The sequence below is a fragment of the Aethina tumida genome, chromosome 4, assembly GCF_024364675.1.
Source record: "Aethina tumida isolate Nest 87 chromosome 4, icAetTumi1.1, whole genome shotgun sequence".
Taxonomy (NCBI): Eukaryota; Metazoa; Arthropoda; class Insecta; order Coleoptera; family Nitidulidae; genus Aethina; species Aethina tumida.
In genome coordinates this window covers 21,880,198-22,355,391 of record NC_065438.1, presented here as the reverse complement: position 1 = coordinate 22,355,391, position 475,194 = coordinate 21,880,198, and the positions used below count along the sequence as shown (strand labels likewise).

The window sequence follows — 475,194 nt, the reverse complement described above, 5'->3', positions numbered from 1 at the left end:
GAGCACCACGAACCCGTCAAGTACAGCTTCAACTACGCAGTGAAGGACAAACACTCTGGCGATGACAAGGCCCAATACGAAGAAAGAGACGGTGACCAAGTCAAGGGTTATTATACTTTAAAGGAGGCTGACGGTACCACCAGGATCGTCGAATACAAAGCTGACAAGCATAACGGCTTCCAAGCTGTGGTCCACAAAGTTGGCGAGCCAAAACACGAAGAGTATTACGAATACGACCACTCTTATTAAATATTTCTAAGTTTTGTTTAATAAATGATGTTTTCAGAAGAATATTTAGTATTATTTAAGTGTTGTCGGTCCGTTTCGTATGATTGTATCGCTGGTACGAAACCACCCCCATTATCTCAGTGATAAACATCACTCCACTCATACACACAAGTGAACCAGATTGAAATCGATACAAAAGCAGCAAGACGAAAACAAAAAAATAGCTGCAGTAGGCGTTCCGGTCCCGCCTTCAACCCCCTATCGGACCAATCGACGTTCCGGGGTGGCAAAGCGACGAGCGTCGGAACTCCGGTGCACACACAGACTGTAGTCTGGAGTCGCGGCACGTGCACCTCGTTCGTCGACACGTGTCCAAAACAAAAGGCGCACGATGCAATAATTGTTAGGCGCGTGTACGATCTCGTCAATTAGGAATTATGTTCGGCATGGAGAATCTGGACCTGGACGTGGTCAACAGGCAGTTCTTCTTCGACGCGAATCCGTTTATCGGCGCGAACGTGCAGAGCAGCGGCAGTACCACCGGTTCGTCGAACAGCAGCGACTTATTCTTGTACGATGAGAACAGCAGTGATTCCGGGACGTCGAGCTGTTCTTACAACAGCGACCAGGAGAACCACACCGACTCCAAGGAGTAAGTATTGATTAAGTGTTTTAAATGTTAAGTGCTCCAGAATATTAAGATGCTGATTTAAAAGTTGAAAATGATGTTTATTTCTATCAGTGTAAAAAATAAGTTTATAAAAACTCATTATATATTTAAATTTAATTAAAAATTTATTAAAAACAAAATATTTAAGAAGAGACATGTTAAATATGTAAAATTTTTATTATTATTATTTTTAATATTCTAATTTTTATAAAATTAATTGAATAATTTGAAGAAGTATTAACCCAAAAAAAAAAAAAAAATGATTATAATTCTTATATTATTAACATTTTTTCTAATAAGAATTTCAGGATAGAAATGTTTAATTGTATCAATGTTAAAAATAGATAAACTTTTGAAGACTCATTAAATATTTAAGTTTAATTAAAGAATAATTTAATTATTTTATATTAATAATTAAAGAATTATTAAAAACTATAAAATATTTAAAAAGAGATGAGAGAATATTTACATATTTTATAATTAGGTTTTTATGATATAAATGTTTAATTCTGTTAATGTAAAAAATAAATAAATTTATAGGAACTGATTGAATATTTAAATTTAATTAATATTTGAATAAAAATATATTAAAAGCTACAAAATATTTAAAAGAAAAAAAATATATAAAATTTTTATTATTATTATTATTATTATTATTATTATTATTATTATTATTATTATTATTATTATTATTATTATTATTATTCTAATTTTTATATAATTAGTTGAATATTTTGAAGAAATATTTATCAAAAATAATTAAAAAGAGATAATTCTTATATTATTGACATATTTTCTAATAAGATTTTCAGGATAAAAATGTTTAATTGCATCAATGTTAATAGATATATTCATGATAACACAATGAATATTTAAATTTAATCAACATTTAATTAATAATTTATTAAAAACAACAAAATATTTGAGAGGAGACACAATTATGTAAAATTGTTATTACTAAGAATTTTAATATTTTAAATTTTATACAATTAATTGAATATTTTGTAGAAATATTTATCAAAAATAATAATAAAAATTATATTTCTTATATTATTCATATATTTTCTAATAGGATTTTTACGATAAAATTATTTACTTGTATCAATGTTAAAAATAGATGCAAACTCATTGAATATTTAAATTTAATAGACATTTTATTAAAATTTTATTAAAAACAACAAAATATTTAAGAAGAAATATAAATATTTAAAAATAAATTTTTATTATTATTATTATTTTCAATATTCTATTTGTTATATAATTAATTGAATATTTTGAAGAAGTATTTACCAAAATAATTAAAAAAAGATTATCATTCTTAAATTATTGATATATTTTCTGATAATATGTTCAGGATAAAAATGTTTAATTGTATCAATTTTAAAAATAGATAAATTTATGAAAACTCACTGAACATGTAATTAAAAAAATATTAAAAACAACAAAATATTTAAGAAGAGACATGAATATATACAATTTTTATTATTATTCTTTTTAATTGAAGATTTTGAAGAAATATTTATCAAAAATAATTAAAAAAGATTATAATTTATATATTATTGACATATTTTTTAATAATATTTTCAGGATAAAAATGTTTAATTGTATCATTGTAAAAAAGAGATAAATTTTTGACAAATCATTGAATATTTAAGTTTAATTAACAGTTAATTAAAAACTTATTAAGAACAACAAAATAGTTAGGAAATTTAATATGTTGAAGAAATATTTCCATACTAACTGAATATTTAAATTTAATTAATATTTGAATAAAAATTTATTAAAACCTACAAAATATTAAAAAAAACAATTTTTATTATTATTATTTTTAACATTCTATTTTTATATAATTAATTGAATATTTAATATTTACTAACAATAAAAATGATTATAATTCTTATATTATTTACAAATTTTCTAATTAGATTTTCAGGATGTAAATTTTTAATTCTATCAATGTAAAATATAAGTAAATTTATAGAAATTGATTGAGTATTTAAATTTATTTAATATTTAAACCAAAACTTATTGAAAACACCAAAGTATTTAAGAAGAAACAAAAACATAAAATTTTTATTTTTACTGTTCTTAACACACTATAGGCGGGTAGCAAAATAGTCCAAACTAAGCTGTTGAATAATAACAAAAAATAAAAGATAATTCTTTCAGTTCCGTATGTAAACCAATAGAGTAGAATTATCTCACCCCGCTTTTAAAGTAAGTACATTCAAAAAGGTAAAAATTACCCGGCCCGCTAACAATCAACTGTTCTCGAGACGGGTATTTTTACCCGACCCGCTTATAGTGTGTTAATATTCAAATTTTACATAATTAATTGACAATTTTGAAAAAATATTTACTAAATATAATTAAAAAAATATTATTTACATCTTTTATAATTAGATTTTCAGGATATAAATATTTAATTTTTTTTCAATGTTAAAAATAAATGAATTTATAAAAATTGATTGAATATTTAGATTTAATTAACATTTAATTAAAAATTAATTAAAAACAATAAAATGTATAAAATTTTTATTATTATTATTTATAATATTTTAATTTTAATATAATTAATTGAATATTTATTAAAAAAAATATAATAATTATTTACATATTTTATAATTAGGTTTTCAGGGCATAAATATTCAATTTTGTCACATTTAAAAATAAATAAATTTATAATAATTTATTGAATATTCAAATTTAATTAACATTTAATTAAAAATTAATTAAAAACAACAAAATGTATAAAATTTTTATTACTATTTATAATATTCTAATTTTAATTTAATTAATTAAATATTTATTAAAAATAATTATAATAATTATTTACATATTTTATAATTAAATGTTCAAAATATAAATATTTCATTTTCAGGGTTTTAAAATAAAATAAATTTATGAAAATTGATTGAATATTTAAATTAAATTAATAATTAATTAAAAATTTATTAAAAACAACAAAATGTATAATTTTTTTTATTATTTATTATATTCTTATTTTAATATAATTAGTTGAATATTTTTATTATCTTATATTTTAATTTAATTAATTAAATATTTATTAAAAATAATTATAATAATTATTTAGATATTTTATAATTAAATTTTCATGATATAAATATTTAATTTTATCAGTGCTAAAAATAAATAAATTTGTAAAAATTGATTGAATATTTAAATTTAATTAATATTTTATTAAAAATTTATTAAAAACAACAAATTGTATACCATTTTTATTCTTATTTCTTATAATATTCTAATTTTAATACAATTAATTGTTTGTAAGTTTCTTTAAAAAAATTATACTATAATATTTATTTACATATTTTATAATTAAATTTTCAGAATATAAATATTTAATTTTATCAGGGATTTAAAATAAAATAAATTTATAAAAATTAATTGAATATTTAAATTTAACATTTAATTAAAAAAATATTAAAAACAATAAAATGTATAAGATTTTTATTATAATTTATTATATTCTAATTTTGATATAATTAATTGAATATTTTTAAATAAATATTTAATTAATTGAATATTTATTAAAAATAATCATAATAATTATTTACATATTTTATAATTAGATTTTCATGATATAAATATTTCATTTTATAATTCTAAAAATAAATAAATTTATAAATATTTAAATTTAATTAATGAATTTTAAAAATATTATTATAAATACATATATAAAAATATCAAGATTATATAGATATATAACAAAATATTGATAAGAAGACCCAAGTGTATAAATATTTTATTAATGTTATTAATATTCTAATTTTTCTATAATTAAATAAATTTTTGAAGAAAATTTAATAATGATTACAGAGTAAAAATACAAAATATTTGAAAATTAAGTCTTCATTATACAATTCAACCTGTTAAAACTGTGTGAGACAATTATTAACAATACTTCTCAGTAAAATCCACAGACACAGACGCCGCAACAAATGCCCTCAACAGCAAATCCAGCAGCGACAAGCGGCGAATCTGCGGGAACGCAAGCGAATGCAGAGCATAAACGACGCGTTCGAGGGCCTGAGGGCCCACATACCCACGCTACCTTACGAAAAACGCCTGTCGAAAGTCGACACGTTGAAGCTGGCCATCGGCTACATCAACTTCTTGAGCGAGCTGGTGCGCACCGACAGGAACTCGAACAACGAGTACTTCAACGGCCACAACCGCAACCAGCACAAGGACGAGCCCAAGAAGATCATAGTCAGAGGTAATTAACTGTTTTTTATGACAATAAAGTTTCATCTTCGTCTACCCTCCGTCAATTCGTCGCAGGTTTTTTTATTAAGTGATACACCTAGCGATTTGTAATGTACATTACGTGTGTCGGAAGGCCGGATACAGCTGCTTGCCATAACGAATTACGATTGTGTGGGGTTTGCGGACGATTCGGGGTGGCACTTCAACCCCGATAACCCCGGACAATCAATCTTAAATGTCGACGATTATATAAATTTCTGTGTTGGTTCACTAATTTTATGCTGTATTATGGAGTATCAATTTAATATCTCTTTTATATACTCAATGTTATTGATCCAGTGGTCAGATATTTTTTATTTTTGATGAACAGTTTGTGGTAAATGATTAAAAATTCAAATATAAACTTTGACTATATAAATTAATGTCATTTTTCTAAACTTGCACCTCCCCAATGACCCAGTCACTCATTGACTAGTCTTGGCATAAATCTACTGAATATGTCCCAAGGTAAGGTAGTTAGCAAATGGGGTTCCACAATGTCCTGGAAGGGTCAAATATTAAGCTGAGAATTTTTCAAAACATACCAAAGAACCAGCTTATGGCTTCTCCGTTTGGGGATAAGTGGAAGAATGGTGTGTCAGAAACTTGTTGAAGGTCATGCATTTATTTTGTAGTTTCTGAAATTCCATTCAGCAATGTACAGCATTGTATAATCTATAAACATACAAATATTACACTTACGAACATATTTCACAATATCATTTATGTGTAAGTTGAACATAACAGGCCCCAGCGCTGTTGCTTGTGGAACCCCAATTTCATTTGTTAATTAAAATGAAACACAACTTTAAAATACGACTTTTTGATATCGGTTTGTTAAATAATTTTGAAAGCAGTTAAGACAATTTCACCAAAGCTTCTGTGACAATAATGTTCTGTTCAACGTTTCAAAAACTCTCCAGAAATCCAGGAAAACTGTTAATATAATTTTAATCCCATGCACTTCATATACACCCTTCATCATATTTGTTTTTATTATAAGTTCAATAATGAATGAATATATTTTTTAATTCTGACATTGTAGCTAAATCAAATATATCAAACTCTGCATTAAAAGAGATATTTTCTAAAATTTAAACTCCATCTTCAATTATATATATACAACTTTGTATTTGTTGAATACTATCAATCAAATATAGATCATATTTATCTGTCATACTTTGTTTCTTCATTTCAGATTTCTTGGAGGAACATTATTTTTAAATTTGAAAAAATGCCAGAAAAATTTTGTGGTTTTTGGTTAAAATTTTTATAAAAAAAAAATTTTTATACTATATCTCAAATTTTTTCAAAAAGGTAAAAATAGCTCATTTTTTTCAATTTTATATGAATTTTTGAAAATTTAAAATTTTTATATTATAATCAAAAAATCAATATTTTTTCATATATATTTTTTAATATTCCATTTTTAGGCGTGGTGGAGAACTCGTCTTGGTCAATTGAAAAAAATCAAAATTTCTTAAAGAAAAATTTCTATGAAATTTTTATGAATTTTTTATGCTATATGCTTATGATTTTTTCAGAAATTTCATCAAAATTTTCAAATAAAATAAAAGAAATAGGAACCCAACCTAACCTAACCTAAACTAACCGAACTTAATATAACCTATTTTTTTTCAGTTCAAGTTCGTCAAAAATGTCAATAACGTAATTTTTCAATTTTTTTTAAATGGAATCTTAATAATAATAAAATGATATTCAATTTAAAAAATACTGAATTTTTGAGGTTTTTTCTTCAATTTTACTTTTACACTTAATAATTCTTTCATTAATTAACTTTTTCTTATTATTATTATATTCTATTTTTAATATACTTTCAGAAAAAAATAGGTTAAGTTAAGTTACGTCAAGTTAGGTTAGGTTGAAAATCTTATGATAAAATAATATTCAATTTAAAAAATCCTGAATTTTTGAGTTTTTTTCTTCAAATTTTTATGAACACTTAATAATTCTTTCATTAATTAACTTATTTTTTAATATTTTTATATTAAATTTAATAAAAATTTTAAAAAATTCATAAAAAGCTGAAAAATTACCTTATTAATATTTTTATTACTATTATTATTATTATTATAAAATTAAGTTTAAGTTAAGATAGGTTAAGTTTATATATTTTTTTTTCTGAAAATATACTATTTTTGATTTTTGATTCTGAAAAAAATAGACATACAGTATAAAAAAATTATAAAAATTTCATGTAAACATTAAAAAATTTTCAAATATTCATAAAAAATTGAAAAATTACGTTATTGATATTTTTTATTCATATTATTATTATATTCTATTTTTAATATACTTTCACAAAAAATAGGTTAAGTTAGGTTAGGTTAGGTTTATATTACTTTTTTTTTGAAAATATGCTATTTTTGATGAACATTTTGAAAAAAAGTAGATTCATAAAAATTTCATGAAAAAATCGGCATTTTTTCAAATTTAAAATCAATTAATATTATTTTTTTTTTGACTCGATCAAAACATACTCTGCGTCGAAGAAAAAATTGTCGATAGCTCAATTTTTCGTTTTTTTTTATGGTTGAAAATGGATGGTGGAGCCGTGCTTCTAAACAATTACAGTCGGTTGTTTTGATCATTCCTTTAACAATATTTCTTAGTTGTCTATACGACTACCAATCTACTTCCTACTTAATGAACGTGACTTTTTATATCTAATATCTCTTTCTTTAATATATTTAGATATAATCTTCAGGAGAAAGTCTTCTTTGAGGCATTTAACAACAGATAAGTTAATAACAAACCGTAGAAAATGTGTTCAAATCTACAAAATGCGTTGTTTTGAAAAATAAATTATACAAGAAAAAAATTAAAAAAATACAGTCTAAAGCTACAAAGATTCAAATAATGGCTGGTCCAAAACATGTTATATTATGAGGTTGTATGGTGGCAAGATTATTGGGTGGGTTCATGAAACTAGTCCTATATTACAATGGTGGGCAAAAAGGCACAAAAGCTCTCCAATCTAACGTTTCACCCCCACATGAATGAGTGTACACTCCAATTTTCGTTAAAATTGTATCACTGGATCTCTGTTTATTACTGAGGGTACTAGTTAATTTAAACATTTCTTATTGTTGAGCATTACGTGAGGTTAAATATCTTTCAGGTTCCGGCGGCCTTTACACGGCACACTCTTTGTCCTGGTCGAGGACGAAGGAGACGACAACGAACGGCATAATGCACGCCAAAGTGTGGATGCCCGAAGACCCACGCACCAACAAGGACACCACGAGTTACAACTTGCCCGAATGAGAATCAACCACCGCTTTAACCCATTCTAGTCGTTTATTTCGTTGTTAATGTTTTTTGATTGTAAATATTCGTTGTTACATAATTTAAGCATAGACTCAAACTGTCTAGTCATAATATTTAATACTCCAAAGTACCTGTACATATGTGAGAATAAATTTTTTTATCATTTCCATCTCGGCGATTATTTTTTACCCAGTTCACGTAGTGGAAAAGTGTGGAAATGTTTCGGGAGCCATCTTGGAGGCCGTGGGAGAGAACCGGCTGGGACCAATGGAAAACCGACGGGAGTATCGACGCCCGCTCCGGCGTCGGGGATGCGTGGGAAGTTCCGCAGGTGATGCCGACGCCACGTAAGCGAAAACGTCGAAGAAAAATTAAAAAAACTTGCATCCGCGTACGAGTTTAAGTGTGCGTGAAACCGAATTTAAAATTTAATCCTCGACCCCCCCATGACGGGGTACAACAATCGTTCCGGGATTAGATGCGACCCGCAAAACCGAAACGGACGAGTCCCTTTTTGCAGAGGCGTGAATTCAATGCCCACTTCATATAAATGTGTGTTGGGCCCTCGTGTCTTTAAAATTAAATAAACAACAATGCGCAGCTGGATATCGACTAGCTATTATAGCGACCCTCTGCAATAACATCGTGCGTTTGAAACGGGACCGACGCACCTGTACAAAGCTGGGGAATTTAATATGGGTTTTTTGTTTTAATTTTCCTCGGTTTTGCTGAAATCGCTGATTATGTTCAGGTGTTTAATTACCTTGTGTTTGGTTCGTATCTTGTAATTTCGGTAATTATGAGCAAACAAGGGGAGATTTATGGCACTAATCATTGATGATGTGTCGTCTTTGCTTAACAGGAATTCAAATTTTGATAGTGACTGATATTTTTGTTTGTTTAATGCTTAGTTAAAACTGGAGATACAAAAATTTCATTTGACTGCGAAAAAAAAAATGAATTGGGATAAAATGTATATATACAGGATGATGCACTTAATTTTTTTAATAAGAGTTTATGGAGGACAAAAAAAATCTATGAATTTTTTATAGAAATTTTATTTTAAGCAAAATTTCATTTCCGATTTCGGCGAAAGTGACATCAACCTTGTTATTCTCAATAGAACACCCTGTATATTTTTAAATTTGTAAGTTCAAACCTCTCCATTTAAATTAACAAAGTGTTTGATATTTTAAGATTTAAATTAAACGTAAATAACGAACACCTTGTATAAAATTTGTACTAATAAGGGCTCCTTATAGGATAGTCCTTGGTTTACATGTATGCCAAAAATGAACTTTCCAGCATTAAAATTGGTGGCTTTATACACATTTTAGTTAGACCATTAATCTGTCAATATTTTTGGAAAACAAATAACTCAAAAACTATTGAATTTAGGTATAGAATTTGGTATAGTCATTTTATTTAAAATTATACATAGAATAGAAATGTAAAAATATACTGAGTGTCCCATTGAAAATAACAAAGTTATTTATGTTTAAGATGTACAAAGGTTAAACCTAAATAATAAATATCTTGTATAAAATTAGGAAGTACTTCTTATAGGATAGTCCTTGGTTAACGTGTATGCCAAAAATAAACTTTCTAGCGTTAAAATTAGTGGCTTCACAGACATTTTACTTAGATCACTAGTCAAAATTTTTGGAAAAAAATTAATAACTCAAAAACTATTGGGTTTAGGTATAGGTATAATCATTTTATTTGAAAATATATGTAGAATTTAAAAATGTAAAAATATACAGAGTGTAACATTGAAAATAACAAACTTATTGAAGTTTTAAGATGTACAAAGGTTAAACCTAAATAACGAACACCTTGTATAAAATTTGAAAGTATTAATAATGATTCCATATAGGATGATACTTGGTTAACGTGTATGCCAAAAATGAACTTTCCAGTACAGTGGCATTACATACGTTTTAGTTAGACAATAAATCAACAAAATTTTTGAAAATAAATTAATAATTCAAAAATTATTGGGTTTAGGTATAAGATATGGTATAACCATTTTATTTGAAATTATATGTAGAATTTAAAAATCAAAACATATACAGAGTGTTTCATTGAAAATAACAAAGATGATGTCACTTCCGGCAACACCAAAAACGAAATTTTGTTGAAAATAAATTAGAAAAGTAGTTCAAGTCAAGATATAATTGCTATAAAAATTTCAAAACAATACTTTTCTCATTGTGCAGAAACTTAGAGTGTTAGGTGAATCACCCTGTATAACATTCATGAATTGATGTGTATGCAAAACAACATATATATTTTTTAAATTTCCTATTTAATATAATATATAAATACCTGATAGAAATATACGAAATACTAAAATCTAAACTAAAACTAAAAAATAATAATTGTCACTATAACCGTATTGAAATGTTTCCCAAACAGCAAAAATCCAAAATTTACCCCTTCTTCTTTCTAAAACCACAATTCTGTGGAAAACAATTGAATGAAGGCAATTATAAATTCACCGCCTACTTAGATGTCACAAGTTTTTCTTCCTTCTCTAACTCTAATAAATATCTATCTCTATTGCATGAATAATGCAACATCCGAAATTTAATTCGAAGAGATTGAATTCCTTATAAGATCGAACGGTTGAGAGCTGTCATATATTAAGAAATTAAAAATATATTATATAATTATAAATATAAAAACCGTAAGTTATAAAAATTGATTTTTAAATTTACAGGTAAGTAAAAATACTTTTAAAATATAACTATTAAAATTTACTAACCTTTGGTTTCACTTTGCCTTTATTTTTTCTATTTTTTCCAGATTATATCAACTTCGACTGTGAAAGGTTAAATGACAAACTAAGTGCGTCATTATTGTAGAAATGTATCGATTTAAAATAAATTGGTGAGAAAAAAGTGGAGAAAAACACAAAAACCCAACTGTTTTCAAACTATTTATGTCCAAAATTGAAATAAATATAATAAAAATACATCACATGTCATTACAATGATTACAAAAAATAAAAAACAACGTAATCATAAACATGTTGGAGTCAGTATATATTTACACAATCTTTAGAAAAGAAGGTACTCTTGATTACTTTTGATTATCACACAGTTTTTAAGATATTTTAGTTGGAATGTATTAAGTAAGTTAATATCATACAAAATCGAGTAGATATAATAAAGTACTTTGGATTAATCTTGTTTTAAATTAAGGAATTAAAAAATTGTACAAAAAATACGAAAAGCTTAATAGTTTTAAAAAATATTCTGTGGCATTGAAAACGAGAGCCCCCAGAATCTAGGCTCATGGATCCTTATGGAAAAACTTTATGTTGAATTATAAGTGTGATTTTAGGATAATACATATTTAAACATAAAACCGAAGGTTAACGGAAATATGAGGCAAAAAAACAGTTTTGAAATTTAAATTTGGGGAGCTGCACTAAATCCAGGAAATATGAAAAAGTTATTAATTAATTATCTATGAACAAGATTAATTATCAAACAAATAATCACAATTGAATGTTTTCTTGTAGATTATTGTTTTTGTTTATAGAATTACATAAATAAATGTTGATTCATTCCAATAGTCTGTACATAACAAAGTAAATACGCCCAACAAATAAAAATGTATGCCAAATTTCTTAAAATAAATTATTTAACATTTAAATTTTATATTAAATCATTGTCATTGAGGAACATACCACATGTGTAATTTTAAAAACTATTCTATATATATTTTTAAATTTATTAGTAGACTACTATCAATGAATAACTAATTAATTATCAAACAAATAATCAGAAATTAATGTTTTATTAGGGATTATTGTTTTTGTTTATAGAATCACATAAATAAATGTAGATTCATTCTAATAGTCTGTAAATAACAAAGTAAATACGTCCAATAAATAAAAATTTATGCGAAATTTCTTAAAATAAATTATTTAACATTTAAAATTTATACTAAATCATAATCAGTGAGGGACACATCACATGTGTAATTTATAAAAGGTAATTAAGTAATACTTCTAAATGCATTTCTAAATGGAAACTTCTTTTTTGACTTACCTATATTGTAGCTTAAAATGTTACAAAAGAAAAAACAATATTCTACAAATGTATATATTACAAAACAAAACAAAATAATACAAAATTTACAGTATTTAATTACAACATATAACTACGTTATGCACGATTCGAATTATCTAAAATCTTAGAGGTACTAATTTATAAAAGTATAAAAAATCCCAAAAATATCTTTTGAAAAATAGGGATTTATTCAATTTTCGAAATACAAAACTATACTGTACAAGGTAATTATTATTTTTCAAAGTCTGATAGTCGTAAACAAAAAAAATTTCATTACTCAAGTCCTAATAAATGAAAATAAAAAGTACACACTAATAATCCACTGTCATTAAACTAACTTAATATGTACAAAGTGTATTATTCAGCTATAAATTAACAAATATGGCTGTGTTACTGGCAAATATACACATTTGTAAATGTATAAAGTAACTTTACGATATCTGTCCCTGAGTTTGCAACTATGCCTAAGTTAATTTATACCTTAATAGCCTCTGCCTAAATCCTAAACAATCAAACATCTCCAAAAAATGGCACTAATAAAAGAACAAACCAAATAAAACGATCGTTAAAGAGGAAAATTCAGTAATCACTGAACATGTTCGATAAAAATTTTTTGGCACGAATCTCGGGAACACGTGCTGATTTCGTTTTACGTCAAAAAAAACAGTCTTCCAAAAACCGAGCGTTTACCATAATTTCAAAAATAAAAATAAATCATGAAACGACAAGGTCTAAACTAATCATAATTTCTTATTGCCAATCATCGCGAATCTTATTAATTTTTCAGTCTAAAAAACAGTCAGTCTAAAAAATCAGAATTCAGCCATTACTGAACGCGCGTCCACGTACGATTGGACACGCCGTCCGAAATTGAGCAAAAACGGCGTCGGAAAAACCGTACTTTGATATGATCGTACACATCGAAATCGAATGAAAATTACCTAGCGGTCGTAAAAAAGAAAAACAGAGGTCGATTTGGCGTGCGCCAAGCTTATAAACATAAACCGTATCTACAATTATCGTAAAAACCCTTCGGGGGATCCACATAATCCGTCCGAAAGTTGGCAGTGTGTTTGTTAAGTGGTCGTGAGGACCGGCGAAACGAAAACTCGACAAGAAAAAACAGATCAAAAGCACAACAAACCGAAAATAGTTTACTTTATTCTATATATCACACTTTTTCCATTTTCCCCGTGGAGTTATTTACACTGGCGAGTCGTATTTACAAGTCAAGGGGGTGTTGGGGGGTTGGTTTCGAATTACCGTAGGTTCAGCAGTTTCGTGAGGCTGAAGCTCGGATCCGTGTTGGTTAAGTCTCAGCTGGGCTTCGAGCTCTGGTGGTGCATCTCCTCTCTTCGGATCACCATCTACAAAACGCAACCACGAATTAGTAACCCGAGGTTTATAATCGCACAAAATTTTATATAAATAAGTGGGGCAAATGAACTCCAGCAACCAAAAGCATTTTCAAAACAACAACAACCAGCCATGCAAAGCAATAATGGGTGAATTATCCGTGATCTATGACCAATGAACCCTGGCGACACCGGGCGTTCGGTGGTGTACCTGTTGCTGGGGCGCAGCCTGCTGGTAGAGGCCGAAGGCGGACGGTTGTTGGGTTTGGGGTGGTGGTTGTTGGGCCAGGTGTTGGGGCGGCGGTTGTTGGTGCGAGGGGCGCGGTGCCGACCGTCCACCGGTCTCGGCGCTCTGCCGTCCGGACATCCCGCTACTGGGGTATCCCGGACCGCCGCCCGAATGTCTATTATCCAATATATTTAATTGCCAATCTTACGAATTAACCCCTATTTTTTGTGCTTTTCAATTTACAATTTCATTTTTGTTCTAGTTGACTTACATTGCATGAATTATATTAGTTACAACAAATACTAAGTGACTACTTTTGTGCATTGGAAACAAATCAAGTTTTTCCAACTAGGCAACAAGCTAATAGTTGTTTTACACACGACAATCTTAATTATTTTGAAACTTTCTACATGTAATTTTCAAATAAGATTGATAGTCTCATTAAAATGTCTGTACAGCCTGGAATACCCTGTATATTTTTGGATTTTCAGATTCTACATGTAATTGTAAATAAAATGGCTATACCATGCCCTACATCTAAACTCAATAGTTTTTGAGTTAATAATTTTTATCTAAACATTTTGACATATTGATGGTCTAACTAAGATGTTTGTAAAACCACTAATTATGTTGCTGGAAAGTTCATTTTTGGCATACACGTTAACCAATGTCCATCCTATAAGGAGACATTATTAGTACTTTCAAATTTTATACAGGGTCTTCGTTATTTACATTTAATTTGGTGCATCATAAATTTGATAAAATCCTTGTCAAAATTCATTTTATCTACAGGAAATGTGTATTAATATCTAAATGTGCTTAATATTCAATTTAATTATGCTAAAATATACATGATGTTCCATTGAAAAAACGAAGTTGAACTTTCCAGCATGATAATTAATTGTTTTACAGACATTTTAGTTAGACCATCAATATGTCATAATGTTTAAAAAAAAAAATTAATAACTCAAAAATTATTGGGTTTAGATGTAGGGCATGGTATAGCCATTTTATTTACAATTACATGTAGAATCTGGAAGTCCAAAAATATACAGGGTGTTCCATTGAAAATAATAAAGTTAATGTTACTTCCGGCGAAACAGGAAATTAAATTTTCTTCAAAGTAAATTAGAAAGGTAGTTCAAATCAAATTACAATTACTATTAAAATTTTAAATCAGTACCTTTTTCCATTCTCCATAAATTTCTAATAAGTTGATTAACTACCCTGTAGAATAAAATGATTCAACTTGGCAAAAATTAGAAATAGCAAATCGTTTTATTTGTTTATTATTATTGTTAATATGTTTATTTTGAACAACAAATTGACGTGTGTAGAACAACTAGAACAAATCTGACTAGCAGGGAGTAAAATAATGTTTATTGATTCTTTACTTCATACATTCTAGGTCCGACCGATTAAATCTGTTTCTTGGTACTTTAATTGTTTTATTTTTCATTCTACTGAGTTCATATGACATAGACACTGAGGGGACATCAAATCAAACAGCTGAACAAGTTTAACCATGTAAAAAATAAGGTAACAATAACATAAACACCAAAACATTAAGAAATAAAAACAAATTATACGTAAACACAGAATCCTATTTAATTTTATCATTAACGTTTAATATAAATTAATAGTCTTAAGACAAATTGACCATCGGTTGGACCTTCAAGGAAAACAACACCAAATACTCACCGTACCGTCGGACTCTGCCTGTTGCTGGCCGGACTCCGATGCGGGTGCCCGTACTGATCGGCCGGCAGTCCATTCTCCACCGGTTGCTGACCGCCGCCACCTCCTCCGCCGCCGGCGCCAGCGCCCTGCTGGTGACCGTACGGGGCGCCATGCCTGCCGCTCCTGTGAACGTCCGGATGGATGTTGTTCACTGAAACGGGCATGCCGTTAGTCATAACGCCCTCGGGGAGATGCGCTACGGCTTCGTTACCTGTGTGCGGGTGCGGGGGAGGCTGCTGGTTAGGCTGACCGGTCAGCGGGATGGCGAGACGTGCGTTGACGGCCAGTAGGTGGTCGCGTCGTTGCAGCAACGAGCTGACGTGCTCCTCCAGTCGGAGGTTTTCCGCTCGCAGTTGGTGCAGGCACGACAGTAATGAGGCGACTAAAAACGGATTTAATTAAACTGTGAACTGATGAACTGAGGTATGTTGAACTCACTGTCGAAATGCTGGGCTTGTTCCATTAGAAACTGGGAGCCCTGCTCCCACTGTCGCTCTAACAGTTGGTCCAACGTTTGAGGAATGTTGCCGCCACCTCCGCCTAACATGGACGACAAACCGCTGCCACCTGATGCCGTGCTGGAACCACCAGTACTACTCGCCCTCGTCTGCAACAAATACACAACGTTAATTCTAAAAAAACATTGTAAACCTTATAGGATACTTACAGATTGAGTGACGCGATGGTGCAACTGAGGTCCAATCAAGTTGGAGGCGTTGTCGTTGGGGTTGAAGATGCTGTGAGCCTCCAGCTCGGAGTTGAGGTGGTCGCTCATCTTTTGGGCCATGTTTGAGTTGGGATTCAGCTGATTACCCAGCATGTGAGGTGCTGTCACACCGTTTTGGAAACTAAAAAACACCCACGTTAATCCGTTGTTAGTTATAATAAACTTGGCAAAATGTGTTAGTAACGTACAATTTAATGTCTTTCGTGTCCTTAGCCATGTTAACAGCGGCGGGCGCACTTTTCCGGCCCTTCGGCCGGCCTCGGCTGCCGCTCGAGGCGTCCGTCGTGCTCTCGGGACTGCTCGGCGGCGAGTCCTTGATCGCCATCGGCGGCTGACCGGAGAGGGCGCCCGCAAAGCTTGTCGGCTGCGGCGTGGGCGAGGGATGTTGGCCGCGACTCGAACGCTTCGACGTGCCCGGCGCCGGCGCCAAGCCGTGCTGCGACGGACCATTCGTGCTGCCGTTGTTGCTGCCGTTGCGCTTCTTGCCGCCACGGCCTCGTTCCCCCTTCTCGCTCGACTGCGTCCTGTGGATAGCGTGTCTTAGGGAAATAGTGGTGTGAATATAGCAGGTTGTTAGTAAAGCGACGGAATGTTGCCTACCTTCCGCGTTTCGTCGGTTCTTCGGGCGGCGTGGGCGGCACCTCCAGCTCCATGTCGACTTCCGTGTTGTTCACGACGTCCTGTTGCTGCTGCTGGGGCTGTTTTTCGAAGGTGATTTTTATGTTGCCCGTGTTGGTCATCTCGGCGGTGGCCAACATGTTGGCTGTCGGGGGGTTACTGTTACCACCTGTCATGCTACTCCCTAAAACGCCATAATTTGAGTAAACTACACTATTAATTGCGTAATTTTGTAACGGTACCAGTTGAGGGCGAAGATTTTCTTTCATGCAGTTGTAGCTGTTGTTGCAGCTGTTGCTGCTGCACGGTCTGTACAGCCGTCAACACGCTGGTCTGGTTCGAGATCAGCGGATGATGGGGACTAAGGCTGGTGCTGGCCAAGGGTACCGACACGACCAACGAATTAACAACAGGCGGAGGTACCGAAGGTGCCGAAGGCTGCGGGGGTTGGGACGTCGGCGTGGCGGCCTGCGCCGTCGTCGTCGTCGTCGCCGCCGACTGCTGGACCACTACGCTGGGCTGCTGCGTCGGTAGCGCCGATATCATCGATTCGGAAGCGGGGGCGATGGCTGCTGCCGATGACGGTTGCGTGGTTGAAACGCCGCCTGCCAGAGAGGCGGGCGGTTTCAGAGTTGAGATCGAGGTGAGCGCTACCACCGGCTGGCTAATTATAATCGACTGCGTCGTGTCGATTTTAAGCTGCGAACAAACAAATATTACATACCTTGACCGTCTCAGTCAAGGCCATTTATTTACCTTCTTGGCTTTGTCTCCTTCGACGACAGGGGGCGTGCTTCGCTTGTCGCCCGACGTGACAGGCGACGAGGACGTCGTCACTGATTCGGTGGCGACTGACGGCGACACGCTGACCGGGGTCGGCGTCCGCGAATTCGTCTTCCTCTTCTTCGAGTACTTGCCGCTTGACTCCCTCTCACCGTCTTCGGACCGTTGCTTCTCGACGGTATCGCCCTCCTCAGATTTGGCCCCTCGTGGACTCGAACTGATTTTGTTCGACTTGTCTGACGAGCTTTTGCCACTGTTGTGGACGGTTTTTTGTTGCGACGAGGACGACGAAGACGAGGACGAGGACGTCGGTTTCGTGCTTGAACTCGTCGACTTATTGCTGGAGGAACTTTTGCCACTCGTGCTCTTGCTGCGCTTGCTCACGGGTGGCGAGGCGTTCGTAGTCGACGAAGTCGACGACGACTTAGACGGTTGCTGTTGCGGCTGCTGCGTCGAATCGGTCTCTTTCTCCGAGTTAGAGTCCGAGTTGTGGTTCTCGGCCGACACCGGCTTGTAAGGCGGTATCGTCTTCACGTTGCCTCCTTTTTTCTGGCGACAAATCACACCTTTCTTAGTCTAACAATAACTAGAATCTATTACAGACCAGTACCAGACAAACTGTACTCGCTGTACAAACACTGGTTAATGCTAAATGATGGCAAAATGATATGGTAACAATCCAAGAAATTGAGAAAACACCGCTAACTTAACAAGGCAAAAATAAATGTGTTTTCTGAACTTGTTGGAGACAATTGTGGGAAAGTAATCGAATTACCAGCTTGCTGTAGTGGTGCTGGCAATAGCCGCAGTACTTGACGTTGTCCAAATAATTGCCGGCCTCCTCGCAAAGCAGGCCCAAACCCTGGGCACAGGTGACGTGAAACTGTTGCTTACAACCGGCCTTGTTGCATTGCATACACGCCCCAACGGCGGCGTTCGACGGCTTCCCTTTCTCCTCACAAATGTAACAACTCTACAAATACAAAGACATAATCTAATTAATACAAAAAAGGTTTGAAACATGTAGAAAACTGCATTTATTAAATGACAAGGAATATAAATCACAGAGTTGACAATTAATCCATTAAAAACATGTGTTAAATAACATTAATTATCGATTTAAGTGATCCATTTTATAATTTTTATACTCATTAGACGATAACAAAGTACAAGTTCTTACATTAAACAGATTAAACAATCAATTTCCGAGAACCATTATGCTCCCAAATTAAAAACACTGCTGTCACTCCTCCCCACTTACTTTATTAAACCTCTCCTGAGGGATCAGTTGCAACTGGATCGGTTCCATCGTGGTAACATTCCCGAATCGTACCTCTGGTATGTAGAGTGCGCAAACCACGTGGGCCCATCCCGAGTTATCCGTCCGTTTGAGCGCTCCATATTTACTCGGACACAATTCGCACTTCTACGGAAACGGGCACGTTTAAACGTACATCAAAAAAAAAAACAAACAGTAACACAAAAACGTACCACTTTCACCGATCGCTCTTGACTCTCGCACTTGCGGCAGTACCAAGGTCCAGTGGGAACAGTCACAATTCCATAACAAGCTGCAAAACGGAAACATCGAATGTCGTAAAAACGTTTTCGGTTTTTCTAGATGCGGCATGCGTTTCGATATCCATGCGGTTGCGACGATTGTGACCCGGCATGCAATAAATCCCGCCAAATTTCTACCTGCGTTAATTCTAGGTAAATCGTTCTGGGGGTCCCGTTTCTTTCGCACCGTGTTTTCGTCGAATATATTTATGTATTTTATGTTTCTGTGGTACTATTATTTACACTGTGGTGGAATTGATTGATTAAAAACTAACATAATTATGTATTTTTTATTGTTTACATACAACAGACTCAAAAACATGGTTATATTTATAGAAGGTCTTAAAATGTGTGTTGAGTTGGAGACAATCAGAGTGTGTGAATTAGTTATAAGCCAAACATGAATGAGACCAGATAATGTTCATAATATATTCACTATAAATTAGGAAAGCCAGATGATAAACAATGTGTACATCGACCCATGCATAATAAGTATTCATTGGTCTTTAGCAGTGCCAATTTAACAAAATTTGTGTGTAAAATTTACCTTGATGCACTGCTACATTACAAGACTGTCCATCGCAATAAACAAGTGGGTTTTCAGACCATCCTCTATCGTCAGAACAAACACAACAACCTCCTACCATTTCCCTCATAATGCAAAAAGGCCAAATGTGCTAAACTAGCGATTCGACAATCCCACCCCGCATTTCCAACGAGACAAATCCAGATTCATCGCTGTTGGTGTTCGGTGGTCGCCCTATGTGGAAAACAGTCCTGAAAACACCGAAATCGTTATGTAAGCGCCCCAAACGTTGGCCGGACGTGCAAACACGTGCCGTGCGGCGTAGCGTCCACGGTTCCGCCACCGAAAACATGTACAATAGGACGGCGTGCCGCGTTTCGGCCCCGTTCTTGCTTATTTATTTACTTGAACGTGCTCGAAGCGTCATGTCGGTTTCGCACCGTTCACGGGCGACGCACGATCCCGCAACTGGGTCGGGCCGTCGTGTTTTCGGCCGCGGAACTCGTCTGTGTCGTTGGATTTGGGGTTTCGACATACCTTTTGCATAAAAATGCATTATAAACACATTGAACCTACAAGGGAACCATTTTGTTTTTTGTAATTATTTTGCTTTACCTCGCACCGATTCCGGCGCACGCGCACCGACGGCGTCGCGTGTTTTGAATTTTGTTCGGCCCATGTTTTTAGATTTTCGTTCGTTTGATTGTTGCCGAAAGCAATGACGTGATGAGTGTCAATGCTGACGTCCTTTAATGTTTTACTTTAACAAAATATTTAAATAAATGTGCGAATTACCAACCCTTATTTTTTCGTTGCCAACCTTACAGCATGAAAACTTGGGCGCCAATTTCAATTCAAATATAAATAAAAACACTAAAGTCATTGAAAACTGTTTATTTTTATGCTTTATATACAAGTTATGGTATTAACCCATTGTAAACTCGTATGGGTTGGCTTTTTTGCCCGTAACAAATTCAAACAATTTACACTCAATGTCGCCCAGAAGACCAGACGCACCGAACCTAAATAAATCTGGACTCAACCAACTATCCCCCAACGATTCCTTTATTAAAACCAACCAGGTGAGGGCATCCGAAGCTGTCCTAATACCACCCGCAGGTTTCAAGCCCACTTTGTAGCCCATTTTTTCGTAATACTCTTTTATCGCCCTGCTCATGACAATACCAAACTGTAGTGTGGCATTAACTGATTCTTTGCCTGTAGAAGTTTTAATAAAGTCACTGCCCGCCATCATAGCAACAAGTGAAGCCTTGTAAACGTTTTCCAACGTTACTAATTCCCCGGTGGCCAAAATTGCTTTCATATGCGCAGTCGGTCCGCAAGCCTCCTTCATTTGCTGTATCTCTTGATAGAGAACATTCCACTGGCCAGTTAATACAAGACTCCTATCTATCACAATGTCAATTTCCTTTGCACCTTTGTCCACTGCATATTTGATCTCCTCAAGGCGGGTTTTGAGTGGCATTTGTCCGCTCGGAAACCCAGTGGCGACTAAAATGATTAATTAAGCAAATTATCCTTGTTGTGTCAATAGGTTTACCAGCAGCAACATTTATTTTGTTGACCAGGCCCATTTTTTTCAATGTACTGACAGCATCTTCAACTTTTGAAGGGTACACACAAACTGCTGCTGTTCTAATTGGACAGGCATTGTTTTCATATGCAAAACCTAATTGTTCCAGCAAATCCTCAGCTATCGGTCTGGCGGCCTAAAAATACAATTATAGACAATTAAAAATCAAAATGTATTTTATTACCTTGTGACAAAGTCTGGAAACATTTCCATGAGTGTCATCACCTCCTAAAGTGGTTAAATCAATACAGGTTACAGCTTTTAGCAGCCAAGCTGCTCTGTATTCATTCTTGAGACACACTGACTCAGCTAATGCCTTAGCCTTGTTGTTTATGGCTGTAAGATTTATTCTTACATTGTTCAGCCAGCCTAAATCTGTAACAAAGGTTTTAGGTGCTGTTTAGTGGTTACTGCAGGATTTTTACCTAATTCACAGCCTGGATTTCTTTCAAGCATATCTGGGAGAGTCATGTTATAAAATAATAAAAAACGATAAAATTGTTATCTTGGTTGAGGTCCTAAACAACTCATAGGTCAACTAAATGAAATACGAAAATAGATAATGGTTTCCGGTAATCTACGCCACACTGAAAACAATAATCATTATTGTGGATAGAGTAAACAAGAAAAGTTACAATTTACGATTAAACCATGTTAAAATAAAAATAAATAATTCTTAATAATGAAAATATTTTGATTTGGAATGGTGAGAACCATCTGTTGCCGGATATGTAAAAGTATAAAAAAAAATCACGAAGAAGCCTTTTTTTATATTGTTCTACGATATGAAATTCGGACGATTTTGTATTAATAATGTGTTTCAATTACTGTTATAACAGTTTATATTAATTTTTAATAATATGTTAATTATTTAATTAATAAATATTTTATATAATTTTTAAAAAATTGATGCGAATAGGACGTCATCTGTTATATAAATAGTAAACCACTCCTGACGATTTAATTTTGACGTTTGTTTTGAGATTTCATTTATTTCAGTATGTTTATGTCGTGATATTCTTGCTTAGTTTTCCGTTCTTAATTGGTTTTCAACCGGTTTGTCACCTTCGGTTTGTTTCGTTTTTATATAAAGCAACGGTGCAAAAATGGAGGGCAAACATTACAGACTGAAATGGAACAATTTCCACAAAAATATGCTCAACGAATTTGAAAGTATGCAAAACAGTGAAGAATTGGCGGACGTTACCCTCACGTGTGAGGGCATCAATCTGAAAGCGCACAAGTTCATTCTGTCCGCGTGCAGCCCGTATTTCCGTACCGTTTTTAAGGTAACCCAAAAAAATAACTTTAGATCCTGTTCCACATAACTGCCAATGAATTAATGTTGCAGGAAAACCCCTGTCCCCATCCAATAGTGATCCTAAAGGACATATACTACGTCGATCTGATCGCCATAATAAACTACATGTATCATGGTGAAGTTATGGTGTCCGAAGACAACTTATCAACGTTTCTAGAAACGGCTGTTATCTTACAAGTGTCCGGACTGGCGGACACGAAACGGCCGACCAACTTAAAAAACAAACATCGCAAGGAGAAACCGCACTTTAATCCGACAGACGCGTCGCCGAAACGGCTGAAAAAGTCACCGCAGCTCCAGCAGGAGGCGGGAGCAGATCTGCCACAGCTGTCGCCGCCCAAAAATCAATGTCTGGAGGTGGAAGTGAAGACTGAGAAGACTGACAACGCCCTGCACGGCGAGGAGTCCATGGAGGAGAGCGTGGAGAACAACAACGAGGAGTTGAGGTCTGAAAAGACAGATCCTCCTTCTATACTGGAGGCCGCCCTGGAGCTCAGGGAGAAACCTTGCGCCAGCATACTGGCCAGATCACTCATGTCCAACCCCACAGGTAGTTTCTGCCTTTTAATCATTTGTATAATGTTATAAATTTCGTAATTTATAGAGAAACCGGGGTCGTTTTCGATCAGCAGCGACGTCCCAAAGGCGATATTCATCCCCCGTAAGCCGCCAGAGACTGATCTCGAGCAGCAGGTCCGCTCCTCACCGGAATCGTCCAGCCCCTCCCTCCATCAAGCGCCCATCAAAGTGGAAAACGAAGATCTATACGAAATGATCGAGATCACGTCGCCGGAAGATATACGCAGCTACCAGCAACAGCACCACCACTACCAGTACGTGCAGCAGAAGACCGTGGACGAGGCGCAGCCCCATCACAGCTCGCAGTGCGGCAATTGTCCGCACTGCGGCATGGTCTACTCGAATCAGTCAGCGCTCAAGTATCACGTCAGGCTGATGCATTCGGACTTGACGAACATGTTTTGTTGTCACTTGTGTCCGGAGTCGTTTGATTATAGGGAAGGGTATAAGAAACACATGGCTGATGTTCATTTGATGAGGAATTAGGGAAAACTTGTTGACGTAATTTATAAATGGAAAGATAATTGGCCCATTTTTACGTTTTATTGGGTTTTTGAACTGTCTATGAACAAAGATAAATATTTATATTGATACAGGCAATAAATAAATCCTGCATAAAATTATGAGACTAAGTTCAAAAACATTAGTAGTAAAACTTCATTTTTTTTAATTAAATAGTTTTTAAGAGTTTCCAACAATAAGTAAACACTGTTTTAGTAAAATCAAATGCCTATCTATAATTTAAATCACTGATAACATCATGGACGTATGTAGAACTTCATTATTCAATATTACACGTTGGAAAACTTTTATATTTCTAAAAATGTATGTTTTCTTCTGTCTAATAACTTCTTTGAAGAATTTCAATAATTAATATTTAAATGAAGTTATTAATAATTATAGGTTTCTATCTACACTTTTTTAGGCAGGTTTATGTGATTTCAATTTTTAAAGAATGGGTCAATTAATGTTATTTGTTGTAAATTCAATAACAACAGTTCATTTCAGTTTTTGGCAGCTTTAAGAACGTTGTTTAAATTATTGTCTTCCAATTAATTCGAGTGCGCATCAAATTTGTGGTTTTCAACTGTTTTATATATATTTTTCTACTTTTATATTACATTATTTATACATTTAAATTACGGTTAAAGTTATTTATTGTGTTAATTAGGAGTTTATATTTTTGTTGTTCATATGATTATGTTTTTATTAAAGTAATATTCTCACATTATTTCGTGTTATTTTCAGGAGGTTTGTTAATAATAAAATAGCTGTTCGTATTGATCTGTACTTTTATATAAAAATATATTACAGGGCACTTTTTTACATATTAAATACATGTCTATGTACAATAAAATAAATAACAGGATCATAAAATTTAAATCATCAAACAATGCTTGTCCATCATTAAAAAGAAAAGTGTAAAAACAATGAGATCCGTCGCGTCATCTTGATTAACAGGAAGACTTAAAATACTAAAGGAACCTAAATTTGAAGTTCAACAAGTTCTAACAAGGTTGTGTGCGTGTGTTTTAGGCTTTTTGCGAATAGAAAAAGTTCGTATAAAAATTCTGAATCGGAATTGACTAAAAAACTTCAACATTTAACAGTCTAATTGTTCCGCAATTATCAGTTCCTCCGCTTCCGACGTACTTATTGTTATCATCATTTTTTCTTCGTTGCTCGAACTGTCCGACGACGCCGATTGGGTCGACGTTGCAGCTTCCTGAAACAAAATGCGACGATTAGTTTCAACGTTTACTCGTGAGGCGGTGATTAGTAGTGAAGGTGACGGTGTAAAGATCAGATTTTCATCAATCTCGTCAACCGATATCGGGCGAAGAAAGTAAATTATACCTGAGAGTAATTTAAGTGTGTAGTGATGGCATATTTGACGTTGTTTTTACTGTCCGTAATCCACATGGCCCCCATGTTATCGGCCGTCTGTTGCTGCTGCCCCGTTTGCTGCTGCGGCTGCTGTTGCGCCTGCGGCGCCGCCTGTTGCTGCTGCTGCTCGCCGCCTTGCTCCGCCTCCCACTGTTCCTCGTCCTCGTCTGTAGCTTCGTGCTTCTAGAAAACACACAAAAACAGTTCGTAACGCGGCCACACCAGAGAGACGCGACGAATCCAATCTTTACACCGGTCCCGGGTCTCCCCCACGAATACTCACAGTTATCCGCTGCTTCTGGTGGGTGCGCAGATGCTTGCTCAGATGGTCGGACCGCATAAACTTCTTGCTGCACTCGTGACACTGGAACCGCTTCTCCCCCGTGTGCGTTCGCCTGTGCCGCTGCAGCTCGTCCGACCTGGTGAATCGTTTGCCGCAGAACAGCCACGTGCAGACGAACGGACGTTCGCCCGTGTGCCACCTGAGGTGGGCGCGTAGGTGGCTCGTCTTACCGTACACCTTGTTGCAACCGGCTATGTGACAGATGTGCTGCTTCTTCCTGTCGGAGTGTCGTTCACCTTCCTTGCAGTTGGGACAGGTGCAGGCGACCCGCACCCTCTTCGTCATGCCGTCGTTGCTGTTCTCGCCCGAGGGCGTCGCCTCGCCCGCGTCTTGAGGCGAGGCGGTGGTGGTCGTCACCACCATACCTGGGGCCATGGGTGATTGGGCGCTTTGTGCCGTCGCCACGTTCGGTATCACCTAAACATTAAGACAGTAAATTACACCTTAGAAGATTAAAGGGGAATGGAAAAAGGTATTGTTTAGAAATTTTTATATCAATTATTACTTTTCTAATTCATTTTGAACAAAATTTCATATTATCATAAACTTTATAATTTTCAATGGCATTTGTGTATTTTTGGATTTTTAAATTCTGCATTTAATAATTATATCACATCCTACATCTGAATCCATTAGTTCTTGAGTTATTAATTTTTTCCAAAAATTTTCAGATTGATGGGCTAACTGTCTTGGAAAGGCACCAATTTTGATGCTGGAAAGTTTATTTTTGGCATACACGTTAACCAAGAATCTACTATAAGGAGCTATTATTATTACTCTCAAATTTTGTACAGGGTGATAGTTATTTACATTTAATATTGTACATCTTGAGACATCAATAACTTTGTTATTTTTAATAAAACACCATGTGTTATGTTTCTGTATAATAAAATTGAATATTAAATAACCGTTCGATTGGTACAAGCATTGCTTAAACGTAAAATGTATATTAAGAGAGAATTTGCCAAAATAGAACAGTTAATGATATTTTAAAACGTACAAAAAAAAATAAATAACGGACACTCTGTAGAAAATTTTGAAGTATTAATGCGGAGTTTTCAAACAAAGGTCCATGGTTATATGCCAAAAATTAACTTTCCAGCATCAAAATTGGTGGCTTTACAGACATTTTAGATAGGCAATCTGTCAAATTTATTGGAAAAGATTAATAACTTGAAAATTATTGGGTTTGGATATAGGGAGATGGTATAGTCATTTTAGCTATTTAGTTTAGAATTTAAAAATATAAAAATATACAGAGTGTCCCATTAAAATTAACAAAGTTGTTGATATTTTAAGAAATACAAAATTAAACGTAAAAACGAACACCCAGTATAAAATTTATTAGAGTACTAATAACGATTCCTTATAGAATGGTCCTTGGTTAACGTATATATCAAAAATGAACTTTCTTGCATCAAAATTGGTGACTTTATTGACATTTTAGTTAGACCACTAATATGTCAAAATTTTTGTAAAAAAATTAATAACTGAAAAACTATTGACTTTAGATATAGGACATGGTATAGCCATTTTATTTGTAATTATATGTAGAATATGAAAATCCAAAAATATACAGAATGCCGTACTGAAAATAACAAGTTTGATTAAACTTCCGGTGAAACAGGAAATGAAATTTTGTTCAAAATACATTAGAAAAGTAGCTTAAGTCGAGTTATACTTGTTATAACAATTTCAAATCAATATCTTTTTTCTTTTTCCATAAACTTCCAATGAATCACCCTGTATATGTGCCTTATACAATTTTTGGGATTATTCAGTTGCGCTAAACATGAAAGTCATATTCATTTTTTGTCATTTTAACATTTGATCTATAAATTGGTCAGATAAAAGTTTACTGTTAAATCTCTGTATTTTTCCTTTATATAAACTCCGATGTAATCCAATGAAAAATGGCTGATTGAATTTTCTTCTTATTTCAAAGTATTTATTATCTGTATTATCTGCTTCTCTTGAGAATAAAATTACCATTAGAGTAACTTTTTCGACTACAAATAACACCAATATTTCAATTTTTATATTTTTAACAGTTAGTTTATTTAATTGCAAACATTTCAAACCATAGTAGTCTATGATTGGCAAACAAATGAAAAGTGGTAGAAAGAAGAAGAAGAAATAAGAAGTTTGCTAACCTAACCTATGAAAAATGGCTACTTATTACATCTAAATAGTTTCCTGGTTCAGATAAGACAATTAAGATGTATTTTTTCTTCATTCATTTAATGTTCTCATAGTATACTATCGTTGGTTACTTATACGAGAAGATCTGAGAGATAGAAAACGTAAAAGTTCATACTGCAGCTCCAGTTCAAATAAATGGAACAAACAGTAAATATAAATATTAGTTTCATAATAATCATAAAATTTTTTTCATTTCTCATCCAATTTTGATCTGTCAGAGCTTGAGGAAAATATAAAACTTGGAATGGATATCTAATTTATTTGATGCTCAAATGGTGAAAGCGCTTTGAAAATGGTCAAAAATTGAATGAAATTTGTACTTCCCACAGCTGTTATTCAGTTAGTTAAAAAATTAATAAGATTTTCGTTTTTAGCACACCTGGATTACCCAAAAAATGTGAGTATAAATAATTGAAGGTCTTACCTGCCACTTGTGTGGATCGTTCGGATCCTGTTGTATGTGCTGACCAACGGCGATCTGAGGCGTCGCGGGAGCTTGTTGCGTTATCACTTGCACATTTCCCAAACCTGCAAGCAGGAGATGATAAGCACTAATTAGCACCGGAATTAATCGCATATTAATACGATTCTAATGTACAAAACGATAAGGAGCAATAATTACCGGGAATATTTTGAACGGTAGGTATCGTTTGGATGTTGGGCACCTGAATAATGTTGCCCAGGTTGGTGCCCCGGACCTGCTGCAACCCTGTGGTGGGTATGACGGTGAACTGTTGCCCGTTCGGCCCGGTCAGCGTCAAGTTCTGACCGTCGGCCGTGGTCATCGTCTGGGTCATGGAAGTGGGCGTGTGCTGGGCGGCGACCGAGGTGGCCGCCGTCGCCGCCGTGGCTATCTGCACCTGTTGCAGCTGCCCGTTCGGCGTTATGATGCTGGCCATCTGGGGCAGGAGCTGCGGCTGCGCTTGTATTATGTTGGGCATCGTCGCCGTGGCGGCCAGCTGCACCGGGAAGTGTATGGTCTGGTAGATGGTTTGGCCGTTGCCGGAGGAGATCGGCACCTGTATGGGGATTGTCTGTTGCATCGGGAACTGCACGACCTGTGGCAGTGAGGGGCGGACTGCGACGCTCTGGCCGTTCGACAGCTGCACCGTGGACAGGTTTTGGAGGTTGGCCGGGAGGACTCCGGGCGCCCGGATTATCTGACCCGGACTGAATATCTGTTGCGGCTGTTGCCCGCCTGAAACAAACGCGGTGGGTTAAATGCTGGCCAATGAAGAGTCGCACAAAACACAAAACAAATACCATTGTCAATGTTTTCCGCAAAAACTACATTATACACAACTTGGGGAGGTGCTTCCTCTTCGGCTTGCGCCGATTCTTGTTTTATATCTTCAGACATGTTTCTTTGCAACAAATATTTTGAGCACTAGTGTTCACTACATCACTGTAACCTAGAGACTGACGGTTCCCGAGCATAAATTTGGGTGGTTTGGACCTTCCCAGAACTGGTGGTTCCCAATATTAGGTCGTGCTCAGGGGCAGGTACTTTGGGTCTGGGAGGGATGGTTTATATTGCCCTATTATGTTGCCGCACATTCATTGATCTTCTGTTTACAACCATTTTAAATACAACAATATAAACTAGTAGAAAAAACTGCACTGCAAAAAAAACTACACTTTTTTCCCTAAAGGTGTCAAACTGCGGCCTATAAAATCTCCGTTCTTATATATGGGAATAATTTGGGATAGTAATTAATGTTTTCTTGATTAATAACTGGATAAATTTCTGATTTGATACGTGTGTACTAATTTATAAGATAAATCCACAGGTATAAACATATATAATTCATATTTATATGGATTACAATATGAGGAAAATATTACTTTTTAAAAGTTGTGTTTATAGTTTTTGAAACCTATGTGTAACTTTTGAAGTATTTCTAAAATTGTTCGTATTAGATAAAAATATCAATTTTTCCATTGTAAAAACCGATGGAATTTATGACTAATGCAACGTGCGCATATTTGAACAATTAAAGTTTTTAAACAATGGCACAATCGTGTTGTGTTTCGTTGTCTCAAATAAAATGTAAACAAAACCTGTACCTGCGAGCGACATGGCGGGTATGAAGAGTGCCTCCTGTCCGTCGACGGTGACGGTCTGCATGGGCTGCATAACGTTGTATGCAATGTTCTGGCCGGCCGCGGCAGCCGCAGCGGCCGCGTTCACGACCTGCTGTTGCAGTAGCTGCTGTTGCAGCCCGACCGGCAGGCTGACAACTTGCGGACCGGCGGTGGCGGCCGCCGCCACCGGCACCCCCTTGATACCACCCGGTGCCGACGTGGCCGACATCACGAAGGTGGTGGGGGCGCCGCTGTGCGGCGACTGTTGTTCAGCGTTCGTCGCTATGATGGTGTGTTGTTGCAGCTGTTGCTGCTGCTGCTGTTGTTGCTGTTGTTGTTGTTGGATGTGGTGTTGTTGGGCGGTCGGGCCTATCTTGCTGCAGGTGGCCGCTAGCAGGGCCAAGGGCGAAGGCTTACCTTCCTGCTGCAATTATAATTTTTTTATTTAAAAAATTTATTTTTATTGTTAAAAGTAACTGTTATTTATAATTCAAGGATTATTATTATTCTACCATATAATTTTAAAGCAAAAGCACATTTCTGAAGTCTGCATCAGTAATTTTCATACTTATATTTGTTGATTCCATAAATAAATATGACAACATTAGAGTTTTGGCAATTAAATCTTGTTATTATATTAATATTCCTAATCAATATTTATAATGTTCAGTTAGGTATTAAAATTTTAATATGTACATTATTTTTAAACTACAAATAATTATATAGGATGCTTCACCTTACTTATTCATTAGAAGTTTATGGAAAACGGGAAAAGGTATTGATTTGAAAATTTTAAAGTAGTTACAACTTAAATCAATTTTCTAATTTATCTTGAACAAAATTTCATTTCCGGTTCCGTTTGAAATCATATTAACTTTCTTATTTTCAGTGGGTCACCCTGTATATTTTTGAATTTTTAAATTCTACATGTAATTTGAAATAAAATAGCTGTATCATGTCCTATATTTAAACCCAATAGTTTTTGAGTAATTATTTTTTTCAAATATTTTGGCAGATTAATGATTAAAATGTCAGTAAAACCACCAATTTTGATACTTGGAAGTTTATTTTTGGCATACATGTCAACCATCCTATAAGTAGCCATTATTAGTATTTCCAAATTTTATACAGGGTGTTCGTTATTTACGTTTAATTTTGTACATTTTCAAATATTAATAATTTTATTTTTAATACACAACTACACAATATTTTTAAATTCTAAATTTTATTTCAAATAAAATGTCCTATAACTAAACTCAATAGTTATTGAGATTAATTTTTATTCAATGATTTATGATGCAAAAAATTAAATGTAAAAAGGAACAGTCTGTATCAAATTCAGTAGTACTAATAATGGTCTCTTATAAGATGTAAAATTTTTGGAAAAAAATTAATAAATTAAAAATTATTGAGTTTAGGTATAGGACATAGTATAGCTATTTTATTTACAAATAAAAGTAGAATTTAAAAACAAAAAAATATACAGGGTGTTCCATTGAAAATAACAAAGTTATTACTGTTTTAGCATGTACAAAATTAAACGTAAATAACGAACACCCTGTACAAAATTTGAAAGTACTACTAATGTCTCCTTATAGAACCATTCTTGGTTAACGTGTGTGGCAAAAATGAACTTTCCAGCATCAAAATTGGCATTTTTACAGATATTTTAGTTAGACTATCTGTCAAATTTTTTGGAAAAAATTAATAAATCAAAAACCATTGGGTTTAGCTATAGGATATGGTATATCCATTTTATTTATAATTACATGTAGAATTTAAAAATCGAAAAATATACAGTGTGTTTCATTGAAAATAACAAAGTTATTGATGTTTTAGTATGTAAAAAATTAAACGTAAATAATGAATATACTGTATAAAATTTGGAAGTACTACTAATGAATCTTATAGAATGGTTCTTAGTTAACGTGTATGCAAAAAATGGTATGCAAAATTAGGTATAGGACATGGTATATCCATTTTATTTGTAATTACATGAGGAATTTAAAATAAATATACAGGGCATTTCATTGAAAATTTTAAAGTTGATGTCGAAACTGGAAATGAAGTTTTGCTAAAAACCAATAAGAAAAGTAGTTCAAGTTGTAATTACTATAAAAATTTCAAATCAATACCTCTTATCTTAATTCATAAAGTTCTAATAATTAAGTGAGGTGAAACACCCTGTGTGGCTACACACTGTTTTTAACTTTTTAATTGTAACAAATAATATGGAACATTGTTAAATAATATGAATTATACACAATAAGTTACAAATTAAAGATAAATAGTGTTTTCAAGAGTCTTTTAAACATTTAATTTTTTAAATATTGATCAATTTTTAACATTAATATTTTGGTAATTTGTTAATGGTCAATTGGAATTACACTTTTCGTTCATTTTATCTCTTTATCCAATGAAGAAAATCGTATTTTAAACTAAAAATAATTCAATTAATTAATATTTTTAGGACTTCGTTAAATATTTAATGCTAATAATAATAAAATTATTACAATATTTTTAATGTGACAAATTAATAACAAACAGTTGGTAATGATCCCGCCTAAATAAAATAAAACTTATTCAATTTAATTTATTTTATTCATTACAGTTTGTCTTATTTGTTCATTATTTTGAATTGTGTTTATTTTAGTAAGGCAGCTTTGAATGTGTGAGGTTATGCGCATGCGTCACTTTCAAAAACAAAACGTGTGGTTTCTCAAAAATATTTTTAGATTAAGAATTTAGTTCATGCACTAGAAAACAGTCCCTCGAATTTTACTATTATTAAAGGTAGGCGTGGTAAACGTTCCATTAAATTACAAATCATTGATAAGTTTACGGGACCGAAGATTGGAATCTAATTCAGTAAAATCCGGCGGTCCACCAGGCGGGGAGGCAGCCGCACCACCTAAACGAGCCCGTACTTCTTCAGCGTCTGCCTCCGCGTCGGAGACTGGGCCAGAAGAAGGTCCGACCGCCTCTCCAATCTGGGATACAGGGACAAAGCAACTCCCACAGAGCGCGTCACGGGCCCGGCCCAAAGCCAAACGCACCCGCACAACCCGCCCTTGCACACACACTCTCAGATTCGGGCCACCGTCACACGCCGCATCGTCGGCACCCACCTGTCCAGATCCTGAGTCGTCCGTTTCGATCTTCACCGTGGTCACCTCAGTCGTCATCGTTCCCCGCGGATATTGGAAACTCGCACATCGTTCTCACGACGACGTTCCGTAACGTGTGTGCGTTGTGAACCGTGCTTTCCGCCGCACAGCGTACGTCGATACCACTCGACAGAACACCCAGTTTCACGTTGGCACACACAAAAACGTTATTTACACGCAATCGAATCCGATCCGGTGCAATTTGTTGATGGCACGAGGCGGCGGTGGTTGTGTTGTGGGTGGGTGGTGAGTTCGTGAGTCCAAGATTTTCGAAAATCGCACGCGATTCGGACCAGTTAATCGTTCACAGGCTGGGCGACTAGGACGCAGACCACGCCATTCTGGGACTGGCTTGGGTAGGGAGGGCACGTTCTGGTCGTTGCGCGCTTCTCCCTCCGCTAACCGACGTTCTAAGCCAGCGGCGGCCCGGCCACATTCATCACGGCTACTTAAATTACTCGCATTTCGCCACCGCTCTTCATTGCCATCACATCATAATTTATATGTGTAAATAAAATGTATTAGTGTTTGTGTTTTATTTTCCCGATATTATTCGTAATTTTTTTAAATACTTTTTTATTTTGAAAATATTGATGAGAATTTATTATTTGGGTGTTTAAACAAATGTAATTTACCTTCTTATTATTTTCCCCCACTCAATATTTGAACAAAATGTTTACAACAACATGGTAATTATCTTCAAAATTAATTTAAATTTGATTAGTTTTGACTTTGAAGGTTTGTCAAACTAATAAGCATAAAAATTGACACTCTAATTGTATTTATTATAATATATTTCTAAAGTACATTCTACCTAAGATAAATCTAATTCTTATCCATTTTGATAAATGTATAAGTAAGTACAGAGTAAATGTTGATTTCTAAAAATTTGTAAATTTTATACCAGGTAATAAATCATAAAATAGTAATTTATTCTGTAAGTAAACTATATCACAGCCTGGGGATTATAAGATTATAACATCTTTAACTTACATAACAGATTGACATTAGTAAATTAATTATTCCATTTCCTCTAAATTATCTATCCACTTAAATTTTAAAAATAAATATGTACTAATTTGATTTTTAATAATCTGTAACTTATACAATACGAAAAGTGTTTGATCCTTGTGAATCCTGAAAGAGAAAACATGAACAATAAAGGCAGTAAGTCTCCCACTATGGGACAGACTTCTGCTGTCTGTCTGTCTCTGTCATGCATGATGTCTTTCTCTAAATTCAGACGGGTCAAACGTTTCTCCTGAGGGTATTACCCTGAGATTATGAAACATTCTGAAATTTATCAAAAAATAATCTTTTGTTTATTAATTGAGGAACAGCAATTTATTTTAAACAAAAGCAGTCAGGATTCAGTCTCAGATTTATCTATTACAACAAAAAAAATACTTCCCTAATCAATAAGGTGAAGTTTTACCGGCCTAAATAATGTTCGTTAATCATTAGTTCACAGTGTTATAATGAAGTTGCTTATAAAATAGTTGTACAGTTACAATTTGTTTTCCTGCCTATTAACTTGTACTATACAAAAAAGTGCAAGTTATATATTATATATATTATAGTAAATAGTCAATCAAACGGTATATAAATCGTACAAACTACAATTTGACTCTCCTATTAATAATACATCAGTAAAATTGAGTTCGTTACAGTAAAAAGGTTTAAAAATGTTGTACAAGTTCAAAAAGGCGAATTCAGAGTTGTCACTTCTTAATTTTGCATCCAGTTTTGGTGAAGTACAAGGAAGGAACAATGTTTGGTCGTCTGTTACGAAACCTAAAGTTCAAGGAACAGTATAAAATTGTTTAAAAAGGCTGTGTAGGAATGAGTTTGGACAAATTTGTTTGTTCAAATGTTAGAAAACAGATCCGAGGCAGCTTAGAACGTTTTAAGTCAGTAAGTTTTCGTATGGTTGAAGTTTAAAAATGTGATCAACTGGTATTTCTTATGGCATTTCGTATAAGACGTCCACATTGTATATGATTCACTTAAACACAATATAAAATTGAGATTTATTTGTTATATTATATTCTGGAAAAAAAACAAGAGTGGAATAATATTTGGTCGCCTGTTACAAAGTGCAAAATTCAAGTGGCAGTATAAAATTGTTTACTAGAGCTTTTTAGGCGTGAGCTTAGACAAATTTGTTTGTTTAAATGTTATAAAACAACACCGAGGTAACACATAACGTTTTAACTCAGTAAGTTTTGGTATGGTGGAGCTTTAAAAATTTTCTTAACTGGTATTTTTTATGGCATTTTGTATAAGACGTCCACATTGTATATGAATATTGTTAAGCACAATAGAAAATAGAGATCTATTTATTATATTATATTCTGGCGTAAAAAAACAAGAGAGGAACAATATTTGGAAGCTTGTTACAAAGAGCAAAGTTCAAGTGACAGTATAACATTATTTACTAGAGCTTTTTAGGCGTGAGCTTGGACAAATTTGTTTGTTTAAATGTTATAAAACAACACTAAGGCAGCACAAAACATTTTAAGTCAGTAATTTTTGGTATGGTCGAGGTATAAAAATGTGCCCAACTAGAATTTTTTAATGGCACTTCGTATAAGACGTCTACATTGATATGAATACAGTTAAGCACAATATAAAAGTGAGATCTATTTATTATATTATATTCTAGCGTAAAAAAACAATATTTGGTCGCCTGTTACAAAGAACGAAGTTCAAGTGGCAGTATAAAATTGTTTAATAGAGCTTGGACAAATTTGTTCATTCAAATGTTGTAAAACAACACCGAATTTCTAACAATCAATAGCGTATGTTGGGTAATACGTCACCCAATGATTAATTAGGAAGTGTTACATAACAGCACAAGTTAGTTTGATTTATCAAGAAATTAATCCCATCGGCCGCTCGTCGCCTACGGCTATGCGCACCCGGTCCCGGCCGCTGCACCGCGATCACATGTCAGGGCTCGAGGGGCGTCAGCCGTTCGCCGAAAGTGCCACGTCCCCGCCACTCCCCACCGCAACGGAACGCATTGACCCAGTTCGCGATGGGCCATCCTAATCCGTCGTTGCATTTCCCAGACCCGAACCCACCCGTTCCCGGCCTCTTTCGTGCCGTGCAACAAGCGTTGTGTGCCGTTGCGAAATATCCCGCCCTTCCCGCCACGCACCGACGGACCGACGTTCCGACGACGACGGATAGTACGTAATTGACGGTTGAGGGACAGGCAAGTTTCCAGTTGCACCTGGAACGCGGGATTAGATCGGATGTTTTGGGTCCGTGTTGTGGGGCTGGTCGTTGACGCGGGGGTGTGTTGAACGGTTACGCCCACCGCCTTTGAAACGCACCTTTTGTGCCTTGACGAAAATTGCACACAGTTCATGGCGGTGCATCAACTGGAGGAGATCTCGAATAAATGTTTTTTGCGTGCTGGGTTTACTTTGATAACCGGTTGTACGCGTTCTAAAATATTTATAATATTTCAAATGTGGGTGAATTCTGAACACGTTATTGTGGTTGCATATTATTAAAATAGAAAATATTAATATTATACTACTACTTAATGTTATTCACTTCAATTTTGAAGCTAATTTTGTTTATCCAGTTAATTCTTCTCTATCCTTTAATTCTATTTAAACATTTTTTAGCCCCGCTGGTTTTATTAATTATTAAAAGATCTTTACTTTAGTGTTAAATAAAACTTTCGAAACAAGTACAGAAAACAACTCAGGTCATTTAGTCACAGCATGTATTTATTTCAAATAGAAGAGGTTACATCAGGTTATTACAATAAATACATTTACAAGGGTGCCGAAAAAAATAATGGAAACATAAAGCGATAATAAATAATCCACAAGGCACTTGAATTATTCTCTATTAGCGCGACCCGATCAAATAAATATATACAAAAGTTACAGTAGTGACATCCATCATTAAATACATATATACAAATAATAAATGCATCTTCGGGGCGACTGTTCATGAGTAAAGAAATGCAAAGTTTGTTCATTGTTATTGCGACGAAAACTACCTGAATATCACAACGGACAGTCACCCTTACATCAACATAAATATCTTTTGTTAGGGTATACATTTTATTAATTTAGGAACAGTAATTTATTTTAAATTAAAGCTGCCCGGATTCAATCTCATATTTGTTCATTATAACAAAATAATTATTGCACTAATCTATAAGGTGAAGTTTTATAGGCCAAAGTAACGTTCGTTAATCATTAGTTCAGCGTATTAAATTGAAAAAGTTGCGTATAAAATAGTTGTATAGTTCCAATTTGTTTTCCTGTCTATTAACTTGTACTATACAAAAAAGTACAAGCTATATTACAAGTAAATAGCACAGTCAAACGGTATATAAATCGTACAAACTACAATTTGATTCACCTATTAATAATACATCAGTAAAATTGAGTTCGTTACAGTAAAAAGGTTTAAAAATGTTGTACAAGTTCAGAAAGGCGAGTTCAGAATTGTCCCCATTCAACTTTGCATTCACTTTTGGATAAAAAAACAAGAGAGGAACAATGTTTGGTCGTCTGTTACAAAGCGCAAAGTTCAAGGGACAGTATAAAATTGTTTGAAAGAGCTTTTTAGGCGTGAGCTTGGACAAATTTGTTCAAATGTTACAAAACAACACCCAGGGTAGCACATAACGTTTTAAGTCATTAAGTTTTGGTACGGTTGAGGTTTAAAAATGTGCCCACCTGGTGTTGCTTTATGGCATTTCGGACCAGACGCCCGCATTGTATATGAATACAACTATGTACAATATAAAATTGAGATCTATTTATAATATTATGTTCTCGCGTACAAATAAATATCAAATAATAATATAAATATATCAAAACCATTGTTTTAAAAACCTTGTGTTTCATTGTTCTTACAAAGAAGGTTCAGTATAATGTTTTTATCACAGTTAATAATTTAATTGTTTCAATATTTACAAAAGTGCTTAAGTTTCGGGCACACATAGAAAGTCAGACGTTCGTCTGCGCTTCAACAAATAACAATTCATATTATCCTTGCCCTTCACGTAAACCGGGCCCCTCGACTCGAACTCGTACCGCTTGTCCAGGTACTCCAAACACCTTTCGCCCACCTGGATCCTCCCGTTCACCCCCGTCGAGTCCATACGGGACGCAATGTTCACGCTGTCGCCCCAAATGTCATAGTACAGCTTGGTGTTACCTAAAAAAATTAATTGTAACTTATCCCACAAGGTTGCGAAATAATGACTGACCTATGACGGCGGCCGTGACGTCCCCAATGTTGTAGCCAACCCTCAAAATCAGGTTGAACTCCAGTAAATCCTCGTTGAAGCGGTTGACGACGTTCTGCAGCTCCAAGGCGAACTCCATTAGTTCGTACAGGTGTTCGTTTTTGTCTCGTTGCATGCGACGGTGTTCTGGGTTTAGGCCGGATGCCGCCATGAAGGTGCTGCCTATCGTTTTGATCTTTTCCACGCTTTGGAACTCCTTGCGGTCCAATAGTTCGTCGAAGTCTGCTATCAGTTCGTTCAGGACTCTCAGAAACTCAATTCCACCTAAAACGTTAAAATATTGAAGGCGTTTTGTTAAATAACATTAAAGGGTTGGTTACCTTCGAAGGTTTCGTCGTAGAGGTCGTTGAAGTTGACAATACTGGCGAATATTATGGCGATGTCCTTGAAGTTTTCGGAATATTTGGCGTCCTTTTTGAGTTTCTCGGCCACGTGTTCGGGCACTATGTTGTAAATCAAGTAGTCCGCCTGGTTTTTCAGCGACTCCACGTTGATCTTGTCCTTGTTGGACACGTAGTTCGCGTGGAACGACAGGCGGTAGCCGATTTCCAGCTCCCTGTTCAGCCAGATGACCAAAACCAGCAGCAAAAATATGTTGATGTACATGTCCGGAAGATACGTCTGTGTATAAGTATAATCGTTCGTTATGGTGACGGTGATAGTTTTGTTGGAGTCCCTGGTGTTCCTTTGTTTGGCTATTTCGTTGTCAGTCACAACCGGAATGGGTTCTTCGACTAGCAAAGTGTCGTTCATGAAACTTAAATCTATGGTGTCCTCTTCGACACTTCGCTTTGGCCGACTATTGTTACTTGGTGTTGTAAAATTCGATGTGTCAAACGTATGATTGACTTGCGCAAGCCCAGTGACGGGCAAGTCGGTCGCCACCGTGAAGTGGTTGCAGATCAGCGCCACCAAAACGACGCAGCAAACGATCGCAACGAAATTCTTCACCCAACAATTAACCTGAGTGAAATTACAGAAGTGCACGAGCGACAGGAACAGCACGTAGCTGTACAAGTGCAAATGTTCATACGTAAACTTGTCGTACCCGTAGTTGATCAACGTGAACGACATTGGCAACGTCACCAACACGGTGCCGTACAGGTTCCATCTGAAAAAACTGGTGGTAAATGCGGCGACTTCTCCCTGCGAGATCACCCTGCGCAAACACAGGAATATGCCCAAACCCTGCAAACAGACCAGCACGACCAGACCGACGATCCAACCGGTCGTCGTCCCGTACAACGCCAGCAACTCGAACGTGACACAAATGAACACTATGGTGCTCACGAACACGTCCAAGTACGTGTTGTATTTGGAGTCGGAGAGCGTGTCGTTCTCCTGTATCGAGTGCACGTGTGCCCTATAACTCTCCTCCATCGCCCTGTCCTTGAAGAACAAGGTGATTTGCGATAGTGGTGGTTTTATGAAGTAATTGGACTGCGACTTGCTGTTGTCCTGCACGCATTTGATCAGCTGACGGTCGCTTTGCTTCCGCAAGTTTTTTATGCAATGCCCGTTCTTGAACACCTGTTCGTGCTTGCCCAGCGAGCTGTTGGGTCCGATGGGAGAGTTGACGGTGCTCTGGGACGACGTGTAGTAGCCGGAGACGCGATGCTGGAGCAAATCCGAGTTCAGAGTCGAATCCGGCTGTAATATAAAAATAATTTAATATAAATAATGTTCAAATAACTCATAAAATATTATGGTACTAACTTGTTGGATGCTGCTCCGCCTCGAATTACTCCTGATCCCCGAATCCTTACGACTATTGCCGATTGAGTTGTCGTCCAGTATTGCATTACTGGACATTTTGGAGGAGATATCCAAGGAACGCTTGGGGAGTGGGCGATTGAAACTGAAGTTGCAAGCCCCGAGAACAACGGTGGCGCTTCGCGCCCTTTCTGTAGGTTCGAAGCTACCGTCGAACTGACTGGGCGACCTTCCACGTCTTGACCTACAACCATTAAATAAGTAAAATGCATTTAATTAAAGATTTAAGGTAGTACCGATTGCTGTTTGCACGATTCAAATATGCAAAATCGTTGTTTGTGGGTCGCCCATATTGTGACCTATAGCTGCCGACACGTATGAAGTCACTGGCGACACCAGGGCTATAATCGGAGAGCCCCAACATATCGCTACGCGACTGGCTAATATACGACTTGATGTCGATGTTGGCAGACTGGTCTTCGCCTTCGGACTGGTCCGGGACGCTGATCACGCTCTCCTTCTTCTTCGCATTGTGGCCAGACTCGATGATGGTTGGCACCTGAAAATTACCTTGGTTCCGTCAATGGCTAGACACTTTTATATAGTTTTAATGTAGCAACTCTCTACAGTTTTCCAAACAGTTAAAACCAACTTACTTGCTGATATCCACCGTCCGCAATAACCACGTCGGTCTCGCCCTCATTCCTCTGCTCCGAGGTCTTTCTTATGAATCTGGGAATCTTCCAGTTCTTCTTTTTAACTGAGTATTTGCCGTTACTCACGTTCTTCCTGCCGTTCACACCGACCACAGCCTCCGAGCCCTCCTGTCCACCCTCGATCTCCGTGTCTAAAATGCTAGGCAGACTGCTGGCCTTAATCTTGCAGGCTCCGGGCGACAACAGGTTAGGGTCGTGGTTCACGTCGAGGTGTTTCGAGTAGGTGGCGCTCGTGTCGCAGGACAAGACTCGAGGGCGTGTCTGGGGAGACATGGACGCGTGCGCGTTCGGCGTCAACGAACGCACATCGGTAGGCGTCGGCACGTACAACTGGAGTGAGTTGGTGTACTTCTGACGGCCTTCGGCGCGAAAGCTGCCGCTGTAGCTGGGCGTGCGGTCGCTCTTTCTGCCCAAAATAAAATAAGTTTGTAAACCTACAACAACAATTCAGTTAATATTTTGTTTGAGTGATTAGGGAACGGTGTAGTACCGAAAACTGGTTCCGCATCCTCGGTCAAGTACTGATCGTCCAGGAATTTTAAGGTTTTCTCGGAGATGTGCACCATTCCCGGCTTTCCTGTGCTCTCCATTCTGTTAGCCAAGGTGACGTCGTTGCTCCACACGTCGAATTTGAACCTCCTCGTTCCGACGATGCCGAACAATACTTTTCCTGTGTGGATTCCCACCCTCATATTTATACCTGCAATGCGCAGTTAAAACACGTCCAATTAATTGTCCTTTCCATCTTTGATTTGGTGACTTACCTTGATTCTTTTCATTGTCGTATTCTTTAATGGCTTCAACCATGTGGAGGCCCATTTCTACACAATTTTTGGCGTGATCCTTGTTATCGTCTGGACACCCACTTATGCAATAATAACAATCACCCAACGTGGAGATTTTTTCACAGTTGTTCTGCTTGCAAATCAAATCGAATCTTTGGAATAAATTGTTCAAAATGTCCACCAACTCCTCCGCACTCTTGTTACTCGACATTTTGGTGAAGCCACAAATGTCCGCAAACAGTATACTAACATTGTCCTTTATGGACATATTGAACGGCCTAAACAAGGATTTTATGTCGTTCCCTGTGTCCTGCGAGCTTCTGCGTCTGGCATCTAGCTTGTCGTTGCTGTCGTTGTCGCGGATCAATCGTTCGACGATGCTCTTAGGTATCAAACTGTGGATCATGTTCTCCTTCAATTTTTTCTCCAGCTCCAGCTGTCGACGTACCAGCAGGGACACGCCCACTCGCATGAAGGTGCTGCGCATGCGGACATTCGACATCAGAAATATATGCAGGCCTATCAGATGCAACGCCAAATGCGTCAGCGCTTTGATCACCACTATTTGCAAAGCATTATACTCTCCTGAAACCAACCAACCCATTATTACTTTTAACTCCCAGGGAACCATTAATTAAAAAATTACCTTCCGAGGGCCCTTTACCGAATTTAGCCGAGGCGATTTCGAAGGTCACGGAAAAAACAGCGCCCAGTCCGATGCACACGTACAACTTCAGCGGTAACAATGCGTAAACCAGGACCAGGACCTGGACGCAAACTGCGAAGTAACCCGAGGGCATCCGCCCCGCCTCCAACTGGGCCACGCTCAAAAACACCAGACTCAGCGAGGCCAAAACCAGGGCGGCGAACACCGAAACGTCCGGCACGTGGCGGTGGTACTTTTTCGTGAACGTGAACGCCACCAAGGTCAGGATGCAGACCATCGTCAGTGCCAGCAAGTACGTAATGTAGAACGGGGTTTTCGTGTACACGAAACCGCATACCAGGAAGTACAGGAACCATGCCAGCGTCACCATGAACATGTACACAAGGGCGTACCTAAAAGATTATTATTAATGTGTTATTATTAATTTTAGGGGTGGCCGACTAGACAAGGTCCTTATATATAAATAAAAATATGTTGATTCATCCAACTTATCTATTAGAAGTTAGTGGAGAATGGAAAAACGTATTGATTTGAAATTTGTATAGAAGTTATAGCTTGACTATTTTCTATTTTTTTAACAAAATTTAATTTCCGGGTTTCGCCGGAAGTGGCATCAGCTTTGTTATTTTCAATGGGACATCTTGTATATTTTTGAATTTTAAGATTCTATATTTAATTACACATAAATGGTTACACACCATGTTCAAATTTTATACGGGGCGTTCGGTATATAACTTTGTTATTTTCAATAGTACATATTTTTATTTTATTTTTATTACATTTTTAAATGCTAAATTTAATTGCAAATATAATGACTATACCATGTCCTATATCCAAACTCAATAGTTTTTGAGTTATTAATTTTTTTTTTCCAAAAAAATATGACAGACTGATGGTCTAACTAAAATGTCTGTATATCCATCAATTTTGATACTGAAAAGTCCATTTTTGGCACACACGTTAATCAAGTACCATCCTATAAAGAGCCATTATTAGTAGTTCCAAATTTTATACAGAGTGTTCGTCATTTACATATATTTTTGTATATCTTTAAACATCAATAACTTTGTTATTTTCAATAGAACACCCTGTATATTTTAATATTTGTAAATGCTAAATTTAATTGCAAATAAAATGGCTATACCATGTCCTATATCCAAACTCAATAATTTTTGAGTTATTAATTTTTTTTTCAAAAAAATATTACAGACTGATTAGTCTAACTAAAATGCTTGTACATCCACTAATTTTGATACTAGAAAATCCATTTTTGGCATACACGAACACCGAGAACCATCTTATAAGGTGTCATTCTTAATACTCCCAAATTTTATATAGAACTTCGTTATTTACATTTAATTTTGTACATCATAAATTTGACAAAATCTCTGTCAAAAATCGTTTTATCTGCATGGAAAGGTTTTTAATATTCAATTTAATTATTCTAAAATATACAAAGTTATTGATGTTTAAAGATGTACAAAATTAAACGTAAATGACGAACACCCTGTATAAAATTTGGAAGTACTAATAATGGCTCTATATAGAAAGGTTCTTGATTAACATGTATGCCAAAAATGAACTTTCCTGCATCACAATTGATGGCTTTAAAGACAATTTAGTTAGACCATCAATCTGTTGAAATTTTTGGAAAAAAATTAATTACTTAAAAACTTTTAAATATAGGACATAGTAGTATATCCATTTTATTTACAATTAAGTGTAGAATCTAAAAAATGTAGTGTCCTATTGAAAATAATAAATTTATTGATATTTTAATATATACAAAATTAAAAGTAAATAATAAACATAATTAAATGAATGACTCAATAGATAAAAGCTTATTCAATCATATCATGAATCAAAAATTAGTTTTTCTGCTATCTAATATCTATCCAATTAGTAGTTTCAGAGATATGACACTATTTGGCCACTCAGTACAACTAGCAACAAAATTCTATAATTAGGCCGGCTTGTAAAACGCCAGTAATCCAAAAGTAAACAGAGTTGCTTATTATTGTCTGTAACAAACACTTTGGTACTAAATTAAACCAGTCAAACGACACAACCTGTTCACCAACAAAACACCATTCATCGATACAAATACAAACACACCAACCAGATAAGCATCCATTCATCATTTGAATAAAAGCTCACCTGAACTTGTACCGTATGTGCGGATTCGAGCTTGCACGGAACTGCTCCTCGAGCACCTCCGAATCGAACGTGGGATCCCACCAGCTTCGTTTCGACGCCCGTTCGAACGGCACCGGCATGTAGCCGCTCCAACATCCGCCGCCGCCATCGTCCTGCAGACCGGTCAGCGCCCACGTCTGCAGGTTCGGCTCGAGGGCGGCCAGCTGCACGTTCTCCTCCTCGTTCAGGTAGTCGGACGGTGTGCTGTCGCCGACGCGTTCCATCTCAATTCTTTCTTTCAGTCGGTCATTCTATCATTCTTGACGGACGCGTCACGTGTCCCGTGTCGCAAGCCTTATCTCCTTAACTCTTGAACAAACAGATAGCGTAGATAAATGATGTGAAGGAGCCAAGTACCTAGATATGGGTGGGGGTATGTACTACCGAACCGAAACTACGGTGCCGGACTCCCGTTCGCATATTAAAAGCGTTTAAAAACCGATAATGTAAACGGATCGGGCTCGAAATGTTAAGATTTGTTTATGCTGGCCACCGTAAAACTGAACTGCTTTGAAGTGCTGTCGTAAATCAACGCCGAAAAACATCTCTCTGCTCTGGCCGACTGGCTACAACATAAATTATGTAGACGATGGTTATTTTATTGATAATTTTTGTTGGATTAGGGAATTATTGTACTATTTTTAGCTCCGTTGCACATTTCTTTTATCAGCCAGTAATGTTATACAACCCAAAATTGTGTCTAATATATTTACTATCATATTTTAAACTGTTTTTATGGTTCTTTTATTTTCAAACTGCATTTTTTTAGGTAATGAACATTGGAAGCATTTAAGATAATCTCAGCTATTGCTGTCTACAGAGTGATTCAAGTAACTTATTCATTAGAAATTTATGGAGAAAGGAATGAGGTATTGATTTCATATTTTTATAGCAATTATAACTTGATTTGAGCTGATGTTCTAATTTTTTTAACAAAATTTCTTTTATGGTTTTGCCGGAAGTGGCAGCAACTTTGTTATTTTCAACCCTGTATATTTTAATTTGTTTCCAAAAATTTTTACATATTGATGGTCTAACTAAAATGTCTGTAAAGCCACCAATTTTAATGCTGGAAAGTTCATTTTTGACATACTCGTTAACCAAGGACCATCCTATAAGTAGCCATTATTAGTACACCCAAATTGTATACAGAGTGTTCGTTATTTAAGTTTAATTGCATCTAAAATCAGTAATAACATTTTTATTTATTAATTTTATTAAATAATAAAACAACGTTTTGATTGGTTTAAGCATTCTCTAAGCATACAATGAAAATGTACATACATGGTGTTTTATTGAAAATAACAGTTTTTGAATTAAAAGTAAATAACAAACACCCTGTATAAAATTTGGAATTACTAATAATGACTACTTATAAGATGGTCCTTGGTTAACGTATATGCTAAAAATGAACTTCCCAGTATCAAACTTGGTGGCTTTACAGACATTTTAGTTAGATCAATCTGCCAAAATTTTTGGAATAAAATTAATAACTCAAAAACTATCGAGTTTGTATATAGAACATGGTATAGCCATTTTATTCGTGATTAAATTTAGAATTTAGAAATATAAAAATATATAGATTGTACTATTGAAAATAACAAAGTTATTGATGTTTATAGAGGTACAAAATTAAACGTAAAAAACGAAGACCCTGTATAAATTCTTTTTTAACATCTTAGTTAGGCCATTAATATGTCAAAATTTTTGAAAAAAAATTAATAACTCAAAAACTATGAGGTTTGGGTACAGAATATATCAATTTTCTTTGAAATTATATGTAGAATTTAAAAATACAAAAATATACAGGGTGTTCCATTGAAAATAACAAAGTTGTTGCCATTTCCGGAAAAACAGGAAACGAAATTTTGTTCAAATTAAATTAGAAAAGTAGTTCAAATCAAGTTATAATTGTTATAAAAATTTCAAATCAACACCTTTTCCGTTATATATAAACTTCTAATAAGTAAGTAGTAAGTGAATCACCCTGTATTTACAAATATTTATGTTATATTTCATACATATTTTATTAAACCAAACATTCTTAAAATAGGTAAGTTTAATTAAAATAAATAAATATTATCGCAATTTTATTTTAACTTTGTAATAAACATTCAATATCCCATATATTATTTTATTAATAGAAATTGTTTTTACAACTATTTCATTCCCAAATTAGAATTTTTAGATTGATAATGAACATTGGAAATTTTCAAGATAACCAACTATATATTTTATAGCTCAGTTTTAACTGATTTTAACTAGTTTATTGTCTATTTTTAAATATTTATGTTATATTTTTTACATAATTTATTGCTACTAAATATTCCTAGTCTGATTAAAATTAATAAAAATTACCATAAATTTAATTTTAATGATGAAATAAATATGCAACGGGCAATATTTTAATTTATTTATTGGTTCAATGTTGTAAAATAAATTTTCAAAATTACTGCAATGTGGGTTGCATAATTGGAACATTTTGACAATTTGAAGATTAAGTTTTTTAAATGATTAAGGATTAATGAAACGTTCCAGTTGCATTTGATCCTAAGGGTTTTTGAAACCACAAAATGACATAAAAATAACAAGTAGGTAAATAGTGGCAAGTAAACGTTGTGTTTTGTTATTATCACCTGTTACAACAAATATTAAATATGACGTTTAGAACTGTCAAACAACTTTGACATTAATCCGCGACGATTAACAGAAGTGCAAAATCAAAATAAGCCCCCCAGTAATTCACAACGACACCATCCGAACAACAACACCCCAACGGCAACAGAAAACATGCCAACGTCCAACAGAAAAACACAACAGGAACAACCTGTCGCAACCGCAGGAATTGTGCAAGAGCATCACTTTAACGGAAAACCACGTACCAGTGAAATATTCCACAGAATCACATAGCGCACGGCACACGTACCCCAATGCAGCACCCCAAACACAACCGGACGTGAACCGACGAAATCGACCCGTGCACACGACGAACAAACATTCCCGTCCAACCGTCGCGACTTCAGTGGAGCGACACGGTCGAAAGTGCGGCGCGTCGCATGTTCCGCCCGTGAAACCACTCGTATTGTATGTGTGTGTGTAAAAAAAACAACTCAACCTATATCGAATCAAATGTGATTGACATTTGACAGATGATCTGGCCTCCCCACTCCGCGACCACGCACTCGGATCGCCGGCATTGACCGCACACGAATCGCACAAGGCAGAAGGACCCGTGCTGAAATTGTTTCCTGAAACAATGCAAATATTTACGGTCCATTTCAATATTAAATGGGCGTGTGTGTGTATGATTGATAAGCCCTTATCGTGGACCGATGCATACGCTAAATTGATTAAAATGAATGGGATGATGTTCAGATAAACAACCTGATTTGTTTGTTGTTCGGCTTATCGGTTAATAATGTGGAGTAGTTTGGGTAAATAATGCGGATTCCGCCGGTGGTCTTATCGGGTGCGAAATGCTCTCTGTTTCAAGTGACACGGAATGTGTAAAACGTCGCGTGGAATGTGCTCGTCGGCTTCCACAACACGCGCGATTCAAATAACTTAATTAACTGTTTGTTTATGTGTGTTATTGACTTCGGTCCTTAACTACTTTGTTTTTCTATGATTAATGACCAATTTGTATTCATTAAATCGGTACACAATCATTGCACTCACTTCCTGGCAGCTTGTGTGGAAGTAAATTGCATATTTTGGTTGCTGGACCGAGTCTTGGTGTCCTAATACCAGACATAATGCATTGTGTTACAACAAATATATAATAAAAGGAAGTTTGAAACCTCAGTGTATGAGGTAGAGCGCTAATATATTGGAAAACCGACCGTTAAACTATCAATAACAATTTTACATTAAATTTCAATGAATATTTTGTGTGCAGTCTTTCCAGAGGCACTTTTAAATGTCCCTCTTCGCGCCAATTCATTTCATAAGTAAATCTTGAATATTTGTATTTGGTTCCAACATTCGCGCATGCGCATGAAAGTCTTGCTATTGTTTCAATAGTAGGGAAGCCGAGGCGTGCCTCTAACCAATGAAAACTCCAAATACCGACACAAACGAAGTTCCCGAACATTACCGATTCTTCAATTTCAAAAAACTACTTGATCATAAATGTGATACCTAATTTGAATACTTTAACAAATATGGGACCAAAAACTGGGAATTTACTGTATCTTGGTGCGATAAATTTGATTGTCTAACGAAAAGTAAAATATGAATGTTTTTTATTTTCTTTACAAGAAATTGAATGTTGTTTATTTTATACGTCTATTAAATATATAAAAAGTAAAGTAAATTTAAAATACCAACCATGTAGAGCATAAAAACTGGCATCTGACAAAAAAGGGTAAATTAATATAAATATTTTTTTTACTCCGGAATCCCAAATCCCGCTGCCAATAAGTCCCAACCAATAAAACAGGCCACATCATCACTTGTCACTGATCAAAATCCAATTTTCTCAGTTCAAGGAACTAAAGGACCAGCGAAAACAGAATGTCGCCTCGCAAAAGACGCCCGAGAATGGGACCCCGACGAACTGTATGACGAGTTCCATTCACAGTGTGGAGGAACCACCCCCAACTGCCACACTGCCCAACTATTTCAGTGCTTCTATGCCTGAGCCGGCTCCTTTCTTTGATAACTTGACTAGGACACAGCCAACTATTTTGATGGTCAGGACAGGGGCGCGAACTTCTTTGATCAGCCACAGAAGGAACTTATACCAGATTCACTGACTTTGGATTATCCGGAGGTGCAACATAATCTTTTCAATCACACAACACACGCGGCGGCGGTTAGTGAGAAAGATGCACAAGAACTGGTTAGTTACATGCAACAGCCTACCAGTGAAGTTACAGACACATTCAAGGAGGAAACTCTAAATAAACCTGACTTTCAGGGACATACCAACATTGAAAGCCTAAGACAGCTTTCAGACCAGATGGCTGAGTTGATTGACTCCAACTCTGAACATGCTGTTTCAACTTCAATTACCGACTTGGAGAAGAGGAATTTGGAGTTGGCGTCGTTGTACGAACAGGAGAAAATCAAAACGGAATAGTTGTAGTCCAGTTTAAGAGATGTGCAGAACAAAAACAAGGATCTGGAGGAGTAGCTCAAGCAGAAAGACCTGAGCACTGACATACTAGCCACACAACAATTTAGCAGGCTCAAAGATGAATTGCAAAGTCAGATACAAATTAATGGCATGTTGATTGCGGAGAAAACCGAACTGGCAACAAGCTTGGCCCAGTTGGAGCTGAACCACAAGCATAAAACCGTCGAGTGCGAGGACTACAGGCGAGACTGAAGATTTCCAAGTCCTCAATCGCCAATTTGCAAAGGGAGTTCCACAATTTAAAGGCGGAGAGGTCGATAGTCTGGGCAAGGAACAGTTGGATCAGTACGAAAAACTCGGGATAGAATACACGAAGCTGAAGGAGTGAGTACATTGAGGAAATACATCAGGATTTGCAGGAATCAAGGGTAAAGCTGAAACAAACTGGGGAGGAAAACGTCAATCTAATGCACCAAGTGCAAGAAGTTAACAGCAAATTGTACTTGGCCAACATCAAAGTACAGCAACTTGCCGATTTACCAAGGGAGATCCACAATTTAAAGGCGGAGAGGTCGAAGATCAATAGTCTGAGTAGGATAAGGGTGCAAACATTTTTGATCACCCACAGAATGACCCAACACCAGATTCCCTAACTCTGGTTTATCCTGAGGTGTAACATAATCTTGTCAATCACAATATCTAATCTATAAATCATAGATGAGTTCCTTCTCATATTATTTATTTGACTAATACCAAGTAACATAAAAGTACATTGGATCACAACATATGGAAAATAAATATTTAAACATTTTAATATATTCAAATCACTGGAACAGTAAAAATATTCAAGCACATTGCGGATTATCCTCAATGTGCTTAGTGTACATGACCTTGTACCTAAACTCTATGCCGCATTTGCAGGTGATGGTCCAGTGGACATTCTTCAAATGCCTAACAAAATTCTTTCTGTTTACGATCATGGAGCACAAATGGCAGCGAGTCCTGTCTGTGTCGCCGTCCACCTTCTGTCCGAAGGAAGCGTGCATGGTCTCCTTGTGTTCGATCATTTTCTCTTCGGTTTTAGTGTAGAAGTAACAGTCCGGACAGAACATCAGGTCCTCATTCTTGTGCTTCAGAGCAACATGCTCGGTGAGGAAGCGTTCCTTTTTGTATCTTTTGCTGCAGAAGTCGCAACAGAAGCTGCCCATCGCTTCGGACTGTAGCCTGCAATAAAATATTTTACATTCTCAAGTGTATTAGTAACAGTCACTTGCTTACTTTTCGAGTTCAGTTGGCGTAGGTTTGTCTCCGGTCTTACTGGAGGTACTGTTAACAAACAACTTTAATAACTAAGGCAACACATTATTAATAAAAGTTACCTCGCAAGTGCTGGATTGAGAACACTTGGATTGGGGGACGTGTTCCCTTTGCTCCTGAGGCGTTTGGCGCTCGTGTCGCTGTCGTTGCCACTATCGTTATCGGTCATTTTCCTTTTTGAGCCGCTCCTCAATTTTATCTGTTCATTGTCCGTTTTCGGCGCCAGAAGTTCGCTGATATTTCTCACCTTAATACTGCCGTATCCCATATTCGGAGTCTTCTTTTCCTTGTCCTTATCATCCGACTTTTTATCACCTTCTTCTTTATCACATTCTTTGTTATCTTCAGATTTTACCGTATCATCCGATTCCTTATCACCTTTTTCCTTATTATCAACTTCTCTGCCTTGTTTGGAGGCATTTAAAGAGGCCTGCAAAGTCTTGGAGCATCTCACCACCATCAAGGTCTTACCGGAACTCCTTAGTTTTACCGGGTACAGTTTCAAATTCCCTTCCGGCGTTTGCGTTTCCTTGTCGAACTCTACGCTGTTGCGAGGCGTCGAGCTTGGAGATTTCTTCTTTCGATTACCCATCGAACTTCCAATTCTAGCACCGTCCTGTTCCAATTTAGTATCTAAGTCCGGATCCAACTGTTGTTGTTTGCCGATTATCTCCTTCACTACTTTGTTGCTATCGACGCTTTTTTGTTTTGTGGCCAACTCAGGGGTACCTTGTTGTAGGGTGTCATATGCGTTTAACACAACCTTTGGGTCGCCAATGTTCTGGCACATTACAACAGGATTTAGAGTTTTAAATGGCAAGTCCACTTGTGTGAAAGCTTCCTTTGGTTTTTTTGTTGCTTGTGGCACTTTTTTGTCCACCTTTGGTTCCGTTTCATTTTTATTTTTTTCTTTACTCGGGGTTTCCTTTACTAAGGTGGTTTTCAAGCCGTTGACGCTTTTTAACACAAAATTATTGGCATTTTTGGCGACGGTAACTAATAGCTTCTTTGGTTCTTTTGAACCACTGCTGGTAACAGTTTTCTTCTCAGCCACTTTATCATTGTTAGCGACTGTTTTGTTAATCATTTGCTTGTCCACTTTGGGGGTGACCACACCTGAGTCTATACTGGCACGTTTCTCAGTTCCTTCCTTTTCCTGTGCAGCTTCAAAGCTTTTGATGAGACTAACTGATGTCACTCTTTCCTTCTTTTTGTCACTATCCGCACATTCCTCGGCGCATCTCTTGAGCGCCTCCCTAAGTCCCCCACTCTTGCTAGGAGTGGAGTCACCATCAGCCAACACATAGCTCACCATACTGTGACTGCCCTTCCTTGCTGACTGATCCTCAACCACTTGGAATGTCTTTTGTGAGTCACCAACTTTGATTGAGACTAAACTGTTAAGACCAGATTTTGGTGTTGCAGGAGTCTCAGGTTGATCTTTTTTAGTGATGCTTTTGCAAATAAGCTTATTTTTTGACGTCACGTGTTTGGGAGGATGTGCCACTCGTTTCAAAAGTATCTTTTTACCATCTGCATTTACGGCAACATGTGTTTTATCTTCACTTATGGAAGGACTTGCCACCTTGTTTTTATTTGCAATTAAAACTTTTTTAATTACAAGTGGACTAACTTTTTTTGGTGTATTTGAGGATACATCATTGTTACCAGCATTGAGGACCATAGTGGTTTTATTAGCATTAATAGTCTTTACATTATATTGTTTGTCAATGGAAGCTTGCTTTGCTTCTTTGTTTACCTGTTGAACAGGCGTTTTAGTCGAGTTAATCATATCACTTATAATATTTGTTACAGTCGCCTTATTTTTATTAAAAATGGAATTTGTATTAGCAGTTGTTGGTGCATGTTGAGTCCCCTGTGTTTTATCAACCAATGCACTACTCCCAATGGGGGCTTGGGAACTTTTCCCATTGTTATCAGTCTTTTTATTTACGCTTTTAGTCAACACTGAACCTTGAGATGTATTATTTTCTTGTGACAAACTGTCTCTCAACACTGGTGACGGGCAACGGGTATTTTCCGTCGACTTGAGGAGGTCGAGCAGTTCATCCATTTCCTTCTCATCATCACAGATGACAATAGCTCCATGTTCATCGACATTGTCGATCCTCAACTCCAGGGACTGTAAGTGGCTATTAGTACGGCTTATTATGTCCATTTTTGTTTATTTTGTAAATGTTTACAAAACGAACATTTTTAGTGATCTGCAACACAATTTCGTTGGCTTATAACAATTCTTATATGCGTAGTTAAGCTATCAAATATATTTTTAATATATTCAATACTTAAATAAATAAATGGAAGCCCGAACATCAACATAACCTCAAATTATACATACAATTTAAAAACGAATTAATTAATTATGGCTTTTGCGTATTTGACAGACGCCAATTGTAAGAAAATTAGGTTAATTTATATATGAATTTTGAAAATGTTATAGAAGGACCATGGTTAAATTAACCACACATATTTGTTACCTTGTTTCATAGCCAAAGAATGATTAGTCTTCATCATCTGCACTTATTATTGTAACATATCAACCTTTATGTTTTTATAGAAAACATATTAACGCATATATTTACGCACTTGTCAATTTTATATTATGGAGGGATGAGAAGTACAGCATAAAACTGAGTTAAGGGTAGGGATAAAAATAAGATGATAAGTTTTTGCTTATTTATACTATTCTTTAAATAATACACAGTTTACGAATATGCAAAATATTCAAACTTTTGATATGATAATGTTATGGTAACAATTGTTTTTAGGAGGAAACATATTTCGTAATAAAAATAACGTAATTTGGGTTGCCTAAGTGATTGAGGTAATTTATAACCTTTTAAATAGTTTGCACTTTTAAAATTTGATTAGGTCAATGTCAACAAAAAAATTTTCCACTTTCACTGATGACACAAGTTTAGACCACCACATACATGGCTACAACACAACACGCGGAAAAAAATCAATCATAATTTAAACATTACAGCATTGCTCAGTTGGTGACAGTGATCAAAACACAAAATATGGCAGATACGTCAAAAGCACAAAAACTGGCATCTGGCAAAAAAAGGGTAAATTAATACAAGTATTTTTTTATTCAGCCCACTAAATTAACCCGAAACAGCTCCCGCGATTGATCGGCAATCCCAAAACCCGCTGCCAATAAGTCCCAACCAACAAAACAGGCCACATCATCACCTGTCACTAATCAAAATTCAATTTTCTCAGTTCAAGGAACTAAAGGACCAGCGAAAACAGAATGCCGCCTCGCAAAAGACGCCCGAGAACGGGACCCCGGCGAACAGTATGGCCAGCTCCACCCACAGTGTGGAGGAACCACCCCCAACTGCCACACTGCCCAACTACTTCAGTGCTTCTGTGCCTGAGCCAGCTGCTTTTTTCGATAATTTAACTAGTACACAGCCTTCATACTCTTATGAACCAAATGGGGCCTTCACAAACACTCCAGCCAACTATTTTGATGGTCAGGACAGGGGTGAGAACTTCTTTGATCAGCCACAGAATGAACCTACACCAGACTCACTGACTTTGGATTATCCAGAGGTGCAACATAATCTTTTCAATCACACAACACACGCGGCGGCGGTTAGCGACAAAGATGCACAAGAACTGGTTAGTTACATGCAACAGACTCCCAGTGAAGTTACAGACACATTCAAGGAGGAAACTCTCAATAAACCTGACATTCAGGGACATTCCAACATTGAAAGCCTAAGACAGCTTTCAGACCAGATGGCTGAGTTGATTGACTCCAACTCTGAATATGCTGTTTCAACTTCAATTACCGACTTGGAGAAGAGGAATTTGGAGTTGGCGGCGTTGTACGAACAGGAGAAAATCAAAACGGAACAGCTGTCGTCCAGTTTAAGAGATGTGCAGAACAAAAACAAGGATCTGGAGGAGCAGCTCAAGCAGAAAGACCTGAGCACTGACATACTAGCCACACAACAATTTAGCAGGCTCAAGGATGAGTTGCAGAGTCAGATACAAATTAATGGCATGTTGATTGCGGAGAAAACCGAACTGGCGACAAGCCTGACCCAATTGGAGCTGAATCACAAGCAAAAAACTGTCGAATGCGAGGAACTACAGGCGAGACTGAAGACTTCCAGGTCCTCAGTCGCCGATTTGCAAAGGGAGATCCACAATTTAAAGGCGGAGAGGTCGAAGATCGATAGTCTGGGCAAGGAACAGTTGGATCAGTACGAAAAACTCGGGATAGAATACAAGAAACTGAAGGAGTACAATGAGGAAATACATCAGGATTTGCAGGAAGCAAGAGAAAAACTGAAACAAACTGGGGAGGAAAACGTCAATTTGATGCACCAGGTGCAAGAAGTTAACAGCAAATTGTCCTTGGCCAACATCAAAATACAGCAACTAACCACAGGTGAGAGTCATCAGGTGGAAGCGCAAATTGAGCAGTTGACAGGCGAGAAGTTCGCCTTAGAAAAGCAAGTTTCCAGCCTTAATCAGATGTTGAAGACGTTGCAAAAGGAGAGGGATGAATCAAGTCAGCAATACCAACAGTATGCTGAACAATTAAATGGACAGGTCTACAGTTTGTCCAACACAATAGAACAGCTCAACAAAGAGAAGGAAAATCTGATAATTCAGGACCAGAACAGGGTCAAACACTTGGGCGAACTCGAAAGACAGTTGCAGAATTTGCAGAACGAGCACGTGGACTTCGCCAGTCAGAAATCGGGTAGCGACACGAACCTGAAGAACGACTACGAGGCGACGAAGGAGCTGCTGGTGCAGGTGCAAATCGATAAGACGAACCTGGAGGAAAGCTACACGAAAGTGGCGAACGAAAAGGAGATGCTGCTCAAGGAGCTGGCGGCGAAGAACGAGTCCCTGTCGCAGCTGGAGAGCATGGTGGAACAGCTGCGCGGCAACCAGCCGGATAGCGTAAAGTTGCTGGCGACAATGGAGAGCGACAAGGTCGCGGCTGCTCGCGCAGTCGCACAAAACAAGGAGCTCAAACAACAAATGGAGGGGATGAATGAGGTGTTCATGAAGCTGGTACAACTTATTTTATACACTTTTCGTATACCTTACTAATAATTATTGTTTTACAGAACAACGACAAGGTGGAGCTAACGGAGAAGCTGGCGGTGGAAAAGAAGAGCAACAAGGAACTGTTTGACAAGCTTCAAAAAACGGAAATCACGCTGCAAACTCTGGCGGACGCGATAGAAATAAAGGATCGTGAACTGTCGAGTTTGCGTGACAGTTCAGAAACGCTGAGCAAACAGATGCTCCATCAGGAACAGTTGAACGACAGACTCCGTCACTACGAAGCCAAAGATCACTGTTCACACGCTTTGGAAACCGAATTGCAAGACGCCAAAAGTGTGATAGCCCGTTTGACGAACGAATTGAACGAGTTGAAGAACGGCCAGACGGTTAACAGCAACGGCCTAAGTCACGAAGATGAACACTTGAAGGACAAGTTGGCTCAACTACAGCTGCGAAACGAAGAGTTGGAGAGGAAAGTGCATGAGGGCGGCAAAATCGATGTTATTGACTCGATATCGAATAAGGATAAAAACGATAACGACGAGCTGGATAAGGAGGTTGCAATGAAATACCTGGAGGATAAGTTCACGCGGACAATGCAGGACATTGCCGAGTTGCAGGACGAAAAACAAAGGTTGGAGCATTTGGTTCTGCAGCTGCAAAGCGAAACTGAAACTATCGGCGAGTACGTCGCCTTGTATCAACATCAGAGGATGGTTCTTAAGCAGAGGGCTCTGGAAAAGGATCAACAGTTGAAGCAGCTGGCTTGCGACAGGGAGCAGATGAAGGAAAAGCTGCAGAAGCTCAACAGACTCATACACAAAATCACCAACAAGGAGAGTTTGAATGTTAACAATATTAATCTGCAGGAAGGACAGACAGAAAAGGATTTGCAGGTTGACAATGAAGAAAAACACCACAATGTGGTGGTGAAGGAAGGGGAAACGGCTAAAGAAATAATCGAATTGTTGGGCGAGATTGAGACCAGCAATTTGGTACAACCCACCAATGAGGACTTCCATCATTGTCCCTGGTGTTCAGGGAAATTGATTACTGTTTAAGGATTATGTATTTTCGAACTGTATTGTTGTGATTATGTTATTTTATTGGAAATATTGTAAATATTGCTTACATAAATTTATATAAGAGATTTTAAATAAAAATATTACAGTCTTTTATTTATTTATACCTAAATTTACATTTTGAATGTTTTACAGTTAATATTATGTATGCACATAACAATTACAAAATACTTTTAGATAAAAACCTTAAAAAACAATGGGAAGTGACTAATTATTATCAGTTAAAACAAATATTTATAGGCTTAAAAATATGATTTTGACCTTATAATATTTCATAAAATATTGCAGCTGCAAAGCTATACTAAGACTATCGTCAACTGTGGTTTTACATCAACATCAAAGAGTAGTTCGTAAACAAAGAGTGTTTCAAATGACAAATGAAGTTACAAACTAACAAGGAACAGGAAAGGCTTCAGGCTCAAAATGACCAATAAGGAGAATCTTGAACGTTGATTTACAGGAAAAAATGTATCTGTAAGTTGATAATGAAGAAAAGCACTACAATGTGTTGGTGAAGAAAGGAGAAACGGCCAAGCCGTTATATTTTATAGCTTAAAACTAATAATTTGGAACAACCCACCAATGAAGACTTCCACCATTGTCCCTGGTGTTCAGGGAAATTGATTACCATTTCAGGACTATGTATATTTGAACTGTACTCTTGTGATTAAGTTATTTTATTGGAAATATTATAAATAGTTCCATAATTTTATATGTGGTTTTATATAAAAATATTGCAGTCCTTTGTTTACTTAAACCTTTACTTTGCATCTTGCATGTTCGCAGTTAATTTATGCACATAACAACTACAAAATACTTTTAAATAAAGACGTCAATAAACAAGGGAAAATGAATGTTCTAAAATATGATTAATGATCATAGATTAGAACGAATATTGCCAGATAATTAAATATCTGATTTTGACCTTAGTATGGTACATAAAATTGTATTACTAGTCATACACTAGATTAACCTTAATATTTAGTCTGAAACATATGATTATAAGTACTAAAAAACATTGACATTATTCTCGGTACTGAAGGCCAACGTGTGTCAATAAAACATCAATGATAAGAAACAATTTATTCAACAATTAAATTATGACTTAACACTGGCACAAAAATATAAACTTAATGATATAAACCATAATGGTTTTTTAATTGCAAGCAACTTATTGTAATATCTTGTAAAAATATCTCTCTATGTATAATATAAATATCTATAAAAGTTTGGAGGAAAATAATATATAATATATATAATATAACTACAAATAAAATATGAATGCAATAAAAAACTATACAAACAAGGTATATTTGATCTTTGGAAGAAAAATATTGCATTGTCATGTATAAATATTTGTAATCACTTCAAACGTGACTGTAATCCTCTATCAGCGATTTACCGAAATGATCAACAACATAATCATGATAGTACATCATAATTGCCAAAGGTTGACCGATAATGAGCGAAGCCCAAACCACGATATTACCAAACCTGGGCCCGTACTGCTTCTCCACGTATTTCGAAACGTTGGACAGAGGAATTTGAGCCATCATCCCCGCAAACGCCCAGATCTTGTACGTCTTCAGGGGCACGCTCACCATGTACTCGTGGAAGAAGGCACTGATGAAGAACACTGTGGTGGCGGCGATGTTCCTGCTGTAGCCCATGTCGACCAGGGGTATGTATAAGTGGCGGACCGCCCACCTGTGGACCGGCAGGTTCCAGTTACGCCAGAACAGGTCGATATTGTTGGAGTTCCACCAGTCGTTGTAGAAGCTGCGGTCGGCGAAGTGGAGGATCTCACCCACTAGGTTCAGCCACGAGTGGAACAGGATGTAGAACATGCACAGCCAGGCCAAGTGGTTCGGCATCTACTTGTAAAAATCATAATTAATTCACTTGTAAAAGATTAACTGATTGTAGACTCTTACCGCCAGCTTCAGTAGCCTTTCTGTGGCCTTAGTTACATCCATGTTACTGAAAGGTATTAAGGAGTTTTTGACCGAAGGAATCATATACTGTTGTATGACACACAGTATTAATTGGATGCCGAGGACAACTTCGATGATTCGTTTCATCAAGAATCGTTTTCGTATCCTTTCAGTGCGTGGGAAGTTCAATTCATAACACAGAGTTGGGGCACACAAGTAGTAATACAAATCTTTTATTGTTAAATTATCTGGGTAACTAACCAGCTCCTTTTCCTTTTCTTTTGATTCGTTTCTCGACTGTTTTTCCCCTTCAGTCTCACCTAAATTACACTCACTTAATATAATAAATAAATAGGGTTTAGGTACGTACTTTGTAAATTGCTGTAGGACAAAGAGGACCTCCTTAAGTTGTTCTTTTGTTGTTGTCTGGCTTTCCGGCACCACAAATTCACTTGCACATAAGACCACAGCTTGAGGAATAACACACTGTACAATGTTGTCACTAATGAGGCTCCAACTGTAAGGACCACACAATTAGTTTAAGGTTTATGGTATTTAAATGTGGGTCTGACCTAAGCTAAATCCATCTTTTACATGGATCACCACCATGGGCAAAATTATTAAGGCAAGCAAGTTTACTACGTGAACCAACATTCCTGCTCCTTGAGGAATGATTTCCTAAATACAATTTGGTTTATTAGTTTTAGTTTTTATGGAGGAAATTGATACATACCACTGAAAGGCCTTTCTCCACCAAAATACAGAATATAATTGGTACATTTGAGTCTAAAATAAATTTATTTGAAACTATTGAATATTATTGGACATTCAGGGACTTACATAAAATTAGTACTAAGGACGGATGTTCAGTTCCAGATTCATCTTGACCTGTAAGTATGTAAAACCATTGGATTGGGTCCACCCTGATGCCATACCTAAAATTTTATCCAATAAGACTTCAAACTGGATTCAAATTTAGGAAACCTACTTGATGAAGTTCTCTAATAACAGTCTTAATCCTCCTATGCTCAACAAAAGGAAGCCCCAATTCACAAACCCGGTGAAATTGTCGAACCCCGACGTCCACGAAAACAGCGAGTCCCTCGGATGGTGGCATCTAAAAATTTATAGGCATAAATCTAAATTTAACACTTGTTGATTCGTTGTTGTTGATTTTTGGACCCGGGACGTTTTAAGGTTAAAACAAAAAGGTGGTAATCGACACGTACGGCTTGTCCGGCTGTTTCCTCCGCACCTTCTTCTCGACCGCCTGGATCTCCTCCGCTCGGGTCACACTTTGTGCGCGTTTCCTCAGTCCCTCGTGTTCACCGGTCATTTTTCCCTTCAGACGAAACAACGTATCGCCGAGCCTCCTTACATGTGTTACGCGACGCCTCGTTTCACTAATAATGGTGCGATATCGTTACATTATCGGGCGATCAGTCATCGAGCACCTTCAATGGAATTATGCATTTTTCGGTGACGAGAAGGGGGGCGAAATTGCGTGTCGCATGTGTGTCGGAGTGAGCGCGACAATTTCGTCTACGTTGGAACATGGAAAAAACGCGTTTTACGGGGACGCGTGTGTCGTAATTTGTACGTTATTGTAGTTGGTCATAGACGTTCGGAAAACTGATAATACTTTGAACTCTGAACCGGGCGACGGAAAGATAAATTTTTATCAAAAATCCGGATGATTAGGAATTATGTGATATGAAATAATCGAAACGCTTAATTATTTTGTTTTTATATGGCTATAGAGAAATGTGAATGAATAAGCCTAAATTTTTATAAAAATTAAATAATTTGAATAGAAAATTTTGCGAATTGTTTTCTTTACAGCGACATCTACTACGAAATTATGCGAACTGGAATATTGTGTTACAGGATACTTGAATTATGTTAAACAGTTTATATATAATGTGACCTCATAAATTTTATATTTCTTGTGATATTGATTTTAATGAACTTTCTTTTTAATTATTAAGGCACGAAAATATATACTTATAGAAATAACACTAGCAAATATTTGATAGTGTTTTTTTAATCAATTAATGTTATCAAAAATAGAAATAGAAACCAAACCTATTTTTTTATTTACAAATTTGGAACAAAATTTTAAATAATAAATATGTTAATTTCTAGAAAAAACCTAGAAAAATCAATATACTTCAAATTTAAAATTATTTCTTCTAAAGATTTCATTTCATAAAAAATAAAAAACGTTATTGACCATTTTTTTTTTTTGAAAATATTCTATTTTTGATGATCTTTCCGAAATGAAAATAGGTTAGGTTAGGTTAGGTTTCCATTTCTTTTTTTTTAATTAATCTTATCTATCTAATTTTTTATTATTTATTACATAAAACCGCAAAAATCAGCATTTTTTCAAATTTAAAATAAATTTTTCTATAAGAAATCTTAATTTTTTTACTTGATCGAAACATATTCTTTAATGCGCCAAAGAGAATATTCTGAAAAAATGTCGTTTTTTCAATTTTTTAAAGCCAAAAATAGATGGATCCTTAAAAAACAATGAATATAATAAAAAAAATACTAAGCTGAAGCTATAGGACAATCTGAAATAGTTGAAATAAAATTAATAATATAATATACAAATAAATTATGTTTTTACTTACCAACAAAATTAATATAAATTACACATCAAATAAAATAAAATTATCTATAAATCAGTGAATAATCAGACTAACCCAAACTAATAAACACGGAAATAAATTAAAGATAAATATAATTCTACACAAAATAAATGGAAATACGTAAATACATGTGAGAAAGAAACAATTAAAAGTGTCTCTGGAGAACTTGCACATATTACCCTTAGTCTTAGTTTAAATATTAAGTTATATTCCAACTTAAAGAATAAAAACATAAAAATGCAATTTTTAATATTAACGTTTTCAATTTATTTATTATTTTTTATGTGAGGCACTGCTTCACCTGCCTTATTTGAGTAGTGGCCATCGTTAGTAGCATAAAAAGTTATAAATATACGATCAAGTAGTTTTTGAACTACTCAAATCTTCGTTTGAGTCGGTATTTGGAATTATTTCATTGACTAGAGGCACATCTCAGCACCCTACCATTGGAACATTAACCCTATCTTAAAGCGCATACGAGAATGTTGGAACCAAATAGAAATATTCAAGATTTACTTGTGAAACAAATTGAGGCCAAGACGCATTTAATAGTGCCAAAATATTCAACGAAATTTTAAAAAAACAGTTATTGCATGTTTAATTGTTTTACAACATATCCTTCTACATTTGTTAAAATATTAAGGTATATTCTATTTTAAAGAATAAAATCATAAAAATATGTTTTAATGTTAACGTTGCCAATAAATTTTTATAGGTGAGACGCAACCTCACATAGTTACAACGATTAAATATTAAAAATGATGAAGAAAACAGCATATCAGAGACAATAAAGTTTATTGAAAAGATCTTAACATACGTGGCATGTTGAGCGGGTGAAAATTAAAGCGAAATGTCTTCGCAAAAAATTTATTAATAAATATTTACATCTAGACATCCAAGGTACAGGAATGTGGAATAAATAATGTCAAATGTATGTACAGGTAACAGGCCCGGCCTGCCGAACCCCCAATTAATTATTGTACACTGAAATCCCTCTCGTACAATCTCGATCACAATTAAATGCTAATACTTCTCAGACGTGTGTGAACCCGTGTGACGGCATTGAAATTCCATTTTGCAGCGACAAATAATAACATTAATTTAGCTAATTATCTCGACTAGTTGCATTCTTGAAACGCGTTAGCCCTTTGTATGTGAATGTCGTCGAGACTCTTCTTTGCCTTCTGCGATATGTCGTCCATCGATTTTTTCGCACTGATCGTGATGTCGTCGATCGATTTCTTCGTGTGGTTCAGTATTTCGTCGGTGCTGCGCGTCAGATCCTTCACCTCCGTGTTGATCTTGCTGATCACCCACTCCATCGCCTGTCTGCCCTTGCCCGCGTTGTTCGATATCCGGTTGGTCAGCAGATCCTCCATGTAGTTGGTGAGTGGCACGCCCTTGACGGTCACCACCGCTTCTTGTGTCAGCAACGTCTTGTTGGGATCGGAGGGGTGGGGCGTGTACTTTATCGTCTCGTTGACGGCGATGTGCCGGCAGAACGTCAGGTTTATGGTCTTCAGGATCATCTGTCTGGTGTTCGGGTTGACTTCGGAGTGTTCGCGGGCGTAGCACACTTTTGCCGAACCTATTAGCTGGAAAATAATTAATGGAATCAGTAATCAGGTCGATTTGTTGGCTACTAAACGGTCTGTGTGTTCATTTTCAATTGCGTTATCATTGTATTTTTAATTAGGGGGACTCATTGTGTGTTGTTGTTATTATAAACAATAATAACTGTTTATGAATTCCCCCTCAGTACATACAGTGGTATTTATTATTACAGCAACTTATTTCAATTTCTCTTCAATATATGGAAACAAATTCTTGTTTAATATATCCCTGTACATAAATCAATGCCACCATGTTTCACTGTGGGTATAAGAAAGTTTGTGTTTTGTTTTGTCCTATAGAATGTTTAATAAGAACAAAATTACAAAAGTACGCAATTTTTTAAAAAACAAAATTAGATTGTCCAGTTACATAGTAGACATAACAATAACAGAAAAACAATTAACATTATTTTTCTAGCAGCCAAATTTAGTACTACAGTATTTTTGATATACTTTAATAAGTTGCTATAATTGTGGCTACTACTGTAGATTCAGTGACGTAGAAAATGAGGGGAACCCCCTACGTTGTTGGTATCATTATGAAAATTATATTTAAAATATGAGAAAGAAAAATAATTAGTGAAATTGAAATTTGATGGGTTGTATTTTATTCAGGACAAGCCAGAAAAAAATAAAATATTGCTATAATTTTGTCCATTAAAAAATAAAAATGTACGCAATATTGGAACAAAATTAGACTGCCCAGTTACATAGTAGACATAACAGTTACAGAAAAACAATTATCTTTATTTTTCTAGCAGCCAATTTAAGTAGTACAGTATTTTTAATATACTTTAATAAGTTGCTATAATTATGGCTGCTACTGTGGATTCTGTGATGTAGAAAATGAGGGGAACCCCCTACGCTGTTGGTATCATTATGGAAATTATATTTAAAATATGAAAAAGAAAAACAATTAGTCAAATTAAAATTTGATGGGTTGTAATTTATTCAGGAAAAACTAGAAAAAAATAAAAAGTTGCTATAAATGTGTCCATTAAAAAATAAAAATGTACGGATTATTAGAACAAAATTAGATTGTGCAGTTACATAGTAGACATAACAATAACAGAAAAACAATTAACATTATTTTTCTAGCAGCCAATTTAAGTAGTGCAGTATTTTTAATATACTTTAATAAGTTGCTAAAATTATGGCCACTACTGTACATTCAGTGACGTAGAAAATAAGGGAAACCCCCAACGCTGTTGGTATCATTATATTTAAAATATGAGAAAGAAAAACAATTAGTGAAATTGAAATTTGATGGGTTGTATATTATTCAGGAGAAACTTGAAAAAAATAAAAAGTTGCTATAATTTTGTCCATCAAAAAATAAAAATGTATGTACGCAATATTAGAAAAAAATTAGATTGTCTAGTTATACAGTAGATATAGCAATGACAGAAAAATAATTAACATTATTTTTCTATAAGCCAATTTAAGTAGTACAGTATTTTTAATATACTTTAATAAGTTGGTATAATTATGGCCAGTTAGTTTATTACATTAAAATATGAGAAAGAAAAAAACAATTTGTCAAATTTATATTTTATAGTTTGTAAGTTATTCATGAGAAACTAGAAAAAAATTATATTTATATATTATTATATTATTTACATTTATTCATTATAGAACGCTTTCAAATAAGTTAATATTGGAAGATGATCAATCAAAAATCAATCACATTTTCTAGAACCATTAAAATATTTTAATTTGTAGCAACGTATTTAGCAATTCAATCATTATATAACGTTGTAAATATGCTTATGCATCACAATAGTAGCACCATACGTAAAAACTTTCGCTTTTATCCGGTTTATCACCTGTACAAATATTTTGGGCGTGCATCCTTATCTACGTACAAAAAAACGTGTCGATGAATCATTAAACAAACCGGGTTTTATCTAGTTTACGAATACTTATAAATTAATTATGGATTATTAATACGATATTAATGCGCCGTTTTATCGTCCGAATCAATATTTGTCACTCGGACGTTCGTAACAGCCTTGAACTGGAAAGAAAATGATACACAAAAGAGGATTTTCATTGTTTGATGAAAAATCCATAAGTCTAAATGGTGGTGATAAATGGATCATACGAATCTGATGAATCATCAGGTTTTTACCAAGCGACAACAGTCAGCAATTTGATAAACATATTATTTATATGCAAGTTTATTACAGACAATAAAATGCCAAAGAAATTTCCATTTAATTGAACCAATAAACAGGTTATCGACATTCTTATTACTTCAATCAATAGTTTTTGTCGTCTTGGGGCTAAATTATCCAGTGAAACAAACACAGACGGTTCGATAATAGTAAAATTATAGGCTGGAAATGTCACGATTGACTATATCCAATCAAAAACAACAAGGTGTTATTAAATCCCATAATTTGTTTTTAGAATTCCGTCGATGACGTTTTATTTAGAGTCTTTTCCGCCCACAACGTACTTAAAACTCATTTTGTTGTTTGCACCTTGAACTGATCAAGTGATTGGAGGAAAAAGTTCTAATCTTAGGCACGAGATAAAGAGACTTAACATTCATACAATAGTGTGCAGCGTCAGTTTTCAATTACATAATTTAATCACACGCTCTCTGAACAGAATCGTACGGCGCATCTATTTATATTTCATATAGGCAAAAAGGTTAAGCTAAGAACGTAACAGAAATCTGATGAAACTACCATGATACTTTCGCGTGTTTAATTTACGTTTTATTATATTTTAAATTTGTTAAATTTTTTATGTTAAATCCATAAAAATATTGATATTAATGGGTGGATGATACTAATACAATGCAATATAATTTTTTTTATTTTATCTCTAGTTTATTAATAAATTGAGAAGATATGCATCATTTTTTATGTTTTGTTTGGTCTTAATCACAATTACAAGGTCAGAAAAATTATTAACAGTGTATTACACACATTAAAATTGTGTCAGGCGCAACTGTTTCCACAAACAATAAATGAAAGCATACTTTAACAACTCAGACAATTAAGACTGACAAAATTCTTAATACTGAACATGACAATCGATACAGCTTATGAATACTTAATCAAAACTGTTTACTTTGTGTGGAAACTTGGATAGTTAATAATTAATAAGTAACAGAGAAAGTGGCCACAACTATTGATTGAATTAAATAATAAATAATTAAATTAACCGCACGTGTATAGAACATTGTATAAACAGAATGTGCGTCTCGCGAATCTGACGCAGGAATTTATCGCGGAATTCCGAGTCAGATTCACGTGCACGATTGCGGGTCTAATAACCCTGTCTGAAGGTCGTCATTTGCATTAGAACCCACCTAAAATAACCCTATTGTCAGGCCCAATCTGAATGGACCTCGACCTTGCACATGCACACTTTATAAAGTCTAACCGGAACGTTGGACTGAAGCCAAACAATTCTGCGGTTTTGTGTGTGTGTGGGAATACTTTACATAACAAACACAAAAAACTTACTGCCTGGGCCCACTTGGGAAAGTACCATATCGAGCTGACCAATCTGTGTGTGTGCAACACTCCATCAACCACTTGTCTCTCCACCACGTCCGTACCGATGACTGCGGGATTGTGGGGGTTGGGGTATTTCCTCCAGGCGGCCGTGGCCACCGTCTCCCACGGATGACTAAAAACATAAAGTAACTTTAGTCCGTGTTCCCGGCCGTGTCAACACACCAAACCTACTTGAATGTGTGTTCGCTTGTCCAAATTTTCATTGCGTTCCTCTTTCTTGGTTGGCGGGCTAATAACTATGGAGAATTTACTAGAACTAGTTCCTCGGGGAACTAGTGGCGACCATCAACCTTGACAGTTCGACGATGACAAAGACGGATGGAAATTGATGACGGCTTTCGAGCATGCCGAAAAAAGTGCTACCAACAGCGTCTTAAGGGTGCGCTAACTTGGTTGCATAAAAATATCTTAGTTGTGCCCTCTATTGGCGTAAGTGCCAACTATTAGTTATGTGAACCAAATTTTAAATTTAAATTTCAAAAAATTAGGGAGTTGGCGAATACATTAAATTTCTGTAAAAAATAAGTTGCTTTATTAATATAATTTGAAACATAACTGCAAAATTGAAGAAAAATGTTACAGAAACAACGCAACATTTATTCATAGTATTATACCAATAAACAGCAATTCTTTTGCCTGAACGAGCAACAATTTCAGTTGTATAATACTTTATTTAATAAAAAATATGGATATCAAATTGTTAACTCACTGTACAGCAATTATCAAAAAACACTACAGACTAAATTAATTATTTAAATAAAGTTAAAACAAATCCTTAAATAACTAAATAAACAAGAACTAAAAAAGATTCATTTCCTGGACTTCTTTGATTTCCTGTCGCCGCTGTCGTCCCGGCTGCGCTTCTTGTCGTTCGACGAGTGCGAACTTCTGTGATGCGAGGAGGACGACTTGCTGGGACTGGACTTGTGGGGCGACGACTTATGGGGCGACTTGTGCGAACTAGATTTCGAATGGCTCGACTTGTGTCCCGACGAGTTGTGCCTGTCTCTGCTCTTGTCCTTGCTGCTGTTGTGTTTGGAACTGCTCGACGAGTGGTGCTTGCTGGAGGAATGGCTGCTCTTATGCTTGTCTTTGGACGAGCTGGATTTGGCTGTTTTTCTGCTGCGCTTTCTGTCGAAGCTGCTATCATCGAATTTATCCCTGTCTTTGTTTTTGTCTTCTTCTTCGGCCTCACGCTCCAAGTCCGACCAGTCTTTGCCCGACTCCTCGTCCGAGCCCAAGTCTTCGCTGGCGTCGTCGTCGTCGTCCTCCGTATCGCCCTCGGAATACTCGGAGTCCTCCTCGCTCTCCTCCGAGAACGACTCGAGGTCGGTGGGATCGTAGTTTTCGTCCTCGTCCTCCGTTTCCTCCTCCTGAGCCTGCTCCTCGTCGGACTCCGGGTCCAGGAAAGTCCACCCTCCACTGTCGAAGAAGCCATCCGGGTCGTCCGTGATGGTCTTCATGATCTTCACCCAGTTCAACGACTGTACACCTTCGGAATACCTGCAAAAACAACCAGTGAATGTTGTAACAAGTAAAACGTAACGAAACTAACCGAATGTCACAGGAGTTGAGCCACTCCTTGACGTGGTCCAGCATGTTCATGGGAATGGCGTTGACCATGGCGGTCTTCCTGTGATAATCCTTGAACACGAACACCATGTCGAAATTCTTGAGGTGGAACTGCACTCTCTCAAAGTGCACCAGCTCCACGTCCTCCAAGGTGATAACCATGGGCGGCCACTCGGTAAGGTTAACCAAACAGCCAGACGTGGGCTGTAGGAGCACGGTCGACCTGAAGGGTGCGCCGGGGAATCCCAGCTCCCTGAACGGCGTGTCGAACTCGATCTCCTGCTTGGTCATCGACTCCACCTTCTCGCAGAAACTCTTGAACGCCGTCTTGAGTTTGTGACGCAATTCACGTTCAGACTGTTCCGCTGCCAGGTCATCCCTGTCGTGCATGTGCTGGTGCTTCCCCAAATCAGTAGTGATCTCTCCCACTTCGGTATAGAACTGCACGTCCACGTGCTTCTTCTTGCCGAACATAATGGCGTGTTTGAGGTGGAAATGAAGGAGGATGATCATCTCGCCGTCGCACGGTTGGAAGAAGGCGTTCTTGATGTTGTTGTACAGTATGTCCACCTTGTCGCCTCGCACCGACGTGTACCGGAAGCCGTTGTTGTGGGCCTCCAGTGAGCCGGTCATTCTCTTCGTCACTATGTTCGGACGGATATAGAGATCTTTCAGCTTAGGATTACCCTTGTTCTGGGACAGGATGAGCGTGTCCTGCTTCACCAGATCCTCCTTTTCCTTCTCCTCGGCCTCGCGAGTCTTGAACTTGCGCTGCACCTCTTTGATCAGCCTGAAGGCCGTATTCAAGTTCGAGGAGGGCGGTGAAATTTCACCTGGCTCTTTGGTGTTGGTGCTTCTGTAGGTCACCTCTTTCACAAAGGTGGCCTCTGGTTGCTGGTACACACCTGTAAACGCACATTAATGATAGTCAACATTAAATGTGAGGCAACTGGAGGGTCTTACCGTCGTTTTTACCCATGGTTGAACCGGGATGGAAAAAGTTGATCCTCAAATAAGTGTAGTCTCCTTCCACACTCTGTGAAATGTTCTTGATGGTGCTGATGTGGAAGGGTACAGCGATGCCGTAAATGGGCAAAATTACTGTTTCATATTTCTGGTCCACGTACAGCTTCAGCTCCTTCACTTCGGGCACTCTCGGCATGTGGTTGACGTTTTTGTACGAGACGGTGTTCTTGCGCACCTTCTCCACGTCTTTCGCCCCTGACTGTTTCGCCAACCGTTCCTTGGCCTTCTCGTTAAGTGCTGCGGCCAGTTCTTTCTGATGTTCCTTTCGCTTTTCCTCGGACGTGTGCTCAGTTCTGAGCTTCGACTCGAGGACGGCCGTCCGCTTGCCTCGGCCTAAAATTTCCGATTGTTTGGGGGCGTTCTCCTTTTCGTCGTCGGCGTCTTCATCATCGGTGTCGTCCTTGAGGAAGATACCAATGTTCTTCATCTTCTTTTTGGAGACTGTCAACACGGTGGCGGGTTGGCCGTCGTTTACCATGACTGTGTCGCCAATAAATAGGGCGTAAGTTTCGGCCTCCTTTTCGGACGCCTCTTTGTTCTTAAGATTACTGAAGCCAATATTCACGTTGAAGATCATGCCTTTCTTTAATACGACCGTGGTTTTAGACGTTATCATCAAGGAGCTCTCCTTGAATTCTATGCCCATGGCGAAGCCGAAGTTTTTGGTTAAGTGGTCCAACAGTGCAGGCTTTTCCTTCTTGACATAGTTGTAGCCGGCGTCGTAGACATCTGAGATTTTGTTTCCCTGTTGCAGTTTCTTCAGCACCTCCTCCTCTAATTGGACCAAGAAATTGTAGTTTGCTTGCATCTCGTCTGTGGGATTCACCAAGAGTGTTCGAACAATGTTGGAACAGTAAGATTTGTATCTGGCGCCCAAAGAACAAATGATGGCGCCGAAGTGCAACGTGTTTTTGTCACTAACTGCACTAAATTTTAAATTGTAGTTACCCCCGGACTGTATAATAGCTGGATAACACATATCTACCTGATTAACATCTACACCTGACACATACTTCTTGTCCTGTATGGCTGATTCCACACCCTCAGCCAACTTGTTGTGTTTCACCTTTTTGTCCGAGTCGATGATTTCCATGATTTGGTCCTTGAGATACTTGGTGAAAACATCGACAGACACCAGACATGCCTTTTTAATGGTGATAATTTCGTTCTCCTCCTTGGGAGACATTAAGAGGGCGGCGGCCGCGCTTATGTCCACGCTCTGGAAGTCCTCCTTCTTGAGCATGGCCCGCCACGACTCCATCAGCGCCCCAGGATAGTTGTCCTTGGGAAACACCCCTATGGTTTTGCCCTTTTTGCTGTCCTTGATGGCGTTCACCAGTATCTTAAAATTAGCCTCGTCACTGTCTTTGTCGCGTATCAACAGCGAGAACTGTATGTTGTTTTCATCCTTGCTTTCGGCCTGCCGCAGAAAATCGATCTTCTTCTTGCTGGCCAAGAAGTACGCCTTGTTCTCGGTGAGCACCATGATGGTGTCGGTCAGCTCGTAGCCGAGCAGCCACGTTTGGAGTGCGCCCGATTTGCTGTACACGATCTCCTCGTCTTTACCAACGGCCGTAACCAATGCGTCCATCTTCGAGAAACCATTCTCGCCTTCGCTCTTCTGCCACGCCGTGTACAGTTTCTTGAGGCGGCGATGGAACGCGTCCTTGTCCAGATTGATGTTCGCCATCGTTCCGTTTAACGCACACGACAACGAAAAAAACTCAAACAACCACCATAAATGCGGCGTTCAGCCAGAAGGCGCCAGTTTAACGTAGCGATGCGAAGCGCGCGCGCGTGCAAAGTAGAATGTTCGCAGGTCACCAACTGTTGCTCGCACAAGACCCCAAACTAATAACCAAGATAGGCCCGTTTCTAGATTCTGATAGTTACACTTTGATTATCTTGTGATTTTATTTACACCATCTTTTGTTCACTCGCGTTAGTGTTTGACATTAAATGTATAAAATAGTCGGCAAAAGATCCATTTAAGTAAAAATCTAATAATTCATATTGGATTTAAACCAATAGTAATTCCAATGAACCCAGCCGGAGTAGTGCAAAAACTCAACATCCCGTAGTTCCAATGAATCAGTTTCCAGATGGCGACCGGTCTCATTTAGTTGTTGTTTATTTTTAAAACCGGTGCAGTAAATGCCCTCAAATCAGCCCGACAATTAGTTTAGGTCGATTGAACGCCCGTAATTTTGTTTCCTTAGCGGTTTTTGCGTCTGACGTTGAACACGTGTGAACATAACCTAGAAAAATGGCAACGTCAATGCAGGTGGCAGGTAAAAAACGACTGTCGTCGGTTTGAAGTTGCGTCTACACATGTGATTTTTAGCACGCAGTTCGTCCGGTATTTACTTGGCGAACGGCCACCCCAGTTTTATTCAGTTGGAGGACGCACCACAGATCAACAGCAAGTCATGTCGGGTCATGCTGTTCAGTCCGGAAGGTCGATACTTTGCGTTCACCAATGGACCACAGTAAGACGCGGTATCTGGACAAATGTACGGATGTCTTAAACGTCGTGTCGTTTTTGTAGGATCAACATTCTGACCACAAGTGATTGGAAAACTGTGGCTGTTATTGAAAACACCAAAGCATATCATTTGGCCTTTTCCCCATTGAGCACCTATTTAATATCTTGGGAGCCATTCACAGTGAGCAATGCCAACCCACAGGGCAGTCCCAACATGCACATTTACAAAACAGCAACTGGTGAACTAGTCAAAAGTCTTACTCATAAGAAACAGATTAACTGGGAGCCCCAGTGGAGTACTGACGAGAAATTATTTTGCAAAATCGTCAACACAGACGTTATTTTTTATGAGGACCAAAACTTTGATAAAATTGTGGCCAGGATCAGCAACCATAAGGTTGCCTCTTTCAAGCTGTCACCCAATGTGGGCACATACTTTCTTATTTGTCACTCTCCAGGATCACCAGGCCAGCCATCATTTGGCAAGCTCTACAAGTACCCCAATTTTGAGGACAATCAAGCCATAGCAAATAAGAGTTTCTTCTCAGCAGACAAATTGGAGGTCAAGTGGAACTCAAAGGGCAACAATGCTTTGCTTTTAACATCCACTGAAGTTGACAAGACTGGTGGTTCTTACTATGGAAAGCAAGGCCTGCATTTTATGGGTCTTAATGGGCAAACCAACATGATAACACTGAGTAAGATTGATGGATTAATTGGGTGGCTTGGAATTAATGTTGAAAATGATTTATAGGCAAAGAGGGCCCCATTTACAGCGTGGAATGGTCGCCGAAAAACCAGGAGTTTTGTGTGGTTTACGGCTTCATGCCCGCCAAGGCTACAATCTTCAACCTAAAGTGTGAGCCGGTGTACGAATTGGGAACGGGCTCCCGCAACTCCATCTACTACAACCCCCACGGCAATTTGCTTCTGTTGGGTGGCTTCGGCAACCTGCAGGGCAACGTGGAAATCTGGGACGCTATTAACAGAAAGAAAATCGGCACCTGCATCGCCTCCGACACGACCTTGTTGTCGTGGGCGCCCGATGGCGAGTACTTCCTGACCGCCACCACGGCCCCGAGATTGAGGATCAGCAATGGATACAAAATTTGGCACTACAGCGGCTCGTTGCAGTTTGAAAAGCCGTGGGTGCAGAAGGAGGAGCTGTACGACGTGGTGTGGAAGGCTTACCCGAAGTTGACGTTCAAGGAGCCGCAGATCTCGACGAAGAAGGTGGAGGGCATCGAGTCGAGTCAGCCGCAAGCTTCGACCCAGGCGTACCGTCCACCGTCTGCCAGAAACAGGCCGACGGTTAACTTTAGGTTGCACGATGACGAAGAGGATGCCCACAAACCTGGTATGCATGACGGGAGAAGGATTTGGCTGCTTAATTGTTTGCTGTTGGTTTAGGTCAAAATAACGCGCCCAGCAAGGCGAGTTTGAAGAATAAGAAGAAGCGGGAGGCGAAGAAGGCGGCCAAAAAGGACGAGGGTGAAAGTGCCGGTCCTGTTATCAAAAGCAACGTGCAGATTAATCTGACGGGAGATCCGGAAACTGATAAGAAACTTAAGAACATTAAAAAGGTATTATTAATACATAAATTGTACCAGTTTTTGTCACTTAAATGGGTGTGTGTGCATTTACAGAAACTCGATGCAATCGAAAAACTGAAGGAACAACAAGCTCAGGGTAAAACTTTGGAAGTAAACCAACTGGCTAAAATCAAGGGCGAAGCTGATCTAATCAAGGAGTTGGAGCAGCTGCAGGTGTAATGCCGAAAGCATTTATTGTGCCGTTTTTGAATAAATATTTTAAAAACGTTACTTTGGCATTTTTATTGAGACACCTCTAATAAAATAAATATATTTATTTAACAATAATATTACAAACAAAACCACAATATACATAATAAAGATCTAAAATCGGCTTAGGCATACAAAAATACGTTTCTGAAAAATACAAAAATTGTACAGTTAAAAATTCGAATGCACATATATCTCAACTGGAAAAGGTCCATGTTCAGTCAATTCGAGAGAGGAACAATCACAGGTGAAAAAAGTACACAACACCGCTTTTATTGCTTTTAACCAACTAAACTCTAATAAGTCCGCTGTTTATTTTATCGTACACTTCCGGCGTAACCGGGCTGTAGACGCCTGTGCTGTCCAAGTAGTAGATTTTGTCCGTCAGCGGTGACGGATTGAAACCCTCCTTTTGCAGATCGTTCTTCTTCAACTTGTATGTTCCTACATTACAAAAAGACGATAAATATTTAAACCATGTGATGTGGATAAAACAGTTCGTACCTGTCAGATCTAATTTCTCCAAAACCCTGACAAAAATGGGCCGGGCATAAGACGGCAGAGCCTTCTTGATTCCCTCGGCCAGCGCCTTCAGGTCCACCGCCTTGTCCGGGTCCAAAACGGCGGCCATACCGGCCCTGCCCTCCTGACCTCTGATCTCCACCCCGTAAACCACCACGTCCTTGTAATCAACCAAATTGCTGAGCACCGCCTCCACTTCCGACGTCGACACATTCTCTCCCTTCCACCTGAACGTATCACCCGTCCTGTCCTTGAAATACAGGTACCCCAGCTCGTCGGCGACCAGAATATCGCCGGACAGGAAGGCCTGGTCGCCCTTCCTGAAGACATCACGCACCACCTTCTTCTTCGACGCCTCTTGGTCGACGTAGCCCAAGAAGGCCCGCGACGGATTGCCGGGCACGATCTTGCCTATGAACACGCCCGGTTCGTCCGGCTTGCACAGCATGCAAAGCCCGCGGGCGTCCCTCACCGGCTCCCCGGTGTTGGGGTCCACCTTGATGATGGAGATGGGGTACACTTGCGGGATGATGCGGGAGACGAACCCTATGGCACCGACCGTGTTGTCGATGTTCACTGCACAAAAAATAATCGTTAGTATTTAATTAGATCATAGATTATAGTGCTACATTACCAATGTTTGCGTTGCCTTCGGTGGCGCCGTAAAACTCAGCCACTTTGGGGATGTTAAACCGTTCCACGAACTCGCTCCAGATCTGCGGCCTCAGACCGTTGCCGTAGATCATGCGGAGCTTGTGCTGAGTGTCGGTGGGCTTGGGCTTGACTGCCAGTATGTACCTGCACATCTCACCAATGTACTGGGCGATCTGCAATGCAAAACGTAGGTTAGCAACGAGGTCTAATTGGAAATCCGACGTAGTACCGTAGCGTTGTACTTGATGCAATCCGAAAAGTACATGGAAGCCGAAAACTTCTTGCGGATGATGATGGTCGAGCCGAAAATCAACATCTGACCCACCGTCATGCAACCGCCAGCCGTGTGGTACAAAGGTAGGGGCGTGTAGAATCTGTCGTTGGCGTTGAACCTGCTCAGCCAATGGATGGCGGCCGCTATGAAGACGTAACGGGAGGTGGTGATAACGGCCGCTTTCGGCAGGCCGGTGGTGCCCGACGTGTAGATGTACACCAGGTGATCGTGGTGACCCACCTTTTCGGTTATTTGGGGCGCCGTTGCTGGCGCATCTTTGATCAACTGATCGAGGTTTTCGTATCTTTGGTTGGTTGCTTGGGTGTTGTTGTTGTTGCAGCTGATCTGGTACAGCGCCACCTTCGATTCGATCTTGTCCAGTACATCTGCAACAGCTGCAAAAGCAATTAATTACAGATAAACTATCTTGAGAGGACATAAACGTACCTTCAGAGAGTTCGGTGCCGAAAATTACGGCCTGACTTTTGGCAATGTTGATGGAATGCACGAGAGAGTTCAGTCTTTGGTTCGTGTTGATTAAGGGCGTGATGACCCCCAATTTCGACAGACCCAACCAGATACATATGAATTCCGGTTTGTTTTCCAAAAACAGTGCGACTACGTCGCCCTTTTTGTAGCCGTGAGATTTGAACACGTTTGCTACTTTATTGCTGAATTCGTCCACCTAAAATACATCATAATCAAGTTTTTTTCAATATTTTTCTATACATTAAATAAAACTGCGGAGCGAAGCAACGTATTGTCTTTGATTTATTCCTACATATTAATACATTTTTTTACAGTTTCCTCATTATAAAAACAGCGGAGCGAAGCGATGTTTAGGTCTTTTATGATTAATATACTCGATTTATTTCTACATATTACTACATTGTTCTACAGATTCTTCATTATAAAAACAGCGGAGCGAAGCAACGTTTAGGCCTTTTATGATTAATATACTCAATTTATTTCTACATATTAATACATTTATCTACAGATTCTTCATTATAAAAACAGTGGAGCGAAGCGACGTTTAGACCTTTTATGATTAATATACTTTTTTTTTCATTATAAAGCGGAGCGAAGCGACGTTTAATCTTTTATTAATTTTAATTTTTTTTCACAGCTTTTTCTAGAGTTTCTTCTTTATAAAAGGACGGAGCGAAGCTACGTTTTTTCTTTTTTTATAAAATTATAAAGCGTTTTTTAATGATCTAAATAAGTTTCTACAGTTTTTTTAATTATAAAATAGCGGAGCCACGTTTAGTCTTTTTACTATTATTTATTTTTTATAAATATTTCTACATTTTTTTGTTAATGTTTTGTTGATATTTTGTTTTTTGTTAATAATCAATACAAAATCTACGTTTAGCCTTTATATTATGTTTAATTTTTTATACAATTTCAATAATCTCTTCTTTATAAAACTGGGGAGCGTAGCAACTTTTTGATTTTTATTTTTTATAACCTATACAAATTTTTATAGTTTCTTGTTGATAAAACTACGGAGCAAAGCAACGTTCAGTGTTTTTTATATATAATATATATAATAATTTATACAGATTTATACAGACTCTTCATTATAAAACTGCAGATAGAAACGACTTTTATTTTTTTTTCCTAGAAGCTACCATCTTGCCCCAAAACATATCCGGTATTGAGATCAATCGATTCACAAGGTGCTGAGAATAACAGTTTTTACTGATTTTCAGTGTTTTTTGATTTATTCAGAAACGGTAACAGATAAAAATCTGAAACTTGGAGCATGAAAGTATCTTATGAGTACCAACATTTCCTGAAATTATGAACCCGATACCTTTCTGGGGCCGATTCGGTATCCTTGTCCCATGGCCTTTTTACAACATAGTTTTTTACAATAGTTTTTGAGTTATTATTTTTTTTTATGAAAATGTACCATTCAGTCATTCATATATTATTTAATAGTATTCAAAAATACCACCAGGTATTTAATTGTAAAATTAAAAGTCTACTATGAATATAAAATAAAAACAATGTGATACAATATGTCGATGTTACACCAGCAAAATTTCAATTATGAGACAAGTGTGTTTAATATTTATGCTTGTGTGCCATAATTTGTTTGTTCTTTGAAACGGTGACGGATCAAGTTGCACGTTATCGTTTAGAATCCTTAATACTTACTAGGGGGTTTTATATTACCGGTCCGCAATATTTCTACGAATGTATTTTGTAATAAAATTACAATATTTCATTACTTGCCCCCGATAGTTTTATCTATAAACTCAATAAACCTAAAACCCACGGTGCATAATAGAAAAATGAAATATTAAACTATAAAAGTCCTCTATTCATTTATACCATGTTAAACCAGCCAGATAATGATGATTATTAATAAATGTAATATCCATTTATGAGGAAACGAATGTTTTTGCAGCAATTTACGCGACCACAAATTACCTTAGCAAAGTCCCATTCCTGATCCTCGAACAGTATACAGGGTTTGTGCGGATGTTTCTTGACATTCCTGGCGAAAATATCGGCGAGGGTCAGGTCCTGCCTGTGCAGACTTTTCACCTGTATCAGCAGCCTGATGTAGCCGTACAATGCCCTGAAAATGGAACGATTTCGTGTCAGTACATAGAAAAGTGAAATTCGACGGAACGGTACAAGAAAGTTCAGCTAACGGAAACTGACGATGCGTTTTTACCTTCTGTATAGAAAACGTTCGTTTCGTATATGTCAGTTTGTGTATGTGTTTTCTAAATTATCGTCGTGTGGTTTCAATGGTTTTGTACTTTGGTTGATGGCAGATTTGATTGTCCTCACTTAGAACCGGTTTTGAAAAAGAAACTGAAGGTTTTTAATTACGCATAAAATTAAACATGAATGTTTGATGGTAGGGTGGGTTCATGTACATCGATTTTGTTTTAAATATTGATTGGTGGAAATCTATTTGATGACATTTTATTAGTTATTCATACACCAAATTGGTATTTATTGATACGTCCAAAGTATAATTTGTAAAAATACGGAGCGAAGCGACGTACAGGCCTTTATTTACATCGAAGTGTTTATAAATATAGCTTCATTGTGAAACTTGCAAAGTAACCCTCAATAATTCATTTTTATTTTGTATTGGGAAATTTTTTCAAAGTAAAACTGAGCAAAGCGAAGTTCAGTCCTTTATTTACTTTATATTTATTATTTTCTACAGTTTCTTCATTATAAAATGTCCTTTTAAAAAAGTACGTGTAAAATAAAAAGTATTAGAAGTTGTTTAGGTCGGCAAATAAAAAGTTCTTTTTATCAATTTACAACAAATTGTCATTAATTAGTCGAACGATCAATTATAATTCTCTCGTAATTATACTATTTACACAACCTATTTGTTTACACTCCATTAACGTCTCTATCAGTTTTGGCACGAAACGTTTACAACATTTACTAGAAATAGAAAAAGGAAGAGAAATGACGTCTTGTCTTTTATTTTTTGATAACCTATAAAAATTTCTACAGTTTCTTCATTATAATATTACGGAGTGAATCGACGTTAAGTCTTTTCATTATTTTCAATTCTTTATACAGATATACAATTTCTTCATTATAAATCTACGAAGTGAAGCGACGTTTTGTCTTTTATTTCTTGATAAGGTACTATCGGTTACAGAATTGCATTACCACTTTCAATTCAGTATCGCTTGGCGCATTACTCACTTCCCCCACCACGAATGTGATTTGACCGTCTCGTAAAACATGCGGTTCATTTATTACCTTCGATGTAACGAGACAAGATGCAGCGCAATATAAATAACGAAATTCGTACACGTATTGTTCTTTTATTATTTTCAATTATTTTCTACGGAAAAGAGAATATTCATAAATGAAACAATAAAATCCCAAAAGAATGAATCGTATTGTACAAGATTTAATCGCTAAATTCGGTCTGCGTGTCGTGCGTAGCGCCGAGCGCACAAAGCAAAATGATCTCCTCCACAAATATCGGTCGTGAGCAACGACGAACACTGCAAGCGAGAATGAACCTTGAGGTGGTAATGCAATTCTGGAGCCGATAGTACACAAATTTTTATAACTTCTTCATTATAAAATTAAGGAGCGAAGCGACTTTCAGTCTATTCATTATTCTCAATTCCTTATATACATTTACAGCCTCTTCGTTATAAATCTACGGAGCGAAGAGACGTTTTGTCTTTTATTTCTTGATAAGTTACACACATTTCTACATTTTCTTCATTATAAAATTACGGAGCGAACCGACGTTCAGAGTCTTTTCATTATTTTCAATTCTTTATATAGATATGCAGTCTTTTCATTATAATTCTACGGAGCGAAGCGACGTTTAGTCTTTTCATTATTTTCAATTCTTTATATAGATATGCAGTCTCTTCATTATAATTCTACGAAGCGAAGCGCATTTTGTCTTTTATTTCTTGATAAAGCTACACTAATATAAGCGACGTTTAATTATTTTCAATTTTTTATACAAATATATTATCTATTATTATAAAAAACTGGAAAGAGAAGTGACCTCTTATATTTTACTTGTTTTTATATATTTATACAAATTTATGGAATATTTTAATTATTTTCCAACAAATTATCATTAATTCGTCGAACGTTTAATAATAGTTCTCCTGTAATTAAACTAATTACTCAAACTATTTGTTTACACACCATTGACGTCTCTATTGATTTTGGCATTTAACAGAAATAACAAAATTATGCTGGGCGAAACTCAATTTTTTAAAAAGTTTATTACCACAAACAGGATATTGATTGATATCTGACCGTTTCTGAAATATCCATAAAAATGGACATTTGGCTGATTTTGAAAACAAAGAGGGCGCAAGTAATAATTTAATAATAACCTAATATAACCTAGTTTTTATGAACCATAGAAATTACATTAAGATACCCTAATATATCATCAAATATATATTTTAAAAACATAATAATTAAAATGAATGTCTGACTGAGTGACACACATATTATAATCGCATTAAATGCTGTTTATGTTAATAAAACGTTTTATAAAAATTGACCTCTAGACACTAAAGTCAATTTTTCTTCCATCAGGTTTGGAAATACTGAACTTTACGGGGCACCCCATAGACCATAATCATTGGGACAGCTATTTCTATTAATTAACATTTTTTACCTCAAACGTGATTAACTTTTTTGTTAAGCAAATTTCGCATTTGCATATAACCATTTTGTGTTAATTAAAGGTCTCAGTGTGTATTGTTAACTACGCGGAATTTAGGCTAATCAACCATTCATCAAATCAAATTACCAATCACTAAATCAAGTACTTTCGTTCAAGTGAAATTGTGCCATGATAAAAATCCATTAAACCCAACGATTTTATCAAACGCACACACAATTAATTAACAACAAACATTTTTCGCATAGTTAATTGGTGCATCAAATATGAAAGGTTTTCGAACCTGGAAAAAGCGAATTGATATGGTAATGATTTTTTAATGTGCACGAACTTTGGAACCATCAAGTTCGATTATTACAAAACCGGCAATTTATAAGTATAATCGCTACGCATTTTGTCACAGCATATTTTGACGCAGGAACTAAAATTCTCCTTGAATGGAAACTTTTCAGGGACCCCCACAAAGAAAATAAACTTATGCAAATATGAATAAAAACTAGTTCCATTAATTTTTATAATAATTGAAATTTTTTTGGGTACATTGTTAAATTATACTTTTAAAACGGTCCAATTAGTGTTAAGGATGCAAATTTTTATGATAAATACGTTGTAAATAAATATAATACAATTTGTACAAAGTCTTTGATCTTTGGAAATTTGTGGTAAAAGACATTGGTAACAAACACCAAAAGGTAACTGTTAAAAACACGTACTAAACACAGCAAAGCAACTTAATTAAGTAACTGTAAAAGACACATTAACAATGCTTGAACTGTTCCAAACGTATAATCATAAAACAGTCCCTAAATTTATTAAACAAAGCACCGAAACTTGTTTACTTGGCTCCATTAACTTTAATCAAAATAATGCAATAAATAAACCAACGTAGCCGTCACAAAAAAGGTCACCAAGTAAACAAACACCGCAAAAAATCGCGGTCAATTAGCACACGGACGTTTATTTTATAATAAACCAGGTCGTAACTCACCTTATGTCCCTCGGCGCCGTCTTGAGGGCCACATAGAACCAACGGTAGTTGCCGGCGGCCACGTAGGCCACAACGGCAACGAGCACCAGCTGCACGAGCGACAACCACCCGAGGAAGTACCAGATGAGGGCGGCCAGGGCGGCCGCAATCGCGCCCACAATCGTCATGATGGCCAGTCGTCGGAGCAATACGCGGAGCGGTCGCGTCCTCGTGCCACGGCCACGTCGCCTACCCGTCTCGTCGGCTTCGGCGAGCGGACTGCTGCCGCTCACCAGGTCCCGATCGGCGGACGGTGGCTTGCCGCTCTCCACGTCCCGCGACTCACGTACTGCCTCCGCCTGACAATCATAGGTGGAACAAGACAAACAATCTTAGGTTAGGTGTTTGACGTTTACCTTGCGAAACTTGTCGTAATTTATTTATTTACTTATTAATTAGTCAATTTTGTTAATTTATGCTTCGTAGTGACTACCAAATAATTTTCTGTGATAAAATAATAATATACATTTATATATTATAATATGAAACAATATAAAGTATGTAACCCCGTTTACACTTCTGACTAAAGGTGGTTGCATACCTTACAACGACAGTTTTAAATATTTATTGTAATAATTTTCACAATTTTAAGTTTGTTGTTAATTTACTGTAATAAAAGATGATAAAAGATATAAAATAAAAAAGATGTATTCTTATACAGGTAAGTGTATAAATATGATTTAATATTTAGTCCAAAACAATATTTTAATTTTATTTACATATAATTAACAACATACGATTCGAATGATTAGTGCTTTTGTCATGTAATTTTTTTTTGAAAATAAAATGGCCAGCAAGATAATTTATTTATCGTACCAAGACATAGTAAAACTGCGTTTTTTGTTAAAACATTCAAATTAAGAATTGGACGGTTTAATTCTGTAACAACAAACATTTTGTCATTGTAATTTAAACTGGAAATACACATTTATTTAATAGAAAATCCACCACGTCATCGCCATTTTTATGTTAATAAATTCTTTCGTGTTATTTTTGGTTGACGCCATACCGTAATAAAAAAGAGATGTTTCCACAACTGAATCCACCAGACACACACATGATCAAGTAGTTTTTGAAACTGAAGAATCGTCTATGTTCGGGAATTTCGTTTGTGCCGGTATTTGGAGTTATCTTATTGGTTAGAGGCACGCCTCAGCTTCCCCGCCATTGAAGCAATCGCCCAATCTTAAAGCGCATGCGCCAATGTTGGAGCCACAGAAACATTCAGGATTTACTTATGAAACGAATTGACGCGAAGAGGCACATTTAAACGTGCCTCAGGAGAACTTATATTCATTGAAATTGAATGTAAAACTGTTATTGATTGTTTAATTGTCGGTTTGGCAACATATTACTCTTCTACCTTTGTTTAAATATTAAATTATATTTAAAGAATAAAAACATAAAAACATTAACATTATGTCAATAATCATTTTCATAGGTGAGGCACTGCCTCTCGTGCCTCATCTGAGTAGTCGCCACTGGTAATTATCACAATTTTAAGCCTGCTGTTAATTCATTGTGATAAAAGATGAAGTAAATTAAACAGTCCAATATCAGTGTTCCTTCACCTACAAAAATTGAACACATGATGTATATACTTTTATTTAAACTTGTTCATAAAAAAAAGAAAGTAAATATACCATAATTGCCTCAATTTGGATATACTTGATGTGCACCTTGTCAATTAAAATTCCATGAAGTCATTGAAACAAAACCCGAAATAATTTGTGGTGCCATAATGTAAATTTGGAAATTTCCTAACTCATCAATTTAATAATGATTATAATAATGTTTTTGGCGTGTTTTATTTTGTTGCGGTTTATTATTTTTTGTGGACCCAGTAATCAAACGAATTGTGTTGATGGGAAATCGAAGTGTGTCATCATTTCCAACACAAAAAAATTATAATCCGCTTAAAGAGTTTTCTAACAGTTATCTGACCTCGTTATGACGATATATCAATTTCGCCGTTTTGCGCCGTCCGCATGCACTTAAACTAAAAATGCAAATAAAAATCAAAAGCCAAGGCTTTAAAACAACACAATACCCGGTGATTGCATGCATAAACTATTGGTCACTGACATTAACTTTTCACACCAGAAAACTCTGTTAACAATAATTAATAAGGAGAATTCCTGGCTAGATATTTTTTCTTTTAATTACACTTAATTCGTATTAATTGCGTATTTGATGAATTACGTTAGGTCCGTTTGGCTGCGACCCAGATTTTATCATCTTTCACCTTCCAGCGTGCCAGTTTGCGTCCGCATTTAATACATACATATTATAATGTTATTAATTTCAAAAACTGGAATTGCGTCAGGACTGGACGCCGTCATAGAAAATTTAAATGGCTTAGGTGGAAACATTGAATTTAAACGTGCATATTATGTAAAAAAGTCTCATGATGTAATTTTAATAGTGTTAAAAGCATGAAAAAGTGCATTATGCAAATGTGGTTGATCGTTTTGCAATGAAAAAAGTTAAAAATTATGGCCCAGAATTGTATTAATTATTTGGAAATGATAATTTTTACCCATGTTTATTTATTAATCATTCAGTAGAAAGTTGTTATTGTTGGAATAACATTTTTATTTTATTATGAACTGTTTGCTGAATTAAACAGTTGCTTTATGACTGTTTTTTTGGATTAGTAACAACTAAACCAGTCTTTTATTCTAGAAAGTATTGTTATAAAATTAGAAAATATTACATACATATAAAATTTATATAAAGTTTTTGAACTAATATATATGTTATTAAAAACAAATCTTAAGAGTTAAGACTAATAAATGTTTGAAAGTGGACAGAACAATGTTTTAATATTAAAAACTCCTAGGGAAATGTGGTTCCTTAAGTCATACAGTCCCACCATTTAAATCGTTACCTTTCCATTAGTTTCCTTGTTCATATTAAATATATAATTTAGGGTGCACTAAACCAAACACAAGACAGACTCAGACAGAAAACATGTCTGTCTCTTCTCTTTCTTCCACTTTAGGACCGGCGAAATTAGTGTTTACTTTTTTCTTGTGTGTGTGGAACGATTGAGGATGGAACTTTCACAGACACACTAAACACACACGACGAGCCGGTGCGTTTTGCGGCCCCGCGGTACACTGAGTGAACGACGAATGGTTCGTACCCGTTGGTGAGGTGCCCCCCTTTTCCTAATTGGACATTTTTCAATGTTATTGTTGGCTATTAGTTATTTAATTGTTGGTGTGTTCTTCTTGCGATTTGTTTCCTGTTCTTCGTGGCAATTTGATGAGTTTGGTCTAATCAAACATGAAAATTTGTTAATATGAGGTACTTAACTTAAAAAAAAAATATGTCACTTAAAAATTTGGCATTTTTTTATCTCAGATGGAAACTATAATTAAATTTCAGGACGAATTTGGCTTACAAAAAATTGTGTTAAATTTAATAATTTCTAGTTACGATAATGTCTACTATTAAATAAGGAGGACATAATTTATTTTTTTTATGTTTGTAAAAACTAAATTTATATTGACACACATTTACACAAAAATTGTAACATAATTTTTGAACTATTTATGAGTGGTTAAGATAATTATTTTGTCAAATATATGTGGTGGTTACCCTAACATAATCTAACCTAACCTAAACTAACCTATGGTATGAAAAAGGCAATTTGATATATTCCAGATTACATATCTTTGGAAAACATAATTGTTATGTTAATTTACTGATAATAAGGTTGTCAAATACCACATTTAATTTCTACTATTAAACAAGGAGGACATAAATAATTTATTTTGTTTTAAAAAACTAAATTTATATTCACACACATTTACACAAAAATTTTAACACAATTTTCAAACAAACTACGAGTGGTTAAGATAATTAGGTTGTCAAATAACATATTTGGTGGCTAATCTAACCTAACTTATGAAAAAGACAATTTAATACATCTAGATTACATATCTGTGGAAAGTATAATTGTTACATTAACATTGTCATATATATCAAATTTATAGACAATATATACATTTGATAATCCAATTTGCAATAAAATATCAGAAAAAAAAATTAAGAAGTGTATTAGTTGAGGTATAGTAGTGGACATTATTATAGCAACTTTTTAAAATGTTAATTTTAAAATGATAACTCTTTTATTTAATGTGATGTGTTGCAATAATATTAATTTAATATTGTTGTTTTTTTATTTTTATTGTATTATAAAAACTACTATATTTTTATACTATAAAATGCTACATATATTTTTCTAAATTGTACTGGACATAAATAAAGTAACTTTAATTTTGAAATGGATTTTTAATGATTAAATCTGTGTTATTTAATTTAACATTAACATTTTGTATAATATTCTTTTTGTTTTAAAATTTTGGCCCATCTCCATGGCATAGACTCGAGTTTATATTCCTTCAAGCTTCTTGAAGTGCTGTGATGACTTCATTTAAAGTGGTAAAATTGTTATGGTTGTAAACATGTTTTCTGGTAGCTCTGGGGTCAGCTCCCATCCACTAACCATCTTCTCAAAGTCCTTGAACTAATTTTAGCAAGTCCCATTTCCTCCAGGTCGGCTTTAATTTCAGTTGACGATAAGATTGGATTATTTTTTGACATTCGAATTGTCCAATTATCTATTTTCGAACTCAAACAAATTTTTTTATAGTTATCACTTTGACAATTTCTCAAAATTTTTGAATAATACGAGAAACGATTGACTTATTTAGCCGTAAACTCTTAGCCATCCCTTCTTTTTTCTCTCGGTCTTGGTAATTCTGAATTATAATTTTTCTTACAGTTTTACTTCGACCAATGATTAAACAATTATAATGAGCAAAAGACCGCCAGTAAATAATCGATTTACATTCACTGAGAGCAATGAATGATCATAAAGTAAACAGTTGCTATAAAAATTACATTAAAAAATATAAAAGTATGCAATTTTTTTAAAAACAAAATTAGATTGTCCAGTTGCATAGCAGACACAACAATAACAGAAAAATAACAAACATTATAGGTACTGACATCCAATTCAAGTAGTACAGATCATATTTTAGATATATTTTAATCAGTTACTATAATTGTGGGCACTACTGTACATTCAGTGACGTAGAAAATGAGGGGAACCCCCTATGATGTTGGTATCATTATGGAAATTATATTTAAAACATGTGGGTAAAAAACAATTTGTGAAATTTAAATTTTATTCAGGAGAAACTAAAAAAATTATATCCACTGATTCACAGAGAATAGATTTATTTTTTAATAAGCTCCTATAATTATGACCACTGTTGTACAATAAATTACATGTAGCCAATATATAATGATGACAAAGTGGACGTAACTGATAATTTATATTATTTATGATTTTTTAAATTAAATTCACTAAAAAATGAACAATTATTATACACATTTCCCAACGTGCCAATTTTTATCTGGAAAAACGCAGATTGTAAAGCGTTGGTTTATTTCAAGGTCTACTAACAATAAGACTATAATTCAATAACTAATTATTACGACTGAATCAATAATCGATATGAATACTCATTAAATTTTATGTATTTTCTATTGATAAAAATACACCACTACATTAAATTTAGCACCTTAAACAATATTAATTGATTATTATTGAAAAAAATCGAGGAAAACTCAATCAGAAACAGCAATTTATGTACGTCCCCGATGACGAGAGGATTATTTAAAAGGCTGCTGCGATTTGCTGTCCCCCTCGGTAACGGTGGGTCAATTAACGTTTAATTTAACTGAATCATTTTCCTGTTCCTGTGATGCGCGTTGCAAATTTCGAGCCCGGTCCAAGTTCTTGTTTTTACCGACTTTAGTGCGACCTCCAAAAATGCAAAGCAACTCAAGGTTCAACGTACAGACGTATTTTCCAAATTTTATTTTCGTTTGTACCATTCAAATAAATTGCGAACGTGGATCAAGGACGTACCCGAAATAAAACTAACAAATTTCTATTTAATGGATATTTTTCCCAACAATAGTTCAATTACAGGCGCATGTTTTAATAATAGAAAGTTAACAAGGTGATACGTACACCTAGACGAGTTGTAACATAAGTGCATTAGAAACTCCAAATGTACAATTATAAAGTAAACTATCTTGATAATTCAATAAGTTGCGATAATAAAACCGAAACATCACAGTTATTTAAACAACAAATTAACAAGAACAATGCAGGAGAAAGCGGCATTAATATAAATCGTCGATAGTTTTATTAAAACAAATCATAAATCCATTAATTCAATCCCATTGTCCCGCTCTGAATCCCGGAATAAGGCACGTGAACGAGGAAATTTCATTCATACGCGATTTCTACAATTACATAAGCGGAGTTTTGCGAAAAATTAAAACTGTTTTGTATCGTAACATTGTTCTGTTGCGTGACAACGTTGTATAATTCTAATCAAATTTAATGTTATGCCGAACAGGTTAATTATCGTTTGCTAAAGTACAACATATTAATTAGCAATTATACGTTTTGTTCTCAGCTAAGTATTAACATAACAACGACGAAAATAACTTTATCAATGAACAAAACCGAAATATGTTAAAACGAAGACGGTTCATGCATAGAAAGTGGCACACTTTGCAAAACAGAAAGCATAAAATCAAACATTTTAAATATGAGATTTCTATTTGGTTACATATTCTCTTAGATGAGCATTATAAAATTATAGTTTTTTTGGCTGTGGTACGAAGTGCAAGTATTATTTTTATTGAGTCTGCTTGAAGGTCTCTTGCTTTATGAGTTTTTACCTGGTGTAACGTTGACGCAAACATTGTACGTTTCTATTTATTTCTTTTCTATTTGTCTGGTGTTATTAGGCTTATAAATCTATTGAAATTTCTGTTTATTTTCCTATAAGAATTAAGTTCGAATTTAAAAGAGCTTATTTTTGTGCAAATGTTAAGTTCAAGGCAAACTTACACTTTTAATTTCTTCTCTCCTCTCCCCTTTTCTTCATTTTTCTTTTCTTTATTTTTTCTTCTTTAATCTTCCCTTCTTCTCTTTCTTTTTATTTAGTCTTCTCCTTTCTCTTATTTTGATCCCTTCTCTTCTTTTTTCTTGTCTTTTTCTCTCTGCCTCTGTTTCGAAGTAAATCAATTAAAATTTCAGGTTGGTTTCCAATAAAAATCAATTTCGAATGAAAAAGCTGTTTTTTTGTTAAAAAAATTAACTTCAAGGCAAACAGTACATTTATAATTTCTTCTCTCTTCTCTCATTTCTTCTTTTTTTTCTTTCCTGCTTTCCTCTCCTCTTCCCTTTTCTTCCCTTCCCTTCTCTTCTTTTTTGATATAACTTTTAAGTTTTCAGATTAGTTTATAATAAAAATCAAGTTTGAATGTAAAAGTAGTTTATTTTTGTATAAATGTTAAGTTCAAGGCAAATTTACACTTACTTTATTATCTCTTCTCTGTTCTTCCCTTCTTATCTCTTCTTTTCTCTAGTCTTCTCCTCTCTTCTATTTTGTTCCTCCCCTTCTTTTCTCTTGTTTTCTCCTCCCTTCTCTTCTCCTTTATTTCGAAATAAATCAATTAAGAATTCAGATTAGTCTATAATAAAAATTAAGTTCGAACGTAAAATTTGTAATTAAGTTCAAAGCAAAAAATACATTGTTAATTTCTTCTCCTCTCTCCCATTTTTCCCTTCTCTTCCCTTCTTTTCTCTTGTATCTTCCTCTCTTCTTATCCCATCTATTTCGAAATAAATCAATTAAGATATCAGATTAGTTTCCAATAAAAATCAAATTCGTATATAAAAGCTGTTTACTTTTTGCAAAAAATTAAGTTGAAGGCAAAAAATACATTTTTAATGTTTTCTCTCATCTCCCATTTCTTTTTCTTTTCTTCTTTTCTTATCTCTTGTTTTCTTTTCTCTGCTATCCTTCTCCCTTTTTTCATTTCTCTGCTCTCCCCTTCCATTTTCTTTCCTTCTCTTCTATTTTCTCAATATTCAACATAAATTAACTTTTCATATTGGTTTCCAATAAGAATCAAGTTCGAATGTAAAAGTTATTTATTTTTGTGTATATGTGCAAGGCAAATTTACACTTTTAATTTCTTCTCTCCTCTCCTCTTATCTTCCCTTTTCTTCTCTTTATTTTCCCTTCTCTATTCTTCCCTTCTTCTCTCTCATTTTTTTAGCCTCCCTCTACCTTCTATCTAGTTCTCTTCTCTTCTCTGTTTCCTTCTATTCTATTTTTTTACCTTCATTTTTCTCTTGTATTCTCCTCTCTTATCTTTTCATCTATTTCGTAATAACTCAATTAAGACTTCAGATTATTTTCCAATAAAAATCAAGTTTTAAAGTAAAAGTTGTTTACCTTTGTACAAAAAATTAAGTTCAAGTCAAAGAATATATTTATAAATTCTTCTCTACTCTCCCATTTCTTTCTCTTTTCTTCTCTTCTTTTCTCTGCTTCTCTTATTTTCTTTTCTCTTCTCTCTTCTTCTATTTTCTTTCATTTTCTTATCTTTTTTTTCAAAATAAATTAATTAAGTTTTCAGATTAGTATTCAATAAAAATCAAATTGGAATGTATAACTTGTTTGCTTTTGTACAAAAATTTAAAATCAAGACAAAGAATATACTTAGGAGAGGAGAGAAGAAATTATAAGTATATTCTTTGTCTTGATTTTAACTTTTTGTACAAAGGCAAACAAGTTTTTTTCTCTTCTCTTCTCATCGATTCTCTTCTCTGCTCTCTTCTTCTTTTTTCTTTTCTTCGCTTTTTTACCTATTCTTCTCTTCATTTGTTTCTCTTTTTTCCGTTCTATTTTCTTCCCCGAATATAAAGAATATTTTTGTACAAAAAGTTAAAGTGAACAACATATTTTTAATTTTTTTCTCTCGTCTATTTATTCTAGAAAACTATTCTTTTCTTTGACCCCCACTGCTGTCTCTCACTTTTTTTGTCTTTCCTCTCATCTCTATTCTATTTCTTAATTTATATATTTAAACTTTGTTCAAGGTCCACACACAAAATTAAAGTACAAACATAAAAAGAATCATTAAATTACTATAATTTCCTTGAACGTTATCCCAAAACTATTTGGAATTACTATTCCAAACGCAAAAACTTATTTAATAATCTTAAGAAATTACGTGGTTCAAATGCTTAATAAGATTGTGTTTCAGAATAATTTATCATATAAATCCGCTCATGTTTGGAATATTAATTTTTTACGCATTCCCCACCTCAAAATTCTGAACCAAATCGATCAATTTTATGTAAATTCACTTCATTTAGTTTTACTTCATTGTTTAACAGATATATTTCATTAATGAATAATGCATTTCTATTTCTGTCTCGCTTAATCAATGTAGTTAATGACCTGGATACACTTCCTACCCCGTAAAAAATTATTAATGTCATTAATTACGAGTAACGTTAGTACATACACAATTTTTCTCGCTCGTCGCAATTTTATATTCATAACAGCATTTAATAGTTTAATTGCGGAGTTTGCAGCAGATTTGTTCCCCTTTCATGAATCAAATTTGCATATCAGGTACAAATTATAAACGTTTTAATTGTTGCTGCGGTTTTGTAACAGGAAACATAATTTATGTGCTTGAGATCCTGCTTTGAATACTGCAGGAACTGTTTCGTGTAATATGGGTTGCCTATACAATAAATCACACTTTTAGTTGTTTTTAGTAAATATAAACTTTTATACACTTAAATAATGAATGAATAACCTCTATAAATAATTTATTATCACAACCGAAATACAAAGACGGGCTATCAATAGAAAAAAACGTCTATGTCAGCTTCAGAACTCGTCGTGAAAGCTTCGGGCGGTGTCCACCATTTTGGACTTCAGGAACAGATCCGGATGTGCCAGGATCTCGTTCAGGGACAATGAGTTGTCGCGATCCGTGTCGGCGATGGCCAGCAGCGCTTCCGCCTCGTGCTCGCTGTGCCTGGGACTTTGGGGGGCGACGTAGTGGAGCAGCTCCCTCCTGTCCGCCTTGCCGTCCCCATTCAGATCTATGGACTTGCGGAACTCCGCCCGACGCTCGTTTTCGTCCTGGCGCACAATCAACGTCTCCTCGCCGTTTCCTACAAAACGATAAGTGGTGATGAAGATGAAGGGAACATTTGATTTTGAGGAAAGAACCTTCGGTTTGGAGGATAGCGAACTCGTTTTCAGTCAACAGTTCGTCACCGTCTCTGTCGAACTTGTCATACAGCTCGTCCACGAGTGCCAACTGATTGGCGGCACTCGACTCCGGATGTGTGAAGGCCAGAAACTCGTCCACCGTCAACGAATCAGGGTTTGATCTCGCCGCCTCCATCCAGGACGCTTTGTCCCTCATTATTTGTTCTACAAAAGCTTTATGCAAGTTCAAGTCAATGAAAAACTGAAAGTTTTACCTTTGATGGATCTCTGCAGGCCTTTGTGCCGCCTTTCGTCATGATTTTGCACGTAGTTGTTGCTGAAGCCTCGCTTCTTTAAGAAATACGTGTGGTACTCCTTCCACGTTATCGCTCCGTTTCGGGGACTCACGTCTATTAGCTTGAAGAGGCTGTAGTTGTTGCTGACAGCGGAAGAAATGTGCTCGACGATCTTTTTTCTTATCCATTCCGCCAGCTCGTTCGGATCTAGCTTTCCGTCCACGTTCTTGTCTGCTCTAAAAGACATTTTCAAACTGTAAGATATGTTCGAAACCCACTCATACTGGGCTCATACTTGATGAAGACTTCCTTGAGAATGTCCGTTTTGTCCTTGTGCGCGTTCTCAGCGTTGTTCGCGTTGATAAGATACTCGTTCCGTTCCTCGTACTCCTCCGGTTTCTTGTCCGAGTCGAAGTTGCTGTTCTTGATCCGGATCTCGAACGTGTCCTCCGGCCTGTCGCCGATGTGCTTCACCGTCTCCTTCGGCGGCTTCAGCGGCACCGACAGCATCCAGATCATCACGAAGAACGCGACGTAGCACAACAACGGCACCGTGTAGGTCCATCTCAGCAGCACCACGTACTTGATCTTCTGCGTGAACATAATAATAACAATAACACTAACACGCGTTTCATCAGGCCACTATTGCGGATCGTGGCACGTAATTGGAGGGTGTTTTGACGGGATGGCTGCGTTCATGTTGGCGACGGTGGGTCATGTCGTCGCGACGCGGTGGAAACTGTCGCGGCGATCGCCGTTCGAAATCGATACGGTGAAAGTGGAGCGGCGCATGGCGAGATCTTGTTTTCGCTTTGGGGACTTTCACAAATGTCCCTGAAGTTTCGTTTGTTGAGGGGAAACGCTGAAAATTAACCTATTTGGCTCTTTGGAGACTATTTTTGGGTTTAAAATTTTAAAGGGGGAATAAAATATTGGCATATTGGTTGCATATTTATGTAGCTGCCGAATTTAGGACGAATTTCATGTCGACAGACAGTGAATTTTTTATCCTGATTATCAATCATTTCGTCAGGATGATATTTGAAACAACAGAGGGCATAACAGTCCTTGGTGAGCTATTGCGCACACTCAGAAAATCGTCCTAAGATGGCCGGACACAACGTGTTTCAGGTTAAAAAAGGCAATAAATGTTTGTAATTAAGAATGGAAAATTTACAATAAACCTGGACCTGGACCGGGTCAAGCGTGTTAACCTAATCAGGAATATAAATAGTAGGAACTTCAGTAAAACTCCCTAATTATCAGTTGGCAACATTTCAAGGTTAATTATCCTGTTATTAGGGTTAAATAGGATAGATGGTAATTCTGCACAGCTATCATTTTTAAAAGCGTTTGAAGACAAAAATGTTAGAAAGAAAATAAAACATTCACCTATTGGTTGCATATTTATTCAGCAACAATTCATATAATTATTGATATTACAGACTTTGTACTAAAATTATTATTATTATTATTATTAGTTTTTAGGACGATATTAGTTCTATATGAGTCAAAGAAGCATGATCAATCAACTATTGCTCATTATTTAATCGTTATGCTCGCGATTCTCTATGACGGCGTTCTTGCAGCTGCGCCGCCTCGTCTGCGGTATCAGGCCGAATATCACGTCGGTGGACAGCGAATTTTTTATCCTTGTCACCGAGCATTTCGTCAGGAAGAAGCCGGACACGGCGCAGAATATTTTACACAACAGAGGGCACAACAGTCCCTGGTGGACTATTGCGCATACTCTGTACAATTGACCTTCGAACGGGTCTAAGATGGCCGGACACAACATGTGGTTCAGGTTCACTTCAGTCGGCTAAAAATGATAATAAATATAAAATAATGTGGTCTGTGTAATATCAGTTTGTAACCACCTTGATAATCTAAAAATAGAATATATTAAAAAAAAACGAAGTCAAAGCATACTAACATAACTAAGGATATCAGTGGTTACAAATAGAAATTAAGAAGTCAAATAAGCTGTGTAATTTAGCAATTCTACGCATATATGTTAACCTAAGAAAGGACACTTTCTAATTATATAAAATTCTCTAATTATCAGTTAGTAACGTTCTGTCTTCTGTCTGTTGGACAGTTGTGTTAACCTAACAAAGGAGACATTTATAGAAATTTTCGTAAAATTCTCTGATTATCAGTGGGCAACGCTTTGACGTCATTATTATGTGATTATAAATAGAAATTAAGAAGAGTCAAATAAAATATGTAAGTTGGCAACTCTGGACATCACAAAGGACATTTATAGCAACTTTTGTAAAATTCTCTAATTATCAGTGGGCAACGCCTTGACTTCAATTATTTTGTGGTTACAAACAGAAATTAAGAAGAGTCAAATAAAATAAGTAAGTCAACCTAACAAAGGAGACATTTATAGTAAATTTCGTAAAATTCGCCAATTATCAGTTGGTAACGCTTTGTCGTCAATTATTGTGTGATTACAAACAGAATTTAAGAAGTGTCAAATAAGATATGCAAATTCTCAAAATTCCCTAATTTGCCGTCAATTATCAATGTGTTATAAGTTTGACAAGTTAATTTGTGAAATATACTTACTATCGCAACGATTTGCAAGATAGCGAAATGATATATTACGTTAATACTGTAACTGAGGACATTCCAGGTAATATCACCCATTGGTTCTACGTTGTATACTCCTGAAAAATACTTGGATGATTGACGGGTAAAATGTATTTAAGGTATGGGGAATTAAAGTTACCTCCCAAGCGTAGAAGATAATAAGGCACAACGACCATCATCCCGTGTTGAATCCAGTAAATCGCTGATTCTAACGGCAGCTACAAAAAGGTTTTTAATAAAAACACGTCCGACTGCGCCAACTCAACTTACAATTCTTGTGTCTGTCTCCGGAAACAAAAACGCTAAAAGTGGCCCATTCAAAAGGTTTAAATGAAAACGAAATAACGCAGTCACCACTTTGCTTGGTGTAGCTGCCAACAAGTAAATCTGAAACGTTACTATCGTCACCAACAAGTCAGTGAGGAGGAGGTTTTGGTTACCTGTATAGCAGTAGTAACATGACAAGGATTTAACAAGTATATCACAGTTCTGGATGAAAATTTATAGCCTATTTCCATGCCCCATATCAACGACATAAGCACGAGCAGCACCCTTCGACCCGCTCTGTCTCTTCGTTCGAAAGTGGCCGGTGGCAATGCTACCTGGAACAATAATTACAAATTGTCTTTCCTTCTGGAGCAACTGGGTTACCGTTTACCTTCGGATAGCTGCATCGGAAGAGGTAGACGGCCAAAATGAGGACGAATATTGTCTCGACATTGCGCCAATGTCTGTTCATATATTGGGCACATTCCGGACCTGCATTTCTGGGAACGGTTTTGTTCACGCCGCCGTAGGCCCAATCCATTATTTTACTACCTAAAATCATCATTTGTTGTTGAAAATTTAAGCATTTAAAGGCAAAACAGACCACCAAACATTGGTGGTGTTAAAATTATGGTGGATGCGCCGGTTTATACTAATTTAAACACCAAATTTAACGACATAATTCCTTCTTCAATAATTAGAGCACTAACTCAATAACCATTATCCAATTACCGCAGTACAACGTGTCATTGGAAACGACAACCGTTATAATTTAACACCTCGTGACCAATCAAGGGAAACAATCAACCCCCAATGTTTACCGTTAATCACGGGTCGCCATGGAAATGACCACCGACACACGCATTCGAGGCCGTCAACTGCAACCGACCCATCCGACCATCCCTTCGTGAAAGGGTAAAAATCGTGTCGCAGACACGCATCGCACGAATTACATCACTGACCCACAAAAGTGCTCACCTTGTGTTCCATGTTATAGAACCCAGGGACGACGTTTAGGCGTCGAGACGGCCGACGATGGGGTTGTGGTGGCCGAGGTCCGGCATCCCGTTTGTACCGGCGTGGCGCGTCGGACCGGCGGACCGCGTTTCCGTTTTGTGTCGCGACGATCACGGCGGTGATTGTGGTTGTACGGCGGAGGGGGCGGTTCGCTTTAGCGGGTAAAGTGGCGGCGGTACGGGGCGCCATCTGATTTATGCCATGGTTTCGATCAATAATTTTTCTGCAGTGCATTCCAGGATTCTGCATTGGGGATGTGCGGCTGGAAGTTTGGGGTGTTTTGAGGTAGAGGGAGTTGGAAGAAGTTTCTGTACCGAAGGTAAAATTTGTAAAGAATTTAAAAAGATAAGATGATTAAAATATTTCTGTGTATTATTTTTAGAACGTTCAAATCTAAAAAAATCCGAACTAAATTACATTACACATGCGTTATTTTAAATAATCATTTTAGAATTAATTAAAAAGTTTCAGGAGCAGTGCTCAATTCATTCGCTACTTATTAAACTATTTCTATTGATTATTTTTAAAAATATTAGAACCTATAGTACAAGTTTTTGGACCAGTACATTAAATTATCAATTAATTATCAATTTAGAAGGTTTTACATATTCCTTTATATATTTATTAGGAATCATTTCTTCAACTATTATTTTAATTTTAATAAAAGATGGTAAAATATAAATTTTCTATGAAATTATTTTTAAAGTAACTGATGGACGTTACAAAAATAAATTAATATTAATTAATATTTTAAAAACAAACATTTTAGAATTAATTGGACACGAAATTTGAAAGATATTTCTGAACTGGAAACGAAAATTGTGGAAAACAAAGAAATAATAAGTACCTCTCAATTAAATTATTTTTATTGATTATTTTTAAAAATTTATTCCATTTATGACCAAAATTTATGATTATGGCCAAAATTTATGATTATGACACTAATTTATGGTTATGTCAAAATTTATGTTTAATGATCATTTTTAATTTATGTTTATGACCGAAATTTATGTTTATGACCGAAATTTATGTTTATGAGCAAAATTTATGGTTATGACTAAAATTTATGTTTATGACATTTTAATTTATGATTATGACTGGAATTTATGGTTATGACCGAAATTTATGGTTATGACCGGAATTTATGGTTATGACTAGAATTTATGGTTATGACCGAAATTTATGTTTATGACCTAAATTCATGTTTATTACCATTTTAATTTATGGTTATGATCGGAATTTATGTTTATGATCAACATTCATGTTTATGACCATTTTAATTTATGGTTATGACTGGAATTTATGGTTATGGCCAGAATTTATGGTTATGACCGAAATTTATGTTTATGACCAAAATTTATGTTTATGACCATTTTAATTTATGGTTATGACCGGAATTTATGGTTATGGCCGAAATTTATGGTTATGACCGGAACTTATGTTTGTGAGCAAAATTTATGGTTATGACCAATTTTTTATTGAATTATTTGTTTAATAGAATGGCAAGTACTACAAAAGCAAAAATTATTAATAATTATATATTTTAAAATAAGGGTATCTTCTAATTAGACAGATTGTTTCTACGGAATATTGAAACTTTTAAACATTCAAGGCTATATTTCAGGGTAAACAATAACAATTATGAATGAATAACAACAATTATGATGTACGATATTTATTTTATATTTTTATTAAATTTTACTGTTTAATTATTTCATACTTTTAGTTACATATTAATTAATTTTCTTAATTATTGCTTCTATTTTGATAAATAATAGTAAAACAATGTAATTATTCTGTTCTAAATAAGAATTAATAGCAATTTCGAAATTTCATCAAATTTTCAATAATTAAAATAGCTGTAAATAATAATAATAGTAACAGTTAGACATAAAATAAAAATAATAAAATATAAATTTTCTATTCTAAATTGTTTTATAAAGTTACTGGTGGATGGTTCAATAGTAAATTAATATTAATGATTGTTCATTTTTTTTAAATAAACATTTTAGAATTAATTGTAAACGAAATTTGAAAGATATTTCTGAATTGAAGTCGAAAATTGTGAAAATCATAAAGAAATAATAAGTATCTCCCAATTAATCTATTTCTATTGATTATTTTTAAAAATTGTAGAATCCAAAGTTTCAGTGCCAGAACTTAATTATTAATTAATTATCAATTTAGAATGTAGTCGCCACAAATTAAATTAATATTAATTATTATATATTTTTTTAAAATAAACATTTTAGAATTAATTGTAAACCAGATTTGAAATATATTTCTAAATTGGAGACGAAAATTGTGGGAAACATAAAAAAATTATAAATGTCTCCCAATAAAACTATTTCTTTTGATTATTTTTAAAAATTTTAGAATCCAAACTGCCAATTTCAGGAGCCAAACTATTAATTAATTATCAATTAAGAAGAAGAAGGTGTTTGTTCAACAGATTAATTTAATTATTAATTAGAATTAGAATTATTGTTTATTAATATTTAATTCATTTTATATATTTATTATGCTTAATTTCTTCAATTATTATTTTAATTTTGATAAAAGAGGGTAACATATTTTGGATTTTCTATGGAATTATTTTTTTAATAGAATAAAATAGAAGTACTACAAAAGCAAAAAATATTAATGTTATATATTTTAAAATAAATATTTTATGAACAAGATATTGATTAATAAGAAAATTAGAGATAATTAAAAGTATCTCCTAATTAAGCAGACTGTCTTTATGAAATATTTTTTGAACCTTTAAACATTCAAGGCCATATTTCAGGAAAAACAATAAATTAACAACAATTATAATGTATTGTATTTATTTCATATTTATATTTAGTTTTACTGTTTAATTACTTCATATATTTAGGTATATATTAATTAATTTTCTTGATTATTGTTTCTATTTTAATAAATAGTAATAAAACAATGTAAATATTCTATAAAAAAGTTCTAATTAAGAATTAATAGCAATTTTGGAAATAACCAAAAATCTTGAAATTTTCAATAATTGAATAAATAGTAAATATATTATAAATAATAATAACAGTAATACTTATATATAAAATAAAGGGGTTGAAATAAAACCGTTATTGTGTTAGAACCACTATTAATATTTATATTTATTTTTTAAAAAAATTACATTAAAGCATATTGAATTTGTTTAAAGGTGCACGTGTCAGTGCACATGTTCTCCTCATCGAAACAACATAACCACGTAAATAATTTTATTTATACTGATGATGCGCACAACAATGCGTATTTAGCGATGAAAATATGCGACACCCTTTCGCACCCAACCACCACAAAAACATTTTTTTTTTCATACATCTTCGTCGGGTTGCCACGAAACGGTCAAGAGTGAAGGTGCACCGCTCCGTTTCCCTCATTCAGCATCGTTTTGAGATCAATATGTCCATCAACTTAAATTATAGCTGATACGAGATTAAATGTATAGCGAATAATCGTAAAGCGGCGACGCTTGCATCCATTGAGCAACCGAAAACTAATAAGTAAACATCTCCAGTTATAATTTAAGTCCGAGACAAAGTCGCACAACATCACCGCAACGTCGAAAATGATGATATACATGGTAAAAGTTGATGGTCCCCCAGATGTTCAATTGAGTGTGTATGTGTGGATGTGGTTTAGACATTGTTAACGTTTCGTTGATTCGATCACATCTGGACGTTTGGATGAGAGTTGGTTGTTTGTCTTTTGGGTCGAGTTGTGCGTTGTGCCAAAGGTTTGCTGGTGATGTTGTGGACACGGTCTCCACATGTCCGGTGATAGGTTGTGATATGCAAAATGCACCCCGAAAACAAATCAGTCCTACGCTTGGATTAGATCGAATGTTAATCTGTTTACTCTTTAATCTTACAAATCTGAATATAATTATTATCATTATTTTCTATAAGATCTAGACTCTAAAGTACAATTAACACTTATGTAAGTAATTACTATTTATAACAATATCTTTTTTTTGCAATATCTTCGTTCTGGAGTAGAACTAGCATAGGTAACAGTGCTTAACATTTAAGTTAACTTTATGCCTTCAAAACTGAGTTACTGCCTATAAAAAAGGAAATGAAAACCGTAACTTTTGCAAAAAGTATCTAATATACAACGAAATATTATGTACACAACTCATAAATAAATAATTTATCTCATTCGCTCCTATCACAACACGAAATACTTCTTGTATGCGATACACATACATTATTATTTACTTTTTTTCATACTTTACAATAATAACAAGTATATTTTTATTGTATTTTGCATCGGACTGTATGGAGTTCTTCATTTTTTTTTAAATAATTTACACATATTACTGTGTTAACGCTCAACAAATCAGCCTAACAATTGAAACGAACGTCCACCCGTCCCAAAGACGAATGCAGGTCCGCCGTAACCTCCACACAGAGGTTGGCCAAGTAATCGTAAAACAAAACACTTAAAAGCTAACTATCCAGACTGAACCACTATGTCCTCACAGAGACCGGACAACGGAAATAAAGAACGTCTTTCGTTTTTGTGTTAAATTCCATCAAATGCGTTTTACTACGAAGGGGGGACACCCGCCGGAACGGAAACGTTCCCATCCGGTACGTCTATGTAGAAAAAAGAAAAACAAAACCCCTACAAAGGTTCCGAGGTCTCGGCTAAAAAGGTTCCGTGTATCAACTAAGTTTCAAATATGCTAACTAGACCGTCACCTCCGTTTACAATGCTAATTTAATGTTATTATTTTTTTTTTGGTTATTTTTTTAATTTTAATTAGATTAGTTTTTATTTCAAATTGGAAATTCGAGCCCCAACGGCCTTGTTGTTGTTGTTGTAATTTGTGTATTTTGTTGTATTTTTATTAGTGTGATGGCAGTTGTTAGTAGCCCCGAGCCGACGTCGAAACGATGCCTCCGCCTTAATCTAACATCAGTTCGAAGTGGACCGACCCTCTGCGCTCGACCCTGTCGTGGATGATGTTTCTCGCCCAGGCTTTGCACTCGATGTTGATCAATACGCCACCTGTGAAAGACAAGAACTCCGGTATTCACACATCATATCTAGGTCAGTGATGCCAACTCTCTTTTAAAGAATTAGGTTATACTGTCGCCAAATCTAAGAACCAATTAGGTGAAACTCTTTAAATGAATATATGGGTTTTAGAAATAATTTACATGCTGCTGATTACAACATACAACATCTAATAAAAACATTTACTTATAATGTTAATATCATTACAATAATATTGTAATTTAAACTTTTAATAAATATTTTTAGTTTACTTGATTTTAGTTTGTACATTCGCAAAATATTTCCATTGCCTTTCATAAAATATACAAATCTTAGGTTAGGTTGTATACTGTTACCAAATCCAAGAAACAATCAGATGAAGCTCCTTAAATGATATATGTGCTTTTAGAAGTAGTTTACAGGATATGATTAAATAAAGAACACTTAATAAAAATAGGTACTAATAATGTTAATACCATTAGAATAAAATTGTAATTTAAATTTTGAATAAATATTTTTAGATTACTTGATTTAAGTTGGTACATTATTCTCATAAGAAAAAGTTAAAAGGAAATTATTACTTAAATTAATTTCATTGTCTTTGATAAATTATACAAAACTTTGGGTAGATTGTATACTGTCATCAAAGAACCAATTAAGCGAAAGCTCCTTAAGCTAGATATGTGCGTTTACAGTTAAAAGAGAAAAAATAGGGAATTTTTAGCTTTCCATTTGGTAATTTTGAAATAAAGAACATTCTGTTGGCAACACTGATAACTATACTGCAAACCCTATACTCACGTCGGGGTGCCTCGAACCAGACCGCGACCACGGGACTAAGGTAGCCGTCCTCGTTCTTGAACGGGAAATATTGAGATGGGAAACCTCTGGCCGGAATGAATCGTACGGGGCCGATGTTCTCTTTGTCGGCGGGATTCTCGCCTTCGCACGTCACCCACACCATTTTATGCTGGAATCGAGAAGAAATATTAATAATCATCAACAGAGCCGTTGAACGTCTCTCACCTTCTGATCTTTTTCAGTCTCAATGATGACGTCCTTCAGTGATTGAGGCATCACGTCGCCTTCGGGCAGGGTGGACGAGTTGTAGTATTCAGGCACCCAGCCATAAATCTATAATAAACGCAATGAACCGGGTTCTAATTTGAAGGGTTCGGGATAAGTACCTTGTTGAGCTTGAGGAAAATGCACGGACCACCTTTGTCGGACTCGAAGCCGAATCCCTGTTGCTTGAGGCAGGGGCTCCAGGTCTGGTCCATTGGTACGTCGCACACTTTACCTTCGGATGGACGTTGGAAGGAGTTGCAGGACTCCAAGTTGCCCGCGTGCGGGTTATTGTCCTTGTTGTACACTATAAGTTGATTTGTTACATCCTAACTGTTTATTATTAATATTTGGTACTTACTAGTGAGGAACTTCTCAATTTCCCTCTGCCAGTACTGTACATTGCCCTTATCGCTAGATTTATACCAAATTAACGTGCTCTCAACATTACTCTCTGGTGGCATAGGCCTAAATCCAAGTCCTACGACAATTCAACTTTAATAACTAATCTTGGTTCTAATTCTGTGATTAAGTTTATTGCTCACCTGGATTACTTCCAATTAACGAACTGTCTAATTGCCACTTTGGTCTTTTCGCGTCTAACGTTTGGTAGAATATTGACAGCAAGGCGGCGAAGAAACCAATAAGTGCCGCGTAGAAAATTAAATAGAATAACAGAATTTTACCTGAAACAACAAAAAAAAACGTGATTATAATCATGGAGATTGACAATGGTAATTTGTAAATTTTATAAAAGTTTTATATAAATATTAGAATATGGTTAGGTTAGGTTAGATTAGGTTATATTAAGTAAGTTAGGTTAGATTAGGTTCAAGTTTAATGTTTATTTAATATTTAACTTCTATTTAGTATAATTATTGTTAAATATTTTTGTAAATAATTGCTGGAATTATATAAATCAGTTTTCTTATATAATATTGGTAATAAATTTAATATTTTTTTATTATTTTATATTTTTGACAGTTCTAGAAGTAAAATAAACAACTATATAAAAATGTATATTTTTGGTGGAACCTCGGTTAATATTTATTTCATGCTAAAATATTCATGATGTTCCATAGAAAATAACAAAGTTATTGATAATTTATGATGCACAAAATTAAACTTAAATAATGAACACTGTATAAAATTTCATAGTACTAATAATGGCTACTTATATATTATAATAGTATTTCTTTGCTAGTATGTGTGTCAAAAACTTCCCAGCATCAAAATTAATGGGTTTACAGACATTTTAGTTAGACCATTAATCTGTCAAAATTGTTGGAAATAAATTAATAACTGTGTTCTACTGAAAATAACAAAGTTTATATCATTTCCGGCGAAATCGGAAATGAAATTTTGTTTAAAATAAATTAGAAAAGTAGTTCAAATAAAATTATAATTGCTATAAAAATTTCAAATCATTCCATTTTTCCGATTTTTATAGACTTCTATTGAATAGGTTAGCTGAATCATCCTCTATAGTCAGTGACATAGAAAACAGAACCCTTAGACCCAGTGGTCCAATTTGAAGAATATTTGGTGGGTATACTTATCCATATGAAGAAGTTTGAAGGTTATTTGTCCATGAGTTTCGATCTATTTCTCTTTTCCTATAATTATTGGCCTACCTAGTACTGCCTGGAAATATTGGAGAATATGATTTGAAAGTCATGAACCACTTGTGGGTGGCTAAAGAGGAAGCAATTGTTAACCTGACGTTTAGAAAAGAAGGAAGGCTTTTTACCATGAATACAACTTATGGACTCTTACCGTCCCCAATTTGTGGTGTAGTGAATGATAGCTTTAGATAGCATAATAGGAAATGCCCCACCTAATATTGCGAGGGTTACTTTGGAGTATTTCCATTCCAAGGTCTTCAAGACATTTAGACCAATCACCGATTGAACACGTGAAGGACCTTATAGGTAGGAAACTCCAACGTGCAACCTTTCCTCCATACACTTTAAAAGACCTTCAACATCAAATAGAGGTGACATAGAATTGCATAGCTTTTGTTTAGCCTAACATGATGAATGGTTACGTGTCAGTAGGCATCGCAGATAAAGGCAAAATCCACAATTTTTTGTGGATATATTTCCACATCAAAGAGTTAGAGTTATACTTAGGACTGCCACTTTCAACTTTACCTTGAGAACCTTTAAAATCTACTTTGGAGTGTTTCTAACATTTCAATATAAATTTGTTATCAAGGCCTTCAAGATATTCAGACCAATCACCTATTGAACACCTCATAGGTAAGAAACTCCAACAGGCAGTCTTCATACACTTTGAAGAACCTTCAACGTCAAATAAAAGTGGCATAGAATGAATCTAGTTTTTGTTTGGCCTAACATGATGATTGGTTACGTGTCAGAAGGCATCATAGATAAAGGCGAAATCCACATCAAAGAGCTAGAGATATGGCTTGGCGTGTCACTTTCAGCTTTACCTTTTTAACCTTCAAAATGTAATTTTATAACAGGAAATGCCCCACCTAATATTGCGAAGGTTACTTTGGAGTGCTTCCAACATTCCAATGTAAATATATTGTCAAGGTCTTCAAGATGTTCAGACCAATTATCGATTGAACACGTGGAGAACCTCTTAGATAGAAACTCCAATACGCAGCTCTTTCTCCATAGACTTTGAAGGACCTTCAACGTCAAATAGAGATGACATAGGATGAATCCACTTTTTGTTTAGTCCAATATGATGAGTGGTTACACGTCAGAAGGCATTATAGATAAAGGCAAAATCCACAATTATATGTGAGCCCATGAAGAACTTCACAGGTAGGAAACGCCAACTTGAAGCCCTTCCCCTATAAACTTTGAAGGACCTTCAGCGTCAAATAGAGGCGGCATATAAAGAGGTACATCAGTGTTGAAATTAGATCAATACCAAGGGGGAATCAATGACTGTCTAGATCATAGTGGAGTTATTAATTTAAAAAACTGATATTGATCAATATATTCAACATAAAGCCTTTCCTCCATAAATCATAGTGGAGTTATTAGTTTAAAAAACTAATACTGGTGGATATATTCAATAGCTTTGTCTCAATTTTTTCTATTTGTCCATACTATAAATTTAAACTCAATGACAATTTTGGACGAAACTGAACCTAACAAATTACTTTTTTATCGCCAGAAACAAAAACCAGTCGTAAATAACAACGATCGGTAATCGAACGGATCAAAACTATCAGACAACATCTAAAGTGGGTCAGTTGAACGGCACAAAATAACGACGGCACGTAACAGAGATGGAGAACTGAGGGAAAGGCGAGCGTCGAAAAGGACGATCAATAACCGACGCCGAACGTGCTGGCAAAAGGAGCGCGAGTGGATTTCATCATTCTCCTGCCTTCTTTTTTTTTATCGTGGAGTTTTCTTGCATGTACCTATTAATATTTCCTAGTCGAGATTCAACTCAGATTTTTATTTTTTCAGTCGTCTCTTCTCTGCAGTCGATTTTTCACATCAACCGGGAATGTGTGTGTGAGTGTGTCGTGTGAGGAGCACGCGTCAATTAAACGTCCATTCGGTGGAAATTGACAGTACAATTTTATTAAAATTAATTGGCAGCGATTTTGTCGAACGATTCCATCAACGTCACATTAATTGATTGGGCTTAATGTGAGCGAGATTGAAGACTGTCTGAGATGAGAGTCGATTAAAACATTAAAAGAATTACGAACTTGTTAAACCTATAAAATATATATTTTCTTCACAAAGAGTTTTCAAAAACATTAATTTAAATGTAACCTCAATTCATGTAGTATGTGCAGTAATTACATACTTCTTTGCATTAAAATGTCTAAAAATAAATATTTTATTAATATTAATTAATCTAAAAGTACATAAATAAACACATAACATTACTAAGTATGAGTTATATGTGATAACAATTATTAGAAATTATTTATTCTGTGATAATTTCATAAAATAAGAACTATTTTAATAAATATAAAAAGTAATCATCAATAAAAATATCAGTGTTTTATTAATTCATGTTTTATTAAATACAATGTGTATTCTTAAATTTATTATGTAACTATAATTATTATATAAAAAATATATAAGAAATAAATCAAATTTTAAAATTACATTTTATTTTTTACTTAAAAATGCATTAAAATTATTATATTTTTAATTTTATTCAAGTAATAAATTATATTTTTTGTTGTGTAATAAACAATATTATTTTATAACATTATTTGATAAAAATTCATATTAATTAATGTCCAAAACAATTTATGCCATCAAATTTTTGTCAAGAAATGGTTATTAACTTTTGGTACCATAAAATATGATTGTAATTTAATTATGGTTAATGGTTTAATTAAAATTTAACTTATATTTTCACATTTCAAAGGAAGATAGAGAAAATACATAATTAAATTTGTTTATTTGTCCTTCTATTTATTAATCCGATTTAAATTATTTCTATTACTTCTGTTAAAATATTAATATTATTGATTTGTAACTAGAAACTTGAAGAAAACATGATTGATCATTTACTTTGTGTAAAATATTGTGAATATTATTAATAATTGTCTATTTTAAGTATTATTTCCAAAACAAACGACGATAAAGCAACAACAATAAACAAATAAAACCAAACTATTAATTAATCAAGTTAAAATGATAAGTCCCTCTTAAGGTTATTTAAACATAAGACAAAGAAACGAAGCGTTGCATAATAAAACTCAATTATGTCACATTAAAGTTTAAAACTTCCCCATTTATCACCACCATCCCTTATTTAACGCTCACGAAAATCGATAGAATGGTGCACACCGATGGCACAATAAAACCGTTCGAAAATCGATAGTAGTTATTCGCACACATTTCCGAAATCAACAATTAACACCCTCATTAACCCTTATCGATTTGCGGAAAGGACGAAAGTGTCATCGGTCGCATTTGATTGATTTCTTTTGTCGGCTGTTATGTAACAACCTGGTTTTTTCTTCGGGGGCGTCCATGGGGGGTTTGAAAAGGAATTTTTGGAGGCGTCTTCGAGTCGGGGAGTCGTAACAAAGGAAAGGAGCGTTTCAGGGAGGTTTGGTGATGGAATGTGACGGGCGTCAACCGCTGTGGCGGAAGGACAAAAACGGCGCCATGACACTTTTACCACGCCAAAAAATGCATTTTTCCCCTCATCCAGACTCATCTGAGCAAAAAATTTGTGGGGTCGCCTAATTAAGAGATGGAGGGCGACCCGAGTTATCGATTGGTGCAGCCCCAAATGCCAAAGGTTGTCGCACATTAATGACCGAATTAAATTAACCAATTCCCGCAGGATTCACGGGGGTGGATAGGACAAAATATGAGTAAAAACGTGTTTAATAACTCACCCCAGCTGGACCCAGTCCTGCCCATCAACTGGCCGGTCTCCGAGTTCCACAGGAACTTCCTGAATCCCTCCCATTTGCCCAGCTTCGGCGGCCTGGTGTAAAACTCGCCCTTCTTGTCCGACATCTCTTACCGGTGAATCCCCGCAATTAAACTGATCCTGACGTTGCGTCCGGCTGTGCTCTGGTACAAGGTTCGACGTTGAACGGACCAACCCCTTTCAAGCGCGAGGGACTCGACAGAGAGACAGGAACTGTGTGCGGCGACGGGTTCCTGCGGGAACGCGTCGGCGTCGGCGCACCGGACGACGTGATTTCGATCCGGGTCGTCCGGCGATGCGGCACCGTGGCCCAATTTTTATCGGACGTCGTGCGGGCGCCATCTGCCCATCAGTAGCCCAACCGCCGTGCGTGTACAAACAATAATCTACCGGTCGTTTAAAGGAATTGCTGGCAGTTATTTCTTCACGACTACTAAAATGTGACGTCATTAATTGTGACTCGTTGGGTTGCTGGACGGCGGAACGCTTTGTTTGGGGACCGCCGGTTTTGAGGTAATTGCGGACATATTTTCGAGGGACTAAGTGCATTATAAAATAAATTCACCTTGAGTAGGCTCGAAAACTGTGCCACAATTGCCTTATTGTTTGAATTAATTTCGTCTACGCAAAACTTCGTTTTTAATTATTATCTTTCGGTGTAATAAAATCTGATTGTCTTATTATCATTTCCATAAAAATTATACAATCTACATTTTTATCAATTCGAGGGCAATATCAATTAAGTCTGCAAAACAATAAGAGTCTTTCAGATAAGATAAATCACATTTATAATAAAATCATTTTTAATTATTCGTAGTTTGACACACACATTCAAGTAACAATGTTGAAAAAATTGCTGGTACTTTTCGTGCTTGCGGCATTCATCGTTTGCGTTTTTGGCATTCCCGTCGACAAAAAGGAGAAGGAGGTGAAAAAGCCAATTGATCCCTTTGTTATTAAGAGCATCATCAACGTGCCTTGTCAAGATGGGTTTGTCAAAGTTGGAGACGTTTGCGTACCAATCGTCTAACATTCCGACGTAAGTTGTTGATTGTTGGGTTAATTAATTAACTAATTATCTTTGTTGTTGTTTCAGATTAAGCCGCCAAACATTTGTCTAGTGTTATTTTTAATGTGTATTTAGTGTAATTAATAAATAAAGATGTTAAAATAAATTGTTTTGATTGTCTGCCCAACGAAATTTTTATTTATTATAGATAAGATAAGATGAACTATATAAAATTAACATTTCTGTAAGTTTCGACGCCGTGCCACAAAATGAGAACTTTATTTTTCATACTGTTCTTGGTGATTTTTGCAATAGTTTCCGCCAACGTTGGAGGAAACGCTGGGAAAATCGTTCCATTTAGGAAAACTGGCAGGACGTTAATAAAGGCACCCTGTCAGAAGGGGTACATAAAAGTAGGAACCATTTGTGTTCCAACTGTCACTGAATCCAGGTAAAGAAACATTATTTTTGTGAAAGACATGTTTAATTTATCTTGCTAAAGTTTTTCGTAGTGTTTATAGTTAAAAAATCTAAATATACCATATCTAAGCTGACCTTATAGTTTGATTATAATTGACATTCTATTATAAAAATAAGTTTAATTTAAAGATTTTTTTAAAACATTTTTTGAGCACGTATTTTCTAGATGCACAATGTTATCTACAGGCTCAAATAAATTACTATATTAGTGAGTCATAAATAATAATGCAATAAACAATTTAATCAAAACTCTATTGAATTATTCCGTGAATATTTCATTGGACAAAAAATTTTGTATCAAAATCATTTTTTCATTTTCCTGCATAATTCTCGATAAATAACTCTTACATTTAAGAAGTTTAATACAAAGATTCCTTAAAACCTTTCTTCAAGACATACTTCCATGATGCACAATGTTATCTATTATTATACAAACTCAAATAAGTTACTAGTAGTGAGTCATAAATACCAAAACGATAAACTATTTAATCAAAATTCTATTGATTTTTTCTTTGGATCTTGTATTAAAATCATTTTTCATGTTCGTTCCTACTTAAATTACCGATAAAACTCCCATCTAATTAAGATCAAAGCCAATAAAAACCATTATTTTAACTGAATTACACCCAGATAACGTTCCTTATAAATAACAACATCGCAAATTGATTATCATTTATTAAAATGGCAAACCTCCTCCAATTCCTGCTGTTCTTGTCCTTCATCCTGGCGATTTTCGCAACACAAAATGGTGTTGTGGTAGACAGTATTATTGATGTATCATGTGAAGAAGGATACATCGAAGTTGAGGGAGTTTGTGTCCCAATTGTTTATGACCTTCTGAGTACGTATTTGAGTTTCTTCAGTTGTTTATCATTGTGTTGCAGTTTAATTTACAATTGTGTGGTGTACAAGATAAAGATTCTTATCTACATATTTAGCATTAGCACATAAAATGTTGCTGAAGATGTATTTGAGGTTGCTTTTAATAAGTTTTCTTGCTTTGACTATTAGTGTCTGTGTCTATTTGGACCTGTTTGATCCTCAATGTAATCGAGGCTATATAAAAGTGAACAGAGTGTGTGTTCCTTTATTAAATTACAGTAAGTTGCTGTTGGACATTGTGAGTGAGGATTTTTGTGGGATATTTATCCCTCCAAAACCTTCAACCATATTACTTACACGTCAATATTGTTGTCTAATATAATTGTTACCAATTAGAGATAGAAATCCAACTAATATTGGGTCATTCAAACAAGACAATGTTTTATGATGATGATTTTATTATAACAAAATCATAAAACAAATAAGTTGTTATCAAACAATTCTCCAAACCATATTGTAAATTAATTGTTGTTTTTTACAGATAAAACTGCAATGGGAAACTGAGCACAACCCACATTTGACCCATCAGCAATAATTATTAGTTATTGTACCTATTTATGTAGTGGATGCATCTAAAAATAAAAATATAAATAAATAAAAATCATATTCTTGGTATTATTATACACACTCAATTGTTTGGGCACTTAATTAAAGATAAAGGTGCCAATTCAATTGAATTATTCTGACAATCTTTTATTGGATACAATTTTGTTTCAAAATTACTTTTTTATATCCGGTTCTAATTAAATTTTCGATAAAACACTCAACCAGCGAATAGATAACGTTCCTTATAAATGACGATAAGGCAAATTGATTATTACTTCTTAAAATGGCAAAGTTCCTTCAATTTCTGCTTCTCTTGTCCTTCATCCTGGCGATTTTTGCTGCACAAAAAGGGGCTAAAGTAGATGTGATATGTGAAGATGGTTACGTTAAAGTTGAGGGTGATTGTCTTCCAACTATTGGAAAACTTCTGAGTACGTATTTTATTTTTTTTAATTATTTATCAATGACTGACTATCTAAATTACAATTGTGTGGTGCATAAGATAAAGATTCTTATCTATATATTTACCTTCTTAAGGAATGAACACTTAAAATGTTGCTGAAGATGTATTTGAGGTTGTTTTCTTGCTTAGACAATGATACTCATTATAGTCGAGGTTACATAAGTGTGAATAGAGGTGTGTTTCTTTATTAAATTTCAGTAAGTTGCTGGTAAACATTGTGTAGAGGTTTTTAATGGATAAATCATTTAGAATACAAAAGAACAAGTGTCAGTTCTTACCAATTGGTACCAAAAATCAAATTAATATTAAATGATTCAAACAAGATAAAATTTTATGTTGAAAATTTTATTATAACAGAATCTTATTGACCACAATACAATTAAGTAGTTATCAAGCAATGCTCCAAACCGTATTGTAAATTAATTGCTATTCTTTACAGATATAACTGTTAAGGGAAACTGAGAACAACCCACATTTGACCCATCAATAATAATTATTAGTTAATGTACCTATTTATGGAGTGGATACGTCTAAAAATAAAAAAATAAATAAATAAAAAACATATTTATAGTATTATTATACACACAATTTTTTGGGCACTTAATTAAAGATAAAGGTGCAAAATTCTATTTAATAATTCTGACAATTTTTTATTGGCCACATAACCTTGTTTCAAAATTACTTTTTTATGTTCGGTCCTAATTAAATTTTCGATAAACACTCAACCAGCGATTAGATAACGTTCCTTATAAAGGACAACAAGGCAAATTGATTATTACTTCTTAAAATGGCAAAGTTCCTTTAATTTCTGCTGCTCTTGTCCTTCATCCTGGCGCACAAAAAGGAGCTAAAGTAGATGTGATATGTGAAGATGGTTACGTTAAAGTTGTGGGTAATTGTCTTCCAACTATTGGAAAACTTATGAGTACATATTTTATTTTTTTGTTTATCAATGCCTGGCTATCTAATTTACTATTGTGTGGTGCATAAGATAAAGATTCTTATCTATATATTTACCTTCTTAAGGAATTAACACTTAAAATGTTGCTGAAGATGTATTTGAGGTTGTTTTCTTGCTTAGACAATGATCCTCAATGCAATCGAGGCTACATAAATATGAATATAGTGAGTGTTCCTTTATTAAATTCCAGTAAGTTGCTGGTGAAAATTGTGTACAGGTTTATAAGGGATAAATCTTTTACAATACAAAAGTGCATCTGTCAGTTCTTACCAAGTGGTACTAGAAATCAAATTAATATTAAATAATTCAAACAAGACAAGATTTTATGTTGAAAATTTTATTATAACAATCATATTGACCATAAAACAATTAAGTTGTTATCAAACAATGCTCCAAACCATATTGTAAATTAATTGTTGTTTTTTACAGATATAACTGTAAAAGGAAACTGAGAACAATACTCATCTGATCCATCAACAACAATTGTTAGTTATTGTTCTTATTTATGTAGTGGATGCATCTAAAAATAAAATATAAATAAATAAAAACATATTTATAGTATTATTATACAGACTCACTTGTTTGTGAAGACTTTTAAGCTTTGGGTACACAAATATGATTTACATAAATGTACCCATCCTGGCAACGAACTTGCACAATATTTCTCGGGGGATTCTGCATGAATTCTTTGAGTTTTCTTTGTAGCGACATGGCTACAAAACACAAGAGTATGATCAAGACGAAGATCTTCCGAATGAACATGTTTTGATGTGGTCTTTGCTGAAACTGTTTTCCGAGATGGAAAATTATTTTGGAATTATGAAGGAAAGAGCGTCACAGAAAACTTATTACGTACTTCGATCCTATTGTTTAGTCGGAAAACCGATAACGTTCCAGAAAATAGGGGAACAACAATGAGTACTTAATCAAAGGTTTAATTGAAGTGAATAATTTGTTGGCATTAAGTGTTTCTGCTAACATAACTTAAAATTTATGACAGTACCGTGGGACACGTGTTCCCGGTACCAATAAAATGTTCGTCAATCGATTTGTTTACTGATTTATGAAGTTATCGGTACCTTTCCAGACGTTAAACTATTATTAGCCATAAAAAACGCACATGCGTTCGACTCGCTGTGCGACAATAGGGCCTTTATTGAGTACCACTGACTAGGATGTGTATTATTCGTCGTACAAATCGCTCATTTCCGGTCCCTCCTACGCTCCGCTCTTCCGAACGAAAATCTTACTGCCCCGCACCAGTTTGTGTCGGCGCCCTCGCCAAAACCGACGTCTTCAAGACAAGGAGACACTTTTAGTTGGCAGCCAGTTCCTTGTGCATCTGGAAGTAGTGCGCACGATGCCGACGAGCAACAACGCGAAAAAACGGCCGTCCAGGCAGCTCAGTAAGCAGGAGGAGCTGCTCAATTACCAGAAGGAGTACTACAATCAGGCGGACGAGGCGAAGAAGAGCGCGAAGGAGAAGTTCCTCAAGTTCCTCTACGATCCGGAGACCAAGCAGTTCTTCGGCAGAACCGGATCCAGTTGGTGTAAGTAGACGAAAATACAGATTCATAATTTCATCAGTCAAATAAAGTTAGGCAGCCAAAAAAAAAGTATTGAATTAGTGGTTGTGTAAGTGAAACGGAGACGCTTAATTGAAGCGAAGCTTGAGGAGATTGACTAAACCGACAAAATTGTAATTGAGTGACGCACACGTTCCCCATTTAAATTACCTAGTTTACGACCGTGAATAATCCCACATGTGCCGCAATTACATTTTTAGTGACGAATTGAGGAAACCGTTCGGATTAGTTAAGTCTGTGCGAAAATTCCTTTCTGCGGTTAACAAAAATTGTAGATCTCTGGGCTTTTTATTAATAGATGGAGGCATGTACTATGTCACTAATGTAGGCAACCAATTTTACAATAGCATGTTTAAGTTTTTTAACCATCTTAAGACATTTTTTTGCCTTAATCCTGTTAAACAAAATATTTTTAATTAGTTGATATGTTTATGATATGTTTTTCAAATGTCACACCTTAATAATAAATATTTATTTTCAATTTACACTTTTAATCATATTATTAAAAGTATAAAGTTATTTTTACATACTTTAATGTATGATTTGTTAAAGTTTTTTTGAAATATCTTAAGACTTTTTTTGTCATAGAACAATTTTTAAATAATTATTTTTAATTAATATGTTTATTTCTATAATGCAACCCTTAGTAATTATTATTTATTTTCAGTTATTAAAGTTTTTGAAAAATCTTAAGACATTTTTTTGCCTTAGTCTAGTTTTTAAATAATTAATATTAATTAATATGTTTATTTTATGTATTTCAATAATATGACATCTTAGTAATTAGTATTTATTTTCAGTTTACACTTTTAACCATATTATTAAAAGTATTAAGTTGTTTTTTACTTACTTTATTTTAATATATGATTTTTAAAGTTTCTTAAGACTTTTTTTGCCATAGTACAATTTTTAAATAATTATTTTTAATTAATATGTTTATTTCTATAATGTAACCCTTTGTAATTAATATTTAATTTCAGTTTACATTTTTAATCATATTTTAAAAGTGTAAAGTTGTTTTTTGCTTACTTTACTTTAATATATGATTTATTACAGTTTTTTGAAATATCTTACGACATTTTTTTGCCTTAGTCCAATTTTTAAATAATTATTATTAATTAATATGTATTTTTATATGTATATGTATTTTTATAATGTAACACCTTAATAATTAATATTTATTTAAAATTTACACTTTTAACCATATTATTAAAAGTATAAAATTGTTTTTACTAACATTACTTTAATATTTACTTTTCTTTACTTACTTTACTTTAATATTTGATTTATTAAAGTTTTTGAAATATCTTAAGACATTTTTTGCCTCAGTCCAGTTTTTAAATAATTAATATTAATTAATATGTTTATTTTATGTATTTCAATAATGTGACACCTTAATAATTAATATTTATTTTCAGTTTACACTTTTAATAATATTATTAAAAGTATATAGTTGTTTTTTACTTACTTTACTTTAATATAAGATTTATTAAAGTTTTTGAAATATCTTAAGACATTTTTTTACCTTAATCCAATTTTTAATTAATTAATTTGTTTATTGTATTTCGATAATGTAACACCTTAGTAATTAATATTTATTTTCTGTTTACACTTTTAGGTAAAGTTGCAGAATCGGTCACTCTAAGGAATATTTGTAGCGCATGCGTCAACTGGATTTGAAATCGTCTGTTTCGGAGATTTTAGACAGCATAGTTGCCAGATTTCATTTTTAACGAAATATGTAGAGAAATGATTTTTAGAAAAATATATATGTAATTTATTATGTTTTTCATGTATGACTTATATTATTTATGTGGTTGAATTCGAAAAGAGATAAAATTCGGCAAATCACTTTATAATTAGTATATTCATTTTTTATTTACTCTATATTTCTTTGATAGTTTAACTATCTAATTAAAAGTTCTTTATTAAATAATTAGGTAAATTTACAACATTAATATAAAATTAACAAAAAAGATATATTTATGTATTTTATAATAAAAAACAAAATCAATTAAAACAAAAAAATCTATTCCACTGGATATTGCTTCCTGATACAATTTAAAATGCTCATAAACATATTATGATTTTTAAATTTATTTCTCCATATGAATTCGTGAAGGTACGATGGAAACAGATCTTCCGAGGAACAGTCATGGTCCTATATTAAGATTGTACAAAAAAAATAATAAATGCAGCACACAAATAATCTATAAAGTAAGATAACTTAAAATATGACTGCTAACAAATTAAAAATAATCTTACTAAAGGAATAAAAGTAAAATATTTTAAAAATGAGAAAGATCTATAAAGTAAAATATATTAAATGAGCATACAAATAAATTAAGAAAGTAATTAGCAGAAGAATAGGAATAATATATTGTTTTTAAAAACGCCATGAGAATATAATCTGTAAAGTATAATATTTTAATAACGAACAATAATCATCAAATTAGAAGAAATACTATACTTACCAAAAAAATAAAAAGTATAATACATACACAACAACACAACAATAATTCAACCATAAAAAATGATTCGAATATTTTGACCGTTGCAAACCGACAACACTGCACTTCAAAATGTTCAAGAAGCGCGAAATCAGCGCCTCACGACGCATGCGCTAGATAATGTTCCTTAGAGTGACCGATTCTGCAACTTTACCTAGTTTAGTTTTTGTATAATTTATTTAAACATTAATTTATTTTTAATTTACATAATTTCTTATAATAATTCTCCTCTGGCATGGATTTTTATATCTTAGATTATAAATTTTGTTTTATATTATGTATAATACTCATTATTTCAATTTAATTTGTTATAAAATTTATCATGCTAGAATCTTAATAATATATTTGAGTAAGATTGAATAGTAAGAGAATATTGATTAAGATAAGTAATTCATAAAACCAATTAAAAATTAATGATAAAACCAATTAATAATAAATGATTCACTTCAAAATTGATCATTTTAATTCAATCAAGTTTAAAAAATCCAACTGACCACGCTCTGTAGACCAACCAATCAAAACCCCACCCCGAAAAACCAACCAATAAGAATTTAGACCAAAAACTCCAGCAACCAATCAATGCCCGACCTACGTGCGTTCACAAAATTCGAACTGTCCGGGCGGGCAAATCTTCCGAATCAACGTGAGTCACCGTACACATCGACAACGTCGCAGAGTGTTGACCAAGAGCCTCACCTACCTGTAAAGTGCAACGTATCCTCGTAGTGGTAGCGTGGTTTCACGTTCTTCGTGTCTGTATATATGTGTGTGTGTGAATGTTTGGTGTAAATTTCGTAAATAAATTCTCAATAAAATGACGGCGGACACGATGCAACTGGAGAACCCTTATCCTAAGGGAAAGGACTATTACAAGCAGCTACTGTATAATAAAGAGAAAGGGACGATTTTAAACAGGACGCCGGAGAGTTGGGGTTTGTTTATGTTAACTGTAAAACATTAATAATTTTTCGTGTTATATTTATTTACAATTGTTTATTTACCACTTCGATTTAACGGTTGTTGTTCTCAGTGTTGAATTGTGAGAATTGTGGTACTGGTACCAATCAAAACAAACGGGCGTGGTGTAATAATAAATAACGACTGAGTCACTTTTTAAAGCCCTCAGTTAATCAGTACTTTGTTAATAAATAAATTTAATGTTCGCAACATCCTAATAAATAAAAAAATAAGTGCGCAAAATATTAATGATTGTTTTTATCTTGCATAGTAATAAGAGTTTGTAAACATGTTTTTGAAGGGGAACAAGTAACAAAACTGTGTAACTGTAAGTGCAGTTTAATAAGTGGAAATTCAACCCCTAAAAATCAATATCTAAAAATATACACATGCAGACGGACAAACCGGTTTTAAAAGTAGTCACGAAACTTTACACCCCTTTCAAATATACATAACGGGCCGTTTTTAACCAAATTTTATATTTTTATCAGTGGCGACTCGCGAGGTTTGAATCTGGCATATAAAATATATAAAAAAATAATATTTTATTTGCTTTATATGCGTTTGTCATGTAAATGATTTGAGGACCAAATCACAAAAATCCTTTTTCTACTGAATATCTTCATTATCCTTTAAAAATAAAAGACATAGCCAACAAAATTTATTCATTACAGTACTTCCTGTTAGCCAATCAGATTTATCATACCAAAATATAGTAAATCTGCATCTTTCTGTCCTGTATTTGTTAAAGTATTCAAATTAGGAATTAGGCGGTTTAATTCTTTAACAACAAACATTTTGTCACAGTTATTTAATCTGGAAATATACATTTATTTAATAAAAAATCCATCACGTCAGGGGCATTTCTTGTGTCAAATACCTTCCTGTTATTATTGGATAATATATAATGTTCAGCAACTTCGTTTGTGTTTATATTTGGAGTTATCTTATTGGCTAGAGGCACGCCTCAGCTCCTCTACCACTGAAACAATAGCCCGTCCTTAAAGCGCATGCGTGAATGTTGAAACCGAATAGAAATATTCAAGATTCACTTGCATACGAATTTGCACGGAGAAGCACATTTGATAGTGCCTCTGGAGAACTTGAGCACAAAATATTTATTGGAATTTAATATAAAACAGTTATTGCTTGTTTAATTGTGGGTTTTACAACATATTACCTTTCTATTGTTATTTAAATGTTACTTTATAATCTATTTTAAGAATATTTTTTTAATATTAATGTTGTCAATAAAATCATCTTCATAGGTTAGACACTGCCCCACTTGCCTCATTTGAGTAGCCGCCACTGCTTTTTAATTAGAGTTTCGGTGTCGTCAAATGGGGGTTATAAATTGGTTTACAATGTTATAACCGACGAATTGTTGTTGCTTTAAAATTTGTTTTTGGTTGTACTCATCTAAAGGATAAAAATAATTTGCATTTTTTTGTTTTGTGTGTGGCACCCCTGAGTATTCAAAGTGTCACCAACATTGCACTTTTATTCAGTATTTTCTTTGTTAATTAGCACGACTCAAAATCGTAATTTAGCCTCGTGCCTTTCACAATTTTGAAACTAGTGAGGAATATTTTATAGTTAATAAATGTAAAAACTTAATTGTAGTTAAACCTCGGTGGCGCCCCTTTTGGCAAAAAACTGTGGCAAGTGTTTTGACACAAAATATTCATTCAAATCAATCAATTTAAATACAACTAATATTAAATAAAATTTACAAACAATGTTATGTTTGAAACGTGGGAATTATGAATTTATAATAAACAAAGAAAGTTCAATTGTTGTTTAAAAATTGGTGGCGCCCCCGGTGGTTAATATTGGTAACACATTTCTCTTGTCATGAAAATTTTGATCCAATTTTTGGTAAGTTCAACGATTGTAAAAATTATTTAAATTAATTTACAGACAATATTGAGTTTGCACTTTGTTAGAAACGTGAGAAGCATGAATTTAGCATAAACAAAGAAAAATTAGAATTATTTAAATTTTAAAAATATATGTTATGTATTATTTTTTATTTTTTATATTTTATTACAATAAAAGAGCTTATACATAATTATATATTTTAATTATTAATTTGAATTTAAATTATTTCATTTTTTATAATACTCTTTAAACATAATCTCAATATCTTGAAATCTTCTTTATTAAATTCTTCTTTTAAATTCCCAAGTTTCTCTTTTCTTGTTAATTTAGATTTTAGGACTACGAACTTCTTATAAATGGTTTTAATATTGTAAATTTATCTATATTTATAACTATTTTCCTACATTATGAATGAGTAATATTATAATATAAGTATAAATATAGTAGATTTCTATATGTATTGTTATCTTCAAATATTCAATTAGTAAGAATTATCATCATTAACATTAGTCCCCACTTAAATACCTGTATCATTCAACGTTGCCAGATCAATCATAATTGGCTAAATTGAGTATTATGCCCACAGCAAAAATCGGCCTCTTCTACCTGATTTTCTATGGCATGCTGGCGGCCCTCGTGGCCATATGCATGTGGGTCTTCTTCCAAACCCTGGACCCCAGAATACCGAAGTGGCAGCTGGACAGGTCAATAATCGGAACGAATCCGGGCTTGGGATTCAGACCGATGCCCACGAGCAACGAGGAGAGCACCCTGATCTGGTTCCAGGGCTCCAACAAGGACAACTTCATGAAATGGGTGGACAATCTCAACAACTTCTTGGACAGTACGCGTTGCTCCGTTACCCTTTAGGAACCAACTTTAAACTTGTTTCGGTTTCAGAGTACTACGTGCCCAGTAAGATAGCCAAGGGCAACGGACAAATCAAAACGTGCTCCCAATCCGACTATCCGCAGCAAGGGGAGGTGTGCGAGGTGGACGTGAGGGACTGGGGCGACTGCAACCGCGACCAGTTCTACTCCTATCACAAGAACCAGCCCTGCATCTTCCTGAAACTGAACAAAATCTACGGCTGGACGCCCGAATACTACGATGATCCGTACAACCTACCCCAGGAGATGCCCGAATCGCTCAAGAGCCACATACGCTCGCTGAACAACACCAGAGACGTAATTCGTTGACCCCGACCGATTAAATTTTGTTTTCTATCTTGCTTTTGTTACAGAGGCAAAATATTTGGGTGTCGTGCGAGGGTGAGAATCCGGCCGATAAGGAGTATTTGGGACCCACCACTTATTATCCGAAGCAGGTCCAGGGATTCCCCGGCTACTATTTCCCCTATTTGAACTCCGAGGGGTATCTCAGCCCGCTGGTGGCCATCAAGTTCGACAGGCCAGTTTGTAAGTGCCATTAAACCTATTACACAAAGCAAGCCATGTTAATGGTTGTTATTTTTCCAGCCGGAATCGTAATTAACGTGGAATGCAGAGCCTGGGCCAAGAATATCAAGTACAACCGACAAGACAGAATAGGTTCGGTTCATTTTGAATTGCTGATCGACTAAAACCCTACATCCCGTAGCTTTAAACAATTATACACATTCCACATTTTTCGAAAATTTTACACTGCGGTTTCTCTTTTTGATACATGAGGGTGTTTTTTACCAAATGACGATGGTACAAAATGTATTAAAGTAGTAACGTTTTCGATTAATATACACTGATGTATTAACTAGTAAGCAATAAAACCGTTTCCAAGATGATTTATTGTGTTCGTAGTAATTTTTAACTTGTAAATAGGTCTATGTTTATTTTTGTTTTTGTTGTTTATATTTTACAATTGAATCTCAGCGTTTTATTTATTATTTTACGAAATGTATAATCGACTCTAATTAATTTGACGCTTATTATCAGGCATCTCGGAACAGGTTGCTGCTGTTTATATTCTAAAATATGATGAACAATTTTATATACATTTACTGTTTAATATATTTATAAGCAATAAAAGTTTATAAAAAGTTTTTGTCCATTTTTTATTAGTCTTGAGTTTTCAGTTGCGTCCTTAAGTACATATAAAGAGGGAAAATGTTACATACATGTTATGTAACAAATAGTGTGTAGACATTTTTAAATATAAAATACTTCACTGACAATTCTATAATATAAAAGTATTTTACGCAAACTTAACAGTTAGGATGTATTTAAATAGGAAAAAAAATCTTGTATAATAATTGATTAGATATTTTTGAAAATAAAATACACAATAATTTTTAATTTAAATATATTTTAAGCTTGAAATTGTCAATTTATAAAATATATTTTTTAATATAAAATATTTTATTGATAAATCCGTTTTTCTCAAATATGATACTGTATTTTATTTCATACAAATCTTACAAAATACATATATTATTTTTTAATAATTAAATGTCAATCAGATCATTGAAAAATATTTGCTTCATTAAAATTTGAAGTGATTCCTAAATCTCACAGTTATTATATGTATATATTATGTTTATTTTAAAATAAACTTGTAAAGTGAACTTTATTATCCCAGTCTATATTTATTTAAATATGTCAAATTCGTACATAATAAACAATTTGGAAATATATTTTTAAACATTCTCAGCACTTAAAATATTTTATTAATAAATCCATTTTTCTTATATATTATACTGTATTTTATTTTATACGAATCTTAAGATAAAACAATCATTCGTTTTTAACAATTATATATCTGTTCTTAGGTCAAATCATTAAAAATTTATAGTAATCTTTGAAGTTCCTAATTATATTATATTAAAAAAATATTTACCTCAAATTTATATTGAACCTTAAAATTCACAATTATGTTACATAATCCCAGTGTATATTTAAATAGTGAAAATGTCTAATTCTTTTGTATTAAATAATATAGTCATAAACATAAAATATACTGTATGTATATTTTTAATATTATTTTTTACGAATCTTAATATAAAATAATTTTTCATTTTTAACAATTAATTATCTATTCTTAGGCCAGATCATTAAAAAATTTTGTGACTAAAATTTATAATAATACTTAAAGTTAAAACTTCAGTATATTTAAATAGTTAAATTGTCCAATTCTTGAGTACAAATGGTTTATTAATAAATCAATTATTCACAAATATTTTATTGAATTTGATTTTATATAAATCTTCAGATAACATATATTTGTAGCAATTAATTATCTGTTCTTAAGTCAGATCTTTAAAAAATACTTGTGTCATTAAAATTTATAATCATCCTTAATGTTCATAATTATGTCATAAACGTTTATGTTTATTTTAAAATATACATATAAAATAAACTTTAGTATTATACTTTTGAATATTTAAATAGTAAAAATGTTCAATTCTTGTCTTGAAAACAGATTTTAAATATGAAATCCTCTGAATTGAAAATGTTTTATTAATAAATCCATTTTTCACAAATATTATAGTATATTTCATTTTGTATAAATCTTAATATAAAATAAACATTTATTCTTAACAAACAATAACAATAAACATTTATTCTTAATTATTGATTATTATTTATGGTCAGATATTTTAAAAAAATACTTGTGTCATTAAAATTTATAATAATCCTTAAAGTTCACAATTATGTTATATATGTTTATGTTTATTTTAAAATAAACATGTAAAATAAATTTTAGTATTATACTTTTGCATATTTAAATAGTGAAAATGTCCAATCCTTATGGAATAAACAGTTTGAAAACAGATTTTAAATATGAAATACTCTGTACTGAAAATGTTTTATTAATAAACCTATTTCTCACAAATACTTTATTGTATTTGATTTTTGCATAAATCTTAAGATAAAATAAACATTTATTTCTATCAATTAATTAAGTGAGATCTTTAAAAAATACTTGTCTTATTAAAATTTATAATGATCCTTAAAATTCACAATTATTATATGTATGTTTATGTTTATTTTAAAATAAACGAGTAAAATGAATTTTAGTATTATATCTCTGTATATTTAAATAGTGAAAATATCCAATTCTTGTGTAATAAACAATTTGAAAACAGATTTTAAATATGAAATACATTTGTACATAACAAATATTTTATTGTATTTGATTATATATAAATCTTAAGATAAAATAAACATTCCTTTTTAACAATTAATTGTCTATTTTTAAATCAAATCATCAAAAAATACTTGTGATAAGTAAGTAATCCCTAAGGTACACAATTATATTATGTTTTATCACGTGTATTTTAAAACAAATGAGTAAAATGAACTCTGTTTGAGGTTTTTACATGTCTGTGGTAATCTTATTTTAGAATGTGACACAGCATGAGATTATTTTACTTCTTTAAGATACCAAATTAACATTTCATTTTTATTGCAGACATAGTTGTTGATATTTTCATTAGCTGAAAAATTCACACATTAATTACAAAATTTTGATATAAAGTTCAGATAGATGTGATTATAAATAATATGTTAAATTTGACCTTTGTTGTACTAATGAATAGATGGACACACATACACCAGTCATCAAATTATCGTTTTGATAAAGCATATAATAAACCATAAATGATAAAATGTTATATTACGCATTACTGACTCAGATCAAATGTTTGAAATTCACGGTCAATTCTATCATATTCACATACACACACGTACATATTTATTTATTTATTAACGAATTTGAATGTTAATTAATATTATTCACGTTGGAAACCTTTCGTTTACCTTAAAAACGATTAACGTATTGTTTATTTTAAATAAATTAGTTTGACTACAGTGACGTAACATTACTATGATTAGGTTAGGATGTTTCAGGGGGTGAATCAATTAAAACACCAAAATAATCGTTCATCACGAATCGAAATACCGCAAACCGAGAACGTACGAAACCAAAAAACACAAACAAAACCCGATAAACACGATCACGTGCACAAACACGGACGACGCAGCGGACGACGGCGCACGTCCAGAAAAGTGCACCGTTCGCCGAATCGCCATAGTTGTGCGAGCTGGCAAACGCGCCGGTCACCCGTCGAAAGCGATCCATTGTCGTTTCAGTCCGTTGAGAAACGTTGTGCATGTAAACGTGTCCGAATATGTACTGTTTTAAGTTCATTCTGTTGGTCGGCGTCGCCGTATGTTGCGTGCAAGGTGAGTTTTCAATTGACGTTTCACCCGTAACCGGTGACCTGCGTTTGGTCACCCCCGTTCCCTTTCGTGTTCCCGTCACGTGACGCCCGTCTGGATATCACCGCACTAATGTCACCGAGACGTTGGCGACACGGCCAAAACAACGACGGTTTGGGGGGCGATTCGAGAACGTTGGAGAATCTGACGGCACGGGGGAAGTACTGGCTTACCGAAAAGCAATGACTTAAGCATATTTCCGTGCCGCCTCAAGGTTGAATCGGTGCAAACAAATCTGCATGTGTTAGTAACAGCGGGTTTTTTTTTATACACATAACTGTTGTTGCGCGGTTGAATTGGTGATTGTTTGGCCCGCATTTCTGGTTCTAATAAGTCATCGCGTCCGGGTGCATTGTCAAATTTTCTGCGCCTTTTTTTGGACAGTGGCGGCTCGTGAGGTCCAAGTCTGGTGGGGCACGTTATACACAGAAGAAAAGAAAAACAAAAACAATGTTGCCTTCGAATGATCAGCGCTTTTGTCATGTAAATTTAATCCGCAAGACTTTTCAAATCACAAAAACCCATTTTCTACCAAATATCTTCAATGCCCTTTGAAAATGTAAAGTAAGTTATTCATTACTGTTCTTCCCGTTTACAAATGAAATTTATCGTACCGCGATATTGTAAATCTGCGGTTTTTTGTCCCGTATTTGTAAAATTAGAAGTTGGACGGTTTAATTATTTAACAACAAACATTTTATCACAGTAAATTAAACTGGAAATACACATTTATTTAATAAAAAATACACCACGTCAACGGAATTTCTTATGTTAATAAATTATTTCGTGTTATTACTGATTGACACCAATCCTAATCAAAAAGAGATGCAGCATTAAAAACCTTTCCACAACTGAATCCACACCACACACACACACACTATAAATTCGTTTTTGAAATTGAAGAATCGGCAATGTTCGATAACGTCATTTGTGTCGATTTTTTGAGTTACATCATTGACTAGAGGCACGCCTCAGCTGCCCTACTATTAAAAATATCCGGACGTTAAAGACCATGCGCGAATGCTGGAATCGAATAGAAATATTGAATTATTGAAACGAATGAGCACGAAGAGGCACATTTAAAAGTGCCTCTGGAGAACTTGTCGTTTACAATGTATTACCCTTCTGTCTTTGTTTAAATATTAAGATATATTCTATTTTAAAGAATAAAAACAGAACAAAATATTTTTTTAATATTAATGTCCATAATGCAGTATTAAAAACCTTTCCATAACTGAATTCACCGGACACACACACACTATCAATTAGTGAAGAATCGGCAATATTCGGAGATTTCGTGTTTGTATTTGGAGTTATCTCATTGGTTAGAGGCACGTCTCAGCTCCCCCATCACTGGAACAATAGCCCGTCCTTAAAGCGCATGCGCGAATGTTGAAACCCAATACAAATATTCAAGATTTACTTACGACATGAATTGGCACGAAGAGGCACATTTAAAAGTGCCTCTGGAGAACTTGCACACAAAATATTCAATGGAGTTTAATATAAAACTGTTAATTGTGGGTTTTACAACATATTACACTTCTATCGTTGTTTAAATGTTAAGTTATATTCTATTTTAAGAATATTTTTTAATATTAACGTTGTCAATAAAATCATCTTCATAGGTGAAACACTGCCTAACTTGCCTCATTTGAGTAGCCGCCACTGATTTTTAAATAGAGTTTCGGTGTCGTGAAATGGGGGTTATAAATTGGTTTACAATGTTATAACCAACGAATTGTTGTTGTTTTAGAATTTGTTTTTGGTTGTACTCATCTAAGGGATAAAAATAATTTGCTGTTATTTGTTTGATTTGTTTGTGGCACCCCTGAGTATTCAAAATGCCATTAACGTTACACCACTTTTATTCGGTATTTTCTTTCTTAATTAGCACGACTCAAAATCGTAAATTAGGCTCGTGCCTTTCACAATTTTAAGTTTGAAACTAGTGAAGAATATATTATAGTTAATAAATGTAAAAACTTAATTGTTGTTAAATCTCGGTGGCACCCCTTTTGGCGGAAAACTGTAACAAGTGTTTTGACACAAAATTTTCAACTAGATCAGGTGAATTTAAAGCATACAACAAACGTTAAATAAAATTTATAAACAATGTTGTTTTTGCACTGTTAGAAACATAGGACATATGAATTTAGTATAAAGTTCAATCGTTGTTTAAAAATTGGTGGAAAATATTGGTAATACATTTTGGGGTTATCTCGTTGGCTAGAGGCACGCCTCAGCTCCCTTGCCATTTAAACAATAGCCCGACCTTAGGGCGCATGCGCAAATATTAGAACCGATTAGAAATATTCAAGATTTACTTACTAAATGAATTAGCACGAAAAGGCACATTTAAAAGTGCCTCTGGAGAACTTGCGCACAAAAAAATTCATTTAAATTTAGTATAAAACAGTTATTGCTTGCATAATTGTCGGTTTTACAACATATTATCCTTTTATCTTTGTTTAAATATTGAGTTAAATTCTATTTTGAAGAGTAAAAACATGAACAAAAATATTATTTTAAGATTAACGTTGTCATTAAAATCATTTTCATAGGTGAGACACTGCTCCACCTGCCTCATTTTGAAGTGGCCACTGCTTTTTAATTAGTTTTTGGAAATGGGGGGGGGGTTATAATTTATGTTATGTTATAACCCACCAATTGTTCTTGTTTTAGATGTTGGTATTGGTTGTACCCCTTTAAGGGATAAAAATAATTTGCTGTTATTTTTTTGTTTTGTTTGTGGCACCCCTGGGCATTCAAAAAATCACTAACATTACACCATTTTTATTCGCCATTATCTTTGTTAATTAGCACGATTCAAAATCGTAAATTAGAGTCGTGCTTTTCATAATTTTTAGTTTTTAACTAGTAAGAAATATTTTATAGTTAATAAAAGTAAAAACTTAATTGTTGTTAAACCTCGGTGGCGCTTCTTTGGGCGAAAATCTAACAAGTGTTTCCGACACAAAATTTTCACTCAAATCACAGGTGAGTTTCAAACACACAACAAACGTTTAATAGAATTTACAAACAATGTTGAGTTTACACTTTATTAGAAACGTGAGAAGTATAAATTTAGCATAAACAAAAAGAAAGTTTAATTGTTATTAAAAAATGGTGGCACTACCCGGTGGCAAATATTGGTAATTCCTGTTCTGTTGCTACAAAAATTTTGGTTCGATTTGGATAAGTTCAACAATAGTAAATAATATTTAAATTAATTTGCAAACAATATTGAAATTGCACTTCGTTAGAAACAAAGAATATTCAATTGTTGTTAAAATTTGGTGGCGCCCCTGTGGCAAAAATTAGTAACACTTCTTTTGTCACAAAAATTTTGTTGATTCCATTTTGGGTAAGTTCAACGATTATAAGAAATATTATATAAAATTTACTTAGTACTCAACATGTGGGTAAATGGTTTTATGTAATAGTGAAACCGAGGTAAATCGTTAGTTGTGAAATTACAATAAAATTATGTTCGAAGTTCAATCTTGGAATTCTTGTGAACGTTTCTGGGGTTTCATAACTAATATTAGAATTCATTTGTTTACATAAGTTACAAGCTTTATTTATTAATTGACTTTGATTAATCTAATTTGATTATCCATTATAATTTTTGACACTCATAATGCCCATTGACAACTTATTAATAATCTTGGTACCAAAGTTCTTTTTTTGGAACAATTAGTAATGCAAATTGTTTCTGTAACAGTGAAACTATGTTAAATATTTAGTCTGTTACGTGTTTAAAATCGATTAAACTTCAATTATTGTTGTGTTTCAAATCAATGTACAAAATTTTGTTTCGTAATTGTTTTGTCAATTCGAACTCTATTTGTTTCAAATATTAATTCCTATTGTTAGAATTTACTGTTATTGATCAAATACATATAAATCGAGGGAAAATTTTCAATAATAATGTCGGTATAAATAATTGTTTTGCCTGATGAATATCTGAGAGGAAATACACTGTAAAGTTGATAAAATTATCAGTAATGACTCAGTGCCTTTTTTAAATATTAACACTCAGAATCAATTTATTCGTTTGTTACCGTTTTATTTGTACTGACTGTTTATTTATGCGTTGCAATCGGGTGTAATCTTTGATAAGTACTTGTTGGTTTAAACACATCTGTATCTGATAACAAGTTTTCCAGTTAAAAGTGTTAAAAATAACTAAACATAACAGTTAACTGACTTAACTACTTTTAAAATTTATTTTGAACAAATATTCAATTCATTTTCAATAGAACAGTCTGTATATTTATGGATTTTTATATTCTATGTGTAATTGCAAAAAATGGTAATACCATGTCCTAAAATATAACTAAAATTAATAGTTTTCCAAAAATTTTAATAGATTGATGGTCTAACTAAAATGTATGTAAAGCCACCAAATTTGATGGTGGAAGGTTCATTTTTGGCATACACGTTAACCAAGGACCTATAAGGGACATGTTAAAACATTAATAACTTTGTTATTTTCAGTGGAACACTCTGTATATTTAGCAAGTTAAATTGATTACTAAAAAAGCTTTCCCTGTATATAAAATGTATTTTAGCAAAAATGTAAAAATTAAAGTAAAGTAAAGTAAAGTAACTATATGATATATATATATATATATATATATATATATATATATATATATATATATATAATAAATTATTTCCATACCGAGACTATTTAGTACTATTAATATTGTTTATTTAAAGAGCTTTAAATAATAAAAGGCATCAGAGGGACAAACCAAACCAAAAAATTTTATTTCTTTTAAAGAACCCTTGCATGCTTACTAAAGGCACAAGATGAAAAATAATTTAAATAACTCTTGAATTATATGTGTTACAAATTACAGTCAATATCAGTTTATAAAAAACTGTGTTATGACTATAAATATTGAAAAAAATAAAACAATTCAGATAACAAAAAACGGTACTTACAATCAGAAATAAGTTATTAATAAGAGAAGAGATTATTAAAGAGATTTTGTCTTTATATGTCACATAATATCAACTAAAATGTTTTTAATTAATATATTAAATTAAAATAAATTCTATTTGTTTTAAAGAAACTTTGCATGGTTACTAAAGGTTATAATCAACATCAGTTAAAAAACAGTGTTTATGATTACAAATATTAAAGAAAATAAATAATCCAGATAATAAATGAAGGAATTTACAATTAGAAACAAGTTATTAATACGAGAAGAGATTATTAAAGAGATTTTGTCTTTATTTGTCAAATAATATCAACTAAATTAATATATTAAAATCAATTTTATTTGTTTTAAAGAACCCTTTCATGACATGGATGAAAAAACTCTTAAATTATTTGTACTTCAAATTATAATCAACATCAGATAATAAAAAACTATGTTACGGCTATATATATTGAAGAAAATAAATAATTCAGGTAATAAATAAAGGAACTTACAATTAGAAATAAAATTATTAAAGAGATTTCGTTTTTGTTTGTTACATGATAAATATTAATTACAATTAATATTTTCAAGACAATTTTATTTATATTAAAAGGACCTTGCACTATTACTGAAGGTATAACGTATAAATTAATTTAAATAACAGTAAAATAATCTATATTATGAATTAATCATAATCAACATGGGAATAAAAACAATTATGCCTAAAATATTTAACATTTTAAAAAGTTACTATACTAATGACCGCCACTATGTATTAATATGTTATTAAAAATATTCAAAAAATTTCTACTAAATGTGTGAGTTTATATGAAGATATATTCATTAAATTTATTCTATATTTATACAATTTATTACTATTAATATTATTTATTGAATAAGCTTTTAATATACACAATATTATTTAAAATATACCAAAACAAAAAGGGTTTTTAGATCAGAGGGACAAATTAAACCGTTATCGAATATTGTCAACATGGTCAGTTCTGTTCGTAGGTGTGTCCCCAAGAAAAAAAGGAAGCGTCCAACCAAGAAAAAATGTCCGAGAAACGCGACGCCGATCCAGAAATACCGCCCGAGGAGCGCAACGAACTGATCATCAGGCCGTTGGGCGCGGGCCAAGAGGTCGGCCGTTCCTGCATCATGCTCGAATTCAAGGGCAAAACGATAATGCTCGATTGCGGCATCCATCCGGGCCTAAACGGCATGGACGCGTTGCCGTTCGTCGATCTAATCGACACCGATCAGATCGACCTGTTGCTCGTCTCGCACTTCCACCTGGACCATTGCGGCGCCCTGCCCTGGTTCCTGCTCAAGACCGCCTTCCGCGGCAAGTGTTTCATGACGCACGCCACCAAGGCGATCTATAGGTGGCTGCTGTCTGATTACATTAAGGTCAGCAACATTTCCACGGATGAGATGCTGTACTCGGAGATGGACCTGCAGGCCAGCATGGACAAGATCGAAACGGTCAACTTCCACGAGGAGAAGGAGGTTAATGGCATCAAGTTTTGCGCCTACAACGCCGGGCACGTGCTGGGGGCGGCCATGTTCATGATCGAGATCGCTGGCATTAAGACCTTGTACACGGGGGACTTTTCGAGGCAGGAGGACAGGCACTTAATGGCCGCGGAGATTCCGACGTCCCGTCCCCACATACTGATCACCGAGTCCACCTACGGCACTCACATACACGAGAAACGAGAGGACAGGGAGAAGCGGTTCACCAAGCTGGTGCACGACATCGTGAACCGCGGGGGCCGCTGCCTGATACCGGTGTTCGCATTGGGCAGAGCCCAAGAGTTGCTCCTGATACTCGACGAGTATTGGAGCCGCAACCCTGATCTGCACGAGGTGCCCATCTACTACGCCTCCTCGCTGGCCAAGAAGTGCATGGCCGTCTACCAGACCTACATAAACGGCATGAACGAAAAAATACAGAACCAAATAGCCGTCAACAACCCCTTCGTCTTCGAGCACATCTCCAACCTACAAAGCATCGACCACTTCGTGGACATCGGGTCCAGCGTCATAATGGCCTCACCGGGCATGATGCAGAGCGGCCTGTCCCGCGAACTGTTCGAGACTTGGTGCTCCGACCCCAGGAACGGCGTCATCATAGCCGGCTACTGCGTCGAAGGCACGCTGGCCAAAACTATCCTGTCCGAACCGGAGGAGATCGTGAGCATGTCGGGGCAGAAGCTGCCCCTCAAAATGTCCGTCGATTACATCTCCTTTTCCGCCCACACCGACTATCAACAGACCAGCGAGTTCATACGCATCCTCAAGCCGTCCCATGTGGTGCTGGTGCACGGCGAACAGAACGAAATGGGCCGTCTCAAGGCGGCCCTGGAACGGGAGTATGAATACGACCTAAACAGCACCATAAAGCTGTACAACCCCCGCAACACCGAGCCTGTCGAGTTGTATTTTTGCGGCGAGAAACGGGCCAAGGTGCTTGGCGCCCTGGCCGTGGAGAAGCCGAAGGCCGGCCTCGGCGTTTCGGGGTTGTTGGTGAAGCGTAACTTCAACTACCACATCATCTCGCCCCAGGACATTAAGAAGTACACGGCTTTGAGTGTTAGCACCGTGATGCAGCGACAGAGCATCCACTACAGTGGCAAGACGCTGGCGTTGAGGCACGTGATTGCTCAAATAGCTGGCCCGCTGGAGGGCGAAGGGAACAAGCTGCGTGCCTTCAACGCCGTGGATGTAACTATTAACAAACAGGTGGTGGAGTTGGAGTGGGAGGCGAATCCGACCAACGACATGTACGCTGACGCCATAGTCGCCTGCATTTTGCAGGCAGACTTGTGGAAAAACACCCCCATGAAGGACCTCAAACCGGGCATGTGCTTCGACCGGATCCACTACAAGGGTTGCTTGTTCGAAACATTGCAAGATATGTTCGGTGAAGACGCCGTCACGAGGTGTGAGGGCGGCGAGAGGATGCTAGTCAAAGTGGATGAGCATACGATCGACATTGATTTGACCGATTTGGTTGCTAAGTGCGAGACAGACGAGATGTTGCAAAAGATGGTGCAGACTGCCGTCAGCAAGTTACATCTCAGTTTGACTCCCGTTCAAACAAATTAATTGTTTTAAGCTTGTGTTTTATTTCCCCCTCATTTATTTGTGTTCCCGGGTTCGTCCACCGTTGTTAATACGAAAATTTGGTTTCAACCGTTATTAATGTTTACAGGTGAAAACGACTTTCCGCCACAACCTCCAACACCGTCTCCAGAACCAAACATAACCACAACGAAACCGACTACTCCAACTACCAAGACGACGACGACGGTTTCTACTACAACTACTACGACTACTACTAGCACTACCACTACCAAGACGCCGCCGACAACAACAACAACAAAACCGACGACGACTACAACCCAGCCAACAACCACCGCTAAACCGACGACTACAGCGCCACCGCAGCCGCCGCAACCCGCACCCGGAACATGGTCCGCTAACATCACCAGTAAGCTCCACAGTCTTAAGCGTTAAAAACGTTTGATCAATTTATTTTGTATGTACAGACACAAACAGAACTTGTGTGGTCGTCCAACTGGCGTTGCTGATTGAAATCCCGACCAAAGACAACAAAACCATTAAAATACCGTTGCCGACGTCCGCCAACGCATCGGGCGATTGTTCCGGCAAGGACAAAGAGAGCTTGTTGCTGACTTGGGGCGAGGGCAACAAAATCGAGTTTGACTTCAACAGAACGGACAAGACCCGTTTCCAGCTTGAGGAATTGATGGTTGATGTCAACCTAACGTTGCCCGGACAGAATGGTAATATGATTTTTAGTTTTTAATATATTTAAAATAATTTTCACAAATTATATAATTGTATTCAGTCTTGATTAATGAAAAACATGTTTATGAGCATAAATATTGAAAAAAATTTAAAGAGTTTACACTGAGATGAGATTATTAGAGAGATTTTGATTTTGTTTCTTAATAACAACATACTTACTTAAAATTAATATTTTAAAATCAATTTGTTTTAAAGAATCTTTGCATGGTTATTGAAAGTATGAGATAAAAAATAATTTAAATAATTCTTAAATGATATGTATTACAAATTATAATAAACATCAGTTAATGAAAAACTGTGTTATAAATATTGAAGAAAATAAAACAATTCAGATAACAAATAATGGTACTTACAAATAGAAACAAATTATTAATAACAGAAGAGGCTTTGTCTCATAATACCAACTAAATTAAATACAATTAATTAATGTAATTAATTTATTAAAATAAATTTTATATATTTTAAAGAACCCTTGCATGCTTATTGAAGGCACAAGATAAAAAATAATTTAAATAACTCTTCAATTTTATGTATGTATTACAAATTAGTCAGCATCAGTTAAAAAAAAGTATGTTATGGCTATAAATATTGAAGAAAATAATACAATTCAGATAACAAATAACTGTACTTACAATTAGAAACAAGTTATTAATAAGAGAAGAGGTTATTACAGAGATTTTGTCTTTATTTGTTACATATCAACTAAATTGTTTTTAATTAATATATTAAGTTAAAATCAATTTTATTTCTTGTAAAGAACCCTTACATGCTTATTGAAGGCACAAGATAAAAAATAATTTAAATAACTCTTGAATTATATGTGTTACAAATTATAGTCACTATCAGTTTATAAAAAACTGTGTTATGACTATAAATATTGAAGAAAATAAAACAATTCAGATAACAAATAACGGTACTTACATTTAGAAATAAGTTATTAAAAAGAGAAGAGATTATTAAAGAGATTTTGTCTTTATTTGTCACATAATATCAACTAAATTGTTTTTAATTAATATATTAAATTAAAATCAATTTTATTTGTTTTAAAGAACCCTTGCATGGTTACTGAAGGTATAAGATAAAAAATAATTTAAATTAGTCTTAAATAATCTGTGTTACATGTTATAATCAATATCAATTAATAAAAAGTATGTTATGGCAATAAATATTGAAGAAAATGAAATAATTCAGATAACAAATAACGGTACTTTCAGTTAGAAACAAGTTATTAATAAGAGAACAAATTATTAAAGAGATTTAGTCTTTATTTGTCACATAATATCAACTAAATTGATTTTAATTTATTAGTTAAAATCAATTATATTTATTTTAAAGAACCTTTGCACGCAATAATATTAATTAATATATTAGAAACAATATTATTTATTTTAAAGAACCCTTGCATGGTTACTGAAATTATAAAATAAAGAATGGATGAAAAAACTCTTAAATTATCTGTACTACAATTTATAATCAATATCAGTTATCATGTTATGACTATAAATATTGAAAAAAATAAATAATTCAGATAATAAATAAAGGAACTTACAATTAGAAATAAGATTAATAAAGAGATTTCGTTTTTATTTGTTACATGATAAATATTAATTACAATTTATATTTTCAAAACAATTTTATTTATATTAAAGAGACGTTGCATTATTACTGAAGGTATAACGTATTTAATAACGTAATTTAAATAACAGTCAAATAATATATATTATAAATTAATCATAATCAACCTACGAATAAAAACAAAAACAATACAAAACAAGAAAGTAAAATAATTCAGATAACAAATAATGGAAATTACAATTAGGAACAGTTTTACTGATAAGAATTTTAATTTTTATTTGTTTAAACTTATGTACATTAATAGATTTTTTAACAAACATTAGAAGAGTGTTAGAACTATATCTTTTCATTGTTATATTTGATTTAATTATTTTAATGAAATAAACTTTTTTGACAATATGGTATTTCTGAATCTATTTCATATTAATTTTGGGAGAACACCCAAATTCTTGAATGATGTTGATGTTATTATTAACTGGCAAATTCCAATTTTTACTTTTAAAACAGAGTTAGAAATGTAATATTCTCAATTTACAGCTACCGTATACAAATACAAACACAACAAGACCGAATTCGGCGCCCCCATCGACAATTCGTACAAGTGCAGCAAGCAGCAAACACTGCAGCTGATCCGACTCGACGACAAGAACGCCACGGCCTCATTGATCGTCAGCAACGTGCAACTGCAGGCCTTCCGCAACGCCACCGGCCAACATTTCGACTCTCGTAAGTGCCCCCGTTGATCATTAACTGAGACCATTATCGATTTATCTGTTTGCAGCTCTGGACTGCGAAAGTGCCCACAAAACGGACGTGGTGCCCATCGTAGTGGGCTGCGTGCTTGCCGGATTGGTGGTGCTGTTCCTCGTCGGTTACTTGGTGGGCAGGAGGCGTTGCCAAGCTCGCGGTTATCTGTCAATGTGAGTGGTGTAACTCTCTCCAGTCCGGTGGCTCACGGTTTGGTGGGGTCGACTTATTGATACTTGAAAAATTGTTTGAAATTTATAAATTTAACTTATCCATGAACAAGTAAATACCCATAACCCGTTCTTGGTGCAGTAATTGTTGTAATTAATAATAATTCGTTTTTGTTCAATAGAGGAACTATTATTTTGGGAACTACCTTTTTTGTGATGTTTTGTATGGTTTGCGCATTGTTTATTAGAACAATTATTGTGTAATTTAGTTATTATAACCTTCTCATAACCCCTAGATCTAGTTTTCTAAAAAACTATAGCCTTAATATACCTATTATAAATACTATACATATAATAACAATTAATACTAATTTTAAGTGTGCATAAGTAACACGGCCTGTACTGAATTGCATCCTACTAATCCCCCAATTAATATGACATGACAATTATAGGTATATATATATATATATAAGCAAGTTCTCAGCATCACTCGAATTAAATTTTTTTTTATTAATTGATAACTTGAAAAAGGTTTGTCTGAATTTGGCTGTGAGAGATGTAAGTTTCTGTAATGTTCCAATGTGCAAAAAAAAAAATAAAAAAATCAACATTACAAAATCAGTTTTATTTCCTCCTCCCCCGTCCATGCTGAAGCCACTCGACTGTGCTTAGGTGCACATAATGTTGTGTTGAAATTCATGTAAACGTCGGTTTCAGGTTCACCGAAACCAAAACAGAAGCGGACTACATACCGATGAAGAATTTGAGTTGTTTTAATTAAATTATTTTAGTATTATTGACGCGTAAGGCATACTGTAAGTGTGCGGGGTGTCCTAGGTTGGGGCAGCTGTTACAGGTCAAACTGACCTAACTGAACGCATTTGACTACAGCAAATTGCATTTTTCGGACTGTTTCTGAAGTCTCTTTGTACAGGGACTTATGGTTCATTTTGGAAAAGTGTAATAACCATTTTATTCAACCATTTACCTCAAAAAATATATATCATCCTAGTATTTCAAGATAATACGAGTCAAGATTTTCAAAAGTATGTAATTTGTGATATTTATATTATTATTACCATATCTTAATCATTAATAATTTGTTTGGAGAATAGTCTCAATTTTTGAGTGGGTGTGATATTTTTGATAGAGAAATTACAAACTTCCATTGAGGTAAAAGGATGCCTATAACAAAAAATAAATAAATATAATATTTATTACACTCGTGGATACTTCAGAAGCAGTTTTGCTCTGACTGGTCCAGAAAAACACCTCGGACCCCCCGTACTTTTAAAAAAAGAAAAAACAAAAACAGTTGTTGTTACCAGTGACAATTTTATCGTTGTATGTGATAGATTTATTAGGTTTAGTACATAATGACATAATCACCGTAACTCCGTGCGTCCGTTCGAATCGAAGACTGAGATGGTTGTGGGGGATTCACCTAAATCGGGGTAACTAAAACTCGAATGCGCTTTAGCTTCACATTACTAATACTGCATATGCTTATTATATTTAAATTATACAAGTGTTTTTCACCTAGATGTTTTTAATGACACGCAAATTTGTGCGACGACTTTGTGATATTATGTTTCTAATAATATTTACGTACTTGTTAATTTTAATATAGTGTTTTGTAATAAAATAAAACAGTATTTTTAATTTATAAATTTTGTTTAATAATTTGATAATATCGCTATTCACAGGAATACAAATTGATTTGTTTAATATACATCGTACGATCATAAAAAATTTCAAATGAAAGTACAATAATTTATTTATTAAGTACAAACTAATAACAGCCAAATGCAATATGCACTTTTAATAATGTATTTAAGACCTACAAAATAAGTAAAATAAATTAATTAAATATATCTTATATACTGAGATGAGATTATTATAGATTTTGATTTTGTTTCTTAATAACAACAAAAATTAATTAAAATTAATGTTTTAAAATCCATTGTATTTTGTTTTAAAGGATCTTTGCATAGTTACTGAAAGTATAAAATAAAAAAATAATTTAAATAATTTTTAAATAATCTGTATTACAAGTTATAATCAGTTAATGAAAAACTGGGTTAAAATATTAAATCACATATTACCAACTAAAATAATTGTAATTAATGTATTAAAATCAATTTTGTATATTTTAAAGAACCCTTGCATGGTTATTGGGCACTAGATAAAAAATAATTTAAATAACTCTTGAATTATATGTGTTACAAATTATAGTCAATATCAGTTTATAAAAACAGTGTAATGACTATAAAATAGAACCCTTGCATGACTACTGAAGGTATAATATAAAGAATGGATGAAAGAACTCTTAAATTATCTGTACTACAATTTATAATCAACATCAGTTAACTATGTTATGACTATAAATATTGAAGAAAATAAATAATTCAGATAATAAATAAAGGAACTTACAATTGGAAATAAGATTAATAAAGAGATTTCGTTTTTATTTGTTACATGATAAATATTAATTATAATTTATATTTTCAAAACAATTTTATTTATATTAAAAAGACCTTGCATTATTACTAAAGGTATAACGTATAAATTAATTTAAATAACAGTCAAATAATCTATATTATGAAATAATCATAATCAACCTACGAATAAAAACAAAAACAATTACAATACTAGAAAATAAAATAATTCAGATAACAAATAATGGAAATTGCAATTAAGAACAGTTTACTGATAAGAATTTTTATTTTTATTAGTTTAAACTTATGTACAGTAATAGATTTTTTAATAAGAGTATTAGAACTATATCTTTTCATTGTTATATTTAATTTAATTATTTTTACGGAATAAACTTGTTTTTGGACAATATGGTATTTCTGGAACTATTACATATTAATTTTGGGAGATTACTTGAACACTTGAACTGGCGGATTCCAGTTTTTACTTTTACAATAGAGTAAAAAATGTAATATTTTCAATTCACAGCTACCGTATACAAATACAAGACCGAATTCGGCACCCCTATCGACAACTCGTACAAGGACAGCAAGGAGCAAACACTGCAGCTGGTCACTGAAACTTAAATGTAAACGTCCCAAAACTGAAGCGAACATACCATGAAGAATTTGAGTTGTTTCAATTAGATTATTTTAGTATTATTAACGTGTAAGGCATACTGTAAGTGTGCGGGGTGTTCTGGGTTGGGGCAGCTGTTACAGAAAAACTAACTGATCTAATGGAAGGCAGTTGACTGCTGCAAATTGAATTTTTCGGGCTGTTTCTGAAGTGTCTTTGTACAATTATGGTTCATTTAGGAAAAGTGTAATAACCATTTTATTCAACCATTTACCTCAAAAAAATATATGTCATCATAGTATTTCAAGATAATACGAGTCAAGCTTTTCAACTGTATGTAATTTGTGATATTTATATTATTGTTACCATATCTTAATCATTAATAATTTGTTTGAAAAATAGTCCCAATTTTTGAGTGGGTATGATATTTTTGATAGAGAAGTTACAAACTTCCATTAAGGTAAAAAGATGCTTATAACAATACTACACTACTACAATAAATACTATATTTATTACATTTGTAGATACTTTAGAAACAGTTTTGCTCCGACTAGACAAGAAAAAATTTTCGGACACCTCTACTTTTAAAAAAGAAAAAACAAAAACAGTTGTTGTTACCAGTGACAATTTTATCGTTGAATGTGATAAATTTATTAGGTTTAGTACATAATAACATAAACACCGTAACTCCGTGCGTCCGTTCGAATCGAAAACTGAGATGGTTGTGAGAGATTCACAGAAAACTCGAAAGCGCTTTAGCTTCACATGACGAATACTGCATATGCTTATTATATTTAAATTATACAAGTGTTTTTCACCTAGATGTTTCAAATGACACCCAAATTTGTGCGACTATTATGATATTATGTTTCTAATAATATTTACGTACTTGTTAATTTTATAGTGTTGTAATAAAATAAAACAGTATTTTTAATTTATAATTTTTGTTTAATAATTTGATAATATCGCTATTCACAGAAATACAAATTGATTTGTTTAATATACATCGTACAATCATAAAAAATCTCAAACGAAAGTGCAATAATTTATTTATTAAGTACAGTCTAAAACAGTCAAATGCAATATGCACTTTTAATAATGTATTTAAGTCCTACAAAATAAGTAAAATAAATTAATTAAATAGGTACGAGATTGCAGCAATACAATTGTCAATTGCTTAATACATTTGGAATAATATTTACAACGTTTTGTACTTAAATCAATCAAAGTAAAAATATGAAGTAGTGACTTATGATTTATAAAAAGTCGAAACGGTGCATTTATTTGAATACAAAAATAATTTCGTTCCTAATCTAAATTTGAAGTTATTTGCGGCTCACGCACTTCATATTTTCAGCAGGGGGCACAAATTAAATTCGGCCTTTTCGCAGGAAAAGGTCCAGAACGAAATTACAACATACCCGAAACAATATCACAGAAATAAATTATTTTAAAAGGTCATAATCTACTGCCAAATCTACAAGGCATCATTGGTTTTTCATTACTTTTTAGCTTCATTAACTTAATCGAATCGATCCGTGTTTATTTTATTAATTTTGATGACCGTATCAAAATATGCAGACAATGTGACGAATATTTTACTTATAGTGTACAATCATTTCTAAAAAATACTGGACTAGAATACATGGAAGGAAATCGAATTCACCTAGCACAACTTCAAATCCCTTTTCACGTAAATTCCTATTAATAAATCGCACTGCAACAAAACACAAAGTAACAGTTCTTGCGATTGGCAGTTGTATTGTAAATTATGCGAATTAAAATAAAAAGTGGGTTTACGAATAAAATTTCCCTGAGATCAGCAAATATTTTTTACAGTGGCAAAACATCGAAGTGCTCATTTATTTCAGTACTTTATATAATTATCGTTAGACTAAAACCGGACACTAAGATGGGTCAAAAACCGGAACTGTGGAGTCACAACTGAATAAAACATGAACTAAAACGTTCACGAATGCGATTATACTCCGCCGCATCGACCCCCAGTCCAACAAACAAATAAAAGCAAACTATTTACACATTGCTATACACAAACATGAACCGGAGATCGACCAAGGGAATCGGGACATTGCTTAACTAAGTCGGAGACAACTCGAACCGTTGTGTCCGAACAAGTAAAATATTTATATTATATCACATGGCAAACCAGAACTGACCAGAGCCCAACTCGTCTCGACGCGTAACTGAGAAACTGTTCTCGCTTCATAGGCTTGTTTCATAGTCACTTTTGAAAAGTTTATTTGTTAGCAGCTATTGTTAGCCATCTAAGGGCGGTCCGAGGTACACCATTGAAACCTCCGTGTTGCCGTACACTGCACTTACTGTTGGATACAGCTTCTTATCCGGCAACCCTGAAAGCTTTACATTAATAGATTTCAACAACAGTTGTTGGTTACCCACCTCTAAATGCAACCCCCAAAAATTCATAGTTTTTCTCAAACGATAGGGTGTTGTCATCACAATCCAGGATGACTCTAATCCTTTCACCAACCTAAAAAACTCATCACTCAATTAAACGCAATCGCAGATTCGTGCACAAACATACCTGGTACTTGGGAGCGTTGTTCAACATGGGATAGTTCCCCTGGGCGTCTCCGTTATGCAACAGATGATTGTCCACCAGGTTCCAGCCCCAGCTCTGGTCGTCGCTGCCCAGCAACGCGACGTACCCGTGACACTGCAGCGGCGCATCCTTGGTGGCTATACCTATAACCGCCACCGTGCCCAGCGGACCCTCCCAGATCACCTCCCAGGCGTGCCTGCCGTGCCGGAAGCCGATCTTCCCCCGCGAGGCGTCCGTGCTCTGGGCCACCGGGTTCCGGTGCAACGTGAACCCGTTCGGTTTGATGTAGATGTTGCGCGAACAGTCGTTCGGATTCCAGGCGTGATAGAAGGCCCGCAACTTCGCCTTGTACGTGGGCACGGACGAGAGTATGTCCAATTTGAGCGCCTCTTCGGCCAGCTTGCGGATGCAGTGCATGCGCCACACGTCGTTGTTCTCATCGTTCAGAAAGCTGTACCAACGCTTGCAGACCAGCGAGCAGTTGCGGAGGTCGTCCAACGAGAGGTACGAGAATATCGACTCCAGGATGTTGTCCGGCATCAGCGTAGGGGATGCGGATTCCATTTTCGCTTCGTGGTTGTTCCGAGGTTTAATAGAAGTCGACGACGATTATGTTGTTGTCAGTTTACTAATTTTTATCGTGGGGTTGTCTTTAATCAAGGGGTTGAGGATTATTGCACTGCAACACTACATTAATGACATTTGACAAGTTGTTTACTTCTGTCAAAACCGTGTTGCCAAACTGCGTTTGTTTACAATTTTGTTTACCACACATCAAATGATTACCAAGTTTACGTCCTGCTACATTTTGTTTATTAACATTCCAATATTATTTATACAATCCTATGAAAATCTATAGAAAACCCAACCAGGGCCACCAACATGTTAAAACCAAAATCCCCAGGCCTTGACAACCACACATGTTTTTTGATATCTGACGTCTCTATAAACAATTCATAATCAACAACAAATTCAGCGATGAAGCCAGCAATAGTAGCAGACGAAATGTTTCCAGAAGGAGCAGGTCCTTATATGGACTTGGAGGAGGTGGTAAACATAGTTTATTTATAATTAAATACTAAATAATATATTTTAGGCTGGCGGGTCCACAAGTCTTCTGATGGACCTCACCGCAAACGAGAAAGCTGTTCATGCAGATTTTTTCAATGGTAAGAAATAAAACTTTCGTCTTTGTAAGGCTGTTTAATTAATTTTGTTATTTGTTATAGAATTTGAAGATTTGTATGATGATGATGATTTGGCATAACTACAATTTCTGAAGTTGTATATTTAAAATTTCATATAGTTGAGGTATTTTTAAGATGGTCGTAATAAAGTATTTAAATTAGTATTTTTATCTTTCATTCACCCTAATAAAATAAAATACAGCTTTGTTGGTATCATTTTATTAACGGAACATGTCACAACATTATTGTAATTACCAAATACTGTTTGTAGGTACCAAAAATGTATTTTTTTTTAATCACAGGTCAAAAGTGTAATTTTGTAAATTCTGCTTGTTTGTTTTTTTATAAGAAATATTGTACAATGATAAAAAACTATTCTAGTTCAATAATAATGGCATCTACATCTGTATTTCAATTAACCATAATATGTTACAGTTTGAACATAAACCAGGTATTGTTTTATTAGAATGTACATATATGGACATTGAATTTCAATTGTGCTGTTTAATTAACACAAATTTTAACAATAAACCAAATATAAAAGGCCAAATATATTTAAGGGCTAAATCTTAACATAAACTCTTTCAATCAATTATCTTATTTACAAAAAATTACAACTCGTTTTAAAAATTAATCAAATATTAAGCAGATGGTTCAAATTGAATTATGTACAGGTTTTTTACAAAACAAATTAAACAATCAATCTTCACACAGTCTCAGGTGTGCCCAAAACCATGTGAAGAGTCCAATTCAGGGACCGACTTTCTATTTTAAAATAATCTGTCTCCATGCTAAAAAATCAATTATCTTGGTCCTCTACAAAAATTTTACTCGTTTAAATATGTTAAGCACTTGAAATCACTTGGCGCAAAATTTTACTCTTGCTCAAAAAATGAACGTCTCTCTCACCACAACAATATTTACAGAACATCGCGTCTCAGCATCAGTGCAACTATCTTAAGTGATATCAAAAACTATATCTATTCGTCTCGTTCATACGAAAAATAAATTTATATTGTCGTACAACTTCCACTTTAATCAGGGTGACGGAAGGCGTGTTTTTTTTCTCTTCTGTTGGACGTTTTTCGTGTGATTTTGTCAAAGAAACAATACTTTACCCACACTGCACAATAATTGTTACTCATTTTCGATGAATATTTAAATACAAAAAACGTTCTGTAACTGCAAAATGTTAAATTGAACTCGGCCCAGAAACAAGGAGAACTGGAAATAAACATTTATGATAAACTAAACAAAAGATCAACAACATTAAAAAACTCTTAACAAATCAAACCCCCAACAAAAATCAATAAATACGACGTGCAAAAAGTGGTACGCCATCGAAAAATCAAAAAAACGATTCGCCACCGCCGCCTCCATCGCCCCGTTCTATCCGTTCAGGTCGGTGTCGCTCGATATGTCCGAGTCGATCTCGTCCTCCGAATAATCGGCGCCGTTCGGCGACATCGGGTCGTAACTCGACGACTGTCGCGAACTGTCATCCAACGTCGCCTCCACCAGATCGTCGACGCTGAAGTGGACCGCCCCGGAGCTGCCCGACGCCGTCGTCAGCACGTCGTCCAATCCGGAGTGGCTGGAGCCGCTCGCAATTTCTGCATAATCAATCAAATTGTCAGTAAATGTTACACAACTGGTTTACAATGCTAATTTAAACTTAAACTTTGTATGCTGTTTTAATGACTTACTGTCCACGTATGGCCACAGAGATTCAGGTACTAATCCTTTAATTCGTTCTAGATCCTCCGGCGTGCACTCGCCTGTATTCAGTCCTGAGGATAACAAACACAATCAAACAACGAAGGGTTTTTTGCTGCTGTTACAATACCTGACAACATTCCAATTGACTTGAGTATGTCCGAATCATCATTGATTTCGAACTTATCGCTAAATTGAAATAGGTACTCCATCCTGCAACAAATACGTTTATAATTCAGGCAACAAGGACCCCACAAGCAGACTTACTTATCATTCGAAATGCTACAATTAATAACAGTCTTCTTGTCCGTGTTAACAACAATAAAAGGCAATTGAATGTACGAATTAGGCGCGGGCGTCCCGTGCGTCCTCTCCGCGTCTCGATTCCTCTGTGCCAAATTCTTGAAGGCGACCTGGTTGAGTATCAACTTGTTCAGCTGACGCTCCTTCTCCTTGATGGACTTGATCTTCTTCTGTACCTCCTTCTCCAGCTGCTGACACTCCTGAAGCGAGTTGGTGGGCAACCCGATCCACCTGATCTCCTTCTTCTCCTTCGAAATAATGTTCATGGCCATCAGCACGTTGAGCGCGTCGTACACCCTACGCCTGATGTTCTTCTGGTCGTACTCGGCCGCGAACTGGCTGGTGGCGTTCGTGAACTCCGTCACCAGCTCGTCGGCCACCTCGTTGTACGTGGTGGTACCCTTCTGTTTCACCTTCTCGCACACCTTCATCGAGAAGTGACGCAGCCCCTTGCTCACCTTCTCCGACTTCCTGCATCGCTTCGACTCCGGCGTGTACTCCATCTCGAGCGAGTCGACGGCCCGTTGGTTCTTGCGCGAGAGGATGGGTGGCGCCTTGGCGCCGCTCTGTGGCGAAGGGGACGGGGCCGTTTGGTAGGCGGTCGTGCCCGCCTGTATTTGGATTTTGGGGGAGGCCGAGGCGTTTATGAACTTGAAATTTTGCTGCAACAATGAACGTTTGAACGGAATGCGATTTTCAATGGTGGCAACCTAACGTGACATAGGGGTTAACAAATGTGCAAATTGAATAGGAAATTTGAAGATGTTATGTTGGCTATTAATTTAAAAGGATAGTTGGCTGTAAAATAACTGATAATTTTTGGATGAATTACAGTGGCGGCACGTGAGGATTGAGTCCGGTGAGACACATTATATATTGAACAAGAAAAACAATATTTTACATTTGTTATGTAAATTTAGTCCGCAAGATACATTTTTCAAGTCAAAAACTTTTTATCAAATATCTTCACTATCCTTTGAAAATAAGATATGGTCAGCATATAGTAAATCCCCAGTTTTTTGTCCTGTATTTGTTAATGTATTCAAATTAGGATTTTGACGGTTTAATCCTTTTACATCAAACATTTTGTCATGGTTATTTAAACCGGAAATATACATTTATTTAATAAAAAATCTTCCACGTCAACGGCATTTCTTATGTTAATAAATTCTTTCGTGTTATTACTGGTTGACGCCATATCGTAATAAAAGAGACGCAGTATTAAAAACTTTTCCACAACTGAATCCACCAGACACACACATGAAACTGAAGAATCGGAAACTTCGTTTGTGTCGGTATTTGGAGTTATCTCATTGGCTGGAGGCCACGCCTCAGCTCCCCTACCATTGAAACAATAACCTTAAAGCGCATGCGCGATTGTTGGAAACGAATTGACGCGAAGAGGCACATTTAAAAGTGCCTCTGGAGAACTTGCGCTCAAAATATTCATTGAAATTTAATATAAAATTGTTATTGCTTGTTTAATACTTGGTTTTACAATTTATTACCCTTCTAACTTTGTTTAAATATTGAGTTATACTCTACTTTAAAAAATAAAAACACAAAAAAATGTATTTTTTAATATAGAGTTTAAGAAATCTTATATACAGTGATGACCAAAGCAGAACCATCGTTTCTTATTAAATTAAATTTAGAATTGTCACTAAAAACTACTCCTCACTGTTCTATGATCCAGTGAATGTGATCCTAAACAAGTCAAAATTGAACTTTCACATTATTAATAAAATCCAGGAATTTTCGTGTAGCTCTGGGGTTAAACGAACCCCCATCCTTTAACCATCTTCTCCCAGTCCTTAAACTAATTTCAACAAGTCTCATTTCCTTCAAATCGACTCTAATTTCAGTTGACGATGAGTTTGGATTATTTTTTGACATCAAGCAAAACCCACAAAAATTAACAGTTTTTCCAATTTAAAATTAATTTTTCTTTAAGAAATATTAATTTTATTTACTTGCTTAACTCTGATCGACTCACTGTACACAAATCAGTTTAAGGGGACCTACGCCAGAACAATTGAAGCATCCCCATAGCATAATTGAACCTCCACCATGTTTCACTATGGATATAACCAATCTTTTGTATAGTTTTATTCCAGCACGAAGTTTAACATGAACAGAACCGACGTTTTTTATAAGTTAAATTTAGACTCACTAAAAACTACTCGCCCCCACTGTTCTGTGGTCCAGTGAATGTGATCCAAGGCAAGTCAAAATTGGACCTTAATATTTTTAGTAGAAATCAGGGTTTCCTTGTAAGTCTGGGGACAAATGAACCTCCATTCTCTAACCATTTTCTCACACCCCTTGAACTAATTTAGCAAGTCCCATTTCCTCAAGGTTGGCTTTAATATCAGTTGACAATAAGATTGGATTGTTTTCTGACATTCGAAATATCCAGTAGTTATCGATTTTTTTTTTCGAACTCAACTTCGACAATTTAGCTTGAATCACTTGAACAGTTCCTCAATTTTTTTAAAAATACGGGAAACGATTGACTTATTTAGCCATAAACTTTTAGCCATTTCTTCTTGTTTCTCCGGGTCTTGGCAACGCTATAATAAGCGAAAGACCGCCAGTAAATAATCGATTTAAATTTACAGGGAGCAATGAAAGACCATAAAGTAAAAAGTTTTTATAATTTTATCCATTAAAATTAAAAAAGTACGCAATTTTTTAAAGAAGAAAATTAGATTGACCAGTCGCATAGTAGACACAACCATAACATAAAAAACAATTAACATTATAGGAACTGGCATCCAATTCAAGTAATATAATTCATAATTTTAATAAACTACAGAGAAATTAAATTTTAGGTTTGAATTTTAGGTATTAATATAATATAATATATTGCTATAAAACCCTGTATAAAATTTAGGAATTTTAATATAATTGTTCCTTATAAGGTGGCATCAAAATTGGTAGCTTTACAGACCTTTTAGTTAGACCGTTAAAATAAAAAAGTTGACAATTTTTTTTAAAGAAAATTTATATTGACCAATTTCAAAGTGGACACAAGAATAACAGAAAAAACAAACATTACAGGCACTGGAATTCAATTCAAGCAGTATAGCTTATATTTTTAATAAATATTATAATAATACAATTATGGCCACTACTGCATATGTTAAATAATTTATACATGGCTTAAAAAAATATTTCGTTGGGCATTTTGAAAACTTTAGTTTTGTTCAATTATTCTTTTTTGATACTAATGTATTCTTTAGTGAAATATAACTAAGGGATTATTCATTCAGTCGATATCTGATTATTCTGCTAAGCACACTGATATTGTATGACTCAATTATTTATCTAGAAGTTTAGAAAGGATTTTGTTTACTGATTCTTCCAAGTCGACCATCTGTCTAAATATAAAGACATAAAAATTGTGCCAATAAAATCATTTTCAGGGTCTTACCAGCCTCATCTGAGTAGCCACCACCGATGAATTATCTTACTTACCATTTGTGAAGGTGTGAGTCTGATGGTTTTCGTGACTTTGGGCATTGCACCACTGTTCACATGTATTGGTACGGTTTCTAAAAGTTGACAAACATTCACTTGATGAATTGATTATTCAGTATTACTCTAAACTTACTTGTCACAATTTTAGGTGAGGATATCGTCCTAATTACCTGCGCTCCAGCTGCGAAGTTCTGAAGAGAAAAAGTAATATTTCAAATTGAAGACAAACATATAAAACATGGTGGGTAATTGACACAAGATTAATTTAATAGGTAAAAACTAACAAAACTGATACACTGAATCAATAAATCAATTAGTCATGACAATTTCCTGTTTAAATAATTCAAAAAACTACCTGTGTTCAACAGATGGTTTATATTATAAAACTAACAGGTGTTTACCCCTTATTTACATCATTTTCTTGTCCAATTAAAGTCTGGTGCATTATGTGGGGTTTTAAGTGAAAATATCATTTCCTGAATGGGAAATTCTAGAGTTTTTTTCGGTCAGTGACACCAAGTCGCGATCGTGTTTCCTTTTAAGGCAGATAACCGCTTTTCTGCAAGTCTATTTTTGGTTCTTAATCAATTCTTTAGATTTCCTTTATTTGGTGTTTAAAGAACTAAAAAATTATGTGTCTCAGCCCCGTATTTTTAGTACTATTCAAGGTTTATTATTAAGTAGTTTTTGGGGTAAAAATTCCACAAAAAGGTAATATTTTGTGAAAACTAAGTAAATCAGTTGTAAAATTACTATTAATAAGTGTACAATATGGATTTATTGCAATGAAAACCAAAAATGAAGGAAGTAATAACAAAACAAAATAAAAGGCAACTGTCAGAGTGTCTATTAAAGTCATATTTTTTTGCATTACAGGAACGAATTCCTGCGAACGTCGCGCACAAATCAGGGATAGACTAGCATGAGGCACCAACAAGAAAAACCGAAAATCCCCTACCTGGCTGGAGTCGGCGGTGCTGGACGTTGGCGATTTAAATATCTTGATCGGCTGGCCCGCCACCGACGAGGTGACAATGCTGCTTATCGGCTTGCCGGACTGCACCAGCTTGATCATCTGTGGCTGTCCTGCGAACAAAATTGAAGGTTATGATGTTGCCGTTCGCCCCCCCAGCTCATACGAAAATCCCGCCATCGTGCAAACACTAATCGCATTACCGTTGGTGCCCTGGATGACCCAGTTGGTGGTGTTGTTCTGGTGGGTCATCTCGACCACCCTCTCGAAGTAGTGCTACCTCGTCCGCACTCTGAAAACTGGGCAAATCTAGACGTCCGTCCGACGCAAAATGGCGACCGATCGGCTGCTCGCACTTCCGAGAGCCGTCACTGTTTCATGCCAACACCGACACCGTTATCGACACGCACGAAATGTAACACATAGATTGCACTTTGCACCGGTATGACTCGGGGCGCCCCGATTTTATTTAGACGGGGTGAAAAAACGTTTTGTAGCAGGGCTGTCGCATCGCCGATCCAGTTGGCGGCAGCACAAAGTCTCGTATGCCATTGGTCGAGACACGCTCGCCGTAGTTCAGCGACTCGCCGCAGCACGTTTGAATTCCGTAACGGTTTGGCGCCACTTCACCTATCAACCGCGTCGTTGCCGCAGTTACGAATATTTCCCCAATAAACAAAACAAAAGTGCGTTTTATTTTGTTTATTAATTTAGTATTTTGCGGTGTAATTGTTCTTAACAATTTTTATTCAACTCACGTTATTATTGTTTGCAGAACAATAAGTAATTGATGCCTAATTAATAAAAAAATACCTCGTATTTTATTTATCCTTTTATTAATAAATTTGACAACGTGTCATGCACCTGACAATCGTCAAAACAAGTTCGTTCCGAAAATATTGTTTACACAATGTGACAGACAAAAAATACAAACACGCATAAACATTTGTTTTTTTTTATTTGATGCACCAAATTATTCGGCCAACTAATTGCCGATTTATATTACAAAATACTTTTAAAACATTTTTGTTCTTTTTTATTTCCAGCCAGCTAATTTGTCCGTTAACTGTTTTTTGAATATTTTTTTTTTAATTTTAATCAGAAATTTAATTTGTAAGATTAATTAGTTAAAAATGTTTACCTTGATGTACACACTTAAAATAACTAAAAAAATAATTAATAAAGTAAAGACTTCAAATTAAATGAGAAGTAGAGGAAAAGCATAAATAACATTACCAGTGGTTTATTAACATTAAAAAAGTACAGCATTAGTCTGTGAAGCACTGTCAATATTGAAAAAAAAGTGTTTAAGAAATTTTACTCCAATACACAGTAACAAAGAAATGACACAACCAATCCCTCACAATTTTTTATTTGTGATATTGGGTAGCATTCATGTTGAAACACGTTTATTAAGAGCATTATTTCTTTAATATATGCAAGCAGATTGTTGTTTAATACATCCCTGTCATCATCAGTCTGAGGAGACTACGTCATAAGAATTGGAGGATCCCCATATCATAATTGAACCACCAACATGTTTAACTGTGAGTATAAGAAACTTCCTAATGTGATCTTAAGCAAGTACTTTCACATTTATGGTTGAAATTATGGTTATTCTTGGAGGTCTGGGGTTAAAGGAACCCCCTTCCAAACACCATTTTCTCTCAGTCCATGAACTAATTTCCTCCAGATTGGCTTTAATTTCAGATGACGATAAAATTTGATTGTTTATTGACTTTCGAATTATCCAGTTATCGATTTTTTTTTTCGAACTCAACTTCTACAATTTAGCTATCACTTGAATTACTTGAACAGTTCCTCAAATTTTTTTAAAAATACGGGAAACGATTGACTTATTTAGCCATAAAGTCTTAGCCATTTCTTCTTGTTTCTCCGGGTCTTGGTAACGCTATAATAAGCGAAAGACCGCCAGTAAATAATCGATTTAAATTTACAGGGAGCAATGAAAGACCATAAAGTAAAAAGTTTTTATAATTTTATCCATTAAAATTAAAAAAGTATGCAATTTTTTAAAGAAAATTAGATTGACCAGTCGCATAGTAGACACAACCATAGTACTGCTCCTATTTTTAATATATTTTAATAAATTGCTATATTGTGTCTTAATTAAATCATTTTTATTTGTCCATAGGACAAAAAAGGATTTGATATACTGATTCTTAATATTAATAACACTATAAACCATTTTTCCGGAGCATTTCACACTTCACACTTCTTTTCACATTTCATATTTCTTCATGTCATGTTTCTTCATATTTCATAACTCTCATTCCTATCCACATTCACATTTAATTTTATTGACTTTCTATTACTCGTTATTATAGTATTTTAATTTTTTCACAACCATAAATATCGGTCATAAACAAATTTTGCTCATAACCATAAATTTGTGTATAACTATAAATTAAAAATGGTTACAAAGATAAATTTGGTTAATAACCATAAATTTCGGTCATAACCATAAATTAAAAATGATCATAAATATAAATTTCGGTCACAAACATAAATTTTAGTCATAACCATAAATTGTGATCATAACCATAAATTTCGGTCATAACGATAAATTAAAATGGTCATAAACATAAATTTCGGTTATAACCATAAACTTTGGCCATAAACATAAATTTTGGTCAAAATCATAAATTTTGGTCACAAACATAAATTTTGGTCACAACCATAAATTTTGGTCATAAACATAAATTTTAGTCAACCATAAATTTTTATATTTGATATAAATTAAAAATGGTGATAACCATAAATTTCGATCATAAACATATATTTCGGTCATAACCATAAATTTTGGTCATAAATATATATTTTGGTCATAACCATAAATTTTGGACATAAACATAAATATTGGTCATTACCATAAATTTCGGTCATAATCGTAAATTTCGATCATAACCATAAATTAAAATGGTCATAACCACAAATTTTGTTCACAAACATAAATCTTGGACATAACTATAAATTTCGGTCATAACCATAAATTTTTGTCAAAACCATAAATTTCAGCCATAAACATAAATTTTGGTCATAACCATAAACTTCAGTCATAATCATAAATTAAAATTTGTCATAACCATAAATTTCGGTCATAATCATAAATTTCGGTCATAATCATAAATTTCGGTCATAACCATATATTCCGGTCATAACCATAAATTAAAATGGTCATAAACATAAATTTCGGTCATAAACTTAAACTTTGGTCAAAACCGTAAATTTCGGTCGTAAACATAAATTTTATTCATAACCATAAATTGTGCTCTTTCTCCTGGCTATCACTGTATATATTACAAACCATTACATTGTAGTTATTTATATACAGTTATGATGATCTAAGAACGCCTCTTAAATACATGTATGTATATTATATGATGTGTAAATTTTGTGATTCAACTTATATATAATAAAAATGTTAATTATTATTTGTTTATTCTATCCAATCAAGAAATTATATTAAAAATATTCATATTCATAAACATTAGAACCTATGTATGTAATGAGTTTATTTGCATTATTGTCTCTTGGCTAAAATTAACGGTAAAAGCAATATAAATAATATATTTACAACCTCAGTTTCTAACAGATACAAACATAAATAAGCAAAATAAAAGATGGAGAATATTGAAATATATTTTATCTGGACAAATTTTGAATTAAAGCCTGAAATATCTTAAAAAAAAATTTAATTTTAAATTGTGCTGTTTCTCCTGGCCACCACTGTATCTATTACAAACAAACATAAACAGTTATGGGATATACAACAGATATCCACTGAATGGTCATGAATGTATGAACGCCTTAAATGTATATGTGTAACCATATTATGTGATGTGTAAGTTTTATAATTAAAACACGACACATAAACTTTGTGTTTCAACTTATATATAATAAAAATGTTAATTTCCATAAACATTAATTAGAACGTACAATTATCTAATCTAATAATAATTTAAAATATTTTTGTATTGTGAATTATCTCTTAGGTAAAAATAAACGGCAGAAGCAGCATAAATAATATATTTCCAACCTCAGTTTCCAACAGATACAAAAATAAATAAATACTGCTTTAGTCACACCCTAAAAACATTTCCTGTGTACAATCACCGGCCCGGACTCGTCGTACTCCTGCTTGGAGATCCACATCTGCTGGAAGGTGGTCAGGCTGGCCAGGATGCTGCCGCCAATCCACACCGAATACTTACGTTCGGGCGGCGCTATTATCTTGATTTTCATGGAGGCGGGCGCCAGGGCGGCGATCTCCTTCTGAATGCGATCGGCGATGCCCGGGAACATGGTGCTGCCGCCGCTCAGCACCGTGTTGGCGTATAGATCTTTGCGTATGTCCATGTCGGAGCGCATGATGGAGTTGTAGGTGGTCTCGTGGATGCCGGGGGTTTCCATGCCGAGCAGCGAGGGCTGGAACATGGCCTCGGGGCAGCGGAAACGTTCGTTGCCCAGGGTGATGATCTGGCCGTCGGGGAGTTCGTAGGATTTTTCGTAGCAGCTGGACGTTGCCGACAAGGCGATGTCGTGTTCGAAGTTGAGGGCTACGAAGCAGATTTTCTCCTTGAGGTCGCGGATGATCTCGCGTTCGGCGCTGGTGGTGAAGCTGTAGCCTCGCTCGGTGAGGATCTTCATCAGATAGTCGGTGAGGTCGCGTCCTGCCAGGTCCATGCGCAGTATGGCGTGTGGTAGGGCGTAACCTGATGACAAACGTACACATTCACAGACTTGAATTGTTAATTCACCTGAATATTACCCTCGTAAATGGGGACGGTGTGCGAGACGCCGTCCCCGGAGTCCATGACGATGCCGGTGGTTCTGCCACTGGCATATAAGGATAAGACGGCTTGGATTGCCACGTACATTGCTGGACAGTTAAAAGTCTCAAACATGATTTGAGTCATCTTCTCGCGATTGATCTTGGGATTGAGCGGAGCCTCCGTTAACAAAACAGGATGTTCCTCCGGACAGATCCTCAATTCGTTGTAGAAGGTGTGATGCCAGATTTTCTCCATGTCGTCCCAGTTGTTTATGATGCCGTGTTCTATGGGGTATTTGACGGTGAGAACGCCCCGTTTCGTCTGAGCTTCGTCTCCGACGTAGGAGTCTTTCTGTCCCATTCCCACCATCACACCCTAAATTAAAAAATATATTTAAATTTCTACTCTGAACTATAGAAAATTTTTCCTATGTTTGTTTATAAATTTCTACTCTGAACTATAAACATTTTTTCTTATGTTTGTTAGAGTAATCCGGGTACGTTGAACACAAAGTTTTATATTTCTATTCGATACCATAATCAATTACAAGTACAGTGGTGGACATCATTTTAGGAACTTATTAAAGTGTTAAATATTTTAGCCATAACTCTTCTACAAAAAGCAATGTTAAAATAATATTAATACACTTATTCTATATTAATACTCTTATTCCATGTTTCTCTGAATTGAGTTGGATATAAATATAGCTGCTTTACTTTTGAAAGGGATTTTTAATATTGTTAAAATAATAAATAAAATTATACACAAATATACAAATATGCTGTATATTGGTCGTATAGCAAAATTTCTGGAATATTGTAAATCTTAAGTTAACAATAATATTAGAATTGTCATTATTGCAAAACAATTAAAAATTTCTATCAAAAAATATAATACTAAAACATATTTTATATTTATCAATTAAAGAAACCAGTCAAAAATATTCACAACAAAAGTTTAATCATTATTTATCCTCTAATTAATATGTACAGTAATAGACATTATTATAGCAACTTTTTAAAATATTTTAGCCATAAATCTTTTATTTAATGAGGACTGTTAAAATAAAATTAATTTACAATTTTTGTTTAAGTATTAAGTTACATTCATCTCCGTGACATAGACTGAACCATTTTCTAAATATACGACAGGCCCATATTCCTTTAAGCTTCTTGAATTGCTGTGATGAGTTCGTTTAAATTTGTGAAATTTGTTTGTCGAATTTGGTTATAAACGTGATCCCCCTTGCTTTCTTTAGGGTTGATGTCTGGAGATTGGGACGGGCAAGACAAAACATCGATGCTTTGGTCTTTTAACCACTTCGTCACAATGGATAATACTTTCCAAGTATTATATTTTTATTAAATTGAGGTTTCAATGTTTTTTATATATTTTATTAAAATGAGTGATGAAAAATCATGGTGAAATTTCAAAAAAATAAAAGAAATGGAAACCTAACCTAATCTACTGTTTTTCAGAAAGTTTATCAAAAATAGAATATTGTAAAAAAAGTCAATATAAAATTATAAAAAAATCATGAAAAAAATATGAATATTTTTTATTAAATTTATTAAAAATCAAAAAAATTTCAAAAATTCATTTTTTTAAATTACGTTACTGACAATTTTTATTTGAAAATATTCTATTTTTGATGATCTTTTTTTTTAAATAGTTTATGTTAGATAGGATTAGATTAGGTTAGATAAAGTTTCTATTTTTTTTTATTTTTTGAAAATATTCTATTTTTTATGAATTTTCTGAAAAAAAATGGGTTAGGTTTCTTTTTTTGAGATTACTCTATTTTTGATGAACTTTCTAAAAAAATGGGCATAAGAGGAGAAAAAACCTCAAAAATCAGTTTGTTCAAATTTAAAATTAATTTTTATCTAAGGATTTTTTTTTCAATTGACCCAGACAAGTTAGTTCATCACTTCTAAAAATAGAACAAAAAAATATATATATATAAATGAAAAAAAATTAATTTTTTGATTTTTTATGATATAAAAATTGTTAAGTTATCAAAAACTCAAAAAAAAAATTGAAAAATTACGTTATCGACAATTTTATTTTTGTTTTGAAAATATGCTATTTTTAATAAATTTTTTTCATAAAAATTTCAAACAAAAATCAGTATTTTTTCAAGAAATCTTAATTATTTTTACCTGATCAAAATTGTTAAAATTTTATTATATAAATATTTGAAAATCTTTTTATTGTCAAATCTTTAAAAATTTGGAAAAAAATAAAAAGTTTGAATTAATAAATGTATGTAAAAACTAAAGAAATCAGTATAATTATAATATAATTGAAAACTTACGTTATAGACAATTTTTTTTTTTTTGGAAATAATCTATTTTTGGTTAGGTTAGGTTAGTTTTTTTGATTATTTATGATATAAAAATTATTAAAAATTCATAAATGTGCTATTTTTAATGAACATTTTGAAAAAATAGGTATATAGTATAATTTTTTTTTTTTCATAAAAATTTCAAGCGAAACCCACAAAAATTAAATTTTTAAAATATACTATAATCATAACCACTACTGTATAACCTATTTTAAGCTAAAATTTAATATCTCCTAATTTTAGGTTAATGTATAACCTATACTAATTTCTCTGTAATTTCAATTGCATGAAAAATATATGTAAGCCTAGTTCATGAAAATGAAAAAGACAAATTACCGATATTACCAAGAATTTAAATGAAGTGGATATTTCAAAATGGCCTCCCAACCACCCATTGTATAATGAGAAGGCATTTAATGAATGTTTGAACGCAGTTAACGCGAGTAGTCGTTAACAAATTTTTGAGACATTATGTATGTCCCAATTAGGTCAAAAAGATTAACGCATTGCTACAAAAGTACAAGGCAATTGGTATGGACGAATCACAATCTTTCAATTAATTCTCACCCATTCTAGACAGACATATTCATATCAAAATGTTCAATTTCGATTCCAAAGTTCAAATAAGACAATTAAGGTTCGTGTTCCCTTCAATCCTTTGGTTTATCCTGTAGAAAATGTATGTGGTCAAAGCTATGGATAAGATGAAAGGTTTAATCAACACATGACTGAAGTGCTTGAAGACATCAAAAGTTCAGGGATAAACAAATAATGGAGAAGACCCACCAAAAGAATATTAAAAGTTCAAGATGAAGCTCTTCACACTCTTCAAACACACTTTTCAAGTGTTTAATTTGTATTATTTTAAAAATCAGAATACGTATGACATTATATTGGATCAAATGTATCATCAAAAGTTGTTTTAATTAAACAATATAATCATTTATCTATTTCTAAACATGCAGAGGTAAATTAATTATTTATATTTTTTTTCACACACAATATTTTTAATTTTTACCCAACATTGGTCCGCCAGAGCTAGAAATGCTTGTAATTGAATAAAGTAAGGATTAAAAATGTGAAACTTGATTTGATAATTGTTTGTGGCTGAAAAAAATACTCAAATGGCGAAGGATAAAAATTGTTTGAAATTTGAACTATCTGGAGCTGTAACTTAGTTATTCCTCATCCGATTAAAACGAATTAGGTACCGTTGCATGCATAATTTATACACCTTCCTGAGGAAAGATTACTTAATTAGGCTTTCCAATTATTCCGGACAGCAGAAGTATGTATAACTTGTCAATATCTATCTGAAGGGTCCAAATAAAAAAAATGGCTTTTGAGATTAGCTCACCCGAGTTACAAGAAAGTTTATATAATTGTAAATTAGTGTAATAAATGTGAACAGATAAATTGAGAGGAACTTTACTTGATAGCGTGGACGACCGACGACGCTGGCAAAAACTGCCCTCGGAGCGTCATCTCCTGCGAATCCTGCCTTGCACATGCCGGACCCGTTGTCGACGACCAAAGCGGAGACATCCTCGTCGCACATGTTCGCTTCTAACATACGAAACATCACAATCAAATTCAAACCAGTCGACTGCGCCAGCTTAATTCTAGATCACAGAAATTCGGTACTCACCCAGCAACAACCAAAAAAATCCACGCAACACCAAAACGAAAAGTGATAAACGGAAATCACAACGAGTTTTCCACCGTCCGTTCGAGATCTACGAGTGTGCACTGCACCGCACCGAGCTGGATCGCGACTTACTGTAACTAACTATACCCTTAATTAATTTATTTTAATTTCATTCCGTCCGAAACTTCGACGTTCACTGATTCCCGGCACCGTTACGAACGCGAACCAACCGTTTCTGCCAACTATTCGAGGTTTTCGCGGCACCACCACGTTTTTATACCGTCCCCCGTGCCTCATCGCATTTGCGGGTGGACAACGAAAACAGCAGAAGATGCACGACAGGTTAACGTGCGTGGATGGTTATTTTAATTCAGAAATGGAAAGCGAATAATGCATTTTTAATACGGTTTTAGAAAATTCGTCCCGACGAACACGACGAAAGGAACGACTACTTTGTTGGGGGTTTCACATGTTCTTACTTGAAAGGGGTAACGCCTGAGACGGTTTTTAAGTTTGTAATTTATACGAAACATCAAGGATAATACTTTAGTTTAGTTTATCTTGGCTAATTATGAGGAATTGATGAACCTGACCAAACTTGTTGCTCCCTAACTTCAACCCTAATAGAAAGTCAAACAAATGAAACAATAAAACAAACAGTTCCACAGTACTTTCATTTGCAGCCAACGCATTAGCATAGTTGTTGAACAGAACGTCCATGCATTATTTATATGTTTGGCAATAAGTACAATTAGAATTTACTCCAGTTAACAAATGAATTTTGCGGGTTTTTTCTTCTCGTTGCGAGCAATTATTTATTAATGGAACAGTGAGTACTGACCAGAGACCATGCACCAGTAATTGCCTCACTACGATCTTATCACAACATTATAACGATTAAAGTGAAGAATTTTATGAATTTATTCATTCAAATGTTTGTGTTTATGTGTTTGTAATAATTCTGAGGTGGTTCGTTTGATTGTTTAATCCGGAAACTGGGACGTTAATTCTTTAATTTATTTGTCTGTACATTTGGTGGACAATAACCAATTGGACGGCTGCATTGTACAATGGAGGTCTACGATTTGTTGGATTTTAATACACTGGATGTTTAATGGACTTCCAAACAGAAAATACATTATCCAAAATATTAACTTAAATAAATTTATAGAATAACAAGAATATTAGTTTTTAAACTACAAAATGAACTAATAACAGATATTTCAACCCTTTATATTAATTAAAATAGTTAGATACAAAAAATACTTAAAGGTACTAGAAAGTACTTTCTATTTTAATACAAAATGGGATATATATCTATAGATCTCGGGGATTTACAGGACATGTAACGGCCTTCACATGGACATCCATAAACGTCAGCGAGATACTTGTGCTCATTTTGGTCAATAAAAATTCCTTCCAAAATTGCAGTTGTATATTTATTTGAAGTTCAATTCTCAATGTCACAAATTATAGAATAAGAAGATATTAGTTTTTAGAATACAGTATGAACTATCATTAGTTATTTGAATATTACAGATTAATTAAGATAATTAGGTAGACACAAGAAATAGCTTAAAGGTACTTTATATTTTAGTTTAATATGGGGTATGGAAATGTATTACTTTTCGAGGATTCAAGGACACGCATGTAATGATCTTCCAGTGTAAAGTCTTTGGATGACAACACCGGTAGACTTCCATAAACGTTAGAGAGTTACTTGTTCTCATTTTAGTCAATAAGAACTCCTCCCAAAATTGCAGTTGTATATTTATTTTAAGCTCAATTCTCAATGACATACAATACAACACAGTACGAAATATCATTTGTTATTTGAACATTACAGATTAATTAAGATAATTAGTTAGACACAAGAAATAGCTTAAAGGTACTTTATATTTTAGTATAATATGGGCTATGGAAATGCAATACTTTTCGAGGATTCACAGGACGTGCATGTAATGATCTTCCAGTGTAAAGTCTTTGGATGACAACACCGGTAGACATCCATAAACGTCAGGGAGTTACTTGTGCTCATTTTAGTCAATAAAAATTCCTTTGAAAATTGCAGTTGTATGTTTATTTTAAGCTCAATTCTCAATGTTACAAATTATGAATAAAAAAATATTAGTTTTTAGAATACAGTATGAAATATCATTAGTTATTTGAACACTACAGATTAATTAAGATAATTAGGTAGACACAAGAAATAGTTTAAAGGTACTTTCAATTTTAGTACAGTTTAGGCTATCCAAAGATATTCTCGGGGATTCACAGGACATGTAATGGTCTTCCGATGTAAAATCTTTGATAACAACATCAATGGACATTCATACACATCTGGGTGATACTTGTGCCGATTTTAGTCAATAAAAATTCCCATCAAAGTTTTTTTCTATTTTAGAACTATTAGGAGTATTGAAAGAACGGGAGGGATTCACAGTACATGTAACGACCCTCCCATGTAATGTATTGGTCATTAATGAACGATTGGGACATAATTTGGAGGATTTCCAATCTAATTCAATAGGCAATGTATGTTCTCAACAATTCGTGATATTAATTAAAACAAAAACCATAAGAATAAGTTAAATTAAATTTTACTGTTATTTATATTATAAATAAAATATGTACAAAAATAGATTATTAGACAGACAAGGAGAGTAAATAGTATTTTGTGTCCCCCCAGCGTTAAACAAGTTAAGCAACCGCTTCCTGGTCTCGTCTTCCAAGATAATCAGGCTCAAGCGCAAGGTCTCCACGAACCGTGCGCCACAACCATCCACACAATTTTCCAATTGAGGACCGCGCTAAATTTATCCTCTTAAAAAGTCTTTTCATTTACAGTACGTCGTTTAAACGGTCATCATGGATCCAACGGGTGCGGATCGATACTTCGACGTGTTCGATTATCTGGTGTTTGCGATCATGTTGATCGTGTCCGCATTGATCGGCGTCTATTTCGCGTTCTTCGCAAAAGTCAAGCAGAACACCACGTCGGAGTATCTGATGGGTGGGAAAACGATGGGGATCTTTCCCATATCCATGTCCCTAATTGCCAGGTAAGTTTACAATTTTGCTTTTCTAATCAAAATAGCTTAATACACTTAATAAGGAATTTATTTATTTTATGAAAAAAGCGGAATTGCCACAATCTGGAAACCCGCCAATTGTCCACAAGCAGAAAAACGCTCTCAGACTAATTCCATTAATTGTGACCCCCCATTAAATTAAATTGGATAATAAATTACGACGAAGCAAAATCCGCCTAATTCCAACATCTCGTCTACAATTCGCACGCAACAACTAATATTCAACCATTTAAACTTATCACATTAAAACAACAAGCGCCTCATTTCCTTCTACTTTTGCTGCTACCGGTTCTAGAACTGTGACGTCTCTTGTACGGTCTCCTCTCGTCGTACAAATTAACAGGGACCGACTCTTGTTTAGGCACGTTGTTCACCTGTTCCAAATAGAACAACTTTTGGGTGGACATGGCCTGGGACTGCACCTCTTCAGGGTCTAAGGTGTTCCATTTTGATTGAACGAAGCTCTCTATGTTGAAGGTGCTTTTCTTGTGTTGTTCTTGCACTTTCTCTTCGAGTTTCAGTGGCAGCACCACCTGCCAATCGTTTGTTTGGTTCTTCAGCCCCCGCTTGAGAAGATTGGCACCATCCAGGGGCTCGTCGCCGCTTGAGTCGTCCTCGTCTTGGACGTGCTTGTTGAATATCGAGTTAAAGGAGGACGACAAATTGAAAAGGAAATACTGGCGGCTGTCCCAATAATGCAACAGCTTCAATAATTTGACCTTGTAAGCATCGGCTTTTTTAGACGGCTCACTTTGGATGGATTTATAAAAGGCTTGCAAGATTTTAAACATGACAGCCTCGCCGTCGGTTATAAGTTTCACCGGCACCTTCATTGCCAAACAATTGTGGAACAAGTCCGACAATAGATACAGACGTGCCATCCTCTTCATGGGGCACGTACCGTCGCCCGTCAGCGACTCAACGATCACGTCCACCACGTCGTCCATGGCGTCTCCGTGGTTCATGCAAAAGACCATGGCTTCGGCTACTTTAGTCCGGCTCACGTTCAAGTTACGTATAGTGTTAATGAGACGGCTACACTGAGCTTCGCTCAGCTGGTGCTTGTCATCGGCGTCGAAGAAGCTGTCCGGCATGCCATTCACGTAATCCGGGGCAATGGGCGGCAGCCAAATGGGGCCGCCGTCGTACATTCTGAACGGTTTCATCGACCACTGCTTCGTGCTTTCGCTGTGCAAAATCGAGTACAGCTTCCACCTGTAAAGCAAGTTACGTTAGCTGCACCACCGCCGGAAGGACAACGGGTTTGACCTGTAGTAGATGTGGACAGGACTTTGCGTGTCGAACAGGAACTTGTAATCCGAATTGTGCATCTCCCTGGTCATAATTATGGCCTCGAACATCGGCCCCTCCCTGACCACGAACTCCACCATCCTGTGCACGATGGTCAGCACCTTCTTGTCCAACGGCATGGTGACCTTCACTATAGAGTCGTGCAGCAACCTGTCCAGTTCCTCCCTGTTGGTTGGGCGCTTGAACTCCTTGTCGAACGGCTGCGCGTTGAAGGGTAGCCCGGACTTGGGCGGCGGCAGGTACATGTTGAGCAACTTGGGCGGCACGTATATCGGATAGGCGGGCACCTCCACGTACTTGCCCCAGCCTACGCGCATGTCGGAGCGCTGGCGCAGCTTGACGAGCGCCCGTTCGGCGTCCTTGCGACACATGAAGGCCACGAAGCCGCAGATCGAGCCGCTCTTAGATTTATCGTCGCCGCGGGGCAGCATTATCTTCACGCTGGCCAAGGGGCCGTAGTGCCCGAAAATCGTCATCAATTCCTGCGAGTTAATCTGAGACGAAATATTGGATTGGGAAGGTCGTAAATGTTATTTACCTTTGGGTTTAAATTGGCGACAAACAGATTGGTGGTGTTGGGGTCCTCTCCGTCGTAGTACACAGGTTTGTCGTCCCTGCCTTTGGCCTTGGCGTCCCTGTTTTTGTGTCTCATTTTCAGCTCTTCCTTGAGCTGTTCCAGATTCGATTTCGGTTTATCCTGTTTCTTGTGGCGATCCGGCTTACTTTCCTTCAGTATTTTGGCACACTCCAAGGCGTTCACTATCGAAGGGGTGGGTTTGATTATAGGTTTTGGAGCATAAATTTGGCCGACTTGGGTGTTCTGAGTTTCTTCGGAGAACAGAACGCCCGATTTGACAAAGGTTTTCTGAGGGAGAACTGGAGTGTCTTGGAATATTGTGATGAAGTCCTGGAAGACGCGGCCGGTGGCTTCTTGGTCTTCGGCCTCTCGCCGCTTTCTATCGAAGGATTTGGACATTTTTTCGTAGTTCTGGAACGCAGTGTAATCATGAGTTTTAAGGTTTTTAATTATATAAATAAATGAAAATAATATTAAAATTGCACAAATAAATTTAATGAACGAACACTTTACTTTGTCCTGAGTGTTGTTAAAATATACGTAGATAAAATCTGTAAGAAAATCTAATTAGCAATTGTAATTTTTGACAGATGAGTGTCAAATTTTTAATTTATATTTATATTCAATCAATATAAATCAATTTTTCAAAATAAAAATTATATTTCATATATTAGGAAAAAGTCTTAAGTATAATTTTATATTTTGTTTTAAATTGAATCTTACTTACAAAATCTTGAAATTATAAGATTTTATTCCTCATTAAGACTAACCAACCCTACTTGATCAAAAAATTTTAAAATTAACTTTTTTACACATGCGCGTGCCATCTATAGAATAAATTATAAAATCATACACTTAAACTTGGTTGCCTACCTGCATGCTAAAATATTTATTTTTCAATAAATTTTCATTATTTTTTGTTTTAGTTACATATCAGGCATAAGCGTTTTGGGAATTCCCGCCGAGATGTACACGTACGGCACCCAATTCTGGATGGTGATCGCGTCTAAAGCCTTCGTTTCTTTGGCAATGGCTTTTGCTTATCTTCCGGTATTTTACAAGTTGCAAATTACTTCCAGTTACGAGGTAAAAGAATAAATTTCACCAATCTTGTATCGTAATCATTTGTCGTTGTTCCAGTACTTAAACCTGCGTTTCAATTCAACCGTACGTATGCTAGGATCATTGTTGTTTTTAACCAAGATGTTGCTGTACATTCCTATTGTGATATACGTGCCAGCTTTAGCTTTTAGTCAAGGTAACACCCCTGTTTCCAACGAGTAATGAAGCTAAAATGCCTTTTTTTAAGTAACGGGTATAAATCTTCACATGGTGACTCCAGTAGTTTGCATAGTTTGCATCTTCTACACGACATTGGTAAGTAAATCTGCCTATGGAAAGGCAAAATTCATCTGCAAGAAGTGCGTTTTAGGGCGGTCTTAAGGCCGTTGTTTGGACGGACACAGTCCAAACAGTTATACTGTTTGGATCCATGATTGTTGTTGTTTGTCTTGGAACCGCGAGCGTTGGAGGATTCAACGAAGTCTGGCGACGAAATGTAGAAGGAAAACGAATCGATTTCTTCAAGTAATTCGTTTAAATTGCTTTCAATAGTGATATTAATCGTTTCCTTTCTTAGTATGGACTTGGATCCCACAATAAGACATTCATTTTGGACCGTAACTATCGGTAACTTCTTCAGTTGGATGGCTTCTTGTTCCATCAATCAGGCTATGGTGCAAAGATGTTTGGCGATGCCCTCCTTGAAATCAGCAAGAATGTAACACCTTTAATATTTCCAGTAATTTAAATTAACGAAATACTTTTTAGCACTGTGGCAATTTTGGTGGCGGGAATTGTCACCTTGGTCTCCATGTGCTGTTACATGGGACTGGTGATCTTCGCTTCGTACCACAAATGCGACCCCATAACCAGAGGTTCCATTTACAAGTCGGACCAACTATTGCCCTATTTCGTCATGGAAATAGCCGCCTTTATGCCTGGTCTTCCCGGACTTTTCGTCAGCGGGGTCTTCAGTGCTGCCCTCAGGTAAAACACTAATCCTTCATTCGTCCTCAATAAAACTATCGTTTCCAGCTCCATGTCGACTGGTTTAAACTCGATGACCGGCGTCATATTCGAAGACCTGGTGAAACCCAGGATGAAGAAACCCTTAACAGAGAGCCAGGCCAGCCTCCTGATGAAAATAATCGTGGTGATCATAGGAAGCATCTGCGTCGGACTGGTATTCGTGGTGGAAAAAATGGGGGCGTTGATCCAGGCGTCGGGCAGTTTGGGCGCCATAACTGCCGGCCCACTTTTGGGCATCTTTAGTCTCGGCATGTTCTTCCCAATAGCCAATTCGAAGGGCGCCCTCACTGGGGGTATCGTGAGCGGCGCCTTGGTGTCTTGGATTTCGATAGGGACGCAGATAAACATGGCACTGGGGGCGATTAAGTTTCCGCAAAAGTCGGTGTCCGTGGAGGGATGCAATGCCAATTGGGTGGCGGAGTATCTGAGTCTGACTTTGGTGCCGGATGGAACGGCCAGACCTGCTGAGCCCACTTTTCCTCTCTACAGGTTGTCCTACATGTATTATACGGCGGTTGGAGCGATTACTGCTATTACTGTGGGGTTGATTGTTAGTTACATTACTGGGGGGAATAAGGACAAAAAGGTACACAGGGATTTATTGTCGCCTGCGATTTATGGCTTTTTGGATGAGGACTCAGGGCTCAAAGATAAATTGGCAGTAAAGCCAGACGAAATTGTTGAAAAAATACCTTTAAGTACAATAAAATAGTTTAATTAAATAATTTTAGTCTCTATTTGTATACCCTAATCTAAATATGTACATTTAACTTCTATTAAAAATTAAATATACAAATGATCAAATTAATATGTAATGAATTGTGTAAAAGTGGTTGCCTATTATTGTTTACCCATGTTTTCTATGTGTTTACCATGAGCATGACAGCTGTCAAAGACCCATAACCTCGTTCAAATGAACCATGTCCGCTTTCTCTGTTTTTGTTGCTAACTCTTGAATCATGTAATATTTCCTTATTTATTTCACTGTATGTACAAGCGCTACAACGAACACTATAACCATGTACTTAAACACTGTTTTATCCTTAATTTTGGTACTTAAGGCGTTGAGTTGTTTAGCCGATTGTGGATGTAAATTGAACAGGAACGGGCAGTGTAACATCGATAATCCGTCTGAAAAGTATTCGAAAGATTTAAACGATTTGAAACTTGACAATAATATTTTGCCTAACGATGATTTGAGCACTGACAACATGGTATTAATTGATGGGGGCACGTTCGAAATGGGCACGAACAAACCAGTCTTCGAGTCTGACCACGAAGGCCCAGTCCGGAACGCCACCGTCAAGTCGTTTTATTTGGATAAATACGAGGTGTCTAATCAAAACTTTAAAGATTTTGTACAACAAACTGGTTACAAAACTGAGGCAGAGGTTTTTGGGGACAGTTTTGTTTTTGAAATGATTTTGCCAGAGGACCAGAGGAAGGAGTACCAAGATGTTAGGGCTGTGCAGGCGCCGTGGTGGATTAAACTGAAGGGTGTCACTTGGAAACAGCCTGAAGGAGAAAAATCATCCATTGAAGGTAAGTTATTAGTCATAGACACTCAAACAAAATAAAATCATTTATGTCTTGTAGATAGGCTGAACCACCCAGTGATTCACGTCAGTTGGAATGATGCAGTGAACTACTGCAAACATTTGAAGAAGCGCCTTCCAACAGAATCTGAGTGGGAAATGGCGTGCAGGGCGGGCCTTAAACAGAAGCTGTATCCATGGGGCAACAAGCTGAATCCTCATGGAAAACACTGGTAAATTCAATGATGTCTATGTATGAACAATTTATGATGTTGGATTCAAGGGCAAACATTTGGCAAGGCACTTTTCCAGAAGAGAACACGGCAGAGGACGGTTACATGTTCACGTCGCCGGTCGACGAGTTTCCACCCAACAAATTCGGGCTGTACAACATGGCTGGGAACGTCTGGGAGTGGACGCAGGACAGTTGGCTCAATGACCCAGTAAAAATCCCATAAACCAATTTAATTTCCGGATTACCAATAAGTTTTTGTTGCAGGAATCAAAAGTGAAGAAAGGCGGCTCATTTTTATGTCACGAGTCTTATTGTTTTAGGTACAGGTGTGCCGCCAGGTCGTTTAACACAAAGGACACCTCGGCGGGGAATTTAGGATTCAGGTGTGCTGCTGATGTTCAATAAGGTTTATTTTTACTTAAGACAACGAACTTACACCTGGTTTTGGGTTATTTTTAAGGTTTATGCTTGTTGAAAGTCATTCATTTTACTTGTAAAACATTTACCTATTAAGCACAATCATTTTGTCATCTAAATTAACAGAAAAAACATTAGAAATAGTACGTGTAAACGAAAATAATCGAAAAAGTGTATAGTTACTAAATTCGCATGGGCAAACTTGTTAGTTTTAGTTGATACTAATAGCTGTGGCTTCAAAACCTAATCCTAGACAATTGTTGCCTTAAAATGATTCCAAAACTAGACAGTCCAATTAATACACAACATACAGAATCTCAATATTTATTCCCACATTCCACGATGTTTTCGTACAAAAAACTAAATGTTACATAAAAATATTTAGGAGAACTGATTAATAGTTTTGAGAGAGTAAAAAAATAAAATACAAGTATTTGATCTAAGCTAATAGAAACAAGTTTATACAGTCTTATGCTATCAGTTTTTATTTTTTTAATCTCTAGTTCTTTTAAACTGTGCAATAAACAGGCAGTGTTCGATTTCGTACTTAAAATAAACATGTAAATCCTGCCACAAAGTCTTCCAAAAATTATATACATACTAACGTTGAATAGAAACATAAAATTATATGTATATCACAAATTGACAATAAACTTTAGTATTAATTAAAGACCTTTTACCCAAAAAACTTGTAAATGTATTAAAGGAATGTATGTATATCTAAAAACCATGACATATGTACAAAATAAAAACTGCAGCAACAATCAAACAGGTTTAAAACTGGACACGAACTTGTGCACAGCCGTTTCTAGATTGGTCTTGACAACTTTCGGCACACGAACGTATTTATAAATCATATAACCGCCTAAAGACAACAAGGAAATCCTAATGGTGTACCGAATGGCTATTGAAGTCAGTGAAGGGGGTGGTATGTGCATTATCTCCTCTATCTTGCCCGACTGGTCGTTGGGCCACAGTCTTACAATTCCGGGCATGTGACCTATACCCACAACTCCCACCACCTTAAGAGGCTCTTTAAAGTTGGGGTTCCCTAAAAATTACACAAATTGTTAATAAATAACGCAGTGGGTCAACAATCGGCGATTTACTCTCTTTGGGGCTGGGCCTGAGCTTGTCCACCGCGGCCATCTGAAGTGAATGGGTAAGATAAACGTCCCTTTCCTCTAAGAACACCTCCCCGAAAGTCGGATACTCGCCGGCCAGGTCGGCCAACAGTTGTTCCAGCATGTCCCTGTTCTTGCACCTCTCTATGTCTTCAATGGAGACCGGATCCTTGGCCGTCAGCAGGTGCCAGGCCAGTTTGATGGTTTGGAACCACGTGAGCCGGGACAGGGCACGTTTCAGCGTCACATGTATGGGCCTGTCGCCCAAGTGGATGCCACAGTGTTCCAGTTTGGAGGCCTGTTTGAAACGTTTCGTTAGTGGCTGGTTGGCTTGTGAGGAATGTTGTTACCTCTTTGTAGGCCACTCGGAACTCGCCCCCGGGGGCCATTCCGATTTCCTTGGTCAGATGGGCACTCATGTTTAGCAGCAACAGGTACATTATTCCGTTGTATAGGCCGTTCTCTTGGATTGTGCGCAGGATTTTTGCGCTGTCGATGTTTTTGGCCTCCTCCAGGACAGTCGCCTCGTCTAGCGACAGGATGTTTGTCCTGGATTTGCATAATTCTAGGATCACTACATTTGGCTTTACTGTTTGAATGACCTGGAAACAATATTATAATTGTTGTACTCATAATAAACAGGAGAAATCTAACTATAGTTGTAGACTTTAAAAGCATTGTAGGACATTGTAGTTGAATAGTATCCTCACATTTTAAACAATGAATTCAAAACACAAACTGGAATAGACAAAAAACATCTTGTCACATTCTAAAATAGAAGAACCTAAGGAATACTCACCAATGAGACATCTTCCTGGGACTCCTTGCTAAAATGAGCAGTCCCAACAAGATAGACCTTGGCACCAGATGTTGGGTGCGTTAACAGTGTTACTGTTGGAGGTAGGTTATTATCGAAGTTTAAGGATTTATCACCGTTTGTTTCGATACCGTTTTCCTCGTCCAATATAACTATTTCATCGCTCTTGTCCGACCCGTTCTCCGAATCGGTGCCCACCTTAACCGTGCTCTCGGTAAGCTCTGAAATAAGTGTGTCGGTCGTGGTATACGGGGCTAGTTGGATAATTACCGAAATTCGCCAAGGAGTTGTCCATAATTCAAGAAAATAATGATAACTCAACTCAACAATTTGACTGACATATGTCGGTCTATTTCAGTTGGCAACGTTATCTTGGAAATTTTAATATGACTTTATTCCTACTAATTTTAATACTAATCATGTTTTTAATTGGATTTATTATCAATGAGTGTAAAATCCGTCTGAAAACTTATGTATCATTAAAAGTACTTGAGAAAATAACTATGAATGAATTCAAAATTTGGTGATAAACGAAATTCTCTAAAAACATATGATTGGTGACCACTTCAATGTCAAAATTGACATTAATTCTAACCCACAAAAGTGCAATTGAATAAATCAAATTAACACAATGGTGAGAGGTTTTGTAAGTACAAATTATAAACCATAAAATCCATTGTTTAAAACAAAAGTTCTTAAACTTCAGGTAACTTTCATTATTGGTGTATATGCAGGAATATACATGTCCCAAAACTACGATGTAAGAACAAATAAACTTTCATAAACTCCAATTACAACTCCAATTTTAGGTGCCCAGAGTTGATGACCCTCAGGCCTTGTTTGAAAAGATCAAGGATTTCGCCGACAAACATAAAAAGAATTAAAACAGTACCCAGTTGTGTAATTTTATTCCAATAAATAAATACATATTAGATTTAATGCAGTGCAACCCCTCCACCCACGTATTCCTGTCTGATTGGTGGCTCCACAAAAGCGAGCCAGTCGCTCGAATAAATCGGCAACAAACCCATGCTCTGACACTTGTACAAAGCCATGCCGATATTCAGTATGTTCCCCAACACGTAAACGATCATCTGCCCAATTGTGTTGGTCTCAATCATTTTGAAGGTACTCTTAGTGGCCCAGATCGACTGAATGGGGCGCATCAGCAACATTCCGACCATCATTATGGGGAATATGGAGATGGAATTTCCGGCCATGTACATGAAAAATAAATTCATGGGCAGCTGTTTTATCGGTGCTAAGGCCAAATCCCATGATTTTTTAGTTATTAGTCGGTTTACGTCAGTTTTTTTGGACACCTCGTTGATTTGAGTGATGTTTGACGATGTAAAAGCTGGCGGAGAACTTAAATCTGCCTTTGAGGCCCTAAAAACATACAATATACAGTGTTATTCCAAATCATTATGCTCAAAAAGTACCTGCTTCCTTCCAAAATCCACTTTTGACGACGTGTTTGTTGTTTACCCGACATTATTTCGATTTATTTCACGGTGTATTTAATAAATAATTACTTTTAATTTGACGTTTATCATGTGTCAGGTTTTATCGTTCAGTCGATAGATGTCACTGTATTATTAATTGTTGTTTATAATTTATAAACAAGCCATAAAGACAATTTCAATAAATTTTACCACTAAATGCTCATATTTTAATAAATCTACCATTAAAATTCAACGAATTAATATTTTAACATCCATAGACATATAAAATCAAGCCACTCTTCCGTTATGGTTGTCTATGGACGTGATAACTAAACATAACCAACAAACATTGAAAACGTTTAAAAACAAAGCCTAACATTAATGTAGTTCATTAATTAATCAAACGGCATGGCTGCGGTACTGAAGAAACGAGCTCTGGCTGAGTATAGCCAAACAATACAGGTAAACCGCCACACAATGACCAAAACACAACTAAAAAATAAAATTTTAGGAGACCCAGATCCCAACGAAAAAATTGCGATTAACAAAAAAGGTACAACAAGTTCCGAGCAGTACTTCATTAGCTTTGATCAGTTGTTTGGAAAGTTGCAAGACTAGCAATGAAGTCTTGCAAACTTTGCTCAGGGTGTCCGATACACTGGAGTTGGATCAGGCTGATGTGTGTGAGGCAGTGAAAAAGTTAACTGATCATTTCAAAAGTGAAGCCGAGTCTTCTGTTAGGGTCAAGATTTTGAGTTTGTTGTCTGACATAGGGCACGAAAGCAACACAGACATACCTTTAATAATTGATGAGACAATTGCACTGCTTAAAAATGATCATTCACATAAAGTGATAGCACAAGGTATGAACACAGTGCTGAAGCTGGGTGGATTACTGCCTGAAGCCAGCCCCATACACCAGAAGCTGGTGGAAGTTGCCCAACATTATTTAACTGATGTGAGTCACGCTGTTAAGGCTAAGTGTTTGGAGATAATTGGGGCTCACACTCCATTGTGTACAGGAAGTGATTGTGACCAGTTGTTGAAGTTGGTTAGCTCCTATTTTAATAATGATGATGCCAGAGTTAGAAGCCAGGCATTCTCCACCATTATTACCTTGTACAGTAGAAAGTTTAAAATCAATCCTGACATTTACATAGATGTTTGTGAGGCCTTAAAGGATGATTATGAAATTGTCAGGCAGGTTGCCCTTAGGCTCATTTGGCTTCTAGGGACAACATACCCTGAAAAGTAAGTTTATTATGAATTTAATCAACCTGTGTTGTCTAACTTTTGATAAATTTTAGTGAGATATTTGTGCCAGGCAGTGAACATGAAATTAGATTGGTAGATGATGCTTTTGGAAAGATTTGTAATGGTGTCACAGATCTTTCCATGCATGTCAGAACTTTGGCAGCTAGTTTGTTGGGATCTATGACCATGGTCAGTCCTAAGTTTTTAAATCAAACACTGGACAAGAAATTGATGTCCAATATGAGGAGAAAGGTATTTATTAAATTAATTAATTAAAAGATAAATGTATTAATTAATTTTAATAGAGAACAGCTCATGAGCTAGCTTGGGAAAATGTTACCAGTGGTGAATGGGCCAGTGGTAAAAAGTGGGCAGATGATGCACCAAGAGAAGTGTTAGATGCTGACAATATAAATTTAATGAGCAGTGGAGCTTGTGGAGCTTTTGTACATGGATTAGAAGATGAATATTTAGGTAATTTATTAGTTCATGTCTCTGTTAACTTAATAATATTATTTTTTAGAGGTAAGATCAGCTGCAGTGGAGTCCTTATGTCAATTGTCTATGAATAATCCTCATTTCGCCAATTTGTCCCTTGATTTTTTGGTTGACATGTTTAATGATGAAATCGAGGACGTTCGTCTCAAAGCAATAGACAGTTTAAGACGCATTTCTGAACACATTATCCTTAGAGATGACCAACTTGAAACTATACTGGGTAAAACTGTTATTTAATATAAAAAATGGCCTCAAATTTTTAAATCTAATTAATTTAGGTGCCTTGGAGGATTTCTCTCAAGATGTCAGAGAAGGTTTGCACAGAATGTTGGCGTCGTGCCAAATGTCCACGATGGCCGGTTTAAAACTGTGTACTGACAAACTGTTAGACAATCTTAAAAAGTATCCAAATGACAAACGATCAACTTACAGATGTTTGCAGCGGATAGGAGCCAAACATCCAGAGCTTGTTTTACCTTTGGTACCGTTGATGTTAAACGCCCATCCGTTCTTTGATTTGTCACAGCCAGACGTCGACAGCCCTCAATGTATCCTTTAATTTGCTTTATGTATGTTGTAAGATAATCCAAAGTTTAGTTCCTTAACTTTTTACAAAGATATATGTCAGTTAATATTAATATTGAACGCCGCCAAATATTCAACAACTCTCATACCATTATTGGAACCACACACAATAAAACACTATTTATACCTGAGGGATACGATGCCTAACTTCGTGCCCGTTTTAAATTTGTCAAACTCCAACTACAACTACATACTGAGGCTGCCCAGCGTGCCCGAAAGCCTCAACTTTCTTCATAACATCATAAAAAACTTGGACATAGCCGAAAACACAGTCAGGGCACCGACGATAATGCTTCAAACGGCCAAAGATCACCTGAACAGGCTGAGCGACATGGACAGCACGGTTGCGGGAACGGCGCAGTTCACATCCTTGTACATTGGAGCTCAACTATTGTTGTACCAGATTTTGGAGAAGGGTTTCTGGATGAACCCCGTAACGTTGGCCACGCAACAGGCCAACAATCTCAAAACCAGCATTCAGAACTTGTTGCAGCTGTGTCTGAAGCTGCAATTCTTTTTCGTCGGTCTGAGTAGCGCCGAAGAATGCGCCGTAAAACAGTTCAGATTAAGAGCTTTGGCGCTGAATTTGGTGTATATTGTTAAAGGTACTTTAATTTGTGGTAAAACGATTGTTGTTTAATAAGTGTATTTGTAGGAAGTAATGCGTCAGCTTTGGCGCCCTGCCATCACTTCCTGACGGTGGTGGAGGACATGCAGAATCAGCTGAGTCAAGGCGGATTGGATCCGGATTCGTTTACCTCTTTGGTTTTCAGAGAGCTGTCGTCGTTGGAGGAACCCAAGCCGGGCACCGTTGCCCGGGTGCTCATACCAATTTTGTCCGAGGCTAAGCTCGGCAAAATTCCAGCCCCCAACGTTAACGTATGACTTTATGATCATCAAACTCGTTCTATAAATTGTAACTGTTTTTTTACAGATAAGAATGAGTAGTGCAAGTATTTTGGAACCGAATGGGCAGACCGATACGTCATTGAAGTTCACCGCCGGTCTCATAATGTCGGTGCCGCTGGAGGCGGAGCTTAACCACCTGTTGGACCCCTCAAGGATACGAATTAAAGTTAAGTATCCGGACCAGAAAACCCAAATCATTCTGCCCAGGCCGTCGCATCTGAAACCCTTGTACTACGATGAAAATAACGAAGGTAAAACAATAGCAGACAAACTAAAAGGGATGAATTATAAATGGTTTTTTTGGCAGAGGCAAAAATCGGTCACAATCTGCGGCTCCTGACGTCTGTATTGATATCCCATCAGGTTTGGTCGGAGGCGTGCAACGTGGAAATTAGCATAGCCGTTGCCATTCCCGAAGCCGACATATTCAAGAAAAAGTCTAGCATTGATTCCACCCAGACGTTGCTCGAACTGTGCAAACCAATCAAAGTGAGCGTGGCGCCGAAACCAATAAAGAAAACACTGTAAAATTGTTTATATATATATTTATTTTATAACATGAATTAATTAATTAATTAATTAGCAAATAAATATAAAATTTATGTTTTTATTTGGCTGGGGGGTCTGATCTGAAATGTTTCGACAGATCTGCGACTAGGGCTTTCTCTTGTTCGTCATCGTCATCAATTATAATGGCGGTGTGGTACTTTAACTTCATTCCTTTTGAACCCACCTTGTGACCTTTTAGGACTTCATACCCTACATCTAAACCTTTTTGCATGGTGTAGTATTTCAGCCTGTGATAAGTCAAATTCCCTAAAATGTAAAGGTGTGTTTAAAAAAATTCTTAGGGACACAGATTTGTTTATTACCTTTTACTGGTTTGGCTTTAACTTTTTTCTGGAAACCGTGAAAATCTACTGAACCGTCAAATAATGTGCAAGTCGGTTCAGTACCTAAAAATATAAAAAAATTAAATAATATAATTCCTATTTTACACACCCCAAGTTCTAGTTTTCACCAATTTTCTAGTACTTATTTATGAGAAGGAGAACGATAGAAAGTACTAATTTGAAATTTTTGTAGCAACTATAACTTGACTTAAATTATTCTAATTATATTTGAATATAAAATTAAATATGTAAATTGGACAATTAATTTCCCAGTAAATTGGTATGTGTAAAATAGATGTTAAATGTATTATTAATTACTGTCAGGATCAGGTGTTCCATCCATCCACTCCAAATCACTCAGTTCTTCTTCTGAAAATTGTAAGTAATTAAGTATGAAAGAGTTAGTGATTTTGAAAGTTTCTTACCACTCTCCAAATCAATGACACTAACTGGGTTTTCCAAAATTTCAACATCTGAAAGTACTTAATAAATAATTAATAATAATATTAATTAATTAAACAACAATTTTAAACCTACCATTTTCTGTGGCTCGTGAATTACTGCTGGAAGGTATCGATACATCCTCGATACTCCCACATGGAATAGGTATTGCCTTTTTATGTAACAGTCTTTTACTATCGCTATAGAAGTCAGAATCTTTAAAATGTTTCGAACAAACGGCGAACGACATAAAATGGGGTCTTCGGGTCGCCTCGAACTGTTTACCTTTGCCTGCGGCTCTACACCACTCGCTCCATCTACAATCATGAACCAATTCAATCACAAGTCAATATCAAATTAAAGTAATTACAGTGTGGCATCTTGGGGAAACATAAATAGCCTCGTGTTGGGGGTAAGTTGAGTGGATCCACACACAATGTATGTGCACACCATGGTTTGTTTATTTGATATGCTGATATTATAGTCTGTAACAATCCAATCATTAGTCTAAATGTTTTTGTGTTAACAAATTACGTACCAATAATAGGCTCTTGTACCAATCTCGTATCCAATTGGAGGGTCGGAAAGGCGTCCTCCCTCAGGGCACCCTTAATCGACTCCTTGAACATCCTGGGCTCAAAATGCAAGTAGCACACGCCAAATGCGGTGTCCGAATTGCCGGTGTTTCTGATCCAAATGTTGGTCCTGAAACGAATACTATTAATAAATGGAACACAGTTGGGGCCGAGGTCTACATTTCTTTATTGTCCGGATACGGGTAGACTTGAGGCGTATGGTTTGTGTTGTTGGTGCAGGTGCTGATGCCGCATCGCGTCGGCCTTGCAGTCGACGACGCGATCTTCACGTTAGCTGTTTTCTTCAAGAACTTCGGACAGTGGTCGTAGAAGTCCGACTGGTTGAAATGTTGAGAACATATGAACAGATCCTGATTTGGGGTGGAGTTGTTGACTAAACCGGCGCCCAATCTCCACTGAAATTGTCTAACAAAACAAATAATTTATTATAAATCATTTTATTGAATATTTTTTTTGGATAATTCAGGTGTGCCGAACATTTGGGACATTTATTTAACTTATTTAGTAGTTAATAGAGAACGGGACTATTTTCCTAATTTATTTTGAACAAAATTACATTTCTAGTATCGCTGAAAGTTACATCAACTCTTTTATTTTCTATAGAACACCTTAAATTCTACATGTAGTTTCAATAAAAATAGCTCTACCGTGTCCTATATTTTAAATCTACTAGTTTTTGAATTATTAATTTTATTCAAAAATTTTGACTAATGGGCTAAACTAATATGATTGTCAAGCCACCAGTTTTGATGCTGGAAAATTCATTTTTGGAATACACGTTAATCAAGAACCATTCTATAAGAAGTCATTATTGGTACTTCCAAATTTTATACAGGATGTACGTTATTTAAGTTTAATTTTGTGCGACTTAAAATATCAATAACTTTGTTAATTTCAACGGAACACCTTGTATATTTTTGGATTTTTAATTTTAATATATAATTTCAAACAAAATGGCTCTACCATATCCTACACCTAAATCCAATAGTTTTTGAATTATTAATTTTGTTCCAAAAATGTTTACAGATTCAGGTGCTCTAATTAAAATGTCTGTAAAGCCACCAATTTTGATGCTGGAATGTTCATTTTTGGCATAGACGTTAACCAAGAACTATTCTATAAGGAGCTTTTATAGGTACTTCGAAATTTTATGCAGGGTGTACGTTATTTAAGTCTAATTTTATGCGTCTTAAAATATAAATAATTTTGTTAATTTCAACGGAACCTTTCAACCTTGTATATTTTTGGATTTTTAAATTTTATATATAATTTCAAACAAAATGGCTCTACCATATCCTATACCTAAATACAATAGTTTTTAATTATTTTTTTTTCAAAAATGTTTACAGCTTCAGATGCTCTAACTAAAATGTCTGTAAAGCCACAGCCAATTTTGATGCTCAAAAGTTCATTTTTGGCATACACGTTAACCAAGAACCATTTTATAGGTACAACATTTTATACAGGGTGTTCGTTATTTAGGTATAATTTTGTGTTTTCTAAAGTATCAATAACTTTGTTAATTTCAATGGAATGGATGAATGAAAACACAAATTTACCATTATCTAAGCACAAAGGAATAAAAATGAAGAACATTTTCGTATTCAACACCCTAAATTATCCCAAAAACAGTAGAAAATGAAATTAACTCACTTGTTGTCAGGTATTCTGAAATAATACGTATTTTCTGGGGCCCTGTGCCTGTTGTTCGTACACGTTGAATAATTGCACGTCTTATTGTCCTCACCAAACAAATAGTTATTAGCTAAAATCCATTTAACAAATAAATGTAATTAAAACTTAATAAAATACACTACCTGGTAAATCAATTGAGGGTATAACATTGGGCTTAAGAGTCTCATTCTTTTCGTACTCGTGATATTGAAAATGTTTACTGCAAATAGCCTTGGAGTTATATATTTTATTTTTCGGCATTCGCTCCAAGCTCATGTCGCCTGTTAGGACGCGCCAAAAATTGAACAACTGCATGTTGTGTAGTGGGAACCTGTGACGTTTGAATTTCATGTCCCAACACGAAGCCACGGCGCATTTTCTCTTCGCCTAAACACGCATAACATTCATGATAAATCTAATAAACAATAATACAACACACCTGAAAGTTCCCATAACTTAATGTATCCAAAGGTTGAGATTCTACAACCTGAAATTTAACAATTACAACAGAAAACACAAAATTAACACACTCACATCAGTGACCATAGGCTCAGAAGATGGGACAAATGGCACGTTTTGACTAACTGGCATAGTGGGCTTATTTGGAGCCTGTGGTTTTGCAACACTTGTTTGATTCCCTGTTTTCACAAGGTTTGAATTTGTTGTGGATATTGGTACAACAACTGGCACATTTTGGGTAACTGGTGCAGTCATGATGGTGTCAATGATTTTGTTAACATTTTTTAAACTAATATTTGAAGTTTGAGTTGCTGGAACATTCGTTTGGTTCCCTGTTTTTACAAGATTTGGATTGATTGTGGATATGGGAGTCACAATTAGGTGGATGTTTGATGGTACTGCTGCTACACTTGGTTTAACAATTGGAGGCTCAGTTGGTTTCATGATGACGTGAACTTTTGGGGGACAGGGATCAATCTTTGTAACTTTAGGTTTGAGTATTGTTGGCTTGGGCAACAAGGGACGTTTGGCTGGCTGAGGGGTAGTATATGGTTTTGCAGGATTAACAGATTGAGGCTTTGGTTGAGGAGGCTTTTTTTGGGATGTGTTAATAATTTTGCCCACGGCTGATTTGGGCACAATCCCTTTTAGTCTAATTGTGCACCCAGCCAATGCTGCTTGTACAACTCCTTCCTTAAGCTTGTCCAGAAGTACAATAGGTATTTTAGTCTTCTCAATCTCTTCCACTTCTGATTCCTCAGAAGAATCATCATCATCATCATCATCATCATCATCACAAACTTCAATTTTGTTTGGACACAAAGGCAAATTTAAAGTGGGTATTGCATCAAGTTGCAGCCTAGTCTTTTCACTGTTCATGAACATGTTTTCTTCGAAGTGCAGGGCACAAACTCTGTAACTTGTGTTGAATAAAGGTGAGGCTAACAGTGCGTCTCCTTTTCGGCCTGGGAAGTTGCAGTTTACCGCCCATTGTCTTGATCTAAAACTTATGTGTAAACAAAATAACAAACTTTGTCCCACTGATTTACCTTTCCAGTTCTTTGGGAAATCGGAATAGTGCCGGTTTTGGTGTTAAAAGGTGAGATAAACAACCGTCTACGCAACATTTGTGGATCCGATTGATTACGCGCACTGACGTAACTTTCATTTTGTTTACCACTATTTAGATTGTTTATTAAACAATGTTTACAAATTTTTCATTTTATCAGAGGTTATATGATAGGTCTTCTTCTTCTTGTGGTAATTAACTTCTAAATAAAAAACATTATTATTATTTTATTATAATGAAAAATTGCAATGTAAGGAATAAATAAAACGGTTTTAAAAAAATTGTTTGTTTATTTTATTGATTTATATAATAATAATGATTAAAATTAATTTTACCTTATCATCAAATATTGATAATCTAATTCACAAGCCTCGGTAGCGCAGTAGGCAGCGCGTAAGTCTCATAATCTTAAGGTCGTGAGTTCGATCCTCACCCGGGGCAGAACTTTTTGTAAATCTTAGGGTTTTATAAGGCATTAAAATTTATCAAATTAATGACTTATTTTTATTTTAATACTACCTGTACTCCCGACTTCGTCCGATAGCATGTGAATACGACCGTTTTCTAGACAGTGATCTCGAGATTCCAAAGGTTCTTGAGCCCTTAACAATGAATCACGCGTTCTTTCTAATTGTAATCATTCAATTCTCTCAGAACTATCTACGTTACTAACTAAATAAAATAACCTATAAATAATTTATCAATTTCAATGTAAATCTGAATATTGAACACAAATGTAATTAATTTATGTAATGTAAAAAATGTAATTAAAAAGGAAAGCAGTAAAAATGTAACAAAATATTTTGAATTAAGATAAGATAGGAAGAACGGATCGGTGGAATTATAAAAGATACCTATCAATCAAATCAAACTATCAATCAATCGTTGGTCGGAGAAGTGGTGGTAGGCCCCCGACATGACGGCCCAGTGGTGGCATGCGCATGGTACTGGACAGTACTTGGACATTGCAATATTACTTTATTTTTCTAAAATAAAAGTAGCCTAAGTTACTCCTTATTACATCAGCTACCTACCAATAAAAGTCCCGCCAAAATCGGTCCAGCCATTTCAGAGATTAGTGGGAACAAACAGACAGACAGACAAAGAGACAAAAATTGTAAAAAAATGTTATTTTGGTGTATGTACCCTATTTATATTCATATACATGTAGTAAAAAGCGGTTATTTCAATATTACAAACAGACACTCCAATTTTATTTATATGTAAAGATTATACACAAACTTTTGATGATTATGGATAATATTTCACAACAGATTATTTTTATTTTTTATTATTATTTTCAAATACTCATCTTAAAATTGCAAGATGTTGATAAAAATAATAAAATTATTGTCTGTATTTAAAGATAATGAAAATATATGCACTGATAACCACAGAAACAGCACAAAATTTAAAATTAAACATTTAAAATATATTTCATTAAAGGAATTAATTTCAAATTTGTCCTGGAATTTCATTGGACCACAGAACAGTGGGGCGAGTAGTTTTTAGTGACGAGTCTATATTTAATCTATAAACAAATGACACAAAAAGTATGTTCCCACTGTGAAACATTTAAACAATAGCAATTAAATAATGTTATGGAAACCCCCAATTCTTCTGACCCCCTTGGACTGATACAGGTACAGGAATTTAACAAACAACATTTTGCTTCCATATATTGAACAATGATGTTCTTAATAAATAGGTTTCAACATGAAAATAATGCTAGAATTGTGACGGATTGGTTAAAAGTCCAAAGCATCGATGTTTTGTCTTCCCGATTTAATATCCGGACATCAGTCGATACCACTACCACTACCACTATCACTACCACTACCACTACCACTATCACTACCACTACCACTACCACTATCACTATCAATACCAATACCACTACCACTACCACTACACCACCACTACACTACCACTACATCCCCACTACACTACCACTATTACCACAACCACTACCACTACCACGACCACTACACTACCACTACACTACCATACACTACCAATACCAATACACTACCACTACATCCCCACTACACTACCACTATTACCACAACCACTACTACTACACTACCACTGCACTACCACTACACTACCACTACACTACCACTGCACTACCCCTGCACTACCACTGCACTACTACTACACTACCAATACCAATACAAATACCAATACCACTACACTACCACTCCCACCACACTACCACTCCACTACCACTACCACTATCACTCCCAATACTACTACCACTACCACTACCACTCCCACTACACTACCACTCCACTACCACTACCACTATCACTACCAATACCACTACCACCACGATTACCATTATTATTATTATTATTATTGTTATTAATATTATTTTGTTAGAAATTAATAATTGTTTTATAATAATGACAATTTTTTAAATTATCATGTAAGGTTTTCAATATTCCAAAAATTTTGGTATAGGTGAGACTGATATGCAGCATATTTGTCTATTTGTGTATAATTCTATTTATAATTTTAACAGTATTTAAAATCCCTTTCGAAATTATTTGTTACTATATTTATGTCCAACTCAATTCAGAGAAATATATGTAACATTTTATAGAATAAAAATATAGTAGTTTTTATAATACTGTACAAAACAAGAATAGTAAATTAATATTATTTTAACAGGTCACATCAAATAAATGGCTAAAATATTTAACATTTGAAAAAGTTGCTATAATAATGTTCACTACTGTACATACTAAATGTTTCTAGTTGGTTTCTTTAATTAACAAACATAAAATATGTTTTAGCATTATTTTTTTGCAAGAAATTAATAATTGTTTTGTAATTTTTAAGATTATTGTATAACTTAAGGATTCCAATATTCTAGAAATTTTTGTATATGTGATTAAAGATCAATATGCAGCATCGTTGCTTATTTGAGTATAATTTTATTTAATATTTTAACAGTATTAAAAATTCCTTTAAAAATTAATGTCCAATTCAATTAAGAAAAATTGAATAAGAATATAGTAGTTTTTATAATACTGTATAAAAGAACAATAACAAAAAATTTTATTTTAACAATTCACATTAAATAAAAAAATTATATATTTAACATTATAAAAAGTTCCTATATTAATGACGACTACAGTATATGAATTAATTATATAAAGACATATCAACATATTTTTAGAATTTAAATCTATCTACAATTTGTTAGCCTTTGAACCAATTTGGAAAAATTTTTGTTCCAATATTATTAACACACGTGCTTTTGAGCGTTACACGAAGTTATTTACAATTAAATAGTGTTTGATAAGGTTCTATTTTTAAGTTTCGTCCTGACGAAATATACAAATTTGAGTAGTAAACAAACAAATTCATTCATTAACGTGTGTTTGTGTGTAGGGTGTGTACCCAAAATTTCTTAAATAAATCTTTATTTACGAAGAGTATTTAAATTTTACCTTCCAGCTCAAAACTGCAATATGTTTATAATATTAATTATTTGTTTGGTTTAAAAGTTTTGTTGTTGTTTACTTTTTTATCTTTTTTATAACCCATCGATAATAAAATTTATGAGTTATGTCATCCACACATTAATAATTAATATTTTTACCATTTTAACGAGCATTAAAAAAATCTCCAGCGTCTATCAATCATACGTTAGCCTTTGAACCAAAAGGCCTGACAATGCATTTTTCCCCCAACGGACTCAACGGGCATCACAACATTGCACAACAACTATAAATTAGTCAAAAAAGCGAAACAATGCAGATAACCCGAACCAAATAAAACCGGTAACAGTGTTTGTGTTTATCTCTAGAACCGACTCTGGTCAGTTTCTTGTAATTACTTGGATGTAAAACACTGTACACTGCCCAAGCATGTAAATGCAACGTGAAAAACTCGAGACCTGACCTCGATGCTTCTTTTCCGCGTTGCTAATCTATATATTGGACTTTTGGAGGCACTGCACTTTCGAAGGCGACCCACCGAAAAAACGCACAAATATGTTTTTGTGGCCTTCTACGATAAAAGGGGCACAATTCGGTTCGTTCTCTTCTCGCTATCGAAAGGCTATGATATAATAATAAATTGTAAATCTGGTGTGCCAAAGTTCAGAAAAATATGTCTCTTCTTAATCCACCAAGGGCATCAATAATAAAAACAAATCGGATATGTTTACTTGTGCGAGACAGCTCATCGCTTTTATCATAGGCAGGCTAGTTGAATTTTTATTGGTGAATCAAAACAGAATTATTAATAAATGTGAATCCGCGTTGTAGGTTCAACATCCACGACTGCTTATCAAAGAGTTGTAATTTTTCGTCTGATTTATGTTACAACAACACAACAAGTAATGTTCCTACAGTACGTCAGACTGTTTAAAATATTTCCAGAAACACGCACACGCCGGATTCTGGCGTTTTCACTTTGCTGACACGTTGGAGATTAGTTCCAGAATTCGTGTCACTCGACGATAAAGAAAAAGACCCAAATTCAACAATCGTACCGTGTTATCGGGGGTTCTGACCTCACCAAATTCGAGTTCAACAATAATCGAATGTACTTGGATCCGTTTTTGCAGCGCAGTACTTTTTTTAGCTGCGATAAGCCGGATAGGATGTGGCGAAGAGGTCAGAACGTTTCTCATGCACGCCAAGTACTATCAGTCCGTGACCTCGGACGGACCCCTAAAGTATCTTCCAATTTACAATTTACAAAATGCAGACCAAAGTATAAAAAATTTATTAATAGTGCAATAAGATATGAATAAATAGGAGGAGATTTGCATATGCAGCCCCAGTACCGAATCGACATACTGAACTGATAGAAGTTGTGGGGCACGGCCCCCCCAACTTGTCCTACCAATTTACAATTTATAAAATTCAGACCAGAGTATAAAAAATTTATTAATAGTCCAATAAGATATGGATCAGTGGGAGGAGATTTGCTTGTGCAGCTCCAGTACCGAATCGTCATACTGAACTGATAGAAGTTGTGGGGCACGGCCCCCCCAACTTGTCCTACCAATTTACAATTTATAAAATTCAGACCAGAGTATAAAAAATTTATTAATAGTCCAATAAGATATGGATCAGTGGGAGGAGATATGCTTGTGCAGCTTCAATACCGAATCGTCGTACTGAACTTGATAGAAGTTGTCAGCCACGGCCTCCCCCAGCTTGTCCTTCCAATTTACAATTTACAAAATGCAGACCAAAGTATAAAAAGTTTATTAATTGTACAATAAGATATGAATCAGTAGGAGGCGATTTGCTTGTGTAGCTCCGGTACCGAATCGTTGTACTGAGCTTGATAGAAGATGCCCACCACGGCCTCACCCAGCTTGTACTTCCCATTTACAATTTACAAAACGCAGACCAAAGTATAAATAGTTTATTAATAGTACAATAAGATATGAATCAGTAAGAGGCGATTTGCTTGTGCAGCTCCGGTACCGAATTATCGAACTGAACTTGATAGAAGTTGCCGGCCACTGCCTTCCCCAGCTTGTACTTCCAATTTATAATTTACAAAATGCAGACCGAAGTATACAAAGTTTATTAATAGTACAATTAGATATGTATATATCAGTGGGAGATTTACTTGGGCAGCTCCGGTACCGAATCGTTCTACTGAGCTTGAAAGAAGATGCCCACCACGGCCTCACCCAGCTTGTACTTCCCATTTACAATTTACAAAACGCAGACCGAAGTATAAAAAGTTTATTAATAGTACAATAAGATATAAATCAGTGGGAGGCGATTTGCTTGGCCAGCTCCGATACCGAATCGTCGTACTGGGCTTGATAGAAGATGCCAGCCACGGCCTCCCCCAGATTGAACTTCCAATTTACAATTTACAAAATACTAACCAAAGTATAAATAGTTTATTAATAGTATAATAAGATATGAATCAGTGGGAGGCGATTTGCTTGTGCAGCGCCGGTACCGAGTCGTCGTACTGGGCTTGATAAAAGTTACCGGCCACTGCCTCCCCCAGCTTGTACTTCTCCACGAACTTGGCGGTGGAGAAGTTCTTCCTGTTGCCGTCGAACTTGTCGTGCTTGGCCTCTCCCGAAAAGTCCAGCTTGCCGGGCTGCTGGAACAAATAGAAAACGTATCTGTGAAGTCCGGTATCCTTCGGTGGACCGGAGCCCAGGTAGGCGGTCAACGTTTCGCCGGCCTCCACGTCACTTCCGGGGATGTTCACAACGAGCCAGTGGTTGAACTCCCTGGCCACCGGGTTCTTCCTGCTGGGCGCGTCCGGGTCCGTCATTATTAGGGTGTAGTAGGCATCCTTGGAGCCTTCGTACTTAACCGAGGGGGTGGCCCTGACTTGCTTGGGTGCCAGCTCGTTGCCCAGCTCCACCGACTTGTCGTCAGGATAGGTGATCGTCAGCGTCAGCTTCGGGTTGACGTCGATCACGTCTTCCGGTATGCCGTTATCGGCAAAGGCCTGGAATTATCAAGACGATGCAGTTTTTATGTGTTTACTTAGATTAAACGATTTATCTGTTTACCCTAGTTCGAAACTAATTTAACGTTAGAAATTAAAAAACATGAGATGTACAAATATTTGTTTATAAAAATCCACTAAAAATGATAAGACCTATATAAGCTATTAGATAACTTTTAAGTAAACAAATTTACGTTTGTAATTACACAAATATTCTAATTAATTGTGACTAAGCACGGATAATAATACGAAGAAATTCAAAGAAACGTCTGGAGTATTGTTTATATAAACAATAAGAGGAATTGTTTGTTATTGTTTATGTTCATTGATTTTATGAGTTTGGGGATTTACGATTGTTTTGTAAAACGTGTTAAGACTTGGATATTTGACAACAAGTGTTTCACCATCTTTATTAATAATTAAATTAATAAAGATGATTCACCTATATTATTAATTTATTCATCAGAAATTTATAGATTATTGATTTGAATTTTTTATATTTATATATTATAACTTTACTGGAACAACTTTCAACAAAGTGTTTCACTATCTTTATTAATAATTAAATTAATAAAGATGATTCACCTATATTATTAATTTATTCGACAGAAGTTTATAGAATATTGATGTTTATAACATATATTATAACTTATATGAACAACTTTTATAAGTAATATCAACTGTTATTTTCAAAGGAAAACCTTATAGATTTTTGAAATTTTAAATTTCAAGTATAATTGCATGTAAAATGGCTTACGTTGAGTTAGACTTAAACTCAATATTTTTGAGTAGCTTTTGACATTAACTAAAATGTCACTTACATATTTAACATATTAATTTAATGATGATTAAACTTTTGTTGTGAATATTTCAGACTGGTTTCTTTACTTAATAAATATAAAATGAGTTTCATTATTTTTTTTCTAAAAATAAAAATTAATTGTTTTGTAATAATATATCATCTATATCTCAAGATTTTCAATATTCCAGACATTTGAATATACGTGAGCAACCTTTTAATATTTAACATTTTGAAAGGTTGCTATAATAATGTCCATTACTGTACATATTAATATTAATTAAATAGTGATTAAACTTTCGTTGTAAATATTTCAGACTGGTTTCTTTAATTAATAAATATAAAATGAGTTTCATTTTTTTTCTAAGTATTAATTGTTTTGTAATAATGACAAATTTTTAAAATTATCATTTGTCCCAAAGTTTTCAATATTCCAAAAATTTGGGTATATGTCAACAACCTTTTAATATTTGACATATTAAAAGGTTGCTATAATAATATCCACTACTATACATATTAATATTAATTAAATGATAATTAAATTTTGGTTGTAAATATTTCAGATTGGTTTCTTTAATTAATAAGCATGAAATGAGTTTCATTTTTATTTAATTAATTTTCTTCTAAAAATTAATTGTTTTGCAATAATATATCTATATCTCAAGGTTTTCAATATTCCAGAAATTTGGTGATTAACTACCAATATGCAGCATATTTGTTTATTTGTGTATAATTTTAATTTAATAATTGTTGCCCCATTATAGACGTTCATATATAAGTGTGGCCATTAATCAAATGAGAAACTTTATCGTAAACATTTTACAACCAATATCACTCATAAATCCTAATTTTATTAAAACACAACATAATCTACAAACTGAAACATTCACAAACAAAATGAATCGACGTTTTCCGGATTTTTAGAAACAAATGTATCGAACGATAGTGATAAAGATAATCAATAAATTAAAAATAATCTACAATGGTGTCATTTTAATCACCCCATTTCGTGTCAAGATCACTTGGTTCCAAACAGTTTTCACGATTAAACAACCGTTATTGCCGTAACGTTTCTGCAGATTTTTTTGCAATCTAACCGATGGTCACTATTATATCACGAAAACAAAACATATCCAGTTTTCGGTCGTTATCAATCGAAAACTAATCATAACACGACCTCCGACTGAGGAACGGCGTAAAACGGACGGAGCGAATCAGAAAAAACGTTATCAGTAATCTGGGAATACAAATTATAAATGTTTTAATGAGGCTATTCAAAACAGTGCAGAGTGCAGATAATGGTAAATATATAAAAGCCGGCGATCCGCAGCAATAAGCTTCAGTCTGAACCGAAATCTGTGCAGTGATACTAAAGCAAAAAGTGTTTCGCTCAGTTCGTTTAATTTTTGTTAAAAGGTAATTTACATGTTTGTTATTTATTGACACATGCCAACCAAATTTAAAAAATTCCAATTGGATATTTTCCCGCCCTTTTTATAACTTCATAAAATCTCACCTTTTTGACGTCGGAGCCGCAACAAATTAAAGCAAAATTTAATGTAAAAATTAACAACGAAGACTTCATGTTGACTCGACACTTCTTCGACTAAAGACAAGAAATTTGCTAGTCAAACAGGTTTCCGGAGTAACTGTATTTTATACCAGTCAGAAATCCGGTGGCCACATTTGCATTTCCCCCTCAATTCAAATGCTCGTTTCTAATTTAATGAGTTGGCGTTAAATTGCACGCGTGTTCAAGGGGACTAATCGCTTCGCTCGGTTTGCAGGTTAATTGATCAAGGTAAAGTTCGTAAAAATGGCCGCAGTCATCCCAGCCGTAACTAAATTGTCTTCGAGGATAATCAGGGTTCTTGGATGCAATCCGGGATGCATGACCCTACAGGGAACCAACACCTACATCATTGGCACGGGAAAAAGGTAAATGTTGATTTTATTGCGTACAATGTTTGAGGTTAGATTGACCAAAACAAATAGAAAGGTGTAAAAATAGTTCAAGTTTATTTGGAGGACACGATCAAATTAATTTCATTACCGAACATGTTTATAAATATTTCTGGAATTATGTTGAAAATTAAATGGTTAATTTGTGGGACCTGATTTTAACAATGGTGGGGCCACTTTGGATTAACTATTATTAATGTTTTTGTGAACCAAAAATTAAATTGTACGTCGCAAATTGTCTCTTAAATTGTAACTCCTATTAAAGATAATATACTAAAATATTCTGCATATTCAATACACTTGTTATCTGCATAAACATGTGCAATTAAGATAATTGCCCAAGTGGCAGGATATAATAAATGTTTTTGCCTTCAAAAGTAAAGGCTGTGAGTTCGAAGCCCGTCCTCAGTATTGAATATTTTTTACCATTAACACGCAATTAATATTTGCATGTAATTTATTAAGAATTTTATTGTAACATTGGAATTAATTTTCTAGGAGAATCTTAATCGACACAGGAGACGCCGACGTCCCACAGTACATAAATCACCTGAGCTCAGTTCTTAAGCACGAAAAGATCGACCTGGCCCACATTTTTATATCCCATTGGCATCATGACCACATTGGGGGTCTGACCGACGTGCTTGAACTTAACGAGGCAACCAGTACGTAAATCTGGCTATAACTTATAAAAACAGAAGTATAACTTGTTGTTTTACAGAGCACTGTCAGGTTTGGAAGTTCCCGAGGGTCGAGGACGAGCCCACCACCGTCCCAATTGAAGAGCTGAAGGACGGACAGGAGTTCACGGTTGAGGGGGCGACGTTGAGGGTGATGCACACGCCCGGCCACACGACGGACCACGTGGCGTTCCATTTGTTGGAGGAGAACGCGATATTCAGTGGCGACTGTATTTTGGGCGAGGGTACCGCCGTCTTCGAAGACCTGCACGATTACATGATGTCTTTGGACGACATACTCCACGTGCAACCGGCTATTATTTACCCTGGTCACGGTAACATCATACAGGTAAGTTTTGCCGTTGTTTTTCATGTGTTCCTGTTGCTAATTTAGCTCAATCCCACAGAATCCTGTTGAGAAGATCCAATTTTACATCAAACACAGATTGGAGAGGGAGGAGCAGATCATGAATGTGCTGAGCAACAACAGGAAACAATCGTTTGGTGAGAACGATCTGGTGAGGATGATTTATCACGATATTAACGAGAAATTGATCCCGGCTGCCGCCAGCAACGTTAACCATCATTTGAATAAATTGTTGAAAGAAGAAAAAGTTTTAAAAGACAACAATTTGTGGCAGTACAACGAAACCTGTAAATCGATTTAAGAAGTATTATGTATCCTTAATGCGCCTGGCTGTCGATATTAAATATATTGTGTAGCTTTATTGTATATTTTAGATATTAAGTTAAATTATTATGCACGATCGGCTATATTAGTCATGTTTTATTGTTATTGAAAAGTATTTATATGTTATCTGTAAGAATAAAATGTTTTAACCAATATTTGTTTTTGTTTAAATTCTTCAAACACTTACAATTTTATATTTTAATCTAATAATTTAACATTTTACGGTACAATTATTCAATATCCTCCAGTTTTAGAGCACATGCGAAAACTTAATCCAGAGAAAATATAGGAGTACATAATGAAACAATATATGTGATTTATTTTTGCGGCTCATTAAATTTTATAAAATAGAAAACATAAAAAATTGTTATTAAATACATAAGGTCAAAATAAAACAGTCACAGAGAAAGAGGGTAAATTGATTTCTTAATGTTAAATGTTAACAATAATTTATTTTCATTTCACATCGCCCAACGCAATACAAAAATACGAATTTTTCCATAAGAAACGAGTTGTGGATGATCTGTGTATCCTTTTGAGACGTGGTGATATTATTTTTCTATCGTCGTCAGAGCTACCTCAGTGTCTGTCCATAACAGCTAGAACATACAAATTAGAAATGTTTCAAAACCATTTTAAAAATATTTTATACCTTCAGTTGTATTTTATAACAATCACTATGTAAAGTCAGCTTATACTATTATTTAAGTGAATCCTTTACCCAACGACTGAACAAGATCTTAAGGATCTTGTTAGTGCCCTTAATTTTAATAACCAGCAGTACAATATTTTCTTGACACAAAACTAAAGTAAACTTTAAATAACCATGAACCCTCAACATTAACATGCAATAAATAACATTTTCACCCTTATTTAACTCCATTTTGTGAGGTCAACATTTTGGGCCAAGATTCTGAAGGATCAATTACATTCACTAGCTTTTACTTTTATAAAAACCCAAGTATAACTTGGTGTTTTACCGAACACTGTCAGGTTTGGAAGTTCCCAAGAGCCGAGGACGAGTCCACCACCGTCTCAATTGAAGAGCTGAAGGACGGATAGGAATTCATGATTGAGAGGACGAAGGTGAGGGTGATGCACACGCCCGGCCACACGACGGACCACGTCGTCTTCCATTTGTTGGAAGAGAACGCGATATTCAGTGGCGACTGTATTTTGGCCGAGGGTACCGTCGTTTTCGAAGACCTGCACGATTACATGACGACATACTCCACGTGCAACTGGCTATCATTTACCCTGGACACGGTAACATCATACAGGTAAGTTTTGCCCTTGTTTTTCATGTGTTCCTGTTGCTAATTTAGCTCAATTCCATAGAATCCTGTTGAGAAGATCCAATTTTACATCAAACACAGATAGGAAAGGGAGGAGCATATCATGAACGTGTTAAGCAACAACAGGAAACAATCATTTGGCGAGGATGATTTATCACGATATTAACGAGAAATTGATCACGGCCGCCGCCAACAACGTTAACTACCATTTGAATAAATTGTTGAAAGAAAAAGTTTTAAGACAATTTGAGGCAATACAACGAAACCTGTAAATCGATTTAAGAAGTATTATGTACCTTTAATGCATGTGGCTGTCGATATTAAATATATTATTTAGGCTTATTGTGCACACACGAAAACTGAATCCAGTAGAAATATAGGAGCACATAATGAAATAATATTTGTGATTTATTTTCGTCGGTTTATTAAATTTTATGAAACAGAAAACAATATAATAGTTATTAAATACATAATGTCAAAATAAAACAGGAACAGAGGAATTGGGTTAATTGATTTCCTAGTTTTAAACGTTAACCATAATTTATTTTCGTTTCACATCACCCAATGCAATATAAAAATACGATTCTCTCGATAAGAAACGAGTTGCAGATCATCTGTGTATCCTTTTGGAAGGCGGTGGCATTATTTCGCTGTCGTCGTCGAACCTACATCTGTGAATATAGTCAAACAGTAACTCCTTGGTCACTGGATTCTTAATACTTTCCATAACAGCTGAAACATACAACTTATAAATGTTACCTAAATATTTTAAATATATTTTGTACCTTCAGCTGTTTTGTAGCTGTTAGGAAATGACTTGTCAGTCCTCTCTCTCATGAATTTCCACTCTCCATTCTCGTACTTGCACTCAATGATTTTATTATCCAAATTTTTAATTGCTTTGGTCCACTTCATGAAGCCGAACGGTCTGTCGAGCTGTCCGACAAATAAATAACCAACTTTCGTCGATATTATCCCCTGTCCCTCCTGCTTGGCTATCTTCAACCTGAAGTCTATTGAATTCAACTCCAACGGCTTCCATTTCAGAACATCAGGACACGTGCCCGCCACATAGGGCTCATTCGATGGCTGGAAAATCAAACCGTCCGGCTCGTGGCTCAAAGTCCTCGCAAACTTTTCACCCAGCAACTGGTGCGCCTGTGTAATGGGCCAGAATTCCTTCTTCCGCACACTGAAGGGCTCCGCATTTTTGTTGATGATGCCCTTCTGAATGGCAATATAACGTGGCTTAATTATTTCATTTTCTATGCACTGCTGACGTATGGGATAGAAGGGCAGCTTACCCACATCCTTGTCATCAAATCTGACTATGTCGTAAACCAAATAACGGGGTATTTCTTCTCCATTTACGGTGTCAATCACCATTTCCTGTTTACAAACCCAGTGAGTATAAGAGTGACTTATAAACACAAGCAACTACTCACCCCATCCAACAGAGTGTTTGTGAGATGAGTCCTGAGATCTTTCAGATGCAAAAACCGCATCCTCTCGACTTTAAAAACGTTGTTGTCCCTATCAAAGAAATAAACTTGGTCCTCTCCGTCGATTAACATCATATATCGCATGCCGTCCGCCTTCCACGACACTCGGTAGGGCTTTATTCCTAATAAAGTCATGTTTTGCTGGTCCATTGACACAGGCTGACTGCCTGGGAAGTTCTTGTTGCCCCACTTGCACATGTTTTGTATCTTCTTTTGTAAGTAGAAGGCTTTTTGCCTGTCCGTAACGTGGAAAACTCCTGGCACGCCTTTCATGAAGCTGACCTCTTTGCCAAACTTACCTCTGCTTCTGCCTCCTGAGTTGTCCCTTCAAAATCAAAATGGTTAATTACAAACAAATGGATGTGAAACATGCAACTGACTCCTGAGAAGTTGAGGGGGTGTAATCTGCTGTGTCATCACTTTCGGTGTGCCAGCTTGGTAAGTTAGGAGGTGGAGGCATGTCTTCGATACTGTCATATCGTTTGTACAATTCTTCTATGTAATCCCCTTTATATATACCTACAGGCCTGGCACAAACTTATAATTTAATAAACACTCTTCGAACAACAACAAAATGTTTTACCTAGCTCTGGCGAACATGTCCATGGCAATGTCTAAACTACAGTCCATTCTCTCCACCAAATAGGACACAATTAGGAAACCCGTCCTGTTAAAGCCGTGCGTACAATGCACCGCTATCGTTTTCAATGGAAACTTGCTTATGAAATTGTGCACCAATTTGATGAAGAAATCAGTTTGTTCACGCGACGGCGTCTCACCATGGCCCCGGCACTGCAACTTGTGGTACTTGGCCCCCATTTCCTCCACCTCGTTCCGGTCGTAGAACCTGTCGGTGTTGGTGAGATCTATCCACAGTCCTATGTTGATTTTTTTCGATTTGCACGAATCGAACAGCATTTTCGGGGGAAATCTACAATCGATTGGTACCTGATCGTCGAACCGGCTGTCCAGTGGAGTCTTGAGGGCCAGAAATTTGTCCGCAATCAACGTGAACGACTTTCGGGGACAGTGCAACCAGCGGGCGGGCAACGGGCCCGGATTTCTGTTGCGGTTGCTCATTGCTGTTTTGTGCGATTGAGGTTAGCAACAACAGAATGCAAGGAATTGATGTTTCTTAGGACGATTTGATATTGGGCTAAGAAATTTAGCACTTACATTTATTCTCAGTTACATAGTACGTGTTTAACTTGTGTGCACTATAAAGTTTTGAGAACTTTCGATATTGGTGAACAACAACTGTCAAAGTCGTTCAACAGTATTAGGGACATGTGGGTTGCATACAAAGAATATACCACAAAGTCAAATGTAAAATTTACAGGGTGGCCCATAAATAAATGATACATAGGTTTTTGCATTTATTATTTTTTGGATGTTTAATAATGTAAAACTAAATAATAATACAATAAAAATAAATAAGTAATGTAATAATAAAAGAGTATAAAATTATATTTATTATTTAATTTTAAATTAATAAAAAATTGTAAATGTGTAAATCTGATTGGATTAATTAAGGGATATACAAAATAAGAAGTCATTTATTGGAACACTATTATTATGATTATTTATTATAAACATTTACTCCACATAATCTGTAATATTTTTATTCAATTCTCCTGAAAATAGATTAAATTGGAACAAATTGTAATTTGTTCTTCTTAGAACATATACCTATAATAATCAAATGATGTGATCAAAACTAGACCTGTGGTGAGTCGATGAAAAAGAACCCGAAATAAAATATTGAAAGATTCTCTTTGCCTTGCCAGTTGCCAGGTTAACTAATGTCGTTCAGAACTTACCTGAAATTATACAAAAACATTTAATTAATATCATTCTTACAAATAAAAAATAAATGAAGTTGTTATTTTCTTTGCCTCTTGATTTATCGACTATCCAAGAATTGGTTGGGTCTTCACATTCCAGGTGGGTCCAAGGCATCAAAAGAAGCTCCTTGCTCATCTCTTCTCTTCCAATCATCCAGTTAACAAAGAAATAATACTCTCTAAATTTTTTAGCCAAAGGAAAAACTATGAAATCATCAGAGTGCATTTCATCGTTCTTGCAAAGTCGAGGAGTACTAAGTAAAGTATTAAACATGTTTAAGAATACTTATTGTATATAGTTTTATTTATTTTCGCTATTAAAATCATTTTTTTACTTAAACAAGTAGGGTATTAACTATTTGTAAGAATTTATAGAATTAATAATTTTATTTAATTTTGTTGTTGACAGACATTCTCCTGATTTTGCTTACCCAATTAAACATTTTTAGGAATTCATATTGTGCATATTTTTGTATAAAATTATTGTAATAACAAAAATAAACTTCCTTTATCCAAGTAAAGTATCAATTATTTTTAAGAATTCATTACACGAATATTTTGTTATTGAAAGAAATTCCTTACGTATCTAAGTAAAGTATTAAAGATTTTTAAGAATTCATACTGTGAATACTTTTATTTAATTATATTATAGTCAATTTGAAATACTTCAATTATTCAAGTAAAGTATTAATTACTTTTAAGATTTTTTTACGTAAATGCTTTCATTTATTTATATTATAAAATATATAAAACAATGAGAGACGGTTATTTATTTACATTCATTAGGGCTTTGTTGCGATAGTTTTGTATTTGGAGAAAAAGATTTAAAATACAAATTAAAAATTAAGAAAGCAATTTAATTAAAAAACAAAATTCATATTTATAATATGAAGTAATAAATTATTTATTATAGCAGATATTTATTCCAATTAAAAATAATTAATGTTCATATTCAGATTATAAACATGATTAAATATAATTTGGGTTATTTTTATTGTTGGAGATATTTTAATTATTTTATTTAAACTTCAATGTTGAGTTATTTTCTTATTTGTTTATTATTTATTTAATATCTCGATAATAAAAAAGTAATTTCAATAAAAAACTTAATCAACATATTTGAATAAGTAAAATATACAAAAAACGAAATAATTTAAACTTATTTGTATGAAATGAAAATAGGTGACAAAAAATTAATAAAATATTTCTATATTAACAGTAAGTTTATATTTAATAATGATTAATTTAAATATTAAACAGATGGTTCATATCAATTAGAAATAACTAATGTTTATATTCATTAATTATTTATATTAACAAATCTTATCTATTTGTTTACAATAATTGTTTAAACATTGTTTTAATTAATGATTATGGATTATTTTATATTTTAGTGCAGTGTACTTAATATGATTATTTTTCAACGTTTAAACAATAAGTTTAATCCTCAATTTCTCTTCTATATCAACTATTAAACTAATTATAATTGTTTAAAATTGTATTATTTTGTAGGAATGTAAGTTAAATATATTTGCACATTTTTGATACCAGTTTATTTTTATTTACTAATAAAAAAATGATTGAAATGGATATAGAATAAAACACTGAATGAATAAATTCAAGCCATTTAATTAATAACAATCTTGTAAATCAATATTAAATAAGTGTATAAGGAAAATGTTACGTGTTTATTATAATTAAATTCACAATAGTTTAACAAAATAAGCATATTATTTATTCAAAAAGCTTTCTTCCAATGATGGGAATCCCTGAAGATTAAGACCAAACCTGTAATAAAGCACAACGAATTATAATATCAATGTTATTAATTATATTACTTACTGTTTAAATCCTTCAACAATTTCATTGACTTTAGAAGGTACAGTCACAACAGCAGTTTTCACCTGTTGGGGGTCAAACAATTTTGCCACATATTTATCTCCTATCCTATTCAAATCATCAATTGTAACCTGATTTATCAATTGTATGAGTGTCCTAAAACGTCAATAGTAAAGAAAGACACACAAAAAGTGCATACATTAACAAACCTGTTGTGTTTGTAATCAACACCTTGAAAGTATGAAGTAACAGACAAATCTACTACATTACCAATAGTTTTCTCCTCTTCGATGATTTCGAAGATGAGCGAACTCTTGGCAGCCTCCAACAACGTGTTGTCCCACGTTTTCGATTCGATTTGCTTCTGGACGATGTCCACCGTTTCCTTGTAGGCACCTAGTGCGTTGGTGGCCCTCGAGAACACCAAGTACAGCAAGCCTTCATTGAACTTCGCCAGCATCGTGTAACCGTAGGCGAATCCTTTGCCTCGTATTTGCTTCCACATTGGTCCCTAAATCAAACAATGTTAAAACAAGTACATTAACAACACGAAAGTTGAGTACTTCAGCTTGAATTAAGTATTGGAGGTACAGCATCAAAGCCGGGCAGTCGGGATCAGTGTAGGAAGTGATTGTCGGCGTTGACTGATAGAAGAACGAAGATTCGAGACATCCCATTCCAATTACGGCTCCACTCAGTGTGTCCTTGCTCTCATGTTTTATTAGCCTGTAGTCTGGGGTGACGTTTAATCTATAAAACAAACGTTGTACACCAGTTAATTGATTACATGGTTACCTAATACTTTGCTTGTTTTTCTGTCAGGACAACGTCTTCAGGAATAATATTCTTTAGTGGCTTCTCAACGTTACGCAGTATGTCAAGGTTTCCGGCGCAGTACAAAATTACGTTCTTTGGGTCAGTGATAAGTTTCCTCAGTTTGTCAAACGTGAAAATAACTTCTTCAGTGAATTCCCCGTTGAGTTTTTCGATTATGTTGGTCAGGAACTTGCTTTGTACCAGCATGCTGTTTTTCTGAACGTTAGAGTCTGTAATGGTTATTGTTTATTAATGTTTTATTAAGTAACTGGTACTAGAGTACCTTCAATGTAGTTCAAAGCTTTCATTAAGAACGCCACCACGTCCCTGCCGCTTCTCTTAGCCTGCGCAATGGAGTTGTACATCTTCTGCGCCACCACCTTGAGCCTGTCGGCGGTGAAAATGGTCTTGTACAAAATCTCCTTCAACCAATTAACCCCAATGTCGTAGTTGTTGGCCTCGACCTGCAAGGCTACCGTGATCGTATTGGAGTAGTTCCCGCATCTGAACAGCCGTTTGGACCCTCCGGTCAAGCCGATTCCTGCGCTCGCCGCAACGGTGTCGTGGTTCAACTGGGCGACCACCTGTTCGTACGGGATGACCACCCCATTGCGTTCGATCGGCAGTTCGAGAAGCGACTCCAGCAGCAACGGCAGGTAAACCCTGAGATCTTCCGGAATGTCGGACGTGTCCAAGAGGCCGTAAATCTACAAAACATCAATCAGTAAAACGCATAAACAATCTTTAAAAGCATACGTAGACGAAGTTGGTTTTGACGTGGTCGAAGTAGGTGAAGATTGGCGTGTCGGTCAGGTTCAGAACGTTGTTCTCCTCGTCGGACTTGAAGCGGGAAACCGAGTGGAAGTTCATTGAAGTTATCCCGGGAATGGGTACAGACGTCAGCATGTTTTCGGGCGGGTCACGTTCGTTGTACTCTATGGCCTTGCTCAGCAATTCCCCCTTCTCTTTCAGTCCAGCCTCGCCGAGAGTTTTCACCTGCTTTTCGATCCGTTCCTTCTCCTCCTTGGCCATGTCCTGCTGTTCCTGGATGCTGGGCACGCATTGCACTGCGATATACTTGTTGTCAATGAGGTATTTGTTCAGCAAGTCCAGCCAGAAGGATTTCGGTTCTTTGAGTAGTTTGTAGAGGTCGTCCAGGGGGTTCACACGTTGTTGAAGCTAGAAGTCTTGAATTAGTACACCATGGACATCTATTAATTGTAAATATAGGTTTACATCTTGCTTTTTGTTGCCATACAGCATGTGTCCAATAATCATGAAGGCAATGGAGTTATGCGGGCTATTTTCGATGTTGCTCAAGCTTTCCAACTTGTACTTGTTGATAATGCTGTGCAACCTCTCCATGTCGATGTCCTTCTTTTCGTAAATTAGCTTTAGGATCTCCTGGAGCTTCTCCCTCACTTCCGGCAGTTTATTAACGGGGACGTCTTGAAATGAAAGGTACAAACAGCTCTCGGCGTTCTCGTAAATATTATAAGAAACCTAAGAAGTACAACAATCATTATGGCATCAATTTGAATTGGTTTATACATACGCTGCTGGCGTAGGGGTCAGGTATTTCGACGAACTGTTTGGGCAAAGGTGAAACGGAAAATTCGGTCAGGTACTTGAGGAAAAGGCTGCAGGCAGTCAAGTTGTAGAGGTCTGTGACTGAAGATGGTCCCCTCCAAGCCATACTGAATAAACCATTGTCCTCTTCATCTGATGGGTACTTAAGGACAATGTCCTTGGATTCTACCACTGGAGGAATTGGTGACTGCCATGGTCTTTCAAACTTCCCTCTGTCACCCTAAATAAAATGACTACAGTGTTGTAATATTAATGTGTTTAGTACATCACAAAATTACTTACTTTGGCGAGAATTTTCTGTTCCAACACCTCCAGTGACTTGAAAACGTCTGCCGGATTAACTTGGCCAGTTATTATAACCTTCAAATTTTCAGGCCTGTAAAACTCTTTGTGGTAGTTCCTCACCTACAAACAAATAATTGTACACTTGTAACTTATGAATGAATAAACTTACTTTTTCATTGGTTGTTGATTCCCTGAGATTTTTCATGATACCTCCAGTTTCTGAGGAATAACCACACCTTCCTGGGTACATGTTCCTGGCCAGGGTTAAATGCAATCTGGATTCAGCCGAGTTTTCTCTACCCTGCATCTCACAGTAAACAACACCAGCATCTTCGCCTTCGGCTGTGATGTGGTGCACTTCTGTGACAAATCCTTCTTCCTGTGAATGTGTCAGCAGATTAGTTATGAGCTTACATAGTGCTATGGATACTTACAGTCAAAACGGGATATAAAATGTGCTCCAAAAATATAGGCATAAGTGCTAAAAAACCTTCACTGCCAGCAGTTTCCATAGTATAACAAGTATGGTCTATGTCAGTCCAGGCATTTGTGCCAGAAGCCAGGCACCGGTTGGCCAACAGATCCAGCACCCCCTTGTATGGGTACTGTTCGCTACCCAGGAAAATGAGGTGCTCCAAAGTGTGCGGCAAACCGTCATCGTCAAACGCCTCGGTCACTGAAATTACAAATCGGTCACTCACACACAACAACACACCAGAAATGCAATTGGAACTGACCTAGGCAAAAGTACCCATTGACAACAGGCCCATCGACTTCGGCGATCACGACGGTCAGACCGGTCTTCTTCGAAATGTACTCGGACACCGGTATTTTGTTGTAGGCCTTCAGCGAATAGAGCAATTCGAAGTTGCCAGTGCTTATGTTGGGGGTGGTGTCCACAGGCGGCATATTAAGGCGGCTTCGGTTGCTGGTCGGGATCTGAGGAATGAACGGGCGCCCGAAATTGGTGCGGGATCACTTAAGTATAATGGATAATCAGTCGGTGAAATGTGTAAGGCCGTAGTTGCAGTAGAATGTTGTTAAATGCTGGACAACGTAAATTGTAACTTGTCAGATTAGCAAGTCACAGTAAACGGTAGGCAACCATGATTACACGTTGTTATTTTGGTAGATGTTCAGCCTTTTCAGGAGCCCGAATTTGGTGAAATATTTTTCGTAGGGCTTATTTTCGGCGAGCCCTTTCAACGTTTGATCAATAAACTTGATTAATAAAGTATTTTTACGAAATGAATTAATGTCGAAGGGGGAAAAAGTAATAATTTCTTCAAGGATGTCTACATAATATTTAAAAAATAATAAAAAATACTTGAAATATGAATAAAACAAATAGAAACATTTAATTTAGGTAATGGAATACTAGGAATTTAGAATGAGGTCATCAATTATTGCTTGTCTTTTATTGTTTATGTTTCTAATACTTTTTTTTCAACGAGCGCAAACATCTGAAGATCAAATTATTTAAATAGTGCGCATATATATTTAATAATAAAAAGAAAAGACAGATAACCCTATATACTAGGAAATTGTATATTTTCTCGTATACATAATATTTATTTATAGAAACCCAACAAACATTAATTTTAAAATCATTAGCCACATAATTATTGCTTATTTGCTAACCACATGTTTATCAGTTATGCCTTCGTTTATCTTCACAATTTGTGTATGTGACAAATCTCACATAACTCTTTCAAGGAAAATTATTAGATTTTCCCACAAACTTTAATTTAATCAATAAAAACAGCGCTCCAAAAGCCTGCTTATCTATTTTAAACCGGTGCCGCCTTTTGTGTATGCTTACTTACGGTCCTATTTACTTTTAACAAGATAATGTACCGGTTACTACCTGTAACAGAAGTCTTAGTTTTTCGCCTTCTTGACGACCACCTCGTGATGTTATCTGATTACGCTCCGTTAAAAGTGGGGAACGACTCCCTGACTTTCAGTTGGATTAGATTTTCAATAGCGGTAGCAACGCTCATCAATTAGTGAACATGTTGTGCCGATTGTTTTTTATGTTTATTTTTAGTGTGTTTTACGCAACAGTGTCCGGGTATGTTCCTTATTTTGTTTATCTTTTTATTGTTTGTTTAATATAAATATTGACGGCATTAACTTGTATGTTTGCTAATTTTGACCTCTTGGCCCGCAAATTATCTAATTATATTAAAACATAAATTTTATATTTCCACTAGAAATGATACGAAATGATTCAAATTATGTAATTAAAAATTAGAGAAATCGTGATCGAGAACTTCCAAGGGGGCGACAACACGTCGTCGTGGTTCGAGTCGTCGGACACCATAGTGGAGGACGGAAAGTCCAAGGCGAGCTTCACCATATTGGAGAGCGGCTCGCACCGACGGGCCGTCCTGTTCACCCTGCTGGACCCGCAAGAGGGTGGCGCCTGTTTCGCCGGCGTCAAAAAGTCCGTTCAACTCAACTTAACCGGCTACCAGAACATCTCGCTGAACGTCAAGTCACAGGGCCAATACAAGGGCTACGAGTTCTGTCTGAGGGACCGCGGCCTGACCGGCGTCAAGGCGCCCGCCTACTGCCAATTCTTCCAGGTAAACGAAACAAACACGCAACTTGCGGCCTAAGTTTATGTACGGGATTGTTTAAACTTTAAACTTTAAAGGCGCCGCAGCAATTCGAGACCATCGACTTCCCCATCGACGACTTCAAGCCGTACTTTGAGGGCGCCGTGCTGACCAATTACACCCAGCTCGACCGTTCCAACGTCACGCAGTTGGCCCTGTTGGCGTACGGTGGGGTGAGGTTGCCGAAGGAATTTCAGCAAGTCGGCGTCGCCGCTTTGGAAATAAATTGGATTGTTGTTTTTTAAACGTGCGTGCGGGCGCTTAATATGTGTTGGATGCGTCAGTTCTCCTTTTGAGACTTATTATTGTTCAAGTTACCTTTTGTTAATTGCTTAATTGATATTTTCGAGCGATTAATTGTTGAATTAACACTGCATTAATATGCGGTACTCGTTGCTACTTAATTAATGCGTTTATTTATTTATGAAACACACTTTTGGATGTGTAGGTAAATAAAACACTGTAATCATAAAAAGTTTTAAATATACCTTTTTGTTATGTACATGTACAATATATTCATTTATTTCATTCTTCATACACCAATTTATTATCCAATCTATTGGCAGCAATTTGTGAATTACACCAACTTTTCGACAATGTGGACAACATAAGTTGATAACAATCAAAAGTTACTAAAAATTACCAGAAAATGTACTGTAGTCCAACTAATTAAATAATGGACAATAAAGTGTAATGTGTAAAACAATTATTAGATGTGTAGAAAAATAAAATGCTGTAATAGTATAAAACGAGATATTTTAATATATTTTATTGTTACATACAACAATACGCTTTTTTACAAAAATACGATTATATATTTTCTGAGGTCTATATGGCACCATAGTAGCCGAAACTCGAAAATACATTATATAATGTTACTGGGAAGATTAATTTGCCTTTGATAAAAGCTTCCACTAGCTTTCTCAGATTGAAATAACAAAGTTAAATGTCCATAAGACTCTAGTCCTTTTCCTTGATCTTGAGACAAAATCAGGGCGAACTTTGAACCGTCCATTGAGTAAATTGGTGAACAGCTCCAGTAAGCCATTAGCTTGTTTCAATTTTTTAACTTGAAACAGATGGTTAATACATGAAGGTTGATAATGTATGAAATCTTACAGTTTGAGTTATGAACGGATCTTTAGTAAGACATGAAATGATTGAAGCTTGATTTTGTATGCGGTTCATCCAAATTGCTGACACTGTGTTGTTGTCCGACCAGGCTACAGCTGACAGTATTGGTTCACCACAAAAATATATTATAGCATCTACTAACTACCAAGTAGTAAATACTTGTTGATCAGATCTTCAGGAGGTATCAGCTCCTTGTCTTCCGATGGGTTTTCTAGATCAATAACGTGCAAATTAACTTCAGGATTTGAAGTGCCAGTCTATAACGAACAAAATTAATTTAAGAGGCCAAAATAACCTACATCAGTACCTTTGGGTATCTGATAAAGTTAGCTCTACGATATTGGAACAGGGGCTTCCCCGGCTCCCCATAGATAGGCAACACCATGACCTGCGTCCTAGTATCATTGAACATGCCGTAGGCAATCTTCTTGTCGTCTGGAGAGAACCACAACGCCTTGTTTAAGATGAACACCTCCTCCTCGTAGACTCAATCGGGTATTCGGTTATAGACGTCCAGATTGCCTTTGGTGAGCTGGACGGCTTCGACGTCGGGCCTCCTTTTTATAGTAGATATTGTTCTCGGACACGAAGGCAAATCCGTTTCCTACTGGGGCCTACCAACTGCAGATCAGGATTGTTAACACCTTTCAGTTCATTCCTGACTCCGGTGCTCAGGTCGATGATTGTGTGCCTGGCCCGGTAACTGTGCGTTTAATTAACTTAATTAGATCCAATCAACTGTTTAGCTTGTATTGGTAGAAGCTGTTATAGGAAAGAAGACAATGAACGGTGTTTGGAGAAGAATGGTTTATTTGTATGTGGTTAAAATTAAAAGAGGGCAAAAACAACGTCACACTAGTTGGCTTACTGCTGTGAAAAATAGCAAAATAGAGTTGTCGCATAAAGAAAACTGATTACAGAATTGCAACGAATATAAAAATGGAAAATGATGCAATTACTCTTTTGGTTTCCTACTAAAATACCCACATGAAACAATTATCAGATGTCTAGGAAAATAAAACACTATAATAACATAAAATGAGAGGTTTTAATATATTTTATTGTTACGTACAATATATACACTTTTTTACACTTAATAAAAATATGTTCAAATATTTTCTGAGATCTATATCGCAATAGAAACCCTGTCGCCACATTTTTTTGTTAAATTAAGACAATCACCATAGTAGCGCTCGATCACTCGAAAATATATTAGATAATGCCGCTGTTTCGGGAGTACAATGGTCCCTAAAATAACAGACCGCTACATTTCGGTTTGACTAGTTGCTTAATACGCAGTCATTTTTAAAAACATTCACAGAGTTAAGAGAACGGGTAAGTAACAACATTTATTCTTCCTTTTCGACGAAACAATCGTCCAGGAAGTTTTCCAGGGAGTGATACAAATGAGGACGTACTGAACCCAAACCGTGATCTTCATCAGGGTAACTCTGTAACAAATTATATTAGATAATTGTTCACAACTGTTGTTGTCAGTTATTACCAGTTGTCTGAAGAGGATGTCCTTCTGCTCAAGTATCTTGGACCAAAGCATCGACTGTTGGTAATGCACGTTGTCATCGTACGTGCCGTGTATCAAAAAGTACTGTTTGTTCCTCAAACCCTCATACTTCAACAGAAGCTGCGACTCGATGTAGCCCTTAAAGTTGTCGTTTTGTGTTGGAAGACCCATAAATCTTTCGGTGTAGATGGAGTCTGCCACAAAATAAATAATTAATCCATTAATAGGATGGATTAAACCATAATTTACCGTAAAGTGTCCAGTCGGTGACTGGGGCAACGGAAATGCCGCACTTAAAGACTCCTTCCCTGTCTTCAGCCAAAGCCATTCCGGAAGCGTAGCCTCCGTAACTCCATCCCCAGATGGCAGTCCTTGCAGCATCTACGTATGGAAGAGAATCCTGAATTAGGCTGGTTACGTTGATCTGATCTGTGATCTCAACTGTTCCTAAATGTCTGTATCCGGCAAACAAGAGTTTGTCTCCCCTTAAGCCTGAGCCTCTACCGTCGATAACAGCGTATATTATACCCTTGTTGGTGGCCAGATAACTGCCCCAATCCAACCCGAATCTGTCTATAACTTGGAACGAATCTGGACCACCATATCTAAAGTAGAACAACAACAATTAATCAGATGATTAAACAAGTGTAAAGTTTGTGCTTACACATTGACCAACATGGGGTACTTAGTGTTACCGCTGGTGTCCAAATTAGGAGGAAGCTTCAAGCTTACTCTTGCGGTAAAACCGTCAGCTATATTGAAGGTGAACTTCTTGGTGATCGGTACCTTTTTCTGCTTCACAATTTGCCGTAGGTCCTCGTTATTTTCCCACAACAGAAGCTCCTTGCCCGAGTCCGAGTAAATGAGGATCTGCGGCACGTCAGGACCTGCGCACGTTATCGCATACGTCGAGTAATCCGGACTGAAATCAGCCGAGTTGTAAGTACACAACGTGTTGTTGTCGACCTTCAAGTCGCAGGACAAGCATTTGATTTGTTTCGAGTCTGGAGCTACGCTGTACAAGTGCTGCACCGATGAGTCGTTGGGGGTGTTGGCTAAATAATAACTGGAAACAAAACTGTTATAAGCAATGTTTTTTTAACAATTTGGGGGACGTACATTAGGTTGTTCTTGTGGTCCCACCCTAAAATTTCTGTGACGACGAACGTGCCTTTGGTGAGGGGTTCTTCTTGCGAGTTCTCAGCTTGGGATAACAAAGTTAAGTGTCTGTAAGACCCCAGTCCTTTGCCTTGATCCTGAGACAAAATCAGGGCAAATTTTGAACCATCCTTTGAGTAAATTGGTGGAGTAAATAGCTCCAACCAGCCATTAGCTTGTTTCAGTTTTTTAACCTGAAACAGATGGTTAATACGTGAAAGTTGATAATCTATAATAACTTACAGTTTGAGTTGTGAACGGATCTTTAGTAAGATATGAGATGATTGAAGCTTGATTTTGTACACGGTTCATCCAAATTGCTGACACTGCGTTGTTGTCCGACCAGGCTACAGCTGACAGTATTGGTTCACTATAAAAATATGTTATAGCATCTACTAACTACTAAGTAGTAATCACTTACTTGTTGATCAGATCTTCAGGAGGCATCAGCTCCTTGTCTTCCGACGGGTTTTCCAGATCAATAACGTGCAAACTAACTTCAGGATTTGGAGTGCCAGCCTGTAACGTACAAAATTAATTTAAGAGTCCACGACAAACTACAGCAGTACTTTTGGGTATCTGATGAAGTTAGCTCTAGGATATTGGAACAGGGGATTCCCCGGCTCCCCATAGATAGGCAACACCATGACCTGCGTCCTGGTATCATTGAACTTGCCGTAGGCAATTTTCTTGCCGTCCGGAGAGAACCACAACGCCTTGTTTGAGCTGAACACCTCCTCCTCGTAGACCCAGTCGGGTATTCCGTTATAGATGACCGGATTGCCTTTGGTAAGCTGGACGGCTTCGCCGTCGTGCGCCTCCTTTTTATAGTAGATATTGTTCTCGAACACGAAAGCCAATCCGTTTCCTACTGGGGCCCATACGACCAGCTGCAGATCGGGGTTGTTACCAGCTTTCAGTTCGTTCCTGCCTCCGGTGCTCAGATCGATGATTGTGTGCCTGGCCCGGTAACTGTGCCGGTAGATCTGTGCGTTTAATTAACTTAATTAGATCCAATCAACTGTTTAGCTTGTATTGTTAGAGGCTGTTATAGGAAAGAAGACAATGAACGGTGTTTGGAGAAGAATGGTTTATTGTGTGCGGTTAAAATTAGAAGGGGGGCAAAAACAACGTCTCTCTAGTTGATTTACTGATGTGAAAAGTAGCAAAATAGAGTTGACGCATAAAGAAAACTTATTACAGGATTGCGACGAACATAAAAATGCAAAATGATGCAAATACTCTTTTTGTTTTCTAATAAAGTATCCGCGTGAAAGTTTCAAGGACTGTTTCTTAGCTTATTGAGTGCGTACAAAGCGAAAATATCGTTGCCGGATCAGATAACGGGCACACAGAATAAATATTAAAACGGTGTATTAAAATATAGAATTATCATTCATACTTTGGACAGTTTTAACATAAATCTGCATAAGAATGCAACCTTGATAACGTAATAGCGTAATAGGGAGACACAATTGAGAGAATTCTAATGGCATGTGAATAAATGTTGGATATTGTAAAACATATGTGTATTATTTACATCAGTCGCACGCAGCGAAATCTCAATAATAATTGAAGGTTTCGTAACAAGAGAAATCCCCGTTAATGAGATGCGCTTCCTTTTCATGTGAGATTCGCTACTTTTCACCTAACACAAGTTATTGGTCAACACAAATAAAATCACACTTGACGAACCAATTTTAGAAGATTAAAAGAATCCAAAGCAAAATTTATTGACACCCCACGGTACCATTTTAACTATAAAAAAGTAAATAAGTGCTTGACATAAATTTGGATCACTGTTTAATATCTTATACCTTTTGATAGTCGTGAGAAACCAGCAGGAATTTCTTGTCGGCCGACTCCTTGAAATCAAACGCCGATAGCAGTAGCTGAAACGAACGAATTAATTAACTTAATGTGGTAATTCAATTGGTAATTAGTACCTCATCAGATGCGGACAGGACGACGGTTTTGTTCATGGTTTTGAGATTAAGTCGGACGAGGTTTTTGCTATCGTCGGTGTACAAAAGTTCATTGCCTGCAAAAATAGCCGATAATTAAAAACAAAATTAACGACATGGTCGCGTGCGATTATATTACGGTTAGAAGAATCTATAAAAATTTAAATAAATAACATTCAAACCCAGTAGTTTGGTTGTTCGATTGTTTTATTCGTGGTTTTCGGTTTATGAATTATTCACCACACTGGTATTGAGTTGATGATTGCATTTTTATGTGCAATTTTTTCCTAAGTTTGTAACAAATTACTACAAATGCATTCGAAGCTTAATTTGTGTTTCGAGTTAGATTTCAGGTTTTTATTACCAGTAAAGTTTGGAGTTTAGACTTTATAATTTTCTATTTCTGGAATTTTTTTTTTTTTTAATTTAAGAATTTTGTAATTTTGCAAGAATTGGAAATACTATTTAATTTTTACTGTTTAATGAATTTTTATTTTTAATTTTCAATATTTTTAATTAATTATTAATTTTTGACTTTTAATTTTTTATTTAATTTTCAATTTTCAACCTTCAACTTTTAACGTTCAACGTTCAATCTTCAACTTTCAAATTTCAAATTTCTACTTTCAATTTATTTTAATTTAGAAAAATTTTTAAAAATTTTCGATAATTTTCAATAATTTCAAATAATTTTTAATAGATTTAAATATTTTTAAATAATCTTTAATAACTTTTAATAATTCTTAAATTTTCAATAATTATTATTAGTTTTTAATAATTTTTTATAATGATTTAATAATCATAAATATTAATTAAAAACTAAAATTGTTTGAAATTGTTAAATCATTATAAAAAATTATTAAAAATTAATAATAATCATTGAATAATTTTAAAATTTTTTATTATATATAATAATTTATTATATATAATATTTTATAAATAATTAATTATAATTAATTATAATTATTATATCTTAATAATTTGAAATATATATTAATAACATTTAATAATTTTAGATAATTTTTAACATATTTTAAAATATTTTGTAATATTTTTAAATAATTCTTAATAATTTTTAATATTTTTTGATAATAATTGTAAATAATTAAATTAAATAATTTTAATATTTAATTTTTAAACATTTATTTTTAATAATTTATTTTAATTTATTAATAAATTTTGTTATATTTCAATAATTTTAAATAATTATTAATAACATTTAATTATTTTTAATGTGTTTAAATAATCATTTTTAATAATTTTCAATAATCATCAATATTTTTTATGTTTTAGTAATTTGAAATAATTTTAATATTTAATTTTTAATTTTTTTATTTTATATTATTAATAATTAATTAAAATTAATAATTTTGATTATATTTTAATAATTTTAAATATATATTAATAATTTTAGATAATTTTTAATAATTGTCAATTATTTTTAATAACTTTTAATATTTTTTAATATTTTTTTTAATATTATTTAATGTTTTTAATATTTTTTATTTTTTTTTAATATTTTTTAATGTTTTTTAATATTTTTTAATATTTTTTAATATTTTTAATATTTTTTAATATTTTTTAATATTTTTTAATATATTTTAATATTTTTTAATATTTTTTAATATTTTTTAATATTTTTTAATATTTTTTAATATTTTTTAATATTCTTTAATATTTTTTAATATTTTTTAATATTTTTTAAATATTTTTTAATGTTTCTTTATACTTTTTAATATTCTCTAATATTTTTTAATACTTAATAATTTTCAAGAATTATTAATAATTTTTTGTAAAATAATTTTAATATTTAATAATGTTTTAGTAATTTATTAATAATTTTTATTATATTTCAATAATTTTAAATAATATTTAATTATTTTTAGTAATTTCTTAACAATTTTCAATAATTTTTAATAATTCTTAATATTTTCTTATGATTTTTAATAAATTTTAATAATAATTTTCAATAATTATAAATGAATTAATTGGTCACTTTTTTATTTGTATCAATTTTTAATTTATTTAGTCATTTTTGTCTGTTCTGTTATTATTAACGGAAAAAATATTTAAAAAACAGCTTTTTCAATGAGCAACACGCGAAAATATTTAAATTTCAGAATGTGTCTAATGCAGAAATCTATTTGTCCTCAACAAACAAAGCGAGGAAGCAGTAATTCATCCAAATCCGGCAATAAATATAAAAAACTAGTCTATTTTTACTTCGGGAATATTAAATCTTCGTAAACGAAGTTAAATGAATTGCTCCACATGTATTACACTAATTCCACATGATTTATCGTCCTGTTTATGCCTCATTTCATGACTGCAAATTACATGTTTGACCAAATAATATCATACGTCCGTCACGTTCAATCGCAATCAAATGGAGTTTAATTACCAGCTTGTTAATTGTCCAATTTAGAGGCTGATATATTAGTTTATACGTTACTTTTTAACGGGTTAATTTCGTAAATGGGGCATTTAAGGAGTGTTGCTTCGGGAAAATGGAAATTTATTGTAATTCCGCATTTCCTTGAGTTTATTTTCGTCACGTAATTCGTTTAAAAATTAAAATTATAAAATAAACACTTTGATCTCAGGGTGAAGGAATGTTTGACCTGATTTTGTGAGGTGCAAAAAAAGTCCAGACTTTCCCATCTAATTTCACTTATCTTATCGACAAGATCAAGATAGATATCAGCCAGTAAATCAAATCGTTTTTGGAGCTCATCCAAATGAGTAGATTTGAATAATTACCGAGTCGAAACGAGGTCATTAACGGGGTTGGTCACGAAGAGTTTTAACTGGTCTTTCAGTTTTTCCCTTGCTAATTTTGGATGAATTAATTGTCTTTAGTTTTACCTTGAGTGCGGACATGCAAGGTGATTAAGGGAGATAAACCCTTGTTCAAGCTCATGTGGTGTTGAAGCTCTTCGGATTGAGCCTTCCCAAAATAATTTTAATAATTTTTATAATTTTAATAATTTTAATAAAAATTTTAATAATTTTAATAATTTTAATAATTTTAATAATTTTAATAATTTTAATAATTTTAATAATTTTAATAATTTTAATAATTTTAATAATTTTAATAATTTTAAGAATTTTAATAATTTTAATAATTTTAGTAATTTTAATGATTTTAATAATTTTAATAATTAATTTTAATAATTTTAATAATTTTAATAGTTTTAATAAATTTTTATAATATCTAAATAATGTCAAATAATTTTAATATTTAAATTTTGAAAAAGTCCAGTACCACGCCCATGCCTGGGCCATCACGTCGGGCGCCTCCCGGACGGGGAGAATCCAGGAAGAATTAGAATTATTATTTTTACTTTTTTAATGATTTTTCAGGAAATTAGTATTAGTAATAAAATAAAAATCCATGAAGTTATTAAAGTGAAACTATGTAATTTAATCAGTATGAATTTAACGTATGGATTTTACCTATAGATTTTAATTGTATGGAAATTGATTGTATGGATTTTGATCGTTATGGAAAATGATCGTATGGATTTTGATCGTTATGGAAAATGATCGTATGGATTTTAATCGTATGGGTTTTGATCGTTATGGAAAATGATCGTATGGATTTTGATCGTATGGAAAATGATCATATGGATTTTACGTATGAAAAATGATCGTATGGATTTTAATCGTATAGAAAATGATCGTATGGATTTTAATCGTATGGATTTTGATCGTATGGAAAATTATTGTATGGATTTTGATCATATGGAAATGATCATTGTTCAGTGATTGTACAGATTTTAATCGTATGAAAAATGATCGTATGGAATTAGGTTTACGTTTTTTTAGCAATCTCTCACGTTTTTAATGAATTTTTGAGATTTTAGTACTTTTTTACGTTTTTAGTAAATTTTTACGTTTTTCGTAATATCGTTATATATATACTATATGTATATATATTTCTTTAAGGTTACCACTCGTAATTGTAGCAATTAATGCACCCAAGAAATTTCGTATGTATGGCTCGTTAGTATTTATTACATATACGGGAAATTTTCTTCGAAACTAAATTGTTCGAGAGGACCGAAATTTCTTCCAATTTTGCTTTCACAATAATAATATAATTAAAAATTTTTTGGTTATAGAAGTGTAATAAACAGCTTGTATTCAATAATTTTTAATAATATTTGAATAATTTTAAATAATTTTAATATTTAATTTTTAATCATTTTTTTAATTTTTTATGACCTATATGTTAATAACATTTTTTTAATAATTTTTAATAATTTTTAATAAATATTAATAATATTTAATAACTTTAAAATTTTTTATAATGTTTGAAAAATTTTAAATAATTTTTTATGATTTTCAATAATTTTCAAAAATTTTCAATAATTATCAATACTTTTCAATAATTTTCAATACTTTTCAATAATTTTCAATAATTTTCAATAATTTTCAATAATTTTCAATAATTTTCAATAACTTTCAATAATTTATAATAATGTTTAACAATTAATCAATAATTTTTAATAAATATTCCTAATTAATAATTTGTAATAAATTTTAATAAAAATTAATGATTTTTAATAATTTATAATAATTTTTCACAATCTTTAATACTTTTAATAATTTTTTATAATGTCTGAATAATTTCAAATAATTTTGACATTTAATAATTTATTAATAATTTTAAATAATCAATAATAATTAATTAATTTTTAAAATTTACACATTTCTTAATAATATTCAATAACATTTAAAGAAGTCGAAACAAGGCCATTAACGGGGTCGGCCACGAAGAGTTTAAACTGGAGTCTTTCAATTTTTCCCATTGCTAATATTGGATGAATTAATTGTCTTCCGTTTTAACTTTAAGTGTTGACATACAAGACGATTAAGGGAGATAAACCCTTGTAGAGCTTACCAGATATCCACGTGGCGTTGAAGCTCTTCGGATTGAGCCGGCCCAAGATCACGTCGTCCAGCGACAGACCCTCGGCCTGCGGCAACCTGTACTTCTTGATCTTCTTCTCGTTGGACAACAGAACAATGGCGGCTATGATGAGGGCGAGAATGATCACACACGCCACCCCGGCCATGATCCACGTCCGTTTTTTCCTCTTCCCCTTCGTCATGATTAAATCCTGAAACAAGTATCCAGATCGATAAGTTGTTTGTGCAGAATTGAAACTGTATTAATGAGGGAAATTGGTTTTCGTCAAAAGGACCGGTGTAAGCGACGTGTATCGGAAAAGACTTTGGGCTTTGGAGCTTAATTATTATCGGGAATTTACCGGTTAATTAAAGTATTAAGTTACAAACTTCTGCTAGTTTAAAACAGGTGAATAAAATCGAGCTGAGGGTTGCATTAATTGTATTGTTAGATGTAAAATCTAAATTTTATATTAATTTCTTGATTCGAAACTCGCGTGACTTTTGACCGTATTAAGTTTCATGGATTGCGTTTGGATTTTCTATAACAAATTACATACTTACGTCTTAACCAGTAATAGAATTCCCTATTAATTACTACACCGTATATTTTTAGCACATTTCGTACATCTGTTTTACTTTTACGTAAATGAGGGGGTGTTTTAAGATAACCTAACGCTAACGGTCAATCTAATTTAATTTTTTGCGGTTAATTTACGGCTAAATAAGCCAATCATATCAAGTGGTATCTTTGAAAAAAATTGACTGAGTTCGAAAAACTTGAAAGAACATCGATAACTGGATAGTTCGAATCTCAAAAAACAATCCAATCTTATCGTCAACTGAAATTAAAACCAACCCGGAGGAAAATGGGTCTTTCTGAAATTAGTTCAAGGACTGTGAGAAGATGGTTTGTTTGACCCAAAAAGTACAAGAAAAATCCTGGTTTCTACTAAAAATATGAGTCTAATTTTGACTTGCTTAGGTTCACATTCACTGAACCACAGAACAATGGGGACGAGTAATTTGTAGTGACGAATCTAAATTTAATTTATAAAATAATGATGCTTCTCTTTATGTCTACAGAGACAAAATTATACCAAAAGTTTGTTATACCCACACTGACACATGGTGGAGGTTCAATTATGTTATGGGCATCCTCCAATTCTACTGACGTATGCCTCCTTATGTACAGGGATATGTTAAACAACAATTTACTTCCATATATTGAAGAACTAATGCTCTTAATAAACGTGTTTCAACATGTTGTGATGGATTGTTTAAATGGCCAAAGCATATATAGAATAGAAAAACATGGGGGATAACATTTATAACCAAATGCGACTAAAAATTTTATAAATTTAAATGAAGTCATCAGCAATTCAAGAAGCTTGAAATAATATAGACATGTCGTATATTCAGAAAATATCCAGTCTATGGCAACGAGATGGACCAAAATTATAAAATAAAAAGGATATCATAAAAAGTATTCATTTTAAATAAAATAACAAAGATTTAATAATTAAAAATCTCTTTCACAATTCCCATATTTATGTTCAACTCAAATCAGAACAATATGTCACATTTATAGCATAAAAGTAGTTTTTATAAAAAACAGTTATGAAAAAAAAAACTTTGACTATTTTTTACAAATTTTAGAATAATTGAACTTGGACTAAATCATACAAAAATATATGTGAAAATATATACGGTAGTAGCCATAATTATATTAACTTATCAAATATATTAAAAATGTGAGTTATACTACTTAAACTGGATGTCAGTATCTAAAATGTTTATTGTCTTTTAATTTATTGTTGTGTCTGCTAATTAATTTATTAATAGTTTAAATAATTTTAATAATTTTAATAATTTTAATAATTTTAATAATTTTAATAATTTTAATAATTTTAATAATTTTAATAATTTTAATAATTTTAATAATTTTAATAATTTTAATAATTTTAATAATTTTAATAATTTTAATAATTTTAATAATTTTAATAATTTTAATAATTTTAATAATTTTAATAATTTTAATAATTTTAATAATTTTAATAATTTTAATAATTTTAATAATTTTAATAATTTTAATAATTTTAATAATTTTAATAATTTTAATAATTTTAATAATTTTAATAATTTTAATAATTTTAATAATTTTAATAATTTTAAATATTTTAATAATTTTAATAATTTTAATAATTTCAATAATTTTAATAATTTTAATAATTTTAATAATTTTAATAATTTTAATAATTTATTGATAATTTTTATTATATTTTAAATTGTAAATAATTATTAATAACTTTTAATAATAATTAATCATTAATTAAATTTTAATATTATTTTATTATAGTAATTTCAAATAATATTAATATTTAATTTTTATATTTTTTACTAATTTTTAATAATTTTTAATAATTTTTATAATTTTTAATAATTTTTAATAATTTTTAATAATTTTTAATAATTTTTAATAATTTTTAATAATTTTTAATAATTTTTAATAATTTTTAATGATTTTTAATGATTTTTAATAATTTTTAGTAAACTTTAATAATTTTTAATAATTTTTAATAATTTTTAATACTTTTTAATAATTTTTAATAAATATTAATGATTTTTAATAATTGTATTGTATAAAAAACAGTTGTAAAAAAGCTCTCACTATTTTTTACAAACTTTAGGATAATGAAACTTTAAATCAAACAAAAATATATGTGAAAATTTAATATATACAGTACTAGCCATAATTATAGTAACTTGCCAAAATATATTAAAATTCAATTTGCTATATTTATATCCAGCTCAATTCAGAAAAATATATGTAACATTATATAGGACAAGAATATAGAAATTTTTATTATATTGCATAAAATAACAATATTAAATGCATATTACTTTAACAGTTCACTTTAAATAAAATAGTTACGGTTAAAATATTTACTGCTAATTAGTATAATAAAAAATATGGCAAAGAAATGATCTTCCCAATTTCTAAAAATTTGTAATATAAAACTTTTTTTAAAATTGAAATAAATAAACAGAATTGTAGTCAAATTTTTCAAGGGCGAAAAAATCATTTTAAAGAAAAAGTCTGTTACTAATAAAATTCATTAACATAACATTATAAAATCTGAAAAAGTATCATTTTAAACACGTAAAATACCAATAAAAATAATAAATAGATATACATTATTATCATTTATCACAAAATGATGTTTTAAACACTTAAAATACAATATTTTTTGATACTTGATAATATATACGAAAATTTGTATTTAGTTATAGGGGCACAATTAAAAATACCTTAATCTTCTTAAGGGGATTTTTGAGTCTGAGCTTTATTGCTCTATTTGCCGGCACCTGAATTTAAAGCAGAATAAAGCAATAAACAAGTATAACAACAAAATTGTTTACGACCTACCTAAATTTTGTGTGCATCCGAAGCTAGACATCATTATTTATTTTCTTGGAAGTATCGTAATCAAATCCAAACTTCCACGGTTTCTGACAATCTAATTATAATCGATGGGGAAACTTTTTGTTTACCCCGGCTCCCTTTTTATTTTAATTAAAAGAGCCGGGTCTTCCCGAATTAAAAACACGAAAACACCGAAGTCACACAAAAAGAAATACGGTGGTTTTGAATATGAGTGGAGCTAATGAAAGATCTAATCGAGTTGAGTTATGAAGGGCGGCGTGAGCAAAAATATTGTGTGTCGCACTGTTGTTTGAAATTGAGCCCTTGAACTAATCAGATGTTTCTCGTTGGCGGAGATCGATGGAAATATTGCTAAAAAAAATGCATTAATCACCTTGGTGTGCGGCACACCTGATTAATATTCCCGCAATTATAATACAGGGCGATAACAATGCCGATTATGTATTCATAAAACTTTCTAAGCAACGACCGTAGCTTAATTGTTAAATATAAATCTAGTAATAAAAGTGTGTGCGCAAGACCCCATCCGATTTGCATGTCACAAAAAAATGAGGCGAAAGCCGACGAATTTCCCAACCCTAATTCTATGTGTTCGAGAGTGAAACTCGCCGAATGTCACGAACTGTTTCCCAATGATTTTCGCATAAAGACAAACGGTGCATACGCATGTAAAATCGTTTCGGAAGCTCGTGCCCATTTCCATGATAATGTGGACGTGGAGAGTTCAATAAAAATTTGTTATCGTCCCCAATAAAATTGATTGGGTCTTTACGTCCCACCTTCTTGCACACGGATTAGGTTAATTGTGAATCATTGGCGTGAAAATGTGCCTAATGGTGCACTAGAACGGATGAAAGAAATGTTTTCTTAACGACGTTCAACAACACAAGAAGAAAGTTATGTCACCTTTAAAAAAGTGAAAGCATAACAGTCTTCCATTTTATCGTTTCAAATGGTACGGTTTGAATGTGGTTTATTGATTTCGTTTTAAAAAAAATATTGTACAAGATTTTCCAAATTTGGCTGAAACTGATTTAAGAGTGCAGAGAACAATTATTTCTAGGAGATAATATATATTATATAACATTATTATAATAACAACTTTTTAAATTGTTAAATATTTTAGCTATAACTCTTTTATTTAATGTGGACTATTCGAATAGTATTTATTAATTTACCATTATTATTGTTTTATACAGTGTTATAAAAACTATTCTATTCTTTTTTTTTAAAATGTTACACATATTTTTCTGTATTGAACTGGACATAAATATGGCAACTTTAATTTTAAAAGGGATTTTTAATTATAAAATAAATCTGTGTCATTTAATTGAACATTAACACTTTGTAATATCCTTTTTGTTTTATAATTTTGGCCCATCTCCGTGGCATAGACCATTTTCCGAATATACGACAATTCAATTTCAATTCAATTTATTCCTTCAAGCTTCTTGAATTGATGTGATTTTTTAAATTTTAAAAATGATTAAATAATTATTAAAAGCAAAAGACCGTCGGTTCACAGAGAGGAATGAAAGACCATAAAGTGAAAAGTTGCTATAATTTTGTCCATCGAAAAATAGAAAAAGTAGCTAATTTTTTAAAGAATTAAATTAGATTAGCCGATGGCATAATATACATAACAATAAAAGTAAAAACAATAACAATAAACATTATAGGTAATGGCATCCAGTTCAACTATTACAGCTCACATTTTTAATATATTTTGAAGTTACTATAGTTATGGCTACTACTGTATATATTAAATTTTCATATATATTTTTGTTTGATTTAATTTAAGTGGCATTATCCTAAAGTTTGTAAAACATAGTGAAAGTGCTTTTTACAACTGTGGTTTTATACAATATTATAAAAACTACTATATTCTTATTTCATAATATGTGACATATTTTAATCATTAAAAACTGTGTTATTTTATTTAACATTAACACTTTACATAATATTCTTTTTGTTTTATAATTTTGACACATCTCTAGTTTCTCTAAATTTTTTAATAATACGGGAAACGATTGATTTATTTAGACGTAAACTCTTAGCCATCTTAAAAAATATTAAAAATTATTAAAAAATATTAAAAAATATTAAAAAATATTAAAAAATACTAAAAAATATTAAAAAATATTAAAAAATATTAAAAAATATTAAAAAATATTAAAAAATATTAAAAAATATTAAAAAATATTAAAAAATATTAAAAAATATTAAAAAATATTAAAAAATATTAAAAAATATTAAAAAATATTAAAAAATATTAAAAAATATTAAAAAATATTAAAAAATATTAAAAAATATTAAAAAATATTAAAAAATATTAAAAAATATTAAAAAATATTAAAAAATATTAAAAAATATTAAAAAATATTAAAAAATATTAAAAAATATTAAAAAATATTAAAAAATATTAAAAAATATTAAAAAATATTAAAAAATATTAAAAAATATTAAAAAATATTAAAAAATATTAAAAAATATTAAAAAATATTAAAAAATATTAAAAAATATTAAAAAATATTAAAAAATATTAAAAAATATTAAAAAATATTAAAAAATATTAAAAAATATTAAAAAATATTAAAAAATATTAAAAAATATTAAAAAATATTAAAAAATATTAAAAAATATTAAAAAATATTAAAAAATATTAAAAAATATTAAAAAATATTAAAAAATATTAAAAAATATTAAAAAATATTAAAAAATATTAAAAACCATTAAAAATTATTAAAAATTAAAAATTATTAAAAATTATTCAAAATTATTAAAAATTATTAAAAATTATTCAAAATTATTAAAAATTATAAAAAATATTAAAAAATATTAAAAAATATTAAAAAATATTAAAAAATATTAAAAAATATTAAAAAATATTAAAAAATATTAAAAAATATTAAAAACCATTAAAAATTATTAAAAATTATTAAAAATTATTAAAAATTAAAAATTATTAAAAATTATTAAAAATTATTAAAAATTATTAAAAATTATTAAAAATTATTAAAAATTATTCAAAATTATTAAAAATTATAAAAAATTATTAAAAATTATAAAAAATTATTAAAAATTATCAAAAATTATTAAAAATTATTAAAAATTATTAAAAATTATTCAAGCTTCTTGAATTTGTAAAATTTTTATGTTGAATTCAGTTATAAACGTGATCCGCCATGTTTTCTATAGAGTTGATGTCTGGAGATCGGGGCTGGAAGATAAAACATAGATGCTTTGGTCCTTCAACCAATCCGTCCCAATTTTAGATTTGTTTGGGATATTTTTTATGTTAAAACACGTTTATTAAGAGTGTAATTTTTTCAATATATGGAAACAAATTGTTGTTTAATATATGCATGTACATGAATCAGTCTAAGAGGGTCTTAACCAGAAGACCTGGAGTCAAACGAACCCCCCATCCAGTAACTATTTTCCCACAGACCTTGAAATAACTTCAGCAAGTCCCATTTTTTTCCAGGTTGGCTTTAATTTCAGTTAAAGATAAGACTGGATTTTGAGATCAATTTAAATTCCTGCTATAATTTTGTCCATTAAAAAATAAAAAAGTAGGCAATTTTTTAAAGAATACAATTTGACAAGTTGCATAGTATATACAACAATCAGAGAAAAAACAAGTAGTACAGCTCAAATTTTTAATATATTGTTACTATAATTACAACTGTATTTTCAATTTTATAAGTTTGAGAGCTTTTTTGAGCTTTTTCTTTGTTGATTCAATGTTTCGTTTTTAATATATTTTTTTTGTTGATTTTATGAGTTACGAGTTATAACCAATTTTTTTAATAAATTAAACAGGGTCACCACTGAGTGCATACAAGATACAGATACAACATAAACGTGTCGTGTAAACAAGAACGCATTTTAGAAGCACAATTAAATAAAAGAAATGTCGCACAATGCGGCGAACTACTTTTGATTGCATATAATGGACATCCTTCAGATATTATACGAGCCACTTTGCACTTGTTGAACAATAATTTAATCTCCATTCTAATTACATTCGAAACCGTTCTTCCTCCTATCATAATTAAGACACGCTCGTTCTTTATGCAAACGCGTTACGATTCGCAATTTAAATAATTAAATAATGGTGGCGAATTTTCTGCTGCAACCATCCTCGAACTGTTGTTTTATTACAAGAAAAAACAAGAACGATGCTTTCAAATGGGTCCGAGTTGTTCAACTATTTTTAATAATATTTTATAATTAATATTAAATTACAATTCAATTTATTTTTTCTACCATTAACAGTAATTTTTAATTTAATTTAGATTGAATATTTTGAATCCAAATAATTTGGTAACTGTGATTCTAAGATATATTTATGAGAAGTACCTTTTTCTACCGATAAAACTGGACATAAATATTTTATAAAATGATTCCAAGGAAAAATATTCAGTTTTTTAGCTAAATTTGTTAAAAAAAGGTTTTTTAACTTGACAAAAAATTTTTTGAAAATTAGTTTATTGTAGATTAAAGGAGGTAACTCACAGGACATATTTTTTTATTTTTTCTTAACTAATAATCATTAATTCAATATTTAAATATTTTATATTAAAATTTTTGTTCAGTTTTTTTGGTAGAAATAGAAATATTTTAAAATATTCGATTTAGTCAATTAAAATAATATATTATTGCAATAATTTCAGCAATTATTATTTCTGACAACATAAATATTTTATAAAATGATAATATATTCCAAAGAAAAAGTCACAACCAGCTTTTTAGTACAATTTGTTGAAGAAGGGTTTTTTAATTCGAGAAAATAATTTTTGAAAATTAGTTCAAACTTTTTTGTTTCTTGGAATATCTAAATATTTTATACGAATATTTTTGTCCAGTTTTTTTTTGGAAGAACAACAACAACTTATAAATGTATCTCAGAGTGACAGTTTTCGAGATATTCAGTAAAAATATTCGATTTAGTCAATTAAAATAATACACTATTTTAAAATTTTCAATAAGTATTCTTTCTGGCAACACAGTTGATGAATTAATGAAAATATTGTTATAATATATTATTTTAAATTCACCAAATTGAATATTTTAAATCCAAATAACTCGATAACTGTGATTCTAACAGGTGTTTATAAGAGGAGCATTTTTCTACTAATAAAAATGGACATAAATATTCTATATAATGATACGATATTCCAAGGAACTAAATTTTTTTAATATTATCTATATATATACATAAAGGTAACAGCAACAATTTGTTTATTAATATTCTCATTTATCTTAAAAAAATCTTTTTGAGTTTCTGTTTAATATTTTTTTATTTAAAACTGTTTTAGATATTTTCAGTTATATTGTTACATTTTTTATTTAGATATTTAATTTATTATTTGTCTAAAAATATATGCATAGATATTCCATCTTCATACATGATTTACGATTCACAATTTAAATAATTAAATAATCGAGGTGAATTTTCTACTGCAGCCATCCTCGAACTACTATTGTTTCATAAAAAAGGAACATACTTTCCAGACCTCGATGCATTTCAATGTGCCCGAGTTGTTTTTAGTAGAATTACAGTTCAACCAAGACAAGGAAAGTACAAAAGTGCAGATTTCTAAGAAATTTACATAAAAGAAGATGCGATTTAATGTAATTTTTGTTATTTCTGATAATAAATGTTAATTTAGGTATTATGCGAATCAAATTCCTTTATATAATAGAAATGCATTTTATTGTCAAGGTATTAAATGAATTTCAAAAGAGCATTTTATAGAAGTAGACAGATTAAGAAAATATTTCACCCTACTCCTCAAGTAGCAGGTAACAATATTTGGAATAACTAGCGGGGCTGGCCTAAAATTTGTGTCAATCAGCCCAGCAAGTTACACAGTAACAACTAGCCATCTTCTCCTGTCGTTTCGTTTTGTTTTGTTATAAACTTAATATTTATATTAAAAACACAATGGAATCAAACGGTCAAGAAACTAATGTTGCCCCAGCTTCAGCCCCGGCTCCGGCACCGGCACCCACTTCAACAACCACAGACTCATCGTTGAGAAAGATCTTCGTAGGGGGCATCAGCCAGGAGACCACGGAAGCCCAGCTGAAAGAATATTTCACCGAGTACGGAAGCATCGAAGCCATCCGCCTCAAAACCGACCCCAACACCGGCAACTCCAAGGGCTTCGCCTTCATCGTGTTCACCAGCACCGAAGCCCTGGAGGCCATTTTTGCCAAAGACGAACACACGATCAACAACAAAAAGGTGGACGTGCAGAAGGCCAAAATCAAAGAGGGCAAGCTGTTCGTCGGCGGCATTAACGCCGACATGTCCGAGGACGACATCAAAAACCACTTCGGCCAGTTCGGCAAGATCACCAAGGCGGAGTTCCCCATCGACAAGACCAAGAACCAGAGGAAGGCGTTCTGTTTCATCACCTTCGAGTCCGACTCGATCGTCAACCAGATCGCCAAGACCAGGAAGCAGACGATCAAGGGCAAAGAGGTGGACGTAAAGAAGGCGATGCCGCAAGAAAAGTCGTTCGGTGACGGCTTCAACCCCGGCTTCGGTCAGGGTTTCAGGAGCAACAACGTGAGTTTGGTGGGTGGACGAGGACGCGGCGGAGCTCGCGGACGTGGTGGTTTCCAGAATCGTCGAGGGGGTTTCAAACCGAGGGGTGGAATGAACAATGCACAGGGACAAGGGAACGGTTGGACCAGTTTCGGGGATAACGGCGCCAACTACTCTGATTTCGGTGCAAATGGTAATGGGTACGGATATAATCAGGGATACGGCGGTAACGGGCAAGGGTACGGTGGCAATGATCAAGGATACGGGGGCTATGGCACCAATGGCAATGCCAACGGGGGTTTTGCCAAACAGAAGGGCTTTAACAAAGGAAATCAACAAAGATTCACACCATACTAAATGGTGTTGGTAATCTCGATCAATGTTTTTGATATGTCTAGTTATTAACAATTAATTTATAAGGTTAGGCTCCATTCTTAAAAGAATGTGTTCATATTTATGAAATTATTAATTAATTATATTATTATGTATTTGGTTAATTTTGTATGAAAATGTGTGTATAACTTTTGTAATGCTGCAATAAAATATATAATTAATTATTTTAAATGTATTTTTTATACATTTAATATTGAATATTTTGAGTCTCAAATATATAAAAATATGAATTTAATAATACAGACAATTATACAAATACAAAAAACATAATATTATATTATTAATTAATATTATTTTATTAAAATTTATTTTTTTAACTTTCAAAGAAAAGTTGAAATATAACAAGTGTAAAATTTATCTTAAACTAGTACGAACAACTAATTAAATGGTGTGTAAAATGTAAACTTCTAAAAAAGAAGTTTAGAAGAAAGTAGTTGAGTAATATGTCTAAAATAAATAAAAAATTTTAAAGTCGAAACAAATAGTTTTTAATTATTTTATTTTGAAGTATAAATTCATTTAGAACAAAAACAACTTAGAAATATTTATACTTATAATAATATCATAAATATTTTTATTATTTTACTAAAAAATAAGTTTAATTGTTAGCTACTTTTGATTATTAAACATTGCCATTAAAATAATTTAAATATTTATATTAATTTAATTTTCGATAATAATAAAAAATGTCTAAAATAATAAATTTTGTGGTTGAAACAAATATTGCTGAATATATTAGTGGCATTTAAAAATATATATGTTTAATTTTTAATTATTTCATCATGTCATTTAAAACAAAGTATAATAATATTGATACTTAATCATAAGTTGGTATTTTAATGAGATCATTAAAATAATTTATTCAGGATGCCCTGAAATATATTTAAAATGTTCCACAAGATAAAAAGAACTAAAATACCTTAAAAATAGAACAAACTTTTTTATTTTTGTGGAATCTACAATTATATTTATTAAATATACTGTTAAAAATTTATGTTTCTATTAAAAAGAAACTTAGAAGAAGGCAATTCAAAAATATGTCTAAAATAATAAATTTTAAAGTTGACACAAATATTGCTCAAAATATTAATGAAATTTAAATGTATATATAAGTATATATAATAATATTTATACTTAATAATAAGTCGGTTTATTTGTCGAATATAACGTTATTTATTTATTAAACATAGTGTTAAACATTTATTTTCTTAATGAAAAGAAATATAAAGGAAAGCAATCAAAAAAATATGTCTAAAATAAATTTTGAGTTTAAAACAAATATTGCTAAAGATATTAATGAAATTTAAAAATATATATATATATATATATATATATATATATATATATTTAGATTTGAATTATTTGTGCATGAGGTTTAAATTCATTTAAAACAAAGTATATATAATAATATTTATACTTAAAAATAAGTCGGTATATTAATGAGAGATTAATTTTTATGTTTTACTAAAAAATAAGTTAAATTGTACTATTTTTGATTATTAAATATTGTCATAATTTAATTTATAATTTATTTAGGGTGCCCTGAAATATGTTTAAAATATTTCACAAGATAAAACGTGTCACAAATTATGTCAATTAAACAAAAATACCTTAAAATTAGAACTCTTTTGTTCAGTCTAAAGTTATATTTAATAAATATTGTGTTAAAAATTTATATTTCTAATAAAAAGAAACTTAAAATAAAATAATAAATTTTGAGCCTGAAACAAGTATTGTTAAATATTTTAATGAAATTGTTGTTGTTCACGTTGTTTAAATTAGTAATAATAATAATAATTTTATACTTAATTATAAGTCGGTATATTAATGAAACGTTAATTTTTATTCTTTACCAAAAAGTAAGTTTAATTGAAAGCTATTTCTGAATTTAAACATTGCAATTAAAGTAATTTATAAAGGGTGCCCTAAAATTATGTTTAAAATGTTCCACAAATAAAATATAGCAAAAATTATGTCGATTGAACTAAAATACCTTAAAACTAAGATAAAGCTAATTTTGATTATTAAACATTGTCATTAAAATAATTTATTTAAGGTGCCCTGAAATATAAAATAAAGCGTGACACAACATATCAATTTTACTAAACTATTTTATACTTAGTAAAAAAATTATTTGTAATAAAAATAATTAAAGACTACGTTTAAAACAATAAAATTAAAAAATAAATGTTGAAACAAACATTCTTGCATATATTCATGTAATTAAAAAATATTTACTACTAAAAATGTTTATGTTAAAATTTAACAACAACAAATATCTATTTTTGAAATACTAATAATTCATTTTTTAATATTTTTACATAAACGGGACAAAACAATTGAAAGCATAAGGTTACATTAAACAAATAAACTTCAAAACTCTTGACAAGGCACGATTTAATCCATCATTTATGGAAATTTGTAATTTTATTCATACACATCAATTTTTAAACAAAAATAAAAAAATATTTATTGTTTCGGATATTTAAATATAAATGAACCTTTCTAACAAAATATTCGAACTGAAACTGAACTGAACAAAAAACAAAGCAATACAAGTAACTGTATTTTGTTATTGATTGTTTTTTAATGTATGCACCGAATTATATTCATTATAATGGTGAATTATTTAAATATATTTAATATTTGTGGTGAAAGTATTTGGTTTGATTTTTATTGACCAGTTTAAAATTGAATGCGAAATATTGCATAGGTAAATCTTGCTTAATTGTTCATACTTAATCTTCTGAGTGGATTAAAATGCAATAACCTTAAACTATTTAGGTAATAGGTAACAATTTTTGGCATAACTAGGCGAGCGAGCTTAGAATTTGTGTCAATCAACCCAGCAAAGTTTGCACAGTAATATTTACTCTCATCGCACATTATCTCTGTTTTAATATAATATAAAAGTTATATTTATATTAAAATCACAATGGAATCAAATGGTCAAGAAACTAGTGTTGCTCCAGTTCCAGTCCAAACTCCGTCTCCGGCTCCAGCCGAAGCTCCGTCTCCGGCTCCAGTCGAAGCTCCGGAGTCGGCTACGGCCGCAGCTCCAGCTTCAGTTCAGGCTCCGACTTCAACAACCACAGATTCCGCATTAAGGAAAATATTCGTGGGTGGCCTCAGCCAAGACACCACGGAAGTCCACATCAAAGAATACTTTTCCAAGTACGGAAGCATCGAAGCCATCCGCCTCAAAACCGACCCCAACACCGGCAACTCCAAAGGCTTCGCCTTCGTCGTGTTCGCCAGTCCCGAACCGCTGGAGGCCATCTTCGCCAAAAGTGAACACACTATCAACAACAAAAAAGTGGACGTGCAAAAGGCCAACATCAAAGAGGGCAAACTGTTCGTCGGCGGCATAACCGCCGAGATGTCTGAGGATGAAATCAAAGAGCATTTCGGCCAGTTCGGCAAGGTCATCAAGGCCGAGTTCCCCATCGACAAAACCAAAAATCAACGTAAGGCGTTCTGCTTCATCACCTTCGAGTCCGACTCGTCCGTCAACCAGATAGCCAGGACCAAAAAGCAGACTATCAAAGGCAAAGAGGTGGACGTCAAGAAGGCGTTGTGCCAGGACAAAGCTTTCGGAAACGGTTTTGCGCCCAACAACGGGCATTTTGCCGGCGGACGCGGACGTGGTGGCCGAGGGAGGGGCTTCCAGGGCCGCCGCGGTGCGTTTATGCCGAGAGGTAACCAGATCAGTGCGCAGGTCCAAGGAAACGGATGGACCAGTTTCGGAGATTGTGGTGGGAACTATCTCGATTTCGGGTACGATCAAGGTTTTGGCGGGAACGGTGCATGGAATGGTCAAGGATATGGAGGCTACGTCAATGGTACTGCCAACGGAGGCATTCCCAAACCGAAGGCATCTCAACAAAGATTCCAGCCATACTAAATTGTATAGTGCTTCTCACTGAGTTATTGATTTTAGTTTCTTATGTTTAATATGCTTCTTAAAAGAAGATGAAACGTATCAATAATTTTAAATATGTGCATGTTGATATAATTTATACATAAACTGTTGTGATCCCAACCATGTAAAAACATTCTTCTTAGAAGAATGTTATAATAATATTTGTGGGTTAATTTTATATTTAATTACTGTAAACCCGCTGTTGAGCGTACAATAAATATATTAGTAAAAATATATTGTATTATTTAAATTTATTACATTTGGGTACGTGCTATAATAATCATCAATGGAATACATATATTGAATGGTTTCTGGTAGAAAAACCTGTTCTCTTGAAGTAACAGTTATCGAGTTAAAAGTTGCTGAATTTAAAATGGTAACTATGAGAATAATTTAATTACTGTATACTATGTACATAGACAAATGTCGTTTCCCTCACCCCTACTTTTGCCCTACAACAAAATTTATTTATTCGAGTTAAAAACCCGTTTCAACAAATTGGGCTCAAAAAACTGGTTCCTATCTTAACATTTTGTAAAATATTTGTCAAGTTTTACAATTATCGAGTTATTTGGATTTAAAATATTCAATCTAAAATGGTATATTGTGGCAATAGTTATTTCATCAACTGTGTTGTCAGAAAGAATAATTACTGGAAATATTGTATTATTTTAATTGACTACACAGAATATCTCTAAAACAATCACTCTGAGAAATATTTATAAATTGTACCTTTTTCTACCAAAAAGACTGGGTAAAAATATTTTTATAAAATATTTGGATATTTCAAGAAATAAAAAAAATTGAATGAATTATTAGAATAAAAATGTATCGTGTAATTATTTGTGAGATATTTATAAGCTGTATCTTTTTCTACTTAAAAGACTGGACAAAATTGTATACCTAAATACTTAAATAATCCACCAGAATCAAATCTCACGAGTCGTCACTGTTTATTGCTTGTTTAATTGTTGCTTTTACAAAATATTGCATTTCTATATTTGTTTAAATATTAATTTATATTCAATTTAAAATAATAAAAACATAAACAATGTATTTATAATTTTAACATGCTTCCCCTGCCTTATTTGATGAGACGCCACTGGTGAAACACCTGTATATAAAATTAACTGAAATATTTAGAAAATAAATTTGGGAGAATATTACACAAACGTAAATAATACTCAGATACACACACATTATTGAACGTTGCACGTTACCTTTAAGCCCACAATTTGATACATTTTTAAATATTTTATAGGTTAGTTTAGATCACAAACAAATATGAGTATATTGAAGGAGATTCATCGAGATTGGTCTGTGTTTCGAGATTCAAACATTATTATTAATGTAGCAGCAAATTGTTGTTAATTAACACTATTCTTGGTGTTATATTTCAAGCAGACAAGGTAAAAACATTTTTAATTTTTAAACAATTTAAATCATGTGATTTTCCATAAACAAGGTCACACTAATGCCAACTTTACCACTTCTAATTTGAACGGAGATTGTGGCGTACGTTAATTTCGATTGATTTTTAACAATAAAAATTGACTTTATACGTTTACTTTACCATCGTACACACGAGTGCGGTAGAAACATTAAAATATTCGAAGTCAATAAATTTCGTTTGAATTAATTCTAGTTCCGGTCCTGTGCGTCAGGTCGCAGTGGTGCCAACATAACGCGGCGTCTGTAAACGGCTTGGCGGCTTTCAATTCTAGTGCGCTTTAGATGTTAAACGCTGCCGTTTTTTGTGATTTGTTTGCTTGGTTGTCCTCCGCTCGGAATTCTCCCCGACCCGTCTGCCTGGTGGTGAACACTCTGCGAAAACCGCAAAGGGAAACGTGATGTGCGAGGGCGTCGTGCGAAACGGACAGTGAATGTTTGACGACGCTATTCAACCAGCTGAATATTACATTAGCCCGCCTTATTAGACAGGCAATCTAGGTGAGTTGGATCGTAGTCGATGAGACGGGGGCAGAGCGAGGTGATGCAGCCCTAGAATGTCGGGCCGACGTTGGTATCTGGTAAATGCGCGTCGTACGCGCACCCTAACCTCAAAGCCGCCGTAAACATTCTAGAATGTTTCCGATTTAAACATGTAATTTATTACATGGTTTGCAGACTGTGTAAGAAGGCACTGCACGATATGATGCGGGTGTGGCAATGTTCCTTTCAAGACTGCTCCGGGTGTCTTGTCATGAGACAAATGCTTCGGCACACACATCCAATGGTGTGGTTCAGAGAGGAACTAGGGAAGAAATAATAATGAAGAGTGTCAAGAACTGTAAGGCAAGTTGTTGTTATGCCTTATTATTAAACCATTGATACCATGCACTAAATTTAGACGACGAGTGCATTTGTTGCTTGCTTACATTTCGAGTTGTTTTATTCACACATTCTAACATTCAGACTACAGTCAGTGGAACAGTTTTAAAAAATCATTTACACTGGAACTCTTTAAAGTAAAGTTTATGGTTGTAAACATTGTTCTGTAATATCAACTTTGTTTTTAAACATTCTCCTTTATCATGTTTAAATACTTCAGATAAGACCAATAATATTCTATATACATATATGTATATTAAATTACAATTTTCTAATCACAATTCAATTTATTTCTTCCTTCCATTACCAGTGATTTTTAATTTATTTTATTTATTATATAAACTTTAATACTCTTCAATATTTTATATGTTTAAACTGACACTTTTTCAGATTACATGTTAATGAACTTCTTGTGGCAACAAGTTTCTTTAAAATAATTAATTCGTCCTTGAAATATTTGCATTTTATATTATTTTTATCAAATTTAATACTCAATGTGTTAATAATGTTTTGGAATGTTTTTGATTACAATTCTTTTTATTTCTTCCTACATTATTAATGTTTTATATTTATATGCTGTGTTAGTTTTAAATTAAAATTTTAATATGTATATTTTCAAAACTTGGGGAGGATCATGTCTTCGTAATATTAATTATTTCTAATTAGCAGTAGCAAAATATTGATTTTTTATTGCTACTTTCTCGTTAGTCCTTCTTACAAAGTTCCTGTGCTCTTGTGTGTATTGTTCGATATTTTACATGTTTAAAGTGATATTTTTTCGTAAATTTTAAGAGTTATATAATAATTCAACTATAACTTTTAAAAATTATTCAGTTTTAACTAAAACCTTTTTAGTAGAAGTTCAAACCTTGAAACATTTTAATACAAGATTTTCGTATATATTAAATAAAGTTTCTCTAAATATTGGATTTTGATTATTTATAGCATGATGAATGTTATAAAGTCTTTAAATTTACATTTATATCTGTTATTCATTAATTAATTTTCTTTCTACTAAATGGTTTTTATAATGAAAGTCTTACTACATTAAATAATTTGCCATTTACTTAAGATGTACTTTGCTGTTTTTTATGTATTTAAAAAATAGGTTGTTTTAAACAAGTTTCATAATTTCTTGTTAATATTACCTATTTAATGGTGACAACATAACAAATTTTATTACCACTTTCTCACTTGTTCTTACGAATTTCTTGTTTTTGTGTTTGTCTTCAATATTTTACGTGCTAAAACTGTTTCTTTTTTTCAGATTTTATGAGTTATGTAGTCACTTATTTTATTTTGATTTTTAATTTATCTATTTGTTATAAAAACTTATATATTACTCTCACATATTTGTTATGTTTTTTATTTATTTTGAATGTTTTAATTATTTAAAATTGTTTTTCTGTAGGTTTTATGTGGTGTTATAACAGGGTGTGCCTTAACTAGTGGGTCATAATTAAATATTTTATTTATTAACAATTAATTAAGGCATTTAATTTAACAATTCACTTTCCTAATCTAAATTTAATGAATCAAAATGTGAATAGGCACACTTAAGGTTTTATTTTCAAATAATTCAGTAAACCTATATAAATCAGTTTTTTGAGAAAAATCTGGTAAAAAGCCTATTTTGACTGGAGAAAATAAGTTTTGAAAATTAGTTTGTTGTAGATTGAAGGGGGTTCCTCGCAGGACAGTTTGCTTAGCTCATAACCGTTGTAACTTATTTATTTATTGACCTATCTAAGTATTCTGATAAACAATTTTGCTCAGTCTTTTAATTAAAAAAAGGTAGAGCTTATAAATCTCTCAGTGAGATATTCAGATTAAAATTAGTCAATTAAAATAATACATTATTGCAATATTTTCAGTAATTATTCTTTCTGACGACACAGTTGATGAATTATTGAAACTATTGTTACAATATAATATTTTAAATTCTCCAAATTGAATATTTTAAATCCAAATAACTTGATAACTGTGATTCTAAGAGATATTTATAAGATTCTACTGAAAACTGGACATAAATATTTTATAAAATGATAAGATATTCGAAGAAAAAAAGACAACTAGTTTTTTATCACAATTTGTTGAAAAAGGGTTTTTTTAATTCGAGAAAATGAAATTTTAAAATTAATTACCTCACCCGACACGTTTTTCTTAATGAATAATCATTTATTCATTCAAACTATTTTGTTTCTTGGAATATTTAAATATTTTATATAAATATTTTTTGGTAGGAAAAGATACATCTTATAAATATTTCTATTTTCGAGATATTCAGTTTAAAATATTCGATTTAGTTAATTAAAATTATATAATATTGTAATATTTCCAGTAATTATTCTTTCTGAAGACACAGTTGATGAATTAATAAAAATATTGCTACAATGTACCATTTTAAATGTTACAAATTCAATATTTTAAATCCAAATAACTCGATAACTGTGATTCTAATATATATTTATTAGATGTACCTTTTTCTACTAATAAAAATGGACAAAATTATTTCATAAAATGATAAGATAAAAGTTATACCAGTTTTTTTAGCATAATTTGTTGAAAAAGGGTTTTTTAACTCTTAAAAAATAAATTTTGAAAATTAGATAATTGTAGATTGAAGGAGGTACCTCACACGGCACATTTTTCTTAACTAATAATCATTCATTCACTCAAACTTTCTTGTTTCTTGAAATATCTAAATATTTTTGCTCAGATTTTTGGTAGAAAAAGGTATAGCTTATAAATATGTCTCAAAGTGACTGTTTTCGAGTTATTCTGTTTAAAACATCCAATTTAGTCAATTAAAATAATATATTATTGTAATATTTGCAATAATTATTTTTTATAACACAGTTTATGAATAAATGATAATATTGCTACAATATACCACTTTAAATTAAGTGAATATTTTAAATCCAAATAACTCGATAACTTTTTTACTGACAAAACTGTACATAAATATTTTATAAAATGATAAGGTATTCCAAGGAAAAAAGTAACAATCAGTTTTTTTTAACTCAATTTGTTGGAAAAAGGTTTTTTAACTCGAGAAAATAAATAATGAAAATTTAAAATTTATACATTAAAGGAGGTACGTACCTCGCACGACACATATTTCTTAACTAATAAATAATCATCCAAACTTTTTTGTTTCTTAGAATATATAAATATTTTATAAAAATACTTTTGCCCAGACTTTTTGGTTGAAAAAGGTATAGTTTATCAATTAAAATAATATATGATTGTAATTATTCTTTCTGACAACACAGTTGATGATCTTCAAATTGAATATTTAAAACTTTAACGTGATAACTGTGATACTAAGAGATATTCATAACATGTACCTTCCTACTGAACAAATATTTTATAAAATGTTGAAATAGAAGCCAGTTTTTTTTTTGAACACAATTTATTGAAAAGGGTTTTTTCATTCGAGAAAATAAATTTTGTTGTAGATATAAGGGACGAATGTTGGGGAAAGGGAAAACGGTTGATTAGTTAAGTAACACCCTGTATATTTTTATTTAATTTCACACAATTTATTATTTCATTTTTTTACATCAAATATATTTATTTCGTAACATTTAATAGTTTTTTATATAGATGTCTGTGGAAACCTTGAAATAGTTAAATATCAAGGTTTTTGTAAAATTTAAATAGTAAATTTAATAGTTTGTTTATACCATAATAAATGTTATAAATCTTTAGGTTATTAAAATTTGTTTTGCATTTATGACTATAATCTTGCTGCATTAAAATATTTGTCTGTTTCTTAAAATGCACAACTAGGTAAACGTACAATTAGCATAACTTTCATCTTTTAGGTAAATAGAAATTCAAATAAGTACATCACAGTTTATTTTTATTTACAGACTCAATCGTCCCTTTGACAAAGCAACATATACACGAGTAACATAAATAAATAAAGGTTTATTTACACACATACCACACACCGCAAGTTCAAATTAACTAGAAAGAGCAAAATGGCCACGAACACCCAAAACAACTCGGTCGACATCGACCAACGTAAATTCTTCGTCGGCGGCATGACGCCCGACACCACCGAAAACGACATCATCCAATATTTCAGCAAGTTCGGCGACATCGAAACGGTACGGCTCAAGGTCGATCAGATGACCGGCAAGTCGAAGGGCTTCGCCTTCCTCATCTTCTCGACCATGGAGGCGGTTTCGGCCGTGCTCGCCAAATGCGATCACTCGATTAAGGGCAAGAAGGTGGACGTGCAGAGGGCGAAGCTGCGCGAGGGCAAGCTGTTCGTCGGCGGCATCACGCCCGACATGACCAACGAGGAGCTGACCAAGTACTTTGAGCAGTACGGCAAAATCGTGAAGACGGAGTTCCCGTACGACAAGGTGCGCGGCCAGAGGAAGAACTTCTGTTTCATACTGTACGAGTCGGAGACAACGGTGAACAAGATCGCGAAGCGACAGAAGCTGACGATCAAGAACAAGGAAGTGGACGTGAAGAAGGCGACGGCCAACCAGCCGCCCAGCAATGGGTTCTTCGGTGGACCGCCGATGCCTCCGCCGCCGGCTGCTAGAGGGGGTTTCCAGAACGGAAACTCGTTTGGACGCAACTTTGGGCCGGGCAACAACTTCCCCAATAACTTTGCCGGTCGTGGGCGTGGAGGTTTCCGTGGTGGAAGAGGTGGCTTCCAGAATGGAGGGTTTAACAGGTCGAGTGGCGGCGGAGGAGGTTTTGGGCCGAATCAGTTCGACAATGACGATGGGTACGGCAACAATCAAGGAGGAGGATTCGGTGGTGGCAATCAAGGAGGAGGATTCGGTGGTGGCAATCAAGGAGGAGGATTCGGTGGCGGCAATCAAGGAGGATTTGGTGGCGGCCACCAAGGAGGAGGATTCGGGGGAGGTAACCAAGGAGGTTTCAACAATGGTAACCCGGGTTACGGAGGAGGAAACAATTCCGGATTCGGCCCCAGCAACAACGGATTTGGGGGCAATAATCAAGGCTTTGGCCCGAACGGAAATCAAGGAGGTGGCTTTGGTGGCAATCACCAAGGAGGCTTTGGTTCCAACCAAGGTGGTGGCGGTGGTTACGGCGGAAACTCCGGGGGTTATGGACCCAACGGTAACCAAGGTGGTTTCGGTGGTAATAACCAAGGGTACGGTGGTAACAGAAATCAAGGGTTTGGAAGCAGCGGTTTCGGCAATCAACGGGGGTACAACCAAAGGTTCCAACCGTATTAATTTATTTTCTTGACTTAACAATCATTTTTATTGTGTATGTTCGTAATTGAATTCTTAATTGTATTTTTATTGCTAAATAAACGACGGTAGTATTAAGAAACAGTCGTTTTTCTTTCCCTACGTGACCTACAACCTATCTTTTAATATAATGTCATTAAAAAATAGCCTACAATCCCAATTGAGTTATTGTTGCAGTCTAAATAGTACATGCAAACATATTCGGCCGCATGGCGTAATAAAAGTTTATATTTAAACACAATCAACACACGGTCAATTATATTGTCTGGTGGCCGAGAAAGCCATTCTTCATTTTAAATTGGATTATGCGTATTGTTTGGATTGTATAATGCGTGCGTGGAAATATTTCCACTCGTTGCTTCACGTTTCTTCTTCACTTTTCCTCTCAATATGAATAAATTGGCTTTTAAAATATATCATTACTCACTTTCTTTTTGTTCGAAACTATTGGTTTAAGAAACATTGAACATTAAATAAGATTTAACTAGTCCATCATAACAAGGAAATAACTTGACCGACGTTTTTACTATTACAATATTTAACGTTCATTTTCCAAATATGACGTTCACTGTCCATTAATTTAACTATCCTAATGGCTGACGTAAACGATTCTTTACAAAACAACTCTGTTCTTTTTTTCTTCTTAAAATTTAATTAGCTAAGTCATTCGTTAATGAGTGACGTTCTGTGGTGACCAGAGAAATATCACTGATTTCTATCGTGTATAATATTAATTAGGAAATTCACACCTCTAATTAAAATTAAAAATAAAATATTTTATTTCTTGGCTAAACTGGTCAAGTGGTAACTACGCAAAAATTTGTCTAAGCTTGAAAAACTTGTGACTGTGAAATGATTAGTGGATGGGGGTTCGTTTGACTCCAGAACTACAAGAAACACCCTTGTTTTCGACGAATGACGAATCTGAATTTAATTTATAAAAAAATGGTTGTTCTGCTTATGTTAAACACTCTACAGGAAAAAAAAACTACAAAAAAAATTTGTTATACCCACAGTGAAACCTGGTGACGATTCAATTAAGCTGTGGGGATTCCCCAACTTTTGTTGCGTATGCCCCCCTAGACTGATTTATGTAAACAACAATTTACTTCCATAATTGAAGAAATAATGCTCTTAATGAATGTGTTTCAACATAAAAACGATCCCAAATACATCCAAATTTGTGAGGGGTTGGTCAAAGGACAAAATCATCGATATTTTGTCTTGCCCGTCCCAATCTTCAGACATCAACTCTACAGAAAACATGGGGGATCACTTTTATAACCAAATTCGACATAAAAATTTTACAAATTTAAATGAAATCATCACAGCAATTCAAGAAGCTTAAAGGATGAGAATTTAATCATTAATTTCATAATTAAAGTTGATATATTTACGTCCAGTTCAATTTAGAAAAATATATGTAAGAATAAGGATATAGTAGTTTTTATAAAACTGTATATAACAACAATAGAAAATTAATATTATTTTAACAGTACATATTAAATAAGAGTTATAGTTAAAATATTTCTCAATACTATAATAATGACCACCACTGTATCTGATTATGATATTTCTTTGGACACCAAATCAGACTAATAAAGTACGTTTAAAGTAATATTTTCTTCGTTTGTGTGACAAAAAACGTATAAAATTTTGAAATATGTTTATATACTTATTCGACAAATTTTAATTTCTATTAAATTTCTTACACAATCCAATCTTTATATTTAAATTTTTTGACTAACACTATAAATTGTATTGACAGAAATTTGCGACAGTGTAGGCAACATGTTTATTTTTAGGTTAGGCTATTTTAGTGTACGTAACCTATGTACACAAGTGAACAAACTATGTTTATAAGTTGGTAATATCAAAATTTAGATTTAGTTTAGTTTGTTTTCTATAAAAAATTAAAACTGCATTATAGCGGCATAAAATTAAATTGGCAAGTCTGGAACCTCGAAATTGGACTCAACGTTGCCGCTGTGAATTTTTATATTTTCTAACATTTCATTTCTAACACGTGTTTGCGTATATAGATTTATTTTGTGTAGTAATATATTTATCTTTCATTTATTACTGTGTTTATTAATTTGTGTTAGTTCGACATAAATGATTTTTATTGTGTTTGATTTGTATGATTTCTTAAATTTGAAAAAATGCTGATTTTTGCGGTTTTATCTAATAAATAATAATAATAAACAGAAAATTAAAAAAAAAAAACAAAATAAAGAAATGGAAACCTAATTTAACCTATTTTTTTCGGAGAGTTCATCAAATATTTAAAAAAAAATGTTTTTATTTTTTATGAAATGAAACCTTAGAAAATAAATAATTTTAAATTTGAAAAATACTAATTTTTGAGTTTTTTTCTTGAAATTAACATATTTATTAATTAAAACTTTTTGCTTTTGTTCTAAATTTGTAAACATTTTAAGAATAAGATTTTAAAATATTTATATACAAAAACTTGACACTTTTATATTTTATAATATTCTATTTTTCATGAACTTCCTGAAAAAAAAATAGATTAGGTTAGGTTAGATTTGGTTTTACATAATGAATATATTCTCAAAAAAAAAAAAGAAATGGAAACCTAATCTAAACTATCCTATTTTTTTCAGAAAGTTAATCAAAAATAGAATTAAAGAAAATGTTTTTATTTTTTATGAAATTAAATCTTAGAGAAAAAATAATTTTAAATTTGAAAAACACAGATTTTTTGAACTAATAGAAAATTTCAAAAAAAAAAAAATATTTTTTATGATATGAAATCTTAGAGAAAAAAATAATTTTAAATTTGAAAAATACAGATTTCTTGAGTTTTTTTTTGAAATTAACATATTTATTAATTCAAACTTTTTGGTTTTGTTCCAAATTTGTTTTAACAAAAATAAAATTTTCAAATATTTATATATTTCTATTTATTTTTTTTTTTTTTTTGAAAATATTCAATTTTTAATAAAAATTTTATGGAAAAACGACAAAAATCAGTATTGTTCAAGCTTAAAATTAATTTTCCTCTAAGAAAATTTTTTTTAACTGACCAAGACAAGTTCTTCATCAATGTGTCGATTTTTTATGGCTGAAAATGGGTGGAGCCGCGATTCAATTACCTTATCTCAGAATAAGTTATATTTTTCGAGAATTACTTTTTAAGTCACTCTTAATACTACCAACATACAAACAAAGTTTGTTTACAAATATATATAAGTTGCAGTACTAAAATAATCTAACCTAAAAATAATTATATTGCCCAGACTGGCAAAAGTTGGTACGTATAATACACAAAGTGTTGCCAACAATATGAACATTAAATTGTATATGTAAAAAAGTTACTAGGTATTCTATCTTGTAGCAATTTATTGGTTGATTAATTGGCATATATAAAACAGACTTCTCTTGTATAAACTATTTTGAAATTTTGTCTCCAATGTACACAAAATTTAAGAAACAAGTTTTTTATACAATACAAAAATATTCGAAAAAGATTTCAATCTCGTTATCTCTGCAGTATGTCAAATTTAAACAACAGCTCTCCTTAAACGTTCTTAGTATAAAATTTATGCTTACGTAACGAGTCAAGGCTGGTACCGAATTGGCTGATAATCAGATTTGGGTTCATCGATGACGTCAACAAGGAATGGGTTTTACCGGAACTTATTGGCATTTATTATGGAACAAATTGGAGGAAATTTTCACTGTATTTATTATGCAAATAGTAAATTTTACATCAAGATACCGAGGGCTGTATAATTTCTCTATACAACGATTTATTATTATAACACTGAATTATTGCCTGAAATGTGGGTATAAAACTTCCAACATTGATTGTGAATTATACAAAATTATACACCAACACTTAGTTTAGGTTTTTTGTTTTTAATTTATAAAGAAAACAATCCATTAGAGTATTTGTAAGAGTTATATAAAAGTGAAAGCAAATGCTTTTTTTTGTAAAAAGTTAATTAATATTCTAAAGTGGTAAGATTACTTAAGTTTAATCACTTAACAAGTAAAACTAAATAAATACTTACAATAATACCTGAATAATATACGTTTGTTTTGGTTCTAGTGGCACTCGTTTATTCTTAAATCGACTGGGAAACAATAAACACGCATTAAATATTTATAGATTAGTCTGGCAGCTTGTTAGCCCTGTCACATTGCTGATGTATCTATTATTTACCAATGAAGTTAGTTTATTAATTGAATGTTTGCCAATCTCGTCCAATAATTTGTGCGAACTGGGCCAACGAATTCGATCAAGATAAGCCCAATTTATTGTTCCTGTGCTAAGTGTTTAACGGCAGACGTAAAAATAAGCATGCGTGTCAACCGCACTAATTAATATCGTCATTAATTTTCATTTACAATGTTAAAAGTGCGTAAATGTATGCAGATAAAAAAATATTAACCCACATGCATAGATTAACATTTCCACAACGGCCCATTATTATTCGCGAGCAGACAAAATGGAAACGCAAGAAGTCGAAATCGGATCCGGCTAAACGTGGAATTTGCGAATCGGGTGCAGCCCCCGAAATGCTTACGCCCCCTCGCGACCGGGATCGATATTTAATCGCAACGGGTAATACGATACGGCGTCAGGAAATGGATCGTTTTTACCGTTTCGAAAACAGGTGTGGGTCGTAAATAAAATGAGTTATGGTCAAGGCGAACCGTTTTTAAAAATAGATTGGGCACTTTCGCTTTTTTAAAATGTCCGGTGCGACGTGCCGAAAACCGAAAATTATCGGCTAGGCATTGTCTGCGAGATTGCGTTTTAAGTGGATCGTTAGCGTTTCCTAACAAATGGGCGAATTATCTGGTCGCAAATGCACTTGAACGGTGAAAGGTTGTTTCCATTACGAAACTGGTTTCCTTTTAAGTTCTTTAATCTGACGCGAATCGGGTTTATGGACAGCTAATTTTTTCGTTATCGTTCAATGCAACAATGGAAATTATGGAATGTTTACGTTTAATTATATAAATTTATTGTTTGTTGCTATTTGTGTTTGTTTGGTGAAAGGTTGTTTCCATTTCGGAACTGGTTTCTTTTAAAGTTCTTTAATCTGACACGAATTCAGTTTAAAAACAATTTATTCTTTTGTTACTTATGAGTGAAACAATGGAAATTATGGAATGTTTTAATTTAATAAACATATCATTTTTGACTGTTTATATTTCTTTAATGGAAGGTTGCTTTCATTTTGAAGCTATTTTCCTATAAAGTTCTTTAATATAACACGTATTCAGTTAATAAACAATTTATATTTTTATTATCATTAAGTAAAACAATGGAAATTATGGAATGTTTGCTTTTAATTAATTAATCGTATTATTTCTTGCTGTTTATATTTTTTACTGAAAGGTTGCTTCCATTTCGAAGCTGTTTTCCTTTAAAGTTCTTTAATCTAACTCAAATTAAATTTATAAATAGATTATTTTTTGGTTACCTTTAAGTGAAACAATAGAAATTATGGAATGTTTGCTTTTAATTAAATAAAACGTATCATTTCTGGCTGTTGATAATTCTTTAGTGGAATATTGTTTCCGTTTCGAAACTGTTTTCCTTTAAGTGAAACAATGGAAGTTATGGAATGTTTGCTTTTAATTAAATAAACGTATTATTTTCTGCTGTTTATATTTTTTACTGAAAGGTTGCTTCCATTTCGAAGCTGTTTTCCTTTAAAGTTCTTTTATCTGACACCAATTAAGTTTATAAACAGATTATTTTTTGGTTACCTTTAAGTGAAACAATGGAAATTATGGAATGTTTGCTTTTAATTAAATAAAACGTATCATTTCTGGCTGTTTATACTTCTTTAGTGGAATATTGTTTCCGTTTCGAAGCTGTTTTCCTTTAAGTGAAACAATGGAAGTTATGGAATGTTTGCTTTTAATTAAATAAATGTATTATTTCTTGCTGTTTATATTTTTAGTGAAAGGTTGCTTCCATTTCGAAGCTGTTTTTCTTTAAAGTTCTTTAATCTGGCACGAATTTAGTTTATAAACAACTTATTCTTTGGTTACCTTTAAGTGAAACAATGGAAATTATGGAATGTTTACTTTTAGTTAAATAAACGTATCATTTCTTGCTGTTTATATTTTTATAGTGAAAGGTTGCTTCCATTTCGAAACTGGTTTCCTTTATAGTCCTTTATTCTAACACTTATTCAGTTTATAAACAATTTATTTTTTCCTTCCTTATGAGTGAAACAAGGGAAATTATGAAATGTTTACATTTAATTAAATAAACATATCATTTTTGACTGTTTATATTTCTTTAATAAAAGGTTGCTTTCATTTCGAAGCTGTTTTCCTGTATATATTTCTTTAGTGAAAGGTAACTTCCATTTCGAAACTAGTTTCCTTCAAAGTTCTTTAATCTGACACAAACGTATCATTTGTTGATGTTTACATTTCTTTTGTTCTGACACGAATACAGTTTATAAATAACTTATTATTTCGTTATGCTTAAGAGAAACAATGGAAGTTATGTAATGTTTGCATTTAATTAAATAAATTTATTATTTCTCGCTATTTATGTACCTTTGACCTTGTTGTGTATCCTTGTTGGGACGATCTGTGTTAATGTTAAAACTGTAAATAAATGGAGATGTAATGGATCATTAGGGCAGGTTAAAATTGATGGATGAACGATCAAGGAAATGTAAATGCACTTGCCCCAATTAGAAGTTCCCGCTTAAAAACTGTAATGTAAACTCATGTTATTTAATTTGTTTTGCCATAATATAGCTCACTGCGTTCTAAATGTAATTGGTAAAAATAAAAATAAATGGTATATTTGTTTGTGTCACTTTTATTAAACTGCTAAAAAATAAAAAAAATGTTTAATTAATTGTACAGGAAAATACAGTGTTTTCTTTAAAACGTTTTAGGAATTCGGTTCGACAACGAAATATTTCAAGTTATTTTGTTTGTGGAAATGAAAGAACCACATTCATAAACATTAATACCGCATTAAACTATTGGGTTTTAATGTTTTCTTGGAACCTGTTTAATATTTAATGAAGCTTTAATTCAAATTAATCTATTGTTGATAACAAAATTTACGTCGAAATTATAGTTTGAACCTTAAAGATCACCAACTTTACGATTTTAATGCAACCAACACGTAGTTCATTAAGAAATTTATTGAAAATAAAATTTTATGCAAATTTGTCATTTATTTGGCCAACAATTTCGTTTATCTATTGATTTAAAAAAAAATAATTAAGAATTACTTAGGAATATTTACATATTTAATTGCATTTTAATAAATTTGTGTAATTCTCTAAGAAATTAATTGCCATACTTGAAAAATATTCTTAATATACAATAAATTTGCTGAAAATAAGGTTTCGTTCAAATTTGTCACTTTATGGGCCAACTTATGACTGAAACAAAAATAATTTATTAATTTCTTAGTTTCTATTTATTAAACAACAATTTATTTTATCCATTGATTTCAAAAAGAGATTCTAATTAAGAATTAGTTAGGAAAACCTCCATATTTAATTATATTTTAATAAATTTCTTATTTTCTATTTATTAAACAGTAATTTATTTTATCTATTGATTTTAGTTAAGAATTACTTAGGAAAAAATACATATCTAATTATATTTTAATAAATGTATGTAATTCTGTAAGAAATTAATTACCACACTTAAAAAATATTCTTAAAATACAATAAATTTGTTGAAAATAAAATTTTGTTCAAAATTTTACCTTCAAAAACTGTTTTCCTTTAAGTGAAACAATGGAAGTTATGGAATGTTTGCTTTTAATTAAATAAATGTATTATTTCTTGCTGTTTATATTTTTAGTGAAAGGTTGCTTTCATTTCGAAGCTGTTTTTCTTTAAAGTTCTTTAATTCTGTAAGAAATTAATTACCACACTTAAAAAATATTCTTAAAATACAATAAATTTGTAGAAAATAAAATTTTGTTCAAAATTTTACCTTCAAAAACCAACTTACGACTGAAACGAAACTGAATTTATTCATTTCTTATTTTCTATATATTAAACAGCAATTTACTTTATCTATTGACTTAAAAACACATTTTAATTAAGAATTACTTAAGAAAACCTACATATCTAATTATATTATAATATATGTATGTAATTCTGTAAGAAATTAATTCCCACACTTGAAAAATATTCTTAAAATACAATAAATTAGTTGAAAATAAAATTTGTCCAAATTTGTCACTTCATGAGCCAACTTACGACTGAAGCAATCAGAATTTATTCACTTTTTAGTTTCTCTTTTATGAAACAACAATATATTTTATTTATTACCCCAAAAAATACATTTTATTAAGAATTACTCAGTAAAATTTATATATTTAATAGTATTTTATTAAATTTATGTAATTCTGTAAGGAATTAATTATCACACTTAGTAAATATTCATAATATATAATAAAACTATTAAAAAATAAAGTTTTTCAAATTTATTTATTTATATAAAAATAAATGTAGGAAATTCTGTAAGAAAATAATTGGAACACTTGAAAAATATAAAAAAAAAAAACGAAATAGAGCCAAATATCGTCGAAAAATAAAACAAACAAATCAAACAAAACTTCGCCAATTCGAATGCAACAAAACACAAAGATCAGTTGATGCACTCGACCCACTTTAGATTCTTTTCGTCATTTTCTGTATCCCTCGATTGAAACGGGCACAGATAAACGGATGAACTTTCGTTCTAAATACACTTTGGTTCTTCGTAAATCGAGCACGACACATTAATCACACAATAAATTGATTTATTTGACACAAAAAAACAAATACGTTTTTTCCGTACTGTTTACTAACCTTACAAGTGAATTTTTGCACTTTGTTGTTACAGGAGTTAATTGGCGGGTAAAGATTGATAATGATTTTTGTAATGGCGTGGATAAATATTATAATTAATGTCTTTGCATTTGCGATTGCGGTGACAGGTTCAAATGCGGTCAGCTATTGTATTTAAATCGTCTCTTCTATTAATACAGATTTTGTTTATTTACGATTTAACGACGGCAATAAAACCGATTGGTAGAAAAACCGGCCAAACCAGCCGGTCCCGTCGAATTAACCTTGCCTTTTTTAAATAATATACACCTGTTTGCGTACGAAATTGTCGTATCCGGCCGTTCCATCCTGCGCATCCGCCAAAATTAAACGGGCCCTTTAATTGTCCCAAATTTTTTGAAACAACGTCGAACGTTTGTTTTGAACTTGTCACTTTGGACGCAGAATTTCAGTCATTTAAACCTGTTCAACGGGGAAACAATTCGGGCAGTTCTCACTATTTACCTGATTACTCTGCGCTATCTCCAAATTGGAACTGCCGTTCGCAGTCGTCTGTCCCGTCATGCTGGCTATGCTCGGGGAGAACCAAAAAAATCCAAAAACAAAAGTTCAATTCAAAAATCCAACAGTGCGTACCCGAAAATTAACATCGGAAAGACCCGCCGAAAATTTTACGTCGTCGTCGTCGTGTTAACGGGAACGTGCGGTAGCGTGATCGACGAATCGGTGGCGGAGCGCGGACTGCCTTGCGTTTTCGAACGGAAGGTCGGCGACGTTTTGCACGGGATTTTCTCGATCAGGTGGGGCATCGTCGGTGCATTCTTCGACGGACCCGTCGGCGCAGCGAAAGGACCGTTTAATTGTGACCGTGCGTTTACACATATGGTCGGGCAATTAGTTGAAATACATCCGTTGGCACGCTAGTATACTGGGTGATTTGATGAACTGATCCGTTACAAGTTTATAGAGAACTAAATTCAGGGAAGTTAATTTGAAATTTATATGTAATAAATATTTTTTAAATACCTCCAAACCATTGTCACTTTCGGCATTATTGAATTACACTATTTGTTGTTCACACATTTTTTAATTGAATTAAAATAAGTTCAATATTTTGACAGTTTCATATCCGTTTTGACAATTTTCATTATTGCCAACTTATTAACAGTGGTTGTTTACAAACACACGTATGTTACGTACACTAAAAAACCTAGCCTAAAAATTAGTATGTTGCCCACACTGGTCTAATGTTGATATGTGTAGTAAACAAATTTTTAAATGTTAATAATTTTTTTAACTCCTTTGACTCGTTGGTTTACTGATTTATTCGCTGAACTGTTCGATTAGAGTTTCATATAGAACTAAAAGAGAAGTCAATTTGGAATATTTTGCTTCAGCTACGGAGTAATAGTATATATTTTTCTAAAATACCTTGGAAGCACTGTCACTTTCCATTTTTCGATTCCACTATCTGTTGATCATCAATTTTTAATTGTCCATAATTAATTAAATTTCTTGAAATAAAATCAGTTATATATTTTGACAACTTTCTATTAATATCCAGTACTGCCAACTTATAAACACAGTTTGTTTACAAACACACGTAGGTTACGTACACTAAAAAACTTAACCTAAAAATTAATGTGTTGCCCGCACTGGTCTAATATTAATATGTGTAGTAAACAAATTTTGAATGTTAATATTTTTAACTCCATTGACTCGCTGATTGGTTCGCTGAACTGTTCGATTAGAGTTTCATAGAGATCTAAAAGAGGAGTCAATTTGGAATTTTTTGCTTCAGCTAAGGAGTGATAGTATATATTTTTCTAAAATACTTTGGAATCAGTGTCACTTTGCATTTTTCGATTCCACTATCTGTTGATCATTAGTGTTTAATTGTCCATAATTAATTAAATTTCTTGAAATAAAATCAGTTATATATTTTGACAACTTTCTACTAATATCCAGTACTGGCAACTTACAAACAGAGTTTGTTTGCAAACACACGTAGGTTACGTACAATAAAAAACTTACCCTAAAAATTGATGATCAATTTTTTATTGTCCAAAATTAATTACATTTCATAAAACAAAATAAATTATATATTTTGACAGCTTTCTACTAATATCCAGTACTGGCAACTTATAAACAGAGTTTGTTTACAAACACACGTAGGTTACGTACACTAATAAACCTAACCTAAAAATTAGTGTGTTGCCCGCACTGCTCTAATGTTAATACGTATAGTAGACAGTGGCGGCTCGTGACTCCAAAACTTGAACTCGTTAAAAGTAAAAACTTTCTCAAACATATTTTTTTCAAAAAATTCATATTTAGGATGCTTTTAATGAGTTTAAAACACTGTATATGTAGTACAAAAAAAGACAAAAACAATATTTTATTTTTGTTTATGCATAATTAACACATTTATTTAATAAAAAATCCACCATGTCAATAGCATTTCTTACGTTAATAAATACATACGCACACGATCAACTAATTTTTGAAACTGAAGAATCGGCAATGTTCGGGAGCTTTGTTTGTGTCGGTATTTGGAGTTATCTTATTGGCCGGAGGCACGCCTCATCTCCCCTACCATTGAAAGAACCTTAAAGTACATGCGCGAATGTTGGAACCAAGTAGAAATATTCAAGATTTACTTACGAAACGAATTGGCGCAAAGAAGTACATTTAAAAGTGCCTCTAAAGAACTTGGGAACAAAAATTCCATTGATATTTAATATAAAACTGTTATCGCTTGTTTAATTGTCAGTTTTACAACATATTACCCTTCTATCTTAGTTTAAATATTAAGTTATATTCTATTTTAAAGAATAAAAATTTAAAAAATGTATTTTTTGTTATTAATATCAACAAAAAACCGGTAAGTATTGTCACAAGTGTATTTTTAGCCACAACTCACATTCAATTCCAATTGTTGCCTCTGTAATTGGTAATTTAATACGCACATAAACTGCAAGAACTAATTTACCTTAAGGGTTTAAAAGTCAAGGGAAATGCATAAAATAAAACACCGAGGAAACATCCTTGAAACACGTTATCACTTTATTTCTGCCATACATGCGACATGCGTGATAGTAATTGAAAATGTCGTGCGGTCATCAGAGTGTGAAAACACATTGTACAGTTTCATTGATATAAACAAATTGTTTTTGTGTTTAAAACCATTGATTAATTGCGGATTTTGTTTGTGTCTGTGTTTACGCAGATTTTGGTTGAATGAATGTGAAAGTAAAGATAAAGTAAACATATTTTGTTAACACTTCACTGAGGATTGTTTAATTATAATATAAATTTTTAATTTTTTATGATTACATATTAAATAAATATTGGTCGTTGCCATTTTATATTATTATTTAGTTTAAATATCCACTTTCTGGATTAAACTAAATTTTGATTAATTGTCATTTAATTTTTTTCATTTATTGTGATTAGTTGAAGTTATTGAATAAAAATATCAAATTTTCAAAAAATCGTAATTAAATAATAAATAAATATCAATTTAAAATTGCTGCTCTATCGAGAGTAGTAAATATTATTGAATTCTTGTTTATTTTTTATTTTTTTTGTGTTTAAATATTAAATATATTTCAATTTTTGAAATTTTAAATTCTTTTTTTATTAAGAACAGTTTAAATTATTGAATTTCTTATCAACAAATCAATTTTCATGATGACATTTCAATTCTTTTAATTTTCAAAACTTGCTTTATTACAGATAATTTAAATTCTTTAATTTTTTATCAAAAATTCAATTTTCACGATTAAATATTTTAATTTTGAGATCAGTTGAAATCATTGAATAAAATATTCAAAATTTCGTTATTAACTAATAAGTTAATATCGATTATTGATATATAAAATGGTTATATTATTTATTTATCAATTTCTCGTATTAAAAAGTTATTTTAAAATTAATTATTGTTTGTTAAAATGAATATTTTTTTAATTTAATGTATTAAATAATTTGAAAATAGTAAAAATTATTGAATTTCTTATTAATTTTTAATATATTATTGTTTAAAATAGTTGATTTATTGAGAGAAATTTAAACTATTGAAATTTTTCCAATTTTTCAATTTCTCGTGAAAAAAATATTTTAAAATCGATTATTTCAGTTAATTTATGAATTTTTCATGATAAACTATTAAACATATGTGGACCATTGTCATTTAAAATCTTTTGTATGTTGAGAATAGTTTAAAATATAGACTTTCTTATTAAATTTTAATATTTTCATGATTAATATTAAATAAATGTCTATTGTTATCATTTTAAATCGATCTTCTATTGGAAATAATTATTAGAGAATTTCTATACATATTTTCAAAATTTCTCCATAAAATACTAAATAAACATCGATTATTGCCATTAAAAATTTATTTTTTTTATTAAGGAATGTCGATTTTTTTATAAAATATTGAACATTTTTATTTTTTTTGCGATTAAATATTAAAAAAAATCGATTATTGTCACATTAAATCATTCATTTATTGAAAATAATTGGATATCTTATCAATTTGTAGGTGGACATTAAACTACAATTTTAATTGCGCACAAAAAATAAATAATAATTACATTTTTTATCAAAACTACACATAACGTGTCAAATTAATTCCAATAACGCAACAACAAACAACCGTAACTTTCAAAATTAACACGGAAACTAATTTTTTTCCGACTCATTAACAGACATTCCACGTAAAACATGTCCCACGCATACGAATACAATAAGTCAGAAAAAAAATGCACAATATTAAACCACGTGTGCAGTTGCAAAACCAGTGAAACCAGAAATGCGTCGGGAATAACAAACGCTCCGAACGTTTCGTGTGTCGGACGGACGGAAAGTAAAAACGCCTTTAAACTAACCTGGATATTCAGATAGGAAGTTTCGTGTCCATCCTCAAGGACGCTGTTAAACAGTTCTTGGGAATCACTATCGATTTTCACGTATTTATAATCTCGGAACGGTTTTAGATTGACCATATTGTGTTGCACCCGAGCCCATTCTCTTAGACTGGAGGATAGGAGGCAAAAGTAAATGTCAGCGTCTACTTTCTCTAACAAAACACCGATTTTATTTATTAATACTGCGATAAAACGCGCATAAATTTACGATTGTGCGAGTGTTTTTTTACGTACGAACAACGGGGAATTGGATAAACGCCGCCGCAACCGCAAATTTACCCGTTTCATCCTTTTCAGCGTGATAATAATTGCCGTAATTATAATACAATTGTTATTAAATCCTTTTTAAAGTTGTTACGTACTGATTTGTATATTTATAGCACATTTTTTATTATTAGTAGTAAAAAATACAAAGGAGAATGAGTTATTTTATTATGCCTACGATTTTTTTCATTCCTGAAATGTTGTTTCATGCAGATTGTGAATCAGCTTTAAATCTTGCCAGATATAATCACGTACAGCGGGCGATATATTTTTAAAATCAGAACTGTTAAGTGCAGGAAACAATTAAGATTATCTTATTCAACAAACCTGTATGTAATTATGATTATTACAAAAATAAATTTGAATTATTTTCGTCCAAACTGTCAAGGCACAATAATATGAATAATTCTTCCAAGTGTCGCATTATAATATAAAATATATACAGGAAAAATTATTTATTCAAGTTACACAAAGTGAATAAGTATAGTTTAAATTATATTAGATGAATTTGTTGTAAAAATTATTTTTACTTAAACTAACCTAATCTAGAAAATTAAATTTGTCACAATTTAAAAAATTACGCAAAAATTTAAATACCACCAGGAAAAATGTTGAAGGTATGCAACCAGGATTACATTCTAATTCAATTGTGACAATATTGAAGAAAGCTTCAACATTCATTAAGCATCATTTACTTTGCGAGTTACTTTTATTTTAATACCTAGAAAGGACGTCCATTTATATCATATAACCGTTAATTAAACGTGATGTGCATAATGAATTTAATTATGATGTAAAGGTATTAAATGAATAAAAGAGGAAGTTCAAAATTAAGAATTTATTGTTACAAAAAATAATTTGTATTGACTCGTTAATACAAAATAGAATATAAGATATAAAGCAACTACAATAACAAAATTAGGCGCACCTAATAAAATGTTCAGCATAATAAAATTCTATCCAACAGACAATAAATACTGAGATAGTATATAATTCAAGAAGTAAAAGAAAATAATTTGTACAAAACTCCAGTCAATAAATTTAAAAAGTAACAAATCTCTCATTTTAAAACCTAAATGAGGACATTATTTTACACAATTATGAAAACCATAATAAAACTATTATGAGACAATAATAAAACCTAATCCTAGTTCCTAGACCTTTTATTATTCCGGTGACCAAAGTTGCCCTTCCTTTTCTGTCCAAAGTTCCTCTTCTTTGAATCCCTATTCTTCAGGATGGCCTCAGAAGTCTTCTTCAAATATGCTTCCTCTTCTTCTCCCTCCAACAATTTAATTGTTAGCTTAATGTCACCAATGACTACTTCATTGTTTTCAATCTTTTTGCAGAATTCTACAGCATTATTCTCTTCTGGGAACCTGATCCAACCTTCCAGATCACCCTTGTTGTAGTCCACATATTGAGCCTCCTTGTGTTCTTTGACTTTTTCTTTGATTTCTTCTCTGGTCAAGGTTTGGCCCTCTTGAACACCTGTGAAATGTACTGTCGCACCTTTGGGGAGGTCTATCGTTTTTTCAACTTTAGTTTCTTGTTGTTTCTCCTTTTTCTGCTTCTTCCTTTCTTCTATCTCCTGTTTCTTTTGTGTGTAGTAGTCATTTTGGAACTTTTTAATCAGTTCCACATCATTAAACTTAACTGACTCAAGTTCAACAAATTTTTTGCATGTGTCAACGTCTTTGAAGACTACAAACACTGACCCTTTGAATTTGTGGTCTGGCTTTGTCCTGCGAATGACTGATTCGACTGGGCCATAAGGTTCAAAGAAGTTGATGATGTCATTCAGTGCTGTTTCAGTGGGGAAACCTTTTACATAGGCTAAAAAACGATTGTTAATTCACGTTGTGAGGTAACTAGTGGCTGAACCTACCTGATTTCTTCATGAGTTCTTGTTTACGCTCTTCGGTCTGTTCAGGAACAGGCTGTTCGGGGTTCCTCCTCAGTTTGTTCTTCTCCTCGTTCACTAGCACGAGCTTGGATTCGGACTTTTCGACCGCCGCCGCAATAACGGCGGGATCCTCGGACAAACTGGCGAGTCGTTTGAACGTCAGGAGCACCTCCACCGGGACCCATCCCTCGTCCTCCTTGATTTTCTCCTGCAGGAACTTGTCGCGAGGTAAATTGATGTCGCCGAAATAGTATTCAATTTGTTTGATTATCTTTTGTTCCAAGTCGTTTGCCATTTTTAAGCTTCAGATCTAGTTAACTGGCCGCACTGACAACAACACGTGGTGAACGACAAACGCAAACTGAGTTTTGACAGCACCGCCGATACGCGCACCGCGAAAATTCGATAGAAGGCAGGTAAATCGGTTTTGTTCGGGCTCGATATCCAAATTAGTTACCGGAATAGCGATTAGTTGCAGTTTACTGGGAAATTATCCCGGTTATTCTGCGAAAAGGGTCGTAATTGGGATTAGAAATTTGAATGCGCGCGCATTTTTAAATAACTTGCTGTCTGTCAGACAGCCAACTCGGCCTTTTTCCGGTGAACGGTTCAGCGGACGGACGTGTTCAAGCTCCTCGAAACTTAATCCCAACAAATCACAAAAATGAGGATCTACAAAGACATCTTTACTGGTAAGTTTTGTTTGGGGTGCCGTTATTTTGGGTTTGTGGGTGATATTTTCGGGCTTCCTTAGGATTTTTGTATAATTAACCTTGTTTGTACCATCTGTCATCTTGACGTTTCAACGTATTGCCTTTGTGAATGTCACATACTTTGGTGTATCAACAATGGGTCACGGCTCCCCGTTTCGCGACAAGTTAATTATAACAGTTTACGATTATTGTTGTTTTATTTTTAGGTGATGAGATGTTCTCCGACACCTACAAAATCAAGCTCGTTGATGAGGTCTTGTACGAAGTGTACGGAAAGCTGGTGACTCGCAAGCAGGGCGACATCCAGATCGATGGGGCTAATCCGTCTGCTGAAGAGGCCGATGAGGGCACTGAGGATTGTGTCGAATCCGGTGTCGACGTTGTCCTCAATCACAGATTGTGCGAGACCTTTGCCTTCGGTGACAAGAAATCCTACACCTTATACCTTAAAGACTACATGAAAAAGTGAGTACTTGTGATAACAAAATCAAAATCTTGATAAAGTTATTTACTTTCCCATATGCATGCACTAATACTGAGTGAGTGAAGTTTGATGATTCACTCAGAGCAAGACATGCAAAATTATGAGGAATTTGCAAAACAATGATTCATGATTTCAATACTGAATTGTTTTAACCTTATTTCGACATTTATTTAGTGCGAATTTTCGGTATTGATCAGCGTTTATTTGGCTAACCTCATTCTTGATAAACTTTGACATCTCCTTAACATATTGTTGTCATAATTCTAGTTCTGGAAGTTGGAAGTTTAAAATTGCTTCTGTACACCAATAACTAATGTTCTCAAGTTGCTTATTTCAATTTTTATTGTTTGATTATTTCTTAAAACGATCAAAAATTCCTTTCAAATATTATACATTATAGTTAATCTCTGGATGTTTTTGGAACTCCTTAAAATATTGTCTTTGGTTTAGAACATATAAATTTAATAAAGTATAATATTATTGATGCACCACTATATAACTTGGATATCTGCATTGAGAAACGTATTTTTATCTATGTATCTATTTTTAGAAGTAGCTGATGCATAAGTTTAAGTTTACTGAATCAAATAAAAAAAGTAAGACTTATAAATTGTTTTCAAATATAAGAATTTTATTTATCTAATACATTTTTAATGATTGTTGATTTAACATATTAGAGGAATTTCTGTAGATCATAAAACTTTAATACAATAAATTGTAGTCATGTTGTGAAAGTTATCTATATATTGTTATATTATTTATATTTTACTTAAAATCTATTCATTCTTTATATTATTATTCATTTTTACCTAAATCAAAATACTTTAAAGTACATCTCAAACAAAATAAATGCTAAATGTGACTGGTTGCAGAAAAAGCACATGCTTAAAAAAATTGATGCATTGGTCATAATCATGGAAATTTATTGAAATATCTTAAAACTATGACATGAACTACTTGAATAAGATGCCATTGTTGTGTGTACTGTGCAATTGGTTAATCTAATTTTATTCTTTAAAAATTACCTATTTTTTATGTTTCAATGGATAAATTTATAGCAACTTTTTACTTTATGGTCTTTCATTGCTCTCTTTGAGCTGACGGTCTTTGCTTATTATAATTATAATCATTGATACATGAATAAACTGTAAGAAATATTATAATTCAGAGTTACCAAGACTGAAAGAAACAAGAAGATAAAAAATTTAGAGAAATTGGCCAAGTGGAAGCTACGAAAAAATTGATTGACTAAAACTAGTTCAAGAACTGTTGGAAGGTGGTTAATCTACAGGGGGTTCGTTTGAACTCAGACCTACAAAAAACAACTCTGATTTCTACTAAAAATGTGGAAATCCAATTCTGACTTGCTTAGGGTCTCAGTCACTAACCACAAAATACTGGGGACAAATAGTGACTGACGAATGAAGAGTGTAAATTTAATTTACAAAAAAATGATTGTTTTGCTTATATTAAACATCTTACAGGGATAAAACTATACAAAAAGTTTATTATATCCACAGTAAAACGTAGAGGAGGTTGAATTATGCTATGTGGGCATCTCCCAATTCTTCTGGCGCAGGTCACTTCAAGCTGATTTATGTTCACGGATATATTAAACAACAATTGGCTTCCACATATTGAAGAAGTGATGCTCTTAATAAGTGTTTCAACATAGAAATGATCTCAAACAACACAAAAACAGCATGTTTTATCTTGCCTGTCCCAATTTCCAGTCATCAACACTATAGAAAATATGGGGAACACGTTTATAATCGAATTCGACATAAACATTTTACAAAATTAAATAAACAGCAATTCAAGAAGCTTTAAGCAAAATAGACTTAAATATTCAGAATATTATTGAGTCTATGATATGGAAATGGGCCTAAATTGTAAATACAAAATTAACTGAGATTTAATAATAAAAAATATCTTTCAAAAGTTACGTTTCTATATTTATGTCCAGATTAATTTAGAAAAATATATATAGAATAAAAATAGTTTTTATAATCCGGAATGAAACAACAGTAAATTAATATTATTTTAGCCGTTCTCATTAAAGAAAAGGGTTATGGCTAAAATATTGTAACATTTCATATAGTTGCTATAACAATAACTACTGTATATGGATGTGGTATTTCTTTGGCCAACCAAATCAAGTAATATCTCCGTTATTTTTAATATAAAACATATAGAATATAAACAACATTTGAATGAAATATATTATAAAATTTTTGATTATAAATTTTGCGGCCACCATAGTACTTTTATTAAACAAACATGTTTTTATTTTCAGATTGGTCGCAAAGCTGGAAGAAACAAAACCCGATCAAGTTGAGGTGTTCAAGACCAACTGCAACAAAGTAATGAAGGACATCTTGGGTAGGTTTAAGGAATTGCAATTCTTCACCGGTGAATCCATGGACTGCGACGGTCTCGTCGGACTTATGGAATACAGAGAAATCGACGGTGAATCCGTCCCAGTACTGATGTTTTTCAAGCACGGCCTCGAGGAGGAGAAATTCTAGTGTGATTTATTATTAAATTTTTTTAAATTAAAATCATATTTTGTTAGCTATTATTTATACTACCGATATATATTGTAATGAGTCGCATACGTTATGTATCATCAATTCCAAAATTTGTTGCTGGTTTCTCTGTATATGTCCGAATCTGTGAATTAAATTGATTTCCTATTAGTTGTGTTTTTTTTTATTTGGATACAAAGAAACACAATGTGTTAACAATTAACGTAACCTTTATTTATTTATTTATTTTCTTTATATATATATAGATATAGTTCTTTAAATATCGAGGAAATTTACATAAAATTACAGTTATCAAAATAAAATGCCTATATTTTAAATATACTCTCCTATTTGATTCATATATTTAAAAAATAATATTAAAATTTTCACAAATGACATAGTACACTTGATAGGAATAAAATTCTAGATGCAACAAGATTCTGATTTTAAAAACTAATATCACTACTGAGTTATCTCTGATAAACATTGGGGGATTGAATTTAATTATCACGTTTAAAACACCGGTGACAGGTTCAACGTAAGGTTTTGTAGCGTTTTATTTCGTATGGCCGATCGATTGGCCCGCGCCGACTTGATGATCTGCAACACCATCATCTTGCAGTCGTGACACACGATCATCTGCGACGCCTTGAACTGGTCGACGACCCGCGACGTCCTGCCGACCGTCGTGGCTTTTGTGCGGAACCTGGATAACGACGAGCCCGGGTCGCTGGTCGTGCTTTTGTCCATGCTGGAACCAGGCCGGCTGGTGTCCGGACTAGCATCCCTGGCGAACGACCGGCTCATCTCGTCCGCTCTATTGACTAGAAGCGATTTGGGCAGCCCGTCCTGTTGGTCGTCCTCCGGCGTGCACATTATGCTGGGACTGAGCAACACCACGGGCACGCTGGAGAAGTGCTCCATCGGAATGTTCATGCGCGAGTAGCACTTGGTGCACACGGTGCGTTTGCACAGCGTGCACCGCTGTCCCCACGGTCCGAAGATGCCGAAACGGGTTTTCAGACACAGGAAGCACACGCGTCGCGATTCGGCGTCGTGCCGCACCCGTCCCTCCACCGGTAGCGCCTCCAGTTCCGCCTTCGTCAGCACCGTACGGATGTGCACGATCTCGGCGAGCGTTAGGGACAGCCGGTCGTCCAGCGATATGCTGTCCTGCCACGTTTGCGCGCTGGTCAGCTCCCGCTGGATGGCCCTGGCCACCTCCGGCTCCAGCTGCACCGACTCCGCCTCCGAGCTGTTGCACGACTGGCGCGAACAGGGCCGCGACTGCGGCACCGAATAGCAGCCGGGATTCGCGTCGACCACGTCCAGCGTGTTCCTGCGAATCCGCGACGCGGGGGCGTAGTCGTCCATCGCCAGGTCGTAGGCCTCCAAGGTGCCGTCGACGGTTTGCGGGTACTCGGACGACCACAGGCCCGGCTCCGTTGTGGAGTCCGGCGTGCAGATCTCGTCCTCGTCCTCGTCGTCGTTGAACTGTGAAAAGTCCACCTTGATCAGTCGACGGCCCGTCGAGCTTTTCGGGCTGTCGATGCTGGGACTCTGTAGTTTCAGTTTGTTTACCGCGTAGTTTGTTCTGGAAACAAAATATTTTGGCGTTAATTAAATTGATGACACATTATTAAATTATTAGTAAGTAGTATTAAAGTACATACAACTTAAATGTTCCAATTTTTTGTCAAACTTAACAATGTTCATTCTTATGTTTGTAAACAAAATTGTTTATAAGTTGATCAAGGATTACTTTAAAACTATCAAAAAAATTACTTCAAAATTAAAAAACCGTCGAAAAATTGGACAAAAGTTTGATTTATTTAACAAAGCTTATTAATTTTACAAAATCTGGTACTTGATTATTATATTGATTTGCTTCAATCAAAATAAAAATTCTAATTTGGCCTGATATTTATAAAGTTATGGACAAAAATAACCATCTCCTCTATAATATTGGACAATTTCTGTATTACATTCACAAATAAATTGAAAAACTCAGAATTAGACAATAAATAGATAAATCAAAATTTATCCGAACAAAATTTGACAATAAATTTTTGAACATTCACTAGATAACGAATTTTTAAAATGATCAAATTTCATATTATATTGTAAAAATACAATTTTTTGTTCTATTTTCCACTAATTTATTGAGTAATAAAAATTAGACTATAAATTGATCAATTTGTTTAATGTAGTAATAAATTGAAAGACTCAGAATAGAACAATAAATAATATTGTAATATTTGTCCCAATATTTATAAAGTTAATTTTTATTCTAACTTATTACGGAATTAAAAATTGAATAACATATTGGTCAATTTCATTAATATATGCATAAATAAATTGATTTTGACAAATATTCAGTAGATGACGAATTTTTAAACGAATTAAATTCAATATTATAGTATAAAAATAATTATTTTTGTTCTAATTTCCATTAATTTATTTTATAATTAAAAAGTGAACAATAAATTGGTCAATTTAAGTATTACATGTATAAATAAATTAAAATTGTTCTCAATATTTGTAAAGTTATTTTTTGTTTCATTATATTACTGAGTACTCAAAAGTTAAACAATAAATTGGTCAATTTCTGTAATACTGGCAGAAATTAATTGAAAGATTGAAAATAGGACTATAAATAAATATTTAAATTAGGTCAAATATTTACAAAAATTAAAATGAGCATTTATAACTGAACAATAACTGAATTTTTAAACAGATCAAATTCCATATTACATTGTAAAAATCCTTTTTTTGTGTTCTATTTTCCATTAATTTATTGAGTATAAAATAAATCTAAATAAAGTAAGTCCAGTAAAAAATTGGACAATAAATTGATAAATTTCTGTAATATATGCAGAAAAAAATTCGAAGAAATTTCAATAATATCTAAATTTGTCCCAATATTTATAGTTATTTTTTGTTCTATAACCTATTAAGTGGGTTATTAAAAATTGGACAATAATTTGGTCAATTTCTGTAATTGAGGCAGTAAAAAATTGAAAGATTTAAAATAATAAATTGGACGATAATGAACTAATATCTAAATTTGGCCCAATATTTATAAAGTAATGTACTAGAATAAACTAAAACCATAACAAAGTAGTCAATAAATTTGTCAATTTCTGTATTATATGCAGAAATAAATTGAAAGTCTCAAAATTGGACAATAAATAATATCTAAATTTGTCAAAAAACTCATCATCCAATGGATCAATATCCATTTATAACGAGTTAAATTCAGTATTAGAGTGTAAAAATACTTTATTTGAATCTATCTTAAGTTGTTATAAAGTGGAAAATTGGACAATAAATTAGTCAACTAGATAGAAAATAAATAAATAATATCTAAATTTGACACAATATTTACACAGTGATGGATGAAAAAGTTAAGGAGTGATAAACGTTTAAATTTGGACAATAGTTCACTAAACGAATTATTCTCATTAATTTATTGGTAATTTTCAATATTACATGCTGAAATAAATTGGAAATTCCACAGTTAATAAAAAATATCTATTATAAATATTTACAAAGTAGTGGGCGAAAATAAACTAAAGAGTTATTTCTTAACTTTAACAATTAAAAATTAGCTTCAAAATTGGGCAATAAATAAATATTTAAATTTGATCCAATATTCATGAACAAAATTAATTTAAGAGTTTTTTTTTTAACTTTTATACTAGATAAATGTTGAATTTGACTATTAATTAATATTATAAATATTTTACACTTTTTTCTGTAAAGTATACAAAAATCTAAAATTTTAAAACAAAAATAATTTAATTTTGTCCAATGTTCAACATGTTATAGACAAGATTTAAAATAATGGTGGATGCGCAAATTCTTTCTGGTACAAATTATTGTAATAACAAATTGTTCAAATCTAATATTAAGATCAATGAAAAAGCATTTTATTTTGAAGTGTCCTTTATATCGAAATTATGATAAAAACAAAAATAATCTATGGATAATCCAGATTAGACAATAAATAAATTTGTTTTATTTTTAAAAGATTATTAATTCTTCATAATATGTAATTAAATATATAATACTATAAAAATATGTTATTATTATGTTAAAGTTTATTGCCTCCTTTATCTTAAAATCAAAAGAAATCATTAAAATAGATTTTATAATAATATTTATATGATTCCACATTGTCTCTTTTTCAATAGTAAGTTATAAATAAAATCCTCAGTGCGTGGGAAAAGTCACGTATAAAAATAACCGCACAATAAAAAGCAAAACACGCACCTGTAGAATAAAATAAACCGTAGGTGTTACGCAAAAAACTACCTGTTTCAACACAATAGCAATACTGAGAGCAGGTAAAATTCCAATCTTTTGCACACATTGCACAAAAGAAACAGATCGATCCGATTATTTACAAATTCCAAGAAAAGCTAACAAGGGTTGTCAGGTGATGTATTTTCAGTTAAATAACATAATAAAGAATTTTCTCAAGCTTCTAAAGATCTAGAAAAATGATTCAGTTTGGTTCTTGCCTTTCCATAATCAATTTTGTTACATTTTAAGAGAATCCAACAGAAACCAATCAGTATCAGCATCCTGTCTCCGATCAACAAACACTGCTTCTAGAAAACCTACAAAAACAACATCGATGAGTAAAAACTAATCTTTAATGTGACGCCCCCGCATAAAAAACAAACTTTTATCATCGTGAATAATCCACAGGTTTCCGGACGGGAAACGGGTCAAAAAAGAATTATTTACGCCCGTCCCGGTTCGTCCCAGTTCCCGACCACAGGTTGCATTGGCGCGCCAGGAAAAAGGTCAAAGTTCGCGGGGGTCGAAGTGATCTGACGTCACACCTGCCCCCTTACGAATTCGATATTGATTTTGGAGGTTTTCGTGAGTGCACACAAACGACGTTTGGCAATAATGCAATTAATCCATTAAAATGTTGCAGTCGTAATTACGTAAGAATTTAACATAATTCACGGCAATCATTAAATAACGACTTGTTTAAATTTATGGAAAACCCATTGGGTGTAAATTGTGCGGATTACACAACGTAATTTCTCTTAAGATTTATCGTTTCCTTTGAATTCGAAGCGTTCCAACCCATTAAAAATGCATTGACAAAAAATTGAAGCATTCCAATTGGTGTAATTATGCGAGTTTAGGAATTTGTCCCACGGAATTATCTTAATTGCTTATCAATTACTAATGTTCCAAATTAAGAAATTATGCAAACAACTACACGCACAATTAACATGCACTGACGTACATGAAAACACTTCTAATTGTAAATAATTTTCCTTGAATTGACTATTAATAGAAAAAATAAGTAAATAATACCTGGGAACAGGCCTGAGCTTCCTCCCTTTCCTGATGGAATTCAACAGCTGTTCCCTGGGCGTGAGCACCGGCGATTGCGGCGGTATTTTCCTGTCCGACACTTTCTTCAACGGCGGTCTGGAACGAATAAAGTTGAGAATGATTGCGTGAGCGTCTTTGGTGACTCTGGACGGCACGTCGCCATTCACCATGATCTTCCTCAAGTTATACTTGCAGGATCTGATATCTTTCATCAGAACCTCGTAGGGCGTGAGCTCGTATTCGATTGGCGCCTTGCTGTAGTTCACCTTCTTGAGCTTAACTCCAGTCCTGAGCTCGCCCATCACCTGCACCCAAAACTTAGCCCAGTCTGAGAATTGTAACTGATCTAGATTGGATTTGTTTGAGCTGTTTGACGGTAGGATACCTTGTGCCACCTTGTCCAGGAACGTGGACAGTTCGATCGCCTCGGCCACCAGGGCCCTGACTACCGCCTTGTAGTGGGCCTCCACCTGGGACTTGGTCAGCGTGCCCAGGTGGTTCTCGCACCGTCTTATGACCTCCTGCAGCCCTATCTGGTGGCACGTCTTCGACGTGCCCGCCTCCTCCGTTTCCTCGTCCGCGTCCCGTTCGATACCCTCGTCGTCGGTCTCGTGGTGCACCGGCTCCGACACCGATATCATGTCGCTGATCACTTGTTCCAGGTCGCCGCTGATCACCCTCTCCTCACCGTTCTGTGTGCGTGTGTCCAGCGCCGCGTAGATGACATATCCCAGACCGGCGACCACGTCCTGCTCCTGGTGCACTGTCCGCCTGTCCGATTGGGGGGCCATCGTGTTCTCGTGCACATTGCCGTCCGTCTTCAGGTAAACGTGCTCGACCTCGGTGACGAGACGGCAATCCTGTCGTCCTGTTTGTATACACTCCTTGAAATACTTCGCGCACTGATAACACAGGGCCCAGGCATGTTCCTCCCTTATCGACGAGTTGAACGAATTCAGTATATCACTCAGACGCACGCTGCCATCCATGTTCACCTCACATTTTGATTTAGAGCTCATGTTTGTTTATGATTTGAACGGGACTGGCCTATTTTTAAGTTACGTTTGACATCTCTTAACCTAAAATCAATTCTCGGTCCTTGAAACTGACAACTAACTCCCACTCGTTCCTTTATTGATCAACCCCCCACCCCTTAGTGTTGCCAACTGATGGATTTTCGCTGATGGAAATTGCAATAATTAACGTCGCAAATAACCGAACTACTTTCACCGTACGTAAACACGTTGATATTATCGCAAATATTGAATAATATAATCAGAAATTAACCTGTAGATAATATAAATGCATTTCATGTAATCTGAGTTGCCTACAATCAGACACGAACTGTCAAACATACAATTGAATTTTCATCGTTTTGGTTTGTTTGTGTTAATTTAGACTTAACATAAAGACATGAGTAACAATTTGCAGAATTTAATACGTGCTGTGTTCATAAGTTAAGTTACTTTTAGTGTCAATTAACAACATGCGTTTTTAAACTGTAAGTGCGAAAATTTTCAGTAACAATTCAGTAAATTTGGCCTAATTTTTTTTGTTTTAGTACATTCATTTATTGGTTTCGGTTAATTGATCATCGATAATTATTAATTTGTTCCTTTTATAGATTTTTATGGGGTTTAACAGAGGAATAAACCTTATAAATATTTATTTATGGAGATTTACTTCTGGTTTTATTATGGTGGATATCACGACCTACACAATATATTGATTTACAACGCTCACATTTAAATTGCTGTTACTATAATTAATTCAAAGCTGTTTTAATTAAAGTTATAATAATTAAACGAAATCACAAAATTACAGGTATTAATTATTAATTTCATTTGGAAATGTCAATTTTGCATGTAAATGCCCACTTAATTAATTTATTTTAATTGAATTTATTGCAATAAAATAATTTAAAGCTTTAAAAATCATAAAAACACAAATTAAAATGTTTCGTTTTCAATTAAAAAATAAAATTTAAGTTTTGGCGAATGCGCAGTTCTGTCGCTATTTATTTATTTTTAGTTTAAAATGACAAATAAATTATTATTTTCATCAAATTTAAAATAAAATTTTCAAATAGTCTATTTTAGGCATCATTTTTGAATGAACCATATTGTTTAAACAATATTACGGCTTTAATTAATTTTTACATGTGTTTTTATTTGTAATTTTAATAAAATATGTTTTTCCAAATTTCTGTGGCACGAGGCATTTACTTTGTGAATAAATATTTATTTATTTTATAAATATAAAATAATTGTTGAATTTGTTTATAAAAAATTAAGACTTGACTTATATTAAGATAAGATGGCGAAATTAAGTTAAAAAGTTATGTAAACTAAGAACATGCTTTTTAAGCTGCAAGTGGAGAAATTTTCAACAACAATTGCTAAATTTGTCTTAATATTTTTTATTTTAATACATTCCTTTGTTTCAGTTAATTGATGACCAATAATTATTAATTTGTTCCTTTTATAGTATTTGAGAGTATGTCATTGGAATCGAAATAAGTCCTAAACATATATACATACATTTCTATAATTATTCAAAGCTGTTTTAATTAATGTTATAATTAAACGAAATCGCAAAATGGGGAATATTAATTGTCTAAATTGATTTGAAACTCTCAATTTTGCATATAAATATGCTTTTAATTATGTATTTTAATAGAATCTATTACAATAAAATAATTTAAAGGTTTTTAAAAATAAAAATAACATTTAAAATTCTTAGTTTTTAATTAAGCAATAAAATTATAGCTTTGGCATATGGCCACTTTAATTACAATTTATTGTTATAACACATGGATCAATAAGTCCCGAGACTAACCCAGAAATGGTCCTGGTAGTACCAAACTGTCCACGTTTCCCTAGAGTACGAACCTTTACATGAAACGTGTAAAAATTTCACGTCGATCGGACCACAAACAGCAGAGTTATCGAGTTTAGAGTAATTTGTTTCAAAAATGGAGAAAAGTGAATTTCGCGTGTTGATAAAACATTGTTTTTTAATGGGTGAAAACACCGTAGAAGCCCAGCAATAGCTTGAAAAACATTACCCGGACTCCTCTCCATCCAAACCAACGATTTTTGGTGGTATTCTGAGTTAAAACGTGGTCGTACGGACACAAACAATGCGGAACGTTCGGGTAGGCCATTGGAAGCCCTTACACCGGAAAATGTGAGTGAAATGTTAAAAATCATAATGAAAAATCGCAAAGTGAAGGTCCATGAGATTGCAGAAATGACACAGATATCTTCTGGAAGCTTATTTACAATCCTTCATGAAAAATTGAGCATGAAAAAGGTTTTTTCCAAGAGGGTGCCGCGATTGCTTTCAGTGGAATAAAACAGCAAGCCACAAGTCCATGAAAACAAAGGCAAAATTGAACGAGTTGGGCTTTAATTTTAATCCCCACCCCCCGTATTCGCCAGATTTAGCCCCCAGCGACTACTGGATGGTTGCTGATTTAAAAAAAATGCTCCAGGGGAAAAAAATGGCTCGAATGAGGAGGTCATTGCCTAAACTGAATCCTATTTTGAAGCATAGGATAAATCCTTTTATAAACATGGTATAGAAACGTTGGAACGATTGTATCACTCTAAAAGGAGATTATATTGATGAATAAAAATGATTTTTGAAAATTAAATGCTGTTTTCGTTGTTAGTATAGGGACTTATTGATCCATGTGTTATATTTCTTAGTATAAAACGACAAAAAATTATAATTTTTGCAGAATCTAACAAAAACTTTTAAAACATTTCTTTTAAGACCAGAAATTTAATTAAACTATATTGTAACAATGTAATTGTCTTTAATTTGTAATTTCATTTGGTTTGATGTATTTATTTTATAATTAATTATGAATTTATGTAAAAAATGTAAATAATTGCTAAACTTGTTTGTATTACTAAAATGTATGAGTTATTGAGCACCTAAATTGAGTTATTTTAGTCTAAGTTAAAAAAGAAAATCCTTATTACTCTAAATAGACAAATTTTCAGTAGCAATTTTTAAATTTAGTCCAATTTGATGTAGTACCTTCGTTTACTGGTTTCAGTCGATTATTATTAATTTGTTGTTTTTATAGATTTTGAAGAAATGAAGCCACTAAATAAATAAAAATAAAATTTAAAATTCTTAGTTTTCAATTAAGCATTAATTTTAAAGTTTTGGCGAATGCGTAATTTCAGTTACAATTTGTTGTTATATATTTATTAATATAAAATGGCAAATAAATTATAATTTTTGGGAAATCTAACATAAAACTTTTAAAACATCTATTTTAAGACCATTTTTAATTAAACAGTACTACAACTTAAATTATTTTTTATATCAATTAAAAAATGTAATTGTCTTTAATTAATTTTTCAACTGTTTTCGTATGATGTATTTATTTTAGAATTAATTATGTATTTATATAAAAAAAGATAAATATTTTGTTTATGTTAATTCAAACTTAACAAAACTTAAAATTTATACATTATTTTGTTTCTGTTAAAAATTACAAGTTTTCAGTCAAACAATATAATTGCAGTTAAATCATCCATTTTAAGATATCTATGTAACAATATTAAAGCTTTTATTATTAACTTGTTTTTTATTTATTTTTATTAGAAATACTATTCATACAATAATTTTTTCTTAGTTCGATGTATTTATTATATATGTAATTGCTTTTTTGTGAAAAAAAAATATAAACATGCAAGTGGATAAATTTTCAACAATTGCTAAATTTGGCTTAATATTTTTTGTTTTAATAAATTTTTTATTGGTTTCAGTTAATTTATCACCAATACTTATTAATTTGTTCCTTTTATAGTATTTGTGAGTGTGTCAATGGAATCGAAATAAATCCTAAACATATTTATTTATAGAGATTTATGTCTGGTTATTATGTTGTATATCACGACCTACACAATATATTAATTTACAAGGCTCACAAGTTTCTATAATTAATTCAAAGCTGTTTTAATTAATGTTGTCATAATAATTAAATGAAATTACAAAATAGGGAATATTAATTGTCTAGAGATTTGAAAATCTCAATTTTGCATATAAATATACTCTTAATTACATATTTTAGTAGAATCTATTAAAAAGATAATTTAAAGGTCTTTAAAAATAAAAATAACACTTAAAATTCTTAGTTTTTAATTAAGCAATAAAATTAAAGCTTTGGCATATGCGCCAGTTTAATTACAATTTATTTGTTATATATTTTTTGGTATAAAAAGGCAAAAAAATTATAATTTTTGTAAAATTTAACAGAAAACTTTTCTTTTAAGATCAGAAATTTAATTAAATTATATTGTAACAATGTAATTGTCTTTAATTTGTTTTTAATTTTCAATTTCCTTTGGCTTGATGTATTTATTTTATAATTAATCATGTATTTACGTAAAAAAATGTAAATAATTGCTAAATTTGTTTGTCAATTTAAACTTAACATGGACAAATATTTACAAAAATATATGCTTTATTGAGCTTTTAAATTGAGTTATTTTTAGTCTCAGTTAAATGTAGCCCTTCGTTTATTGGTTTCAGTCGATGATTATTAATTTGTTCTTTTTATAGATTTTGACGTGGTTATAAAATGAAGTAAACCCAATAAATATTTATTTATATATTCATTTTTGGTTATTAGGATGGGTGTCACGATCTACATAATATAATTATTTACAAGGCTCAAATTTCAATTGATGTTTCTGAAATTAATTCAAAGCTATTTTAAATAAGGTTGCCACGAAATCACAAAATGGGGAATTTTAAATGTCCATTTTCATTTGGAAATCTCAATGTTGTATGTAAATATGCACTTATTTAAGTATAGAATCTATTACAATAAAATAGTTTAAATCTCTAAAATAAAAATAAAATTTTAAATTCTTAGTTCTCAAGTAAGCAACAAATTTAAAGTTTTGGCGAATGCGCAGTTAAATTACAATTTATTGTTATATATTTTTGGGAAATCTAACACAAAACATCTATTTTGAGACTGGATTTTTAATTAATTATATATAGTTTAAACAATATTACAGCTTTAATTATTTATTACATCAATTAAACAATGTAACTAATTAATTTTAATAATAATTTTTATTAAATACATATTTTTTTAACTCTCTTTGGTATGATGTATTTGTTTTATAAATATTATATGTATTTACGTAAAAAATTATATAATTGTTGAATTTGTTTGTGCCAATTTAAATATTAGCATAAAGACATGGACAAATATTTACAAAAAATTATACATTATTGTGCTCTCAAGTTGAGTTATTTTTAATCTCAATTAAAAAACTGCTTATTTTATACTGTAAATAGACAAATTTTCAGTACCAATCGCTTATTTTTTTTTTGTTTTTGTACCTTCGTTTATTGGTCTCAGTTAATTGATGATTGACAGGGTTTACAAAAAAATAATGAACCCAATAAATATTTATTTATAGAGATTTAATTTTGGGTTATTATGTTGGGTGTCACGACCTACACAATATATTGATTTTCAAGGATCTCATTTTAAATTAATGTTTCTATAATTAATTCAAAGCTGTTTTAATTAATTTTGTTTCAATAATTAAACTAAAACACGAAATGGAAACATTAAATGTCTATTTTCATTTTAAAACTTTAATTTGACGTGTAAATATGTTATCAATTATATATTTCAGTAGAATTTATTATAATAAAATAATGTAAAGGTCAAAATTCAAGTTTTCAATTAGGCAATAAATTTAGTTTAGTTATTTAGTTTAGTTTTGGCGATTGCACCAGTTAAAATCTGTTTTAAGACCAGTTTTAATTGAACAATATTACAACTAAATTCATACATCATTTAAAAAATGTAATTGCCTTAAATTTCTTTTTAATAGTAATTTTAATAATAATTTTTAATAAATACTTATTTTTTCAACTGTTTTTGGTATGATATATTTATTTTATAATTATGTATTTATCAAAAAAGTATAAATAATATGTTTATGTTAATTTAAACAAAACTTAAAATTTACACATTATTGTACTTCTAATTTGAGTTATTTTTAGTGTCAATTAAAAAAAGTTTATTTTAGACTTGACATTAGATTTAATTAATGTTGTCATAATAATTAATTAATTAAATCACACAATGAGGAATATTAATTGTCTATTTTTATCTGAAAATCTGAATTTTGAATGTAAATGTCTTTTTAATTATTTATTTTAATAGAAATTATTAAGATAATATAACTAAAAGCTGAAAAATTATATATTTTCTTTTAAAAATGACAAATTTTCAGTCAAACAATATAATTGCAATTAAATCATCCATTTTAAGACAAGATTGTTCATCTATGTAACAAAATGAAAGCCTTTATTATTCACTTACTTTGTTTTTAATTTATTTTTATTAGAAATAATATTCGTACAATATTTTTTTTTAGTTCGACGTATTTATTAAAATATTGTAATTCAATATTTTTGTGTAAACAATATTAACAATAATTGAACATGAACGTGAGAAATCTCTTTAACAAAATCCAGCAGCGATTTCACACACAAACTAACCAATCCCAACGTCAAACAATAATTCAGTAGCGTCCGGGTTTTAGTTCGATATCCGCGTACTCATTTAAACCCGATGGTCAATACAATTATCTTTTGAGCGTGTACATCCGGTCGGAGCAGATTTCCCGCTAACCCGTTCGTAATTAATGCATCGCCGTTTCTATTATTCCATTATTCGCGTTTAATGTGTCGACGAGGCACTGCGTCCGATTACAGAACGGTTCCCCCAACGTTAAATTAAGACGTCGGTCTTTTTTCTGCCCCGCACCCAAACTGGAAACTGGCCGTGATGTAAATTTAACCAAGCCGACGACACAATGAGGAAACTTTCCGCAACGCGGTAATCCCATTTAAATAATCAATCGGGTAAATTGCCAAAGTTTCCAAATTTCGCTGGCGGGCAGGGGAAGACGAATTTTCGGTGCGGCCAGGTCAGTAACGAATAATTGAACGTGCCTCATTCAGGTGGACGATTATTAATGGATACGCGGCCGGAAAACTGATGAAAGGGGTGCGGATCAATGGTGTTTACGCGGCTGAGATTCCCATCAGGAACCTGTTAACTGAACAAACAGTGGGGCGGTCAGGATTTTGCGACGTTGTTTAGTCGAGGGCTTAGCGCGAAGTCGGTGCTGAAAGGAGGAGAAATAACCAGACAAACATGTTTTTTAAAATTAATAAGAGGGTGGATCGTGGAGCTTGTTAAAATTTTAACAAGCGAGATCTTTGTTTCGACGTGTAATTAAATTTATTTTTATAAACAGAAGTGAAATGTAAAAAATATATGTGTATCATGTGGTTTAAAACTGAAATTACAGGAAAGAAAGAAACATATTTTTGAGCTTCAAAGTTTTTAACGAAATGTAGTTCCCAGAAAAGTAAGTAATAGGTGCATTTAAGTTATTTGATTATTTATCCAGAGAATATTTGCCATATTTATTATTAAAATCCTTTTACGGTGGCTAAATAAATAAAATGCTAGTGAAGAGTTAAATATTGAAAGGGATAAAACTCGATAACTCCAGTTTGGCTGAAGAAAAGTCAATAAAAAGAAAGTTTTCTTTGGTTCATCCTTTACATCAACCGTTAGAAATCTAATTTAAAAACTCACACTGCAATTTTTATTTTATATATTAGTAAACAATACATAAAAACTCAAAGTAAAAAATAAAAGTCGTGAATTGATATTTTTTATCGGAATTGTAATTTTTATAGGTCAAAGAGGTCAAGTTAGTATCTCTAACTGCAGACATAAGTCAGAACAATTTTTTTGTAAATTGAGAGTAAAGAAAACTTTATGTAGTTTTCCACTAGAACTATTCTAGAATTATCTATCTTCTTCAATGTTTAAAGAGTTTCTTATTTCAAGAAACACGAAAAAAAAACTTTTTAATAATATATATGTCGCAGCGCGGTCAGGATTATCGGCCATTTCGAATATTAAATAACACGCAAATAGTCCTTACAATGTAATTGAACTAACAGGCACAGGATTACAACTAATAGTCAAACAATTAGGTAGGAGTTGTATGAAACGCGGTGATCCCGACGGTTATGCCAAGCCAAGACTTCTACGCAGCTTCCCTGACGGAGCTTAACTGTCCGCCCTCGCAGGTCTCCTCTACCGTCACCCTTGGTTCGAGTACCATCCCCTGCTTAGCACTTCCGCTGATTCCACCCAAGTACTATAGGTATGCAACCCATAGTACTACTTGCGTTTCGCATGAACCCTCCGACATATATATATATATATATATATATATATATATATATATGTAATAATTTTTTTAAGATAAACAATTAGATTATCTTTATATGCCTTTTATTGTCAAATTGGAAGGAAAAAAATTTTTTTCTGATAATTTAACGGTGTTAGCACCCTATTGGTCATATTAGAAATTTAAAAAGATTTGCCATCGATGAAGTTTCAAGAAAATTTTTTCATTTTTGTAATTACTGTATTTCGTTCAACCAAACAAGAGTTACCTTGATGTATTATATTAAATATTTAACAGGCTATCACCACTATATTTTAAGAGATACACGAAAAACTTTTTAATAAAAAATATTGTAAATGGTCTTAAAATAAATAATCAAATGACTTTAATGCACCATTTATTGTCAAATAGGAAAAAACATTATTTTTCTGATAATTTAATGATGTTAGCCACCTATTGGCCATATTAGAAATTGAAAAAGATTTGCCATGAATTTTTCAGGGTTTCATGAAGTTTCAATAAGGTACAGAGCAAAGAAAATATTTTCATTTCAGTACTTACTGAATTTCGTTTAAGAACATTGGAGTTATCTAGTCGTATCTTATTAAATGTTTAACAGGCTATCACCACTTTATTTTAAGAGATATATGAAAAACTTTTTAATAAAAAATATTGTAAATGTACTTAAAATAAATCAAATAACTTGAATGTACCTTTTATTGTCAAATTGGAAAAATACATTATTTTTCTGATAGTTTAATGGTGTTACCCCCTATTGACCATATTAGAAATTTAAAAAGATATGTCATGAATTTTTCAGGATTTCATTAAGTTTCAATAAGGTACAGGTGAAATAAAATATTTTCATTTCGGTAGTTACTGAATTTGGTTGAGCCACGAAGTTATCTAGTTGTAACTTATCAAATGTTTAACAGTTTATCACCACTTTATTTTAAGAGATACAGGAAAAACTTTTTAATAAAAAATATTTTAAATGTTCATTAAATAAATAATCAAATGACTTGAATGCACCTTTTATTGTCAAATTAGAAAAATACATTATTTTTCTGAAAGTTTAATGGTGACAGCCTCCCATCGGCCATATTAGAAATTTAAAAGATTTTTTTTTAATTTTGGTACTTATTGAATTTCGTTGAACCGCACTAGAGTTATCTAGTTGTATCTTATAAAATATTTAATTGGCTATCACACAAGAACAGAAGAACAAGAAAACTCCATATCATAATAATATATTTTCTATACCTATTCAAGTAGCAGTTTCAGAGCAGTGGACAACGACCTCTGCCATTTGACCACCAGGTACTCATTTCAAGCCACAAGTAGGGAACGGTGAAAATTTATTAGCATTCGAAAGGGTGGTGTATGGGAAATTTAGCGTAGGTGCTACGGAAAATAATTGTCCCCACTTTCCACCCCTAGCCGTCCAACCCTCTTCCTGTTCCTTTATAATGATCCTTTTTCATCGCGTGGCTTCGTGGCAAAGGGAAACATTACAGTCGAGAAATAAATTCAATATCAATCATTCAGGAGTGGGCGGTTATAAACTTGAGGAGATAATTTATTCATTGGACTTTTTTCAAGTTTGTCCCGTAACTTTTCCCTCCCGAAGTCGTCGATGATCTCTTAATCCGTACGAAAAGTTTCGAACGTCTGCTGCCAAAACTGGAAATTTTGTTTGTCGACTAATTGTGTACGGCCTTTAATTAAACCCATAACGGATTTTCGTGTGTCGAAACTGTGTTAATGGAGGCACAGTTTTAAAATACTTGGTTCGGGGAATTATGAGACAGATTTATATTTTATTGACGTCTGCAGCAGTGCACCAGAGGCATTAGTGTTAATAAATAATTTAAGGAATAATCAAAAATCAATAGTGGCCGAATTTGCAGTCGTCTGGAAAAAACACGTTCCATTAAAATTGTTTGGGGCGACGTGAAATAACCGCTACATAAACATTAAGACACGAGCTAGTTGATGGGACTGGGGTTGGAATTAAAATTGGGGCAATATTAATGATGTTGGGGGTGCCGGTTGCATTTTAAAACGATTTGATTTGCATAACGACGGCACGAGTTGGTTCTAAGATTTATTTTTTAAGTGTGATACAAATTGTAGCAGCTTGATTACACCGACATTTTCTTGAAGTGAATTTTCCTCATTCTTATATACTTCGTGACATAGAAAATAGAACATATAGGTTTAGTCGTCCAATTTTAAGAGAAATTGGTTTGTTCTTTGTCGAAGAGTGAGCAGAAGAAGGAAGGCTTTTTACTATTCTTCCTAGTTTGTGCTGCTCCTTTTACTGTAACATCAAAGTCAAAGATTGGAGTGGAGGAAAGAACGACAGCTTTGAGATGTGGAATGGAAAAAGATTGTCTTCACTGATGAGTCGTCCTGATTTTGTTTGGTATAATGATACGAGGATGTGTCTGAAGGCACAACGAAGAAGGGCTAACACACAATTTTTTGAAGAGGTTTTGTACATGAAACAGCTGGAGTTATAGTTTAGAGTACTATTGGGTGTGATAGTCGACTTTAGTTTTAATTAGAGGTAATTTGACAGGTCAGCTGTACCCTCAGGATACTGTGGAACCCCTCTCGCTTCTTTATCTTAAGACTTCTCAAAATCCAGTTTTCCTATAGCATAATGCTCGACCTTATATTGCAAGGTTTACTGTTTCCAACATTTCGATGTAATTTTTTCGTCATGCCTATCAAGTTCTCCGGACTTATCAGGTCTTCCTCCACAGATTCTGGTGGGCCAGGAACATTGACCACCATACTAGATCAATGTCAGGGTGAGTTAATGAGTGTCTGGATCATCGTTGAGGTCTACTACACTCTAACCCCAAATTTTACGTTAAAAATCAATGAAATCTGATCACCCGTACTATAATGTAATAGGTCACTGAGTGTATTAAATACAAAAATAAATAAAAACGTCTAAAATACGAAGAAGAATATTTTTAATGCAATTAAATACGAAACTAGTTGTTGCATGAAACTGCTCATAATTTAGTTTGTTCGTCTAAGTAGATATTTAATCCTCCATAGTAATTAAACAACATTATCCTAAGCCCTTTCATTATCCATATACTTTGAAACGCAACCCGGCTCAAAGTCTTGCACACCCCGCTTTCTGCGACAACGGATTCCTCCACCGTTCGTTCGTCCTTCGAAATTTCCAAACGTACAGATAGAATAAATCCTGGGATTAATAAATTAATACTGACGTTTCAGACGTGAAATACGAGCCTGTGGCGAAATTGTTGCGGCACGCAACAGTTTTATTCACGCACGTTTTTCCCAGTTTTGACTTGGAGAAAAAACGGTGTGGGGTTTTTGTTCGTGTAACGGCTTAATCTTTGCAGTTTGTTTGGTTGTAAGATTATTTTGTAAAAAATTGGATATAAAGAATTGGATATATAACAATGGATAATAAAATATTTTGTTGATGGCTCACAAGTAATTCCAGTCCAGTGTAATAAAATTGTTTTTTAGTATGTTTCTTCATTTTAACAATTTAATCAAATATATACCTATTGAAAAAGGTTTGATCCCACTGAATTTTGAGAGAGAGACGTACCATTTGATAGAGACAGTAAAAGTCTCCAACTACGTGCAGACTTGTACTGTCTCTGTCGTGCTTGATATCTCTCTCAAAATGCAGTAGGATCAAATGCTTTTCGATTGGTGTAGTGATGGCTATAATTTTAGCAACTTTTTTATCGTTAAAATATTTAACATATTAAGAAGTTGTTATAATAATGACCACTACTGTACATGTAGAATTTTATGTAATTTTTATCAAACATTTGCCAAATAAATAAATAAAATAAAATAACAAAGTTTCAAACAACTTTTTTTAACCCTGTGCACTACAAAGTTATTTTATGCAACGTGATCCCCGTTTTGTTGCACACGTACTTTCAAATCAAACCAAAAACAAACCTCAGAACTAAAAAAAACACCCTCCTCCCAAAGGATTAAAGCAATGATGGCATTACAAACATATAAAATATTCTGCAGGGCTTTATCGTTTCGTGCTCGGGATATAACCCGCGTTATTCCTACGGCCCCTTTGTATCGGATGCTGAGTCACTTTGAAATCTCCGCTCGACGGGATGGGTTCGTCTAAAAACTAATTAATCGAGAATTCCGGGTCCGGAACGGTCCGAAAATTGTTTCCTTTTCGCTGCACGCCGGCGAATCGATTTGTTTTAAAAGGAAATTGCCAGTTTTAAAACGTAATTATTGATGGGAAACTGCCGGTTGTCATATTTCACATGCACGTGTTTATGGAGAGGGCACGTCTGCTGAAATGTGGGACGTCGGCTGGAGAAATTTGAGATAATGAATGCAATTTAAGACCCTGGAATTGGGTTTCATCTTGAGAATGTTTTTAACATTAAGACAATTTCTTGAAGCCTGTTGTTCTAAATATTTAACTTTTGTTTGTTTATATTCAAATTTCAAGTTGAAGACAAAGAAAAATTGTTGAAAAATTCTTTTAAACCTTTGTTTTAAGGGTTTTTGTCTTGTTACTGCACATTTTCATAAAATTTTATCAATAAATGTATAAAAAGAACTGTAGGAAATCAAAGCAAGTTATTCCTTAGAAATAAATTGATTTGTTAAAGTTTAACAAGTGATTCAAGTTGAAGACAAAGAAAAATTATTGAAAAATTATTTTATACTTTTGTTTCAAGTGTTCTTTGTCTAGTTACTGCACATTTTCATAAAATTTTATCAGTAAATGTATAAAAAGAACTGCAGGAAATCAAAGCAAGTTATTCCTTAGAAATAAATTGATTTGTTAAAGTTTAACAAGTGATTCAAATTGAAGACAAAGAAAAATTATTGAAAAATTACTTTAAACTTTTGTTTCAACAGTTCTTTGTCTAGTTACTGCACATTTTCATAAAATTTTATCAGTAAATGTATAAAAAGAACTGCAGGAAATCAAAGCAAGTTATTCCTTAAAAATAAATTGATTTGTTAAAGTTTAACAAGTGATTCAAGTTGAAGACAAAGAAAAATTGTTGCAAAATTATTTTAAACCTTTGTTTCAAGTGTTTTTTGTCTAGTTACTGCACATTTTCATAAAATTTTATCAGTAAATGTATAAAAAGAACTGCAGGAAATCAAAGCAAGTTATTCCTTAGAAATAAATTGATTTGTTAAAGTTTAATAAGTGATTCAAGTTGAAGACAAAGAAAAATTATTTTAAATCTTTGTTTCAAGTGTTCTTTGTCTAGTTACTGCACATTTTCATAAAATTTTATCAGTAAATGTATAAAAAGAACTGCAGGAAATCAAAGCAAGTTATTACTTAGAAATAAATTGATTTGTTAAATTTTAACAAGTGATTCAAGTTGAAGATAAAGAAAAATTGTTGTAAAATTATTTTAAACAGTGTTTTTTTTTCAGTTACGGCACATTTTCATAAAATTTTACCAGTAAATGTATAAAAAAACTGTAGGAAATTAAAGCAAGTTATTCCTTAGTAATAAATTGGTTTATTAAAGTTTAATAAATTTTTCTCCATCAGTTTGCTGCACATTTCCATGTAATTATTGACAGCAAAACTTCGACATGTAATAAACTAGTAATAAATTGATGCTTCCGAAACTTTATAGAGATAATGATTATAATTTAAGCCCTTGGAATTCTATTCTGGGCTGAGCTCTCCCAAAAATTAGCAGGAATAAGGTTGACTGGTTTCCTTTGTTACAGGAACTGGAGTATCGAACTTGTTCTACCACGTTAATTACCGTTCTTATCTGTAGAAGGTAGGTAACATGATTAGAATGTATAACTTGTTAAAACTATTGGATTTCCGTCAGTCTTGGGAAAATTCAATATCCGGGGTCTCGATAACAACATGTTTGTTTTGTGGAAATTTTCCCCCACGCTTTAAATTAACACGTTCCGTATACTGATGTGAACGCGTGTTCTTTTTTGTGTTTGCTTTAGTGTTAACAATTAAAGTTCAAATGTTAACGTGTTGTTTTCAATTAAATACACGTATCTGTGACGTAAGGGGGTGGAAATGGAAAACAAACCGATAGTTGGGCGCGAATGCCTCGAACGACGAATTGACGGCCGTCGACACTTTAATAAAACTGCTGAAGATTGATGCGTTCCCGCTGAAAAAACTTATTGCCGGTGTTAAAAGACAATTCCTTCGCTGTGTGTATTTTTTTGCAAATAAACTGGTTCTCGTCTGTGTGAATTTGCTAATACTTTAAGCACCCTTACAGCTGTCTGCCGCCCCTGTTTATTCTTAAGTGTAATGAAGTGCGACGTCAATGGAGAGTTCGTAATTCGGATCAGGAATGAAATCGAGACGCGGCCTCCCACGTAAAGGGGGTAGTGTGACGACGACTTTGTTTCGCTGACTACCCCACAATCAACGACGCACAGTGACCTAGGATTGAAAAAATTAAGAAAAAATGTGAAGGCGAAGAAGAAAAATTATTGGAAAATATATTGTTCAAATTTTAAGAAAATGCAATCAAAATATTTATATTTTATTTGAAATAAATCTAATGGCCATTTTTAATTCTATACTCAAATGGTTTTTGACCAGTACAATAAAATTAGCTTAAATTTACTAGAAATACCAGAGAAATTTACATTTTCTTCACTAAAAAAAATATTTTTATGTATTTTTGTTGTTTTATTTTATCTAGCTATTAGTACCAATAGTCAATTTATAAAATATATTGACAAACATAGTTTGTCTCAAGAACTAGATGTGATAGACGAACTCTAAGGGCTATTTTGGTATCTATACCCAACAACTTAAATTAATTTTTTTAGAAATACCCTAGAAATTTACTTTTTCATGGTTTAAAAATTTATTCTTCTGCATTTTTATGTTTTATATGGCTGTTGGTATCAAAAGTGAATATAAAAAAGACACAGACAAACATAGTCCTAGATCTGATAGACGAAATCTAATTGCTATTTCGGAATGAATACCCAAGAATTATTTAGGATCTCTTAAAAAATTGTTGAACCTGAAGTGGCTGATGACCTGTGCTGTGAAATTAACTTAAATTTATTAGAAATACCATAGAAATTTACATTTTCATGGTTTAAAAATTTATTCTTCTGCATTTTTGTTGTTTTGTTTTATCTGGATGTTGGTTCCAATAATCAATTTAAAAAATACACACAGACAAACGTAGCGTGTCTCAAGAACTAGATGTCATGGAGGAAATCTAATGGCTATTTTGTAATATATCCACAAGAATTATCCAGGATCTATTGAAACATTGTTGGCCCTGAAGTGGCTGATGACCTGTGCTGTGAAATTAACTAAAATTTATTAGAAATACCATAGAAATTTACATTTTCATGGTTTAAAAATTTATTCTTCTGCATTTTTGTTGCTTTTTTATTTGGATGTTGGTACCAATAATCAATTTAAAAAATACACAGCCAAACGTAGCAAGTCTTAAGAACTAGATGTAAAAGACGAAATCTAATGGCTATTTTGGAATTAACACATATGAATTATTTAGGAACTATTGAAAAATCGTTGGCCAGGAAGTGGTTGACGACATTCACAATAAAATTAGCTTAATTTTACCAGAAATACCAGAGAAATTTATATTTTCTTGACATAAAAATTTATTTTTCTGTATTTTTATTGTATTTTTTTATCAGGCCGTTGGTAGCAATAGTCAATATAAAAAATACACAGCCAGTCTTAAGAACCAGATGTAATAGACGAAATCTGATGGCCATTTTGGAATTTATACATATGAATTATTTAGGATCTATTGAAAAATCGTTGCCCTGGAAGAGGTTGATGACGTGTACAATAAAATTAGCTTAAATTTACCAGAGAAATTTACAATTATCTAGGGTCTAACTATTGAAAAATTGGTGGCATCGAAGTGGCTAATGACTTGTATAATAAAATTAGTTTAATTTTATTAGAAATACCAGACAAATTTACGTTTTCTTCATTTAAAAATTTATTTTTCTGTATTTCTGTTGTTTTTTTATTTTGTCGTTGGATCCAATAGACAATTAAAAATTCACAGACAAACATAGCCTGTGTCAAAAACTCAAAAACTAAATTTGATAAACAAAATCTAAGGTTATTTTGGACTCAATACCTAAGAATTATTTAGGAACAGTTTAGGAAGTGCCCCTTGACCTGTACAAGAAAATTACCTTAATTTTATTAAAAAAATAACAGGAATTTACATTTTTCATGTCAAAAATTATTTTTCTGTTGTATTTCAACAAATTATTAGAGTTGTTATTGTTATTAACTAAGTATTTTTTAAGCCAAATAATTATAAAAAAACATAATTCCTTAGATTCAAATGATAATAGAAAAAATAAATGATTTTTTTGACATTCTAATGATTCAAATAATAAATAAAAAATATAATATTTAAATGTAAAATTGTTTGTTTCTTTTTTCTTAACATGATGACACTCAAATCAAATGATAAATTAAAAAAATAAAAAGTTGAATAGGAAAATTAGTTGTTTAAATGTAAAATTCTTTGTTTAATTTTTTTAACATGAACTAAATATTCAAATGACAAAATAAAAAAATAAATGACTAAAATGTGAAATTTCCTTTTCATTAACATTATTACAATTTAAAGGTTAAAATGATAATCTTAAAAAATTAAAACATAAAATTCATCATTTTCTTTTTCTTTCGATTCAATACCTAAGAATTACCATAAATTTACTAAAAAAAAATATTTTTCATTTGTTGTATTTCAACAAATTTTTAGAGTTCTGATAAATTTGGTATTAACCAAGTATTGTTTAAGCCAAAAATTATAAAAAACCATGACACAAAAAACTTTCCACATCTACCCGTATAAAACTACAAGTACAACCTCAAATCGAAACCAAAATTGAGACACCGGTGCACCAGATAGTGGACGTGGGTCGCGGACGGCGCCGCGTGACGTCACGCCCGGACCCACCGTCGCGACGCCACCCACCGGCGATTCGAACGCCGGAGCCGGCGGCGCCAAAAACGCCCGCAGTCGCCTAACTCGCGTCGCGCGACACGCTTCCTCTCCTCGCTCGCACACGACTTGCCGAGTACGCGCGCGATTATCCGGTCGTCGTTTTGCGGTGGTCGGTTCTTTTATTTATTGTTGCGGTGGTTGGTTATGTGACTTCGGTTCGGTGCCGAAGGCGAAGAGATGGAGGCTAAGGTCGATCCTTTGGCATCGCCCTACGTCAACCTCAACAAATTTCAAGGTAAATATGTCTTATTGTTATAAAATTTTTCATGTTTTCGACGTTCGATGTGGGAATTCCCGGTATTGTGACTCAGTCGGCGCAAACAACAATTGAAGTGCACGTAGCTAATTTAATTTTTAAAACGACAATTATCGCCGTTTCTTACGTCAACGTAAACAAATTTCAAGGCGAGTTATTTTTACCATTTTAGAATGTCGCCCAAACCTTTTCACTTCGTTTGGCCGCTGCACTTTCCGCACACACGTCGTGTATTTTTAAAACGTCAGAATAAAATACGGACGGACTATGTAGAATCTCCCTTTTTTAATGCAAATCTTCCGACTAAAATCTAATTTGAAACGGTGCCCGTAACATGTTGGGTGTAATTTCAATTTGCAATTCGTTTTTCGTAACACTTTCGTTACACGTTAATTAGCATAATGTGGTCCAGTTTTAAAATCAATATGCGTTTGTTGTTAACATTTCGTAAATGGTTTTTAAAATGTGACATTCGAATGAATAGATTAAAAGTGTAATTTGAAGAGCTGTAAAATATGTTTTATGGTTCAACAATATTTATTACATGCAATTTTGTAAGCGTTTAAATTATGAAATTTCGTTTCGAAGCGTGATGTTTTCAATTGCTGCTGCACAGGAAAAATGATTAAAATGCAAAATTTAATTTTTCCTATCCTTCATGTGAATGGTTTAATTCTTTCCTTTCCGTTTCGTTCCTTTTCTTAAAATAGAATACATTTTTAAAAATAAAAATATTTAAATGAATATAATGTATTTTTTTCTTAAAATGGTTACATTTTATAAGTATAAATAATAGAATTAAAAAATAAAATGTAATGTAATGTTAAAAAATTAAAAAAAAGATTTAAATGATAAATTAAAAATAAAAAGTTGAAAAGTAAAATTAGTTGTCTCCTTTTCCTTAACATGATTACACACTAAAGATTGAAATAATCATCTAAAAAAATAAAAATTCAAATATAAAATTCGTCATTTTCTTGTTCTTAACAAAGATTCAAATGATAAATTAAAAAATAGAATGGTAAAATTTAAAATTCATTGTCTCTTTTTTCTTAATGTGATTACATTCTAAAGGTCCAATAAATAAATTAAAAAAATAAAAGGTTGAAAAATAAAATTAGTTGTTTTCTTTTTCTTAAAATGATTATATTCCACAAACTCAAATGATAAATAAAAATATAATATATTCTTTCTTGCCTTTTCCTTAACATGATTATAATCTAAAGATTTAAATGATCATCTGAAAAATTAAAAATTAAAATATAAAATTCGTCGTTTTCTTGTTCATATCATGATTATATTTCAAAGATTCAAACGATAAATTAAAAAAATAGAGTGCTAAAGAGTAAAATTCATTATCTCTTTTTTCTTAACATGATTAGATTCTAAAGTCCAATAAATAAATCAAAAAATAAAATTAATTGTTTCCTTTTCTTTAACATGATTATATTCCACAGATTCAAATGATAAATAAAAATATAATATGTTTTTTGTTTCCTCAACATGATTACACTCTAAATATTAAAATGATCATCTAAAAAAATAAGAATTAACATATAAAATTCGTCGTTCCTTTTTTCTTAACATGATTAGATTACATTTCGAAGATTCGAATGATAACTTAAAAGATAGAATGTTAATGTGAAAAATTTATTGTTTTTTTAACATGATTACATTCTAGAGGTCCAAATAATAAATTAAAAAATAAAAAGTTGAAAATTAAAAATAGTTGCTTCCTTTTCCTTAACAAGATTATATTCCACTGATTCAAATGATAAATAAAAATATAATATGTTCTTTGTTTCTTTCTCCTTAACATGATAGTGTAATCATGTTTATGGTTTCTAAAGATTAAAATGATCATTTAAAAAATAAAAATATAATGCTAACGTGTAAAATTAGTTGTTTCTTTTTTCTTAACATGATTACATTCTAAAGGTTCAAATAATAAATAAAAAAAATAATAAATTGAAATATAAAATTAGTTGTTTTCATTTCCTTCCTAAAGATTAAAGTGATCAAGGTTCAAATCATTTTGAATTTTTACAATTTTACAATTTATTTTTTCCCTGTTCTTTAATATTTTATGGGTCCAAATAATAAATTTAAATGTTAAATAAATATTTCCCTTTGCTTTAAAATATTCATATGGTAGAATAATACAATTTTTACAGTTATTGTTTCAGAATTTAAATATTTAAATAAAGTAAAATATATTATAGAATACACACAAAAATACGTGTTTAATTGTTTTAAAGGATTTAATTTTTAGTAATTAAAAAGTAGCTTTGTTTAAGTTTTTAAAATGTTTAAATTAAAAAACTTATCGTCACGTCAAAAATAATAAAAGAATATTCCAATTATCCAAAAATTGTGCTAGCTAAAGGAAATAGTGTCATGTAATATTTATTTCATTGTTAATTTACATACTTTAACATATGATAAATTATTATCAGTCTATTGTTTGCTTTGTTATAATGAGCAAAATGTGACTAATTAGAATACATAAAATATTTCAATGACTCTTTCACATATTAAAGTCTAACATACAATTGATAATAAATTCAAACCTACTTCAATAATTAATAACCAAACGTTAATTCAGAATTTTTATAATTATCCATGTGTGACATCATCAGTTTGTTTCGACTCAACCCAACCAAAAGACAAGAAAAAATAAACCCTCCAATACAAACGTCCCGGAAATAATTGCCTTTTAACATCAACATCACATGTAGCATTTTTCTTCTTCTACTTATTACCGTTCCCATTGTTCCGAACGGGGAACACCAACCAGCCCGTGGGATCGAGAATAATAACCGTGCAGAAACACGTTACGTATATTCCGTGCTCCGAACTCGCGGAACTTGATTTGTTGTGACACGACGTGAGGATTACGTTCCGACTCCTGCGCAATGCATTTTAATGAGGTCGCGATAAATATTTTAATTTCGTAAATTGGAACGGCGAAATTGCAAATGTGGCGCGTCGCACTTGCAATTCGGGCCCCGGCCAATTGTGTGTGTGTGTGTGTGTGGTTTCGGAACATCGGCCGGTCCGAACTGAAATTTCGTGTTAGGGGTTCACTTAACGAATTTCACTTTACTTTATTTTTTTTTCTCGTAATACACTTATTCCTGGCGGCGTTTTAGGTATTAAAACCGGGTTGTTAATGCCGAATTCAATTAGAATTTGTACATTTTCACGGTCCTGGGTGGCGGTCGTTTCTAGGTTTATGGATTAAGTCGTAAATAAGGTCCGAACTTGCGGATAAATATCCCTTTTGACGTTGGCGTCGGTGTAAAAATATAAATTGTTACAATTTTATAAACCACATTTGTACATTTAAGTTGTTAAATATTATAGTTTTCAAATTATTAATGTTTGAGGTGGAGAAAAGAAATAAAAAACTTCCAACTTCCAAGTTTTAAGTAACAAAAGTTAAAATATATAAATTTTGACAACGTAATATTATCTGTTAATATTCTTATTAACATACTTTTAAGTTAAAAGAAATTAAAAGAAGTAACTACAATAATTTATATTAAAACTTCAAAAGTATTTATATCCCAAAGTAATTAATTAGTGGTAAAGTTGCTATTCATGCTTACCCTTTGTGGAAATACATCTGAGGCAAATTTTGTGTAAAATACTTTGCTTCTTTTTAATTTAAACTCTTTACAATGTTTGAAGTATCCTTTTCCATAAAGATAAGCAAGATATTGAATATAAAAAGAAGCTAAACAAACAACAATATGCAGCAACTTGAATCCTAAAATGCAAAAGTAAGCAATAAAATATAAAGGACTAAAATATTGATAACATGTATCTGGGTAATATTTTTTGCCCTTATTTAAATTCAAAACTATTCAGGAAAATCGAAACAGAAACAAGGCTGAATAAACAGTTGTAAATTTCACTCAGTAAATATTAAATTAAATAAAATAAAATAAATGTAGAATAATGTAAAAATTGTAAATAATTTGGATAGAATAAAGGATTATTCATTAGTAAATTGATTTGTTAAAGTGTAACAAGTGATTCAGGTTGAAGAAAAAGAATTGTTGGAAAATTATTTTAAACCTTTGTTTCAATTGTTTTTTCTCTATTTACTGTATATTTTCATAAAATTTTATCAGTAAATATATAAAAGGGACTGCAGGAAATCAAAACAAGTAATTTCTTAATAATAAATTGATTTATTAAAGTTTGACAAGTGATTCAAACTGAAGACAAAGAAAAATTGTTGGAAAATTATTTTATACCTTTGATACAAGTGTTTTTTTCTAGGTACTGTACATTTTCATAAAATTTTATCAATAAATTTACAAAAAGAACTTCAGGAAATCAAAGCAAGTAATTCCTTAGCAATAAATTGATTTTTTAATGTTTATTAAGTGATTCAAGTTGAAGACAAAGAAAAATAGTTGAAAAATTATTTTAAACCTTTGTTTAAAAGATTTTTTCCCTATTTACTGCACCTTTTCATAAAATTTTACCAGTAAATATGTAAAAGAAATTGCAAGAAGTCAAAGCAAGTTATTTTTTAGTAATAAATTAATTTGTTAAAGTTTAATAAGTAATTCAAGTTGAAGACAAAGAAAAATTGTTGGAAAATTAATTTAAACCTTTGATTCAAGTGTTTTTTCTCTAGTTACGGCTTATTTTCATAAAATTGTATCTGTAAATGTATAAAAGGAACTGCAGGAAATCAAAGCAAGTAATTCCTTAGTAATTAATTGATTTGTTAAAGTTTAACAAGTGATTCAAGTTGAAGACAAAGAAAAATTGTTGGAAAATTATTTTAAACCTTTGTTTCAAGTGTTTCTTCTTTAGTTATTGCACATTTTCATAAAATTTTATCGGTAAATGTATAAAAGGAAATACAGGAAATCAAAGCAAGTAATTCCTTAGTAATTAAATGATTTGTTAAAGTTTAACAAGTAATTCGAGTTGAAGGCAAAGAAAAATTGTTGGAAAATTATTTTAAACCTTTGATTCAAGTGTTTTTTCTCTAGTTACTGCACATTTTCATAAAATTTTATCAGTAAATGTATAAAAGGAACTGTAGGAAATCAAAGCAAGTAATTCCTTAGTAATAAATTGATTTGTTAAAGCTTAACAAGTGATTCAAGTTCAAGACAAAGAAAAATTGCTGGAAAATTATTTTAAATTTTTGTTTCAAATGTTTTTTCTCTAGTTAATGCACATTTTCATAAAATTTTATCAGTAAATACATAAAAGGAACTGGAGGAAATCAAAGCAAGTAATTCCTTAGTAATAAATTGATTTGTTAAAGTTTAACAAGTGATTCAAGTTGAAGTCAAAGAAAAATTGTTGATAAATTATTTTAAACCTTTGATTCAAGTATCTTTTCTCTAGTTAATGCACATTTTCATAAAATTTAATCAGTAAATGTATAAAAGGAACTTCAGGAAATCAAAACTAATAATTCCTAAGTAATAAATTGATTTGTTAAAGTTTAACAAATGATTCAAGTTCAAAAAAAACAAAAAAGAATGTTGGAAATATAGTTTTCCTCCAGTTATTGCTCATTTGTATGAAATTTTTATGAGTAAAAGTAGAAAAAATTTTACTGATAAAGTAGAATACAACCCATAATTAAATAATTAGAATAAGTTACATAAAAAACAAAAATATATTCATGGTATTTTATTGTTAAATTCATGTCTATTTATATTGTACAAATGTATCTGGAAGCGACATTTAAATTACCCCAATTAAAGTCTAACAAATGAACCAGTTATTTATATAATTTTGGAATTGTTTTGATCGTTACACCGGTGTATTATATAAAATTTATTGTTGCGACGTTAATATCGAACAATTTCCTGAATACTAATACCTCAATATTAATAATAGTTTCTAGTAAGGAACTACCCTTTTGGGCGAGTCGTTTTCAATTATTGTTCCCATTAATTCAGCACGGAATTGCGCCGTGAATATTAATCACTGCAGACTGTTCAATATTAATAAACACCGCACATTAGTATTTATGTTTATTATAATAACACTTTTACCTCTCTAACGCATGTTTGAAATGTTCATGCATTTTTACCGTTCCAGTTCAAGGTTCTACCATTGTGGATAAATAGCAACAGTCTTTTTCAACGTTTTTTACTGTTAAAACGGGCACAGTTAGAAAGCAGCAGTTCATTTTGGGCTCCGGTTTTTTCCGGCGCCCAGACCGTCGCGTTTCATAATCAAGCGCCGCAGTTAATGTCGTCGCGGCGTAATTGCGCAAAATTTCTAGTAACATTCGACGTTATTTATGTAAGACGCCCACACACACGTCTGCACGTTAGATATTCCCGCTAAATTGGACGTGCATTAATCACATTACTTTACGTTTGTGCGAGTGTGAGTAATTGATGATGCGATCCTATTAATACGTTCTACCATTTATGAGTGTTGTGGCAAACAAACCTTTTTTTGGTCCGTTGCGAGGATGGCTTTTATTCACCGGTCGGACGGGACGCATCCCTCGGGCACGATCCTGCCGAATTATTTACTGGAAAGGTGAAACTTTTCGGATCGCACAAGACAATCCGGTCAATTTCTCAGTGTGTAGCTTCGACGCAAATTCTTGTCGGCAAAGAGAAAAAAGTGGGAAGGAAATCGAAAGAAATTAGAAATAAATTGACTCATTCATTGAAGTTGAACAAGTAGTTCAAGATGAAGATAAAGAAAAGTGTTTTTTGTATACTTGCTGCACATTTCTATGAAATTTATATCAAAAAAGTTTAAAATTTAACTATAGGAAATCGAAAGCTTCAGTAATAAATTGATTTATCGAAGTATATGCGGTGATTCAAGCTTAAGACATAGGGAACCATTAGACCAATAGACCATTTTTTTCATGCTCTTTTTTCTTTAGACGTTGCACATTTTAAATGAATTTATACCAGTGAAAGTAGAATAAAGACTATAGGAAGTCAAAAGAAGTTATTCCTTCGTAATAAATTGATTTGTCAAAGTTTGACAAGAGAACCAAGCTTAAGACAACAAAAAATTAGTTGGAAAATTATTTTAGACATTTTTTCAAGTATTATTTCTTTAATTGCTGCACATTTTAAATAAATTTATATCAGTAAAAGTAGAATGAAAACTATAGGAAGTCACAAGAAGTTATTCCTTAGTAATAAATTGATTTGTCCTAGTTTGCAAGAGCATCAAGCTTAAGACAAGAAAAATTAGTTGGAAAATTATTTTAAAACTTTCTTCAAATATTATTTGTTTAGTTGCTGCACATATTGAAGAAATTTATATCAGTAAAAGAAGAATGAAAAGTACAGAAAATCAAAAGAAGTTATTCCTCAGTAATAAATTGATTTGTCAAAGTTTGACAAGAAATTCAAGCTTTAGACATCAAAAAATAGTTGGAAAATCATTTTAGATCATTTTTCAAGTATTATTTCTTATGTTACTGCACATTTTAAATAAATTTATATCAGTTAAAGTAGAGTGAAAACTATAGGAAGTCAAAAGAAGTTTTTCCTTAGTAATAAATTGATTTGTCTAAGTTTGACAAAAGAATGAAGCTTAAGACAACAAAAATTAGTTGGAAAATTATTTTAGAATTTTCTTCAAATATTATTTGTTTAGTTGCTGCACATTTTAAATAAATTTATATCAGTAAAAGTAGAATGAAAACTATAGGAAGTCACAAGAAGTTATTCCTTAGTAATAAATTGATTTGTCCTAGTTTGCAAGAGCATCAAGCTTAAGACAACAAAAATTAGTTGGAAAATTATTTTAGAACTTTCTTCAAATATTATTTGTTAGTTGCTGCACATATTGAAGAAATTTATATCAGTAAAAGAAGAATGAAAAGTACAGAAAATCAAAAGAAGTTATTCCTCAGTAATAAATTGATTTGTCAAAGTTTGACAAGAAATTCAAGCTTTAGACATCAAAAAATAGTTGGAAAATCATTTTAGACCTTTTTTCAAGTATTATTTCTTTAGTTGCTGCACATTTTATATCATTAAAAGTAGAATGAAAACTACAGAAAGTCAAAAGAAGTTATTCCTTAGTAATAAATTGATTTGTCAAAGTTTATTATTTCTTTAGTTGTTACACATATTGAAGAAATTTATTTTAAATTTATTATAAAATAGAATGAAAAGTACAGAGAAGTCAAAAGAAGTTATTCCTTAGTAATAAATAAATTGATTTGTCAAAATTTGACAAGAGATTTAATCTTAAGACAACAAAAAATAATTGGAAAAATAAAATATTTTTCCAATTATTTTTTCAAATATTATTTCTTTACTTGCTGCACATATTGAAGAAATTTATATGAGTAAAAATAGAATGAAACCAAAAAAAAAAAAGAAAAAAGAAGTTATTCTTTAGTAGTAAATTCACTATCTTGTCAAAGTTTGACAAATTATTCAAGTTTAACACAACGAAAAATAGTTGGAAAATTATTTCTACAAGTGTTTTCCCTCTCGTCACTCCACATTTCTCTTGAAATTTTAGACATTAAAACCCAACAAAAAAAACTATAGAAAATCAACCATAAGAAATAATTCCTTAGTACTAAATTGTTGCTTCAGCAGAGATAATGAAACTGAAGCCTTTCCATCACATAAAAATATCCAGCAACTTTCTGAAAACATATAGCTTGACTGAAGCAACGGAAATAATTTTTCGGCCACGAATTAAAACAAAAACACCACTTCGAGCACCAGACTTATCTCGCCCAGTTCCCGAGGGCGTTTTAATTATTTTTCCTCGCAGACAGACGTTGCTCGATCGCATAATGGTCTGGCATTTCTTATTTGAACATCTGCGATATATGAAGCCGGAATTTTATTGAGTCCCGTGAATATTTGATGTGTTTAATACGTTCCCCGCATCCGCACATTCTCCTGTTCTTTGTTCGTTCGACAAATTTTACGATTAGTTTAGTTGCTTAACTTTTTAACGAGTCACTTTCCCATTCAACACGTACGAAAATTATTGCTGCACCTTAACTAGACGCGGGCTTTTCGTCTCGTTGTTTCGTCTTCGCGTGTAACTTTAGCATACGTGTGCCCCGTTTTACCGTCGACAAATAAAAGTAAGTGGTTCGGGAAAATCGGCGAGATTGCAGCCGGTTTACGTCTGAGAAACCGATAATTTCCCGTGTCCGGGGCAAAACGAGAGTCTAATCGTGTCCGTGTGTTTGTATTGTGGCGTCTGAAGATATATTTTACGTGCCGTTGAGGTGATTTTGACCCGAATGCTTACGAATATTGTGAAATGGGACAATGCAACTTGCTCATTGCTCATTGTCGGTGGTACAATAAAACAATGAGGAAGTCGAGGCTATTAAATTTACCGAAATTATCACCGTGGAGTCAGCTGTGTTAATTTGGAGTCCACTATTATCATATGAAACAATTGGTCGGTTGATATATATTAATTTGAAATTCAGATTATTCAATTTCTGGAGGGCAAGAATTCCCTGAACCCTTTTAAATTATTGTGTATATCTTAATTGATTTATTTAGGGCTAATGTCAGCAATTTGTTTTCAAATTAGTAGACAATTTATAATCCAATTTGTAGGCAACAATTTGTGTATTACAAGTGCAGTCAGTGCTGACAACATTTTTATTTCTAGGTTAGTTTACTTTAAGTTGATAGTATTAGATAATACTAACTATTCAAAAAGTTTTTATAAAAATTAGGTTAGTTTATTTTTGTATATGTTGGGAACAAACTGGTTGGTAGTATTGGGTAATATCTACAACTACAATTTTTTTATTTTTGGGTTAGTTTATTTTAGTATATGTTGGAAACAAACTCCATTAGTTGGTAGTACTGGATAATATCTACATCTAGTTACTCAACAGTTTCTAAATAATTATCAAAAAATAGAACTTATTCTGTCATCCAGTAATTTTCGCCAGGGCAGGCAACATTTTTATATTTAAGTTAGGTTATTTTAGGTTATGTTATTGGCCAATTAAAAATTGGAGAACAACTAGTGCAGTTTGTTGGGAATAATTTGTGTATTACATGTACTAATTTTTCTCCAGTGCAGGCAACATTTTTATATTTAAGTTAGGTTATTTTATTTTATGTTGAGAACAATATTTTTTTATATGGTGGTAGTATTGAATAATGTGAATTACTAGCTATTCAAAGAGTTTCTAAAATATTATCGAACAATACAACTTGTTCTAACATCCAAGAATTTATTGGTCAGTTAAAAATTGTCAGTGCCATTGCAGGCAATTTTTTTTATTTTGTAGGTTATCAGCAAGTTATTGACCAAATAAAAATTAGACAACAAATTGGTAAATTTCTTTAATACATGACGCAATAAATTGAAGGTCTTAAAATTGGAAAATAAATTGCCGCGTGTGGAACAGCCATAATAAAGATTTATCTGATTTGTTCTTTACGTATTATTAAACAGCTGAGCCAACAATGAAATTGTTGGAACATTCTCACTATAATAGAACTGAGTTGCTTAATGAGACGTCTTATAATTGTTTGCAGGATTTTGCATGGGAAACGTCAAGATGCGGAAGAAAACATGTATAACATAATGCATATTAATGTTTATTACATTTATCCATAAAATTTAATTTTAATTCTAATTTGATTGTCCTGCTAAAAATAAAGTGAAACGTTCCCCCGCAAATCGAGGTCCGAGGTCACTATTCTAGACAATGGGGTTTTTCCCAAAAGGGAACGTGGAAAACGGCAATACTCTTTACGACAGTCTTTTTATCCACGATTTATCTTCATTGGTGTAAACATCGTTCGTTGTGTTTCCGTTTTTAAAACGTTGGAATTTGCAATTCGTTTTTAGAAAGGTGTGTGGGTGTTGGTGGAATTAACGGTTTAATTCAATTTCGAGTCGGATAAATAAATGCCCCTGGTTAGGATCGATATTAATAAAGAAACTTAGCTTGAAGTTAAAGCTGACAAAAAGATGAAAAATTGACTGGTTTAAAACGTTGATAAATTGCCAGAGAAATCCAGATAACAGACATAATAGCTTCCCAACCAAAGTTTACAGCCAACTAATCACATTTATTTTTTCAATTTCTAGTTCAACTAGTTAAATAGAGTGGTTTCTCATAATTATTGAATTTTTTAATTTTAATTTTAACAGATAAATTAAAATGTAAATTTATTAGTTACGTTATTTTAGTTTATGTTGGGAACAAACTTTGTTTATAAGTTGGTAGTACTGGATAATTTCTATTACTAATTATTCAGAAGTTTCTAAAAAATTGTCGAAAAATATAATTTATTCTATATATTTCAGCAATTTATTGGTCAGTTAAAAATTGGACAATAATTTTTCAGTGCCAGTGCTGGCAACTTTTCTTTTTTTAGGTTAGGTGTCTTAGTTTATTTTGGGAACAAACTTTGTTTACAAATAAATCCAGATAATAGAAATATAACATTTATATTTTCAATTTCTAGTTGAATCAATTATACAGAGTGTTTTCTTATAATTATTCAATTTTTAAATTTAATTTTAATTGATATAAATGTTTTTTTTTATGTATTTTGTAAAAAATTCAATGTAACTCACAATTTAAAAAAAATTAATTTAGATATTATAGGTTTGATGGTCAAAAATTGCATGAAATTTGGCTCAATTATTTTTGTCTCTATCGAAAAAATTTAGGAACAGATGGATGATATACTACTTACCATTCGTACATAAGCGACATAAATATATAAAATACTTGAATATGACATGAAGTTAAAATGTAAAATAACAGTTGTCAGTAGAAGTCATATCGAAATGTTTCATAAACATCAAAAATCGAAATTTTCCCCTTCTCTTTACAAAATCAATTGAATGCGGCGATTCAAAATTGCACAGCTTACTTAACCGGCGCGACTCCACCTCTTCTTTCATCCTTCTCTGACTCTCACTCTAATACAGGCAAATGCATAATTCGAATTTTGAAGTCATAGCCAACTATAAAAAAATGTGGCTACAGCTTTATAATTTTTATATTATTTATTGGAATGACACTTATATAATATTTATATGTATTTGTTTAGTTCAAAGGTAATAATATATTTCCAAATTAAAATGTAAAATAATAATTGACACCACAAATCATACTAAAATGTTTCGTAAACATCAAAATTTGAAATATTCCCCTTCTCTCATCAAAAACAATTGAATGTGGTAACATCACAAAATTGCACAGCTTACTTGACCGGCGCAACTCGACCCACTCCCTTCTTTCATCTTTCTCTGACTCTCATACAAATCTCCCTTTCTCGCTCTATCACGGACAAATAAATAATTTGAATTTTGAATCGAATTCATTGCCAAGTACAAAAATATGTGGATTTAAATTTGCAATTATTATATTAATTTTTGGAGGGACATTTAGATAATATTTATGAGTATTAAAAAATAAATGTTGTTTAGTACAATAGTAATAAAAACATAATATTTCCGAATTAAATTAATTTCCAAACTTAACTTGTAAACAGTATCAATAAAATTTACTAGAATTTTCTATAAATATTCATAAAATCCTTCATTAAAATAACACAAATTAGTTTAAAAGGCAATATTGAACACTATAAAACACATTTACAAAGTCAATATATTTGAAAAATTCATGAAAATTATGGAAATAACGAATAAAATCCACGGTCATATCCTACCTCATCTAAATACGTTAAAAGTGCAATAAAATAATATATTTGTTCCCCGTCGACCAATAGAAATGCAGAATATACCTGTCATGTGACTTCTGAATTCATTTGTGACTCAATTAATTTATGAACTAGTGTAATTCATAAGTATGAAGAAAATTCAAACATACCATAAATAAATAACACAAATATATGAAATACTTGATATAACATGAAACTAAAAAATAAAATTATAATTGTAACAAAAAATCTTATCAAAATGCTTCGTAAACATCAAAAATCTCTCTCATCAAAAACAATTGCACAGGTTACTAGACCGGCGCGACTCGACCCCTTCTTCTTTCATCCTTCTCTGACTTTCATGACAATCTCTCTTTCTCATTCTAGCACGAACAAATGCATAATCCGAATTTTGAATCAAATTCATAATCAAATATAAAAATATGTAGCTTCAAATTTATATATATATATATATATATATATATATATATATATATATATAAATTTGAAGCTATATATATATATAAATTTGAAGCTATATATAAGCATATATAAATATATGTTTCCAAATGAAATTAATTGCCATTTAATAAAATATACTTGAATTTACTTTAAATATTCATAATTAAATTTAATTTAATATATTTGTTTTGTTTGTTTTATTTAAAGTATTTCAATAAAAATTATGTTTTGTAACATAAATTGCATTTAAAATTATTCTAGTTGATCCAAATTAATTTAAAATTTCATTTTTAATAATTTATTACTGCATTAATTATAATATTTGACCGCCATAACTAATTCATGGCCAACTATAGAAATATGTGATTTGAAATTTACAAAACTTACCCAAAATTTCCTCAATTATTCATAAAATGCGGCGTTAAAAATAGGCAAACTAGTGAGAGTAAACACAAGACGTACGCCCGACATATTCGCAAAGGTAACATGGTAAGAAAATTATTGAAAATTGTCGAAAAAATCGATTAAAACCGCGAACGCGTTTTGTTCTTATCAAAGTCCCGTAAAAATGCATTTGGCAACGGTCAACCAACAATTAGATGTACGCAGGCGCAACTATTCACAGCCAACTATAAAAATTTGTAAAACTCACCCAAAATTTGTGCAAATGTTCATTAAATTCTGCGCATAAACCCACAAACCAGTCAGAAGGAATATAACACATCACACGATATATTTACAAAGGTAACACGATAAAAGAATTCGCGAAAATTGTCGAAAAATTTATTAAAACTCATCCAAATCCCTTAAAACTGCCCTTGGTAACAGTCAAGTAATAGAACTACACAATACCGGTTCTTGAAGTTCCCGGAAACAACAGATGCACGTGTGACCTACTTAAATTTTTGTATTTAATTTAAACTATATTTGGGAAAATATATTTTGAAATATAAAGTACATTAGTCGGTTGAAATTACACTTTTTAAAATATTAGATTGTTAAATTAAATATAATTTTTGACCTTTATTTGTAGCCATAACAAATTCATAGCCAGCTGTAAAAATAAAAGTTCCCGAAATTAAATAATAAACAGTGGCAATAAAATTTACTAGAAAATTCTTTAAATGTCCACAAAATTCTGTTTTAAAATCACACAATGAAAATATTATTGCGAGGGAAAGAAAATAAACGAATATTTAACTTTACTTTTACATTTTTATGTTACATTTTCAGTTCTTATCCGATATTAGTCCATTAGCGCTTGTTACACTTAATTTAATTTAATAAATCAACTATTAAAAATGTAAAGTTTAGGTTATTGGAATGATTTGTTGTTGGAACAGAAATTACATTTAAAATTATTATAATTGATCCAAATTAATTCATTTAAATATAATTTTTGACCGTCTTAGTGTCCGCCATAACTAATTCATAGCCAACTATATAAATATGTGGATTCAAATTTACAAAACTTACCCAAAATTTCCTAAAGTATTCATAAATGCAGCGTTAAAAATAGACAAACTAGTAAGAGGAAACACAAGACATTCGCCCGATATATTCGCAAAGGTAACATGGTAAGAATCTTCTTGAAAATTGTCGAAAAATCGATTAAAACCGCGGACGCATCTTGTTCTTATCAAAGTCCCGTAAAAATGCATTTGGCAACGGTCAACCAATAGAACAATTAGAAGTGCGCAGGCGTAACTATTCACAGCCAACTATAAAAAATTGTAAAACTCACTCAAAATTTCTGCAAATATTCATAAAATCCTCAGCAAAAACCCACAAATCAATAAAAGGAAACATAACACACATCCCACGACATATTTGCAAAGATAATGCGATAATAGAATTCGCGAAAATTGTATGAATATTTATTAAAACGCGAACACGTCTCGTACTTATCGAAGTACCTTAAAAATGCCCTTGTTAAATATCAACCAACATAACTACACAATACCGGTTCTTGTAGTTCCTGGAAACAACATTCAGCACGTGTGACCTACTTAAATTATTTGCATATAATTTGTATTATATTTGAGAGAACATATTTTAAAATATAAAGCTTTATTTAATTACATTTGTCAGTTCAAATTAATTTAAATATTATATTGTTAAATTAAATATAATTGTTGGCTCTTTTATTTGTCGCCATAACAAATTTATAGACTACTGTAAAAATAAAAAGATCCCGAAATTAAATTAATTAAACAATGGCAATAAAATTTACCAGAAAATTCTTCAAATTTCCACAAAATTCTGTTTTAAAATCACACAATGAAAATGTTATTGTGAGGGAAAGAAAAATAAACGAATATTTATTTAACTTTACTTTTATATCTGTATGTCACATTTCCAGTTCTTATTTGATATTAGTCTATCAGGGCTTTAAATACATGTAATTTAATAAACCAACTATTAAAAATGTAAAGTTTTGGTTAATGGAATGATTTATTGTTGGAACAGAACTTCCTACAGCTGTAATTCAGTTAATTTTCTTTCAATTGAAACGAAACGAGCATCGTAGAAAGCAAAATTTACTCACCTTTCTAATGAACCATTCATTTCGATCAAGCTTGTCGTTTCATCTGGACGGGGCATTAAGTAAAAAATTAAATAGGAAAACATAAATTAACTAGCATTTAAGCCCAGATGAAAAACAGTAAATGATTTTTGTGTTCATCTTACCCAAATTCTCCTATATTTTTGATTATCCCACAAGTACGAATATTTTTCACTGCAAACCTACTTGAAATGTTTCGTAAACATTAAAAATCGAAAATTTGCCTCTTTTCTCTAAAACAGCAATTTTAGGAATAACAATTGAATACCACACACATTGCACAGCCTACTTGACTGGCGCGACTCGGTCTCTTTTCTTCGTCGACGTATGACTCCCATAAACAAGTATCTCTTTCTCTTTCGTTCTTGTTTGAACAAATGCGAATTGTGACAAACAATCTCATTTATTTTTGTGACTTAATGGTTTAAAAAATAAATCAATTGTAATAATTAAATGTGTAGACAACTTAAAAGAATGTAACTGCAACAATTTACATTAAGTCATTAGAACAATTTATATATGGCATAAGTGATTAATATACAGTGTGGCCCAATTGAAAGCGTGACACATAAAATATTTATTTTTTATACGTTTTTAAAAAACTTTTTTTCAATTGTAAAGCATGAACAAAAATACACAAAAAGTTTTTTGACCCAAAACCAAAACCTACTGGGTAATTTTTTAGGTACTAAAACTAAACAAAATATACTAGCAAAATCTAACTATACCAATGGATTAAGCACCCCCTGAAATGGGTATATATCAAATTCCATAAAAAATCATATTCATAATTCTATTATGTATGTTACTACTTTATTTTAATGTTAAATTCCTGGTGTTCCTTACTGTAATTCATTCATTCATATTCAAAATAAATCATGTACCAGTACCTAATATATTGAGAAGAAAAGAAATAAAAAAATTACGACAAAGCCTGTATTTGACAGTGTTTAGTTCGATTTTATCGCACCTTTATTCTTCGGTTATCTGTGCATTTATGGCCGAACAAACCGACACAAATTTCCATATTTGTCATGTTTCGTGTAAACTTTACGACTGTTAAACCGTTACGAATTTACATGCCGTTCGTTTGTCATCGATTTATCGACGTGCCGAACGATTGTACCAGTCAAAACCGATTCGAGCAATGTCTAAAAATTCATTATATCATCTCATACAACATTCAAGGGGGACGTTAAAAATTGAACGAACCCATAAATCCATCAAAAAACCAGTTAAAAGTTTAGGCGTTCCGAAAATAAGATCATCCACCACGAAAAATCAATCCACACACACACATTAAATATAAATCACATACCCCTGCACATGGAAGTGTTTGTGTAGCATTGTGTACAAAATCAGAATATGATAATGGCCTCCTTTGCGGCACAATGCATTAATGAGTCGAGCCGAAAAATCCGCCGCGTTATCTATAAATACGGTGATGGGTAAAACGCTGCGAGGCGTCCCACTTTACTTCCGCAAACACCGCATTTTAGCCAGGTTTAAATTTTTCACGTGACAAGGATCGCGAAACTCCATTTAGTGGATGCACAAACTGAATGAGAATGTGCACTTTTTGTTTTAAGGGTGGGAATGTTCTTTTTATGTTTCACGCTGTTGTTGTTGTTAATAATAACAGATTTTGTTAATGAGCTTGTTGTTTTGTTGTTAATTCAATGGCCGGGTGAAAATACTCCGTGTACAACTAGTTACTATTATTAAAAATTAAAGAATGCATGTGATTAGCTGACTGCAAACTTTGGCTGGGAGTTAATGGTTGTTTTCTAAGTTTTTGTGGCCATTTATCAATAATACAATCAATCATATCAATTTCGTTAGTAATCTACACTGAATTAATTACCAAAGTTTAACAATAAACTTACAGCACTAAACTAAAAAAAACACTAATATGATTTTATTGACATAACGTTAATATTAAAAATATATCTTTAAGTTTTTTTCTTTAAAATATTCTCCATATTCTCTATATTCCCTATGTTCTCTATATTCTCTATACTTTCTATATTTTCTATATTCTCTATATTCTTTATATTCTCTAAATTCTCTATATTCTCTATATTCCCTATATTCTCTATATTCTCTATATTCTCTGTATTCTCTATGTTCTCTACATTCTCTATATTCTATATGTTCTCTATATTGTTTATACACTCTATATTTTCTATAATCTCTAAATTCTCTATATTCTCTGTATTCTCTATATTCTCAATATTCTCTATATTTATATTTACTATATGCTCTATATTCTTTTATTCCCTATATTCTCTTATTTTCTATAATTTCTATATTCTCTAGATTCTCTACATTCTATACATTCTATACATTCTCCATATTCTCTATATTCTCTATATTCCCTGTATTCTATATATTCTCTATATTCTTTATATTCTCTATATTCTGTTTAATTTGATATTCTGTACATTCCGTATATTCTGTATATTCTGCATATTCTGTATATTATGCATATTCTGTATATTCTGTGTATTCTGTGTGTTCTGTATATTCTGTATGTTCTGTATGTTCTGTATATTCTGTATGTTTGCAATATTCTGTATGTTGTGTATATTCTGTATATCTAATATTTTAATTGTAAATTACTGAAATTGCCTTCTTTTAAGTCATCTGCATACAAAGGGGTAACAGAGTAAGACATCCTTTCAATTGACAATCACAATTACAACAACGAGTTTGATATTAACCCATTAAAAATTTAAAATTCACTTGTTTCATTTCGAGATAATTAACGTCCGATCATCAGATTTCGACAGGGGACGCACACACTTCATTAAATTTCCCTTGTAATATCCCCAGACGGGATAATATAAGTCCATTACACCGTCTCCAGTTTTAAATCGGGCAAGATGAGACGATTAATTAACGATTTCTGATTAGAAAACTGTCGGTCGGAATAAGCGACGGTAACATTTTTAATTAATGTTTGCGAATAAAATTTCAACTATTTACGTTGCTTTTGCGTTCCCCGTTCGTGTTTGCTTTTGTTGTGGATTTTTTCGGGATATTAAATATTTGTTAGTCGGAGTTGGAATTAAAATTTATTCGTACGCGTGCACATAACGGGGAAATGTGCAATTTTGCTTGATACGTTTATTGGAATATTATTGTGGATTTTTGACGTATTTGAACTATTCATTAAATTTGCTTTATATGTATATATTGTACATTTCTATATGCAGTTGAATAAATTTAAGCCGGTCATTTATTATTCAGCTTATGTACTTTGTGCAAATTTAATAACTGACTTCAGTTATTTGTTTTGCGAAATTGATTTTGATTAAAATAACGAATTAAATTTTAAATTGTGAATTTATTCTCTTAAAAATCGTTCGCTACTCCGAATTTTGAAAGATTATCGGGTGAACTAATCCAATATTGATGAAAACTGATACACATATTTTTTTAATTGAGAAAAATTATTATTTTCAAGGTCAAGGCAAATTAAGGTTTTCAATTTCAATTTAAAATTAGGAAATTTTCACATTTGACAAATTTTAAGGTATACAAAATTATTTAAATTGTTTAAACAATAACTAGACAAAAATGATTGAAAATTGAAAATTTTTATGAGAAAGTAATTTTTGACATTTTGTAAATCTGTAAGAAAATTAAAAATATTAAAATTATTACATATGAATCAAAGGCATATTATTAAAATTGTTTAAATCATAACTATAGTCAAAATCAACGAAACAGAAAATATATATGAGAAATTGGACAATTTTAAATATATATAAAAAAAAATTATCAAAAATAATATTTGATATTTTGAAAATAGCTAAGAAAATTAAAAACTTTAAAATTATTGCATTTGGATTAAAAATTTTATTTCAAAAACTGAAGAATTTTAAGGAAAAAGAAAACAAAAAATAATTTATAAAAGTTAAAAATCTGTAAGAAAATTAAGAATATGACAAAAAATATTAAAATTGAAAATTTTTATAAGAAAATAGAACGATTATAAGTAAAATTCATATAAAGAAGATTCTTTAAAAATGTTGTTAAAATTTGTAAATTTAAATTTGTTAAATTATTACACATTTAGATGAAAATATTAAATTTCTGTAAGCTTTAAGTTAAAAATTTAAGAATTTTAATGAATTTAAGGAAAAAAAATCAAAAATGGATAAAAAATGGAAATTTGTTACGATATTTTGAATGTCACGGAAAATATTATAGGAAAATTTTATAAGAAAAATTTTTTTTTTATGTTTAAAAGAATAAAAATAATCATAGTTAATATATAAAAATTTAAAAAATCTGTAAGAAAATTGGAAATATTAAAATTTAAATGAAAATATTAATATTTTTTATTATTAAGACAAAAATTGAAGAATTTAAATTAATGTAAGAAAAAAAAAAAATTCATCTAAAATAATTTATAAAAATGTGAAAATCTGTAAGAAAATTAAGACTATCAGAGAAAAAATAAAAATTGGAAATTTTTATAAGAAAATTTAACAATCTTAAATAATTCAGTCTATAAAAAATTGATAATCTGTATATATAATAATATATGTAATTAGTAACAAATTTGGAAATATTATAATTATTACATTTTTAAATGAAAATATATCCAATTGAAATGAAGAAATTAAAGGATTTCTAAAATATAATCATCCAAAATAGTAATAGATTTTTATTAAAAATAGTAACAATTTATTGTTTTTTACATTTATAAGAAGAAAAGTTTAATATTTTTAATCACCTGGGGGAAAATTGATAATATTAAAGTTGTTATTTTTTTCAATATATAAATTTTTGAGATTTCTAAGACAGGAATTGAAAAATTTTAAAGTTTTAAGAATAAAAATCTAAAAACAGTTTCTAAAAATTAAGAAATTCTGTAAGAAAATTGTGGAGGCTAAAATATTAAAGGTTATTTTAAATTACTGCCACTATTGTAAAATTAATATTTGTGGATATATTTCGGCAACTAATTAAATTTAGTTTTATTTGTTATAAATTTATATATAAAATTGAATAAGTATAATCTAAATATTTATTATTCAGTATGTACATTTTATGTGTTATTTGTGTAAATTTAATAATTAAAATAATTACAATTATATGTTTTGCAAAATTGAATAATAGCAATAATTATTTATTTGTTAAATCAAAATTTTGAAAAAACTTTGCTGTAAATCTAATTTAATTAATTTAAAAACACTCACTAATCCTTTGACTTGCAAAACTCAGACATTAATTGTAGATTAAATATTCCAATTTCCACGTAATTCCTTCAGTCTTCATTTGATTCCAGAACCCAGACAAAGCCAATAAAAAAATTTACGACAACTTTACGTCCCAACTTAAATGTGCAACATTAAAAAATTTATAACTGGCAATAATTCCCAGATTGCCAGACGTTAATTGTCCACATAAAACCGACCGAACCGTTTATTTAGACGGCTTTCCAATTTACAGGGGGTTGGTTATTTTATTTCTATTTTTTTATTTATAATCCGAACGCCCAAATTAATGAATCCGACCCAGTTATCGAGTTACGTGCCATCAAACCGGGAAAAAAGCGTCTAGCAAATCACGCGAAATTATCCCCTGGCACACGTATATTTCCCGGGGCCGCACCTGGATAATTGTAGTTTAAGTCCGCCACTTAAAACCAAATTAAAACAATCCATCATAGCCCCCGCCCCTTGGAATCCTGGAGTATCCAGGTGCCCCGAGTTTTTATCCGGGATTTTTATAGTTGGTTATATACTCAGTAAGAGATTATACAATATATATTGTTCCAAGAATAACATATAGACAGAAAATTAACAGATATATTTGACATTTTGAAAATCTGTAAGAAAATTAAAAATATTTAAATTATTACATTTGAATCAACATTTTTACAATTTTAGACCAAAGAAAAATTTTAACAATTTTAAGAAAAAGGAAAACATAAAAAAACTGTAAGAAAATTAACAAAACAAAGTCTTTAAAATTGAAGATTTTTATAAGAAAATTGAACGTTTTAAATTATTTACCTTTATATAAAGAAAATTCTTCAAAAATAGTTTTTTTTTTAAGTTTGAACGTTTGTGAGAAATTTTAAAAAATAAAAACATCAAAAATAGTTTAAAACAAAAATTGAATAATATAATAAAGAAGATTTTTCAAAAATAATTTTTTAAAATTTGTAAGAAATTCAGGGATTTCAATAATTTAAAAAAGAACATCAAAAACAGTTAAAAAAATTGGAAATTGGTAAGAATATTTGTAGAAAATTTTTAAGAGAAAATTGGACAATTTTAAATATATTAAAGAAAAATTATCAAATATAATATTTCTTTTCAAAATTTGTAAAAAAATTAAAAATATTAAAATTATTACATTTGAATCAAAAATTTTTACAATTTTAGACCAAAAAAAGAACTTTAACAATTTTAAGATAAAAGAAAACATAAAAAATAATTTGTAAAATAAAAAAATCTGTAAGGAAAATAAGAATATGACAAAAATATTACAATTGAAGATTTTTATGAGAAAATTGAACGATTTAAATTTTTTACATTTATGTAAAGAATATTTTTCAAAAATAGTTCTGTAAGAAATTGAAGGATTTTAATAATTTAAGAAAAAGAAAATAAAAAATAATTTAAAAAAAAAAATGGAAATTTGTAAGAATATTTGTTGAAAATTTTTATGAGAAAATGGGACAGTTTTAAATATATTAAAGAAAAATTATTAAATATTATATTTGACATTTTGAAAATCTGTAAAAAAAGGAAAAATATTAAAATACTTTTGAATCAAAATTTTTACAATTTTAGACAAAAAAAGAAGAATTTTAAGAAAAAAGAAAACATAAAAAGTAATTTGTAAAATTAAAAAATCTGTAAGAAAATTAACAATACGAGAAAATTATTAAAATTGAAAATTTTTATAAGAAAATAAGATTCTTCAAAAATTGTTTTTTTAAAATTTTAATAATTTTAAGAAAAAAAAATATATCAAAATTAGTTGAAAAAAAAAATGGAAATTTGTAAGTATATTTGTAGAGAATTTTTATGAAAAAGTTGGACAATTTTAAATATTTCAAATAAAAATTATTAAATATAATGGTGACATTTTGAAAATCTGTAAGAAAATTAAAGATATTAAAATTATTACATTTAAATCAAAATTTTTACAATTTTTGACCAATTAAAGAAGAATTTTAAGAATAAGGAAAACATAAAAAATAATTTGTATAATTAAAAAAATTGTAAGACAATTCAGAATATGACAAAAATATTAAAATTGAAGATTTTTATAAGAAAATTGAACGAGTTAATTTTTAACATTTATATAAAGAAGATTCTTCAAAAATATGTTAGAAATTAAGGAATTTAAATAACTTTAATAAAAAAAAACATCAAAAGTAGTTTAATACAAAAATTGAAAATTTGTAAGAATATTTTGAATGTGACAGGATATATTATAAGAAAGTTGAATAATTTTCTAAGTTAGTTAAAGAAAGAGTTAGGTTCTACCGAAAAGGTACTGAAATTATTGAAAAAAGATGTTTAGAAGTTATTAATAGTAATGGATATGCTACTAAATACTAAATAAAATAAGACTGAAGTTAAGTAAGGTTGTTTCATGTTATAGTTGGTTTACTTTTGACCCTTGAATTCTTTTTTGAAATGTTAATTAACACCAAAACAACTAATCCGTATTGTTGTTATCAAACATATTGCAAACATATAACATAACTGATAATAATACGGATACTTAAACGTACATTCTATCAAGACAAATGAAAATTTGTAAAGTTGCCCTACATATAAACGATAGTGTAGATCCAATGATCGAATTTTAACAAAATTCATGAAGATAATTGCCTTTATGAAGACAAAAATTGTCCCTATTTTAAAAGTACTTTGTTGAAGAATTGTACAACAAAATCTACTCATTTTAATTCCTCACATGGATAAGTTTACACACCAAACACTGTTGGGTAAATTGGACCACTGGCTGTACGTGTTCTATTTTCTCTGAATTTATACAGTGGACGAAAGATTGGTTTAAATATAACTCGTATAAGATAAAATAATGTTGTTTTTGTGCATTTGCGTGAAACTCCAGTACCTTGGCATGGTTTCGTTGCTGTTACAAAATTCATTGGGGCTCGTGCACACAAATATATATAAATTTCAGGGTCGATACCCTAAAAACACGACACGTAAACGGCCCCACAAATATAAATATAAACTCTGGCGGGGGGTTGACAGCCACGTAAACTTTCATAATTCGGTCCTTTCGGCTTGTTGAACCGTTTTGCGGCGACCTTTTCCGGTTACAGTCATCACAACCTTGACCTTTTCAATAAAGGGATTATTAGCTGACATTTATTAGCTAGTGGAAAATCAAGGGTGGACGTTTCCTAAAGGGCGGGAAAAAAGTTGATATTGAACTATTTTTTTTTTGCTTTTCTGTAAAATATTATTTTATTCCATTGTTATTAGATAAGTTATAATAAACATTTAAAAACACATCATTTTGGCAATTTTGATTATACTGTTTGTAAAATTATCTTGAATTACCATGACCTTGAGAAATTTATTTTTTTTTCTATCAAATTTTATTTATAAATGTGCAAATTTGTCAGGAATAATGTAATAACTGAGATTTTTTAGTAAAATTTGTAAATTTTGCAGAATTAATGAAAATATTAAATATATTTTATCTAAAAAGGTAAAATTTTTAAAATATACATTTTTTACAGAATTTCACAATTTCAAAAGTATCTTTATGATTCATATTTTCATTTAAAACAGAAATAGTTTTATTTCAAAAATTTCTTACAAATTTTTAAATGTCATTGTACTTTTTTAAATTGAATGATTTTAATGACCCTGACATTGAATTTTGAAGCTTTTTTAACAAATTACGTTAAAATTAATTAAAATATTACCTAAAATTGTAAGATTTATAAAATATGTCTTAAAAAATTTCAAAAATATCATTTTCTAAAATTTGCTTAAATTTCTTACAAAATTAGAAATAACTTTGATCTTAACTTGACTAACAAAATTTATCAAATGTTAATTTCTCACCTAAAACTATAAAATTTTCAAAATATATAATTTCTTACAAAATTTTAAAATATTTTAATTTATGATTTCTTATATTAAATAATAAAATTTATATTTTCATTTTAAAAAGAAACATTTTTAATATTCATAATTTTCTTACAAATTTTATTTAATTTTCCAAAAAATGTTACATATTAATGATTCTTGGTTTAAGATTTTAAAATTGTTAATATTTTCAATGTCTTACTGACATTTTGAAAAATTTAGAGTTGAATGTTAATGCCCTTGACTTTGAATTTTATAATTTTATTAAAAAATTTTATTAAAAATTGTAAAATTTTTGAGATATACAATTTCTCACAGAATTTCACAATTTGAAAAATATCTTTTGAATATTAAACATTTATGATGTTTTATTCAAAATAGTAAAATTTATTTTTTCACTCAAAACAGAAACATTTTTAAAGTCTATTTATCACAAATTTTTAAATGTTGATATATAATTTTTAAATGCTTTTGTAAATGATTATTACTTGACTAATTGATTTCAATGACCTTGAACTTTTCATAACGAAATTATATATAATTAAAATATTAAAATTTATTTACTAAAATTTTAAAATTTTTGTTATATACAATTTCTTACAGAATTTCACAATTTCAAAAATAACTAATATTTATGTTTTTTTATTCAAAATGGTAAAATTAATACTTTCACTTATAACATAAATGTCTATTTCTTACAAATTTTAAAATGTTGATAGATAATTTTTAAATATCTCTGTACTATAAGTAATCATTACTTGACTTTATAACAGAGAAAAACCCAGGACAAATGTGTCCCGAAGGGCACCACCACAAAAACAGACACGAAACTAAGATTTAAGAATTTTTTTTCAAGAAAACATTGACAGCATTCGTTCCATGTTTATCAGATAAATCTCTGTAAGTGATTCGAGTTTTCGTTTCCACGCACGTACTTATCGTAGCAAAACACCAAATCAAATCGTCGGTGTTTTTGTGCAGAAACGTGTTAAGCACCCACCCCCCCACAAAATTCACGATATCATCGACCAGTGGGGCGAGAGTTGCTCGCATGCACAACTTACATAAACACAAACCGAAACAGGAGCAAACAAGAGTGTTTTTCCACTCCGACTTCAGCATTTTAAAGCCGAAATGAATGTATTCCGGCTCCCAATCTCCCCGGTAAACTACAAGGAATGCATTAGGAATTGGGATTAAAAGAGTTTCTTTATATCGTCCGAAAACGAAGCACCTTTGAACGGCTCTCCCGACTTGATAAATTGTACGTTTTTAATTTAATTGAGTCCGCGTCTTTGAAACAAATTCGACCCTCCGAACTGTTCAGATGTTCAGTTGGCTGAGCGTCTGGGTAAAATGATCTGTCACAATGCGCCAAAGTTGGAACTAATACGAAGTTCATTGACGAACTGCGGCTTCGATAGTTACACGTCGCTCGTAGTATTCAACTGGCTCTGAAACTTCGGACGAAGTTGCCAACTCATTTTTCCACCCCGTGCCGTTTCAATAACCGGGTCGGTAAATGGAATTCCGGGCCGTGAATTTTCTGCAGTAACAAAAAACTGTTATTATCCGCCGTTATATTTCAATTAGGTCCGACCCTATGCATAATAGAAAGATGCGGGGGTGGGAGAGATGCTCCACCGTCTCTTAAGAATTAATGTTGCGAAAGTAACCTGGTTCTGTTGGCGGCCGAAAGTAATCCATCCCGTTTGTTATACTCAATGACATGGAAAATAAAACAACAACAACGAAACAAAGATTCAGTGGTCAGGTTTCACTAACTTTTAATGTACCATACATATAAATAATTAAAAAATTTGATAAAAATATTAATAACATTGATTAGTATATTTGTTTAAACAAATAATAAAAAATTAAAAAAGTGATACTAACACGTAATTACAATAGTCTTGTTTTACATAATAAATTAAATAAAACATTATAAATATTTAATTTTTTGAAATTTTCAAAATTTGTCCAAAATTTTAAATTTAAAAAATTGTGAATTATTTAAGAAAATTTAAATTTCCAATTTTTTTCAAGGTCAAGGTCAATAATCATTCAAATTTCACTTGTTTTTGAAAATTCCTCATCAAATTTTAAATAGAACTTGTGGGAAAATTAAAATATTTACAATGTTTCTGTTTAAATACACATATAGACTTTTTTACATTTTGAAAATCTGTAAAAAATTTTAAATTTCCAAAGCCAAAGTCATTAATCATCAAAATTTCTTATTTTTTTGAAAATTTTTTACCAAATTTTATCATGAAATTTGTAAGAAATTTGGAAATTTTTAAAATGTTTTATAAATAGCATTATAAATTTTATTATTTCAATTTAAAATCATAAATATTTAAAATGATTGAAAATATCTATGAAATTTTAAAAAAGTAAAAGTAAGAAATTTTAAATGTATCTTTTTAAATGAAAATCTAAATTATTTTATTTTAAAGATAAAGAATTATAAATATTTAAAGTTACTAAAGATATTTATGAAATTTTGAAAACGTATAAGAAACTAAATTCCAAAAATACATTTCTCCTAAATTATAAAATTTATTTATATTAATTTTAAAATTTCTGAGAAAATTGTAAAATTTTTTATAATTTTTTGTAAGAAAATTAAAAATTTTCAATGTCAAGGTCAATGAACATCAAGGTTCAAAATTTTTTGAAAATTTCTCACTTAATTTTAAATAAAATTTGTGAGAAAATAAAAGTAAAATATCTATTTAAATAGATATGTAAATTTTATTATTTTAAATAAAAATCAAAAATAATTAATGGTTTCAAAATTTGAAATTTAATTAGATAAAAAATTTTCACTCTTCAAGTATAAGAAATTTTAATTTCTTGAATTTTTGTCAAAAATTAAAAGATATTTTCCGAATTTTAAGATTTTTAATATTTTTTTATGAAAATTAGAAATTTCCAATGTCAAGGTTAAAAATCATAAAAATTCAACATTTTTTTCTAAAATTTTTCACCTAATTTTAAATAGTATTTGTAAAAAAGTTAGATATTTAAAATTATTAAATTATTATTATGAAATTTTGAAAAAATATAAAAAATTTTAAATTTCAAAAATACTCTTGTTAAAAATTATAACATTTTTCTTACCAATATTTATTATGAAATTTATAAGAATCTTCAAAATGTTTGTATTTAAGTATAAATATTTAAAATTATTAGATATTTGTGAAATTTTGAAAAAGTATAAGAAATTTTGAATTTCAATAATATACTCAATTTCATATTATTCTAGAAATTTTCTGAAAATTTTACGATTTTTTAAGAAAATTCCAAATTTATGGTCAGTAATCACCTAATTTAAAAAAAAAATCCAAATATTAATTATGTTTCTGTTTAAATGAAAATCTGTAAGAAATATTAAATTCCAAAATTTTATAAGTAAAAAATTATCGAGTTTTCACATTATGTTGTACAATTTGTAGAAAATTTTACAATTTTAAATAAAATTTGTTAAAAAAATATAATTTATAAGGTCAAGCTGAGCAAATTAAAAATTCACATTTTATTCTAAAATTTCTAAACAAATTTTAAAGAAAATTCTAAATTGTGTAAGAAATTGTTGTAAATTTCAAAAATTTTACAATTTTTGAGTTAAAAAATATAAAATTGTTCTTACAAAGGTTTATTGAAATTTTGTAAGAAAATATTAAAATTATAAATAAATATTCTTCAAATTTTATGTATTTTTTTAATATTGACATATTTTTAATATATTATATTGTATAAAATTTAAAAATTTCTAAGAAAATATTACAGAGGTAAAAATAAAAAATTATCAGATTCTATATTTTTTCATATTATTAAAAAATTGTTAATATTTAATATTTTTCAAGACTAATGAGTTTTAATGACATTTAATTATATTATTATTAATTTCTTATATTTTGTAAACAAATATTCTATAAATTTTATATATTTTTAATATTAACAAATTTTTAATATTTTATATTATATTAAATTTGAAAATTTGTAAGAAAATATTACAGTGGTAGAAATAAAAAATTATCAAATTCTAAATTGTTTCATAATACAAAAACTTGAAAATTTGTAAGAAAATATTACAATTGTAAATAAATATTCTTTAGATTTTAAATATTTTTTTAATATTGACAAAATTTTAATATTTATGTTACCCAAGAAATTATAAATTTCAAAAAGAAAATAATACAATTGTAAATAAATATTCTTCAAATTTTATATATTTTTTTAATATTAACAAATTTTTAATATTTTATATTATATAAAACTTGAAAATTTGTAAGAAAATTTTACTGAAGTAAAAATAAAAAAATACCTAATTCTATATTCTTTTATAATATTAATAAATTCTTAATATTTAATATTTTTCAAGACTTTAATGACTTTTAATGATATTTAATTATATTATTATTAATTTCTGAAATTTGTTTCATAATACAAAAACTTGAATATTTGTAAGAAAATATTATATTTATATTTATATTGACAAAATTTTAATATTTATGTTACCCAAGAAATTATAAATTTCAAAAATTTTACAATTTTTAAGTTAAAAAACATAAAATTATTCGTATAAAGTTTTACTGTTTTAAAAGGAATTTGTCAAGAAATTTGAAAAATCCAAGGTTCAGGTCATTCAAATCAAATCGTTATTATATTAATTTAAAATAAATTTAAATGAAATGTTATGAAAGATTTTACATAAAATTTAACTAAATGTATAAAACCTAATAAATATTTAATATTTTCAAAAATATTTTTGAAGATTCGAAATTCTGTGAGAAATTATAAATTCATTTTTTAAGTAAAAAATATTAAATTAATATTAAATTAAATTTTGAAATTTAAAATGAAAGTCACAGTCTCCTCAACTCATTATTATATTAGTTTAAAAAATTGATATTGATCAATATAATCAATATTTTTGTCTGAATATTTTTCATAATTCCACACTGTCTATTACCCCTAAAACTGCACACCAAAACTTCAATGTTTTATGCCACCGACTACATTACAGCATAAATTTGTTGTTTTGTTACCACTCAGAAATGTCCTGGGACCCGCGGGGGCGTAATAACCACACGCACCTCCATAAATCCACTTTTATTAACTCATATTTTTTATATTTTCGATTCGCCCGCCGTGCATAAAATGTGATGAACTCCGGCTGACTGACATGAAAACACAGTCAGCCAGTCGACGCAAATCTGGCGTCCAAACCGCAAATTCCACCGGCGAACCGGGACGCCGGGACGAAATACCGTCGTCGACCGCGATTTATCGCGCTAAATGATTTCGAGAGCGGCCCTTTTTATAAAGCGGCGCGCGTCTAATTTACGAGCACTCGGCCGGGGGAAAAACCGGCAGGTAAGTTATTGTTATCGACTCTCAACGAGTGGTTTTAATTAAACGGGGCATTTTCCTTCGCCGTTGCGCGAATAAAATTTACATCTTCGCACCGCGAAACAACGTGGAAACGTCCGAAAAATGGAAAAACAACTGGTTCGGGCGGCGCATGAAACGGATGAAATGAGCACGTGAACGTAATTCGTCGCGTACGCGTGAATTAAAAACGTTGTCCGATTGCTTTCGGCGAGGACATTAATAAAATCGTCGCGCCCGCCATAAAACAACCAAAACGAATTTTTTGGTACGGTTCCAACTACACGATCATGGGTAAACCGCCGAATTATTATTATAGTTAAGCGTCTGGAACACATTTATTTATAAAATAAACTTGGAGTTGCAAGAATTTCATTTTAAAGCAGTGTTAGTTGATAACTATCCATTGATATTATTAAATATTGATTATCAATTGACAGTCCAAAATAGGAATGTAAGTATAATTGTAAGAAAATTGAATTGTATCAATTGAATTAGAAATATTATTCTTTTAAATAAAAATCTGGGACTGATTATAACCTGGAATATATAAAAAGATAAAATTGAAAATAAAAAATTGTAATAAAATATTTTTACATATAATCATTTCTAATAAATTAATCATAAAATTAATTTAAATTAAAAAGAATTGTTCTTTTAATAAAATGATTATGTCTTTTAGTTATTTCTTACGTTTTTAGAATTTTTTTGGGAATTCAGGAAGAATTAGAATTATTTAATTTTACTTTTTTAATGATTTTTCAGGAAATTAGTATTAGAAAAAAAAATAAAAATCCATAATGTTATTAAAGTGAAACTATGTAATTTAATCAGTATGAATTTAATCATATGGATTTTAATCCTATAGATTTTAATTGTATGGAAATTGATCGTATGGATTTTGATCATATGGAAAATGATCGTATGGAAAATGATTGAATGGATTTTAATTATATGGAAAATGATCGTATAGATTTTGATCGTATGGAAAATGATCATATGGATTTTGATCGTACGGATTTTCATCGTAAGGAAAATGATCGTACGGATTTTAATCGTATGGAAAATGATTGTATGGAATTTGATCGTATGGAATTAGGCCACTTTACGTTTGTAGTAATTTCTTACGTTTTTAATGAATTTTTGAGATTTTAGTAGTTTTTTACGTTTTTCGTAACACCGTTATATTTATATTTCTTTAAGGCTACCACTCGTAATTATAGAAATTAATGCAACCAAGAAATTTCGAAAGTATGGCTCATTAGTATTTACTACTCATACGGGAAATTTTCTTCGAAATTAAATTGTTCGAGACGACCGAAATTTCTTCCAATTTTGCATACACAAGAAATTTATTTCACAATATTTTTCACATGAAATTTTAATAATTAAAAATTTTTTGGAAAATATTGCAGTGGTAAAAATAAAAAATTATATTTTTTCATAAACTTAATAAATTCTTAATATTTAATATTTCTTAAAACCTTTTATTATACAGAATTTTGAAAATTTGTAAGGAAATATTACAGTAGTAAATCCTTAATATTTAATATTGTCAAGGCCTTTTATTAGAAAATTTGTAAGAAAATATTTCAATTGTAAATAACTATTCTTTAAATTTTAATTTTTTTTCATTATTTATTATACAAATTCTTAATATTTAATATTTCCCACGACCTGTTATTAAATAAAATTTGAAAATTTGTAAGATAATATTACAGTGATAAAATTATCAAGTAGTATATTTTTATAATATTAAAAATTTCTTAATATTTAATATTTTTTCAAGACCTTTTTTTACAGAGAACTTATAAATATAAATATATATTCTTCAAATTTTATATATTTTTTTAATATTAACAAATTTTTATTATTGTATATTATATAAAATTTGATGATTTGTAAGAAAATATTACAGAGGTAAAAATAAAAAATTAAGTTCTATATTTTTTCATATTAATAAATTCTTAATATTTAATATTTTTCAAGACCTTAATGACTTTTAATGACATTTAATTATCTTATTATTAATATCTGAAATTTTGTAAGAAAATAATACAATTGTAAATAAATATTCTTCAAATTTTTAATATTTTATATTATATAAAACTTGAAAATTTGTAAGAAAATTTTACTGAAGTAAAAATAAAAAATTATCTAATTCTTTTTACAATATTAATAAACTCTTAATATTTAATATTTTTCAAGACTAATGACTTTTAATGACATTTAATTATATTATTATTAATTTCTGAAATTTTGCAAGGAAATATTACAATTGTAAATAAATATTCTTCAAATTATATATTTTTTTATATTAACAAATTTTTAATATTTTATATTATATAAAATTTGAAAATATGTAAGAAAATAAAGAGTCTTCATAAATTCAATAAATCCCCTATATTTGATATTTTCCAAACTTTTTATTTTATAAAATTTGAAAATTTGTTAAAAAATATTACAGTTGTAAAAAAAATAATCAAAATTTATTATTTTTTCTGAATATTAATAATTCTTTAGTATGTAACATTACTCAAGATCCTTTATTTTATAAAATCTGAAAATTTGTAAGAAAATTTTAAAATTATAATAAAAAAATTATAAGATTTTAAATTTTTCACAAAAAATTAATAAATCTTTAATATTCAATATTTTGAAAGACCTTTTAATAATTAAAAAAATTGAAATTGAAAATATTAAAAATAACTAACCTAATTGAAATTTTTTTTTCACATTTTTAAAGATTTAAGTTTTGTAAGAAATTATCATCTGATTTGGATTAGAATTTTGAAATATTTTTTATGTTTAAGATTTCCAATGTTCGATTATTATATAAAATTCGAAAATCTGTATATAATAAATATTATACTGCTAAATGAAAATATAACAAAATTGTACAACTTTAAATTTATCATTTTTTTATAAATTTTAAAATTATTAATTATGCATTTTTATAAATATCCTTGAAAATCTGGAATAATGCAAAAAAATGAAAAAATTCATGTCGAAAATTATCAAATTTATGTTTTTTGGATTTACAAATATTTTAGAAATTTAAATGAAATTTGTAAAAAATTATTATATAAATTATTTAACTATCAAAATTCTCATTAAAATAATCAAAGATTTGAATATATCAAAAGTTATTTATTTAATTTATATGGGTAATTGTGAAAAAAATCGTTTAAATATGTAAGAAAGATGTATTATATAAAAATATCAAGAAGTAACTAAGCTGTATTAAAATAATTTGTAACAAGTGTTTGATAAAAAATTAAACTGGATACAACTTTAAAGTAGGACTTTGATCTCCACCCTTGTTAAATTTGTCTCATTCTGTACCTGTTTGATAAAAACACCCCGTAAAACATCTCCAAGTAAAACTTTCCAATCAGACTCCTTTAAAACCTTCCGAACGAAAATTTGTTTCGTGTATTATTAAACGATGCCGGTCCCCTTTTAAAATAATCCGCCACATCATTATTTAATTAGTCGAACAAAGGGTCGTTCGGTAGTTACCCGAAGGGCTTGTGTTTCGTGTAGGTTATGGGGCGCCTCTAACTTCTGAGGGTAAGATATTTTATTAATGGGGGAAAGGACGCGTGCTATCATTATTCACTCGATATTTCCACTTAATACGGGGTTGATGGAGCCGTAGACAAATGTGTTTTTATTATGTGCCCCGCACCGGGGCCAATAAATAATTGCACTGACTCATCTAATGATCGGAGCACAAAAGTGCTGCGACAAAACAACGGGAAATAAATAAAAGAATCTCATTAGGGGCGAAATATATACAATCGGTTTTTATATTCGTTAATGCGGCGACCTACATTTGTGCGAAGGCTCTCGCCGGATATCCAGCCCCACGAAAACGGTCTGTTTATTCATCTCCGAGTCGTAAAAAGCCGGGTGAATCTTTTCAGATTGAGAATTTTAACTGTGTCAGGGGTGGCTAAACTATGGCATCTGTGGAGTTTAAGGAGTGTTTGACTGTATAAGTAAGGGGTACTTTGGATAATTCGTTCAATTTCAAAAACCTAAAATCAGAAATCTGTAAGATAGAAAGGTTAAAATAAATTGTATAATTCGTTCAATTTCAAAAACCTAAAATTAGAAATCTGTAAGATAGAAAGGTTAAAATAAATTGTTAAGTTTGAAATTAAAGTTGTAAGCTTGTTAAGGTTTAAAATGTAAAAAACTGTAATAAAATCTGTAATCTGTAAGCTTGGGTAAAATCAGAAACAATATTAGAAATTTTTAAAAATATTTAAGAGAAAAAATTGAAATTTTCATGATTAAATATTTTAAATTGGGTTAAGGACAAAAATTGAAGAAAATTGAATTTGATAACAAAAACCATAAAATAAAATCTATACAAATTTCTAATAAATCTGAGACAACTTTTTTATTCGAAAGAATTTTTTTAACAATGTCCCTCTTTTTTCAATAAATTAAAATTGTTGATTTTCAGGACAAATATTGTTTATAGAATTTGAAGTAATTTTACGATTTTACACAAATTTTCTAATATTTTAAAATTTTTATAAAAAATCATTAAAAATTGGGAAATTTCAAGGTCAAGGTCAACTTGATCATTTATAATTAAAAAATTCTATTTTTTAAAATTTTCATTCTTAAAATTCATAATCATCTTTTTTTCATAGAAAACTGTCTAAACAATGATAATTATCAAGGTCAATTTTTGAAAATCAATTTTCAACTTTATCTTTTAATTTTTTATTTTTCTGAAGCTTTTCAATTTTCATTTGAAAAAATTTTATAAATCTACATTTCTTAAATTCCAAAAACAAGCTAACCTTGACCTTGAAAATTGTAGTTTATTTGTCAGTTTTCTGTGAAAAAGAAAAAAGAAAATTTGAATCATTATTATTATTAAAATTTTTCGCCCATTTTTTTACAGAAATTTTTTCAATGACTTTCAGGGTGTTTTTTAATATATTTTAAAATATACGTTTAATTATAAATAATTAAGTTCACTTTGACCATGAAATTTCAATTTTTATATTTTCTCTAAATATTGTAAAATTTTATTTAAAAATTTTGGATAAAAACGTAAAATATTTTCAATTTTTAAAAATCTTTTTTTAATTCCAAATTTTCAAGTTTATTCAATTTTTCAAGCTTATCTTTTGATTTTTTATTTTTATGCAAAAAAAGCTGGATCACTATTTGAAAAAAAATTATTAATCTACGTTTTTTAAATTTCAATTTCAATTCAATTAATATTGAGCTTGAAAATTTATTCAATTTCTCACCACAAATTTTTTAAAATTTTCTTAATTGTGAATTTTCAAGTTGTAAGTATTTTTTTCATTTTTGCACTTAATTTTGTATTTTTCTGAAAAAAATTGGATTCTTGACATTGAAATTTTTCAATTTTTGATTTTCTCGTCAGATAATTTTCAAGTTTACTTTTTAATTTTGAGTTCTTCTGAAAAAATTTGGATTCTTAGATTTAAAAGAAATTTAAAAAAAAAATCATGTTTTTTAACAAAATAATCAAATTCATCTTGACCTTGAAAACTCAACAATTTTCTCACCTCAAAAATATTTTTTAATTCCCAATTTTCAAGTTGGCCTTGATATTGAAATTTGTTCAAATTTTGAAAAAGAATGTATCATATTTTAATCACAACTTTCAAGTTAGCCTTTAATTTTTTTTTGAATAGAGGTTTTGGATTCTTATTTGAAAAAATTTTAAAAATTTACATTTTCATCAATTTTCTCACGTCATATTTTTTTTTAATTGTTAATTTTCAAGTTGACTTTAAAAAAAAAAATTCTATACATTTTTAATGTATTATTGTGAAATTTTTCACATTTTCAATTTTTTTAGAGTATTTAAAAATCATATTATTTTGAGTAATGTGAAGGTATATTTGTTGTTAGAAAAGTTGTATTTATTAATTTTTTGAAAAAAAGATTTCAGAATGTTTATTTGTAAAATGTTTAACCAATTTTCTTAAAGAATTTTAAATTTTTAATTTGTTTTTTTTTTTAATTTTAAGAATGCACCTTTAAAATGTCGTTCTCCAATGAATAAGTTAGGTGAATCACCCCGTATTCAGATGAACACAAAAAGATAATATAAAAAAAATGATTCAAACAAGTCATGAGCCAAAAACATAAATTAATTATTCCCATCCCTGTAAGATAGAAAGGTTAAAATAAATTGTATAATTCGTTCAATTTCAAAAACCTAAAATTAGAAATCTGTAAGATAGAAAGGTTAAAATAAATTGTTAAGTTTGAAATTAAAGTTGTAAGCTTGTTAAGGTTTAAAATGTAAAAAACTGTAATAAAATCTGTAATCTGTAAGCTTGGGTAAAATCAGAAACAATATTAGAAATTTTTAAAAATATTTAAGAGAAAAAATTGAAATTTTCATGATTAAATATTTTAAATTGGGTTAAGGACAAAAATTGAAGAAAATTGAATTTGATAACAAAAACCATAAAATAAAATCTATACAAATTTCTAATAAATCTGAGACAACTTTTTTATTCGAAAGAATTTTTTTAACAATGTCCCTCTTTTTTCAATAAATTAAAATTGTTGATTTTCAGGACAAATATTGTTTATAGAATTTGAAGTAATTTTACGATTTTACACAAATTTTCTAATATTTTAAAATTTTTATAAAAAATCATTAAAAATTGGGAAATTTCAAGGTCAAGGTCAACTTGATCATTTATAATTAAAAAATTCTATTTTTTAAAATTTTCATTCTTAAAATTCATAATCACCTTTTTTTCATAGAAAACTGTCTAAACAATGATAATTATCAAGGTCAATTTTTGAAAATCAATTTTCAACTTTATCTTTTAATTTTTTATTTTTCTGAAGCTTTTCAATTTTCATTTGAAAAAATTTTATAAATCTACATTTCTTAAATTCCAAAAACAAGCTAACCTTGACCTTGAAAATTGTAGTTTATTTGTCAGTTTTCTGTGAAAAAGAAAAAAGAAAATTTGAATCATTATTATTATTAAAATTTTTCGCCCATTTTTTTACAGAAATTTTTTCAATGACTTTCAGGGTGTTTTTTAATATATTTTAAAATATACGTTTAATTATAAATAATTAAGTTCACTTTGACCATGAAATTTCAATTTTTATATTTTCTCTAAATATTGTAAAATTTTATTTAAAAATTTTGGATAAAAACGTAAAATATTTTCAATTTTTAAAAATCTTTTTTTAATTCCAAATTTTCAAGTTTATTCAATTTTTCAAGCTTATCTTTTGATTTTTTATTTTTATGCAAAAAAAGCTGGATCACTATTTGAAAAAAAATTATTAATCTACGTTTTTTAAATTTCAATTTCAATTCAATTAATATTGAGCTTGAAAATTTATTCAATTTCTCACCACAAATTTTTTAAAATTTTCTTAATTGTGAATTTTCAAGTTGTAAGTATTTTTTTCATTTTTGCACTTAATTTTGTATTTTTCTGAAAAAAAATGGATTCTTGACATTGAAATTTTTCAATTTTTGATTTTCTCGTCAGATAATTTTCAAGTTTACTTTTTAATTTTGAGTTTTTCTGAAAAAATTTGGATTCTTAGATTTAAAAGAAATTTAAAAAAAAATCATGTTTTTTAACAAAATAATCAAATTCATCTTGACCTTGAAAACTCAACAATTTTCTCACCTCAAAAATATTTTTTAATTCCCAATTTTCAAGTTGGCCTTGATATTGAAATTTGTTCAAATTTTGAAAAAGAATGTATCATATTTTAATCACAACTTTCAAGTTAGCCTTTAATTTTTTTTTGAATAGAGGTTTTGGATTCTTATTTGAAAAAATTTTAAAAATTTACATTTTCATCAATTTTCTCACGTCATATTTTTTTTTAATTGTTAATTTTCAAGTTGACTTTAAAAAAAAAAATTCTATACATTTTTAATGTATTATTGTGAAATTTTTCACATTTTCAATTTTTTTAGAGTATTTAAAAATCATATTATTTTGAGTAATGTGAAGGTATATTTGTTGTTAGAAAAGTTGTATTTATTAATTTTTTGAAAAAAAGATTTCAGAATGTTTATTTGTAAAATGTTTAACCAATTTTCTTAAAGAATTTTAAATTTTTAATTTGTTTTTTTTTTTTAATTTTAAGAATGCACCTTTAAAATGTCGTTCTCCAATGAATAAGTTAGGTGAATCACCCCGTATTCAGATGAACACAAAAAGATAATATAAAAAAAATGATTCAAACAAGTCATGAGCCAAAAACATAAATTAATTATTCCCATCCCTAATAATTTTGGGCTTCCATGTAACCCCACAGCAACGAGCACACGTTGGGCACTTAACAAATTATCACGGACGCATAATGTTTGTGTAGCACGTACAACGGAACCGACGAGTTACAAATTATGTTTAATGTTCCCAACAAAGTTCTTTATGTGTATCCAATTGATTAAATTTCACAATCAATCCCAGCTCGAACCGATCATCAAATGAAGCGGATGCAAAGCGATTCGACGTTCTAAACTGACATGTATAATACATTCAGCCATCGAGACGGATATATTTTAAACGTTAGCTGCAGTGACACCGCGAAGCTGCCGGTCTAATAAATTCATCGAACGCGCCGTGCCCTCAAAAACCGCGATTGAAATCGGTTTTCGATTTGTGCCGGCCTGTTTTGCTCTACGAATATCAATCAATTGGTGGAGTGGGATTTTGTCGTGTTGGTTATTATTGTTTGTTGCAGTTGTGGGAATTTGTGTTGGTCAATGTTGTTTGTTATAGTTCATTTTAGTGAAGAATTTTTAAATACAAAATTTGTTAAATATATTATTTTTTGTTATTCCAAATTCGAAATATATTTTTTAATCACATATTCTCAAGTTATCTTGAATATTTTAGTTTTCTGAAAAAAAATTAAAAACCTAATTCGAAATTTTCAAGTTTACCTTAACTTTGAAAATTTCAGCTTATTAAATTAAAACTCTAAACTAAATTTTAATTACATGTTTTCAAGTTATTTGAATATTTTAATTATTTGAAAAAAAAAATTGCTTATTTAAAAAAAAATTAAAAATCTATTTTTTTTAATTCCAAATTTTCAAGTTGACCTTTAAATTTCTTCAAATGAGAATCCAAAAACATTTTTTCATAATAGCTACCAAATTAAAATGTAAATTTGAAAATTAAATTAAAAGATGAGAAAATCAAGAATGGAAAAAAATCAAGGTCAAGATCAACTTGAAACATCGGAATTGAAAAAATTTTTAAAAATTTGTGATTAGAAAATTGTTGAAAAAATTTTCATTTTGGAATAAAATGTATATTTATAAAAATTTTTCAAATAAAATTAAAGAATCGAAAGAAACTAAAATTTTTGTAACTAGAAGGTGAAAATGCTTTTCAAAAATTTGAGAAAACTTTTTTCACATTTCAAGGTCAAAGTCAACTTAAAAAATTGATATTAAAACAATTTGAAAATTTTTGAGGTAAGAAAATTGTTGCGTATTCGAGATTAAGGTCAACTTAAGTATTTGGAATTTAAAAAAATGTGAATTTTTAAATTTTTTTCATAGAATTCAAATTTTTTCAGAAAAATAAAAAATTAAAAAGTGACGAGAAAAACAAAAATTTCAATCTCAATTATCCAAATTTTTTCAGAAAAATTCAAACTTGAAAATTCGCAATTAAAAAAATTTTAAAAAAATTATGGTGAGAAATTGAAAAAATTAATTGACTGAATTGAATTTGGAATTTAAAAAATGTATATTAATAATTGTTTTTTCAAATAAGAATCCAACTTTTTTTGCATTAAAATAAAAGATCAAAAGATGAACTTGAAAAATTAAAAAAACTTGATAAATTTGGAATTAAAAAAAAGATTTAAATTTGAGGGAGAAAATTGTTGAAAAAGTTTTGAAGGTTGAAGGTTTTGACTTTAAAATTTCAAATAAAATTGGAAAAGCTTTTTATTAAAAAAATGAAAAATTGAAAATGTTTCATAAGAAAATTTTCAAAAATTTTTACACAAAATTTTTTAATAAAATATTAAGAGAAAATCATTAAAAATGGAAATTTCAAGGTCAAGGTAAACTTGATTATTTATAATTAAAATTATGTTTTATAAAATATTTAAAAACACCATAAAAATGAAAAAAATTCTGTTAAAAAATTGGGTGAAAAATTTTAAAAATAATCCAAAATCTCCTTATCTTCTTTTTCACAGAAAACTGATTAAAAAATTACTATATTCAAGGCCAAGGTTTTTGGAATTTAAAAAATGTAGATTTATAAATTTATTTCAAATAAAAATCGAAATGTTTCAGAAAACAAAAAATTAAAAGAAGAAAAGAAGTTGAAAATTGATTTTCAAAAATTGAAAATATTTTGCAATTTTACTCAAATTTTCTAATAAAATTTTACAAAATCATTAAAAAAGGAAATTGTCATTGTTAACTTGATTATAATTAAAAAATATATTTTTAAAACTGTTCGATTCTTAAAATTTATAAAAAATGAAATATTGAGAAAAAAAAATTTGGTCAAAATCTCCTTTTTTCTTTTTTACCAAAAACTGACTAAAAAATTACATATTTCGAGATTAAGATCATCTTGAAAATTTTGAATATAGAGAAATTATGAATTTTGAAGAAACGTAAAAACGCTCATTTTTCCATGTGTGTCATGGATGGCAACGATTAATACAACTGCTAATGCTTTTAAAAATGACCAAGTTCATAAATAATTTACTCAAAGATGGGTCTCATTAGATAATAGGAAAGGTGTTCTGCCTCTTCATCACAACACAAATGTGAAATATTATGTCATCCACCATATAGTCCAGATATCTATCCATGTGATCATTATTAATTTATATCATTCTGCAATTTTCTATGTACAACAAACGATTTAATTCTGAGGAAGAGATCAATACTGACGTTGATTTTTCCATCAGTTCATAGAACCCATTATTTTTTTTTCCTAACATAAATTTGCTTGTAGGAAGTGGACAAAAAAATTCCTGATTACAATACTCATATTTTTATTAAACATAAGTAATCTCAACTAAAGTTGTGTTATTTTAAAGTTAAACATCAAGAACATAAATTGCTTTTTTTGGGCATGAAACTTCGCGTACACTTTTACGTAAAAGTTGATTTTTGATGGATCCTTTCACCGTCGACGACAGCCTTTATGAATGTCGATGAGCGAGAAACGTTTCGGATTAAATTAAGCCATTGTCGCTGACAACCTCCCACTCGGCCCATTAAAACGTCGAACTTTTTGTCCCCCTTGTAAATTAGCAACGGCAACGAATGTGACACGTTATCCGTTTCGTTTTACCCAAATTCGGACGATTTAACGTCGGCGGGCCTGGAACTGAATGTCGGTCAAAAAATAAACAAAAATCCTTTTCATTTACGGCAGTAATTAAAGGTTTAGTGCGCCCGAAAGTCGGCTAAACGGCAATTGGGTTGTCTTTCCGACAATGAGCCCCGTCAAATGGCCGGCCAAGTCCATTATTAAGCCGCCCCAGTCGATAAATTTAGTTCGACGTGCTATTTTTAAGCCGCCGTGTTATTTTAATGGACCCAATTCTGTTTTTACAGGAGATGAGGGCAAAGTGGTGGACGTGGACGTGGGGGGTGGCGTGGTGCTGCAGCAGCAGTGGGTGACGATGACGGCGAGCATGTGGCCGGAGCCTACGAGCCCATCGACGTCCCGCGGGTGGCGGCTGAGCGTGACGGGGGACCGTCTACCCCTTTTGGCGGCCGTCTTTTGCGGCGCCGCCCTCGTCGTCTGCCTCCTGGCCGCCTTCCTGCTCTACAGGTGCTGCGTGATGCCGCGCAGGGAGAAACACTACTGTGAGTGTACGTCTTTTTGTCTCTCATCCATCCTTCATTTATTTTCTGTTATCTACTGTTTAGAATCGCGGCTTCTTCTGTTTTCAGCCATAAAAAATTGAAAATTAAGTTATCGACACCAATTTTTTTTGCTTGAAACTTTTATGAAAAGAATTGTTTATACTGTTTGCCTATTTTTTCCAAAAAGTTTATTGAAAAAAGCATATTCTCAAAAAAATGTCGATTACGTAATTTTTCAATTTTTATAAAGTTTTGAAAATTTAACAATTTTCATTAAATTATATATTATAAAAAATCAAAAATTTTTCATATTTTTTTAATGTTCTATGTTTAGGTGTGATGAAGAACTTGTTTTGGTTAACTGAAAAAAATTCAAAATTTATTTTAAATTTGAACATACATTTTTTGAAACTCTATTTTTTCCAAAAGTGCATCAAAAATAGAATATTAAAAAAAATGTTAATGTAATTTTTCAATTTTTTAAAGGAAAATAAAAAATTAGAAGGTAAAAAAAGAAAATTTCTGATTAAAAAATTGAAAAAATTTTGCAATTTTATACAAATTTTATAACAAAATTTTACAATTTTTAGACAAAATCATTAAAAAATTGAAAATTTCAAGGTTAAGGTCAAGTGGGTTATTTATAATTACTAAAAGATAAAAAGTTTATCAAAAATTGAAAAAATTTCAAGGTCAAGATCAACATGAAAATTTGGAATTAAAAAAATTTGAGGTGAGAAAATTAATAAAAAATATTCAAGGTCAAGGTCAATTTGAATTTGAAATTTAAAAAAAATGTAGGTATTTTAAATTTTCTAAGAATCCAAAATATTTTTCAGAAGAAGGTAAATGAAAATTTGTAAAAAAACATTCAAAAATTGAAAAAAAATTCAAGATCAGCTTGAAAATTCGGAATTAAAAAAATTTAATGTTGTAATAATTTTGACACAAAAAATTAAAATCCGAACAGAAAAATAAAAAATTAAAAAGTTGAAAATTTCTGAAAAAAGTTTTAAATATTGTAAAAATTTTGCGATTTTACCCAAATTTTCTAACATACAAATTTTAGAAAAAATCATTAAAAAAATGGAATCATATCAACTAGATTATGAATATTTATTAAAAAATTAAAAAGATCAAAAATTGAAAAAATTGCGAGGCCAAGATTAATAAAATTTTTTCAAATAAGAATCCAGAAAATTCAGAAAAATAAATTAAAGATGAACTTGAAAATTTGTAGCTAAATCATTAAAAAACGTCAAAAATTGAAAAATTTCAAGGTCAACTTGAAAATTCGGAATTAAAACAGATTTTAACAATTTGACGGTGAGAAAATTATTGAAAAATACAACGAACAAATTTTTCTTTTAATAGAATTTTACAATATTTAAAAAATGGAAATGGAAGTCAAGTTTAACTTGACAACAAAATAATTCAGTCACCTAAAATTTATAAAAATCATTTGGTGAAAAATTTTAAAAATAAAAATACAAAATCTTTTTTTTTCACATAACATTGACAAAAAATTACAGTGTTTTCAAATAAAAATTGAAAAGTTTCAGAAAAATAGAAAATTAAAATTTCTGGTTAAAAGATTTTCAAAAATTGAAAATATTTTGTGATTTTACCCAAATTTTCTAATAAATAAATTTCTTTCTTGATTTTTACGAAATACGTTATTAACAATTTTTTTTTTTTTTTTTTTGAAAATATTCTATTTTTGATGAATTTTCTGAAAAAAAAATAGGCATACTGTATTAAAAAAAAAATTATAAAAATTTTGAAGAAAAACATCGGAAATCTAAATTGTTCAAATTTATAATTAATTTTTCTCTAAGAAATTTTGATTTCTCTCAGTTGACCAAGATAAATATAAGATAAGCATAAAAAAATTTTCATAAAAATTTCAACGAAAAAACACAAAAATCAGCATTCCTTTAAATTTAAAATTCTCTAAGAAATCTTAATTTTTTTTTACTTGATCAAAACATATACTTTTATGCGCTGAAGAGTAGAATATTTTGAAAAAAAAAAGTGAAAAAATGTTGTTTTTTCGATTTTTTATAGCCAAAAGTAGGTGGCGATTCTAAACAATTACCCTGTTACTTAAATGGAACAAGTCGTAAAACGTTTTATGTGCAGGTCTGAGAAAGGTGGATGGTGGCGGATCGGGCACTCAAGTGCCCAGCAACGTTGTGTCGCCCGGCTACCAGAATCAGGCAGCAGTTTTTGCCGAGCACAAAGGCTCCGGCTGGGGCTACAGCAACAGATTGGTGGCGCCCGCCCCCGTAAGTCCCTGGTACGTCAACAAGGTCATTGGAGGACCCCATTGCACCCAGTGTCCAGGAATATGTCCCGTTCCGAGGAGCACCAGCCATCCAGGATCCAGCACTCAAGTAAAACTCATAAATTTTATACAAACTCCCGAATTACAACCCCTGTTTTAGATTCACTCGACTACGACGGTTGCCAACACTTCTTCCACAAGGAAACCCAGACCGGTAAGCCAGCCGATACCCACTCACATCCAGGCCAACGGTGAAATAGTGCCGAAGAGTCCGCTGCCGGAAATCTCGGAGTTCTCGCCGCAAGGTGCACAATACGCTTCCAGCAGCAGTAAGAATTTATTTGCCACAAAATTGCTATATAAAACACCATTGTGTAGTTTTAGACGAGGTCGGGGTGAAAGACGAGGACACAATGGGCGAACCCACGCTCAAAACGAGGAGCCTGCCCGCCTGGGTCAGATCCAAGCCGAGACCTTTGTCCACCGAGGACGACCTTAACGACCTATACGCTAAGGTAAACTTGTACATTATGAATTATTGTACTGTGAAACGCTTGTTTTCACATGTGAAATTCAATAAAAATCTTTACTACCTCGTTCTTTATTTTCTCAAGTGATAATTAAATATAAACTACATATTAATTTCTAATTTTTTCAGTAGGTATTTGTACGTATGTACAAAAATAAAAATATTTCCATTTCTTTTTTTCTACTTTTTCAATTTAAAATTAATAATTATAAAATATTATTAATTTTTAATTTATTATTATATTGGTTATTTATAGAAAGAGATTAATAAATTTATTAGTCTTAATTAATAATAATAATAATCTCTCGTTCTTTATTTACTTTCCTTTAATTCTTTTTGTTTAAGATTAAAAGTTAAATACAAATTTCTAATTTTTTTCTGTAATTATTTATAAAAAAAATAAAAATTTATTAGTATTTAATTTTAGTAATATTAAATATTAGTAATATTTCACCCATTTTTTTATTTTCTTTTTTCCACTTTGTCAGTTTAAAAGAGATTAATAAATTTGTTAGTCTTAATTACTTACTCTTTATTTACTTAGCTTTAACTTTTTTTTTTAAAATTGATAATTAAATAAAAATTAAATATTATTTTCCAATTTTTTTCTGTAATTATTTATACAAAAAAAATAAAAGTTTATTAGTATTTAATTAATAAATAATAGCAATATTTCACCCCATTTTTGATTTTCTTTTTTCTACTTTGTCAATTTAAAATTAATTATTAAATAAAAAATAGTATTGTTGATTTTTTTTGTTTAAAATTGATAATTAAATAAAAATTAAATATTAATTTCCAATTTTTTTCTGTGATTATATGTACAAAAAAAAATTGTTAGTATTTAATTAATAAATAATAGCAATATTTTGCTCCATTTATCATTTTCTTTTTTAGAAAAAAATTAATATATTTATTAGTCCTTATCTATATACATATAAATAAAATTGGAGTGTCTGTTTGTAATATTGAATTAACCGTTTTTTACTACATGCATATGAATATAAATACGGTACATACACCAAAATAACATTTTTTACAATTTTTGCCTCTCTGTCTGTCTGTCTCTTTGTTCCGGCTAATCTCTGAAATGGCTGAACCGATTTTGACGGGACTTTTATTGGAAGGTAGCTGATGAATAAGCAGTAACTTAGGCTACTTTTATTTAAAAAAAATAATGTTGCAATATCCAAGTACTGTCCAGAACCACACGCATGCCACCACTGGGCCGCCACGTCGGGCGCCTCCCGGACGAAGTCGTGGGTATAGCTGGTTAATCATAAAATTTAAATTAAAAAGAATGAAGAAAATGATGGATGGATTTTGATCGTATGGATTTTAATCATAGGGAAAATGATCGTATGGATTTTGATCGTATGGAAAATGATCGTATGGATTTTGAGCGTATGGAAAATGATCATATGGATTTTGATCGTATGGAAAATGATCGTATGGATTTTGATCGTATGGATTTTAATCGTATGGATTTTAATCGTATGGATTTTAATCGTATGGATTTTAATCGTATGGATTTTAATCGTATGGAAAATGAACGTATGGAATTTGATCGTATGGAATTAGGTCACTTTACGATTTTAGTAATTTCTCACGTTTTTAATGAAGTTTTGAGATTTTAGTCGTTTTTTACGTTTTTAGAAAATTTTTACGTTTTTCGAACATCGTTATATTTATAAATATACTGTATGTATATATATTTCTTTAAGGCTACAGTGGTAGGTAGTAATTGTAGCAATTAATGCACTCAAGAAATTTCTTAAGTATGTATAGCTCATTAATATTTACTATTCATACGGGAAATTTTCTTCGGAACTAAATTGTTCGAGAGGAGCGAAATTTCTTCCAATTCTGCTTTCACAATAATTCTCACACGACATTTTTTTAATTAAAAATTATTTGGTTATTGAAGTGTATCTTGTTAATAATATTTCTCGATCTTTATTTACATATCTTTAATTTTTGTTGATAATAAAATAAAAATTAAATATTAATTTCCATTTTTTTTTTCTGTGATTAATTATACAAAAATAAAAAATAGTAGTATTTAATAAATATATAAAAATATTTCACCCTATTTTTCATTTCCTTAAATTGAATATTAATAATAATATTATTAATATAACTCAACTGTCAATTTAAAATTAATTAAATAAAAAATATTATTAATTTTCAATAATTTAATTAATTTATTTAATTTATAGAAAGAAAATAATAAATTTATTAATTGTAATTAATAATATATCTCGGCCTTTATTTACTTATATTTTAAATTTTTTTGTTTTTAATTGATAATTAAGTAAAAATTAAATATTAATTTCCGTTTTTTTTTTTGTGGTTATATGTACAGAATATTAGTATTTAATTAATACATTAATACATACTAATATAATATAAATTAATATTTACCTTTTCAGTCAAATTAATAATTAATGGTATTAATTTTTATAAACAGATTATTAAAAGCTAAGATAAACTCCCTGTTATGAACGATTGTATTATGAAAATGTTTTCAACAGGTGAACTTCAGTAAGAAGCGAAAAAACAGGATGAGAAACGACGAGGCCGCAATCATAGCCCTGAGCAAATCCAGAAGCCAGTTCCTGCACAAAGACACCGACTCGTTGGTCGACAACGAAGCTGTTATTGTGTACGACGAACGTACCGCATTGTAGACGAATTTTACTGCGCATACATAATATATTTCAGATATGTTTTTTTATCAAGGTATCCGTACTTCCCCGGTGTGGCTGGGTCGCAAAGTTTTGCGTATCAAATTGCTCGTATCTGAGTGGGTCAATGGGTCGACTGATTTTCCGAGGTGCCTGGGTTATTTTTGTAGTTTTAGGGACGGCAATTTGATAAGGTAAAAATGGCAGAAAATCAAACTTTGCGACTGGTCGCACCGACTGAAACGATTTAACAAGGACTTTTTCGACAACGAAGTAGTTGTAATTGATTTCAAGTCGAAATTGTCTGGATGAAGAGATGAATTTTTGACTGTTAGAATCTTTGTCCTCTTCGAATTCCCTCGTATATTACTAATGTAAAAAACATATCGTAACCCCAAAGACTTGTTGAGACGACAAATAAGTTTTGTAGTACTAAAGTATAAATTAATCTAATGAATATATTTTTCTGTGATAAAATTCTTAATATAATGTAGTTTCAATTGGATTAAGTAGGAAGATTTTTTGTAACCTCTAAGACTGGTCATATAATTCAATATTTAAATGTAATAGGTGTAATAATGGTATACAATAATTTCTTGATCCATTTTAGAAAACAAATCAATAGACTATGTAACATGCACAAAAGTATTTAGTCTCCCTCTTTTATAACTAAAGGTATTAATTAATAAATTGCACGAATATATCTCGTTTTTTTATTTACTTACCTTCCCTTTCAGTTTAAAAATAATAATTAAATATTGAATAAATGTTATATTTTTCTGTGGTTATTTGTACAAATAGATTAAAAAGTATATGATTAATTAATTTCTCAATTTGAAAGTTTTAATTGTTTTTCTGTAGTTATTTTTATTTATATTTTTAAAGGTAAGTACCATATTATTCACTTTTTATACCTTTAAATTATCAATTAAATCTCTAATTTTTTTATGCATTATTTGTATAAACCGATTAATTAATAAATTTACTATTTGTTTTTTATTTACTTAACTTGAAATTTTCAGTAAAAAAATGACAATTAAATAAAAAATAAATATTAATTTCTAATTTTTTTTTAGGTTATTAATAAATTAAGAGATTAATAAATTTATTAGTACTAATTAATGATTTATTAATTTTTTATTTATTTACCTTTAAATTATTAATTAAAAAATAACACTATATTAATTTCTATTTTTTTATTATTATTCGTGCAAACAAATTAATAAATTTATTAGTGCTAATTAATATTTTATTAATTTTTTAATTAATTACCTTTAAATTATTAATTAAACAATGATAATTATATAAAGATTAATTTCTATTTTTTTTTTCTTTGGTTATTTGTACAAACAGACTAACAAATTTATTAATACTACTACTACTACTATTTGTACAAATCATCATTTGATGATTTGTACAAACAGATTAATAAATTTATTAGTTCTAATTAATAATTTATTTTTATTTCATTTATTTACTCCATTAAAAATGACAATTAAATAAAAAATAAATATTAATTTATATTTTTTGTTCTTTGGTTATTTGTACAAACGATTAATAAATTTATTAGTACTAATTAATAATTTATAGACTTTTTAATTATTTGCCTTTAAATTTTTAATTAAACATTGACAATTAAATAAATAGTAATTTGTATTTTTTTCTGTGGTTATTTGTAAAAACAGATTAATTATTAGGTATAATTAATAATAAATGAAATAAAAATGATAATTAAATAAAAGATAATTTTTAATTTTTATTTTTTGTTCTTTGATTATTTGTACAAACAGATTACTAAATTTATTAATACTAATTAATAATTTATTAAATTTTTATTTATTTACCATTAAATTATCAAATGAAAATGATAATTAAATAAAAAATAAATAATAATTTTTATTTTTTGTTCTTTGGTTATTTGAACAAAATGATTAATAAATTTATTAGGACTAATTAATAATTTATTTATTTTTTCTTTATTTACTTTTAAATTATAAATTAAAAATGTCAATTAAATAAAAAATAAATATTAATTTCTATTTTTTGTTCTTTGGTTATTTGAATAAACTTAAAAAATTTATTAGTACTAATTAATAATTTATTAATTTTTTATATATTTTTCTTTTAAATATCAATTTGTAATTCTCTTTTTTTTTGATTATTTGTACAAACAAATTAATATATTTATTAGTACTAATTAATTTATTAATTTTTTAAATGACAAATGTTGCCTTTAAAAATAAATATTTTCTATTTTTTTTATTTGGATATTTGTACAGATTAATAATTTAGTATTAATATTAATACCTTATACATTTTTATTTATTTACCTTTAAATTATTAATTAAAAAATGACAATTAAATAAAAAATAAATATTAATTTTTAAATTTACTTTGTAAATAAATATTACCTTAATATTTATATTAATTTATAACTTTTTTCTGTGGTTATTTGTATTACTTTAAATGATCATTTAAATAAAAAATAAATATTAATTTCGAATTTTTTTCTGTGGATATTTGTATAAACAAATTGATAAATTTATTAAAATAGAGTAAATGAATTTATATATGTAAAAGTAAATTTATTTATACTTACTTTTACTTCGTCAGTTTAAAAATGATAATTAATTTCTTTTTCTTATATTTGTACAACTTGATTAATAAATTTATTAATTAATAATTGATTGAATCTGGGTTTATTTATACAAATAGATATATAAATTTATTAATATTTAATATATAAAATGGTTATACTCTATTTTTTATTTACTTACCTTTACTTTGACAATTTAATATTGTTTAATATTAAATAAAAAAACAATATTATTAATTTTCATTTTATTTTGTGGATATTTGTACAAATAGATTAATAAATTTATAAATATTTATTTACATTATATACAATTATCTTAAATCTGGAATTGTAAAATATCACTATAACATGAGCCTTAATAAAAAATCAACAAAAAAAACAACCATCTAAACAAAGCGCATTAACTAACAAATACTGATATAAATATTTCAAAAGGAATGAATTACGATGATTACAAAAATAATTACGTGATTACAATTTCTGGCATAGTTTAAGCTTAAGTTAAATAATTGACGAGCTAAATCCAATCGGATGGAATATTATTTTATATTGGCTTAATTAAATAGTATATAAAAATCAAAACACGTGATGTAATAGTCAATAAAAAAATTAATCAAATGTGATAAAATTAACTACTTAAAAATTACTACGAATATTGTCTCGAAACTAGTGAGCTGAAGCTGTTAATGTCAAATATTAAACGTACGATTCTATTGGTTTAACCTGATCAAACCATATAAAACAAATTCCAATCACCCAAAACAAATTTCGCCTCCGCACACAGAAACGCACGACACATCGAACCATTAATAAATCAATCAGCAAGCTTTCTTTCAGCCCTAGGTCAACGGCAGTCTGGTGCTGCCTATTAAATCGGCGATCCCGTCCAAGCGTGCAACTAAATCAGCCATCAGCTGGGCGGGAACATCTTCGACTTGTGACTGCCGTTCATCTTCGGCCTGCTGCCGAACCACGACTTCTTCCACTCCAACGTCTCCTGTATCAGGCGTTCCTCCTCCGCCGTGAACTTCAGCAGCGTGGCTATCGCCTTGATTAGATGCTGGGCCTCGTAGTCGCGACTGGTCAGGAACTTGATCACAACGTGCTTGAGGTATTTGAAGTTGACGTCCTCATCGTCGCGACGCGACGACTTGGGATGGTGTTTAGTGGACGTTTGGCTGGGCGTCAGTATCGCCGCGTCCAGATCGGCGTGGTTACTGGGCGTGCGCAGTTCTTGTTGCAGCGTTTTCTTCATGTCAGCCAGTCGCAGTTGCAACGTTTTGATATTCTGAAATTATTTAATTATTTTCTTTTAAAATATTGATTTTAAATCAGTTTTATTTGTTAATATTAAATATTTTAGCCATAACTCTTTTATTTTATTGTAAACTGTTTAATATTAATTTATTGTCGTTTTTTTGTATACATTATAACAAAAACTACTACATTCTTATTTTATAAAATGTTACATACATTTTTCTGAATTGAACTGGACATAATTATAGAAACTTTAATTTTTAAAGGGATTCTTAATAATTAAATTATTATTTAATTTAACATATATCTTTTTTTGTTTGAAAATTTTGGCCCATCCCCACCCAAGCCATCTCCTCTTTGTGATTCTCGGTTTTGGTAAAGCTGAATTATATTTTTTTTCTTTGATTATTTGTACAAACAGATTAATAAATTTATTAGTACTAATTAATAATTTATCAATTTTTCATTTATTTACCTTTAAATTATCAAATAATGATAATTATATAAAAAATAAATATTAATTTCCATTTTTTGTTCATTAATTATTATTATTTACTAATTTTTTTTTATTTTAAATTTTTATTTATTTAAGTTAATTAAAAAATAACAATTAAATAAAAAGTAAATATTAATTCCTATTATATTAAATTTATTTTTTTAAATAAATTTTACCTTAATATCTAAATTAATTTCTAATTTTTTTCTGCGGTTATTTATGCAGATTTATAAATTAATTAATTAATTCATGTTTTTTCATATTTTATTTACTCCTTTAAACTTTTTTATAAATAAATATTACCTTAATATCTATATTAAGTACTAATTTTTTTCTGTGATTATTTATACAGGTTTATAAATTAATTAATTAATTCATAATATTTTCATATTTTATTTACTTTCCTTTTCAGTTAAAAAAATGATAATTAAATAAAAAATAAATATTAATTTCAAATTTTTTTTGTGGTTATTTGTATAAACAAATTAATAAATTTATTAAAATAGAGTAAATTAATTTATATAAATAAGTAAAAATAAATTTATTTACACCTACTTTTACCTCATCAGTTGAGAAAAAACAATTCTTGAAATTTCAATTAAAGAGCAGTATTTACTTCAAGAGGAACATTAGAAAAAAAATACCGTCCCGAAATTTTGTCCACCTATTGTAAATTGTTCTTTTCTATATTTTAGCATGTTGCCAACAATTATCAAAATTCGAATTTTGTATTTGTCTGTGCAAGCGAAAGAAAATGACTGACGTTAATGAGAATTGGAGAAGGATGGACGAAGAGAGTGGTAGATTCGTGAGTCTAAGTAGGCGGTGCAATTTTGTGTCAAATTCAAATATCTTTTAATTATCATTTTACTTGATGTGCCCTCCAGATTAAACCACGTGTCCAATCACGATGAATAGTGCATACTTGGTAAAAAGCAAAATAAACGAATATTTAAATTTACACTATCACCATCATTGCATTACCATTCTAAACTAACCTAATTTAAACTAACCTTATTTTTCTCAGATATTTGGTCCTCCAGTTCCACTATCGTGTCACGTAACTGCTTCTCGACCGTTTTGCTGTCCTTAAGCTTGACATTCTCTTCCTCCAACTGCCCCAGTTTATTCAACAAATCGGTCATTTCTTGCTCCTGTCGTTTCATGTTCATCTTCACCAGCTCCATTTGCTGTGATATTTCTGCGTTACGTAACAGTGCCGTATTTTTCTCAGTCGTTACCCTAGTAAAAAAAACATTAATACATCTCCCATCAGTTATTGTGTAATAGTTTGTTACCTGGTGAGTGTTTTCTGCACGTTCAAAGAGTTGGACTTCTCTTCACCAAGTTCCTTTTCCAACTTTGTGATGATTTGCCTAAGAGAACTGTTGGCTAAGTGTTCAGACTCCACAGAGATCTTCAATTTGCCACACTCATCTTCGGACTTTTCTAGTTCGTTTTCGTTGTTTTCTAAATTCTTTTTGACCACCTTCAACTCAGTCGAGGCATTTTCCTAGAAAACACAAACTACAGTGATGTTGCAGATGAAACATGTCCTCAGGGTTGTTTTAGGAGGGTCAACATTTAAGAAGACATTCACAAAAATAAAACAAAATTGGGTTTAAATGAATATTTATTGGTAAGCATAACATAATGTGTATATAAATAATAATTTTGAAAAAATTATGTTTTATGTAAAATTTAGGGACTCCTACGTTATATAACATAAAAATTAAAACTACCATAAGCAAAAGTCCATTATTAAAATACATAGAGATGGACACTTGTTTAATTGCACTAAATGTATTTGTTTGTTTCAAACAAAGGCACAATCTTTAGGAAATTTCATTCTTATCACAGTCATCTCAAGTACCATGTCCATCTCTAATCACACTAAAAACTGGTGAAAAGCTTGCAAGAAGAAAACAGTGGGTGTTAAACACGATAACAATAATGATAAATGCAGGTTCCTATCGCTTAATTACTATAATAAATCACATCGTTTTCATTCACTTCGCAAAAAGGAAGCATGGCCGCGTCCTCTAAAAAATATAGAGATCTATGTAGGGGACAAAACCATCCAAAAACAATAAAAAAAATCCAATCAAACAACAAAAAAATTAGGAATCAAGCCCGTTTTCTCTTTTACACGTTATGACTCACGAGTTCGGTCCGGAGGAAGGCGATCTCTTCGTCGTTATCGTTACGCAGACTCTTAAGTTCGAAGCTCAGCTCGTTTATATCTTGGGTCAGACGTTTTATTTTATTCTCCTTGTTGTTCAGATCGAAACGATTGCACTCAAGCTCCGCCTCCAGCTGCTTCACCTTCTCGGCCAGCTCGTCCTTCTCCTGAACGGCCCTTCGGCGTTCCGCCGACTCCTCGGCCGCCTGCCTGCTCAGTCTTCCCACCTAGAAATGCATGCCGTTGTTTATGTTGCCGGTACGTCATCGCAGTTGCTCACGGTTAGTGGTGACAAACTGTTTAAGCAAAACAAACTGCACCCAAACCAAAATATACTCACAAACGTGTTTTGTGGTTGCTCTAAAGCAAATAAACAAATTTCGTATCAACATGTGATAGAATTTAACTGGAGCACTTGTCCAGGGTGTCCCCCGTTGGTTGTGTTCCAGGACAACCAACTTTTAGGGACACCCCGCACCCGCCCCAAAGATTCGATACAAACCTGCGTCTCCAGGGAGGCGATCTTATCACTCCACGACGTCTTAATGTCGGCCAAGTGAAGGTGCGCCTCCTCCAGCCTCTGTTCCAACAGTTTCCTCTCTTTGGCCACGTGCTCGTCGTCGGACGTTTCGTTCGACACGCGCTGCCTCAATATCACCACCAAATCGGACAAGTGCCGTCTCTCCTCCTCGCTCTTGGCCAGCTGCGTGGCCAACGCGGCCAGATCCCTCGAGCTCGAGTGACGCAACGACTCGAGGTCGTCCTGCAACGTGATCGCATTGAAATCTGGCCCCAATCGACTGGGTACTTCACGTAATATAGGTAAGTGACGGCGTATACGAAGCACATACCTGCGTGTTCTTTTCGAGTGCTTTAAGCCCAAATAAGCGCACCGTACATACAATTTCGGGTCAACACAAGTGCAGATTGGAAAAGTAAAAACGTCACCGTAAGCCAGAAACTGTTCGACCGTTTTTTTGTTGTTGTTGTTCAGCGTGTTTTATTTAAAAATTGCTGAAGAACATTTCTTAACACTACTACCTAATTTAATTAATTTAATATTCAACTTGTCTACTGTGTGGCTTCCGAAAAATTTGTATTTTTTGTCTGATTTTAACAAACTTCTTTTCAATTGCAAAGCATGAAAAATATTTTACACAAAATGAGAGGTTCTTGGATCCAAAATCAAAACCAACGAGGCATGAAAATTAAGGAAATCATGTGTAAATTTATTATAGAAAAAATAACTACACCACTGGATAAAGCACCCCCTGTAATGAGTGTATACCAAATTTTATAAAAATATACACATTCATACTTATTGTGAATTGTTTTTAACAACTAGTCTATGGTATAAATTGTCAAAATTAGGATAAATTATCTCATTTTTCAAGAATAATGGAACTATATCCTAATAATACCAGTGGCGACTCGTCAAGTTTAAGTCCAGTTTTTTCAAATCACAAAACCCCTTTTATAACAAACATCTTCACTACCCTTTCAAAATAAAATACATGGCCAACAAAATAGTTTATTCACATTTATGAATTGATACACATTTATTTAATAATAAATCCACCACGTCAACAGCATTCCTTATAAATGCTGTCGTGTTATTACTGGTTGGCGCCTTATCGCAATAAAAACGAGATACAGCCTTTCCACAACTGAATCTATCAGACACATATAGGATCAAGTACTTTTTAAACTGAAAAATTGGCATTGTTTGGAAATTTCGTTTGTGTAGGTATTTGCAGTTATCTCAGTGGCTAGAGGCACGCCTCTACGATTGAAACAATAGGCCGATCTTAATGTGCAAGCGCGAATTTTGGAACCAAACAGAAATATTTAAGATTGACTTAGGAAACGAATTGGCGCCAACATTTAAAAGCGCCCCTGGAGAACTTACGCACAAAATATTCATTCAAATTTATGTTATTGCTCGTTCAATTGTCGCTTTTACAACATATTATTTCTCTACCTTTATTTAAATATTAAGTTAACGTTATATCAATAAAACAATTTTCATAGGTAATAATACAATACTTATTAGGGTGGACCAAAAAATCGATTATTTTCCGACACCGAAAAATTGGTTCCTTGGCACATTTTTTCTTTAGTTCCAATAGCAAAATTTATATCTCGTCTTGATTGTATAGAAAATTTCTATTTACATTTCTCGTAGGAACTGGTAGATAAGTAAATATTAGGAAATGCCTAATATATATATTGCAGAAAATTAAAAGCTCTATAAAAAAGATCTCTTGTGGTTAATCGATTACTCTAACTATTTAGAAGATATTCGCAATCGAATCCAAATGCGTACTGATTTTAATAGTTTTTTAATAAATATTTGAAATTTATCCTTTTAAGTCATGAATTCTGAGATCATTTATTATCTATTTCAAAAAAAATTTTTTTTTTATTTAAGAAATATGATTAAATATCAATAGAAAAGAAAAATATAAATATATTAAAACTCAGCAGTTAATAATTTGGTTATAGTTATATACAAGAAGACACAACTCAGAAGCTCCAAAAACTATACAGTGCGAAAAATACTCTCCGTGTCTAGATGTTGTAAGAGATGGATGCACGACAAAGAGAGTAAAATTTTGCCCGGTAGTAGGAATCCCCACTCTCAGAGAAAATGCGCCGTGCTAGTGCGCGCTTGCGCACAATATAAATTAATCTTTGCGAATGCATTTAGTAACTCTCCATATGCGTAGGTTAGGTATATCAAAAACAAAAATAAGTATTCTAAAAATAAACTTCTCTGAAATAAATAAATGCATAAATAAAAAACTAAAAACAATTAAATAAAGTGTTCAAAGACATCGACTCCTCTGCGGAGACGAACCGCATGCTAAACGCAGCAAAACCAAATGATCCCCTCCAGTCAGTCCGGCCCGCCCACATAATTGCATGTATATCTTTCTTTTTTGTTTACAAAGGGGTATTGATGTTCCGTCTCAATACGCGAGTAGACACGTTCATCATTTTTGATACTGTATATGCAATATAAAAATGAAAAAAAAAAAAACACAGATAGCGCTAGTATAACATGTTATAAAAAACAGATCTACCAACATTAGAAATTACCCAGACGAAATATATTCAATTATAAATTTTATGAAAAAAAATTGAGTTACATTTTAAATAAACCTGTTGAAAAATATTAGATGACGATACTAAATTATGATAAGCGCAAATATGTATGAATATTTCATAATATTTACTTATTTACGAGTCCGACATCTTCTAAACGATAAGAGATATGAAAAAATTGTAGAATGTTTAATTTCCTACAAAAATGTAAATAGAAATTATCTGTACGATCAAGTAATGGCAAGATATGGATTAAAATTAAGAGCTCATCTTTGGAGAGCATTTTTTAAATGTGCCTTAGAACAAATTTTTCAGTGTTGGAAGTTAAAAAAATATTGTAGATTTTTTGGCCCTAACAAATCTAATAATTAATATTAATTACATTTAAGTACATTAATTAGTCTGGTTAATTAATTTTTGTTAAAATTTAATATTAATATAAATGACATAAATACATACTTGAATTTGAAAACGGAACATAATAATCGTCACTGCAAACCTTATTGAAATCATTGACAAACAACAAAAATTGAAAATTTTCGCCTTCTCCTCTCTAAACCTAGAATTCTTGGAAATAACAATTAAACGTGCGAACCACACAAATTTGCATAGCTTACTTGGTGGCGCATCCACCGATCACTATTTTCGTCCTTCTCGATCTCTCATTAGTATGTATTTCTTTCTCTTTCACTCTTACGGGGACAAATGCAAAATTCAAATTTTGATTGGAATAGAATATAGAAAATTCTGTTTTCATATAAAAATATATAATTATAAATATAAAATCCATAAGTTGTATATAGTAAAATTTATTTATTGTTTTTGTTTTATTTATTGTAGTCGTCTTTAGATATTTTTAAATGATTAAGAAGAAAACATATCTTGATAAATTGTAATTATATCGATATCTCGAATTTTCGTAAAATCCTTCGTTAAAATTACAAAAATCAGTGTTAAGAAACATAGAACAAATTCTAAAAAGGAGAAAGATCCTTTTTTTTGAACGATCGATATGGATTTTGATCTTCCTATATTAAAATTACTAATTTCTCAATGTCGAATAGTCGATTTTTTTGGCCCACCCTAATACTTATATTAATACTCTTAATACCCAAATTTTATTTATTTCCATAAATCCACTTGTACAGTCTTATTAGAACAGTATATTAGTATAAACTCCTATGTGGTTAAAAAATAAGATTATTTGACATTTGCTATTTTGACAATTTATTACAAAAACTCCTTAATGAAAAAAATAAATTCATATGAAAAATATGACATTTAATTTAATCACAAATCAATACGCATATTTTGTTTATGAAATTAGGTATATACCTATTTTAAGGGGTCCTTAATTCAGTGGTGTGGTTAGATTTTCTATAAAAAAGTGGCTAGTATGATGTCTTCAATTTTCGTGTCTAAAAATTATACAGTACGTTTTGTTTTTAGGTCCAAAAATGTGACATTTTGTGTATAAATACATATCTTCATGCTTTACAATTAAAAAAAATTGTTAAAATGTGACAAAAAATATAAATATTATGAGGCCACACTGTGCAAATTTTGGTTATTGATTTATGTGGCGTGATTTCTGATAAACAGATAAAAAGTACAAAATTCATCTGATTTAATTAAAAAAAATTGTTCAACTGTGTAATATTATAAAAAATCGTGTAATCAACAAAAATTTCTAACAGATCATCACAAACATTGTATTGTATAAATATCATATTTACGCAATTTTTTATGCTTATTCAATATAAAAGGCTTAAGAAAATCAATATCCCTTATCTTTAAGTCTCAATTTTTATTGACTCACTTTAAATGTAATATAAAACGCAATAAAACATAAAAATGTTGGCTTGCTTCTCATTAAATGAAGCAAAAAACCAAGTAATATGTTAGTAGGCATAATCACTCAGTGATAAAAATACCTACCTGCCCAGTTATCTAGTACAAACAAGTTGAGTAATCATTTTTAATGATAACACTCGGTGAACATACACAAAATATAACAATAGTTATGCTACATTTAACATTCATGTATTCAATTACCTGGATATCACTGAGCTGCTCTTCCTGCCTTCTGAGCCTGTTAACCTCATTCCTAAGCTTCTCTAATTGGACATTGGCATCCTTCAGAGCGCCACTCTTCTCTGAGAGCTCTTGCTCTCTCAACAGCACCAGCTGCTTGACTTTGGACAGCTCCTGCACTTGTAACGATTCAAACTGTTCATTGTTTTCTTGTTGCATCAGAATCTTTTGTTTGAACTCTACAAACCAACAACTGTGACAACAAATATAAACACTGTGGTCCAAACAGTACCTTCCAAACTCTTCAGCGACTCCTTCAAACTCGATATTTGCTTATAGGCCTCGTCCTTCTCCTTCTCGATGGCCTGCAGCTGTTTATCCTTGTCCCTGATCAAGTCTTTGTACTCGGTATCCTTGTGCTCAAGTTTCCTGGCGAAATCCGCCTCGATTCGTAGCAGTCTCTTCTTGAATTCGTCCGCATCGACGACCGGCACATCTTCCCTGAGCCCGTCCGACGACACGATCGAGTTGAGGCTCGACGTGGAGCCCTGATGCGACTTACCACGCAGCGAGTCGATCTTCTGTACGGTGCTGGACGTTATTTTGGCAGTGAATTTCGACAGATCACTGCCAGTCTCCTCGCGGATCTTGTTCTTCAACGACGCGAACATTTTTTGGCCGGAGACACGTTACACTGACATTTTATTTTGTGCGACCGTTCACATCGACCCACGCACCATCGTTTATTGTTATTTATGCGGCGGACCGTGCATGTGCAATCTGTTTTAGTCGTTTTGATGACTTTATTGTGGTGACGTTGATTGTCAAATTTGACAGGCAGTTTGGTGCTGCCATCCAGTGTGCGCATTTAGCAAATCCACTTGCTGTGGAACCTATGTTTTCGTTAGACACGTTCGGCATCTTTCGGTTCGGTACGCTTTAAAGTGTAAAATGTTTATTTTTTAGCATTACCAGTGGCGGCTCGTCAGGTTTCAATCTGATGAAGCATTATAAATAAAAACAAAAACAATATTTTATTTTTATTTATATTTTTATTTACCCATAATTAACAACATACAATTTGAATGACCCCTTTTATACCATAAATCTTCCCTATCCTTTGAAAATAAAAAACATTTTGTATTTGTATGCTTGGGAGCATACAAATGCGTGCATTGTAAAAGGCGACCAGTGTTATTTCGGCGCGTTGCTGATATTGTCCTTACGTCTCTTTAAATGTGTGGCCTGGCTATGTTTTATTTAGGTCACACCGTCGAAATGTTGAACGGCACGTGAAAACCTCTTCAAATCGTCCAGTTTTCCACGTCCCTCACCATTATACCGTATCAAAAATGATGAGCGTGTCTACTCGCATATTGAGACGGAACATCAGTACCCCTTTGTAAACAAAAAGGAAAGATATACATGCAATTATGTGGGCGGGCCGAACTGACTGGAGGGGATCATTTGGTTTTGCTGCGTTTAGCATGCGGTTCGTCTCCGCAGACGTTGTTTTTAGTATATTTTATTTAATTTTTGGGATACATTTTTATTTTGAAAAAAGTAGTTTATTTTTAGAATACTTATTTTTGTTTTTGATATACCCTCAAAAAATATTTCATTTTACAGATTGAAAATATACAAAGTTACGGAATTTAAATGGAGCATCCGAAGAACTCGAACTACATCCCTACGCATACGGAGAGTTACTAAATGCATTCGCAAAGATTAATTTACATTGTGCGCCGGCGCGCACCAGCACGGCGCATTGTCTCTGAGAGTAGGGATTCTTACTACCGGGCAAAACTTTTCTCTCTTTGTCGTGCATCCATCTCTTACAACATCCAGACACGAAGAGCATTTTTCGTACGGTATAATTAACAAGAAGTCGAAAAACTGAGTGTGTCAAAATTTAAGGTCTGAGTGGATTTTCAAATGGCATCTGTTTTGCCGCCATAGAAATCAGATGTTGATTGTATTTTCGTTGTAATGTGCAGAATCCGCCGAGCTGTGTGATATCCGCCAGACACCGAACGGCACGTCGAAATCATCCGTTTCGTGGTGGACAAGGGATCGCGGAAATCGGGGTAATCACCCCCACCGACCGATACTATTTGTTGATTGGGTCCTCGCTGTTTCGAAGGTCCACAGTCAGTGGGCTTTTTTAGCATCGTAAAATTCGAAAAACTGTGCGTCGCGAATGGGACGGTCAGGTGCCAAGTACTGATCGAATGCACCGAACACATCTATTATTAAACGAGAATATGTCCTGACCATGTCTTTTATTTTCAAATAGTAGTGAAAATATTTGGTATAAAATAGGTTTTTATTATTTGAAAAAATTATCTTGTGGACTAAATTTACATGACGCAAGCACTGATCTTTCAAATTGTATGTTATTATCGAAAATAAATATAAAATAATTGTTTTGTTGTAATTTGTTTTATATATAATGTTCCTTACGAGACTCAAACTTAACGAACCGCCACTGTAAGTAAACTATTTGTACGTTGAACAAGTCTCTTAGTAAGACAGATTGTGTTCGGAAACCGATACGTGCCGAACGTAGCAAACGAAAATTAACACTCTAAAATCATGTTGGATCCGAGAAGTCGGTTTGCCAAATGACCAAACAGCCGCCATCTGTGGGTTTAATGCGCAAGTTTTAGTTTACTTGTTTAATAAATTCCGAGTGATTTTTATTGTCCAAAGGTGTCACCATGAGTATTATTAATAAAAATTTGTTTATTTTTTACGAAATCCATTATATCAATCTATTATCTAAGAATAATTATAAAAAAACGAATGAAAAAATCACGGTGAAACCCATGATTGTGAGGAAACAATGAGATCAGGTGCGAGCCCGTAAATATTAATAAACATTTATTTAATTTGCCCCGTATTTCCACGCTTGGAAGTGTTCGTGCGTTGTAAAAGGCGACCAGTGTTATTTCGGCGCGTTGCTGATATTGTCCTTACGTCTCTTTAAATGTGTGGGCTGGCTATGTTTTATTTAGGTCACGCCGTCGAAATGTTGAACCGCACGTGAAAACCTCTTCGAATCGTCCAGTTTTCCACGTCCCTCACCATTATATAATTAACAAGAAGTCGAAAAACCGAGCGTACTACAATTTAAAGTCGGAGTGGATTTTCAAATCGCATCGGTTTTGCCGCCAACGAAATCAGATGTTGATTGTATTTTCGTTGTAATGTGCAGAATCCGCCGAGCTGTGTGATATCCGCCAGACACCGAACGGCACGTCGAAATCATCCGTTTCGTGGTGGACGAGGCATCGCGGAAATCGGGGTAATCACAGGAGACGTGTCCAGCCGCCCCCACCGACCTATACCATTTGTTGATCGGGCCCTCGCCGTTCGGACGGTCCGCTGTCAGTGGGCTTTTTCAGCATCGTAAAATTCGGAAAACTGTGCGCCGCGAACGGGACGGTCGGGTGCCAACTACGGGCCGGACGCACCGAGCATATGTTTTATTAAGCGAGAATGTGCCCCGATCCAAAGTAAATGCCTTCGTTTACGCTCATGAATGAATTGGATGTGAGTATGTTCCCTTATAGGTTATGTCACTCTAACGAAACGTCTTTCAGAACGTCGCATTGTAACATCAATGTTTTCTGGAGATGGTGTGTAAGGAGGACGTATTATCATGGTTTAAGGACTTGGACAGTTATAAGAGAATAGATGTCTTGTACAACCTATTAAATATGTGTCTTCCTTTCGAATTGCGCTTTTTGGGCAGTTGTGTGGAGGAGATGGGCAAGCATACGTATCAGGAGTTCAGGGGGCTCGCCATAACCGCCAACGACCACGAGAAGCTATCCAAAGACAGCACCTTCGATGGTGGCTTCCAAGACAAGAATGTGAGGCATCGACTGGCACTCTATCTGTCCCTGTTGTCGTCCCGTAACTACGCCGCCGCCAATTTTTTATACAAAAAGTTGTCCAGGACAGATTTCGTTGAAGAAATAGTGAAAGGACATGTGCAAGATGAACAGTTACACAGTGAGACTCTGTTGTTGTTTACTATGGCCCTGTACCACCCTGCATTTACCTTTGAACAGAAACAATATTTTGGACAGGTACTTAGTAGGCTAATTGATTTTAGTGACAGTAAAAACAGGATAGCACCCAAACCCAGTATGTATGGTTACCCACCAGGGTTTGGATATCCCACTACTTCCAAAAAGGTAAAAAATTCATGATTATTATTTAGACTTAACTAATTCTAATATCTAATAAGAATTTTATCTTAATCTTTAATAAATAGTTATGGCAGTGGCGGCTACTTAGATGAGGCAAATGATTTTATTGACATAATTATTAAAAAATATTACACAATACATTTTTTATATTTATATTCTTTAAATATAATTTAATATTTAAACAAAGTATGTAGTAAAACCGACAATTAAACAAGCAATAACAGTTTTATATTAAATTTCAATGAATATTTTGTATACTAGTTCTCCAGAGGCACTTTCAAATGTGCCTTTTCCCGTTAATTCGTTTAATAAGTAAATCTTGAATATTTGTATTTGACACCAACGTTCACGCATGCGCTTTAAGGTCGGGCTTTTGTTTCAATGGTAGAGGAGTTGAGGCGTGCCTCTAATCAATGAGAAAATTCCGTCACAAATGAAGTTCCCGAACATTGCCGATTCTTCAGTTTCAAATACTAGTTGATCGTGTGTTGGATTCAGTTGTGGAAAGGTTTTTAATACTGTATCTCTTTTTTATTACGATATGGCATCAACCATTAATAACACGAAAGAGTATATTAATATAAGAAATGCAGTTGTCGTGATTTTTTTTTTTATTAAATAAATGTGTATTTCCAGTTTAAATTACTATGCCAAAATGTTTGTTGTCAAAGAATTAAACCGTCCAATTCCTAATTTGAATACTTTAACAAATACGGGAAAAAAACTGGGGATTTACTATATAAATTAGATAGTCTAAAGGGAAGTACAGTAATGAATAAATTATTTTAATGACCATGTCTGTTATTTACAAAGAGTAGTGATATTTGGTATATAAGGAGTTTTTGAGATTTTAAAAAGCCGCCACTGAGTTAAGTTACTTTTTATATCAATTAACTATTTATTTTGGTTGTTTAATTTTGAAATTAGTACAACAGATATTAGATTAAAAAATAATGTATAAAATTAATATTTATAAATATTTAATTGAATTTTTAAGGTTTACTTATTTGATTTAAATATTAGTATCCCTTTTAATGGATTAAAATATTATTTAATATAAGAATATAATAATCACGTTGTAATATTTCAGTTCAGCATTGTACAAACAGTTACTAATTAACATAGAAGGACAATGGCTGTTCACACCTGTATTAAATTCATTCGTTTTAATTATAACACCATAATATAGTTAGAAATTATCTCATATAGTTTATAAGTCTTATATATTATGTTACATAATTAGTTTATCAAAAAACTTGTGTCTAATTAAACTGTTAACTGTTCAGAGCGCATCCGATACTTCATCGTCTGTGCCAGTGAAATCGGCCTCGACAATGTGCTATAGCGACTCGACGACGATGCACCAGCAGCCCCCCGGCATGCCGCATCTGCAACCCCACTCCATGGACTACATTTGGACGCCGCGACCGGGCTTCCACTGTGCCGGCGCCCCCGAGGTATTTCCAATCTTCCAGTCGAAACGTTCGTTTAACCCTTCTTGTAATGTGAACAGGTACCACCGTTCCCGACCCAACCCATATCGCCGCAGTTGAGCCAGCACGGCTCACCGAACCAGAGCAGGAGCGGGTCACCTCTGCGGACGTCGCAGATGCGTCCACCTCCCTCACAGAGCCACATGTCGTCGATCCCCGTCGTGTCGGCGGCCGTCCTGAGCGCCGGCGAGCCCATGATGCCGCAACAGCCGTCGCAACAGCAACTCACCATCGAGACCCTCCCTCTGTTCACGGGAGAACTCAAGTTGTCCGAAGATGAGGTATTTTTTAACAAAAATCTGTATTCTTGTATAATTATAAATACATATACAAATTTGTAGCTTCCTTTGCCGTCCGTTTTGAGCGACGACGAACTGGTGGGCCTCAGACTGCCCGGCCAGTCGTTGCCGCCGCCGTGGCAGTCCCAGCCGCCGCAACAGCAACAGCAGACGGTGGTACCGCCGCCGCCACCTCACTACGGTCTCCAGAACGGGCTGCGGTACCCCCCGCCGGCAGCCGCGTTCTCGAAACCGCAGCAGCAACAGCGCGGCGGACTGCCGCCGCCCCTGGAACAACTGCACGTCCTCACGCTCGACGACCAGCTACCGCACCACTCAAACTCGTCGGCGGCCAGCGACAGCGGCAGCAGCCCGAACCGGACGCCGCCGGGCACCCCGTCGAACACCGTTGCCCCCGTCGCCCTCTCGGCCACCGTGGTGCCCACCTTGCCCCACGGACCGGGCAGGGGGAGCGGCGCCAGCAGCGATTGCAAGGTAACTAAAACTCCCCGTGTACACGTCCAACACTTGCCGTATATTTTAATGATTCAGGTGCGCAACGGCATCCCAGTCGTGGCCGCGCCGCTGTGCGACACCACGTCGCCGCCGCCGCTGCCCTTCAACAGCTGTTCAGGCCCGTTCGGTGGCTACGGCCAGTTCCCGACCCGCTACCCGTACAGCATACCGGGCCCGTACAGGTCGACGTTCACCGGCCAGTATCCGACGTACACGGGACCGCCGCCCCTACAGCAGGGTGGCGCCGCCGCCCCGGCCGACAACGGCTCGTTCGCGTTCACCCAATCGATACCGTACGGCTCGTTGATGACCGTGCCGTCGACCTACAGTCTGCCGTTCCCGTCGAGGAGCGTGCCGCCCGGTTGCTACAACTGCGGGGCGCACTCGCACGCCGGCGCCGACTGCACAGCACAGAACATCGACGAGATCACGCAGAAGAAGTCGTACCATTTGGATTACTCGCCGATGACGGGGGACCCGGACAAATGATGCAGTGTGTAGGTGCGTGTGCCGCCTCCGCTACGCGTGACTATACGAGAACGGTTCCCGTACTGGTTGTTCTTTTATTTTAACAGAGATCGTGTGTAACATAGGCTGAAACTGTGTAATTATTGTATAAAGTTTAGTTGAATGCTTGATTTTTACCAAATCGTTTAATCGTTCTGGATAAAAATGGTTTTTTAAGGACTTTTGTGCATATCTAGTGCCTCAGCGCTCGTGTCCTCGTTTTATATTTCGTGGAAGAATAACACGTTAAACTAAATCCTGTTGTCGGACGTACGGCTCAGTTCCAGTCAGTCTCTCTAGTCTATTGGCAGACGTAGTTTTTAGATGTGCGCAAACGCAAAAACAGTCTTGAGATTTTTATTTTACGTCCTACCCCCGGTCCCGAATTCGTTGCACTGATTTTTTTTTATTCTAGAGCCTTTTTATGGAATCTCTTCATTTTTCATTAGTTTTATGCCACTTTGTTTGTTTAATTTTTGAAGTACTGCAATACTTACTTAATATTTATAATTTTTTAGGGTCATATTTTGTTTGCTTTCAGTTTTTTTCCATTACTTTTATTTGTTATCAATTTCCTACGATTGTGTTATTACTTTTACCGTATTTATTGAGTTAATTAATTAAGAATACGTACGTACATATATAGAATACATAAAATTGAGGCTCTTTTTTATATAATTGAACAACAAAATTTGCATCAGTTTTAACTGATTGGGTTTTGCTTGTGTGGTTATATCGAAATAGTTAAGTCAGTGGATTTGTTGAAAATTATGTTGTGTTGGTTCGTCTCACATCTCAACGATTGTAGAAACATGATATATTTAAAAAAATATTGATGTATATATTTTTGTATTAAAGTTAATTAAACTTGAGAAAGTAATACATTGTTTGTAATGTTTATTTCTCAATACCAGAGACCAAATATCAAAATTATTTTTGCATTTGTGATAAATTACGTAATATTGTTTGTAAAGTGAAATCCACCTAGACACGAATTGATGCTCTGTAAGACAAATTGTGAGTATAATTACCAATAATTAATTTATAAGAATATATGTTGATTTGTTGTGATTTTGTTATTACATTAAAAATGTCAATATTGTCTTTCTATATATATTGTTCTGTAAAATATCACGATTTTACTGTATATAGTGACTACTAGTTACAAAAATAGTTATTGAACATTGATATATTTATAATACAATCAGTATATGACTGAAAATTTAACTTAAATTAAAATTAAGAAATAAAGATTTTCTAACAACTGTTATTTTATTTGAACCAGCAATTTTATTCCTAATTTAATCATGGCTTCTTAATCCACTCTAGGTTTAATTTATTTTCCAATAAATTGCTGGAAGATGAGGCAGTTCTTACCCTATGAAAATTATTTATAACGTTAATATTAAAAAATACGTTTTTTATCTTTTTATTCCTTAAAATATGATATGACATAATATTTAAAGAAGTAAATAAAAAATTAATTAATAAGGTAATCCTACTTTATATAGCCAAATTTTTTTTAGAATTCAACCAACTAAATGATAAAAGTCATATATGAAAAACAAAAAAAAATTACATATAGATTTTTTAACATTTTTCTCTACATATTTTATTAAAACTGAAATCTGGCAACTATGCGGTATAAAATCTTCTAAACAAATGTTTTCAAATCAAGTTGACGCATGCGCCTAAGGTATTTCTTATAGTCGCGGATTCTGCAATATTACCTTTCTATAAGGTTCCAACATCCGCTCATGCGCTTTAAGGTCGGACTATTGTTTGAATGCTGAGGTGTGCCTCTATCCAATGAGATAATTCCAAATACCGATACCTACTACCTACTGATTCTTCAGGTTTTTTTAATATTCCATCTCTTTTATTACGGTATAGCGTCAACCAGTAATAGCTCGAAAGAATTTATTAACATAAGAAATGCAGTTGACGCGGTGAATATTTCATTAAATAAATAAAAAATTAAAAATATAAGAATATAAGAATTTCTAGTTTAAATTACAATTCCTAATTTGAATACTTTAACAAATATGGGACAAAAAACTGGGGATTACTATAATTGGTGCGATAAATTTGATTGGCTAACTGGAAGTACAGTAATGAAAACATTATTTTTGCTGGTCATGTCTCTTATTTTCAAAAAGGTATTCAAGATATTTGGTATAAAAGGGTTTTTATGATTTGAAAATATTTCTTTGTGGACTAAATTTACATGACAAAAGTACTGATCATTACAATAAATTATTGTTTTTTTAATCTTAATATACTGTGGCCCAGAATCAAACCTCAGTGACGACTGGCTACCAACTTATAAATGAAGTCATAGAAAACCTAATGAAGTTTGTATACGAACATATGAAGGTTACACATACAAAATTACTTAATTTAAAAATAAATATGTTGTCAGTACTGTTTTATTTACTATGAATTTCCCATTTAATCATTTTGAAGTTTTCAGGTTGATATATTATTGGGTGTGTTGTGGAAATAATTCGAACGATATTAAATAAGACGTGTATTAACTAAAAATTACAAATCGATTTTGTTAATATTGTTTATATTAATTTATTCACACAGCAATAACAATCTAAGGAAAGCCGTCATCATCTTCCTCGGCCATTTCCTTGGCCAGTTCCAAATCCTGCTGTTCCCTTTCTCGACGTTCCTCGGCGGACTCCAACTCCTTGCCATAAGCCTTCGGCGGGTACCTCATCGCCTTCACACTCTGATTGTGCAGATCCAAACAAAACGAGATGCGCTGATGGAACGCCATTTGAGGTTCTTTCGTACAGTAAATGTCGGTACTTTCTTTACTCCTCATGTAACCACCCTCAGGATCCAAAGTGGCTTCGATCACCCCATCCCTGATGGCCTTGGCCACGATGAATTCGGCGTCCTCGGCCGAGTCCAGACCCAGTTTCTTGGCGATGTCCTGCGGCGATATCCTGGAGTAAGACAGCCCAATGGACCTGATGGCCGTTTTGATGACATTGTGTCTGAGGCGAAGGATTAAGGTGAAGGTGTGGTCTTGCCTGAACTGGGGCCCGAAATTCTCCAACACCTCCCCGAATCTCTGCAAGTTACCCATCCGCACGGCTTGTGTCAACTGGAAATAGGGGCCTAGCGAATGTCTCATGCTGGCCTGCCTGAAGATCTGACGCTCGGGTATGTCGCCGAGCAGCAGCTCAACCACGACCAGCAATTTCTGAACAGTTTGTCTGAAACCGACGGCGGCGTTCTGTGGGGCTTTCCTCATCGCCTGCACGAGGTGTTTGTGTGCCACGCTGTACTCCAGTCGGGCGCACTTGATCCGGCCCAGGTAGTATAAGAATCTTGCCCACTCATTGTTACTTGCAGTTTCTGGGAACACGCATTTGCTCACTAGTTTGTCCGCCTGGTCGTAGAGAGAGTAGTGTAGGTAGTTTCTCAGTAGGCAGTTAATGAGGACAGCCTGGCCCTCGAAGTCGTTTCTGAGGGTGGCTGTTCTCAGGCGGGCATGCAGGAAGGCCCTGATGGATTCCAATTTGTTTGTCAGCTCAGCAACTCTTGAGTGGTAAAAATAACACTTGGCGGCTATGTGGTCGGACGTCCTTCTGTTCTGGTTGGTGATTTTGCTCATCAAAGCTTGTGAGCAACGAGTCGCCTCTTCCAACTTGTTAGTGTCAATAAGGCGCACCAAAATAAGCAGGTTTATGTACAAATCTACCTCAGGAACGGGTGACTTAGTAGCCGACCTAGCCCTAGTTTGCGTGTCGATCTCTGAAGCCACAGCCTCCTCTACAAAGCACAAAAGACTGTCCCTCTCAGACACCGGGTAAATTTGCGATATCAGACTCCTCAGAACCACGGCATTCAGTTTTCTTCTGGTGTTGGGCAGACAGCGTAGCACACGCAAAATAAAACGGTTCTCTTTGTTGGCCACGGCCTTTTCGATTTGTCTGGCCTGTTCGCGTATCTCCAGCACGCTCTGTATGTCGGTGTCCCTTTTGCTGTCGCCGCCCTCCAAACCGGGCGGACTGTCTGCGTTCTTCATTTCCACGTCGGTCTCAATCACAACCATTTTTTATTGGATTTTCTTGTGAACTGGCGAATGAAAACAAACTTGTCAAAATTTGCCGTGTAACGCAACTCGGTTTCGAACCCGCAAAATTAGAGACCCTACATTACCGACACAAAACTTAAATGTTTTTTGGCTTTGTTCAATAAATAATTATTACTGCGAGTTTTACCTAATTACGCTAATTAACATAAAAATTTTTGTATTTTATTACAATCTAATAAGACTCAGAATTTGATGGAAAATAATGGTAAATTTGGTGACATCTATTCGAATAATACGTTATTAAATATGGCGCCATCTGTTATCACTAATATCACTTACCAGGTGATATGCACTATATTTTAGGTTAGGTCAATTTGATTGTTGTTATCCAACATAACGGGTGATCATCCGAAAACCAAGTGAAATGTGAATAATAGTATTAAAACAACGGACCAATTAATTAGCGGGCAGAATGGACCGGGGACGGTAAGCACCGACGCACAACAACTCCTTAAATATTAAATTTAAACAATTTAGTTTTTCCCTGTTGCAACTGGATCCGGGTGAAATTTATTTCGAGGACTTCAGTGCGATTTTCATACCGCCGGACACGACTCCGAAAACGTACGACGTCAAAAAGCAAGATGGGAGACTGAAAATGTGCTCCAAATCCCTTGTTTTTGATCCAAAAGACATAAACAAGCCCCTCATTAAGATCCCCCTCAGAGACTGTGTGGTGATTGAGCAGTGGAAGGGCAGCGCCAAATTTTTGAACAGCAACAACGTCCTCAGCGTCAACTGCCGGGAGCACATTGAAATGTTGGAGGGCAATGTGATTGCACCGTATAAATTTAAGGGGTCCGATAACTTTCTGTTTTTGTTGAACTATGCCAACATTATGAATTGTTTGCCTCAAATCTGTCAGCTGCACAGGGCCAGCACTTTACATGCGGCTGAGCAAGCTGACATGGTAAATAATTCCCGTTTTAATTAATACATTTATAACTAATTAATTGTAGATAGCCACAATAGTCCACTCAAGGCAAGCTAGGGTCAGCTTTGATCCACTGTGGCTGGATTTGTATGAAAAGGTATTACTTGAATCCCAGGCAGACAAAGTCAGCCCTTTAGTCGTGAACCCTGGAAGAGTTGTTTTGTCTACTTCAAGATTGTTCTTTCAACCCTACAATAATATTGAGCCTGTACCAGTCATTAAAATTGATCTATGCAGTATTAAACGTATTGTCAAAAGGAGATTTTTGCTTAGACACATTGTAAGTGATTTAAATTTTTATTAGGGTCATACAACAAATATTTATTGCAGGGTTTGGAGATTTATTCAAACGAAAATAGCGCCAACCCACATATTTATCTATCATTCAGAAATCAAACAGAAAGGGATAATTTTTATCAAAGGATTTTTGAGCAACCAGAATTAAATATAACTGAGTTGCACCAAGATGTAATAACACTACAGTGGCAAAATGGAATTATCTCCAATTATGAATATTTAGAATACATTAACAGGTAGGTTTTTAACATGTCTTATTGGCATGAGTCATCTGTTAGTCATTTGTTGTTTCATATGACTGGGAATTTGAGTGCATCCAAGGACTGATAACATTATACATAAACAATTAATTTCAAAACATTTTATCACATTCACTCAACCAATAAATATTTGCAGTCTAGGTGACAGAACAATCAACGATCTGACCCAATATCCAGTATTCCCATGGATTATATCAGACTACACGAGCGACACATTAGATTTAAACGACCCCAAAAACTTCAGGGATCTGTCCAAGCCGGTCGGTGCCTTAAACCAGGAACGATTGGAACGTTTGCTGGAACGGTACAACGAGATGGGGCATCCGAAATTTTTATACGGGTCCCACTATTCGACTCCCGGCTTCGTCCTCTATTATCTGGCACGTTTGTACCCTCATTACGTGCTGTGCCTTCAGAGTGGCCGCTTCGATCACCCGGACAGGATGTTCAACTCGTTGGCGGACGCATTCAAGAATTGCCAGAACAACATGTCCGACTTTAAGGAGTTAATTCCCGAGTTTTACGACGTGTCACAGGGTGGGAGCTTTTTGGTCAACAACATGGGCATTAATTTCGGCTACAGGCACGACAACGTCAGGGTATCCAACGTGCAACTTCCGCCGTGGGCGGACAGTCCAAAGCATTTGATTGAAGTACTTAGGGAGGCGCTCGAAAGTGATTATGTATCGAGGAACTTGCATCACTGGATCGACTTGATTTTTGGCTACAAACAGAAAGGGGAAGAAGCTATAAAAGCTAATAATTGTAGGTCTTTGAGGTCCTTACTTTTTGATATATTTACGTGTCTTGTATTTGTAGTATTTTATTATCTGTGTTATGAAGGAAATGTGGATCTGGCTTCCATAACTGATTTGAATGAAAGACACGCCTTAGAGGTGCAAATCATGGAGTTTGGCCAAATACCGAAGCAAGTTTTTAAAGTACCGCACCCCCAAAGGATACTGGGAACTCCCATTACAACTGAACCATATCAAATTGAAGAAATCAAGAACATAAATGGTACAATTTTTTTTTTGATACTACCAACTTATAAGCATGATTTGTTTACATATATATATCAGTGACATATGCTAAAATAACTTAACCTAAAAATAATCATGTTGGCTGCACTGGTGTCAATAAATAAGCAAAATTAATGAAAATTATTTTTTAGAAAACTGGAAAGACGTCAGCGATATTGAATTGGTAACCAGCTTCAATTCGCATAAAGGAGCCGTAAATTACCTATTCATCAGCGATGACGGCACCAAAGTCACGTCCGTGGGTCACGACTCAAAATTAAAGGTGTTTTCTTTGCCCCAGAACAAACAAACCAGATCTGCAAACATTGGTAACATGCCCCTCAGTAGTTGCATCCAGTTACCCAACATCAGCGTCTTAGTTATTGGTAGCTGGGACAATCAAATGTAAAATGTTAAAACTACTTTAAAATTTCATAATTATTGATATGTGGTAATTTTTAGAGTATTATACGACTTAGATTACGGAAAAGTGACCGAAACAGTCCTGGCGCACGAAGACGCCATCACCTGCATGTCGTACGGATTCAAGTCTAACTTGTTGGTCTCAGGAAGCGGCGATTGCACCGTCAAAATTTGGAAGGGACTGAACAACAACGGCGTCATAAAACCAATTCAGTGTCTTCAAAAGCAAATCGACCACAATTCGCACGTTAACTGTCTTAATTTTAATGCGTAGGTGGACTAGATAAATATTTTATCGCCGTCTATAGTCGTATTTTGTAGGGATGATTCTTATTTAGCTGTGGGAACCGACGACGGTGAGATTTACATATGGGAAACAAGCGAATTTACATTGTACAAAAAGTATCAAGTTCTTCCTTCAAGTATAAAAACCATCAGCTTCAGTCCGGACGGATTGAAGCTGGCAGTTGGTGGTGCAGATAAAGTTTTTCAAATATTAGATGTTACCACTGGTATGCCAGTGTGCACCAAAACTGTTAAATCATCGATAACAACCCTTAAATGGAACGATTTCTTATTAGTTTTTGGCTGTGAGGACGGAGTACTTTATGTTTGGGATATAATAGAAGTTAAGTTGTTGTTTGAAGTTCAGGCACACACAGGTGGTTAAGTTCATTTATTGTTGTTGATTGTTTATTGATTCAAATGTTTTCAGGATGCATCAAAACTGTGGACATATCATTTGATCAAAGTTTTATTGTGACTGGCGGTCAGGACCGCTCGATTAAAGTGTGGAAACCAAAATAATAAATGATTTTATATTTTAACTATAATTAGGATTAAGTCAATCTATTGTGATACATTTTTAATAAAACGTTTTATTATCTACACCTTCGTTTGTCCTAAAAGAAAAACTCAATTTTGATATAAAAGAATCCCCTGTGAAGTGGGTGTATAGCAAACCCGAACCTTATTGAAATTGTACACCTTGCAGTTCAATCATGTCTTCAGAAGCATAAGAGGACCCAATTTTGATATAAAAAATTTATTACAACTAACAAAGTTATTTGTTTTTAAAATCATTCACGTATTCTTCCCCTTCAAAAGCAGGTGGATCCAGATTCCTCAACCCTTTCTTTCCTTTGTTGAGTGGGAGTATAAAAAAGTCAAGCCTTGTTGTACATGTACTTCTTTCAGTTCAACCAGATGTCTCCAAATGGACATGAAAACTTAATTTTGATGTAAAAAATTATAACTAACAAAGTGAATTAATTGATTATAAAATCAGAGGCGTATTCTGCACCTATTGAAACAAGTGGCGCCAGTTTCCTTGGCCCCGGCTTTCCTCTGTGAAGTGGGTGTATATCAAAGCCAAGCCTTATTGTACTTGTACACCATCTTGCAGTTCAATCATGTCTCCAGGAGCACAATAGAACCCAATTTTGATATAAAAAAATTATTACAACTAACAAAATTAATTAATTAATTTTAAAATCATTCACGTATTTTGTCCCAGCAAAAGCAGTTGGATCCGCATTCCTCAGCCCTTTCTTTCCCCTGTGAAGTGGAAGTATAAAAAAGCCCAGCCTGTACTTATACATCTTCTTCCGGTTTAACCAGATGTCACCAAAAGGACAAGAAAACACAATTTTGATATAAAAAATTTATTACAACTAACAAAGTTAATTAATTGATTATAAAATCAGTCACGTATTCTGCCCCTGCAAAAGCAGGTGGCTCCACATTCCTTAGCTCTTTCCTTCCCCTGTGGAGTGGGAGTATAACAAAGCCACCCTTTGTTGTACTTATACATCTCCTTGCAGTTCAACCACATGTCTCCAAAAGGACAAGAATTGGTACACAATTTTCCATGATGGCAGTGTTTCCTGCACGATTTGCACGGCTCACCTTTGCGGTACGGCCTTCCGATTCTTCTCGGTCTGTTCCCACTAAAATAATAAATCAACGATTTATTGATTAAAAATGAATGGGTTTGAGAGTCTCTTACATTGGACAATAGTTGCAAACGTAGTTGTAGTATACAGCCCCCGTTACGTTACCGTATCTGTTACACTTGGAGATGCCACAACCAACTTCGTGAGTGGCAGCCCAAACCATCTGGGTGTAATGTCCAACTAACGTTAGGTTGTTCCTTTTGCCGAAGGTGAAGAGGTCTTTTTCCAACCACCAGGTTTTAATAGCAAACAACCTGATAAAAAACCGATGTTACAAGACAATTAAGCAAGTTATTGTACGGTTACCAAGGAACTTTATGGGAGGCGATAAAAATATTTTGACCGCACGACCCGTACTCTCTGATGAACCGTCCCGTTGTGTTGTCGTGGGTCAGCAACATGCACTCTTCCGACCACCTCTGAGCCGCCCTAGCCGCACCTTTGTGCCACTTCTGTAACAGAACCCTTTTAGACGACCTTCTAAATCAGCAGTTTGAGATAATCTATCATGGAAGTCTGATTTGGTTATTTGCCAACGTTAAACGAACGTACTTAGTAGCCAAAATTATGACGCACCATCCTCAACATGTTCGCAGCCGGAGGCTTCACTTGAGTCCTGAAGTAGTTGTGGTACAACACTATTTTGTCCTGGATCTTTCTTCTGTGAGTGCTTAACGCTCTCATTGGTATGATATCACCCATTACTTTGGGTCCTGGGCGCAAATAATAAAAATAAAATAGCCTATTGATTAATTTAGTTGCCCAAAACTTACGTCTTTGAGGATTGAAGTTTCCAAACTCATCGGTGACTTGAACGACAATAGATATAATAATGGCAACGACGTACCCATTGAGGATCATGTCTCTGTTGGGAAAAACAACGACAAATCACAATCTAAAGACGAAATGGAAATTAGAGGTCGTACATCATCTGATTTAAATCATTAACACTCGGTTCCGCAAATAAATAATAAATTAATTTCAATCACATCTGTTGCGTACAATTTTTTGACTGCGGCCTACTATAAATTTCTTGGCGAGTTGTATTAGGTCATTCTCACCGTCTGGGATATAGATTTGGTTTATCTAGACAGTTTGGTACCGATTTTTTGGCCTGCCAATGTTATTTACAAACAAAAACCAGACTTTAATGCATTAAACACCTACGAGTTGATAAGACCGAAGTTATGGGTGGTTTCGAAGATTGGAGGCACAAATGGAGAACAAATAAAACAAAAAATACAATGTTTAAATAAATAAATATAAAATGAGACCCAAATATTTATATAAAAATCATTTAAAATTCATAATTTATGTAAAATATATAATATATTATTAATATAAATATTAAATAATTTATATTTAATATTTTTTTCCACACAAAGGTTTTTAGAAAAAATTATTTATACAATATTCTTTACAATAATTTTGATTTAAACCTAAGATAATAAAAGCTAATTTAATATGATTAAATAAATAAAAACGTGTTTTACTTACCTCCACTTATCACACAGGCAAACTAAAGAAATTGACACGGTCACCGTTCCACGAACTTATCAGGAAGCTGGACGGTTTGTTTCTGAGCGCTTCTCCGCGATTACAGATAATCCCGTCGCGTTGACAAATTCGCACGACGCCTTCGTATTTTCCGACCCATTAAATTTTGCATTTCGTCCGTTGATTTATGCGAATTGAGTCAATTAGTGCAAGTCCAAATAGAACAATGCGACCATAAATCGTAGTTAAAAAGTTTATTGTATAAAATCGGGTCAAAACATCAATTATGTTGGTCATAATTTACTGATTAAAAATTGATCGGATCCAATTCCCTGTCCATTTTCAATGTTACGGTCAGTTTTTCGGTGTCCTTGTCGAACTGAGCGTTCCCCTTTTGCGGATCGACGGGCTGGGGTAGGGGGATGTCTAGGTGGAACTTGGGTGATGTGAGGGTGAGTCTTTGGGGCAGTATTTTCAGGTCCATGTTCTTCTGGTGCTCTCCGGGCATGTGCACCACCACTATCATGTCTTCGCAGCTGGACGTGGAAGGAGTTTTGAAGCCCATCTGTTAAGTTAAAGTTGACAACTGTCATTTATATTTGTGTTCTATCAGTTATATTACCTGGAGAAACACGTCTTCGGCTGATACTTGTTGTCGATAAGATATGTCCCAATTGGGGGTCACCTTCCAGTCAGTTTTGTGCTTCTCCACTTCTTCCTGAAGGTAGTCGTCGTATTCCTCCGCACCAGGCAACGATTTTTGCGGCTCTGGCTTTAATTTGTCGTAAGGGTTGGGCTTTTTAGGCTTTGGCTGCTTTTGCTTCGCATTCTCCGTCGGTTTTTCAGCTGCAAATAATACTTCAAGACTTTAAAACGTGGTACTCCATGGTTTACCTGTAGGGTAACTCTGTTGGTCATCTTCCGAATCGGAATCGTCCTCTTTTTGTGAATTAAATAGTTTTACCAATTGCTCTATTTCGCAGAAGTTCGTCATGTTTATTATGTTACTTTGAATCGATTAAACAAGTGTATCCTAGGAACTGATATTGATCCGTCAAAGAATGTGGTGTAACGGAAAAGTTAATTATATCGAATCGTTATTAATTAGTTTCAATTACGGAATTACTTAAGTTTTATCGCTTACTTCCTATTGGCAAACAAATTTATAAAATACTTCCTTCGATTTGTTTTAAATTTAATTATATACTAAAAATATGGGTAGTAAAAATATTCGATGTACTACTTGTATGTATTATGTTTATTGTCTTTTCTTTGTTGTTGTTATTATGTATCTGGTCAATATATTCTTATTATTAAATTGTTTGACAGTGATTTCAGTATCTTTTTTATAATAATTATTTAATAATGTGACTACTAAAAATTTTGGGACTCTTCGAAAACCTCAAAGATATATATACAGATAATTGGATAATTTTAATATCAAAAAATACTTTATTTTTATTCTCAAATTAAAGCCAAATTGGCTGAAATTAATTCAAGGTTAGAGAGAAGTATGTTGCTAGGTGGGGGGTAAATATTAATAATTTAGTCAATAAATAAGTTAGGTTAGATTAAGAATGTTTATAGAGAACAGAAAAAGTGATTTTTTTATTATTTTTTATAGCAATTATAACTTGTCTTGAACTACTTTTACAATATATTTTGAACAAAATTTAATTTTTGGTTTCGCCGGAAGTGAAAAAATCAAATGTAAGGTTATGAAATAATAATGAATAATATTAGTAATAGTGTGTAATTTTTAAAATCTTTTGTAAAATGTAAAAAAAAGTTCTTTTAACAATATTCCAATAAGTTTTACTAAAAATAATCGTTTTAAAATAAAAAAAAATACTCACCAGTAACCTTACTTTTTGCAGTTTTAAGTCACTTTTCAAAATAAAAATGTAAAGTTATGAAATAATAGAGAAAAATATTAGTAATAGCGTGTAATTTTTAAAAGGTGTAAGTTCCTTCAACAACATTCCAATAAGTTTTTAATAAATAAATATTCACCAATAACCTTACTTTCTAGAGTTTTAAGTCATTTTTCAAAATAAAAATATTAAAAAATTAATGTAAGGTTATGAAATAATAGAGAAACATATTAGTAATAGTGTGTAATATTTAATACTTTTTTAAAAAGGTGGAAGTTACGATGAAAGTCTCTAGAAATAGTTCCTTTAACAATATTCCAATAAGTTTTCATAGAAAATAATCGTTTAAAAATGAAAAACAACTAAATTTTCATCAGTAACCATACCATTTTATAAATAAAATATTAAAAATCGTAATGTATGGTTATGAAATAATATAGCAAAATATTAGTAAGAGTGTGTACTATTTAAAACCATTTTAAAAAGGTGGAAGTTGTGAAGAAAATGTCAAGAAAAAGTTCTTTTAACAATATTTCAATAAGTTTTCATAGAAAATAATCGTTTAAAATAAAAAAAAACAATTAAATACTCACTAGTAACCTTACTTTTTGGTGTTTTAAGCCATTTTTCAAAATAAAAATATTAAAAATACTAAATGTAAGGTTATGAAATAATAGAGAAAAATATTAGTAATAGTGTGTAATATTTAAAATTTTTTTAAAAAGGTGGAAGTTACAAAGGAAGTGTGAAGGAAAAGTTCTTTTAACATTATTCCTATAAGGTTCATAGAAAATAATCGTGTAAAAATAAAATAAACAATTAAATACTCACCAGTAATCTTACTTTTTGGAGTTTTAAGTCGTTTTTCAAAATAAAAGTATTAAAAACCTTAATGTAAGATTATCAAGTAATAGAGGAAAATATTAGTAATAGCGTGTAACATTTGAAACTATTTTAAAAAAATTGATAGTTACCTAGAAAACTAGTTCCCTTAACAATATTCTAATAAGTTTTCATAGAAAATAATCATTTAAAAATAAAAACCAATTAAATATATACTCACCAGTAACCTTACTTTTTGGAATTTTAAGTTATATTTCAAAATAAAAATATTAATAGTAAAGTTGAAAGTGATATTAACTTTGTTTCTTTTTTCAATGGGATACCCTGTATATTTTTGGACTACATGTAATTGGAAATAAAATGGGTTAGGTGAATCACTATGTATATGTAACATTTTATAGAATAAGAAGATACATTTATTGGAACAAGTGTGATTAGATCTTGTAATTCGCACTGATAAATTCGACCTTTACAATAATTGTAAGGTTTAGAATTAATCATTAGTTCAAAATCTTTCTATAATAGTCGGCGACAATGAATTTGCTTCGTCAATTAGTTACAGGCTGTTACTTCGTTAGACGAACAAAATTGGTTCAAGTGGTCAACACACTGTAGAAAGCGTTAAATTCCTGCCATCAAGTGCGATACTTAATACGAAAATCCCTTGGTGATGCAACACCCTAATTGCCAATTAATTAGTCGCAGCTAACCGATCAGGAAAAAATGATTTCTTTCACTTTTTTGTTCTTAATTTTTTACGTAATTTATTGTTTCGGTAACAGTACTCCGTTAAAATCTGTAATTTAATCTTTAGACATGGCCACGCCATGTTAATGACCTGGCGTTTAACGTTTTGCCGACACAATGCACCAAAATGAAATGTTCTCGATACAGTACGCAACTGTACCACCTTAAATATTAGTACTAACGTTACATATGATACTGTTTGATCCACAATTGTCGAAGAAAACAGATGAACCGACATGTGTAACACAGTTTCCGATTAAACATTTAAAAGAAGACGTTACACAATCGAGTGCATTGTATCTATTATTGCGTTATTGAGGGGAAAATCGGTGAATATTCATAAGCATATCGTAATTCGAACATTACAACAATTTTATGAACGAATTTCTCCGTTATTGTTGTTGCGGAAGTACAGTTCTTCGTGTGCACCACCATAGAGACCTGGGATGGTACACGATCGTCGTAATTCGATGCTGGGCACATTTATCTTTAACTAGTTCAAGGCTTTTTGGAACACGATATGTTAATATGGGTCCCGCAATATATTAGCAACTCGTAATATGCAAAAATGTTGGATTATTCCATTTATTAAAATATATTGAACCAAAACTGTATGATTTATTTAATGAGGGCTGATTAAATAATATTAATTTACTCACTTCGTTTGGTACTGTACTTTAAAAACCAATATTTACTTATTCTATAAAATTTTACATATACAGGGTGATTTATACAATTTATTCACTTATATATATGTATATATATAGTATACTAAATTTTTTTAAAATATTCAATTTAATTATGTTAAAATATAGGGCGCATAAAATTAAACGTAAATGGGAGCACCTAGTATAAAATTTGGGAGTACCAATAATGGCTTCTTATAGGAAAGTCCTTTGTTAACGTGTATGCTAAAATGAACTTTCCAACACAAAAATTGGTGACATTTTATTTAAATCATTAAATGTCAAAAATGTTTGAAAAAAAACTATTAGGTTTAGATATAGGACATGGTATAAACATTTTATTCACAATTATATGTATTAAAAATCTAAAAATATACAGGATGTTCCATTGAAAATAACAAAGTTGATGTCACCTCCAGACACAAGATTTTTTCTTGGCATTTTCTTTGTAAGTTTCTAAAAAGGTTTTAAATATTGCACACTATTACTAATATTTCTCATTATTTCATTACCTTACATTAAAAAGTAAGATTACTACTGAATATTTAATTGTTTTTTTATTTTAAACGATTATTTTCTATGAAAACTTATTGGAATATTGTTTATTACTAATATTTTTCTGTACTATTTCATGACCTTACATTAAGATTTTATAATATTTTTATTTTGATAAATGACTTAAAACTAAAAAGTGAGGTTATTGATGAGTTTTAAATTGTTTTTTTGTTTGTTTTTTTAAACGATTATTTTCAATAAAAATTTATTGAAATAATGTTGACTTTTTATTTGTAGCTTCCACAACTTAATATTACACACTATTACTAATATTTTTCTTTATTATTTCATAACCTTACATTAAGATTTTTAATATTTTTATTTTGAAAAATGACTTAAAACTTCAAAAAGTAAGGCTATAGGTGAGTATTTAACTATTTTTTATTTTTAAACTTTTATTTTCTGTAAAAATTTATTGGAATATTGTTAAAAGAACATTTTTTTGAAGTTTTCTTCAAAACTTCCACCTTTTCAAAAAGGTTTTAAATATTGCACACTATTGCTAATATTTTTTTTGATTATTTCATAAATTTATATTAAGATTCTTATTTTGAAAAATGATTTTATCTTCAAAAAATAAAGTTACTGTTGGATAGTTTATTATTTTTTTAATAATTATTCTCCATGGAAGCTTATTGGAAAGTTAAAGAACTTCCTTAACGATTTATTAAGTTGAACTTCTTCTTTAATGATTTATCAATTTCAGAAGTGGTTACATCCAAATATACTTTTAAATGATAGAAAAGTGTGACAATAAGTCTTCTGCCAGCGTTCTTCATGTGGTACCACCAGCAGCAGTACGTGCCTTGTATGGAATAAAGGATTACCCGAGCGTGATGTCATGCTGTCGTGGGTCGCACCGCAGAATCACAATTACTATATTCTTCTTGCGTTTTGCCGGGCCATCCAGTTTGGCATGGGACATTAGAGGCGGAAGGTGCCCCATCGGTGTGTTTATCTCTGTGTCGTGCACGATGTGATTATTGTCATGTTGCTGGCCACTTGTGCATCCAAAAGGGGCACCAAATTGTGCGACGGTGTCATGAAGTTTCCGAAGATTCGCGAGTGCGAACAAATCGAACTGGACTCGTTGGAGGAGTACGACTTTTTGAGCGACAAAGTGAGTGTGAGCACAGAAAATTGTTTAATTGTGCCCATCTTTGTCAAGATTGGTTCGTTGTCGATAAACACTCTCGGTTTAGATTGGTTAATTTGGGTTATGCGTATGGTAATAATCTCGTTTGGTTGAGGGCTTTCAATTTGGGGAAGTAGATATTTTACACATCCCGTTCTTAACAATAAAGCTTTTCTGGCCTTCCCTTTTATGTTAAATAGATGCAAATACAGCCATTCAATGAAATGAAAGTGAAATTTGAATGCGTCAGTGGATTTATTTGATTCTTTTTTGCATTTTTACGGTTTGCTAACGTCTACACATGAGTGAGTGCTGCTTATGTTAAAAGTTTTTAGTTATTATGTTAAATGTAACAAAACAAGTAAGGAAGTTGCTGTGAATAGTTTACTAATTGAAAAATCTAATGTTATCTCATTAAGATTTCTGAGATTATAGTTTTATAAATAAAAAAAACATATTAATAATCTACAATTTTTTTCAGTTTCAAATTTTTAAATCTGTGTTAATAATCATTTTATCTAGAATAACTGGAAAAACTTAACTTAATGTTAATAAATAAAAAGCCTTAAGACGAATGTTAAAGTACAATAATAAAGTTTTGTTAAGACATATTTCAAAATAATATGTATTAATAAACTTAATATAAGGTTATGAAATAATAAAAAAATATATTAATAACAATATGTAATATTTAAAACCTCTTTAAAAGATGGAAGTTGCGAAGGAAATATCAAGAAAATGTTTTTTGTCAATATTCCAATAAGTTTTCATAAATAATAATCGTTTAAAAATAAAAAAAAACAATTGAATGATCGGCAGTAACCTCACTTTTTGGTGTTTTAAAATAACAAATATTAAAAATCTTAATGTAAGGTCTTTAAAACATGTTTAAAAGATGTAAGTTACGAAGGAATTTTTAAGAAAAAATTCTTTTAACAATATTCTAATAAGTTTTCATAAAAAATTATCATTTAAAATTAAAAAAATAATTAACAATCGTCAGTAACCTCTCTTTTTGGAGTTTTAAGTCTTTTTCAAAGTTTTCATAAAAAATAATCATTTGAAAATATAAAAAAACAATTAAATTATCGCCAGTAACCTCATTTTTTGGAGTTTTCTGTCTTTTTTCAAAATAAATATTAAAAATCTTAGTTTAAGGTTATGAGATAATAAAAAATATATTAATAATATCTTTGAACAATGTTCCAATAAGTTTTCATAAAAAATAAACGTTATCTTTTTAAAAGATGGAAGTTACGAAGGAAATATGAAGAAAATGTTCTTTTAACATTATTCCAATAAGTTTTCATTACAAATAATCGTTTAAAAATAAAAAACAATTGAATGATTGTAGGTAATCCCACTTTTTGGAGTTTTGAGTCATTTTTAAAAATAATAAATATTAAAAATCTTAATGTAAGGTTATGAAATAATAAATCAAATAAAATATTAATAACACTGTGTAATATTTAAAACCTTTTTAAAAGATGGAAGTTACGAAGGAAATATCAAGAAAATGATCTTTTAACAATATAATATAATATAACAATAATATGTTCTTTTAACAAGTTTTCATAAAAAATAATCATAACCTCACTTTTTGAAGATTAAACTTTTTCAAAATAATATGAAATGTAAAGGAAAAGTTCTTTGAACAATATTCAATAAGTTTTCATAATTGTTTAAAAATAAAAAACAATTAAATACTCACCAGTAACTTTACATTTTGGAATTTTGAGTAATTTTTGAAAATAGAAATTATAAAACTCTTAATGTAAGCTTATGAAATAACAGAGCAAAATTATAGTAATAGGTAGTAATATTTAAAATCTTTTTAAAAAGGTGTAAGTTACGAAGAAAACGTCAAGAAAATGATCTTTTAACAATATTCCCATAAGTTTTCATAAAAAATAATCGTGTAAAAATAAAAAACAATTGAATAATCCAGTGAATATCCAATAACCTAACTTTTTGGAGTTTTAAGTAATTTTTCAAAATAAGAATATTAAAAATCTTAATCTAGAGATATGAAATAATAAAGTAATAATAATAAGTTTTTAAAATTTAGAAACCTTTTTCTTTAAAAAGTTAGCAATCAATTCCAATTAGTTTAATCTTTTTAAAACGCGGAAGTTGCAAAGAAAAATGTCAAGAAAAATGAACAAATTATTATTTATTATTTCCTTTTGTTGTTTAAACTTAATAAATGTATCACACGTAAACAGTTAAAAAACACAATCTCTTCCCAGTCTCTTAACGAGAACGACGACTCGAATCAGCGTCTGACATCCACCGCCGTCGAATCAGTGAAAGAGCTGAACCTGAACGGCCTGTGCAAGAACAATGATGAAATCAACGAGTGTTACGTGGAAGAAATCGTACTTCCTGGCGAATCCATCCAGACCTTATCCGAACTTCGAGTGCTCAGCCTTCGATCCAATGGCATCAACAACTTCCCCAACAGCGTGTTGCAACTCACCACACTGACCGTGCTGGATCTGTCCGATAACAGTCTGCTGACACTTCCACCCGAAATCGGCCAGTTGCAGAGGTGAGACATAAATTCGATTGCGAAACCAAAACAAAGATCCATCGGGACTGGTACTACAAACATAGAAACTGCGATGAATGAACTTCCGTTGTTTCTTCCACGGTCCCTCGCCCGTCCGAGACCGCATATAATTAAAGATACGGCCAGGACCGGACTTTCGGGGTTCACGGGCTTTTGATCAGGTGTCGTTAGCACCTTGGCGTTTTAATCGACACTTTCCGGATGTGTAGGGACTAATTCGATTTGTTCAGGTCAATGACTCTCTTCTGTCATTCATTGAAGAGACCCTTTAAGAGTCTAAGTATATCTCTTCAGAAATGGTGGTACCTATCTAGTTAGCTTTCCAAGAGTTTCTTGTGTTTTCTTGAAGATGGGTGCTATTGTTGTCTATTTCTATGCAAATCGACTCGTGGAAGAACTGACGGATTGTTTCTAGAACAGTTTACCGATGAAAGATCCGACCCTGCCACCCAAAGAACCGAAAGCCAGCCGAGCAGATCTGAAAAGCTGGCGCGTGCCCGGCCGTTTTATACAATCATTTCTCCAATTCCCTCGCCAATCAACCCGACACACCGACCACACGTCCATCGCCCACGCGTCCCGCAAAAATCAGTACCAAAACACCGATCACCGTATTGTCATGGAAATGGTGTTCGGTACGTCCTTGCCAGTGTCCTGCATGTGCATCCGGTAGCCGGGCCGAAACTTTCGTTTTCTCTTCTGTCCGCAGTCTGCAGGAGCTCGTGCTGGATCAGAACCTGTTGAGCGTGCTGCCGCCCACTCTATGGGACCTGCGCTCCCTCAGGATACTGCGTGTGGCCGACAACCGACTGGCGCTGCCCCCCGACAACAAACCGGACATGAGGGCCTTAGTCCTTTCCGTGAGTATCAACCACTAATTGTGCTCCGGTGATTGATGTGAGGACTTTTGTGATTTCGTGGTGATTTTGTTATTATGTTATTTGATGCTGACCCAAGTAAGTTCAAACCATCAGCGTTAAAACGATTTCAAATAATTAGCATAATTAATGTTATTATTATATAATTTGGTGTAATTTAAGTAATTATTTAATTACAAGATAACTGGACTTACTGAGTACATCATGTTATACTTTGCATCTGCAATAATTCCTTTTAAATAGTTTTTAAGTACCTATTTTGGAAATTTAGCAACTGATAATGCAATAATTTATTGCAAAGAGAAACGAGGAATGTTGCAATTAAATTATCCACCGCTAAAAGTAGGCAGTTCCTTTTAAAAATGTTAAATTGACTGTGTCCCAAAGAAAGTCCTTTTAGTTAGTTGTTTCCACTTTGTGGTACTGTAAATTTGAATAATTTACCAAAATTGGGTGAAACTGTGCCATTATAAAAAGTGTAGTAGTAGTAAATAATTAAATGGAACAATTTGTAGAACCACTGTTATAATATTTTCAAAACAAGTTTAGCTATTTTAAATTATAACCTATAAATTTGTGGGTAAACATAAATACAGCCAAAATATTAGTTATTTCTAACTAATATGGTGTTTCTTCACTTAAAACTTTTATAACAAAACAAAGACATGTTTTGTAAACCATCATATTTTAATGACCACAATTAATACATTTTTTGCAGCTCCAAAGCATGTTGCAAGTTTTAACAATGGCTATTATTGTTTATGATATTTTGTAATTTGTTATTCGTACAAGAAGCATCCTACCATAAATATGATACAATCACAAAAGAACATTAATTTTGCCTCTTATGTCCTTTATTTGAATCGGATCAGAATCTCACATCATCAAGGTCAAAACAGTTGGCCAATATTCCTCTGCACATTTTGAAAACATGGTCAAAATTCAACACTTCGTGCTCGTGAAACGTATTCATTTAAATTATTCCGCTTAACTCATACCATTACGGTTCTTTATTTAATTTCGGCAGTCACCGATCTTCTTCATAATATATTCCGACATCATTATATTCTAAAAGTTACTGATTTCACGCACTAAATATTCATTTTATGTCTTCCTGGTGCTAATGGATGATTTTACGTTCTGCTGCTACTCGCAGGAATCCGACTACAAGCCCGAGAATCATGAGCACACCAACGGATTGAAAACCTTAAACCTGCGTTCCAATCGATTGAAAGGGAACATCATCTTGGGAAACTATGGGGTACGACCCTTGATAGCATAAAAATAATAGTTTTAAATTCCCTTTGTTTGATAGAACCTGACTGAGCTGGACGTTAGTGAAAACAGCATAGAAAATCTAGATTTGAGTGCTGTGGAACAGCTACAAATCCTGCAATGTTCCCGAAACTCCTTGACCCACCTGACGTTGCACGGCAAGAAGCTGGTGTCTATAATCGCAGGAAACAACAGTAAGATCAACCCCATCAGTTTGCCCTCACGAATAACCTTATGCTTTCAGGATTGAAGAAGCTGACGGTAGCCCACGCACCTCTGGGCTTGAAGCACATGGACGTGTCCTACAACGAGTTGGAGTCGCTGCCCGATTGGCTGTCGGGATGTAGCGAGCTCAGGTCTTTGTTCGCCAGCAACAACATGCTGTCCTCGTTGCCCGATCACTTATTCTGTAACGAGATGCCGTTCCTGCAAACGCTGCAGCTTGCCTACAACAACATCCAGTACTTACCGGCGATCCAGCGCCGACTGCTTCTACAAGATCTCTTCCTGCAAAACAACAGTTTGTCCACGTTACCTGAGAATTTCTTCAAATTCGTTAAAAACATCAAAGTACTAAATCTGTCCAACAACCGCTTGTGTGACCTGCCCAAACCGGACGAAGTGCTCCAGCTGGAGAAGCTGTTCATCACCGCCAACTGCCTCGTGGACAGGTCGTTGGAGAAGCTGTGCCCGTACTTGAGGAACCTGAAGACCTTGCACGCGGCCTACAACAGCTTCACCGCATTGCCCGAGCACTGTCCCTTGTACTGGAGCGAGCTCGAGGAGCTGGTGGCGTCGGGGAACAAGCTGCTGAAGCTGCCTGACAACATAGACAGGCTGAGGCACCTGTCGGTTCTGAGGGTCCACTCGAATTTGCTGCAAAGCATACCGAAGCTGTCGCATCTGTTGTCGTTGAGAGTGTTAGATTTGGCCCACAACCAGTTGGATCGAATCGACCTGTCGGCGTTGATTCCCCCCAACTTGAAGTTCCTGGACTTGTCGTGCAATACTAAGCTTCACGTTGATTCTCAGCAATTCAACAACTACAGGACGCAAAGGCCGATGAGTTTGGTGGACGTTTCAGGCAAGAACAGGACTAGTTTACCATTATCTCCGTCTCCGTTTTGTGAAACTGATCTTACTGATCACTGTTGGACAGTTGGATTTTCTGAAACTGCCGGTTGCAAGCAACGTTTGTACATTTCCCAAATTAGATTGCCCGCCTTCTGCAACACTGAAGCTTTGTTTGGCATGTTCGATGGCGAAAACAACAACGACTTACCCATAGCAGTCGACAAAGTGGTACCCAGAATACTTCTGGAAGAACGGACGGTGAAAGAAACGTCGCACGAGTACATGAAGTACACAATGTTATCAGCGCATCGAGAGCTAAGGGACAAAGGCCAGAAGCAAGGGCTGAATGCAATAATAATACACGTGCTAAACCTCAAGCAACCTCAAGAGTACTCGTTTTGCACCAGTTTGAAAAAGTACGTGATGAAAATCGCCAGCGTTGGCGACATCCGGGTGGTTCTGGGCCGTGCTGCCGGTCCGGTACGGCTGTTGCCGGCCAAGCAGCGACGTTCGATCAGAGCTAACACGCAGCTTCAACTAATGGTACCTGACCCAGACATTTCCGAAATTTATCTCGACGAACAAGACGAGTACATGATCATAGCCAACAAAAACCTGTGGGAGGTGATGAGCCCCGAGAATGCAATCAAAGAGGTAAGCCTGCAGAGGAACGTCATCCTGGCAGCCAAGCGGTTGCAGGACCTGTCCCAAAGTTACGGCGCCGAGGAGAACTTGAGTGTGATCGTTGTTAAGTTTAATCTGCTGAGCAACGACGTGGACATGCTGATGCGGGAGCTGAGACAGACCATAAAACGCAACAAGTACCAGAGCGAGAGCGGCAACTCGGCTTCGACCTGCCAGGCGGGATGTTGTTGCGAAGCTCTGAACACCGAGTGCATAAGTTGCATCGAAAAAATACCCATTCCACCGCCCATGATGATCAACGATGACCGATCGTCGCCGAGTGGGCAAAGTGAGCACGCCTGCAGCGACTGCAACTCGTCGGCGAAGCTGTTCATCAACCAGCTGAACAAGCAGAACGAGAACAGGTCGCTGAGGAGCGTGACGCCGTCCATTTTCGAGTCCAACGAGGTTAAGGCTAGCCCGGAGAGGAGGAGTTACAGGGGGGTGGCGAAGGCTTTGAGGACCAGGCGGGAGGAGGAGAAGAACAGGGAGGATTCGGATTCGGCTTTGTCCGAGGAGCAGTTCAAGTGTTGGGAGTACATGTTGGAGCAGAACACGCAGCTGTTGTTCGACAAGGAGTTGAACACCTTATCCAAGGGGATGAGGAAGCCTCCGTTCTCGGTTAAGAACATGCCAATATCGAGGAGTTCGCCCCATTTGGCGGACACCAACAATAACAACAACAACAACAACACGCCGACCAGCTTTTTGTCCAGACAGTTCGGCAGTGCCAGATCCTTTAATCCGTTGATGAACAGGACTTCATCGAAGTTCGTGTTGGACAAGAAGCAGTTATTGGGGGGACCACACGCAGCTTACTTTGGCAGCTTGCAGAGGCTGATGCCTTACAATTTGGAGTACGATTTTGCGGTGATGCACGAAAGAGGTTTGGCAGATTCTTTGGATCTGGACCGGATGCAGCAATATTGGGGGGTCACGACCACCGAACTTTAGACCTTAAGATTTTTATTTACTGCATAATTTATTGTAAGTAGTCCAAATGTTTTGTCAGTTCTTGTACATATTTATTAATAAAAAGTTTACAATTTTTTGTTGTGTTTGTGAGCCCAGTTTTGTCAAAAATTTAGTGTAAACACAGAATTTACGACATCAAGTAAATTTGAAATCATTTGTCTTGTTTATTACTTACTAAATGTTAATAATAATATTTTAACGATAGAATAGTTGTATTTTAAGGTGAGTAATCCATTTTTCATAATTAAATTTAAGTTCATCATTCAACAACTTAAAAACTGATTGGAAGGGCATTTAACAAACATTATTAAGAATTAATATGTCATTAAACACGTAATAGCATCAATAAAATTCGATTTTAATTATGTTGAAGTTAAGCAATGTACCTATGTCGTCTACATGACTATCAACTTATTGTTATTTTATTAATATTGCGGCCAAAATTTTGTTCAAAGGAAGTTTTATATTGTACCGCCTTGACTTTTGATTTTGAGGCAGATTTATTTAATCCCCAGGTGTCCCACCCCTAAGCATAGGTATAAACTAACCAAGCCACTTGTTTAAAAGGAATTGGGTGTTGGGAATTGGTCTCACAAGTCTCAAGAATATTGTAAAATATAAACAGTGTCCAGAATCACAACAATGAACATGTTTGGGTTGAGTGTGTCTACGAATATGGAGGTGCCATATCTACTGTCGGCGTTTCCATCACCGGACTTTGGACCAGGAGTGGAGTATCCGAATTATAAACAGTTTTATGATACAACACCACAATATAACAGGACGACGATGGGCTACGAACAACCTTCAATGAACTTTGAAAATATGTCAGCTAACTTTAAAACGCCTGCAAGGACTTATGAAGATTCCAATGAAGAAGATTATGTTCCTTCCAAACAGGAAACCAGTGGGAAGTCTACACAATCTGCCGTCAAATCAGCAGTGTCTGAAAACCGTACCATTAGAAGTAATGGTAATTCCACTCAGGCTTCGAATTTACATGAAAGAGCCTTACAAAACAAAAATGATTACAATGCTCCTGCAGTTCAGAATTCTATTAATATTGGTGGCAGTTCCACTCAACCTTTTGATTTATATGCGAAGGCAAACAATTACTACAGCCTTGAACTTCAAAATTATTCCAACATCAAATCAGCAACTATTACTAGCAGCTCCGCTAACCCAATACAAGGCCGGTCAGGCCTTGGAGGTCCTCCTATGAGTTCGTCAAGCTCCACATCTAACCCAACACGTCCAATTCCCCAATACGCACCAACAGCTGGATTAACATTGGATGTTTCTAAAACAGGAAAAGCTCTTGCACCTCCCTCACCTCCAAACACACCATACTCAGCTCTGAGCATGCTGGGCAGCATCGCCAAAGGGCAAGGCTCGCAATCTTGCATCGACGAAAACCTCCTGCCTCCGTTTCCGGACTTGTTTGCCACCCAACCAGTTCTCTATCACCCCCTTTGGGGAACGTTCCCTTCTGCTGCCATGAACAGGACTAGCCAGGTGCAAGGAAGTGGTGCCCACAAGTATAAAACTATCCAACCAAGATATGCTCCCTATTAGTTGGATTTCATCCAAAAATTATTTGTTGGTTGTGTTTACGTGACTGCTGTACTCCGGATATTCAATTTATTTTTACAACTGTGACTTTTTTACAATTGTTTTATTGTAATTTATTAATAAAATTCCTGTCGTTTTAATGCATTCTTTCATTTACATAATCCAAATAGTTCAGCTTTGTTAAGTTGATTCGTATGATTAAGGGAAACCATCTGATGTTGTAAAAGATTAATCTTATGGTTTTGTTACTTGAAATTCCAGGTGGGTGCGGTCCCATTTTTGTTTTATTTCATCTGTTACCTAAAATCTATTATTATGGTAGCCAAAATTCCAGTACTTCAAAATTGTATGTTTGGATTTACTTTGTCTTTAATCTGGTGCGGTTCTCATGTGCATTTAACTTTTGTATACAGTAAATTATTCCGTAGAATTTGCATAACCCTTATGTAATAAATATGTCAATGGTTGTTGATAAGAATTTAAGATTCCAGGAACTATAATATAATAATTCAAAATGACTAATATTTGACAACAATTTTGGAGTATTTTAGTATTTTTAATTTTAAACTTCCAAACTTTGTTGATATGGAAAAATTCAAAATATGGGAAAAAAAGTTTCATAGATTATCATTTGGAGAAGTCATAATAGAACAGAAAATGTGGTCGTAATAGAAAATTGGAATATTTAATTTTTTGTCGATCAAAAAAAATAACGTAAAATAAATATATAAATGGAGAAAATATGTAATATAAAAGAAAAATGAAATATTATATTTTTGTATATATATTCAAGATTATTAATCCAAAATATGTATTTCAAATTATAAATTGGAAATGTTAAAAAATAACTGTTTAAAATTATAAATAATATAAATAAAATGGAAATAATTATTTGTTTTGTCAATTTATTCATTCAAAATATAAATTAGAATAATTATTGAATCAATTTCTTTAAAACCAGATAAGTGTCATAATAGAAAAGAAAAATGAGATATTTAATAATATTCGATATATTCAAATTAATTAATCCAAATCCATATAAAAATTAAATTATAAATTGAAATTGTTAAAAAATAACTATCTAATTCGATCTTTAGTATCATGAGAGTATTAAAATTTAATTAAAGAAATAGTTATGTTTAGAATGAATAGATTTTTGTCGATAGTTTCATTCAAGATATGAATTAGAAATGTGTTTAATTCAATTTTTTTAAAACTTGATAATTGTCATAAGTTATCATATCTATGATATTTTAGACGAAAAGAAAAATTAGATATTTAATAGTATTTTTATCGAAATAATTAATACTAAAAATATATTTTTAAGTCATGGGTTATTATGTTGATAAGTTCAATGAGAGCTTTGATATTTTAGAATAAATTAGAAAATTTATATATTTAATAATATGCTTTTAAATTATAAGTAATTACAAAGTATTTATTAAATTTATTTTACAATTTCGTAGGTACTATGGGTTATCATCTCGTCTCCTGAGAGTAATAAAATTTAATTAAAAATTAGATATGTTTAAGTGTGTTGTCGATATTTTCATTCAAGATATAAATTAGAAATATGTTTAATTTAATTTTTTTTAAAACTTGATGACTGCAATAAGTCATCATCTGTATGATATTTTAGTCGAAAAGAAAAATTAGATATTTAATTGTATTTTTGTCGAAATAATTAATACAAAATATATATTTCTTAATTATAAATTAGAAAAGTTAAAAAATATCTGTTTGCTTTTATTAATTTATTTTAAAGTTTGATAAGTATCATCAGTTATTATTTTGAAAAGTTTATTGAGAGATTTATTATTTTACTATAAATTGGAAAATTTATATATTTAAAAATATGTTTTTAAATTATAATTAATTACAAAATATTTATTTAAATTATTCTACAATGTCACTATGTCATAAGTCTCATGAAAGTATTAAAATTAATTTAATTAAAAATGGGTATGTTTAATTTTTTTGTCGATATTTTCATAAATTAGAAATATTATTATTACATATGTTTAATTCAATTTTTTTTAAAACTTGATAAGTGTCATAAGTGATCATCCTTATGGTATTTTAGTAGATAAGAAAAATGAGATATTTAATAATGTTTTTGTTGATATATTTAAAATAATTAATACAAAATACATATTTTTATTATAAATTGTAAATTTTAAAAAATAAGTGTCTAATTCAAATTCTTTTAAGTAAATATAAAGTCATAAAATAGAATTGAAATATTTAAAGATTTCTTTAACAATTTATCAAAAATAATTAATAAAATATATATTTTTAAATTATAAACTGGAAAAGTTAAAAAATGACTGTTTAATATAAGTTCTTTCAAATTTTGATAAGTATCATAGGTTACTATTTTGATAAGTTCAATGAGAGCTTTGATATTTTAATATAAATTGGAAATTTTATATATTTAAAAATCTAATATAAAATAATAAATATATTTATTGAAATTATTTTAAAATTTCATTTAAGATGAGTTAATATCTTTATAAGCCCAAGTTTTTCTCCATATTTTCATTCAACCATAAATTTTGGTCATAATTATAAATTTCGGTCATAACTATAAATTGACTAACTAGTCATTGAACTGTCATAAATCAGCTTTAGATTTAGAATTAGAAAAGGTTTCATGAATTCCACAAATATATCAAATGGATATGACACAACAAATGATCACAATGTTATTGCGGCTGAAAATGTTGATCGTTCACCATAATTCTTGTCATTTTTGACAATGGGTTGAAGCTTCTAAACCTAGTAAAGCTAATTATAAGCCTTAAACAAAAAAATTGATGACTCTGGTATTTTATTTATTGGCTATCTACCAAATATCGTATGTATTATTACTAGTACCAATTTATAAATTTATAATCGGTTATAAATGAAAACCATTACATATAATTTACATATATATTTATTTACGTAATAACAATATTGATAAGGCACGTTATGACGTTAACTGTTAACAATAATAGTATTATGGCACAAAATATTTAAAAACAAAACATTTCAAATCTTTAAAAACGGGTGGATCCAATGTGGGCATTCTTCAACTTGGTGCACAACTCTTGGTCGTTCGAAACAGTAGCTCTCTTATTTTTGGTCGAAGCTGCGACGGCCTCGACTGCGACGGCCTCGACTGCAGCAACCGCACCCGCCGGTTTGTAACCCACAATAGCGGGCTCCACTTCTCTGGCCCAAGACGAGATCTTCTCCCTAGTCCAGTATTTCTCTTCCTTCCTCAGATGTTCACGGAGAGGAAACAAATTAATCATCTTGGTTGGATGGTTAGTTGCTGTTCGTATGGCTGGTGTTTAAGCTGTGACTAATTCTTTGCGTACTGCCCATTTATTACAGAAGATGGATGCACCTAGTTTTATGTACAGGTAAAGTCGTTAGGTTGTGTAGATTTATTTGTAACATGGTAAATGGAGGTGGGAACATTAAAACTTAATTATATTGCCATAAACACGTATTGGGAATTAATAGGTAGAGATCTCATAAATCTCTTGCTTATCAACTTAAAAATATTATAATATATTTGTTGTTTGGTAATATTTTTATCTGCAAAACGGAATATAGTACTTGTTGTTCCGTTTGTTTATCCTAAGAATCCCCTGGTTGAAGTACTGGAACCACCCGGTGTGCTGTTCGTTATGTTGTGTCATGTCGTCACGTGAGTCAGCCCTGTAAACGCATCCAGGTCTGTTGCACATGTACGATTTAATTTGTCTCGGTTTGCTGTGCCCTGTGGCGAATCGGTGCTCCAAATGTGTCTTCCATTTTAGACAGTAGAAGATGCAATTGTTGCACAGGAAGACCGTAACTTCTGTGAAGTTGACGGAGTCCAGCATTTCCTTGTCGCAGACTTCCGATTTGGCGTAGCCACTTTCGCTGCTGTGCGAGGAGATCGTGGTGGTGTGATAGGAGGAGAAGGACGAGTACTCGTGCATCACCTCAAGTGGTTCGGGCACGACGTTTTCGGCCCAGTTGATGATTCTTGCAGTGGTCCAGTACTTTTCGGTTTGTTGTAGTGGCAATGGGAACATTTTTGGCTAATTTGTTCTACTCCAAGTCAATGTAAAGATGGTGGTGTTGATGATGCAGTTCAAAGTGTTTGTTGCTTTGAGTATGTGATAATCGAGCTGGGCTTTTATTGTGAAACTCAAGGTATATTTTCTCATTAGGTACCAAAACCGATTATCTAAAATCCAAATCTCATAATTAGTAGGGAAAATAAATCCAAGCTACTTCCAGAATTAATATTTTATTAAATAATATATTTTAAACAATAATAAATAAATAGAAATTAAAACAAGTACGACTAGAATGTTAAAACAGACACCTATTCATATTCAATATCATTTCTCTTAAATTTTTTTCATGACTAGAACAATAAGAACTGTACACAGCGAAACGTTTTGAGATAGATACAGACAAGATCATATAAATTAATCAAAGTCACACACGGTGGACTTTTTTGTACAGGCTGTCCGTTCCAAATTGACCGCAGTGAAAAATAATTGCGCGCCGGATTCGGTGCCGGATCACAGAGGTCGCCATGGTATACATATGGGTGAGACATCAACACACTCCTCACGATTTCTGGACTTGGTCGTTTGGGGGGTCAGTAATGTGCGCTCGAAGGCTCCCCCAACCAAGAGTCGGGGCTCGGCGGGAAGTCCGGATATCCCCTTGCGCTGCTGTCGTTACTGATGTCGGTGTCAGCACCTGGAGGCATGTTGTGGGGGATGGAGAGACCCGGATGGTGGCCGCCTTGTCCTAAAACGAATAAACTTCTTTAGACTTCTCCGTGGAGGTAAATGGAGGTCTCCTACCTATGCTGGCGTAAACGGAGAGCTGTTCAGGATATGGATAGTGTTCGTGCCCATGCGGAGGCGTGTGCCCGGGAAGGTAGGAGGGTGAGTTTGTTCCGTGGAGGAAGGAGGGTCGTCCTATGCCACTGTGCGGCGATGAGCCATCTTGGTCCATGCTCATATTAACAACTGTTCCGTAACTGTCATCACTCAGGTCTGAAACAACTGTCCATCACCAACCTGTTCGCAAGGAAACAATCTGAAGTCTTACCGTGATGGCTAAAACTATCCAAGTCCACCTTCATCTCGTCTTTGTCCAAGAGTTTGTCGTGCCTTGGTGATGAGCCACCTTTCATGGACCTGAAGTATTGGCTCCATCTCGTGCGTCCTGCGTCCTTTTTAAGTCTTTTTTCTTTTGCTCTCCTACAGTCATAAACACATTTATAAACAGCACATGAACAGCTTCAATAAACTTACCTATTTTGGAACCACACTTGCACAACCCTCATGTCCAACCCCGTGTCTTGGCTAAGTTGTTCCCGGACATGGCGGGCAGGCTTTGGACTGTTGTTGTAGGCTGTTTTTAGGGTTTCAAGTTGCTTTGCCGTTATTGTCGTACGTGGCCGTTTGTTAGGTTGATCCCCATCCAAGCATTCAGCAGCTGCAACCAAACACTGACACTTGAGCACAATCAGAAGTAGCCCCCCTTCACAAGTTTGTCCAATATTTATAGTTACACAACACAAAGAAACATAAACTAATTCAAGATAAGTTAAGTTAAGGTTGTTGTTACCTTTCGATTTGGCGGCTTCGTAGTCCGGCTTGCAGACCAGCTTGCGGTCCTCCATCAGATAGAACTCGTCGCCGGTGTTGAGCTGGCGGGCGCACATCACGCAGGCGAAACACTGCAAATGGTAGACGTTGTCCTGGGCGCGTCGCACCACCTGCGTCGGCGGGATGCCGAGCTCGCATCCGGCGCACTTCGTGCCGAACCGTCTGCACCCACAGCGCGCCGCAACGGGAAACGATAAGCCGCATTGTTACATCCGTACTACTTGGCGTTGCGTGTGACACAACCCTTACCACTTACTTGCGTTTACTATTTATGACATTCTAGATTCGATACTGTGACTGTCTAAATAGTAAAGTAACATAGTAGGCAGATAGCAAGGCTTTGAATTTTCGATTATAAATGTTTCTAATTATTTATAAGAATACTAATAAACAACAAAAATATACACAATTATAAAATTGTGATATTTAAAAAAAATGTCCATATATTCAAAATAATTAATACAAAGTGTTTAATTCAGATTCTTTTAAATTTTAAATATACTTGATAAAATATAGTGAGAGCCTTGACATTTTCAGTAAAAATAGTCATAAAAGAACTGAGATATTTAAACATTTCTTTTTTTTTAATTATAAAATAGGTAAACTAAAATATGTGTTTAATTCAAATTATTTAATAAGTTTTAATAAGTATTTTGGGTTATCACCTTGATAAGTGTAATGGGAGTCTTGATATTTTCAGTAAAAATAGTCATAATAGAAAAATTAAATATTTAAACATTTCTTTGTTGATATATTCAAAAGAATTAACACTAAATATATATTATTTTAATTATAAAATGGATAAACTAAATAGTAAGTGTTTAATTCAAAATCTTTTAAATTTTGGTATTTTAGGTTATTACTTTGATAAGTGTAGTGAAAGCCATATTTTCAATAAAAATAGAGTCACAGTAGAAAAATGAAATACTTAAACATTTCTTTCTTGATATATTCAACAGAATAAACATTAGTTATATATTATTTTAATTATAAAATGGATAAACTAAAAAATAAGAGTTTAATTCAAATTCTTTTAAATTTTGGTAAATATTTTAAGTTATTACCTTGATAAGTATAGTGAAAGTCACATTTTCAGTAAAAATAGAGTCATAATAGGAAAATGGAATATTTAAATATATCTTTGTTGACATATTCAAAACAATTAAACTAAATATATATTATTTTAATTAAAAAATGGATAAACTAAAAAGTAAGTGTTTAATTCAAATTCTTTTAAATTTTTGTAAGTATTTTAGGTTATTACCTTGATAAGTGTAGTGAAAGATACATTTTCAATAAAAATAGAGTCATAATGGAAAAAAGGAATATTTAAACACTTTTTTGTTAACATATTCAAAAGAATTAATACTAAATGTATATATTTTTAAATTATAAAATGGGTAAACTAATAAATAAGTGTTTATTGGTTTTTTGAGTAAAAATAGAGACAAAATAAAAGAATGTAAAACAATTTTCAATGGTTAAATAAAATCTTAACACAAATTAAAAATTTGGCGAATGCGCAAGGTACCATTAAAATTATTTTCAATATGGTATCTTATACAAAAAAAAAAAAACAATTTAAAGTTGAAATAAATTAAAACAGTTAAATTAAACAAGGAATTCGCTCAAGACTCATAAACTAACCATGTAAATTTATTTCATTTAAGGGAAAGATGGATTTTCTAGTCGACAAACAAATTCCACGTCCTATTTGAATAACAAATTAATAAGGATTCGTTTAATACGTTTCCCATTTTATTCGGAAATTAAATGCCTCTCAGTCAAATTAAACTGCGGCTTCTCCTCATTACATCTCAATCAATAACGACTCGGAAGTCTTTCCAATGCACTTGATTTCTTTTTTGTTTCATTATTATTCTAATTTACGAAATTAAATTCAAAGCCTTACAAGAATCGAATTAAGTAGAGATAGGTCGGATCTGATGCTTACTTGAAAAAGTCGTCCTTGCAGAAGAGCTGCCCGTTCCTGGCGAAACACTTGTCGGTCAGTTGGATCCTGCAGTCGCTGCACTGGAGGCACTTGGCGTGCCACGTCCTGTCGGCCACCTTCAGGATGAACCTGTCCAGTATCAGTTCGTGGCAGCCGCCGCATTTTGGGATAGTCGCTAAGCGAAAAGAAAAAATGAAATTAATTGACATAATTTTACGTGACACGAAGGAAAATGGCGAACTGTTTTAAAAAAAAATTAGCCAAAAAAGTGGCCAGGTTATTACTCGTGAAAAAATTGGCATTGCAATTAGTTTAATTACTTTAAACGTTCCTGAAATTATCTTAATTACTTCAAATGTTAAATTTATTTTTATATGCTATTATAATTAAATAATTTTTAAGTATTTTTTATAACTGCAAAATTTTTTAATAGTTTATGATTAATAATCCAATCTAATTAGATAATATTTTATATAATTATACAAATTAAGATATTATATTGAAAAAATAAGGAAATACACTTTAAAATTATCATTAGTTTTTTATTTTATTATATTATGTTCCAGTGGTATTAAATTCTTCTTTAGTCGCAAGAATTTAGTAATAGTATTTGAATAGTTTAAGAAATACATTTTTAGTTTATGAATTAATTAAAAATATAAAATTTCGTAATATATTTAATTCAATTGGAAAATGTGTTTATTAATTAAAAAAAATGTTAAATTACAATGTTTCATTAGATTTTCATAGTTTCATTTTCTACTCAAATAAATTATTAATTATATATCAAAATTTTAAATGTATATTTTGAACATTTTCAAGTATGTATGTAAATTTTACTTATTCCACATATTTGTAAGTAAGTAAATTTTTTATATACTTGTAAGTAAATTTTAATAAGACATTTTTTGACTCATTCTGCTAGTATTTTTGTATATACTTCATTTGTTTATATTTTTTGAAGATTTACAAGTGTGTAAGTTAATTTTACCTGTTCTTAATACTTGTAAGTAAATTTTATTAAGAAATTCTTTTAATTAATTCTGGTTTAAATTTTTACATATTTTTTTTTTACAGTTTTCTGAAAATTTTTTGATTTACGGAGATTTGGAGATTTACATGTATATAATTAAATTTTACATGTTGTATATAATAAATGTTTTAATTTACTGTGGTTTAATATAATTATTTATTATTATTTTCATATATACTTTATTCTTTAATATTTTTACAAGTATGAATGCTTATTAGTAAGTAAGTAAGTACTTGTAAGTAAATTTTATTTTAATTTACTCTTGTTTGAAGTTTAAATTTGTACTTTTTTATATTTTTTGCTAGTATCTAAGTAAATTTTACTTTCCCTACCTATTTGTACGTAAATTTTTACTAGAAAATATATTTTCTTATTTTATTTTTGTTTATATTAAAATTTTTAAATTTCTTTGGTTTCTTTCATTGATTTTTGAAATATTACTAGAATTTAATTAATTTTTTAGATAATTTTAAATTAGAATTATAAGAATATTGGTAAAACTTACTTGTTTTACATATTTGTAAGAAAATAAATTTTCTAAATTATATAGTATAGTTTAAGCAACAATTTATATTAAAGTAAATTTTTTTAAATTTATTACAATTACAAGTGTATATATAAATATTACTTGATTTATATACTTGTAAGTAAATTTTTGCTAAGAAATTCTTTTAATTTATTATGGTTTAAAGTAATTATTCATTAGTATTTTATATATACTTTATTTTTTAATATTTTTTGAAGATTTACAAGTGTGTAAGGTAATTTTATTTGTTCTAAATATTTAAAGTAAATTTTACTTAAAAGTAAAGTAAAAGTAGTTAAAATTTTTAAATATATTTTATTTTTTAATATTTTTTGATGATTTACAAGTAAAGTTTATTAGTGATAAATAGTTGTAAGTAAATTTATTCTTGTTCAAATTTTTAATTTTACTTAATTTTTTTATAATATTTTGTGCAAGTATCTAAGTAAATTTTACTTCCTCTGCATATTTGTGGGTAAATTTTTACTAGAAAATGTATTTTCTTATTTTTTTTAATTTATTCTTATGTAGATTAAAATTTTTAAATTTCTTTGGTTTTTTATTAATTTTTGAAGTATTACAAGAATTTAATTAATTTTTTAAATAACTTTTGAAGAATTATAAGAATATTAGTAAATTTTACTTGTTTTACATATTTTCAAGAAAATAATTTTTCTATATTATTCTAATTTAAGCGAAAACTTATTATTTAATATATTTTGATGGATTACAGCTGTGTAAGTAAATCTTACTTATACATACTTGTAAGTAAAATTTTGCTTACATTATTTTTAATTTATTGTTTAAAGTCAAAATTTTACATATAAGTAAACTTTAGTTGTTTTAGAAACTTGAAAGTAAATTATTTAATTTATTCCTGTTTAAAGATAACATGTTTAGATATATTCATTTCTTTAATATTTTTTAGGAATTCCAAGAGTGTAAGTAAATTTTACTTGTTTTACTTACATGTAAGTATATTTTTACGCATAAATTATATTTTTATATTTATTTGCCTATACAAAAAATATTCATAATAAAACATCAAATATGACATTCTAAATGTGCAAAATAAATAATTTAATATCTCCATTTCTACGGAAATGTTCTCGAAGGAAGTACAGTACTCATTCCTCAAGCCTGCGTATTCGCAGCCTGTATCAAACACACAAAAAGCCTTCAAAATCACACCTCACCCCTCAGCACCCCACCGCGACGCAGAAAAAACAAAACAAAACAACAAAATTCAACCACAAAAACCACCAGAAGATCACAACTTACATAGCAACATTTCGGGTATGTCATCTATGGAGATCGGTGGTACGCGAAACATGTCGATGTCCAGGCAACTTTTCTCGTCCCGTCCCGAACTGATCATCTTCCCGCCAACGAACCGCACCAAACGACCGTTCCGTCCCGAATCGCCTCGACGGCCGCCCGACACAGACTGACGCCCGATTCGGGGGTAGTGCGCCGTCGCGACACCGTCACAACTATCGACCCCCACGTGCGCGACGCCCATCCGACTCACCCCCTCGTGCGGCGTCGACGTGCGATTGGCGGACGGCACGGGGCCGCGCCACCCCCCGTTTCGTTGCCCGCCCCGGCCCTATTGTGTGTGTGTGTGTGCCGGATTCGACGGGGCTAAGCGGACGCCGGATTCGTACGGGGGTGCCGGAATCGACACCGACTCTCCATCAAATATGTACCGAAGAACGTTTCGCAAAATCTACGATCGATATGCGTTAAATATAAAACTGTTTATGTTGAATAAATAGCGGCCAACGTGCATGTGTGAACGTTCCGGATTTTGCGGGATGGAATTTGTTTTACGCCGAAATGGAGTTCGGTTTTGTAAAGCCTAACCGAATTTTTCGGGGGCTGTGAATTATTTAGCAGATTTTCAGCAGATTTTCAGATGTTCTGCAAATAAATTTTGTATGACGTTACGTTTGTTTTAAAATTGGCGATAAAATGTGCATTTTTTCATTGCAGGAATTAAATATGAGGGTTGAAAATAGTAAAAGAAAATATTGGAATTATATCAATAAACTTGAACATCTTCTTCCATCACTTATATTAATTAAATTTTTTCATCATATTAAACACACTTATTTTAAAATTTTATTTAATAATCTGAGGATTTTTATATTTATTTAGTTAATATTTATACAAAAAATAATTTTATTTAATTATTTGTAATAAAAATTTGGCTTCTTACGTTGGTGTAAATATATTATATACTGATAAAAATAGCTCAAATATTTAATATTTACAATTATATTAGGATATTTTTAATGTAGATATAATTGTTTACATTATAATTAAATTATAACTTTTATTATGAAAATTTAAATATATGTTAAACATTTAACAGTTTTTAGTGTGCCAACTCTAAAATGTTATTATTTTAATTATTTATTACTTTTTGATGAATAAAATGATTAAATTATTAATATTACAATATAAATCTTTTAAAAAAAGTATTAATTTTAATGTTTTAAATGAATAAATTATATTCGAAAACTAATCTAAAATAGATATAATAATATTAAAAAATTGCAACTGAAGACTTAGATGCTTTGTTAAAGAAGCGCTTAAAACTTAATATTTTATTTAATTTTTTATATTAATTTTAGGTAATAAACGGCAAAATAACATATTTATTAATTATCTATATCAAAAATTTAGTCACTTACATTTTAGTTTAACGTTTATTTTATGTATTGTATCTCTAGAGTTTGGTCTTTAATTAAAATTAGTAATAATAATTATAATTTTATTTTTAATTTATTGATTTATTATTTAATAATAATATTTATACCTTGGTTGGATTTTTTCTTACTGTTTTATCAACTCAAAAATATTAACATAAAATTAACAATAAAAGTATTAGTAGTTTGGATTAAAAATATTCTACCTTTAATACATATTTAGTTGGATAAATAATTTAATAAATGAGATTTATATTATTTTCTTCACATTACAAATTTATCAATTCAAATATATTATTAAAAAATTAACAAGTTATTATTTTTTATATATTTTATGTTTTATTTTTAAAATTAAAAATTTTTTTTTTTCTTCCCATAATGTATATTTATTTGAACAAATAATTTAATATATGAGATTTTTATTAATTCTATAATTTTCTTACAGATTTATCAATTCAAAAATATTATTAAAAATTTAACAAGAAAAATTATTGTTACTATTTTTTATGTATTTTAATCTTGAGTTTGGTTTATAAATAAAATATAACATTTTATTTTTAAAATTTAAAAATTTATTAATTATTTAACAATTTTCTACCCTTAATATATATTTAGTTGGATAAATAATTTAATAAATAAGATTTTTATTATTTTTTAATTTTCTTAAAGATTTGTCAAGTCAAAATTATTATTAAAAAATTAACAAGAAAAGAATTTTTACTAATTTTTATGTATTTTATGTCTCAAGTTTGGATTATAATTAAAATATAACATTTTACTTTTAAAATTTTAAAAATTATTAATTATTTAACAATTTTCTATCCTTTAATATATATTTAGTTGGATAAATAATTTAATAAATGAGATTTTTATTATTTCTTTAATTTTCTTACAGATTTATCAACTCAAAAATATTATTAAAAAATTAACAAGAAATGTATTATTACTATTTTTTATATCTCGACTGTGGATTATAATTAAAATATAAATTTTTACTTTTAAAATTTTAAAAATTATTAATTATTTAATAATTTTCTCTCCTTAATATATATTTAGTTGAACAAATAATTTAATAAATGAGATTTTTTTATTACTTTAATTTTCTTACAGATTTATCAACTCAAAAATATTATTAAAAAATTAACAAGAAAGGTATTGTTTCTATTTATTATGTAATTAAAATATAAATTTTTACTTTTAAAATTTAAAAAAATATTAATTATTTAGCAATTTTCTACCCTTAATATACATTTAGTTAGTCAAATAATTTAATATATGAGATTTTTATTATTTATTTAATTTTCTTATAGATTTATGAACTCAAAAATATTATTGAAAAATTGACAAGAAAGATATTGTTACTGTTTTTTATGATTTTTTTGTATTGTTTCTATTTTTTAAGTAATTAAAATATAAATTTTTACTTTTTTACAACCAGATTTATATTATTTCTTTAACTCTCTTATAAATTTATCTACTGAATTATATTATTGAAAAATTAATAAGAAAGATATTGTTACTGTTTTTTTTTTGTATTTCATACCTCGAGTTTGGATTATAATTAAAATATACCTTTTGTATTTTTAAAGTTTAAAAATTTATTAATTATTTAACACTTTTCTACCTTTAATGTATACTTAGTTGGATAAATAATTTAATAAACCAGATTTTTATTATTTCCTTAACTCTCTTACAGATTTATCTACTGAATTATATTATTGAAAAATTAACAAGAAAGATATTGTTACAGTTTTTTATGTATGTTACATCTCGAGTTTGGATTATAATTAAAATATACCTTTTTATTATTAAAGTTTAAAAATTTAATAATTATTTAACACTTTTCTACCTTTAATGTTGGATATAGTAGTAGTATAGTTGGATAAATAATTTAATAAACCAGATTTTTATTATTTCCTTAAGTTTATTCTAAATTTATCTACTGAGACATATTATTGAAAAATTAACAAGAAAGATATTGTTACTATTTTTTTACGTATTTTATATCTCCAGTTTGGATTATAATTAAAATGTAACTTTTTATTTTTAAAGTTTAAAAATTTATTAATTATTAAACACTTTTCCACCTTTAATGTACATTTAATTGGATAAATAATTTAATAAACCAGATTTTTATTATTTCTTTAATTCTCTTACAGATTTATCTACTGAAACATTTTATTAAAATATTAACATGAAAAGTATTGTTACTGTTTTTTATGTATTTTATTTCTTGAAGTTGGATTATAATTAAAATATAAATTTTTATTTTTAAAATTTAAAAAATTATTAATTACCTTTAATTAATAAAATAAAATTTTTATTAATTACTGATTTTATTACATTTTAGTATAAATAGAACAAATATTTAACATTTATAACAATTAAAATTTTGTAAAGTATTTTCCTTCTTTGTATTTTACAAAATTAAAATTTAATAATAGAATCATATTAATTTTTCCAGCTCCCCCTATAAAGATAAAATAAATTTAGTGCAATAATCAAAACCCGAGGAGGGAATCGGTTAAAACCGCTCGTAATTCCGTTAGTCGCATAAACGTTTCATTCCATCATACATTTTATACACAGCCGACAATTTCGCGAATAAACCGAAAGTGCACGGGTCTCGGGACCGTAACCGTTAGAAATAAAAGTCACAGTTAAGCGTCCGGAACAAAGACATTTCCTCCTTTTCATCGAAACAAAACTCCCACCCGCTCCACGCATCCCCCTTTCTCGCTACGAACATTACCGTTTCTCCCCAAGTTGTTTGTTCTCCTAGACGGAACGAAGTCTTTTACGGTCCGCGATGGCATAAAATTTTCCTCGCAACATAAACATATAATTTTTACGATTGTCAATATATTTTTATTGTCTCCGGAGGAAGTTATGGCGATTTTTATTTTCGCGCTAAAGCTGCGGACGCTGATGAGACACTCCGTGGCATACTCGCACGCCCACTCGCCGTCTCCCGACTTCCCAACCCCCGGCACAAGTTTTATCAATTGCCAACCCCGTCGTCACGTTAAAAGCCAACAATTACGCGACGTCTCGTCGCGAAATAATAAACCACCGGCCCGATATACGGGCGTTTAGCCGGCTTTATATCCGAGTGGGGAGCGGGATGCCGGGCCCAGATTAGCCACGTTAGCATCAATAATTCAGGAAGCTCGGCGGATTTTCAGGCCGTCTCGAGGCCACCGCGTCCTGAAAAATGTATGGGAAGGCTGAATGGAAAGATTCACAAAGAGAAAATACGGTGCGGGGGATTAAGGCGGGCTGCGCCCGGCAATTTTAATTTGGCTTCCAAGTTCAGATCTTTTATTAAAAAATAAGAAAAGGGAAAAAAAAATTACACACAGAAAATGGAATTATAAATATCCGTTCAAGAGGAGACATCCTGTGGTGGATTCCGCGGGCTTCTAAGGAGGCTTAATTAAATTATTAATCAAAGGGCAAATGGAACTGTTTTGGCGTTTGATCAAAGATGTTGCAAGACGACTAACCGAATTATAAGTAAATTATGAACATTTTGTTGCACAATTAATAGATTTCTCTATTATAATTTAATTATGATTTATTTTTCTGAGGAACACAGGAACTTGGAAACAATTTTATGAACGATTTTTTTGTTTAGATTTAAGTAACGATATTTTTGTTTAGATAAGTATCAATTATTAGGATTTACACTATTAAAATGTCTGGTATGTTTTTAATGAATTGACGGTTTGGCTTTTGAATATCATCACATTTTTACATTAAGTATGTTTCTGTTGACTATTAAATATCACTGAAAATTTAATTTATTTTTACAGATTTATATTTCAAATTTTTATTTATGGTAATATTTCATTTTCTAATTTAAAATAACCAAAAATAAAATATATCAAATAAAAGGATTGAATTGAATTGTCTGTTGACCGTTGAATATCACTGAAACTTTTATTTATATAAATATAATAAAAATAAATCTGAAACAATTATTTATTTCTATGGTATGTATGTTTAAATAATATATTTATATATCAAAATTAAATTGTTTATAGTCATATGTAATTTCCTATTGAAAATATCCAAAAATAAAATATTTAAATTACAAAGATTTATAATATTAAAATGTTGAGTCTGTTGACTGTTGAATGTCACTGTTGAATGTCACTGTTTCGTCTATTTTTACTGATAAATCTGAAACAATTATTTATTTATAAGATATGTACGTTTATATAATATATTTATATATCAAACTAAAATTATTTATAGTCATATTTAATTTTCTATTAAAAGTATCCGGAAATAAAATATATGTTCTTAATTAACTATCCATTGACTGTTGAATATTACTTAAAATTTCGTTTATTTTTACAAATAAAACTGAAACAATTATTTCTAAGTTATGAACGTTCGTATAATATATTTACATATAAATCTTAAATTATAGTCATATTCAACTTTATATTGAAAATAACTAAAAATAAAATATATCAATTATAAGAATATATATTAAAATGTGCCGTATGTTTTTAATCAAATTTCTGTTTACTGTTGAATATCACTGAAAATTTTATTTATTTTTACTGATAAATCTGAAACAATTATTTATTTATAAGTTATGTATAGTTCTGTAAATAATATATTTATATATCAAACTTAAATTATTTATAGCCATATCTAAAATTTTGAGTATGTTTTTAATCAACTGTGTGTTGATTGTAGAATATTACTGAAAGTTTTATTTATTTTTATAGATAAAACTGAAATTATGATTCATTTCAAAGTTAAACTTGTTTAAATAATACATTTATATTTCTAACTTAAATTAATTAGTCATATTTAATTGAAAATAACCAAAAATAAAATATATCAATTATAAAGATTTGTACTATTAAAATGTTGAGTATGTTTTTATAATATTTTTGTTGACTGTTGAATATCACTGAAAGTTGAATTTATTTTTACAGGAAAAACTGAAACAATTATTTATTTCTAATTTAAGTATATTTAACTAATATATGTATATATCAAACTTAAATTAATTATGGTTGTATTTAATTTTCAATTGAAAATAACCAAAAATATATCAATTATAATATTAAAATGTTGAGTATGTTTTTAATTAACCGTTGACTATTGAATATCGTTGAATGTATATATATTAAACTTAAATTATTTATAGTCATATTTAATTTTGTGTTGAAAATAACCAAAAATAAAATATATCAATTATAAGGATTTATAATATTAAGTTAAATGTGTTTAAATAATATATTTATATTCTAGACTTAAATTGTTTATAGTCCTATTTAATTTTTTATTGAAAATGGAAAACACCCTAAAATAAAATATATCAATTATAAGGATTTATAATATTAAAATGTTGAGTATGTTTTTAATCAACTGTCCGATGGACTGTTGAACATCACTGAAGGTTTAACTTATTTTTACAAAAAAAACTGAAACAATTATTTATTTCTAAGTTAGGTAAAAAATAAATCTGAAACAATTACTTATTTCTATGTTGTGTATGTTTAAATAATATATTTTTAATCGACTGTCTGTTGACTGTTGAATATCACTGAATATTTCATTTATTTTTCATGTAACTTTATAGGTAAAATTGAAACAATTATTTATTTCTAGTTAAATTTACAATTGTCATATTAAACATAAATTCTTAATAACCAAAAATAAAATATATTATTTATAAGGATTTATAATATTAAAATGTTAAATATCACTGAAAGACTCATTTATTTTTACAGGTAAAACTGAAACAATTTTTTAATTCTAAGATAAGTTTGTTTAAATAATATATTCATATATTAAACTTAATTTATTTATAGCCATATTTAATTTTCTATTGAAAATAATCAAATATAAAATATATCAATTATAAGGATTTATAATATTAAAATGTCTGGTATGTTTTTAATCAATTGTCTGTTTGACTGTTGAGTACCACTGAAAGATTCATTTATTTTTACAAGTAAAACTGAAAGAATTTTTTATTTCTAAGATAAGTATGTTTAAATAATATATTCATGTATTAAACTTAATTTATTTAGTCATATAACCAAAAATAAAATACATCAATTATAAGGATCTATGATATTAAAATGTCTGGTATAGTTTATAAATTAAATTTATTTTAATTTCTTAATCATAATAATTGTCTGAATTCTCTGTTCGTGATATATATAATTACATAATTACAATTATAAACTGCTTTTGTACTTATATAAAATAAATTAAATGTAATAAAATTTCTTTTGATTATTATGTGTAAAGTAATATATTAGATTTAAGTTCACACTATATAAAACTAATTAATATTATAATAAAATAAAAAATATAATAAGCAATAAGTAAGCAAATGCATGTTATGATTGACATGATAAGAATAAATGTAATAATTTTTGCACCTTATTCAAAGAAATAACAGTTATTAATACATTCTTATTATGCACAAAACAGATTAATTAACCATTCAGATTGTGGTAAATCTATTATTTTATGTGCAGTTATTAAATCTCAATAAATTAATGCACATGTTTTTCTGTGAAATCGTTGTCGATATATTAAAATCATATATATGTACATGTTTCTCGAAATAAATATGTAAATGTCAGTGAATGATTAATTGTTTATACATAAATGCACGGCAAGGTGTATAATTTAATACTTATAGAACGAGTGCATTAATTTATTGGCAAGATAAATACAAATTAATTTTGAATTGGCACAATTAAAAAGCCAATACAACAATGAAAGCCCGAATTGCATTTTAATATCGTGGAACTAACTCCATCAATTACACACATTAACGGACACAAAAAAAAATATAAAACAAAACAAAACAAAACTCCCAACCAAACAAACGGAGAGAAGTTAATTCGATAATCGTCGCGCCGATGTGACAAATTGAGTTAGTGTCGTATGCAAAAAGTACAGCATACATTTCCCGAGTAGATTGTCAACAGATGGTGCGTTTTTCTATTCCATTTGAGCATTAGCACCCCAGTTGGCCGGGTACGGACGAGACGCGACGTGGATCGGGGCCAAACTGCCAGTTGCGAGTTAAATTAGTTTTATTGCCGCAGGGGTGGCGCACCCGAAATTCGGGCTTGCGAGCGAAAAAGCGAATTTTTTTTTATGTTCGTTCATTTTTTTCCATCCTCCATCCCGGTGCGTCGCGTTTTCCGACGTTCCGTCCTCCTCTTTTTTTTATCGCTCCGGAGCGACTTCGGAACGTAATTGGGTTGCTCTCTGCGTGGATTAAAGTGCAATCGGCTGATGATTCGGCTTAATTGGGTTGCACATAAACAATTTTGAGTTTACGGTCACAAAATTCGCCTTCAATCCATTATAAGTTCATGAAAATATGAATTAGAATGAATTTTGGGGGGTGGTTACCGCCCCAGTACGGTCCTGGTTGGGGTGACGGGTTTAAATAATAAGTCGGGCAGATCGTTTACTATAATCGTGAACGATCTGACTCTATTTAAGGATTTCCATGCTCCATTTGCATCTGAAATACTAGATTATGGGTTTTGCATTTCAATGATGTTTGCTTAGATGACATTTGCGGACAATGCAGGGGGTTGTTAATATAAATCAAGTGCTATTCAATTATTGCATTAGTAAATTATAATAATATGGTTTTGTGCAAAAATTTGGCAATCAAATTAAATGAATTTTTTATCACCTTAAAGTGTTAGGTTAGGTTATGTTATTTTTTAACTCACAATCAACGACACAGATCTATGGTTTAATTTGTCGGAATTTTGGTGCCCAATTTGGGATGATGAAGAGTAGCAAATTATTAAAAATTTATGTCATAAAGTGTTAAGTTACGTTATTTTTTAAAACAAAATTAAATATTTTAATATTCTGTGACACAGGTCTAGTCATTAAACTTGTCTGAATTTTGGTGCCCAGTTTGGGATAATACAGAGTAGTAAATTATTAAAACTTTTGATCATAAAGTGTTAAGTTAGGTTAAGTTATTTTTCAAATCATAATATAAAATTAAGTATTTTAATATTTTTTATCCATACTTACAATCATTGACACAGGTCTAGTGGTTAAACTTATCTGAATTTTGGTGTCCAGTTTGGGATAATACAGAGTAGTAAATTATTAAAAATTTAGATCATAAAGTGTTAGGTTAGATTAAGTTATTTTTCAAATCATAATATAAAATTAAGTATTTTAATATTTTTTAACTATACTCACAATCCGTGACACAGGTCTAGTCATTAAACTTGTCTGAATTTTGGTGCCCAGTTTGGAATAATACAGAGTAGAAAATTATTAAAATTTAGATCATAAAGTGTTAAGTTAGTTAAGTCATTTTTCAAATCATTAATATAAAATTAAGTACTTTAATATTGTTTTAACTATACTCACAATCAGTGACACAGGTCTAGTGATTAAACTTGTCTGAATTTTGGTGCCCAGTTTGGGATAATACAGAGTAGTAAATTATTAAAACTTTTGATCATAAAGTGTTAAGTTAGGTTAAGTCATTTTTCAAATCATAATATAAAATTAAGTATTTTAATATTTTTTATCCATACTTACAATCATTGACACAGGTCTAGTGGTTAAACTTATCTGAATTTTGGTGTCCAGTTTGGGATAATACAGAGTAGTAAATTATTAAAAATTTAGATCATAAAGTGTTAGGTTAGATTAAGTTATTTTTCAAATCATAATATAAAATTAAGTATTTTAATATTTTTTAACTATACTCACAATCAGTGACACAGGTCTAGTGGTTTAACTTGTCTGAATTTTGGTGCCCAGTTTGGAATAATACAGAGTAGTAAATTATTAAAATTTAGATCATAAAGTGTTAAGTTAGTTAAGTCATTTTTCAAATCATTAATATAAAATTACGTACTTTAATATTGTTTTAACTATACTCACAATCAGTGACACAGGTCTAGTGATTAAACTTGTTTGAATTTTGGTGCCCAGTTTAGGATAATACAGAGTAGTAAATTATTAAAACTTTTGATCATAAAGTGTTAGGTTAGATTAAGTTATTTTTCAAATCATAATATAAAATTAAGTATTTTAATATTTTTTAACTATACTTACAATCCGTGACACAGGTCTAGTGATTAAACTTGTCTGAATTTTGGTGCCCAGTTTGGGATAATACAGAGTAGTAAATTATTAAAACATTTGATCATAAAGTGTTAAGTTAGGTTAAGTTATTTTTCAAATCATAATATAAAATTAAGTATTTTAATATTTTTTAACTATACTCACAATCAGTGACACAGGTCTAGTTGTTTAACTTGTCTGAATTTTGGTGCCCAGTTTGGGATAATACAGAGCAGTAAATTATTAATAATTTAGATCATAAAGTGTTAAGTTAGGTTAAGATATTTTTCAAATTATAAAATTAAGTATTTTAATATTTTTTAACTATACTTACAATCAGTGACACAGGTCTAGTGGTTAAACTTGTCTGAATCTTGGTGCCCAGTTTGGGATAATACATAGTAATAAATTATTAAAAATTTGGATCATAAAGTGTTACGTAAGGGTAGGTTATTTTTCAAACCATAATACAAAAATTAAGTATTTTAATTAAACTCACAATCAGTAACACAAATCCAATGGCTAAACTTGACTTGATTTATGGTGCACAGTTTTAGGGTAAATGATTAAAAATTCACACCATAAATTGTTAATATAGGTTAGGTTAATTGAATTCTGGCCAGATTAAATTTAAAAGATTTAAAAATAGTAGAAAAGTCACATAAATTTGCAAAGATTTGTTTTCTATATTCTATGTCAGTGAGCACATTTAATTATTCCTCCAACAAAAGTTTTTATGTTGTACTTTAACACAACTTCATAATAACTCATTAATTTATTACAACTTCCCGGATTTTATGTAGGTTATTCAAACACCCTCCATAAAAATTACCACGCAAGACAACGCGAACATTAAAACCACCTGCGGAAAAGTCGTGCCGTATTAATTCCGGGCCAGTAAAAAGTTGTTGTTGTACACCCCGCGCCGGGGCTTTTAATACGCAGCTAATTATGGCCTGAGTGTGTGTGCCTTGATCCGGCCACTTTGCAAATAAACGGGGTTAAAAGCGGGCCAGAAGCCGCATCCATGAATAAATGAGTGCGTTGCCGAGGCGCCCCCTCCCGCTTTTCCCTATCGGGGATGCAGGGACATTTACTAAATGGACTGGATTATGGCACTGTCACCCCTCTACCGGCACGGGACTTGTCTGACTAAAACCTTAACACCGACTGTTTAATGTCCGTGTGGGCTCCGGGATCTGTCACAATTTTGTTAATGGTACGGTCGTTAATCAAATATTTATCGCTCCAAAAAAATTGCCAACCTGTTATCATATTTTTATTGTCGTGGACAAATTATTGTTTGCTCTAGAGGGACGAACTATGGAGGAGGTGCCATCACACAAGGTTTTGAGGTTTTTGAAGAGTGACATTGATAAATTACTTCCATTATTACCATAAAAAATCCATGATATTTTCAAGGAACTATTAAAAAAGTTAGTCAATTTTTGAACAGTGTGCCACAAAATTAGTGTCAGAAACTACAATCAATCAGTTTCTCAATGAGCTTAGTCATCAAACAAGTAAGTCCATATAACTTACATCATTCTAAAATTGTTGAAAAATGATGAAGTTCAATGTTTTAGTGTTTCAAAGGATCATAATCTCGAAGCAGAAAAACTGGTCAACATTTTTGAAGAGTAGACCACAAATGACTTAATAATGAGCCAGACAAAACTTGAACTTTTTTTCAGCTGTCAGACAGAGGAACGAGACCGTTTGTCTCTGGACTAAAAACGCCTGAAATGTATCGGGATTAAATTAATTGTCGCCACTTAAGTATTATCCCAGTGCGTCGGGCACATTACCAGTCTGGTGTATTGAATAAATCGGCATCGCCTAATGGACGTGATTATTCGGGCGACCCTCCTCAATGCCCCCGAAGGGAAACCAGAAGATAAATGGGGTATGCACTGCTGGAAGGAGGAATTGATGTAGCAAAACAAGTGCATCCAATTCAATTAGCACGCCGGATTAACACCAATCAATATCGATGATGGATAACCACCGAATATTTGCCAACATTTCTGCGGAGGATTAAAAGTATTAACTCCGCAATGATTCAAAGTCCTCGTCCGCGTTAATACGAAAATCAATAGCGAAGGTGTGACACACTATGCCATTTGGTAAATGATGTTACACTATTGCGCATTCTAGCGTGCACTGAATGGCATAAATTAAACTCACCATCGATGTCCCTTCTGTTATTGTTACCCCGTTAATGTTCTACAACCTCTTTGAATAACTGCGTTCATATTTTATTATTCTGTTAATAATTAATGGGACCGTATCCACAATTGATCTTCCGCCTTATCTAACACGCTCAATCGATTAGATTACTAGTGGTTTTTTATGTATTCGTTGGGGAAATGCTGTTTTATTTGTCTTTGGAAGTTTTAGGACTGGATTCCAATGTTTTTGAGATTATACCTCTCAACAAATAAGCTGTTGTGAATGAAACTTTTACTTTTATTTTTAACAACCTTATTTTTAGAAGTTTCTGTTAAAAATATATATTAGTTCTTCATGTACTTCTTAGAAAAAAGCTGATTCTTTGGTTTACTTGTAAATATTTTGTACGAAGAAATTTTCAACTTTCATTCAAAGGTTTTTAGATGATATCTTTCAACTTATGAGGTATTATGGAGAAAACTCTTAGCCTTCTGATTAAAAATCTTGTTTTTAGAAGTTTCAGTTAAAATTCTATGTTGGCTCTTTATGTACTAGTTTGAAAAAAGCTGGTTGTAAATATTTTGTTATTTTATTTGTAGAAATCTTTAGATTGTATTCAAAAGTTTATTAGACGATACCCTTCAACTGAGTTGTTATGGATGAATCTCTTAGTTCTATGGTTTAGAATCTTGTTTTAAGAAGATTCAGATAAAGACCTATGTTGGTCTTCATGTACTTGTTGGAAAAAAGCTGGTTCCTTGTTTCACTTGCAAATATATTGTTTGTAGTAATTTTTAGATTGTATCAAAAGTTTTTTAGATGATATCTTTCAACTGATGAGTTGTTATGGATGAATCTCTTAGTTCTTTGGTTTAGAATCTTGTTTTTAGAAGATTCAGTTAAAAACCTACGTTGGCCTTTATGTACCTGTTGGAAAAAAGCTGGTTCCTTGTTTCACTTGTAAATATATTGTTTGTAGTAATTTTTAGATTGCTTTCAAAAGGTTTTTAGACTATATTTTTGAATTCATGAGTTGTTACGGATAAAAATCTTAGTTTTCTTGTTAAAACCATTTCTTTGACACGTATTAATGTTCACAACAGTTTTGCATAAATGTAAAAATAAATCATGACTACCATTACAAGAGGACAATTACCACAGCGTAATTGTACACTCAAGGAAATTCACTAAATCCGTTATAATTTCAATTTTAACGATGAACTGTACAGGGTAACACTTAACAGTGGTTGACCTTGAAAATGATCAGTTTCAATTATGCAACTATGAAAACGAAAGGCAAAAATTTGTGGTTATCATTAATTTATGTAATTTGCGGATTATTATGTCACGTTGCAAAGCGAAATAAATCAGTGTCAAACGTTTTTGGTGACCGTCATTCCATTAAAACTTAAGGACATGCCACAATATAGAAGAAACGAGCATTTCACTTTCAATTCAGATCACACCGACCGTTTGCAGGGCGTAAAATCGATCAACAAAACAAATCTATGATGTCAACTTCCGCACCAGACGCTCCCTGTACGCGCCACTGACTATCAACAATAAAAAATCCACGCTGCCCCGAATTGGATCGAACGTGAATTTTTTGATTTATGTAATTGTGTTAAATAGGTTAGTAGTGTCCGGATGCGTGCAATTTTATTGTAAACTCGAATTTATGTCGACGGTTCGCTGTCAAGGCTCGCAGATGTTGTCGATTGGAGGCCGGATCGAAGATTTCGACACCACTCATCCATCCACTTCCCACTCGGCCTTTGACACGGAGAAAATAGACGCGTAAACATAATTTAATACATTTGATGTTGGTGCTTCATCCCCTCAATTCATAAAGTTGTACTTCCAGAAGCTTTTTGATCTTTCAGATATTTATGACTATGAAAGTCATGAGAGGAGGTTAAATTATTAATTATTATTAATCCAACAATTAAGGATTTTCAACACCTCAATTTATAAAGTTGGACTTCCAGAAGCTTTTTTAAATCTTTCAAATATTTGACATTGTTCTAAAATTTTTTAATTGTTTAATATACTCAGGTAAGTTAGAATATGTCTTAATTATTTACTGTGATAAGTTTTTACCCAATTAGAATAAATATTCTTCGAAAATTACTGTTTCAATTTATCAAGAAGTTTATTGGACAGTTTAAGAAATTCAAAAACTTTAATTTTCAAAAGGAATAGACTAAACAATGTTATTTTTACTTAGTTTAATCTCTTTTCATGACTATAAAAGTATTTATTCAACAATTAAGGACTTCCAACACCTCAATTTATAAAATTGGATTTCCAGAAGCTTTTTACATCTTTCAAATATTTGATGTTGTTCTAAAATTGTTTAATTGTTTAAATATTCTGAAATAACTTAGAATATGTTTTAATTATTTACTGTGACAAGTTTTTACCCAGTTAGAATAAATATTCTTCGAAAATTATGGTTCCAAATTTATCAAGAAGTTTATTGGACAGTTTAAGAATTTCAAGAACTTGATTTTCAAAAGGAATGAACAAACCAAGTTATTTTTACTTAGTTTAATCTCCTTTCATGACTATGAAAATATTTATCCAACAATTAACACCTCAGTTTATAAAGTTGGACTTCCAGAAGCTTTTTTACATCTTTCAAATATTTGATATTGCTCTAAAGTTTCTTAATTGTTTCAATATACTGAAATAACTTATAAAATGTCTTAATTGTTTACTGTTATAAGTTTTTACCCAATTGGAATAAATATCCTTAAAAAATTATAGTTCCAATTTATCAAGAAATTTATTGGTCAGTTAAAGAAATTCAAGAACTTAATTGTTAAAAGGAATGGACTAAACAAAGTTATTTTTACTTAGTTTAACCCCCTTTCGTGACTATGAAAGTATTTATTCAACAATTAAGGATTTCCAATACCTCAATTTATAAATTTGGACTTCCAGAAGCTTTTTTACATCTTTCAAATATTTGATATTATCCTAAAATTTTTTGTTTAAAAATACTGAGATAAATTAGAATATGTCTTAATTATTTACTGTGATAAGTTTTTACCTAATTAAAATAAATATTCTTCGAAAATTATAGTTCCAATTTATCAAAAAGTTTATTGGACAGTTTAAGAAATTCACGAAGTTAATTTTCAGAAGGAATGTACTAAACCAAGTTATTTTTACTTAGTTTAACCATCTTTCATGACTATGAAAGTATTTATCCAACAATTAAGGATTTCCAACACCTCGATTTATAAAGTTGGACTTCCAGAAGCTTTTTTACATCTTCCAAATACGTGATATTGTTCTAAAATTTTTTAATTATTTAAATATACTCGGATAAGGTAGAATATGTCATAATTATTTCCTGTGATAAGTTTTTACCCAATTAAAATAAATATTCTTCGTAAATTGTAGTTCCAATTTGTCAAGAAATTTATTAAACAGTTTAAGAAATTGATTTTAAAAAGAAACGAACAAAACAAAGTTATTTTTTACTTAGTTTAACCTCCTTTCATGACTATGATAGTATTTATCTAACAATTAACGATTTCCTACACCTAAATTTATAAAGTTGGTCATCCAGAAGCTTTTACGTATCTTTCAAAAATTGTATAGTACTCTGAAATTTTTAATTGTTTAAGTATACTGAGATAAGTTAGAATATGTCTTAATTACTTACTGTGATAAGGTTTTATCCAATTATAATAAATATTCTTCTAAAACTTAATTTTCAAAAGGAATGAACTGAACCAAGTTATTTTTACTTAGTTTAACCTCCTTTCATAACCATGGAAGAATTTATCCAACAAGTTATAAAGTTGGAAGTTCCACAAGCTCTTTTACATCTTTCTAATATTTGATATTATTCTTTAACTGTTTAAATATACTCGGTTTATCCAATTAGAATAAATATTCTTCGAACATAGTTCCACCTTATCAAGAAGTTTATTGGGCAGTACATGAACATCATTTTTAAAAGGAAGAAAGTAAATAACTGAGATTAATTGCTTTTTGATAACTGTGAAGGAGTATATTCTACATTTAATGATTTATTTTACGAACTTATAAAACGGACCTTCATCCAAATATTTGATTTGTTTCTAGAATTTTCAAACTCTTTAACTGAAAAAGAGAAATGAACAGTGAAATGCAGCTTCTGCGGTGCCGGAAACCCTTTTCCAGCCCGTCCATATTTCACCGTTCCATTCGTTTTATGGGCGAAATTACGAAGCCGCAGCAACAACGGTCGGACGCTAATTTTTGACCGGTCCGATGATAAACGACCATCCCTCCGGTTCATTTGCTTCGCATTTCGCAACCTAGGGGGGGCCCGACTGCGGAGGAGGGGCAGATGGTCCCGAAGCCTTTCCGAAAGGCGCAGATGAGACCGGCGGCACGTGCACGACTTGACGGACTTCCCGGCACGCGACCACCATGTGGTGGACGTTCACCACCGCCGCCACCACGTCCAGTGTCCGATTTCCGGACAATTAGAACCTCCGACCCGAAATTAACGCAAGATAATCCGAACGGATGACGACCAATTCGTAGACAATCCCGCAAGCCCCAGAGCTCCGGACCAATTTTCGCCCGATCGGTCCGCGAAACCGCCAAGAAACCGCCAGGAAACGAGGTAGAAACGGCTACACGGGAACACACGGGGGTGCCATGCGAAACACAACAAAATACAAATATCGGCGGCGTGTGGAAATTACCGGTCGCTGTCTCGGAGCGGCGACCATTCGAGGAGCAGGCTCGTGGCGGTGATTATATTGGGTGCGGCTGTATCCTATTTACCGTCCCGCCCGCCCCCGTTCTAATCAGACTGAGTGGTGGGCCGACGCCCGCTCCCGCTACAAACCCCCCACAACCAACCGCCCCGATATACCGCTGCACACATCATCGACCTTCTCATTTGCCTGCCTGCCGCGCAATGTTTCGCCGTCCCCATTGCATTCGCCATGCTTCATCCCTCGTGCCGCCAACAATGGGACGCACCGTTGTACGAAAATGTTTCTTTCGCTTCACTGTTCTTTTTTCACTTGGTAGGACTTTCAGTTAAGTGTTTTTTTCTCAAGTATTTTGAATTGCAAATAAAAAAAATTCAAAAAATATAAAAATTCTAAAAAATAAGCTTTTGGAAGTCCAATTTTATAAATTGAGGTGTTGGAAATCCTTAATTGTTGGATAAATACTTTCATAGTCATGAAAGGTGGTTAAACTAAATAAAAATAACTTGGTTTAGTACATTCCTTTTGAAAATTAACTTGAATTTCTTAAACTGTCCAATAAACTTTTTGATAAATTGGAACTACAATTTTCGAAGAATATTTATTTTAATTGGGTAAAAACTTTCACAGTAAATAATTAAGACATATTCTAACTTATCTCAGTATATTTAAACAATTAAAAAATTTTAGAACAATATCAAATATTTGAAACAAGTAAAAAAACTTCTTGAAGTCCAGCTTTATAAATTGAGGTGTTGGAAACCCTTAATTGTTGGATAAACTCTTTCATAGTTATGGAAAGCGGTTATACTAAGTAAAAATAACTATATTTAAACAATTAAAAAATTTTAGAACAAAATCAAATATGTGAAAGATTTACAAAAGCTTCTGGAAGTCCAACATTATAAATAGAAATGTTGGAAATCCTTAATTGTTGGATAAACTTTTTCTTAGTTTATGAAAAGGGGTTCAACTAAATAAAAATAATTTTATTTAGGTTATTATTTTTGAAAATTAAGTTTTATAAGATTCTTGTACTGCTCAATAAACTCCTTGATAAATTGAAACTATGATTTTCAAAGAATATTTATTTTAATTGGAAAAAAAAATTATTATAGTAAGTAATTAAGACGTATATTAACTTATCTTAATATATTTAAACAATTAAAAAATATTTGTACAAAATCAAATATTTGAAAGATGTAAAAAAGCTTCTGAAAGTTCAACTTTATAAATTGGGGTGTTGAAAATCTTTAATTGTTGGATAAACTCTTTCATAATTTATGAAAAGGAGTTCAACTAAATAAAAATAATTTTATTTAGGTTATTACTTTTGAAAATTACATTTTATAAGGTTCTTGTACTGCTTAATAAACTTCTTGATAAATTGGTACTATGATTATCGAAGAATATTTATTTTAATTGGATAAAAACTTATCATAGTAAGTAATTAAAGCATATATTAATTTATCTTAGTATATTTAAACAATTAAAAAATATTAGTACCATATTAAATATTTGAAAGATGTAAAAAAGCTTCTGGAAGTCCAACATTATAAATTGAGGTGTTGAAAATCTTTAATTGTTGGATAAACTCTTTCATAGTTTATGAAAAGGAGTTCAACTAAATAAAAATAATTTTATTTAGGTTCTTACTTTTCAAAATTACGTTTTATAAGGTTCTTGTACTGCTCAATAAACTTCTTGATAAATTGGAACTATGATTTTCGAAGAATATTTATTTTAATTGGAAAAAAACTTATCATAGTAAGTAATTAAGACATATATTAACTTATCTTAATATATTTAAACAATTAAAAAATATTAGTACAATATCAAATATTTGAAAGATGTAAAAAAGCTTCTGAAAGTCCAACTTTATAAATTGAAGTGTTGGAAATCCTTAATTGTTGGATAAACTCTTGCATAGTTTATGAAAAGGGGTTCAACTAAATAAAAATAATTTTATTTAGGTTATTACTTTTGAAAATTAAGTTTTATAAGATTCTTGTACTGCTCAATAAACTTCTTGATAAATTGGAACTATGATTTTCGAAGAATATTTATTTTAATTGGATAAAAACTTATCACAGACATATTATAAGACATATTCTAACATATCTGAGTATATTTAAACAATTCAAAAATTTTAGAACAATATTAAATATTTGGAAGATGTAAAAAAGCCTTTGGAAGTCCCATTTTATAAATTGTGGTGATGGAAATCCTTAATTGTTCAATAAACTCTTTCATAGTTATGAAAAGAAGTTAAACTAGGTAAATAATTTTTTTAGTTCATTGCTTTTAAATTTAAGTACTTGAAGATCTTGTACTGCCCAATAATCTTCTTGATAAATTGGAACTATAATTTTCAAAGTATATTTATTCTAAAAAGGCTTCTGAGTCTTATTTTATAAATTGAGTTGTTGGAAATGGAAAGAGGTTAAACTAAGGAAAAATAACTTTGTTTATTTCTTTCCTTTTAAACATTAAATTTTCGAAAAATATACATTCTAATGTAGTTGGTCAAAAAGTTTTTATATTATTTATCATAAACATATTCTAACGTATTAGTGTTTATTTAAATAATATACAAAGTTTAGAGCAATATTAAATGTATCCAAGGAAAAAATTGGAATCAATTAATTGTTAGATAAACCCTCTTACTCTAATTGGAAGTAACAAGGAAGTGTGTTCCAGTTTTGAAACAAAAGAACTTACTCTATTTGTAATATTTACCACCACTGTGCGTTCAAAGCTATAGAACGTTGTGTGTATCGTATCGATGTTGGACTAAAAGCTTAGGAAATTGATTGAACATATTTTCTTTCTGCACTTAGCCCACAAACCCTTGATTTATGCCATCGTAACATGTACAAATTACGGTTATTACTGAACAACGGGCGATTTTTTTAAATTAAAACTTATGTCTGTCAAAAGCCACGTTTATAAAAGCCAACAAATAACTAACCATTCATTCCAACTCGAAGGAAAACCAATCACTCAAATTAAAACGTACCATTAAAATCGTTCTTTATGTCCAACATCTTTTAGAGAAAGCAAACGTAGCATTTGTTTTAATATTATTCGTTGCCGAAGGGTGCCCCCATTATCATCCCTTTCTTCACGAATAAAGAGTAAGTGAAGTAGCCGGATCCTGGGCCATTGAAAACTATTTGTCTGTCACGAGTGGCTTTGAAGTGGGACGGCGGAATGATACAATCATTATATTACGATTAAAAGTCAGATAGGTAAATGACCATTACACGGGGGTGAATCATTTCGTTCGGCAGATGGTTTCCTTTTACCGGCACGAAACGTGCGGCGAGCTGGGGGTGAAGTTTCCAAAGCCAATAGATCCAGTCCGTTGATTAACAAACTAAAAACAACCACAAGGAACTAAGATTCCGGTTTAATAAATTCACATTTCCATCGACAACAAAGAAGTCCGGCGATGTTTTCAATTAGCCGGCCCGTTCTGCAATTCCGAATCTCCAAAGTGCACTGCAGGTTCATCAGCGACGTTCCCGGGGGAGTTTAAGCAAATATGTGTTCGTCAATTCGGCAGAGCAAATTACACCGACTCTCGTTTTCAACAAAAGCCTCCCCCTCTGTCAAAAAAAAACCGTACCCTCTCTCGCACAAAACCCCCCCTGCGGTTTGATTCCTCCATATTTACATTAATTTTAATAATATTTATTCTTGTTATTAATCAAGTGGCTCTTTGTGGCGGCGCCAGTCTTTAATCAATCGCAAACACATCTCACTATTTGCGTACGTGTTTGTGTTGTCGAGTGGGGAATCGTAAACGGCGTTATCGGTGTTTTCAAATCGGGGTTGGTTCGCGTTAACGGAGCAGTGATTTCGCATAATGAAATCCGCCTCGTAATTACAGGTGACGGAGACCACCTGGGGCCTCGGTTTGCCCCCGCAGGTTTCGGGAGACGGCGACGCCGAAGAAAATAATTACATCTTATGGTTCGGTGGCCATAAAATAGTGTGTCCGTGGATTTTCAGCTTTTTAATTAAAGTAGACTGGGATTTTGGCGTTGGAATTTCGGCGTGGCAGCTGTTAAACACTCGTTTAGTCAGCTGGTGGTTGTCTAAAATAATAAAACACTCAATTATGAACTGTTATTTTATATTATATTCGTCCATGTGTGGAAGGATTGTTTAGATTTTGAAGGTTGTTGGTGTGAACCAGCTTTTGAAGGATTTACTTTATAAGTTAAAGTATTGAAAATAATTAATTGTTACCAAACTCAGCAATTTAGAAATTATAGAACAATATCAAATATTTGTAATATGTGAAGAAACTTCTGGAAGTCCAACTTTATAAATTAGAGTTAAACTAAGTAAAAACAATTTTATTTAGTTCATCCCTTTTAAAAATGAAATTCCTGCAGTTCTTGTATTGTTCAATAAACTTCCTGATGAATTGGAACTATAATTTTCGAAATATATTTATTCTAATTGGATAGAAACTTATCACAGTATAAAATATGGACATATTCTAACTTCTCCGAGAATATTTAAACAATTTAAAAGTTTTACAATTATATTAAACGTGTGAAAAATGTAAAGAAGTATCTGGACGTAAAACTCTATAAATTGTGGTATAGGATATCATTACTTGTTGGATAAACTTTTTCACAGTTATGAAAAAGAGTTAAGCTAAGCATAAACAATTTTATTTAGTTCATTTCTTTTAAAAATGAAGTTCCTGAAGTCCTTTATTGTTCAATAAACTTCCTGATATTTATTCTAATTGGATAAAAACTTATCACAGTATAAAATATGGACATACTCTAATTCCGCCGGGAATATTTAATCAATTTAAAAATTTTACAACGATATCAAACGTGTGAATGATGTAAAGAAGTATCTGGACTTCCAACTCTTTAAACTAAGGTATTGGATATCATTACTTGTTGGATAAACTCTTTCACAGTTATGTAAAAGAGTTAAGCTGTGTATAAACAATTTTATTTAGTTCATTTCTTTTAAAAATGAAGTTCCTGAAGTTCTTGTATTGTTCAATAAACTTCCTGATGAATTGGAACTATAATTGTCGAAAAATATTTATTCTAATTGAATAAAAATTTATCACAGTATAAAATATGGACATATTCTAATTTTGCCGGGAATATTTAATCAATTTAAAAATTTTACAACGATATCAAACGTGTGAAAGATGTAAAGAAATGTCTGAACGTTCAACTCTATAAATTGATATATTGGATGATTTACTTGTCGGATAAACTCTTTCACAGTTATGAAAAAGAGTTAAGCTAAGTAAAAACAATTTTATTTAGTTCATTCCTTTTAAAAATGAAGTTCCTGCAGTTTTTGTGTTATTCAATAAACTTCTTGATGAATTGGAACTATAGTTTTCGAAAAATATTTATCCTAATAGGATACAAACTTATTATAGTATAAAAAATGGACATATTCTGACTTCTCTGGGAATATTTGAACAATTTAAAAATTTTATAACAATATCAAACATGTGAAAGATGTAAAGAAGTATGTGGACGTCCAACTTTATAAATTGAGGTATTGGATATCATTACTTGTTGGATAAACTCTTTCATAGTTATGAGAAAGAGTTAAGCTAAGTACAAACAATTTTATTTAGTTCATTCCTTTTAAAAATGAATTTCCTGCAGTACTTGTATTGTTTAATAAACTTCCTGATGAATTGGAACTATAATTTTCGAAAAATAATCTTTCTAATTGGATACACACTTATTATAGTATAAAATATGGACGTATTATAACTTCTCTGGAAATATTTAAACAATTTAAAAAATTTATAACAATATTAAACGTGTGAAAGATGTAAAGAAGTATTTAGAAGTCCAACTCTATAAATTGAGGTATTGGTAATCATTAATTGCCGGATAAACTCTTTCACAGTTATGAAAAGGAGTTTATTTTAGTAAAAACAACAAGATTTTTGTTGAATTATATGCAGACGACTTTGGGATATGAAATAGAAATATGTTAGGTTGTCATCATTGATGAGTGCCAATTTTGTATGACAATCCTCGACCTCATTACTTTGGAGTAAGAACACAAGTTAGTTGACATAATTATCAAGACTTATCACTGATTAAACTGAGCTTTGGAACATCATGGGCAATCTTTTTCTCACAGATTGGTAGATTTTCAGCATCTAGTACCTCAGAACGAAATTAGATCAATGTAATATGAAAAGTAGTTTAAAAAAATGATACTGAACCATCTACTGTACATTAAAGAACTATGAAATCAGACTACTGAAACTATGTCCTTTATTTTCTACATCATGAGTATATAAAAAACGTTACCAATATTAATAAATCAAATAAAAGTACAACTAGGATAAAATGTGTGTTTTCTTTTCTCACTTTTTTATTTAGCACTTTTTTACGACCGTCTCATTGTGATCCACTCATCGTATAATTATCCGCTTTTCCGCCAGTTTTTACGATACCAATCGTGTCGGAAAACAATCCATTGTACAATTCTGACAGATGGTCCATAAAATCGTGAAGCCATACCCAGTTAAAAACGTGAATGGATCCAGGTAAGGGAGGTCCCGTACGACAGGTGTGGTATCACGCAATACGGCAATGAAATAATAATCCTTTACGCTAAACACACGTACAAAACAGCCCTTATTACTCATCGAAATTGATACGTAGACGAAGGCCGCAGCGAACAATCGCTAGCCACTTAAAAATGAGGCCGAAAGTCATACCGTTAATTGGACACATCCAGATCAATTACGGAACCAGTAAATTCGAGTATCGCACAGCTGAACGCTGCGGGGATGCCTCCATCCCCCGCATATTCCACCCTCGGATGATTCGAACACTGCTGTTTGCTTTTCGTTGTTTCATACGTCAAGTTATGATGATACTGGTGCTTCACTCATCGAAAGGCTTCGCAATAACAAAAACTGCGGGGTCCGCAGCGTGATTAATTATCAACTTCCAGCCGGACATTATCACGTCGGACGTTTTAATTTAGTTAAACAGTCGTAATTTGTTGTTGCCGTGCCTCAATACTCGAATCACTTCGTCTGTAGTGCAAACACAATAAGACCGGCGTCATGTGCACGACATAAAAGTACATTAAGTCCCTTTGTATCCGGAACAAACATGTACTCGTCGTAAGTAGATGACGATTCGATAATATTTAGTCAAACACGTGGCGTGCGACGGTTTGGCTAAAAGTCCTCGGCTGCCCTCGACTAGGGCTAGTTGTTACAGTAACATTTAGGGGTGGTTCGTGACCGTAGATGGTCCAGTCAGATTTACAATTGTTAAGCACCGGATTAAAGCGGGACCATTTTGGCTTACATGTCGCATTGTCATTGAGTGCGTGTGTGCGTTCCGGATTAAAACGAAAAAAAAAAAGGAAGGTCGATAAGTCTAATGTATTAAATTGTTTGGTTTTTCAATTTGCCCGATGTGTTTATTCGCTCGGTAATAAACGTTTAGTCCATTTACGCTTAATATCTTAATGCATGCGATTATTTATTTATACCGTTTTTTTCGTTTCAGTTTGACTTATTAAGGGTGTTCGGGGATGTGTCGTAATTGTCCAATTGGTCTAATGGACTTTCGGTGTTTGAACGAAATAATATGCGTTCGATTTTTAATGTACGCTCCGTTTACTCGGTTAATAGAGTGTCGAAGTTGAAGATGGGACTGAGGCCACACCTCCGCGGTTGCGCACCGGCTTGTGCGCACGTGACACGGCACAAATTGCTTAATAGGTAACATTAAAACTGAAAGCACAATTGAACAATGGATTGGAGACAACGCTGGTCGACTGGTACCACCTCCCGACGACTCTCACCCCTTTGCGGCGCATTGATTAATCACCCGGTGGCAGAGATTCGCGACACGGAACAAGTCATTGTTCCGACCGGAAGTTCGGTTGGCAACAGTTGGTCGGGGAATCCGTGCCACGCGCCGGACATTGTGCGTTTCCGGCACAAACCGGCGGAAAGTGTCGCCTCGGAAGGTGCCAATCCATTTACACCACCCCAACACACGTTCGTCATACTTTTGTTCCGGCGATGAAACGTGAATTAAAGCGGTACGTTGATTAATTTCTGCCCAGTGACAGTGAAAAAGGTGTCTAGTGGCCACAATTCAGGAAAGAAATTGAAAATATTGATCAATTTTTTAAACAAATAATAGCTTGAATATATATGATCTAGGTGCGTACTGGAGCAGCTTTAGTTGATGCTGAAAGCGTCTCAAAATCTGTGGAAGAAGAGCTGAATTTCAAAGTTTTCTTTGATGTTCCACTCGGGTTTAAGAGGTGATACGTCTGAAGACCTTGGTAGTCCAAAGTAACTCTAAAAATGTAAGTTAGGGCTTTATCCTGTTACAAAACTGAATTTTGAAGGGATTTCTAGATGACCAAACAAAGTCTGACCTCATTCCTGAAGAGGGTTTTATTCCTTTCCACACCCCAAAGTTGTCGTTCCCTGCATCACTCCAATCTTTGCGACGATGTTACATATTACATGATTTTTTTATGTGGAAACTTTCTTAAGAGCTCCAACGATTGATTGAAAGGAGGCGCTGAGACCTTGTCTTCGTCCACAAAGAGAGTGTCAATGTCCATGATAACAAATATTCATAGGAATGTTGGAAACTCTCCAAAGTAACTCTAACAATGTAAGGTAGGGCTTTATCCTGTTACAAAACTGAATTTTGAAGGGATATCTAGATGACCAAACAAAGTCTGACCTCATTCCTGAAGAGGATCTTATTCCTTTCCACACACCAAATTTGTCGTTTCCTGCACCACTCAAATCTTTGCGACGATGTTACATATTACATGATTTTTTATGTGGAAACTTCCTTAAGAGCTCCAACGATTGATTGAAAGGAGGCGCTGAGACCTTGTCTTCGTCCACAAAGAGAGCGTCAATGTCCATGATAACAAATATTCATAGGAATGTTGGAAACTCTCCAAAGTAACTCTAACAATGTAAGGTAGGGCTTTATCCTGTTACAAAACTGAATTTTGAAGGGATATCTAGATGACCAAACAAAGTCTGGCCCCATTTCTGAAGAGGATCTCATTCCTTTCCACACCCCAAAGCTGTCGTTCCCTGCACCACACCAATTTCTGCGACGATGTTACACGTTACATGATTTTTTTTATGTGGAAACTTTCTTAAAAGCTCCAACGATTGATTGAAAGGAGGCGCTGGGACCTTGTCTTCGTCTACAAAGAGAGCGTCAATGACCATGACAACAAATATCCATAGGAATGTTGGAAACTCTTCAAAGTAATTCTAACAATGAAAGGTAGGGCTTTATCCTGTTACAAAACTGAATTTTGAAGGGACATCTAGATGACCAAACAAAGTCTGGCCCCTGAAGAGGATCTCATTCCTTTCCACATCCCAAAGCTGTCGTTCCCTGCACCACTACAATCTTTGCGACGATGTTACACATTACATGTTTTTTTTACGTGGAAACGTTTTTTAAGAGCTCCGTCGATTAATTGAAAGGAGGCGCTGAGACCTTGTCTTCGTCCACAAAGACAGCATCAATGGCCATGGCAACAAATATTCATAGGAATGTTGGAAACTCTCCAAAGTAACTCTAACAATGTAAGGTTGAGCTAGCTTTATCCTGTTAGAAAACTGGATTTTGAAGAAGCATCTAGATGACCAAACAAAGTCTGGCCCCATTCCTGAAGAGTATCTCATTCTATTCCACACCCCAAAGCTGTCGTTCCCTGTACCACATCAATCTTTGCGACGATGTTACACATTACATGATTTTATTATGTGAAAACGTTTTTTAAGAGCTCCAACGATTGCTTGAAAGGACGCACTGAGACCTTGTCTTCGTCCATAAAGAGAAAGTCAATGACCATGGCAACAAATATTCAAAGGAATGTTGGAAACTCTCCAAATTAATTCTTACAATGTAAGGTCTGGCATTATCTTGTTGGAGAACTGGATTTTGAAGGGACATGATGATGGCCAAAGTTAGGCTCCATCCCTGAACAAGATCTCATTCCATTCCACACCCCAAAGCTGTCGTTCCCTGCACCACTCCAATCTTTGCGTCGATGTAACACATTACATGATTTTTTCTATAGAACGTTTTTTAAAAGCTCCAACGATTGATTGGAAGGAGGTGCCGGAGACATTGTCTCCCGCCACAAAGGGAACGACGTCCCCCCGCCGTTAAAGCGGTCGAAAATCCTTAATATCGGTGAAAAGCTGGAAGAAAGTGCGGGGGCGTGTACGGCAAGGGTCGCCGGCAACGGCGAGGGTTCCGACGTTACACGGCTTCAATCAGGACCCATTCCGCGCCGGAGAAACCATTGTTGTGCCAAAGTCAGCGGGTTTTGTTTGATTAGAAAAGCGTTCCCGGTTTTGTCCCTAATCATGCACCGGATTATGCCTCGGCCGGTCGACGTGTCTTTTGTGCGGGGACGACGGTGAATGGATGCACGGACTGGATCGTCGGATGAATCGGGAGACCATCTGTGTGTTTTCGATGCATATGCTGCCGGGTTTAATGAAAACGTCTAATTATCGACGAACGGGCAAAACTGAATCGCGTTTACGCACAAAGGGTTTTTCCTAGGCCATTGTGCCGTCATTACGGCGTGTTTTCCTATCATTAGAAATTCATTGCAGGTTGTGAAAGAACTCTTTAACATCTCTAGATGTTAATTTATTTTAAGTTGCATAAAAATCTTTCATTTATCAAACATTAAAATGGTCTACCAGTAAAATATTCATTTCTTAAATCAATGTGTATATAAATTAAATGCATATTTCATTATATTTTTTGTGTTCATAAAGTTATTAATGAAAAAAATGTAAATTTTAAAGTATTAAGAAGTTCCTAATGATTAAATTTTAAAGTTCCTAAGATAAAGTGGAACAAATTATAAAATGATGGTTAATTAATTTAATAAATTGACTGTTAAATATCTATTTTCTAATATAATTTTTGTAATAATAGAAGCATAAATGAACAAATGTAAAGCTCAAATTTTTAAAAAGTTTTTATTGATTCAAAATATTGATTTATTAAATATTAAAACATTTGTATGAAAAAACGTATCAAAGTATAAAATTATAAAAATTAATTAATGGAAATTGATAAATTAAAAATGTATTTTTTAATATATAAGTTTTAACAAGTTTTTATTAATTTAAATTATTGATTTATTAAAGTTTATAAAAATATATATGAAAAAATGTATCAAAATATAAAATCATAACCGTTAATTTATGGAATTTGTTAAACTAAGTGTTAAATATGAATTTTTGAATTTATTTTTATATTAATAAAATCACAAATGAAAAAATGTAAAGCTCAATGTAGTTTGTATCGATTAAAATTATTGATTTATTAAATATTATAAAAGTTTGTATAATATAATGTATCAGAGCATAAAATTATAATTGTTAATTAATGGAATTTGATAAATTAAAAGTTAAATATATATTTTTGAATATATTTTTTTATCTTAATAGAATCACAAATGAAAAAATGTAAAATTCAAAGTTTTGGAAGTTTTTTATCGATTTTTAGTTTGAGTTTAAAATTATAACTATTAATTTATTTAATTTGAAAAATTAAATGTTAAATATATATTTTTGAATATATTTTTTATATTAACAAAATCACAAATGAAAAATGTAAAAAAGTTTTATTGATTCAAATGATAAATTGATAAAATGTATCAGAATATAAAATTATAATTGTTAATTTATGGAATTTGATAAATTAAGTGTTAAATATCAATTTTTGAATATATTTTTTATGTAAATATAATCACAAATTAAAAAATAAAAAGCTTAATGTTTTAAGAAGTTTTAATTGATTCAAATTATATATTTACTAAATATTATAAATGTATAATATAATGTACCAGAATTTATTGATTATATTTTTTATGTTACTAGAATCACAAATGAAAAGATGTAAAGCTCAATGTTTTAAGAAATTTTTATTGATTCAAACTATTGATTTATTTAATATTTTAACTATTTATTTAAGTTTTTTATAATATATCAGAGGTATCTTCGAATTGTAAAAATGACAAATTGTTTCATTTTATAAAATTGTAATCATAAATTGTTTAATTTAAAAATTTAAATTATTCGATTATACTTTTGTAGTAAAAAATGTTTGATAAAATAATCGACACATATTTTAAGTGTTTTCTGATTGATTTGTCAAATAAAAAAAAGTATATACTTATGAAGAACAATTCATGTGAAACAATCAAATGAAATGAATATATTTTTTATGTTAATAGATTCACAAATAAAAATATGTAAAGCTCAGTTTTGACAAATTTTTATTGATTCAAATTATTGATTTATTAAATATTATAAAAGTTTGTATAGTAAAATAAAATGTGTGAGAATTTAAAATTATAATTGTTAATTTATGAAATTTGATAAATTAATCGTTAAATATGTATTCTTGAATATATTTTTTATATTAATAGAATCACAAATGAAAAAATGTAGAGCTCAAAGTTACAAGGTGCAATAAGTGTTTATTGATTTATTAAATATTATAAAAGTTTGTAATATAAAATGTATCAAAGTATAAAATAATAATTGTTAATTAATGGAATTTAATAAATTAAGTGTTAAATATGTATTTTTGAATATATTTTTATGTTAATAGATTCACAAATAAAAAAATGTAAAGCTCAAAGTTTTAGAAAATTTATATTGATTAAAATTATTGATTTATTAAATATTATAAAAGTCGTATGATAAAATGCATCCGAGCATAAAATTATAATTGTTAATTTATGGAATTTGATAAACTAAGTGTTAAATATGTAATTTTGACTATATTTTTATATTAATAGAATCTCAAATAAAAAACTGTAAAGCTCAAAGTTTTAAGTTTTTAGTGATTTACAATATTGATTTATTTATTAAAGATTATAAAAATTTTTATAATAAAATGTATTAGAGTAAAAATTTTGAATATATTTTCTACAGAATCACAAATAAAAAAATGTAAAATTCAAATTTTTAAGAAGCTTTTATTGGTTCACAATATTGATTCATTAAGTATTATAAAAGTTTGTATAATAAAATGTGTCAAAGTATAAAATTATAGTTATTAATTTATTGAATTTGATAAATTAAGTATTTTTGAATATATTTTTATATTATACAATCGCAAATATAAAAAATGTAAAGCTCTAAATTTTTTAGAAGTTTGTATTGATTCAAGTTATTGATTTATTAAATATTATAAAAGTGTGTAAGATAAAATGTATATGATTATTGAATTTGAAAAATCAAATGTTAAATATGTATTTTTGAAAAAATTGTTATATTAATAGACTCACTAATAAAAATATGCAAAGCTCAAGGTTTTAAGAATTTTTTAATGACTCAAAATAACAGTTTTTATAATGTATCAGATTTATTATCGAATTGTAAAAATGATAAATAGTTTCATGTTATAAAATTGTACTCATCAATTGTTTAATTTAAACATTAAAATTATTCGATTATATTTTTGTGTTAAAAAATGTTTGATAAAATAATCGACACATATTTCAAGTGCCTTCTGATTATACCACAGATTGATTTGTCAAACAAAAAATTGTACTTACTCATGAAGAGAAATTCGTGTGAAACAATCAAATGAAATCTTATCTACAAAACAAATACACAAGTACAAATTACACAAAATTACATAGGTGCGTCTAATATTTACACAGTTGTGATATGTTTGGGTACTTACAAGTATTTAAATTTACATTGCGATAATCATACTACCGTAATTTACTGTTTCGGCTTCGTCTATACACGAAACACCACCGTGCACAAATACTCCGCACAGCGTGTTGATTAAATTGCGCAGCAATTACTCCATCGAAAATCACAAGACGGCATAAATCTCAGTTTAAAACCGTAACAAGAAACCTTCGTCGTCGACTCGAGTTCACGCAAAAAAGCCCGTCGCCCTCGGGCGGGGCGTTAAATTAAGTTTCCGGAAGATCGTCCGTGATTCGGACGGACGGACGGACGAAAAAAAAAACAACAACACACAGAAAGTGAGCATCAATCGTAATCAAATTATCCGGTCCGGGGGAAAACGGTGCGGGAGGCGGCGGCGGTTGATTCCGTACCGGATTAAAGTGACGGCACACGAAGAGAAGGGCACACCGGAATAGATTTCCCATGTGAACGGGCGAACGTCGTCCGCCACCGTGTCCGTCGAGTAACCGGAGATTAGGGCCACGTGGCCGGGTGGGCACGACCACGTGGCCCCCGTGAGCGCATCGAACGGTCGGCGGGTACGCGTGGTACGCATCGGCATCGACGGGGCCCCCGTCCGTAATTACAGACCGCATGAGGACACGGCGAACGCATTTCGACGACCGAATGGATTTTTAATGTGATAATGACGGTGTTGCGGTTTTTTCTTGATGTTTGTTTTGTTATTAATACGGGTGTGATTTTTTGGGGGGCGGATTAAAAGATTCTCACAGTAATCGACGATGAGCAACGGTTAAACGGTGTGTTAATGGTGTTTGTGAAGGGATGTGTCTAATATACTCGAAAAGTCCCTCTCTGATCGTTGAGTTTTTGCATTAAAAGCTTTTTAAATAAGGATAAAATTTTTCAACTTATAAAATTTGATTATTAACTTACGAAACTTGACAAATATTACATTAGATTTATATTTCTCAATATATATTTTTCAAGTTATAAGATTGACAAAAAAAAAGCAAGTAAAGCACAAAGCTTTAAGAAGCTTTGTATGTTTAAAATTAATTATATATCAAATATTGTAAGAATTTATATAATAAAACGTTTTAATTTATAAAATTATAAAGGTTTTTTATGAAATCTAATAAATTTAACAGTAGATTTATACTTTTCAATATATTTTCCAACCTATAAGATTGACAAACAAAAAACATGTAAAGCACAAAGCTTTAATAAGTTTTCTATGTTTAAAATGAATTACTTATCAAATATTGAAAGAATTTATACAATAGAATGTTTTAATTTATAAAGTTATAATTGTTTATTTACTGATACATTTAACATTAGATTTATATTTCGTAATATACTTTTCAAAGTAGAAGATTAACAAATAGAAAACATGTAAAGCACAAAGCTTTAAGGACTTTTATATGCGTATATGTTTAAAATTAATTAAATTTTGAAAAAATTTATAAAAAATATGATTTAATTTATAAAATTATAATTGATTATTTATGAAATCTGATTTAAATTTAACAGTAAATTTATATTTCCCAACATAGTTTTCAAGCTAGAAGATTGACAAATAAAAAACATGTAAAACACAAAGATTTAAAAAATTTTGTATGTTTATAATTAATTATTTATTAAATTTTGAAAGAATTTATAAAAAATATGTTTTAATTTATAAAATTATAATTGATTATTTATTAAATCTGATAAATTTAACATTAAATATATTTCTTAATATATGTTTCAATGTAGAAGATTGACAAACAAAAAACATGTAAAGCACAAAGCTTTAAGAAGTTTTGTATGTTTAAAACTAATTATTTATCAGATATTGAAAGAATTTATATAATAAAACGTTTTAATTTATAAAATTATAATTATTTATTTATGAAATTTGATCAATTTAACAGCGGATTTATATTTCTCCGTATATTTTTCAAGCTAGAAGATTGACAAATAAAAAATATGTGAAGCACAAAGCTTTAAGATGTTTAAAATTAATTATTTATCAGATATTGAAAGAATTTATATAATAAAATGTTTTTATTTATAAAATTATAATTGTTTGTTTATGAAATCTGATCAATTTAACAGTAGATTTATACTTCTCAATATATTTTTTAAGCTAAAAGATTGACAAATAAAAAACATGTGGAGCACAAAGCTTTAAGAAGTTTTGTTTGTTTAACATTAATAATATATTAAATATTGAAAGAATTTAGTTAATAAAATGATTTAATTTATGAAATTATAATTGTTTATTTATGAAATCTGATCAATTTAACAGTAGATTTATATTTCTCAATATATTTTTCAAGCTGGAAGATTGACAAATAAAAAACATGTGAAGCACAAAGCTTTAAGATGTTTTGTATATTTAAAATTAATTATTTATCAATATATTTGATTTATATTTCTCAATATATTTTTCAAAAAATATGTAAAGCACAAAGTTTTAAGAAGTTTTGTATGTTTAAAATTAATTATTTATGAAATATTGAAAAAAATTACACAATAAAACATTTTAATTTATAAAATTATAATTGTTTATTTATGAAATCTGATAAATTTAACATTAGATTTATATTTTTCAATGCATTTTTCAAGGTAGAAGATTGATAAATAAAAAACATTTAAAGTACAAAGTTTTAAGAAGTTTTGAAAATTTAAAATTTATCAAATCTGATAAATTTAACAGTAGATATATATTTTAAGCTAGAAGATTGACAAATAAAAACATAAGCTCAAAGTTTACAGACATTTTGAGTGTTTCAAATTTGTTGTTTATCGAATTTTACAACAGTTTATAAGATAAAATAGAAATAGAAAATTTTGTAATTTTTGTGTAAAATTAAAAAACTTTTTCTAATGAGAACAATTTTGATTTATTCATTAAATACATTTCCGTCGAAACATTTTAAGTAACCAGAAAATTAATTTAATTAAAACATTTTTTGTAACTAATATTAAAATTGTTAATTTTAAATCTGATGTTGAACGTATCAATTCATTCATCTGAATATCTCGACAACAAATCTGGCAGTCTCTGAGGCGCCTGCTGCGACAAACAACACAACAAATAACAATTCCATACCTTCGAGAGCCTTGTTCCTGGCCAACAGCGCCAACAGCACCTCGGAATTGGGCGCACCGTCCATCGTGTGGGGCGGCATCAGCGGCTGTGAACCGGGCGGCATTGCTTGCATGTGCGGCAGCGTCCTCGCTTGGTCCAGGATGGACATGTTAGGCCGCCGACACTGTCCCACCTCAGTCCAGTTTCCAGCTTAGAGGCTCTGCAACACACCGTCACATCATGGTACATGTGTGTTCAATCCCGACTAATCACCGACTGGTGATTAGTGGGATTATTTGTTAATCTTTTAATGACCACTCTCGATTTCATTCAATTTTCTGTTATCGCCGACAATAATTCTCGATTAGATTATTCACACTGTTTAGAATACAATGTTTTTGTCGGGTAAATACCTTTTAAACTATCGTAACTGGGCGACATTTGTCGCACCACGCACCACAGACTACAAAAAAATTATATCTGAACGAAATCAGATCGTGTTATCAATATTATCGTCGAATATCTCGTGTAAACTAGCCTTGATATTGCTTTTGGTGGGCATACACCGTTGTTTGAGCAAGACATATTTAAACTGGGTTTATTGTTTTATTATTTGCGACAAAAAAACCTTTATAATCCACACAAGGGTGCTCCATATTTGTGTTTGTATTTGCAATAAGGATGAGTGTTAATATTAGAGAATTAAATAGTGGAATGTTGTTGAGAAAAAAAGCCCCCCCAGTCCGTAATATATATTTTGATGTAGTGAGGATAAACGAAACCAATGAGTATTCTATTTATTTAATTCGTAGGCAAAGTAAGTGACCTTGAAATTTATAAATTTCAGTTAGTTTTTTTGAGGTATTAACTCAAACGTTTTGGTACAAATATTCATTCAAGTAGATTTTCTATCCTGAAATTAATCTATAATTAATTAATAAAATGATAATTAATATACATTTTTAATATATTTTTGGAGTCAGGCTTTTTATAAAAAAATATTAAACACATTTTTAATAAGTTTCGAATGTTTAAAATAATTAATATGTTAAAATGTTTATAATTTATAATTTTTAATGTTTGAAATTTAATAAATATAATGCAAAATTTATATATTTTATTATATTTTTTAAGATGAATATTCAAATACAAAAAAATTGAAAGATTTACATAATAAAATATTTCAGTTTATAAAATTGTAATTGTTTATTTAAAAAATTGTATAAATTTAATATTAGATTTATATTTTTCAATGTATTTCTTATTCTAAACGATTGACAAATGAAAAACATGTAAAGCACAAAGTTTTAAAAAAAATTTAATGTTTAAATTTATTTATTTATCAAGTATAAAAAGAATTTATATAATTAAATGTTTCAATTTATAAAATTAAAACTGTTAATTTATAAAATTTGATGAATTTAACATTAGATTAATATTTTTTAAACTAGAAGATTGACAAATGAAAAACATTTAGAGTACAAAGTTTTAAGATCTTTTGAGTGTACCAAATTATTTATTTATCAAATATAAAAAGATTTTTGTATTAAAATGGTTTAATTTATAAAATTATAATTGTTAATTTATAAAATTTGATGAATTTAACATTTGATTTATATTTTTTTATCAAATATGATTAACATTAGATTTATATTTTAGAATATATTTTTTATACTAGAAGATTAACGAATAAAAAACATGCAAAGCACAAAGTTTTAATAAGTTTGCCATGTTTAAATTTATTTTTTATCAAATATGATGAATTTAACATTAGATTTATATTTTTCAATATATTTTTTGTGCTAAAATATTGACGAATAAATATCTTGTAAAGCACAAAGTTTTAAAATATTTTCAATGGTTAAATTTATTTATTTATCAAATATAAAAAGGATTTATATATTTAAATGTTTCAATTTATAAAATCATAAATGTTAATTTATAAAATTTGATAAATTTAACATTAGTTTAATATTTTTAATATATCTTTTAAACAAGAAGATTGACAAATGAAAAATATGTAGAACACAAATTTTTAAGAAGTTTTGAGTGTTCCAAATTAATTATTTATTAAATATAAAAGATATTTATGTAATAAAATGGTTCAATTTATAAAATTTGATGAATTTAACATTAGATTAATATTTTTCAATGTATTTTTTATACTAGAAGATTGTCAAATGAAAGACATGCAAAACACAAAGTTTTAAAAAATTTTGAATGTTTAAATTTATTTATTTATCAAATATAAAAAGGATTTATATAATTAAATATTTCAATATATAAAATTATAATAGTTAATTTATGAAATTTAAAGAATTTAACATTAGACTAGAAGATTGACAAATAAAAAATATGCATAGCATAAATTTTTAATAAGTTTTGAGGGTTCCAAATTATTTATTTATCAATTATACAAGAGATTTATGTAATAAAATGGTATAATGTCTAAAACTATAATTGTTAATTTATAAAATTTGATCAATTTAACATTAGATTTATATTTTCCAATATATTTTTTATACCAGAAGATTGACAAATGAAAAACATATAAAGCACAAAGTTTTAAAAACAATTGAATATTTAAATTTACTTTTTTATCAAATATAAAGGGGTTTATGTAATTAACATGAATTTGACATTAGAATTTAACATTAGATTTATATTATTCACTATATTTTTATTCTAAAAGGTTCGCAAATGAAAAACATGTAAAGCACAATGTTTTAATAAGATTTGAACGTTTAAATTTATTTTTTATCAAATATAAAAAAGATTTATATAATTAAATGTTTCATTTTATAAAATTATAATTGTTAATTTATAAAATTTGATGCTTATAACATTAGATTTATATTTTTCAATATATTTTTATGCTAGAAGACAAATGAAAAACATGCAAAGCACAAAGTTTTAATAAGTTTTCAATGGTTAAATTTATTTTTTATCAAATATCAAAAGGGTTTACGTAATTAAATGCTTTGATATATAAAATTATAAATATTTATATCTTATATTTTTTATTTTATATTTATATTTTTTATTTTAGAAGATTAACAAATGAAAAACATGCTAAGCACAAAGTTTTAACAAGTCTTGAATATTTAAACCTATTTTTTTTATCAAATATAAAAAGGGTTTTTATAATTGTTTCGATTTATAAAATTATAACTATTAATTAACTGAAAATGTAAATCTAATGTTAAGTTCAAATATAAAAATGATTTATATTATTAACTGTTTCAATTTATGAAAGTATAATTATTAATTTATAAAATTTGATGAATTTAACATTAGATTTATATTTTTTAATATATTTTTTTTTACAAAGTTTGCATAAGATTTGTTTATACTTATTTATTTGTCAAATATAAAATGATATAAAATATTTTAATTTTCAACATTATAATTGTTAATAAATAAATTTTAACAATAAATTTAGTTGTTCAATATATTTCTTAAGCTACATGAATTAAAGTTTTAAGAAGTTTTGTGGGTCTAAAATTATTAATTCATCAAATATTTAAAGGGCTTATTTGATAAAATTTAATTCACAAAGTTTTAAGAAGTTTTGTAGGTTTAAAATTATAGATTTGTTAAATATTAAAAGTGTTTATTTGATAAAAACATCAGTTTATAAAATTCTAATTGTTAATTTTTGAATGTTGATAAATACAGTATTAATTATATAATTTTAAATAAAATTTGAAACGTTAAAAAAGGATATTAGAGTGTTAATTGGAAGAATGTTGTTGACAAATAATGGGGGCAATTTATATTTAGGTTTAAGTGAGGAAAAACCAAACCAGTAAGTGCTTTATTCAATAATTTGTTATTAACTTTATATGTAAAGTAAACGACCTTGAATATTATTAATTTCCATCAATTCTTTTCGATGTATTAAATCTTATCTTGTTGTAAAATATTTATTTATAAGTATAATTTACATTTTTTAATAAATGACTAATTAATTAATAAAGTAAGAAATAACAAAGTGAAAAATGGCCATAAAATGTTAAAAAAATAATTGTATAATTTCAATAAATTTACATTATTATTAATTTTTAATTACTTGTTTTTTAAATGAAACATGTTCATTAACTAATTGTTAACATTAAGCTGGGTGTGCAGCTTTCTTATAAATTAAAAAATTCACAATTTTTTACTGTTGCACATTTATCTAATGTTAATTTTTTGAATGGGAACTTCAAGGACAGACAAAAAACTACAATTTTGAACGGAACTACATAATTACCTAAACAGTAAAACTAAATTATCACAAAGAGTCAGTGGCAAAGTTCCATATTGTTATTATCACAGATAGAAGAAGTACGCCGCGTCGCCAGCAAACAACCGAAACCCCATTAAATCACCGTCACCGTTCCCGCCGACCTGGACCAGATTCCGTGCGTCGCGACGCGTCTTATAATTCTCAATTTGCGGAACTTGCGACCCGCGTCTAGTCCGTTTAATTTCGGAGTGGCCCCCACCGTAGGTACGGCGGCCTCATCGGTCCGGCCCACCCCCGCTCCATCGACGGCGGCGGCAGCGGCGGCGCCATCATCGAAATCAGTCCGAGATAAAGCGGCGTCGTGACGTCAGAGCGGCGGATTGGGCGTCGGCGCGGGCACAGGACACTCCCTCGCAGAGCCGTGTCGTCTTGTTAGCCGAAGACGACATTGTCCTGTGGGGTATTTGCCATCGTATTGTGCACCGGCCGTCCTTACTGGGGGATCAGAATTTTGAGCTGTTAGTTAATAACATGAATTAATAGTTAACATATTTCTCTTTGGTTTTATCGTAAATGTAAATTCACAATGTTGTTATTTTTCTCATGAAAAATTGTACAATTTCTTAAAAATGGTTTCTCAAGATGGATGAAAATAATATTTGCTAATGCTGAACCATAATAAATTATTCTTTTTTACATTTACATTTCAGTTTTTATTCACATATAACATTAAACAGCGAATAAATTCTAATTAATAATTGCTTCAAAAGTCTTTTATGCCAATAATCTTTTTTGCATTCAAATTATAATTAAACTTATGTTTTATCAAAGTATAGAAATGTTTAATTAAATACATATTAAAAACCAGATTTATGGTAAAAGCTTTAAATTTTAAATTTTCACAAATTTAAATAATTGGAACTGATCTGATTTGTGACATAAATATTTCGGTCATAAAAATATAATTGATAATTATGGAATTTGATAAATTATGTTTTGAATATGTATTTCTAAATATATTTTTATATTAATAGAATTACAAATGAAAAAATGAATTGCTTAAAGTTTTTATAGACGCAAATTATTATTATATTCATTAAATATTATAAAAGTTTTTATAATTAAATGTATCAAAATATAAAATTATAATTGTTAATTTATGGAATTTGATAAATTAAGTGTTAAATATGTATTTTTGAATATATTTTTTATATTATAAAATCACAAATGAAAAAATGTAAAGCTCAAAGTTTTAAGAAGTTTTTATTGATTCAAATTATTGATTTATTAAATATTATAAAATTTTGTAGAATAAAATGTATCAGAGTATAAAACTATAAAGTTTTTATAATTAAATGTATCAAAATATAAAATTATAATTGCTAATTTATGGAATTTGATAAATTAAATGTTAAATATGTATTTTTGAATATATTTTTTATATTAATAGAATCACTTATGAAAAAATGTAAAGCTCAAATTTTAAGAAGTTTTATTAATTTAAATTATTTATTTATTAAATGTTATAAAAGTTTGTATAATAAAATGTATCAGAGTATAAAATTATAATTGCTAATTTATGAAATTTGATAAATTAAATGTTAAATATGTATTCTTGAATATATTTTTTATATTAATAGAATCACAAATGAAAAAATGTAAAGCTCAAAGTTTTAAGAAGTTTTATTAATTTAAATTATTTATTTATTAAATGTTATAAAAGTTTGTATAATAAAATGTATCAGAGTATAAAATTATAATTGCTAATTTATGGAATTTGATAAGTTAATTGTTAAATATGTACTTTTAAATATATTTTTTATATTCACAGAATCACAAATGAAAAAATGTAAAGCTCAAAGTTTTAAGAAGTTCCCATTGATTAAAATTATTAATTTATTAAATATTATAAAATTTTATATAATAAAATGTATCTGAGTATAAAATTACAATTGTTAATTTATGAAATTTGTTAAATTAAGTTTTAAATATGTATTTTTGATTATATTTTTTACATTAAAAGAATCACAAATTAAAAAATGTAAAGCTCAATGTTTTAAGAAGTTTCTATTTATTCAAATTATTGATATATTATATATTATAATAAAATGTATCAAAGTATAAAGTTATAATTGTTAATTTATGGAATTTGATAAACTAAGTATTAAATATTTATTTTTAAATATATTTTTTATATTAATAGAATCACAAATAAAAATATAGTTTAAAGTTCTATCAGAGTATATAATTATAAAGGAATTTAATAAATAAAATTTTAAATATGCATATTCTAATATATTTTTATATTAAGAAAATAACAAATGAAAAAATATGACATTAAAATTTTGAATAAATAAGATTATTGTTTATATTACTAATATTACTTAAATATATTTCTACGCATAAATTATAAAATAAAAAAACAACTTTTATCCTTATTAATATAATTTATATTTATATGTAATTCTAAATTGTAAAAAGTGATTTCTAGATATTAATCTTGTAAAAATATGTGTATTAAACATAACTAAAAATGTGGCACAAATTCGTAAAAAATACAATTAATTTTCCAGCGGAATCGAAAACGAAAAAGGGAACAACCGAAAACAATAATCCTTTACATCGGTTTTACGGGAACCGGTGAACGAGGGCACATCCTCCGACAGGACGAAGGAGGTTGACTTGATAGTGTTTAATATGACTGGGTGTGGTTGGCAGCATTGGGGCGTCGTCACCATGGCAACACGCCACATCGACATGCCATGAAAAATCCCTAGCCGCTGAGTAGAAAAAAAAGAGAACACAATCAATAGTCATAATTCTGGGGACACGAAAAAAATTCGGCGGCGGAAAAATTTATAATGGGACACGATTTTCATCATCTGTTTGTTTGGCTTGCTCAGTTTTTTTTCTTTTAGTTAATAATCCCACTTGAACGGGACTTTTAATTTAATGAATAATGAAGTTGGTTTTATTTCAATTACGATATTTTTTATTGTGTTTATTGATTACATTTGTTGAACTGGAACTGGTTAATTCGAGTTTCGCAGTGTGATGTAAAAATAAATGTATATTCTTACACACGAATGGTACAAATTAATTTACAATTAGAATAAACAACATAATTAAACTGATACATTCGCGAGAGAAAAACAATACAGAATAGTTTTTTATTTGCAATAATTCAAATAATAACCAATAATTATTATAAATCTTAAACCATTTAATAATTAACAATTTTTTGAAAACTTCTTTAATTGCTAGAATAAAAGACAATAAATATTTACCGAGTACCAAAATATTGCCATCTGTTTGACTATAGAGTAATCTGGTTGATAAGATTCAAATTTTATAGATTCCTCTAAAATTGTGACACTTAATATATTTTATATACAATTTTTAATTGCAAGAATAAAATACAATAAATATTTACTGAATTTAAGAATATATTTTGCTTTTATATTAGAATTTTCAAATTGTGGTTTTAAATTGGACAAAATTATTAATGTTGTGGTGACATCTGCCTCACTATGGAGTAATGTGGTTAATAAGATTCAAAAGTTTGTAGATTCTTATAAAATTGTGCCATTTAAATAACATATTTTATGTAGGAGTTGAAGAAAATTCAAAAATTAAAGAGACTATTTTTAATTGCAACAAATACAACAAATATTTACTGAATTTAAAAATATTTTATGTTTTTATTTTAGAATCTTTAAATTATGATTTTATTTATAAATAGATTTCTATGAAATTGTGTCATTTAAATATTATACTTTTTGTGACAAATGTACAATATTAATTATTAATATATTTTAAGAAATTGTTTAATTGTAAGAATAAAATTCAATAAATATTTGCTGAATTTAAGAGTATATTATATTTTTAAACTAGAATTTCCAATTTATGGTTTTCAATTAGTCAAAATTGTCACAGTTGACGTGACATCTGCATCATAGAAGAGTTATGTGGTGATAAGATACAAATTTTATAGATTTCTGTAAAATTATGATATTTAAATAATATATTTTATATAGAATTTGAAGATTATTAAAAATTTAAAGAAATTTTATTAATTGCGACAATGAAATACAATAAATATTTACTGAATTTAAGAATATATTATGCTTTTATATTAGAATTTAAAATTGTGGTTTGAAATTGGAAAAAATTGTTAATGTTGTGGTGACATCTGCCTCACTATGGAGTAATATGTTTAATAAGATTCAAAATTTATAGATTCCTATAAAATTATGCCACTTAAACAATATATTTTGTCAAAAATAAAAAAATATTAAAAAATTAATTAATTAATTAAATTTAAATTTAAAATTAATTAATTAATTTTTTAATTACAAGAATAAATAGTGGTTGATAAGATGCAAATTGTATAGATTCCTATAAGATTTTTAAATAATATATTTTATGTATAATCGAAGAATATAAAAAAATTAAAGAAATTTTGTTAATTTCGACATGAAATATTTACTGAATTTAGGAATATATTGTGTTTTTAAATCAAAATTTCCATGCTTTTAAATTAGTCAGAATTGTTAACATTGTGGCGACATCTGCCTCACTGTAGAATAATGTAGTTGATAAGATTCAATTTTTAAAGATTCCTATAAAATTGTGCCATTTAAATTATATGTTTTATGTGAAAATTGAAGAATAAAATACAATAAATATTTATGGAATTTAAGAATATGTTTTCATGTAATAATTTTCAAATTATGGTTTTAAACTACCTAAAATTTCTATATTTATGGCGACATCTGCCTCCCTAGAGAGTAATATGTTTGATAAGACTTAAATTTTATAGATTCCTATAAAATTGTAACATTTAAATAATATATTTTATTTAGAAACTGAATAATATCAAACATTTAAAGAAATTTTTAATTGCAAGAATAAAATACAATAAATATTTACATAAAATAAGAATATATTGTTTTTAAATTAGAATTTTACACTTACAAATTAACTTACAATTAGAAAAAACAACATAATTAAATTTATTCATTTGTGAAAGAAAAACAATGCAGAATAGTTGTTTACTAGCATTAATTCAAATAATAACGAATTATTATTATAAATCTTTAAACACAAATTTTACATACAAAAATATATTAATTAAAATTTTTTTTGAAAAATTAACTTTTGAAAAAAACTACTTTTAATTTACTTAAAAAAACATTTATTTATGTAAAATTTAATAAACATTAACATTAGTTTACATTTTGAAATTTATAACTGTGGTAAATATGTTTGTTAACACATCAAATTATCTGCTTTCTTCTCGTGCAATGTTCGAAAACATTAAATCATCCTGTTTTCCTCTGAACATTTTAAAATTAACCTAAAAATATTGTCAAACTTTCTCTTTTAATTACAATATACGTGTAATGGACATGTAATTAATAACCTTACAAAATTTGTCGACGACATTACGAAAATCACCGTTAATTCCATTAATAAATTAAAAGCCGGAAGATCGTCGTACCTAAAAACCGCCTAGTCATCCAACCACGGCAATAATAAAATATTAAAAACGCACTTTCAAAGAGGACACCAAGTCTCCAAATTAAACACTATCTGTTTACAAACAAAAAAAAACTGATCCCCATTTCGGATCGTTCCTGCGGCGTCCTGCAGTCCCCGTTAAATTGATTCAGCGGATGCGGTAGTGATATTTAATAAACAATAAATAAATCAAGCAGCGGGACGGCCCCCGAAAACGCCTCCAGACGGTCAGGAACGGAGGGCGCCCCCCGTCGCGCCACAACTTACACCCCATCGGCATGGCATCCTAACAATTACACCGGGCCCGCTATAAATATTAATTTGACTGTTTTTTCTGCTCCGGCTCGGGACTTGATTTCGACGTGTTAATTTCCTTTTGTTCGTTGACATATTGTCCGGCGAACAATGCCAGCGGGACAAGTGGCGAAACGGGTGCAAACACATGTTATGGATGTGATGAAAGGTTTTTTTAAGGTTTATGGACGGTGACCGGAACGGGGGACTAGTCAAAACTCGTTGTCTAGTCACAAAGTACTTGTGCATTGAATGGTAATTCATAAAACAACCCTGGGACATCAGAATGACCAAAATAAATAAATATATGTTACATATAAATAAGTGCTTAATTTCTGAACTAGACTTATAAATTGTATACTACGAAGTGACATTTACCGATGTACAGTAAAATGGTTGTTGAGTAATTTGGTGATGATAAAATTATGACATTTAAATAATATATTTTATGTAAAAACTGGAGAATATTAAAAAATTAAAGAAAATTTTTAAGTAGAAGAATAAAATACAATAAATATTTACTGAATTTAAGAATATATTATGTTTTTATATTAGAATTTTCAAATTATGGTTTTAAATTAGACAAAAATGTTAATGTTGTGGCGACATCTACTTCCTTATAGAATAATTTGGTGGTGATAAGGTTCAAATATTACAGATTCCCATAAAATTATGATATTTAAATAACATATTTTATGTAGAAACTGAAGAATATTAAAAATGTAAAGAAATTTTTTAATTGCAAGGATAAAATACAATAAATATTTACTGAATTTAAGAATATATTATATTTTTATATTAGAATTTTCTTATTACGGTTATATATTAGACAAAAATTGTTAACGTTGTGGCGACATATAGTGTTATTTGAGTTGTTAAGATTCAAATTTTATAGATTCCCATAAAATTATGACATTTAAGTAACATATTTTATGTAGAAACTGAAGAATAATAAATATTTAAAGAAATTTTATAATTACAAGAATAAAATACAATAAATATTAACTGAATTTAAAAATATATTATGTTTTTATATAAAAATTTTCAAATTATTATTTTAAATTAGACAAAATTGTTAATATAGTGGCGACATCTGCTTCCCTATAGAGTATTGTGGTTTAATAAAATTCACATTTTTAAGATTCCCATAAAATAATGATATTTCAATAAAATATTTTATGTAGAAACTGAAGAATATTAAAAATTTAAAGAAATTTTTTAATTGCAAGAATAAAATACAATAAATATTTACTGAATTTAAGAATATTAAAATTTTAAATTAAACAAAATTGTTAACATTGTGGCGACATCTGCTTTCCTATAGAGTAATTTAGTGTTGATAAGATTCAAATTTTGTAGATTTCCATAAAATTATGACATTTAAATATCATATTTTATGTAGAACCTGAAGAATATTAAATATTTAAAGAAATTTTTGTAATTGAAAGAATAAAATAGAATAATTATTGACTGAATTTAAGAGTATATTAGGTTTTATATTAGAATTTTCAAATTATGGTTTTAAATTAGATAAAATTGTTAACGTTGTGGCGGCATCTGCTTTCCTATAGACTATTTTGGTTTTGATAAGTTTCAAATTTTATAAATTCTCATAAAATTATGACATTTAAGTAATATATTTTATGTAAAAACTGAAGAATAATAAATATTTAAAGAAATTTTATAATTGCAAGAATAAAATACAATAAATATTTACTGAATTTAAGAATATATTAAGTTTTTTATTAGAATTTTCAAATTATGGTTTTAAATTAAACAAAATTGTTAACGTTGTGGCGATATTTGCTTCTTTATAGAGTAATTTGGTGTTGATAAGATTCAAATTTTTCAGATTTCCATAAAATTATGACATTTAAATAACATATTTTATGTAGAAACTGAAAAATTTTAAACATTTAAAGAAATTTTTGTGAGAATAAATAAACAAAATTGTACACGTTGTGACAAGTTCTATAAAATTATGTAGAATTTGGGGAATATTAAAAATTTAAAGAATTTTTTTAATTCCAACAATAAAATACAATAAATATTATTGAATTTAAAAATAAATTATATTACAATTTACAGATTAACCTTTTAAATTAGTCAAAATTGTTAAGGTTGAGGCGACATCTGTCTCACAATAGAATAATGTGGCTGATAAGATTCAAATTTTACAGATCCCCATAAAATTGACTCTTAATTGACTCATAAATTTCTGATCGGTGCCTCAGATGATCTTTTATCTCTCTCTGTCTCTGATATAACTAGGAGAATGTATCAACATAAGTTGAAAATCCGCCATTCCAACGTTAAAGATTCAAGAAGTTGTGTTCATCCACGTGTTTCGCACTTGTTTCAGCCGAATCCAACCTTGTAATGCCCATTATCTCAGGCAGCAGCAAAATGATAAATCAATTCTCGGAAACGGGCACAATTACGATCCGAGACGTAATTATGTTAATGTAGCGGATAATTGAGTTCACCTTGACTTTCAAACACGCTTTCAATCCGTATTTGCATCGGATTGTTTGTTTTAATTTTGTACCGGATCGCACACACACGGAAACGGACAAATCCTGCGTCCGCACGTCGGATTGACCCACATCGATTCAAAACGATGGCAACGTTTTATTGAACCCTAGAACGGAACGACGACGACCGATTTCATCAGACAAGGACGAAACCTAGAACTTGATTTTATTCACAAGAACACAACTTGGCGATTTGCATCAGGACGACGTGTTCACGCCAGATGATGCAGCATCCCGTACAAAACCGGTCCGCAGTAAAATTGTAATTAATACGGGCGCAAAATGCTTAGCGGGCGTAATATGTTTTTATTGTCGCTTAATACACAAACTCGGGCGCAAAAGGGTCCCTTAATTCAATTGGTTCGTCGTCCTCCCCCCGGGTAGTGGAAGCGCGGAAATGTTTGGATAAACGAATTAGCAAACAAGAACGGGGCTCGGGCCGCAACTGCACACGCCTTGTCAAAATTGTCTCGTGGCATATTTAATAATTTAAAATCGCTCCCCGCCCGGCTCACGAGCTTTCAGATGAAACGCTGTTTTATTTTATTAGTATTTATGAGCAGCGAGAACCACTGCTTTATGTTACGCTCTGGGAATTCAACATGAAACGTCTATTTTTGCTAGTTTCAAATTTATAATGTATTCTTTTACGTTTAAACATTTTACTCCCTCTGTTTGTAGATTTAATATTATCCTTCTTAAATCCTGTAAAAGTTGGCAGGTTTTATATAAATTTGAACATTAAACAGATAATGTAGCTTGTTGTTTCTACGCAAATCAGGATTAAAGTTATATTATATTATAGAAATCTGTAAAAATTGAATCTTAACAAGCATTATTCTATCGTATGGTAGATGTCGCTAAAAAGTTAACAATTTAGACCAAATTAAAAAGGGTAATTTGAAAATTCTATTATCAGTACGTATCAAGTAGATCTTATTTGAAATATAGTACGTCTCAGTGATACAAATTAGGTACTCTAAATGAGAAATTTCAAAAATATCTTCTAGTTGTCTCATTAAGACGTCACAGATATCTCACATAAGCGTCTCGTATTAATCGCCTCTTAGGTGTTTCAAAAATATTCTAATGTTACTTTTTAGAGTCATCTTAGATACATACCCATACCACAAAGATACGGCTCTTAGACGATCAGATAGCTCATTTGAATTATATAGTACATTAGAAATAATATTTTTTGTTTGGATACTACACAGAGAAATCTGACTGTTAGCCTTCTAATCGTTTCATTAAAACGTCTCATATATCACACAGAAGCGTCTCGTATTAATTGCCTCTTAGGTGTCTCAAAGAGATCCCAATGTTACATTTTAGAATCATCTCAGATAGATGATCGAAGAAATCTTATTTCAATTATAGTATGTCTTAGAAATGTTTTTTCTTACACGGATACGTAAATGAGACTACTCAAAAATATATGAATGTCCATCATTTCGATGTCCTTAAGATATTGAGAAATCTCAGAGGCAAAATTAAAAAGGAGATTGAAAACAAGACTTTTCTAAAAAGTAAGATTTTTCTGACATATATTACATTTTCTTTATAAACCTGAGACGTCCCAAAGAAATTATATATACGTTTAGTGAATGTTTAAGACGTTATGGCCAATTTGAGACATCTCTGAGATATACCCGAGACATTTTTCTGTATGTTGTGTAGCTTATATCGAAAATCACATCGACCGAAAACGAGGAAAAATCCATAAGCAGCGTCTTCCGTCGTGCTCCTCAGACACAGCTCATTAATCACCCCCCACGTTCGGTGCGGTGTTCCACCTACTCCGGTTCCGGGGTTCTGGGGCTCCGGGGGTTTCGGGGGGGAACGACTTTTTGCTCCCTTTCGCGGCATGATTGATTGTTAAGTCAACGGACTCGAAGCCAGCACGGCTTTGTTCCCGGTTTTTCATCTCCCCGTATGAGCGGCGGTGGCGGCGAGGGGGCTCGGGGGCGGTGCGGTCCCGCGGGATCGCGAATTTGTTCTTTCCCGGTGTTAAACATCGGCCTTTTGCAGGAATTTAATGTTCGCCCGGTGAACAGTTTGAGTGAAATACGACGGTGACGTCACTAATTTCTATCTCTCGACGTAACGGACTGTTAATTACGTTGAATTTGTGGCGGCAAAACCCGAATCAGATACGCGTTACAGGTGTACAATTATTTGATTACGTGTTTAGTTCTTTTTATTTTTGTCTAATTTAACTAATTGCAAGATTTTAATTAAATGATAGGTTTCGATTTCCTCGATTAAAATTATTGTACGTTCTCGTGTTTTAAAACACTTGTTAGCGCATTACATTTTATTACCTTGACTTTCAAATAATGATTTTTTCAATGAATTAATAATAATTGATCAGTGCAAGATAATTACTTGCATTGTCACATTTTATTTACACATTTATTATAATTATATTTTTCATATAATTAGAATTAAACAATTTACATTTTTTATTATTGTTTCTTTAATACGTAATTGAAAAATGTTACAATAGGTAAAGGTATATTACTTACATCAGTCTACACAAAGCTTTTAATTGAAAAGACAATATTTATACAGGGCATTATGTGAATTATATAATATAAAAAAATATAAATATTTTATTGACAAATTTCCCATATTTGAAGAAAAAAATGGAAATGTTAAAAAATTTGAATATTTCCAATTAATTTTATTTGGATAGTTGTTTTTTTTAAATGTTTTATTAATTATAATATAATATTTTTCAAAAATGAAAAAAATCTCAATATTTTTTTCTAATTTTGAAGAAAAAACGTTTGTATAGGTTATGTTTTATACTAAACTTTAATTAAGAACAAGCTGAAAATATTTTATACAAACCTTTAATTAAGAACAAAATGTGGAAATAAATTTTCTATCTTTGAAGAAGGAAATGAAAATGTTAAAAAAATTGAATATTTTAAATTAATTTTATTTGGATCGTTTTTTTTTATTATAATATATTGTTTTTCATAAATCAAAAAAATTTCATTACTCTCGTTAAAATTAGATTAGGTTTCTTTAATTGTGAACAAAAAATGTTTTTATATGTTGTGTTTTATACAAATCATTAATTAAAAACAAAATGTGGAAAAAAATGTCCATATTTTGTTTTAATTTTGTTTTTAATTTGAATATTTTCAATTAATTTTACTTGGGTCGTTGTTTTTTTCTATATCATAGACTAAGAAGAAAATATTTTATTAATTACAATATATATTTTTACAAAAATAAATATACAAACCTTTAATTAAGAACAAAATGTGGAAACAAATTTTCCATCTTGGAAGAAGAAAATGAAAATCTTAAAAAATTTGAATATTTTAAATTGATTTTATTTGGGCCGTTGTTTTTTCTTCTATATCTTAGCCTGACAAGAAAATTGAAAATTAATTATCGTATATTGTTTTTTAAAAATTAAAAAATCTCAATATTTTTGTAAAGGTTAGGTTTTTCTAATTTTGAAGAAAATACTTTTTTATAGGTTGTGTTTTATACAAAACCTTTAATTAAGGTAAAAGTGTTTTAGCAAATAAAATGAACAATTATTATATATTGATATTTATTATTTATTGGGAAAAATGTGTATAATTTTTATTAGATTGTGTTAGGTTAGGCTAGTTGATTCAAATTTGAAGTTATATAGATATAGTATAAATATTTAATTATTTATATGAATTTATTTTTTTAATATTAAATCCTCAATGTTTTTATGAAATTTGAAGGTTACCTTATTTTTTTTTAATTTTCTTTATACCTTATGTTTGTACAGAGGGAGTAAATGTTTTTATAGTTGCATTTAAAAGAATTTTTTGAAATTCTATTAATTGGCATTTATTTATTTTTAAATAGCTAAAATCTGAATATTTTTATTATAAATAAATAAATTAAGTTAGGTTAGGTTACGTATTTCTAAATGTGAAGAAATAAATATATTTGTATAAAATATACAAGTCTCAATTTTTTATAAATTTGAAGGTAATCCTATATTTTATTTTTATATATATCTTCTGTCTGTACAGACCTTGAATTAAGAACAAAATGTTTTTACAATTATATTTTAAAATAATTTTTTAAACTTCCATTAATTGACACTTATTTATTTTTAATTACCTAAAATTTGAATATTTTTAACAAATTAGATTAAGTCAGGTTAGGTTTTTCTAAATGTGAAAAAAAAATGTTTTTATAGATTTATTTTTATGAAATATAAACATTTTAATATATTAAAATGTCTCAAGATGTTTTTATAAAATTTCACTTCAACTTATTTTTTTTTTTTAATTTTCATCATAACATGACATTTAATTAAGATTAAAATATTTTAGCAGTTGTATTTTTGAAGAATTTTTTGAAACTCAATTAATTAATATTTATAATTTTTTCAGTTAACTCAGTAAAATATTTAATTATTCGATTTAATTAAAAATTTTTCAAAAACGTTAAAATAAATTTTTGCATTAAATTAAATATTTAAATTATTATTATTATTAGATTAAAAATATTCAGATTTTAGTCAATTTAATTTTTTTCAAAAATGTTAAATAGCATAAATTATTTTTTTTTTTAATTTTGAGTTAATCTTATTTTTTTTAATTTTTATTACATCTTGTCTCTATATAACTTTTAAATTAAACATGTTTGAAATGATTTAAAAACTTTTTAGACAATTGTTTTGTATATACCGTATATTTGTTACAATTGTGTAGAATAAATAAATATTATATAAACATACTTGCCTAATTTTATAAAAGTATTATTTGAGCACATAAGAAAACACTTTAAATCTCAGAGCTGATTTTGCATCATTGTAACAATCTTTCAGTAACCCCCATTAAAGTTTACAACCTAGATCGTATTGGCCTAATGAAAACCACCGCCGCGATGCATGTGCCACTTTTTTGCCCTGCACTTTAGTGCCGAACGGTTTTACGAGGACAGTTTTGGGTGAAGTTATGGGAGACCCCGTCTTCAGGGAGACGACATTTAGTCCAAAAACCCCACCTATATCGGGGTCACCCCACTTTACGATGTTTACGACCGGGTTAATTGTCCCCTTACTCACGGCCAGATTCAAGACACCCATCCTCATCCGATGCCGTACGTAATTTACCCCCGAAATAAGTAATTCACGATACAATTCGTCGAATCGGAAATCCAGATCGCGGGGGCAATTGATCAGGATTCCCGCTGTAATTATTCAATTCCGTCGTTTACCCCCGGGGCTTGAGCGGTACGATCGACACGGGCTCCGCGTACATTACACCCCCGAGAGTCCTGGAGGGAGTGAGGCAGCGAGTGCAGGCCTGGCATCAAACTATGCCTAATTGTATTACCGGGCCGAGAGTTCCGGCTCCTGAGGGAATTCCGCTGTCTCGTGTTACTTGTTCTCACGCTAACGTTTAATGATTTTACTCCCCGGTTTTGTCACACGCTGTCCCAACTTTAATTCGTAACGGATGTGGGAAACTTCTTCTAACCCAAACTAACCAGTTTTCAACTGACGAACAGTGTCTGGAGATAACCGACAACGAAACAACAGCAACATACAAATATTCTATAATATGCTCAGTGATATAGAAAACAGGAAACATTGATACATGGCCTTTATTTTAACAAAATATTGTCACTACACTCATCCATATTATAAATTACTTCTTAAAGAGTGTTTCTACAATTTTATTTGTAAAATATAAGTGGACATGCCAATAGGATGAACCGGAATCGACGCTATATCTAAAATTGCTGAAGAGGATGCTTTGAAGACGGTCATGGATGATGTACGATAGGTTAAAGAAGAAGTTGAGAGACAAGGGAACGTCAAAACCTCTTCCTTAGACATTTAAATTGATTTACAATTACGTGCAATTACCAACCAATAATTTACAGTACGAGGAAGACACTTTTCCAAAATATTTACCATAGAACTAGATCTTTTGGACATTTTTCCTACTGACCCAGTTTTCGTTTCCTCTTACATTGGAATGATTAGATGATATACAGGGAACGATATCTCAATCCATCTTCAATGATAGTTCTCAATTTTTTATGGCCATGAATGAAGGACTGGTTCGTACATCAAGGAACAATGGGGTGCCACTGAATAATGGTGCCTAGGACCATTAAAAATCCACACAAGATAATGTTTGACCTCATATTGTATTTATCTTGATTGAACATGAGAGGGATCACAAGTAGGAGACTTCGAAATTCAGCCCTTCCACCAAAGAGTTCACCATTAAAAAGGGGACACTTGGAATAAAATACCACAGAATGAAATTGTCCACCTCATTAGATCAATACCAAGATCTCCTATTATCTCAGAATGTCCATCAGAACTCATTGGATCTCTGTATTCTATATTTTGAATATCACTAGGTATAACTGTCAACAAAACATGACAGAAGACGTCAAATCACTTAAGACTAACGTCACATTTGAACTAATAACTTTAAGAACACCAATCCATAATGCAGAGTAAGTTCCTCATCATCCCCTCAACAGAAACCTATCAAGTTTCCTTGCAGAGAAAATCGCTGACGAAGATTTCCGTGCCAGGATAAATTCGCTGAGTATTTTGGGCTCCACGTTGTCGTTGCGTTTGCCCGCCGTAATAGAACGTAAATACCTGGAGCACAACGACGTACGCATCTATCCAGCAGCCGTAGTGATGGAGAACGCCTTCGAAATGAAGCAGTTCAGTGAAAAGATCGTGATAAAGAATTGCGGAAGAACCATGGCCAACGTACGCATATTGTCGCCCAATTCTAACGTAATTCTCATTAACCAACTGGTATTTTGCGTTGATTTGTTGAGTTTTAGTACTTCGCCTTGCACACCATACCCAATGGCATAAGCATTGCTCCGGGCGTAGAAATTGTGAGGTACATAAAGCACGAGTACCGTGCCCAAACGTCTCTTCAACAGGTCACCTTTCCCATCCTCATAAACGACTTCGAGATAAGCTACAATATTATTGTGTAAGATTACTTCTTCCACTAGTTTCACCTGAGGTTGAAACCAAGTTGCAGCTCGGTTCCTCAAGTTGTTGTGAGTTTGGACACGGATCGTTTGGATTACGGCAAGCTGGACGTCGGAGACTCCGACAGAAAAACCGTAACACTCACTAACACGGGGCACAAATCGGGCCAGTACCACGTAGACATTGTGCACAGCTTGGAACTGCAAATAATGGTCTGCCCCAAGAAAGGAATAGTGCCAGTATATCTTACATATCAGCTATAGACCACTTAAAAACATTTCAACTCCCTCCAGGCTTTGAAAAGCGTAACCATAGACATAGAGGTAATTGCAATGAGACCTGGAAAGTATCTAAGGGAGGTTTGGATTAAAACTGAGCCTTTACAAAGGGTTCTTATTAGCCTTGAAATTATAGCACCGGAACTGCTACCAATGCATCCCCAGACTGATTATCACATAACCATTATAGACTTTCCTAGAATTTATTTTGGAAGCAGTTGCACCAAAAGTTTGGTGATTAATAACCACAGTGCTTTGCCCACTATGTTTTATGTCATGGCTGAAGTTGAAGGACAACTCATGGTAATAACATGAACAAACAGTTTTAGCTGTACACGAGAGTAATTTCAGGAGGTTGAAAAAGCTGCAGAAGAGGATGCAAATTACGTTTTGTTTACTATTTCATGTGTGGAGGGGAGGATTGCTCCACATGGTGCCATAATAATAGAAATAAAGTACTTAGCCTCCACACTGGGAGGATGTTTGTAATATTATGTGTTTCAGGTTTTCTCCACGTAAAAGTCTTGTAGCCAGGAATAAAACGCCAATCGGCTTAATTCGCATCATCAAAATACCTTTTAGAGATATTACAGCCAAAGATAACCGTAACTTCAGCAAATTAACAGTTCAAACAAAATTTTTCATTGCATCATTTCCAGAATATATTTCAGCTATTCCAGAAGATGATACTACGCCAGTAAAAACGTCAATTGATTCTGCTGGTATAAAGAATAAAATACTATTTATCAAATAAACAACAGTTTTAATTTTCAGTCAGCAAAAACAGAACCCTGGGTAGGTCAAAAACCATTTAAACCATAACCCAATTTGACCCCCTTTCTCGTGATTAATAGATGCTTCAGAAATGATTGGACCAAGTTTATCTTCACACTTTGACATACATCAGGAAGAAAATAAAATGCTAAGAGTTTGCTTCAATGGCAACGTGGAGGTACCAAGCATGTCAGTAAGACCTGAGTCAATTGTAATAAGAGGCAACATAGATGAAACTTACCAACATGTTTTGCTTTTGAAAAACGATTCGAAATATCTGCCGATCATTTTTCGTTACGTCAAAACAGCTTTTGTGAATATTAAACCGAAAATTGGCACACTTTCTCCTTCGGAGTCTAAGGAGGTTGTGGTGAAAATAACACCTCGACACCGAGGTGATCACAAGAGCAAAGTTGTGTTTCAATTGTTATATAGAAACGAATGTACTGATAAAGAGATGGAAGTTTTGGGAGAAGTTGGTGTTGATGTTGCAATAACTGGCTTTTTCCCCGACTCTAATAGGCTAATTCGAAAGGAAACTGTTAAACTAGATGAAGAGCTGCCAACTTTATCCGATTACAAGTATGCTTTTACATTGAAGGAATTAGATGCCAGAAATATTAACAGAACTTACTACATAAATTTTATAAGAACTTATGGACAGAAAAATGTAAAAGTTAAATCAATGACTCCAATTGCAGAAGATTCAGATTATCAATTAACCAACAAAAACCATTTACTTCTACAAAATATTAGATGTGCCTTTGCCAGTAAAGACAAACCAAGTAAACATCTACAAGATACCATACCGTTACCTCCATCCAAACTGTACCACATCAAAATTGAGCCAACACAAATATCTTTAGGACAGGTACTTATTCATCAACATGTTACATATTATTAATTTTATTGTTTCAGATCTCATATTACAGCTGCGTGTCTACCTCCTTCACTGTAACCAACAACAACGACTTCCCCATCAACATCCACATGAAGTCTTCCAAATCTGCCATACTTGTACCGGACGGTCAAGTGATCAAAGCCAATTCAACCAAAGAAATAAAATTCAACGTGATGGGTAACCAGCTTGGGAATCTAGCAGCAACCCTGGCAGTACTGATCAACTTCTCTCACATATTCGAAATAATTTGCAGAGCTGAGGTGACACTTCCGGTTTTGTCCTGTAACGAAATAGACATAACGATCAATCCGGAAGAACCTTGTCACATTTTTACGGTGTCCAATCCCGTTTTGACTGCCATCGAATACAGATGGTTGATGTCAGACAGTAAGAACTTCGAGGTCTATCCAGATTCGGGGTTCGTGCCGCCAAAAACCAACATGTACTTCCTCCTTAAATACAGACACAAGGTCAACCCGATGTTGAACGCCCAGATGACTTTGCGCACCTTTTGTAACGAAGAGACCCTCATCATTAAGGTTGAGGAAAAGAAACTGGAGTATGCCTTTGATGTGGACGTCGTCAACTACGGAAGTATGACCATTAATAAGCTGATAACGAAAGAAATATATCTAAAAAACATGTCCGATTCGATGTTGTCGTTTCAAATACAGAATCACACGGAAGCTCGTGAAATACAAATGAATCCTGTCTCTGGAATTATAAAGCCCATGTCCATTCAGCCGTTCCAAATTACCGCCAAATTTAGGGACGTAATTGACTTTTCAAAAACTTTTAACATGTCTTTTGATCAGAGGTCCAACTGTAAGATAACCGTTAACGGTACCTGAAGCTGCGTGAGCTCAAGTACAAGGTATTTCATGTGATGAGTTGCAGGTTCATGCAAGTACCCAGTGATCAAACTGAAACCAACGACCATTCATTTCCCCAAAATCGCACCTCAAGCAATATCACAGTTTGAGTTCTCAGTTACGAACATCTCAGATGTGTTTACTAACGTGAAATTCCTCATGGACGAATTACCGGAGTTTTCTGTAAAAGATTTCAACGGCAACATCCTGAAGGACATACGCCTGAATCCCAAAGAGAAGCGTAGCCTTTACTTGCAATTTATGCCTGAGGAAGCTGTTGCCTATGGTGTGTACTTGCCTATTAAGATCAATAACATCATTGGACCTCCAAGGTAGGTGACACAATGGTACTATAAGTGTTTATTGTTGGGTGTGTTTTAGGTTGAATGTAGCTGAAAGTCTGATTCCCAAAAATTACTTATCAACAGTTACCCTTTTTGACACAAAGCCTGCTGAGGTTCCTATTAAGCTGCCAACAATAACCATAACATGTGCTTGTGGAGGAGAAATGCTCAGGTTTTCCCGGTTGAATGTAAACTTCAATTACAACCTGGGAAAGATTTATGAAGAAATTAAAATAAAAAATCTGAGCGACCAAAAAATCAGGTTGTTACTGGACACTTCCACTTTGGAAGAGCCGTTCCAACTAGAAGTTATTGGCTGCAAGGTCACCGATTTCGGCCAATCGCACCTCATCAGGTTCCAACCTGGTGATGTAGCTTTTTACCACCTCAAATTCAATCCGGTGGGATACGGTGATTACACCTTGAAGCTTCCCATTTATTTGAAGGAGTACTACGAAAACTGCATATTCAATTACATAACCGTCACCGGAGTGTACGACGAACCAAAAATCATTTTCTTGAAGAGGGCCCTGTACTTCGAGGTGACGCTGCCCGGCCTCGTAGAAGAGCAAGTCGTCTCCATCAAATTGGAGAATCACCGACCAGGATGCAAAATATCGGTGACGTGTGATGTAGAGTTCATAAAAATCTCCATAAACAAAAGCGAAGATTCCGCCCTAATTTCTCTAGAGTTTGCCCCAAAAACCGTCTGTCAAATTGACGGAATCTCGACTTACACCTGCACGTGCGGTGGTGCGTCCCAGCTGATACTCAGGGCAGTGACGGGAAAAAGCATAACAATCGCCTACGTACCAATCGGTATCAGGGACTCGGTGAACTCCTACACAAGGAAATCGTACTTGGAACCGTTCGTGGTGGAGTCCATAACGTCTTGGGACAGTTTTTTGAAATACCCGTACTTCCCCTTGATCGAGTCGTCGAGGTACTACTACGAAAAGTTCAGCGTACTCGGTGCGGTTGAATATTGGTTGTACAGTCAAGGATTTTTATTCAAAGAGTATTATAAAATCCCGTTAACAATCTCGAGGTATTTTGAGTTTCAGGCAAAAGACAAGGAGAAAATCAAAGACAAAAAGGAGAAGCGGCCAAATCGACTGCCTGTGCAACAGTTGCTGATCAATTTGTGCGGCTACGAAATTTTGAAATACGTTGAATACAGGTAAGTAGAAAGTTATTTCCGACCCCTTTTTACTATTCCTAGGTTTCAGTTTCGACCAAGATTATCCGAGTAACATTAAAGACACAGTTTATAGCTACAACGTTTACAAGAAAGTTCTGGCACTTTTAAGAGAGTATGGCATGAAGACAGTGCATATATATGCAGAGTTGTTGTTGTCGTACGACCAGTATCTTGTCTTCAAAGAGTTCATATCCGACCCTGACTCTGATGTTGGTCGAAGACACATCACGTTGGAGAAATTATATTTTTATTCTCTAAGCACCCAGATTTGGTTGGACCTGATCTTGCACATATACAAGATCTTCGTCGTGTCCAAAGTTTCACAAACGATCAACAGTAAGAAGGTTAGGTTCCATCTCGACGAACAGTTTTATGAGTACCACGACAGCCTAATTAATGAAATAACTGCCTATGATAAAGAAGAAGATAGTCTTCTACTCTGGCTGGAATTCATCTACAACAACAACAAACACTTGATCGACAAAAACTTAGATGTCAGGGAGGTGAGAAATTTTACAGCACACCTTCAAGACGGCATCATATTTGCGGTACTGATTGCCGCGTACTGCCCATACATGATAAACGAAGTCTCGAAAATAATTCATATCGCACCCAGCTTGGAGACATGCATTCACAACGCATGCGTGGTCACATCGGCCTTCAGAACCTTGAAGTTCTCCTTAAGCTACGACCCTCTCTACATCGTGTACCCGAACATCATGGAAATGCTAATGCTGGTGACTTACCTGTTCGACGTGTTACCCTCGATGTATCCTACGGAAACAGTCGAGATGACGTGCGCCCTTGCGGAGTCGTCCGAAAGGGATGTCAACTTGAAGAACACCAGCGACTTCCCGATATGTTACGTCGGAGTGCTGTTGCCCCAGTCGACATTGTTCAGTGTGGAGCCGCAAGTTGTGGTCGTACCTCCGAACAGCAAACGTCGCATTAAAATAGTGTATAACGCCCAAAAAATATTCGAGGCCAACGCGACGCTGTTGCTGTCGGGCGAAACTAAGAAGTTCAAGTACGCCAAGAGCATGGTCTTCACCCTGCACGGAGTACCCACGTACAAATCCGGCAAGTCCGTGCGAATAGGCGTGCCGCTGTACAAGTCGGTGACCAAAAAACTGACCATCGTATCCCCGTATAAAAGCTACGAGTGCGACATCTACGCGTGCATCAACTTCCCCCCGGAGTCCAGGAGCGACTTCATCACTTGGCAGGAATGGAACAACTTGAACATACCGAGGCAAGTCTACAGCAAGGCCACCACCATGAGCTTCAACTACGAGGGCGTCGGCTATTTGTATCTGGACATCTGTTACATCGTGCCGGGCATTAAGAACTTCTTCATATTCTTCCTTCACCCGAACGGCGATTTCTGTTTGAAGGTCGACATTAAGGTTAGCAAGAGGATCGTTGCGGAGCAACTTACCATTGAAATACCGGAGAGATTTGTCAACAAGTGCGTGTGCAAGAAGGGCGTCACCAATCCCAGGTGTCCTAAGGCCTTGGTCGTTAACATTCCGTGCAAAAATAGAGCCCTGTGGGACGCCCTGCTGTTGTTGCTAAAGACCTCCAGACCCACCGAGGAGCATTTCTGGCGTAAATATCTCAGTACGGGTTGCGTTCTTTAACAATACGGCGGTACTAATTCGGGGTATTTCTAGGAGTGCCCGTGGGTATTTTCATTTTGAAGGTGATGATGGGCACATGGAGGTTCTGGGAACGGGAGGAGTTCGACGACTTATTCGACAACACCGTCGAGTATAGAGTCAACATTGGCAAACAAGTAGTTGCACAACCTAGTATTGTGATACCAGATACGACGTTGGAGGATGAGTTTGTACCCTTAGTGATCCACATGAGATCGGACAATCCGCCAACCAAAGAAACGTTGACATTAAATGCGAAACACGGAAGGGAAAACCGGGATTATTCTTTGTTGTTTTTGGGTACCACCTTCGTTAACGAAGTTTGAATTAATCGGGGTTTTTACAGAATTCAAATAATGACACAGTAAAGAACATATTAGTTCATATGCGACGTGGTTCTAGCATATTTATGTATCTGTATAATAAATTAACTACTTATATAACGAATTGTGGTTTTACCATAAAGTGTTGTCGTCACACTGAAATTGGCAATCAACTATAACGTTAAATCTCATTTTTTTTTTGCTTTATATTTTACGCTTCCTGCAAGTGTAAGAGCAAGGACATCTTTTAAATGGTTTAAGACAACTTAAAATATATTATATAATGAGTATTATGCTATTTATTTTTTCTTACATTATTTAAAACATTTTTTGAGATTAACAGGTTTGGAGGTGCACTATTTTGGTTTCATCGTCCTAAAAGAGTGGAAATAGAATGCACTGAAGAAGAACAACATCAAGGTCCTCCTGAATTCTGTACCAACGAAGAAATTGAGCAATATTTCGATCAAAATCATCGAGTAACATGTTTGGAGATAGGCAAGTCATTCAACTGTGATGAATGAACCAACAGAAAGAGGTTTCATGCAATGAATTTCTTCTGTAAGTATGGATTCTACATATTTTAAGTGAATGATTAAGACAATTCTTGGCAATTTGGACAATGGGCTGAAGCTTGTAAACCTGGTAGAAAATTACTTAAAATAAATCTTAATCCAATGTGGACTTTTACATATTAACTACCTACAAAGAGGCCAAAGATCCATATAACTTTCTGTTGGATGAATTGGATAAAATGTGAGGATATGTCTGCTATCCTGAAGAAAAAAACTAAAATTATAAAAATTCATTAAAAACGTGAGAAATTACTAACTACTTTTCCATACGATTAAAATCCGTACGATAATGATCATATGGAAAATGTTCCATACGATGAAAATCCGAGAGATAAAAATGGTAAAAAATGTTATTTTGGTGTATGTACCCTATTTATATTCATATGTGTGTAGTAAAAAACGGTTATTTCAATATTACAAACAGACACATTTTATTTATATGTATAGATGTATAGATAATGGTGATTTTGTATTTTATTGAAAGAGGTGAGTTTAATGTGAAGTTTGATATGGCCGCATTGGTATAAAATCTGAGGTTATGTCTGATATCCTGTTGAGGAACTAAACATTAAGATCTTCTAAGAAACTGGTTCTATATTCTATATCTATGTGTTGTGTAAAAGTTTATAAAAGAAAATTAAACCATTTGTTATTCTTCTACGCTCCAATAAATGAAGATCAATCATTGGTCACAAACTGAAGAATAATAATCCAGTTTCAATGTAGCAAAGCTGTAATAAAATAATAATTCAAGAGACATATGGAAAACTAGACATTTTATAATATATCTAAAGTTAGTTTATATTCAAACAGAACTCTTAAATCTGTTACAGACATATTAATATTTAAATTATTTCTTCCACACCTAACAGACAGTATCACAATTTGCAATTGTAAATCCTCTCAATCTGGCACAGCATTGAAAAGAATGGAAAATCATCAACAAACAATAGATTAATAAAATTCAGTAAATCATTAATAAATAGAAAGAAAAGAAGGAGCCCAAGATTGGATCCTTGTGGCACTCCAGAGGATGCCATGTAAAATTTCGACTTTAATCCATTTTAACTAACTAACAATTCTCGCCCACTAAGGTTTGAAGACAGTTAATGAAGAGTAGAGTTGTTAAAACATGAAAAACTTTCTTTAGTTATAAAAAAAGGCATTCGCTTCTTCATGACAATCCAAGACTACGTCTTACTAGACATTCAAAAGAAGCTTCAAAATGTTAATTGGGTTAATTATTATATATAAACCTTAATTCCAAATATAAGTTCAAAACTGAGGTTATTAATTTCTTTACTTCCAAAAACCCCCCAAAAATTATATTAATTATAATGGTGATTATGTGGTGTATGTTAATTAATATGTTATCAACAAATGATTGATATTTCTTTGAATATTCATTGAGCATCAAAGTAAATGTCATTAAAGATTCATCACTAATTTACGTCATACTGTACTATGCAAGTGTAGTTAATGGAATTTTTAGTGGTAATTAATTAGAAACTATGATAATTATGTAAACGTGACAATAGTTTTTTAGATTTTACCTTGGGTCATAATTTTAGTAAATAATTTGTTACATCAAACAATTTTTAAGGTTATAACTCTTTTTGATGGTGGAAAGAATTAAGGGTATCAATGAATTAGTTACTTAAAAGACAAAATGATTGAAAATTCGTGTGTCACAAAACATTTCAGGTTTTAACAAAATTGAATATTGAATATTGAAAAACCTCGCAGTCTCTCGAAAATAATTATTTGCATACTAAATTACTTAAAAGACAAAATTTCAATGTTATTACCCGGAAATCATCAAATAATAAATAACATACAACAATTCCATAAAAACAAATCGTACAAATTGTTCCTTGAAATATTAAAAAGCCGACTTTATCCACCAGATGACACTGGTACCGGCCAATAGGTTTTTTGGTCGACGGCCGAAAGCAATTAACGAAATGGAAAGAGCCCGAAAACGTGAAAAAAAATTAAGCCAGGGGATTCCGCGTTTTCCGCTCGACTGGCATTCCGAAGGGCACGTCGACGTACGAACGATCGTACAGAACTATAAAAAGATCACCACGCTGTCTTGGTACCACCAGTTCCATCAGTCCACCCTACCACAATTCCCCGTTTGTCCGGGAAGCGATTTCGTCTTACCATCACCGGTTTATTCGATTGCCAGCGACGTCGTGGATTTTTCAAGTGTTTCGCAAAGTGATTTATTACTTTTTTGACGGTTAAGAAAGTTAAGAGGGAATTTTGGTTTTTGTGTGAATTTTTGATTTGTTGAGGGAAATCACCGAAAATGGACACGCAACAGTTCAGGGAGTTCGGCAAAGCCGCTGTGGACTACATCGCTGACTATTTTGAAACTATCAAAGATAGGCAAGTATTTTTCATAAGTTTGTTTATTTACTTATTTATTTAATTTTTTTTCTTATGTTGGAATAATGTTAAATTATCTTTCCAAATTTATTTATTTAATAATATTTTAATAACACATTATATGTTTAAAATATATGTTTTTAAATAACAATATAAATGATTATTTTATTGTACAAAAATTATTTATTTACAACTTACAATATTTTATTTTATATGAAGTTTACAATAAAATTTACAAAAAATATTTTTATAAAAGTGTGTAAATAATATTAATAATAATTTCTCACTATAAAATTATATTAAATTATTAAGTCTTTATAAAAAATTAAAATAATTTTTTATTAACTTACAAACAGGAATATTGGTTAAATAATATTTTATTTCAACATATTATATTATTATATTTTATCAATGTATATTATATATTTAAAAATATATTTTATAGATAGAAATATAAATAATGTTAATAACAATAAATGTTTTATTAAAAATTAAACAAATTTTTTAAATTTATTTATTTACATTAAAAATATTGTTTAAATAATTTATTTTATTTCAAGATTAAAACAAAAATATTTAATAATACATTTTAAAAATATATTTTATAAATAAAAGTATGAATAATGTAATAATGAAACTTAAATTAATTTTTTAACTTCATTTATTTACGAGCAGGAATATTGCTTAAATAATTTATTTTATTTAAGCAATATTTAAACAAAGATATTTAATAAGATATTTAAAAAATATATTTCACAAATAAAAGTATAGATAATGTTAATAATAATAATGTTTTTATGATAAATTAAATTAATTTTTCAAGTTTATTTATTTGCAAACAGGAATATTGCTTAAATAATTTATTTTATTTCAAGATTAAAACAAAAATATTTAATAACATATTCAAAAAATATATTTTATGAATAAAAGAGCAAATAATGTTAATAATAATAATTTTTTATGAGAAATTAAATTTATTTTTCAAGTTTATTTATTCATAAGCAAAAATATTGTTTAAATAATTTATTCAATTTAATTAAATAAAATAAATTAAATAAAAAAATTAATAACATATTTAAAAAAATATATATTATAAATAAAAGTATATGTCAATAATAATAAAGTCTTTATAAAATATTAGAATATTTTACAGTTTATTTATTTACTAGTAGGAATATTGCTTAAATAATTATTTTATTTCAAGATTAAAACAAAATATTTAATATTATTTAATAAAAAAATTAATTAATTTTTCAAATTTATATATTTACAGCAGAAATATTACTTGAATAATTTATTTTATTTCCAGATTAAAACAAAAATATTTAATATATTTAGTAAATTTATTTGATAATGTTAATAATAATAAAATTTTTATAAAAAATTAAATTAATTGGTCAAATTTATTTATTAACAAGTAAGAATATTACTTAAATAAATTGTTTGAAATATAATATTAGAAATTATTTGTAAAAAATTTGTTTTATTTTATGTCAATAAATACAATACAATAATATGTAACAAAGGAATTGGAAAAGTATCTACATTATTAATAGAAGTTAATATTTTAAATTAATTAAAAATCTTTATTAATATTTAATTAGTGGAAACAAAGAAATTAAATAACATTAATTAATATGTTTTATAAAATACGCACATAATTAAAACTATTAATAAATCTGAATAGAAAAATAGACTTAATCGTTTAATAAAAATTGATTTCATTTAAAATAAAATAGTGTAAATGTGTCAAAATAAAAACAAATTCTAATACAAAATATTTAAGGCTTATTTATTGTATTTTTAATTATGAAAATTGAGAAGGTATATAAATAATGACATAGAAAAGCAAACAAAAAGCTACATTAGTAAATATTTTTATCGTTTTTTTAATTTGTTTTCAGAAACACAAATCTAAAAATAGTAATGTAAACAAACAAATTAAATTTATCTAGTTCTTTTATGAAAATATTTTTAGATGTTATGGATTGTCATTGTCATAATTATATTTAACAACTAAAAGTAATGATATATTTTATATTATCCACAAAGCAAAAGTAAACTGAATGTTAATTTAAAAAAAGAATTTTGTTGCCAATCAATTTATAACTGTACATTCAATTGATTTAATTGAATTATTAAATATTTGTTTTGTACCTTTCAAGCCAAATATTTAATAACACGAATATTTAGTAAAATCGAAATTCAAGCGGAGAAAGTTATTTATTCAATTTAAACTGACATTCTAAAAAGCCGACGTTAAAAAAAATATATTTTTATTGTATAATTCTCGAATTTTTTTTCGTTTCAGACCAGTCCTGCCGTCAGTCAAGCCGGGCTATTTGGAAGACCTGCTGCCGAAAGAGGCGCCGGAAGAGGGCGAGTCGTGGCAGGAAGTGTTGCAGGACGTCGACAGGATAATAATGCCGGGACTGACGCACTGGCACTCTCCCAACTTCCACGCTTACTACCCCAGCGCCCATTCATTCCCGGCCGTCGTCGGCGAAATGATGAGCGCCGGTTTCGGATGCGTCGGACTCAGTTGGGTCGGTAAATGGCCATCAATAATTAGGTCTCAACTGAACTTTCACGTTATATCAGAAATTATCATCCGATCAATTGCGTCACAGACACACGGGCACGTTTTTCGTAGGAAAACGCGAGATAATTGTTCGCAATTTTGAAATTAACCGTCCGATTAGGACTTTCACGTCGATTATAGATTATTTCAATTATTTGGTTGTGATTAGCATTATGTAAACGCTTCTGGTCGTCTCAGTTAGATGTGAAATTGGGTTTGTCTCTTTGAACTTATCACCTGTGATACGATGAAAGTTGAGTTTCGAAATTGTGTCTCAATGTTGTGTGAGAAAAAAAAATACTCATCATCATTTAACAGCATTTTCTTTACATATTCATAATATTTTTATAATATCTAATTAAATATTCACTAATTGAAAGCACCACTCGTCTGGACCGTTAACATAACACGAATATTTGTGATTTCGACACGATATTTTAATTAAACCGGTGTCCAAAACAAAATGTTTGACCATCAATTAATGGTTTATAGGTGGCCAGTCCCGCTTACACAGAACTGGAGGTGGCGATGATGAACTGGCTGGGAAAGATGCTCAATTTACCCGACGAATTCCTGAACTGCTCCGAAGGACCCGGTGGAGGAGTGATACAGGTAAACACTCACTCATTAGAAAGAACCACACAATACCCATTAAATTAATATGTAAATACGCGGTTATTAATTGCGGTAATTATAAAATGACAGTACCACATTAACATAACTACTCGTTAGTAACAACACCACGCATAACAATCTCCAATTATCCTTATTAACTGCTCTTTCCCCGTTTTTTATAGGGCTCCGCCAGCGAAGTGACATTCATCGTCTTACTGGCGGCCAAAGAGAAAATGGTCAAGGACCTGAGGGAAGCCAACTCGCCCCTAACCGAGGGCGAGATCAAGGCTAAACTGGTCGCCTACTCCTCGGACCAGTCCAACTCCTCGGTGGAGAAGGCCGGACTGCTGGGCTCGATGCCGATGCGCCTCCTGCCCACGGACAAGGACGGCAAGCTGCGCGGCCACACCTTGCTCGCCGCCATCCGCGAGGACCGGGCCAAAGGTCTGATCCCGTGCTACGTGGTGGCCAACCTGGGCACCACGCCGACATGCGCCTTCGACGACTTAGAGGAGCTGGGCCAAATTTGCAACAAAGAAAACATCTGGCTGCACGTGGACGCCGCCTACGCCGGCACCGCTTTCATTTGTCCAGAGTACCGGCACTACATGAAGGGCGTCGAGCTAGTCGAGTCGTTCAACTTCAACCCCCACAAGTGGATGCTGGTGAACTTCGACTGTTCCGCAATGTGGGTCAAAAACGCCAAGTACCTAGTGGAGGCGTTCAACGTGGACCGGATCTACCTCAAGGACAGTCACAAGGGGTTGGCGCCGGAGTACCGCCACTGGCAAATCTCACTGGGGCGTCGTTTCAGGGCTTTGAAGCTGTGGTTCGTGCTGAGGACCTACGGTGTGGAGGGCTTGAGGAAGCACGTACGCCACCAAATCTCTTTAGCTAAGGTGTTCGAGGAGCTGGTACTGAAGGACCAACGTTTCGAGCTATGCTCCACGAGCATGGGACTGGTGTGCTTCAGGCTGAAGGGCGACGACAAGCTCACGGAACAGCTGCTGAACGCCATCAGCGAACGTAAGAACATATTCGTGATAGCCGGACACTACAACGGCTTGATGTGTATCCGCTTCGCCATCTGCAGCAGGCTGACGCGGAGGGAGGACGTTGATTACGCCTGGAAAGAGTTCTTGGTGTGCGCCAACGAAATCGTCAAGGAGGCCAAAGTCGGCACCGAAATCACCGGCAAGAAGATCCTGTCCACGGAAATCACGCATTCCCGGTGTGAATTGCCCAGCAACACGGAAAAATCAAAGTAGTACTTTTGTGGGTTGTTTAAATAGTTGTTTTTATTTATTGTTAAGAGGCTCAATATATATTTTTTAAGTTACCACTTCGTTTTACTACTAATCCTTGAATCCCAGCCACAAAACTACTTAATTGCTAGAAATTATAATGGCTACAATTAATTAATTATGATCTAGAATTAAGTAGGGTAATTAAACAAGTCAATTGCCAATCTGATGATAACGAACTTTCTTCACATCATGAAAAAGGGGGGAAAACTAAAACCCGAGAACCTAATCATCGAATCCTGATTAAGTCGAATCAGGAACTAATTTTCAGTGCACTGAATTTTTTGATTAATTGCCCCCCGGGGTCGACGACACACATTCTAATAGCCGCCGACCGAATTCACTTTCGTTCGGATTTTCATCATGTGTGTGATGACACAAGTCGGACCCGAGCCCCATCGAGTGCTCCTTCAAGAGAAAGCTGTTACTTAAGATGGTCTTAAGCGAAACGTGTCCATTAATTCGGCGCAATCCTCGACGATGGACGCGGACGAGTTCAGAGAATTCGGGAAGAACGCAGTCGACTACATCGCCGACTATTTGGAGAACATCAGAGACAGGTCAGCCAGCTTTGTTTGTTTGTTTTAATTTAGAAGTGAATTACGGTTTTTATTGGCCACTTACGAGGTGTTCAGTGATCACGCATTCAGTACTTAAGTGTCTTAGTTACTTAAAAACTTATTCCAACAAATTTGTTGGTTCCTGGTTTGTGTTTATTGTCCATTTAATCATTGATCCGTGTATAATCGAAGTAGAGTGAGAATTGATGCGGGAACATTGAAAACGTAGCCTTGATCGTGTTCAAGAACGCTTTGAAGAAGTGTGGGTGAATGTTTACCAACTGACACCTGATTGATTTAAATTCGACCGTTCTGCAGTTGTAAAAAAAATAAAAGAATGTTAATAATGGAAAGTCTGTTCGGATTGTGCAAGGACAAAATGGGATAATTTATGTTAATTTTATATATTTTGCCAACAGAAAAAATTAGATCGTTACGCATATCTACGTCTATTAAAACTGCATTTTTTGAATTGGACGTTATATAAATTATTGATATGTATTCCACCATTATTTTTTTTTTCATCGTGTTTGAGAATATTCAAACGCCCGCATTAGTATAACTGGATAATTAATTGTACAAGCGTAATTACGGCACTCGTAAATCATTTTAATCAACCGCAATGAATCAATTTACCACGACTGCATTTATTAAATTGCAGGAAAGTCATATCTTCGAAAAAACCTGGTTTCCTGGAAAAGAGCTTCTCAGACCTTCCGCCGACCGCAGGAGATCCTTGGCAGAAGGTGCTGCAGGATGTCGATGAGTCGATCGTGCCGGGGCTTACGCATTGGCACTCCCCCAACTTCCATGCGTTTTATCCCACCTCCAATTCCTTTCCGGGAATCGTGGGTGAGCTCTTCTGCGCCGGACTGGGATCAGTTTCCAAAGATTGGGTAACAAAAACTTAAACATATGTTTCTTGTTAAATAAGTTACTTTTCAGACGTCAAATCCGGCTTGCGTTGAGCTGGAGGTCAAAATGATGGACTGGCTGGGGAAACTGCTGGGTTTACCGGAGGAGTTCCTCAACTGCTCCGAAGGTCCAGGAGGTGGCGTCATACAAGTAATCAATCAAATCACTGAATTACCCTAAATTGAATTAATGACTTTAACTAATTTGTAGAATGCTGCAAGTGAATCAACGTTGGTGGCAGTTTTATCTGGAGTAGCCAGATCAGTAAAACAACAACTGGACCACGACCCAACCCAAAGTGAAGCCGACATAAAACAAAAGCTTGTAGCCTACACATCCTTGCACGCCAATTGCTCAGTGGAAAAAGCAGGCCTCCTCACATCAGTTCCAATGAGACTGGTCCAAACTGATGAGCACTATTGCCTCAGAGGTGAAACCTTGGAGGAAGCCATTAAAAAAGACAGAGAGCAAGGCTTGATACCGTGCTGTGTGGTGGCCACTTTGGGAACGACGGGCACCTGCTCCTTCGACAACCTGGAGGAAATCGGCGAGGTGTGCAAAAGAGAAAACATTTGGCTGCACATCGACGCCGCCTACGCTGGTGCTGCGTTCGTGTGCCCGGAATACAGGCACTACATGAAGGGGGTCGAAAACGCAGACTCCTTCAACTTCAACCCCCACAAATGGTTTTTGATCAACTCCGACTGCTCCGCCATGTGGTTCAAAGACACCAGGGACTTCGTGCGGGCCTACAGAGTCAAGAAGAGCGTCCCCGAGACCGAAATCCAACCACAAACTCACTATTACCCCGTCGATTTGGAGAACTGGCAAATTCCGAACATCAGACGTTTCCGGGCGTTGAAAATCTGGTTTGTGCTGAGAATCTACGGGGCTCAGGGCATGAGGAGACACATCAGACATCAAATTTCTCTGGCTGAGTACTTCGCCGAGTTGTTAAAAGGAGACGACAGATTCGAGGTGATTACGTGCGTGATGGGCTTGGTTTGTTTCCGGGTCAGAGGTGAAGACATTCTGACCAGAAAGTTGTTGGATAAATTAACAGAAAGACGTAACATATTCCTGATTCCGTACATGCACGAGGACAAGCTGTTAATTAGGTTCGTGATATGCAGTGCTTTCACGCAGAAGGAGGACATCACGTATGCTTGGAATGAAATATTGTCGCAGCTGGAGCTGGTCTTTGGAACCCATCCAAGGGAAGCCGCAATTAAAGAATAAATAATAGTAGTTTGTTCATGTCAATTATGTAATATGGTGTTAAATAATAAACGTTGTTAGTTACTTACTGGTTTCTATTATTTACATCTTAACTACAAAAGTTATTTAGTACGAAAAAATTAGCTACAGGAGTATTTTAGTTTAATGTTGGGTGGAGGTCCTTGCATTTTCTTGGTGAGCTCAACAATCCTATTCGCCTCCCTAATGCCACTCAACCTAGCACCATGTAATGTGCCATAGTGTCCAGGGATTGTTGCTTCGCCAGCAAAAAGAACTGAAGGATGTTCCTCATCGCCAGGGTCAGCAAGGGGAGTCGACAAGTCACACTGTTGTCCAATATTAGAATCCACACTTATGAAACTGTTAGCTCCTCTAAAATATGGATTCTTGCTCCAGCTAGATCTTAGTAGTGCACACGGGTAGGGTAATGATGGATCTCCAGTAAAACGACGTAGTAGTTTTGTTACACCTTGAACAATTTCCTCATCCCTCACTTCCTCAATGATTTCAGCGTCAAATCCAGCAACCGTTACTTTAAGTATGTTGTTACTGTTGGGTATTTCTTTCACTGAAGTTATACCCGTTATCCAATGATTGTCGTTTCGCAGCTCATCCTTAGACCAACCCAAATCTAAGTTTCCGGTGCTCTTAACCCAAAATGGTGAGTCGTATTTCAAGTAGATCTTGTTGATGTGCCCATAACCTAAACCAGTAACTCAATTAAGACGAAAAATACAAAAGTAACAAGGTACCTAAGTCCTTAATTGCTTCAACTTTGTAATCAGGCAGTTGAGGACAGAACAGGTGTTCGTGGTGCTCCTTCAGAAATCCCAGGGAGGGAGTGAAAATCACGTAGTCACCGTAATAAGTTTGTCCGCTGCAAGTTTGTACCAAAACCCTTCCGCCTTTGGCCTTCTGCTGTTCCCCACCCCATCTGATGGTACCGACGGCCTGATTGTACTTTATGTATTGATCAGGAATCATCTTCAATATCGGGGAGATCACGTGAATCATGCCGGCGGGGACGCTCGAGTCGCCACCGGGCAGGATGACTTTGCTGCCGTAGCTGGAGGCGCTGACTTCAAAGATGTCTTCGCCTATGCTAGTCGTCAGGGAGTTGAAGAGGCTGTAGAACACACGTTCAGCTTCGTATTGTAGGTTTTCCGGGAACTTGTCCAGTTCCTGCTCAATGCGAATGTCTATAAAAATATTAATTAGCTTCAGATTTGAATATTTTAAGCAACAGAACTTAGGAAGTCGCCGAGGGAGCCGTGATTTTTGTCACCGTCCATACAGAACAACTGTCTAGCTTCCATGTGCAAGGGCAGGAACCTCGAATAGACTAGATTTACTATTGATCCATCGATGGCCTTTCCATCACTTGTCAGTATTAATCTGCGTCGTGGCTCTTTGAGTACTTTCAACCTTTCCGTGGCGGCCAAATTGTAAATTGAGTTAATGGCGGATGCTCCGTTGATAATGTCACACCCCAACTCGGCTATCACTGGTCCCATCCAGCAGGAATGTATTCGTCCACCCACTCTGCAAGGTTTGTTTGTAGGTGGATTTATAAATTGTTAAACGTTACCTGTCGGTAGCTTCGAGGATTACAAAATTATTGATGTCACAAGCTAATAATTTCTCAGCTGCGGAGAGACCAGCTACTCCTGCTCCAATAATTATGACGCTTGGTTTGTGCACGCATTGACTGAGACAAACGTCAGGGTCGTTTCCTTTTTGTTTTTTCTTGCATGAGAAGGTTCTCCTATGGAACTCCAATTTAGCGAATTATTTCAAGTAATTTATCAATTTTTTACCACAGTTTATTTATTTCATTTCGTACGATACTATTACTACAAATTTTCTTAAATATTTTAGCCATAATTTTTGATTACATGAATTTGAAAATGAATTTAAATTATGTTACAAATGACATGACTCTACTGTCAAGAGATTGAACAATGTTGTTGAACTGTCTAAATCAATTTATCAACAAGCAACATGTCGGTTCATTGAATGTCACGATTATTTTTCTTTTACCATTTAAATTCAAAATTCCAGTAGAATATGGCTAATGCCGCCCTAAAATTATTCGACAAGACAATCCAGATATACAAGTTGAAAAAACAGTAAGATAAGTGAGGATTTGTAACTATTACTTTAATTGCCATTTCATTGAGTCTAGGTACCAAAGTATACTCCAAAGATTTGTAAGATGCATGTCCAAGAATGCGCAGGAAAATAAATGCAAGGAACCAAAGGAAACGTACAAAGAATGCACCATACAAGACTGCATGGTGGATCCCTGCAAACCGGAACCTAGTGTTGTTATAATCGGAGCAGGAATCGCAGGTCTATCAGCCGCCGAACGACTTGCCGTCTGCGGCCTCACCAATTTCACAATCCTCGAAGCAACAGAACGGTAAGTTATTCGATACTCGCCGTAAAACATCAAAGTATTATATGCAACCAACATTACGTTCCAGACCGGGCGGCAGGATCCATTCCTGCTGGCTGAGCGACGTGGTAGCGGAACTCGGCTGCGGACAACTAGATGGCCCATGCGCCGTCAATCCCGTATTCAATTTGGCCACTCAGGAGGGTCTCATCAAATACCCCATTTACAAGATCAACGAGGGCGGCGGGCTTTTTTGCACCAGCGACGGACGCGCCATCGACAACTCCGTCGTTAACATGACCAGCTACGTTTTCAGAGACATTCTCAGGGAGGCCAACAATCTGTTCAGCATGGGACATGGCAAAGAGCACGGCTCCCTGCAAAACTTTTTAAGTAATGCTTTAATAAAAGAGTACTATGTTTTCCTATAAATATCGATAGGTTCCAGAGTGCAGCAGGAGATTCAGAAGTTTCCCGAGGACTTGCGTTACGACGCCTCGCGAATATTTTACGGGCTGATCAACTCCATTCGTTCGGAGACCGGAGACGATTTGACTCAAGTCAGCGCCAATAACTTCGGCAGCACCATCAATATTCCGGGCGGATCGACGACCATTCCCATCGGTTTTATTAGCGTTCTGTCACCTTTGATTAGAAATTTGCCGGAGTGCAGCATGAAATTTAACAAGCCCGTCGGTCTGATTCGCTGGGGGACTGTGCAGGAAAGAGCTAAAGGACCCAGAGCCGTTGTGCAGTGCTGCGACGGAGAGGAAATTTGCGCTGATTATGTCATACTTACTATGTCGTTGGGAGTGTTGAAGGAGCACGGCGATAAACTGTTTTGTCCAGCTTTGCCTTCAGTTAAGATGAACGCCATCAAGAGCTTAGGTTAATCATTTCAAAAAACATCAGAGTATTATTTATAAATATATTAATTCTAGGCTACGCATACGTAGATAAAATATTTTTGGACTATGATCGCCCATTTTGGGTTTGGAGTGAAGGAACAATAAACCTGGCTTGGTCAGCGGATGAACTACAAAAACGTACAGATTGGACGAGAGGAATCAGCAAGATTTCAGAGGTACCATCCAGCAAACACGTCTTAGAAGTAAAAGTGTCAGGTCCTGAGGCAGCTGTGATGGAACACGTCTCAGATGAAGATGTTGCTAAAGGTAGCAATTCCTCTCACAATTTCTACAAAACTTTTCAACTTATTATATCTCTTCCTCCTCAGACATAACTCGTCTTTTGCGTCAATTTACTGGAGACTCCACCTTGCCTTACCCATCAACAGTGCTAAGATCTAAGTGGGTGGCAGACCCGTACTTCTGCGGGGCCAAAAGTTACATCAAAACTAACTCACATATTGGGCACCAATGCGATTTGAGTGCCCCAGTTCCTGGGCCTTGCGACCCAATTCCTCCTATTTTGTTGTTTGCTGGAGAAGCAGCTATTGCAGGTTACCACGGTACGGTACACGGAGCAAGATTGAGCGGCATTAGGGAGGCAGAAAGGGTGCTACAGCTGACCAAGAAGTTTGGAGGACCACCACCGAAGCACTAACCAAAACTTTTGATAACTTATACGTTCTTGTAATGCCATAAATATACGATTAGTGAGTCCACCGTATTTAAGTACTTTATCTTGTGTGTGATGGGAAGTTATTTTAAGCTGACCAGCTAAATTTATTTGTGCTATTTAACCATCAACAGGTGCAATGAGTTAAAATACTTTGAGACTGCTTGAACATTTATTTTAACACTTATAATACAATTGGTCATTTTATATACAATAAATTATAATAATTTAAACTTATCACTAACTCATATTATTGTACAATAATGATTGTTTTACACGTTTACTTCATATGCTTTAGATACATTTGTTTATGACTACTAACTACTGAAACGTACACAGTTATAAGTTTCGAAATACTGAGGATTCTTTGCGATTAGCTCAGGTACTATTTTAAGTAATTAGTAGCTGTTTTATGTCTTTTAAATGCTAAATTAAATACAAACTAATTACTTCTCAGCCAATACTTCGTTAGCTGCCTCCTTGACTTCCTTCCAGGAAATGTCAATGTCCTCATTCTCGGTGAATCTGGAGCAAATGGCCAACCTCAAGAAGTAAGTATCACGAATCTTGGAAGGAACTAAATGGATGACGCCCCTTCCGTTTAACCTCTTCAACAAGGCCTCGTTGGTCTCGTTGTCGCCTTTAAGTCGGAAACAAACCAATCCCAAGACCACCTCTTCCGTGATCTCGAACCTGTCGTCCGACCTGACCAAAGACTCGAAGTACTTGGCCAATTCGACGTGCTTCCTGATGAACTTCTGCAAGTTCTCGACGCCGTAGAGCCTCAGAACGAACCACAGCTTCAGGGCTCTGAAACGTCTGCCCAGGGGGATCTGCCAGTGTCTGTAATCGGGGGCGGAGCCCTGTTGCTCGTGCTTGAGGTACAAGGGATCGACGTTGAAGGCGTCCACCAGCCAGGTGGGGTCCTTCAGCCACATGGCGGAGCAGTCGAAGTTGACCAGCATCCACTTGTGGGGGTTGAAGTTGAAGGAGTCGGCTCTTTCGATGCCTTTGAGCAGGTAACGGAACTCGGGGCAGATGAAAGCTGACCCAGCATAGGCAGCGTCCACGTGGAGCCAAACGTCGTTCTCATTGCAAACAGGGCCGATTTCTTCCAAGGAGTCGAACGTGCAAGAAGAGGTCGTTCCCAACGTACATACAGCCTATAATAGAACGAAATTGGTGTGATTTATTAAGTGGTTTAATTTATCTGTTGTTATCAGTTGAGGTGTCTTTTCCGGTTAACCTTGACGATTTGAAAGAGATAATGGCGTTTGAGAAATATCAGTGTGGCCTTCAAGTAGATTTGAAACGAAAGTGAACAATATATGTAGTACTGGGTCAAGGTGGTGAATTGTGAAAAGTATAAGAGATTATTGAACTCGGCAAGTAAAATCAACAGGATTATGAACACTTTAATTACGCAAAATGGCATGTTACAATGATTGTTGAGTAATTTTTATTCTTTTTTAGTTACTGACACCAGTTTTAGTAGAGTGGTTAAGGTACAACTTGTGATGAAACTGGCAATGGTCAAATATAAGTTTGTTATTGTATTATTTAATTATTTATAGATGAAGTAATGTGTCCAATCAATAAATTAAGATGACGTAAGACAATTTAAACAATTTCGAAGTATTGTTCCTTGATTTCTCCACAAATAAAACGAAACTGACCATTTTTATGACCCATCACGAATAAATATTCAAATCCAAACAACATATGAAAGACGTAGGAGCGTTTAGCAACAACATAAGTCGACTTCAAGGTTGAGAATTGCACATGCAAGAAAATTAGAAACGTGAAACTCACATAAAATGGAATTAGGCCAGCCTCACGGTCTTCGCGGATCGCCTTCTCGAGGGTTTCGCCTCTCAAGCGGTTGTTCTCGTCCGGTTGCAGGTGACGCAGCTGCACGCCACCCAACAATCCGGCCCTTTCCACCGACGAGTGACTTTGACCTGCAAGAAACAAATATAATTGTCGATCCCTTTTTGTTCTTTTTAACGTCGGAACTCACGAGAAGTGTATCCGACCAATTTGGCCACGATGTCGGAGTCCTTGACGTCGGGATGTTGCTTTTTGTAGGCGTCGACGGCACGTGCCTTGGCGCCCAAAAGCGCGACCAAAGTGGCTTCGCTAGCGCTACCCTGGATCACGCCACCCCCTTTGCCGCCTGAACAGGCGAGAAACTCCTTGGGGAGGTCGAGCATTTTACCCAGCCAGTCCAGCATAACGACTTCGAGTTCGGTGCAGGCGGGACTGGCGATCTGAAATCATCAAAGTCGTCAGTTCATTACCGTTGTTCCGGGTTAACGGGGCACGGAAATGGTCCTGTCTCGAACAAGAGTCCTTTCTTGTTGTTCGAGCATGATTAATCGGGTCGCCGCAAGATTATTTATTGACCTGGCGTCTTTGAACGTTCGCGTCGTTGCTTACCCATGAAAATCCGATGCAGGCGATCGCTCCGCTGAGAATGTCGGCCACAATTGCCGGATACGAGTTCGCCGTCGGGAAATAGGCGTGAAATCTTGGCGAATGCCAATGTGTCACCTGAAACAATAAAGTACTTTGTTTAAAACATTTTATTACACTTATGAATGGCACCACAATCCAAGCACCACCGATAGAAATTTAATTTAAAAATATGCATGCATGAATATTTATAAAAATTATGCAGGCGCAATTATCCCGTTGACATTTAAGTGACTGGAGTTTTTGTGTGATTTTTACTTACCCCAGGCATGATGACGCGATCTAAGTCTGCCATAACGTCCTCCCATTTGTCAGGCTTTTCTGGGGCACTGTCCGGAATCAGTGGTCTCAAATATCCGGGTTCTACGGTTGGCAAAACCCTCCTGATGGCAACAAAAACAATAAATATTTAATTATCTACAATATATAATAATATTATTTAGATCAATACTGTCTGCGAGGTCAAGGATTTGCCACCAGATAAATACTTTTACTATTAATCATTTATACAATTCGTTAATGGTGATATGAATATATGTACCACTCGTTTCCATGTATTACAATGCATTACGAGAATAATTTAATACAGTGTTTTCCCGTTCGCATCGTATGATACCTTGAAAAAAAATTAGTATAAAAAACTGATACTGATAGGAGAATATTAATTATCTGAGATCTCCTTTGAATTTTACCTTGTCCAATTTAAAATGAAAGGAAATTTACTGCTGAAGGTAGATTGTATCAAATTAAATTTAATTGTTACTATTTTGTTGTAATTAAATTTGGAGTAATCAAAATTTGATCATTAAATTTATTTGCCATATAAAATTATGTTATTTAACAAGAGATATAAATATTTATGATTATTTTAATGTTTCAAAATATCTCATTAATAAGATTATCATTATTTTTCAACAGTTAATATTTATTACTGATATAACGTTGTTCAAAATTACATTTTTGTATCATAATGGTTGGTTACTTAAAAATTCTTGTTTTAGACAATTTATTCAAATTCATATATATATATATATATATATATATATATATATATATATATATATCATTCAACTAAATAATGGCAATATTTTTTCATCGAAACATTTTACTTAAAGCTAATTATACATCTTCTTGCTTCAGTAAGTTCAAATTTCATAAAATTTTTGATAATATTCAGACTCTTTTGCCAATTGTGTATAATATTTATCATTAAACAAACTTAATATCTCAAGTTTTATATTTTTGATTAATAGTTTATTCAATTACAAATATTTAAAGCCACAACAGAGCAAAATCTGATAAAAAATAAAAATAATGGAAATGGATAGGATCTGTTTCCTGAAATAAAAATATCCTATATTATTAAACAGTTCAATTGAACATTTTAAAGTAGTCCAAAGCAATATATTGTCTAACAAGACTCTAATTTAATGAATATTTGAAAGCTTAGAAACATTTCAGAGAGTCGTTTACAAGTTTTTGAGACAACACAAATGTTCTAATTAAGTAAAAAGATCAACCATTATCATTGTACAAAAGTACAAGACAAGTTTTAATTAATTCTCTTTCATTCTAAGATATCTTCATATAAAAATATATAATTTATGTGTTTTATCCGAATTTGATTTTCTTTCCAATAAATTTAAGTTATAAAAAACACGAACAAGACGAAAGGTTTCACCTGAACATGACTGAAATTTATACACCTAATCGTTAATCTTGAAAGTCACTTTAAATACACTAATAATCCAAAAAACTCAACTTTTTCTATTATCTAGATAAATTTCTCAAACGAAGAAAAGTTAAGTATTATTTTTGTGTTCAGTACATTCGAATTATCCGAAAAATGTGTGAAAAAAGATTTTTATTATATATTTTTGCTGAAAACTAGTAATAAATATTCATTTATTTTTCCTCCCATCATAACAATTACATTTCTGATCATATCTTAGTCTAATAGAGCTTGAAATATTTGTAATTGAATAAACTGTTGATTAAAAATGTAAAACTTATTCGAATTATTTTTGTTAAAAAATTACTAAAATTGTGTGACTAAAAATAATCAAAAGTTGAATGAAATTTAAAATTTGTACAACTGTAACTCCATTATTTGTCTTCTGATTAAAACAAATTATATCAATGTATAATTTAGTCATCTTTCTAACAAAATATTATTCATATTTATAGGGCTAGTCGTTAATTCTTTACTTTAGGTAAACTAATAAACCAAAAAACTCAAAATATTTCATTATCTATGTGAATTAACCAAATGAAAAAATAGTTGAATATTATTTTTGTATTCAGCACACGCGAATTATCCTAATAATGTGTAAAATTCCTTTTATATATTTTTGCTGAAAATGAGTTATAAATATTCGTTTATTTTTATTTCCATTATAACATTTACATTTCTGATCTGATATTGGTCTACCAAGGCTTGAAATGATTATAATTGGATAAATTATCGATAAAAAATTTAAAACTTGGAATATTCGAATTATTTGTTTAAAAAAATTACTAAAAACCGTGACTAAAAATAATCAAAAATTGAATAAAATTCAAAAATATAAGCCACTTTAAGTAAAAAAAATTGAAAAAAAATTCAATATGATTTTTGTATTTATCACACCTGAATTACCCTAAAAATGTGAAAGAACAAAAAATTAAAAATTAAAAATTTTTGGTGTAAACTAGAAATTTATATTCTAATCATTAAGTAATAATGGAAGAATAGAACAGGATAAACAATTAAATTCTAGTCTAGTTACTTAATTATTTAAAACTGAACTATTTATAAAAGATTAATAAAATCCAATTATATGAAGTGTATAGTTATTAATAACGTACTAACCTGTCCCTGATATTTTCCAGATAGGAAGATACATAATCTATCATCGCCTTTCCGAAGTCCTTAAATTGATTAGCCTCCATCTCAGCTGCAAGCACAATATTCCCTCATTACCCTGCATTCTAACATTAACTCAATTTCAACCCCTCATTCAAAACGCATGCCTCGCAAATTCCTAATCAGCCATACACATAAAAATCTCTAACATAAATTGCCAAAATATTTTTTTAACTAATAATAATATTAATAATAAAACAAAAAAATATTATTATGCACAAAACACAACATCAAACACAGTCACCACTAACCCATTTTCCCTTCGGTTAGTTCAAACACCGTCGCCTGAGTAAAAAGACCTCACACCTGTGGATATCCCCTGACACCGGACGAAGAACTCAAGAATCGCGACCAAGGAAATCACAGTCACACACGAAGAATCGCGTGGCACGACGCACAACAGAATTGGCGAGTGAGAGCGGTCCGTGCTTTAAATCGGGCCAGAGACACTTGAAACTTGTTGTAGTGGGGCTATTTCGGATCGATCGCGGCCGCGATGGTAAATACCCCTTTCGGGATGGGGAATTCTGGGCCAATTTTTAAGAAATCCGCTACCGTCAAACCACCAAAACCAGTTTTATTCATATGACTAAGAGGAAGTCGAGTTTGATGACTTGTTGTTGGTGTTTTGATTGAATACGAACTGTCTGTGATTTGTACTACAATAAATATAACGTACAAAACACTTATCGTGTGCGTAAATCTTGTACAAATATATTTATTATTGTATAATAGATTTAACCATTTGTTAAAGGTCAGATAAGATAATAAAAATTTGCTGGGAATTTCAATCAATTTTAGTAGTGCTTAAAATTATAAACCAGTTTTTAATTTATTAAATAATCAGTTGTTGTCGTTTAATATACCGTAATGGGAAATAGAATAATAATTAATTTCATGTGAATGGAAGTAAAATACCCAGTCCAGTAGCAAATTAATAGAAGTAGACGTCAATACCTTCCAATTTGTTTCAGTCCTCCATTTTACATATTTTACTATTATTATATGCATAGTTAGTCATCAGCCTTGCAAAAAATCTATCCACATGTAATTAATTACATTCTCATAAATAATTAACACTTCTGTGTTATAATGACAATAAAGCACTCAATTATGGGGAATGGGAGTTGTTGGAGTAGGATTACAGGTGTTAATGACACAAAGTGCAGCTTGAATTTCAAGAGTAATCACTCAAATTCACAGATAACTAATCGATAAATTTACTGTATAAAATTTCTATTAAATAAAAATTTAATGCTCTAGTTGTAAAACTTGTGAGTTATCACCTTGAGTTTGTCGCAATACCCCAAGTGAAACTAAACCATTAATTGGAACCACAATCTATTATAAATTGTGATGTATGAGAAAGGATTCAATAATAGAACCCGTTTATGTTCCCATTTTATTATATAAAAAAAAGTAATCATAAACCCCACGAACACTTAAACCCTCTCAATTAAAATCACCATATAGAGCGAGAAGTAATTAATTTCCCTCGTTTTTCCGTAGTCGAACATAATGCCTTTGACGACGGTCGCGTCATAAGCCTCTTTCGACTCCCGTCTATTACGATCCCGGTCGCCATGGTTACAGAGTGCTTTTCGGATGCAACAAGTAACTGAATGCTGAAATGAAAAGAATCCGATGACCTACCTATTTCAGGGCCCATTTCATTCCGCCACGTCCCGACGGGGATGCGCTAATGAATTGACTGCCGGATAATTTCTCGAGCTTGCAACCTTGCGACGTGCACTAATTTTGCAATAAATATTCAATGCAATTTTTACGGTGCAATATTGTTTTTCGCACGATTTAATCGGTAATTACGATGCAATTGTAGTTTTTTCTTTGTGACCGTGGAATTGATGAAATAAGCCAGATAAATTTCATCATGGAATGGGTGCACAGATAAATCCTGGAAACTCGAGGGTAAATCGCTTATGCAGGCAATACGGAAGGGATAATGTTGCCGGGAGATCGATTACGGGAATAAAAGGAGCTCAATTTCGTACAAGGATGGGCTTTCAAACCCTCGATGGTTGTTTTAAGAAGGTGCTGACATCGGTATTAGCTGTCAGTTTTAATTGATTCAAAATTTTATGTGAAATGAGTCACTTCCAAAGTGTAATACTGGCGTTTTTCCTAATTTACTGTGGCACGTCCATATTCATGCAGAGGGGAGCTTCGTAAATTTGAAGGTGGTTTCCAAAACTACGGGTAACCAACAGGTAATTACGTATGCAGTATGTCACGTTGTCATTTTCCGTCGAAATTTAAGTTCAATGGCTCATCTTGTTAGTGCTGCTCTGGCTTTTACTTTGGTGTATTTGGGTAAAACGATTTTCAGGGAAGTACCGGATTATAAAGACAATGGACGCTTGGCATCTTGTTATGTATTTTTAATTGCAATTTTCTTCCTGCTTTGGTACTATGGAACGTATCCTAACTCCTTTAGGAAGAACTGGTTCATACAGTTTTGGCTTGAGGTGAATTTAACCCTTATTAAAGACAATTTTATTAATCCCGTAGTTGTAGTTTTTGATAGCAGAGTTCATAATGGAACAACTGTTGGTAAACTTTTGGTTCCCATTGGAGAAGACTTTGGTAGAAGTTTTACCAAAAGTGGGAAGGAAAATAGAAAATACTTTAATGAATCCTCCCTTTGAAACATACGTAGACATGGACTGGACTGAAGACTCCACATTTGGACTGATTGCCAGCTATGTTCTTAGTTGTTTTTTTCTGGTCGCAGTTTTGCACGCTATCAAAGTCTTTGATCTAAAATCTTTCAAGTTAATAAATTGATCTCTCAACTTGTTGTTGTTTAATATATTAATTTTTTAGATTTGGTACCATGAATTATTCAAAGAAGAACATATCAAAAATTTTTAATCACAGGGGCGGTTATGCAAAACGAAGACAGAAAATGGATCAATTAGATCAATGGAAAAAATTATAAGTCAACAAAACTATTTAAATTAATTTTTTTTGTATTTCACAATTTATTATTATACCTAAATTTTTACATAAATTTTATAAATAAAGTAATTGAAACTGAATGCATTGTTTTATAATTGTGGGAAGGAATTAATTAATAATTAATTAATTAACAATAAAATTAATTAAAATTTACTAATTGTTTTAATAGCGCCATCTATCCGCCAGTATCCAAAACATCAACAAAAACCATGCAAAATCCTACATTGCACAAAATCGAAGTGTCACAAGTAAAATGTCCAATTTAAATTTAAGTTTAAAAATTCCGAAATAAACAATGTTCGCGATTCGCAGATTTCTGGCCGGCGGATTGCCGAACCGCGTGCTCCGGCAGAACGTAGCACAGAGGCCCGTAACATCGTACCTGTCGCACAACCGCCCAAATTTTAGGTTATGTTTACCGTCTTACATAAACAAACGTAAAACTGTATTCAAAAAGGCAGTCCCCAAATTGCTCCTCGCGCTAAGCATACTGAAATGGATCGGATTCGAGGAGGAGGACGAGAAAAAAGATTCGGAACTGATAATGACGTTGAAAAGGGCGGTGTTGTGCACCCAAAGGGAGCAGTACGATAAGGCCGAGCAGATGCTGCATCTGGCGTTGAGGATCGCGCAGCAACAGCAGAACCAACAGGGTGTTATTTACTGTTTCGATTTAATGGCGAACCTCGCCTTTGAACGGTTCGACTTGGATAAAGCCGAGAAGTTGTTCGTTAGTGTTTTACAAATGTTGCTGGGTTCTGGGCTCGAACAGGAAGATTTAAAGGTGCTGCATCACTCAACCTTAAATTTGGTCAACTAATTGTACGTTTTAGGTCATTCATATCAGCTTGAAGCTGGCCAGAATATGTCAACTGAAGGCGGAAATAGAAAAAGCAGACATTGGATACAAGTGGTGTTTGGAGAAGATTGAGAAACAAAAAAACGATAACGTGGATGCACAAATCCTCTATGGTGTTATAAATGACTGGTATGCCCAATTTTTATTGGACAAAGGTGACATACAAAGATCATTTTTACATTTAAATGAAGCCTATAACACATGTTCCAAAACTCAGGGAAAGAACAACGAAACCAGCATGTTACTATTAAATGACTTGGGCATAACTAGTTTCCGTGCTGGAGACGTTGATGCAGCCCAGAAATTTTTAATTGAGGGCATATCAATAGGGAAAAGGCTGGAAGATCAGTCACACTTAGGTGTATTGCATGCTAACTTAGGGCTGATTATGATTGAAAAGGGCGTTTTGAAGGAGGCAGAAAGATACTGCAAAGAAGCATGGAACTTAGGTAAGAAACATGAAAACGGAGAGAGCGTTGAACAGGCGAATTATTGTTTTGATCAAATCAAACTCAACTTAGGAAAATAAAATTTTATTTAACAAATTCTACCATATTAAAGTTCACATAATTGTTGTAATAATGCATTATGTATAAATAAAATTGTCTGTTACTTAAACTTGTATTTATGTAAGTACATCATTCAAATTCCGCAATTATAACCATCATGAATACACCAGCTAGCATAGCTACAATTTGTAACACAGTTTGTATTATGCTTGGCTTTTCTTCATCTAATAATTCAGGAATGACTGACACTAGTGCTATGTAAATAAATCCACCGGCTGTGAAGGGCAAAATCCATGATGTTGCGAGTCCCTCACTGTTATTAGCCATCAGTGAAAGGGCTGTCCCAGCCAGTGCACCAAGGGCAGTTGTTAACTGCAGTAACATGGCGTTTTTACGAGACACGCCTGATTGTAGCAGAATGGCAAAGTCTCCAATTTCATGTGGCACTTCGTGTATGAGGATAGTTATTGTTGTGACAATGCCTATGGTGTTTCCAGCCAAGTATGATGACCCAATGGCCAACCCATCAGTAAAGTTATGACTGAAATCAGCTGCAAGGTTCAAGTACCCAGCAACCTTCAGTTCCTTTTTGGGTTCAGCTTTGGATTTGTCGTTTTTCTTGTCGCTCTTTTTGCTGTCCTTGGGCTTTTGCTCCGTTTTTTTGCCGTGACTGTGTCCGTGACCGCCTTTGATGATCCTTACACTCTTTTCCACCATCAAAAAGGCAACGATACCTGCCAAAACCCACAGTCCTACAGACATATCATGGGCATGTTCACCGTCCTCGTGGTCGTGGCTGTGAGAATGCGAATGCGAGTGTCCGCCCCCCACGGCAGTCGTGGCGTGCGGAATTAAATGCAGGAATGCGTCGCCCAACAAACCTCCAGATGCAAATGCTAGTAACACTTTCATTAGGGGCTGCTGTTGGTCCGCGTTTTGCAGGGGCACCAGAAACAATATGAAGAATGGGGCTGCGCTTATCAGTAACGTTGAACCCATGGCGTGCAGCCACAGCTCCTGAGTGTTAATTGTTGGTGGTGGTGGTGGTGCTTTCGGTTCATGATGCTCATGCTCATTGTGGTGGTGGTGGTGATGCTGTTGGAATTTTTCGTTTGCGGCACGGGAGTATTTAAACGAGGGGGCCTCGTCGTGGCTGTGGCCGTGATGGTCGTGGGTATGGCCGTGCGGCGAGGCGCTGGACACGAACAACACTAGTAAAATACAAGTGGTAAGAGTTCTAAGGTGGTACATTTTCACGAATAATTTAGGAACTAGGTTTCAGTGAAAAGCTAGTGCGTTTGCATTGACTATGTTTTGGGGTACGTGGTCTATTATGACATTTTGTTTTTATAGGTTAGGTTTGATGACGTTACCGGAATATTAAACTAAAGTATAGATGTCTGTAGTTTAATAAATATTTGAATTTTATTTATTTATACGTTTTATTATATTATTTTTATCATTTACTGTAAGTATGTTTAAAAATTGTCTACTAAAAATTATTTGTTCCAAGTAAAAATATTAAAATTTAACCTCAAATTACAATAAAATCGAACACTATTTTATTATATTTTTATCACTAAATTAATAAGAAATATCCAAGAAAAAAATATTTATAGTATTAAAATTTTATTGTAAATTGAAGTATTTTTTATTTATTAAATTATCTAGTATATATTATTAGAAATTAAATTAGGAGTAATAAAAAAGCACAGGATTATTATTATATATCTTTAGTTCAAAGAACGTTTTATTAAATTTAAATTTTGTATATTTATAAATTATCAATTCATTTTACTATAATATTTTTATTATTTACAGTAAGTATGTTTTTTTATAATTCCCAACTAAACATATCTTTTTTTTTTAATGTAACAGGTGTCCAATAAAAAAATATTAATATTTTATCTTCTAATTAGAACAAAATAGTATCCAAGTAATATCCAAGAATGAATTGTGATTTTATTTATGTATTTATTTTTATGATAATTAAACTAGGTATAACAAAAAGGCACTGGATTAATATTTTAAATTTAATTTAAAAATATTTCAATCAATGTTTGAATTTTGAAACCAATAATATTTTTATCACATTTTTATATCTACATTAATAAGATGCAACAAAGAAAAAATTTATATGATTTTAAAATTTTATTTTAAATAGAAAAATTGTTTTATTTATTAAATTATCTATTTATTTTAAAATTCTTAACTAAAAACTTTTTTATTCTAATAATTATTTTCAATTATAAAAATAATAATTCTGTTTCAATACTACAAAATAGTAAAAACAGAGGTATATAAGAAACCGATATTATTATTATCACATATTTATCACTGCATTAATAAGAAATTTCAAGAAAAAAATGTGATTTTATTTTTTTTTTTTTGTAAATAGAACTGTTGTTTTATTTATTAAATTATCTATTCATTTTTATTATAATTAAACTAGGTATAATAAAAAGGCACTGAATTATTATCATTATTTTAATTTAAAAATATTTTAATCAATATTTGAATTTTATTTATTTTTAAATTATCAATAAATTTTATTATATATTATTTTTGTCATTTATTGTAATAGTTTTAAAATTCTCAACTAAAAATATATAAAAAAAATAAATTCCAATTAAAAAAATATTAATATTTACTTTCCAATCACTACAAAATAGTAAGTAAATAAAAGAATATAAAAAATCAATATTATTATCAATTTCTTGTCTATACCTTAATAAGAAACATCCAAGAAAGAAAACTATGTATAAAAAGGCACTGGATTATCTTAATTTTAATAATTAATAATAAAATATTAAACATTTGAATTTATTTTTAAATTTTCAATTAATTTTACTATATATTATTTTTATCATTTACTGTAAGTGTTTTAAAATTTTCAACTAAAACATTCTTTTTATTGTAATAATTATTTCCAATTATAAAAATAATATTTATCTTCCAATTGTAACAAAAATTGTATAAATAAAAAATACAAGAAACCAACACTATTTTATTATAAAATAGAAGTATTGTTTTATTTATTTAATGACATATTAAACTAGGCATAATAAAAAGGCATCAGATTATTATTATAAATTTAATTTAAAAAATGTTATCATAATTTTATGAAATTAACAAATTAATTATAAGTTTAATCCCCTTATTTCTTTTGTTTCTTCTTCTCAGCTTCCTCCTCCTTTTCCTTCTCAATTTCTGTCACATACTGTTCAATAGTTGCTGTGTCCAACATGACAATAGGTTCACCAAGTCTCATAACAGCGATCTCCAGATTTTTCTGGCCTGATTGGACTACTTCCAACAGGGCTTTAATTGCCAATTTGACTGTACCTTTTTCTGTTGCCACTTCCTCCTCTGAATAATTTTTTTCCAAGAATTCTCTGACTGTTTTGGCTGATCTGCCTGTGGCGTTCGCCTTCCATTCATAATAGATACCAGATGGCTCAGTCTGGTACAAATGGGCTTTGCCATCATAGTCGAAGCCACCAAGTAAACAAGAAATACCGAACGGTCTCCTGCCATTGCTCTGTGTGTACTTCTGCTTCAGACTGGCGATGTACCTGGTAATGTATTCTAAGGTTACTGGATCTTCTACAGTTAGTTTGTGTGACTGGCACTCAATTTGGGCCCTGTTGATCAATATCCTGGCGTCGGCGGTAAGACCAGCAAACGCCATAACTACGTGCTCGTCCAACAGGCATATCTTCCTGACAGTCCTCTCCTCCTGTAACTTAGCGACGGATTTTTTCTCAACACCCAAGACCACGGCGTTCGCCCCTCGCACACCGACCTAAGATAATAGTTCGGTTAGTTTGCACCGTCATGTTTTGATTTGTTTAACTTACGGCGGTCGATCCTTTTCGCACGGCCTCCTGTGCGTACTCGACTTGCAGAAGGTGACCGTCCGGTGAGAAGACTGTGATCGCACGGTCGTATCTGGCGGACATGGTTTAAATTCGGCTAAACTGATTTACAGCGGCAAACACAACCTACAATAACTATTTTGCTTCGTAACTTGGTTTGACAGATGTGCCGCACGAAAAGTCCCTAGTAATGGTCATAGACATAAATTGAATACAGATTAGGCAACCCCGTGTACATGTACATGTATTGTCAAAAGTGATTGCAGAACTAATATTTTATATAATCTTAAAGGTAATCTTGCAGAATCCGCGACTGTAAGTAACATTTTCTAGCGCATGCGTCGTAAAATACTGGTTTCACGCTTTTGGAACTGTATACAGTGCAGTATTGTCACTTTGTAACGGTGAAAAAATTCGAATTGTTCTTTATATAAATTTTGTGTTCTTTATGACTTAATTATTGTTAAAATATTGTATTATTTTAGTAGGTATATTCTTTCTCCTAATTTGATGATTAATACTCATTAAGTAAAATATTGTCTCTAACAACACCCAAAGTATTATACATTTAATTGGATATTGTTTAAATTTATTGAAAATATTTAACATACTATTAAATTACATTAAAAACATTTTTAAACAAACAACAACAAAAAACTATATTATATTTATAGCAAGATAATACTCATTAATTAAAATATTGTCTCTTACAACACCCAAAGTATTATACATTTAATTGGATATTGTTTAAATTTATTGAAAATATTTAACATACTATTAAATTACATTAAAAACATTTTTAAACAAACAACAACAAAAAACAATATTATATTTATAGCAAGATAAATACAGTTCATATACTATGTTATAATCTACTTAAACCTAAATAACTATAAATACATCAAAAAACTTTCTGTAAATGTATTAACTAAAGAAGGAATATTTAAGATAAGTACTTAAGAATGCAAATTTCGAAGAGTATTTAATTTAATTTCAAAACAATATACCAAAGTTATGTAAAATTGTGACCTTTCACGCTTACGGGCTTACGTTTTATGCAACGATACCGATGCGTTTTATGTTAAACGTATTTCTGCAATTTGCCGTTTACAAGATGTATTAAGTTTCAACGAATTGCTACGTTAACCATGGTATGACTTACGTTCTACGCTCTACGTTTTTGCGTTTCGTTTGACGTCATACGTATCTTTGCTAATGCGTTATACGGTCTACGTTATACGATTGACGGACTACGTTCTGCGTTATACGGATTACATTTTATGACCAAAGTAGCAATTTAACTCGCAAAATTTTAGAACCAAAGATTGAACATTTATGCTAATTGCGTCATACGTTACGTCTTACAGGGACTACGTCTACATTGTACGGATTACGCGTCACGTTCAACGCCAACAATTTTACACATATTAAAAGTTTAGGTATTGTTAGGCTCGCGATCTTCAGAAACTTTCAGTGAAACACTTGTGTGTGTGCTTATTAAATGATGCTTCCTTTAATTAGTTAAACAATAAGAATCGAATATTTATATACATCTTAATTTTCGTCTCTTACAACCCTCAAAGTACATCCATTTATTGTTTAAATGCATTGAAAATATTTTACATACAATTAAATTACATTAAAAAATATATATAAAATCAATATGATGTTTATAGCAAGCTCATGCAGCTCTTATACTAAGTTATAATTTACCAAAATCTAAATAACTATAAATAGATCAAAAAACCTTTTGTAAATGTTTTAACTAAAGAAGGAATATTTAAGATAAGTACTTAAGAACGCAAATTTTGAAGAGTATTTAATTTAATTTCAAAACAATATATCAAAGTTGTGTAAAATTGTGGCTTTTCACGCTTACGGGCTTACGTTTTATGCAACGATACCGATGCGTTTTATGTTAAACGTATTTCTGCAATTTGCCGTTTACAAGATGTATTAAGTTTCAACGAATTGCTACGTTAACCATGGTATGACTTACGTTCTACGCTCTACGTTTTTGCGTTTCGTTTGACGTCATACGTATCTTTGCTAATGCGTTATACGGTCTACGTTATACGATTGACGGACTACGTTCTGCGTTATACGGATTACATTTTATGACCAAAGTAGCAATTTAACTCGCAAAATTTTAGAACCAAAGATTGAACATTTATGCTAATTGCGTCATACGTTACGTCTTACAGGGACTACGTCTACATTGTACGGATTACGCGTCACGATCAACGCCAACAATTTTACACATATTAAAATTTTACGCATTGTTAAACTCGCGAGCTTCAAAAAACTTTTTATGAAACACTTTTATCTGTGTTTATTAAGTTATGCTTCCTTTAATAGTTAAAACAATAAGAATCGAATATTTGTATACGATTACAGTTGATACAATTTAAATTTTGACAGTATATACATAATTGGTGTAATCGTCACAAAAACTAACCGAATAAGTGGCCTTAAAAATTATTGAAACCACAGTGGTGTCAGTTGCGGGTAGACATACTCTAGATGCGACCATGGACTTGCTTGAGCCTCTTGTTAGTTGCAGCGAGAATACAAATAGAAAATCTTCTCTAAATGTTTTAACTAAAGAAAGAACATTGGAAAGGACTATTTAACTACGCAAATTTTTATGAGCAACAAACTCAATTTCCGGAACTGCAAAACTACTTATCCTTTAAGATGACTAATAACAATATTGAGAATCCAGTTCAATATTAAAGTGCACATTTTGGACTCGCGACTTCACTTATCCAAGTAAAGTATCAACTATTTCCAGTGAAACCCGTCAATGTCAGGTCTGACGCACTGCTGCCGCAAAGCTGCCTAGTAGAGCTTAATAGTTCTATGACCAAGACTCCGGGTCAGAACCCAATTGCATGGGGCACTGAAAATCGTTTCCTCTTTACTTATCCAAGCAAAGTTATTTTAAAAAATGTCCTTTTACTGGTTAAAACATTTAGGGTCGATTACTTATTTATATCCCTAACGGTAGGTTCTGTAAGATTAGAAAAAAATATTGCTTCAATAAATTAATCAACATTTTACGGTAACAAAACATGTAATATGCAGAAACACTTACTTTGTGATGCCAGTTAGTTGATAAACTTGTCTTGTTCGGGACCCACCTGAAATCATCCACAAATAATCAATTAAAATCTCTATTTACTTGAATATCAATATCATTATTTATTACCATTAATATTCTATCTTTATTCCTTTATCGTTTTTCCAATAATGCCAGTAATTGATCATCATAATTTAGATGCATCCGTGGACTTCACGAAAACTTTTTATGAATCTTTTTCCAGTGTCTAGTCAGTAAGGTATTATTTGGAGATGACTAACAACAAGGTTGAGAATCCAGCTCAATATTAAAGTGCACATTTTGGACTCGCGACTCCACTTATCCAAGTAAAGTATCAACTATTTCCAGTGGACCCCGTCAATGTCAGGTCTGACGCACTGCTGCCGCAAAGCTGCCTAGTAGAGCTTAATAGTTCTATGACCAAGACTCCGGGTCAGAACCCAATTGCATGGGGCACCGAAAATCGTTTTCTCTTTACTTATCCAAGCAAAGTTAATTTAAAAAAATGTCCTTTTACTGATTGAAACATTTAGGATCGATTACTTATTTATATCCTTAACGGTAGGTTCTGTAAGATTAGAAAAAAATATTGCTTCAATAAATTAATCAACATTTTACGGTAACAAAACATGTAATATGTAGAAACACTTACTTTGCGATGCCAGTTGTTTGGTTAACTGGTCTTGTTCAGAACCAACCTGAAATTATTCACAAATAATCAATTAAAACTACTATTTACATGAAAATCACTATTACCTCTGTTCCTTTATTGCTTTTCCAATGATATCAGTGACTGATCATCATAATAAAAATGCGAATAAATGCGTTCCTGGTAACTTTTTGCGCATCTTTTTTCAGTGTCCAATCAGCGAGAAAATAAATAGAGATCAAGACTCCGGGTCAGAACCCAATTGCATCCGTAACGACTTCGACCTACAGATTAAATTTAGATTAGCAAAACCTGTAATATGTAGAAAAACTTACTTTGTGATGCCAGTTGGTTGATAAACAAGTCTTGTTCGGGACCCACCTGAAATCATCCACAAATAATCAATTAAAATCTCTATTTACTTGAATATCAATATTATTATTTATTACCATTAATATTCTATCTTTGTTCCATTACCGGTTTTCCAATGATGCCAGTAATTGATCATCATAACTTAGATGCGTCCGTGGACTTCACGAAAACTTTTTATGAATCTTTTTCCAGTGTCTAGTCAGTAAGGTATTATATGGAGATGACTAACAACAAGATTGAGAATCCAGCTCAATATTGAAGTGCACATTTTGGACTTGCCACTCAACTTATCCAAGTAAAGTATCAACTATTTCCAGTGGACCCCGTCAATGTCAGGTCTGACGCACTGCTGCCGCAAAGCTGCCTAGTAGAGCTTAATAGTTCTATGACCAAGACTCCGGGTCAGAACCCAATTGCATGGGGCACTGAAAATCGTTTTCTCTTTACTTATCCAAGCAAAGTTATTTTAAAAAATGTCCTTTTACTGGTTAAAACATTTAGGGTCGATTACTTATTTATATCCCCAAGGGTAGGTTCTGTTAGAAAACACTATTGCTTCAATGAATTAATCAACATTTTACGGTAACAAAACATGTAATATGTAGAAAAACTTACTTTGCGATGCCAGTTGTTTGGTTAACTGGTCTTGTTCAGAACCCACCTGAAATTATTCACAAATAATCAATTAAAATTATTATTTACATGAAAATCACTATTACCTCTGTTCCTTTATTGTTTTTCCAATGATATCAGTATATATCATAATATATCATAATATAAATGCGTTCGAGGTAACTTTTTGCGCATTTTTTTTCAGTGTCCAATCAGCGAGAAAATAAATAGAGATCGGGACTCCGGATCAGAACCCAATTGCATGGGGGACTGAAAATCGTTTTCTCTTTACTTATTCAAGTAACGTATTGACTATTTTTAATATTTTTTTTTAAATTTTCTTTTAATGGTTAAAACATTGAGAGCTCATTGCTTGTTGTATTCCTAACGGCTTTGGTACGTACTATAATAATAAAAAAGGATCATAAACAAGATACCCATAAAAACTATAAATTTTTATATGATTTAAAAAGCGTATATAAAAAAGTAAATTGAAACAAGTAACAAATGTCCCAATAAGAGAAGAGAACCTGTGTTTTTTAAAAGCAAAATGTACGACATTTTAATTCAGCTTATTACGAGCAACAGTTTCTAACTTTGGTTATATAAACAATACTCAATCAGATTCAATTTACTTTTTATTTTAAATAAAATAACTGGAGTATTTAATTATTTATCAAACAAATAAATTCAATGTAAAGTGCATTGGGGTAAATTTGTACAGGGGGCAAGTCCGCATTAGGCCCTTATTTATTAGAATATACGTTGCAGGAGGAAAAATCACACATTCATGTGAAAATGAAAAACGTCTTTCCGATGGATGTTAACCTTGGATTTGGATCTGAATTGTCAAGAAAATAAATGTTGTTGCTTGTTCAACAGTTTGTCAAAGAAAATGACTTGCTAACTCCCTCTAAAGATAGAATATCTGGAGAAGACTGGTTTTTAAGATTTAAAAAAAGGAACCACTTATCCTTAAAGAAGAGTTGTAACCGAAATTACGATTATTTCTTGATAAAAACATCAAGAAAAGAACTCTTCTTCTAAAGAAGATGATAATATATGTATAGCATTTGTAAATGCGATTTTCTCTGTTACATTGACAAAAAAACGTGGATTCAGTGGATTAATTGCATGAATTGAGTTTGCGGAAATTACAACAAAGGATAAAAAAAGCAATATGAATGTGAGAGATGATGTTTGAATAAAAATTTGAATTTTTATTTTTGTTATTTTATTACTGATAATAAATATATATTTATATTAATATATAATATATTATTCATTGTTTAATAATAATAATTGTCATTGCATAAAATCAAAATGTTTCAAAAATAACTTAACAACTATAAAGTTGGGCCCGTTATTATAAAAAATGCACAGCTTACTTGATTAGCACAACTTTGTCACCATCTTAATCCTACTCTAACATTTATTAGCATTAATATGTATTGCGTGATCATGAACAAGCTCTTGATGATTAGAAATATTCGTTCATAGAAACAGTTCTAATAATTCTGTCTCAGTTCAGATACAATAATTTCTTAATAAATTTGGCAAAAAAGAATCCTTAAACCGTCGAAGTATTTGTGCCAAAGTTGCCATTTGTTTTTTAAACGCATTTAGATATTAATTTGTATTCAAGGGTTACACACACACAGTTCCAAATTTTTAAATGCATAGATAACGTTACAATTGCATATTTCAATTGATTTGAATCATATATTTTTAAATAACTACTAATTACTTACAATATTAACCACAAGCTTAATAATTGTCACTGCACAGTTTATCGAAATGCTTCAAAATGAACTAAATGGTCCGAGTTGGGACCGAGATTAAAAAAATGCACAGCTTACTAGATCGGCACAACTCTGCTGTAATCTTCATCTTTTATTAACATTCATTAATATGTATTTTTCTCTCTGTCACTCTTACACGACAAATGCAAAATTCGAATAGTATTGAATTGACAAAAAAAATGTTGTAAAAATCAACAACTGTTTAGGAACATGCTCTTGATGATGATTAAAAAAAATCGTTCCTAGAAACAGTTTTAATAAGTTTGTGTTAGTTCAGAACATAATAATTTCTTAATAAATTTGGTAACAAAGAATCCTTAAGTCGTTGAAGCTTTGTGCCAAAGTTAGTTCATTTGTTTTTTAAACGCATTTAGATGTTAATTGCATATTTCAATTGATTTCTTTATATATAAAACGCAATTTTTATACGTATAATCATATGTTTTTAATTAATTAATATATACTTACAATATTAACTTCAAGATTAATAATTGTCACTGCACAACTTATCGAAATGCTTCAAAAGAAATGGTCCGAGTTGGGACCGAGATTAAAAAAATGCACAGCTTACTAGATCGGCACAACTCTGCTGTATCTTCATCCTCCTCTAACATTCTTTAACGTGTATTTTTCTCTCTGTCACTCTTACACGAACAAATACAAAAATTCGAATTTTGAGTAGAGTAGTATCCAATACAAATAATAATGTTTATATATACTATGTTTATTTAAAAAATGGTACAAATCAACAATTGTTCATGAACAAACGCTTGATAGCTGTCGTAAGTATTATAATAAGGAATTAATATTATTATTGATTAGAAAAATGAAAACTGAAATCAAAATTTCGATTAAATGAACCGATTTTATATTAACAAGAAACTGTTTTTAAATTATTAAAATCTTTATTTTAAAAATCTAAATAATTATTTTTCCTAAAGACAAACTTCAATTAGATTTTCTTCATTATTGAGCCTAAATTGTTCGTGATTATTATGATATTATTAGGCTCTATCAGGCAGATCAGAAGGGGTGCACTGAAAATAATTGATATTCTCCATGGATAAGTAAAATCGCGAGTCGAAAATCTGCGGATCATTATTAAGTTAGAACTCCAATCTTCTTATAAGAATTATTAAAGAATCAGTAGTTTTACAGTTTCCTGAGTTTAATTCTCATGAAAATTTGCGTTATTAAATAGTCAGTTCTCTCAAATGTTCCTTCTTTGTCCATGTCCATGGATGCAACTAGAGTATAATGACCACTAGAACCATTGGAAAGACGATAAGACTATATGGAAAGGAAAAGATAATTATAATTATTTATTTATCAATTATTTATTAACTTATCATTTTAAGTATGATTGCTACATTAAATTTGTATATTTGTAAACATATTAATATGTTTCTTATTAAGAAAAAATTGACATTTTCAGAAATTGTTTATTTTTTGTATGGTTTTTAGGTAATCTAACCAAGTATTCACTTTCACCTTAAATAATTATAAGTACATTGCATGTTTGTTGTTCTTTATCTCTGAGAAATTCCTCAATTTACAAACATTATATACTCATATTTTATTAAATTGTTAAATAGTAGGATGAGAGTGTAGGATCGCCTTCACTCAGAGACGATTCCTATGTTTCAAAATAAATAAATTATGAATAATTAATTGTGTGTATAAATATAGTATTTTCCATCTATTAAATATAATTATTATTGCAAATAAAATTGTATTTTAATTGTAAATCTTCTCATAGGATTTTCCTATCCTATTGTCCTATCTGAAAATCAAAAACAAGTGTTAAAGTTTTTTCTTTGTTTCTTTTATTTAATATATATTTAAGAAAAACCTTTCCTGATTGTTGTAACTTTTTGTATTATGCTTGATTTTAATTAACAGTTTCATATTGAAAAA

The 475,194-nt window shown here is 32.3% G+C and overlaps 63 protein-coding genes, 6 long non-coding RNA genes, 1 other non-coding gene and 1 pseudogene across 96 annotated transcripts; 33 read left to right on the top strand and 38 right to left on the bottom strand.

Annotated features, from left to right (window-relative positions):
• Positions 1-580: 580 nt before the first annotated feature.
• Positions 581-8,625, top strand: LOC109602326 (pancreas transcription factor 1 subunit alpha). Its single transcript, XM_020018675.2, has 3 exons — positions 581-880; positions 4,831-5,138; positions 8,310-8,625. Exons 1-3 carry the CDS (start codon positions 666-668, stop codon positions 8,453-8,455), a joined length of 669 nt encoding a protein of 222 aa, XP_019874234.1. The 5' UTR covers positions 581-665; the 3' UTR covers positions 8,456-8,625.
• A 3,934-nt stretch (positions 8,626-12,559) lies between these two features.
• Positions 12,560-20,789, bottom strand: LOC109602332 (protein AF-10-like). 2 transcript variants are annotated; one of them, XM_020018682.2, is made up of 15 exons: positions 20,616-20,789; positions 20,100-20,329; positions 19,484-19,563; positions 19,254-19,418; positions 18,768-18,965; positions 17,966-18,541; positions 17,452-17,908; positions 17,192-17,393; positions 16,780-17,130; positions 16,532-16,712; positions 16,303-16,471; positions 16,076-16,246; positions 15,826-16,015; positions 14,107-14,299; positions 12,560-13,907 (listed from the first exon to the last, which is right to left on the bottom strand). In XM_020018682.2, the coding sequence occupies exons 2-15, from the start codon at positions 20,206-20,208 to the stop codon at positions 13,857-13,859; spliced, it is 3,093 nt and encodes a 1,030-aa protein (XP_019874241.1). In that variant the 5' UTR covers positions 20,209-20,329; positions 20,616-20,789; the 3' UTR covers positions 12,560-13,856. The 2 variants fall into 2 exon arrangements, with proteins under 2 accessions (XP_019874241.1, XP_049822109.1); XM_049966152.1 differs by lacking the exon at positions 16,780-17,130.
• Positions 20,790-20,957: 168 nt separating this feature from the next.
• LOC109602323 (deoxyribose-phosphate aldolase) lies at positions 20,958-22,373 on the bottom strand. 2 transcript variants are annotated; one of them, XM_020018670.2, is made up of 5 exons: positions 22,315-22,373; positions 22,098-22,259; positions 21,857-22,047; positions 21,640-21,808; positions 20,958-21,590 (listed from the first exon to the last, which is right to left on the bottom strand). In XM_020018670.2, exons 2-5 carry the CDS (start codon positions 22,141-22,143, stop codon positions 21,004-21,006), a joined length of 993 nt encoding a protein of 330 aa, XP_019874229.2. In that variant the 5' UTR covers positions 22,144-22,259; positions 22,315-22,373; the 3' UTR covers positions 20,958-21,003. The 2 variants fall into 2 exon arrangements, with proteins under 2 accessions (XP_019874229.2, XP_019874230.2); XM_020018671.2 differs by having other exon boundaries at positions 22,308-22,324.
• A 281-nt stretch (positions 22,374-22,654) lies between these two features.
• On the top strand, positions 22,655-24,803 carry LOC109602322 (protein bric-a-brac 1). Its single transcript, XM_020018669.2, has 3 exons — positions 22,655-22,961; positions 23,024-23,543; positions 23,598-24,803. Exons 1-3 carry the CDS (start codon positions 22,779-22,781, stop codon positions 24,056-24,058), a joined length of 1,164 nt encoding a protein of 387 aa, XP_019874228.1. The 5' UTR covers positions 22,655-22,778; the 3' UTR covers positions 24,059-24,803.
• A 43-nt stretch (positions 24,804-24,846) lies between these two features.
• Positions 24,847-33,686, bottom strand: LOC109602329 (transcription factor Sp1). Of its 3 annotated transcripts, none has more exons than XM_049966038.1 (7): positions 33,218-33,683; positions 30,072-30,510; positions 28,627-29,202; positions 28,429-28,532; positions 25,743-26,219; positions 25,430-25,642; positions 24,847-25,298 (listed from the first exon to the last, which is right to left on the bottom strand). In XM_049966038.1, exons 1-7 carry the CDS (start codon positions 33,272-33,274, stop codon positions 25,176-25,178), a joined length of 1,989 nt encoding a protein of 662 aa, XP_049821995.1. In that variant the 5' UTR covers positions 33,275-33,683; the 3' UTR covers positions 24,847-25,175. The 3 variants fall into 3 exon arrangements, with proteins under 3 accessions (XP_049821995.1, XP_019874236.2, XP_019874237.1); XM_020018677.2 differs by having other exon boundaries at positions 30,072-30,513; positions 33,218-33,681; XM_020018678.2 differs by lacking the exon at positions 25,430-25,642 and having other exon boundaries at positions 30,072-30,513; positions 33,218-33,686.
• Positions 33,687-36,981: 3,295 nt separating this feature from the next.
• LOC109602330 (adenylate cyclase type 9) lies at positions 36,982-49,379 on the bottom strand. Of its 2 annotated transcripts, XM_049966698.1 has the most exons (11): positions 47,503-49,379; positions 44,582-44,929; positions 42,404-42,816; positions 41,737-42,342; positions 41,463-41,672; positions 40,913-41,406; positions 40,553-40,815; positions 40,260-40,500; positions 38,864-40,193; positions 38,505-38,807; positions 36,982-38,452 (listed from the first exon to the last, which is right to left on the bottom strand). In XM_049966698.1, the coding sequence occupies exons 2-11, from the start codon at positions 44,842-44,844 to the stop codon at positions 38,217-38,219; spliced, it is 4,359 nt and encodes a 1,452-aa protein (XP_049822655.1). In that variant the 5' UTR covers positions 44,845-44,929; positions 47,503-49,379; the 3' UTR covers positions 36,982-38,216. The 2 variants fall into 2 exon arrangements, with proteins under 2 accessions (XP_049822655.1, XP_049822656.1); XM_049966699.1 differs by lacking the exon at positions 44,582-44,929.
• A 1,043-nt stretch (positions 49,380-50,422) lies between these two features.
• LOC109602331 (uncharacterized) lies at positions 50,423-53,661 on the bottom strand. Its single transcript, XM_020018681.2, has 4 exons — positions 53,516-53,661; positions 51,080-53,242; positions 50,979-51,026; positions 50,423-50,924 (listed from the first exon to the last, which is right to left on the bottom strand). The coding sequence occupies exons 2-4, from the start codon at positions 53,194-53,196 to the stop codon at positions 50,546-50,548; spliced, it is 2,544 nt and encodes an 847-aa protein (XP_019874240.2). The 5' UTR covers positions 53,197-53,242; positions 53,516-53,661; the 3' UTR covers positions 50,423-50,545.
• Positions 53,662-53,920: 259 nt separating this feature from the next.
• On the top strand, positions 53,921-57,252 carry LOC109602318 (golgin subfamily A member 2). Its single transcript, XM_049966700.1, has 3 exons — positions 53,921-54,109; positions 54,267-56,087; positions 56,144-57,252. The coding sequence occupies exons 1-3, from the start codon at positions 54,062-54,064 to the stop codon at positions 57,143-57,145; spliced, it is 2,871 nt and encodes a 956-aa protein (XP_049822657.1). The 5' UTR covers positions 53,921-54,061; the 3' UTR covers positions 57,146-57,252.
• Positions 57,253-58,232: 980 nt separating this feature from the next.
• On the bottom strand, positions 58,233-60,716 carry LOC109602335 (diacylglycerol O-acyltransferase 1). The gene is made up of 8 exons (XM_020018685.2): positions 60,330-60,716; positions 60,089-60,217; positions 59,941-60,035; positions 59,834-59,886; positions 59,673-59,778; positions 59,471-59,617; positions 59,101-59,420; positions 58,233-59,040 (listed from the first exon to the last, which is right to left on the bottom strand). Exons 1-8 carry the CDS (start codon positions 60,434-60,436, stop codon positions 58,534-58,536), a joined length of 1,464 nt encoding a protein of 487 aa, XP_019874244.1. The 5' UTR covers positions 60,437-60,716; the 3' UTR covers positions 58,233-58,533.
• A 1,894-nt stretch (positions 60,717-62,610) lies between these two features.
• On the bottom strand, positions 62,611-67,234 carry LOC109602336 (protein slowmo). The gene is made up of 3 exons (XM_020018687.2): positions 67,078-67,234; positions 66,853-67,018; positions 62,611-63,352 (listed from the first exon to the last, which is right to left on the bottom strand). The coding sequence occupies exons 1-3, from the start codon at positions 67,107-67,109 to the stop codon at positions 62,876-62,878; spliced, it is 675 nt and encodes a 224-aa protein (XP_019874246.1). The 5' UTR covers positions 67,110-67,234; the 3' UTR covers positions 62,611-62,875.
• A 248-nt stretch (positions 67,235-67,482) lies between these two features.
• LOC109602338 (FACT complex subunit spt16) lies at positions 67,483-71,307 on the bottom strand. The gene is made up of 3 exons (XM_020018689.2): positions 69,442-71,307; positions 68,462-69,383; positions 67,483-68,409 (listed from the first exon to the last, which is right to left on the bottom strand). Exons 1-3 carry the CDS (start codon positions 71,192-71,194, stop codon positions 67,716-67,718), a joined length of 3,369 nt encoding a protein of 1,122 aa, XP_019874248.1. The 5' UTR covers positions 71,195-71,307; the 3' UTR covers positions 67,483-67,715.
• Positions 71,308-71,591: 284 nt separating this feature from the next.
• LOC109602320 (eukaryotic translation initiation factor 2A) lies at positions 71,592-73,812 on the top strand. The gene is made up of 6 exons (XM_020018668.2): positions 71,592-71,795; positions 71,849-71,993; positions 72,053-72,687; positions 72,744-73,346; positions 73,400-73,572; positions 73,636-73,812. Exons 1-6 carry the CDS (start codon positions 71,771-71,773, stop codon positions 73,759-73,761), a joined length of 1,707 nt encoding a protein of 568 aa, XP_019874227.2. The 5' UTR covers positions 71,592-71,770; the 3' UTR covers positions 73,762-73,812.
• A 29-nt stretch (positions 73,813-73,841) lies between these two features.
• LOC109602337 (long-chain fatty acid transport protein 4-like) lies at positions 73,842-84,524 on the bottom strand. The gene is made up of 8 exons (XM_020018688.2): positions 84,323-84,524; positions 81,394-81,731; positions 77,681-77,831; positions 75,689-75,926; positions 75,197-75,636; positions 74,948-75,140; positions 74,296-74,889; positions 73,842-74,235 (listed from the first exon to the last, which is right to left on the bottom strand). The coding sequence occupies exons 1-8, from the start codon at positions 84,344-84,346 to the stop codon at positions 74,081-74,083; spliced, it is 2,133 nt and encodes a 710-aa protein (XP_019874247.1). The 5' UTR covers positions 84,347-84,524; the 3' UTR covers positions 73,842-74,080.
• Positions 84,525-91,154: 6,630 nt separating this feature from the next.
• On the bottom strand, positions 91,155-92,593 carry LOC109602325 (45 kDa calcium-binding protein). The gene is made up of 4 exons (XM_020018674.2): positions 92,151-92,593; positions 91,835-92,091; positions 91,578-91,784; positions 91,155-91,519 (listed from the first exon to the last, which is right to left on the bottom strand). Exons 1-4 carry the CDS (start codon positions 92,456-92,458, stop codon positions 91,230-91,232), a joined length of 1,062 nt encoding a protein of 353 aa, XP_019874233.1. The 5' UTR covers positions 92,459-92,593; the 3' UTR covers positions 91,155-91,229.
• A 655-nt stretch (positions 92,594-93,248) lies between these two features.
• Positions 93,249-96,060, bottom strand: LOC109602324 (transmembrane protein 164). 2 transcript variants are annotated; one of them, XM_049966209.1, is made up of 7 exons: positions 95,702-96,060; positions 95,115-95,275; positions 94,897-95,058; positions 94,727-94,843; positions 94,596-94,674; positions 94,433-94,533; positions 93,249-93,677 (listed from the first exon to the last, which is right to left on the bottom strand). In XM_049966209.1, the coding sequence occupies exons 2-7, from the start codon at positions 95,262-95,264 to the stop codon at positions 93,402-93,404; spliced, it is 885 nt and encodes a 294-aa protein (XP_049822166.1). In that variant the 5' UTR covers positions 95,265-95,275; positions 95,702-96,060; the 3' UTR covers positions 93,249-93,401. The 2 variants fall into 2 exon arrangements, with proteins under 2 accessions (XP_049822166.1, XP_049822165.1); XM_049966208.1 differs by lacking the exon at positions 95,702-96,060 and adding an exon at positions 95,328-95,693.
• Positions 96,061-98,838: 2,778 nt separating this feature from the next.
• Positions 98,839-107,489, bottom strand: LOC109602339 (sodium/potassium-transporting ATPase subunit beta-2-like). The gene is made up of 7 exons (XM_049967039.1): positions 107,196-107,489; positions 102,373-102,513; positions 102,189-102,308; positions 101,950-102,134; positions 101,789-101,896; positions 101,564-101,732; positions 98,839-100,774 (listed from the first exon to the last, which is right to left on the bottom strand). Exons 1-7 carry the CDS (start codon positions 107,317-107,319, stop codon positions 100,671-100,673), a joined length of 951 nt encoding a protein of 316 aa, XP_049822996.1. The 5' UTR covers positions 107,320-107,489; the 3' UTR covers positions 98,839-100,670.
• A 198-nt stretch (positions 107,490-107,687) lies between these two features.
• Positions 107,688-111,175, top strand: LOC109602328 (uncharacterized). Its single transcript, XR_002191733.2, has 5 exons — positions 107,688-107,746; positions 108,051-108,272; positions 108,330-108,693; positions 110,086-110,581; positions 111,053-111,175. It is a non-coding gene; the product is annotated as an uncharacterized LOC109602328 (long non-coding RNA).
• Positions 111,176-111,921: 746 nt separating this feature from the next.
• LOC126265447 (uncharacterized) lies at positions 111,922-112,552 on the bottom strand. Of its 2 annotated transcripts, XR_007547930.1 has the most exons (3): positions 112,431-112,509; positions 112,153-112,360; positions 111,922-112,094 (listed from the first exon to the last, which is right to left on the bottom strand). It is a non-coding gene; the product is annotated as an uncharacterized LOC126265447 (long non-coding RNA). The 2 variants fall into 2 exon arrangements; XR_007547929.1 differs by having other exon boundaries at positions 112,153-112,552.
• Positions 112,553-112,826: 274 nt separating this feature from the next.
• LOC109602319 (sodium/potassium-transporting ATPase subunit beta-2) lies at positions 112,827-120,546 on the top strand. 2 transcript variants are annotated; one of them, XM_020018666.2, is made up of 5 exons: positions 112,827-113,124; positions 119,095-119,352; positions 119,409-119,695; positions 119,752-119,926; positions 119,987-120,546. In XM_020018666.2, the coding sequence occupies exons 1-5, from the start codon at positions 112,935-112,937 to the stop codon at positions 120,088-120,090; spliced, it is 1,014 nt and encodes a 337-aa protein (XP_019874225.1). In that variant the 5' UTR covers positions 112,827-112,934; the 3' UTR covers positions 120,091-120,546. The 2 variants fall into 2 exon arrangements, with proteins under 2 accessions (XP_019874225.1, XP_019874226.1); XM_020018667.2 differs by lacking the exon at positions 112,827-113,124 and adding an exon at positions 116,322-116,602.
• Positions 120,547-123,528: 2,982 nt separating this feature from the next.
• LOC109606820 (lysosome-associated membrane glycoprotein 1) lies at positions 123,529-135,364 on the top strand. Its single transcript, XM_049965917.1, has 5 exons — positions 123,529-123,688; positions 131,882-132,160; positions 132,219-132,476; positions 134,614-134,802; positions 134,858-135,364. Exons 1-5 carry the CDS (start codon positions 123,634-123,636, stop codon positions 134,998-135,000), a joined length of 924 nt encoding a protein of 307 aa, XP_049821874.1. The 5' UTR covers positions 123,529-123,633; the 3' UTR covers positions 135,001-135,364.
• Positions 129,452-131,874, top strand: LOC109602333 (cleavage and polyadenylation specificity factor 73-like). The gene has a single exon (XM_020018683.2). The coding sequence runs from the start codon at positions 129,718-129,720 to the stop codon at positions 131,773-131,775; it is 2,058 nt and encodes a 685-aa protein (XP_019874242.2). The 5' UTR covers positions 129,452-129,717; the 3' UTR covers positions 131,776-131,874.
• Positions 135,365-139,080: 3,716 nt separating the features above from the next.
• On the bottom strand, positions 139,081-141,424 carry LOC109606147 (F-box/SPRY domain-containing protein 1). The gene is made up of 3 exons (XM_020022715.2): positions 140,614-141,424; positions 140,469-140,559; positions 139,081-140,419 (listed from the first exon to the last, which is right to left on the bottom strand). The coding sequence occupies exons 1-3, from the start codon at positions 141,193-141,195 to the stop codon at positions 140,325-140,327; spliced, it is 768 nt and encodes a 255-aa protein (XP_019878274.1). The 5' UTR covers positions 141,196-141,424; the 3' UTR covers positions 139,081-140,324.
• A 37-nt stretch (positions 141,425-141,461) lies between these two features.
• On the top strand, positions 141,462-141,925 carry LOC109606816 (COP9 signalosome complex subunit 9). The gene is given in 3 exon segments (XM_020023355.2): positions 141,462-141,678; positions 141,728-141,800; positions 141,861-141,925. Coding segments are annotated over 3 exon segments (207 nt in total). The 5' UTR covers positions 141,462-141,609.
• A 96-nt stretch (positions 141,926-142,021) lies between these two features.
• On the bottom strand, positions 142,022-148,872 carry LOC109606154 (transcription factor Dp-1). The gene is made up of 8 exons (XM_020022720.2): positions 148,497-148,872; positions 148,279-148,406; positions 147,454-147,511; positions 147,318-147,394; positions 143,802-144,499; positions 143,665-143,747; positions 143,525-143,608; positions 142,022-143,431 (listed from the first exon to the last, which is right to left on the bottom strand). Exons 1-8 carry the CDS (start codon positions 148,543-148,545, stop codon positions 143,208-143,210), a joined length of 1,401 nt encoding a protein of 466 aa, XP_019878279.2. The 5' UTR covers positions 148,546-148,872; the 3' UTR covers positions 142,022-143,207.
• Positions 148,873-152,360: 3,488 nt separating this feature from the next.
• Positions 152,361-157,179, bottom strand: LOC109606151 (actin, acrosomal process isoform-like). Its single transcript, XM_020022718.2, has 4 exons — positions 157,085-157,179; positions 156,869-157,002; positions 153,086-153,464; positions 152,361-153,029 (listed from the first exon to the last, which is right to left on the bottom strand). The coding sequence occupies exons 2-4, from the start codon at positions 156,992-156,994 to the stop codon at positions 152,404-152,406; spliced, it is 1,131 nt and encodes a 376-aa protein (XP_019878277.1). The 5' UTR covers positions 156,995-157,002; positions 157,085-157,179; the 3' UTR covers positions 152,361-152,403.
• Positions 157,180-159,669: 2,490 nt separating this feature from the next.
• On the top strand, positions 159,670-164,874 carry LOC109599667 (sodium-coupled monocarboxylate transporter 1). Its single transcript, XM_049966597.1, has 8 exons — positions 159,670-160,146; positions 162,991-163,150; positions 163,205-163,322; positions 163,374-163,441; positions 163,497-163,651; positions 163,704-163,844; positions 163,895-164,113; positions 164,162-164,874. The coding sequence occupies exons 1-8, from the start codon at positions 159,953-159,955 to the stop codon at positions 164,865-164,867; spliced, it is 1,761 nt and encodes a 586-aa protein (XP_049822554.1). The 5' UTR covers positions 159,670-159,952; the 3' UTR covers positions 164,868-164,874.
• Positions 160,187-162,609, bottom strand: LOC109606149 (U2 snRNP-associated SURP motif-containing protein). The gene is made up of 3 exons (XM_020022717.2): positions 162,026-162,609; positions 161,446-161,981; positions 160,187-161,391 (listed from the first exon to the last, which is right to left on the bottom strand). The coding sequence occupies exons 1-3, from the start codon at positions 162,461-162,463 to the stop codon at positions 160,437-160,439; spliced, it is 1,929 nt and encodes a 642-aa protein (XP_019878276.2). The 5' UTR covers positions 162,464-162,609; the 3' UTR covers positions 160,187-160,436.
• Positions 164,875-165,064: 190 nt separating the features above from the next.
• Positions 165,065-166,995, top strand: LOC109607838 (formylglycine-generating enzyme). Its single transcript, XM_020024297.2, has 4 exons — positions 165,065-165,697; positions 165,752-165,923; positions 165,974-166,133; positions 166,190-166,995. Exons 1-4 carry the CDS (start codon positions 165,175-165,177, stop codon positions 166,328-166,330), a joined length of 996 nt encoding a protein of 331 aa, XP_019879856.1. The 5' UTR covers positions 165,065-165,174; the 3' UTR covers positions 166,331-166,995.
• LOC109607837 (traB domain-containing protein) lies at positions 166,653-168,715 on the bottom strand. Its single transcript, XM_020024295.2, has 5 exons — positions 168,554-168,715; positions 168,266-168,504; positions 167,817-168,068; positions 167,452-167,764; positions 166,653-167,393 (listed from the first exon to the last, which is right to left on the bottom strand). The coding sequence occupies exons 1-5, from the start codon at positions 168,576-168,578 to the stop codon at positions 167,107-167,109; spliced, it is 1,116 nt and encodes a 371-aa protein (XP_019879854.1). The 5' UTR covers positions 168,579-168,715; the 3' UTR covers positions 166,653-167,106.
• A 99-nt stretch (positions 168,716-168,814) lies between these two features.
• On the top strand, positions 168,815-169,222 carry LOC109599670 (uncharacterized). The gene is made up of 3 exons (XR_007547907.1): positions 168,815-168,929; positions 168,976-169,043; positions 169,093-169,222. It is a non-coding gene; the product is annotated as an uncharacterized LOC109599670 (long non-coding RNA).
• Positions 169,164-169,867, bottom strand: LOC109607834 (ER membrane protein complex subunit 4). The gene is made up of 2 exons (XM_020024293.2): positions 169,726-169,867; positions 169,164-169,672 (listed from the first exon to the last, which is right to left on the bottom strand). Exons 1-2 carry the CDS (start codon positions 169,776-169,778, stop codon positions 169,219-169,221), a joined length of 507 nt encoding a protein of 168 aa, XP_019879852.1. The 5' UTR covers positions 169,779-169,867; the 3' UTR covers positions 169,164-169,218.
• Positions 169,868-169,931: 64 nt separating this feature from the next.
• LOC109607832 (integrator complex subunit 4) lies at positions 169,932-173,576 on the top strand. The gene is made up of 10 exons (XM_020024292.2): positions 169,932-170,190; positions 170,240-170,979; positions 171,036-171,234; positions 171,288-171,456; positions 171,506-171,700; positions 171,759-172,028; positions 172,098-172,670; positions 172,721-172,944; positions 173,000-173,225; positions 173,282-173,576. Exons 1-10 carry the CDS (start codon positions 170,137-170,139, stop codon positions 173,500-173,502), a joined length of 2,871 nt encoding a protein of 956 aa, XP_019879851.1. The 5' UTR covers positions 169,932-170,136; the 3' UTR covers positions 173,503-173,576.
• Positions 173,503-178,273, bottom strand: LOC109599681 (uncharacterized). The gene is made up of 13 exons (XM_020015700.2): positions 178,087-178,273; positions 177,113-178,037; positions 177,018-177,065; positions 176,722-176,965; positions 176,558-176,669; positions 175,064-175,309; positions 174,847-175,013; positions 174,679-174,793; positions 174,405-174,625; positions 174,293-174,349; positions 174,186-174,236; positions 173,847-173,930; positions 173,503-173,790 (listed from the first exon to the last, which is right to left on the bottom strand). The coding sequence occupies exons 1-13, from the start codon at positions 178,203-178,205 to the stop codon at positions 173,582-173,584; spliced, it is 2,598 nt and encodes an 865-aa protein (XP_019871259.2). The 5' UTR covers positions 178,206-178,273; the 3' UTR covers positions 173,503-173,581.
• A 201-nt stretch (positions 178,274-178,474) lies between these two features.
• Positions 178,475-178,547, top strand: Trnam-cau (transfer RNA methionine (anticodon CAU)). Its single transcript has one exon. It is a non-coding gene; the product is annotated as a tRNA-Met (tRNA).
• Positions 178,548-183,816: 5,269 nt separating this feature from the next.
• On the bottom strand, positions 183,817-187,142 carry LOC109599658 (protein D2). The gene is made up of 2 exons (XM_020015672.2): positions 186,878-187,142; positions 183,817-184,562 (listed from the first exon to the last, which is right to left on the bottom strand). Exons 1-2 carry the CDS (start codon positions 186,944-186,946, stop codon positions 184,020-184,022), a joined length of 612 nt encoding a protein of 203 aa, XP_019871231.1. The 5' UTR covers positions 186,947-187,142; the 3' UTR covers positions 183,817-184,019.
• Positions 186,623-188,849, top strand: LOC109599657 (beta-lactamase-like protein 2 homolog). Its single transcript, XM_020015670.2, has 5 exons — positions 186,623-186,777; positions 187,149-187,299; positions 187,822-187,988; positions 188,045-188,352; positions 188,411-188,849. Exons 2-5 carry the CDS (start codon positions 187,178-187,180, stop codon positions 188,669-188,671), a joined length of 858 nt encoding a protein of 285 aa, XP_019871229.1. The 5' UTR covers positions 186,623-186,777; positions 187,149-187,177; the 3' UTR covers positions 188,672-188,849.
• A 363-nt stretch (positions 188,850-189,212) lies between these two features.
• On the top strand, positions 189,213-190,335 carry LOC109599651 (beta-lactamase-like protein 2 homolog; annotated as a pseudogene).
• Positions 190,336-190,389: 54 nt separating this feature from the next.
• On the bottom strand, positions 190,390-192,771 carry LOC109599663 (mRNA-capping enzyme). Of its 2 annotated transcripts, XM_049965825.1 has the most exons (6): positions 192,668-192,756; positions 192,075-192,573; positions 191,872-192,018; positions 191,435-191,816; positions 190,775-191,378; positions 190,390-190,721 (listed from the first exon to the last, which is right to left on the bottom strand). In XM_049965825.1, the coding sequence occupies exons 2-6, from the start codon at positions 192,569-192,571 to the stop codon at positions 190,600-190,602; spliced, it is 1,752 nt and encodes a 583-aa protein (XP_049821782.1). In that variant the 5' UTR covers positions 192,572-192,573; positions 192,668-192,756; the 3' UTR covers positions 190,390-190,599. The 2 variants fall into 2 exon arrangements, with proteins under 2 accessions (XP_049821782.1, XP_049821781.1); XM_049965824.1 differs by having other exon boundaries at positions 192,075-192,771.
• A 2,177-nt stretch (positions 192,772-194,948) lies between these two features.
• Positions 194,949-198,937, bottom strand: LOC109599661 (uncharacterized protein C05D11.1-like). The gene is made up of 13 exons (XM_020015675.2): positions 198,603-198,937; positions 198,300-198,541; positions 198,035-198,244; positions 197,863-197,985; positions 197,546-197,800; positions 197,227-197,493; positions 196,747-197,169; positions 196,274-196,697; positions 195,977-196,220; positions 195,738-195,924; positions 195,384-195,685; positions 195,178-195,330; positions 194,949-195,123 (listed from the first exon to the last, which is right to left on the bottom strand). Exons 1-13 carry the CDS (start codon positions 198,772-198,774, stop codon positions 195,066-195,068), a joined length of 3,060 nt encoding a protein of 1,019 aa, XP_019871234.2. The 5' UTR covers positions 198,775-198,937; the 3' UTR covers positions 194,949-195,065.
• Positions 198,938-199,729: 792 nt separating this feature from the next.
• On the top strand, positions 199,730-200,993 carry LOC109599671 (uncharacterized). Its single transcript, XM_020015691.2, has 3 exons — positions 199,730-199,939; positions 200,123-200,456; positions 200,528-200,993. The coding sequence occupies exons 1-3, from the start codon at positions 199,881-199,883 to the stop codon at positions 200,732-200,734; spliced, it is 600 nt and encodes a 199-aa protein (XP_019871250.1). The 5' UTR covers positions 199,730-199,880; the 3' UTR covers positions 200,735-200,993.
• A 1,659-nt stretch (positions 200,994-202,652) lies between these two features.
• On the bottom strand, positions 202,653-247,230 carry LOC109599675 (venom dipeptidyl peptidase 4). Its single transcript, XM_020015694.2, has 12 exons — positions 246,795-247,230; positions 211,174-211,393; positions 206,250-206,344; positions 206,121-206,195; positions 204,873-205,289; positions 204,725-204,822; positions 204,547-204,673; positions 204,265-204,497; positions 203,810-204,211; positions 203,395-203,750; positions 203,128-203,339; positions 202,653-203,074 (listed from the first exon to the last, which is right to left on the bottom strand). The coding sequence occupies exons 1-12, from the start codon at positions 246,909-246,911 to the stop codon at positions 202,973-202,975; spliced, it is 2,454 nt and encodes an 817-aa protein (XP_019871253.1). The 5' UTR covers positions 246,912-247,230; the 3' UTR covers positions 202,653-202,972.
• LOC109599679 (RNA-binding protein squid-like) lies at positions 220,493-221,781 on the top strand. The gene has a single exon (XM_020015697.2). The coding sequence runs from the start codon at positions 220,583-220,585 to the stop codon at positions 221,546-221,548; it is 966 nt and encodes a 321-aa protein (XP_019871256.2). The 5' UTR covers positions 220,493-220,582; the 3' UTR covers positions 221,549-221,781.
• Positions 224,193-225,710, top strand: LOC109599678 (RNA-binding protein squid). 2 transcript variants are annotated; one of them, XM_020015696.2, is made up of 2 exons: positions 224,193-224,297; positions 224,376-225,710. In XM_020015696.2, the coding sequence occupies exon 2, from the start codon at positions 224,520-224,522 to the stop codon at positions 225,486-225,488; it is 969 nt and encodes a 322-aa protein (XP_019871255.2). In that variant the 5' UTR covers positions 224,193-224,297; positions 224,376-224,519; the 3' UTR covers positions 225,489-225,710. The 2 variants fall into 2 exon arrangements, with proteins under 2 accessions (XP_019871255.2, XP_049822992.1); XM_049967035.1 differs by having other exon boundaries at positions 224,369-225,710.
• On the top strand, positions 227,188-233,171 carry LOC109599677 (RNA-binding protein squid). 2 transcript variants are annotated; one of them, XM_049967034.1, is made up of 3 exons: positions 227,188-227,456; positions 227,634-227,801; positions 231,716-233,171. In XM_049967034.1, exon 3 carries the CDS (start codon positions 231,827-231,829, stop codon positions 233,069-233,071), a length of 1,245 nt encoding a protein of 414 aa, XP_049822991.1. In that variant the 5' UTR covers positions 227,188-227,456; positions 227,634-227,801; positions 231,716-231,826; the 3' UTR covers positions 233,072-233,171. The 2 variants fall into 2 exon arrangements, with proteins under 2 accessions (XP_049822991.1, XP_019871254.1); XM_020015695.2 differs by lacking the exon at positions 227,634-227,801.
• Positions 247,231-247,920: 690 nt separating the features above from the next.
• Positions 247,921-249,428, bottom strand: LOC109599682 (la protein homolog). The gene is made up of 2 exons (XM_020015702.2): positions 248,986-249,428; positions 247,921-248,933 (listed from the first exon to the last, which is right to left on the bottom strand). The coding sequence occupies exons 1-2, from the start codon at positions 249,296-249,298 to the stop codon at positions 248,245-248,247; spliced, it is 1,002 nt and encodes a 333-aa protein (XP_019871261.1). The 5' UTR covers positions 249,299-249,428; the 3' UTR covers positions 247,921-248,244.
• Positions 249,429-249,536: 108 nt separating this feature from the next.
• Positions 249,537-252,899, top strand: LOC109599683 (translationally-controlled tumor protein homolog). The gene is made up of 3 exons (XM_020015703.2): positions 249,537-249,695; positions 249,923-250,181; positions 252,497-252,899. Exons 1-3 carry the CDS (start codon positions 249,668-249,670, stop codon positions 252,726-252,728), a joined length of 519 nt encoding a protein of 172 aa, XP_019871262.1. The 5' UTR covers positions 249,537-249,667; the 3' UTR covers positions 252,729-252,899.
• On the bottom strand, positions 252,794-259,288 carry LOC109599660 (protein spire). 3 transcript variants are annotated; one of them, XM_049966947.1, is made up of 3 exons: positions 258,478-259,288; positions 258,072-258,420; positions 252,794-254,322 (listed from the first exon to the last, which is right to left on the bottom strand). In XM_049966947.1, the coding sequence occupies exons 1-3, from the start codon at positions 259,109-259,111 to the stop codon at positions 253,242-253,244; spliced, it is 2,064 nt and encodes a 687-aa protein (XP_049822904.1). In that variant the 5' UTR covers positions 259,112-259,288; the 3' UTR covers positions 252,794-253,241. The 3 variants fall into 3 exon arrangements, with proteins under 3 accessions (XP_049822904.1, XP_019871233.2, XP_049822905.1); XM_049966948.1 differs by having other exon boundaries at positions 253,406-254,322; positions 258,072-258,188; positions 258,260-259,288; XM_020015674.2 differs by having other exon boundaries at positions 258,072-259,288.
• A 206-nt stretch (positions 259,289-259,494) lies between these two features.
• LOC109599662 (uncharacterized) lies at positions 259,495-324,939 on the top strand. Of its 3 annotated transcripts, XM_020015678.2 has the most exons (7): positions 259,495-259,593; positions 273,125-273,180; positions 318,482-318,739; positions 320,876-321,129; positions 321,181-321,349; positions 321,399-321,535; positions 324,084-324,939. In XM_020015678.2, the coding sequence occupies exons 3-7, from the start codon at positions 318,547-318,549 to the stop codon at positions 324,237-324,239; spliced, it is 909 nt and encodes a 302-aa protein (XP_019871237.1). In that variant the 5' UTR covers positions 259,495-259,593; positions 273,125-273,180; positions 318,482-318,546; the 3' UTR covers positions 324,240-324,939. The 3 variants fall into 3 exon arrangements, with proteins under 3 accessions (XP_019871237.1, XP_019871236.1, XP_019871235.1); XM_020015677.2 differs by lacking the exons at positions 259,495-259,593; positions 273,125-273,180 and adding an exon at positions 276,443-276,643 and having other exon boundaries at positions 318,479-318,733; XM_020015676.2 differs by lacking the exons at positions 259,495-259,593; positions 273,125-273,180 and adding an exon at positions 276,443-276,643 and having other exon boundaries at positions 318,479-318,739.
• Positions 324,940-327,109: 2,170 nt separating this feature from the next.
• On the bottom strand, positions 327,110-336,746 carry LOC109599684 (golgin subfamily A member 1). Its single transcript, XM_020015704.2, has 7 exons — positions 336,202-336,746; positions 335,931-336,148; positions 331,270-331,530; positions 330,749-330,994; positions 329,884-330,098; positions 329,599-329,827; positions 327,110-328,120 (listed from the first exon to the last, which is right to left on the bottom strand). The coding sequence occupies exons 1-7, from the start codon at positions 336,578-336,580 to the stop codon at positions 327,743-327,745; spliced, it is 1,926 nt and encodes a 641-aa protein (XP_019871263.1). The 5' UTR covers positions 336,581-336,746; the 3' UTR covers positions 327,110-327,742.
• A 1,929-nt stretch (positions 336,747-338,675) lies between these two features.
• On the top strand, positions 338,676-344,033 carry LOC109599685 (zinc finger CCHC domain-containing protein 2). Its single transcript, XM_020015705.2, has 6 exons — positions 338,676-339,464; positions 339,515-340,114; positions 341,416-341,586; positions 341,643-341,903; positions 341,964-342,395; positions 342,453-344,033. Exons 2-6 carry the CDS (start codon positions 339,548-339,550, stop codon positions 342,903-342,905), a joined length of 1,884 nt encoding a protein of 627 aa, XP_019871264.1. The 5' UTR covers positions 338,676-339,464; positions 339,515-339,547; the 3' UTR covers positions 342,906-344,033.
• A 1,405-nt stretch (positions 344,034-345,438) lies between these two features.
• On the bottom strand, positions 345,439-347,075 carry LOC109599665 (probable 26S proteasome non-ATPase regulatory subunit 3). The gene has a single exon (XM_020015682.2). It carries the CDS (start codon positions 346,996-346,998, stop codon positions 345,526-345,528), a length of 1,473 nt encoding a protein of 490 aa, XP_019871241.1. The 5' UTR covers positions 346,999-347,075; the 3' UTR covers positions 345,439-345,525.
• A 244-nt stretch (positions 347,076-347,319) lies between these two features.
• LOC109599664 (protein FAN-like) lies at positions 347,320-350,864 on the top strand. The gene is made up of 10 exons (XM_020015681.2): positions 347,320-347,466; positions 347,518-347,950; positions 348,000-348,254; positions 348,305-348,507; positions 348,668-349,296; positions 349,351-349,551; positions 349,706-349,958; positions 350,016-350,246; positions 350,298-350,638; positions 350,692-350,864. Exons 1-10 carry the CDS (start codon positions 347,453-347,455, stop codon positions 350,781-350,783), a joined length of 2,652 nt encoding a protein of 883 aa, XP_019871240.2. The 5' UTR covers positions 347,320-347,452; the 3' UTR covers positions 350,784-350,864.
• A 784-nt stretch (positions 350,865-351,648) lies between these two features.
• Positions 351,649-353,577, bottom strand: LOC109599673 (cysteine-rich secretory protein 2-like). Of its 2 annotated transcripts, XM_020015693.2 has the most exons (6): positions 353,429-353,577; positions 352,705-352,796; positions 352,508-352,644; positions 352,238-352,383; positions 351,985-352,185; positions 351,649-351,925 (listed from the first exon to the last, which is right to left on the bottom strand). In XM_020015693.2, the coding sequence occupies exons 2-6, from the start codon at positions 352,790-352,792 to the stop codon at positions 351,679-351,681; spliced, it is 819 nt and encodes a 272-aa protein (XP_019871252.1). In that variant the 5' UTR covers positions 352,793-352,796; positions 353,429-353,577; the 3' UTR covers positions 351,649-351,678. The 2 variants fall into 2 exon arrangements, with proteins under 2 accessions (XP_019871252.1, XP_049822156.1); XM_049966199.1 differs by lacking the exon at positions 352,508-352,644.
• A 90-nt stretch (positions 353,578-353,667) lies between these two features.
• LOC109599672 (dynein axonemal assembly factor 6) lies at positions 353,668-354,460 on the bottom strand. The gene is made up of 3 exons (XM_020015692.2): positions 354,323-354,460; positions 354,051-354,274; positions 353,668-353,993 (listed from the first exon to the last, which is right to left on the bottom strand). Exons 1-3 carry the CDS (start codon positions 354,420-354,422, stop codon positions 353,736-353,738), a joined length of 582 nt encoding a protein of 193 aa, XP_019871251.1. The 5' UTR covers positions 354,423-354,460; the 3' UTR covers positions 353,668-353,735.
• Positions 354,461-359,121: 4,661 nt separating this feature from the next.
• LOC109599652 (protein phosphatase PHLPP-like protein) lies at positions 359,122-366,734 on the top strand. The gene is made up of 6 exons (XM_049966745.1): positions 359,122-359,253; positions 361,518-361,819; positions 362,550-362,700; positions 363,875-363,979; positions 364,034-364,187; positions 364,238-366,734. Exons 1-6 carry the CDS (start codon positions 359,122-359,124, stop codon positions 366,703-366,705), a joined length of 3,312 nt encoding a protein of 1,103 aa, XP_049822702.1. The 3' UTR covers positions 366,706-366,734.
• Positions 366,735-366,821: 87 nt separating this feature from the next.
• On the top strand, positions 366,822-368,438 carry LOC109599668 (uncharacterized). The gene is made up of 2 exons (XM_020015689.2): positions 366,822-366,948; positions 367,242-368,438. The coding sequence occupies exon 2, from the start codon at positions 367,369-367,371 to the stop codon at positions 368,299-368,301; it is 933 nt and encodes a 310-aa protein (XP_019871248.2). The 5' UTR covers positions 366,822-366,948; positions 367,242-367,368; the 3' UTR covers positions 368,302-368,438.
• Positions 368,439-372,592: 4,154 nt separating this feature from the next.
• Positions 372,593-417,486, bottom strand: LOC109599666 (LIM/homeobox protein Lhx3). 9 transcript variants are annotated; one of them, XM_049966142.1, is made up of 8 exons: positions 417,298-417,486; positions 413,064-413,262; positions 375,928-376,102; positions 373,933-374,144; positions 373,617-373,800; positions 373,411-373,562; positions 373,161-373,364; positions 372,593-373,104 (listed from the first exon to the last, which is right to left on the bottom strand). In XM_049966142.1, the coding sequence occupies exons 2-8, from the start codon at positions 413,209-413,211 to the stop codon at positions 372,950-372,952; spliced, it is 1,230 nt and encodes a 409-aa protein (XP_049822099.1). In that variant the 5' UTR covers positions 413,212-413,262; positions 417,298-417,486; the 3' UTR covers positions 372,593-372,949. The 9 variants fall into 9 exon arrangements, with proteins under 9 accessions (XP_049822099.1, XP_049822101.1, XP_049822102.1 ...); XM_049966144.1 differs by having other exon boundaries at positions 373,161-373,355; XM_049966145.1 differs by having other exon boundaries at positions 373,933-374,135.
• Positions 417,487-432,081: 14,595 nt separating this feature from the next.
• On the top strand, positions 432,082-433,768 carry LOC109599674 (uncharacterized). Its single transcript, XM_049966744.1, has 9 exons — positions 432,082-432,116; positions 432,167-432,411; positions 432,462-432,619; positions 432,671-432,860; positions 432,915-433,202; positions 433,251-433,354; positions 433,404-433,596; positions 433,674-433,694; positions 433,754-433,768. Exons 1-9 carry the CDS (start codon positions 432,110-432,112, stop codon positions 433,766-433,768), a joined length of 1,221 nt encoding a protein of 406 aa, XP_049822701.1. The 5' UTR covers positions 432,082-432,109.
• A 397-nt stretch (positions 433,769-434,165) lies between these two features.
• Positions 434,166-439,096, top strand: LOC109605736 (uncharacterized). The gene is made up of 6 exons (XM_049966620.1): positions 434,166-434,544; positions 434,592-435,417; positions 435,472-435,778; positions 435,828-436,970; positions 437,020-438,611; positions 438,665-439,096. Exons 1-6 carry the CDS (start codon positions 434,359-434,361, stop codon positions 438,973-438,975), a joined length of 4,365 nt encoding a protein of 1,454 aa, XP_049822577.1. The 5' UTR covers positions 434,166-434,358; the 3' UTR covers positions 438,976-439,096.
• A 2,527-nt stretch (positions 439,097-441,623) lies between these two features.
• LOC109605738 (aromatic-L-amino-acid decarboxylase-like) lies at positions 441,624-446,476 on the top strand. Its single transcript, XM_020022326.2, has 4 exons — positions 441,624-441,941; positions 444,253-444,487; positions 445,015-445,134; positions 445,320-446,476. The coding sequence occupies exons 1-4, from the start codon at positions 441,862-441,864 to the stop codon at positions 446,403-446,405; spliced, it is 1,521 nt and encodes a 506-aa protein (XP_019877885.1). The 5' UTR covers positions 441,624-441,861; the 3' UTR covers positions 446,406-446,476.
• A 388-nt stretch (positions 446,477-446,864) lies between these two features.
• LOC109605745 (3,4-dihydroxyphenylacetaldehyde synthase-like) lies at positions 446,865-449,209 on the top strand. The gene is made up of 4 exons (XM_020022333.2): positions 446,865-447,001; positions 447,663-447,897; positions 447,947-448,066; positions 448,127-449,209. The coding sequence occupies exons 1-4, from the start codon at positions 446,922-446,924 to the stop codon at positions 449,153-449,155; spliced, it is 1,464 nt and encodes a 487-aa protein (XP_019877892.2). The 5' UTR covers positions 446,865-446,921; the 3' UTR covers positions 449,156-449,209.
• LOC109605735 (peroxisomal N(1)-acetyl-spermine/spermidine oxidase) lies at positions 449,209-451,103 on the bottom strand. Its single transcript, XM_049966628.1, has 5 exons — positions 450,973-451,103; positions 450,744-450,920; positions 450,405-450,697; positions 449,908-450,354; positions 449,209-449,858 (listed from the first exon to the last, which is right to left on the bottom strand). The coding sequence occupies exons 1-5, from the start codon at positions 451,035-451,037 to the stop codon at positions 449,275-449,277; spliced, it is 1,566 nt and encodes a 521-aa protein (XP_049822585.1). The 5' UTR covers positions 451,038-451,103; the 3' UTR covers positions 449,209-449,274.
• A 48-nt stretch (positions 451,104-451,151) lies between these two features.
• LOC109605742 (protein anon-37Cs) lies at positions 451,152-453,185 on the top strand. The gene is made up of 6 exons (XM_020022331.2): positions 451,152-451,284; positions 451,341-451,577; positions 451,642-451,946; positions 451,995-452,441; positions 452,495-452,728; positions 452,791-453,185. The coding sequence occupies exons 1-6, from the start codon at positions 451,223-451,225 to the stop codon at positions 453,117-453,119; spliced, it is 1,614 nt and encodes a 537-aa protein (XP_019877890.2). The 5' UTR covers positions 451,152-451,222; the 3' UTR covers positions 453,120-453,185.
• Positions 453,186-453,293: 108 nt separating this feature from the next.
• Positions 453,294-459,146, bottom strand: LOC109605737 (aromatic-L-amino-acid decarboxylase-like). 2 transcript variants are annotated; one of them, XM_020022325.2, is made up of 7 exons: positions 458,766-459,146; positions 458,461-458,545; positions 455,872-455,992; positions 455,574-455,687; positions 455,155-455,404; positions 454,947-455,095; positions 453,294-454,297 (listed from the first exon to the last, which is right to left on the bottom strand). In XM_020022325.2, the coding sequence occupies exons 1-7, from the start codon at positions 458,767-458,769 to the stop codon at positions 453,581-453,583; spliced, it is 1,440 nt and encodes a 479-aa protein (XP_019877884.2). In that variant the 5' UTR covers positions 458,770-459,146; the 3' UTR covers positions 453,294-453,580. The 2 variants fall into 2 exon arrangements, with proteins under 2 accessions (XP_019877884.2, XP_049822682.1); XM_049966725.1 differs by having other exon boundaries at positions 458,821-459,146.
• Positions 459,147-460,395: 1,249 nt separating this feature from the next.
• On the top strand, positions 460,396-461,573 carry LOC109605924 (uncharacterized). Of its 2 annotated transcripts, XM_020022516.2 has the most exons (4): positions 460,396-460,742; positions 460,793-461,000; positions 461,050-461,306; positions 461,359-461,573. In XM_020022516.2, exons 2-4 carry the CDS (start codon positions 460,797-460,799, stop codon positions 461,471-461,473), a joined length of 576 nt encoding a protein of 191 aa, XP_019878075.1. In that variant the 5' UTR covers positions 460,396-460,742; positions 460,793-460,796; the 3' UTR covers positions 461,474-461,573. The 2 variants fall into 2 exon arrangements, with proteins under 2 accessions (XP_019878075.1, XP_019878073.1); XM_020022514.2 differs by lacking the exon at positions 460,396-460,742 and having other exon boundaries at positions 460,763-461,000.
• A 124-nt stretch (positions 461,574-461,697) lies between these two features.
• Positions 461,698-462,970, top strand: LOC109605740 (tetratricopeptide repeat protein 19 homolog, mitochondrial). Its single transcript, XM_020022329.2, has 2 exons — positions 461,698-462,277; positions 462,327-462,970. The coding sequence occupies exons 1-2, from the start codon at positions 461,789-461,791 to the stop codon at positions 462,879-462,881; spliced, it is 1,044 nt and encodes a 347-aa protein (XP_019877888.1). The 5' UTR covers positions 461,698-461,788; the 3' UTR covers positions 462,882-462,970.
• LOC109605918 (protein catecholamines up) lies at positions 462,870-464,220 on the bottom strand. The gene has a single exon (XM_020022510.2). It carries the CDS (start codon positions 464,110-464,112, stop codon positions 462,991-462,993), a length of 1,122 nt encoding a protein of 373 aa, XP_019878069.2. The 5' UTR covers positions 464,113-464,220; the 3' UTR covers positions 462,870-462,990.
• A 1,721-nt stretch (positions 464,221-465,941) lies between these two features.
• Positions 465,942-466,899, bottom strand: LOC109605741 (proteasome subunit alpha type-7-1). The gene is made up of 2 exons (XM_020022330.2): positions 466,722-466,899; positions 465,942-466,666 (listed from the first exon to the last, which is right to left on the bottom strand). The coding sequence occupies exons 1-2, from the start codon at positions 466,821-466,823 to the stop codon at positions 466,019-466,021; spliced, it is 750 nt and encodes a 249-aa protein (XP_019877889.1). The 5' UTR covers positions 466,824-466,899; the 3' UTR covers positions 465,942-466,018.
• A 1,526-nt stretch (positions 466,900-468,425) lies between these two features.
• Positions 468,426-470,542, bottom strand: LOC109605923 (uncharacterized). Its single transcript, XR_002192023.2, has 4 exons — positions 470,495-470,542; positions 469,951-470,410; positions 469,837-469,882; positions 468,426-469,752 (listed from the first exon to the last, which is right to left on the bottom strand). It is a non-coding gene; the product is annotated as an uncharacterized LOC109605923 (long non-coding RNA).
• Positions 470,543-470,611: 69 nt separating this feature from the next.
• LOC109605922 (uncharacterized) lies at positions 470,612-471,472 on the bottom strand. Its single transcript, XR_002192022.2, has 3 exons — positions 470,941-471,472; positions 470,827-470,872; positions 470,612-470,775 (listed from the first exon to the last, which is right to left on the bottom strand). It is a non-coding gene; the product is annotated as an uncharacterized LOC109605922 (long non-coding RNA).
• Positions 471,473-471,478: 6 nt separating this feature from the next.
• Positions 471,479-473,760, bottom strand: LOC126265312 (uncharacterized). Its single transcript, XR_007547827.1, has 3 exons — positions 473,746-473,760; positions 471,583-471,878; positions 471,479-471,524 (listed from the first exon to the last, which is right to left on the bottom strand). It is a non-coding gene; the product is annotated as an uncharacterized LOC126265312 (long non-coding RNA).
• Positions 473,761-475,194: the final 1,434 nt, after the last annotated feature.

What these genes read in the sequence shown, in the direction of transcription:
- LOC109602326 (XM_020018675.2), top strand. Translation starts at nt 666, where the DNA reads ATGTTCGGCATGGAGAATCTGGACCTGGACGTGGTCAACAGGCAGTTC. An exon ending in AACCACACCGACTCCAAGGA is followed by an intron (nt 881 to 4,830) that starts GTAAGTATTGAT and finishes AATACTTCTCAG; the next exon opens with TAAAATCCACAGACACAGAC. An exon ending in CAAGAAGATCATAGTCAGAG is followed by an intron (nt 5,139 to 8,309) that starts GTAATTAACTGT and finishes AATATCTTTCAG; the next exon opens with GTTCCGGCGGCCTTTACACG.
- LOC109602332 (XM_020018682.2), bottom strand. Translation starts at nt 20,208, where the DNA reads ATGAGGGAAATGGTAGGAGGTTGTTGTGTTTGTTCTGACGATAGAGGA. An exon ending in GAACCGACGAAACGCGGAAG is followed by an intron (nt 17,131 to 17,191) that starts GTAGGCAACATT and finishes TATTTCCCTAAG; the next exon opens with ACACGCTATCCACAGGACGC. An exon ending in GACACGAAAGACATTAAATT is followed by an intron (nt 16,713 to 16,779) that starts GTACGTTACTAA and finishes GGTGTTTTTTAG; the next exon opens with TTTCCAAAACGGTGTGACAG.
- LOC109602323 (XM_020018670.2), bottom strand. Translation starts at nt 22,143, where the DNA reads ATGACTCTCCCAGATATGCTTGAAAGAAATCCAGGCTGTGAATTAG. An exon ending in AAATCCAGGCTGTGAATTAG is followed by an intron (nt 22,048 to 22,097) that starts GTAAAAATCCTG and finishes CCTTTGTTACAG; the next exon opens with ATTTAGGCTGGCTGAACAAT. An exon ending in TTTCCAGACTTTGTCACAAG is followed by an intron (nt 21,809 to 21,856) that starts GTAATAAAATAC and finishes TTGTATTTTTAG; the next exon opens with GCCGCCAGACCGATAGCTGA.
- LOC109602322 (XM_020018669.2), top strand. Translation starts at nt 22,779, where the DNA reads ATGGAGGGCAAACATTACAGACTGAAATGGAACAATTTCCACAAAAAT. An exon ending in ATTTCCGTACCGTTTTTAAG is followed by an intron (nt 22,962 to 23,023) that starts GTAACCCAAAAA and finishes TTAATGTTGCAG; the next exon opens with GAAAACCCCTGTCCCCATCC. An exon ending in ACTCATGTCCAACCCCACAG is followed by an intron (nt 23,544 to 23,597) that starts GTAGTTTCTGCC and finishes CGTAATTTATAG; the next exon opens with AGAAACCGGGGTCGTTTTCG.
- LOC109602329 (XM_020018677.2), bottom strand. Translation starts at nt 33,274, where the DNA reads ATGACGACTGAGGTGACCACGGTGAAGATCGAAACGGACGACTCAGGA. An exon ending in TACCGTTCAAAATATTCCCG is followed by an intron (nt 28,533 to 28,626) that starts GTAATTATTGCT and finishes TCCTGCTTGCAG; the next exon opens with GTTTGGGAAATGTGCAAGTG. An exon ending in ACGATCCACACAAGTGGCAG is followed by an intron (nt 26,220 to 28,428) that starts GTAAGACCTTCA and finishes CTTAATGTTTAG; the next exon opens with GTGATACCGAACGTGGCGAC.
- LOC109602330 (XM_049966698.1), bottom strand. Translation starts at nt 44,844, where the DNA reads ATGGAACGCGTCGGCGACAGCACACCGTCCGACTACCTGAACGAGGAG. An exon ending in CACATACGGTACAAGTTCAG is followed by an intron (nt 42,817 to 44,581) that starts GTGAGCTTTTAT and finishes ATAATCTTTTAG; the next exon opens with GTACGCCCTTGTGTACATGT. An exon ending in CTACGACGAAACCTTCGAAG is followed by an intron (nt 38,808 to 38,863) that starts GTAACCAACCCT and finishes TTAACGTTTTAG; the next exon opens with GTGGAATTGAGTTTCTGAGA.
- LOC109602331 (XM_020018681.2), bottom strand. Translation starts at nt 53,196, where the DNA reads ATGGACATAATAAGCCGTACTAATAGCCACTTACAGTCCCTGGAGTTG. An exon ending in CTCAATCCAGCACTTGCGAG is followed by an intron (nt 51,027 to 51,079) that starts GTAACTTTTATT and finishes GTTTGTTAACAG; the next exon opens with TACCTCCAGTAAGACCGGAG. An exon ending in ACGCCAACTGAACTCGAAAA is followed by an intron (nt 50,925 to 50,978) that starts GTAAGCAAGTGA and finishes ATTTTATTGCAG; the next exon opens with GCTACAGTCCGAAGCGATGG.
- LOC109602318 (XM_049966700.1), top strand. Translation starts at nt 54,062, where the DNA reads ATGGCAGATACGTCAAAAGCACAAAAACTGGCATCTGGCAAAAAAAGG. An exon ending in TGGCATCTGGCAAAAAAAGG is followed by an intron (nt 54,110 to 54,266) that starts GTAAATTAATAC and finishes CAATTTTCTCAG; the next exon opens with TTCAAGGAACTAAAGGACCA. An exon ending in ATGAGGTGTTCATGAAGCTG is followed by an intron (nt 56,088 to 56,143) that starts GTACAACTTATT and finishes ATTGTTTTACAG; the next exon opens with AACAACGACAAGGTGGAGCT.
- LOC109602335 (XM_020018685.2), bottom strand. Translation starts at nt 60,436, where the DNA reads ATGACCGGTGAACACGAGGGACTGAGGAAACGCGCACAAAGTGTGACC. An exon ending in GTCCTACAGCAATTTACAAA is followed by an intron (nt 59,421 to 59,470) that starts GTACGTACCTAA and finishes AGTGTAATTTAG; the next exon opens with GTGAGACTGAAGGGGAAAAA. An exon ending in AAAGGCTACTGAAGCTGGCG is followed by an intron (nt 59,041 to 59,100) that starts GTAAGAGTCTAC and finishes TTTTACAAGTAG; the next exon opens with ATGCCGAACCACTTGGCCTG.
- LOC109602336 (XM_020018687.2), bottom strand. Translation starts at nt 67,109, where the DNA reads ATGAAAATTTGGACAAGCGAACACACATTCAA. An exon ending in ACAAGCGAACACACATTCAA is followed by an intron (nt 67,019 to 67,077) that starts GTAGGTTTGGTG and finishes TTATGTTTTTAG; the next exon opens with TCATCCGTGGGAGACGGTGG. An exon ending in TTCCCAAGTGGGCCCAGGCA is followed by an intron (nt 63,353 to 66,852) that starts GTAAGTTTTTTG and finishes ATTATTTTCCAG; the next exon opens with CTAATAGGTTCGGCAAAAGT.
- LOC109602338 (XM_020018689.2), bottom strand. Translation starts at nt 71,194, where the DNA reads ATGGCGAACATCAATCTGGACAAGGACGCGTTCCATCGCCGCCTCAAG. An exon ending in AACCATGGGTAAAAACGACG is followed by an intron (nt 69,384 to 69,441) that starts GTAAGACCCTCC and finishes GTGCGTTTACAG; the next exon opens with GTGTGTACCAGCAACCAGAG. An exon ending in CTCAACTCCTGTGACATTCG is followed by an intron (nt 68,410 to 68,461) that starts GTTAGTTTCGTT and finishes TTGTTTTTGCAG; the next exon opens with GTATTCCGAAGGTGTACAGT.
- LOC109602320 (XM_020018668.2), top strand. Translation starts at nt 71,771, where the DNA reads ATGGCAACGTCAATGCAGGTGGCAG. An exon ending in AACGTCAATGCAGGTGGCAG is followed by an intron (nt 71,796 to 71,848) that starts GTAAAAAACGAC and finishes TGTGATTTTTAG; the next exon opens with CACGCAGTTCGTCCGGTATT. An exon ending in AGAGGATGCCCACAAACCTG is followed by an intron (nt 73,347 to 73,399) that starts GTATGCATGACG and finishes CTGTTGGTTTAG; the next exon opens with GTCAAAATAACGCGCCCAGC.
- LOC109602337 (XM_020018688.2), bottom strand. Translation starts at nt 84,346, where the DNA reads ATGAACAAGGAAACTAATGGAAAG. An exon ending in ACAAGGAAACTAATGGAAAG is followed by an intron (nt 81,732 to 84,322) that starts GTAACGATTTAA and finishes TATGATTGTCAG; the next exon opens with GCGGAGGCAGTACGTGAGTC. An exon ending in ACGGCGCCGAGGGACATAAG is followed by an intron (nt 77,832 to 81,393) that starts GTGAGTTACGAC and finishes TTCCATTTTCAG; the next exon opens with GGCATTGTACGGCTACATCA.
- LOC109602325 (XM_020018674.2), bottom strand. Translation starts at nt 92,458, where the DNA reads ATGTTCACGCAGAAGATCAAGTACGTGGTGCTGCTGAGATGGACCTAC. An exon ending in CCTGCAGAGATCCATCAAAG is followed by an intron (nt 91,785 to 91,834) that starts GTAAAACTTTCA and finishes AAGCTTTTGTAG; the next exon opens with AACAAATAATGAGGGACAAA. An exon ending in CGCTATCCTCCAAACCGAAG is followed by an intron (nt 91,520 to 91,577) that starts GTTCTTTCCTCA and finishes ATCGTTTTGTAG; the next exon opens with GAAACGGCGAGGAGACGTTG.
- LOC109602324 (XM_049966208.1), bottom strand. An exon ending in TCCGATGCAGCTATCCGAAG is followed by an intron (nt 95,059 to 95,114) that starts GTAAACGGTAAC and finishes TTATTGTTCCAG; the next exon opens with GTAGCATTGCCACCGGCCAC. An exon ending in TTATCTTCTACGCTTGGGAG is followed by an intron (nt 94,534 to 94,595) that starts GTAACTTTAATT and finishes AGTATTTTTCAG; the next exon opens with GAGTATACAACGTAGAACCA.
- LOC109602339 (XM_049967039.1), bottom strand. Translation starts at nt 107,319, where the DNA reads ATGTCGGACAAGAAGGGCGAGTTTTACACCAGGCCGCCGAAGCTGGGC. An exon ending in GTTAATTGGAAGTAATCCAG is followed by an intron (nt 102,309 to 102,372) that starts GTGAGCAATAAA and finishes GAATTGTCGTAG; the next exon opens with GACTTGGATTTAGGCCTATG. An exon ending in AATTGAGAAGTTCCTCACTA is followed by an intron (nt 102,135 to 102,188) that starts GTAAGTACCAAA and finishes ATCAACTTATAG; the next exon opens with TGTACAACAAGGACAATAAC.
- LOC109602319 (XM_020018666.2), top strand. Translation starts at nt 112,935, where the DNA reads ATGCCGACGAGCAACAACGCGAAAAAACGGCCGTCCAGGCAGCTCAGT. An exon ending in CAGAACCGGATCCAGTTGGT is followed by an intron (nt 113,125 to 119,094) that starts GTAAGTAGACGA and finishes TTATGCCCACAG; the next exon opens with CAAAAATCGGCCTCTTCTAC. An exon ending in CAAGTTCGACAGGCCAGTTT is followed by an intron (nt 119,927 to 119,986) that starts GTAAGTGCCATT and finishes TTATTTTTCCAG; the next exon opens with CCGGAATCGTAATTAACGTG.
- LOC109606820 (XM_049965917.1), top strand. Translation starts at nt 123,634, where the DNA reads ATGTACTGTTTTAAGTTCATTCTGTTGGTCGGCGTCGCCGTATGTTGC. An exon ending in ATGGTCCGCTAACATCACCA is followed by an intron (nt 132,161 to 132,218) that starts GTAAGCTCCACA and finishes TTGTATGTACAG; the next exon opens with ACACAAACAGAACTTGTGTG. An exon ending in CGGCCAACATTTCGACTCTC is followed by an intron (nt 134,803 to 134,857) that starts GTAAGTGCCCCC and finishes ATCTGTTTGCAG; the next exon opens with CTCTGGACTGCGAAAGTGCC.
- LOC109602333 (XM_020018683.2), top strand. Translation starts at nt 129,718, where the DNA reads ATGTCCGAGAAACGCGACGCCGATCCAGAAATACCGCCCGAGGAGCGC.
- LOC109606147 (XM_020022715.2), bottom strand. Translation starts at nt 141,195, where the DNA reads ATGGAATCCGCATCCCCTACGCTGATGCCGGACAACATCCTGGAGTCG. An exon ending in ACAACGCTCCCAAGTACCAG is followed by an intron (nt 140,560 to 140,613) that starts GTATGTTTGTGC and finishes TGAGTTTTTTAG; the next exon opens with GTTGGTGAAAGGATTAGAGT. An exon ending in TTTGGGGGTTGCATTTAGAG is followed by an intron (nt 140,420 to 140,468) that starts GTGGGTAACCAA and finishes TAAAGCTTTCAG; the next exon opens with GGTTGCCGGATAAGAAGCTG.
- LOC109606154 (XM_020022720.2), bottom strand. Translation starts at nt 148,545, where the DNA reads ATGACCCACCAGAACAACACCACCAACTGGGTCATCCAGGGCACCAAC. An exon ending in GGTCATCCAGGGCACCAACG is followed by an intron (nt 148,407 to 148,496) that starts GTAATGCGATTA and finishes TTTTGTTCGCAG; the next exon opens with GACAGCCACAGATGATCAAG. An exon ending in TCTGTGGCCATACGTGGACA is followed by an intron (nt 143,432 to 143,524) that starts GTAAGTCATTAA and finishes TTGATTATGCAG; the next exon opens with AAATTGCGAGCGGCTCCAGC.
- LOC109606151 (XM_020022718.2), bottom strand. Translation starts at nt 156,994, where the DNA reads ATGTGCGACGAGGATGTCTCCGCTTTGGTCGTCGACAACGGGTCCGGC. An exon ending in TCGGTCGTCCACGCTATCAA is followed by an intron (nt 153,465 to 156,868) that starts GTAAAGTTCCTC and finishes TTTTTAATTTAG; the next exon opens with GGTGTGATGGTGGGAATGGG. An exon ending in CACCGTCCCCATTTACGAGG is followed by an intron (nt 153,030 to 153,085) that starts GTAATATTCAGG and finishes GTTTGTCATCAG; the next exon opens with GTTACGCCCTACCACACGCC.
- LOC109599667 (XM_049966597.1), top strand. Translation starts at nt 159,953, where the DNA reads ATGGATCCAACGGGTGCGGATCGATACTTCGACGTGTTCGATTATCTG. An exon ending in TCCATGTCCCTAATTGCCAG is followed by an intron (nt 160,147 to 162,990) that starts GTAAGTTTACAA and finishes TTTTTGTTTTAG; the next exon opens with TTACATATCAGGCATAAGCG. An exon ending in GCATCTTCTACACGACATTG is followed by an intron (nt 163,442 to 163,496) that starts GTAAGTAAATCT and finishes AGTGCGTTTTAG; the next exon opens with GGCGGTCTTAAGGCCGTTGT.
- LOC109606149 (XM_020022717.2), bottom strand. Translation starts at nt 162,463, where the DNA reads ATGTCCAAATCCTTCGATAGAAAGCGGCGAGAGGCCGAAGACCAAGAA. An exon ending in TCGCCAATTTAAACCCAAAG is followed by an intron (nt 161,982 to 162,025) that starts GTAAATAACATT and finishes ATTTCGTCTCAG; the next exon opens with ATTAACTCGCAGGAATTGAT. An exon ending in CCTGTCCACATCTACTACAG is followed by an intron (nt 161,392 to 161,445) that starts GTCAAACCCGTT and finishes CTTGCTTTACAG; the next exon opens with GTGGAAGCTGTACTCGATTT.
- LOC109607838 (XM_020024297.2), top strand. Translation starts at nt 165,175, where the DNA reads ATGTACTTAAACACTGTTTTATCCTTAATTTTGGTACTTAAGGCGTTG. An exon ending in AGAAAAATCATCCATTGAAG is followed by an intron (nt 165,698 to 165,751) that starts GTAAGTTATTAG and finishes TATGTCTTGTAG; the next exon opens with ATAGGCTGAACCACCCAGTG. An exon ending in ACAGTTGGCTCAATGACCCA is followed by an intron (nt 166,134 to 166,189) that starts GTAAAAATCCCA and finishes TTTTTGTTGCAG; the next exon opens with GAATCAAAAGTGAAGAAAGG.
- LOC109607837 (XM_020024295.2), bottom strand. Translation starts at nt 168,578, where the DNA reads ATGGACAACTCCTTGGCGAATTTCG. An exon ending in CAACTCCTTGGCGAATTTCG is followed by an intron (nt 168,505 to 168,553) that starts GTAATTATCCAA and finishes CACTTATTTCAG; the next exon opens with AGCTTACCGAGAGCACGGTT. An exon ending in CCCAGGAAGATGTCTCATTG is followed by an intron (nt 168,069 to 168,265) that starts GTGAGTATTCCT and finishes TATTGTTTCCAG; the next exon opens with GTCATTCAAACAGTAAAGCC.
- LOC109607834 (XM_020024293.2), bottom strand. Translation starts at nt 169,778, where the DNA reads ATGTCGGGTAAACAACAAACACGTCGTCAAAAGTGGATTTTGGAAGGA. An exon ending in TGGATTTTGGAAGGAAGCAG is followed by an intron (nt 169,673 to 169,725) that starts GTACTTTTTGAG and finishes GTATGTTTTTAG; the next exon opens with GGCCTCAAAGGCAGATTTAA.
- LOC109607832 (XM_020024292.2), top strand. Translation starts at nt 170,137, where the DNA reads ATGGCTGCGGTACTGAAGAAACGAGCTCTGGCTGAGTATAGCCAAACA. An exon ending in AGTATAGCCAAACAATACAG is followed by an intron (nt 170,191 to 170,239) that starts GTAAACCGCCAC and finishes ATAAAATTTTAG; the next exon opens with GAGACCCAGATCCCAACGAA. An exon ending in GGGACAACATACCCTGAAAA is followed by an intron (nt 170,980 to 171,035) that starts GTAAGTTTATTA and finishes GATAAATTTTAG; the next exon opens with TGAGATATTTGTGCCAGGCA.
- LOC109599681 (XM_020015700.2), bottom strand. Translation starts at nt 178,205, where the DNA reads ATGAAAGTTACGTCAGTGCGCGTAATCAATCGGATCCACAAATGTTGC. An exon ending in TTTCCCAAAGAACTGGAAAG is followed by an intron (nt 178,038 to 178,086) that starts GTAAATCAGTGG and finishes CATAAGTTTTAG; the next exon opens with ATCAAGACAATGGGCGGTAA. An exon ending in TTCAGAATACCTGACAACAA is followed by an intron (nt 175,310 to 176,557) that starts GTGAGTTAATTT and finishes TTGTTTTGTTAG; the next exon opens with ACAATTTCAGTGGAGATTGG.
- LOC109599658 (XM_020015672.2), bottom strand. Translation starts at nt 186,946, where the DNA reads ATGAAGTCTTCGTTGTTAATTTTTACATTAAATTTTGCTTTAATTTGT. An exon ending in GCGGCTCCGACGTCAAAAAG is followed by an intron (nt 184,563 to 186,877) that starts GTGAGATTTTAT and finishes TGATAATTCCAG; the next exon opens with GCCTTTGCCGATAACGGCAT.
- LOC109599657 (XM_020015670.2), top strand. Translation starts at nt 187,178, where the DNA reads ATGGCCGCAGTCATCCCAGCCGTAACTAAATTGTCTTCGAGGATAATC. An exon ending in ATCATTGGCACGGGAAAAAG is followed by an intron (nt 187,300 to 187,821) that starts GTAAATGTTGAT and finishes TTAATTTTCTAG; the next exon opens with GAGAATCTTAATCGACACAG. An exon ending in GTCACGGTAACATCATACAG is followed by an intron (nt 188,353 to 188,410) that starts GTAAGTTTTGCC and finishes TCAATCCCACAG; the next exon opens with AATCCTGTTGAGAAGATCCA.
- LOC109599663 (XM_049965824.1), bottom strand. Translation starts at nt 192,571, where the DNA reads ATGAGCAACCGCAACAGAAATCCGGGCCCGTTGCCCGCCCGCTGGTTG. An exon ending in ACCCCCTCAACTTCTCAGGA is followed by an intron (nt 191,817 to 191,871) that starts GTCAGTTGCATG and finishes TTGATTTTGAAG; the next exon opens with GGACAACTCAGGAGGCAGAA. An exon ending in CAGCTACAAAACAGCTGAAG is followed by an intron (nt 190,722 to 190,774) that starts GTACAAAATATA and finishes TGTATGTTTCAG; the next exon opens with CTGTTATGGAAAGTATTAAG.
- LOC109599661 (XM_020015675.2), bottom strand. Translation starts at nt 198,774, where the DNA reads ATGCCGCCTGTGGACACCACCCCCAACATAAGCACTGGCAACTTCGAA. An exon ending in TTTTATATCCCGTTTTGACT is followed by an intron (nt 198,245 to 198,299) that starts GTAAGTATCCAT and finishes ACACATTCACAG; the next exon opens with GAAGAAGGATTTGTCACAGA. An exon ending in ATGGCAACAAAAAGCAAGAT is followed by an intron (nt 197,170 to 197,226) that starts GTAAACCTATAT and finishes CAAGACTTCTAG; the next exon opens with CTTCAACAACGTGTGAACCC.
- LOC109599671 (XM_020015691.2), top strand. Translation starts at nt 199,881, where the DNA reads ATGTTGTGCCGATTGTTTTTTATGTTTATTTTTAGTGTGTTTTACGCA. An exon ending in TTTTACGCAACAGTGTCCGG is followed by an intron (nt 199,940 to 200,122) that starts GTATGTTCCTTA and finishes ATTAAAAATTAG; the next exon opens with AGAAATCGTGATCGAGAACT. An exon ending in CCTACTGCCAATTCTTCCAG is followed by an intron (nt 200,457 to 200,527) that starts GTAAACGAAACA and finishes TAAACTTTAAAG; the next exon opens with GCGCCGCAGCAATTCGAGAC.
- LOC109599679 (XM_020015697.2), top strand. Translation starts at nt 220,583, where the DNA reads ATGGAATCAAACGGTCAAGAAACTAATGTTGCCCCAGCTTCAGCCCCG.
- LOC109599678 (XM_020015696.2), top strand. Translation starts at nt 224,520, where the DNA reads ATGGAATCAAATGGTCAAGAAACTAGTGTTGCTCCAGTTCCAGTCCAA.
- LOC109599677 (XM_020015695.2), top strand. Translation starts at nt 231,827, where the DNA reads ATGGCCACGAACACCCAAAACAACTCGGTCGACATCGACCAACGTAAA.
- LOC109599675 (XM_020015694.2), bottom strand. Translation starts at nt 246,911, where the DNA reads ATGGTCAATCTAAAACCGTTCCGAGATTATAAATACGTGAAAATCGAT. An exon ending in CAACGCCACGTGGATATCTG is followed by an intron (nt 206,345 to 211,173) that starts GTAAGCTCTACA and finishes CTATTTTTGCAG; the next exon opens with GCAATGAACTTTTGTACACC. An exon ending in ATCCGTTCACAACTCAAACT is followed by an intron (nt 204,498 to 204,546) that starts GTAAGTTATTAT and finishes CATCTGTTTCAG; the next exon opens with GTTAAAAAACTGAAACAAGC.
- LOC109599682 (XM_020015702.2), bottom strand. Translation starts at nt 249,298, where the DNA reads ATGGCAAACGACTTGGAACAAAAGATAATCAAACAAATTGAATACTAT. An exon ending in AGAACTCATGAAGAAATCAG is followed by an intron (nt 248,934 to 248,985) that starts GTAGGTTCAGCC and finishes ATCGTTTTTTAG; the next exon opens with CCTATGTAAAAGGTTTCCCC.
- LOC109599683 (XM_020015703.2), top strand. Translation starts at nt 249,668, where the DNA reads ATGAGGATCTACAAAGACATCTTTACTG. An exon ending in CTACAAAGACATCTTTACTG is followed by an intron (nt 249,696 to 249,922) that starts GTAAGTTTTGTT and finishes TTTTATTTTTAG; the next exon opens with GTGATGAGATGTTCTCCGAC. An exon ending in CTTAAAGACTACATGAAAAA is followed by an intron (nt 250,182 to 252,496) that starts GTGAGTACTTGT and finishes TTTTATTTTCAG; the next exon opens with ATTGGTCGCAAAGCTGGAAG.
- LOC109599660 (XM_020015674.2), bottom strand. Translation starts at nt 259,111, where the DNA reads ATGAGCTCTAAATCAAAATGTGAGGTGAACATGGATGGCAGCGTGCGT. An exon ending in AAGCTCAGGCCTGTTCCCAG is followed by an intron (nt 254,323 to 258,071) that starts GTATTATTTACT and finishes TTTTGTTTCCAG; the next exon opens with AACAAACTACGCGGTAAACA.
- LOC109599662 (XM_020015676.2), top strand. Translation starts at nt 276,586, where the DNA reads ATGGAGGCTAAGGTCGATCCTTTGGCATCGCCCTACGTCAACCTCAAC. An exon ending in CAACCTCAACAAATTTCAAG is followed by an intron (nt 276,644 to 318,478) that starts GTAAATATGTCT and finishes CTGTTTTTACAG; the next exon opens with GAGATGAGGGCAAAGTGGTG. An exon ending in ACAATACGCTTCCAGCAGCA is followed by an intron (nt 321,350 to 321,398) that starts GTAAGAATTTAT and finishes ACCATTGTGTAG; the next exon opens with TTTTAGACGAGGTCGGGGTG.
- LOC109599684 (XM_020015704.2), bottom strand. Translation starts at nt 336,580, where the DNA reads ATGTTCGCGTCGTTGAAGAACAAGATCCGCGAGGAGACTGGCAGTGAT. An exon ending in AGCAGCTCAGTGATATCCAG is followed by an intron (nt 331,531 to 335,930) that starts GTAATTGAATAC and finishes ATCACGTTGCAG; the next exon opens with GACGACCTCGAGTCGTTGCG. An exon ending in CCTTCCTCCGGACCGAACTC is followed by an intron (nt 330,099 to 330,748) that starts GTGAGTCATAAC and finishes TGTGTTTTCTAG; the next exon opens with GAAAATGCCTCGACTGAGTT.
- LOC109599685 (XM_020015705.2), top strand. Translation starts at nt 339,548, where the DNA reads ATGGTGTGTAAGGAGGACGTATTATCATGGTTTAAGGACTTGGACAGT. An exon ending in ACTGTGCCGGCGCCCCCGAG is followed by an intron (nt 341,587 to 341,642) that starts GTATTTCCAATC and finishes TAATGTGAACAG; the next exon opens with GTACCACCGTTCCCGACCCA. An exon ending in TCAAGTTGTCCGAAGATGAG is followed by an intron (nt 341,904 to 341,963) that starts GTATTTTTTAAC and finishes ACAAATTTGTAG; the next exon opens with CTTCCTTTGCCGTCCGTTTT.
- LOC109599665 (XM_020015682.2), bottom strand. Translation starts at nt 346,998, where the DNA reads ATGGTTGTGATTGAGACCGACGTGGAAATGAAGAACGCAGACAGTCCG.
- LOC109599664 (XM_020015681.2), top strand. An exon ending in GGTAGCTGGGACAATCAAAT is followed by an intron (nt 349,959 to 350,015) that starts GTAAAATGTTAA and finishes GGTAATTTTTAG; the next exon opens with AGTATTATACGACTTAGATT. An exon ending in AACTGTCTTAATTTTAATGC is followed by an intron (nt 350,247 to 350,297) that starts GTAGGTGGACTA and finishes CGTATTTTGTAG; the next exon opens with GGATGATTCTTATTTAGCTG.
- LOC109599673 (XM_020015693.2), bottom strand. Translation starts at nt 352,792, where the DNA reads ATGATCCTCAATGGGTACGTCGTTGCCATTATTATATCTATTGTCGTT. An exon ending in CTGCGAACATGTTGAGGATG is followed by an intron (nt 352,384 to 352,507) that starts GTGCGTCATAAT and finishes GTTCTGTTACAG; the next exon opens with AAGTGGCACAAAGGTGCGGC. An exon ending in GCCTCCCATAAAGTTCCTTG is followed by an intron (nt 352,186 to 352,237) that starts GTAACCGTACAA and finishes GTTTTTTATCAG; the next exon opens with GTTGTTTGCTATTAAAACCT.
- LOC109599672 (XM_020015692.2), bottom strand. Translation starts at nt 354,422, where the DNA reads ATGACGAACTTCTGCGAAATAGAGCAATTGGTAAAACTATTTAATTCA. An exon ending in CCAACAGAGTTACCCTACAG is followed by an intron (nt 354,275 to 354,322) that starts GTAAACCATGGA and finishes TATTATTTGCAG; the next exon opens with CTGAAAAACCGACGGAGAAT. An exon ending in CCGAAGACGTGTTTCTCCAG is followed by an intron (nt 353,994 to 354,050) that starts GTAATATAACTG and finishes TTAACTTAACAG; the next exon opens with ATGGGCTTCAAAACTCCTTC.
- LOC109599652 (XM_049966745.1), top strand. Translation starts at nt 359,122, where the DNA reads ATGTTGCTGGCCACTTGTGCATCCAAAAGGGGCACCAAATTGTGCGAC. An exon ending in GAAATCGGCCAGTTGCAGAG is followed by an intron (nt 361,820 to 362,549) that starts GTGAGACATAAA and finishes TTCTGTCCGCAG; the next exon opens with TCTGCAGGAGCTCGTGCTGG. An exon ending in TATAATCGCAGGAAACAACA is followed by an intron (nt 364,188 to 364,237) that starts GTAAGATCAACC and finishes TTATGCTTTCAG; the next exon opens with GATTGAAGAAGCTGACGGTA.
- LOC109599668 (XM_020015689.2), top strand. Translation starts at nt 367,369, where the DNA reads ATGAACATGTTTGGGTTGAGTGTGTCTACGAATATGGAGGTGCCATAT.
- LOC109599666 (XM_049966142.1), bottom strand. Translation starts at nt 413,211, where the DNA reads ATGTCCATCCTGGACCAAGCGAGGACGCTGCCGCACATGCAAGCAATG. An exon ending in CGAAGCCGCCAAATCGAAAG is followed by an intron (nt 373,801 to 373,932) that starts GTAACAACAACC and finishes GTTTGGTTGCAG; the next exon opens with CTGCTGAATGCTTGGATGGG. An exon ending in CAAGTGTGGTTCCAAAATAG is followed by an intron (nt 373,563 to 373,616) that starts GTAAGTTTATTG and finishes TTATGACTGTAG; the next exon opens with GAGAGCAAAAGAAAAAAGAC.
- LOC109599674 (XM_049966744.1), top strand. An exon ending in TATTGTCGCCCAATTCTAAC is followed by an intron (nt 432,412 to 432,461) that starts GTAATTCTCATT and finishes GTTGAGTTTTAG; the next exon opens with TACTTCGCCTTGCACACCAT. An exon ending in CAGAAGATGATACTACGCCA is followed by an intron (nt 433,597 to 433,673) that starts GTAAAAACGTCA and finishes TTTAATTTTCAG; the next exon opens with TCAGCAAAAACAGAACCCTG.
- LOC109605736 (XM_049966620.1), top strand. Translation starts at nt 434,359, where the DNA reads ATGACTCCAATTGCAGAAGATTCAGATTATCAATTAACCAACAAAAAC. An exon ending in CACAAATATCTTTAGGACAG is followed by an intron (nt 434,545 to 434,591) that starts GTACTTATTCAT and finishes TTATTGTTTCAG; the next exon opens with ATCTCATATTACAGCTGCGT. An exon ending in TTGAAATACGTTGAATACAG is followed by an intron (nt 436,971 to 437,019) that starts GTAAGTAGAAAG and finishes CCTAGGTTTCAG; the next exon opens with TTTCGACCAAGATTATCCGA.
- LOC109605738 (XM_020022326.2), top strand. Translation starts at nt 441,862, where the DNA reads ATGGACACGCAACAGTTCAGGGAGTTCGGCAAAGCCGCTGTGGACTAC. An exon ending in GATGCGTCGGACTCAGTTGG is followed by an intron (nt 444,488 to 445,014) that starts GTCGGTAAATGG and finishes AATGGTTTATAG; the next exon opens with GTGGCCAGTCCCGCTTACAC. An exon ending in CCGGTGGAGGAGTGATACAG is followed by an intron (nt 445,135 to 445,319) that starts GTAAACACTCAC and finishes CGTTTTTTATAG; the next exon opens with GGCTCCGCCAGCGAAGTGAC.
- LOC109605745 (XM_020022333.2), top strand. Translation starts at nt 446,922, where the DNA reads ATGGACGCGGACGAGTTCAGAGAATTCGGGAAGAACGCAGTCGACTAC. An exon ending in GATCAGTTTCCAAAGATTGG is followed by an intron (nt 447,898 to 447,946) that starts GTAACAAAAACT and finishes GTTACTTTTCAG; the next exon opens with ACGTCAAATCCGGCTTGCGT. An exon ending in CAGGAGGTGGCGTCATACAA is followed by an intron (nt 448,067 to 448,126) that starts GTAATCAATCAA and finishes ACTAATTTGTAG; the next exon opens with AATGCTGCAAGTGAATCAAC.
- LOC109605735 (XM_049966628.1), bottom strand. Translation starts at nt 451,037, where the DNA reads ATGGCTAAAATATTTAAGAAAATTTGTAGTAATAGTATCGTACGAAAT. An exon ending in CTCCCTCGGCGACTTCCTAA is followed by an intron (nt 450,355 to 450,404) that starts GTTCTGTTGCTT and finishes ATATTTTTATAG; the next exon opens with ACATTCGCATTGAGCAGGAA. An exon ending in TGAAGCAATTAAGGACTTAG is followed by an intron (nt 449,859 to 449,907) that starts GTACCTTGTTAC and finishes TTACTGGTTTAG; the next exon opens with GTTATGGGCACATCAACAAG.
- LOC109605742 (XM_020022331.2), top strand. Translation starts at nt 451,223, where the DNA reads ATGGCTAATGCCGCCCTAAAATTATTCGACAAGACAATCCAGATATAC. An exon ending in GAACGCCATCAAGAGCTTAG is followed by an intron (nt 452,442 to 452,494) that starts GTTAATCATTTC and finishes TATTAATTCTAG; the next exon opens with GCTACGCATACGTAGATAAA. An exon ending in AGATGAAGATGTTGCTAAAG is followed by an intron (nt 452,729 to 452,790) that starts GTAGCAATTCCT and finishes CTTCCTCCTCAG; the next exon opens with ACATAACTCGTCTTTTGCGT.
- LOC109605737 (XM_020022325.2), bottom strand. An exon ending in CCTGCATCGGATTTTCATGG is followed by an intron (nt 455,405 to 455,573) that starts GTAAGCAACGAC and finishes TGATGATTTCAG; the next exon opens with ATCGCCAGTCCCGCCTGCAC. An exon ending in ATTGGTCGGATACACTTCTC is followed by an intron (nt 455,096 to 455,154) that starts GTGAGTTCCGAC and finishes TGTTTCTTGCAG; the next exon opens with GTCAAAGTCACTCGTCGGTG.
- LOC109605924 (XM_020022516.2), top strand. Translation starts at nt 460,797, where the DNA reads ATGGCTCATCTTGTTAGTGCTGCTCTGGCTTTTACTTTGGTGTATTTG. An exon ending in TCATACAGTTTTGGCTTGAG is followed by an intron (nt 461,001 to 461,049) that starts GTGAATTTAACC and finishes CCGTAGTTGTAG; the next exon opens with TTTTTGATAGCAGAGTTCAT. An exon ending in TTTGATCTAAAATCTTTCAA is followed by an intron (nt 461,307 to 461,358) that starts GTTAATAAATTG and finishes TTAATTTTTTAG; the next exon opens with ATTTGGTACCATGAATTATT.
- LOC109605740 (XM_020022329.2), top strand. Translation starts at nt 461,789, where the DNA reads ATGTTCGCGATTCGCAGATTTCTGGCCGGCGGATTGCCGAACCGCGTG. An exon ending in TCGAACAGGAAGATTTAAAG is followed by an intron (nt 462,278 to 462,326) that starts GTGCTGCATCAC and finishes TGTACGTTTTAG; the next exon opens with GTCATTCATATCAGCTTGAA.
- LOC109605918 (XM_020022510.2), bottom strand. Translation starts at nt 464,112, where the DNA reads ATGTACCACCTTAGAACTCTTACCACTTGTATTTTACTAGTGTTGTTC.
- LOC109605741 (XM_020022330.2), bottom strand. Translation starts at nt 466,823, where the DNA reads ATGTCCGCCAGATACGACCGTGCGATCACAGTCTTCTCACCGGACGGT. An exon ending in TGCGAAAAGGATCGACCGCC is followed by an intron (nt 466,667 to 466,721) that starts GTAAGTTAAACA and finishes CTATTATCTTAG; the next exon opens with GTCGGTGTGCGAGGGGCGAA.